This window comes from Mobula birostris, chromosome 25 (assembly GCF_030028105.1).
Source record: "Mobula birostris isolate sMobBir1 chromosome 25, sMobBir1.hap1, whole genome shotgun sequence".
Lineage (NCBI taxonomy): Eukaryota > Metazoa > Chordata > Chondrichthyes > Myliobatiformes > Myliobatidae > Mobula > Mobula birostris.
In genome coordinates, this window is record NC_092394.1 from 36324182 (window position 1) to 36853242 (window position 529061).

General features: G+C 41.2%; 1 protein-coding gene and 1 pseudogene across 7 annotated transcripts; both read left to right on the forward strand.

The window, feature by feature from the left end:
* Positions 1–109670: 109670 nt before the first annotated feature.
* Positions 109671–448441, forward strand: LOC140187588 (RIMS-binding protein 2-like). Of its 7 annotated transcripts, none has more exons than XM_072243044.1 (30): positions 111909–112147; positions 288482–288589; positions 290374–290502; positions 307136–307312; positions 323756–323890; positions 350513–350596; positions 352313–352360; positions 352854–352943; positions 356558–356680; positions 357331–357435; positions 363825–363875; positions 370543–370744; positions 383784–384034; positions 386616–386725; positions 387815–387924; positions 388074–388946; positions 390279–390430; positions 391303–391746; positions 392501–392914; positions 399698–399871; positions 404397–404624; positions 412889–413012; positions 414277–414461; positions 416794–416962; positions 425252–425287; positions 427456–427559; positions 430601–430672; positions 436311–436445; positions 437487–437531; positions 446558–446647. In XM_072243044.1, exons 1-29 carry the CDS (start codon positions 112085–112087, stop codon positions 437511–437513), a joined length of 4923 nt encoding a protein of 1640 aa, XP_072099145.1. In that variant the 5' UTR covers positions 111909–112084; the 3' UTR covers positions 437514–437531; positions 446558–446647. The 7 variants fall into 7 exon arrangements, with proteins under 7 accessions (XP_072099139.1, XP_072099145.1, XP_072099144.1 ...); XM_072243039.1 differs by lacking the exons at positions 352313–352360; positions 437487–437531 and adding exons at positions 123116–123263; positions 124943–124975 and having other exon boundaries at positions 112090–112147; positions 404397–405665; positions 446558–448441; XM_072243038.1 differs by lacking the exons at positions 352313–352360; positions 437487–437531 and adding an exon at positions 109671–109723 and having other exon boundaries at positions 112054–112147; positions 404397–405665; positions 446558–448441.
* Positions 448442–495586: 47145 nt separating this feature from the next.
* Positions 495587–523367, forward strand: LOC140187860 (myeloperoxidase-like; annotated as a pseudogene).
* The last annotated feature ends 5694 nt before the right edge of the window (positions 523368–529061 follow it).

Below are 529061 nucleotides of genomic sequence, written 5' to 3' on the forward strand. Positions count from 1 at the left end.
TTCTGTCAGTGTTAGTCTTTGGTCTGTCTTGTTTTCTGTGATATCACTCCGGAGAAACATTGTATCATTTCTTAATGCATGTATGCATTTCTAAATGACAATAAAAGAGGACTGAGTGTTCTCATAATCTAAATCTAAAAAATGTCTATCTTTCTGATACAGCCAGCAATTTTTTTTTAAATTTAGGGTTATCATCCACTCCTCACTGTTTATGAACCTGTGGCTGTACCAATTGCTTGTAAACTTGATCCATTTTCTGCCTTTTAAAAAATTTGATCATCTCTCTCACATCACAACACTTAACAGGTTGGTAGTCACCTCAGGTACATTTTTAAATTTCCTCATCGCCACTGTTACGTTTTGTAACTCCAGAAACTAATCAAGAAAAACATGGGAGCTGGGAAATGGGCTTACTTAGTTTAACTTTCCTTTTCTTTTAATGTGGTGCTCACATTTGACGTGGTGACATTAAGTATGCCAAACTGAATTATGTAAACGAAGAGTGCTTTATCAAATATATTTACAAAATTACTTAAACATTAAATATACTACAAAGCTCTTCTTGGAGAGAGACTAAATTAGTATACCAGAAGGTCAAAAGGTGATGCTCCGTTTTTAAGATGGATCATTTAATGTTCTATCAGCTTCAGTCAAGGGACATAGATCCCTTATAATGGCAATGAGAAACCTGGATGTATTGAAGTAGGACCACAGAATGCTTAGATCAGCAGCTGGTATGCAGCAGTCTTGCCTAGAACCACAACAACCAACCCAGATCCAAACCAGGCAAATTTACAGATTTATATCCATTCTGCAGTGTAGTGCATCGTATGGACCATGCCCTCTCTTTCCATTGCCTCACAGCTACACAGGATTCAGTCTTGCTGAACTCTTCATTACTTCCCGTCTTTCCATCTGCTCCCCAAGCTAAACAGAGTCTTAAAGCAGTCATCTCAGCTAAAGCACAACTTACTTCCAGGTATACCTCTGCCCAATGGTCACCCTCAGCAAATGCAAAGTATCTATAGATTGCACGCATCCCTTACCAGGGGTGGTAAACCAATGGCACAAGTGCCCACAATGGCATAAGTTTGTTGGTACGCAGTCTGCCGTGTTGCCCATCGATTCTTTAAAACACTCAAAATCGACAATGATCATCTTGACTGCCAAATGAAGCAGCGAATGATTTTTAAAAACCCAGGAGCAGTGAGGCGTTTTCACAGGAGACACCTCACATTGGCTTGGCACCAGTTATATTGTTGCAAGAGCATGTGACATTGGATGATATTTTATAAAACCCACACAGACCTGGTGTACCATCAGTATCTGAAAGAAAACTGTTGGGCTAGTAGGCATTGACTTCGCTCTGTTTATATTTTTTTCTGTTGCTTCTGTTAATACAGTCGACCCCACTTAATGCTGAGGATGCATTCCTTGGAGGTGGAGCACTATGTACATCAGGCGATGTGGAGTCCTAAGAACATTACATGAATGGACGTGTGCCTGATTTATAAAAAAACAAAACCGAGATATGATATATTATTTTATATATGCATAGTAATTTGTGGAGTAACAAACACGCAAACAGGCCTAACCTGTACATCAGTGGAGCAGCAACACATCGCCGCAGCAGCAGTGGAGGGAAGCGGGTGGTGGTTACATCTTGTGGGGGGGGGGGGAAATCAGGCTGTGGGTCCTCCTCTAACTTTGGCTTCTTCTTCAAGTAGGTGTCGAGATTTGACTGCCTTTCCTCAAGTTTCTTCTCATGAAGCAGTTCACAGTAGTAGGAAATCATATCGCGCACACCTCCCTTTCCTTTATTGCTTCGCTCCCAGTCAGGGTCATTATCGATGAACTGGTCCATGACTTGTGAGATCGTGGTGATGTTAGTGCAGAGGAATCTTGTGGAAGGCTTCTTGCTGGTGTCTCTTCTCCACGTCCTCAGATTTACCCAGGACGCGCTGCTCTGTCAATTCTCAAAGCACTTCATTGTTGAGGCTCTCACCATGAGAATGCAGCAACTCTTCAACATCACCATTAACATCCTCCAATACCACTTCATTGGGCAGTTCAACGATGTTTTGACTGACCGGTTCCACCTGAAATCCTAGGATGTCGCTGCAGGTTGCTGGCCATAGCTCTTCCACACTCCAGTCATGCAGTTTGAAGTTACTTCATCCCCAGGCTGCTCTGATATTGTCCACAGCTTTCATGACATTGTAGTTTTTCCAAAATTGTCTGATGGATTGTAGAGGAAACAAAAAGGTCAAGACAAGCAAGTTGCTTGAATGTGCAACAGAGGTAGTAGGCTTTAAAATTCAATATTACTTTTTGATTTATTGGATGGAGTGATGAAGAGGCGTTGGGCAGAAGGTAAACCATTTCTAGAGGAATGCAGGTCCGAAGCACGTCAAGATTCTCAGCGTGGCCTGGGCATTATCCAGCCACAACAATGCTTTTGGAAAACATCAATTGTCACCCAGACTTTGTTTGATTTCCAAATCACTGGTAGACTTGACTTTAAAACTCCTTTCATTGCTCGTGGTGTTGCAGAACGATACACAATCATAGACTTTAAGTTAAAGTCACCTTTAGCATTGCCTTCTGGCAAGAGAGTTAACTGGTCCTTTGCAGCCTCAAACCCAGATACACGTTTCCCTTCTCGGGAGATGAAAGTACGCAAAGGCATTCTTTTCCAAAATAGGCTCATTTCATCCACATTGAAGACAAGCTCAGGAGAATAATCAGCCTTTTCGAATATGACCTCCAGTGTTGGAGGAAAGTCCCATGCTGCTTTGCTGTCTGCACTGGCCATTTCACCAGAGATACATGTGCTGTGGAGGTTACTGCTCCATTTAAATCTATCAAACCAACATCTGCTGGCTGTGAATGTTACCATGTATCATCTTCTTGAATATGATTGAAGATGCTTTCTGCCTTTTCCATTATTGTTAGCTGGCTAAGGGGCATGTTTCATTGTGCTTGGTCATCCACCCATATACTTAGTCTATTTTCCAAGCAAAGGGCTCCTTGAATGAGTCACCTCTGTTGACGATAACTTTGAGGTCATCACTGAGGAAGCTTTCATCTAGTCTGCATTTTTTATATAATTGTCCTGATTGTCAATGTAGCCAATTTCAAAGAGGTGCCGATACTCACCAGCTTCCAAACGCCGTACCACTTGCAGTTTCACATCCATGCTGATGCTTTTCCCAGACATTATGGGTGAAGAAAAAAAAGGAATAAATTGGAGATGGAGTAAGAACATTTGCACACACCGGGAAGACAGCGTGAACTAATACGCAATTGGTTGTGAGTGAATCAGAGCGTATGTAAAGCACTCTCATTGGCTGATTGACTGTTTGATGGTGGCCGCCCAAGTTTTAAGTGTTGTTCAGAATTGAATTTGTTATTTTTAAATATTTCAAGGAAGAATCGAGTAACCATGTTGTAATGCATCAGCACTATGCAGGGTCTGAGTATAATGGTAAATGCTGTGTGTATCTCAGTATCTCTGGAATTTATTTTAGAAACTATGGAGTTCCATCCTGAAACTTTCAACTATTTGAAAAACCATGCAATAGCAATATTTGGAGTATTTTCACTGACATACATCATGATGAACTTGGCTAGTTCTCTGTATATAGATTAGACTTACTGATGAAACTATCACAACACAGTTCTCAAAACAATCAAATACAAGCCAGATATAAAATACGTCATTAGCACTGGAATAACAAAAACGTCTCACTTGGAGTAAAATGAGCTTATTTTCTCTTTTTTTGAGTTTTTATGAAAAAGCACTAGAATTTGGATTAATATGGAAAAGAATAAACAGTCGACATTTTGGTCCTTAACTCTTTATTAGTAGTGGGGGAAAATGATGAGTCAGAGTAAGAAGGTTGGGGGGGGGAGGGGAGGAAGAAGAACAAGGTGGTAGGTGATAGGTGAAATCAGGAGTGAGGGAGGGGTGAAGTAAAGAGTTGGGAAGTTGATTGGTGAAAGAAATAAAGGGCTGGAGAAGGGGGAATCTGACAGGAGAGGGTATGACCAACGAAGAAAGGGAGGGAGCGGAGCACCAGGGGGAGGTGATGGGCAGCAGAGAGGGGGAAAAAACTGGAATGGAGAAGTGGGGGGAGAGAGAGGGCAAATTACTGGATGTTTGAGGGATCGATGCTCATGCCATCAGGTTAGAAGATACCCAGACAGAATACAAGGTGTTGATCCTCCATTCGGAATGTGGCCTCATTGCGGCAATAGAGGCCACCATAGACTGACATCTCGGAATAAAAATGGGAAGTAGAATTGAAATGGTTGGCCACTGAGAGATACCGCTTTTTTTGGCAGATGGAGTGAAGGTGCTCGAAGTGGTCTCCCTAGATAGAGACAGATCAAGGGGAGGGAGGTAGTGGAAATGGACTATGTAAATTTGAGGGCAGGGCAGAAGTTGGTGGCAAAGTTAATGCAGGAAGCAATACCGATGCAGTTATCGGTGTAGCATAGGAAAAAGTAGTGAGAGACACCAGTGTAGTTTTTAATTGTCCGTTTAAAAGATTATTTTTAAACAGGTTTTCTAAAATGTCTCATTTATTTCAGTCTCTTATACTTTTATCAATAGTAAAACTGACTGTATATAAATTAGTAACAGGGCTAATCACTTTCTTAAAAAAATACATAATTATTGTTGTAAACTCATTAATGATAACCTCTGCTCAAAATTACCATGGCATGGGAGACAAGTTAAGAAAATTATAGCAATTTTGGGCACATGCTTTCGTAAAGGGTCGCCACCCCTGTTCTTAGACACTCACGACTTATTTCAGAAAAACAACTTGAGATACAAAGGAGAAAACTGAAGCTGGGTTACGATAAATTGTAAAATCATCTTCAAAGAGTAATGCTACGGTGATATGACACATATCAATATCCCTGATGGAATATGTCATGACTTTGATCTTGCTGCTTCATGATGGCATCATTAAATATCTATGACCCATATCTCATACAAAATTCTTTCATAATCAAGTGAAAAGAATGTCATTATTCTGAATATCCCCTTTTTATTTCCATGATTAAATTGCATCTTCCCCCCACCGACTCATCAAAGAACAGCAGCACCCCCCCCCCACCCCTGTTGTTGATGACAAAGCTTCACAGAAGCCAATTCTTTTTCAGTGTCTACCTTCACCTGGCGTGTGCTACATAGGAGTTCGGAAGAAGGGTCTCCGCCCAAAATGTCAACTGTTCACTCTTTTCCATAGATGCTGCCTGGCCTGCTGAGTACCTCCAGCATTTGATGTGTGATGCTTGGATTTCCAGCATCTGCAGATTCCCTCATGTTTGTGATTGGAAAACATTTGTGCAGTTTGTGTTCAAAAATTAAATGCAATCCAAGCTGGTAAATAGTTCACAAATAAGCACAGGAAGAGAGCCATGGCAGCAGTAGCTGTGGGGAGTCTGTGTCAGAAAATGCTGTCTTCAAGATTTACTCAGCTGGACCAATAGGACAAATACGGTCAAGAGGGCCATCAAATGAAAAGGAGAACAGACAGTGAACGTTAAATGTTTGAACTACTGGCGAGTGTTTACAGAGAATAAAATAAAACTGAAGCATTTGCAGTTTGATATTGCAGTTCTCCCACCTGTCAGTGGTCTCTGCTGCAGATATGAGAATAACCCAGCAAACTATGATATCAGTATTTCTGCTGACTTGAAGAAATGTCATACCTTACACAAGAATTAATCCCCTGCAGAAGGAAGAATGATATTCCACTGCCTCAAAGTCTCTATTTTGGAAGGATAATAAAATTGGGCATGTTCCCATCGACCTTCTTTGATTTTTATCAACATACCATTGAAAGCATTCTAGAAGAATCACAGCTTAGTGAGGCAACTGCTCCACCCATGACTGCAAATTAGAGTTTGAACTAAGACCATAAGACAAAGGAACAGAAGTTAGCCATTTGGCCCATCGAGTCTGCTCTACCATTCTATCATAAGCTGATCCATTCTCCCATTTAGTCCCACTCCACTGCCTCCTTACCATAACCTTTGATGCCCTGGCTACTCAGATACCTATCATTCTCTGCCTTAAATACACCCAATGACTTGGCCTCCACTGCCACCCATGGCAACAAATTCCATAGATTCACCACCCTCTAGCTAAAAAAATTTCTTCGCATCTCTGTTCTGAATGGGCGCCCTTCAATCCTTAAGTCATGCCCTCTCGTACTAGACTCCCCCATCATGGGAAACAACTTTGCCACATCCACTCTGTCCATGCCTTTCAACATTCAAAGTGTTTCTATGAGGTCTCCCCTCATTCTTCTAAACTCCAAGAAATACAGTCCATGAGCGGACAAACGTTCCTCATATGTTAACCTTCTCATTCCCGGAATCATTCTAGTGAATCTTCTCTGTACCCTCTCCAACGTCAGCACATCCTTTCTTAAATAAGGAGACCAAAACTGCCCACAGTACTCCAAGTGAGGTCTCACCAGCGCCTTATAGAGCCTTAACATCACATCCCTGCTCCTATACTCTATTCCCCTAGAAATGAATGCCAATATTGCATTCTCCTTCTTCACCACTGACTCAACCTGGAGTTTAACCTTAAGGGTATCCTGCATGAGGACTCCCATGTCCCGTTGCATCTCAGAACTTTGAATTCTCACCCCATTTAGATAACAGTCTGCCTGTTTATTTCTTCTGCCAAAGTGCATAACCATACACTTTCCAACATTGTATTTCATTTGCCACTTCTTTGCCTATTCTTCCAATCTATCCAAGTCTCTCTGCAGACTCTGTTTCCTCAGCACTACCGGCCCCTGCACCTATATTTGTATCATCAGCAAATTTAGCCACAAAGCCATCTATTCTATAATCCAAATCATTGATGTACAACGTAAAAAGAAGCGGCTCCAGCCCGGACCCCTGTGGAATACCACTGGTAACTGGCAGCTAACCAGAATAGGATCCCTTTATTCCCACTCTGTTTCCTGCCAATCAGCCAATGCCCTATCCATGTATGTAACTTTCCCGTAATTCCATGGGCCCTAATCTTGTTAAGTAGCCTCATGTGTAGCACCTTGTCAAAGGCCTTCTGAAAATCCAAATATACAACATCCACTGCATCTCCCTTGCCTAGCCTACTTGTAATTTCCTCAAAAAAACTGTAATAGGTTTGTCAGGCAGGATTTTCCTTTAAGGAAACCATGTTGAGTTCTGCCCATCTTGTCATATGCCTCCAGGTACTCTGTAACCTCATCCTTGACAATCGACTCCAACAACTCCCACCCCCCATGCATGCATGGGTTTCTTCTGCTCTAGTTTCCCCCCACAGCCCAAAGATGTACTGGTTAGAAGGTTAATTGGTCACCGTACAGTGTCCTGTGATGAGGCTAGCGGTAAATAGGTGGGTTGCTGGGTGACACAGCTCATCGGGCCAGAAGGGACTTGTTCGCGCAGCATCCCTAAATAAATAAGTCAGATTAGAACCACAATTTGGTCTTTTCACACCACGGTTTTCCTCAAGGAAAAATGGGGGAGGAATGAGTGAAACAAAGGGAATATCTCACATAGGTGTAGTCCATATGGGTTTACTTTACATAGAAATACAGCAGTTACTGGCCTTTTAGGCCAATGAGCCCATGCTGCCCAATTTCTCATGATTGTGGCCATATTAACCTGCTACGCACAAGTAGGGAAATGGAGCTCAGATTGTGTCTAGGCAGCTGAGGTGTATTCAAGTGTGGCACTGGCTTGTGAGTTGACATATCTGGTGAAGTAATGCTTGCAATAGGTTTCTCTTGGTGTTCATCACCAGGCTTGAAAAACATATTCCCTGTTATCTAGTTCCAGATTCAAAAAGTTTGAAGATGTTGGGTTGCTACAGTGTAATATTTGTGCTGGCAACTTCCACAGGCACTAACTAACATGGACTAGCAACTACAGTATTATGTTTGTAGTTGCCAAGTTCTTGAACAATGATGGAGTAGAATCCATCACAGCTGATGAATGCTCTGGTTGATCTTGTGGTGCTCCGACTAATAATTGTGCGATCAATGGCATCCTGTACCAGTGAGAAGCCAGCTCGAGACATGAAGAGTCTTCATTCATTTTGGCTATAGGCAGCATTGGGGAATTTACATGTCACCTAATTGTGCCAAACAATCCATCAGTCACCCATCAAATGTATTTATGCACAGCAGCATGCTGAAAGGAACCAGAAACAAGGAAAATTTTACATTTCACAGTGATACATAGCCGGCAAGTCTTCCAGAAGGTTGTAGATGTCTGGGAGTAGACAATCGTAGATTCAGCAAGCACTGCACTTCCATGGGGTCAAACAAGAAAAGTTAACCTCTGTCTGACAATCCTGTTACCCAGATAATACCTCCAGCATACTCACTCCCTTTGCTACTGTCCATCTACAGCACCCAACACAGTACAGGTACTGTGGACATTCATTTCCCTCACCCAAATTTCAAATCAATCCCAGTTATGGCATAGTTTGTGCTGTAAATACAACTCAATTGAATAAGCAATTCTGTTGAAACAAAGACCCTCAAACTGTTTTCCAGAGGGGAGGGGGAGAAGTAGTGAGTAAATTTGCATGGGACCTTTATTCATTTTTGGATTCTGTTGATCATGCACCCTGATAAAATGCTGCTCAGTCTTACCTTTTTCACTAACAATTTCTCCAAATGACAGAATATCTATGCAAGTACTAAACTTTGTACCTCTTACAAAAATCTTCACCAACGAGACCAATTTAAAACCAAAGCGGATAACCTAGAAATTTCGCTCTCTATGGCAAGTTAAAATGGAAACAGGCAAAGCTGTAATGTTGCATCCTTATAGCCCAATTACTCACTACAGAAATCCACAGCATCTCTGAAGTTACTACTTCTACTTCTTGGCAAACGGAAAATATTTTGTTTTCATAACTGCTTATCAGATAGTATGGAAGGACAGGAAACCAACTGCCGTGTTTTTAATATTTCCATAATATTTGAGCAAATACTGTATATATAAATTAAGCATTCTTGTTCATTTAAATTATGGGTTTATAGGTAAAAATACATTAATTACATATGTCATCATGCTACCATGTGATACGCACATGCCTCGCTTAAAGTAAACAAACTAGACTCATATTTTGGACTCCTGTGTTTTCCTTTAGTATTTTGAAGGTACAAAATATATCCCGAACGTCTACCCCAAAAAAATGGGGAACATTCTTCTCCACTTCCTATTCTCTCCCTACTGTCTAACCCTGATCAGCAGGAAGTACTTTCCCTCCATCTTCAGTTTCAGGACTCAGCAAGCCCCACGTCCCACAGCTTCACTGCTAGCAGCACTTTACAAGCAAAGAAGCTTAATGTGACTAACTGCTACTCTAATTACCCAGTCCTTCTCCTTGCTCCCACCACTGGTAGTGCAGTGGTTAATATAACACTATTTCAGCACTGCTGACCTAGGTTCTGCTACTGTTTGTAAGGAGTTTTTACATTCTCCCTGCGACAACACATCTCCTCTGGACTCTCCAGGTTTCTCCCATATTCCAAAGACATACCGGTTAGCAGGTTAATATGGCCAGAATTGGATGCAATTCGGTAGAATGGGCTCGATGGGCTGAAAAGCCAGTTATCATGCTGTATCTCTATACAAAGTACACCCATTCAGTCTCACCCTGAGATATTCTTTTACTACTCATTCCTCCCACATCTTCTCTGCAACTGAAAACTTGTATTTTCTCTTTCCCAGTTCTGAAAAAAAAACTCAGATCTCAAATACTAACTGTTCCTCTTTCCTCAGATGTTACCTGACCTGTTATACATTTCCAGTACTTTCTGTTTTTACTTTAGACTCTGAGCATCCACAATTTGAAATTTTCAAGCACTATCTGAACAGCCTGAAGCACTTCCAGACACCAAGTCAGGTAACATCTATGGATGGGAATAAACTGTCAGTACTTTGGGCTGAGGCCCTTCATCAGGACTGGAAAGAGGGGGGCAGAAGCCAGAATAAGATGGGGTGGGGAGGAGAAGGAGTACAAACTAGCAAGGTGATAGGCAAGACAATGTGGGGGGGAAGGTGAGTGGATAGCTGGGTGGGGGGGGGGGGGAAGAGAGAAGATGAATTGAGAAGCAGGAAGGTATAGGTGGAAGAGGTAAAGGGTTGAAAATGGAATTTAATAGGAGAGGAGTATGGAATAAAGGGGTGGGGAACCAGTGAGTAGTTATGGCCAGGTGAGAAGTGTGAGAGGGTACATGGAATTGGAAATAGTAAAAGAGAATGGGGGAGGGGAAACTAATTACTGGAAGTTAGAGAAATCAATGTCCGTGCCTTCAAGTTGAGGCTATTTAGACAGAATGAGGTGTTGCTCCTCCAACCCGAGTGTGGCATCATCATGACAGTAGAGGAGGTCACCGTATCATCGTGATTTTCTTTTAAAGGAAAAGCTAAGAATTTGCAAGGATACATTCTCCCCATCATTTTCAATTTTGTGCTGACTTGGTTTTGGTTGATGAAACATTATGATGTCACTTACATTGATTCCTTTGGCCTCTGGACCAGCGATCCCCAACCACGGACCGGCACCGGGCCATAAAGCGTGTGCTACCGGGCTGTGAGGAAATGATAATGATTTGGCGATATGAAATGATATGAGTCAGTTGCACCTTTCCTCATTCTCTTTCATGCCCACTGTTGAGCTTGAGCGCACGTGAGGTCATTACACATGCATCATCCATGTCAGCGCGGGAAGGAGATCAACTCCTTGTGCTTGCAAATGACAGTGGGCTGAAAAGTATGTTTGACATAACATCTCTGCCGGCTTTCTGGATCAAGGTCAAGACTAAATATCCTGAGATAGCCACGAAAGCACTGAAAACTTTGCTTCCATTTCCAACACATTGCTGCGAAGCGGGGTTTTCTGCAATGAATGCAACAAAAACTAAATTGTGGAACAGACTGGACATAAGGAACCTCCTTAGAGTATCTCTGTCTCCCATCGCCCCTTGATGGGACCGTCTTGTTGCAGGGAAACAAGCCCAGGGCTCCCACTGATTCAGCGATTTTGGTGTGTTGCAATGATTTTATATGTTCATACGAGGAAAATATGTGCTGTGTATTTAATATCCAAACATTACTTGAAATGTTAGGATACTATTAACTTATAAATGACTTATAACTGACATCACTATATTCATGCGAGGAAAATATGCCCTGTGTTTAATATTAAATTCGTTAGATAAACCCTTTTAGAAATGAAATTGAGTGCATTAGCCACTTACAAGTGACTTACAGTTGACTTATCACCCATATTCCGGTCGTGAAAAACACCCCCCCCCCCCCCCCCAACCGCCCAGGGTTGCCAACTGCCCTGTCTTAGCCGGGACATCCCGTATATTGGCCTAATTTGGTTTGTCCCATACGGGGCCGCCCTTGTCACATATTTCCCCCGCTAAGGTACAGCGTTCCTATGAAACCGTTCATAAGCCGAAATGACGTAAGGCACAGAAGCAATTACCATTAATTTATGGGAAAAATTTTTGAGCGTTCCCAGACCCAAAAAACCTACCAAATCATACCAAGTACAGGTTTCCCCCGCCATCCGAAGGTAGAGTGTTTCTACAAAACAGTTCGTAAGCCGGAATGTCGTAAAGCGAAGAAGGAATTACCATTTATATGGGAAAAATTTGTGAGTGTTTGCAGACCCAAAAATAACCTACCAAATCATGCCAAATAACACACATAACCTAAAATAACAGTAACATATAGTAAAAGCAGGAATGATATGATAAATACATAGCCTATATAAAGTAGAAATAATGTATGTACAGTGTAGTATCACTTACCGGAATCGGGACAGCACCAAGCACACTGATGATGGTGTTTTAGGCTGAGTTGTCGCAGGTTGGGGTGGTGCAGTGGACCCACCCTCCAGGCAGCGACCCGATACCGATCCGCAAAGCATGCAGTGGTACAGCGGTGGCTGGGAGGCATCCAGCACATCTTTAAGAAAAAAGCCGAAATAAACAAGCTAATTAATTAGGTGTCGCCTGGCAAGTAAATGTTGGCCCAGATCAGAGGCAACGCAATCAGCAATCGCCTCTGATCTGGGCCCAATCCGGGCTGCACCTAATTAATTAGCATGTTTATTTCGGCTTTTTTCTTAAAGATGTGCTGTATGCCTCCCGGCTACTGCTGCATTCTCCGCGAATCGGTATCTGTCTGCGGCCTGGGGGTTGGGGTGGTGGGATATTGGGGTGTCAACTCATCGTCGTGTTTCCATTAGGGCAGGCAGGTCATCTTCTCCTATGACTGCCCGCCTCGATGTCGAAGGTCGAGGTTCTTCGTCTGCTGTGGAAGGCTTGCTTGACTGCTGAGCCTCGCGCATTTTTCTATCATACAGTTCTTTATAAGGACTCAAACCATCTTGCAAATTTGCCCCAAATCGACGTACCCTTTCAAAATTAAAGTCGTACTTTATCATTACTCATTCGGTTTTGAATGTTATCCTTTCCTCTTCCAATTGCATCTATCAGTTCTTGGTCATGGGATGCCAAAACCTCTTCAACATCATGTTCGTCAACTTCCACAAGCCAAACTCACTTTGTCCTTACTTCGCTCACCACGATCGAAACGCTTAATTATGTCTAGTTTTATGCTAAGTGTAACACCCTTACTAGCTCTTTCAGGCTTTTCCGATACCTTGGAACTCATCTTGCAAATGGCTGCTCACAGGCACTTGTTTAAGCAATGCCGGCTACAATGCCGTTCTGAATCCGGGTGAGAGCGGCTGCTTGGGGTGTGCGCTGATTTTTTTTTTTTTTGCGCGCTGCCTTTATCGCACGCTGCTTTTTCCCACGCGCTGCCTTTTTTGTAACAGTGAAAACACCTTCTGAAAGCGAAAACAGGTAACCAATGTAGGTCTTTCATGACAGTGAGGTTTTGTAAAGCGAACATTCGAAAAGCGGGGGACACCTGTAACACATAAAACCTAAAATAACACTACCATATAGTAAAAGCAGGAATGATATGACAAATACACAGCCTATATAAAGTAGAAATAATGAATGTACAGTGTAGTTTCACTGAGCAGAATCGCCAAAAACAATTTATAGAAAAAAAAATCGGCACGTACATGCACGCGCGCGTCATGCATGCATGCACAGGTGCCCGTGCAAGTCTTCCATGATCATGGTAGTCTTTCTCGGGGTAAACAGCGAGAAAGTTGGCCACCCTACCCCCTCCCCGCCGGTTGGCCAGTGTGCAAGAATATTGCCAATATTAAACCAGCCCGCAGTGCAAAAAAGGTTGGGGGCCCCTGCTCTAGAAGGATGGAATGTGTCATCTTCAGAGTTTACTCAGTTTTATTCCAACTAGGCCAAGAACAAACTACTCCTTCCTGATATCCATCCAGTGAATACTTCAACCACCCAATTCAGTCCCACAGAGTGCACTGCACAAATACACCAAAGGGAATTTAAAAAAATGAAACAGGATATTCATTTGTCCAGAGTCTTTTCTTGTTTGCATCATATATCTGCATGATATATTTAAAATGAATTTTCTCTATATCTTTTGAATTAATTTCCAAGTAATTCCAGATGGTTGTTCCCCAAAATCAACTGGTGCAATGGAATCAGTCCTTTAGAATATGGATGGAATGCAAATTCCTGGGCAGGATTTTAATGACATTGGTAATTCTGCAGAAACAGTTTGCAGATACTTTCAAGTACCTCATAGATGCAAGTGCTGTCAAATTATGGAATCACGCAAAGCATAAACAGGTCCTTCAGCCAACTGAACCATATTGATAATCAAGACCCATTCTATTTTATACTGCTCCAATTCCTTATGGTTGTTATAGCCTGGGGTGGTAATGGGGATAAGGTCCCACTACCTATTGAATGCTCCCAATGGGGTGCATCTCAAATAGTCTCTGACAATCAAGTCCAGCTCCTGGCCTTCACATGTGGCTTAGCTACTAAGCCTGATGGAACTGTTTCTACTGACAGGAGGGACAAAGGCTGGTTACTGGCGCCTTAAAACCGGTCGCTTTGAAAAGATGGGGGTCATCAGCAGCGGTTGGCAGTTCACCTCGGAGAAGGAAGATTCTGATCTCAAACCTCCGCTGCCTTGTGGCTAGACCTACTCATGAAGAAGGCTTTGAGAGTAAACCCCCGAGGGAAATATCTCAGGCTGGAATCCCTAAGGCAGTCCTACATCGACTTCAGTGCTGACTGGCAACTCCTGCAATGCTGCTGGTGCTAAACTGTATCGGTCTCTGCCGTTCCTTTGGGTTCATCAGATGCCTTGGTGGCGGGGGGGGGGGGGAAAAAGAGGGAGAGGAGGTTGCTACATGGGCAACAGCCTACTCTCCATATCCTACTGCCCAGGCTTGCGTATGTAGATAGCTTAGATGCAATATCCATGGTCAACTCTGACTGACAGAAGCCTCACAATTCCTCCGCTCACCTACTCAATTTACAGTGGCTGTGGGAGGACACCGAAACGTTGGGAGGAAACCCATGTGGTAACAGTGAGAAAGTACAAGCTCCACACAGACATCACTGGAGCTGTGCCACTCCGTCACCTTCACTTCCTGGATCACTCAGTTGTGGGGAAAGAGGAACGGAGGAACAGCAAAGGGCCATTCATCACCCAAAACCAATTTCACAATTCCATTAGCTCATTGCTGCTTTGTGCCTGAAGCCCTATTTGCCAATCAGTCACAGCCTGGAAACCCTTCAAATGAAAGATTATTTTTTAAAAGAAGTCTTTTATTTCAATTTCTCGCAACTGTGTACTGCATGTCACAGTTCCAATATTTTCTTTTCTCTTCTGTCCCCATTTATTATCCTGTACAGTGCTCCAGAAAGATCAGCTGTGGTGAATAAGCACTCATTTCTCTCTTTAATACAAGGTGAAAAATAACTGTCACCTAGGTAAACTCTGTCTACACCCCACTGCAGAAGCTGCCTTCACTCTCTCCACCTCTTCCTCCCCCCCCACCACTCCAAATTAAAACATACTTCTCACTTTTGTCCCCCAGTTCAAATACAGGACCAACAACCTGAAATAACAACTGTTACTCTCTCCACAAAGACATGGAAGACTGCGGATGCTGGAAGCTTGAGCAACTATCAAATTACTTAAGGAAATAAGCAGGTTAGGCAGCATCTGTGGAGGGGATCCTAGTCAATGCTTCGAGTCAAGTGATAGTCATGGTCATACTTTATTGATCGCGGGGGAAATTGGTTTTCGTTACAGTTGCACCATAAATAGTTAAATAGTAATATGTAAATTATGCCAGGAAATAAGTCCAGGACCAGCCTATTGGCTCAGGGTGTCTGACCCTCCAAGGGAGGAGTTGTAAAGTTTGATGGCCACAGGCAGGAATGACTGCCTATGACGCTCTGTGTTGCATCTCGGTGGAATGAGTCTCTGGCTGAATGTACTCTTGTGCCCAGCCAGTACATTATGTAGTGGATGGGAGACATTGTCCAAGATGGCATACAACTTGGACAGCATCCTCTTTTCAGCCACCACCGTCAGAGAGTCCAGTTCCATCTCCACAACATCACTGGCAACATCAAGTCGATTCAACTGGATTGACTCCCCTCCATGCTTTCAGTTCAACTGGAGGATCATGACCTGAAATGCTGACCAATTATTTCCCTCCACAAATGCTCCTGAACTGCTGAATTTCTCCAGTATTTGGTTTTCTGCTCTCCCCACATACACTGCCTAACCTGCTAAAATTTTCAAGCATTTTCTATTTTTATTTCAGATTTCTAGTATTTGCATTTTTTTTGTTTTACAATTGCTTTTTCAAAGAAAAAAAATTACTGTAATCAGTCAATTGATTCTAGACCAAAGGAAGTCTACCATCAAGAGTCAACAAGTACTTCCAATTTAACTTCCCAACATCCTGGCTCTAACTTTATGGTTCTGCATTCTTGATCCCTGGGGAAATGCTGAGCTCCCTCCATGATGACAACACTGACTTATTCCACGACCTGAAGTGGAATGAAAAACTATTGCGCAGTTTGTAACACCTACTTTGATAGTTTTGTTCAATTTTGTAGGATGTCTTTCGAACGTCATTTCTCTGAGCACAACATCAAAAGAGAAAGCACAGAGACAGAACTAATCTTTAGCATGCGTGTTACAAGTTTACAGAGGACAGAATGCTGGCTGTTAGCAAAAAAAAAATAAAGCAGTAATTTTGAATGTGATTAAAGCAGATATAATGGGTTTATAAAGAAAGTCACTCGGCGATAAGTAATCGTAGTGAATGAGAAATGCACGTTCTGAAATAAAAGCAGCAAATGCTGGAAATACTCAGCAGGTCAGGCAGCATCTGTGGAAACAAAAGCTTCAGGTCAAAGGCCATTATCAGATGTTCTGCTACAGTCCGAGACAACCTTTCAGAAATTAATTAAGGACTTCAGGATGAGTTGGGGTGAAGTAAGCAGGGACTGGCAATGCTTGTATTGAAATACAATTACCTCGATCCTGACCTTGAAATATTAACCGATTCTGGATTGAATGCGTTATGGACCTTCTGACAGCAGACACTAATGGAAGTACTGGTGCTGGAGAACACAGTATCAGTGCCTGTAGGGACACCGACTACCTCAAGCACTACTTCTTGGAAGGTCTTAGTAAACAATTAAACAATACAAGGCCTCCTCCAGCAGTTTGATCCTTGCTTCTCCAAGTTTCAAAATTAGGGAAAGGGGAAATAAGGGGACAGGCAACAATGAACCCAACAAATCTACAGCTTGCAGCATTGGTTCATAGATAATCTGAGGCGACAGTTGCTCAGCCCAGACATCAGGATGGGATTCAGGACAATCTAATGGGCCAACTTGACCTTGAATCTGCTACAGATATGGAAGAATGAATTAATGACTGGGGAATTGGACAACAATAACGAGGTGGGAAAGGAGAAGTCTTTGCTCAAGGTGCACCGTCTGCATTCAGGTGGGTAGCAATAGAACTACACAACCACATGAAGATAGAAGACAAAGCAAAGATACCTGGACCAATCAAATTAAAACCAAATTGTTCTCCACATCTCAATAACTTTGCTTGCTTTGAGGGTCTCTTGGCTATTTGGAACACCTGAGCAGCACAAATCCAACAATCATTCTCCCATGTGACGCAATTTTGTTAAATTAGACAAAGAATTTTCTGCAATTAATGTCTCTAACATGCTTAAGAGATAGGTATAATAAATATAATTTTGTTTACAGATGCAACTGCATTGATGCAAAGTGCCCCCTGCACTCAGAGTAATAATTCAGAGAACAATAGACACACAAGGAGCAGTATTCACATAGTGTGGGTGTGAGAGGAACAAAATACATGCTTCGCAACAACAGATGTTTCCTGGGTCCAACGCCCAATTGTCAGAGTAGTCTGTACAGAGCTATATTAAATATGTAAAGAGAAAAGACACCAGGCAGAAACCAGTCCTTAAGAAAATCAAAAGCAATGAGTAGATGGAGAGAAGAATTTAATGTTCGCGAACTGGGAAAATAAACAATGACGTGTCAGATAACGATGGATAGGTCTGGTCTGGAGTTATGAGATAAAGAGACATTGAAAAAGGGCAGAGGGACAAAGGAAGCAGTTGCAATTGAAGATTGCAGAGATGCAAATGTTTGTTACAAAGTAAGAAACAGAAAATGGAGAGCAGAAGAGTAAGCCAAGACTCAGGAGAAGCTCAGTATTAATGTAGGGCACAAGCTCCTGACTTCAGTCAGTTGCGTTTTCCCCAGAACAAGTCAGGAAACTTTTCCTTTGAAACACTTAGGGATATTACTAGGGTCCAATAATTTTACATTACTTATGGAATAAACAAAGATAACTTTGGTGAAATTTTGGGAAATTGCAGGTTTGCATTTTTATCCTCAGTTAAAGAGTTGGTGCCTTGATAATCTGGAGTTTAGACTCCTGTTATTACTGCTCATGTACCCATCATAAACTTGCAACTGTGTGGCCTTACAGGTTTCAGAGCTAAAGGCTAATTGAGACCATTCAAAATTTGTGTCCATTACAACCCAAGCTCATCTCTGATCCCACAATCAAAAGGCTTGTTATATTTCAACACATATGTCATTGAAATAACCATTATATTTTTACCTCAAAAATTACTGGGGTAATTCTAATGTCCAAAAATATGCAATACCAGAAACTGAACTTCAATCCGACTGTAACGTGGTCACTTAATTTTATTGTGAAGGCTAGCTTTGGGGGTGGTAGGCTGGTGACTAATCTGCCCACTTAAACCACATCTTTCAGAATCAGGCTTATTATCATTGACATGTGTCATTAAATTTATTGCTTTGCAGCAGAGGCACTGTGTTATAAATTACAAGAGAGGAAGAAAAAACTCAATAGCACAAAAAGGAAGCAAAATGGTGCAGTAGTGTTCATGAACTGTACAGAAATTGACTGTTGAGGGAAGAAGCTGTTCCTAAAACAAAGAACGTTTGTCTTTGGGCTCCACACCCTCTCCCCGATGGTGGAAATGAGAAGAGGGCATGTCATGAATGGTGAATGTCCTTCATAATGTATGCCATCTCCTTGAGGCATCGCCTTTTTAAGTCCTTGATGGTATAATTGATCGGAAGCCAGAACCCCACCAAACAATACAGTGCAAGGCCTCACAGAAATGTTGCCAGACGGGGCACTGCTTGACCGACGGAGGTGGTGCACTCTCAACAGAGCGAGAGCGGGAGTTTGTAGGACGGGAGACAATATGGTAAAGTGGAGTTTAAAGACCAGCCAATCCTGTGAGTGTGGCGAAAGGGTGCAGAACATTGAATACGTCCTGTGCAACTGCCCACTCTCACCTCATCTAGCTGACACTGACTTGCTCAACATCAACCAAACAACACTAGAGTGGCTGGCTGTCTGGTGTGACAAGCTATGAATGAAACCGACCTATCATTATGTTCCCAGAAGACAACCTTCCTGTACGTGTGCATCTGGCTTGGAGAGGCCAGGGTATGTGACAATTTATTTCGAGATGCAGCGTAGAATAGGCCCTACTTGTTCATTGAGCCTCACTGCTCAGCAGCCCACCTATTTAACCCTAGCCTCATCACAGAACAATTTACAAAGATTGACTAATTGACTAACTGATGCATTTTTTTGAATGGCGTTGGCTGGAGTGGATTGGGAAGGGCAAACAGAAACTGAGACTGTGGGAGCAGCACTATCTCTGAATAACAAGGCCATCAGATACGAGCTGCTCTCAGGACTGCTATATTTAGTGCAGGTGCAGCCTGTGTCCCATTCCTCCAGCTTGCAAATCACTTGTGCTGTCTTGTGGTCCATCTGAGGATCCAAGCTGGAATGAGCCAGATGGGTCATGATGCACTCAAGTCTCTAGACATTGGCGGTACACTGCAAAAATGTCAGCCTCATCATGCATTGTTTCATTAAGCTGTGTGTGGAACCAAAGTTCTGCAATATAGTCATAGTCATACTTTAATGATCCCGGGGGAAATTGGTTTTCGTTACAGTTGCATCATAAATAATTAAATAGTAATAAAACCATAAATAATTAAATAGTAATATGTAAATAATGCCAGGAAATAAGTCCAGGACCAGCCTATTGGCTCAGAGTGTCTGACCCTCCAAGGGAGGAGTTGTAAAGTTTGATGGCCACAGGCAGGAATGACTTCCTATGATGCTCTGTGCTGCATCTCAGTGGAATGAGTCTCTGGCTGAATGTACTCCTGTGCCCACCCAGTACATTATGTAGTGAATGGGAGACATTGACCAAGATGGCATGCAACTTGGACAGCATCCTCTTTTCAGACACCACCGTCAGAGAGTCCAGTTCCATCCCCACATCATCACTGGCCTTACGAATGAGTTTGTTGATTCTGTTGGTGTCTGCTACCCTCAGCCTGCTGCCCCAGCACACAACAGCAAACATGATGGCACTGGCACCACAGACTCATAGAACATCCTCAGCATCGTCTAGCAGATGTTAAAGGAGCTCAGTCTCCTCAGGAGATAGAGATGGCTCTGACTCTTCTTGTAGACAGCCTCAGTGTTCTGGCACTGAGTATCACTGTATGCCTTGTTTCTACTGCATCTGTCCCTGTTGTTCCAGAGGAGGGTCTGGCTCCATTGAAGCACAACCTCCTAGGCAGCTGGATGCTACTGCACTACCTGTCTTTTGTGGAAAAGTTCTTCCAGGCTAACATCTTTGTCCACAAGTTCATCAGGCAATGGTTAGCATGGAACATTTGATGATACTGCAGGAAAAGGACTTGATGGGTAATTCCATAAGCAGACTTTCTAGACAATCTCACCAACAAGCACCAAGACCTCACTTGGCTGGTGGTGAGAGGAGCCCTCCTAGTCAGATCCTTCTTGCATGCTTGGAACATCACTGCCAATGTGTGCTTCCCCTGGGATGACTGCACTGAGGATTAGACAGTTGCTCAACTCTTTGCAGGCTGTGGGCTTGCGAAGAGGGTAGAGAAAGATGCAAGGGTCCATGTCTCGGTTCATCTTAAACAGTCACATTACAGAGGACTCTCTGATCTACAGGCTGTTCCAGGAACACACCAGATGGACAAGTGCTGCTGGAAGACTGTCACCTCAGTGAAAGATATCCTCTGGTCTATCCAAACTTGTTGGACTCCCAGCCCATTGATATGTCTGTAGAGAACTGATGCCAATTGGCACATTCCAGGCTTCAAGACTATGCAATAGACAATAGGTGCAGGAGTAGGCCATTCAGCCCTTCGAGCCAGCACCACCATTCACTGTGATCATGGCTGATCATCCACAATCAGTACCCTTTTCCTGCCTTCTCCCCATATCCCTTCACTCCGCTATCTTTAAGAGCTCTTTATGAGGCGGGAGGAGAAGACGGCGGCGCGACGCAGCGTGCGCAGCTCTCCGGTGAAATGATATCGTATTTGTTAAATAGAGGCCGTGGACAATTCTGATTTGATGGAGACAGATGTGAGAAGGCACGGAGGAACATCTGGAGAAATTTCTAAAATGCCCGGTTCGCTGCCGCTGCTACTGTGCGATCGAGAATCTCCTGAGGGAATGTCGCAAAATTCCCAGCTTTGCCTACTGCTGGCGACTGAAGCTGAGGTCAAAGCGTTCGGCAGAGATGGTGCTCGGTACCTGGTGTCGGAGGGCTGATCAGAGCTCTAAGTTTTCGGATGACTCAGAGTCGGACTGTGGTTGGGCATGGCAGGGAGAGTTTCTCCCTTCAACCGTCTGCATGAGATGATGGGACTTTCCAGAGACTTTGAACTTTTTTTTTTTTTTACTGTGCCATGGCTTGTTCTTCATCAAGTTATGGTATTGTTGCACTGTTGTAACTATATGTTATAATTATGTGGTTTTTGTTACAGTTTTTCAGTCTTGGTCTGTCCTGTGTTTCTGTGATATCACACCAGAGGAATATTGTGTAATTTCTTAATGCATGCATTACTAAATGACAATAAAAGAGGACTGCGTGTCCTCATAATCTAATCTATCTAACTCACTCTTGAAATGAGGGACAAACAGAAGCTCAGTGCAGCCAACTTTTGGACTCGATGGGGAAGGACCACAGTCTAGTGTTCTTCCACTACTGGACCGCAAGGGCTGTGTTGGGTGTGGAAATTCCTTAAATATTGTACAAGCATGTCAAGCCTGGAGGCTAAAAGTAGCAATAGGGTCATTGGTGCCCTCCGTTTGCCTCTCACGTTCCCAAAAACATAAGGGTTAGTAGGTTCAAATCACAAATGGAAAAATCTGCAGATGCTGGAAATCTGAGCAAACACACACAACTTGCTGGAGGAACTCAGCAGGCCAGGCAGCATCTATGGAAAGAAAGTATATTTGAGGTTTCAGCCCGAAACTTCGACTGTACTTTTCTCCTCCACAGATGCTGCCTGGCCTGCTGAGTTCCTCCAGCATTTTGTGTGTGTTGCTTGGGTTAATAGGTCACATTTGTGTAATTGGGTTGGAAGGGCCTGTTTCTATACTGTAACTCTAAATAAATTAAAATTAACCCATTGGTGTCATTGGTTTTTAAAAATGCAAATTTAACACTACCCAATGCAGATTATTCATAATGAAAAATGCAAGAATAAAGTTTTTTATTAAAACATTCCCAGCAGACAGCACATTATAAGTGTAATTTTAGTTTTGCTATTGATATTTTGATACAGCTGGATCTGCAGGACTTGAGTCATCGATGGCTTCCTTACCCATTCAAGCTCATCCTTGCCCTCAAGAGTCAGACTTCCCCCATTGTTAACTCATTCCAAATAATTTCTGATCTGACAACCTGTTTCTTCTCTGTACAGATTTCATCTCTGATTTTCATCAGTTCTCACACCCACCGTCATCACAACACAAGATGCTCTTTTACCATTCCTCTCATGTAATCACGACAACCATCCCACAGAATGCCTTGTCGTCCTCCCAACTTCCAGCTCAAAAGCTCTTATCGAAAACCTATCCCACAATGAATCATGTTCATCCACCAAGAACATTGACCAAGTTAACTCCTAGTATGTCAAATATAAAATTTTCAGCCTTCTGTGTATTTCCATGGTACCATTCAACCAAATTTCTAACCTCCTCCAACCCTGCTACGCCAAACCCTTCCTTCAACAATACACTGCATCAAGCCTTTTGCTCCATTCCAATAACCACTCTAATCCCACTGTTTGGAATTACCTTCCCAAGTACTGTACCATGTTCTGCTTACCAGTTCCATATTTTTAACCAGGTAGACAGTCTCTCCGCATAAACATTCCCTTACAGCTCAGATTCAGGTCTAACATCACCAGCACATACTGTGAAACTTGTTGTTATGTGGCAGCATTACATTGCAATACATAAAATCTGAGTTACAGTAAATATATACAAAATTAAATTAGTGCAAAAAATAGTGAATTAGTGTTCATAGGTTCAATGTCTATTCAGAAATCTGATGGCAGTGGGGAAGAAGCTGCTCTTAAAATGCTGAGTGTGCACCTTTAGGCTCCTGTACCTCTCCCTGATGGTAGCAATGAGAAGAAGGCATCACCTAGGTGATGGGAGTTCTTAATGCCATCTTTTTGAGGCATCGCTCCTTGAAGATGTCCTGGATGCTGGGGAGGCTAGTGCCTGTGATGGAGCTGACAGAGATTACAACCTCAGCTTTGTGCTTCCCCCCACCCTCTCAAAAGTGCCTCATTATGTTTTTTTTTAAAAAATGTAGTAAGTTGGTACCATGCAAAAGGAAACCTGCAGTATATTTGAATGGTAATGGTAAAGGAGGGTAGTTGTAAAGAAAGAGCCCGATGACATACATACTGGCATGGAAGAGAAATAATAAGGGAACTGGAAGCGGGTGGGAGCAAAAAGGACATGGAAATAAAGTAGGCACGGTGCAGGGTCGGGTGATGTGTTGTAGCTGCACGATGTGGGAGCTGGTGGACCCCATCGTGGTTCCTGGTGACCACACCCGCAGCAAGTCAGCACGCGTTGGCTGCTCGAGGAACTCGGGCTCAACATTGATGACCTGGTATAGGAGCTTCAAACACCGAGGCACATCAGGGACGGAGAAAGTTACCTGGACACTGTTTCAGGAGGTAGTCACACCCATTAGATTAGCTGCCTCAAATTCGGTCAGTGGTCAGAGACAAGAGGGTGTGACTGCGAGTGACACGGGCTGTGGGATCCAAGAGACAGTGCTGGAGGAGCCTCAGCACTTGAGCTTGTCCAAAAGGTCTGAGATTCTTGCTCCCTGTGTGGATGAGTGTGGGGGCTGTAAGGATAAGCAACCTAACTGTGACACCATAATTCAAGAAGCCATTTGGGGTGGGGGGGGGAGAGAGAGGAAAGGAGGAAAGAGAAGAGAAATGTAGATCAAGAGGTACATTTAATGTCAGAGAAATGTATACAATATATGTACATCCTGAAACACTTTCTTTGCAAACATCCACGAAAACAGAGGAGTACCCCAAAGAATGAATGACAGTTAAATGTTAGAATCCCAAAGCCCCAACTCCCCTCTCCTATGCATAAGCAGCAGCAAAGCAACAACCGTCCCCCCCACCAGCAAAAAAGCAATGGCACTGGCCACCGAGCACTGATGTGTGCAGCAAAGATCCAATAAAGACACAGACTTGCAGTACCCCAAAGACTACTTGTTCACCCAGTAATTCAACATACCACAGACTCTCACTCATGCCCCCCCCCAATAAGGGTAAAAAAGAGGTGTCCCCATTTCACAGTGAGAGGCAAGAGTAATTGGGAATAGTATGGTAAGGCGAATAGACAGGGTTCTCTGTCGCAAGGATGGAGCATCCCGAAGACCGTGTTGCCTTCCTGGTGCCTGGGCTCAGGACATCTTATCTGACCCGCAGAGGAATTTGCAGTGGAAGGGGTAAGATTCCATTGTCATGGTCCATGTGAGTACCAACAACATAGGTAGAACAAGGAAAGAAGTTCTGCTGAGGGAGTTTGAGCAGCTCGGGACTAAACTAAAAAGCAGAACCAAAAAGGTGGTAATCTCTGGATTACTACCTGAGCCATGTGGAATTTGGCATAGGGTCGAGAGAGTTAAATGCATGGCTCAAGGATTGGTGTGGGAGAAGTGGGTTTGAATTCATGGGAAATTGGCACCAGTAGTGGGGAAGGAGGGAGCTATTCAAACGGGGACAGGCGCCATCTGAACCGTGACAGGACCTGGATCCTAGAAACTCTCAAAACTTGGACTGCAAATAGGGCTTTAAACCAAACAGTAGGGGGTTGGGTTCAACAGATTGGAGAAGCATGGATAAAGTAGAAAAAGAAAAGCATGGATAAAGATAAAGTAAAAGCAAAAGATAAAAAAGAGAAAGTAAGAGTAGAGTAAAGTGCAAAAGAGAAAAAAATTACAAGGTTTTAAAAGTACAATGAGTGTAAGGACACTTTATCTGAATGCCTATAGTATTCGAAACAAAGTCAGTGAACTTGTGGCACATATCGGTACAAAGGGGTATGATTTAGCCGCCATTACAGAAATGTGGTTGCAGGGTGGAAAGGATTGGGAATTAAATATCCAAGGATATCAGGTAATACAGATAGGCAGTAAGGTAAGGGAGGTGGGGAAGTGCTCTTAATTGAAGATGAGAACAGGGCGATACTGAGAGATGATTTCAGATCAAAGGAGCAGAAGGCTGAATCCATCTGGGTAGAGATTAGGAATAGTAAAGGGGAAAAAAAAATCACTGGTGGGAGTTGTCTATCAGCCACTGAATAATAAAGTTACAGTGGCACAGGCAATAAACAGAAATATCGGAGGCGTGCAAGAATGGAACAGCAATTATCATGGCGGACTAACTTGCACATCGATTGGGTGAACCAAGTTGGTTGAGGCAGTCTTGAGGACTTCATAGAATGCATCATGATGGCTTTCTTGAACAGCATGTTACTGAACCTACAAGGGAACTTAGATCTAGTCCTGTGCAATGAGACAAGTAAAATTAGTGATCTTGTAGTTGGAGATCCTCTTGGAAAGAGTGATCACAGTATGATTGAGTTTTCATACAAATAGAGGGTGCAATAGTTCGATCTAAAACCAGTGTATTATGCCTAAACAATGGAGACTACAATAGGATTAGGGAGGATTTTTGGCTATCATATACTGGGAACACAGGCTATGTGGTGGGATGGTTGACGAACAGCGGAACACTTTCAAGGAGATTTTTCATGGTGCTCAACAAAAGCATATTGCAGTTGAAAGCAAGGACAGTAAGAGTGGGGACAGCCAGTCTTGGATAACTGAGGAAATAAAAGGCGGCATCAAACTAAAAGCTGGTGCATACAAAGTTGTCAAGAGTAGTGGGAAACTGGAAGACTGGGAATATTTTCAAAAGCGACAAGGAAACACTAAGCAAGCAATAAAGAAAGGGAAGCTAGATTATGAAAATAAACTAGCGCAAAATATGAAAACAGTTAGTTAGTGTTTTTATAATTATATAAAGTGGAAAAGAGTGGCTAAAGTGAATGTAGGTCCCTTGGAATATGAGAAGGGGGAACTGATGTTGGGTAATTTTTAATTGGGGAAAGGCAAATTATGAGGCTATAAGGCTAGAACTTGCAGGTGTGAATTGGGATGATGTTTTTGCAGGAAAATGTACTATGGACATGTGGTCGATGTTTAGAGATCTCTTGCGGGATGCAAGGGATAAATTTGTCCCGGTGAGGAAGATAAAGAATGGTAGGGTGAAGGAACCATGGGTGACAAGTGAGGTGGAAAATCTAGTCAGGTGGAAGAAGGCAGCATACATGAGGTTTAGGAAGCAAGGATCAGATGGGTCTATTGAGGAATATAGGGAAGCAAGAAAGGAGCTTAAGAAGGGGCTGAGAAGAGCATGAAGGGGGCATGAGAAGGCCTTGGCGAGTTGGGTAAAGGAAATCCCCAAGGCATTCTTCAATTATGTGAAGAAAAAAGGATGACAGGAGTGAAGGTAGGACCGATTAGCGATAAAGGTGGGAAGATGTGCCTGGAGGCTGTGGAAGTGAGCGAGGTCCTCAATGAATACTTCTCTTCGGTATTCACCAATGAGAGGGAACTTGATGACGGTGAGGACAATATGAGTGAGGTTGATGTTCTGGAGCATGTTGATATTAAGGGAGAGGTGGTGATGGAGTTGTTAAAATACATTAGGACAGATAAGTCCCCGGGGCCTGATGGAATATTCCCCAGGCTGCTCCACGAGGTGAGAGAAGAGATTGCTGAGCCTCTGGCTAGGATCTTTATGTCCTCGTTGTCCACGGGAATGGTACCGGTCCCTTGTTCAAAAGAGGTAGTAGGGTTAGTCCGGGTAATTATAGACCAGTGAGCTTTACGTCTGCAGTGGGAAAGCTGTTGGAAAAGATTCTTAGAGATTGGACCTATAGGCATTTAGAGAATCATGGTCTGATCAGGGACAGTGAAGGGCAGATCGTGTCTAACAAGCCTGATAGAGTTCTTTGAGGAGGTGACCAGGCATATAGATGAGGGTAGTGCAGTGGATGTGATCTATATGGATTTTAGTAAGGCATTTGACAAGGTTCCACACAATAGGCTTATTCAGAAAGTTGGAAGGCATGGGATCCAGGGAAGTTTGGCCAGGTGGATTCAGAATTGGCTTGCCTGCAGAAGGCAGAGGGTGGTGGTGGAGGGAGTACATTCAGATTGGAGGATTGTGACTAGTGGTGTCACGCAAGGATCTGTTCTGAGACCTCTACTTTTCGTGATTTTTAATAACGACCTGGATGTGGGGGTAGAAGGGTGGGTTGGCAAGTTTGCAGACGACACAAAGGTTGGTGGTGTTGTAGATAGTGTAGAGGATTGTCAAAGATTGCAGAGAGACATTGATAGGATGCAGAAGTGGGCTGAGAAGTGGCAGATGGAGTTCAACCCGGAGAAGTGTGAGGTGGTACACTTTGGAAGGACAAACTCCAAGGCAGAGTACAAAGTAAATGGCAGGATACTTGGTAGTGTGGAGGAGCAGAGGGATCTCGGGGTACATGTCCACAGATCCCTTAAAGTTGCCTCACAGGTGGATAGGGTAGTTAAGAAAGCTTATGGGGTGTTAGATTTCATGAGTCAAGGGATAGAGTTTAAGAGTCGCAATGCAATGATGCAGCTCTATAAAACTCTGGTTAGGCCACACTTGGAGTACTGTGTCCAGTTCTGGTCACGTCACTATAGGAAGGATGTGGAAGCATTGGAAAGGGTACAGAGGAGATTTACCAGGATGCTGCCTGGTATAGAAAGTATGCATTATGATCAGAGATTAAGGGAGCTAGGGCTTTACTCTTTGGAGAGAAGGAGGATGAGAGGAGACATGATAGAGGTGTACAAGATAATAAGAGGAATAGATAGAGTGGATAGCCAGCGCCTCTTTCCCAGGGCACCACTGCTCAATACAAGAGGACATGGTTTTAAGGTAAGGGATGAGAAGTTCAAGGGGGATATTAGAGGAAGGTTTTTTTTACTCAGAGTGGTTGGTGCGTGGAATGCACTGCCTGAGTCAGTGGTGGAGGCAGATACACTAGTGAAGTTTAAGAGACTACTAACAGGTATATGGAGGAATTTAAGGTGGAGGCAGGGTTTGAGGGTTGGCACAACATTGTGGGCCGAAGGGCCTGTACTGTGCTGTACTGTTCTATGTTATATGTAATGAGGAAATGGCGGAGGCTTTGAATGACTATTTTGTGTCTGTGTTATGGATGTGATGGGAGGTGAGGACTTTGATACAATAGATATCACTGAAGAGGTAGTGCTGACCAAACTTGTGTGTCTGAAGATAGACAAGCCCCAGGTCGTGGCGGAATACATCCCAGGATACTGAAAGAGATTGCAGAAGTTATAGTAAAGACTTTGGTGATAATTTACCAAAATTCTCTGGACTTTGGGTAGGTTCTAGGGGATTGGAAGACGGCGAATATCACACCACTGTTCAAAAATGGACATACAGTTTAAATCTGTAGTTGGGAAAATGCCCGAAGCCATCATTAAAGAAGAAATAGCAAGGCATCTGGAAAGAAATGGATCCATCAGGCAGACACAGCATGGATTCAGCAAAGGCAGGTCCTGTTTGATAAACTTACTGGAGTTCTTTGAGGACATAAGAAGTGCAGTGGATAAAGGGGAACAGATGGATGTTATTTACTTGGATTTCCAGAACGCGTTCGATAAGGTGCCGCATAAAATTTTCATACACAAGAAAAGAATGCATAGAGTTGGGGGTGATGCATTAGCATGGATAGAGGATTGGTTAACTGATAGAAAGCAGAGAGTTGGGATACATGGGTGTTACTCTGGTTGGCAATCAGTGGTGAGCGGTGTGCTGCAGCGGTTGGTGCTGGGCCCACAACTGTTCACGATATACATTAACGATCTGGAAGAGGGGACCAAGTGTAGCATGTCTATGTTTGCTGATGACACTAAATTGAGTGGAAAACCAAACTGTGCAGAAGATACGGAGAGCCTGCAGAGAGATATGGATAGGTTAAGCGAGTGGGCAAAGATCTGGCAGATGGAATACAATGTTGGTAAATGTGAGGTCATCCACTTTGGAAGGAAGAATGGAAAATCAAATTATTAAGTAGTAAAACAATACAGCATGCTACTGTGCAGAGGGACTTGGGAGTGCTTTCACATGAATCACAAAAAGTTGGTTTGCAGGTACAGCTGGCTATCAAGACAGCAAATTGAATGTTGGCCTACACTGGTAGTGGGATTGAATTTAAGAGCAGGGAGGTTATGCTGCAACTGTGCAGGGTACTGATGAGGCCACATCTGGAGTACTGCGTGCAGTTCTGGTCTCCTTACTTGAGGAAGATGGATATACTGGCTTTGGAGGCAGTGCAGAGGTGGTTCACCAGGTTGATTCCAGAGATGACTATGAGGAGAGCTGGGACTATACTCGCTGGAATTCAGAAGAATGAGAGGATGTCTTATAGAAGCGTATACAATTATGAAAGAGATAGATAAGGTAGAGGCAGGAAAGTTGTTTCCACTGGTAGGTGAGACTAGAACTAGAGGACATTACCTCAAGATTCAGAGGAGTAGATTTAGGATGGAGATGAGGAGGAACTGCTTTTCCCCAGAGAGTGGCGAATCCGTGGAATTCTCTGCCCAATGAAGCAGTGGAGGCTACCTCAGTAAATATATTAAAGACAAGGTTGGATAGATTTTTTGGATAGAAGGGGAATTAAGGGTTATGGGGAAAAAGGCAGGTAGGTGGAGGTAAGACCAGGGCCAGATCAGCCTCGACCACATTGAATGGCAAAGCAGGCTTGACGGGCCAGATGGCCTACTCTTCCTCCTATTCTTGTGTCATTATGAAGGAGACGAATAGGAACCAAAAAGTCTTCAAAATACTTAGTGCTGTTAAACATAGCATGGGGCCAATAAGTAGATAATGTGTTAAATTTTACAGTCACAGGCCCATCACTTTGCTCTTGGTCATGCTGTGCTTAACTGAATCAGATGAAACGGAGCTTCCCCAATTTCAAATGCACATCCTGATAGAAACGGATATTTAATGGTGCACTGAAGTCCAACATCCAAAACACTCCCCAACCGTTTGATAGATCAAGGGTCAACAGGTTTGTTTTACTACAAAGACATCTGCCATTAAAAATAAAGTGTATAACTGAATAAAAATAATACAAATGTATAAAGATGAAAAGCATGATGGAACACTAGACAAATTTTAGTAACAAAGTTAGATTCCACTTTAACACCAGAAATTGATACAAATTTGACAGACAGCCTTTGACCCGATACATTAAAACAGCTACTCTTGGATGCTCTCTGACTGGAGTGATTGAAGTGTTGGCATTTTTATTTCAGATTTGCAACAACTGCAGGTTTTTATTAAATTTCTTCTGCAGCCTTACAATTTATATTGAAATCAATGGGATCTCTGATTCTGGGCCCGATAAAACCTAGTGCTGGGTCCACCAGGAAAGTCTTTGGAATATATGGTAGTGAATCTCAACAAAATGACAGCCCTCTACCAGACTCTGCAACTGGGTTCAGGAGACACAATGGCTCACGTAGCACAGCCACAGCCTTGCAGATACAGACATGGGCTCAGTCCTGACCCTGGACGTTGCCTGTGTCAAAATAGTACACTCTCCGTGATCAAGTGAGCTTTCTCCAATACCCCAAAGACAAGCAGATGGGTAGATAAATTACCCCTAGAACATGAATACTATCTAGAAGGTACAGGAGCCTAAAGATGTTTTAGGAATAGCTTCCTCCCATCCACCATCAGATTTCTGAATGATCCTCATTAATTTGCTCTCTTTGCATCATTTATTCTTCATGCTTCTTATTGAAACCTACTGTAATTTTTTTTATGTATTGCACTGTACTGCTGCTGCCAAACAAGTTCCATAATAAGTCCGTGAAGATAAAACTGATTCTGAAAGCGAAGGGTAGGATAGGATCCCGAGTTGATGACAGCATGCGGAGATTTAAAATGAAAGGGATTGTTGAGGGATCAGTAGGTGATTGATGGTCTGTGGTGCACTGAAGAATCAGTTTCTCTGGTGCGTCTCTCTGCAATTTCTATCTGGAATCCAAATGGCCAAAGTCTGGAGATGATGCATTTAAAACTACACGTATGCAGTGACTTGTTATGCCCCAATACTCACTATTGAGAGGGTAGTGGAAACAAATTACATACAGATTGCAACAGAGAATAGAGATGAGGAGGAATTTCTTTAGTCAGAGAGTGGCAAATCTATGGAATTGGCTGCTGTGGATCCCAAGTCACTGTGTACATTTAAGGCAGAGTTTGATAGATTCTTGATTAGTCAGGGAATGAAGGGATATGGGGAGAAGACAGGAGGCTGAGGGGGAAAGTTGATCAGTCACAATGAAATAGCAGATCAGACTCGATGGGCCAAATGGCCTAATTCTGCTCCTACATCTTATGGTCTAATAGCATATGGCAAAAGAAAATAACCTAACTGGGAAAAAGTAGAGAACTAACTGGAATATTCTTTCCCACAATGCCACACATGGGCCAAATGCCCTTCTGCTGAGTTCCATCATTCTGTGAAGTTGTTTATGGGTCAAGTGAACCCAGAGGCAAATTTTGGTGGAGTCCTGTGCATGGTAGAGAATCAGCACCATCCCTGCAGTCCAACAGGAAATGGTTTGCTTGGAGAGGATCTCTTAAATCCTGAATGCTGGTTTTCACAGATTAGCAGGAAATATACCTCCCATTGGACTCCAAGGGTTTCTGAAGCAAGTACCATCTAACAGGTGCACATGTGGAAGAGAAGAGGGAAATATCAAGTTTCTGGTTTAACAGCCCAGTGTACAAAACTGGGGATCACTTTGCAATCTCCTTCAGAGTGACTCAAGGACAGTTGTTGCAGAATAGGGAATCTGGGGTTATCCATTTCTTTTGGATGCAAGAGGAAATCTTTATATCTAGTCTGAACCGTCAGTAACCCAAGATTGCTTGTGAAAGCAGTTTAGAAAAGCTTTACAGCTTAAATGGAACTGAAACTAGCTTTTGGGCATTTGTTTCAGGTGAGTCTGGGGTGATGCCTATGTTGAGGTGTTTGTTTTTCTAATCCCTTGTGAATCACTATCAAATCACGTATGATTTTCTAACAGAAAGCTTGAAGCTTACTCAGTTAAATCAGGATTAAATGATAAACCCTGATCCTGAATTTATACAGTACTTGGTTGTGATAGAGGCAATTAGGAGATTCAGAGCAGGGCACAGGCAATCCAGACAATGAACAGGTCTGAGTTAATTTACTGATCATAAGATCCTGCACCACTACAGAAATGCTGCAGATAATTTCCCAAAATATGCCAGCAGGACACTGTATTAACGTCAGGCTCCCTGAATAGCAGCTCAGTCAGATTACCCTCAGCCAATAAACATGTCAATTGCTGTTCCAATGAAGAACAATTTCTATTTTATGCCTTTTGCTGAGGCAGCCAGGATTCTACACAATTTGGCCCTCCTAGAGAACAGCATAATGGTTGTGGGTGGAAAGGGGAACCAGTCAGGAAATCCGACACCCAATATGTAACCAGGAGGGAACGCTTGAAGCAAGAAGATCGCATGTTCATCATGGAGTGGAAACAGACCAAAGTTGTGAGTAGACCAATACCTTCTGAATGGAACTGGGGCTGCATCTGATGAGGTTTAAGCTCCAACAATATATCTTTGGATTATCAAATATTGCATATTAATCAGTTCTTCATTGGGCAATAACTATGTGCATAATACACTACCAAGTAGAAATGCTACAAGGCCAATTAAGCTATTGTAAATGCGAAAAAGGCTTGTCTGCGAGTTTGTCACCTGTCCTTACATTCGATATGGTGATGTCAAAGGTTCTGTCTGATGATCGCCATTGAGCACTTGAAGGTGTTTCTTAGAATTAGAAGATGCTGCTGTTCAAAAAGATGGCATAATGACATTTTATCTTTTGTGATCGACCTTATTCTTCCAGTTCCTTTAGATTATTCCACATGGAGGTAGCAGTTAAAATAAATGCCCTGTAACAGCAATTAATTTCTGGAAAAGAATGGGTGTTTGCTTGTTCATCTATTGTAACTGAAGAGGTCGTTCATTATTTGTGGTAAGTGAAACTGGCAGGGACAGGGCACATTCTGTTTCTCTGCCTGATGGCACATTTTAGGACCAGTAATAAAATTTGTCTCCCATTTCCAGAAATGTGCTGAGCTACAGACATAAAGTGCTTTTCCTTTAGAAGGAGCACTGGATAAAGACAAAAATTTAAAAAACAAAAAACTCTTAAATCTCCTTCCCTTTTTCTGTCAGACTCAACATGGGAGTTCAGATTATTGTCTCGTAATCAGGGCTAAGAGCCCATAGCAGCTCAATTTACTTTAGTTTTCTTTTTAAAAAGGTGGCTTAAATTTTATATGGTGGCATTTCAATCACATGTCCAATTTTACTATCACCATCCCTTCGTTGTTCCAGTGATGGAAATGCACTGAGATAACCAAACAACAAAATATTTGACAAAAACTTCTCAATGGTAACTTCAAATGATAAGTCACCAAAAGATTGGCAGCACCCCAACATTACTGAATGACTGCAGCACCAATTACTTCATGTTTAGTATTTGCTGCCAATGGCATTTAAATCACTGTTGACAATTTCCCTCACTGCATGAAGAAAATAATGTGCAGACGTGCCTTTGATATTTCTGAAACTAACACTGGAGTTTGGGGACATTCCTTTGCTGGGAGAAAAATATTCACAGGCAGCAATAGATCAGAGTGGGCATTATTCAGTCCACCAGTGCCCGCCCATTGCAGGGTTGCTGACAACCATCTTGGTATTCCAGCACTCATTCTTACCTCCAACTATTTTCCCCAAACAAAATTCTGGAGCCCTTACAGCACTGGGCTTGTAAATTGTATTATATAACATAGTGAATGATTTAAAAAAAAACAGCAACATTGCTGTGGTATTATTGGCCACTGGCTAATTCTTTCTTCCACCTACTTAGATGCAACTTGCTGTCTTCTTAAGTACTTGTAGACTGGGAAAGGTTTGTGTGCAGTCAGCTTGCACCGTTTGGGTCTCTAAGGTAACTCATCCTGCAGAAGTGGTGCAGACCAGACCATGGCCGAATCCCAAGTTCAACCACAGGTTCAGATTGGTACACCTGGCTCACAGGTAGTTGGGGCAGCATAGTAGTGTAGTGGTTAGTGCAACGCTTTACAGTGCAGGGGACCTGGGTTCAATTCCCGCTACTGCCTGCAAGGAGTTTATACTTCCTCCCCGTGACTGCATGGGTTTCCTCTGGGTACTCTGGACTGTGGGGGGGTGGGGGGGGGGGCAGTCCAAAGGCAGTTGGTAGGTTAATTAGTCATTGCAAGTTGTCTCGTAATTAGGCTAGGATTACAGTGTGGTTCAAAGGGCTGGAAGAGCCTATTCTGCACTTTAACTCAATAAATAAACTTAGTTTAAATAATGCAAATAATAGACATAACAAATAAATGCTCTGAGTCAAATGCATTTTTGCCACCTTAGAGGTATTCACAGAAACAAGAATTACCAAGAAATACAAATTATGTTATGCACATAGAGTAGTGAGGCATAGCTCGGGAGGTATCAGTAGAGTTACGTACACCAGAACCTTCACACCAGATAGATTTGCATAATAGATTTCAGGAAAGAATACTCACTGGAGTTTGATAAACTGTCAGTATGTAAACTAGGAAATTAGTGGAGGTAATACAAATGTGGTTTACAACAGTCTGGAGGACAAATGGAGCATTGTACCCACAGTCAGCATAGTTCATGTACTACAGGGTATGGTCCATTTACAAGAAGGGATTATACATCAAGTGAAAAGTTGTGGCTTTTACACCTTTAGTATTAAGTAATTGAGCCAGTTTTAAAGGTTTCCAAATTTGCAGCAGTTAATGCAATCAGTCATCACCAAAGCCTGAAACTTCGCTTTCAGTTTTGTGACCAATGTATTATCTGCTGGATGTGGTTTCCATAACTGGTCATTGTAGAGACAAGCTGGTTGAAGTGATTAAATGGTCTGTCCTGTTCCTAGTCTCAACATCACGAACTGTTCGCAGAACACAACATTTCTTAAATTCCATCTACCACAACAGATATATTTACCTGAGATTCACAGAGGAGCAATTCAAGAGTGGGTACATAATCACTGGGGAGACTGTGAGTGACATGAAACATGACAGTCAGGCACTTACTAGTAAGATGAAGGTCACCACCTGCTCAAACTGGTATACTGAAATTAATGACCCTGAAATAAACCACTCATTTGCATTGAATCAGTAACTGACGTTCTGTTTCATCACCCAGTCACTTCAGTATAACAATGCTCCATTTCTTTTGTCACTTTGATTGTATACGTCCACATAAAGAGAGAACCTCAAAATTTAAAGTGTTCGTATTTCAAAAACTCACTGTGTATGGTCACAGCCAGATATTTATGCCCCTTCCTGGACGTGGATCAAATGATTGTATTAAAATGAAACCAGCTGCATACTGCTTGCTCAAAACCTGATTCCTCAGTACTATGGCCAATGAATCCAATTCACTAGCAGAGATCAGATGCAGTATTGCATACAAATAAGACCCTCCCTACAGTGTGAAAATACCATGGTTGCAGAGATCGGAAAGAACAAAAATGCCATAGCATTCAAAAAGGCCAACCTTCGGCTGTGCAGAGAAAGGTATTATATCAAGTTTACGACCTTTCGACAGAACTATCAGAACAGTTGAAATGATAGGCTCACGTCCTGCAATTTTAACTGTTTTCTCTCTCTACAGATACAGACTGACTGCTGTTGTTTACATGGTTATTAATGTTAATGGGGATCTTATGTCCCAACAGTGAGGGAATATTGAACAGTTTACACAAGACTGCAATAAGAATGGAAGAACAGCTCATTTTTGCACTGGAGCCATCAGGAAATGAATCACTGCTGCAAGATGGACAGGTGCAGGATAAGTCATCAGCCAGAACTTGTGTCATCAATCAATAGCATTTTTTTCCACTGGTTAAACTTACAAATGTGGAATCTTTATTTTTCCCTTGGAATGGAGCACATTTGATTTGATCTGCTCCTGTGCAGTGACTGCTTTTGCAAAATGATAGGCTAGACAAGTTAGTCCAAATGTCAGAATTTTATTTAGTGAATCCATGGGTTGGCGGGGCATATGTAGAATAGGCTTTCAATCTGTGTTTATTCACTTTAAAACAAAAATTAAGTTCACACATTCTGCTCAGGATTCCTCTCATGAAGCCAGCTGTAGTGGGCTAACATCAAACCAATCAGCACTCTTCCTGATTTAGATAAGGACATGAAGAGAATGGGCAGTAGGTCCTTCAACCCCTCAAGCCTGGCCCACTATTCAACATAACTATGGCTGATCTACCCTAAGCTCATCTCCCATCCCTACCTTGACTCCAGTCCTTGACTCCCTGACCTTTCATAAAGGTATTTTCTCTTTAAATATCCCCAATCATGGTTTCCCCAACCCTCAAGGATACTGAAGTCCAGAGGTTCACCACCTCTACAAGTAGTTGTTCCAAGAGGGCTTAGCTCTGAAAGACCAATCACTAATCTTGTAATTATGTCCCCTTGTGAAAATGCCACAGCATCTACCCTGGCATGGTCCCATGGAAGCAATTTGTATGTCTCAATAAGATCTGGCATTCTACTAAGTGCCAAAGAATAGAGGGCTAATTTAGTTAGTTGCTCATGATAGAGCAGCATCCTTATTCCAGGAGCTTGCCTAGTGAATCTCTTCTGGGCTACCTGCAACATTATTATACCTTCTCTTAAATAAGGGGCAAAGCTGTGCCAATGATGACCAACATTCCTCTGATAATCACCATTTCTTTCAAGCATCAATGAAGGGATCTTGCTTCTAATGCCCCTCTTCATTGTCTGATTCTAATTGACACCAGTTCCATCCAGCCTGGTGGAACACTTGACCTCAGCAGTACCAGGCTTGATTTAGTCAAGGCTTTTACTTTTAAAATTTACAAGAGTGTTAAAAGGTCATTCCAGGTCAGATAGCTGATGAAATATTCACTGACTTCCAAGTCAACAGAATGCATGGTTCATTTTCCAATTTTCATAGCCCTTCTCATCTCCATCAGCAGCCAACTCTCTGGGCTCCATCACACATCCTACCCGTCGCCCCTCTCAGTCCACACACACACCCAATGAAACCAAACGCGCCCATTCCATGTACAGTATACTGGAGGTACTCAAACTACAGCTGGGTCGGGAAAAACCGGGGGGGGGGGGGGAGTGCGGGTTAAAATAAGGAGGTGGAGAGAGAAAACTAAGGCGCTGAAGGGAGATGAGAAAATAGAGCACCGTGGTGCCATGACAAGTGTGTGACTGTAATTAGCATTTATTATAATTAAGTCTCAGAAGCTGAACAATAAAACTACATGGTAAAGGTGTATATGCTGCAGGGGGGTGGGGACTTGCTTTGGAGATATGGAAATATAATTCCACTCTCTTGGATAACAGTTATATCTAATTAGTTGATCCAAAAACCACAGGACAAGTCGGTTTCCACAGCAGAGGTAGAATGGCTGTTCCCACTGCCAGGATTCGGCGAATAGACAGATTACTAAACTCAAAGAAATCCTCATTAAAATGCAGCACTATCGAGCAGTTTCGGGTAGCAAGAACCAGGAGCAGGGAGAGAGGCTACTCAGTATTCATCTGGCGACTCGGATCAGGAGCCAAAGCGATCAATCATACCTGCACATCCTTCACCTGCAGCCCTGTAATCATTCCCGGCAACCGGACCCTTTCACCGAGACTCCGCCCGCGAGAAAAGCTGCGGACACCGATCTCCGCTCCCCTCACCCCCTCTTCCCAACATACTCGCTCCCGGAGAGCTACTCCAGGTGAAACCCGCTCCCCGGGGCAGTTCGGTCTCAACGTTGATCTGCAGGATGCGGCTGAAGTTCAGAGCTGTCCTGTCTGATGCCCGTCTCCTCCCTCCCCTTCTCCCTCTCTAGCTCCGCACTGACGCCAGTGTCCGCAATGCCAGGTACAATTCGTATCCAATATTGAGAAACGAAGAGAGAAAAAAAAATAACCCGACTGCTTCCCCCTCTGACTGCAGCAGCCAATCACTCCCCCGAGTCAACTGCAACACGCCATCTCTCCAGCCCAGTTACCCGAACGGGCTGTTGCATTTGCAGCCAAAGACCACCTAGCACATATCCACCCCACTCCTCGTCCGGCTCTCAATACTCACAGCCCGCAACTCCTGGGTGCGATCTTTCATCTCTCCGGTGTCTTGGAAGCTCGGCTCGGAACGGCTCTACTGTGCGCACCGTGCACAAACTCAGCAACAGAGGATGGCGATGCCGAGCTCTGCGGATTCTCTCCCCCACTCACCGGGTGAAGGAGGCGGCTCCAAAGGCTGCCAGCTTCCGGCAAAGCGCATGTCGGGGCGGAGCCCGGCAAGGCTCACTTTATACACGGGAGAATAAGAACGACAAAACATTTACTGACATTAAAAACTGACACAGGATTCTGCAACTTGCAGGCATCTCACTCGCAAAAAGCTGCAAAATCAACGCGCGGCGCTTCAACATGAACAAATACTATGAAATTAACGACGAAATTCAGTGAAGTTAACACATTATGAAATTTCAATTAACCCAATAAATGGTGAAACTAATACTGAAATTAAGTGTTTTTATTAAGTGAAATTAACACGACACATTGTGTAATTAACAGTGCAATTAACATGAGATATGGTGAAATTAAAGATTAAATTAACATAACGCACAGTAATATTAACAGCGAAATTAACAACTTTCAAATTTACAGTGCAATTAGTAGAGCACATGGCGGAATTAGTGAGATTAACAGAACGCAAGATTAAATTAACAGTAATTCATCACTGCAGGTTGTGAAATTAACAACAGTGAAAAACAAAAACGATGATTTTAAGTGTGATGTTAACATGAGAAATTAACAAAGAAGTGAAATTAACACCATTTAACGATAAAATTTACACAGAATTGTAATAAAAGTGAAATTGCCACTTGGTGGAATTAACAACCATTTTAACACAACACATGGAGTAAATTACAGTAAAATTAACAACGCCCTGTGAAATTTACACAACGTGCAGTGACATTGGACAAGCCTTAATTTGCCACATATTCTTCTTGTACATATTAGGGGAGGTGACTGGAAAAAAAAGTCGTCAGAATAGTTCAAACTGGAAGCGAACGAAGACTAACCTTGAGGGATGAGGTGGGACTTAAAGGAGTCCTTAAAATCTTGGCGCGAGGAAGCTTGGAAGAGGAAATGGTACGGGGACTGAAGAGTTCCAGAAACTATCCTCTCTTCCGAAGCAACAGGTAAAACGGGGGAATGAAAATAAGCTTCGTGCGTTTTAGCTGTGCATTTTATCGGCCAGCACATACGATGTTGATAATGCATTGTACCAAGTCCAGTAACAGGTGCATGCTGTCGGTAGTGCTTTGCTTCCTTGGGTTTAATTAGTTACCCCCATGCTGACGAAGTGAGAATTGTATCACATGGTCCGAATGAATAGGAGGATGGAACTTGGTAATGTTAGTAATTGTGTTGAACGAGATGCATGCTTACAGTTATCTAAGTTAAATTCAATGATTTGATGAGAAAGAGGAACAAGGGTAAATCGATAAGCAATGATGCAATGACAAAAAAGGAGACGATATTGAGATACGCTGTCTTTGGTCACTTGGGCTGACAACTGGACTTCGTGAAGCCGACCTCGAAGTTAAATGCGCCGAGGAGGAGAATGAATCGTTTCGAAGTAAGGAAGCACTTCAACACATCAAGCGGTTAAATTAACGTCCCACAATGAAATTCATATAGGCTTTGATGAAAATGATCAAACACCAAGTTATACAAGGAGCAAGAAAGTAACAATGCAAAAAGTGTAAATGCAAAGTATAAAATTAATGCGTCAGTGCATCGAATATAGGACCAGATCTGTGTGCTAGAATTGTATACGCAATTAGCTAGGTGCGGTTAAGTAACCGAAAAACTACAACAGCAAAATTCCTATCTCGACTACGATATTGTGGGAATTATAGATTCCGCACCACCTGACCGCAGTGAGCCAGTTCAACTGATCCGTCTTAATCACATTCACTGCAACTGCCATCGGAGTCTTTGACATCTTCTCGGCCACTTTTGAGTGTTTCCTGTCTCTGAACCGAGACTTGGCTTTTCCTTCAGGAGATCGCTGAACTAAACCTTGGCTATGATAGTGAAATGCAGTACCCCCAGAGCTCTGTATTAAGGGAACAAAAAAAAAAGTTACTAAGGTAAAACCACTCTTAAGTTTGGTCCATTAAAGATGGATTTAAAAAAATGTAAGCCGCTCCTGCATTCTCTACCATTTGGTACTAATTAACCTCTAAAGTAAAACAAGTATTGTTAATCGTTCTCCCATAGCAGTTCATTTCTTCATTAACTTGATATCATTTGATTTCATTATAGCTAAAAATCTGTCCATCTTTCTTTAAAGTTCAAAGTAAATTTATTATTAAAGGAGATATATGTCACTGTATACAACCCTGAGACTAATTTTCTTGTGGACGTACTCACATCTATAGAACATTAACCACAACAGAATTAATGAAAGACCAGCCAACGAGGGTGGTCAAGCAGAGTGCAGAGGTTAACAAACTGTGCAAATAGAAAAAGAAAAAAACAATAATAACAAATAAGCAATAAATATTGTGATCATGAGATGGAGAGTTCTTGAAAGTGAGTCCATTGGCTGTGGGAACATTTCAATGATGGGCAAGTGAAGTTATCCCCTTTAGTTCAAGAGCCTGATTATTTAGAGGTAGTAACTGTTCCTGAATCTGGTGGTGTGGATTCTGAGGCTCTTTGGACCTTCTTCCTGATGGCAGCAGTGAGAAAAAAGCATGACCTGGGTGGTGGAGGTCCCTGATAAGGGACGCTGCTTTCCTGCATCAGCGTTTTTATATATGGTTTGGAGGGCTTTTCTTGTGATTGACACCCAATATGCCGAGTAGTCATAGTCCTCGAGGAGAGGATTCTGAAGATTCACTTCTGGGTGAACTGATTGTTCCTCTTCTATGTGCTGAATCACCAACCAATTTGTCTTGAATCTTTGATCCTTTTCCTCCCTCAATTCCAGGTGAAAGAGTTCATGTTTACTTCTTGACAGGCCATTAACAATGAAGTTACTTCGCATGTTTCTAAACACTAGAGAACAGAGGCCTGATCTCCTCTTATGACAGGTAACCTCTGAAGAATCAACAAAGCTTGATTTAAATGTTTTTCTTCAAAAACATTGAAATGTCAATGTAAATTCAGCTATTCTCCCTCCAGAAGCAACTAACGTTTGTTGGTGTGTGCAACGGCAATTAATAAATGAAAAAAATCAATTACCGCAATTAATAAATGTAAAAATCAATTTTACACGACTTTGACTTACATATGACTCAGCTTCAACCCAAACAAGTTGATTTTGTAGTTTAGGCAAAACCTTAGCAAAGGCCACTGTGATGAAAAGTCACTGATCTGAAACATTATCTGTTTCTCTCTCCACAGATGCTGCCTGAGCTCCTGAGTAATTTCAGTAATTTCTCTTATTTCACTGCAGCATGGAAAGTAAACATAATGTTATCAGACATTGGAGCAAAGTTAGGCTTTTTGAACAATCGATTATTGCTGATTTATTTTCCCTCTGCACACCATTCTCCTGACTTCACCTCCACCTTTGACACCCTTATGAATGAAGAACCTATTGATGTACATTTTAAATACTGTATACCCAATAACTTGGCTTCCACAACCATCTGTGGCAATGAATTCCACAAATTCTTCAGCCTCTGGCTAAAGAGGTTCCTCCTCATCTTTGTTCTAAAGGGGTGTTCTTTTATTCTGAGTCTTTGCCTTCTCATCGTTGACTCCCTCACTCAGCATAATACTACTTAATAAATACAATTGCAAGTGAGTTTAGGATAGTACAGCATTAAATTAATATCACACAAATAAATTTACATAGAACACATTGACATTCATGATTTAATTGGAGTAAGGGGAAATACGAGGCTATCGGGAAGGAACTTGGAAGCATAATTGGAAACAGATGTTCAAAGGGAAACATGCGGAAGATATGTGGCAAATGTTCAGGAGATATTTGCGTGGAGTTCTGCGTAGATACATTCCAATGAGATGGAAAGGATGGTACCTTACAGGAACCATGGTGTACAAAGGCTGTTGTAAATCTAGTCAAGAAGAGAAGAGCTTACGAAGCATTCAAAAAAATAAATAATGATAGGGATCTAGAGGATAATAAGGCTAGCAGGAAGGAGCTTAAGAATGAAATTAGGAAAGCCAGAAGGGGTCATGAGAAGATCTTGGCAGACAGGATTAAGGAAAACCCCAAGGCATTCTACAAGTATGTGAAGAGCAAGAGGATAAGATGTGAGAGAATAGGACCAATCAAGTGTGACAGTAGAAAAATGTGCATGGAACCGGAGGAGATGGCAAAGGTACTTAATGAATACTTTGCTTCAGTATTCACTACGGAAAAGGATCTTGGTGACTGTAGGGATGACTTTCAGCGGACTGAAAAGATTGAGCATGTAGATGTTAAGGAAGAGGATGTGCTGGAGCTTTTGGAAAGCATCAAGTTGGATAAGTCACCAGGACTGGACGGGATGTACCCCGGGCTACTGTGGGAAGTGAGGGAGGAGATTGCTGAGCCTCTGGCGATGATCTTTGCATCATCAATGAGGATGGGAGAGGTTCCAGAGGATTGGAGGGTTGCAGATGTTGTCCCCTTATTCAAGAAAGGGAATAGGGATAGCCCAGGAAATTATAGACCAGTGAGTCTTACTTCAGTGGTTGGTAAGTTGTTGGAGAAGATCCTGAAAGGCAGGATTTATGAACATTTGGAGAGGCATAATATGACTAGGAATAGTCAGCATAGCTTTGTCAAAGGCAGGTCGTGCCTTACGAGCCTGATTGAATTTTTTAAGGATGTGACTAAACTTGATGAAGGTAGAGCCGTAGATGTAGTGTATATAGATTTCAGCAAGGCATTTGATAAGGTACCCCATGCAAGGCTTATTGAGAAAGTAAGGAGGCATGGGATCCAAGGGGACATTGCTTTGTGGATCCAGAACTGGCTTGTCCACAGAAGGCAAAGAATGGTTGTAGATGGATCATATTTTGCATGGAGGTCTGTGACTAGTGGTGTGCCTCAGGGGCCTGTTCTGGGACCCCTACTCTTTGTGATTTTTATAAATGAGCTGGAGGCGGAGGAGGAGGAAGAGGAGGGATGGGTTAGTGAATTTGCTGATGACACAAAGGTTGGTGGTGTTGTGGATAGTGTGGAGGGCTGTCAGAGGTTACAGCGGGATATTGATAGGATGCAAAACCAGGCTGAGAAGTGGCAGATGGAGTTCATTTTGGTAGGTCAAATATGATGGCAGAATATAACATTAATGGCAAGACTCTTGGCAGTGTGGAGGATCAGAAGGATCTTGGGGTCCGAGTCCATAGAACACCCAAAGCTGCCTCACAGGTTGACTCTGTGGTTAAGAAGGCATACAGTGCATTGGCCTTCATCAATCATGGGATTGAGTTTAAGAGCCGAGAGGTAATGTTGCAGCTATATAGGACCCTGGTCAGAACCCACTTGGAGTACTGTGCTCAATTCTGGTTGCCTCACTACAGGAAGGACGTGGAAACCATAGAAAGGGTGCAGAGAAGATTTACAAGGATGTTGCCTAGATTGGGAAGCATGCCTTATGAGAATAGGTTGAGTGACCTCGGCCTTTTCTTCTTGGAGCGACGGAGGATGGGAGGTGACCTGATAGAGGTGTACAAGATAATGAGAGGCATTGATCATGCGGATAGTCAGAGGCTTTTCCCCAGGGCTGAAATGACTAGCACAACAGGGCATAGTTTTAAGGTGCTTGGAAGTAGGTACAGAGGAGATGTCAGGGGTAAGTTTTTTACACAGAGAGTGGTGAGTACGTGGAATGGGCTGCCGGTGGCGGCACTGGATGTGGAAATGATAGGGTCTTTTAAGAGACTCCTGGATGGATACATGGAGCTGAGAAAAATAGAGGGCCATGGGTAAGCCTAGGTAGTTCTAAGGTCAGGACATGTTTGGCACGGCTTTGTGGGCTGAAGGGCTTGTATTGCGCTGTAGGTTTTCTATGTTTCTATGTGAGGTGAATTAACTCTTAAACAAACAGCAGAACATCAAGTCAGATTAACATGGGTGTCATCAATGGCATGTCCAAGTTACAGAGTCCATATTTTTACTATGAATTTATGGTACAGTATCTTTATAACCTGCTTTTACATAATATGATACTCCAAATCAGAAACGCAAACATGAGGAAATCTGCAGATGATGGAAATTCAAGCAACACACACAAAATGCTGGTGGAACGCAGCAGGCCAGGCAGCATCTATAGGAAGAGGTACAGTTGACGTTTCTGGCCGAGACCCTTCATCAGGACTAACTTGAAGAAGAGATAGTAAGAGATTTGAAAGTGGGAGGGGAAGGGGGAGAGAGAGATCCGAAATGATAGGAGAAGACAGGAGGAGGAGGGATGCAGCTGAGAGCTGGAACGTTGATTGGCAAAAGGGATACCAAGCTGGAGAAGGGAGAGGATAAGATGAAGCCACACTCAGGTTGGAGGAACAACACCTTATATTCCATCTGGGTAGTCTCCATCCTGATGACATGAATATTGGATTCTCTAATTCCTGTTAATGTCCCTCCCCCACTTCTTACTCCATCCTTTCTTTCTTTCTTTATTTTCCCCTTTCTCTCTCTTTTTCTCCCTCTGTCCCTCTCACTATATCTTCCTCTGATGCTCCCCTCACCCTTTCTTTCTCCCTAGGCCTCCCGTCCCATGATCCTCTCATATTCCTTTTGCCAATCAATTTTCCAGCTCTTGGCTCCATCCCTCCCCCTCCTGTCTTCTCCTATCATTTCGGATCTCCCCCTCCCCCTCCCACTTTCAAATCTCTTACTAGCTCTTCTTTCAGTTAGTCCTGACGAAGGACCTCGGCCCAAAACGTCGACTGTACCTCTACTTATAGATGCTGCCTGGCCTGCTGTGTTCCATCAGCATTTTGTGTGTGTTCCAAATCAGAATCTGGTTTAATATCATTGGCACTGAAATTTCCTTTACACCAGTACAGTGCAATACATAATAAAAAGCTATAAATTACATCAATAAATTAAATTAAATAAGCAGTGTAAAATTGAAGGAAAAATGGGTTCAATGTCCATTCAGAAATCAGATGGCAGAGGGGAAGAAGCTGGTGCTAAAACTCTAAGTGTGTGTCTTCACCTCCTTGATGATAGCAATGAGAAGATGGTATGTCCTGGGTGATGGGGTCATCAATGATGGATGCCACCTTTTTGAGGCATCACCTTTTGAAGATGTCCTCAGTGCTGGTGAGGCTAGTGCTCATGAGGAGCTGGCTGAGTTGGGAACATTTTGCAGCTTTTTCCAATCCTTTGCAGTGACCCCTCCATATCAGACGGTGCATCTGTAGACATTTTCTAGAGTTATTGGTGACATACCAACACTCCTCAAGCTCTTAATAAAATATAGTCCACCTTTTCCACTGCTGATCCCTTGATGACAAATGATGTTCCTTGATGTTCCCTTAACTTCCCCTTGCTGAAGTCCACAATCACTTTCTTGGTCTTAGAGATATTGAGTGCAAACTTGTTGTTGAGACACCACTCAACCAGCTGATCTGTCTCATTCCTGTATGCCTTCTCGTCAGCCTCTGAAGTTCTGCCAACAACAATTGTGTTATCGACAAATTTATAGATTGTGTTTGAGCTGTGCCTGGACACACAGTAATGAGTGTAGAGGGAGTGAAATAGTGGGCTAAGCACACATCGTTGAGGTGCACCAGTGTTGATTGTCAGAAGTAGGAGATTTTATTTCCAATCTCTACAGGCTGTGGTCTCTTGATGAAGAAGTCAAGGATCTGGTTGCACAGAGAAGTACAGAGGCCCAGGTTTTGGAATTTGCTGATTAGTACTGAGGGTTTGATGGTTTTGAATACTAAGCTGTAATCAAGAAATAGAAGCCTGAGGTAGGTATTGCTACTGTCTAGGTGGTCCCAGACTGAGTAGAGAGCTAGTGAGATTGCCTATTGTGTTGACAGGCAAATTATAACATGTCCTTGCTTAGGCAGGAGTTGACTCTGTTTATGACCAACCTCTCAAAGTATTTCACCACAGTAGATTTGAATACAACTGGATGATAGTTATTGATACAACTCACTTGTATTCTTGGGCACCGGCATGGTTGTTGCCCTTTTAAAGCAGATGGGACCCTCTGAATACAGCAGAGAGAGATTGATGATATCCTTGAACACTCCCACCATTTGGTTGGCATAGGTTTTCAGTGTCCTACCAGGCACACCATTAGGGTCTGGCACCTTGTGAGAGTTCACCTTCTTGAAAGACGTTCTGACATCAGCCTCTGAGACAGAGATCACAGGATCGCCAGATACTGCTGCAATTTGCACAAGTGTAGTTTTATTCTCTCTTTCAAAGCGTGCATAAAAGGCATTGAGCTCACCTGGGAGTGCAGCATCACAGCCATTCATGATGTTAGGTTTCACCTTATAGGAAGTAATGGCCTGCAAACCCTGCCAGAGGTGGCATAGATCTGATTCTACCCTAACTGCAATCAGAATTGTTTTTTGCTCATAAAATAGCCTTATGCAGGTTGTACCTGGACTTCTTGTATAATTCTGGATCACCGGTCTTAAATGCCACAGACCTAGCCCTCAGCAGACTGTGAATCTCCTGGTTCATCCATGGATTTTGGTTTGGATATGTCCAATATGTTCTCAAAAGCACATTCTCCACACAGCTCTTGATGAAGTCGGTGACAACTGTGGCATATTCATTCAGATTTGAAGATGACTCCCTGAATCGTGTCCAGTCCACCAACTCAAAGCAGTTGTTAAAGCACTCCTCTTCTTCCCTTGGCCATTCCTTCGTGGTGCTCACCACTCATGCTGTGATCCTCAGTCTCTGCTTGCATGCCAGAAGTAGAAGTACAGCCAGGTGATTGGACTTTCCAAAGTTCAGGTGTGGAATGGCATGGTTCATTCATTCATAGCTTGTCACACCAGACAGTCAGCCATTCTTGTCTGGCATGTAATGTCAGGATTGGTCTCCTTTCGGATTAACCGGGTCACGATATGAACGTTCCTGACTCGACCCTTGTTTTTTTTTTTTACGAGGCCGAGTGGCTAGCTTGAAGCTCAACCCGGCATGGATGGGAAGCGTGCCCGGCGGTGGGGAGGCCTTCTTGGATTCGAACTTGGGAGCCTTCGCTCCGAAGTTCAGCGCTGATGCCACTGTGCCACCAGCCGGCACCAAATGGCATGGTAAGCATTCTTGATGGTGGTGTAACAGTGGCCAAGTGTGTTGGCAACTCAGGTTCCTCAGGTGACATGTTGGTCAGAAACTTCCTCAAGCTGGCCTGGTTAGAATAAATTCCTCGAAATGATCAGAAAGGCATCAGGGTTCACTGTTCTGTGACTGCTGATCATGGTGTTCAGCTCTGCTAGCGCAAGCTTGATTTAGCCAGGGTGTAATATACATCACTTATCAGGATGCTGACAGAAACCTCCCCATCAGATAAAATGGACAATCTGACTGCTAGAAATTCCAGATTAGGTGAGCACGTCTGTACATCATGATGAGTTTATTATGAAGCACACTCCACCTCCTCTACCTTTAAAGTACTCAACTACTCTGTCTTTGTCGTGACTGGTAAAGCCCTCAGACTGCAGCACTGCATCCAAAGTGGTGTGAGTGAGCCACATTTCAGTGAAGCAAAGTACAGAGCAGTCACTGATGTCCCTCTGGTACTTCAAACTTGCTCTAAGTTCTTCATTTTTATTTTCCAGAGACCGTACAGTCACCAGCAAGATAGTAGGGAGTGGGGGGAGGGGTGGTGTCGAAGGACTCTGTGTTTTAGTTTTACTTGCAGTCCAGCACACTTTCCGTGTTTCCTTTTTCCTAAAGGGAAACTGCGCTCACTATCTGAGTCTACCGAATTTGAAGATGGATAGATTTTTTAAAACATCTTAAAGCAATGTTGCTTACTGCAGTATCAATGTTTGTGACTGTGCACTTCAGTTGTAGTAGACCCAAATGGAAATATTTGATGATTCCTTTTGGAAATGCACACAAAGAATCACCACTTACTGGCACTATCTTGAGTTGTTATTCCTATCCAAAACAGCAAGCATATTAATCAATCTGAAATGTTCCATTCATCTTGTTCATTAACCATTTGGTAGAAAGTTGGAAATAAACTATACTTTTCAAATCCAAAACAGGACTTGTACTACCGTAAGTCTCAACCAAATAATCAATTTCAGGCATTGATCATGTCCAATCTTAAATCTACCTACACAGAGTAAATAAGTAACCTGCGAAAAAAAAAAATTGGATTTGATAGCACCTTTAATCTCCTGAGAATGTGCCAATGTGTATCATAGCCAATACAATTACATATGAAGTATAATTAGTCAAATATAGCTGCCAAAGTGCACCAGTAACTTCCTGGTACGCTGTTGATTTCAGGGAATATGCTGACTAGGTCCATTTGTTCTAATCAAAACAGCACTATGGAATGTATCATATCCACAGAAGAATAACTTAAAAGTCTTAGGTGAAAGAGAACAGCTTGGGACATCTGATTGACATTCCTTCCATCACCCAATACAGGTAGGATTTCCCAGTGCCCAACAATTTAAATTCTGCTGCTCATTCCCATTCCAACATGTCAGTCCTTGGGCACTCTCAGGTTGGAGGTGCAACATCTTAAATTCAGTCTGGGTAGCTTCTGACGTGATGGCATAAATATTGATTTCTCTAACTTCCAGTAACTTCTCTGCTCCCCTCTATTTTTTCATTCCTCCTTCCGAATCCCCTCTTTTCTCTTCACCAGCCTATCACCTCCCTCTGGTGCCCCTCTTCCTTCTTTTTTCCCGCGGTCCACTCTCTTCTCGTATTCAATTCCTCCTTCTTCAGTCTTTTACCTTTTCTGTCTATCACCTCACAGCTTCTCACTTCATCACCCCCTGCTCCACTCACCTGGCTTTACCTGTCACCTACCCCTTTACCTCCCCCTCACCTTCACATTCTAGTTTCTTCCCCCTTCCCCTCCAGTCCTGATGAAGGGCCTGGGCCTGAAACATCAACAGTTCATTCCTGTACGTAGATGCTTCCCGACCTGCTGAGCTCCTGCGGTATTTTGTGTGTGTTGCAACCAAATGTCAATGATGATTGTTTGGGAGGGGCAGGCAGAAGGAAGAAAGGTAGCTGAACAAATGGAAGAGAACATTATTATGGCTGAAGAGCTTTGCGTCTTTGCTTGTGTTCTATTGTTTATGCCTTTCCCAGGCAATTAAATCTAACACATTGGTTATGCCTTTCCCAGGCAATTAAACCTAACACATCTGGCTCCCGATGTGGCCTTCTATATATTGGCGAGACCCGACGCAGACTGGGAGATCGTTTCGCTGAACACCTACGCTCTGTCCACCAGAGAGAGCAGGATCTCCCAGTGGCCACACATTTTAATTCCATGTCCCATTCCCATTCTGATACATCTATCCATGGCCTCCTCTACTGTAAAGATGAAGCCACACTTGGGTTGGAGGAACAACACCTTATATTTCGTCTGGGTACCCTCCAACCTGATGGCATGAACATCGACTTCTCTAACTTCCGCTAATGCCCCACCTCCCCCTCGTACCCCATCCGTTATTTATTTATATACACACGTTCTTTTTCTCTCTCTCCTTTTTCTCCCTCTGTCCCCCTCACTATACCCCTTGCCCATCCTCTGGTTCCCCCCCCCTTTTCTTTCTCCCTAGGCCTCCTGTCCCATGATCCTTTCATATCCCTTTTGCCAATCACTTGTCCAGCTCTTGGCTCCATCCCTCCCCCTCCTGTCTTCTCCTATCATTTTGGATCTCCCCCTCCCCCCCCCCCCACTTTCAAATCTCTTACTAGCTCTTCTTTCAGTTAGTCCTGATGAAGGGTCTCGGCCTGAAATATCGACTGTACCTCTTCCTAGAGATGCTGCCTGGCCTGCTGCGTTCACCAGCAGCTTTTATGTGTGTTGTTTGAAATTCCAGCATCTGCAGATTTCCTCGTGTTTACATTTACTACCTGATCCTCCAGCTTTTGTGTTACCTTACACATTCAATCCTCTAGCACAGTGTTTCCCAACCGTTTTTTAGCCCAATACTCTGCCCCCTCCAAAGCACCTTCATATTTGCTAATGTCCCTCTTAGGCACAATATACTTTCCGGTGCCCCCATTGTGTAAAAACATGTCTACCATATGCTAACATGAGAAAAATGATTCTGCTTTAAATTTGTATTTGCCTTTAAACCTAGCTTACTCAGTACCCGTGCGGCTCTGCAGCAGCTTCCATATCAACATGATCCTTGAGCCTGATAGATTTTAGCAAGAGTTGAAATATTTGGTTCAAGCTGTTACAGCAAAAGCCAAAGTCCCCATGCGTAACAATGTCCAAGTGGTTTCTGTATTTTGTAAATATGTGGTTCACTGCACTGAAGCCTCTTTCAACAAGGTAGGAGGGTGGAAATGCAATAAAGAGCAGTTGGGCTCTTCTCCAAAGACCAGAGAACTTCATATGGTAGTGTAGCCGCATACCACAAAAGCCGACATTTTTGATAAGCAGATTTGCTTCTTCATCATTCTGAATTTCGATAATTTCTTCTTGCAAGCTCTCTTCCTATCATTTAACTTTGCAAAAAATGGGTTAATTACCCAGTCCAGAATTTCCAGATCATTCAAATCTTTGAATTGATTCTGAAGGTCCTTGTTCAGTGACTGCAGGTGTAAGCAGTACTCTTGCAAATCACCGTCTGTGAAAGAGTCATATTTTCCACGCAGGGAAATGTGACAATGTTCTTCTCCATATGTTTTGCTTATATATTTCCAGTTTACTGATAAAAGTGGACACTGCACTTTTTGTCTGGATTAATTGAAATTCTCACCCTGTGGTTTCATATTCAGAATGTTGATTTTTGTCATACAGATCAGCTAAGCAGGCCACATCTCCACGTAGAAGTTCAATCTTGTTTCCCAAATTCTTGTCAACTTTGAGCAAAAATTCAACCACAGTATCAAAAAGATCAAAGATATGTTTTAAGCAGCAGTCTTTTGACAGACAACACAGTTAAGTATGAAGAAGCAAGCATTCAAACTCTTCATTGCTATCTTGGCATAACTGGTGAAATATTCTGCTATTTAATAGATGAGATTTAATTTTATTGATAGCAGATATTACAAGAGTCATGCTTGAAAAAAGTTGCTCGTTGAGGTGTTTAGCTGTGAGATGTTGACGATGGATTACACAATGGATTGCAAACAGATTTGGATTTTTTTTTCATAAATGCCACTAAACCAGCATGGCGACCTGTCATATCCATCTGTTGCACAAGAAATTATGTTCCTAATTGTAATATTTTTATCCTCATTATACATTTTGAGCTTGTCGTAAATTGATTCTCAGTTGATATTTGTTTTTAACTTTTTACAAAAGAGAATCTCTTCAAAAACTTTTCAATTTTTGATAAACCATACATATGTCATCAGCAATACCTCATTATCTTGCACAGTTGTCTCATCCAGTTGTATCCCAACTTTTGTTTTATCTAGCTCTGTGCATAGGTGATAATCAATGCCTTCACTCATTTTGTCAATACAATGATCTACAGAGTTATTACTCAGAGGAATTGATTTTTAAATACTGGTCTCCATGTTAAGAACAGTGGTGAGCACTCCTGATACAGCAGGCATTATTAATCTTTCAACAATTGTATGAGATTTTCCACACTTTGCTATCATTTTGGAAATGTTATGGGTAGCAATGAGACCACTATCAAGATCATTTTTAGCTTTCTTGGCAAATGACTTGAGTGTGCAATGCTTTTCAAATGCTTCTTTCATCTTCTGGAACTGAGTAACACCATAAGTAGCCTTTTTGGGGTGTTTTTATGGAAGTATCCCTGCAATCTTGAAGGTTTTATGACAGTACAGTATTACAAATAAGACACATGGGGCATTGCTGATCTGATGGGAATTGAATAAAGCCATACTCCAGGTATGTAACATTGTATTGGCACACTTTCTGTTTCTTAGCAGGATTAGAATTCAAGGCTTCACCACCTTCAGACTCATAGAGATGGCACTGTGCATATTTATCCATTATTAACAGATTAAAATAAAAAATTAACAAAAACTGGGAACGCCTATTGGATTTTGATGATGGCAGTGAGTTAACACGGTCGGTCAGGTCTTGTGTCTCAAGTTAGGGTGCCACTTACTGCCCCACCCCCACGAATCTTAAACAACTCCCCCTTCCCCTCAACGACTTCTATTTCCCTAATGCCCCCTTAGGACATGTAACCGCCTCCTTGGGGCTAGAATATTTCTCGTGCTAGAGCAGTGTGCCTGCAGTGTAGACCATCTGCAAAATGCCCAGGCTACTCTGACAGCACCTTTCAAATATATGACCTCTACCAGGTGTGACGGGATCCTGAATTATCCCTTATGAACTGTGCATTTAAAAAGAGAGAGAGAGAGCTGTACAGCACAAACAACTTGTTATTAAGAGAGAGAGAGAGGCGAAGACTGCTCACAGTTTGTTTGGAATTTTTGCAAGGACACTGCCAGCTTTTGAGTTCCTACAGAGAAAGAAGGGAGGAGCTACTTGATGGACAGCTGGTGTTCAGCATGCTGAGATAAATACCAGGTCAGCTGGTTGATAGACACACATGATTTTGGACACTGGATGAGCTTTGTTGTGCCCATAGAAAGGTGGATTTTTGGAGGATCGATCAGTGGCTCTTGCAGTGTGGAAAAGGTGTGACCGGTGGGAAGTTATTAGTGTGTCCAACCCTCTCCTGGGTTGATAACTCCCTTGTTGTGGTCACATTTGGTGACTTCTAAAGAATTTCGGGGGACAACGGGAAGAATTGACGGCCTCGGCTTACTCGAACAACCACAACACCTCTCTCTCTCCATCACTACTCAACTCAATTCCAAGAACTAAACTGAACTTTACTTATCATCTTCAGACTGTATCCATTTACCCCAAGGCTTGAAGAAGCTTGATTTTTATATTTCCACACACACACATATATATATATATATATATATATATATATATATAATCTTTGCTAACCTGTTTGATATATCTGAATTTTATTAATGTAATACGTAGTTACTAATAAACAAGTATTAGTTAATAACAATACCAGACTCCAAGGTGTTTTCCATTTCTGCTGATTCTTTAACCCGTCACGGGGTACGTGACACAGGCAAAGGACAAAGTCCTCCTCCATTTGCCTCCATATTGCACAAAATCCTCCTTTAGAAATACATCATCGGTATTTTATCATTACTAGATCTAAACCCTGGAACTGCCTGCTCAAAGGCACTGTGGAAATATCTTCACTAGAGGGAATACAGTGGTTCCAGAAGGTATCTCACTACCCCTTCTCAAGGGTAACCAAGGACGTGTAATAAATCCGGGCCTTATTAACAATACTCAGATTCCGGAAAATGAATAAATGTTTTATGTTAATAAGTTAAAGCATGATTTAGCAATATGACAGACCTATAAGAAATTTAAGTTACTTTCTCTCCTGAAGTCCAGATGGTGTGCAGCTTGTAAGGGAAGTTCTAAGGTGGTGGCTTTGTCACAAACTTGCTTCACTTGTCCTTTTTGATAGTCATGGCCTTGGGAGGTCCTGCCTGTGTAGTCTGGATGAGTATATACGGTGCATTTTGTAAGTAGTACACACTACAGTCACTGTGGCTGTAAATCAACATAGTTGATGGATGCTACTTAAGCAGTCTGATTTGTCCTGAATGGTGGTGAGTTCATTAAGAGTTGCTGGAGTTACACTCATCCAGGCACATGGAAATTATTCCATCAACTGTCCCATGCACAGTGTGGAAAGGTTTTGGACTCCCATGATATGAGTTACTTGCTGCAAGATTCCTAGCTTTTGACCGTGGATCTATATGGGTGGTTCAGCTGAGTTTCTGGCCAGAGGTGATCCCATGGATGTTGCTCGTGGAAGACAATTAATGACATTACCATCACCAGGAATGGGTGCTTGGACTGTTTTTTATCTAGAGAAGGTCATTGCCTGGTATTAATGTGTTCCAAATGTTACTTGCTGCTTACAAGTCCATGCCAGAGTGTTTTTAAATCTTGCCACTCTTTTTCATTTGTTAAGGAACTTTGAATGAAATTGAATGCTGTAATATCAATAAAACGCAGTCCAACTGAAGCCAATGAGCACCATGAGGAAAACTCTCCAGATGATCATTGGAAATGGATGATCAAGGATTGGTGATAGAGTTCCAACTCATAGAGCATCTTGACTTGAGAATATATCCCAGTCCTTTGTCTTAGCTGGGTATAAATCTGGAATTACCTATAAATAGGGAATTCAGTACCAGAAGGATTAACGTGGTTCAGAGAATTGGCTCACCATCACTTTATCAAGCAATTAGGGATGGGCAATAAATGCTAGATAAGCTTTCTAGATATGGGTGTCACAGTAGTGCAACACTATTACATCTTGGGGCATTCCGGAGTTTGGGGTTCAATTTTGGCACTATCTGTAAGGAGTTTGTATGTTCTCTCTGTGAACTGTTTGGATTTCCTCCCACAGTCCAAAGGCATACTAGTTGGTTACATAGTCATTTTAAATTATCCTGTGATTGGACTAGTTTTATGTCCCCCTGATTTGGTTTGCCATTTTATTTCTTGTTACTAGATCTCATTGCTTACCTGCAAGTTTTCAACTGTTGTTGATTACTAATTATTACATTGTTAAGCAATTAACCTTTGACATCAGGTCGACCATTTTTTATATTATTTGTACATTTCATTTAGCCACTATTTGGTATTTGACTCACTTTGCTAGGAGTGAAAGGAATTTTAATCAATATGTCAATCTATCTTTCATGAGAGTGCTTAGAGGTAATGTCCTTTCATTCAGCTCCCTGCGTACTGTAACACACTGGTGAACTATAAAACTACCTTGAAACTGCAACTATGCCGGGAATGGAGTCTACCCATCTGTCTAGCTTGAGGAATGGAGGAAACCCTTGAACAAGGGCAGAATAGCTAGTGTTAAATAGGTGTTTGTTGGGCAGTGCAGCTTGTTGGGCTGAAAGGGCCTATTCTGCACTGAACCTCTAAATAAGTGGATAGATGATAGATAGATATGCCCATATTCTAAAACTACATAAACAAAACAATGGACAATTGTTAGTGAGTGTCTGTATTTCTGTCATTGTTATGGAGGCAGCAACTGAAGACGACTGAGCCTTAGACATTGCCCTGAGGAACACCCGCAATGATGTTCTGAAGCTGGGACGACTGACCTCCAAAAAAAAACAACAACCGTTTAACTTTGTGTGACAGATGACTACGCTTTGTAGTGTCATCCATTTGAAGCTCACTGGCTCCGGTTACACCAAGGCTCCCTGATACCACACCAGGTCAAGCTCTACCTTGATGTCAAGAACGATCACTTGCATATCACCTCTCAGATTTGGCTCTTTGGTTTATATTTGGACCAAGGATGTCATGAGATCCAGAACCAAATGAAGCCTGTGAAATCTAATCTGGGCATCAGAAAACAAACAGCATTTGATAATGTCGACAACACAACCTTTCATCATTTTGCTGACGATGAGAAAAAAAAATTACTGGATGCCAATTAGTCAGATGAGAGTTGTCCTGCTTTTTATGAGCAGGAAGTTCTCGGGCAATTTTCTACATTGACAGGAAGACACAAATATTTAATTGTACTGGAACATCTTTGTTGAAGTCATGGATTTTTTTAAAGAGTACAAGTATTCAGTACTGCAGCTGGATGTCTTGTGATGCCAAGGCTTTTATTGTATTCAATTCTGTCAGGCATTCTTTACTATCATGGGGAGCAAATTAAATTGGCTGAAGGATAACTTCTGTGATGGTGGAGATCCCAAGAGGAGGTTGAGATGAATTATCGGTTTTGAATTTCTGAATGAACATGGTTGCAAATGCTTTGACATTGTCTTTAGCACTCATATGCTTGCCCCATTAACAATGAGAATAGGGATGTTCTTGGAGCCTCCTCCTCCCAAGAGCTCTTCAGTACTATTCACAAGTGGATATGATAGGACTGCAGAGCCTCAAAAACCCGTTGGTTGAGATCACTTTGTTTTTATCCACTGCATGTCGTTTTGCTTTTGACAAGTTTGTAATCCTCTGTTGCACCTCACCATTCTCCCAACATGCCCTTTGTCATTTCTCATTGAAGTAAGATTGGTCACGTCAACTGACAGACATGGTAGAGCAAGAAGTATGAAGTTGCGAATTGTATACTTTTGCCACTGGTGATGGCCGAGAGCACATCGAGAAATGCTCAATATGAATAACTTGATTAGTCTGAATCTGTCTCAGCACTCTTCCCACAGCCTACTTAATCCAAGACCTCTCCCACCCCTCGTGTTCCCTCTTGTTCACCCACTCCACTCTTCCATTAGGTAAAAGATAGAAAAGCTTGAGAATATGTACCACCTGGCTCTAATCTGCTGTTTAAGACTCTTGAATGGACCTTTTTTCTGGAAAAGATGAATTCCTGATCTCTCAACCTATTGTATCATTGACCTTGCTCCTTATTTATCTACCTGCACAGAACTTTCTCTTTAATTGTAACACTATATTTTGCACCCTGTACAATTAGTCCTTGAGCCAGTAGGGTTCGTCGGTACCATCTGAGGGGAATAATGCTCATAGTGATTTTTGAAGGTATTATACATCTCTACAGTTAGAAAATATGTGATAGCATTGCACCAGTGGTAGCTTTATGTGTGCTATCATGCATTTTATAACACTACTCTAAAATAAGTATTTCTGAAAAGTGGCCAATATATAGTACAACATATATATTCAACCTAGTGGTATTTTGTCATCAGTGATCCCTCAACATTGAAATTTGTCACAATGATAGCTGAGTTCAAGCACTTTTCATTAAATGTTGTTATAAAATTGTACGTTGAAAACTATGTCATTGGTGGCACTCGCAATACAGTGCCCAATTTCAGTAGAGTGAATCATTTCATTTTTAGAAATATATTTGTCTGTTGTTTATTTTGGAAAAAGTCAATAAAAATCCTAGGGCACATATAATCACATGGATTTGTAGAGAATTTATTCAGGAATTCAAATAAGTAATTACTTTTTGTAAATATTCCATGTTAACATTGGTACAGCAGAAAATGTTACCCCCCCCCCCACAAAAGGTAAAAAAAATCTCATTTGGAGAGGTTTCTGGAGTTTTATCAATGTCATGATATTTTCCATATTGTTGCATCAAATCAAAACAATCTTAAGCTTTTGTCATAGCATATAGAATTACAGTACAATAATTCAGATGTGGGGTTTCACACGGCCATGACCTAGGCCCCATTTGGTTGTAAAATGAATATATTTAATCAAAGACCGCTTTCCATACTTTGTTTTCCATACTTTAATAACCTAGTAATAATCATAATAATTTTCCAAGTCTTCCATATCTTCCACATCTTCATCTGAACTTTCCACACTCTCTGAGGTGGATGCCTGGTTCTCACAGTCTGCCTGTCTACACATGTCAGCACACCTGAGGCCATTTGCAACACACATACACCTTGGGAGTGAACATTTTTTTGGCCAGTTACAGGCCAGTAGATCCAGGACGGCATCGGGTGCTGGCTGGCCTTCCATCCAGTGCACCACCAATTGTTCAGCTTCCTCTCCTCTCTCCATCTTCCATCCTCTGCCAACAGGGATTGGCACTTGTGGGTCCTTCTCCATATACCAGCCTGGTAGTTGGCTTGCTGTGCATGTTTTGTAAAGCAGTCCTTGCATGGTGGGAGTTGATGACTTTTGATTTCACCTTTTTTGGCACAGAAAAGGTGATAACTGAGCTCATTGACCTTGGTGATCAATGCTTTTGGGGAATACAGGAGACATGTAAATGCCTCCAGTTTGTCCATCAGTTCTGGAGAGAAGTCCCATTCCTGACCCAACTCTAAGAATGAGCCCTGAGTTTCCCTGTTGCTGGTCAGAAATTTTAGGGCACTTGTCTTCCCTTTGCCTGAAAAAGCACTTACAGTGTCACATCCTGTATATGCGTGCAACCCGATGAGAGCCCTATACCTCTATGCCAACAGTGGCAACAACCTTCCTGATGTCTACAAGCCTTGTATGGGTTCTAGTGCCACACTTCTGGAACAATGGGGCCTCAATCTTGTCACAAAATGCTAAAGACATGATAAAGACATCTGTGTCTTCTGAGCAGATCAATACAGATTGGTATCCCTCTCTTGTGGCATGGGCAGCAAGGAGAAGCAGGCGGCCATTTGATTCTTCTTGTTGACACTGAAGAGCTGACACCTCCTCACTGTCTTGAGACGTGATTCTGTAGCATTTGTCATTCACAGTTGCATACAGAATCTTCTTCTGTAGCTTTGCTCTGTACTCCACCTTCCTCCATTCATGGACTATGAAGCTAATGAGACTATTTTTGTTACTGACTTTGGTCAGGAAGCTCCTCCACTGCCTCACCATCTTTGTACCTGTGATAGCTTGCAACTTATGACCAGTCTCTTCAAACCATAGAGATCTTTCACTATTCTTGATCGAGTTCTCCTTGTATGTGTTGAACACAACATCTATTCTGCTACTCTGACTGCCTTCCCTCAGAGCCATACCCAGAATTGTTGTGGCAACATCTCTGAAAGTAACTTGATTACCTTTCACTCTTTGGACCAAGTTCATTCCATCAACCACTGAAGCAGAGTTTCCTGGGAGTTGCTCTTCTACTGCTACATTTTTCTGCAAGGTTGTGGCTAAAGTAGCTTTATTTGTCTTTCTCAGCAATCCTTCTGGTGTGAACAGGGCCCAGGGCAATGGTCCAAGGGGATGAGAAAGGATATCCTCCATACGTAGATTGCGCCCTTCTGCTATCACTATGATGCGTCCAAACAAAGACCTGTCTGCTTTCAAGATGATTACCCTCCCATTTGATTTCACTTCTCTCTTCTTACACATATCACTGAATGTTTTCAGCTTGTTGGTTTTCATTGGGTAATGGAATTTCTTTGCTGGTGGGTCTTCCTCTAGTCTCTCATCCTTGATGGTTGCATAGCGTTGCTCACCAATTTCATATGCCTTCGTCAGGTCGGAGGCAATGTCCTTGGGGGCTGTCTTTGCCATAGAGATGCTAATGAACATAGAACATAGAATAGTACAGCACATTACAAGCCCTTCAGCCCACAATGTTGTGCCGATCCTCAAACCCTGCCTCCCATATAAACCCCCACCTTAAATTTCTCCATATACCTGTCTAGTAGTCTCTTAAACTTCACTAGTGTACCTGCCTCCACCACTGACTCAGGCAGTGCATTCCACGCACCAACCACTCTCTGAGTAAAAAACCTTCCTCTAATATCCCCCTTGAACTTCCCACCCCTTACCTTAAAGCCATGTCCTCTTGTATTGAGCCCTGGGGCAGAAGCACTGGCTATCCACTCTATATATTCCTCTTAATATCTTGCACATCTCTATCATGTCTCCTCTCATCCTCCTTCTCTCTGAAGAGTAAAGCTCTAGCTCCCTTAATCTCTGATCATAATCCATACTCACTAAACCAGGCAGCATCCTGGTAAATCTCCTCTGTACCCTTTCCAATGCTTCCACATCCTTCCTACAGTGAGGCAACCAGAACTGGACACAGTACTCCAAGTGTGGCCTAACCAGAGTTTGATAGAGCTGCATCATTACATCGTGAATCTTAAACTCTATCCCTCGACTTATGAAAGCTAACACCCCATAAGCTTTCTTAACTACCCTATCTACCTGTGAGGCAATTTTCAGGGATCTGTGGACATGTATCCCCAGATCCCCCTGCTCCTCTACACTACCAAGTATCCTGCCATTTACTTTGTACTCTGCCTTGGAGTTTGTCCTTCCAAAGTGTACCACCTCACACTTCTCCGGGTTGAACTCCATCTGCCACTTCTCAGCCCACTTCTGCATCCTAGCAATGTCTCTCTGCAATCTTCGACAATCCTCTACACTATCTGCAACACCACCAACCTTTGTGTTGTCTGCAAACTTGCCAACCCACCCTTCTACCCCCGCATCCAGGTCGTTAATAAAAATCACGAAAAGTAGAGGACCAGAACAGATCCTTGTGGGACACCACTAGTCACAATCCTCCAATCTGAATGTACTCCCTCCATCGCGACCCTCTGCCTTCTGCAGGCAAGCCAATTCTGAATCCACCTGGCCAAACTTCCCTGGATCCCATGCCTTCTGACTTTCTGAATAAGCCTACCGTGTGGAACCTTGTCAAATGCCTTACTAAAATCCATATAGATCACATCCACTGCACTACCCTCATCCATATGCCTGGTCATCTCCTCAAAGAACTCTATCAGGCTTGTTAGATATGATCTGCCCTTCACAAAGCCATGCTGACTGTCCCTGATCAGACCATGATTCTCTAAGTGCCCATAGATCCTTTCTCTAAGAATCTTTTCCAACAGCTTTCCCACCACAGACATAAGGCTCACTGGTCTATAATTACCTGGACTATCCCTACTACCTCTTTTGAACAAGGGGACAACATTCGCCTCCCTCCAATCCTCCGGTACCATTCCCGTGGACAACAAGGACATAAAGATCCTAGCCAGAGGCTCAGCAATGTCCTAATCCATCCTAATGTATTTTAACAACTCCAACACCTCCTCTCCCTTAATATCAACATGCTCCAGAACATCAACCTCACTCATATTGTCCTCACCATCATCAAGTTCCCTCTCATTGGTGAATACTGAAAAGAAGTATTCATTGAGAACCTCTTCTTAATGAGGTCCCACTTCTCTGCAAATGGGTTGACCCATTCATGTATGAGGCTAACCACTGCTGAAGCTGCTTCCTCATCTTTCTGGATTCTTGGCCGCTGTGGCTCTGCATGACAAAGCTCTGATTTGTTGTCTTGCACCATCTCCCTTAACGGTCCCAGGAATGCACTGCGGTGCTCAGCTGTTATGTAGTAACGCTTGATAGCTCCAGCATTCAGGCTGAACCATGATGTACCTCCAGGAGTCTGTGTGTCTTTCTTTACTGTGGTTTCAATAGAGTGCTCCATAGGGATCTGCCCAAAGGGGTTGTTACTTGACAGCTCCACTGAGAATTGGCCTGTCTTGAAGGCCTCATACACAGAAGGATTCTTCTCCGGGAGGTTCATCATCTGAGCAAAGTAAGGGGACAGGTACCTGGTATAATTCATCTTATCATCGGCAAAGCACCATGGGATCATGGTTCTTATAGCATGGAGGTGCAACTCCCAGTCCCCCTCACGAGAGGCGCGCAAAAGCCCAAGTACTACGTTCTCTAACATGTCAATGTATGATATCCAGAATGCGGATAGATCTCCATTGTTGTGACCGAGGTGTTCCAGAAATTCTGTCCACAGGGTTATCAGCTCAGCTAAGAGTGGACTTTACAGCAGATTGTTCAACCTCTGTTGGTTCAAGTCACTGGCCATGTCATTCAAATGGCCTAAGAATGATTTGATCATCTCACTCCTCTCTGGAACGTTGTCGTCAACCCACGGTGTGAAATCTGCCCATGTGAGTCTCATGAGTGCTTCATAGATGTACTTGTGGACCCTGACAGCACGGTTGTAGTGCTTACCATCAAGGACTCCATTGATGGACCCCTCTGTGACAATTCCAGCCTCTATGCATAAGTCCTTTAGACCAGCATCCCGAAATCACTTTCCTAGGATGGCTAAGGCATTACATATGGTATGGGATGTCCCCATCCTGAGAAGAATGTTGGAGAAATGCTCTTTGTGCTTCCAGACAATTTCAGTGGCTTTTGCATAGAGTGCTTGTGAGATTGGTTCCTGGTTCACAGAAAGCTACCACCGCTGCAATACCATCACATATTTTCTAGCAGTGGGGGTGTATACCTTGCCAAAAATCATTATAAGAATTATTCCCTCCAGATGGTACCAGTGGCCCAAATTTGGGGTCCTGGCTCACGGACTAAATTTCCCTCTATTTATTTATGTATTTATTTATCTGCTTATTTATTTGTTTGCTTGTTTGTTTGGCTGTTTATTTATTTATTCAAGGTTCCATGGTTGTCAAGCTGAGGGGTGGTAGTGGGGACAAGCTCCCACTACCTAAAAGTGCTCCTCACGGCATGCACTTCAAATAGCCTCTGACAACCAAGTCCAACTCCTGACCTTCTCATGTGCCTTAGCCTCTAGCCCGACAGAACTGTTTCTACTGACAGGAGAAGGGGTGAAGGCGGGTCCTGGCACCTTAAAACCAGTGCTTTGGGTAGATGGAGCTCGTCAGCCTGGGAAGGCAGTCCGTCTAAGAGAGGGAAAACTCTGATTTCAAACTTCCGCTGCCTTATGGCCATACCCACTCATGGGAAAGGCTTCGGGCGTAAACCCTGAGGACAAATCCGGAGCTGTAGTCCCTAAGGCAGTCCGACGTTGCCTTCAACCTCATTCCGGCAACTCCTGCGACAACACTGGTGCTAAGCTGTATCGGCCTTTGCCCTTAATTTGGACAACATCGGTGCTGTGGAGAAGGGAGACTTGCTGCATGGGCAACTGCCGGTCTTCCATACAACCTTGCCCAGGCCTGCGCCCTGGAGAGGACACTCCAATAGACTTTCCAAGTGCCGATCCATGGTCTCGCGAGATTAATGGATGCCACCATATTATTTATTCACTCACTTATTTCAGAGATACAGCACAGAATAGGCCCTTCCCGTCATTCGAACTGCACCACCCACAACCCACTGATTTAATCCTAGCCTAATCACAGGATAATTTAACATTGACCAATTCACCTACAAACCGGTACATTTTTGGACTGTGGGAGGAATCGGAACATCCGGAGGAAACCCACACATTCCATGGAGAGGACGTGCAAACTCCTTACAGAGGACGCTGGGATTGAACTCTAAACTCTGAACTCCGATGCCCTGAGCTGTAATAGTGTTGTGCTATCCACTACGCTACCATGGCACCCTTGCTTTACTTAAATATGAAATAAAGTGTCTGCATCGTACACATTATATCTCTGTAGATCTGACAATAATAATTATGTTCACATGAGAAAAGGAAGCTGGATCTTCAACGTCCTCACAGACAGGACCCAGGCTGTAAAAATAGGGGACAAGCTCTCTTCTACAATCACTCTGAGCACCAGTGCCCCACAAGGCTGTGTACTCAGCCCCCTGCTGTGCTCACTGTACACTCATGATTGTGTAGCCAAGTTTCCATCAAACTCAATATATAAGTTTGCTGATGACACAACAATTGTAGGCCGTATCTTGGGTAATGATGAGTTTGAGTACAGAGGGGAAATTAAGAACCTGGTGGCATGGTGCGAAGACAATAACCTATCCCTCAACATCAGCAAGACAAAGGAATTGGTTGTTGACTTGAGAAGGAGTAGCGGACCGCACGACCCCATCTACATCGGTGGTGCGCAGGTGGAACAGGTCAGAACCTTTAAGTTCCTCAGGTCAATATCACAAATGACCTGACTTGGTCCAACTAAACAGAGTCCATTGCCAAGAAGGCCCACCAGCACCTTTATTTCCTGAGAAAGCTAAAGAAATTTGGCCTGTCCCCTAAAACCCTCACTAATTTTTATAGATGCACCGTAGAAAGCATTCTTCTAGGGTGCATCACAACCTGGTATGGAAGTTGTCCTGTCCAAGACTGGAAGAAGCTGCAGAAGATTGTGAACATGGCGCAGCACATCACACAAACCAATCTTCCATCCTCGTACTTACTTTACACCGCACGCTGTCAGAGCAGTGCTGCCTGGACACCCAGCACTTTAATAAGGACTCAAACCATCCTGCAAATATCCCTTAAACCGACGTACCCTTTCAAAATTAAAGTCGTACTTTATCATTACTCATTCGGTTTCCATTGTTATCCTTTTTTCTTCCAATTGCATCTGCCTGGACACACATTTTTTGTCTCTCTTCCCTCCGGGAGAAGGCTCAGGAGCTTAAAGACTCGTACGGCCAGATTTGGGAACAGCTTCTTTCCAACTGTGATAAGACTGCTGAATTGATCCTGACCCGGATCTGGGCCGTACCCTCCAAATATCCGGACCTGCCTCTCGGTTTTTTTTGCACTACCTTACTTTCCCTTTTCTATTTTCTATTTATGATTTATAATTTAAATTTTTTATTATATTTACTATCAATTTGTACTCCAGGGAGCTTGAAGCGCAGAATCAAATATTGCTCTGATGATTGTACGTTCTAGTATCAATTGTTTGGCAACAATAAAGTATTAATAAGGTAATACAGGTGTCCCCCGCTTTTTGAATGTTCGCTTTATGAAACCTCACTGTTATGAAAGATCTACATTAGTACCCTGTTTTCGCTTTCAGAAGGTGTTTTCACTGTTACGAAAAAAATTCAGCGCGCGATAAAAAATCAGCGCACGAAAAAATCAGCGCGTGATAAAAGGCAGCGCGCCCCGAGCAGCCGCTCTCCCCTGGATTCGAAACTGCTTTGCTTTAACACGTGCCTGTGAGCAGCCGTTTGCAAGATGAGTTCTATGGTATCGGAAAAGCCTGAAAGAGCTCGTAAGGGTATTACACTTACGGTAAAACTAGACATAATTAAGCATTTTGATCATGGTGAACGAAGTAAGAACTATGTGAGTTTGGCTTGTGGAAGCTGACGGACATGATGTTGAAGAGGTTTTGGCATCCCATCACCAAGAACCGACAGATGAAGAGCTGATGCAATTGGAAGAAAAAAGGATAACAATGGAAACCGAATGAGTAATGATAAAGTACGACTTTAATTTTGAAAGGGTACGTCGGTTTAAGGGATATTTGCAGGATGGTTTGAGTCCTTATTAAAGAACTATGTGATAGAAAAATGCGCGAGGCTCAGCAGTCAAGCAAGCCTTCCACATTAGCCACAGCAGATGACGAACCTCGACCTTCGACATCGAGGCGGGCAGAGATAGAAGAAGATGAGCTGCCTGCTGTAATGGAAACAGGTGACAAGATGACACCCCAGTGTCCCACCACCCCAACCCCCAGGCCACAGACAGATACCAATTCGTGGAGAATACAACGGTAGCCGGGAGGCACACGGCACATCTTTAAAAAAAGCTGAAATAAACGTGCTAGTTAATTAGGTGCTGCCGACACGTAATTGTTGGCCCAGATCAGAGACGACGCAATCGGAAATCGGCACTGATCTGGGCCGACAATTATGGGCGGCACTTAATTAATTAGCATGTTTGTTTCGGCTTTTTTCTTAAAGATGTGCTGTGTACCTCCCGGCTACTGCTGGACCCCTGTGTCCTTTGTGGCAATGTATCGCTCAGCGGCTCGGAGGGTGGGGACCACTGCACCACCCAAAATCCGACAAGTCTAACGCAACATCATCAGCATGCTCGCTGTCTTCCCGATTCCCGTAAGTGATACTATACTGTACATACATTATTTCTACTTTATATAGGCTGTGTTTTTTTACGTGTTATTTGGTAGATTTGGCAGCTTCATAGCTTAAAGGTTACTGGAGAGAGTGTTCTTGACAACAGCGCCTGCGTGAGATTTTCGCTACGGAGAACAGTTCAGTAATGATTGTGGAAAAGTATTTCTACTTTATATAGGCTGTGTATTTATCATGTCATTCCTGCTTTTACTACATGTTACTGTTATTTTAGGTTTTATGTGTTATTTGGCATGATTTGGTAGGTTATTTTTGGGTCTGTGAACGCTCACAAAATTTTCCCATATAAATAAATGGTAATTTCTTCTTCGCTTTACGATGTTTCGACTTACGAACTGTTTCATAGGAATGCTCTACCTTCGGATAGCGGGGGAAACCTGTAATAATGTACAATCCTGAATGTAGCTTCCTCAACCGCTTCCTCGGGCAGTTCATTCTATATTCATCTGGGTGATCCCTTCCATAAGAGAGTTTAAAATAAAGTTTCTCTATTGGGAGACTCGTATCAGATAAGAAAAGAATGAGGTCTGCCCAGTGTAAGTGACTGGGGCTCTCTCTGTTAGGAATGTCAGCCTTGGAGAGGACTCTGATATTGGTTCACTTACCTCTTCAGTAAATTTGAAGGATTCATGGCAACAGCATTGTTGGAATGTTTTCAGTGCCTTGAAATGTCTGCTGCAGGTAGCCCAGGTCTCACAAGTGTACGGAGGGCAAGGATCACAGGATGACCATAAGTTTTGCTGCTAGCTCTGAGGGATTCAGATTGAATCAGATTTATTATTATTGATATATGATGTGACATTTGTTGTCTTGTGGCAGCAGTGCAATGCAAAGCCATAAAAATTATATGAAAATCATTCAGAAGGAGCATGTTGTTAGAGGATTGTTGTGTATGTGGCTTTTTACACAATATCGTTAATAAAAACGCTAGAGCCTGGAGCTAAGTTAACAGGGGCTTTTACTTACGGAACCCGAACTGAACACATATATACAGATCAATACACGCCTAATAGCGCATGCTCAGTAACATGTTAGTACGACATATAATAGTCCCATATTATACAGTAGGCTATATGGTACACTCCTCCCCTTATATCAACTGGTTTTTTTTTAGGGGTACTACGCTAAACAAATACTGTATGTGTACCCTTAATATACAAACACCCACCAACTGTTTAATTAGTAACTTAATAATATACAATTATAACAAAGTATCGTTATAATAATTATAACTAAAATCTCAGGGGGGGGGGCCTTCTCTGCCTCCCTGGGTAACGTCTGCCCTGCAACGTTTGATTTGGGGAATTAGTCTCCACAGGTACATCATGTGGGTCCTTAGCGCTGATGGTCTTTTCCAATGTGGTTGTCTTCATTTTGATGACCTCTGGACATTTGGAATGTGCATCAACAGCAATGTGAAAAGATAGAATCCATGAATGGTCCAGCAAGGTCGATGTGCACTCGCTGCCATGGTGATGAGGGCCACTCCCACGGATGGAGATGGGCGTGTGGTGGTGTGTTCTGGATCTTTTGACATCCAGGGCAGTTCTTGGTCATGATCTCAATTTGCTTATCGATTCCTGGCCACCACACATAGGCATGGGCAAGACTTTTCATCTTCACGGTACCCAGGTGCCCCTCGTGCAGTTCCTCCAGCACTCTGGTGCGTAGCTTGGGAGGAATCACAACTCGTGAGCCACACATTAGTGTTCCCCGACACACTGACAACTGCTCCTCCCTCGCTGAGAAGGCTGGAAACAGTGTGTTACCCCATGCTGGCCATCCCTTTACCATGATGTCATACATTTTTTACAATGTAGGGTCATTGCGTGTTTCCCTTTCAATGAGGCTGTTTGTTACTGGTAATTGTTCAACTATTCTTGTGTGAAAGATCTCTGCTGAATCCATTTGCGTAGTTACCTCGGAAGTGGGCAATGGTAAATGTGACAAACCATCTGTGTTGCCATGTTGCTTGGTCCCCTTGTGTTCGATGTCATACCTGTGACCTCCTAAGAAAAGGGACCATTGCTGTAGCCTTTGTGCATCATCATTGGAATGTATTTCCTTAGATTGAAGATTGACATGAGCAGCTGATGGTCAGTCAACAGAGTAAACTTAGAGCCATACAGGTAGTGACTAAATTTCTTGACTCCCCACACGAGGCTTAGGTCCTCTCTGTCAATCTGTGCGTAGTTGTGTTCAGCTGAAGTTAGCGTTCTTGAGGCAAAAGCTATTGGTCTTTCGGAGCCATCAGGAAACTTGTGCGATAACACAGCTCCTATCCCATGGGGTGAGGCATCACAAGCCAGTCGGATAGGTAAGGAGGGGTCAAAGTGTGCGAGCACCCCGTCTGAAGTTATGAGTCTTTTAGTTTCTTGAAACACTTTCTCACAGCTCTCATTCTACTTCCATTGTATAATAATGCATTTAGTGGGCGTAGGACTGTGGATAGTTTAGGCAAGAACTTGTAGTAGTAGTTCACTAGACCAAGATATGCTCTCAGCTGAGACAGATTTCCAGGTAGTGGTGCCTTAAGCACTGCTTTTGTCTTGTCTTAAGACATGTGTAAGCCATCCTTGTTGATCACATGCCCATAGTATGAAATTTCTTTTTTGCAAAACTCACATTTCTGTCGATTAGCTCTGAGCCCATATTCTCGTAACCTGGTGAGCACTTGTTTTAGGTTAGAAAGATGTTTGTCGTCATCTTTGCTGGTGACAATGATGTCATCCAGTTAACACTGAGTCCCTGGAATCCCCTGCAGAACCTGGTCCATTGGCCTTTGCCAGACTGCAGGCGCTGATGCTATCCCACACACCAACCTGTTGTACTGATAAAGTCCTTTGTGTGTATTTATTGTAAAGTATTTCTTGGATGCTTCCTCGATTTCCATTTGAAGGTAAGCCTGGGTCAAATCAATTTTTGTGAAATGTTCCCCTCCTGACAGGGAAACAAAGATGTCCTCAATATGAGGTAGAGGATACTGTACTGTACGGAGAACTGGGTTAACAGTCGCTTTAAGGTCACCACATATGAGCACCTTGCTTGGTTTTCCCTGTTTTGTGCTAGAGGTTTTCTTCATCACTGGAACAATAGGCATGGCCCACTCACTCCAATCCACCTTTGACAGGACCCCAGTCTGCTCCAAGTTTTTCAGCTCTGCCTCTACTGTAGGACGGATTGCATATGGCACTGGCCTGGCTTTGTGAAATTTTGGACATGCATTTTCCTCAATCTCAATCTTTGCCTTCATGCCCCGAAGTGTTACTATTCCTTTCATGAACACCCTCAGAGTCAGCAAGTATTTGTGACAGTCTCTTAGATGTAGCCTTGCTGCCATCCTTTGCTGACACATTTAGTGCCTTGATGGTGTGCCAATCGAACTGAATTTTCCTGAGCCATTCACGTCCCAGCAACGGTGGTCCTCCATTTTTCAGTACATAGAGATTCAGGTGCTGTGTTTTACCTCCGTGGGTCACTGTCACTTTAAATTTGCCTTCGGGACGCACTTTCTGTCTTCAGTCACCCAATGGGAAGCTATTGCAGCGTAGGAGGAAATGCGGTGCTACCAAGCGGACCAATCACAGTTGTTGCGGTCTGCATTGCTGTGACGTGTAGTTACATTTCGGGAGAGGTGCATGTCAGGGTATGGCGTAGGAATCTGCGTAGGCTCTGTGTAGGGTTCACGGTGACACCGCACCTACAGCGTCAAGTTGACGCACAGGTATAAATCAGCCTTAAGTCTTTAGCAGTAGTTTAGTTTGTTTCAGAGGTTTGTGCAAAAACAGTTGTTTGTAGTCGCATACAGAGATCACTGTTAAGGCTGAGCCTGTGCCCAACTCTATTTTCAGTCTCACGTCTGCCACTTGTGGAGTGATCCATATTACTCTGCGATCATCTGTCTCTTCCACGCTGTGAAGTGGCAGACAAGACAATTCACTTTTGTCTGAGTCATTTTCATCAGAATTGCTTTCTTTCATTTTGTGCGCATTGTTGTATTTTCCTTTCTGGGGTTTCTTGTTTTTCTCTGTATTTTGTCCATTTCCTGCTGTTTACTAGCTTTGCATACTCTGCCAGTGTGGCCCTGTTTGCCACAGTTTTGGCATTCTTTATCTTTAAACCAACAACCATCAGGGTTAACAACAGGAATTCTGCAGATGCTGGAAATTCAAGCAACTTTGATGTGTGTTGCAACCATCAGGGTTATGTGACCTGTTCCCACAACGGTAACATTTCTTTCCTTCATTTCTGCACAGTGACATTTTATTTGTAGCATAGTTCAGAGATTTTTGTTGTATCTCTGAAGCACCTCATCCGGCTATTTCTAATGATTTTGAGATTTTTTAGTGCTTTCTCGAATGTAAGGTCTTTTTCACACAGGAGCTTCTTCTGTGTGGTTTCACAGTACATGCCACATACTAACCTGTCCCTCAATGCATCTGATAGACCAGCTCCAAATTAACAATGTTCTGATAATTTGAGCACTTCAGCACAATATTCAGAAATGTTTTCATTTTCGCTCTGATTCTGTTTATGGAATTTAAATCTTTCAGCAATGACCAGCAGTTTGGGGTTTAAATGCTGTTGGAGAGTGTCTACTATTTGCTTGAAAGTTTTGTCAGCTGGCTTTTCAGGGGTTAACTCCGGCTGAACTCCCACTTCTTTTCAGACTCACGGCCTCACTCTGCCTCTTCTGAGTGCCGTCATCAATTAAAACACGGCGTTCCGATACGATGCAGGTTCGTTAACCTCGTCGCCAATTTGTTGTGTATGTGGCCGTTTACACAACAATATCATTAATAAAAATGCTAGAGCCTGGAGCTAAGTTAACAGGGGCTTTTACTTACAGAACCCGAACTGAACACATATATACAGATAAATACACGCCTAATAGCGCATGCTCAATAACGTGTTACTACGACATAAAATAGTCCCATGTTATACAGTAGGCTATATGGTATAAGAATCTTTATCTTAAAGATGTTGAGAGTAAGGTTTATTCTCTCATTTTACTTCAGTAAACAAGTTGGTGATATCTGAGAGTTTGCAAAAGCAAGCATCCTCTGCATACTGTACCTTCCTCTGTAACCTGTACCTTGACTTTCAGGTAACCTTGGTGCTGGTGTGTAGTGTCAAAGAATAGAACTAATTCTCATTAGTTCTGAAGATTAAATCCACTCCCATGGGAAGTTTGTTGCAGTAAGGTACAAAACTGCAATGAGAAAAAATGAAAGAACCTTTGGGCAATGGAGAAACCTTTTTGACACTCATTTTGACCGAGATTAGTTTTGAACCTAGTCCCACTAGATGAATGTTACAGCTTGAGGGCTTGAGGTGACCATGAAATCAAGAAAACTTTCTGTGCTCAACCAGATTTGAGGAAGATGTTCAACAGTCCCTCCCAATTGATGGAAACAAAGGCTTTAGTGGCTAGTGTTGCTTCTTACATTTCCCTTGGAGCTGTCACGTGGTGAAGGTCATATCTACAATGCTTGTTGATGAATGGTATTGTGCAAAATATATTTAAATATATTTAAATATAATAAAAACACTATCTTCCTTTTGCCATCAATGCATAGTACTTTCTTGGGTTGGCTAGCATATCATGTGCCTCTCCTCTGCCACTGCTAGCTCAGCCATGAGCTGCATGTTAAACCCATGCCCCAGAATGATTATCTCCACAACCTGAAGCTACCTTCTTATACGTTCCTTACATTTCACGGACTAGAGAACAGCCTCAAACCAATCACAAACTTAAACATTTAACCCAAACATGAGAAAATCTGCGGATGTTGGAAACCCAAAGCAACACATGCAAAATGCAGGAGGAACTCTGCAGGCCAGGTAGCATCTGTGGAAAAGAGTGAGCAGTTGATGTTTCAAGTCAAAGGCTCTTCATCAGGATTGGAAAGGAAGAGGAGAAGTCAGTTACTCTGACTTCTCCTCTTGCTTTCCAGTCCTGATGAAGGGTCTCGGCCCGAAACACCGACTATTTACTCTTTTCCATAGATGCTGCCTCACCTGCTGAGTTCCTCCTGCATTTTGTGTGTGTTGCTTTAAACATTTAACATATAACTTCCTCTGTTTAACTATGAAGAAGTTTCATTTGCCTATCACTCTGCCTCAGCAATATCAGCCAAACTCAAATGACAGACTCTTTCCACTCTGGTTTGTTGATCAGTTCATTACCAATGCAAAAGGTGGATTAATGAATTTGAAGATGACAAATCTTCAGGGTTGTTGGCACAGGATAATTGGACCTTAGCGTGATACACACATAAGTCATTCAACACTTCGCCTGAAATTTGATCTTTCCTGTTTATTACCCTGCCTAACAACAGTCTGCTAATAAATCTGCCCATGGACTCCCTTCGAACAAGCTGCCAATCCATTTTATTCAAAAAAAGCTGTGAAAAGATCCTAACCCATTAGCTATGTACCCAAGGCATTTTGGAATGGCTAAAAGCATAATTATAATGAGCGAAAGATGCAAGATAAAATGTGAAAGTAATGTAAATTTTAAAGATGTGATTGCACTGGAGAGATTGCAGAGAAGATGTACATGGATATTATCAGGAATAAAAAAATTAGTCATGAGGAAAGATTAGATAGAGTTGAAATTTCTTTTTTTGAAGTAGAGGAGGCAGAGGGGGAGTTTCATTGAGAAGAAGAAAGTTATAAGGGTTTAAAATGAAGTAATTAAAGAGAAAGAGAGGCCAAAGTCGTCAGACATTATACACAGATGAAATAAACCCATGCCATAAATTTTCTGTGATTCTAAAATGTACTTTAAAAGAGAATTCTAAAATGAGGTTGGATTTCTACAACAAATTATAATACATTTCTTTCCAATTTTATGCTTTCATTTATAAACCGACAGCGGACACTTAATTTTGCAAATGTGGTTCTTTATTCCTTCACTCAAATGATAATAAACACAGTGAGTAGTTGAGCTCTTGCACAAAACAATTTTGGGACCCAATAGTCATATCTCATCAATTAAAGTACTTGCTCATTGTCTCTGCACCTGCCTCAGCCAATTTTCTCATAAGGTTCCAAATTTGTCCTGAATTTTACAAGCTTCAACTTTAGGTAATAGTCTTTTAAGAGGGAATTGAACCGGGTAATCCATAGACATTTCCTATCTGTTACTGAGCTCCAACAGGATTATCAAGTATTATTGACCTTTCATGAATCCATGCTGGTTCTCTGAACAGTGTTCGAATATGTTGAAATTTTTCAGCCACTGTTGTGAATTGTAAAGAGCTCCTTAGTTTGCTGGACAACAATGCAAGGAATTGGCATTGGGTTGATAAGAAATCTAAGTTATTTGGAAGGGAATGTCAATCTTATTAATTGCACAGGTCCTTATGGTGAGTTCTCCTCATTGAATATCTTGAGCTTTGGGGTCAACTCTTTCTTCATCCACCACTTCAATGAACTGTGCTAAAAACTTTAATTTCCTGGAGTCATAGAGTTACAGAATCACATTGCTTGAAGACCAGCCCGTCAGCTCACCTGGCCCAAGCCAAACGAGATTCCCGTATTATCTTGTCAAGAAATGTAAAGGGACAACTGAGTGAGGTTAGCTGGTTCAACAAGCGAACAAGGGTTGTGGATTAGAGCTGGGTTTAAGTAGGCTACAGGTGATGAGTTGGAAATGATTCCTGTTAGCTGGGTGGAGACTGGGAGATGCCTGCTTATGCAGGCCTAACAAATCTAGCCCTATTTGCCTGTATTTGGCTCATATCAATCTAAACCTTTCCTATCCATATACCTAACCAAGTACCTTTTAAATGTAGTTAGTGTTACTGCTTCAACACTTCTGCTGACAGATCATCCCATAGACTGACCACCTTCTGGGTGACAAATTTGCCCCTCAGGTTTCTATTAAATCTCTCCCCTTTCACCTTAAAGCTATCACTCTATTTCTTGAGATTGTGTCCACTGACGTTATCTATGTCCGTCATGATTTTATATACCTCGATGAGATTAACCCTCGTTCGTCACTGAGTAAGAAATCAACATACATGCCTGGACAAAGATCCTGAATGTGGTATCTCCTATACCTTAACATCCAAGTCGCAACCTGTACGGTCCTGTCCCATAACTGAGTCCCATTACTCCCAGCAACATACCTGTAACTCTGCTATGCACTCTGTTCAGTTAAATGACATCTTTCCTATAGCAGGATGACCAAAACTGAACATATTTCTCAAACTGTGGCCTCACCAATGTCTTGTTTAACTCCAACATAACATTCCAACTTCTGTACTCAATGCTCTGACGGATGAAAGCCAGCATGCTAAAAACTTTTCTTCACCATCTTGTCTCCTGTGACCATGGGAACCATGTATTTGTGTGCTAGGTCCCTCTGTTCCACAGCATTCCCCGTTTACTATGAAAGTCCTACCTCCCTATGCCTGCATATCCAACCGTCATTGCTGAGTAACGCGGACTGGAGCACATCATAATATTGCCCTTGTACTCATTAATAGCTATCAATTGGTGAATACCTCCAACCATCCTGGCACCATAATATGCTGATTGCCTTCCTAATGACAAATCCACTGTTCATATGGTTTCTGATGAGTAAGGGTATCAAAGATTACAGAGAGAAAGCCGCAGAACATTGTGAGAAAATAAATTAGCCATGATTGAATGGGACACATTGCCTAATTCTGCCTCTATCTCTTATGATAGCTGTAAATTCCGGTCGACCATGGTTTTTGGTCGGGTGCTGGACGCTCGGAGAGATTTGGCAGGGGCCCGGCGCTCGGTCGGGGGCTGTGGTCAGGTGGCGACTTGGGCTGGCTCCCCCACCGGACTCAGACTGGTGAAGAGGGTGTGAGGACACCCAGCAGGACATAAAAAGAACAAGACCCTGACAAAGGGCGGATGAGCTCCTTGTGAGCCAACGGCCATCTTCCGTGGAAGAGATTAAAGCCTCACCACGTATCCATGAATCGTATGCTATGCACCTAGTTAGAACAGACATGATGAACTTGGGCACTGCACCGTGTGCCTGGACCTGCCCAAGGACTCTGCCTAAGGAAGGGCCGAGCTCGAAGAAGCGGCCACGGCTGGAAGCCGACACGGCCTCGGGCTCGAGTTTGGCGGGGGTAGCGGTAGGCGATGCCAAGGCGGCCAGTGAGAACAAACTGGAGGAGGGGCTGTACTCGGTGCTGTTGCAAGATCGAAGAAAATGGAGGTGCATAGCCGCCAACCCTGGATTCAGGATGGCACCCACTGACTGACTGACTGAATGAAATCTCTTATGGTCTTATAGTACTAGGCCACTCCTGGATTTTAATGATGAAGTATCAGTAGATCCAAAGATTTGGAAGGTAGAGCATTGTAGAATAGAAACATATAAAACTGGTCTAGTGTCAAACGCTGATGGAATAAAAGAAAAATCAGAAAACACTGGAAAAACTCAGCAGGTCAGGCAGCACCTGCTGAAAGCAAAGCAGCATCAATGTTTCAGGTCAAAGACAGTCCACAACTGGGAAAGGAGGGGGAAAAAACCATAGCTTTAAATTTCAGGGAAGTGTGGAATGTGGAATCAAGTGTGGGACTGGTTGAGGCCAGGGTTGCTATCGGGATGAGTAGTTAATCAGCGTGACAAGAAGGGTGATGTACTGCAAGAGGCAGGTCAAGATGTGTTAATGTGGGGTGGGGGGGGCAGGAAATGAACTAATTTCACAGAAAGATGATGTTACGACATTACTGGCTGGTCCTGGCATAGACAGAGAGAGCGAGGTGTCAGAAGATGGAGACTTCTATCCCGAATCTTGAAGTCCACAACATGCCCAGTTGGATGATGAGGTGACCTTCTTCAAGATATGATGCTGCAAGAAGACTCAGCCTGAGTGGTCCTGGTGATGAAATGACCTGCTTGAGGTAAGCAAAAAATCCTGGTTGCTATGGTCCTGCTTGCGTTGCCATAGATGTTCAGTTATTGTTACCTGCATCTGTGCAAGGCAGGTGGAGATACAGGCGCTGAGTATTCATTCATTCCAGGCATCTCCTCCACAAGAGCCTGCAAGAAATAATTAACTAGAATATAAAAACTAACATGTAATGTTGAGCCTTTGTAAGGCAGTGGTGAGGCCTCACTTGGAGTATTAGCAGTTTTGGGCCCCTTATCTAAGAAAGGATGTGCTAACATTGGAGAGGGTTCAGAGGAGGTTCACGAGAGTGATTCCAGGATTGAAAGGTTTACTATATGAGGTGTGTTTGATGGCTCTAAGCCTTTATTCACTGGAATTCAGAAGAATGTTGGGGGATGGGGAATCTCATTGAAACTTATCGAATGTTGAGAGGCCTCGTTAGAATGGCTGTGAAGAGGATGATTCCTATGGTGGAGGAGCCTAAAAGCAGAGGACACAGCCTCAGATAGAGGGGCATCCATTTAGAATGGAGATGAGGAGGAATTTTTTTAGCTAGAGAGTAGTAAATCTGTGGAATTCTTTGCCACAGGTGGCTGTGGAGGCTGTCACTGGGTACATTTGAGGAAGAGGTTGATAGATTCTTGATTAGTCAGGACATGAAGGGATACAGGGAAATGCAGGAGATCAAGGTTGAGAGGGAAAATGGATCAGCCATGATGAAATGGTGGAGCAGACCTGATGGGCCAAATGCCTAATTCTGCCTCTATATCTTATGGTCTTATGGATTTATCAGATTGGAGGTTAGAACGTGCCTTGTGGATTTACATGGATCTGTTTGGGACATCCTGGACATGTAACTGATAGCTTCAAGAAAGAGATGGAAACAAGAATAATCGGGGGAGGGGGAGCTTACTTTCAGGGTCACCTGCCTCAATGGAAACAGATCTTACAAATGGAATCTGCAGGTAAATTCTCCCAGATAAGATGAGAATATTAATTTCAAATAAGTTGAGTTTCCATCTGTATGTGATGTCCGTAATTCCAGTATTTCTCCTCTCTCTTTCTTCTCTCCCTGCTGATTAGCATTGGTCTCTGTGCTACAAACCATTGGTGGTGGATGCTTTGCTCTACAGACTCTGATGTTATGTTGGCTGCTTTCAAAAATCGGCCGCTTTCAAAAATCAGCCGCTCAATGCAAGGCAGCACAGTGAACTTTATCTCAGTGGGAACTTAGAAAGCAGTTGGGATCACTTTATTGTTCACATCCGTAAACAAGAACTTTCCATTCATGAATGAGGCACGATGAGTGACTTCGTTTCTTACCGTCGACAAGGTACAAGTCAGGAGAGTGACGGAACAGTCTCCAATTGGTTGGATTATCTTTATTCACCACATGTACATTAAAATGTAGAGAGAAATGCATTGTTTGCGTCAAATGAAACCTATAAGGATTGTGCTGGGCAGTGCAAAGGCGTCACCACACTTCTGGTGCCAAGATAACATGCCCACAGCTCACTAAACCTAAATGTATGTCTTTGGAATGTGGGAGGAAACTGAAGCACCTGGAAGAAATCCATACCATCACAGAGAGAATGTACACACTCCTTATAGGCAATAGTGGGAATTGAACCCCATTTTACATATGGTTCTGTAAGGCGTTGCAGTAACCACCATGTCAAATGGTGCAAACTGAATCACTGGCAGCTCAACATCAGTAAGACAAAGGAGATGGAGATGGACTTTAGGAAGACTAAGCCTGCACTGCTCCCTGTTACTATTGGTGAGGAAATGGATGTAGTGAGGACCTACAAGTACCTGGGGGTGCACCTAGGTGACAGCCTTGAGTGGAGCATCAACACAGAGGCTGTGTACAAGAGGGGCCAGAGTCGCCTCTACTTCCTGAGGAGACTGAGGTCCTTTGGAGAATGCAGGGCTCTCCTTCACATGTTCTACATGTTGTCGCCAGTACATCCTTCTATGCGGTGGTGTGCTGGGGCAATGGCATCAACACAGGTGATGCTAACAGGCTCAATGAACTGATTAGAAAGGCTGGCTCTGTTATAGGAGTCAAGCTGGACACACTGGAGGCTGTGTTAGAACAAAGGACCCTATGGAAAATCCTGGCAATTCTGGACAATGTTTCTCACCCTCTGCATGCCACTGGCTGAACAGAGGAGCACTTTTAGTAAAAGACTAAGACAACGGTGCTGCTCCAATGAGTGCTATATGAAGTCATTCTTACCCCTGGCCATTAGGCTCTATAATGAGTCAACCTATAGCCGGGGAAATGATGACCCCCTCCAGCTAAACTGTTTGAGGTAACTTATTTTTTATTCTTTCTTTCTTCTCTTCCAATATTTGTATATCTGTGCACTTGAATTGCTACTTTGATACTGTAATTTCCTTTGCGATCAATAAAGTATCTATCAATGCTACCACGCAAAGTAATCTATTACCAAGAAGTTCAACTCTTTGAATGTCATAGCCAGCCCAAAATAAGTTCCTTGCAGTGTGTATACCCTCCGCCTCCCCAAACCCACCAAAATCAATCAGACAGGACCGAAGTACCAGTACACAATGGGGAAAGTCAGCCACAGTGGGCTTCCTTACTGGGAAAATACGAGAAGTATTAAAAATAACTCTGTTTTTCAGAAGATTAGAAAGTTATTTTGGGTCTCAGCTTTCTTGATTCATTTGTAAGCTGACTGACAACAGAACAACTTGCAAATGAATTTCAAGCAATAAACTTTACTTTTTCTATATGTTCATGGAGTGAGGTACTGCCTACGTCTGCTGTCTGTTATACTGGGATTGTTTTTACAGAGCACATCAGAGGCTGAGGGACAACTGGTTAGAAGTTTACAAAACGATGTGAGGCATAGATAAGGTAGATAGTCAGAGTCTTTCTATCAGGGTGGGGATGTCAAATACCTGAGGGCATAGGTTTAAGGTGAGAGGGGGAAGTTTAAGGGAGATGTGTGGGCAATTTTATAACACAGAATGTGACAGATGCCTGGGACATGCTGCCGGGGAAATAATAAAGCATATATTACAGAAACATTTAAGGGGTATTTAGGCGGAGACAAGAACAGATAGGGAGGAGACGAAGGGTCCCGGCTGTTAGTCCTGATGAAGGGTCTCAGCCCGAAACGTCGACTGTACCTCTTCCTATAGATGCTGCCTGGCCTGCTGCATTCCACCAGCATTTTTTGTGTGTGTTGTAGGGAGGAGATCATGCACAGGTGGGATTAGTTAAAGTGGCATCATGGTTGGTTCAGACACAGTGGACCGAAGGTGAAGGGCCTGTTCCTGTGATGTACTGGTCTACGTTCCGGTTGTCACTAAACTGAGGAAACAGGAAGCAACCACATCATTGGGCCTGGAATCACATCCAGATCAGACCATGTAAGAAGAATGGATTTCCTCATTTGAAGGATGTGGGGCTTAAAGAATTCTTAATGACAATTGTATCAAAAAAAACACAAAATGTGAGGAACACTGATCAAGTCTGGCAGCATCAGTGGAAAGAATCACCACCACCACCACCATCATCATCAGTATGTGCCGTGTCATATAACGTGGGTGACCATGTTTGTTCTTGGTGAATTTTTCTACAGAAATGGTTTGCCATTGCCATCAGAGATTGTCTGCCTGGGGTCAGTGGTCATATAACCAGGACTTGTGATATGCACGAGCTGCTCACGCGACCATCCACCACCTGCTCCCATGGCTTCACTTGACCCTGACTGGGGGGCTAAACAGGTGCTACACCCTGCCCAAGGGTGACCTGCAGGGCCAGTGGAGGGGCGGAGTGCCTTACACCTCCTTTGGTTTAGACATATCTACACCCCCACCCGCCCCAACACACACACACCCAGAGGAAAGGGTAGCAGAGTGAAATTGTTGGGGCTGTGACTGAAAATCAGAAATGAATAAGTGAGAAAGCAAGTTGAACTGTAAAGAGGGCAGGGCTGGGTTGGACTGGACGAAAGGAATGTCTCTGATAGGGTGACAGCACAGTTACCATAGTGATACGTATTTATGAAGCCGCCACTGACCCTGTCTTACCTGCTGAGTGTTTCTAACATTTTCTGTTAATATTGTAGCCTCCTAAATTTTAATTCTTTTTCAAATGAATTGAGTTTAAGTAGAAGTGTTGTTGTAGAATTTATATCTGCATCCGTGAATCAATGATCTAAAACTGGCTGTTGGTTCAGTAACAATGGCCTTTGTTGTTTCAGTTTAAGATGCATACAGAGCTAGTCAGTGGTGGGAAGAATTCCCACATTGTTCTGATCTCTAATTTGATAGGCAAGGCAGATGCAGAAATCAAAATCAGAATCAGGTTTAATATCACCAGCATACGCTGTGAAATTTGTTAACTTTGTTGCAGCATGAAATGATAAATAAACAAACAAAGAAAAAAATATAAAATCGTGAAATTAAGTAGTGCAAAAAACAGAAGTTTAAAAAGAATGCGGTGAGGTGCTGTTTATGGGTTCAATGTCCATTTAGAAATTGGATGGCAGAAAGGAAGAAGCTGTTTCTGAATCACTGAGAATGTGCCTTCAGGCTTCTGCAGAGAAGAAGGCATGTCCTGGCTGGTGGGGGTCTCTCTGTGGCACCTGATAAATGTTTTAATCCCCACTTTAGCTTCACAATCACATGTTCATGTGCTAGTTGGTTTTTGAGGTTTGGAATGGGTGGAGATTTATGAATTTTTCTGATAATTCTCACTGCAACACTATTGACTGACACCCATCTTACACACTTTGAATTGAAGGCCAAATGGTATAATTACATTCGCAGTTAGTCCATGCCTTGGGGAAATGTGATGGCTATTCTCAATGAGTGGGTTAGAACCTTGAAGAAGTAAAGCTGAAAGTAACAAAATAGTGAACTGCTATTAGGCATCCCATTGCTCATTGGCCAGCAACATGTGTGAGGTGGCTACAAATGTGATTTTGGTTTACATGTGCAGTGTGAGGCAAGGCCAGATCCTGAACAATTGTGCTGAATCTGAACTAGACCCTTCTCACCTTGGACAGCAAGTGCCCAGGGACAGTTTCGATGCCAGCAATGCAAGCAGCTATAGAGGCTCCATGGGGAGCAATAGGGAGAACAAAAGAAGGACAAGAGACTGCCGACGCTGGGATCTGGAATAAAGAAATAGACTGCTGGAGCAACTCAGTGGCTCAAGCGGTATCTATGGAAGAAATGGACAGATGATATTTCAAGTTGAAGCACTTGGGAGCAGAGGATTGAAGTTGTGAATGACAGGCTCTAGGAAATGCTTCATAATACATAGCAAGATCGACACATTGAAATGGTTGCTTAGAAATAGTTGCTGAGGATCATTTGTGAAACAATTAATAGTTAAATTAATGTCATGTTGCTTGCATTTTGGAAGGGTTGCAACAAATGGAAGAAATGCCACCCATTTCCAATATTACCTTGTGCAACAGGATTGAAAATGGGAGCATTCTGTGGTTTCAAACTGATTGGTTGCTATGGAAATATGAACATAAGAGTTTCTTCCGTTTTAATTGCCTTTTACAGTCTCAAGAGATTATAGCGCTCAACGAAAATACCTAGAATTTTATCAAATACACCAACGTTAACTTTAATCCTCAATTTCTAAATTTACTCCAATCTTGCTAGTGGCAAGTTATACTGAAATTGAAGTTTCCTATTAAAGTCACTTGTCAGATTGTAAAAATCAGCGTAGAAAGAACACAAATTCAGTACCACACTTGGGGTCTATAGAAAAGTGAAAAAATGGTTTATTGCATCTTCAGGTCCATTTTTGTCACCGCGACTGACATTAACAGCACATTTCAAACCAGTGCATGTAATGGAATAGAACATATTGCTGCAGTCCTGTTTATTAAATAAAATCCAAATTTCTCAGCTTCTGCAAAATTTTTCAAGATAATACAAGCTTGAATCTACTCGCCTTAGTTGAGTTTCAGCTCAGTGGGGACATGGTTTACCTATACGTTTGTTATGCGTTGATATTTATTTAGAACTGGTATTCTTTTAATTTTAACTGTGAAATCAAGTTTTTGTAATCATGCATTCAGAATTTTCACAAACATAATTCAAGAATGGTGTACTTTTAAGTGCTTTGTGAATTATAAATTATTGATGTAGAATAACCTGTAATCAATTACACAGAAATTATTCTGAGAAATAGTAGTGCAGGTGAACATTCCTTCATCCAAAATACTGAAATCCAAAAAGCTCCGAAAACCGGTCTTTTTCACCAACAGCTGACGTCACTCAGGTGTGACGTGGCAGCACTAGCAGAGGCCGCCAGACGTCAGATGTGGCTCAGCGCTCGTACTGGTTACATGTGCATTTGCTGTTTGCTGATATTTTGTGTTCACTGTTGACTTTGTGTTTAATTTCACTGTGAAAATGTCAAAAAGAGCTGCAGATACCCCTATGGGTAACAATGAGAAAAAGAGAAGGAATCTTCTCTATCAATAACGCCGAAAGTGGAGTTATTGCAGAAGCTTGATCGTGGTGTGTCTGTGCGGCACCTTACTGAAGAAAATAGTGTCGGAACTGCCACTGCATATGATTTAAGTAAACAGAAAGACAAGTTACTTAGTGACAGTGACAGTGACGTTCTACATTTATTCCGATAAGTTATTTACTATGTGTTTGATTTGGTTTGTTTGAAGCTGTATATTTTAATGTTTTATTGAATGTTTTTGTTGGAAATAAAATTTTTTCTTGTCATTATTCCCTACACAATACAGTATAACAACTATTTACATAGCATTTACATTGTATTAGGTATTATAAGTAATCTAGAGATGATTTAAAGTATACGGGAGGATGTGCATAGGTTTGGTGCACCGCCGGGTCCTAAAGTCCACCGCACTGAGACAGGTTACATAAGGGACTTGAGCATACGTGTTTTTTGGTATGGGGGGGGGGTCTAAAATCCGAAAAATTCTGAATTCCGAAATGCAACTGGCCCCAAGGATTTCAGATAAGAGATTGTGGACCTCTTCAACCAGTAGCTCTTCAGCCAGTCACACAGAAAATAATGTGGGAATTCACACCATGTTTCAATATACAATGTACCACCAGAGGGCAGCAAATCATCACCAAACACCAGGTTTTTAAATTCACAAAGATGCTGACTAGTTTATCATTTTCACCCTTTTCTTGGGCAGTATCTTGAGATTAAGGATGACTTCCTTCCACTTTTGTGAGCTCTGAGGTGGCTAGTGAGGTCAACGCTGGAACTGCAAATTCTTCCACAGAAAGACAGGTCACTACCGATAGGCTGGGCAAGTATTGCCTCTTAAGTTCCATGTGCTCTTGATACATGGATTTAAAGTTCTCAATGCCATTCCGAAAGCTTCTTCTCCATTTTGAACTATCATGGCCCAGAGATTTCCAGGAATCAATGGAGAATTCGAGCAAATTCTTGAATCTTTTTCTGACCTCTTCCAAGTGACAGAACTGAGTGGTGGATGGTGTTGGGCACATGAATGATATGGCCTACCCAACCTAGCTACACAATGTTATCAGATTGGAATGTGGCCCAGGTAGGGAACAATCTTATATTTCGTGTCAGCAGATCTAAAGAGTTGGTTGTTGTTCTAAGAAATTGGGGAAGGGTGGTGTGTGATTGAAGTGTTTGATGAACAAAACCCTGTCTTCCTCTAAGGAGTTGCTGTAAACGTGGCTGAAAATTTTAAGTTCCTTGGCATCCATAATACCAACTTTTCCTTGTCCTTTCACACAGATGATGTGACCAAGAAAGCGGATCAATGTATTTACTTTCTTAGGCACCTGAGAAGATTCAGTATGTTTATGAGGATTCTCTCAATCATCTACAGATGTGCTATGGAAAGGATCCTGATGAGTTGAATCTAGGCCTGGTATGGTAACTGGTCTGCTGTGCACTGATGAAACTGCAGAAGGTGGTAAACATTGCCAGGTCTAACTTCACCATATGTTGCTCCAAAAGAGTTAATTGTATCGTCAAGAATGCCTGCCTCCTAGACCATTCCCTTTTCTCTCTTCTACCTTTTGGGAAAAGATCAGGAATTTGTAAACCCCAATGACTAGACTCAAGAACAGCTCTTCACACTGCTATCAGACTTCTGAACCAATCATGTCTTTCACTTCTCCTTTCCAGTGATGTGGTCAGATTCTCAGAATCTTAATTCTACCTCTGTCAGTTATTTTATTATTGTCGCTTTAGTATTTCATTTTGCACTTCTTCAGAATGCATTGTAATCTTTGCAACCTTCTGCTATTCTGTCTTATTGTTGTATTTATTACCATGTACACTGTTAACACCATGATCAATGAATTTCATTGCACCCTAACTAATCTAATTGAACTGATATTGGTTTTCTTGCCCTTCCAGTGAATTTGAAGAATTTAGTGGAGACAATGTTAGTGGAATTCTCTCAGAATCTTAATATCCCTTCTGCTGGGAATCTAGGTCCTAAAAGTACACAGATGGTAGGGATCACTGCTACCCTGTATACCAGGAGATTTGTGCCAGCTCTAAGGCCTTGATCTTCCAACAAACTTTTTCTCAAATTAACCAAAGGCCACTTCAATGTGTTGAAGGCAATGATAAACTTCATGTTTGCAGTTTCTCGCCTGTGAGCCTTCAGCGACAGAGGGTAGTGCGGTGCAGTGGTCAGGTTGGGAGAGGATCTTTGTCTTGGAGGCCTATCCACTCATGAACTTCAGTAATGACATTGACAAAGGTTTGGAGCTTAGAATCTGGACCAGTGCAAACACACTCTCATCTGCAAACAGTAGATATAGTTTAACTTGTCATTTAGTTTGGTGCAAACATTGTGAACTGAAGGGTCTGTTCCTGTTCTGTACTTTTCTATGTTCTATATTGTAGATGCTGAGATTTCAGTAACGTTGGCACTAGAATGTAGTTGCCATAAGTTGAACAGTTTTCCATTAGCCTTGAAGACGTGCTCCACTACCGCCGCAAGGTTTGTTGGAGCTGATATACAATGTTTAACCACAAAGGTGGAGAGATGTGTTGGGGCAACAATAAAGCCTTGTCTGATGCCAGCCTGTGAATGATTCTGAGGTAGACCTATTAATAGCACAACCTGCATGTATCAGAGGGCGGTGAATAACCACAAACGGGTTTACTTTATATTCACAAAGATATTGACTGATTTATAAAGAGAAGAAGACCGTCAATAGGCTCTGGGGTAGAAATGTTTGATAGTGGGCAGTGATACCATTGTTAATGAACACTGTCATTGACTAATTTCTGGGGAAGAACATAACTTATTCTGTGAGATGAATATTCAGTCTCTCATTTTATCATTCCACCAGATCATGGCATTATAGGCAGCTCGTTGCCCTTGTGGGAGTTGAACTGGTGTCACAGGACTCATTACTTCCCCTTGAGCAGGACACTTCCAGTTGCACTCACTAAGCGCCCTTCACCCTCGAGATGGCTCATTTTGACACCTGTTTCTGGATGGAAGAGACACTTTCTCGAGTTGGATCATCCAATTGGGTTGTCTCCTGTTGTACCAGATTTAAAAAAGCAAATGGGGCCTGTTGGGGCTTGCTGCTGAGTTTGAGATTGATTGAGTTATGAGGCAATTGTCAAGGGCCAACAAAAAGAAGTTGGGTTTAAGCAGAATGACCACTGTGGGAGCAGACAGAGTGAGAGTGGACAACTGAGGCTTTGACTCAAGAAACTTTGGATCGCGAGGCTTCAGCAAGGAGGTACAGATGAGTAGCAGGTAAGAAAAGGATTTTTAAAAATATATATATAGTAGTTAACTGAAAAGATACCAAATTACGACTAATCAAATAAAGTTGGGGGGGGCAAGACCAGGTGATGTGCTGTAGCAGTGTGATGTGGGAGCTGATGGACCCCATTGTGGTTACTGGTGACCACATCTGGAGCAAGTGTTAGTTGTTCTACTAACTCAGACTCAAAGTTGCTGACTTGGAATGTGACCTTCAGACACTGAGATGCATCAGGGAGTTTGGGGGGAAAAGTTACCTGAACACTGTGTTTCAGCAGGCAGTCACACCCATTAGATTAACCACTTCAAATCTGGTCTGTGGCTGTGAGTGAGGCAGGTAGGGTAGGAAAATCGAAGAGGTAGTGAAGAAGGAGCCTCAGCCTTTGAGAATGCCTAACAGGTCCAAATTGTTGCTCTCTGTATGATGAGAGTGGAACTGTAGGAGGGATGAGCAATTGAACTGTGGCACAATGTTTAGGGAGCCACTCAAGAGGGGTGAGAGAATAGAAATGTTCATAGTTGTATTTGGGGTAGGGTAGTATAGTCAGGGGAAGAAGTACAGTTTTCCATTGGAAAGATCAAGAGTTTCAAAGGCTCTGTTGTCTTCCTGATGCCCAGATTCGGAATATTTCATGTGACCTGCAGAGGACTTTGGAGTGGAATATGGAAGATCCAGTTGTCGTGGTTCAAGTGAGTATCGATGACATCAGAAGAAGAATCTGCTGAGGGAATTTAAGCAGCTAGGGACTAAATTAAAGTGCAAAACCAAAAAGATCATATTCTCTGGATTGCTACCTGAGCGATGTTCAGATTGCGACAGGGATAATAAGATCAAAGAACTAAATGTGAGCCTCAAAGATTGAGAGAGCTGAGTTTGAGTTTGTGGGACATTGGCAACAGCATTGGGAAAGGAGGAAGCAGTTCTGCTGTGGATAAGGCTTTAAACTAAATAATAGGGGGGTGGGTTCAACAGCTTGGAAAAATATGGATGATATAAAAGGGAAGGAGAGTGCAGGAGGGGTTACTGAAGTCACCAGAATAAAGAATAAGACAGCAGTCTAGAAAGGACTAAGAATTTCACTTCAGGCAACATGGAGTCAAAATTGAAAAGAAAGGGGGTGAATACAGGACTGAAGATGTTGTACCTGAATGCACACAGTATAGATTATCTTGTAACACCATTAGAAATTGGCAGGTATGACAATCTGGGCATCAGTGAGTAGTGGCTAAAAGAAGATTGTCGTTGGGTGTTTAACATCCAAGGATACACATTGTATCAGAAGTTCAGACAGGTGGGCAGAAGGGATGGGGCAACTCTGTTGGTTAAAAAAAATGAAATCAAATCCTTAGAAAGAAGGGACATGGGACTGGAAGGTGAAGAGCTCTTGTGGGTGGACCGAGAAATTGCAAGGGTAAAAAGACCCTGATGGGAGCTATATACACGCCTTCAAACAACAGACAGGATGTGGAGTACAAATTACAATTGTTGGAAAAGGCTTGTAAAAAGGGCAATGTTATGATAGTCATGGGGGGATTTTAATATGCAGGCAGATAGGGAAAATTAGGTCTATGCTGGTTCCCAATAGAAAGAATTTGTAGAGTGCCTAGAAGATAGCTTTTTAGAGCAGCTTGTGGTCAATCCCACTAGGGAAAAGACAATTCTGTATTGGGTGTTGTGTAATGAACCTAATTTGATTAGGGATCTTAAGACAAAAGAACTTTTAGGAGACAAAATTCAGCCTGCAGTTTGAGAGGGAGAAGCTAAAATCATATATATCGGTATTACAGTTGAGTAAAAGTAACCATAGAGGTATGAGAGAGAAGCTGGCCAGGGTTGATTGGAAGGGGACCCTAGCAGCATTGATGGCAGAGCAGCGATGGCTGGAGTTTCTGGGAGTAATTCGGAAAACGCAAGATCAGTTCATTTCTAAGAAGCATATTTTAAAAGGAGGATGCAGCAACTGTAGCTGACAAGTGAAGTCAAAGACAGCATAAAAGCAAAAGAGAGGGCATACAATATGGCAAAAATTACTGATAAGTGAGAGCATTGGGAAGTTTTTGCAAACCAACAGAAGGCAAATTTTAAAAAAACATTAGGAGAGAAAAGAGGGCATATGAAAGTACACTAGCCAAAAATATCAAAAGTATGTCAAAAGTTATTACAGACAAATAGAGAGTAAAAAAGCAGCAAGAACGGATATCCGACTGCTGGGAAATAACTTGGGAGTCCCAGAGGATGATTCCCCAAAGGTCATTCTGGAGTTTGAGTCAGTAGTTAAGAAGGCAAATGAAATGTTAGCACTTGTTTTGAGAGGACTAGATTCTAAAAGCAAGGATTTAATGCTAAGACTTTATAAGTCATTTGTTAAACCACACTTGGAATACGGTCAGCAGTTTTGGGCCCTATATCTAAGAAAGGATGTGCTTTGGAGAGTATCCAGAGCAGGTTCATGAGAAACATCCAGGACTGAAAGGGTTAACATATAAGGAGTGTTTGATGGCTCTGGGCCTGTACTTGCTGGAGTTTAGAAGAACGAGGAGGGATCTCATTGAGACCTGTTGAATATTGAAAGGTGTAGATAGGATGGACATGCAGAGGATGTTTCCAACAGTGAAAGAGTCTAGGACCAGAGGCACAGCCTCAGAGCAGAAGGAGATCCCTTTAGAACAGAGATGTAGAGGAATTTATTTAGCTAGAGAGTGGTGGATCTGTGGAATCCATTGCCATAGATGGCTGTGGAGGCCAAGTGATTTGGTATATTTAAAGTGGAGGTTGGTAAGTTCTTGATCTGTCAGAGCATCAATGGTTACAGGGAGAAGGCAGGAGAATGGGATTAAGAGAGATAATAAATCAGCCATGATAGAATGGTGGAACAGACTCAATGGGCCGAATAGCCTATTTCTGCTCTTATATCTTATGATCACTCCCTGACTGTGCCCACAAATTGCCCCACTTCATGTGCAAAAACGGACCTGGTGAATTCCTTGCTAATAGAAATGGGAATCAGATAAACTAGATGCTGGAATCTGAAACAAAAACAGAAATGCTGAGAGAACTGAGCTCGTCAAGCAGCATATGTGAAAAGAGAAATTACTGCGAGTTCTGTCTCTTTCTTATAACGGGGTTGAAAAAGGAAGGGTGTCAGAACACAAACCAGAGCTGGGGACAGAAGTGTTAACAGACGCTGGAACCTGGAGCAAAAACCAAGCTGCTAGACAAGAACTCGGCTGTGAAGGAAAATGTACTGTCGATGTTGTAGTCGGGACCGTTCACCTGGACTATATGGAGAGTAGTTAAAACAGTGCAGGTGATAACGAGCATGAACGTTGACTGTTGGCAAAGCATTTGAAAGAAAAAGGGTGAGAAAGGGACAGAAGCATGACACGAGAGCAGTTTACTTGAAGCTGGGAAATTCATTGCTCATTCCAAAAGGTTGCAAGGTGTTAGGACGGAAGATGAGAAGTTATTCTGATTTATAGGGAGTACTGGAAGGTGACAACTGTCAGACAGATCAGATCAGAGTGAGACTGAGAGTTAATATGTTAGGTAACGCAAAGCTCAGGATTACCCAATAAGATTGAGTGAGCTGCTCTGCAAAGTGATCACCCAATCTGCATCTGTTTTTGCCAATGTAGCAGGGGCCACATTATGAATGTCCTAGACTCAGTACCTTAGAATGGAAAAAGAGCAAGCTGCTTCATCTGAAATAATTGTTTGGGTGCGTGGATGGGAGGATGGAAAGGCGTAAATGAACAGGTGCTGCTTCTTTTCCAGCTGTATAGGAAGATGTTGTAGGCATCGAGTTCTGTTCATTTGGGCTATGTAGTAGTTGGCAGGTGCACTTACCCTGTTATGGGCATGCACGTGGGAGGAAAGGGGAGATTGTGGGTTGAACTCGGATAGAGAAAGTAAAGTTGTTTAAATGAAAGAAAAACTTGTCTTTGTTGTCTGAGCGTTAACAGTGGTGGCAGTGGATGGTTCCTAATTATAGGATCCCACACGCACTTGGCGAGAGCAGGCCTTATGAAAACTGGAAAAAGAAACTGGAATATGGATTCGTGTTATGGAGCTCGAGAAGGAGTAGCAGGCCCTTGCAGTTGTGCTGTCATTTTTGGAAACAGCCAGAGACCACAATGAGAATTTCGGTGGAAGAATTGAACAAAGATGACGGTATGAATATGCTAATAAATACACTTGACCCAATTTTTTTTTGAAGCAAGAAGAGGATCAGATTTATGAGGCATATTCAAACTTTAACAACATTTCTGAGACAGTTCTAGAAATATGTCTTATTATATTATTGATTTTGACCTGAAGTACATTTGCATGCTTAAATACAAAATGGAACTTCCTGACACACTATTAGCTTTTAAATTGTAGAATACTGCATGTCTAGACATAAAGGGCAGACAGCTAGTGTTAACTGCATGTACAGAACTTACATTTGCATCTATGAAATCAGCACTGCAGAGGATTTTTGGAGAAAAGGCCACCAAGCCAACAGTCAGAACTAGTTTGAGTCAGGAAACGGCACACTTCACTGAGCAAAAACAAGAGTATAGCAAGCGTAGATCCCAGAGTAACCAGACAAGGGTACCGTTACCTGGCACAAGTCCACTAAACAAGTTCAGCAGGAGATCGAAATGTGCAGTTTGTCAAGGTATTCATCATTGGGCAAGAAACTGCCCTCACAGAACCGAACAAGTTGGGCAAGCTGAAGAAAATGACAAATCTGAAGATGTAGAGGAGTGCCATATCACACTGTTTGCAAAGGAATCACTTACTAATGCAGAGGCATCTGAGGCAGAGACTTCGATGATAGGATCTCTGGGATCTGCTGCTATTGATACAGCATGCATGCATGCAGTGCCTGGAGAAAAATGGCTTGAAAGCCATATAAGAGAACTAAACGAGAATAAAGTGTGTTATCTGGTGAACACAGATACACCCAGTTACAAAGCATTCAGATTTGAAGATGGAAAGACTGGGCATTCTACCAAAAGGGTGAAAATTACTGCAAAAATAGGGCAGACAAAATGTTATATCAAAATGGAGGTGGAAACAGTGAACATTCCTTTACTCTTGAGTAAATTTTCCCTAAAGAAAGCGGGGGCAGTACTGCATGTGGAGAATGACCAAGTAAAGCGACTTTTGAGCTCACCAGCTCTGGACATTACTTTATCAACATTCTAGATAAAGGCATTATGAAGAGTGAATGTGAGAATGAAGTACTAACTGTCACAGAGAACAAGGCCACAGATGACAAATGCAAAGTGTTGCTTAACCTTCACAAGCAGTTTGGACACATGTCAATTGATAGGCTTCAGAAACTGCTCAGGAGTTCATGAAACAAAGATGCCAACTAGTTTTCCATTCTAAAGCAGATAGTTGATAGGCATGAGCATGACAAAAGATGGCAAGCCTAAACCCAAGCCTGCAGTTGGTCTGCCACTAACATCTGTATACAGTGAAACAGTTGCCGAGCAAGGAGTGTGGTATCTCCACATCATTGAGTCACACGTTTCAGTGTTGGTAGCATTGTAAGTACAAAGAAGCCCTCAGAGATAGTAAAAAATTTCACCCATTCCGGATAAGCTTGCATGGCCCACCTCAGAAAGTATTCAGTGATGACAGTGGTGAATTTAATAATGATAAATTCAGATTTATGGCAGATAACTTTAACATTGAAATAAAGACAACAGCAGCATATAGTCCTTGGAGTAATGGACTTCTGGAGTGACCCAATCAAATGCTCATTGAAATAATGCTGAGGTAAAGCAAAGCAATGGCTATAACGAAAACAGCCCTGGACTGGGCCCTTATGGTGAAGAATTCCATGCACAATGTACATGGCTATGTCCTGTGACAACCGGTGTTCAGCCAGAATCCAAGCCTTACTTCCATACTGGATGACGGACCACCTGCTCTAGAGGGCACTACAAGGAGTGAATGGTTTATGAAACATATTTCAGCATTGCAGGCATCAAGGATGGCTTCCTCTGAAGCAGAGTGTTCAGAGAGAATTCGAAGAGCACTGAGGGCACAGCTCCATCCTACAGTTGAGAAGTGTGAGATAGGGGACATAGTGTATTACAAAAGAGCAGACTGTACGGAATGGAGAGGTCCTGAAGTTGTCATTGGTCAGGATGGAGTTGCAGTATTCATGAGACATGGATGTACATATCTGAGAATGCATCATTCCAGTCTACGTTAAGCACAAAGTGAAGACCATCGGAACGCTGTAGAGGATGACACAAAAAATGAAAAGCACTTACCTGGCACATGGTTACATAACACAGACAGAGATGATGAAAGTGCAGCTAAGGGCCCAACAGAGTTGCTCTACAGTGGCATGGACAGTGCTGAAGAGAGTGCAGATAGGGACGCAACAGCTTGCCTGAACAGAAATCATCACAAGTGCAAAGACCACATGGAAGTTTCAGTCTTAAAACATGATAAACTGAGATTAGTAGACCGAAACACTGGTATCTCATACAAAGCTGAATTCTTAGGATGAGCAGGCAAAGATACAAAAGTTGCTTTTGGTGTAATTCCTATTGGGGTTTCATTCAAGGTGCACCATCTTGTGGATACTGTCTTTTGACCAATGTCTCTGGCTTCCTCAAACACTTCATTACTTCTCCAACTACTGATTTCACCCTGCTTTGCAGATTCCAACGACACCCCCTTAGTTACTAAGACATCTTCATCTTGGCATTCCTCAGATGATCCAGCCTGATCTATACGTGGTTCAGTATGAAGTCTGTCTCCAACGACTGTGGCTAGTTCTAGGTAAATCAAGTTGTACCAACTTTATCAGCCAGCTCTTGATGTACACTTGAAGTTGGTTGAGAACTTCCCTCTCAATATCTGGGGCTTTCTCCTCAGCTGTCTCCTTTCACGAACCAGTCGATCAGTCTTCTGCTGCCTCCTGGTCTTTATTGGTGCTGATGATGTTTTTCCACTCTTCCTTGCACTGACTCCAAATTGCTCTTCCCTGTAGCAGTAGATGATGTCTCCCATTGCACCCAACTCTTTTTTCTGCTGTTCCCTTCAATTGCTGCAATAATTTCATCAAGTTGTTGATGGTTTCCCACTCTTTCTTATCAGCAGTTTTGGGGCACTTCACAAGTGGTCTGTGCCCTTTGATCTTTCTCTCCTTAGGAGGTGTTGGTGGTTGGGTGGGTCCATCAGCTGGGATTTTTGGGCTAACCTCCTCAGTGACAAAGTGCCGATGTTCTGCAAATTTTGTTTTGTCTGGTTGCTGTGCTTCACTCAATTTAGGGTGATTGATTTCACAAGAAGTACTGGTCAATGTGAGTCCCCTGTCCCTGCTCCCTCAAGCACCCTTTCCTTCCTTGATGGATCTTCAATCCCTCTTCTGATGTTACTTTCTTCCACCTTCAGACACATAACAGATGCAAAATTTTGTTTTGGTGGTTTATTGTGCAGTGCTCTCTTTATTCATAGCAGATTCCATTCCTAGGTCCGTAGCCATGTTATCAGTCATTCAGCCATCTTGCGCTCCTGCTCGCACAGGCTCTAGGGGTATCTTCCTTTGTTGCCCTTTCATAGCCGTTAACGGGTATCTCCAACATTCTGAAACAGCGTTGAGGACTGCCACTAGATCTGCATAGTGTCGTCTCTTGCGCTCATATGCTTCAGCCACTGAATCCTCCTGCAGGACTGAGTTCCATGATATAGAGGATCTGTAATGAATTGGACCAGAGAACCAAGTCTGGCCTAAGGTTGGTGGAAGCAATTTCCTGTGGAAAGGCGAGTTGTTTATTAATATCCACTAGCATTTTCCTGTCGCAGGCTGTATCAACATCAAGGATTAGAACTAATTTCCATATCCAAAAGAACATTTGAATTGTCTTTTAAAAAAATTAAAATACACATAAAAAAACAATGGGAGATTTTTGAGTTCTGTTCATTTGGGCTACATAAGCGTTTAGTTGACAAGCGATCTTTCCCTGTTATGGGGATGCATGTGAGGGGGAAAGGAAGATTGTGGGTATAAGAATGGTGGCTTTCATGTATTGAACTCAGACAGAGAAAGTAAAGTTGTTTAAATGAAAGGAAAACTTGTCTTTGTTGTTTGTGTGTTAACAGTGGGACCTTGTTCCATCTTTCTGTTTGTGGTTTCCTGCTCGGTTATACAATACAAACTTGACGAAAATACCTCTGGGCAAGTTGCAGGCTTCTGGATGAAGTATCATATTTTACAAATTCAAGGAACTTATTAACTCTGTTGGTATCAGTGTAGATGTTTTTATTGTAAGTCATCCAACTGTGATAGTCTCTCAGTTTTCGTTTCTCCATTAAAAGAGCATGCCCCATTGAGCATTTTCTGTAACATCACATTTCATACCCATGCTCATTCTTTTGTCTATGATCTCACTCTCTAAATGCTTCATATTAGAGCTCTTGTTCCATTATATCAAACCATAAGACAAAGGAGCTGAAGTAGGCCATTAAGCCCATCAAGTCTACTCTGCCATTCCAAAATGATGATTTATTATCCTTCTCAACCCCATTTTCCTTCCTTCTCCCTGTTGTGTATTTAATATTTCAGTAATATTTGAGTAATATTGTAAATATATTGTTTGATTAAGCATTTTTATTGTTTACATAATTCATTACGAGTTATATGTATGAAGTACGTGAATGGTATACATTACATCACCAGGTGTGCGCACCATGCTTAAAGTAAAACAAAACTAAGCACATACATCTCCCGACTCTGTGTTTTCTTTTAGAGTTAACAAACATAACAGTGGTGATGAGAAGATTTTAAACAAACTTGAGATGACTACCTACCTGTTGAAGAGCAACAAGACATTTGAGTTTTAAAACAACTGTAACACATTTGTTTCCTTGCAAGGGGTAAAGAAAGATGGAGATTTCAAAAAAAGGCAGAAAATGGAAGAATTCGCTGGTTTATAAACAATGAGTACTGGGTGATATTAATCATTAATTTAAAAGAGAGCGGATATGGCTGGCTACATCAGAAAAATATTGCACAAAATATTGCACAATATCACTCGATTGCACAAAAGATAACTGGATAATTATGCCGAGCAAATTGAGCAGTATTTTAAAGTAACTGAAAAGTGAGTTGCAGTTTTGTTCAGTGCTTTGAGTAGCAAAGCATACAGTTTGTTTAGAATTTTAACAGCTTCAAACAAACCAGCTGAAATAAGCTTTGCTGGTATTGTGAAAGTAATGTGGGAATAGTTAGGAGCAAAACCATTATTGATTGCATATTGCTTTAGGTTTCATAAGTGTAATCACAAGGAAGGGGAGTCCATTTCAGCATAAGTGGCTGAATTGGAGAAGTTGTCTGAGCATTGTCAGTTCAGTGATGGTTTTAATGATGCACTGAGATAATTTAGTTTGTGGAATCTTACAAGAAAGCATTCAGAAATGGATCCTAACTGAAGCACAACTTACATTGAAAAGAGCAGTTGAAATTGCTGTATCAATGGAAGCAGCAGACGGAGATGCAATTGAGTTACAATCAGGAAGGAAAGTGAATGTGATCAAAATCGTAACACCTAAATGGAAATATGCCTGGCTGAACAAATTGTGTTACCATTGTTGGACTGATTTTTGGGTTTAGGACATATACATTATCAATCAACTTTGGCTACCAGTTTTCACAACTGAAAATGAAATCAAAGAAAGCATTGTCCATATGTTGTAAATATGGAGTTGTCCTTTGATGTTTGGCACATAAAATATCGAGCCCCATGTTGGGTCAGCAGACCTTTCGACTGAAAACTTCACCATATGAGCTCTGCTGTATGTTGTTTTGTCAAATAAGAAAGCTGCTTTATATCTATCAGTAATTTTCTCCGGTGACTTCATTCACGTAACAACAACTGTTTTGGCAGGAGGTCACATACACCAGACCATTGCGGTTTAAATGCAAAAGTAGCAGAAAATGCAACAAAGCTGAACGTGTACAAAGAGCATGGTGGGTAAACAAAAATACATAGACTGTGCAAGGAAGAGAAAAATATAAAATGTTCAAGGATCCTCTGGGAAAAGCCAGTCGTCCCAGTAACCAAGAAGGGTGAGTCTGTGGTGATTTTAAGATCACCATCAAACCAGGACTGAAAGTAGATTAACACCCTCTGCCCAGAATAGAGGATATCTTTCTGGAGGAAAACATTCTATTGATATAACAGGCTTATTTTTGGAGTAACATTTACACCTGCACTCTGGCAGAAAGCTATGGACCAGGTGTTGCAATGCTGCCCTGGCACACAGTGTTTCCTGGATGACATCATTGTTACCAGTAAGAATGACAAGGAACATTTCCAAAATATCAAGACAGTGTTAAAATATTTAGAAGGTTCTGGGTTCAGAGCATGATGCAACAAGTATGAATTCTTTAAACCAAGTGTAACTTACTGTGGTTACATCATTGATGCTCAAGAATTATACAAGTGTATCAAGAAAATTCAAGCAGTGGTGGATGCACCAAGGCCAAAGTACATGTTACAATTGTGGTCCTTTGTAGGGTTTTACAATTACTATCACAGGTTCCTGCTAAACCAGGCTACTGCGTTCCACCCTTTGAATTCATTACTACAGATCAGGAAGAAAATGGCAATGGACAAAGCAGAATGAGGTGACTTTCAAAAGAGTAAAGGAAATGGTGACTTCAGACACTGTACTTACACATTACAATCCATAGCATCCAGTGAAGCTTGCCTGTGATACCTCACTTTACAGTATCAATGCAGTCATGTCACGTTATATGTGATGGAAGTGAATGCCTATAGTCTTTGCATCAAATTCCCTTACTCTTGCAGAGAAAATAATCCACAGATTAATAGAGAGGCCTTGACTCTAGCTTGGGGTGTAAACTGTTTCAACCTCTTCTTCTTTGGAAGACAATTTACCCTCATTACTGATCATCAGCCATTGGTGTCCATTTTCAATCCTCAGAAGGGTGTTCCATTAACAGCATCATAAATGCAGAGATGAGCTGTATTTCTTGGAGGACATAATTACAAGATTGAATTTAAGAGAATGACTAATCGTGGAAATGCTGATGGATTGTTCCGGTTACCCTTGGGAAAGGAAGTAACTGAAAAATTTACAAAAGAGGTCACTCCTCTTGATGTATTCTCCCGAATGCAAATTGAAAATCTCCATATTACAGCAGAGATGATCCAAAGGGACTCCACATTGTCTCAGGTCTACATGGCAACACAAATTGGCTGGAGTCTGCAGCAGTTCTCCCATTTTTACAAGCAGCGGGGTGCACTTGCCCTTGACGGAAGTTACTTTATATGGGGAATGAGAGTTGTACCATCCAATCTGGGAGCTGAAGTGTTGGTGGAGCTACATGCCAGTCATCTCAGTGTGGTCAAAATGAAACTGTTGGCTCAAAGCTTTGTCTGGTGGTCTGGGGTAAATCAGCATATCAACCAGCATGCCATGCACTGTTCAGGATACCAAGATGACCAGAAGATGCCAAGAACAGTGCCTCTCCATTCCTGGGAATGGCCTGCGTTGCCCTGCCAAAGGATTCATGTGGATTTTGCCAGACCACTTATGGTCACAAATTTGTTGGTAGTAGTTTATGCAGCTACAGAGTGTCCAGAAGTATTTCCAATAACGTCAACTACAGCCTGGCACATTGTTGATGTATTAAGAAGTCTCTTCTCAAGTACTGGTATTCCAGAACACATAGTCAGTGACAATGGACAACAGTCTGGAGTGTAACAGTTTCAGTCATTCCTGAAGATGAATGGAATAAGACATATTACATCTGCACTGTAGCGTCAGTTACAAACGGCTCGCTGGAAAGGTTTTTCCAGAGTCTAAAGAACACACTGCAAGCAATGTCAGTAGGGCACATAACACTGGCACTGAATCAGAAGGTTGCTAATTTCCTCCTTGCATATTGCATTGCAGCCCGCTCCACAACCAACAACTCACCAGCTATGCTGTTCCTGTATTGTCCCTTGCACTCATGCCAGAATCTCCTCAAATCAATCTTAGAAGGAGTATTCTGGACAACCAGCTAAGACAAATTGAGGTTTCCTCAAAGAAGGCGTTTTGATATTTCATTCCTGGACAAGCAGCCCTTGTGAGGGACTACAGAGGTGATCAAAAGTGGGTACTTGGAAAGATTAAAGGCAGATCTGGACCACTCTGCTACACAATAGAGTTTGCATCAGATATCATCTGGGGATGCTCAATCGATTAATTAAGGAGAGCAGAGTTAATTGTTAGAGAGGAAAGGTGTGCAGAGCTGTCAGAACCACTTCCTGCAGTACCAGAGTCAACTCCTACTACCACCACAGAGAAGGCCGCAAAACCTGAGGTTGTTTCAGAGTTACAAGTCTCACTTGCCAAGTAGAGTGACCCCTTTGTCAGGAAAGACATTATACCGCAAGAGTAAGAAATTCTCCATGGCAATTAAATTTTTAGGCCTAAATGGGACAATTTAAAATTTACTCTGGTGTGGATGTCTATATAGTAGTTGTATTAGACAGTATTTGTATATGCACGTTGAGATGCACTCTATACTGAGTTGGAGTCTATAGTTAAGCAGGGAGGTGTGTTGTGTGTTTGATACTTCAGTAATGTTTGAGTAATATTGTAAATATGTTGCTTGATTCAGCATTCTTCGTTGTTTACTAATTCATTATGAGATGCATGTACGAAGTATGTACTGTCATATGCCATTCCGCCACATCACATGTGCGCTCCTCACTTAAAGTAAAATAAAACTAAGCACACACATCTCCTGGCGCTGGGTTTTCTTTTAATTATCTTTAGGTCTTGGAGTTACCGAACATGAAATATAACCTTTAACGCTGTGACTAATGAAGAACCTATCATTCTCCACTTTAAATATACTCAATGATTTGGACTCCACAGCATCGGTTGCAATGAATTCCACAGATTCACCACCCATTGGCTAAAGAAATTCCTCCTCATCTCTGTTCTAAATAGATGTCCCTCTTTTGAGGCTGTGCCCTCTGGAACTGGATTCATCCACAATAGGAAACATCCTCTCCACATCCACTGTATTAGGCCTTTCAATATTCATTAGGTTTCCATGAGATCCCCCTCTAATTCTTCTGAGCTCCAGCAGAACCATCAAATGCTCCTTATATGTTAACCCTTTCATGCTTGGAATCATTCTCGTGAACCTGCTCTGGACCCTCTCCAGGGCCAGCACATTGTTCTTTAGACAAGGGGCACAAAACATTTCACAGTACTCCCAAGCATGATCTCACCAATGCCTTACAAAGTCTCAGCATCACAACATTGCTATTATGTTCTAGTCCTCTTGAAATGAATGCTAACGTTGCATTTGCCTTCCTTACCTCTGACTCAACCTGCAAGTTAACCTTCAGGGAATCTTGCACAAGGACTCCCAAGTCCTCTTGCACCTCTGATTCTTTAAAACCTTCAGAGACAGCCAAAATTTTATGAAATTTGATTTCTTTAACTGCTGCCCATTAACTCATTGACTATAGACCCTCAGCACCTTTTACCAGAATGCTGCTTGGATTAGAGAGTATGTTTGATGAGGAGAGGTTGAGCGAGCTAAGGCTTTCCTCTTTGGAGTGAAGGAGAATGAGAGGTGACTTGATAGAGGTTTGTAAGATGATAGGGTGTATGAGGAGTCCAGTGAGGGGTAGCAGCTCTTGTCATGTCCATCCAGGGGCAGCCTACTCACCTTTGGGGTCGCACCAATCATAGAGCTCTCGCCTGTGGCTTCAAGTAGCGCTTTGGATGCAACAACTTTGACTGCTTCAATAGGCAGGTAAAACCAGGTGAGGGCAGCCAGCAGGCCTCATACCCCAGTGAAATGGGGACATGCCTGTCTTGGCATGAGAAGTCAGCTCCAGCAGACTGGGAGGATGAGATCAACAGTGAGATCCAATGGCCAGAAGGGCAGCGCTGCAACACTTTGTGGAGAGTGAAGGGCATGACAAGGCATTGACGAAGTCAACGTCATCCATTGCAACCAAGGAAGACCCCAGTTGTGACAACTACTCGCACCACTGGACGCAGATTTTCGAGGTTGAGAGAGTGGAACCGCCCCAACGCAATGGCCTTTCCATTTAAAAACTCTCCTGCACATGTCTCCTGTCAGTGTTGGATATGATGTACGACCAACAGAAGGTGACAAAAGGCATAGACAGAGTGGTCACCCAGTGACTTTTTCCCAGGGCAGGAATGGCTAATATGAGGGGTCATATTGTAAGGTGGTTGGAGGAAAGTACAGGAGGGAGGTCAGAGGGAGGTCAGAGGTAGGTTTTTGTAGACAGAGAATGGTGGATGTGTGGAACGTATTGCCAGGGGTGGAGGTAGAGGCTGATAGATTAGGGGGATTTAAGAGACTCATAGATAGGCACATGGATGAAAGAATAATGGAAGGCTATGTGGGAGGGAAGCATTAGATCGATCTTGTTGAAGGTTAAAAGGTCAGCACAACATCGTGGACCAAAGGACTGCTTTATGTATCCCCATGGCACTCGGGTCTTACTCTGTCAGAAAAAATGGGGTACTTGCAGAGTCCAAGAAATGCAAGAGAACACTTAAGGTGGAAATCAGGAAGGCTAAAAGAAGGCATGAGTTTGCTCTAGCAGACAAGGAGAAGGAGAATTCCAAGGGCTTCTACAGATACTGTATATTACGAGTAAAATGATAGCAAGGGACAAAATTGGTCCTCTTGAAGATCAGCATGGTCGTCCATGCATTGGGCAGAAAGAGATGGGGGCACTTTAAATAGATTTTTTGCATTTGCATTTACACAGGAAGTGGACACAGAGTCTATAGGAGGGAGACAAAACTGTAGGGAGATCATGGACCCTTTACAGATTGCAGAAGAGAAGGTGCTTGCTCTCTTGAGTCAAATTAGAGGGGCTAAGTCCCCACGACCTGACACGGTGTTCCCTCAGACTCTGTGGGAGACCAGCACAGAAATTGCAGGGGCCCAAGCAGAGATATTTAAAATGTCCTTAGACATGGGTAAGGTCCCGGTGAACTGTTGGATAGGTTATGTTGTTCCGTTGTTTAAGAAAGGCTCTAAGAATAAGCTTGGAAATTATAGGCCAGTGAGCCTGATGACAGTAGTGGGTAAATTATTGGAACGTATTCTAAGGGACTAGATATATAAATATTTGGCTCCCGGTGTGGCCTTATATATATTGGTGAGACCCGACGCAGACTGGGAGACCCCCTTGCTGAACACTTACGCTCTGTCCGCCAGAGGAAGCAGGATCTCCCAGTGGCCACACATTTTAATTCCACGTCCCATTCCCATTCCAATATGTCAATCCATGGCCTCCTCTACTGTTGAGATGAAGCCACACTCAGGTTGGAGGAACAACACCTTATATTCCGTCTGGGTAGCCTCTAACCTGATAGCATGAACATTGATTTCTCTAACTTCCGCTAACGCCCCTCCTCCCCTTCTTACCCCATCCCTAATATATTATTTATTATTATTATTATTATTTTTCTCTCTTTCCCTCTCACAATAACTCCTTGCCTGTTCTCCATCTTCCTCTGGTGCTCCCCTCCGCCTTTCTTTCTTCCAAGGCCTTCCGTCCCATGATACTCCCCCTTCTCCAGCCTTGTATCCCTTTTGCCAATCAACTTTCCAGCTCTTGGCTTCATCCCTCCCCCTCCTGTTTTCTCCTATCATTTCGGGTCTCTCCCTCCCCCTCCCACTTTCAAATCTCTTACTATCTCTTTTGTCCGTTAGTCCTGACGAAGGGTCTCGACCCAAAACGTCGACTGCACCTCTTCCTATAGATGCTGCCTGGCCTGCTGCGTTCCACCAGCATTTTGTGTGTGTTGCTTGAGTATCCCACCGTCACCTTCCACCCAGAAACAACGTAAGAACCAGCAGATCTTTCTGTGTCAAAGTTTAGTGAGAAGTGGTGTTTTTAAACCAGCAAACAGCTTTTCTTTGAGTGACAGGGAATTAAGGACCACACAAAATAACGTCAGTGGAGTATTTGCGATGTAGTACTGGCATCTACAGGTCTAGTAGAATATAGCATGCAAAGAATAATGGCAGTCAGCTCAATTGATTTTTTGGATGTCCTTGGGAAATTCATCAGGTACCAAACAAGTACAAGAGTTTTGGTGGAGGAGTTTTGGACATCTGTTTGAATCAGAACAAGGTTTATTAACACTGATGCCGAAGGCTACGGTTACCTCATCAGGTAACTGAAGAGAGTACCCCGGTGTATGATGCAAGCAAGTGTGGTGAAATTTGTTGTTTTGAGGCAGCAATGAGTCTTAATTCCATGGTGGGTCAATTATTGCAGGAAGATTCTTAGAGACAGGATATATGAGCATTTGGAAAAGTAGGAATAGTCAGAATGGCTTTGTGAGGGGCAGGTCATGCCTCAAGAGCCTGATTGAATCCTTTGACGATCTGACAATGCCCATAGTGATGAAGACAGCAGTGAGAAAGAGCTGAGATGAACCAGCTTGCTTTGCCCTTCAATGTAGAGTGTGTGAGGAAAAGTGAGGTGTGGTGTTGTTGAAATTGGCAGGACTGTTAAAACGTGATGCCCGGTATTCTTCCCGGGATGAGGGTTTACATTTATTCTGAAGAACCAGTTGAAGAAGCGGATAGTCATAGTTGTAGCCATAGTCATCCCTTATTGATCCCGAGGGACAGTTGCACCATAAATAATTAAATAGTAATAAAACCATAAATAATTAAATAGTAATATGTAAATTATGCCAGGAAATAAGTCCAGGCAGCCTATCGGCTCAGGGTGTCTGACCCTCCAGGGGAGGAGTTGTAAAGTTTGGTGGCCACAGGCAGGAATGATTTCCTATGACGCTCTGTGTTGCATCTCGGTGGAATGAGTCTCTGGCTGAATGTACTCCTGTGCCCAACCAGTACATTATGTAGTGGATGGGAGACATTGTCCAAGATGGCATGCAACTTGGACAGCATCCTCTTTTCAGACACCACCGTCAGAGTCTCCAGTTCCATCCCCACAACATCACTGGTCTTACGAATGAGTTTGTTGATTCTGTTGGTGTCTGCTACCCTCAGCCTGCTGCCCCAGCACACAACAGCAAACATGATAGCACTGGCCACCACAGACTCTAGAACATCCTCAGCATCATCCGACAGATGTTAAAGGACAGCAGTCTCCTCAGGAAATAGAGATGGCTCTGACCCTTCTTGTAGACAGACTCAGTGTTCTTTGACCAGTCCAGTTTATTGTCAATTCATATCACAGTGTGTTTTCAGGAAATCATCATACGGGTGTCATCTTGCTCCTTTATTACTATTGGTTTGGCAAATCAAGCAATAGAAATTGTGGTAGAATGCGGCAGGGGACAGATCTCTTATGATCAAGCTCTTCCTGTACGGTAGACTGTTTTCTGTACTGCAATGAGGATATCTTGCTACAGTTAGACAAGGCTTTGGTGAAACTACACCTGGAACATCGTGTGTGGTTTTGATATCCATAGGTAAGAATGGGTGTATGAGCCTTAGAATGAGTACATGCAGATTGAGGGTGGCAGTACTGCTGTAACAGGGGGAGAGGCCCTCTTTTTTCCACTTCAGCAGGGTCTTTGTGGATCCAGTCCAAGGGCTCAAGGTTCTCAGCACAACCAGATATACACTTTCTCCACGTTGTTAGATGGAGTATCACTGTGCAGGTATCAACAGACTGACTGGTGCTGGACCTTATAAAATTTAGACCACAGAAGTAGTTGCCTGATCACCTTCCTTTGAGCAGGAGACCTTTCTCTTTCTAAGAACAGGCATTCTCCAGGTCATGTAAGGGTTCCACATTCTGTCCATAAGCCTAAATTTCTATAAAGTTGGAAACGCTGTTGGCTAAGATTGCAATAGTTGGAGTGGTTGGTTAATTGGCTACAGATTAGTACAGATCAGTGATTCCCAACAGGGACAGTTATGTGTTCTAAGGGGGTGTGAGGGGAAATAGAAGTTGTCGGGGGGTATTCAAGATTCTTGGAGGGGGGTGGTGAACAGCACCCTAACTTGAGGCACAAGACCTGACTGACCGATGGTAGAGCAGGTACTTCCAGAAAAAAAAGATAAGGCACTGGAACACAGGAGGAACCACAGATCTGCAGGAGGTGAGCACCCATTGTCACAATGCATTTGAAACTTGGCAGCCTCATCTGACCTTATCAACCAAACAGACATTATTGGGGATGCATAAATTAGCAACCGGGTGGCCAACAGTTCCCTTTGATTCGCGGCACAGAACAAGTTCATGCAAGTTAACCATTGGTAAGTCAAGTACACCCTCTCAACTTTCTCCGCAGATCTATGGAAAACAGGTCATGTAATGACACAACACTGGACAATAGAAACAGAGCCCATCAGTGGACCTGCTGACCCCAGAGATTCCTCTTGAGGTGTTCAAAGTGACCTCAGCTTTATAAGTGTGGTCGAGAACCTTCTTTAACCAACCTGACATGATTGGTTAATCGCGCTACCTGGAATAGTATACAGGTAGCTTGCCCAACACCAGCTCTATCCTGACTAATATTCAGATTCCCAATCTGAATCCTTGTCAACATAATTTTCGCTATTGTGTTCGTCTTCATCTTTGCCTCGCTGTTCCTTTATGTGCCACTACCATAGTTCCATCTGTGTCAATCGCTGCTGTTGTCAAGATCCAATAGGGATTTCCAGTTTGTGTTAATTTTTAATTTTAATTTAGCTCCATTAATGATGGATAAATATGTAGATCACTATTAGCCTGAAGTCGGTGAGCCTTGAATTTTAATCCTGCTAAGAAAGAGAAACTACAGAAATTGTGTCAATGCAATGTTACATACCTTGAATATGGTTTTATTTCATTCCTGCCTGATCAGCAATGCCCCACGAATCAGAATCAGGTTTATTATCATCAGCATGCATCGTAAAATTTATTAACTTAACAGCAGCAGTTCAATGCAATACCTAATATAGAAGAAAGAAAAAAAGTAAATCAATTACAGTATATTTACATTGAACAGATTAAAATCATGCAAAAAACGAATAATATGTATATATTTTAAAAGTGAGCTAGTGTTCAAAGGCTTAATATCCATTTAGGAATTGGATGGCAGAGGGGAAGAAGCTGTTCCTGAATCGCTGAGTGTGTGCCTTCAGGCTTCTGTACCTCCTGCCTGATGGTAACAGTGAGAAAAGGACATGCCCTGGGTGCTGAATAATGGACGCTGCCTTTCTGAGACGCTGCTCCCTAAAGATGTCCTGGGTACTTTGTGGGCTAGTACCCAAGATGGAGCCAATTAAATTTACAACCTTCTGCAGCTTCCTTGTCCTGTGCAGTTGCCGCTCTCCGAATACCAGACAGTGAAGCAGCCTGTCAGAATGCTCTCCATGGTACAACTATAGAAGTTTTTGAGTGTATTTGTTGACATACCAAATCTCTTCAAACTCCTAGTGAAGTATAGTCGCTGTCTTGCCTTCTTTTTAATTGCATCAATATGTTGGGACCAGGTTTGATCCTTAGAGATCTTGACACCCAGGAACTTGAAACTGCTCACTCTCTCCACTTCTGATCCCTCTATGAGGATTGGTATGTGTTTGTTCGTCTTACCCTTCCTGAAGTCCACAGTCAGCCTTTTCATCTTAATGATGTTGAGTGCCAGGTTGTTGCTGCGACACCACTCCACTAATTGGCATATCTCACTCCTGTATACCCTCTCGTCACCATCTGAGATTCTACCAACAATGTTGTATCATCAGCAAATTGATAGATGGTATTTGAGCTACGCCTAGCCACACAGTCATGTGTATAGAGAGAGCAGAGCAGTGGGCTAAGCACACACCCCTGAGGTGCACCAGTGTTGACCGTCAATGAGGAGATGTTATCAGCAATTTGCACAGATTGTGGTCTTCTGGTTAGGATGTTAAGGATCCAATTGCAGAGTGAAGTACAGAGGCTCAGGTTCTGTAACTTCTCAATCAGTATTGTGGGAATGATGATATTAAATGCTGAGCTATAGTCGATGAACAGCATCCTGCCATATGTGTTTGTGTTATCCAGGTGATCTAAAGCCGTGTGAAGAGCCTTTGAGATTGCATCTGCCATCGACCTATTATGGCGATAGGCAAATTGCAGTGGGTCCAGGTCCTTGCTGAGGCAGGAGTTCAGTCTAGTCATGACCAACCTCTCAAAAGCATTTTATCACTATAGATGTGAGTGCTACTAGGCGGTAAGTCTTTCAGGCAGCTCACATTATTTTTCTTATGCACTGGTATAATTGTTGCCTTTTTAAAGCAAGTGGGAACTTCCGCCCGTAGCAGTGAGAGGTTGGAAATGTCCTTGAATACTCCCACCACTTGGTTGGCACAGGTTTTCAGAGCCTTACCAGGTACTCCATCGGGACCTTCTGCCTTACGAAGGTTCATTCCCTTCAAAGACAGCCTAACAATCGGCCTCTGAGACAGAGTTCACAGGGTCATCAGGTGCAGCAGGGATCTTCACAGCTGTAGTTACATTCTCCCTCTCAAAGCGGGCATAGAAGATGTTGAGTTCATCTGGTAGTGAAGCATCGTTGCCATTCATGCTATTGGGTTTCGCTTTGTAGGAAGTAAGGTTTTGCAAACCTTGCCAGAGTTGTTGTACATCCGATGTTGCCTCCAACCTCCTCCGAAATTGTCTCTTCACCCTTGAAATAGCCCTCTGCAAATCATACCTGTTTTTCTGGTACAGGCCTGGGTTGCCAGACTTGAATGCCACAGATCTAGCCTTCAGTAGAGGACGTACCTCCTGGTTCAGCCATGCTTTTGGTTGGGAATGTACAATAACTCAGTGTAGGCACACATTCAACCACACAGGTTTTAATGAACTGCAGCATACTCATCCAGGTTCGAAGATGAATCCCAAAACACAGTCCAGTCCACCGATTCAAAACAATCCTGTAGGCGCTCCTGTGCTTCCCTTGTCCAAACCTTCCTCCTCACTATGGTAGTGGCACATAAAGGAACAGCGAGGCAAAGATGAAGACGAACACAATAGCGAAAATTATGTTGACAAGGATTCAGATTGGGAATCTGAATATTAGTCAGGATAGAGCTGGTGTTGGGCAAGCTACCTGTATACTATTCCAGGTAGCGCGATTAACCAATCATGTCAGGTTGGTTAAAGAAGGTTCTCGACCACACTTATAAAGCTGAGGTCACTTTGAACACCTCAAGAGGAATCTCTGGGGTCAGCAGGTCCACTGATGGGCTTTGTTTCTATTGTCCAGTGTTGTGTCATTACATGACCTGTTTTCCATAGATCTGCGGAGAAAGTTGAGAGGGTGTACTTGACTTACCAATGGTTAACTTGCATGAACTTGTTCTGTGCCGCGAATCAAAGGGAACTGTTGGCCACCCGGTTGCTAATTTATGCATTATTGCATCCCCAATAATGTCTGTTTGGTTGATAAGGTCAGATGAGGCTGCCAAGTTTCAAATGCATTGTGACAATGGGTGCTCACCTCCTGCAGATCTGTTAAATAGCAGAATATTTTGCCAGTTATGCCAAGATAACAATGAAGAGTTTGAATGCTTGCTTCTACACACTGAAGTGCATTGGCTGCCAAAAGGCTGCTGCTTAAAATGTTTCTTTGATCTTTTTGAAACTGTGATTGCTCGTAGTCAACCAGAACTTGGGAAACAAGATTCACCTTCTATGTGGAGATGCTGCATACTTAGCTAATCTGTCTGACAAAATCAATATTTTAAATCTGAAACTGCAGGGTGAGAATTTCAATTAATCCAGGCAAACAGTGCAGTGTCCACTCTTATCAGAAAATTGGAAATATATAAGCAAAACTTTGGGAGAAGTATGTTCTCACAGTTTCCTGTATGGGAAGTATGATGGTGGTTTGCCAGAGTACTGCTTACATCTGCAGTCACTGAAGAAGGATTTTCAGAATCGATTTAAGGATTTGAATGATCTGGAAATTCTAGACTGAGTAATTAACCCAGTTCTTTGCAAGGTGGAAGAACAGGAAGCGAGCTGGCAAGGAATTATCAAAATTCAGAATGATGCAGAAGCAAAGATGTTTTTCAAAAATGTCGACTTTTGTGGTATGTGGTTTGACTGGCACATGAAGTTGCCTTATCTTTGGAGAAGAGCCAAACTGCTCTTCATTGCCTTTCCACCCTCCTATCTTGTTGAAAGAGGCTTCAGTGCAGTGAACTACACACTCACAAAAAACAGAATCCATTTTGATATTGTTACACATGGGGATTCAAGGTTTGTGCTGTCACAACTTGAACTAAATATTTCAAATCTTGCTAAAGGCCATCAAGCTCAACAGTCACATTGATATCGAAGCTGCTATACAGCTCACAGGTATTGTGTAAGCCACATTTAAAGACAAATAAAAATTTAAAGCAGGATCATTCTTCTTATGCTAGCATACGGTAGACATATGTTTTACACTATGGGTGTGGCAGAAAGTATATTGTGCGCAAGAAGGGCGTTGGCAAGTATGAAGGTGCTTTGGGGGGCATTGGCAAGTATGAGAATGCTTTGGGGGGGTGTTGGGCTAAAAAAAGGTTAGAAAACACTGGTATAGATCTTAGTTAATATTGGATCTTACTTAGAATTAATCATTTAGTGTAAATCTCTACCACAGTTTCAGAACACAATGGACCATAGAATGGCAGACCAGCGAGGTTTAACCTGTACTCAACTGGCAGGAAGAATGTAAGTGATATGTTGCCAAGGAATTCATATCCACCAGAAGTGATCTATTATCTCAGGAGAAATTGTTAAGTAATGAGTGATATTGACATTTTTTCTGCACTAATCAAAAGGCAAGTTTATTGTCATATGCACTCGTATACATATACACAGGTGCAATGATAAACTTACTTACACATAGCATCAAATTAGCAATATTCAAAAGAAAAACATGAATTAAACATAAATTATGCACAATGTTTACAAGAAAGAACACAATTAGAACAGAAAAACAAAGTGGTCATAGTACGTATTGCTAAACTGTAGTGATTAGGGTTTTGCCATTTGGTCCAAGAAACAGAACTGAGAAGTTTGGGTAAGACGCAAACGATTAGGATGGCTGCCGTCACTGCAAGCTGTGATTTTTACCTTAACTTATATGCTTCTCTGGATCCGAGTCAGAGTTTATTGCTCATCACCAACTGTTGCAGAGAAACTGGTGGCGACCGACCTTCTTCAACAACTGCAGTCCTTCCAGTGGAGAAAAGAGGAGCTGAATTTAGACTCGGTGACAAAGGAGGGCAGTGGTAGATTTTCAAATCAGGATGATTGTTAACTTGAAAGGAACATGGCAAGCATTGACCTTGATGCTGGTAGAGTCATGCGTTTGGCAGGTGCTTGCTAGCAGGCTAACCTAGGTAAGTAACGACATTGCATTTTATAGATAGGTCACGATGTGATACTATCTCTGAAAGGTGAAAGGTGGGGTAGTCAACAGAGTTACTTTTACCGGGATGATATCAAAAGTTCTGGAGATGCATTCAACCAATAAAAGGAGAGTATTCCTTCATTCTCCTAAGTTGTGCCTTAAAGATGGTGGAAGGGCCTTGAGGCATGAAGAAATGAGTCACTTGTGAAAGGAGACTCAGCCTCTAACCTGTATGTATGTGATTGCTCCAACAAGAGAGTTTGTTCAACATGATCAATGACATTTTTGATCAAAGGCATTTTGATTCAACAGCATTGTGGCAGTGGAAAACACAGCCAATAGTAATGTCATTGGTGAATAAGCATTTTCTATTCCCAATTGGAAGAAAGTCACATTTGGCTTGATAGGACTATCTTAGAAAAAGAAACACTGATCTATTTCTTTTTACCCATTGGTTTCAATTAAAAGGATGGAATAAAGTTTCGGCACAGACTAGAAGAGACGAATGGCTTATTTTCTGTGCTGTAGTGCTCTAGTGGATCGTGGCAATTCCTTCATCTAGTCTGTGTGGGATTAATGTACCGAGGTACCCCCACTCACCCTCCCCACCCCAGCCACCCCACCCATACCCACCCCGGCCACTCTTCCCCACCCCCCTCCCCTCACCTGCCATCCCTGCCCTGCCCTGCCCTGCCCTGCCCTGCCCTGCCACCCCTCAAGTCATGCTGTTTCACTGGCGGCCAGCCGATGGCACTGCGGCCCGCGATTTCCCGGTTGACCACCCGGCGGCGCTGCGTACCGCGATTCCGCGACTGCCCAGCTGGCGGCGCTGCAGCCGCGTTGCTGGGGTAACGGTTGCATGGCGCCGCCGCCGGCTACGGGTGAGTATCCGCGGCCGCAGAGGTTCGGGCGCCGGTCTCGAAAACAGCCCCAAACCGTGTGGCAGTTTCAGGTTTGCGGCCGTGAGTCGGCTCAGAGCTGGACTTAAATAGCGGCCGGCGATTAAGCTCACGAGCTGGAGTTCTCCGGCCGGGTGAGCCCAGGCCAAGATACACGACGTTAGCCTGAGACGTCAGCCAGAGGGACAGCCCCCTCCCCGGCACCACCGATCAACCCCATCCACCGATATCAAACTACTCAGGCACCGGCAGCCCGCTATTCTCACGACCCTAACCCTGACCATTGCGGACCCCAACACCCTCCTAGTGCAGGTCACCCACCACCCCGAGCCCCCTAGATCCCTCGAGACCACTTCCGGATAACCCGACTCGACTCCACTCCACTCCACTCCACTCCCCTCCCCTCCCCTCCCCTCCCCTCCCCTCCCCTCCCCTCCCCTCCCCTCCCCTCACCTCACCTCCCCTCACATTCCTCTGACTCCACTGACTATCCCCCGACCCTGAATGCCCCGTCTGAACCCGAGACCTCTTTGACCCCCTCCCCTCTCCGTCCCCGTGACCCTCTCCCCTTTCCGAGCCCCTGACTCCCTCCCCTTTCCGTCCCCCTGACCCCCGACTCCTTTCCGTCCCCGTGACCCCCCTCCCCTTTCCGAGCCCGTGATCCCCCTCCCCTTTCCGAGCTTGAGTCGGCCTCCTCCGTTCCAAACCATGACACCTCCTCTCCGAACCTGTCTCCCCCACCAAACCCGACTTCCCCCTGACGCCGACTCCCCCGAACACAATTCACCTCTTGAGTTGTCCGGACTCTGGCACATCCCTCTGATTACCCCCCTTCCCCGACTCCTCTCAACCCCTGATCCCAACCTGGGCACGCTGGGTTCAGAAACTGGCGGTTTGTCGGCCATCAGAGGACCTCCCCACCTCATGGTCCTGAGGTGAACGATGGGGAGAAGTTTGTTGCCTACTGGGGCAATCTGGTCACCTGGAGTGAGATTTGGGGCTTTGCTTCATTTCTGGTGTTAATTTTGTTAATTTAAGTTTATGTTGACATATACATTGTCTTTGCCATGTTGCAAAAAGCTAATTTTCATTGCATGGGCTATGACAATAATAAACTTGTAGAACTTAACCATAAATAATAGAATTTTAACCCGTTCTCTCTCTTCACATCACAGCTGCAAGTACCACCTGTGTTTACTAAGGAAAGTCTCTTTCCTAGCTCTTTTGCTTGTCCTATTGCTGTATGAAGTCAATACTAAATCTGTAGAAGGAATATGAATAATCTTACTTGTAATATGTATGATCTTTCAGTCAAGCAAACTGGAATCAAAATTATGGGGGGGGGGGGTTACAGACAAGAGGAGAAGACACAGGGAGCAAGAGATAATACCGGCATATCACTGCAAATCCATGTGACATGCTGGCGGGAGGTGCTGGCACTGCTGGGTGTAAACTAACTTCACAGATGATCAAGGGTTGTGGAGACTGAAGGAGGTCCCAAAGAAGGACGCTGCTGAACCAGGGGTGACAGATGCGCGGGAATGATAGGAGCTGCAGGGGGTTCCTGTAGGGGTAGAGGATGCATTACAACAAAAATCAATGGGCCTGTTAGTGTGAGTGGAGCACGGATGCAGGGAGAGAAACTAGATTACTGCGTCACTCTAGAAACTTACCTGTTTGAAAAGACAGAAGACCCTGAATAAACAGCGGAGGGATGATGACTGAGAAATCTTTATCACCTGGGCTGATTTTGGGAGAAGTCTTGGGAATGTAGCAATGGGTGCGAGCTGTGAGAGAGACTATGCCGATAACTCCCTTGAAATATAAGAGATTTTCTAGTGAATGAGTAAGTGATGAAAACCCAGAGGAGCTACTTGCAAATAGGTATTTCCTTGTGAATTTGTGTAATCTAGATTCCTTAGCAGGCAGTTACCAGTGATTCCGAGATTAACTACAAAATAGTTATCCCTTGTAACCCACTGCAAGGAATTGCTCCTGGTGAACACCTGAGAGAAAAAACGCAGAACAGGCGGGTCTTGTCTATTAAATTAGGAAGGGATATGTTTCTGAATGAAAGCCTCCAATCACTGGAGGTCTTGTGTTTCCTGGCAACATTTCCAAGTGACACAATAGCAAACAAACCCTTAGTTCCTGCCCAGAAACTGCGGCAATAAGAAGTTGCTCCTGCTAAAACTTATTTAAAACATAGTGTTACTCTTGAGCAATGTTATGAATCATTTTTGCTGAAGAAAAACAGTATAAAATCAATCTGTTATCAGGTACCCATATACTGATTTCAGGGTCTATTACAGAACTCCTTATTGTCAACTAGTCCCCGTATCCATGTCCTCTGGAAGATGGCAGCTTCAGACTCCCTCTGAATCACTTGTTGGCATAAGCAGTAAGGTAAGACTTTCTTACTTCTTTAATAGTTCTTGTAGTACATCTGTTGCCATTGTTATATGGCAAGGTTTTAGAATATTGGTTAAAATTGCAGGGAAAGCCAGGATGAGTGGGGCACTTTCAAGTGTTGCAAGTAGTTTAAATAAACTTATGTTTATGCACATCCCCCTCCTTAGCTGAGATGCCCCTGTCCCTGAGATGTTTCCAACTCAAGGTTTCTGTACTTGTCACGTTCTGGCCTAACCAGTGGCTTTACCATTGACAACCTTCTCTTGGTTCTCAGGTTGAGACACTTGCTCACAGTTTCTTGGCTATTGTTAAAGTTCATGTAAAACCTTCTTAAACCAGGTGGCTGGATATCAGACCTAACTCTGTATATGGCGCGATTGAAGTAGGAAACCTATTTCTGTGTTGATGGTTCAAATAAATGCAAGTTGTAGTCATTGTGATGGAATGCAATGAGTAATACAGATCAGATAGTCTCATATCCAACTCATTGTCCACAGGTGGTGGGCAACTTCTATCCATCCTATTGTCTGCTATAGCAAATCTCAGTACCTTGTGGCTAGTTTTGGCAAAAGCCAGTTAGTTTTTATTAATTGACTGTAATATATGGATACCAGTTAAATAAAGTGGAGAAGCAGCATGAATAACTTGGCCGTTTGCATCTGCTTCACCATTCATTAACATCTTTACCTCAGCTACTTTACTATGCTTTGTCCAATGACAACCTTATTATCCAGAAATTCACCCAGTTCTGTTCTGAGTACAGCTATTTTCTTTGAAGAATTTCAAAAGCTGGGTGAAGAAGTTTCTTCTCATCTGCGTCTGGGCGGCTGATCACCTATTTTGAGACTCCAGCACTTGGTTTGGAGAGTGAAAGTCCATAAAATAGGAAAACTTGTTCTTGCCAAGACTATATAACTTCAAGAGTACTCTTGTATTTGAACCCTGCTATAGTCAAGGCCAACCTACCATTACTTCTCCAATTATTTCCAGTAGCTGCATGTTACCTTTAGTGATTCATGGACAAAAACAACCAAGTATGTTTGTAAGATGGTACATCAGAATGTTGTGGGAGCTCTATACGCTTCCTTAATACAGCCCCTCCTGGGAATAGCACTGAGTAAACACAAAGTCTACTGGGCAACAAATAAGTTTATGAATGTGCACAGTGACTGATAGACCTGTGTGAGTGTGCACAATGATCAGTCATGGGTGGACGTCTATACTGCAGATTCCAGTGCGATTTGGTTTCACTGCTGTGTTCTTGGTTCCTTGTGTTCGTGTTAAGCTTCTGGTTGATTTTATTCAGAGTTTAATGGTCTCTTAGTTTATCAGATTAAACTAAGTAATACGAACAGTTGAAACTTATTACAACCTAAAATGTGTTGACATTATTGTTCCGCAAAATTTGGATATTCTCCAATTTTCCCAACACTATTCTTCTGCACTCACTTTCTGTCCGACCCTCTGTGGCGTCAGTTGGATATATTCTGATGTTCAGGCATTTGATAGTTTAGAATCACCTTCAGTGCTTCATTCTCTTTTGTATTACTGGATGAGACTTTTGCAGCTGTTCTGTATTTGCTGGGAAACATGATAAAATGTCTGCAACTCCAGATGGGTTCCGCTTTAAATAGCAGGCAATAATTAAATAGTGTTTTAGAACTGAAGATTACTTTGATTCTTTTGGCAGAGCTCTTAATTACCTGTTTCAATGTGTCCCTCAAAATATTGGGTGCATGTGTCTGTATCTCCTATATCATTTGTTGGTATTGTATTTAATGTGTGACTAGCTTAGATGGTGCTGTTTCATTTCGGGAACTTGAGTTTGGATGTGCTCCAGATTGGTAGGCTGAAGTTCTAGTTAACTTTGAGAAGAATATGTTCAGGATAGTTTCAGTTTAGTTGCTGGTGGAAGAAGAGATAATGCTGTAAATACTTAGCAGATAAGGCAGCATCAATGGAATGGAAAACAGAGTTAATATTTCAGTTTAGGTTCGTTGGAACTTAGAATGTTAGAAAACAAATTAGTTTTATGTTGCAGAGAAGTGGGTTGCGGAGGGATAGACAGGACAAAAGGATAACTTCTGATCAAGTGAGGTCAGGTTTGCCCGGGTATTAGGTTTGCAAAGCTATCTAGTTCATAAATCATCTCCCAGATATAATAGTGGCCAAAGGACCTAGGGTAATGGATGAGCTGAAGGAAATTTATATTAGGCAGGAAATGGTGTTGGATAGACTGTTGGGTCTGAAGGCTGGTAAGTCCCCAGGACCTGGTGGTCTGCATCCCAGGGTACTTAAGGAGGTGGCTTTAGTAATCGTGGACGCATTTGTAATCATTTTCCAATGTTCTATGGATTCAGGATCAGTTCCTGTGGATTGGCGGGTGGCTAATGTTGTCCCACTTTTCAAGAAGGGAGGAAGAGAGAAAACAGGGAATTATAGACTGGTTAGCCTGACGTCAGTGGTGGGAAAGATGCTGGAGTCAATTATAAAAGATGAAATTACGACACATTTGGATAGCAGTAACAGGATAGGTCCGAGTCAGCATGGATTTACGAAGGGGAAATCGTGCTTGACTAATCTTCTGGAATTTTCTGAGGATGTAACTATGAAAACGGACAAGGGAGAGCCAGTGGATGTAGTGTACCTGGATTTACAGAAAGCCTTTGATGAAGTCCCACGTAGGAGATTAGTGGGCAAAATTAGGGCACATGGTATTGGGGGCAGAGTACTGACATGGATTGAAAATTGGCTGGCTGACAGGAAACAAAGAGTAGCGATTAACAAGTCCCTTTCGGAATGGCAGGTGGTGACCAGTGGGGTACCACAGGGTTCAGTGCTGGGACCGCAGCTGTTTACAATATACATTAATGATTTAGATGAAGGGATTAAAAGTAACATTTGCAACTTTGCAGATGACACAGCTGGGTGGCAGTGTGAAATGTGAGGAGGATGTTATGAGAATGCAGGGTGACTTGGACAGGCTGGGTGAGTGGGCAGATGCATGGCAGATGCGGTTTAATGTGGATAAATGTGAGGTTATCCACTTTTGTGGTAAGAACAGGAAGGCAGATTATTATCTAAATGGAGTCAAGGTAGGAAAAGAGGAAGTACAATGAGATCTAGGTGTTCTTGTACATCAGTCACTGAAAGCAAGCATGCAGGTACAGCAGGCAGTGAAGAAAGCTAATGGCATGCTGGCCTTCATAACAAGAGGAATTGAGTATAAGAGCAAAGAGGTCCTTCTGCAGCTGTACAGGGCCCTGGTGAGACCATACCTGGAGTATTGTGTGCAGTTTTGGTCTCCAAATTTGAGGAAGGACATTCTTGCTATTGAGGGAGTGCAGCATAGGTTCACAAGGTTAATTCCTAGTTTGGCGAGACTGTCATATGTTGGAAGATTGGGGCGACTGGGCTTGTATACACTGGAATTTAGAAGGATGAGAGGGGATCTGATTGAAACATATAAGATTATTAAGGGATTGGACACGCTGGAGGCAGAAAGCATGTTCCCGCTGATGGGTGAGTCCAGCACCAGAGGCCATAGTTTAAGAATAAGGGGTAGGCCATTTAGAACGGAGTTGAGGAAAAACTTTTTCACCCAGAGCAGTGGATATATGGAATGCTCTGCCCCAGAAGGCAGTGGAGGCCAAGTCTCTGGATGCTTTCAAGAAAGAGATGGATAGAGCTCTTAAAGATAGTGGAATCAAAGGTTATGGGGATAAGGCAGGAACTGGATACTGATTGTGGATGATCAGCCATGATCACAGTGAATGGCAGTGCTGGCTCAAAGGGCCGAATGGCCTACTCCTGCACCTATTGTCTATTTTCTAGTGTGGCAATTAGGGAGAGGAGAAACAAAGGGGCATGGAAAAGCCATGGAATGCAGGGCTTTGCTGAAAAGTAAAAGGATATTTTAGGAATACGCAGTACATTGGGTTGTGTCTGAGGAGAGAATCTGGTGATCTGGCCGATTTTTGATACAAACAGAGAAAGCAGGTTATCTGAAATTGTTGACTTTGGTATAAACTTCTGAAGATTGTAACATGCAGTGATATGAAACTGGAAAATCTCATTACTTTTGCCGTCCATTTTAGTAAGATCTATGGTAATGTCCGTGATTCAAGTACCATATCCATGGTTGAGTTGGAAGGATGTTTTTGGCCGCACACTTAAATTGTGTCCCAGTTACTCGTATTCAGTACATATTGTAATGATTATCTGTTGTAATATTTTCATCTCTTCATATGCATTATTTGTTATTCTCAATGGATTTGTCCCTACTTGCATTGCAATGTATTATTCATTGATGTGAGACTGAATGGAAGTTTAATTTAATATGCACCTGAGGAGTTCTTTGCTGGCAACTCTGTCTTTATTATATGTGTGTGTGCATGTATATGTCAGACTGTGAAACTTGCCGTTTTTGAAATTCACTGATTACGAGATAACATGAGTGTTGATGGATTACTGTTGGCTATCCCAAATAACTTAGCCTCTGAATCATAGGATAATTGGGGACCATATGTCACAGCGTATCATGGGCAAAGAGGTGCCAACAGAAGGGAATACTAAAGAGAAGGATGAACTGGATTATAGTCGAATTATAGTATAAGGGTTTCCTGAACATTTAGAATCAGAGGAGTCAAGGCAAAACTGATTGAGTTCAGAGAGGAAGTACAAGAGAAGAGAATAATCAGTAAGTAAGAATACATGGGGAAGTGGGGTGGAGCAATCATATTGGTAAGTTGCAAGTATTAAGACGTAGAATGTTGGAAGTAGACATAGACATATGATCTTTGGTTTGATCGAGGGATGACTGTGCAAGCGCATGGATGTCAGCGAGTTAGACCACTGCGAAGAGTTTAAAAGGAGAAAACTTTATAGAGTGGGTGCCGGAGAAGCGGCTGAGCGGGTTAAGGAACTGGAGCTGCAACTTGATGACCTTCGTCTGGTCAGGGAAAGTGAGGAGGTGATAGAGAGGAGCTATAGGCAAGAAGTCACACTCGGGCCTTGGGAGACAGATAAGTGGGTAACAATCAGGAGAGGGAAGAGAAAGGGTCAGATTCTAGAGGGTACCCCTCTGGCTGTACCCCTTAACAATAAGTACTCCTGTTTGAGTACTGTTGTGGTGGGGGGACGGCCTACCTGGGGGTAAAGCAACGGTGGCCGCGCCTCTGGCACAGAGTCTGGCCCTGCGGCTCAGAAGGGTAAGGAAAGGAAGAAGGCAGCAATAATAGGGGACTCTATAGTTTGGGGGTCTGACAGGCGATTCCGTGGACGCAGGAAAGAAATGCGGATGGTAGTTTGCCTCCCAGGTGCCAGGGTCCGGGATGTTTCTGATCTCATTCACGATATCTGAAGTGGGAAGGTGTACAGACAGAGGTTGTCGTACATATTGGTACCAAAGACATAGGTAGGAAAAGGGAGGAGGTCCTGAAAACGGATTGAAGGGAGTTCGGAAGGAAGTTGAGTAGCAGGACCTCACAGGTAGTCATTTCAGATTTGTTGCCTGTGCAGGAGGAGAGGAGTAGAGTGAGGTGGAGAATAAATGTGTGGCTGAGGGATTGAAGCAGAGGGCAGGGATTTAGATTTCTGGATCATTGGGACCTTTTTTGGGGCAGTCGTGATCTGTACAAAAAGGATAAGTTGCATTTGAATCCAAGGGGGAACAAATATCCTGGCAGGGAGGTTTGCTAAGGCTATTGAGAAGAGTTTATTGAGGGGGAATCAAACTGAAGAGATGGAGGAAGGGGTGGTTGGCTCTCAAATAGAGAAAGCTTGGAGACAATGTGAGAGGGAGGATAGGCAGGTGATAGAGAAGGGATGTGCTCAGACCGATGGTTTGAGATGTGTCTACTTTACTGCAGGAAACATCATGAACAAAGCGAATGAGCTTATACCGTGGATCTGTAGTTGGAGTTACGATATTGTGGCCATTACAGAGATAGATGGCTCAGGACAGGAATGGTTACTTTGAGTACTAGGCTTTAGATGTTTCAGAAAAGACAGGGAGGGAGGCAAAAGAGGTGGGGGCATGGCACTGCTGATCAGAGATAGTGTCATGGCTGCAGAAAAGGAGGAAGTCCTGGAGGGAAGTTTGGAACGGGAAGAGGTCAATAACTCTACTGGGTGTTTTTTTTATAGACCACCCAACAGTAACAGCGACATCGAGGGGCAGATAAGGAGACAGATTCTGGAAAGGTGTAATAATAACAAGGTTGTTGTGGTGGGAGATTTTAAATTCCCAAATATTGATTGGCATCTCCCTGGAGCAAGGGGTTTAGATGGGGTGGAGTTTGTTAGGTGTGTTCAAAAAGGTTTCCTGACACAATATATAGACAAGTCTATAAGAGGAGAGGCTGTACTTGATCTGGTATTGGGAAATGAACCTGGTCAGGTGTCAGATCTCTCAGTGGCAGAGCATTTTGGAGATGGTGATCACAATTCTATCCTTTACCATAGCATTGGAGAGGGAAAGGAACAGACAAGTTAGGAAAGCCTTTAATTGGAGTAATGAAGCTATCAGGCAGGAACTTGGAAGCATTATTTGGGAACGGATGTTCTCAGGGAAATGTGCGGTAGAAATGTGAGAAATGTATGGTAAAAATGTGGCAAATTTCAGGGGATGTTTGTATGGCATTCTGCATAGATGTGTTCCAGTGAGACTGGGAAAGGATGGTAGGGTACAGGAACCGTGGCATCCAAAGACTGTTGAAAATCCAGTCAAGAAAAGAAAAGCTTATGAAAAGTTCAAAAAACTAGGCAATGATAGAGATCTAGAAGATTATAAGGCTAGCAGGAAGGAGTTTAAGATTGAAATTAAGAGAGCCAGAAGGGGCCATGAGAAAGCCTTGGCAAGCAGAATTAAGGAAAACTGCAAGGCATTCTACAAGTATGTGACGAGCAAGAGGATAAGACATGAGAGAATAGGACCAATCAAGTGTGATAGTGGAAAAGTATGTATGGAGCCGGAGGAGATACTACAGATACATCACTTAATGAATACTTTACTTCAGTATTCACAATGGAAAAGGATCTTGGCGATTGTAGGGATAACTTACAGCGGATTGAAAAGCTTGAGCATTTGGACATTAAGAAAGAGGATGTGCTGAAGCTTTAGGAAAGCATCAAGTTGGATAAGTCTCTGGGACCGAATGGGTTGTACCCCAGGCTACTGTGGGAGGCGAGGGAGGAGATTGCTGAGCCTCTGGCGATGATCTTTGCATCATAAATGAGGACGGGAGTGGTTCTGGAGGACTGGAGGGTTGCAGATGTTGTTCCCTTATTCAAGAAAGGGAGTAGAGATAGCCCAGGAAATTGTAGGCCAGTGAGTCTATGTTGATGGAAAAGATCCTAAGAGGCAGGATTTATGAACATTTGGAGAGGCATAATATGATTAGGAATAGCCAGCATGGCTTTGTCAAAGGCAGGTCGTACCTTACAAGCCTGATTGAATTTTTTGAGGATGTGACTAAACACATTGATGAAGGTAGAGCAGTAGATGTAGTGTATATGGATTTCAGCAAGGCATTTGATAAGGTACACCATGCAAGGCTTATTGAGAAAGTAAGGAGGCATGGGATCCAAGGGGACATTGCATTATGGATCCAGAACTGGCTTGCTCACAGAAGGCAAAGAGTAGTTGTAGATGGGTCATATTCTGCATGGAGGTCGGTGATCAGTGGTGTGGCTCAGGGATCTGTTCTGGGACCCCTTCTCTTCGTGATTTTTATACATGACCTGGATACTGAAGTGGAGGGATGGGTTAGTAAATTTGCTAATGACACAAAGGTTGGGGGTGTTGTGGATAGTGTGGAGGATTGTCAGAGGTTGCAGCAGGACAGCGATAGGATGCAAAACAGGGCTGAGAAGTGGCAGATGGAGTTCAATCCAGATAAGTGTGAAGTAGTTCATTTTGGTAGGTCAAATATGATGGCAGAATATAGTAGTGATGGTAAGACTCTTGGCAGTGTGGAGGATCAGAGAGATCTTGGGGTCTGAGTCCATAGGACACTCAAAGATGATGCGCAGATTGACTGTGCGGTTAAGAAAGCATACGGTGCATTGGTCTTCATCAACAGTGGGATTGAGTTTAAGAGCCGAGAAGTAATGTTACGGCTTTATAGGACTCTGGTCAGACCCCACTTGGAGTACTTTGCTCAGTTCTGGTCACCTCGCTACAGGGAGGATGTGGAAACTATAGAAAGGGTGCAGGGGAGATTTACAAGAATGTTGGCTAGATTGGGGAGCATGCCTTCTGAGAATAGGTTGAGTGAACTCGGCCTTTTCTCTTGGAGTGGCAGAGGATGAGAAGTGACCTGATAAAGGTGTGTAAGATGAGAGAAATTGATCGTGTGGATAGTCAGAGGCTTCTTTTTCCCAGGGCTGAAATGGCTAACATGAGAGAGCACAGTTTTTAGGTGCATGGAAGTAGGTACAGAGGAGATGTGAGGGGTAAGTTTTTTACGCAGAGAGTGGTGAGTTTGTGGAATGGGCTGCCGGTAATGGCGGTGGAGGCAGATACGATAGGGTCCTTTCAGAGACTCCTGGATAGGTACATGGAGCTTAGAAAAGTAGAGGGCTATGGGTAACTAGGTAATTTCTAAGTAAGTACATGTTCAACACAGCATCATGGGCCGAAGGGCCTCTATTGTCCTGTAGGTTTTCTATGTTTTTTTGTTTCTCATATGGCTGACAAAGGTTTCCAAATTTCCAGAATAAATCAATAATCTTTATAAGAATAGGCTGGTAGGGGCTTGAAGGAAGGATACTTGGGTCACAGACTTTTCTTAACAGTCATAAAAGTCACAGTGGGGAAAGTAGAAAGAAAGTTGTGAGTTATAAAACCTCAATATTTAAATAGATAAGATGCTTAGTCGTTAAAAATGGAGGTGAATGAGAAGAGTACAGAGGTTTTCCTGAGGAAAGTGTAAGATCAGAATTAATTGGAATATCAGCATTATAATCAGTACTTTTACTGTGGCTTGGTATCAGGAAAGCCAGCAAATTATAAACAACATTTCAACCTCTGGTATGGTTCATTTTAGGACTTGATGTTATAAGGCAGCTGTAAATCTAGAGCCAATAGAGATGGTTGAAAAATGTTCATCGGCATGATGCTGGTGAATGGTTGATGAGACGATACAGACACCTGAGATCAACAGAGTTGCTCGTATCAAAGTTAATAGTTACTGGATCTGCTCCAATTTGCCTACCATCACAACATGTCAGCAGCAGATGCCATTTCATTGGCTCTTCATTCAGATCTGGAACATCTGGACAATGAAGGTGCATACATCAGGATGTTCTTTATTGACTACCGTTCAGCATTCAACACTATCATCCCCTCAAAACTAATGAGAAAGCTCCAAGACATAGGCCTTGATAGCTCCTTGTGCAACTTTGACTTTCTCACTTACAGGCCCCAGTCAGTATCGATTGGCAAACATGTCTCCTCCACAATCATCACCAACGCAGGTATACCACAGGGCTTTCTGCTTAGTCCCATGCTCTACTCAATACTTGTGTAGCCGCAGTTGCAAAACCTTATTTAAGTTTACTGGTGACCACCCTTGCTGGCTAAATCAAAGATGGTGATGAATCAGATATAGGAGGAAGGTTGAAAATCTGTTTAAATAGTGCCACAACAATGATATCTTCCTCAAAATCAGAAGAAGCCAAAGAGCTAATTATCTACTACAGGAGGAAGAAGCTGGAGGTCCATGAGCCTGTCCTCATTAGGGAATGGAAGTGGAAATGGTTTAGAGACTTGGATGTGGGGCAATTATAGGTCAGGCCAGAGTCTAAGTCTGCTCTGTTCGAAAGACAGTAGTGTGGATGTCAGATTCTGTGATGCAGAAAGTGAATGAGGACCCTCCCAGGTCAGCAAGTTGTTGGCGGGTTCTGGAGTTGGAGTGTCATGTGGGCAGGAGGAATGAGTTCTGATGACTGGTTTGCAAATCAGTGATACCAGTGTTTGGGGTCTGGTAATCGATGAGTCTGGAGTTTGAAGTCTAGTGTTCAGTGATTGGTGTGTCCTGGGATCGATGCCAGGGATTGAGGCCTGAGGGTTGAATCAGAAGTCCGGAAGTTCAGGTCCGTTGGCTGAAATGGTGAAACTTTGGGATTCTTCTGCTGGGGAAGTCAAAGTCCAGTGTCTGCAAATCCGAGTCCGTTAGAGACCTGGCGTGGGATTGAAGGACTTGGTATGTGGGGATGAAGGCAGGAGTCTTGTTTTACTGTTGTTGCTTGTTCTGCCGAGCATCGTAAGCATACTATGCTGTCGCTAAAATATGTTGTGGCACTTGCAGGATGCCCCCAGTCTTGGGTGTATTGGTTGTTAATACAAATGATACATTTCACTGTATGTTTTGATATGCAAGTAAAAAATAAAACTTGAATCTTGTTTTATGAGGGTCAGTAATTTCAAATTCCTTGGTGTTAACGTAGCTGAGTACATCACGTAAATGTCATCACAAAAAAAGTTATAACAGTCCCTCTACTTTCTTCGAAGTTTGCACAGATTTGGCATGTCACCAAAAACTTTGATTAACTTCTATAAATGCACAGTGTAGAGTACCTATACTGGTTGCGTCACTGCCTGGTGTGGAAATGCCATGCCCAGAACAAAAAAGCCTACAGAAAGTGGTGGACGCAGCCTAACAGATTGCTGGCAAAATGCTTCCCACCATTGAATATATTTATTTAAAGCATTGCTACAAGAACGTAGCATCCATCATCAAATACCTTCACCACCCAGGCTATGTCCTCTTCGCTGCTACCATTAGGTAGAGGGTACAAAAGCTTTAGGTCCACCAGTTTCAGGAACAGTTATTACCCTACAACCATCAGGCTCCTGAGTCAGTGGGAATAACTACAATCACCACTACTCTGAACTGATTCTACTCACTTTTAACAACTCTTTGCAACATGTTCTCAGTATCATAATTTTATTTGCAGTTTTTACACAGAGAGTGGTGAGTGCATGGAATGGGCTGCCGGCGACGGTGGTGGAGGCGGATACGATAGGATCTTTTAAGAGACCCCTGAATAGGTACATGGAGCTTAGAAAATAGAGGGCTATGGGTAACTCATGGTAATTTCTAAAGTAAGTACATGTTCAGCGCAGCATTGTGGGCCAAAGGGCCTCTATTGTACTGTAGGTTTTCTATGTTTTTATGTTTGTATTTTGCAGATTGGTTGTTTGTCAGTCTTTGTTCATATATAGTTTTTCATAAATTATATTGTATTTTCCCCTGGAAATGCCAACAAGGAAATGACATATACATACTTCAATAATAAATTTACTTTGAGATTTAAATTAAGACATGCAAAAAACTATGGAAATGTGTAGAGAAAATTATGATTATAATGGATGATAAGTAGAGTTTCTGGTGCAGCAAATGGTCCATTAATAATAAAACTTTTATGACCAAGGCTGAAGTAATTTATTGAACAAGATTACAACATATATTGATTTAATGGTGTTATACAAATTGCACAAAATATGAATGATGCATAAATAGTCATAACAAATGACTCCCAAGCCCAATGTCCAATGGTCTAGAGAATTTGAGCTTTGAAAGGGAGAGCTAAAGCTATATCGACGTTACTGTTTGACTGCCTCTGACTACAAGCACTTGCTTCCTGTTCTTATTTTATCTAACAATGAGGCTCTGATTTTTCAGACAATGTTTGCCTCATTCTTTATCTTGACTGGGACGCAGTCTGTACCTCTCAGGAATGAATGCAAATGACTGATATCAAAATGCCAGTTATAAGTGACTTTGGTAAAAGCAACCTCGTGTCCAGGGATTTGGAGTTAAAGGGACTTTCGTTATTGCCCATCTTTGATCTTCATTTTGGAATAAGCACTAGGAACAAGTTCAATCAGCATTGTCTTGTCCCACCTTTATCTTTGGCCAGAATGTTAATATGAAGCCCACAGGATCACTTGAACATTTTAGTCTCTAAATTATTATGATTTTCCCTTCTTTTGAACTTCCTTTTAAAGTTTTAATTTTGTATTTGCCTTAGATTAGTTATGATTTAATTAATATTATATTTACATCATTCAGTTTTTAAAAATATTTTATATTTCTAATCTATACAGAATAAATGTTTTACTTTTGTTTCATCCATCTTTTGCATTAAATATAAATATAGGAAATCATTGTTACTTTGTAAGGAAAGCTACAGTACCATGTCTTCATGGTCTTTAAGATTTTTCAGGTCTTCCTGCTGTCACATAACATCACATGTTTGAGTCTGTTTCATATTTTTACCAGACTTTTATAATATGCTAATTACCATGTTTTGACACTCACAGGCAGATATTTAAGTGCCTGGTGATGTATATCAACAGGTTCGCCTGATTAACAGATTGGTTAGATTCTTTGCTAGTTTCTCCATAGAATGCTAGTGATCATTACATCAAATGCAGTTTCACAGGTTCAGTCCAGGCCCGCATATAAACATTTAATGAAAGCCACTTTATCTTGATTGGGATGCAGTCTATTCTAATCTTTCTGGATGCTTACTAGAAGGACCATGTATACCAACCCCTTCTTCCATATTGGTATTTGGCCAAAGTGTTAACAAAGAAACATAATTGAAAATATTTTACCCTTTGAATTATTTTAAAGCTACAGATGCTGGAAGTCTTAAATACTGTCTGAAAATTCTGGAAATGCTTAGTAGTTCAGGCAATATCTGTGGAGAGGTAGAGCTAAGGTTGCAAGAAAAGATCATGGGTCTAAAATATTAGCTCTGTTTCTTTCTTCACAGATTCTGTTGAGAAGGACAAGAAAGTGCATCAAGGTAGGGCCACAGAAACTGTGATGGTATCCACAAAGCCCTAAACTCAAAAGCAGATTTTAAGCCGTATCCGATTATAGATATTTATGGGTACCCTCAGTATAGAAGCGTAATACTGTATCTACCTACTCTAAAGACCAGCTTACTTCCCTGTCTAATCTCTACAGTGAGGTCTAGGTGCCAATGCCCACTCTTGAGTGGTGGGTCCTCTCTCCCTATCAAGGTGGGAATACTTCCAGCTAACGAAGTAGTTTCAGCTTGATTTATTTCATTTTTAATGATACAGTTTTAAATTCAGACGACTACTTTTTACTACACAGCGGATTTCTGATTCATAAAAGATTTTGTACCTCCTTCTGTTGGAAAGCCTGAAGTCGCACGGGAACAGCTTCTACTCCTCTGCTATCCGATTTCTAAATGGACATTGAACCCATGAACACTGCCTTACTACTTGCTTTATTTCTGTTTTTTTTTGCATTACATATTTTAACTTAACTATTTAAAAGAAATATACATACTCTAATTCCGTTTTTATTTTCTCTATATTTATTTATCATGTATTTCATTGCACTTTTGTACTTTTGCCCGACGCCGGCCCCCTAGGCCTGAGTCGTCGTAGTAGTCATTGCCCTGCTGCTGCAGAGTTAACAAATCTCACGATATATGCCGGTGATATTAAACCTGATTTTGATTTCCGAATTAGAAAGATTTACAAGCTATAAAGGATATCCAAACACAAATACAATTCTTATAAACTCAAAGAACATAGCAATGAGAAGCAGACACCAATTTGTCCATCACAGAAACTGGAGGTTGGAGAATGAATTCACTTTCTTCTTTCTATCATTCTTAACAATTCCCTTCTCTTTCTGATCCATTTTCTACTGGATGACACTATCTGCATGTAAACAACAGGAATTCTGCAGATGCTGGAAATTCAAGCAACACACATCAAAGTTGCTGGTGAACGCAGCAGGCCAGGCAGCATCTCTAGGAAGAGGTACAGTCGACGTTTCAGGCCGAGACCCTTCGTCAGGACTAACTGAAGGAAGAGTTAGTAAGAGATTTGAAAGTGGGAGGGGGAGGGGAGATCTAAAATGATAGGAGAAGACAGGAGGGGGAGGGATAGAGCCAAGAGCTGGACAGGTGATTGGCAAAGGGGATATGAGAGGATCATGGGACAGGAGGCCCAGGGAGAAGGAAAAGGGGGAGGGGGGGAAACCCAGAGGATGGGCAAGGGGTATAGTCAGAGGGACAGAGGGAGAAAAAGGAGAGTGAGAGAAAGAATGTGTGTATAAAAATAAATAATGGATGGAGTACGAGGGGGAGGTGGGGCATTAGCGGAAGTTAGAGAAGTCGATGTTCATGCCATCAGATTGGAGGCTACCCAGACGGAATATAAGGTGTTGTTCCTCCAACCTGAGTGTGGCTTCATCTTTACAGTAGAGGAGGCCATGGATAGACATGTCAGAATGGGAATGGGATGTGGAATTGAAATGTGTGGCCACTGGGAGATCGTGCTTTCTCTGGCAGACAGAGCGTAGGTGTTCAGCAAAGCGGTCTCCCAGTCTGCGTCGGGTCTCGCCAATATATAGAAGGCCACATCGAGAGTACCGGACGCAGTATATCACCCCAGCCGACTCACAGGTGAAGTGTCGCCTCACCTGGGAGGACTGTCTGGGGCCCTGAATGGTGGTAAGGGAGGAAGTGTAAGGGCATGTGTAGCACTTGTTCCACTTACAAGGATAAGTGCCAGGAGGGAGATCAGTGGGGAGGGATGGGGGGGACGAATGGACAAGGGAGTCGCGTAGGGAGTGATCCCTGCGGAAAGCAGAGAGGGGTAGGAGGGAAAGATGTGCTTGGTGGTGGGATCCGTTGGAGGTGGCAGAAGTTATGGAGAATAATATGTTGGACCCGGAGGCTGGTGGGGTGGTAGGTGAGGACCAGGGGAACCCTATTCCTTGTGGGGTGGCGGGAGGATGGAGTGAGAGCAGATGTACGTGAAATGTGGGAGATGCGTTTGAGAGCAGAGTTGATGGTGGAGGAAGGGAAGCCCCTTTCTTTAAAAAAGGAGGACATCTCCCTCGTCCTGGAATGAAAGGCCTCATCCTGAGAGCAGATGTGGCGGAGATGGAGGAATTGCGAGAAGGGGATGGCGTTTTTGCAAGAAACAGGGTGAGAAGAGGAATAGTCCAGATAGCTGTGAGAGTCAGTAGGCTTATAGTAGACTATCTGCATGTGATGTTTTCCATATACTTTTGCTGAAACAAAGTGACTTACACAGTTGGTCTAAAAGCCGAGGACAATTGTGCAACTAACTTAGCTGTAGTAGCCTAGTTTAACATAGGGCAATTAGCATTGCCCCATTGTCTCGCGATTGGCTAATATAGACAATAAATTTCATGGGCACTTCATTTGGAAAACTACATCTCTTAGCAGCCAGCTCAAGTGTCCTTTTAACTTCAAACAAATCACTGCCTGCAATTTACATTCAGAATTAAAGACTGGCTCTTGTTTACAAGAAGTTAGCAAGGAAAATTTGTTAGAAGTTTAACTTTGTCACAAATAACTCTGGCACTTTGAAAAGGGCATGCTGCTATAGTAGAAAGTTGATGTTAGCAATAAGCCTCTTGGGCCCTGGGAAGTGAATATCTATCACAAAGTACAAGTGTGAGCTGGTTATAGAAACGGGATTGGAAAATATCTGAGGGTTATGAGAGAGATCAGGACATAAATGACGGGCTAAAAATAATGAACAAATTGGCATCTCAGTGAGTTTCAAAGATGGAATTTTAAGAAGGTTAGTGATCAAGGTGGCTTAAAGGATGAAGCTGAATTCTGAAAATGTAGATTGATAATATGTGCAATCTAGTGATGGCAGAAAAAAGTGTATGTAGGGAAAAGATTGCAGTTTTGTGGTATTATTGTGTCTTGGTGTCAACAAGAATTTTCTGATGAAATAGTACCACTCATACAATTGGAGAAACTTCAAATTTAAATGTTTAAAGCACTGCAAGAATTTCTTTTCACATATATTGAATGTCAATCTAAGAAGGGTTTTGATCAAATTTGTTTTGAATGCTGGCTCAAAGCATTAGCTTGATTGCTGGAATCTTTATATTGAGTGCACTGTAATTTGCATTTTTATTTTTTCTGTATAAACATTAATCTAGCATTGCATCAGTGAATAGGAACAAAAATCCTGCAGAATCCACTGGGAGATTGTTGTACATACCACAATGAGTGGAGATAACTGCAGTGCACAAGTGACTGTGTATCAGGAGTTTATTTTTATCAATGAGACATTCAGGAGAGGTAAGATTTTTTAACTTGGGAGTTGAGTACATGAGCAGGACTACATTATTAATAGAGTCAGGGAGGCAAATGTCCTCTGTCACCTTGATAAGAACCGCCAGAAATAAACACCTTGCAGAGAAGGGATTATTAATAGGATCTGGTTTCTGAAGGAGGCCCTGATGCGCCTAATCCCTGCCATACTGATCACAGTCCTGCAATCCTCTGGGAATGTTAGCCCTGCTGTGGCAGCTGCTGACAGTGTGACAAGAATGCTAACTCCTATTAGTCTAATTATCCCACATACATGAGCTGTTTGCCAATTCCAACTGTGAATCACCAGTATCTTTGTGGTCTACAGGACTTCCCTAAAATTAATTTCACTGATTGTACCTTTGCCTGCTGGGTGCATGCTGTCTTTTCAGGATAGTGCCTTCATTTATACCAAGCAAATCCGAAGAGTGACTGACACACTTTCATGGTGTTTCGCTCGCAAAGAAACCTTTCTCCTCCACCTAGTTCCTGCACTCTTTATCCCAATTCTGCTCCAGATCTTGAAGGTAACAGTAGAGATTATTTTTAGTTTTACAAGTCAGTCCTACATGAGCCAGTATAATGTGTCAATGAAGATTTGATTTTGTTTCTCCAAAATAAGATATACCTATGATGTTTTAATTATGGAAACTACCATTTAGATCTGGATTCTGATAGAATTGCTGGAACCTGATGGTGTTTCGTTCAGATTTTTGACTGTGTTTAGACACCCAATAAACCATTGAGAAATAATTGTGAGTTGACTGATAGTATTTTGGAGAAAAGGAAAGGTTTTAAAGAAAAGATTGATAAAAGTGCAAAAGTGATCGACAATTAAAGGGTTTTTACATTTGGGGGAAAAAAGAACTGCATAATTCTTTGCAGCTCAATGCTGAAGTAGACATCAAAAGAGCATGTCCAGGCTGGAGCCCTGGATTTTTAATCTGGGATATTAATTCCTGAATCCTGAAGTTTGCAGAGGTTAGCTGTCTCCTGGATTAGATGTTAGATGTTTCTCTAACCTTCATCTGGTTAAGGAAAGTGAGGAGGTGATGGAAAGGAGCTAAAGGCAAGTAGTCACGCCGCGGCCTCGAGAGACAGATAAGTGCGTAACAGCCAGCAGAGGGAAAAGGAGGAGTCAGATACTAGAGACGATCCCCGTGGCTGTCCCTCTTAACAATAAATACTCTTGTTTGAGTACTGTTGGGGGGGACGGCTTACCTCAGTGGCTGCACCTCTGGCACGGAGTCTGGCTCACAGCTCAGAAGGGTAGGGAAAGGAAGAAGGCAGAGTTATAGGGTCAGATAGGCAATTCTGTGGATGCAGGAAAGAACTGCGGATGGTAGTTTGTCTCCCAGGTGTCAGGGTCTGGGATGTTTCTGATCGCGTCCATGATATCCTGAAGTGGGAAGGTGAACAGCCAGAGGTCGTGGTACATATTGGTACCAACGACATAGGTAGAAAAATGGAGGAGGTCCTGAAAACAGACTAAAGGGAGTTAGGAAGGAAGTTGAGAAGCAGGACCTCAAATGTAGTAATCTCAGGATTATTGCCTGTGTCACGCGACAGTAGTGAGTATTGGAATAGAGTAAGGTGGAGGATAAATGCATGGCTGAGGGATCGGAGCAGGGGCAGGGATTCAGATTTCTGGATCATTGGGACCTCTTTTGGGGCAGGAGTGACCTGTACAAAAAGGACAGATTGCACTTGAAATGAGGGGAACCGATATCCTGGCAGAGAGGTTTGCTGAGGTTTAAATTAGAATTGTTGGGGAGTGGGAACCGAACTGAAGAGACGGAGCAAGGGGTGGTTGGCTCTCAAATAGAGAATGACTGGAGACAATATGAGAGGGAGGATAGGCAGCTGATTGAGAAGGGATATGCTCAGACTGATGGTTTGAGATGTGTCTATTTTAATGCAAGAAGCACCATAAACAAAGTGGATGAGCTTAGAGCGTGGATCAGTACTTGGAGCTATGATGTTGTGGCCATTACAGAGACTTGGATGGCTAAGGGGCAGGAATGGCTACTTAGAATGCCAGGCTTTAGACGTTTCAGAAAGGACAGGGAGGGAGGCAAAAGAGGTGGGGACGTGGCACTGCTTATCAGAGATAGTGTCACGGCTGCAGAAAAGGAGGAAGTCATGGAGGGATTGTCCACTGAATCTCTGGGTGGAAGTTAGGAACAGGAAGGAGTCAATAACGCTACTGGATGTTTTTTATAGATCACCCAGTTGTAACAGGAACATCGAGGAACAGATAGGGAGACAGATTCTGGAAGGGTGTAATAATAACAGGGTTGTTGTGGGAGATTTTAAATTCCCAAATATTTATTGGCATCTCCCTAGAGCAAGGGGTTTAGATGGGATGGAATTTGTTAGGTGTGTTCAGGAAGGTTTCCTGACACAATATGTAGATAAGCCTACAGGAGGAGAGGCTGTACTTGATATGATATTGGGAAATCAACCTGGTCAGGTGTCAGGTCACTCAGTGGGAGAGGATTTTGGAGATAGTGATCACAATTCTGTCTCCTTTACCATAGCATTGGAGAGGGATAGGAACAGATGAGTTAGGAAAGCCTTTAATTGGAGTAAGGGGAAATATGAAGCTATCAGGTGGGAACTTGGAAGCATTAATTGAGAACGGATGTTCTCAGGGAAATTCATGGCAGAAATGTGGCAAATGTTCAGGGGGTATCTGGGTGAGGTTCTGCATAGATACGTTCCAACGAGACAGGGAAAGGATGGTAGGGTACAGGAACTGTGGTGTACAGAGGCTGTTGAATATCTAGTCAAGAAGAAAAGAAAAGCTTATGAAAGGTTCTAAAAACTAGGTGATGATAGACATCTAGAAGATTGTAAGTCTAGCAGGAAGGAGCTTAAGAATGAAAATAGGAGAGCAATAAGGGGCCATGAGAAGGCCTTGGTGAGCAGGATTTAAGAAAACCCCAAAGCATTCTACAAGTATGTGAAGAGCAAGGGGATCAGACGTGAGAGAATAGGACCAATCAAGCGTGACGGTGGAAAACTGTGTATGGAGCTGGAGGAGATAGCTGAGGTACTTAATGAAGACTTTGCTTCAGTATTCACTATGGAGAAGGATCTAGGCGATTGTGGGGATGATTTACAGCGGGTTGAAAAGCTTGAGCATATAGACATTAGGAAAGAGGATGTGCTGGAGGTTTTGGAAAGCAGCAAGTTGGATAAGACTCCGGGACCGGAGGAGATGTATCCCAGGCTACTGTGGGGGGGCGAGGGAGGAGATTGCCGGTTGCTGGCAATGATCTTTGCATCATCAGTGGGGATGGGGGAGGTTCCGCGGGTTGGAGGGTTGCAGATGTTGTTCCCTTATTCAAGAAGGGGAGGAGAAATAGCCCAGGAAATTATAGACCCTTGAGTCTTTTCAGTGGTTGGTAAGTTCATGGAAATGATCCTGAGAGGCAGGATTTATGAATATTTGAAGAGGCATAGTATGGTTAGGAATAGACAGCATGGCTTTGTCAAAGGCAGGTCATGCCTTACGAGCCTGATTGGATTTTTTGAGGATGTGACTAAACATGTTGATGAAGGAGGAGTAGTAGATTTAGTGTATATGGATTTCAGCAAGGCATTTGATAAAGTACCCCATGCAAGGCTTATTGAGACAGTAAGTAGGCATGGGATCCAAGGAGACTTTGTTTTGTGGATCTAGAATTGGCTTGCCCACAGAAGGCAAAGAGTGGTTGTAGATGGGTCATATTCTGCATGGAGGTTGGTGACCAGTGGTGTGTCTCAGGGATCTGCTCTGGGACCCCCTTCTCTTTGTGATTTTTATAAATGATCTGGATGAGTAAGTGGGGGGATGGGTTAGTAAATTTGCTGATGACACAAAGTTTGGGGGTGTTGTGGATAATGTGGAGGGCTGTCAGAGGTTACAGCAGGACATTGATAGGATGCAAAACTGGGCTGGGAAGTGGCAGATGGAGTCCAACCCAGATAAGTGTGAGGTTGTTCATTTTGGTAGGTCAAATATGATGGCAGAATATGGTATTAATTGTAAGGCTCTTGGCAGTGTGGAGGATCAGAAGGATCTTGGAGTCCGAGTCCATAGGACACTCAAAGCTGCTGCACAGGCTGACTGCGTGGTTAAGAAAGCATATGGTGCATTGGCCTTCGTCAACCGCGTGTCCGACCCCACTTGGAGTACTGTGCTCAGTTCTGGTCAACTCACTACAGGAAGGATGTGGAAACTATAGAAAGAATGCAGAGGAAATTTACAAGAATGTTGCCTGGATTGGGGAGCATGCCTTACAAGAACAGGTTGAGTGAAATTGGCCTTTTCTCCTTGGAGCGACGGAGGATGAGGGGTGCCCTAATAGAGGTGCATAAGATGATGAGAGGACTTGATCGTGTGGATAGTCATGCTTTTTCCCAGGGCAGAAATGGCTATCATGAGAGGGCACAGTTTTAAGGTGCTTGGAAGTAGGTACAGAGGAGATGTCAGGGTTAAGTTTTTTATGCAGAGTGGTGAGTGTGTGCAGTGGGCTGCTGGTGACGGTGATGGAGGCAGATATGATAGGGTCTTTTAAGAGACTCCTGGATAGGCACTTGGAGCTCAGAAAAATAGAGGGCTTTGGGTTACCCTAGGCAATTTCTAAAGTACGTGTATGTTCGGCACAGCATTGTGGGTTCAAGGGCCTGTATGGTGCTGTAATTTTTCTATGTTTCTATGATTCTGATGATTTAATGTCTCCTGATAAAATATAAACTGGGTTTTGATATTAAATCAAATTTTCCAGTTAAAACAACAGATGGAAAGAACTACATTTAAGTATCATCTTTCATATCCTGCAGAGACCCCTGAAGTAACTGCATCTGTGACTACCTCCCTGTTGTTCCGATCTATCACCTCCTCATTCTTCCATATGAGCTAAAGGTCATTGAGCTGCAGCTTAATGATCTTCAGCTCATATGGGAGAATGACGAGATACATAGGAGCGATGGAGGTAATCACCCTTAAGTTGCAGGAGGCAGGTACCTGGGTGACTGTCAGGAGAGGGAAAGGGAATAGGTAGCCAGTGCAAAGTACCCCTGTGGCCATTCCTCTTATGAGTATACCACTTTGGATATGGTTGGGCAGAAGGCCAACCTACCAGGGAGAAGCCACATTGAGCAGGTCTTTGGCAGTGAGTCTGGCTCTGTGGCTCAGAAGAGGTGGAGGGGAAGAGGTGAAGAGGTGTGCAGTAGTGATAAGGGGGTTCCATTGTTAGAGGAGCCAAGATGAGATTCTGTGGAAGTGAAAAAGGAACCCTGATCGTATTTTGCCTCCCAGTTGCCAGGGTCAGCGATGTCTCAGATTGGGTCCACAGTCATTCTAAAAAGGGAGGGTGAGCAGCCAGAAATCATAATACATATTGGTACCAATGACATACGGAAGAAAAGAGAGGAGGTTCTGAAGAGAAGGATATGGGGAGTTTGGTAGAAACTGGAAAAGCAGGGCCCTCCAGGGTAGGAATCTCTGGATTATTGCCTGTGCCACGTGCCAGTGAAGGCAAGCATAGGATGATTTGGCAGATGAATGCATGGCTGGGAAATTGGTGCAGGTGGCAGGTTTTTACATTCCTGGGTCATTGGGATCTCTTCTGGGGAAGTAATGGCCCTACAAAAAGAATGGCTTGAGCATGAACCCGAGGGGGAGCAATATCCTTGAGGGCAGATTTGCTAGAGCTGTTGAGGAGGGTTTAAATTAATTTGATAGGTGGATGGGAACTGGAATGGTAGGACTGAGGATGGGGCATTTGGTATACAAGTAGATACAGTGTGTAGTGAGACTGTAAGGATGGATACGCAGATGATAAGTCAAAATTGTAATAAGTGGCATGAATTAAGTGTAACATAAGTCATAATTGAAAAGTGTGATTAGTGCAGAACTGAAGGTGTTAACTTTGAATGCACACAGTATACTGAATGAGGTAGATGATCTTGTAGCACAATTAGAGATTGGCAATTATGTTATTGTGGGCATCACTTGAGTTGTGGCTGAAGGATCATGGTTGAGAGCTTAACATCCAAGCGTGCTCATTATATCAGAAGGGCAGGGCATGTGGGGGGGGTGCGGTGGTGAGGTGGCTCTGTTGGTTGAAAAAAAAATGAAATCAAATCCGGAGAAAGGGTTGACATAGCATCAGAAGGTATATAATCCTTGTCGGTAGAGTTAAGAAACTGCAGGGGTAAAGGAACCTGATGGGATTATATACAGGCCTCTGAACAGTAGCTAGGATGTGGGATACAAATTACAACAAGAGATAGCAAATGCTTGTAAAAAGGGCAATGTTAAAATAAATTCCACATACACACAATGCTGGAGGAACTTAGCAGGTCAGGTAGCATCTGTGGAAAAGAGTACAATCGATGTTTTGGGCTATTGTACAACTATTGTAATGTTGCTATAGTTGTGGGTGACTTCAGTATGTGAGTAGATTGGGAAAATCAGGTTGGTGCTGGATCCTAAGAGAGGGAATTTGTAGAATGCCTACAAGATAGCTTTTCAGAGCAGCTTGTGGTTGTGTCAACAAGGGCAGGAGTTCTCAACTTTTTTATGCCATTGACCAATACCATTAAGCAAGGGGTCCAAGGACCCCAGGTTGGGAATCCTTGGAGTCTACGGGAAAGGCAATTGTGTGTTGTGGAAAGAGCCGGGTTTGATTAGGGATCTTAGGTTAAGGAACCCTTAGAAGACAATGGGAAGGTCCTTAGAAGGTCCCGCATGGGAGGTTAGTTAGGAAAATTCAGTCGCTAGGTATACATGGAGAGGTGGTAAATTGGATTAGACATTGGCTCAATGGAAGAAGCCAAAGAGTGGTAGTAGAGAATTGCTTCTCCGAGTGGAGGCCTGTGACTAGTGGTGTGCCACAGGGATCAGTGCTGGGTCCATTGTTATTTGTCATCTATATCAATGATCTGGATGATAATGTGGTAAATTGGATCAGCAAATTTGCTGATGATACAAAGATTGGAGGTGTAGTAGACAGTGAGGAAGGTTTTCAGAGCCTGCAGACAGACTTGGACCAGCTGGAAAAATGGGCTGAAAAATGGCAGATGGAGTTTAATACAGACAAGTATGAGGTATTGCACGTTGGAAGGACAAACCAAGGTAGAACATACAGGGTTAATGGTAAGGCACTGAGGAGTGCAGTAGAACAGAGAGATCCGGGAATACAGGTACAAAATTCCCTAAAAGTGGCGTCACAGGTAGAAACCATGCTGACTCTGGCCTATTTTATCACATGTATCTAAGTACCCCAAAACCTCAACCTTAATAATAGACTGTAATATCTTTCCAACCACTGAAGTCAGGCTAACTGGCTTATATATCTGCCTCCCTCTTTTCTTAAAGAGTGGAGATCATTTGTAATTTTCCATTCCTCAGGAATCATTCCAGAATCTAATGATTCTTGAAAGATCGTTGTTAATGCCTCCACAGTCTCTTCAGCTACCTCATTCTGGGATGTAGTCCATCTGGTCCAGGTGACTTATTTACCTTCAGAATTTACGGCTTCCCAAGCACCTTCTCCTTAGGAATATCAGTGACACTCTCTTTGGCCCCTTGACACTCTCGCATTTCTAGCATTCTGTTAGAATCTTCTACTGACAAAAAATGCTTACTGAGTTCCTCTGTCATTTCTTTCTCCCCCATTACTACCTCTCCAGCGTCATTTTCCAGTGTTCCGATAATCCACTCTTGTCTCTCTCATTCCTTATTTTCTTGGAAAAAATGTAGTGCCTCTTTTACATTATTGGCTATCTTACCTGCATATTTCCTCTTTTCTCTCTTAATGGCTTTTTCGTTACCTTCTGGTGGTTTTTAAAAGCATCTCAATCATTTACCTTCCCACTATTTTTTTGTTAAATTATATGTCCTCTCTTTTGCTTTTATGTTGACTTTGACTTGTCAGTCACATTTGCCTCATCCTCCCTTTTAGAATACTTTTCCCATCTTTGGTATGCATGTTTTCTGCACCTTCTGAATTTCCTCCAGAAACAGTAGTCATTGCTGTTATGCCGCCACCCTGATAGTGTGCTCTTCCAATCAACTTCGGCTACCTCCTCTCTTGTGTCTCTGTAATTCCCCTTACTCCACTCTAACACTGATGCATCCAATTCTAGCTACTTCTCAAACTGTAGAGTGAATTCTATTATATTATGATCATTGCTTCCTAAGAGTTCCTTTACCTTAAGCTTCCGAACCAAATCTGGGTTGTTGTATAACACCCAATCCAGAATTGCCATTCCACTAGTGGGCTCAAACACAAGCTGCTCTAAAAAGCCATAGGCGTTTTATAAATTTCTTTTGGGATCCAGCACCAACTGGAATTTCCCAGTCTACCTGAATTTTGAAATATCCCATGATTATTGCAACATTGCCCTTTTTACTTGCCCTTCCTGTTTCTGATTGTAACTTGTGTCCACATCCAGGCTAATTTTCAGAGGCTTGGATATAACTCCCATCAGGGTTTTTTTAACCTTGCAGTTTCTTATCTCTACCCACAGGGGTCCTACATCTTCCGATCCTATGTCACCTCTTTCTAAGGATCTGATTTCATTTTTACCAATAAATTCACCCTACCTACCCTCTCTACTTTCCTGCCTGTCCTTTTGATACAATGTGCATCGATGGATATTAAGCTCCCAACTGTAATCTTTCTTCAGCCACAACTCAGAGATGCCCACAAGATGATACGTGCCAATCTCTATGCTACAAAATCATCTACCTTATTCCATATACTGCGTGCATTCAAGTATAACCCTTTCGGTCCTGTGTTCATCACTCTTTTTGACTTTAGCCTCCTGTTATACTTTAACTCATCTAACTGACTGCAATTTTGCCCTATCATCTGCCTGTGCTTCTTCACGATCTCACTTTGCAGTACATCTACTTGTATTCCAATTGCCCCATCCTCAGCCCTTTCATTCCGGTTCCCATCCCCCTGCCAAATTAGTTTAAACCCTTCTCAACAGCTCCAGCAAACCTGCCTGCAAGGATATTGTCCCCCCCGCCCCCAGGTTTAGATATACCTGTCCTTTTGTACACGTCATACCTTTCCCACAAGAGATCTCAGTGATCCAGGAATCTGAAACCTTGCCACCAGCACCAACTCTTCAGCCACAAATTCACCTGCCGAATGATCCTATTGTTGCCTTCACTGGTATGTGATACAGGCATCAATCCAGAGATCACCACCCTGGTGGTCCTGCTTTTCAGCTTTCTACCTAACTTCCTGTAATCTGTCTTCAGGACCTGTTCCCTTTTTCCTACCTATGTCATTGATACCAATATATACCATGGCTTCTGGTTGTTCACCCTCCGCCTTTAGAATGCTGTGGACCTGATCCAAGGCATCCTTGACCCTGGCAACTGGGAAGCAACATACCACCTGGGTGTCTCTTTCACATCCACTGAATCTGCTTTCTGCTTGTCTAAATATGAAATTTCCTTTCATTACTGCACTCCTCTTCTCCTCTCCTTCCCTTCTGAGCCAGAGACTTGGTCGCTGCTGTTTCTTCCTGTTAGTTGATCCCCCAGCAGTATCCAAAGTGGTATACTTTTTGAAGAGAACAGCCACAAGTCTGTTCTCACGGTAGCCTATTGAGCCAGAGTCACTCTAACAGTGCCCCACTCCAACAATGGCCCTTCTGCTTGTACCTCCGTTCCTTTTATTAGCTGTGCACTGATCGCTGCCTGCCAAGAAAAATGCCAAAAGCACCCGAGCTCTTTTTAAACCATGCACTGCATCACCAATGCTGATTGCCGGCCCACCGTGAAAAAAGCTGAAAGCCCGTGAGCTCTTTTTAAACTTTGTGCTGAGTCACCAATGAACCTATTGCACTGATTGCCACCCAGAGAAAAAAATCCAAATGCACCTGAACTATTTTTAAACTTCATACCATGTTACCAATGAATGGCCACTCATGCTGATTGCTGCCTGCCAAGAAAAAAGCCGAAAGCACCTGAGTTCTCTTTAATCCTTGTGCTTATTAACTGTAGAATGCCCACAACTTATTAATCCTAACCATTCTTTTTTTGGAATGTGGGAGGAATGCAAAGTACCTGGAGGAAATCCACATTGACACAGGAGAATATACAAACTCCTTACAGATAGTGGCGGGAATTGAACCCCAAACTTCTGATCACTGGCGTTGTAATGAGTTTGTGCTAGCTGCTGTGGAACCCCAGTGTAGTGCCACATCTGCATTAGCAGAAACCCCAGATGGACCACATTTGCAGGTTGGAGCTGTACCAACTGGAGCTCTGGGCCAGGCCATTGCTGGACTGTGGAGCTTGGAAAGGACAGAACTGTATAACTGCAACCCCAGGACAGACCCCTCTAACTCCACAGAGCCCTTGTTTCAGAAGCCACTGGTGTGAGCCCCAGGGCGGATTGCCATTCAGCTGGCTGGGTTCTCAGGGCAGCTGCTCTCTGTCCCCAAAGAGATACTGAATTGCAGTGCAACTCTGTGCCCTGGTCAGCTATCATTTACTTGCAGAATCTTTGCTGCAGTGGAGATTAATTTGTGTCTGAATGAAGGATTCATTGGATACTGTGAAGAATGGGGAATGCACTTGGATACCATTTTTCAAACATCGGTCTATAAAAACAAGTTACATTTATCAGTGTTTTTGATAGGGTCAATGGGAAAGTGACTGAAATAACAAGCTACTCAAAATAGGGAAAAGAATCTGTGGAGCGCCTGCACTCTTCCATCTGGCAATAATGGCCACTGGATGAATAGCTTGTATGTTTCAGCTTGTCAAAACAAGTAATGCTTTCCTTCTGATTTACTGCATCCTCACAGGGAGGAGATTGCCTAGTTTATGATTTCTTTTCTTACCGTCCATGGCAGATGGTATCCCCTGTGACAGTGAAAGGTTTTCTGTATCCTTAATTTTATTTTTACATAACAAAGGCTCCTTTAGCAACCTAACTTCCTCTGACAAAGAGTAGTAGAAGTCTCTCACAAAAAGAGGAAATCTGCAGATGTTGGAAATTCAAGCAACACACACAAAATGCTGAAGGAACTCAGCAGACCAAGTTGTCGATATTTTGGGTCGAAATGTTGCTAGTATTGGAAGCCTAGCTACTGAACCACTAAGTTGAGAACATTTGTAATGCACTGACAACAAATGATGGAGTACTGTTACATGTTAGGTGCCTTTTCCATTTTTCATGGAGACTCTGCTCATCATTACATTGGAGAATTGAGGGTTGACTGCATTGGTAATTTTAAAAGTTCTAGATTAATGTTTCTTCTTTATTCATTTTGCCTTAATCTGCTTCTTCAGCTTTTTTTTTAACTATCTCTATCTGAGCTGCCTGTGAAGATTTCCACCTAAACTTCTGTTGCTGAATGTACCATTTGTTTAATGTGAATAATTAGAATGGTATCCTGTTGACCCAAGATATTCTGCTTCTCTCAGCTGGTTGACATCAGCTGTCAATTTTGTTAATATGCACAGAAAATGAAATTATCTGATTATCATTTTGTTGATAGTGTGTTTGCCATATTTCTTGTCATACAACAGTGCTTGCATTTTTTTTATTCAATTGGCTGAAACCCCCTTTAGAATGATCTGAGGCAAAGAAAGATGTTCTGTGAAGTGCAAGTGTTCATTTATTTTCACCAAGTTAAAGGTGATTCAGAGAGAGGAGAAAACCATTGAAATCACTTAACATGATGAAGAAGAAGAAAAGTCATGTAGTCAACTATGTAGGGAAAATAGAGAGGGAAGAACGGGATGTGGTCCAATGAACAAGATGACAATGGAGAGGATATGAGGGCCAAAGATTGCTCTTCCAAGAAGGTAATGGTAGATTTGAAGGGAAAATTAACCATGAAGGAAACAATTAAAATCAGTTGGCATGTGACCAAGTGGTCACCAAGTTAAGGAGAATGAGAATGAGACTTGGGTCTACTGGATAAGATTAGTCAGAGAGAGTGTGCTAGAGAAAAAAAAAAACTGGAAATTGGGTCTAAATCTTGGAGGGGACCCTAAATTTCCCTCAGTTGGCCAAAGGAAGAAGCGATAGGGTTAGCTGATCATATAGTCTTGATCATAGAAAAAAACCTGAAGATTCATCAAGTTGTTTGAAGTAAAGATTGAAAAGGCAGAGAGGATTTATCACAGAGAAAAGCAGCTCTTGTTCATTCATTTCAGAAGGAATCTGGATTGTGTGAAATTTTAGCTTATAGAAAATTGTCCATGTGAATGTGGAAGTGCTATTAGTCATTTCTATTCAGGCTTGTACATTGCCTATAAAAGGTATTCACCCCCCCCCCCCCCCAACCCCGGACGTTTTCATTTATTTTTGTTTTATGGCATTGAATCCCATGGATTTAACTTGGCTTTTTTTGACACTGATCAACAGCAAAATACTCTTGTGTAAAACAGAAAACAGATCTCTACAAAGTGATCTAAATTAATTACAAATTTAAAACAAAATAATTGATTGCATAAGTACTCACCCCCCCCCCCCCCAACTCAATATTTTGTAGATGCACCTTTGGCAGCGTGTGGATAGGTCTCGCTCAGCTTTGCACATCTGGGCACTGCAATTTTTCTCCATTCTTTACAAAACTACTCAAGCTCTGTCAGATTGCATGGGGATCGTGAGTGAACAGCCATTTTCCTGTTCAGCCACAAATTCTCTATTGGATTGAAGTCTGGACTCTGATTTGGTCACTTCAGGACATTAACATTGTTGTTTTTAAGCCATTCCTGTGTAGCTTTGGCTTTATGTTTGGGGTCATTGTCTTGCTGGAAAACAAATCTTCTTCCAAGTCACAGTTCTCTTGCACACTGCATCAGGTTTTCATCCAGAATTTCGCTGTATTTTGCTGTATTCATTTTACCACCTACCTTCACAAGCCTTAGGGCCTGCTGTAGTGAATCTTCCCCACAGCATGATGCAGCCACCACCATGCTTCACAGTAAGGATGGTGTGTTTTTGATGATGTGTAGTGGTTGGCTTTCACTGAATATAGCTTTTACTTTGGCCTGTGTTATGTACCCCGTAACTGGGTTGCCAAACCAGCAGAAATGGACCACTTAATTGGAGTCTGGATTACTGGAACTAAGAAAGTTTTATTAAAGAAATAAGTAACACAGTACTCTAATCGTAAGGATGTGAATGCAACAGATTAGCAACGATAAAACACACATGTACACAGAACTAGGGTAATAGGAATCAAACAAGCTGTATCGCAGTCTAGGGGTAAAATGATCAGTCTCAAGTGACGCAGAGTTCAGTTCAGCTTAGTACAGTTCGCAGTAATCGCTGTTGTGCCGTTGGAGAGAGAGAGAGAGAGGATGATATGCAAATCTGATTCAGAGAGACCTTGATGTTCTGCGCAGTTAGCTTTCGGGCAAACCCTTTTATGTCTTCTGTGGTCACCAACTGTGACCCCTCCGTTCCAGATACAACCGTTCTTCTGCGGTGAACCCGGCACCCAGGCAAGCGCGGACACACACACCAGGTTCCCGCCGATCGTACCTTTTCACCCTGTGCGTCTATGGTCGGTTCCCGCGACCGGACCTCCAAAACTCCCACCAACTTGTGGGGGCACACCGCTTTTCCAGGGTCTCGTTATCTCGTGATCTCGTGGTGTCTATCGTGCCTTAGCGAACCTGTTCTTTTTATCCCCCTGCTGGGGTATCGCCTGTCCATCAAACTTCAAACAGTTCAGGTTCAAAGCAATCGGTCTATCAATACTCAGACTGGTGTCTCTTTCCATTATCTCTTTCTCCTCTCTCATTAACATGTTTGAATGTTTCTCCATTGTCTCACTTCTCTCTCTCAATAGCATCAATCTTCTGATAACTTGGTTTTTCATCACACCTGAAAGCTCAATTTTGGTTTCATTAGACCATAGAACCTTCTTCCAACTGACTTCAGAGTCTCCCGCATGTCTTCTGGCAAACTAGCTGAGATTTCATACGAGTTCTTTTCAACAGTGGCTTTTTCTTTGCCACTCTCCTTTTAAGCTGTGACTGGTGAAGCACACAGGTAACAGTTGTTATATGTGCAGTTTTTCCCAACTCAGCCATTAAAACTCCTCAAGAGTTGTCATAGGTTTCTTGGTGGCCTCTCTCACTAGTCCCCATCTTGCACAGTCACTCAGTTTTTGTGGACGGCCTGCTCCAGGCAGATTTACAGCTGTGCCATATTCTTTCCATTTCTTGATAATTGACTTAACTGTATTTTAAAGGATATTCAGTGACTTGGAAATTTTTTTGTATTCATCTCTTGACTTGTGCCTTTTATTGAAATATAACCTTTTCGCAAAGTTGCTTGGAGTGTTCTTTTGTCTTCATGGTGTAGTGTTTGCTGCGATACTGACACACCAGCAGTTGGACCTTCCAGATACAGGTGTAGTTGTAAAATAAATTGAAACATCTTGAATGCACGTGGTGCTCTCCATTTTACTAATTATGTGACTTCTAAAAAGAAATGGCTGCACCAGTCATATAAATTGCTGGTGAACGCAGCAGGCCAGTCAGCATCTCTAGGTACAGTCGATGTTTTGGGCCAAGACCCTTCGTCAGGACTAGATGAAAGAAAATCTAGTAACAGATTTGAAGGGGGAGGGGGAGATCCGAAATGATAGGAGAAGACAGGAGGGGGAGGGATGGAGCCAAGAGTTGGACAGTTGATTGGCAAAAAGGATATGAGAGGATCATGGAACAGGAAGCCTAGGGAGAAAGAAAGGGGGAGGGGTAAAGCCCAGAGGATGGGCAAGGGGTATAGTGAAAGGGACAGAGGGAGAAAAAGGAGAGAGAGAAAAAGAATGTGTGTATATAAATAACTAAATAACGGATGGGGTATGAGGGGGAGGTGGGGCATTAGCAGAAGTTTGAGAAGTCAATGTTCATGCCATCAGGTTGGAGGCTACCCAGATGGAATATAAGGTGTTGTTCCTCCAACCTGAGTGTGGCTTCATCTTGACAGTAGAGGAGGCCGTGGATAGACACATCAGAATGGGAATGGGACGTGGAATTAAAATGTGTGGCCACCGGGAGATCCTGCTTTCTCTGGCGGACAGAGTGTAGGTGTTCAGCAAAACGATCTCCTAGTCTGCATTGGGTCTCGCCAATATATAGCAAGCCGCATCGGGAGCACCGGATGCAGTATATCACCGCAGCCGACTCACAGGTGAAGTGTCATCTCACCTGGAAGCCCTCATCTGGAGCCCTGAATGGTAGTGAGGGAGGAAGTGTAAGGGCACATGTAGCACTTGTTCCACTTACAAGGATAAGTCCCAGGAGGGAGATCGGTGGGGAGGAATGGTGGGGATGAAATTCCAGCATCTGCAGATTTCCTCGTGGCTGCACCAGTAATGATTTGGTGTGTCATATTAAAGGGTGTGAATGCTTATGCAATCAATTATTTTCTGCTTTATATTTGTAATTAATTGAGATCACTTTGTAGGGATTTATTTTCACTTTGACACAAAAGAGTTTCTTTTATCAAAAAAGCCAAATTAAATTCACTGTGATTCAATGTTATAAATCAATAAAACATGAAGACTTCCAAGGAAAGTGAATACTCTTTATAGGCATTGTATTCTTGGCTTAAAAAGAGTAGAGATCCTTTGAGTGACCTGTGATTGAGATTTTTGCTGAATACCCCATTCCAAAACTGGCCATAACAATGGTATCTGTCACTTGTTCTATCTCCTAGAACCGCCAAGAAAGTGCTTTTGTATAGCTGGTCCAAGTCTCTGATCTCTACTGTCTGACCCAGAAGGAGTGCTGGATTGTAAATGATATGATTTGTATTCCTTTTGTATTCAAGGAATCCTATCTCTGCTGCCTTCCCAAAACAATAACTGATATAAGCAACTTTGATGTGTGTTGCTTGAATTTCCAGCATCTGCAGAATTCCTGTTGTTAACTGATATAAGACTCCACTCTTTTGCCTACCCTTCCCCACTACTGGTGTGACCATGCACCTTGTTCAGTCTGTTATCTCCATTTTCCATTATCTAGAATTATCATCATTATTTATGTTTTAGTCATGTTTCTAGTTAATTATCATCTGTATTCTAAAATTAAACTGGAGCTGTAATATCTATCTGTACTGTTCTGGAATTGATCTGAGACATTGATCACTACTTGTAATTTTCAAGATCTAATGTAGGACTATAATTTCTACCTGCACATTGCCAATGCACATCTGACAGTTGAACCTATCCTGAACTGTGACTAGAAGAGCTGAAATCAAGGCATTAACAATGAGAGTATTTCAGTAGATTATTCGGTAAAATATGATTGCTGGATAGCTCTGATCATTAGGGTTACCCAACACAGTTTTATAATAAGGCAACTCAGATGGAAATCAGGGAATTTCAAAAAAAAACACCTTTGAATCTTAAATCCCACTTAAAGAAAATGACCAGGTTGGTATTTCTGCACTTGATGCTGAAAAACTAATTCTCACCTTTATATCAAGTACAATGGATTACTGTATTGCCCTTTTCCTGGCCTTCCAAAACTTCAATTCATTAAGAATGCTGCTGCTGCTAGACTTTAATCTAAAACCATGATGAGGGAGCATATCACTCCCATTCTAGCTACTCTGTATTAGCTTTCTGTATCTTTTAGAATTGATTTTAAAGTTTTCTTGCTTGCATTAAAGCTCTCAATAGTCTGAGACTGGAGTACATGACAAAATCGCTTTTGTTGTATAACTCTGCTCAAGCTTTCTGGCCGCCTTCTGCTGGTCTCTTTATACTTAAACAACCTCCCTTGAAAGATAACTGTCAGGTTTGCTTTTCCAAAACAGTAGAACTTGATACCTAAAACTAGAAGGAATGCACACTCAGTTGATACTCAGTTAAATGGTAGCTCAAAACCTATCGTATTTATTTAATCTTGCTTTAACTAATATCTTTATTTTTATGTTTGTACTTTATCCCATTGCAAAGTACTTTTAAATATGTCATTTGTATAGGAAGTGCCCTATAAATAAGTAATTATTATTGTTTTTTTTCAGCCCAAGCTGTAAGACTTGAGGTATGGGCATAGCCAAACACACTCATTTGTCAATTGATGGGATCTTCCAGACTATTCTAGTGATGTGGCAAGAATATTCTAGTATTGTGGCTTTCTGAAGATTTACATAGGTATCACTGTGTAGCTGTTAACTGTTTAATGCTATTGTGTAGTGCTTTGGGATGATACTAATTGTAGATATTGTCCCAATAGTAATGTATACCTTGTTCATGTTTTAAAGTCTTTCTGGTGTTTTTCATTTATTGATTTCTGTAAGTTATGTGTGTTTAAAATAGCTATGTCCATTCAATATGTTGTTCTTGCTTGTTTATCCTGTTATTATATCTAGGCAGTTATTATGGGTTGTCCTGTCTATAATAACTGATCAGTCATGATATAATTTGTGGTCGCAAACACGAGGAAAACTGCAGATGCTGGAATTTCAAGCAACACACATAAAAATTGCTGGTGAACGCAGCAGGCCAGGCAGCATCTATAGGAAGAGGTACGGTTGACGTTTTGGGCCAAGACCCTTCGTCAGGCCTAACTGAAGGAAGAGGTAGTAAGAGATTTGAAAGTGGGGGGGGGGAGGGGGAGATCCGAAATGATAGGAGAAGACAGGAGGGGCAAGGGATGGAGCTAAGAGCTGGAAAGTTGATTGGCAAAAGGGATATGAGAGGATCGTGGGACGGACAGGAGGCCTAGGGAGAAAGAAAGGGGGAGGGAGGAAGCCCAGAGGATGGGCAAGGAGTATAGTCCGTCCGCGACTCCCTTGTCCATTCATCCCCCCCATCCCTTCCCACCGATCTGCCTCCCGGCACTTATCCTTGTAAGCAGAACAAGTGCTACACATGCCCTTACACTTCCTCCCTTACCACCATTCAGGGCCCCAGACAGTCCTTCCAGGTGAGGCGACACTTCACCTATGAGTCGGCTGGGGTAATATACTGCGTCCGGTGCTCCCGATGTGGCCTTCTATATATTAGCGAGACCCGATGCCAACTGGGAGACCGCTTTGCTGAACACCTACGCTCTGTCCGCCAGAGAAAGCAGGATCTCCCAGTGGCCACACATTTCAATTCTGCATCCCATTCCCATTCTGACATGTCTATCCACGACCAGGTGAGGCAACACTTCACCTGTGAGTCGGCTGGGGTGATATACTGCGTCCGGTGCTCCTGATGTGGCCTTCTATATATTGGCGAGACCCGATGCAGACTGGGAGACCGCTTTGCTGAACACCTACGCTCTGTCCGCCAGAGAAAGCAGGATCTTCTAGTGGCGACACATTTTAATTTCACGTCCCACTCCCATCTTGACATGTCTATCTACGGCCTCCTCTACTGTAAGGATGAAGCCACACTCAGGTTGGAGGAACAACACCTTATATTCCATCTGGGTAGCCTCCAACCTGATGGCATGAACATTGACTTCTATAACTTTCATTAATGCCCCACCTCCCCTTTGTACCGCATCCGTTATTTATTTATCTTTTATTATTATATATTTCTCTCTCTTTTTCTCCTTCTGTCCCTCTCACTATACTCTTTGCCCCTTCCCCTTTCTTTCTCCCTAGGCCTCCCGTCTGTCCCATGATCCTCTCATATCCCTTTTGCCAATCAACTGTCCAGCTCTTGGCTGCATCCCTCCCCCCCTCCCCCACCTTCCGACCCCCCCCCCCCACTTCTCATATCATTTCGGATCTCCCCCTCCTCCTCCCACTTTCAAATCTCTTATTATCTCTTCTTTCAGTTAGTCCTGACGAAGGGTCTCGGCCCGAAACGTTGACTGTACCTCTCCTGGTCTGGCCTGCTGAGTTCACCAGCAATTTTTATGTGTGTTGCAAATAATTTGTGGTATTCTGACTTTAAAACTGGATTAGACTTGTGTTTATACTAAGGTGAGATTTCATTTATGAGTTTGAATTTTAAAGCAAGATTTGGATGAATGATGTTTGTCACTTAGTTGTGCCTGTGTGAGTAATCAGATTGTGTTAAACTATTACAGGATCCTGTAATTTGTGGTTGTTGATATTATTATTATTATCTACCTTGATTTAGGAATAGAACTTTTAGGAAAAAAATAATACGTCAGATGCTTCCATGTAAGATTGAAGTCTTGTGTTTTGGTGGGAGTATTCTAAGTTGAACTGAGTATAAGTTGACTGGATGTAGGTGATTGCAATGATATCCTGCAGGAATTAATTTTGAGATGATTGATTCCTTACTGTTTTTATTTAAGTAAAGATGCTATAAGTAATTTCTTCAAATTCAAAAATGAAGCTATGCTTATTGTTCAAAGTATATTTGTTATCAAAGTACATATATGTCACCATATGTAACCCTGAGATTCATTTTATTGTGTGTAAACCCATAGAATAATAACCATAACAGAATCAAATGAAAGACTGCACTAACTAGGACATTCAACCATGTGCGAAAGACAACTGAAATACAAAAAGAAAGAAATGATGACAATAAATAAATAAGCAATAATTATCAAGAACATCAGATGAAGAGTCCTTGAAAGTGAGTCCATAGGTTGTAGGAACATTTTAATAATCGGGCAAGTGAAATTGAGTGAAGTTATCCCCTTTGGTTCAAGAACCTGATAATTGAGAGGTAATAACTGTTCCTGAACCTGGTGGTGTGAGTCCTGAAGCTCCTGCACCTTCCTGCTGATGGCAGCAGTAAAACCGAGTATGTCCTGGGTGTTGGGTGTCCCTGATGATGGATGCTGCTTTCCTGCAGCAGTGTTTCATGTGGATGTGCTCAATGGTGGGAAGGGCTTTACCCTGATGGACTGGGCCATATTCACTACTAGTTGTGATGCTAAACAGTGCTTATTTGCCTAAGGTACAAGTGGATTTGGAAAATCATACTAGGACTGATTAAGGATAGTCAGCAAGGCTTTGTGCATGGAAAATTGTGTCTCACAATTCTGTTAGTTTTTTTGAAGAGGTAACCTGGAGGAATAATAAGAGCAGGACAGTCGATGTTGGCTCTGTGGGGAAAAGCAAGGCCTTTGACAAGGTCCCACTTGGAAGACTAGTCTGGAAGGTTGGACTGCATGAGATCCAGGAAGGATCAGTAAAGTGGATGCATAATTGGCTTGATGGTAGAAGGCAGAGTGGGTGGAAAGTTGCATTTCTCTCTGAGGGCCTGTGACTAATTGTGTGCCACAGGGATCTGTGCTGGGCACATTGTTGTTTCTGTTTATAAAAACAATGTGTAAAATAAACAATTTGGATGAAAATGTACAAGGCATGGTTAGTAAGTTTGGTATCTTAAATAGTAAAATAGGTTATCAAAAATACAGGTATATCTTAAACAGCTAGACAATTGGGCTGAGGAATAGCAAATGACATTGAATTCATATAAAGTGTGAGATATTACATTTTGGTAAGGCAAATAGAATAAGATTTTCGCAGTAGAACTCTGAAGAGTGTTGTAAATGTTGTAAAACAGAGGGATCTCGGAGTACAAGTACGTACCTACTGCACCTAATAAAGTGATACTGGGTGTATGTTCATAGTCTTCTGCTGTGGTAGCCTATCCACTTCAAGGTTCAAAAGGTTGTATGTTCAGAAATGCTCTTTCGCACACCACTGTTTTAAGCATGGTTATTTGATTTACTATAGCCTTCTTGTCAGCTTGAACCAGTCTGGCCTTTCTCCTCTGACCTCTCTCATTAAAAAGGTGATTTCGTCCACAGAACTTCTGCTCACTGGATATCTTTTTTTTTGCATCATCTCTATAAACTCTAGAGACTCTAGTGCATGAAAATCCCAGAAGATCAGCAGTTTCTAAATCATTTAAGCCACCTTATCTGCCACCAATAATCATTCCATGGTCAAAGTCACTTAGGTCACATTTTCCCCCTATTTTTGACCATGTCGGCAGGCTTTTATGCATTGAATTGCCACCACATGATTTGCTGATTAGATATTTGCATTAATGGGTAGGTGTACAGGTGTATCTAATCAAGTGGCCACTGAGTGTAGTTCTCTGAAAGTGATATAGACCAAGTGTTGAAAAAGGTTTCGTATGCTAGCGTTCATCAGTCAGGGCATTAAGTAAAGGAGTTGAGACATTACGATGCTGTTGTGCAACACATTAGTAAAACCACACCTCGAGTATTGTGTTCAGCTTTAAGAAAATTGAATTGACTTTATTATTTTTATCCTTCACATACACGAGGAGTAAAAATCTTTACGTTATGTCTCTGTCTAAATGTGCAATGTGCAATTTATAGTAATTTGTAATAAATAGTATGTACAACAGGACAGTCAATATAGCATAGAAATACAATTGTATCAGTGTGAATTAATCAGTCTGATAGCCTGGTGGAAGAAGCTGTCCCCATGCCTGTTGGTCCTGGCTTTTAGACTGTAGTGCCGTTTCAGGGATGGTAGTAGCTGGAACAGTTTGTGCTTGGGGTGACTCAGGTCCCCAATGATCCTACGGGCCCTTTTACACACCTGTCTTTATAAAGGTCCTGAATACTGGGAAGTTCACATCTACAGATGTGCTGGGATGTCCGCACCACTCTCTGCAGAGTCCTGTGATTGAGGGAAGTACAGTTCTTATACCAGACAGTGATGCAGCCAGTCAGGATGCTTGCAATTGAGCCCCTGGAGAAGGTTCTTAGGATTTGGGGGCCCATACCAAAATTCTTCAACCGTCTGAGGTGAAAGAGGTACTGTTGTACTTTTTTCACCACATAGCCAATATGTACAGACCACGTGAGATCCTTGGTGCTGTGTATGGCGAGGAACTTAAAGCAGTTCGCCCTCTCAATCCCAGATCCATTAATGTCAATAGGGGTTAGCCTGTCTCCATTCCTTCTGTAGTCCACAACCAGCTCCTTTGTTTTTGCGACATTGAGGGAGAGGTTGCTTTCTGGACACCACAGTGAAAGGGTGATGACTTATTCTCTGTAGGCTGCGTTGTTACTATTTGAGATTAGGCCAATCAATGTAGTATCGTCATGGGCAAATTTAGACTCTTAGATGAGAGGATTAGCTGGCATGAACAAATTGGATTGAAGGGTTTGTTTCTGTGCTTAATTACTCTGTGATGTATGATTCATTTAAGTGGACTCTTATACATTTTAGCACAAGGTACTTTTTCTTAAATAAAAGAAAAAGTAATGAGAGGTAGGAGGAAAATGAAAGATTTTTATTATTTAAAATTCTATACCCTGGAAGATAGGAACAGTAAGTAAAACAAATAGGGTTAGATCTCACTTATAGAGCACAATTGAGTTTGAAGTGAAGGCTTTCTGTTTTGTCCCTGTACGTGGCCATGTTCATGACTCACTTACAGCATTCTGATATTCTACTCTTGTTTAGCAGAAGCTTTGGAAGACGTGAATAATCTTTCCTTTATGAAGCATTGTAATCTGGATGGAAAGGTTGAAATTGTATTTTTGGAATGCTTGAAGTTATATCTTAGGAAAGCAGATTCAGATGTAAGGTGATTGAATTTTACGAGATATTAAATAGAATGGATTGTGTTGTAATTGGCAATTATAGTGGTTTAGGCAGGATCACAGTTAGAAGCTGTACAGGACCAGATGTAGATTAAATATCTTTCAGTGTTTCTCCTCTGGAGAGTTGCAGACCTCTGGAATAGACTATCAAATGTACAATAATTTGCAGAATTCTACAATCCGTCAACCATAAATTTGATAATAAAACCAGAAATGCTGGAAACACTCAGCTGGCAAATAGAGAGAGCAGAGTTAACATTTCAGGTCAAAGCTCCTCAATTCCAATTGAATGGTCTGATGAAAGGTTTTCAGTTTGAAATGCTAGCTTTGTTTTACTACTGCCTGACTTGTGGAGTGTCTCTGGCATTTTCTGTTTTAAGTTTAGATTTCCAACATCTGGACTTCTAAAATTTAAAGATTTTCAATTTGAACTTGGTATTTTCTGATTATGCCAGATATCTCCTGTAATGAAAGAAGCTCTTTTTGGATCTGGAGCTGTATAATGGATACTTGTAGCTTATTTGGAAGCAAGCTTCTTTACTTCTTAGTGATAATTTGATTTTTAGGGATAGCGACTGTTTTTATGGGACATAACTAGCATATGTACCTGTATGAGAAGATGAATTCTTGATCTCACAATCTACCTCATTATGCCCTTGCATCTTATTGTCTGCCTGTGCTGCATTTTCACTGGAACTGTAACACTTTATTCTGCATTGAATTATTGTTTTTCCTTGTACTACTTCAATGCTCTGTTGTAATGAAATGATCTAATGGATAGCATGCAGAAACAAAGACTAGTGACAATAATAAACCACTGACTATAGGAAGATTTATCTTGTTTAGGTCTAACTGAAGTTTGTTGCAACAGCAGCAAAGCCTTGCAAAATATAATTCTTTGCATTTTAGATGGCTGAAAACCTTGGACAGCTGTCTAGGGCAGATGACTAAGATTTGCCAGATGTCAGAGTTGTCAAGAATGTTGAATATTTTGAATCATCTATGAATTTCCTTAACAACCAAAATCCTTACTTTTGGCCTTGTTGGTGTTGTTGCTATCAGAGAATATGATAAAATAAAGGGAGATATTGAATAGAATAAGGAAAATGAATAATAGTTATGAGCTCAGATCTTAATTCTTTATGAAAAAGTTTAATGTACTGTATAAGTATTAAAAGAGAAGTGTTAAAATAAGATGAGATCCTAGAGATACAGTGAATCTGTGAAGAGTAAGTCATTGGTTGGACTATTTATACAGTGCATTGATCAATAGCTTTCAAAGAGAAAGAGAATGAAATAGATTTGGAAAATTTAGGTGCTAGAATCTGAAACGAAGACAAGTGCTGGAAGAACTTGAGACAGTCAAGCGACTTCAGTTGGAAAGAAAAAACCATTCTTAAATGTTTTGAACATTGAATCAGGAAATGACGGATTGTCTGAGCATACTTCTGATCCTGGATCCAAATTGTGAAGGCTGAATTTGGAACTGAAATCTGTATAGGATAAGCTGGAGTTGTCACCGATTAAATAGACTGAAAATTTGCTCTTGTTCCTCAATCATTCTTTATTTACTTGTGCACAAGGAGAAGTTTGGACCCTGTTACCACACTGTTCTGAAGTCTGAATGAAGAAATGTCATTTTATACAGAATTGAATAGTAGTTATGGATATTGACCATTTGGTAAACTGTGTATTTAAGTGCCTCACTTTCACAATCAAATTGCCATTCACAGTACAGGTGTTAGAGTCAATAGAAACTACAAGCTAGCAACATATAATACTTTGAAGTTAGTAAAGCAATTGTCCTTTAGTTGGTGTGTGTTCCTTGAATCCTTTTGTTACATTTTCGTCTCCATATGCAAATAGCTCCAGCCTCTTGTGCAGACGGAAGCTATGCTCTTAAAAGACCTTTCTTGCCTTGGAGGACTGCACAGTACAGTAGTATCTGCATTCTCTGTCTGCTTGGACATGATCTGGACTTCCACACTGGAGCTGGAGACATTTTCTGAAGAAAAAAATGTGATTATGGATGGTCAGAATCTTATCAAAGACAAGAAAAGAAATTGAAACCATTGAAGATAAATGGAGTGAAGAGACTGATGGAAAAAATGAAGCAGTAGTTTGCATTTGCTTGGAAGCAAATTGAGTGGTGTGATAATCTGTGAAAAATAGGATACAGTAATTAAATCTAAAGGAAAATACAGTATGTCCCATGACTTGATGGGATATCAGAATCAGGTTTATTATCACCAGCATATGATGTGAAATTTGTTAACTTAGCAGCAGCAGTTCAATGCAATACATAATCTAGCAGAGAGAGAAAAAATAATAAATAAAATAAAACATAATAAATAAACAAGTAGATCAATTATGTATATTGAATAGATTTTTAAAAAATGTACAGAAACAGAAATACTGTATATTAAAAAAGTGAGGTAGTGTTCAAAGCTTCAATGTCCATTTAGGAATTGGATAGCAGAGGGGAAGAAGCTGTTCCTGAATCGCTGAGTGTGTGCCTTCAGGCTTCTGTATCTCCTGCCTGATGGTAACAATGAGAAAAGGGCATGCCTTGGGCGCTGAAGGTCCTTAAAAATGGGCGCTGCCTTTCTGAGACACCGCTCCCTAAAGATGTCCTGGGTACTTTGTAGGCTAGTGAAGATGGAGCTGACTAGATTTACAACCTTCTGCAGCTTCTTTTGGTCCTATGCATTAGCCCCTCCATACCAGACAGTGATGCAGCCTGTCAGAATGCTCTCCACGGTACAACTATAGAAGTTTTTGAGTGTATTTGCTGACATGCCAAATCTCTTCAAACTCCGAATAAAGTATAGTTGCTGTCTTTATGGCTACATCAGTATGTTGGGACCAAGTTAGATCCTCAGAGATCTTGACGCCCAGGAGCTTGAAGCTGCTCACTCTCTGCACTTCTGATCTGTCTATGAGGATTGGTATGTGTTCCTTTGTCTTACCCTTCCTGAAGTCCACAATCAGCTCTTTCGTCTTACTGATGTTGAGTGCCAGGTTGTAGTTGCGGCACCATTCCACTAGTTGGCATTTCTCACTCCTGTATGCCCTCTTGTCACAAACTGAGATTCTACCAACAATGGGTGTATCGTCAACAAATTTGTAGATGATATTTGAGCTATGCCTAGCCACACAGTCATGTGTATACCGAGAGTAGAGCAGTGGGCTAAGCACACACCCCTGAGGTGCGCCAGTGTTGATTGTCAGCGAGGAGGACATGTTATCACCAATCCTGTGGTTTTCCGGTTAGGAAGTCGAGGATCCAATTGCAGAGGGAGGTACAGAGGCCCTGGTTCTGCAACTTCTCAGTCAGGATTGTGGGAATGATGGTATTAAATGCTGAGCTATAGTCAATGAACAGCATCCTGACATAGGTGTTTGTGTTGTCTAGGTGGTCTAAAGCCATGTGGAGAGCCATTGAGATTGTGTCTGCCATTGACCTATTGTGGTGATAGGCAAAGTGCAATGGGTTCAGGTCCTTGCTAAGGCAGGAGTTCAGTCCAGTCATAACCAACCTCTCAAAGCATTTCATCACTGTCGATGTGAGTGCTACCGGGTGATAATCATTAAAGCAGCCCACATTAGTCGTCTTTGGCACTGGTATAATTGTTGTCTTTTTGAAGCAAGTGGGAACTTCTGCCTGTAGCAGTGAGAGGTTGAAAATTTCCTTCAATACTCCTGCTAGTTGGTTGGCACAGGTTTTCAGAGCCTTACCAGGTACTCCGTTGGGACCTTCTGTCTTACGAGGTTTCACTCTCTTTAAAGACAGTCTAACATCAGCCTCTGAGACAGAGGTCACAGGGTCATCAGGTGCAGCAGGGACCTTCACAGCTGTAGTTGTGTTCTCCCTTTCAAAGCGTGCATAGAAGGCATTGAGTTCATCTGGTAGGTAAGCATCACTGCCATTCATACTATTGGGTTTCACTTTGTAGGAAGTGAAGTACCAGAGGAGATTTACAAGGATGTTGCCCGGATTGGGGAGCTTGCCTTATGAGAATAGGTTGAGTGAACTCGGCCTTTTCTCCTTGGAGTGACGGAGGATGAGAGGTAACCAGATAGAGGTGTATAAGATGATGAGAGGCATTAATCGTGTGGATAGTCAGAGGCTTTTTCTCAGGGCTGAAATGGTTGCCACAAGAGGACACAGGTTTAAGGTGCTGGGGAGCAGGTACAGAGGAGATGTCAGGGGTAAGTTTTTTACTCAGAGTGGTGAGTGTGTGGAATGGGCAGCCAGCAACGGTGGTGGAGGTGGATATGATAGGGTCTTTTAAGAGACTTTTGGATAGGTACATGGAGCTTAGAAAAATTGAGGGCTATAGGTAAGCCTAATAATTACTAAGGTAGGGACATGTTCCGCACAACTTTGTGGGCCGAAGCCTGTATTGTGCTGTAGGTTTTCGATGTTTCTAAGTATAGGAAACAGTCTGTGAGTGTGGTAATGCTACTGGCCACATGCTGACATGCATATACAGTATATCTATATCAAACTGAGAGCCTGTGCAATGTAGATTTTGCAGAGTTTGCAAAAAGAAAATGTATATTCATAGTACTGGAAGAACTTGAAACTTGAGAAACAATAAAAATCATTAACAACAAATACAAAATGGAAGTCAAGAAAACATTGCAGGAGCTCTCAACATTTTTGTAAATATGTTAAGAAACTGATGATAGAAAAGAATGTGGCTCCATTGATGACAGATAGAGGAAAAGTCCAAAGAAGGGACAACTATTGAAAGACTTGAATACGTACTTCATTTTCAGCTTGGATGAAATCAAAATATTAGCACCTTTAAAGACTATAAAATAAGGCAGAGTGGAAAAGGAGAAATATTGGGATACTTGTATTTTCCTATCTTGTATTGCTACCATACGTAATCTATTTCCTATTGCTATCACTAAGAATTGTCAATGAAATTGTAGGTGTGAAAACAAAGCTTTATAATATTCTGTAAATTATAGAATTATAGCTTGGGATTGCAAAATTTACTGTTTTCCATTTAAGAAGGAATGGAAAGTGAAACTGTGTAGCTATGAAGTTCTCAGATTAACATTGATTGTAAAGTAATTCCTGGAATTCAACATCAGAGCCTATCTATGAAAGAGCTGTGCTTTTAGGATGTTAAAGAAAAGCAATTTCAGGTGTAAAATAGGTGGCTAATAAGAAGTTGCTCATTTTTCATAACTATGAGGTGAATATATATCTGAAAATATATGAGTTTGATGGTAATCAAATGGAGAGAGATAATGGGCATCCAAAATGGAGCCAGAAGTGACCATGTAAAGGTAAGAGTGATTTGAGGTATGCATACTCGCCGTGTTTGATCAGAATTAAAGAATATTGTTATGATGAAAAGTAAACAAGGGGATGTACCAGAGATAGAAGAGTTGGCTAAATCCAATTTGAACTAGTTTAGTAAGTGCATTGCCTATTTTAGATTTGTGTTCTGGGTGTTTTTGGTTCTAATTTACTACTTAAAAATTATTTCTGTCCATACCATAAATCAGATGGAGTTTTATTTTTGCTTTGGATAACAAAATTATATTTTATAAAAACTCACCCTATTTTTAAGGTGGGTAGGTTGCTTGTCAGTGTCAAAGTAAAATGTGGCATTCATTATTCCCCTCCCAGAGACATTTTGCAGTGTCCAAATTAGGTACTGTGTTTGTCTGCATCATTTACAGGTATGATAGAAATTGCATGCAAGTATATACAAGCTCTATTTTCTGTTAATGTGTCAAAATCATTTTTAGGGTAAATTTAGTTGGCTCCATCTTGGGTAAAAGCCTACAAAGTATCTAGGGCATCATCAAGGAGCGGTGTCTCAGCAAGGCAGCTTCCATTATTAAGAACCTCCAGCACCCAAGGCATGCTCTTTTCTCACTGTTACCATCAGGTAGGAGGTACAGAAGCCTGACGGCACACATTCAACAATTCAGGAACAGCTTCTTCCCCTCTGCCATCCGATTCCTAAATGGACATTGAACCCTTGAACACTACCTCACTTTTTTAATATATTACTTCTGATTTTTGCACGATTTTTAATCCATTCAATATACGTATACTGTAATTTATTTATTATTATTATTTTTTGCTTCTATTTTATGTATTGCATTGAACTGCTGCTGCTGTTCACAAATTTGACGACACATTCCGGTGATAATAAACCTGATTCTGATTCTGAATTATACCATGAGAGCTTTATCTAATCTGGCCATGTGTATCTTCTTCAATAAATCATTGACAAATATTGTCTGCCTTTTTTAACAATGAGGATGACTTACAGATTTTAAATATTGAAGCTTCAAACATTGGAGGCAGTATAGTTAAGAAACTGAGGTCAGTGAATGAAACAGAGAAGTACTTTTACGAATGTAAGGAGACAAGTAAATGTAGGGGACTGGGAAATCCTTGCGGATTTGACAGATGCTACTTGTTATCCCTCAGTTTTGTTCAGAGTTGCAGTGTGTTAAGCATAAGTGTTCCTGATATGTATCTTGTGTTATGAGGGATGGAGCTGTTTCATCTTAACAGAACATTTTTTGGATTAGTAATGGAAGTTTTACTGGAATGATACCAGAATTGAGAACTTGTATAACTCTGAGTACATAAATATCCCAACTATTGATAGGTCAGCTATTTGATATGCTAAGTGCTAATATTAGTCTGGTCTGCAAGCATCTATGAACTTATTTGCACCATTGCTATGAAAGCAATGGTGCAAATAACTTAGCCATGTTGCTTGGTTTGCATAACCTCACTGTCCTACTCCTGATTGATGCATATGAGAATGTCTTTCACTTTGCAAGCCATATTTCCTATCAGTTAGACCCCTGATGTGGGCACTCTGTGTTCCACAACATTGTTGTTTTTTGCAAAGGTGCGCTTTTAACTGTAAATTTACTACTTACAATTTACAATTCATGGTAAGAAATGAAGCTTGGTTCTAGTTAGAATTAGTATCTGCTATATTCACTTAATTCCAGAATATACTCTTAGAAATTTCCACTTGCCATGAGACCCAACTGAAGGCCAGAAGGTTAGTGCGTAGAGTGATTGAGATAAGTAGCATAGACACAGCACAGGCGAAATTTGTTAAGTAGGAGAGAAAGAAGTGGATAGGGGAATATTTTAGTGCGGTTTGATGACATGACAGAAAGAGGCATGTATTCAGCATGGACCAGTTGGATCATATAGATTTTAGATAAGGTAATAATATGAAATCCCTGAACAGCATTTCTGTATGATACAGAGTGTGAAAGTGATTGTTGCAGGAGTTGTGTATTGATGTTAAAGCAATGATTTGGTTGTCTTCATTATAATGAGCGGACTCTTGTGTCATGAAGGTAAATGGATCACTTCAGTGTACTACTTTAGTGCATTTAGGAAGAGTTTCATCCAGCAGAAAAAGCAACTTTCAAAGCAGAATTGTTTTTGGAGTCACATGTCATCACAAATACAACTTGCACACACTGTCCTTTCACATCTGGAGAAGAAGGATGCTTATGTGAGAATGCTGTTCTTGGACCACAGTTCAGTTCAGTTCAATACCATTGTTCCATCCAGGCTTGACAAGAAGCTCAGAGACCTCGGGCTTCACCCTACCTTGTGCAGTTGGGCTTCCTGTCAGATCGCCAGCAGGTTGTAAGAGTGGGCTCCCTCACCTCCAACCCTCTGACTTTTAATACAGGAGCCCCTCAGGGCTGTGTACTGAGTCCCCACCTTTACTCCCTGTATACCCATGACAGTATCGCCACTCACAGCTCTAATCTGCTAATTCAATTTGCCAACAACACTACATTGATTGGCCTTATCTCAAACAATAATGAGGAGGCCTACAGGGAAGAAGTCATCTCTCTGACACAGTGGTGTCAAGAAAACAACCTTTTCCTCAATGTCGCAAGAACAACGGAGCTGGTTGTGGATTACAGGAGGAATGGAGACGGGCTAACCCCTATTGACATCAATGGATCAATGGATCTGGGGTTGAGAGGGTAAACAGCTTCAAGTTCCTCAGCATCCACATCACCAAGGACCTCACAAGGACCACAACAACACCTCTTTCACCTCAGTCAGTTGAGGAAGTTTGGTATGGGCCCCCAAATCCGAAGAACTTTCTACAGGAGCACAATTGAGAGCACCCTGACTGGCTGCATCACTACCTGGTATGGGAACTATACCTCCCTTAATCACAGGGCTCTGCAGAGAGTGGTGTGGACAGCCCAGAGTATCTGTAGTTGTGAACTTCTCATGATTCAGGACATTTACAAGGACAGGTGTGTAAAAAGGGTCCAAAAGATCATTGGGGACTCAAGTCAGCCCAACCACAATCTATTCCAGCTGGTACTATTCAGGAAACAGTACTACAGCATAAAAGTCAGGACCAACAGGCTCCAGGACAGCTTCTTCCATGGCCATCGGACCAATGAACTCACCCTGATTTGAGTGCACACTATATTACATTGACTGTTCTATTTATTATAAATTATTATATATTACTATGACTGCACATTTAACATTTAGACAGAGACATAATGTAAAGATATTTACTCCTTATGTATGTGAAAGATGTAAGGAATAAAGTCAATTCAGCTCAATTAAAGCAGCCATATATGGCTTTTGTACAGAATGTACCATGCTTTGGCTATAAACGGAAATGCTGGATGATGTCCCAGTGCTTGTTAGCACTACTTGCACACAAACTTTACAGTTTCAGAAAAAGCTGACTCACTGAAGACGTTTGGTATGCTAATTTATGTTTAACTAGACTGTAATTATTTGTTCACAAGATGTCTTCTGAACTAACCATCCAGTGCAGGAAAAAAGAAATGCAGCATGTAGACCTTCCACTTATTTAACTCTATCAACATGTCTTTTCATTTTTTCCTCTCTCTCATGAGTCTTCTGAGCTTATACTTTATCAATAAACTACTTTGTTAATTTTACTGGGATTTTTGTCTTTCCATCCTGTTTAGTCTCATTTGCACTTTCCTTCCCACTTCCATTGAAACAACTACCCCTATCTCTGTAGCCCCTCCCAGTCCAGTGCCCTCCAAAACCTCAGTACTCCTGGATTTATGATTCTTCTCTGTCCCTGGCACCAGTTACCCCAGCACTGACTGCATTCACCTGACTGTGCACTAAACTCTCATTTACCTACCTTAAAGCACTTTATCTATTTGTATGTTAAAATGCTCCTTATATCTACAAAGCAACATTTAAAATTAAAAAAAACAAACAGTTGTTGATCCTGGAAATAATAGAAAATGCTGAAAATATCCTGCCTGTCAGCAGATATGGTGAAATGCTATCAAACATTAATGAAATCACATACATTTCCAGTCATCACACCATGTGATTGCATTGGAAAAGGTGCAGAGGACATGCACTGACTAGTATGTTGCCTGAAATGGTGTGTTTCAGCAATGAAAAGAAACTGGATTATTTTTCTTGGAGCAGAGAAAGCTGAAAACTGACATTATTCTTGTATGTAAAATAATGAGACAAAAGTGCACAGCATGTGTACTTTCATCATTGGAGACATTGAGTGTGAGAGTTGCACTGAGTCAAGTTGCACTGAGATAAAAGCTTGATTAGGGTACTTTTAGATTATTGTATGCATTTTCGGTGGTCACACTGTAGGAAGGATTGTCAACATTTTGGTGAAGGTGCAGAAGAGGTTTACTAAGATGTTGCCAGGATTGGAGTGTGCCAGCTATAAGAAGAGTCATAGAGTCATACTGCATGAAAACAGACCCACAAGGTTGGACAAATTTGGATCACTTTCTTTGGAGTGTTAGAGGCTGAGGGGTGAAGAAATAAAAGTTTATACAATTCTGAGAGACATACGTACATAGATAGGGTAGATGTTCAGAATCTTTCTCCCAGGATGGAAATGTCAAATTCTTTATGATTTTTGATGAGGAGGAAAGTTTAAAGAAGATTCGTGAGGCAAGTATTTCTACACGGAGAATGGTAGGTACGTGGAATGCACTGCCAGGGGAAGTGGAGGATGCAGATACATTTAAAGACATTTAGATGGGTAAATAAACAGTATTGGAATGGAGGGCTTTAGACCAGGCAGATGGAATTAGTTAGATTGATGGATAATAGGCAAGTCTCTGTTGAAAAGGGAAAGGGATGTAGGTGGGTTGGAGGGGGGTGGTATAAAGGAATGATGTGAGAAGCCAGGATGTGATAGATGGAAGAGGCAAAGTGATGAAGAAGAAGGAATCTGATAGAGCACAGTTGATTGATCATTTTCCTCCACGGATGCTGCTGAGTTCCTCCAGCATTTCATGCGTGTGTTGATCAAGATTTCCAGCATCTTCTGAATCTCTTGTGTCTTCATGAATGGAACTCTATTTTTAAATCTGGATGGAATTTAAAAATTTATAATCCTAAACAAAGCATTTAGAAGTCATTCATAATTTGGACAATAGGTGGCTAACAATTAGGTTATTTCTATGTAAGCATTTACAAATGCCATTGTTATTATCCTGATGTGAATTTCATGGTTCAAGATTTTATATGTCATTTCCAGTACACAAATGCAAAGGAGAACAAAGTACTTGTTGCTCTGGGTCTGATACAGCAAACTATAAGCTGAAGAAAATTAAAATAAACTGAGTAAGATAACACAATAATAAGAATACAATAAATATACTGTAAATACATAAGATAGCTTATATACCTGGATTAATTGTAAGTCTATAAAGTGATCCTAGACACAGGAATGTCTGCACATAAAGTGACTGACAGGAAATGATAAAGTCGAGGTGGTGGGAGTGTGGAACAATAATCCCTCTAAGGTGTGCACGCACACACACATCTTTTGGTACTAGCATGCAAAAGAATTTAAACTGCGCACAAAAGGTTGTCACCCTCTACCTTGTTGGCATGTTAAATATATTTCAAATTCGTACACAATTGCATTTCCTTTTGTGGTTTCTGATGCGGATGGTGTTGACAACATGGAATTTGTGATGATTTGTCTGCTGATTTTAGAATTGGCTTATTTATACTGTTTTATTGAAGAAATTATTCAAGGCACACATGTTGTCACTGGACAAAAATTGCACAGCACAAGATTTTTGCTCAGGCTGGTCATTACAAATTTGTGAGAACATTGGTGTGAAGAGATAGGTTAGTGGGTGGAGGTGTTGATCAGCCTTACTGCTTGGGGAAAGTAACTGTTTTTGAGTCTGGTTGTCTTGGCATGGATTCTACTTAGCCTCTTCCCTGATGAGAGTGGGACAGGCATCCATGAGTTGGGTGGGTGGGATAGTTCATGATGTTAGTAGCACTATTCTGACACATTTCTGGATATATTTAATTGTTTCTCAGTGATACTGAGAACATTAACTGAAATCTCTCCTCCGTGAAAGCATTTCTTGCAATGTGGATATTTTTAAGTTTGTGATGCATGGAATTTACAACAAAACCCCATTTATGTAGAAAAATATTCCAAACTGCTGCGTAGAAATTTATCAAATAAAATTTCATATCAAGTCATATCAGAAGTTAAGGAGATACACTTTAAGGAATATGTGAAAGGTACAAAATGAGGCAGTGAGGCTGAGAGATTGTTAGAGAAATTGCACAGGTTAGTGTTTGTATGACCATCAAATGTGCAGTCAATAGAACTTATTCAAGAGCCCAGAATGAAAAGAATGGAGATATTAGAGGGCTCAGGACATGGCAGAGTGTAATGCCATAGAGCGATTTGAAATGGCTTTGCCTTGCATAACTTGAGTCATAACTTGGTGAACACAGAACTAAGTGATTTTCCATGAATTAAGACTGGGTAGCAGAGTTTTGAAAGATCTCAATAATATAGGGTACATCAGTGGTGATCTGTTGTGAAAAGTGTCAGGAATGTCCACTCGAATTGAGTTTCAGTATTGTACACCATTGCTCCATTTCTCATTTGCTGAATCTCATTGTATCGTAAAAAGAGGAACATGAGCAGCACCAACCTTTCTAATTACAAAAAAAGCCAATCATGAAACTGCTTAAAGTTGTGCTGTACATTTTGAGTTTAAAAACAATTAATCTGGCATTAGCATTATCACTATGTCGATTGCATAAAGAAGCAAGGGTGTATCTTTGAGCAAACAATCGAGGTTGTTGATTTAATTTCTCAGTAACAGTGGATAGCACTTTGAGCTTCTATTCCCACAATGTGTATGCACAACATGGTTAAGGATGAATGAACTTCAAGAGATAGGTACATAGTATATATAGATAAAGGAAATCCAGATGTTTATAGTAGTGGCAATGTGATTTTCTCAGAACTTCTTACATATCAGAAGGATCAGGACTGCTCCTTTAGACCTTCAAGTACCATTTTGTAATCACACCATCTACTAATTGCTGGATCATGTTCACTATTCCCTCCAAGCTGTGCAGGTGCACAGGCACACTGTAATTGAAATGCTCCCGCCATGCACATAGCCTTTGTTGCCATACTGCTGGAATTTTCTTTCATATAACGTTATATAATTTTGAAATTATGCAAATATAATTTTGAAATTTGTGCTGGTCTAAATGTAAATAGTCCTGCTATTTCCCTTGTTACTTTCTTGCTCTTACATACTCTTAAGATTCCTTGGGATTTTCTGTAAACTTGTCTGTGTGTGATATTGCATGGCCCCTCTTTGCCTTCCTGATTTCTTTTGATGATGTGGTGAGAAGGCAGTTGTATGGGGTTGAGTGGGATCCAGGATAGCCATGATGGAATGGAGAAGCAGACTTGATGAGCTGAATGTCCTAATGCCTTGTGGTCTTTTGATGTACTAACCCTAATAGTTCTGTCTAGCCTCAATATATATGGTGCTCATTGTGTTCATTGTGTGTATTAAAGCAACATTCTGGGAGCTTCCTATTCAAACAAAAGGAAGCACCATAAGATCTAAACAAAAGTGCCTCTCTGCTCTTACTGCTTTTATAATGAAGGCTTCCCTATCAAAATGCAAGTTTAATTTGCAAACTTTTCAGACTTGTGAACTGGGCAGCAGTTTTTCACACACGTACTGTGACCTAAGCGATCATGTTTCACTCATGAACAGGGTCCAACTTGTGAGAAGAGCTGGTGAGTTTATACCTATATCTGCTACTTTCTAATTTGTTCTCTCATAACCTTCTGTTTAGAGGTAGATTGTTTATAATACTTTTCAGGCAAAAACAAACATCTTGTGAAGAAGGATTACTTTACCATTGAAAGTATGGTAAAGTATCTGGCATTGTAGAATACTTGGAGGAGACACATCATATTGGTACTGTATCATGAGGCCATAGGAAAGATGACCAAATTAATGACAGCACCTTTCTGCATTTGCAATTTAAGTTGAAAGAGTGAAAAGGAGTTATTTGTGATAGGGAAGAGTATAGCTAATGGTTTGATATTGTTCTGATGGTATCAGTGTGAGGTCGGAAGACCATGTTGCTCACCAGGGCACAGATTAAGGCCATCTCCTTGGGGTTAGAGAAGAATGTGGAAGTGATCCACAAGGGAACAAACAACAAAAATGAGACTAAAGTTCTGGATAGCTACCTGAGCACTCTGCAAGTTGACATCAGATTGCTAAATGTCAGATTTAAATGCATGGCTCAAAGATAGGGTTTCAACTGGTATTAATAATGGGGTAAGTGGGAACTTTGCAGCTAGGATGAGCTTTGCTGCCTAGTAGTTGGCTGTTGTTCTAGTAAATTGAAGAAAAGAGGGCTATAAAAAGGCTTTATAGTAAATAGCGGCATTGGAGTTGTCAAGTCGTGCTGGTAATGTAGGACATTGTGTCAATCAAAAAATTGGAGAGGACTTTAATTTACATACAGACAGGCAAACCAAATTAGCAGTAATGGTCTGGGGGACAAATCCATAGGACCAGGATAGACACCCCCGCCCCCTTTATGGAATGACTATGGTAAACCATATGGGTGGCCTGGAAACAGTAGAGAGGACAAGCAAGGGACATTCAAGTTTGGGGAATAAAATTAAATGTAGTAGTGTAAGGGGACAGCATACAGCAGTTGTGTGTTTTCTGCAGCCTTGAGCATGATTCCCATGAGGAACCAACTTAGAACATTTTTGATCCAGAGTTCCAGAGTTGTGTGTGAAAGAGTTAAACTAAGCATTTTGTATATAAGGGACTTTTAAGGAAGATCTGTTATGAAGTGCCAGATTTTATATCAAGACTGAAAGCTATTTAGTTCAGTCAAGAACCAAGGACTTGCTTTTCATTAGGGCAAGCTACAGAGAGATTCAAAAAGTCGACTTGCTACTTACTCAAGGGCATTTCAGGGTAGATAATAGTCATACCAGCAGAGCCTGGGTTCTGAAAAATGGACGAATTAATATACGTATAAAGCTTGAGTTGGCTTTGGTAGATTGAAAAATTGCATTAAAAGATATGACAGGAGATGAAAAATAGCTAATGTTTAAAGATCAACACATGGTTTACTAAGATATACAGTACATCTTTTAAGGCACAAAACATTAAAAGGAAAGTTAATGAGAAGAGTTAAAGACACAAAATGCTGGTGGAACGCAGCAGGCCAGGCAGCATCTATAGGAAAAAGTACAGTCGACATTTCGAGTTGAGGCCCTTTGTCAGGACTAACGAAGAAAGAGATAGTAAGAGATTTGAGAGGGGGAGGGGGAGACCCAAAATGATAGCATTGATTTCTCTAACTTCCATTAATGTCTCTTCTCCCCTTCTTACCCCATCCCTAATTTACTATTTATTTTATGTATTTTTTCTTTTATTCTTTTCTCTCTTACCCTCTCACAATAACTCCTTGCCTGTTCTCCATCTTTCTCTGGTTCTCCCCTCCACCTTTCTTTCTTCCAAGGCCTTCTGTCCCGTGGTACTCCCCCTTCTTCAGCCTTGTATCCCTTTTGCCAATCAGCGCCCAGGTCTTCTCCTATCATTTCGGGTCTCCCCCTCCCCCTCCCACTTTCAAATCTCTTACTATCTCTTTTTTTCCATTAGTCCTGAGGAAGGGTCTCGAACTGAAATGTTGACTGTTTGTCTTCCTATAGATGCTGCCTGGCCTGCTGCGTTCCACCAGCATTTTGTGTGTGTTGCTTGAATTCCAGCATCTGCAGATTTTCTCATGTTTGAGAAGAGGTACAGATAGCTTTAAAGAAAATATTATTAACAAGGAAAGCAGTGAGTTTGAGGATGGGAATGTTTCACCTTTAAGTAAAGGAAGACTAGGAAATGAAAAGTGAGAATATAAAAATGAAGCTTCTGTAGATATATGGAAAGGAAAAGATTATCAAAAGTTATTGTGGGTCCCTTTTTGGCTGAGATTGGAGAAATCATATTGGGGAAAAACTACATAAGGATTAAACAAATAATTTGTATTTTTTACAGAAGCAATGAGAAAATTGTAGAACAATAGGTCTGTAGTTGATAAGATTTTTTTAAAAATGGAAAACTTAATGAGATTGAAAACTGCTCAATATTCTTGATATCCTACATTTCAAAGATTTAAAATCATTAGCTTTGGATAGTAAATCACAGATCGTTATTAATAAACATGAGAAAAGCTGCAGATGCTTGAAATGCTGGAGGAACTCAACAGGTCAGGCAGCATCTGCGGAAATGAATAAACAGTTGATGCTTTGTGCTGAGATCCTTCCTCAGGACTGGAAAAGCAGATAATAGAATAAAAAGGTGAAGGGTGAGGCGGGGCTGGAAGGGAGAGGAAGATAGCTAGAACGTGATGGGGGAAGCCGCGTAGGAAAGGTAATGAGTTGAAGAGGAATGAATCTGATAGGAGAGGGGAGTGGACCATTTAGAAAAGGAAGAAGGTGAGAACCCAGGGGAAGTAATGGGCAGGTAAGAAGAGGTAAGGAGCCATAGTGGGGAATAGAAGAAGAGAGGAGTGGGAAGGTTTTTTTTCTTTAAACTGGAAAGAGAAATTGATATTTATGCCATCAGATTGGAGGCTACCCAGATGGAATATAAGGTGTTGCTTCTGCACCCTGAGAATGGCCTCATGTGTCATGATGAGGACTGACATAACAGAATAAGATTGGCAATTGGAATGAGAATGTTTGACCATTGTTAAGTTCTGCTTTTGGCGGATGGAGCGGAGGTGTCGATGAAGCAACCCTCCAGTTTACGATAGGTCTTACCAATGTAGAGGAAGCTGCTTTGGGAGCACTAGACACAATAGACGACCCCAGCAGATTTGCAGGTGAAGTATTTCTTCACCTGAAAGGACTCTTCGGGCCCTGAATAGAGGTAAGGGAAGAGGTGAAGGGGTTGTTGTAGCACTTCGGCCATTTCCAGGGATAAGTGCCAGGAAAGAGATTATTGGGGAGGGATGAATGGGCAAGGAAATCATAGCGGGTACAATCCCTGCAGACAATGGAAAGGTGAGGAGGTGGAGATATATTTGGTGGTAGTATCCCCTCGGAGATGGTACAAGCTGCAGAGAGTGATGTGTTGAATGCAGTGGCTCATGGTGTGGTCGCTAAAGACAAGGAGAAGTCCATCATTGCAGGAAGATTGGGTGAGCGCAGTTGTTCAGAAAATGGAGGAGATACAGGTGAGGGCAGTATCAATGGTGGAGGAAGGGAAACGCTGTCCTTTGAAGAAAGAGAACGCCTCTGATGACCTGCAAAGGAAGGCTGCATTCTAGGAACAGATGTGGCGGAGACAAAGGAACTTAGAAAAGGGAATAGAATTTTTAGAGGAGACTGGGTGGGAAGAAATGGAGACAGATCGAGAAAGTGGAAGAAAGTGTCAGAAATGGAGCAAATGAATTTCAGGGCAGGGTGGAAGTTGGAGGTAAAGTTGACGAAATTGACAAGCTCAACATGGGTGCGTGAAGCAGCACCAATGCAGTCATCAGTGTTGTGGAGGAAGAGTTGGGAAGCATTACTGGAGAAGGCTTGAAATATGACTGTTCTATGTAGCCAACAAAAAGGCAGACATAGCTGGCGCCCATGTGGGTACCCATGACTACCTCTAGAGTTTGGAGGAAGTGAGAGGAGCCGAAGGAAAATTGTTGAAGCTGAGGACCAGTTCTGCCAGGCCAACTCCAGTTGTTACTTCCTAAACTTCCATAAATTCTGGATCACTTCGGATTGAAAAGATAATACAGTGTAGAAGAGAGGAAGCAGAGAAAACGAGAGACTACAAACTAACATCAGTATTAGAAAAAGTACTAGATTCCATTATTAATAAACCACGAAGAGCACTTGGAAAATATTAATAGGATTGCACAATGTCAATATGAAAATTATGAAAGTTTGCCAGATTAGTATTAAATGCAGAGGAATGAGAAATAAACTGTTGAAGCTGACAGAGTTCTTGCGGGATTTGAGTATATAGGTAGATCCAGAGATGATGTTTCTCTTGGCAGGTCTACCTAGAACCAAGAGTGACAGTTACAAAATTGGTGGTCTAGCATTCAAGGTTGCGTTGAGAAGTAATTTCTTCGGTGTTGGTTAATCTGTGGAAATCTCAATTTAAGAGAGCAGTGAGTGGGGGCATCATTCATTCACTGTACTTAAGAGAATAATAGATCTTTTAAAAAATTGAGTGAATGGAGAGATAATGGCTTCACGCAGGATAGCGATGCTGAGATAAATGATTAGCCAAGATCATCCTGAATGGTGGAATGGGTGATGGGTAAGTGGCCCACTAATGATTCTATCTTTTATGTTCTTACTCGAGAAAGCAATTTCTTCAAAATCTCTGCTACAGTTTGGCATTGGAAGTTAGTAATAGCAATTGGCAATTAGGATGTACTGATGTTTGCTACTAAAGGTGTATGCAGCAATTCTGCAATATGCATAACCAAGAGGTACATGTGTGGCACTAGGTTAAAAGTGATATATAAACACAGATTTTCATTATTGTAATGGTAAACTACTACATAAGATTAATGCAGCCAATGCATCATATTGAAATGTCTCCGTAGATTGATTACTTGGCCAGAATTCAATACTATATATATTGCATTAAATATTTATCTTGTCTCATTACAAGAAATTCCTCTGCGGCTGCTGTTTCAGTATAAATATCATCTTCTACTCAGAACAAATTATATTGCTACATATTGAATTGTCACAGTACATGGGAGTTATGCAACATGGTGTGTATTGCCTTATTGGAATTAGATACATGGTAAATAAACAGCTTGGCAACTGTGTTACACTGAAACAATTTCACACTTGGTTACAGTCATTTACTGACTTTATTTCGTGGAATAATCAGCTTATTTTTTCCACCCGACTGCCCACTTGTAATAGCAAATAACTCCCTTTAGTTACAGCAGTTTTCTGGCTCAATTAATGGTTTTATTGGCCTTCTGGTTTTAAAAACTCTAATGAACAATTTGTTCCAAAAAGCTACTTTGAAGTTAAATTAAAGAGTTTAATTTTACTGTTTAATGTAACAGTAACAAAAATTTCTTCCACTTGTAATATATGAACTAATAAATCAGTTCTTTTGCTGTCAATGGACTGAATATCATAGTGATCTTTAAGAAATACTTGTCATCTACTGTAGCAATTGCATTTTATATATTATTGAAACAATTGCAAAATTTCTGCTGTACACTAGTTAGCTATTCATCTTGTATTATAATCTTTTCACTTGACCTTATATTCTAATAGTTAACTAGTAATTTTAATTTTTAATTATATTTGTGACCTGAAGTGCAGAACAATGCTGCGACTCCATCTGGAATTCCTGCTTCTTTTCATTAGAACATTATATTTTGAAAAGGGGTTGGAAGAGAAAAAAAAGTGATTATATTTTAGAGGCATTAAATGTATTTTAATATCAGTACTGGAGACAAAGGTCTCAAGTTATTTATGGGGTGATTGAGTGAAGCAGAAGAAAAACAGTGGCAGCGGAGACATGCATAGTGTTTAAAATAGGAGCAAATTTAGCATCCTATGTCAATGGGTATTTGGGTAGTTTCTTTCTGTCTTTTCTCTAAATCTAAGTGTTGAGTTATATAGCTATCTCCTTCCCATGCACTGTATGGTAGACATTTGGAACAATCCCATGATTGACTATAATAGGATGCACTGAATTTTATATGACCAAAACATAGTTTGTCCCAGAGATTGTATTCCCATTTTTCAGGTGGATAATGGTGATCCCACATGATGGCAGTACAGGTTGCTCAGTTTTATAGAACATAAGACAGTACAGCAAAGTACAGATCCTTCAGCCCATGATTTACAGTCAATTGTACAATACCAGAGGCACGAAGTGCAAGTAGCAGGGAATTCAGAGGATTACAGACTACAAGTCTACCCTGCGTGTCAGTGACCAGGATGCTTCAGCCCCAGGAGGCTGGATATCTTTTGCATCCGGTTTGATGTAGAGAACAAAATGCTCACAAAGAAGATAGCCTGTTAGATCGCTGATGTCAATGGATCTGGGGTTGAGAGGGTCAACAACTTTAAGTTCCTCAGCACCACATCACCGAGGACCTCACGTGGTCTGTACACACCAGCTGTGTGGTGAACAAGGCACAACAGCACCACTTTTACCTCAGATGGTTGAGGAAGTTTGGTATGGGCCCCCAAATCCTAAGAACTTTCTACAGTGCACAATTGAGAGCATCCTGACTGGCTGCATCACTGCCTGGTATGGGAACTGTACCTCCCTCAATCGCAGGACTCTGCGGAGAGTGGTGCAGACAGCCCAGCATCTGTAGTTGTGAACTACCCATGATTCGGGAAATTTACAAAGTCAGGTGTGAAAAAAGGGCCCAAAGGATGATTGAGGTCCTGAGCCACCCCAACCACAATCTATTCCAGCTAATACCATCTGGGAAATGGCACTGCAGCATAAAAGCCAGGACCAAAAGGCTCCGGGACAGCTTCTTCTACCAGACCATTAGACTGATTAACTCTCGTTGATTTGAGTATATTTCTATGTTACATTGACTGTTCTATTTATTATAAATTACTATGATTGCACAATGAACATTTAGACGGAGACGTAACGTAACGATTTTTACTCCTCATGTATGTGATGTAAGAAATAAAGTCAATTCAATTCACCCCTCCACCCAGGGGAGCAGACACTCCATCTGCCTGAAGCTGAGGTGCAGAAGACCGTGGCCAGAATCAACCCACGCAAAGCTGCGGGGCCCAATAATATACCAGGTAGAGTTCTGAAAGACTGCACAGCCCAGATGACGCAAGTGCTGACAGATATATTCAACATCTCTCTGGAACAATCTATTGTTCCCTTGGTTTTCATGGTGGCAACCATCATTCTAGTGCCAACGAAGGTGACAGTAGCCTCCCTATATGACTATTATTCATTGGGATTAACATCAACCATTATGAAATGCTTTGAGCAGCTGGTCAATGAGCACTTTAAAGCCTTTCTCCCAGTTACGCTGGACCTTTCCAGTTCACCTATCACTCAAGTCGATCCATTGATGATGCAGTACCCTCTGCCCTCCACTCTGTCTGGCCCCACCTGGAAAATGGTGTCTCTTGTGCCAGATTGTTGTTTATAAACTTCAGTTCAGCATTCAACACAGTCATACCCCAGAAACTGGTGGGAAACTGCCCTCGCTGGGTCTCAACACCTCCCTCTGCAATTGGATACTGGACTTCTTAACAGTAGGGCTACAGTCAGTCCATGTGGACAAAAATGTCTCTTGTCCCATTATGCTGAGCACTGGCGCTCTCCAAGGCTGTATGCTCAGCTCACTGCTGATGCATGACTGTGTCGCAGGGTTCAGCTCAAACCATGTCATCAAGTTTGTGGATGACACAGCAGTGGTTGGCCTTACCAAGAAAATTTGAGAAAACAGAGTTTAGAGAGTAAGTGAAGCAGCTGGTGGATTTGTGTGAGAAGAACAACCTAAGCCTGAATATGGAGAGGACAGGAAATCATTATGGACTTCAAGAAGGTGCAGACAAACTATCTCCCTCTACGAATAGCTCCTCCATAGAGAGAGTTAAGTGCACCCAAGTTCCTGGGAGTTCACATCATGGATGACCTCATCTGGTTCGTTAATATCACCTGCCTGTACAAGAAGGCACAGCAGTGCCTCACTCCCTAAGAAGATTGAGGCAAGCAAGGCTCCCACCTCCCATCTTAACTGTGTATAGGAGCGCCATTGAGAGCGTCCTGACAAGTTGTATCTCCATCTAGTATGGGAGCAGTTGAACATCAAACCAGAAATTCCTACGAGGGACTGTGAGAACAGCTGAGAGAATCGTAGGAGTCTTCCTGCCATCCACTGGTGATATTTATCAGGAGCGCTGCATATGCAAGGCCCTTAGTGTTATTAAGGATACCGCCCATCCATCCAGCAACCTCTTTGACTCTCTACCATCAGACAGGAGACTACGATGCATAAAAACAAGAACAGCCAAGATGAGAAACAGTTTCTTCGCCTAGGCCATTAGGCTTCTGAATTCCTGGCCGCATCATATTCGAAGTTTCACTGGTTAATCTGTTCCGTATCTTACAATATTTAATATTAATTCACTTTAATTTGTTATTTATGTGTGATTCATGTGTAGATTTTATCCTTACCTTCATAAGTTATCATGTATTACAGTATATGTGTTGTGTGCTTTACACTGTGGTTTGAAGAAATGTCTCAATTTTATATGGTTATATACATGTATGTAATTGAATGACAATAAACTTCACTTGACTTGATGTTGTACCGACCTTCTAACCTATTTTAAGATCAATCTAACCCTTCTCTCCAATTTTTTTCATCCATGTGCCCATCTAAGAGTCTCTTGTATGTCTCTAATGTATCTGCCTGTACCACCACCCGTGACAGCGCAAACGATGCACCCAACACTCTGTCTATAAGAAGAAACCTACCACTGACAATCCCTTCTATTATCCCCTCAATTATCTTAAAAATATGTCCCTTTGTATTAGCCATTTCTGTCCTGGGAGAAAACTCTCTGGCTGTCTACTCTGGCCATGACTCTTAGTGTCTTGTATAAGTCATCTCTCATCCTCCTTCACTCCAAAGACAAAAGCTTGAGCTCACTCAAACCTATTCTTATAAGATATGCTCTCTAATCCAGACAGCATTGCAGTAAATCTCTTCTGCACTGTCTCTAAAGCTTCCACGTCCTTCCTGTAATGAGGCAATCAGAACTGAGCACAATATGACAAGTGTGGTCTAACCAGAGTTTTATCAGGCTGTAACATTACCTCATGGCTCTAACCTTAATCCCCTGATGAATGAAGACCAACACACCGTACACCTTCTTAACCACTTTTCAACTTGTGCAGCAAGTTTGAGGGATCTGTTTGTCAACACTGCTCAGAATCCTGCCATTAATCAACCTTGTACTCGGTGTTCATGTATGACCTTACAAAAGAATAACTTCCTATGTCTCTGGATTGAACTCTGTCACTTCTCAGCCCAGCTCTGCATTTTATCAATATTCCGTTGTAACCTATGATAATCAATCTTCCACACAATATACAACATCAGCAATCTTCATGTCTTCTGCAAACTTACCAGCTCACCCTCCCACTTCATCATCCACATCATTATAAAGATTGCAAAGAACAGGGGCCCCAGAACAGATCTCTGTGGAACTTCACTGGTCATCTACCTCCAGGGAGAATGCACTCCACCTACGACTACGCACCGCCATCTGTGGGCATGCAAATTCTAACTGTAGAACAGCCAAGTTTCCCTGGATTCCAGGCCTTCTGATATTTTGAGCCTTTCTGAAGGGTCCAGGAAAAAAATACTACTCTGTCGCTTCAGGAATGAGGCTTTTGAACATTTAGGGTTAGTCTGAAGCAGTTAGAGTTGTTCTCCAAAAAAAAAGAATACTGAAGGAAGGTTTGGTGGTACAAAACCATGATTGGTTTAGGTAAATAATATGATATTGATGCATTTGCTGAGGTATGTTTGAAAGAAAGCTAAGTCTGGCCAGTCAATATTCCAGAGTACAGAGATTTCAGGCAGGATGGGAGAGAGATGGAGTGATGCGGAAGAGAAGGAGTGATGCATTATTGTCAAGGAGACCAATGATGGAGGATGTCTTAGAAGCTCTTCAGATAAGGCCATATGCATGATTTAACTTAAAACCTTTTAAAGCATTATTGTGCAACATAGGACAGTACAGTACAATAGCAAGCCATTCAGCCCACAAGGTTGAGTCACAGTAATTAAATTAGTGATTAAATGCCTAACTAAACTAATCCTTTTTTTTGTTCTTTTATTAACTTTTTTAATGCGTTTCTACAATAGAACTACAGAAAAAAAACATCAACAAAATGGAGATTTATACAGTGCAAAACAAACATGTCTAATGTATAATTCATAACAGTAATAAAAAGTACCCAAAATAAAATCATGTAGGATCAGTCTACACCCCAACCTCTCACTGAAAAAAAAACCCAAGCCAACCAACCATTTCTGTGTATAAAAGGAAAAAAAAATTAATTGGAGCATTCAACTCCACAGAGCTGTAAATATATATAAGAAAAAAGAAAATATAATGCTGACTACCGAAACTTTAATGTAATTCACAACAAAAAAAAACATAAAACTTACAGGGAAAAAAAGCTGAAAGTAAAGGATTACAAAAAAAGGATAAACTTATCCTAAAGCGGAGTTGTGAAAATATTCAAGGAAAGGTCCCCACACCTTATGAAACTTTATGCCCGAATTAAGAAGTGAATAATGAATCTTTTCAAGGTCTAAACAGGGCATAATATCACTAAGCCATTGAGCATGAGTGGGTGGGGCTGCATCTTTCCACCTAAGAAGAACTAACCGTCTAGCCAAGAGAGAGGCAAAAGATAATGTTCGACGTTTAGTCGGACTCAAGTGTACGTCTACTTCACCCAAGGTGCCAAAAAGAGCAACCAGAGGGTTAGGTTCTAAATGGCAATTAAGAATATGAGATTTTTTAAAAAAATTTCAAAATATACTTTATTCAAAAATAAATTATATACAATAAACCATTCAATAACTTTCCATCCTTTACATATGTTTCCATTATAGTCGGTACATATCCATATTTATGACCACCCACGTGGCACTCCAGTTGTTCATCTTACCACATCGTTGTTGAGGGATATACTCCCCGCCACCCGACCTCTCCCACTCCCGCAGGAGAAGAACCCTAAACCGTGGTCCTTCCCCACCGGGCCCTTGCGGTGGCTGCACCGAGTTTCAGTGCGTCCCTCAGAAAGTACTCCTGCAGCCGAGAATGTGCCAGTTGGCAGCATTCTCCCACAGACATCTCCATGTGCTGGTAGATCATTAAGCTCTGGGCCGACCAAAGATCATCTTTCACCGAGTTGATGATCTGCCAGCCACACCGGATGTTGGTCTCCGTGTGCGTCCTCGAGAACAGCCCGTAGTTCAGAGAGTCCTCTGTTACGCAGGTGCTGGGGATGAAACGTGATACTAGCCCGTCCATCCTCCTCCACACCCTCTCTGCGAACTGACAGTGTGCAAAGAGGTGGGTCACAGACTCCTCCTCACTGCAGTCCTCCCATGGGCAGCGGGGTGTGGAGATGACATCCGGGGCGTACAGGACGGATCTGACTGGGAGGGCCCCTCTCACCGCCAGCCAGGCCAGGTCCTGGTGCCTGTTGGTGAGATCTGGCGATGAGGCATTTTGCCAGAAAAAACTTCTCTCCAGAATTTCTTTAGACTAGGACAGTCCCAGTACATATGGATAAGGAAAGCCTCACTCCCTTTACACTTATCACAAATGGGACTAATATCAGGGTAAAACCGTGATAATTTAGTTTTAGACATATGAGCCCTGCAAAAGGCAGTGGCGAGCACATGAAGAGGTTGAGTTAACTGACTTAAGAACTGAATCCCAAACCACAGCAGATAAGGAGATATTTAGATCATGTTCCCAGGCAGTTCTAATTTTATCGAAGGGGGCACGCCTCAAAATCACTAACTTATCCCAAATAGCAGATATTAAACCTTTACCCGATGGGTTGATACAAAGAAACAGGTCCAGAATGTTTTTCTCAGGCATTTCAGGAAAGTTTGATATTAAAGGGTTAATGAAATGTCTAATTTGAAGATATCTAAAGAAATGAGTATTAGGTAGGTTAAGCTTTACAGACGAATCCTTTCGGACTACACAAATTTGAATTGAATTGACTTTATTACTTAACATCCTTCACATACATAAGGAGTAAAAATCTTTATGTTACACCTCCATCTAAATGTGCAATTTATAGTAATTTGTAATAAATAGTATGTACAACAGGACAGTCATTATATCATAGAAATACAATTGTATCAGCGTGAATTAATCAGTCTGATGGACTGATGAAAGAAGCTGTCCCGGAACCTGTTGGTCCTGGCTTTTATGCAATGGTACTGTTTCCTGGATGGTACCAACTGGAACAGTTTGTGGTTGGGGTGTCTCGGGTCCCCAATAATCCTTCAGGCCCTTTTTATACACCTGTCTTTGTAAATGTCCTGTATAGCGGGCAGTTCATATCTACAGATGCGCTGGCTGTCCACACCACTCTCTGCAAAGTCCTGCGATTGAGGGAAGTACAGTTCCCATGCCAGGCAGTGATGCAGCCAGTCAGGATGCTCTCAATTGTGCCTCTGTAGAAAGTTCTTCGGATTTGGGGGCCCATACCAAACTTCTTCAACTATCTGAGGTGAAAGAGGCGCTGTTGTGCTTTTTTTTTTACCAAATAGCTGGTATGTATAGACCACGTGAGGTCCTCGGTGCTGTGTATGCCCAGGAACTTAAAGCAGTTCACCCTCTCAACCCCAGATCCATTGATGTCAATAGGGGTTAGCCTGTCTCCATTCCTTCTGTAATCCACAACCAGATCCTTTGTTTTTGCGACTTTGAGGGAGAGGTTGTTTTCTTGACGCCACTGTGTCAAGGTGATGACTTCTTCTCTGTAGGCTGTCTTATTATTACTTGAGATTAGGCCATCAATGTGGTATCGTCTGCAAATTTAGTTAGCAGATTGGAGCTGTGGGTGGCGACGCAGTCATGGCTATAGAAAGAGTAAAGGAGGGGGATGAGGACACAGCCCTGAGGGGCACCTGTGTTGAGGGTCAGAGGGGCAGAGGTGAGGGAGCCCACTCTTACCACCTGGTGGCGATCTGACAGGAAGTCCAGGATGCAGCTCCACAAGACAGGGTAAAGGCTGAGGTCTCTGAGCTTTTTGTCGAGCCTGGAGGAAAATATAGTGTTGAATGCTGAACTGTGTAGAGCTGTGGCTATTGCATCGTGTTGTAGGAGGTCTAGTGTGGGTGGTAGCATTTTGCAGATGTAGTCTCTCAAAATGTTTGCTTATTATTGAGGTGAGTGTGACAGGACGCCAGTCGTTCAGACATGTTACCAGAGCAGTGATGATTGTTTTGAAGCAGGAGGGCACTCTACACTGGGAGAGGGAGAGATTAAAAATGTCTGTAAACACACCTGCCAGTTGTGCTGTGCACATCCTGAGTACCCGCCCTGGGGTGCCGTCCGATCTCACAGCCTTGCAACTGTCCATTCGTTGGAAACACCCGCATACTTCAGCCTCAGAGATGACTAAGGTGCAGGTTGCATCGGCGGCTCTCCTTGGGGCTCAGTGTTGGCGATATTGAACTGAGCATAAAAAAAATCTTACACATCTGGGAGAGAGGCAATGAAGTTGGAAACACCACTGCGTTTAGCTTTGAAGTCTACGATGGTGTGCAGACCTTGCCATAATCGGTGTGTGTTGTTGGTGAAGAGTTGTTTTTAGATCTTTTCCCTGTATTGTTGTTTCACTGCCTTGATGATTTTGCGCAGATCGTAGCTGCATTTCTTGAGCTCCTGCTGATCACTGGTAATGTAAGCTCTGTATCGCACAATAAATGCTGTTTGTAGGGAACTGTTGATCCAGGGTTTCTGGTTTGGATAGACCCTGACTGACTTCAGGGGAACAATATCCTTGATGCACTTCCGGATGAAGCTTGTGACCCCACCTGTGAGCTCGGAGACATCCTCATCATGAAAGACAATCCAACTGATGTCATCAAAGAAGTCCTGTAACATGGAGATCGATTGGTCGGACCAACAGTGGACGTTTTTAACTATGGCCGCCTCTTGTTTCAGCTTCTGCCTGTACATCAGCAGCAGCAAGATGGAAGAGTGATCCGACTTTACAAACAGTGGGCGGAGGAGCACTTTGGGAGCGTTGCGGAAGGGAGAGTAGCAGTGGTCGACTATGCTTTCTCCCTGTGTGCTCACCTGGATATGCTGACAAAACTTCAGAGAGACTTTAGACAGTGATGCTCCATTAAAGTCACTGGTGATGATGAAGGCAGCCTCTGGGTGTGTAGTCTCGGGTGGTGATCAATGTTCCCTCTAATTTTTAGTAGTCAGTGTGCGCAAAAATCTTATGTTGTGCAAATTTTTTTCCTGTGACAAAAGTACGTGTGCACTGAATGCACACATGGGACAGTTTATGTGGGTTTACAAAATATTTGACATAAAACTGCACAGAATAACAACAAAATAACATACATATTTAAGTCACACAGACAAAAAATGCTGGTGAATAATGCTGTAGTATAATTATTAACTACTACATTATTTTAGGTAATTAACCTTTTATGTGCACATTAATTTCCTTTGTGCGCTGGTTGAAAAACATGTGCATGTGCACACACACACACACACAGCTTAGAGGGAACTATGGTGGTGATGGTCTAGTACAGTTCATTGAGAACCAGGTCAGTATCAGCCTGCGGCAGAATATACACAGCTGTGATAATAACAACCATAAACTCCCTGGACAGCCAGAAAGGTCTACATAGCAGCGCAAGGTACTCTAGATCTGGAGAACAAAAGGATTTGTGGCCATGCACATTCTGAGGATCACACCAAGTATTATTAACCATGAAGCATACCCCACCTCCTTTACTCTTCCCAGAGAGGATTTTTGACTTGTCCGCCTGGAACAGGGAGAACCCAGAGGGCTCGATAGCATCACTTGGTATCTCCTCTGTCAGCCAAGGCTCCATGAAGAACAAAACATTATATTCCTTTGTTTCCTGCTGATAGGAGGCCAGTATTCCTCCATTCTCTGCATATTCATGTGCCGATCTAAGAGTTTCTTAATTGCCCCCATCATATTTGCCGCCACCAGCAATGGCAGCGTGTTCCACACATACACGAACCTGTGCAAAAAAAAACTTACCCCGCACACCTCCTTTGAACTTACCCCTCCCCTCCCCCCATCTTCAATGGATGCCTTCTAATATTAGACATTTCGACCCTGGGGAAAAGGTACTGGCTGTTCACTCTATCTGTGTGTTTTAGAATCTTATGAACCTCTCAGGTTTCCCCTTAGCTTTTTACCACTCCATGGAAAACAACTCAGGTTTGCCTGGCCTCTCCTTACAGGACCTGTCCTCAAATTGAGGCAGAATTCTGGTAAACCTGCTCTGCACCCTCTCGAATGCCTCTACATCCTTTCCATAATAGGATGGCCACAGTTGAATCAAATACTCCAGATGCAGCCTCCAGTTTCATAACGTAACACCCAACACTTGGAATGTTGTATGTAGCTCTGGTTGCCAGATAATAGAAAAGATGTAATTGCGATATCTATGGCTATGTTATAGCTGGGGAAAGTAGTGGGGATGAGTACCCACTACCTACTAAGTGCTCTCAATGGCGTTCGTCTCAAATAGTCTCTGACAACTAATTCCTGTCCTTCAAGTATGGTTTAGCTACTAAACCCAGCAGAAATGTTTCTACTGACAGGAAAACAGCAAAGGTGGGTGAGTTAATGCACCTTAAAACCAGTTGCTTTGGGCAGATGGGGCTCATCAGCCATGGCTGGCAGTTCACCTTAAAGGGAAAAATCTGATCTCAAACCTCCGCTGACTTGCAGCTATACCCATTCATGGAGAATGCTTAGGAGTAAACTCTGAGGAAAAATCTGGAGCTGAAGTCTTGAAGACAGCCCAATGTGAGTTTGTTGCTGACTGGCATCTCCTGCGATTCCTCTGGTGCCAAACTGTATTGGCCTCTGCCGTCCCCTTGGATTTGTCAACTGCGTGGAGAGGGGGGAGCCTACTGCATGAGCAACAGCTTGCTCTCCATATCGTACTGCCTTGGCTTACGTATCATGAAAACAGCTTGACCACAATATCCATGGTCAACCCCACCCAAATAAATGCCTCATCAAAGGCATTAGAAAAGGTGCAGAGAAGATTTACTAGAATGGGATTAAATGTTTCAGTTAGGAGAGACTGGATTTGTTTTCCTTGAATCATTGGAGGCTGACAGGGAACTTGATAGACTTGTTCAAAATTATATTAGAAATATAGATAAAGGGAGGTAGTATGAATCTTTTTCCATGGGAGATATGCTTAAGACCAGAGGGCATCGATTTAAAATGTATAGTAGGAGGTTTAGAGGGGATAGAGTGACCTGCATAGAGAAGGTATGAGGAAGATGTTTCCATTTATAGGAGAATCTAGGATCTGAGGGCACAGCCTTATAATAAAGTCTTGTGTGTGTTGGTTGAAAAAAAGAAACACTCTTTGGTACTGAGAAGAAGAGGAATTTCTTCAGCCAGAGGGTGGTGAATCTGTGCAGTTGATTGCCACAGAGGACTGTGGAGGCCAAGTCACTGGATGTATTTAAGGGAGAGATTAATAGATTTTTGAATAATAAAGGAGTTAAGGCACTTAACCACACATTGCTCTGCGACGACACTGATGCCAAGCTGTATGGGTCCTAATGCCCTTCCCTTGGACAACATCAGTGAGGTGGAGAGGGGAGACATGCAGCATGGGCTACTGGTCTTCCATACAACCTTGCCCAGGCCTGCACCCTGGAAACCTTCCAAGGTGCAAATCCATGGTCTCATAAGACTAACGGATGCCTAAAAAAATGGAGTTGAGGGTGACAGGGAGAATGGGGTTGAAGGAAAAAAAATCATCCGATTGAATAGCAGAGCAGACCTCAATGAGCTGAATGGCCTGATTCTTCTCCTGTATCTTATGATCTTTTGGGTTTTGAGGAAGAATATTTTTCACCTGGAGGCTCTGTGCACTCTGGACTTAACTGCCTGAGGTAGTGGTAGAGAAAGATGCTTTCTCAATTAGAAGTATCAGGACAAACATATGAATCGAAAAATGCAAACACGAGGAAATCTGCAGATGCTGGAATTTCAAGGAACACACATAAAAATTGCTGGTGAACGGGATGTGAGAGGATTATGGGACGGACAGAAGGCCTAGGGAGAAAGAAAAAGGCTACCCAGACGTCGCTCTGTCCGCCAGAGAAAGCAGGATCTCCCAGTGGCCACACATTTTAATTCCACGTCCCATTCCCATTCTGATATGTCTATCTATGGCCTCCTCTACTGTCAAGATGAAGTCACACTCAGGTTAGAGGAACAACACCTTATATTCTGTCTGGGTAGCCTCCAACCTGATGGCATGAACACTGACTTTTCTAACTTCCGTTAATGCCCCACCTCTCCTTCGTACCCCATCCGTTATTTATTTATTTTTTATTACTATTAATTTTTTTTCTCTCTCTCCTTTTTCTCCCTCTGTCCCTCTCATGATACTCCTTGCCCATCCTCTGGGCTTCCCCCCTCCCCCTTTCTTTTTCCCTAGGCCTCCCGTCCATCCCATGATCCTCTCATATCCCTTTTGCCAATCAACTTTCCAGCTCTTATCTCCATCCCTTCCCCCTCCTGTCTTCTCCTATCATTTCGGATTTCCCTCTCCCCCTCCCACTTTCAAATCTCTTACTAGCTCTTCTTTCAGTTAGTCCTGATGAAGGGTCTCGGCCCGAAACGTCAACTGTACCTCTTCTTAGAGATGCTGCCTGGCCTGCTGCGTTCACCAGCAATTTAAACATGTGAATTGTCAGGGTGTAGTAGCTACTACTGTTAAATGGGTTACAAAATGGGTATTTGGTGGTCAACATGGACATACTGGACCAAAGGGTGTGTTTCTATGCTCGTTGTTTCCTTCCCTCTATGTCACTGGGGAAACAAAAAGTTAAGCGTATTAGTGAATGTTTCAGTGATGCAGATTCAAAATGAGAGGAAAATATTTTTTATAGTATTTGATTATGAACTGGAATGGTTGTGAAAGTGGCAAAAAAAGTGTCAACTGGGATTTTCAAAGAGGAACTGCGTAGCCAAAAGAGAAAATAATCAATGGAACTATGGGGAAAAGGTCAGGCAATGGAATTGAATGGATTGTTCTTCAAGGAGTCAATAAGGACATAAGGAACTGACTATGTGCATCCTTTGACAATGATTTTATTATTAATTCATTTCAATTATCATCTTTCTGTGGATAAGACTGAGTAAACAGTTGCTTTTATTATACTTGTACTAGAATAGCAGAAGCATCTGAAGAGCTTCCATTGTAGCAATCGGTTAATTCCTAAATAGTTGCTCTCCTCAATCGAACGTTCTTCACGTTGAATAGTTCAACCTCTGTTGATCACGTTGATTGTCACTGCTGCATGTGAGTGCACTCTACTAGAGCTTTGGAATCAGCTTTGGTTCAACCTGTCCTGCTTTAGTGTTTTCCATGGACATACAGATTAACCTGTTTTGTTTCAGATGTACTCCATTTGCTGAATGCATGCATCTGCCTTTGCTTTTCACATAAAAATTACTGGTGAACGCAGCAGGCCAGGCAGCATCTATAGCAAGAGGTACAGTCGACGTTTTGTACTGTTTCATGGGCATAGTAATTTGGACTCATCAGAGATCGTGTAATTTGGACTTTATGGAGATTGTGAATTCAAATTTAATTCAGTAAATATATTACTTTATTGTCCTGGACCAGAAACTTCCATCATAAACATGATTGGGTAATTATTTAAAAATCCCATATTCACATAAATTCTTCAAGTAAGGAAGCGTACCATCTTACTCAGCTGATGACTTCAGTCCTATGCAGGGGAGGCAAAGATGGCTGCATGACACAGCATGCGCGGCTGCTCCGGAATGATATGAATGTTAAGTAGGGGACCATGCACAATCCTGATTTGATGGAGACAGACGTGAGAAGCGTGGAGGAACATCTGGAGAAACTTCTGAAATGCCCGCTTTGCTGCCGCTGCTACTGTGCGATCGAGAATCGCCGGAGAGGAAGGCTCCAAATCCTCGGCTTTGCCTATTGCTTGGCAGCTGGGGCCAGGGTTGAAGCACTCGGCAGAGATGGTGCTCGGTGTCGGAGGGCTGGTTGAAAGCTCGAAGTTTTCGGACGGACTCAAGAGTCGGCTGTGGTCGGGTGCTTCCAGGGTGCTGCATCAGCAAGTTTGCAGTGTTGGAGGTTCATGGCAGGGAGAGTTTTTCTTCCTTCTACCGTCTGCATGAGATGATGGGACTTTTGAGAGACTTTGAGACTTTTTTTTTACCGTGTCCAAGGTCTGTTCTTTATCAAATTACGGTATTGCTTTGCACTGTTGTAACTATTATGTTATAATTATGTGGTTTTTGTCAGTTTTTCAGTCTTGGTCTGTCTTGTGTTTCTGTGATATCATACTGGAGGAACATTGTATCATTTCTTAATGCATGCATTACTAAATGACAATAAAAGAGAACTGCGTGTCCTCATAATCTAATCTAATCTATGTGAGGTGGATATAGCAGAGTTTTCAAGAAAACTACCTTCTCCTTAAACTACAAGCAATTGGAGCAATTCTATTACAAATATAAAGAGAAAAGGAAGAGTTTGTTGGTGTAAGTTGGAGGCAATGAGAAATTGTAAATGCATTGGGGAGAGAGGCTCTATTTGTCTAACTGGAGAGAGAGAGAGAGCAGGAGTGAAGATCATTCCAGAAAGAAAGGGAGTGTTGATTTAGTAGTGAAAGAGGCGGCCTAATTAATGGACAAGGGGAAGGGGAAAAAGTTAAAACTGCTGTTATCTCCATATCTTCGGCAGTACCTCAGGTTTGAGGATGACTTGCTCTACTTCATTTTGTGAGTTCTAAGGTTACACATGAGGCTACAGGTAGACAAAAGGTTCTCGGTGTGGTGGATCAATGGGAAGTACCATTTTCATTGGGTTTTTGTTTATTCCTAGTGAAGAGGCTCCAGGTTCCTCGTGCCATCCCATATGCTGTCGTGACTCATGAGTTCCCATGAAAATACTGCAATTTTGAGATGAAGAGTCTCAATCCAAAATATCAACTGCCCATTTCCTTCTACAGATGTGACCTGTAGCTCTTTTTTTTTGCATTTTTCAGGTCAGCCTTGAGAACAATGTTAAATTTCTTCCTTTGTTTACCTGGTAATTTCTTCCCAAAGTGGGCAATGTTTTCAAAAGTCTGGACTTTGGCATATGAACAAAGCAATCTGCTCTTTGAAGCCAACTTCGAAGCTCAGTGCTGTGATATTTGTCGAGCAGGATACAGTGATATTGATTGGCTTATTCTGTCAATGGTTGGAAATATTTTGTGGTCATAGCATTGGTAGTATCTCTCCAGTAAGATTAGATGCTCACTGGAGGTAGCATGGAATACAGGAATTGGGGATCACTACTGCCATGTGATAGTTTCTGTGTGTTGAGTTTGATGTCTTCATCTTTGAGTGCACTTCCTCAGCAGGAAGGAGAAAGTGGCCTGTACTTTCCAAGATCTCATATTGGATACTTTTTGGCAGGGGGTTGTGTCGCACTCTGTTGTGCAGCTCAATAGCTAAGATTGGTGTATTTGTGTTCTGGTAATGGTGAACAGTTTGCCATAAGTCTTGTAGTTTAGTTCCACCCCAGCAGGACTTTTTTTTTTGAAGATGTGGTGGAATATTGTGACAAGGTGGATAGAGAAAAGTTCTGGAGCAATGACATATTGTTGCTTACTCCATGATTCATTGTGCCGATTCTTTGGTAGATCATGTTGGACTTGCATGAAGTATATCCTGTGCAGAGTAGTGATGGATTTCAGAGGGCAGCCATTATTTGGCTGAAGGGTCTCGGCCCGATAGGTCGACTGCACTCTTTTTCCATAGATGCCGCCTGGCCTGAGTTCCTCCAGCATTGTGTTTGTGCTTTTTTTAATACATACTTTTTATTGTAGTTTATAGATTTTATTACTATGTATTGCAAAACAGCAAATTTCATGATGTATGCAAGTGATATTAAACCTGATTCTAATTTTACTAAATGAAATAGTGCTGCCTGTTGAGTTGTTTTTTTCTGGAACAAAAAGTTGATTCAGTGTGCTTGGGAGGATCCTTATTGAATAAATTTCTGATGGCCAATGATAGAATGCATTTAGATTTCTGAGGTCGTTTAGCATTGGTTTATTATTGTCACGATGACTGAGATACAAAGAAAAATTTAAACACAAGAGATTCTGCAGATGCTGGAAATCCAGAGTAACACACTTAAAATGCTGGAGGAACTCAGCAGGTCAGGCAGCATCTATGGAAAGGAATAAAGAGTCAATGTTTTGGGCCGAGGCCCTTCATCCCGATTGGAAACCAAGGGGGAAGAAGCCACAGTAAGAAGATTCAAGTTCACAGTTCAAGGTTCAAGTGGGAGAGCAGAAGGAGTACAAGTTGGAAGGTGATAGGTGAAGCCAGGTGAGGGGGAAGGTGGGAGAGATGATGATAAAGTGAGAAACTAGGAGGTGGGAGGTGTGAGGTAGAAAAGGTAATGGCTGAAGAAAGAATCTGATAGAAGAGGAGCATGGACCATGGGAGAAAGGAGAGGAGGAAGGGCACCAGAAGGAGTTGATAGGCAGGTGAGGAGAAGTAGGGAGTTAGTGGGCAATGCAAAAAGGTGGGGGAAGGGGAGAAATTACCAGAAGTTTTGATGCTTGCGCTGTCAGGTTGGAGGCTACCCAGACTGAATAAGGGTGTTGCTCTACCAACCTGATCATGGCATGAGAGGAGGTCGTGGACCAACATGTCAGAATGGGAATAGGGATTGAAATTAAAATGTTTGGCCACTAGGAAATCCAGCTTATTACAGACAGAGCGAAGGTGCTCAACAAAGCCGTCCCCCAGTCTGTCAGTTCTCACCCACGTAGAGGAGCCCCAGATATGGTAGATGACAGGTGAAGTGTGGCCTCACCTGGAAGGACTGCTTGAGGCTTTGAATGGTATTGAGGGAGGAGATGAATGGGCAGGAGTAGCTCTTGTTCTGCTTGCAGGGATAAGTGCAGGAGAGAGATTAGTGAGGAGGGATGAATGGACAAGGCAATCACGAAGAGAGCGATTCCTGTGGAAAACGGAGAATGGGGATAGGGGAGGTAAAGATGTGTTTGGTGGTAGGATCCCATTGAAGATAGTGGAAGTTGCAGAGAATGATGTGCTAGATGTGGTGGTATGAGGAACTCTATCCCTGTTAAGGTGGAGGGAAAATGGGCTGAAATAGGAAATGGAGGAGATGTGGGTGAGAGCAGCATCAATGGTACAGGAAAGGAAACCCTGTTATTTGAAGAAGGAGCTTGTACTCCACCCCCTCCCTCCATCTTCTTATTCTGGCATCTTTCCCCTTTTTCAGTCCTGATGACAGGTTTTGGCCCAAAATGTTGACTCTTTATTCCGTAACATAGATGCTGCCTGACATGCTGAGTTCCTCCATCATCTTGTGAGTGTGGCAGTGAAAATCTTTTGCTTGCATGCTATCTGTACTGATCATGCTATGCATAAGTACAACAAATTAGTAAAAGGAAAAGAAAATGCACAATATTCTGTAGCAGGTACAGATGAAGTACAATGCAGATAAGTAAAGTGCAAGATTTATGATGAGGTAGATTGGAATTTCAAGAATTCATCCCTAGTATCAAAAAGATCCATTTAGGAAACTGATAAATAGTTGTCCTTGAGGCTGGTGGAACTTGCTTTCAAGCTTTTGCATTTCCTGCCCAAAGGCGAGGGGAGAAGAGAGAATGAATCAGGTGGGATGGATCCTTGATTATATTGGCTGCTTTCCCATAGCAGTAGGAAGTGCAGACGGCATCAATGGAGGAGAGGCTGGTTTATACAATGTAGTTGGCAGTGTTCATAACTCTGAATGAAGTCTCTTGTGGTCTTGGGCAAAGCAGTTACCTGTCCTCAATGCTGATTGGCCTGTAGGATTTAAGAAGGAGGGAAAGAATGAACAGCATCCTATGGCTGGAGAAGCTGAGAGTATTGATGTATTTAAGTGTCAGTGTAAATGAATGTGGGGCCCCAGAAAGGGATGGAGGAAAAAGAATAGAAGTGCGGCAATAGACCAAATGAAGGAGATGGATGGTGGATCATTACTCATTTGTATTAACAGTTCAAAGTACATTTAATATCAAGGTGTATGTATTATATACGACCTTGAGATTCATCTTCTTACAGGCAGCCCCAAACCAAGAAACCCTATAAAACCCATTGAACAAGAATCATATACTCAGTGTGCAAAAAAACAAACTCTGCAAACAATAAAAAGTTAGCACATAACATTCAGAGCTAAAAGTCAACATTCAGAACTAAAAGTGCCCTTAATGACTTTTTGTGGTAAAATACATCCCTTTGTCAACATTTTTGTCCAATAAGAGATAACGACGATACATTGTTTGCTTTGTAATACACATAATGCAACCTTGAGATTACTATGTGAAAGAAGGTGCATTGTTTTATATTATCAGTAATAGAGCACCAGTTGTCCAATACATAGCTATGGATTCTGTGCTAATAGTTTTATGTTAAACAATACATGCCCCATGATCTGTGTGTGAATAGAATTCAAAAATTATTGGAGAGCAGCCAGGTCACTGCATGCAGTCCTGGAACATTATGCTCTTGTTCTTTGTAATATTTTGGTCTGCTTAGCCACTGAAGAGCAAGCAGATCATAGATTATACAGCAGATAGATTTAGACTCCTCTGTCCTTGCAGCATATTTTAAAGAATCTTGACTCAGAAATTGTTGGAGCTGCTTTGTCAGTGCTCATTTGCAAGTAGTGGATGGAACCCTGCTTTAGCATGTAAGCATCCTTTGTGCTGGATGTACACATAAAAAAAATTACAGGCTATTCGGGTTCCATTTTTACAATGTGCCAGTTTTGTCTCTTAAGTTGGAAAATATATAATGATCACTCAATGTGGTAACTATACCACTGTGGTATTGTAACGAATGACATCAAAAGCACATTAAGGCTGATCAGCAAACATAATTATCAAATGTGGGAAGAGAGAGGAAACTAGTTGTTTCATTTGTAGGGACACAGAATTTTGAGTTTAATTTTATTATGGAAACTTGTTTGTATGTAGAGGTTCTATAAATTGGGCACTACTACATTCCAGGGACAGTATGAACTGGAGAAGGACCACTTTCGAAGATTTTTCTGGATGTTCTTGTGAAATCAGAGAAGTGAGCTGTGGCAGTTTAATGACATATTTTAAATAAATTCACATTGAAGTACTACATACATTCTATTTATTTTTTTGTTCAGGACACAAACACTGCTGGATGGCTAGTGTTTATTGCCCATTCCTGATTGCTCTTGAGACACTGGTGGCAAGCCACCTACATGAACTGCAGCAGTCTTTCTGGCCTTCTGGTGAAAGTGCTCTCATATTAAAAATAAACAGAAAATGTTGGAAACAGCAGGTCAGGCATTTGGAAGGAGAAACAGAGTTAGCATTTTAGGTTGAAGGCCAAATGCCAGAAAAGAGAAGACAAGTTGGGTTTGAGCTGCAGGGGTGGCAAAGAGGATCTGGATGGGGTAAAGATGAAGCCGTGAAAGTGAATTTTGGTCAAAGTTACTGAAAAAAAGAGGCGAAACAGAAACCACTGAGGAAATCCTGTCGGAGAGAAGAGCAGAGCTTTTTTTTTAAATTTAGCATTCCTGGGAAAGAAGTGCAAGTTCAAAGTTCAAAAGCTCAAAGTACATTTATTATTAAAGTACAGGTCCATAATCCCTTATCTGAAATCCTTGGGGCCAGTTGCATTTCCGAATTCATAATTTTTTGGATTTCAGACCCCCACCCCATACCAAAAAACACGTATGCTCAAGTCCCTTATTTAACCTGACTCAGTGCGGTGGTCTTTAGGACCCTGCGGCGCACCAAACCTATGCACATCCTCCCGTATACTTTAAATCATCTCTAGATTACTTATAATACCTAATACAATGTAAATACTATGTAAATAGTTGTTATACTGTCTTGTTTAGGGAATAATGACAAGAAAAAAATTATTTCCAACAAAAACATTCAATAAAGCATAAAAATATACAGCTTCAAACGAACCGAATCAAACACATAGTAAATGATTTATTGGAATAAGTGTAGAACGTCACTGTCACTATAAAACTTCAGTAACTTGTCTTTCTGTTTATTTAAATCATACACAGTGGTAGTTCCGACACTATTTTCTTCAGTAAGATGCTGCACAGACAAACCACGATCAAGCTTCTGCAGTAACTCCACTTTCTGTGTTATTGATAATGAAACAGATGCTTCCTTCTCTTTTTCTCATTGTTACCTATAGTGGTATCTGCAGCTCTTTTTGCCATTTTCACAGTGAAATTAAACACAAAGTCAACAGTGAACACAAAATATCAGCGAACAGCAAATGCACGTGTAACCGGTATGAGCGCTGAGCCACAACTGACGTCTGGCGGCCTCTGCTAGTGCTGCCACGTCACATCTGAGTGACGTCAGCTGTTGGTGAAAAATAACTTTGGTTTTCGGAGCTTTTTGGATTTCAGAATTTCGGATAAGGGATTGTGTACCTGTATCTACATTACATACAATCTTCAGATTTGTCTCTTTTCAGGCAGTCACACAACAAAGAAGCCCAGTAGGAATGATTTTTTTTTAAAAAGAGAAGACAGTCAAACACCCAATGTGCAGAGAAAAAGCAAATCATGCAAAAACAAAAGTAAATAACATTCAGAACTGAATTTCATGAAACTTGAGTCCACAGCTACAAAGCCAGTCATCACAGCAGTGATCCAGGAGCCCATTAGTTTGCAGGCCACAGCCTCAGTTCAGTGCAGAGACGAGTAAACCTCGCTGAGCAAGGAGCTGTACACTGGCCTGTCCCTCTCCTCCAGCCCCAACACCCTGACCCAGTTTGATTCAGCCCATAACCAATCTTTCCAATTTGACCCTGCACTAAAATCAGCTAAACAGCAGCTTGTTCCTTGCTCTCGGGGCCTGGGCCTTGTTTCGCCCTTGTTCTGCCACTATGAATCACCTCCACGTCTGCTCCAGCGATGGCCAAACATTGACTCATTCCACACTCCAGCATATGCTCCACCGCCTGAATTTGGCCACCATGTTTCAAACATACTGCACCTTCGAGTCTTCAGTTCACACCGCAAAAATGGCAGGTCGTACAGGCAGTTCAAAAGGCCAACTCTGAAAGGGAAGCTACTATCTATTGACTGCAATGAATGCTTCCAAGACGAAGTGTGATTACCAAAGTAGTAAATAGCTTTGTTGCCAGCAAGCCGTCACTGTGCTTCACCAGCGCCACCTTAAACTGGAAGTGAGTTCAGAATCAGAGTCAGGTTTAATCACTGGCATATGTCGCAGACATCCCACCCTACAAAAACTCATTTCAGGGAGGTAGCACCCCCGTCCCCCGCAACCCCATATCCCCCTCTACCCCCGTTGACCTCCAAGGGTGTATGTAATACTTTGTTTAGTGATTTTGTCTGATCTGTAAACCAAGTTGGGTATATGTAGCAAATGTACTTAAAATATGTACTTATATTATTATGTTTATTTGATTACAACTTTAAGCAAGTCTACAGGGAGTTTGGCCTCATCACGTAGGACATCAATAGCGTAGTTCCTTGGCAGCTAGCCAGCTAGTTTAAATCAGGGATCCCCAACCTTTTTTGCACCGCGCACCAGTTTAATATTGACAATATTCTTGTTGGCCGGCCGACGTGGGGTGGGGTGCGGTGGGTGTTAAACGCGACCAGAATATAGGTGATAAGTCAACTGTAAGTCACTTGTAAGTGGCTAATACACTCAATTTTGTTTCTAAAGGGGTTTATCTAACGAATTTAATATTAAACACACAGCGCATATTTTCCTCGCCTGAATGTAGAGGTATGTCAATTATAACAGTGGTCCCAAACCTCCGGACCGCGAAGCAGCAGTGGCTGGAACGCACCCAGCACATCTTTAAGAAAAAAGCCGAAATAAACAAGCTAATTAATTAGGTGCCACCCAGCACGTAAATGCCGGCCCAGATCAGATGAACGTATGAACATATAAAATCATTGCAACACACCAATATTGCTGACTCAGTGGGAGCCCTGGGCTTGTTTTCCTTCAACAGGACGGTCCTATCAAGGGGTGATGGGAGACAGCGATACTTGAAGGGGGTTCCTTATGTCCAGTCTATTCTGCAATTTAGTTTTCATTGCATTAGTTGCAGAGATATGATGTTGGAAATGGAAGCAACGTTTTCGGTGCTTTCGTGGCTATCTCAGGATATTCAGCCTTGACTTTGATCCAGAATGCCGGCAGAGATGTTATGTCAAACATACTTTTCAGCCCGCCGTCATTTGCAAGCTCGAGGAGTTGATCTTTTTCCCGTGCTGACATGGAAGATTCACCGGGGACATTCACAAATGGGTCACGGACCCATTCCTTTGCACGTCTTGGGTCACTGATGACCTCGCGTGCGTTAAAATTCAACAGTGCGTGACAGGGAATGAGGAAAGGTGCAGCTGACTCGTATCATTTCATATCACCAAATCATCGTTTCCTCGCATCCCGGTGGTTGCGGCCCACTCTTAACACAAAGAGAGACCAATTAGGATGCTCGCTCTCTCTCTCCCTCTCCCACTCAAAAAAATCTATTTCCGGGATATTGTATATAATTTCCGGGTGCCAGGGAGCCACTATCAATATGCGGGAGACTCCTGGAACTTCTGGGAGAGGTGGGATGTCTGATGTTGTGAAATTCAACCTGAAGTTAAACAAATTTTAAAAAACCGGCAAATTCTAGAGGTCGCAAATAATCTTTCCAGCAAAAACGAAGTTCTGTTTCATTTCCTTCAATCTAATACTGGGTACAAATGCAGATTGGGTCTCGACCTAAAATGTCAACTTATTACTCCCCTTCATAAAAACAGATTAGTATTCAACAGGAGAGTATTGAGGGTAGAATGAATAGAACAAAGGGAATACCTCTGATAGAGTAAGTACAATTGAGTTAATAGAGGTGGTTAAAAGAACGTTGTGCTTTATTGTCTGTATAATACTGTTAACTTTGAGACTGTAGGACATACACAGCAAGTCAGATCATGAATTGAGTAAGAAAAACTGAGGCTACGTCCACACTATGCCAGATAATTTTGAAAACAAAGCTTTTTCTCTTCGTTTTGACCCTCTGCCCACACTAAAACGGTGTTTTCATCCCCCGAAAACTGAGATTTTCAGAAACGGTCTCCAGAGTGAATAAATCTGAAAACACCTAATATCCGTTGTAGTGTGTACAGGGTAAACGGAGAGATTTAAAAATGCTGTCATGATGACACCACAACAACGATGCTTTTTCTGCTTCTGCTTGGTACTGCGCAAGCACTGCTGTACGGCTGTTAGAACGCGCAGTCGGTGTGAACGGCTTGACAGTTAAATTGTAAAGTGAGCTTTTTTGACTATTCAAAAACGCTGTCATGGCGTGCTGGAACAGATAGCTGCAGCGCGGCATTTCATTGTTTTCTTGAACTCAACCCCCCACATAATCTCACAATTTCAGAACAGACGGCAATGAGACTGAAGCCAGAAGAATTAGAAATGTACTCACCAAATACTTTGACCCATAGCTTACTGAATAAATAAGTATACTCACTTTGCCCCGTTTTCTGTCCTTGCTTGTATGAAGGTGGTTTACCTATTTATGCAAGTACTTCTCTGACAATAGATGTGTAACAGCCTAATGTAACATTGTATGGAAATACAAGATAACACTGATGCAGACATGTTTTATACATTTAACAAGGTGCTTTATTAATGCAACAGAGTTAGTCAGTTTTTCAATGTTCGTCGTCAGCCGGGTCATGCTGTCTGTGAACTCCCTGTCGGTTGCCTCCATACACTTTAGTATTTGTTTTTTTTAAGTTTTAAGTTCTCCTGCGCGAGAGCCAAGAGCAATTCCTTTAAAGTTTTTCTACTCTGTAACTGGACAAACACGCACCAAGTATACCAATTCCTCTTCGCTTGTTTTCTGTGTGTCCTGTGCATGCCCAGTAGGAGGAGATTCACCCAAATATATCCGTCTAATGTGGACAGAGATATTTTGAAAAACGCTTAGTGTGGATACTGCTGTTTTTACTCGAAACCGGCGTTTTCAAAATTATCCGGCGTAGTGTAGACGTAGCCTGAACCAAAATAATGAATGGCATGAATGATCAGTTCTGATACAAAAAGGAAATAAGAGTGAGTTATTTAAAGGTGGAAAACTTGATTGAGATATATGATACAGCAGATGGTATAATCTGGAGCAAAAAGCAAATAAACTGCTGGAGGGTCAGTGGGTCAAGCAGGAATAATGGATAATCAACATTTCAGCTTAATACCCTGCATCATGACTGAGATTTGAGAGGAAAAGTGGCCTGTATAAAAAGGTGAGACAGAGGGCTGGCATGTGAAAAGTGGAACCATGTGAGGTGGGAGATGGTGGCAGATAGAGCCAGGTGGGAAAAGGGAGGGCTGGATTTGGGAGACAGTGGCTAGAAGGTGATAGGTGAAACACGAGAGACTGCAAACGCATGAATATGATAAGTAAGGAAGGTGCTTAATGGAACCATATGAGGGAGGGATACTGGATAGGTGGAATCAGCTTGGAGAAAGGTTGGGAGACCCAGTTGGTATAGTGCTTAACTCAGTGGGGGAGGAGAATGAAATAGGGTGATGGTGTTTGGGGAATCAAAAGAGAGTAAAAAGAGCACGGGGGAATGTGTGTTGTCTGAACTAGGAAAATTCAGTGTTCATACCGTAGGATTATAGACTATCATGCAGAATGTAAGGTGCCGTTCTTCTAGATTGTCTTTGGCCCCAGTGGGGAATGCCCAGGATGACAAGGTGATTGTGAGAATAGGAATGAGAATTGAAATGCCATGCAACTGGCAGGTCATAATGGTCATCGTAAACAGAGCATAAGTGTTCTGTAAGACCATTGGCTAGTCTACATTTGGTCACTATTGTAGTGGAAGCCACATTGAGAGCACTGAATGCAGTACACAACCTGGAGGAGGTGAATCTTTGTCTGATCTGGAAGGGCTGCTTGGATCCTGGGATGGTGATGTCCAAAGAGGTGCTGCACAAGTATCATACCTCCTATGATTGCAGTGGGCAGGGAGCGGTGGGTAGGGACGAGGGAACCAGTGAGTCACTAAATGAATGGTATATGTAGAAAGCAGAAAGGGATGGGGAGGGGAAGATGTAATTGGTGGTGGGATCCCATTGCAACTGCTGAATATGAAGGCTAGGAGAGTGAAAGGTGAGGACCAAGAGAACTATATTTTTGTGGTGCCAGGATGTCGATGGTGGTGGGGCATTTGGTGGTAAGACCAGAAGTCTGAGAGAGGTTGAAAAGGCAAGTGAAGAGTCCATCAATCAGAACAGAAGGGAACTAACGTTTCTGGAAGAGGTCCTTTGAGATGTCCTGGAGTTGGAAAGTTTTATCTTGAGAACAGATACATTGGGAATGGAGGAACTGGGAAAATGCAATAGTATCTTTGCGAGAGACGGGGTAGAAGAAGGTATGGTGAGGTAGCTCTGGAAGTCAGTGGGTTTATTGCAATGTCAATAGATAGGTTGTCTCATGAGATGGAGATCAAGAGATCCAAATAAGGAAAGAAGTGTCAGAAGTAGTCCAAGTGTCTTTGAACTTGGGGTGAAAATTCAAACTAATGCTGATGAATTGTCGAGTTTCACATGAGTGCAGCAGGCAGCACCATTGTAACTGTTAATGTTTTGGAGAAAGAGTTGGGATTGTGCCAGAGTAGGTTTGGAACTTGACTATTTCACATAGCCAACAAAAGGACGTGGGGTTTAGAGAAGCAAATGATGTTCAAGTGGTGGAGCTATGTATGATGACCTTGATATAAGTGGGATGGAACTGGACCATTCATTTAATCAATTTTGCACCTCCTTATCTGTATATTCCTCTTTGGCTCTAAGCCCTATCAGTTTTCTGGGTTCTCACCTCCATAATGTCTGAGCTTATTAGCTCCACCATTGGTAGTGGTGTTTTAAACTTCTAAGGCTTAGAAGCCTTCGAACTCAAACTATTTAGAAATCTATTTAGGAATAAAATTGAAATATGACCTAAACCCAACTCAACTGCAGGAGACACAAGAGATTGAAAATGGTAACATCTTCAACAGCAAACTTGTTGCTGGAGGAACTTGGTTGAACAGCAGAATCAGTGGCGTGTCAACATTTAGATGGAGTGATGGAAGGTTTCAACCAAAATGTTGAAAATTTCTTCCCCCCCCACCCCCCAACCACCAGTAGTTTGTGAAGGGCTGCTTGTTTTGACGTGAGTCTGAGGATTAATTCTTTTCATGTTCGATCCAAACTAATCATAACACATGGTTTGGAATCAAATTCAAGTTCAAATACAATGTTGTTGTAAGCATTCATACACAGGGTTTTGCATCAGCAGCCCAGTGGGCTGTAAAACAAAATCAGCCAGAAGTTGACATCAAATTAAATTAACATAAATTATACACAACTTACATGTGTGCAAAATAAACATAACGCCACCAGTGCAGGATTGAGAGAGAGAAAATAGTCCCACCATCAGGATCGAACCTAACAGCCAAGCTCTGGAACTCACTACTTAAATTTCTCCTGTTTCACTTTCCACTTGCAAGAAGTTCTATAAAACATACTACTTTGACCAAGATTTGGCTATTGTTCTAACAGCGTAAGTGAATTGGTATCAATCTATTGTGTGACATTTCATCTGTGAGGTGTTCTGGACACTCTGTTAAAGCACATTAGATTGTAATGTGCTTTTTTGATCGTGCTAGTGGCAATTGGGAACAGAAGAGATTGAGGAATATGAAGAAAATCTAAAGAAACATGATTGAAGGGATAGAGCTGCCATGGCTAACAAATGGCAACATAATGGCCTAATTCTGCTCTGATGTCTTATGGTCTTATAACAAATTGACTCATCATTTAATTTAGTTAATGAAGCTTACTTGCATTCCATTTTGAAAACCTCTGACAAAGCCAAATAGATGAATTCGTACTTTATATTTAATCTTTTTGGACCAGGAGAGCTATTTTGCAATTAAAGCCATAAATTCTCAAGTATTTTCTCATATCTTCTAGTATGTTTCATCTGCCCTTCACTATAATTTCTTCTCCTTTGGGAATTTCTATAGCCTGCTTGGTTGATTGAGAGCTAACAGATGAGTAGCTTTCTTCTTGACTGTCAGCAATGCCTGTCTTTAATTGATAGATGTCATCTTCAAAAAATTTACCTGAGTTTGGCACCACATCCTGCCTTCACTGTATAAAAGTAATTGAACAGATTAGAAAGTTGGATTTGTATCCTCCTGCTGATGGTATCATTTGTGATATATGTTTGTGCTTAAGGTTGACAATGAAGGTTAAAGTTCATGGATGCCTTTGCTGGATATGATCAGCAGCTCAATAGTTCCTGTTCATGGTGTGGTTTAGTAGCCTATTTAATGATGTTCAGCATGTTAATACATTAGCCTTCAAGGTTCAGTGGCCCATTTATTTCTGGGTTTGAACCTTTCAACCTTGATTTACTCAGTCCTGCTTCTGTTTCTGGATGTGAATAACATACTCATTATGATATAGGCAATTTAATTTCCCCGAGTGCTTCTTATTAAGGAAGCCTTCATATTTAAGTGAGTGAGTGGGCTTCCATTTGTTGATGTACACTGCCTGGAAAAAATGTTCAGCGCCCAACCCTTTGTTCACATAAAATGCACATAAATGAGTATTACAACCAGTAATGTTGGCCAACTTAACTGAGAATTTTTATTTTTTAATCACATGCTTCTTTTTTCATGAGCCCAAAAAAGGGAAGATTGTAAGGCGTGAAAAGCTAAAAATTAAAAAAATGAAATATCAGCAGTTTAAAAGTATTCATCCCCCTTTGCTCAGTACGTAATTGAGCCACCTCTTGCAGCTATTACAGCCAGTAATCTTTTTGGATAAATCTCTATTAATTTTGCAGAATGTGATGGAGCAAGATTTCTCCATTGCTCCTTGCAAAATTGCTCAAGCTGTGCCAGGTTAGTTGGGGAACAGTGTGGTGGACAGCAATGTTGAGGTCTTGTTGGAGATGTTTGATCAGGTTAAAGTTATGACTCTGTCTGGGCCACTCAAGGACATCAATTTTCTTCATTTCATGGTTGCTCTGGCAGTGTGCTTTGGGTCGTTGTCTGCTGAAAGGCGAACTTCCTCCCCAGTTTAAGCTTTCTGGCAGAGGCAGGCAGGTTTTTATTCAGAATCTCTCTGTATTTGGCAGCATTCCTCTTCCCATCAATCCTGACCAGATTTCCAGTCTCTTTTGCTGAAAAGCATCCGCATAACATGATGCGACCTCTACCATACTTTACAGTTGGGATGGTGTTACCTGTCAAATGTGCAGTATTAGATTTATGCCACATGTCCCGCTTAGTGCTGAGGGCAGCAAGTTCCACTTTAGTCTTATCCGACCACAAGACCTTCTTCCACATCTTGGAGCGGTACGGTGGCGTAGTGGTTAGCATAGCGCTTTACAGTACAGGTGGCCCGGGTTCATTTCCCGCCATTGCCTGTAAGGACTTTGTATGTTCTCCACATGACTGTGTGAGTTTACTCTGTGTGCTCCAGTTTCCTCCCACAGTCCAGAGGTGTACCGGTTGGTAGGCTAATTGGTCTTGTAAGTTGTCCTGTGATTGCTAGACGGCATGCCTTGAAGTGGCGGAAGGGTGTACTCTGCGCTAAATCTCAATACATAAATAAATCTTTACAGTATCTCCTAAGTGACATTTATCAAAGTTTTACGGGCAAGGATATGCATTCTTTTTAGTGGTATGTGTGGCATTAATCCAATACTGTGCATCAGCTGAGTAACCACCATCCCTACCGTATGTGTATCCTCTCCAATATCTTCCCAACCACTGATGTGAGACTCACTGGTCTGTAGTTTTCAGTATTGCCAATATTTCCATTTGTGAATAATGGAACAAGGCTAGTTAGTTGCCAGTCCTTTGGGGCCTTGCCTATGGCTAGAGAGGACATAAAGGTATTGGTTGAGGCCCCAGCAATCTCATCCCTTGCCTGTCTCAATAAGCTGGAATAGATCCCATCAGGTCCTGGGGCTTATCCACCTTAATGCTTTTTAAGAGACCCAATACCACCTCCTTATTTTATCAAAATGCCTCAGAATATTAGCATTCTCCATACTGATCTCACTATCTCCCATGTCCTGCTTGGTAAATACCAATGCAAATGACTTATTTAGGACCTTGCCCATGTCCTCCATCTCCAAACACATGTTCCCTCCTTTATCTTTGAGTGGTCCTACGTTCACCCAAGTTAATCTCTTGCTCTTGATGTAGGTATAGTATGCCTTTGGGATCCTAGAAATCATCAGACTGAGATCTGGATGAAGGAATTAGTATTGGTTTGAGCTGAGTGGCACAGAGACATTGTGCTGAAGCGTGTGCTTCCATGCTGTATGACTGTAGTTATTATTCTCAGTGCTTTACTTTCCTTTGCCGATGGGTGTTAATATTTTAGAAGATGCTTTGTTATTAATGTTCATGCACATTTTGGCATCATCATTTCTGAGTTGTTGTACATCAGTGTGGCATATGTAGCTGTTTGGTTATCCATCTTTATAATGTCCATAAGTGAAATTGCAATTAATTACCGATTAATCCCATAAGTGATAGGATCTGGTCTGCTCAAAGAAATAAACAAAAGGCATTTGGCTCATTAAGTTTGTTTCTTTCATCACGACTTGTATCAGAATAGATTTTCATCTCATCAGATTGGGCTAGTTTTAAACCCAACAATTTATGCTTCTTTTGTGCCTTTCATGTAATTAAACACAATTTAGCCACAGGAGAGCTGAGACATGGATATTGGGTGTCTTAGTGGAAGGGCATAGATTGAAAAATATCAGTTCTATTTAGCGTATCAAAGCTGAAAACAATTTGGCTCAGTCAGGAGCCAGTGAGGGAACTATGTGGAGAATGGATTTTGTTTGCAAGGCTGTCGGCAAAGATACTGGAGCTTCAGTCTTCACAGTGCTTAATTGCAGGAAATTTATACAGTAGTCACAGAGATTGGCATTTATAATGTTTAGTTAGTTGCATTTCATTACATTCCTTGAGTTGAAAGAAACATGTAGAAAGGTTAATGATGCAGCATTAACTAGAGAGAAAAAGAGGATGTGTCACCAGTTTATGAGGATGTTGGGAGTGATTTGAAGAAGTCTTCTTGATGATGGAGATTTGAAAGAGAGCTGGGTAATCATAAAATGTAGCTAATTATGAGAGCAAGACATGAATTTGCATGGTTAGCATTTTATTGGGAACCTTGGAAGACAATGGAACTGAATATTTGTATCTGCTCTGTGTGTTTGAGAAATGAAAATACGACCATAAGATATAGGAACCATTTGGCCCATTGAGTCTGCTCCGCCATTCAATCATGGGCTGATTTAATTCTTCCAGTCATCCCCACTCCCTTGCCTTCTCCCCATACCCTTTGATGGCCTGGCTAATCAAGAACCTATCTATCTCTGCCTTAAATATTCTCAATGACTTGGCCTCCGCAACCGCAGATTTACCACCTCCTGACTAAAGTAATTTCGCTGCATCTCTGTTCTAAATGGACGTCCTTCAATCCTGAAGTCATGAAAAATAACTTTGCCATGTCTCATCTGTTCAGGCCTTTTAACATTTGCAATGTTTCTATGAGAACCCCCCCTCATTCTCCTGAACTCCAGGGATTACAACCCAAGAGTTGCCAGATATTCCTCATAGCTGGAATCATTCTCGTGAACCTTCTCTGAACCCTCTCTAATGTCAATATTGTAGCGATGTGCTACACACAGAGCTAAAAATAAAGACACGCAGTCTGTAAGTTGCACTTGAGACTAGTTTATTCAAACTTCGCAGCACTGGCTTTTATGCAGTTCCATTCCCGCCCTCTCTGGGTGGAAATGACATCAGAGGTACATTACAAAAGTCTCTTCCCGCGCGCGGGCTTTCTCCCCTTGCTGGTGAAAAAGAAGGCCCAGCGCCATTTTGGGGCTGGCCTCTCTGCCGACATGCGCACTATTTTGTGAGCCGGTTCGCCTGTGTAGAAAGTGGGTTGCCACATAACCCCCCTCCCCCCCCCCCCCCCAGAACCGGCGATACACCCCCCAGTGTCCACAGTCTGGATCAGTCTCTGTTTGGGCGGTCTGCCTCTGCGCCATGGTGCCTGAGCCTTGACCGACTGCGCCAAGTCCAAACTTGGGCTGGTTTGAGTCGGTCCACCGTGAAAACCTCCTCTTTCCCCCAATGTCCAGAACGTATGTGGACCCGTTGTTCCTGATCATGTTGAACAGTCCCTCGTATGGCCGCTGTAGCGGTGCTCAGTGTGCACCCCTTCGTACGAATACAAACTTACAGTTCTGCAGGTACGCTTGTCGGGATCTGTCCTGCTGTGAAGTCGGTACGGGGGCCAGGTTGCCGAGCCTTTTACGTAGTCTGTCTAGGTCTGCTGCGGATTCTTCCTCTTGCCCCTTTGGGGCTGGTATGAACTCTCCTGGGACGACCAGGGGTGCGCCGTACTCCAGCTCAGCCGACGAGGTGTGCAGATCCTCTTTGGGCGCTGTGCGGATTCCAAGCAGGACCCAGGGAAGCTCGTCCACCCAGTTAGACCCTTTCAGGCGGGCCTTGAGAGACGACTTCAAGTGACGGTGGAAGTGTTCCACTAGTCCGTTTGACTGTGGGTGGTAGGCAGTTGTGTGGTGTAATTGTGTTCCCAACAGGCTGGCCACAGCCGACCACAGGTTGGAGGTGAACTGGGCGCCTCTGTCGGAGGTAATGTGGGCCGGTATCCCAAAGTGTGCTACCCAGGTTGTAATCAGCGCTCAGGCGCAGGAATCGGTGGTGGTGTTGGTGAGCGGGACCGCCCCGGCCATCTCGTGAACCGGTCTACCATAGTTAGGAGATACCACGCTCCTCGTGACACTGGCAGGGGCCCCACGATATAGAAACATAGAAAATAGGTGCAGGAGTAGGCTATTCGGCCCTTCGAGCCTGCACCGCCATTTATTATGATCATGGCTGATCATCCAACTCAGAACCCTGCACCAGCCTTCCCTCCATACCCCCTGATCCCCGTAGCCACAAGGGCCATATCTAACTCCCTCTTAAATATAGCCAATGAACTGGCCTCAACTGTTTCCTGTGGCAGAGAATTCCACAGATTCACCACTCTCTGTGTGAAGAAGTTTTTCCTAATCTCGGTCCTAAAAGGCTTCCCCTTTATCCTCAAACTGTGGCCCCTCGTTCTGGACTTCCCCAACATCGGGAACAATCTTCCTGCATCTAGCCTGTCCAATCCCTTTAGGATTTTATACGTTTCAATCAGATCCCCCCTCAATCTTCTAAATTCCAACGAGTACAAGCCCAGTTCATCCAGTCTTTCTTCATATGAAAGTCCTGCCATCCCAGGAATCAATCTGGTGAACCTTCTTTGTACTCCCTCTACGGCAAGGATGTCTTTCCTCAGATTAGGGGACCAAAACTGCACACAATACTCCAGGTGTGGTCTCACCAAGGCCTTGTACAACTGCAGTAGTACCTCCCTGCTCCTGTACTCGAATCCTTTCGCTATAAATGCCAGCATACCATCCACATGAATGTGGTCGAACCTCCGGCAGGTGGGTTCAAACTGCTGCGGTGGGGCTTTGGTGTGCCGCTGCACCTTGGCTGTTTGGCACTGCGTGCACATTTTGGCCCATTCGCTGACCTGTTTGCCAAGTCTGTGCCACACAAACTTACTGGAGACCAACCGAACGGTTGTCCTGATAGATGGGTGCGCCAAGCCATGTATGGAGTCGAAAACTCACCGCTACCAGGCTGCTGGGACGATGGGGCGAGGTTGGCCGGTAGCCACGTCACACAGGAGGGTCCTCTCACCTGGGCCTAAGAGGAAGTCTTGCAGCTGCAAACCAGAGACTGCGGTCCTGTATCTGGGTATCTTGTCTGCCTGCTGTGCCTCTGCCAATGCTGCATAGTCTACTCCCTGGGACAGAGCCTGGATAGCTGGTCTGGAGAGTGCATCCGCCACAATGTTGTCCTTTCCCGAGACATGCTGGTTGTCCGTCATGTACTCGGAGATGTAGGACAGATGTCACTGCTGGTGAGCTGACCAGGGATCGGACACCTTCGTGAACACGAAGGTCAACGGTTTGTGCTCCGTGAATGCGGTGAACGACTTGCCTTCTAAGAAGTATCTGAAATGCCGGATTGCCAGATGTAGTGCCAACAGCTCCCGGTCGAAGGCACTGTACTTGAGTTCGGGTGGCCGTTGGTGCCTGCTGAAGAACACCAGGGGTTGTCAGCGCCCCTCGATGAGTTGCTCCAGCACCCACCAACTGCTGGGTTGGATGCGTCCACTGTGAGGGCGGTTGGAATGTCAGTTCTGGGGTGCACCAGCATCGCGGCGTCTGCCAAGGCTTCCTTGGCTTTAAGGAAAGCGGCCGCGGCCTCTTTGTCCCAAGTAATGTCTTTGCCGTTACCCGACATCAGGGGGAACAAAGGGTGCATGATACGGGCTTCTGAGGGGAGGTGGTAGAAGTTCACCATTGCAATGAACTCCTGCAGACCTTTGCCTGTGTTGGGCCGGGCAAAGTGGCAGATCGCATCTACCTTGGTGGGAAGAGGTGTTGCCCCATCTTTGGTAATCCTGTGGCCCAGGAAGTCGATGATGTCGAGTCTGAACTGGCATTTGGTCGGGCTGATCGTGGGGCCGAAATCACTCAGGCAGGAGTAGAGCTGGTGGAGGTGGGACCAGATGCTCCTGACGACTACTGCTGGCTATGAGGATGTTGTTCAAATAGATGAATGCAAGGTCCAGGTCGCGTCTCACCGCGTCCATTAGCCGCTGGGACGTCTGTGTGGCATTCTTCAGGCTGAATGGCTTTCAGAGGAATTCGAACAGGCCCAACGGGGTGATCAGTGTTGTTTTAGGGATGTCTTCAGGGTGTATCGGGATTTGATGGTATCCCCGGACGAGGTCTACCTTGGAAAAGATGCTTGCCCCGTGCAGGTTTGCTGCAAAGTCCTGTATGTGCGGTACGGGGTAGCGGTCTGGAGTTGTAGCCTCGTTCAGTCTGCGGTAGTCGCCACATGGTCTCCAGCCCCCAGCTGCTTTGAGCACCACGTGCAGGGGGGAGGCCCATGGGCTGTCGGACCGCCGTATGATTCCCAATTCCTCCATCCTCTTGAACTCCTCCTTCGCCAAGCGGAGCTTGTCCGGGGGGAGCCTTCGTGCGCGGGCGTGGAGGGGTGGTCCCTGGGTCAGAATGTGATGCTGTACTCCGTGTCTGGGCATGGCTGCCGCGAACTGCGGTGCCAGAACCGATGGAAAGTCCTCCAGGATTCTGGTGAATTCGTTGTCAGACAGCGTGATGGAGTCCAGGTGTGGGGCCAGCAACTTGGCTTCACCCAGGGAGAACATCTGGAAAGTCTTGGCATGGACCAGTCTTTTCCCTTGCAAGTCGACTAGCAGGCTGTGAGCTCGCAAGAAGTCTGCCCCCAGGAGTGGTTGGTCCATGGCGGCCAGTGTGAGGTCCCATGTGAACCGGCTGGCGCTGAACTGCAGCTGCACTGTGCGGGTGCTGTAGGTCCGTATCGTGCTGCTGTTTGCGGCCCTCAAGGTGGGTCCCGGCCCCTGTTGCGGGTGTCATACCCTGTCGGGGGTAAGACACTGATTTCCGCTCCGGTGTCGACCAAGAAGCGGTGTCCCGACTGTTTGTCCCAGGCGTACAAGAGGCTGTCCTGGTGGCCAGCCGCCGTAGCCATTAGCAGTGGCTGGCCCTGGCGTTTCCCGGAAACTTGCAGGGCGGGCGACAACGGTGGGCTTCTGTGCCTCACTGCTGGTGGTAGAAACACCACTGTTCATTGGCCTCCTCACTCCTGTCTCTGGGTTGTGTGCGCTCCGTTGCCGGGCCTGGTCTGGCCTGCTGTTAGCCGGGTGGCTTGGTAATCTGTCCGACGGAAGCCTCGCTCTCCCGCTTGGCTTTCCACAGCACGTCTGCCTGAGCTGCCACCTTCCGGGGGTCACTGAAATCTGCATCGGCCAGCAGCAGATGTATGTCCTCGGGCAGTTGCTCTAGGAACGCCTGCTCAAACATGAGGCAGGGCTTGTGTCCTTCAGCCAGGGCCAGCATCTGGTTCATTAATGCTGACGGCAGCCTGTCTCCCAAACTGTCCAGGTGAAGCAAGCGGGCACCTCGCTCACACCGTGAGAGGCCAAAGGTCCCTATGAGCAGCGCTTTGAATGCTGCATATTTGCCTTCTTCCGGGGGTGACTGTATGAAATCCTCAACCTGGGGGGCTGTCTCCTGGTCAAGGGAGCTCACCACGTAATAGTAACCCGTGGAATCAGAAGATATCTGCTGAATCTGGAACTGGGCTTCTGCTTGGTCAAACCACACACGTGGTCGCAACATCCAGAAAGTTGGCAGTTTTAGCGAAACTGCGTGAACAGATGAAGAGTCAATCATCTTTGGTCCAAATCCCATTTGGGCCGTCGGGGTCACCAGTGTAGTGATGTGCTACACACAGAGCTAGAAATAATGACACGCAGTCTGTAAGTTGCACTCGAGACTAGTTTATTCAAACTTCGTGGCACTGGCTTTTACGCAGTTCCATTCCCACCCTCTCTGGGCAGAAATGACGTCAGCGGTGCATTACAAAAGTCTCTTCCCGCGCACGGGCTTTCTCCCCTTGCTGGTGAAGAAGAAGGCCCAGCGCCATTTTGTGAGCCGGTTCACCTGCGTAGAAAATGGGTCACCACAATATATCCTTTTTAAAATAAGGAGCCCAAGACTGCATACAATACTCCAAGTTGTGGTTTCACGAGTGCCTTATAGAGCCTCAACATCACATCCCTGCTCTTATGTTATATACTTCTAGAAATGGATGGCAACATTACATAAGCCTTCTTCACCACCAACGCAACCTGGAGGTTAACCTTTAGGGTATCCTGCACAAGGGCTCCCAAGGCTCTTTGCATCTCTGCATTTTGAATTCTCTCCCTATCTAAATAATAGTCTGCCCATTTATTTCTTCCACCAAAGTGCATGACCGTACACTTTCCAACATTGTATTTCATTTGCCACTTCTGATGAAAGTGTTTTTTATAGGAAAATGAAGAAGAGGTGTTGAACATTTACGGGTAAGTTAGCTTGTGTAAGGGATTATTATGAGAAAGTAAAGCAAATTGAGATCTATCTGAAAGATAGAGACATTGATGGAGTGGAATATATAGATGAATAGAAAAAAAGGGTAGATATAGTGTGTTCAGTTGGCAGACTTTCAGTGTAAATGTGATGATCATATATCATAGTTAATTGAAATAGCTGAAGCTGATGAACAAAGGAAATATTCACAGGAATTCTTGGGGCTGGGGTGATTGACTTCCAACTCCACGGTTGTCCTCCAAGATATAAGGCATGTTTCTAGTCTGTGGAATGTTTTCCCATTTACTTCATTTTTACAAGACTTGGTGATGTCATACTTTGTTAGATGCTACATTGAATATCTGGCGCAGTCGCTATTGACTCAGCACTGGAATTCAGCTTTTTGCCCAAACTCTGATGATATCTGGAACCAAATGGTCTTAGTAAACAAAATCTAGACATTACTGTGCAAGTTATTGTCAGGTAAGGATTACTTGTTTTCACTGTTGACATTGACACTTTTCACTACTTTACAGTGATTACCTGTAATGCAGCTAGATAGCACTTCATTAACTTTTGTTACACATCTCTATTCCTCAATAACTGTATATCTAATATCTAAAAGTACTGGCTGAAAAATTCATTTTCATAATGGAAATATTATATTCATTACCTTACTTGTCTTTTTAATGCTCCTGTAAACTTGTACTTCTGAAGACCATCTGGCTTCAAAAGACCATTCACTGGATTTTTTTTATTACCAAGGTAAAGACAACATTCAATCAACATCTCACAGTTACTATTCTACAATCTATTGAGTATTTCTGTGAAGTTTAGACACTGCTTTTGTTTAGGGAATACAGCAGTTAGTTTATGCACCATGCCTTGTAAATCCCAATGAGATAATGGGCCATTGTGCTTTTTAACATAGATCTAGGCAATCTTTAATATCCACCTGACAGGGCATACAGAATCATTGTTTAATATCTAATTTAAAAATTGATACCGCTGACAAGACAGCCCTCCTTCAGAAAAATGTCATTCTGCATTTTATGTTGAAGTTGCTGGAATGGAGTCTTTGAACACACAATTGATTTACGCAGATTAGAATGTAATCACTGAGAAGTCTAGTTCCGTCATAATGAACATCTAACAAGAAGGCAGGAAGTAGTAGGTTTTGCAAATAGAAGTATGCCATATTTCTATATGTTGGTTGTTTGTCGTATCCAACAATGATAGGAGACATGTAAGCAAGAGGTTTTAAGTGGAACAGCTGTTGCCCAGAGGCAGTTCCATTCTTTCGACCTTGGAAGTCCGGGTCCAGTGGTACAATTAATCATCACAAACTGAGGTCTTCCTTGATTGTAGCAGATGACCATGATATCTTCAGTGCCTTGTCATGCCATTCAATCTCCATGAAGCATTGCAGAACTGCCTCCCTGGTCATAGATCTCACTATTGATCACATCCACCTTTTTCCATCGGATCACATGTGAGGACAGGTAAACCTATCTCCCCATGTTCTGAGGCCCTCACATTTTTTAGTTTGCCTGGTGAAGCGATGTACCAGGGCGTGGCTGCTGTTGCATGCAAACAGCTACTAGGAGACACAGATGAGGACTGAGTGTTCAGTGGAGTCCAAATGTGAGTGAGCTTGCTTGGAATGGACATGACAAGCCTCTTCATCAGAGGTGCTGCCCCTCCCTGGACATCCCATACATGCCATATTTGGTTAATAATTGCTTAACCATGAACAATTGCATTTCTATCACAACCATCACAGTTTGATCAAATTTACTGTTAAAATTTTAAAGGAGAACATGTTATTTCTTCTTTAAGATCTTAACAGTGAATTTGATCATATTGTGATGGTTGTGATAAAAGTGAAATTGTTCATAGAAATGTAATATGTTTACTATGATTCAGTAGTTTAGCAAGGCTAATTTTAATGGAATCAGATGACAACAAACTGGTCAGATCTGTTGCCAAGATTTGAACTACAGAAGAAGATCTGCTTCTTTAACTACCAGTATATACCTCTAATGGGGTTGGGGACTTTAGTTGACAAATAAAACAAACATGGCTGAAAGAGAATTGAGAGAGAACATAGAATGAAGGGCAAGTTCAAGGACTAGTTTTGACGTGTGGATTTGAAGAGGTATCGGAGTGTTGCAAAAAGCCAGTATAAAAGAAACTAAAACAGATGGCAAAATTATTGCACACTTTGTATAGTTATGTTACAATAAAAAGATACCACGATGGTTTTAAAAACAAATATGGTATGGGAAAACTAATGAATAAATACTTTGTATTAATATTTATACTAGGGAAATTAGATACAATCTTGATATTCCTAGTAACTAAGAATGAATCAAGGACTAAGTTTAAGGAAACTGCATTAGATAATGTACTAAATCTTGTGGACCTAATGGTTTCCATCACAGCATTTTAAAGAAACCTGGTAAAGCAATTGTAGATACTTCAACTATAATATTTCAGATTTACTGGACTACAGAAATGTCCCTTTCAATTCACAATTTCAAACATAATATTTTTAAGACAGATGAAAGAGAGGAGTCAAGAAACTATAGACCATCTTGATGAACATACACTTAATGGCCACTTTATTAGGTACATCTGTACACCTGCTTGATGTAATCATGCCAATCATGTAATCAGCCAATCATGTGGCAGCAACTCAATGCATAAAAATATGCAGACACGATCAAGAGGTTCAGCTGTTGTTCAGCCCAGTTATGAGAATGGGCAATAAATGTGATTAAGTGACTTTGACTGGGGAATGATTGTTGGTGCTCGCTAGAAGCTACTGATCGCCTGGGATTTTCTTGTCCAAAAGTCTCTAGGTTTTTGAGAGAATGGTGCGAAAAATAAAAAAAAAACAATTGTGACTGTCAGTTCTGTGGGTGAAAACGATTTTTTAATGAGAGAGGTCAGAGGAGAATGGCCAGATTGTTCCTTCCTGAAAGGGAGACGACAGTAACTCAAGTAACCATGCATTACAACAGTATTTTGCAAAAGAGCCTCTCTGAATGCACAACATATCGAACCTTTCAGTGGATAAGCTACAGCAGCAGAAGACCATGACTGCACTCAGCTGCAGGAGGTCCCTAATAAAGTGGCCACTGAGTGTATGTTGTGAGGAGTTTTTTGGAATCTGTAATCAAAGACAATAACAAAGCACTTGCAAAAATTTGAGCTGATTAGAGAAAGAGCAGCATAGATTTATAATAAAATCGTTTCTGAAAATCCAAACTGATTTTTGTTTCGAAAATAAATAAATATATATAAAAATCATTGTGCATAGTACATAAAATTTCCAGAAGGCATTCAGTAAAGACTGTTTGCTAAATCGTGGATTTAAAAACAAATTAATGACATCATGAAATTAATTAGTAGGTAGAAGGCAAAAAGTGGAAATAATAGGAGTGTATTTTAAATGGAAGAAAGCCAGTGGTGGTGATGTGCCGGACTTAAACTATTCATTATTTTTAATGACTTGGTTAAGTTTAAAAAAAGAAAGGTGGTTGTAGCTGTTGGAGATAGTCATCTCTGCTCCAGGACATTATTGCAAGAGTTTCTCAGGTTGGAGTCTTCTCGACTATCTTCAGCTGTTTAATCAACGATTTCCACTCCATCATGAGGCCAAAAATGGGGTTATTTGCTGATAATTGCACAATGTTCATTTCCATTTACAGCTTCTCAGCAAATGAACCATTCCAGGCCTGCATACAGCAAGAACTAGACAAGATGTAGCTGTAGTAAGTAACATTTGCACAGCAAAAATGCTAGGTCCTGACCATCTCCAAGAGAGTCAAGCTACTTTCCCTTGACATTCAATGGTGTCAACAAATCTTCCATCATTCAACAGAAACTCAGCCAGATTGGCCACATAAAGTACACAGAGGCAGGGTATCCTATGGTGAGTGATTCACATCCTGACACCCAAAACTTTTCCCATTATCTGCAAGGTGCACATGATGGAATATTCTCCACTTTCCTGGAGTGCAATACGAACGACTGGCAAGAAGCTCAGTGCCATCCAGGACAAAATATCCCACTTGTTTGGTACACTGTTAATTACCCTAAATATTCATAGCCTTCACTGTCACGATGGCTGAAGTCTTCAGCATCTTCAGAATGCACTGGCATTTATTGCCTGGGTTACTCTGACAACACTTCCCAAACATCTGACTTGAAGCAGGGAAGGATATGGGTAGCAGATGCAGGGCACTCCATCACCTGCCAGTTCCCTTGCAAGTTGCTCAGTATCTTTGTTTGGATATATATTGCCAGTGTTTCTGTGGCATTGAAAACTTGACAAACATACATAGATTTACTAAAATAACAACATTTCTCAAGACCCTCACTAAAAAGATATAACCTGCTACCTGTATCTCTTATTTGAACTATAGAATCTATGACATTATAAAGAAATAAAAACATGAACTGCTAATGTTTGTGGCTATTTCATGATTGCTTTGTACATGGGAGGCTCCAGAGATTAGGACAACAGAGGAGCGGCTACAGGGTTGTTTCGTGTCGGTGGATTGTGCTGTGTTTGAGGACTCATTTGTGGATCTGAACGAATACACCACAGTTGTCACTGACTTTATAAAAACAGTCATGGTCAAGTATGTCATTACAAAATCATCCAGTGTCTTCCTCAACAAGAAGCATTGGATGAACCATGATATCTGCAATCTGCTGAGGACCAGATCAGTGACCAAGAAAGTTACAAGATGTCAAAGTACAACCTCTGGAGTGGTAATTCTGGCCTAAACTCGAATCAATGAAGGATACTTGGTAGCTGTGAGAGGGCTTGAATGCTATTGCCTCTTACCAAGTGAAATCAAACAACATAGGTGACAACAAGGCTTCACCCAGGTGGGCTTAGTACTCTCTGTACTCACTTTGACTGTCAAAATGTGGAAGAAACATCGCGAACTCCTACAGTCTCTGATGACCCTGTAATTTCAGTCTCTGAGGTTGATGTGAGAGCATGCTTCAAGAAGGTGAATCCACGGAAAATATCCTGCCCAGATGGGGTATCTGGTTGAGTACTAAAGATCTGTGCTGATCAACTGACTGGAGTGGTAACTGAGATCTTTAGTCTCTTGCTGTGGCAGTCTGAGGTACCCAACTGTTTCAAGCAGGCTTCAATTATACTTGTGCCTAACAAGAACGTGGTAATCTGCCTCAATGACAATCTCAATTGTCCAGTAGCACTTATATCCATAGTGATGAAGTGTTTTGAGATGTGGGTGGTGAAACATATCAACTCCTCCCTGAGAAGTGTCTTGGATCTGCCTACCAACACAACTGGTCCACAGCAGATACCACTTCATTGGCTCTTAACTCAACTCTAGAACATCTAGACAGCAAAGGTGCATACATCAGGATGCTCTTTACCAACTACTGCTCCATATTCAATGCTATCATCCCTTCAAAAGTATTCAATAAACTTCAGGCCTTAATACCTCCTTGTGTACCCCAGCCCGGTTGGTAACAACATCTCCTCCACAATCTCCAACAGCACGGGTGCACCACAAGGCAGTGTGTTTAGCTCCCTGCTCTACTCACTTTACAGTTAGGACTGTGTGGTTAAGCACAATTCCAGTGCTATTTTCAAGATTGCTAATGACTCCACTGTCATAGGCCAGGGGTCCCCAACCCTTTTTGACCCGCGGGCTGGTTTAATATTGACAATATTCTTGTGGACCGGCCGACCAGGGGGTGGGGGGGTGTATTCAAGTAGGGCTAAACTCACCTCAACATGTCTTTTACAGTTAGGGTTGCCAACTTTCTCACTCCCAAATAAGGGACAAAAGTAGCAGTCAAATCCTGGGACACTTGTGTTTATCCCAGGAAAGACTACCATGACCATGAAGCCTTGTGCGGGCACCTGTGTGCGCATGCACGTACGTGCCGATGTTTTCCCCCCACAAATCGGTTTTGCGTTCATCTTCCTGACTATACTGTAATACATTATTTCTTCTTTATATAGGCTGTATATGTATAATATCATTCCTGCTTTTACTATATGTTAGTGTTATTTTAGGTTTTATGTGTTACTTCGTATGATTTGGTAGGTTATTTTTTGGGTCTGGGAATGCTCAAAATTTTTTCCCATATAAATTAATGGTAATTGCTTCTTCGCTTCATGCCATTTGGGCACGAAAGATTTCATAGCAATGCTCTACCTTAGTGGGAGAAATACGGGACAAGGACAGTTCTGTATGGGACAAACCAATTTAGCCCAATATACGGGATGTCCCGGCAAATACGGGACAGTTGGCAAGCCCATGTTCAAGTTCAACAGTGCGTGACAGGGAATGAGGAAAAGTGCAGCTGATTCATATCGTTTCCTCGTGGCCCAGTAGCATATGCTTTGCGGCCCGGTACCAGTCCGCGGCCCGGTGGTTGAGGACCGCTGTCATAGGCGAATCAAAGGTGGTGGCGATTAGCACATAGGAGGGAAATTGAACATCTGGCTGAGTGGTTCCAGAACAACAACCTCTTATTCGATGTCAGCAAGACCAAGGAACTAATTATTGACTTCAGGAGGAGGAAACCAGAGGTCCATGAGCCAATCCTCATCGGGGGATCAGAGATGGAGAGGATCAGCAACTTAAAATTCCTTGGTGCTATCATTTCAGAGGCCCAGCATGTAAGTGCAATTAATTCCTTAGACGTTTACGAAGATTCAGCATGACACCTAAAACTTTACCAAACTTCTGTAGGTATGTGGTGGAGAGTATATTGACTGGCTTCATCACAAGCTGGATTGGCAACACCAATGCCCTTGAATGGAAAATCTTAAAAAAAAAGTAGTGGATTCAGACCAGTCCATCATGAGTAAAGCCCTCTCCACTAATAAGAACAATTACACGGAGCGTTGCAGCAGGAAAGTAGCATTCATCATCAGGGACCCCCCCCCTCCATTGCCCAGGATGTGCTCCCTGCTCATTGCTGCCATCAGGAAGGAGGTCCAGGAGTCTCAGGACTTTTACCACCTGGTTCAGGAGCAGTTATTACCCCATCAGGCTCTTGAACCAAAGGGGATAACTTCACTTGCCCCATCATTGAACTGTTCCCACAACCTCACTTTCAAGGACTCTATCTCATGTTCTCGATATTTATTGCTTATTTATTAATTATAATTATTATTATTATTCCTTTTTTTGTATCTGCACAGTTTGTTGTTCTCAGCACGCTACTTGTCTGCCCTGTTGGCTGTGGTCTTTCATTGACTCTATTATGGTTACTAGATTTATCAAGTATGCCTGCAGGAAAACATTCCTCAGGGTTGCATATAATGACATATATGTACTTGAACTTTGAAGTTATTGAAAAGAAACTAACTAGGCCAAAATATACAACTGGATTAATTTCTTCTGAAATAGAGTTCAAATCTGAGGGATCGGTATGTTCTCTAGAACCTTGGTTGAACCACACATAGAGTACAGGGAAAGTTCTTCACCCAGAGACATATTAGCACATGAACTTTGCTACCATATGGTATACCTAACTCTTCCTGAAGGATATTCTCCTTAAGTAAATAAAAGATTGAGGAATAGTAGGATATGCAGATAAAGTTAGCCAAAGCATAGATAATTGACATGTGTCTTGCAGTGAATCTTATGTACTAGAGATTTTGTGATTTAGAAGGGGTGCTGAGAGTTTTCATTGGACATCATTTAAAGATTGTGTTATGCTTATGATCTTCTTAGTGGAACAAGCACACCTGAAGTATTCTTTCTCTTAGTCCCCTATTCTCCTTTCATTGCTGGAGAACTGAGACAGAGCTAGAGCAGTAGCTCAGTGATTGTAGTTCATTATGCTGATAGCTGCCTGTGGATAAAGCTGCCAACTACACAGTAGAGAATTTACAGCTGTTGTTACTCCGTACTGGATCAGTTCTATCATATAATGTTATCTTAGGACAGTGATGTAGGAAGAAAAGTGTTTAATTGATAATAACTGTTAGATCATTTAAACCCGATTCTGATCCTGTAGCTTACGTTAATTTTCATTCTTTGTAGCAGAGGAGTCCCAGCAGTGCAGACCACTATGGGCGCATTTGATGCCTATCTATTCACAGCCTGTTAGACGACTGATAAGTTTCCTATGTTTGCTGCAGGCTGTCACGATTTCTCTTCAGGGATTGAAATTGTTTACACATTACCCCTTTTAGGACTGCAGTTGGAAGCTGTGCTATTCTTTAGGATCTCAGCAGGAGAGATTGCTGTGACTGGGATCATTCCTGAAGTGTTCCAAGGACTGTATTTCTGTATTGCGGTGCGCCTACTCTCTAATCAATAGCAAACACAGCATTCTAATACTGTAACTAGGGCAACGGGACACATTGTCTGCTGATAGGCCAGAATCTGAGAGGAACACTGGATTGGTGGATTGCAGAAGGTGGCCATAGAGCGTTGGGTTTTAATGTTGATTTGTTCCAAATAGGGAACAGTAGGAAAGCAGGTACATCTCTGGCACTGTACTGCAGCTTGGGTTAGCTGTTCTCTGTGACTGAAGAGAGAGCAGCATGTCTAATGATGGACTGGAGGTTGCTGAATAAATAGGCAGATGTGATGCACATTGGCTGCCTGTAAGAAACCTGCTGTTGTGGAGACAATCAAAAACACAGTTCACTGCAGAGACACACTCTCTTACTATAGAAATTGCAGATTACCATCTTTTGTGTTGCTGACCGGAAAGAAATCTGGAGTTACGTGCTTGATGTGCGACAAATTTCTGTTGATGATGGGATCAGTAGAAGCCGGCAGCTGATGCAGGAACTGTAAGTAGCAGACCTCGAAATGGAAACACGGACGGAAGAGGAGAGCCAGTCATCATCACAGGATCTCTTTGTCACTGTTGAAGCGACACCAGCATATCATCCGTGTGATAAAATTAATGAATGTGAAATGGACGCTTTGCAGCAGGTAAGAGCTGTGTATCACAGATGTATCTGAGAGACAGCTCTACGTCACCTTGTTTAATGTAGATTGAACTGACGATGACTGACTGTCCCAGCTGCAGAGGACTGCGCAAAGCCCATTTGAGGCAGGCAGGCATTCAGGTTTTGGAGGTGTAAATTCAGCTCAAGTGATTGCTTACTTTTTTTAATGCCTCACCCAGCCGGAGATAATACCCACTATTGGGAAACATTAAGAGTATTTTTTACTTCATAATTTAATATTTTTAAAGTGCAGTGGTTTCTTCACAAAATATGGCTGACTGTTTATAACTCTACTACTCCACAAGGACGACAAAATAATCTTTGTCAGATTATTTTATTTACAATCAAATTGTAGGCTACTGTATGGAACTTGGTGAAGTATGTACTAACCCTGCAGTATGTCAGTGAAGGCAGGCCATCATCTTAGAGTTGGCATGAAATGTACACAAACTCAAGATGCTTAATGTACTGATGTACCGATATTTGCCTTTCATATTTGGTAGCTTTGCATGTGGTTTTAAATTCTTTCTTTTATTTCTGACATGTTCACCAGTTTTACTTAACTAGTGACATTTCTTAATATGACTATATTATGCAACAATTTTGGAGCCTATGATAATAGAACAATATGGGTTCTGGTGTCATAATACTCTTAATTGTATAATGTAATCATGAGATTATAACAACTATTGCAGTCCAAAATTGATGGTGGTGAGCTGTGAAAACAACCCTTTTACTGTCAAACATTGGCCTGAAAAAATGACTAGTGAGTAACACTGCGCAACATGTGAACCAATTGATTAGCTGCATATCACAATGTCCAATTTCAAAACAGTGCTATCAAGATAACTGGGAAATCTTGGAGGATGATGTCTATATAAGCTAAGTAAGACATCTTTTTTGTGCAATTTTGATAATTAACACCTGATTAAATTTGGTAGTCTCCTAATGGCTATATATGCAATATAATCCTGTGTGGAGTTTATCAAGCGCAGTTAGTTAAAATATCATTTGGTGTCGAAATATTCCTATTTTTGTTAATTAAAGGACTAAGGAAATAAGGGTCAACGATATTTATCTAGACCTGGAACATACTGTACATCACCCATGATCTTGTTGAAGATGAAATTGATATTTAAAACACAAGTGCAATTGCTATGTTTCTAGTTCTGTTTTACACATATGTTTGACATGAGCAATGTTCAGAAAAATGAACTGAACAAAAATACTCCCCAATAACCTCTTCGTATTTGTTAGACTTCCTATAATACATTGGGGTTTCACTGCAGTGTTTCAAGATGGTATATAAATTCCTTAATTACAATGTCAAGATAACCTACGTTTTACTGACACTATACCTGAACACAATTATATTTAGATATATTTTTATTTTGTGTCCCTTGGGCTATCTGATCATTCTTTTTGCTTTAATCTTGCATTTGTATGTGTGCTTAAATTCATTCTAAGCTGTTGGTCAGAATTACGAGACTCATTCAAGGTTAGAGACTTAGAGACAAAAAATAAGGCTTCTAGTTGCCAAATAGGAACTTAAATGTTTTATTCCAATTTTAACAGACATTTATGATTGCAAAACTCCATGCCACTGATGTGGCATCATAATTTTCATTCCTTTGGTGTCCATCAAGTCACATCAGCATTCTTTTGTCATGTCTTGCAGAGTCTTCTGTCCTTACAGTGCACTGCAGTCATGTGCTTTATTACATACATTATGCAGCTTTTTAAACAAGGCAATGCCAATGAATTTATGAGTGGTGATGAGTCTTCTCCATGTGTCTGGTTAGAGCACTCCCTGGGGGAGTGTTTATACTCTATCTGTAGCTGCTGAATGAAATGAGGTAAATCGAACTGACTTAATAGTGCTCCAAGGAAGCATTATGATATAGTTATTAGGTTGAAGGTCTTACTGCTTTTGAAGAGAATGTGCATGTGCTTGTATGTTTGTGTTTGTGGTGTTTATATGTTGCCTGAAGCATTGATGATGTCAAGGTTCACACAGAATCCTTAAGTATATGGTTCATAGCTACATAAGTCTTTATATCTGTATCACAGGTCTTTATATCTGAAATAATTTCGGAACTATCCACTTAAAAGTATCTAGTTCCTCTTCTTCCAAACTCTCTCCACCCCTCCAACTCTAACTATGTGAGTCCTTATTCTACACTCAATGAAAGGTTGAAACAAATCTGATGTAAAGTTTAGTGAAATAATGGATAATGACAAAGAATTATAATCCTTACACATTACATTGTTTATCTGTTTACGTTGTTATGGATATAACTTTGTGCTCTGGTTCCATTCTTTAATGTGTATTGGATTAGGAGGCAAAGGTAATTTCCTCAGATGTAATGGAGGTGATGTCATATTTATGTATAAAATCTTGTGTTTGCAATCATTTTCTGTTTTTGTTTCCCTTAATTAAGGCCATTTTCACATTTATTGTATACCCTTACAGTGTAAATGTCTCCTTGAATAGTATTTTGGCACTAGTGGAGCTGTTGCAGTTTGTTTGCTAATAGAAAAATATAATAGCCAACCAAGTTTACTTAATGCAAAAAAACCTGTTTAATCTGATGCTTCCAGTAAAGTTTCTCTTCCAGTTAAGTCACTACCCTTTCGACTTCATCTAACAATACTGCTTGAAATTTATGATATACTTTAGTTTTTGAGATAGTGGTAATAAACATCTTTTGATGATTGTACAACACACTCATTCAAGCCTGTGTTACCTTTAGAATTCTCTGTTGCACTCTGGAAAGCATTGAACATTGTGAGATTGTGATCATATAATATTTTTCCACTCGTGTTGTTCTGTCCTCAAGTCTTGCCCACCTGCCATTCTGCACTGGTTCCCAGTTGAACATGTCTTAGCTTTTAAAATTCTACAATACTTCATTCCATATCCTTTCATTTCCCTACATCTTGAATTCCCTGTAGTGCTTTGACCCTCTGATAGATCCGTTTTCTTCAAATTTTAACTTTGTATCATTGGAGGCAAGCTTTCATCTTCATCATCTTAATCATCTTAATCTTTGGAATACTTATCCATAACTACACCTCTCTATCTTTCCTTCTTTCACATACTTCTTAAAGCATACCTTTTTGATGAAATTTTAGATTATCTACACTAATCCTCCTTTAGTCATGTGGTGTAAATTTTATTTAAGGACTCGCCTGAGATTCTTATTTTACAATACAGAGGCCAATGGTGGGTTCAGTGTTCATTCAGCTCACAAGAATGACCTCAGGCTTCCAATTGCCTGTCATTTCAATTTGCCACCCCATTTGGATTCTGTCCTCTCTCCTGCATTTTTCCAGAGAAGCTTAATTTGAGTTTAAGCAGCATTATCTCATCTGATTAGTCAGACACTTTGCAGTCTTCAGACTTACTATTTAGTTAAAAAAATTAGTTTGGCTTTACACACCTGCAACTCCTCTAGGCCTATCTTTTGTTTCTTTTTTTCATTTTATTAATTTTTTTTCTTGATAATCACCAACCATCATTCACATTATTGACCTTTGTAATTTGATCTTTCCTGCATTTCTTTCCTTTCTCTACTACATCTTAAAACTTACTTATTTTGGACTTTTGCCGTTTCTCATTACAGATCATAACTCTGGTTCTCTTCTGTTGATCATTCTAGAATTTTCTGCTTTTCACCCTCATCCACACTGTTTTGCTTTAAAATTGTTATTTTTTGTTACTGCTTGAGTAGCACACTTATTGCATAGGTGAAAGCAGCAAGTTAGCACTGTCCTATTTAAGCAGCTGTAGTAAATGTACCAGGTCCATTAGAAAAAGTTATATGTATAACTCAGTTACTACGCTAATTAAGCTTCTATCAGCCTTCAGTACAATTGCATCATATGTGATATATAGGACAAGTAATCAGTATTGTCAAACAGCTGGAATAGTGCATGCTCATTGTGATGTGTATTGTAACGCAAGGAGCAATTTTGATTCTGTTTCATATTTTTAAAGTACATTGTCACACCAGAAGTGATAAATTATTGTAGTTCAGACATAAAATTAAAGCAAATACTGATATTTAGAAACAATTGAAGTTTGCTTTAAAAAATTAAAATTAAAATATTTACTTTTCTAATAATGTATATTAAAACATATGTTTATCATCATTACAAATAGAAAACATAGACAATAAGTAACTGAACTCATATTTCAAAACAGAAGCAGGTGAAAGCCAATTGCCCATCACAATCTCCCCCCCCCCCCCACCACCCCAAGACCTTGCATGCACTACCATTTGATAAAATCATGGCTGATCTTTCATCATGCTTCTTTCTGGCACTAACCCGCAGTCCCTTGATTCTTTTAATATCTAAACATCTTACAATCTCTCCCTTTCAATGACAGAATCTCTTCAGCCCTCTTGTGAAATGTATTTCAAAAAGTAACCATCTTCAAACTGAAGAAATTTATTCTCTTCTCAGTGCAGTCTGAAATGGTAGATCCGTTATTTTGAAATTATGAGCCACTGGTTTAGACACGGTGCCAGAAAAAACAACAACTTTTAACCTGCTAGGTTTCAGAAGTCTATTGGAGATATCAGTAAACCACTTTCTATTCTTCTAAACCAAAGAGTATCTGCTTAATCTGTCCTCGTATGACAAACCTACCATCAGAAATTAATCTTTACCAGAATTATTCTGTTGTATGGAGATCAGACCTGCAACATAGTATTTTAGATCCTACATCAAATCTGGTGGTCTAATCCTCTTCTAGTGCAGAATCCAAATATCTATATCCTCGAGCTTTTAGAACGTGACTCCAGGGATAATAGCTGTTCGTATTATCATTTTCCAAAGTTTAGTATATTCTGGAGTTGTAGATACTAAATTGATCCCACTAATTAAGAAAGGAGGGGGAGAGAAAAAGGGAACTGCTGTCACGTTAGCCTCCTAGCATTAGAATGGAAAAATACTCATATCTATAACATGCATGTAATAACTGAACTTCTTGAAAAGAATGTTAGGACTGAGTAGAATCAGTATGAATGTGCATTAGCAAAATCACATTTAACAAATATGCTGGAGACTTTTGAGGGTGTGACAAATGGGATAAATAAGGGTGAATCAGTGGATGTGTATTTGGCTTTATTGGAGGCTTTGATTAGGTTGCACTCAGAAGATTTGGTCGCACCAGGAGATTGGTTAGCAAGGTTAGAGTATGTAGAATGGGCTGGGGAGGGAATACACTAACCAGACTCAGAAATGCTTTTTAGGCAGTAAACAAAGAGTGAGAATGAAGATTTCCTTCTTAGATTGTCAGGCAGGGATTAATGCCTTTCCCTTACTATTCATAGTTCACATCAATGATTCAGCTAAAGAGATAAAACAGCATATTTCCAATTCTAAACTAAATGAGATTGTGAGATTATTAAGAGATTTCTTGAAGATATTAACAAGCTGATTGAGTAGACAGGAATGTTTTAACTGGAATATAGTGTAGAATTCTGTGAGGTAATTCCATTCAGTGTACAGGACAAAAATGAATATTTTCAGATGGTGTCAGATGGTATAGGTTGATGTTTAGAGATATGCTTATAGATGTGTCAATGAAAGAAAATGTGCAGGTACAATATGTGATTTGATATGGCAGTAGTAAGTTAACTTTATTTGAAGATGATTTGATGATAGAAGTAAGGAAATCTCACTTCTCAATCTCTCAAGTCACTGTTAAATTCCCTGCCCCAATTGCCTCATTTTCACTATGAACATCCAGTCTCAATGCACTTCTATCCCTTATTAGGAAGCCCTTAAAGCTTTCTACTTTCTCGACAATAGACCTAATCAGTTCCTCTCCACCACCACCCTTCTCTGTCTGGCAGATCTGGCCCTCACCTTAACAATTTCTCTTTTTGCTCCTTCCACTTTATCCAAATCCATGAGCACCTATATGGACCCAGCTATGCTTGCCTTTTCATTAGCTATGTGGAACAGTCTATGTTCCAAGCCTACACTGGGAATGCTCTCCAACTCACTGCGCTATATTGACAACTGCATTGATGCTGTTTTGTGCACCCATGTTGAGCTCGTCAATTTCATCAACTTTATCTGCAACTTCCACCCCGGCTTTAAATTTAATTGGCCATCTCAGGCTCCTCTCTCCCATTCCTCAATCTCTCTGTCTCCATCTCTGAAGACAGACTGTCTATTGATATCTTTTGTAAACGTACTGACTCTCCCAACTATCTTGACTATACTTCTTTCCACCCTGTCACTTGTACAAATACTATTCCATTCTCCCAGTTCCTCCATCTCTATCTCATTAGTTCTCAGGGTGAGGCTTTCCATTTCAGAACATCTGATATATCCTTTTTCAAAGAACGAAGTTTCCCTTCCTGTACCATCAATGCTGCACCCACCTGCATTTCCTTCATTTCTCAGACATCAACTCTCATTCTATCATCCTGCCACCATAACAGGGTTAGAGTTCTCCTTGTCTTTGTCTTCCTCATCAAACTTCCACATCCAGCACATCATTCTCCATAACTTCTTCCATCTTCAATGGGATCCTAATAGTAAATACATATTTCCCTTCCCCTCCATCCACTTTCTGCAGGTATTGCTCTCTATGTGACTCCCTTGTCCACTCATCCCTCCCCACTGATCTCCCTCCTGGCACTCACCCCTGCACGTGGGACAAGTGCACACCTGCCCCTATACCACCTCCCTTACCCCCATTCACAGCTTCAAAATAGTCCTTCCACATGAAGCAACACCTCTCCTGAGAATCTGTTGGGATCATCTACTTTTTTTTGGTGCTCCCAGTGTGGCCTCAACATCAGGGAGACCCATCGTAGATTGGGGAACCGTTTTGTTGAGCACCTTCATTCCATCTGCCACAGAAGGCGGCCTTCCCACCCATTTTAATTCAACGTCTCATTTCCATTCCAACATGTCGGCCCATGGCCTCTTCCACTTCCACGATGAAGTTGCTGTCAGGTTGGAAGAACAACACCTCATAATTCTGTCTAAGTATTCATGTAGCCTCCAATCTGACAGCATGAATATTGATTTTTCTAATTTCTGGTGATTTCTCTCCCACCCCATTTCTCCCTTTTTCCATTCACTATTCTGGTTTTTCTCTTAATCCCTTCTCTTCTCCTCACATGCCTATCACCTTCCTCTGATGCCCCTCCTCCTTCCCTTTTTCCCATGTTCCACTGTCCTTTCCTATCAGATTCCTTCTGCTTCAGCTTTTTACCTGTTCCACTTATCAACTCCCCAGCTTCTCACTTCATTCCCCTTCTCACATCCACCTACTTTCTCCTTCACTTGTTTCACATATTATTTCCCAGCTTGTCCTCCTCCCGCTCCCCCACCTTCTAATTCTGGCTATTTCCCCCTCCATAGATGCTGCCTGACTTGCTGAGTTACTCCAACATTCTGTGTTTGTAAATTTAGCTTTAATTGTTTAGGACTTCATGTACATCTCACCTGAAGTATTGTGAGCAGTTTTTGGACTTCTGACCTGTAAGGTGTGGTTGCCAAAGGGGAAGGGTGGTAAAGAATCATTAAACTTGTTTCAAAGATTTAAGTTTGCCATATGAGGAAATATTTGAAGATACTAGACTTGTACTGTTAATACTTTGTCGTTGAAGTATAGCAAATTCATACAGAGAATGACAAGCTAGACAAGCTCGTTTTCTCCTAGCTGCAAAAACAAGGAAATCTGCAGATGCTGGCATTTCATGCAACACACATAAAAGTTGCTGGTGAACGCAGCAGGCCTGACGAAGGGTCTCGGCCCGAAATGTCGACTGTACCTCTTCCAATAGATGCTGCCTGGCCTGCTGCGTTCACCAGCAACTGTTATGTGTGTTTCTCTGAGCTGAAGAGTTTAGAACAAGAGGTCACGGTCTGAGAATTTAAAAAAAGGCCATTAATGGTGAAATTAGGAGAATATTTTTCCCTGCAGAAGGTGGGCTATTAATTCAAGATTGATTTCTGTGTCGTAAGGGAATCATGGGATAAGAGGGTAGTACTTGAAAATCATCCAATAGTAAAAGACTAAGAAGGCCTACTCCTATATTAACCAGAGAACAATACTAGAAACCAAAAATCAACTCAGGCAAAAAAACAAAGTTTATAGACATTAAGCTTTCATAGTACATTGAACAATGCAGCCCAAGGATAGGCCTTTTGGCTCACAAAGTTGTGCTGAACTAATTAAGCTAGTACTTAAAAGTTTAAGTAAACTAATGCCATCTGCCTTCACAACATTCATATCCCTCCAGTCACTGCATGTTCACCATAAGACATCCTCCTCAACCTGGATCGACACGTTGACGTCGTGTGGAGGCTTACGTGCTTCAACGGCTCCATCAGTCGATGCCAGCTCAGGACCACCCATGTTGGAACAGCTGTGGACAAGATGCCAGGCGAAGACTGATTGAACGCTGGCTCCCGAATGGATAAACTTGTGCCTGCCCCTCCTAGGCTGCACTTCATGCCATACAAAAGGACAACAGCCATAAGACATAGGATCGGAATTGGGCCATTCAGTGCCGCCGGTCCACTTATTATCCCTCTCATCGTCCTGCCTTCTTCCCGTAATCTTTGATCCCCTTACTCATTTTGTAACCTGGGGAAAAATACACACGCAGGACAACAAATACTTCTTCAGGTCTTTAATTCCTTTATCTGTTTTAGTTATTTTAATGCAGAAAGAGGATATCAAAATAAAATGACAAAATTGATTTAAAAAAAAAGTTCCTGCTGTTACAGTGTCAGCTTAATTTTGGACCGCACCCATGTTACGCATGCAGTATGAAAATAACTAAAACAAAATATACGAAGCCAATACGGTAGTGGCAATTCTAAAAAGACAATACAAACAACATTAGATTCCCACTAACCCCGTACCTTGTACACAACATCAAAAATATGAATAAATACATCTCATCTTAATTGAGAGATGTACTCACACTTGGCACACACGTGCTTAACTTCCAAACACGTATAGTCTAGACCCTGAAATGAGTTCTCCTCGCTCACGCTATGTGAATAGAGATTAACACATTCCCATGTTACATTCTGTTATATTCACATTTAGTTATGAAACAATAAAGAAAGACAAAAATAAACTTTTACAAGAACTTTTACAATACATTGCCTTATAGTTGAATTAATAAAAAGACTAACTTACTAGGCCGATAAGGAATGTCACCCAATCATGCAATCCAGCGCTGATTAATTTTACTCACGAAAATCTAAAGCATTGACGTGTAAAACATGTCAAGTTGCTGATATCCTAGATTTACAAACAAGTATAAACAAATTTACATGGATATTATCAAATATTATTCACCTTTCCTCACCAAACCTGGGAAAAGCACTCGGAAAAGCGCTCGAGTACCGTTCACTTTAGAACATGGCAACTCTTCTTTCTACTCCACATGTGCAAAATGACATCACTATTTTCTCTTAAAGGCACAGGCATTACCAAGGTGAATACATAACTGCACTTTAACAATAAAAAATGATATTTAGCGGTCACCTGGTTACACTAATCAAGAGCTTATCAATCTCTGATTTAAATATACCCAATGACTTGGCCTTGGTGTCCTTAGATTCAACACCCCCGGCTAAAGAATTTCCTCCTTATCTCTGTTCTAAATGGATGACCTTATATTCTGAGGCAGTGCTCTTTCATCCTAGACTCCCCACTGCTGGAAATGTCCTTTCCACGTTGACTCTGTCTTGACCTTTCAATATTCAATAGATTTCAGAATCAGGTGTATAAGTCGTGCAAAAATAGAGGAGAAAAATGTGAGGAATTGTAGATGGGTTCATTGTCTGTTCAGAAAACTGATTGGGAGGAAAATGTTTCCAAAATATTAGGTATTTGTCTTCAGGTACCTCAGAGGTTCCCAATTGTTTTTATGCCTTGGACCCCTACCATTAACCAACGGGTCCGTTGTCTCCAGGTTGGGAGCCTCTGCTTTACCTCCTCCTTGATGGTACCAATAAAGAGCTCAAGAATGAAATTAGGAGAGCTAGAAGGGGCCATGAAAAGGCCTTGCGAGCAGGATTAAGGAAAACCCCAAGGCTCACATACTTCACAAGTATGTGAAGAGCAAGAACATTCTGGAAGTAATGAGGCATGGGATCTAAGGAGACCTTGCTTTGTGGATCCAGAATTGGCTTGACCACGGAAGGCAAAGGGTGGTTGTAGATGGTTCGTATTCTATATGGAGGACAGTGACCAGTGGTGTTCTGCAGGGATCTGTTCTGGGACCCCTCCTCTTTGTGATTTTTTATAAATGGCCTGGATGAGGTTGGGTTGGGATGAGGGTGGGTTGGTAAGTTTGCTGATGACGCAAAAGTTGGGGGTGTTGTGGATAGTCTGGAGGGTCGTCAGAGGTTACAGTGATGGAAGTGGTTCATTTTGGTAGGTCAAATTTGAAGACAGGATATCATATTAATGTTAAGACCCTAGGCATTGTGGAGGACCAGAGAGATCTTGTGATCTGTGTCCAAAGGACACTCAAAGCTGCCGTGCAAGTTGACAGTGTTGTTAAGAAGGCGTATGGTATGTTGGCCTTCATCAGTCGTGGGATTGAGTTCACTTGCCGTGAGGTAATGTTACAGCTATATAGAATCTTAGTAGACCCCACTTGGAGTACTGTGTTCAGTTCTGGTCACCTCACTACAAGAAGGATGTGGATGCTATTGAGAGTGCAGAGAAGATTTACAAGGATGTTGCATGGATTAGAGAGCGTGCTTTATGAGAATAGGTTGAGTGAACTTGGCCTTTTCTCCTTGGAGCGACGGAGAATGAGAGGTGACTTAATAGGGGTATATAAGATGATGAGACGCATTGATCATTGGATAGCCAGAGGCTTTTTCACAGAGCTGAATTGGCTAACATGAGGGAGCATAGTTTTAAGGTGCTTGGAAGTAGGTCCAGGGGGAATGTCAGAGGTAAAGTTTTTCCACACAGAGAGTGGTGGGTGTGTGAAATGTACTGCCAGCGATGGTTGTGGAGGCTGATACAACAGAGTCTTTTAAGAGACTCTTAGATAGGAGATGGAGCTTAGAAAAATAGAGAGCTATGCAGTTGGGAAATTCCAGGCAGTTTCTGGAGTAGGTTACATAGTTGGCACAACATTGTGGGCTGAAGGGCCTGTAATGTGCTGTAGATATCTATATTCTATGTTCTATATTATGATCACTGCCTCATAAGAGTTCCTTTACCTTTAGCTTCCTAATCACATCCCCTAACCCAGAGTTGCTCTATTTCCTAGTTGTCTCAACTACAGACTGCTCTAAAAAGCAATTTCATTGGCATTCTATGATTTCCTTCCCTTGGGAGTTAGCATAAATCTGATTTTCCTAATCTAACTGCATATTGAAGTCCCCCACGACTATTGTAACATTGCCCTTTTTAATGCCTTTTCTATCTCCTATTGTTATTTGCACCCACATCATGGTGCTGTTGCAAGCTTATATGTAATTCTCATCAGAGTTTCTTTTGTTCCCTTGCAATTTCTGAACTCTACCCACAAGGATTCTTCAGCTTCTGATCCTATGTTACTTCTTTCAAAATACTTAATTTCATTTTTTTACCACCAGGACCACCTCGCGCCCTCTACCCACCTGCCTGTCTTTTCGTTACAATGATATCCTTGGATGTTGAACTTCCAATTATAATCTTCTTTCAGGTGTGACTCAGTGATGCCCACAATATCATACTTGCCATTTTTTAACTGTGCTGCATGCATTCAAATAGAACACTTTCAAATCTATATTGTTCACTTTTCAGTTTTGTCCCCATTTTACCAGGAGTTAAATTCATATTACTTTCTAAACTTTTTGTCTTTTTAATTATTCTGGAGACTTGTAAACTCTTTTGCACTCTCCTTCCTTTTTACTTTATCCTCACTTTTCTAAACTGTTGAAGACTCCCCCCAACTACTTAGTTCAAAGCCCTATCCATAGCCCTCATTATGTGATTTTCCAGGACCTGGTTCCACCATGGTTTAGGGGAGCTCATTCCATCGGAGCAGCTCCCTCCTTCTCCAATATTAGTCCCAATGCCTCACAAATTCAAATCCACTTCTCCCACACCAACCTTTGAGCCATATATTTAGCTTTCTGATTCTGATTCTACTAACCATCTGCCAATTTGTGCATGGCTTAGGTAACAACCTTTCTGATTCTGCATTTTAACTTTTTTTTAAAGTGCCACACTTTGAGGTCCATGCTCTCTCTTACCTTAAATGCATGTTCTCTAGTATTGGATATTTTGACCCTGGAAAAGAAATACCGTTGATTATCTATGCCTCTCGTAGTCTTAAAAACCTTTATTTGATCTCCTTTCAGCCTCTGGCACTCCAAAGAAAACAATCGAAATTTGTCTAACCTCCCCTGATAGCATATGCCTTCTAATCCAGACAGCATCTTAGTAAACCTCTTATGTACAAGTCCTAAAATTAGGTGACCAAAATTAATACAATGCTCTAGATGTGGCCTTTCTAAAGTTTTAAAAAGCTGTAACATTACTCTCTGACTCTTGAACTTAGAGCCTTGAGTAATAAAGACAAGTGTACCATACTGCTGCCTTTGCTACCCTTTTCACCTCTGTAGCAAGACTTAGCAAGCTGTGGACTTGGATGCCAACATTCCTCTGTACTTCAGCACCTTTAAGGGTCTTGCTATGAGACGTGTGTTGTCCCTTTTCATCTGATTTCCCAGTACTAAAAATAATATTCTTTCCTGTGTTTAGGTGTGAAGAACATTGCTGTGATGAAGTGAAAATGCTCTGAAAGTACATTGTAAGCAAACATAGGGCAACCCGAAGTATTCTGTACTGTAGATGTTACAAATCACGGATGAAATGGGCCTAGCTTTGAGCATTTGATAGGAATTGCACAATTTACAAAAATAACTATTCAGTAGGAAAACTTAAGACATTTTGATTCCTGCCATTTTAGATCCAGAGTGTTTCCCAGATGCTGAAAAGTGTTTCTGCAGAAGCCCGAGTCATGAAGAGAATTTTGCTTTGAATAATTAAGATGCCAGGTATTGTAGAAATGTGGAGTTGAATTACAAGAATATGAATGTAACCAGATATTGTGGAGTTGTATAACAAAGCTAATGGTGTACACAGGTGATACAGAGTTAAGCACCAGAATCATGATAATGGTATAGATTTGAAGGCTAGAAATATGAGTCTGGTCAAATATGTCAGATGTGGGTAACTGAGGAGCAGAATTCTAAAACTGACAGTTGACATAGTAAAGTTGCTGGGTTATTATCTTGCTGAACTCAATTAGCATTAATTTAGCTCTATTCTTCACTTTGATCATTCCACATTGTTTGTCATTAAGTTCTTGAATGGAATGTATTGAGTTGATGGAGTTTATGAAACTTTTGATTTATTGAGTCTTGAAATTGCTGTTGATTTTTCTGCTTTGGTTTGGATTTATCGTCTAGGGCTCACATTAACTATCCCTGCAGCTTTCCTTTTCATTTTAATGTGAGTTGACAATGGATGAGTTCCAAGGACAATTTACACTGTTTCATAAAGGGCCCTGATGAAGGGTCTCTGCCCAAAATGTTGTCTGTTTATTGTTTTCCATAGATGTTGCCTAGCCTGCTGTGTTCCTTCAGTGTTTTGTGTGCGTTTTGCTTTGGCTTTCCAGCATCTGCAGATCTTCTCGTGTTTGTGTTACTCTGTTTCATATTGCAAAAGGGACACAGATTATTTTGAAAATAATCCTGATATCCTGCTCTGAATGTAGCAATGATAAAACTACTGTATATGTTTGGAACACTCTGTTCTGAAGACAATTTGTTAACATATTCTGCTGAACCTCCTGTCCCCATTACACTAGCTACAGTATTTATTTAATTTTCTTGAAAGTAGTTTGTCAGTGATTTGAGCTGCTTTGATCTCATAATGTTCACTGTACAGTATTACTGAGTTTCTCTTGTTCCCTGCTGTGGGTCTGAAATACATTGAGCAAGCTAACCTGTTGCAACATATGGAGGCAGTAGCGTGAGGATGTGGCACAGTTCCACTGGAGGTTGTTACATGACACAAGACCGGGGGAAGGGGTGTTGAATGTGCCAGGGTTGTATATTCACACAAAACAGTGACTGAACACTACAACAGGTGAGGTGACAGCAGGTTTTGTGCTGCACAGTAAGAATTCTATTCTTGGGATCACATTCCTTATCCATGCTTTGTTTATTCCATTATCCTTCCTACAGGCACAAGGTATAATTTAAATACTTATGTTTCACACCTTGCTTGTGAGAAATTTCATCAGATAGGTGAGAGACTTTACAGTCTGTATCTACTCCCACGAATCAGCTATTTTTTGTTAATTCATTATTTCTAATATTTCCATGATGGTCAACAACTTTGTTATGCTGCTTGTGGCTTTATTGTACTGTCAGCTAGATTGATATTGCACATTTTTAGCACATGCTCAAATCTGGCTCAACTTTCAGTTCTGTGGGGTGCTGGTAAATTGGGTATTTATAGTGCATATTGCACTCAAGAATACACATTATAAAGTTAGAGCAGGAGTAGGGCAGATGGCCCCTCAAACCTGCCCTATCAGTATGATCTTGGCTTATGTACTCCAGGCCTCATCTGTCCTTTTTCCACATAGACCTCACCTTCCAGATCTTTCAAATATTTATTTACCCCCTCTTTAAACACCAACCTCTACAATCCTCTGCGGTAGAGATTTCCAGAGATTCATTGCCATCTATGTCAAGAAACTCCAAATCATTTGGATTTAAATTACTGCCTTCTTTATAAGTTAAAATATATTTCGTCTGTATATCCCTATGATATAATATCTAAAATCAAGAACATGCATTTAATTGTCATATTTCTTGGCCCTTAGTCTTCCCAAAGTTTTTTAGACCTTAAGACCATAATACATTGGAGCAGAATTAGGCCATTTCGCCCATTGAGTCTCCTCTGCTATTCCATCATGGCTGATTTATTATCGCTCTCAACCCCATTTTCCTGCTGAATCTTTATTCACTTTAAATATATTCAATGAATTGGCCTCCACAGCTGCCTGTGGCAATTAATTCCACAGATTCACCACCCTCTGGCCAAATGTATATTTACTCAATGTTAGCAAGGCCAAGGAGCTGATTATTGACTTCCGGGGGAAGGAAACCAGAGGTCCATGAGCCAGTCCCCTTCAGAGGATCAGCAGTGGACAGGGTCAGGAACTTAAAATTTCTCAGTGTTACTATTTCAGAAGACCTGTCTTGGGTTCAACACAGAAGTGCAATTACAAAGGAAGTGCGGCAGTGCTTTTACTTCCTTGGGAGTTTGTGAAGATTCAGCCTGAAATCTAACTCATTGACAAACTTTTGTAGATGTGCAGTGGAGAGTATATTGACTGGCTGCATCACAGCCTGGTGTGGAAACGCCAATGCTCTTGAATGGAAAATTCTACAAAAATACTGGATACAGCCCAGTCCATCACAGGTAAAGCCTTCGCCACCATTGAGCACATCTACATGAATTGTTGTCACAGGAAAGTAGCATCCATCATCAGGGACCCCCACTATCCTGGTCTTGCTGTCTTCTTGCTGCTGCCATCAGGAAAGAGGTACAGGAGCCTCAGTATTCACACTGCCAGGTTCAGGAATAGTTATTAACCCTCAACCATTATTAGGCTCTTGAACCAAAGGGGATAACTTCACTCACCTCATCATTGAAATGTTCCCACAACCTATGGACTCACTTTCAAGGATTCTTCATCTGATGTTTTCGATATTTATTACTTATTTATTTATTATTGTCATTCATTCCTTCTTGCATTTGCGTGGTTTAAGTTTTGCACACTGGTTGAACACCCAAGGTGGAGTAGTCTTTCATTGATTCTATTATGGTTATATTCTATTATGGATTTATTGAGTATGCCCACAAGAAAATGAATCTCAGGGTTTTATATGGTAACATATATGTATCTTACTTTGAACTTCTATATCGTGTAGCTCTCAGACAGAAAAGGTACCATACCAAGATGACATGCAGCATTTTGTCAGTATTAGAATGAAGTTTGTGAAGGATAGAATGCACTATGAATACTGAAGAATTGTACAGATATATAAAACTGAATGGTTAATGGTAAAGTAGCCCTTTAATGACAAAAGCAGGAATTACGTTACTAATTTACGAGCCTTCAATTTGTGATTAAAATACAGTACCTGAAATAGCAAAAATAAATCTAAGTAAAGGCATTGAGCTAACCAGATTCCTCTAAGTGTGTAAAGAAAAAGAAGTGATTAAAGAGCAATAGATCTCCAAAATGAGCTGTCTTTTGGAGCAAGGTATAAAAAGAAATAAGAACAGCTTTAGTCTGCAATTGCCAAACTATTGTCAGTTTAGAAATTGTCAACATGAATTGGAACATGGCAATTTTAAAATCCGAATCAGGTTTATTATCTGTCTTATATTGTGAAATTTGTTATAAAACTGATAATAAACCTAGTTTTTATATTAAATTATATTTGATATAAAACTTGTATTCTTCATAAATTATTTTATTTTACAAATGAAATACACACATCAGTGTGAGCCAGCATGGATTCATAGTGGTAACAAAGGTCTAACAAAATGAACATTTTTGAAATAAGGAAGAAGCTAATCCAGTTATTTATTAATGGATGGGTATCTGTGAGTGTTACTTATATGGATAAAAGGAACAAAATTTCATCATTCTTATCTTGCTTTTCACATATTTTGAATATCATAAAGTACTTCACAACTGAAAGTAAGTTTTGGAGTATGGTCAGTCTAAAAGATGTAGTAAACAGGGTCGTTGATTTGAATTCAGCATGTAAATTGTTCCTCCACATATCTTCATAATGGCATAATCAGATCATTTATGTCCACATTAGTGAACAAATAATTTATTTTCTCATCTGAAAATCAGCATGTCTAAGAGTATGGATTATCCCTTAGTACTCCAATGAATGTCAATCTTCTACTCAGTTTTAAACTCACAGGCTTTGGACCTAGAGGCAGCAGTGCTGCTAAATAGGGCATATGTGATACGAGAATTTCCTGGTATATTGGTGTTACACAAAGTAGACTACAACCAGAGTCAGTCTTGCTTACATTATGAACTGGTTAGGAACAAAGATACCATGCTTATGTGCTAAAATCAGTCACCACGGGGATGTATAGTTGGTCACCATTTATAAATAACAGATGAAATAAAAAAGAGCCATATATGTAATTTTGTTAACAATTCTAATTTAGGTGATACAGTAAATTGTGTGAATTTGTAAAGACACTATGATAAATGATGCTACAAATAGTCAGAAAGGTGGTTACAACAGAGAGGGAGGATTTTAAATGCAATAAAGGACTTGATAAACTAATGTGACAAAAGACTGACTTAGAGAGATCTGTACAGGTATAGTGGATGATTGGTTGTGATCTGTCAGAACTTCAAGTTTCTGGAAAGTGGCCATAGCATTTGGTATTGGGGAAATGCTTTGTTGAATATTTCAGAAGTAGAAGAGAATGTTTGGGAAATCAGAAAAAAATGATAAGGAATATCAAAATAGATTTACAAAAGAGAAAATATGTTTGACAAATTTATTAGAGGTCTTTGACAATGTAATTTGCTGGATTGTGAAAGGGGGAACAAAGTGTTCTGGTATATTGTGATTTCCAAAAGGCATTTGATAAGGTGGCACATAATTGGTGAAACTATGAGTTGTGGGTTCATGCTTTTGAGGAAAATATATTAAAATAACTGGTGATTTGGAAAACTGATGGAGGAAGATTGAGAATGAGAGCCATTTTCAGATTGTCATTTGTCACTATGATGTTCTGTGGTGATTACTGTTAAGGCCTTAACTATTTACAACTTATAATAATAACTTGTGTTAAAGAACAGTGAATAATACAATACAGGAATAAGCCTTTGTGCCAAATATGATGTCAAATTAAGCTAAATCATTTCTGCCTGTACATAATCAGTATCCTGCCATCCCTATATATTCATGTGCTTTTTAAAAAGCATCTTAAAGACTATTATCATATCTATTTTTCACTGTTACCCCTGGCAGTCTGTTCCAGGCATCTACCTCTCTGTGTGTGATAAAAATTAAACTTGCCCTGCACATTTTCTTTAAGCCCTCTCTCTCTTACCCCTAACTGCATTTAACAATGTGTAACATTTCTACCCTGGGAAAAAGATTCAGATTGTTTGTCTATGTCAGTGATTCCCAAAGAGGGCAGTAACACTCCGTACAGAGGGCGGTTACGTGTCCTAAGAGGTGTGAGGGGAAATACAGGTCCACGATCCCTTATCCAAAATCCTTGGGGCCAGTTGCATTTCAGAATTCAGAATTTTTTGGATTTCAGAAAATTGATAATTAAATTGATAATTAACCTGTCTCAGTGCGGGTGGACTTTAGGACCTGGGGGAGCTCCGGACCTATGCACATCCTCCAGTATACTTTAAACCATCTCTAGATTACTTATAATACCTAATACAATGTAAATGCTATATAAATAGTTGTTATACTGTATTATTTAGGGAATAATGACAAGAGAAAATGTCTCTACATGCTCAAACAACGAGTGCTGGAGAGAGAACTTTCGGGTTTTCCCGATCTGCACTCTTTTACAAATACTATTACAGTTTATTTATAGAGTAAAATACTGATAAATGAAACAGTGGGATAGTTATAGATCATAAATACACTGGTACATTTTACTTCCAACATTTTATTTCCTCTGCTAGTGCTGCCACGTCACACTTGAGTGACGTCAGCTGTTGGCATGCCAAACAAGCCTTGTTACGACACACTCCACACTCCACGAAAAAAAATTTGGTTTTCGGAGCTTTTCGGATTTCAGAATTTCAGATAAGGGAATGTGGACCTGTAGAAGTTGGCAGGGGGTGTTCAAGATTCTTGTTGGAAGGGGGTGGGGATGGTAAGCGGCACCCTAACTTGAGGCACAAGACCTGCCGGCTGTCAACTTGCTGTCGCAGTCAACATCTGATAGGCATTCCCAGTTTGTGTAAGTTTTTTTAAATTTTAATTTAGCCCCATTAATGATGAATAAATATGTACAGCACGATTTCTAGGAGTCTGAAGGCAGTGAAGCCTTGAATTCTAATTGTGCTAAGAAACAGAAACTACAGAAAGTGCATCAATACAATGTTACATACTTGGAGTCTGGTTTTATTCCATTCCAGTCAGATCAGTGATGCCTCATGTGTCTTATTTGTAATACTGAACTGTCTAATGAAGACGTGAAACCATTAATATTGCAGCAACACTTCTGTGAGACACCCTGAAAAAGCTACTTCTGGCATTACTGAGTTCCAGAAGATGAAAGAAGCATTTGAAAAGAGTTGCACACTTGAATCATGTACCAAGAAACCTGAAAATGAACTTGATAGTGGTCTCATTGCTTTTTGTAACATTTCCAAAATGATAGCAAAGTGTTGATGATCTCACACAATTGATTAAGGATTAATAATGCCTGCTGTATCGGAACTGCTCAGCACTGTACTCAAAATAGATACTGGTATTTTAAAATGACTTCCATTGAGTAATAACTCTGCAGCTGGTTATATTGATGAAATGAGTAAAGGCATTGAATATCAACTACGGACAGAGCTACAAAAAACAGAATTTGGGATACAATTGGATGAGTCAACTGTGCAAGACAACGAGGCGTATCTAATGACAGAGAACTTGAAAGAAAAACATTATGAAATTCAGAGTGATGAAGAAGCAAAAATGTTTTTCATAAATGTTTTTTGTGGTATGTGGCTAAACTGTCATATGAAGTTTCCTGGTCTTTGGAGAAGAGCCAAACTTCTCTTCATTGCATTTTCATCCACCTACTTTGTTGAAAGAGGCTTCAGTGCAGTGAACCACATACTTACAAAAAAAAACAGCAACCTTGAATATTGTTACGCAAGGGGACTTATGACTTTTGTTGCCATAACTTGAAGCAAATATTTCAACTCTTGCTAAAAGCCATCAACTCAAGGATCACATTGATCTCAAAGCTGCTGTACAACGCACAGGTATTGTGTAAGCTAGGGTAAAAGACAAATACAAATTTAAAGCAGAATCATTTTTCTCATGTTAGCATATGGTACATATTTTTAAACTATGGCGGTGGCAGAAAACATATTGCGCCTAAGAGGAGCTTTGGCAAGTGCGATGGTGTTTTAGGGGGACATTGGCAAGTATGAAAGTGCTTTGGGGGGGGGTGGAGTTGGTCTAAAAAAGATTGGGAAACTCTAATCTATGTCTCTCATAATCTTATAAATTTCTTCTGATACTCCAGAGAAAACAAACCAAGTTTGACTAACTTATCCATAGCGCATACTCTCTAATATAGGAACCAGCTCTTGTGTACCCTTTCCAAAGCTTCCATTCTTCATGCAATGGGGTAACTAGAAATGCACACAATACTTCAAGTGCAGTCGAACCAAGGTTTTATATAGTTGTAACATGACTTATTCATACTTAACGCACAGACCAGGATGTGCAAGTGTGTTATAGCGTTGTATAATGTTGTAACGTGGATGAAATTACCGGAGAGACAGAGTCACTGGTAGATACAAAGCAGCTTCTTTATTCGACACAACAAGGTACAGCAGACATCTCGAGACGCTTTCTGCAGAAAGGTCTGCTAGCTAAATGTGGGCTCAATATTTATATACTAAACACAAAGGCAATCGCTACTTAAAAAGTTACAGACAATGCATAGACAATGCTTCCTTTTGAAGCTACATACAAAATCTCACACCATCCTTTCCTCTTGACGCCAACATGTCTGGGTTGGTACCTACAGCCTTTAGGAATGTAAGTTAAGTCTACAATACATTTATTTGGCATTTCCCGTGCTAACATAGAAGACAATTCATACAATTAATATTTATAATGTATAGGTGATACTGCCTTCAAAACTACAGCATCAGGCACCAGAAGCATCCGGTATTCTATACCTTTTAGGAAGCCCATTGTGGTGGACTCAATCCACAGTCCTTTGTCAAACAGTTAAAATAGAAGTCTGGTGGCCAAAGTCATTTAAGTGTTAACAAATCATCTACCCCAAAAGAATCCACTCTAACAGTCCCTCCTCTTGGCCCTCCTGGACAAATGAAATTTGTATCAGGAAAGACCAACCAAGGAGGATCTGCTCAAATAGGGCAGCAAAAATGCCCTGTCTTGGAATTCCCCCCCAAATTTTATGTACCTCGATATCTATCCTAGCATTACCTACCAAATGTTAAGCAGAGAGGCTGTTCCAAGTCCTTAGGAATGCAGCTCCTTTCATATGCCTGCAGGCTGACTGCATCTTAAATCACATTCCTTTGTCTTCGGCCCTTTATCCACTGGTCGCCGAAACTCTCCTTCCAGGAGCACCCACAGGCTCTCTCATCGATGTACAGGAAAGGGTTGGGGTGGTCTCTACATAAACGTCAGCAAGGACCTCTCCCTGGTGGCACCCCCTTTCGAACTGTTCCGTTGATTACTGGCCCAACTGCTGAAAAGGGCTCAGCTCCTCAGACTCGGGGTGACTGCTTTCAGATGCTGTGTGCAGTCTGAAATGCCATCGAAGTGGTGGAACTTGCCATCTCTGCTTTAACTCAAAAATCCCCCCCATCTCTTTCCCAAATAACTATGCTATAAAATTAATCATCTACCTTCAGCAACCAGCCTTCTTTACTGAGTACCATCGTCATCACACTTTAGCAGGCTATTCGTGGTTTTCCAACGTGTTCTCAGTGTCTTCTGCCTTTGCGTTTTTTCCGGGTATGTTTTCATCAGCTGTAGTCAGGTCTGCCATGGCCGGCTGGTGTTCCTCTCTTAGGTTTTCTGTAATTACATGGTTGCTGGGTACACTTGGTTCCCCACTCCGTCTGTGGGAGCAACAAGAGGGTGAGTTGTATGCTTTAACTTGAGTCCAGTGTTTCCACTGGCTGCCTCGCTGAGTCTGTACACAGACACACGTATCATTGGTTAAGAGTACCGTCTGTGGTCCTATCCACCTGGGGGCAAACCCTGGCCTTTCTGGCAGCACCCTCACCATAACTTGGTCGCCGGGCTGTGGAAGAATTACCCCCTTTCCCTCTGGCTCTCTCTTATCAGCGATTCGCTGTTGTTGTTTCGCTTGTTTCGCTCGGTCCTTTAATACTTTAAGTTGACAGTAACATTTCCCCCTGCTATTTGGCAGGGGCCCTGTGAAGTCTATCTGGATGTTTTCCCAGGGTCCCCTCAGCTGAGGCTGATTTGCCAGCTGTAGCTTTCTGCCCTTACCAGGTTCATGCTGGGCACAAGTGATACAACGGCGGCAGAATTTCTCAACATCCCCATGTGTCCAGCACCCACCTGGTCCCTTCTTTGCTCCTTTTCTCCTCCATTTTTCCTTCTCTTCTGCCTCTACCTCTTCATATAATTTTACTAAACTGGCTTCTGTTGTTTCCTCCTGCACACTTACAATTTCAATTGTCTCTTGTCCCTCTGCTGCCTTCTTCGCAGCAATGTCTGCCCTCGGAGGAACTGGGAAAACTTTATGTTCCGGAATGGCTGCAGTCTCTCTGAGTCTCCCCTGGTGTTTCTGTTCCTTCGCTATACCCTGAACAGCGGTCAGTGTGTCAGTTTGTATAGGGTCCTGCTTAGGGGGTTTATACAGACCTTCCTCTATTTTAACTGGGTCTATCTTTACATGCTCACAATCTTGCTTGTCTCTAGCCCACACAGCTGGAAACTGCTGACAAGGTAACCCATGGACCCCATCCGAGCTGCAGTCTCTGGTGATCTGGGCAGCTGCGCCTATGCTAGCCAGGCCGTGTATTCTGTTGGTTGTACGCATTCGCTGCCCCTGACTCGTCCATTTTATTTCTCCCTTTCCCAAATCTATAATAGCTCCTGCTTCCCTCAGGATGTCTATTCATAGAAACGTAGAAAATAGGTGCAGGAGTAGGCCATTCGGCCCTTCGAGCCTGCACCGCCATTTATTATGATCATGGCTGATCATCCAACTCAGAACCCTGCACCAGCCTTCCCTCCATACCCCCTGATTCCCGTAGCCACAAGGGCCATATCTAACTCCCTCTTAAATATAGCCAATGAACTGGCCTCAACTGTTTCCTGTGACAGAGAATTCCACAGATTCACCACTATCTGTGTGAAGAAGTTTTTCCTAATCTCAGTCCTAAAAGGCTTCCCCCTTATCCTCAAACTGTGACCCCTCGTTCTGGACTTCCCCAACATCGGGAACAATCTTCCTGCATCTAGCCTGTCCAATCCCTTTAGGATTTTATACGTTTCAATCAGATCGCCCCTCAATCTTCTAAATTCCAACGAGTACAAGCCTAGTTCATCCAGTCTTTCTTCATATGAAAGTCCTGCCATCCCAGGAATCAATCTGGTGAACCTTCCTTGTACTCCCTCTATGGCAAGGATGTCTTTCCTCAGATTAGGGGACCAAAACTGCACACAATACTCCAGGTGTGGTCTCACCAAGGCCTTGTACAACTGCAGTAGTACCTCCCTGCTCCTGTACTCGAATCCTCTCGCTATAAATGCCAGCATGCCATTCGCCTTTTTCACCGCTTGCTGTACCTGCATGCCCACTTTCAATGACTGGTGTATAATGACACCCAGGTCTCGTTGCACCTCCCCTTTTCCTAATCGGCCACCATTCAGATAATAATCTGTTTTCCTATTTTTGCCACCAAAGTGGATAACTTCACATTTATCCACATTAAATTGCATCTGCCATGAATTTGCCCACTCACCTAACCTATCCAAGTCACCCTGCATCCTCTTAGCATCCTCCTCACAGCTAACACTGCCGCCCAGCTTCATGTCATCCGCAAACTTGTAGATGCTGCATTTAATTCCCCCATCCAAGTCATTAACATATATTGTAAACAACTGGGGTCCCAGCACTGAGCCTTGCGGTACCCCACTAGTCACTGCCTGCCATTCTGAAAAGGTCCCGTTTATTCCTACTCTTTGCTTCCTGTCTGCTAACCAATTCTCTATGCACATCAATACCTTACCCCCAATACTGTGTGCTTTAAGTTTGCGCACTAATCTCCTGTGTGGGAACTTGTCAAAAGCCTTTTGAAAATGCAAATATACCACATCCACTGGTTCTCCCCTATCCACTCTACTAGTTACATCCTCAAAAAATTCTATGAGATTCGTCAGACATGATTTTCCTTTCACAAATCCGTACTGACTTTGTCCGATGATTTCACCGCTTTCCAAATGTGTTGTTATCACATCTTTGATAACTGACTCCAGCAGTTTCCCCACCACCGACGTTAGGCTAACCGGTCTATAATTCCCCGGTTTCTCTCTCCTTCCTTTTTTAAAAAGTGGGGTTACATTAGCCACCCTCCAATCCTCAGGAACTAGTCCAGAATCTAATGAGTTTTGAAAAATTATCACTAATGCATCCACTATTTCTTGGGCTACTTCCTTAAGCAGTCTGGGATGCAGACCATCTGGCCCTGGGGATTTATCTGCCTTTAATCCCTTCAATTTACCTAACACCACTTCCCTACTAACATGTATTTCGCTCAGTTCCTCCATCTCACTGGACCCTCTGTCCCCTACTATTTCTGGAAGATTATTTATGTCCTCCTTATTGAAGACAGAACCAAAGTAATTATTCAATTGGTCTGCCATGTCCTTGCTCCCCATAATCAATTCACCTGTTTCTGTCTGTAGGGGACCTACATTTGTCTTTACCAGTCTTTTCCTTTTTACATATCTATAAAAGCTTTTACAGTCAGTTTTTATGTTCTCTGCCAGTTTTCTCTCATAATCTTTTTTCCCCTTCCTAATTAAGCCCTTTGTCCTCCTCTGCTGAACTCTGAATTTCTCCCAGTCCTCAGGTGAGCCACTTTTTCTGGCTAATTTGTATGCTTCTTCTTTGGAATTGATACTATCCCTAATTTCTCTTGTCAGCCACGGGTGCACTACCTTCCTTGATTTATTCTTTTGCCAAACTGGGATGAACAATTATTGTAGTTCATCCATGCAATCTTTAAATGCTTGCCATTGCATATCCACCGTCAATCCTTTAAGTGTCATTTGCCAGTCTATCTTAGCTAATTCACGTCTCATACCTTCAAAGTTACCCCTCTTTAAGTTCAGAACCTTTGTTTCTGAATTAACTATGTCACTCTCCATCTTAATGAAGAATTCCACCATATTATGGTCACCCTTACCCAAGGGGCCCCTCCCGACAAGATTGCTAACTAACCCTTCCTCATTGCTCAAAACCCAGTCTAGAATAGCCTGCTGTCTAGTTGGTTCCTCGACATGTTGGTTCAAAAAAACCATCCTGCATACATTCCAAGAAATCTTCTTCCTCAGCACCTTTACCAATTTGGTTCACCCAATCTACATGTAGATTGAAGTCACCCATTGTAATTGCTGTTCCTTTATTGCACACATTTCTAATTTCCTGTTTAATACCATCTCCGACCTCACTACTACTGTTAGGTGGCCTGTACACAACTCCCACCAGCGTCTTCTGCCCCTTAGTGTTATGCAGCTCTACCCATATCGATCCCACATCTTCCCGGCTTATGTCCTTCCTTTCTATTGCGTTAATCTCATCTTTAACCAGCAACGCCACCCCTCCTCCTTTTCTTCCATGTCTATCCCTCCTGAATATTGAATATCCCTGAACGTTGAGCTCCCATCCTTGGTCACCCTGGAGCCATGTCTCTGTGATCCCAACTATATCATAATCATTAATAACAATCTGCACTTTCAATTCATCCACCTTGTTACGAATGCTCCTTGCATTGACACACAAAGCCTTCAGGCGCTCTTTTACAACTCTCTTAGCCCTTATACAATTACGTTGAAAAGTGGACCTTTTTGATGCTTGCCCTGGATTTGTCGGCTTGCCACTTTTACTTTTCTCCTTACTACTTTTTGGTTCTACCCTCACTTTACACCCCTCTGTCTCTGCACTGGTTCCCATCCCCCTGTTGTGAACTAACCTCCTCTCGCCTAGCCTCTTTAATTTGATTCCCACCCCCCAACCATTCTAGTTTAAAGTCACCTCAGTAGCCCTCGCTAATCTCCCTGCCAGGATATTGGTCCCCCTAGGATTCAAGTGTAACCCGTCCTTTTTGTACAGGTCACACCTGCGCCAAAAGAGGTCCCAATGATCCAAAAGCTTGAATCCCTGCCTCCTGCTCCAATCCCTCAGCCACGCATTTATCCTCCACCTCATCGCATTCCTACTCTCACTGTCGCGTGGCACAGGCAGTAATCCTGAGATTACTACCTTTGCAGTCCTTGTTCTCAAGTCCCTTCCTAGCTCCCTATATTCTCCTTTCAGGACCTCTTCCCTTTTCCTACCTATGTCATTGGTACCTATACGTACCACGACCTCTGGCTCCTCACCCTCCCACTTCAGGATATCTTGATCTCCAAGGATCGTGCCCTCATTATTTGGACATACCCAGAAATACACTGGAAGCTGTACTCCCCCGATTTCTAGTATCTGCTTCTCGCTTCTTTCTGCTATTACTGTTTTTCCTCCGACACCTCTGATATAACTGGTCTGTCCAGTTGTTGGTAAGGGCAAGTCTGTTATCGATACAGATGCCCCTGTGTCCACTAACATATTGCATTTCCGCACCCCTAACAATGCCGTAATGTACATCTGTGAGTCTTCAGAGCTGGCTGTGGAGCCTGCTGCCACATCCTTTTCTCCCTTAAGAGGCGCTGTCACCAACTCTTTGATCTGATCAACAGTCAGACTGGTTGCTGATGGGGTGAGTGACTGGGTGTCTGCCGTCTCCTTCGCCTGGGTTTTCCCCCTGCTTTTTGGACACTGTCTCCGGCTATGTCCCGATAGGCCACAGCTGAAGCATATCAACTCCTTCACTGCCTTATACCTGGTCCGGCAGTCCTTTGCAAAGTGCCCTGGCTGCTGGCAAGCAAAACAAGCCCTGCGGGATGTCACAGCAGCTGCATCCACTATACCCACTTTACGATTTCTCTTGCCTTTTCTTTGGTCTATCTCACTGGCCCACGAAACTATCTCAGAGTAGTTGGACCCTACCGTTATGCCTAAATCTAAAACTTCTTGGTGGGCTGAGCTCAGGCCTTCCTTCAGCATTTTTAGGAAGACTGGGCCATCCCTCCCTGGGTTATCCAACCCGGAATACTCCTCGTACACTCAGTATTTATGTTCTGCGTAACCCATGGCTGTCTCGTCAGCCTTTTGAATCACTGCCATTATCATTCCCCAGCTGCCCTCGGCTCCCCCCAGGCGCTGCCTCACTTCCCCTTTAAAAGAGCGATATCTTTCTTCATTACTGGCGCTCCCGGTAGTTGCCCATGTACCATCCCGCACCCCCTGGGCCATCCTGTCCCATATATTCCTCGGGCACTTGGCTTTCACTAACACATGTATATCTTTAGGGTGCATCTGGTGAATTTCAACCATTTCCTCGAGTTTGCGCCAGAACTCTGAATTCCCACAGGCGACTTTAAGTGAGGACAACTCAGACAAAATGCTCTGTTTTTCCCCGGGGGTGAAGAGCTTATGAATAGTCGTAATCAATGTCAAGGGCTGGCTCGGATCATCAGGGTTCTCAACCTGACGTTGCCTGACTTCAATAGGTGCCATTCTGGTTGATCTCTCTGGGTAAACCCGCTCCCTGAGATATCTCCATACTAATTCCCACACTACGCAAAATATAAAACCGCAGAGTATGTATTCCACAATCTGCCAATTTTGGGTACTTGAACTCATGATGCCTGCTGTATTCCCTTGCATTACACTTGCACACGCATACACTAAAATGCAGCTCCCCAAACGAGTATACACGCCCCCACGCTGACGTCTCGAACCGTACCGTTGGTTACCACCTTTCGCAACTGGTGGTCCAACTCTCACCAAGTTAACATGCAAAGGTTCCTCACTTACATAAACACACATGCATGCACACACACACACACACACACACTACTTTTATATCTACCAGTCATTTCTCCACGTTTGTGATACCTCGTGTTCCCGTGTGTCCACCGACCGAACAGATCCAAGTGTGAGTGTTATTTTAGAAAAATACTCACCAACTTAGACTGCTAGGAACGCTGGCCACACAATGGGTCACGAAGGTATCCCACTCCTGACACCAAATGTTGTAACGTGGATGAAATTACCGGAGAGACAGAGTCACTGGTAGATACAAAGCAGCTTCTTTATTCGACACAACAAGGTACAGCAGACATCTCGAGATGCTTTCCGCAGAAAGGTCTGCTAGCTAAATGTGGGCTCGATATTTATATGCTAAACACAAAGGCAATGGCTACTTAAAAAGTTACAGACAATGCATAGACAATGCTTCCTATTGAAGCTACATACAAAATCTCTCACTATCCTTTCCTCCTGACACCAACATGTCTGGGTTGGTATGTACAGCCTTTAGGAATGTAAGTTAAGTCTACAATACATTTATTTGGCATTTCCCGTGCTAACATAGAAGACAATTCATACAATTAATATTTATAATGTATAGGTGATACTGCCTTCAAAACTACAGCATCAGGCACCAGAAGCATCCGGTATTCTATACCTTTTAGGAAGCCCATTGTGGTGGACTCAATCCACAGTCCTTTGTCAAACAGTTAAAATAGAAGTCTGGTGGCCAAAGTCATTTAAGTGTTAACAAATCATCTACCCCAAAAGAATCCACTCTAACAGTCCCTCCTCTTGGCCCTCCTGGACAAATGAAATTTGTATCAGGAAAGACCAACCAAGGAGGATCTGCTCAAATAGGGCAGCAAAAATGCCCTGTCTTGGAATTCCCCCCCAAATTTTATGTACCTCGATATCTATCCTAGCATTACCTACCAAATGTTAAGCAGAGAGGCTGTTCCAAGTCCTTAGGAATGCAGCTCCTTTCATATGCCTGCAGGCTGACTGCATCTTAAATCACATTCCTTTGTCTTCGGCCCTTTATCCACTGGTCGCCGAAACTCTCCTTCCAGGAGCACCCACAGGCTCTCTCATCGATGTACAGGAAAGGGTTGGGGTGGTCTCTACATAAACGTCAGCAAGGACCTCTCCCTGGTGGCACCCCCTTTCGAACTGTTCCGTTGATTACTGGCCCAACTGCTGAAAAGGGCTCAGCTCCTCAGACTCGGGGTGACTGCTTTCAGATGCTGTGTGCAGTCTGAAATGCCATCGAAGTGGTGGAACTTGCCATCTCTGCTTTAACTCAAAAATCCCCCCCATCTCTTTCCCAAATAACTATGCTATAAAATTAATCATCTACCTTCAGCAACCAGCCTTCTTTACTGAGTACCATCGTCATCACACTTTAGCAGGCTATTCGTGGTTTTCCAACGTGTTCTCAGTGTCTTCTGCCTTTGCGTTTTTTCCGGGTATGTTTTCATCAGCTGTAGTCAGGTCTGCCATGGCCGGCTGGTGTTCCTCTCTTAGGTTTTCTGTAATTACATGGTTGCTGGGTACACTTGGTTCCCCACTCCGTCTGTGGGAGCAACAAGAGGGTGAGTTGTATGCTTTAACTTGAGTCCAGTGTTTCCACTGGCTGCCTCGCTGAGTCTGTACACAGACACACGTATCATTGGTTAAGAGTACCGTCTGTGGTCCTATCCACCTGGGGGCAAACCCTGGCCTTTCTGGCAGCACCCTCACCATAACTTGGTCGCCGGGCTGTGGAAGAATTACCCCCTTTCCCTCTGGCTCTCTCTTATCAGCGATTCGCTGTTGTTGTTTCGCTTGTTTCGCTCGGTCCTTTAATACTTTAAGTTGACAGTAACATTTCCCCCTGCTATTTGGCAGGGGCCCTGTGAAGTCTATCTGGATGTTTTCCCAGGGTCCCCTCAGCTGAGGCTGATTTGCCAGCTGTAGCTTTCTGCCCTTACCAGGTTCATGCTGGGCACAAGTGATACAACGGCGGCAGAATTTCTCAACATCCCCATGTGTCCAGCACCCACCTGGTCCCTTCTTTGCTCCTTTTCTCCTCCATTTTTCCTTCTCTTCTGCCTCTACCTCTTCATATAATTTTACTAAACTGGCTTCTGTTGTTTCCTCCTGCACACTTACAATTTCAATTGTCTCTTGTCCCTCTGCTGCCTTCTTCGCAGCAATGTCTGCCCTCGGAGGAACTGGGAAAACTTTATGTTCCGGAATGGCTGCAGTCTCTCTGAGTCTCCCCTGGTGTTTCTGTTCCTTCGCTATACCCTGAACAGCGGTCAGTGTGTCAGTTTGTATAGGGTCCTGCTTAGGGGGTTTATACAGACCTTCCTCTATTTTAACTGGGTCTATCTTTACATGCTCACAATCTTGCTTGTCTCTAGCCCACACAGCTGGAAACTGCTGACAAGGTAACCCATGGACCCCATCCGAGCTGCAGTCTCTGGTGATCTGGGCAGCTGCGCCTATGCTAGCCAGGCCGTGTATTCTGTTGGTTGTACGCATTCGCTGCCCCTGACTCGTCCATTTTATTTCTCCCTTTCCCAAATCTATAATAGCTCCTGCTTCCCTCAGGATGTCTATTCATAGAAACGTAGAAAATAGGTGCAGGAGTAGGCCATTCGGCCCTTCGAGCCTGCACCGCCATTTATTATGATCATGGCTGATCATCCAACTCAGAACCCTGCACCAGCCTTCCCTCCATACCCCCTGATTCCCGTAGCCACAAGGGCCATATCTAACTCCCTCTTAAATATAGCCAATGAACTGGCCTCAACTGTTTCCTGTGACAGAGAATTCCACAGATTCACCACTATCTGTGTGAAGAAGTTTTTCCTAATCTCAGTCCTAAAAGGCTTCCCCCTTATCCTCAAACTGTGACCCCTCGTTCTGGACTTCCCCAACATCGGGAACAATCTTCCTGCATCTAGCCTGTCCAATCCCTTTAGGATTTTATACGTTTCAATCAGATCGCCCCTCAATCTTCTAAATTCCAACGAGTACAAGCCTAGTTCATCCAGTCTTTCTTCATATGAAAGTCCTGCCATCCCAGGAATCAATCTGGTGAACCTTCCTTGTACTCCCTCTATGGCAAGGATGTCTTTCCTCAGATTAGGGGACCAAAACTGCACACAATACTCCAGGTGTGGTCTCACCAAGGCCTTGTACAACTGCAGTAGTACCTCCCTGCTCCTGTACTCGAATCCTCTCGCTATAAATGCCAGCATGCCATTCGCCTTTTTCACCGCTTGCTGTACCTGCATGCCCACTTTCAATGACTGGTGTATAATGACACCCAGGTCTCGTTGCACCTCCCCTTTTCCTAATCGGCCACCATTCAGATAATAATCTGTTTTCCTATTTTTGCCACCAAAGTGGATAACTTCACATTTATCCACATTAAATTGCATCTGCCATGAATTTGCCCACTCACCTAACCTATCCAAGTCACCCTGCATCCTCTTAGCATCCTCCTCACAGCTAACACTGCCGCCCAGCTTCATGTCATCCGCAAACTTGTAGATGCTGCATTTAATTCCCCCATCCAAGTCATTAACATATATTGTAAACAACTGGGGTCCCAGCACTGAGCCTTGCGGTACCCCACTAGTCACTGCCTGCCATTCTGAAAAGGTCCCGTTTATTCCTACTCTTTGCTTCCTGTCTGCTAACCAATTCTCTATGCACATCAATACCTTACCCCCAATACTGTGTGCTTTAAGTTTGCGCACTAATCTCCTGTGTGGGAACTTGTCAAAAGCCTTTTGAAAATGCAAATATACCACATCCACTGGTTCTCCCCTATCCACTCTACTAGTTACATCCTCAAAAAATTCTATGAGATTCGTCAGACATGATTTTCCTTTCACAAATCCGTACTGACTTTGTCCGATGATTTCACCGCTTTCCAAATGTGTTGTTATCACATCTTTGATAACTGACTCCAGCAGTTTCCCCACCACCGACGTTAGGCTAACCGGTCTATAATTCCCCGGTTTCTCTCTCCTTCCTTTTTTAAAAAGTGGGGTTACATTAGCCACCCTCCAATCCTCAGGAACTAGTCCAGAATCTAATGAGTTTTGAAAAATTATCACTAATGCATCCACTATTTCTTGGGCTACTTCCTTAAGCAGTCTGGGATGCAGACCATCTGGCCCTGGGGATTTATCTGCCTTTAATCCCTTCAATTTACCTAACACCACTTCCCTACTAACATGTATTTCGCTCAGTTCCTCCATCTCACTGGACCCTCTGTCCCCTACTATTTCTGGAAGATTATTTATGTCCTCCTTATTGAAGACAGAACCAAAGTAATTATTCAATTGGTCTGCCATGTCCTTGCTCCCCATAATCAATTCACCTGTTTCTGTCTGTAGGGGACCTACATTTGTCTTTACCAGTCTTTTCCTTTTTACATATCTATAAAAGCTTTTACAGTCAGTTTTTATGTTCTCTGCCAGTTTTCTCTCATAATCTTTTTTCCCCTTCCTAATTAAGCCCTTTGTCCTCCTCTGCTGAACTCTGAATTTCTCCCAGTCCTCAGGTGAGCCACTTTTTCTGGCTAATTTGTATGCTTCTTCTTTGGAATTGATACTATCCCTAATTTCTCTTGTCAGCCACGGGTGCACTACCTTCCTTGATTTATTCTTTTGCCAAACTGGGATGAACAATTATTGTAGTTCATCCATGCAATCTTTAAATGCTTGCCATTGCATATCCACCGTCAATCCTTTAAGTGTCATTTGCCAGTCTATCTTAGCTAATTCACGTCTCATACCTTCAAAGTTACCCCTCTTTAAGTTCAGAACCTTTGTTTCTGAATTAACTATGTCACTCTCCATCTTAATGAAGAATTCCACCATATTATGGTCACCCTTACCCAAGGGGCCCCTCCCGACAAGATTGCTAACTAACCCTTCCTCATTGCTCAAAACCCAGTCTAGAATAGCCTGCTGTCTAGTTGGTTCCTCGACATGTTGGTTCAAAAAAACCATCCTGCATACATTCCAAGAAATCTTCTTCCTCAGCACCTTTACCAATTTGGTTCACCCAATCTACATGTAGATTGAAGTCACCCATTGTAATTGCTGTTCCTTTATTGCACACATTTCTAATTTCCTGTTTAATACCATCTCCGACCTCACTACTACTGTTAGGTGGCCTGTACACAACTCCCACCAGCGTCTTCTGCCCCTTAGTGTTATGCAGCTCTACCCATATCGATCCCACATCTTCCCGGCTTATGTCCTTCCTTTCTATTGCGTTAATCTCATCTTTAACCAGCAACGCCACCCCTCCTCCTTTTCTTCCATGTCTATCCCTCCTGAATATTGAATATCCCTGAACGTTGAGCTCCCATCCTTGGTCACCCTGGAGCCATGTCTCTGTGATCCCAACTATATCATAATCATTAATAACAATCTGCACTTTCAATTCATCCACCTTGTTACGAATGCTCCTTGCATTGACACACAAAGCCTTCAGGCGCTCTTTTACAACTCTCTTAGCCCTTATACAATTACGTTGAAAAGTGGACCTTTTTGATGCTTGCCCTGGATTTGTCGGCTTGCCACTTTTACTTTTCTCCTTACTACTTTTTGGTTCTACCCTCACTTTACACCCCTCTGTCTCTGCACTGGTTCCCATCCCCCTGTTGTGAACTAACCTCCTCTCGCCTAGCCTCTTTAATTTGATTCCCACCCCCCAACCATTCTAGTTTAAAGTCACCTCAGTAGCCCTCGCTAATCTCCCTGCCAGGATATTGGTCCCCCTAGGATTCAAGTGTAACCCGTCCTTTTTGTACAGGTCACACCTGCGCCAAAAGAGGTCCCAATGATCCAAAAGCTTGAATCCCTGCCTCCTGCTCCAATCCCTCAGCCACGCATTTATCCTCCACCTCATCGCATTCCTACTCTCACTGTCGCGTGGCACAGGCAGTAATCCTGAGATTACTACCTTTGCAGTCCTTGTTCTCAAGTCCCTTCCTAGCTCCCTATATTCTCCTTTCAGGACCTCTTCCCTTTTCCTACCTATGTCATTGGTACCTATACGTACCACGACCTCTGGCTCCTCACCCTCCCACTTCAGGATATCTTGATCTCCAAGGATCGTGCCCTCATTATTTGGACATACCCAGAAATACACTGGAAGCTGTACTCCCCCGATTTCTAGTATCTGCTTCTCGCTTCTTTCTGCTATTACTGTTTTTCCTCCGACACCTCTGATATAACTGGTCTGTCCAGTTGTTGGTAAGGGCAAGTCTGTTATCGATACAGATGCCCCTGTGTCCACTAACATATTGCATTTCCGCACCCCTAACAATGCCGTAATGTACATCTGTGAGTCTTCAGAGCTGGCTGTGGAGCCTGCTGCCACATCCTTTTCTCCCTTAAGAGGCGCTGTCACCAACTCTTTGATCTGATCAACAGTCAGACTGGTTGCTGATGGGGTGAGTGACTGGGTGTCTGCCGTCTCCTTCGCCTGGGTTTTCCCCCTGCTTTTTGGACACTGTCTCCGGCTATGTCCCGATAGGCCACAGCTGAAGCATATCAACTCCTTCACTGCCTTATACCTGGTCCGGCAGTCCTTTGCAAAGTGCCCTGGCTGCTGGCAAGCAAAACAAGCCCTGCGGGATGTCACAGCAGCTGCATCCACTATACCCACTTTACGATTTCTCTTGCCTTTTCTTTGGTCTATCTCACTGGCCCACGAAACTATCTCAGAGTAGTTGGACCCTACCGTTATGCCTAAATCTAAAACTTCTTGGTGGGCTGAGCTCAGGCCTTCCTTCAGCATTTTTAGGAAGACTGGGCCATCCCTCCCTGGGTTATCCAACCCGGAATACTCCTCGTACACTCAGTATTTATGTTCTGCGTAACCCATGGCTGTCTCGTCAGCCTTTTGAATCACTGCCATTATCATTCCCCAGCTGCCCTCGGCTCCCCCCAGGCGCTGCCTCACTTCCCCTTTAAAAGAGCGATATCTTTCTTCATTACTGGCGCTCCCGGTAGTTGCCCATGTACCATCCCGCACCCCCTGGGCCATCCTGTCCCATATATTCCTCGGGCACTTGGCTTTCACTAACACATGTATATCTTTAGGGTGCATCTGGTGAATTTCAACCATTTCCTCGAGTTTGCGCCAGAACTCTGAATTCCCACAGGCGACTTTAAGTGAGGACAACTCAGACAAAATGCTCTGTTTTTCCCCGGGGGTGAAGAGCTTATGAATAGTCGTAATCAATGTCAAGGGCTGGCTCGGATCATCAGGGTTCTCAACCTGACGTTGCCTGACTTCAATAGGTGCCATTCTGGTTGATCTCTCTGGGTAAACCCGCTCCCTGAGATATCTCCATACTAATTCCCACACTACGCAAAATATAAAACCGCAGAGTATGTATTCCACAATCTGCCAATTTTGGGTACTTGAACTCATGATGCCTGCTGTATTCCCTTGCATTACACTTGCACACGCATACACTAAAATGCAGCTCCCCAAACGAGTATACACGCCCCCACGCTGACGTCTCGAACCGTACCGTTGGTTACCACCTTTCGCAACTGGTGGTCCAACTCTCACCAAGTTAACATGCAAAGGTTCCTCACTTACATAAACACACATGCATGCACACACACACACACACACACACTACTTTTATATCTACCAGTCATTTCTCCACGTTTGTGATACCTCGTGTTCCCGTGTGTCCACCGACCGAACAGATCCAAGTGTGAGTGTTATTTTAGAAAAATACTCACCAACTTAGACTGCTAGGAACGCTGGCCACACAATGGGTCACGAAGGTATCCCACTCCTGACACCAAATGTTGTAACGTGGATGAAATTACCGGAGAGACAGAGTCACTGGTAGATACAAAGCAGCTTCTTTATTCGACACAACAAGGTACAGCAGACATCTCGAGATGCTTTCCGCAGAAAGGTCTGCTAGCTAAATGTGGGCTCGATATTTATATGCTAAACACAAAGGCAATGGCTACTTAAAAAGTTACAGACAATGCATAGACAATGCTTCCTATTGAAGCTACATACAAAATCTCTCACTATCCTTTCCTCCTGACACCAACATGTCTGGGTTGGTATGTACAGCCTTTAGGAATGTAAGTTAAGTCTACAATACATTTATTTGGCATTTCCCGTGCTAACATAGAAGACAATTCATACAATTAATATTTATAATGTATAGGTGATACTGCCTTCAAAACTACAGCATCAGGCACCAGAAGCATCCGGTATTTGCTGCTTTTAGGAAGCCCATTGTGGTGGACTCAATCCACAGTCCTTTGTCAAACAGTTAAAATAGAAGTCTGGTGGCCAAAGTCATTTAAGTGTTAACAAATCATCTACCCCAAAAGAATCCACTCTAACATACGCCTTCTTTTCCACCTTATGTACTTGTGAGCCATCTTCAGGAAGCTATGGACTTGGATCTGAAGAGCCCTCTGCACATTAACGCTGTTAAGAGTCCTGCCATTTACTACATACTTTCGCCTTGGATTTGACTTCCCAAAGTACAGCACGTCCCACTTGGTCAGAGTAAACTCCATCTGCTATTTCTCCACCTATACCTGTAATTGATATATATCCTTCTGTATGTTTTGATAGTCCTATACACTTTCCACAATTTTACCTAACTTTGTGTGCTCTGCAATCTTATCAACCTACTCATTTCCATTTTCATGTATGAAATGTATATCATAATCAACAGAGGCCTGACTACCAAACCTTGCAGAGCACCACTGGTCCCGATCTCTAGTCAGAATAATATCCTGTCACCAGTACCCTTTTATCTTCTCTGGGTAAGCCAAATCTGAATCCACACTGCCAAGTTACCTTGTATCCCATGCACCTTAATTTTCTGAATCAGCATACCATGAGGTACTTTGTCAAATATAGTCCACGTGGACAATATGCACTGCCCTACCTTCATCAATTATCTTTATCAGCTCTTCAAAAGAACGCAATCAAATTTGTAAGACATGTCCTCACTCAGAAAGCATTGCTGATGGTCTTTAATCACACTGTGGTTTTCAGAATTGGGCTGGATTGTGCATGGCTATTGTACATGACTTTTCCTTCAAGGTTGCATTAACTTTTTGCAGTTATGCTGGATCTATTACACTGGGGGCCTCCTTGGAAAGTAGAATAGTCCATGAATAGTAACAAAGCAATGGAACTTGCCTCAAATGCAGAAGCACCCTAATGGTCTCTACTTACTTGCTGCTGACAGATGCATTTTGCATGTTTTTTTTAATGGACTTAAAAAATTATGTTAACTAAAATAAAAGGATTCAAAGTACATTTATTATCAAAGTAGTTACGCAGTATACAACCCTGACATTCACCGTCAGCATAGGCAGCCACACAGCAAAGAAAGCCATGGAACCCGTTCAAAGAAAAACATGAACCCCTCCCCCCCCACGCACAAAAATAAGTTGCACAAATGGAAACACGGAGATAATGAGTGAAAACACAGAATATTAAAAAAACGAATAAGCCCATATTCAGTTCTGCTCAGTATTCATTATCTGCAGACCACCCTGATTCAAAGTCATCCCAAAATAGCTGCTTGTCTCCCAGGCCCCTTGAAGACAACAAAATGCTAGATCATTCAAATAACTCAAAAACACACCATCAAATTGTAGATCACAGACTCCAACAGTACCAGAACCACATTTGAAAGAAAAAAAAGATATAAATGAAGTGAAAGAGCTGTTTTGTGGATCATCTTGCGAATGTTGCCTGTGGTACTGTTGTTCGCTGGTGCCATCTTCTAGAATTGTTGCATAAGTAAATTTTATTAAACATACATAGAACTCCTGTCACTTCATTAAGTGCATATTTAAAAAAAGAAGGAAGCTTCATTTGAATATATCTTTTTACTGAAATTTGGTGACCCTATGCAACTGAATGTATTCAGCCAGCCTCTCAGCTGTCCATACTGAGGAATAAACCAGGAGGCATGGTCTCATCAGAATACAGGGTTGCCTGTTTATGACTGAATTGAGGAATTTGTACTCCAAATTGAGTTGAAGAGCTTGTGCACTTCGGGCATCTCTGCCCGAAAGAACTCCTAAACCTGAGGCAATAAGTATGCTCAAGCTTCCTACACGCTGGAGGAACTCAGCAGGTTGGGCAGCATCTGTGGAAAGGATTGGTTGACGTTTTGGGCCGGAACCCTTCGTCAGGACTGAAAGACTTTTGACTGTTGGGAAATTAATAGTTCTAAGGCTCAGGCAAGATAGTGGAGCTGAGACCAATGATTAGATTCAGCCAATTTTTTACTGATTGTGAAGCAGGTTGGAGGGCTCTCTGTTCGTGCTCTTTTAAGGGGATAAAAATAGAAACGAAAACTGTTGATGCTCAGAATCTGAAATGGAAACAGAAAACGCCAGAAGCACTCAGCAAGTCAAATACATTTGCATTGGAGCAGAATATCAGGGGTAGAAGAGTGCATCGAAGAGGACAGTTTGCAGTAATTTAGTATGATTCCCCTTGATCAAAGATTGAATTAATTGGAAGTTTAAGATGATCATGGATTTAATAGGGCAGCTGGAGATTATGTTCTCAGAATCAGATTTATTATCACCAGCATGTGACGTGACATTTGTTAACTTAGCAGCAGCAGTTCAATGCAGTACATAATCTAGGAGAGAGAGAGAGAGAGAGAGAAAAAAAATAAAATAAAACGTAATAAACAAGTAAATCAATTACATATATTGAATAGATTAAAAACATGCAATAACAGGAAGATTGTATATTAAAAAAAATTGTGAGGTAGTGTCCAAAGCTTCAATGTCCATTTAGGAATCGGATGGTAGAGGGGACGAAGCTGTTCCTGAATCACTGACTGTGTGCCTTCAGCCTTCTGTACCTCCTTACTGATGGTATCAGTGAGAAAAGAGCATGTCCTGGGTTCTGGAGGTCCTTAATAATGGACACTGCCTTTCTGAGACACTGCTCCCTGAAGATGTCCTAGGTACTTCGTAGGCTAGTGCCCAAGATGGAGCTGACTAAACTTACAACCTTCTGCAGCTTCTTTCAGTCCTGTGCAGTAGCCCCTCCAGACCAGACAGTGATGCAGCCTGTCAGAATTCTCTCCACGGTACAACTATAGAAGTATTTGAGTGTATTTGTTGACATGCCAAAACACTGTAATTAAGAGATTTTAGTAAAATGGAACCTAAAACTGTTTGCACTATGCAATAATAATTTCAGGAAGCAATTTACTTGCAGAAAACAGTTGTGATCAGGGTCCTGCTGATGAGGTTGCGTTTGTTAAAGATTAATGCACTTCTGTTTGATAGGTGGGAACAGTGGTTAAAGAAACAAAGCTAGATGATGGAATTAGGCAAGGGATCAACATTGAACTAACTGGATGGCATTAGAGGCTCTATGAACTAATTTGCTATCTTTTTGAGGGATTAAAATTCCCTGGGACCTGACCAAGTAGAGAGTGGGAGTTATCACTTGCCATTGTGTGTTGAGTTGGTTATGAATGGAGTTTGTAGCAAGTAGAATTGCAAGCAATAATCAAAGCTCAGGTACAATGGGCCAAACATTTTTTTTAACCATAGACATTGTACGAAATTATGGCAAGTAAGTGAAAGAGGAAAAAGGAAATAATAGATGTAATGCTCCCATTACTGAAATCAATACCATTTTAAAAACAAACTATATTTCTTTTATTCTCGCTCGACTTAATCCAGTGTCATCGTTTATTATGTTACGTAAGTTTGTGTGTAATTTGTTATTTTAAGTCTTGTTAACATGTGTTTGCCATACTTATAATGTTCTTTGCTGCTGCTGCAAAAAGCTAATCTTCATGGCATTTGTACCCAGAGAACATATGCCTGTGACAATTTACATAATTTTTACACAATTTATATTGTGTAATACACAATTTACATAAAATTTACGCTTGAACAATAGCTGTGGAAGCTACCTAAACTGAAGGTGAACAAAGCAGACTTGAACAAGTTTGGGGTAGTGTTACAGGGGGAGGGTGGGAGAGTGAAATGTGGGTAGCAGGTAGGGTATTTTTTTAATATCATAATGTTAAGGTGAGATTTATAACATCAAAATGTACCATCCTGTACCTTGTGCATGAATATCGATTTCTCCTTCCAGTAAAAAATGTTTCTCCTTCCTACTCCTTTTTCTTCTTCCCCCCTTTGGCCTCTTACTTCTTCCCACCTGTGTAAATTCACCCACTGCCCCCCCCCGTTCCCTTTTTCCTATGGTCCACTCCCTCTCCTATCAGGTTTATCAGATTCCTTCCTCTCTACTTCTTTACCTTTTCTACCCATCCACCTAGCTTCATCTATTATCTTTTATCTATCCTCCTTTCCCTCCTCCCACCTTTTCATTCTGGCATTTTTCCCTTCCTTTCTAGTCCTGAAGAAGGGCCTTGGCCCTAAACATTGACTGTTTATTCATTTCCATTGATGCAGCCTGACCTGCTTGGTTCCTCCAGCATTCCCCCAAACGTTGCTGACTTTGTCCTAAACTGTCCTGTGTCACCAAGTACTCCATAGCCTCATCCTTAATAATTGACTCCAAGATTTTCCCAACCACTGAGGTCAGGCCAAATGGTCTATAATTTCCTTTTTGGTACCTTCCTCCTTTCTTGAAGAATGGAGTGACATTTGCAATTTTCCAGTCCTCTGGCACCATGTCAGTCGGCAGAGTTTTGAAAGATCATTACTAATGCTTCCATAATCTCTACTGTTGCAGAACCCTAGGATGCAGTTCATCTGGCCCGGGTGACTTGTGTACCCTTAGGTCTTTCAGCTTTTTGACCACCTTCCCCCTTGTCATAGTCACTGCACTCACTTCTCTTCCCACGCCTTTCAACATCTGGCGCACTGTTAGTGTCTTCCTTGAAGACTGATGCAAAATATTCATTTATTTCATCTGCCATCTCCTAATCACTCTGTTTCCCACCCCACTGCAAATTTGTTTATACCCTCCTCAACTGCTCAAACAAAGCTGCCCATGAGAATATTAGTCACCCTTGGGTTTAAGTGCAACCTGTCACTTTCGTACAGGTCGTACCTCCCCCAGAAGAGGTCCCAATGATCCAGGAACCTAAAGTCCTGCCCCCTGCAACAGCTTCTTAGCCACGCATTAATCTGCCAAATCATCCTGGTTCTACCCTCAGTGACGCGTGGCAAAGGCAGCAATCCAAAAATTATTACCCTGTAGGTTCTGCTTCTTAGCTTTCTGCTGAGATCTCTAAGTTCTCTCTTTAGGACCTTTTTGCTTTTCCTTCCTATGTCATTGTTACCAATATGCACCAAGATGCGATCTGAAACGTCCCTGACCTTGGCACCTGGGAGGCAACATACCCCTTCAGTGTCCTGTTCATGTTCACAGAATTTCCTGTCTGTTCCTTTTATTATTGAGTCCCCTATCACTACCTTTTCCCTCTTCTCCCTCTTTCCCTTCTGCACCATGGATTTGTGCTCAATGCCAGTAACCTGGTCTTGGTAGCATTCCCCTGGTAGGTCATCCCCCACAACATTCTCCAAAATGGTACACTTATTATTGAGGGGAATGACCACAGGGGTGCTCTGCACTAACTGCCTATTCACATTTCCATTTTTCCTGAGAATCACCCAGCTTCTTGCTTCCTGCAACTTAGGGGTGACTGCTTCCCTGTAACTCTGATCGATTAACTCCTCACTCTCCTATACAAGCTGAAGGTCATCCAGCTGCTGCTCCAGATCCCTAACATGGTCTTCAAGGAGCTGCAGCTGAATGCACTTCACACAGATGTAGCTCTCTGGGAGACTCTGGGTGCCCCAGGATTCCAACATCCATCATGAAGTACACACAGTGGCCATTTACTATACTAGATACAGTAAGAGAGAAAAAAGGAACCTTAACAGAAACTCACCGAGAGCCACTGCCTCTTTCGAGCCAAAGCCTAGCACTCTTACTCTTACTACTAAGGCATTTGGCCAGTAAAGTGTAGCATTATATAATTCCTTCTTAGAAGGAGGAGATTCAGCTGAATTAAAAGTGATCTTAGGCTTGCATTACATTTACTGAAAATTTGTCTTTTGATCTCCCCCCCAACGCTGGGGTGGCAATGAGGTTTGCAAGGTACTGATGTTCTGTGACTGTTAACAGGAAAATCATAAAATCAATACCAGTTGCATGTGACAGCATTATACGTAGTGGATTGAATTTCATTGCTTGGTCAAAGACACTCTGAGATACTGTTCGCAATCTTTTCATCAGTCCAGCTGGCAGGTTAAGACTAAGGCAAAATGGTGAGTCCCCAGAGAGGGAAGATAACAGATAAATCAATGTCATCTCTTAAACATGCCAGATATAAATTGACATCCTTCATTGCTGGATTATTTTACACAAATGTGAATTCAGGGAACAATAAAGACTGCATGGTGGCAATTACTTGCAAGTAATTTTGAGCACTGCAACGTCTATGCGCTTAGAATGATCTTTTCATTATCAGTCCATTAGCGTTCTCTGGGGTTCTTTGTGAGCTTGGAATTAGACATAGCATCCACAGTGTGTTGGTAAAGATGCTAAACAAGATCACCTGCAACACTAACCAGGCTGTTCCATTATTGTTACAAGGGATTTTACTTGATTAAATGAAAAATTATCTGACGATAAACATATGGCAATGATGATTTACAAAAAAACAGGGAACAGTACAGCATAAGCTCTTCAGCCCACAATGTTGTGCCATCCTTTTGACCTACTTCAAGATCAATCCAACCCTTCCACCCCATTTTCATTCTTCATGTGCCTATCTTAAAAGTCTCTTAAATGTCCCTAATGTATCTGCCTCTACCATCACTCCTGGCAGCACATTCCATGCACTTATCATGCTTTCTTTTTTTATATATAAAAAAAAGGAACCTGCTTCTGACAATTCCCCTATACTTTTCTCCAGTCACTTTAAGGCAATGTTGTATCGTAGGAGCTTTTGCTGCCCTGGGAAAAAGGCAGTAGCTCTCCATCTTATCTATGCCCTTTATCATTTAATACACTATGTTTGCTCCAAAGGGAAAAGCTTTTGGTTGCTCAACCTTTTCTCATAATACATAATTAAATCCCGTTCTATAATTCCCAGGATTATCTCTGTTATGCTTCTTGAATAAAGCAATGAAATTTGACATCCTCAAATCTTCTGGCACTTTCCTGTAGGCAGTGAGGACACAAGGATTGTCGCCAACGGTGTAGGAGTCTCTTCCTCACTTGCCGTAGTAACCTGGGTACATTCCCTCTGGCCCCAGGGACTTATCTATTCTAATGTTTTTCAAAAGTTCCAGCGTACCCTCTTTCTTAACTTTGACATGTTCCAGCATATTAGCCTGTTCTACGCTGATCTCACATTCATCAAGGTTCTTCTCACTGGTGAATACTGATGTATCATCAAGGATGTCTCCAGCCTCCCTCATTTACAGGCACATGTTTCCTTTCATCATTGCTCAGGCCTACCCTGACTTAAGCTATCCTCCTTTTCTTCAAGTGTGTGTAGAATATTTCAGGCTTTTCCTTAATCCCACTTTCCAGGGTCTTCTTATGTCCCCTTCTTGCTCTCCTAAGTCCTTTTTTTAAGCTCCTTCCAGGCAGTTGTGGATAAATTAGTGGAAGGTATTTTATGATGTATGTCAATGATTTCAGCTGTGGTATTAATGGATTTGTGGCTAAATTTGCTGATGATACAAAGATAGGTGGAGGAGCGGGTAGTGTTGAGGAAACAGAGCTTGCAGAGAGACTTAGATGGTTTAGGGGAATGGGCAAAGAAGTGGCAAATGAAATACAATGTTGGAAAGTGAATGGTCATGCACTTTGGTGGGAGAAATAAACGGGCAGACTATTATTTAGATGAGGAGAGAATTCAAAATGCAGAGATGCAAAGGGACTTGGGAGTCCTTGTGCAAGATATCCTAAAGGTTAACCTCTAGGTTGAGTCGGTTGTGAAGAAGGCGAATGCAATGTTGGCGTTCATTTCTAGAGGTATAGAATATAAGAGCAGGGATGTGATGTTGAGGCTCTATAAAGCACTCATGAGATCACATTTGTAGTATTGTGTGCAGTTCTGGGCTCCTCATTTTAGAAAGGATATACTGACATTGGAGAGGGTTAGAGAAGGTTCATAAGAATTATTCCAGGAATGAAAGGGTTACCATATGAAGAGCGTCTGGCATCTTTTGGACTGTATTCCCTGGAGTTCAGGAGAATGAGGGGGGAATCTCATAGAAACATTCTGAATGTTAAAAAGCCTGAATAGATTAGATATGGCAAAGTTATTTCCCGTGGTAGGGGATTCTAGGACAAGAGGGCATGACTTCAGGATTAAAGGACGCCCTTTGGGAACTGAGATGCGGAGAAATTACTTCAGTCAGAGGGTGGTAAATCTGTGAAATTTGTTGTCACAAGCTTCTGTGGAGGCCAAGTCATTGGGTGTATTTAAGGCAGAGATAGATAAGTTCTTGATTAGCCAGGGCATCAAAGGGTATGGGGTGAAAGCAGAGGAGTGGGGATAACTGGAAGAATTGGATCAGCCCATGATTGAATGGCAGAGCAGACACGATGGGCTGAAAGGCCTACTTTTGCTCCTGTATCTCATGGTCTTATGACCTTATAAGAGATGGGATATTTAAGTATTTGAATAGACAACATGGCTTATAATTTTTTGAGGAAATTACCAAGAAAGTTAACAAAAGAAAGGCAGTGGATGCTTTTAGCAAGGCCTTTGACAATACAGGTGCCCCCTGCTTTTCAAACGTTCGCTCTACGAAACCTCACTGTTACGAGAGACCTACATTAGTACCCTATTTTTCGCTTTCAGAAGGTGTTTTCACTGTTACGAAAAAAAATTCAGCGCACGATAAAAAATCAGCGCGTGATAAAAGGCAGCGCGCCCCGAGCAGCCGCTCTCCCCCAGATTCGGAACTGCTTTGCTTTAACACGTGCCTGTGAGCAGCCGTTTGCAAGGTGAGTTCTATGGTATCGGAAAAGCCTGAAAGAGCTTGTACGGGTGTTACACTTAGCATAAAACTAGACATAATTAAGCGTTTTGATCGTGGTGAACGAAGTAAGGACAACGTGAGTTTGACTTGTGGAAGTTGACGACCATGATGTTGAAGAGGTTTTGGCATCCCATCACCAAGAACTGACAGATGAAGAGCTGATGCAATTGGAAGAAAAAAGGATAACAATTGAAACCGAATGAGTAATGATAAAGTGCGACTTTAATTTTGAACGGGTACGTCGGTTTAGGGGATATTTGCAGGATGGTTTGAGTCCTTATTAAAGAACTATGTGATAGAAAAATGCGTGAGGCTCAGCAGTCAAGCAAGCCTTCCACATCAGCCACAGCAGACAACGAACCTCGACCTTCAACATCGAGGCGGGCAGAGATAGAAGAAGATGAGCTACCTGCTCTAATGGAAACAGGCGACGAGATGACACCCCAGTGTCCCACCACCCCAACCTCCAGGCCACGGACAGATACCGATTCGCGGAGAACGCAAAGGTAGCCAGGAGGCACACAGCACATCTTTAAGAAAAAAGCCGTAATAAACATGCTAATTAATTAGGTGCCGCCGGCACTTAATTGTCGGCCCAGATCAGAGAAGACGCAATTGGAAATCGGCACTGATCTGGGCTGACAATTACTGGTGACACCTACTTAATTAGCATGTTTGTTTCGGCTTTTTTCTTAAAGATGTGCTGTGTACCTCCCAGCTACCGCTGGACCCCTGCGTTCTTCGCGGCAATGTATGGCTCAGCGGCCTGGAGGGTGGGGGGGCCACTGCACCACCCCAACCTGTGACGACTCAGTCTAACACACCATATCAATGTGTTCGCTGTCTTCCTGATTCCTGTAAGTGATACTACACTGTACATACATTATTTCTACTTATATAGGCTGTGTATTTTTACGTGTTATTTGGTATGATTTGGCAGCTTCATAGTTTAAAGATTACTGGAGAGTGCTTGCTCTGTGTTTTTGCCAACAGCGCTTGCATGAAATTTTCTGCCGACGGCGCTTGCATGAGATTTTCGCTACGGAGATCTGTGCCGGCAATGATTGTGGAAAAGTATTTCTACTTTATATAGGCTGTGTATTTATCATATCATTCCTGCTTTTACTATATGTTACTGTTATTTTAGGTTTTATGTGTTATTTGGCATGATTTGGTTATTTTTGGGTCTGTGAATGCTCACAAAATTTTCCCATATAAATAAATGGTAATTGCTTCTTCACTTTACGACATTTTGGCTTACGAACCGTCTCATAGGGATGCTCTACCTTCGAATGGCGGGGGAAACCTGTATCCTGCATGGAGAATGATCCAGAGGTTAAGTCGCCTGGCATTCAGGGTGAAGCTGTCATTTGGATTCAACATTGGCTTCTCCCACTGAGCCAATGTACAGTGGCATGCAAAAGTTTGGGCACCCTGGTCAAAATTTCTGTTACTGTGAATAGCGAGTAAAAGGTGAACTGATTTCCAAAAGGCATAGAGTTAAAGATGACACATTTCTTTAATATTTTAAGCAAGAAAACTTTTTTTATTTCCATCTTTTAGATTTTCAAAATAACAATAAAGGTAAAGGGCCCGAAGCAAAAGTTTGAGCACCCTGCATGGCAGTACTTAGTAACACCCCCTTTGGCTAGTATCACAGCTTGTAAACGCTTATTGTAGCCAGCTAAGAGCCTTACAATTTTCGTTTGGGGGATTTTCACCTGTTCTTCCTTGCAAAAGGCTTCTAGTTCTGTGAGATTCTTAGGATGTCTTGCATGCACTGCTCTTTTGAGGTCTATCCACAGATTCTCGATGATGTTTAGGTCAGGGGACTGTGAGGGCCATGGCAAAACCTTCAGCTTGTGCCTCTTGAGGTAGTCTATCAGAGATTTTGAGCTGTGTTTAGGTTCATTATCCTGTTGTAGAAGCCATCCTCTTTTCATCTTTGTCTTTTTTTATAGACGATGTGATGTTTGCTTCCAGAATTTACTGGTATTTAATTGAATTCATTCTTCCCTGTACCAGTAAATGTTCCCTGTGCCACTGACTGCAACACAAGCCCAAAGCATGATCGATCCACCTCCGTGCTTAACAGTTGGAGAGGTGTTCTTTTCATGAAATTCTGCACCCTTTTTTCTCCAAACATACCTTTGCTCATTGCAGCCAAAAAGGTCTATTCAAATCATTCAAAGGAACATCTAAACAAGCCTGATGCATTTTGGAAACAAGTCCTGTGGACTGATGAAGTTAAAATAAAACTTTTGGGCCACAATGAGCAAAAGGTATGACCAGGTCTAGATGAGATGAAGGCATTATTAATGTGCTGTAGTCCTCTATGACTCTAAGTAACTTTGATTTCAAGGCAAAATTCAAGTGTGGAATCAAGGACCCTTCATATCACTGAAGTTAATGTGCATCAGAGAAATGTTCTTGTGGATGAAGGGTGGTTGTGATAGTACAGCATCTATCATTCCATTCATAAGGTACTGCAGCAAGAATTCTTCAACGTGCCAACCATGTACAGCTTAGTCTGTGATGGGTTAGACTGTAGCTACCACTTTCTGTAGCCCTTTCTGTTATTGGGTATTGGTGTTTCCATACCAGGCTGTGATACAACCAGTTAGGATGCTCTTCACTGTGCATACTGTGGTCAACGTAAATTGTTGATTCTTTTTCTCTCACAAGACCCATTGAGTTCCTCTAGCAGATTATCTGTTGCTTCTCAGTTCATATCAGCATTACTTACACTGAATCCTTATTCAAATTAGCTTCACCACACTAACTTCACTGTGTCACATTCTAAGTACGTATTACAGATTAACTACTAGTGCAAAATCAGTGAACTACTTTATAGATATACATATATAATTATAACTGTATATAGAACATAGAACAACGCAGCACTGTATGGGTCCTTTAGCCCACTATGTTATGCTGACCTATATAACCTACTCAGTGATCAATCTTACAATCCCTCCAACACAGTCCAAGACACTCAATTTTCCCAACATCTATGTGCAATTCTAAGAGTCTCTTCAAGTCAAATCAAGTCACTTTTTATTGTCATTTTGACCATAACTGCTGGTACAGTACACAGTGAAAATGAGACAACGTTTTTCAGGACCATGGTGCTACATGAACAATACTACACTGAACTACGTAAAACAACACAAAACTACCCCAGACTACAGACCTACCCAGGACTGCATAAAGTGCATTACAATAAATAATAAACAAGACAATATGCACAGTAGAGGGCAGTAGATTGGTGTCACTCCAGGCTCTGGGTATTGAGGAGTCTGATGGCTTAAGTGTTTCATATTGTATTAGCCTCGATCTCCGCCCCAGGCAGTGCATTCCAGGTGCCTGCCACTCTGACATTTCCCATAAACTATCCTCCACTTATCTTAAACTGATGTACTCTGGTATTGTCCAGTGCTACCATGGGCTGTAAAATCTGTCAATGTCTATTATTATCTTATACACCGCTGTCAAGTTGCCTATCATCCTTCTTTGAATTGAATTGAATTGACTTTATTTCTTACATCCTTCACATACGTGAGGAGTAAAAGTCTTTACGTTATGTCTCTGTCTAAATGTGCACTGTGCAATCATAGTAATTTATAATAACTGAACAGTCAATGTAATATAGAGTACACTCAAATCAGCTTTGCTGTAGCTTTTGCACACAAATGCTATTATTCTCCTTGTAGTTATTTATATAAGTTAATGATAGATTTTCCTGTTGTGGATATTTTATTTTTCTCATCACCTTTGGAAAGATGTATTTACAGATAGATTCTGTCTTTATTCACTTGACCTTTGGGTTCATAGGTCAAGGAAGGTGAAAAAAGTATCAGATTTTTGACTACTGATTGCTGTTCGGTGCCTTTAGACTCTGCTGTTAGTCTCATGATAGCAGAGGCTGAGATAAAGGGATTGGAGTCAATGAGAAGGCTAAGAAAGAAATCAAAGTTAAATTATGACCTCAGGAAATATTTAAGTACATCAGTTGATTAGTTTTGTGTTTTGCTTGGTGTCTCTCACCTGGAGAAGCAGCCAATCTTGTTAAACTTTAGGATATTCCTCCCAGTAATTGAGCATGTTGAAAAAGTATGCCATACCTCAAAGTTGGTTTTAGCTCATCTTCTGTGGAGTCTGCTGATTACTCCAAGTGCGGACATGGGCAGATTTTACATGATGCTTTATTGCCTTCTGTTTCCTTGCAGTCCTATTTTTAATTTAATATTTGCTTTATTCTAACTCATGTAAAAATAGTCCCTGTAGTGATAAATGTTTTGTCCCTTGTACCCATTGGAGCTGTAGCAGTTTCACTTGAAATCTTCTAATTTTATACTTATGTCCTACTTTCTTGTTTTTGCAATCCAATACCCAGTAGTTTTTTTTAGATTTTTCTAGGCATGGTTGAGATGAATAGGGCAGGGAGATCTTTCGCCTCTCTGTTTTTATGTCATTGGCCCTTCACAATATCTTTGATTTTTATGGGACGTAGTGTCACTAACAACGTTGGCTATGAAAGGATTAAAATATAGAAGAAAACATCTAACACAATGAGTCAAGGACAGTGGAAGTCGACAAACCAATTGTCTTTGTTGTTGCCGTGTGGTTGAAGGAATGGAGGATGGTATTTTGTGAAGCTGCTCTGTAACCTTCATTTGGTCAGCTGTCTTGTGAACTGGTTTTGGTCAGGAATAGGTACTGGTTTTGCTCAGGAATAGATGTATGAAAGAGCTTTAAAGTGGACCCAAGGATGCTCGTGATAATCTGCTGAACTAGAAATAATTTCCAAGTAAGAAGTTATTTGTGAGGTGTTCTTTGGTATGATAGAACATGCAGGTTAACGAATAGGGGAGCCTGTGTCTGACCTGAGTAATGCGAGTCTAGTAACTGATTGGACTTCTCTGATTCATAACAAAGATGTATTAATTACAAGTTGTTATTTCTGAAAAGAGAAATTAGTTATGCTGGCTTGGACCAGAGCCAATGGGATGGTGACATATGTTAGCCAGATAGAGCAGAGCCAAAGAGATCAAAACAACATTTTAAGTCATAAGGAAAGAGTAATAAGAATGAGGGGCTTCTAGTGCAAAGTGGCGAGAACTCTGGAGGCTAACTATTGCAAGGAAACCCCCATGCCAGGAACTGGGAGAAGAAGGATCAATTGTTTGGCCAATGGTAGGTCCCTATTTCAGTGTTATAAATGGGGGAATTGAGTGAGTTCTGGCACAGAGGGAACAGCAGAATTCATGTTTTAAGTTGTTGACCTGGGGTCGACATGGTTATTTTGATATTTCTGTAGAGACAATAAAGTGCAAGCTTTGATTAATTTAGAACTGTGTGGTGAATTGCATTGATCAGTTGATGATAGGTCAACAGCAGGACCAGAACTTATTGCCCATGAATGGTCCACGAGCATTTGTTGGTAAATCACCTTTTCAAGACTGTTGCAATCTTTCTCCCATAAAACTGTTGAATGGGGAGTTCTCAGCATTTAAAACTAGCTACAATGAAGGAAAGGCAATATATTTCCAAGCCAGGATGATATTTGACTCAGAAATCTGCCTGCAAAGGTGATTATCCCATCTGCCTGCTATTTTTACCCTGGCAACACACAATGCTGGAGCAACTCAGCAGGCAGCATTGATGGAAAAGGATAAACAGTTGACGTTTCAGCCCAAGATGCTTCATCAGAACTTTTCCATAGATGCTTCCTGGCCTGCTGATTTCTTCCAGCATTTTATGTGTATTGATTGGATTTCTAGCATCTGCAGATTTTCTTCTCATCTTTGTAATACACACAAAATGCTGAAGGAATTCAGCAGGCTCAGCAGCATCTATGGAAAAAAGCACAGTCGACGTTTCTGCAGATTTTCTCTTGTTAATGATTTCTCATCTTCGTGCTAACATTACCCTTCCTGGTTTTAGACATCACAGGTATAATTCTTGTCACCACACCAGAGAAAAGATATGATATTGCTGGAGAATGTGTACGGGAGATTCACCAGCATGTTGCCTAGAACGGCTGTTTTAGTTACGAGGAGAGGCAGGGGGGATAGGACTGCTTTGTCTGGCGAGGAGGAGGTCAGGAGGGCACATGATTGAGGTATATAACATTAAGAAGGATATAGAAAGGCTGGACCACAGACATTTTTTCCTCTCATTATGGGTGAATAAAGCTAGAAGTTATCAATTGAAATTAAAGGGAAGGAGATTTACAGGGGATTTGAGGGGAGTGTTTTTTTTTACTCAGAGTGGTGAGTACCTGGAAGAGAGAGTGGTGGTAGGCACTCATTGATTGGCATGGCATTGGTGGAGTGAATGGCCTGTTGCAATGCTGTGTGACTTGAAAAATTTGGGAAATGCTGTTAGAATAGCTTAGGGAAGTATCTTTAGTGTCTTTTCTAAAAAGCATACATTTCAGGTATGGCGGTGGAGGGATCAAATGTTTAATGTGCTGGATAGACTATGGGTCCATTGGTTTGCTTTGTTCAGACTCTTGTTGATCTTTTTGATTGTTGTTGACTTTGCACTCATTCAGGCAACTGGAGAGTATACAATCATGCACCTGATAGGCATTTATAAAAAGTGAGAAGACTTTGAATATAAGAAAGTGAATCACTTGCTGAAAGATACCCAGTTTGCCCTTATAGTTTGAGTATTTATGCGCAGATCCAGCTGAGCTACAGGTCAGTGACAAGTGTCAAGAGATTGATGGTGAATGTTGTCCAATTATTGTTGTATCCAGTCAATGATCATTTTATTTCTAAGCTGTTACTCTGTGAATGAACCAGGAGATATGTATCCAGTTGAGGGCTTGATATGTGGCATTCAGTACTGTACTGGTGATCCAGAATTATACAAGAGAACCAGATATGACATATGAAAAGCCATTTTAACAGCAAAAAAAAATTCCACCTGAGGTTAGAGATAGACTCATATACATGTCAGCTTTGGCAGGGTTTGTAGGCCAGTACTTCCTACAAAGCAAAACCTAACATCGTGAATATCTATGATTCTTCACTCCCAGATGAGCTCAATGCCTTTTGTGCACACTTTGAGAGGGAAAATGAAACTACGCCTGTGCAAAGCACTGCAGCATCTGGTGACTCTGTGATCGCTGCCTCGGAGGCTGATGTCAGAACATCTTTCAAGAGGGTAAACCCTCGCAAAGCATCAGGGCTAGATAGTGTACCTGGTAGGGCTCTGAAAACCTGTGCCAACCAACTGTTGATGATCAAAAGTAGATGGATTGGATTTGTCCTTCTTTCTGATAACAGGACACACCTGGATAACATTCTTCAATGTGTTAGATACCGTTGTTATAATAAGCTTGACAAAAGGAACAGGTAGTTCTTGATTATTTAGTTCTATGCTACAAGTTTATGTGGTCCAATAATTATTGCTATGCCCAGCACTTTCACCCATTGTTTTTACATCATCTAATAGAATAACTTGGAAGTTTGGATAGGTACATCCGAATGAGAAGGATATGGTGGACTATGGTCCGGGTGCAGGTTGATGGGGTTAGGCAGAAGACCTGGTTGGCATGGACTAGATGGCCCGAAGGCCCTGTTTCTGTACTCTGACTGAGTATAGACATGGGCAATGTAATAATGCTGTGCAGTGTTGGTTGGATCTCACTGATTGCAGTAATTAAAATGGGTTTCAATCTTGCATCTTAACTATTTTCATGATTTGGCTATTCATTGAAACTCTTAGGAATGTTTTTTATAAAGAGGGAGAATATCAGTGGGTATTCTCCAACTGAGATGGTAGCAGACATACGTAAACTTTGCTTGTGTTTACCTTGAACAAACGGTTCACTTACAGTCCTTAAATCCTAAAATTAGGCCAGATATCCTCAACATACTGCCAAAGTAGTGTTGGACGAGGAATAATAAATTAACAGGTTTAGACCATAAATTTAAGATTATATGCAAAGTACTAATGTCGGTAGTAGAAAACATTATTACATGAAACTTTAAGACTACTGAATTTATTTTTTGTTAATGTAATGGAATTCTTGTCAATATTCAAAGTTACATTAGATTGAAAGATGAATGGACAGGGAGTGAAGGAATGCAAGAACAGAGTGTATAAATGTGAATAGTAAGGTATGATAACATGTACCCAGACTAGACTGACCAGTGTGTTCCATTGTTGTAACATATTGTAACTTTTATGTACCACACACAAAATGCTGGCTGTGTGGGAGGAAGCTGGAAACTCAGTGATTGAAGGGGGAGCGATGGGCAGAGTGAGCTTGAAAAAAACAGGATTGGGTAGAGAGCAGTGTTTGCAAAAGAGGAGCAGTATAATCCGAAGGCTGTGAGAGTGTATTGATTTTAATTTTTTAAATTCTTATTGAAATAATGCCTTATTAAAATTGAAAATGCATATGGAAGTGCGAAGAGCCAGTGATAAACTTTCAGAAAGTAATGGTGATGCCAAAGTTACTTGATTTAATGATGTGATGACATAATGTTATTGAGTTTTTTTAAAAATAAGGAAAGTTGCTGGGGTTAGGAGGAATAGGAATTTGGAGTAGTGCATTCTCAATTGGTTATTTAAAATGATGGATGGATTTGAAAGTACTGTAAGTAAAGGGGGTTATTTCCATGATCAGTAAAAGGAGGTAAGGAGAATAGCCTCATCCTTATTACCAGAAGTATAAAAGTACAAATTAGGTTTTTTTGCTACACAAGGACTGTTTCAATTTAGAAGGTATGACAACGTATTATTGTTATATTTATATACAAGAAAACAATTACACAGTCGTGAAAATATATATTCAGGTGTCAGGTAACAAATAAGGAAATTAAATTTGAGTGAGTAACTTAAATATGGAACTGGCATGGCCTTAATGATCTGTTTCTGTTCTCATACATTTATATGTTTCAAAGGTTCATTTTATTATCAAAGTATACAACACTGAAATTCTTCCGTGCTCCAAGTAGCCATAAAACCAAGGAAGAAAAGAAAGGCAGCACAATCATCAATGCCCCCATCCCACCTCCTTGCAAAAAAAACCCTAACAGAAATGGAATAGGCACATCAACCCCCAATCCCTCCTCCTGCACAGAACGACCCTGAGAACATTGGGCAAAAAAAAACACAATATAAATCGTATAAGACCGAAAAAAAACTTATAGTCCAAGTCCACATTGAAAATGCAGAAAACCTGGGCAGCACTCTCCACAGTGGCAGGCTTTCCTCTCTCTGGTAGTGTAGTAGAACGTTCAAAAGACGGGCAGCTGGTGCTCACTCAGCCTGCCTGCTGAGGTTTGCGCACACTGCCTCTGCGTTTTGGAATTGTCTCAGAGACTGCAGAGCATTTGAACACCCAAACATCCGCACTGCCTTGATGTTTCAATCGCCCTCGTTGCTTTAATTGCTGAACAATGAAAACTAGAATATAGTATTTAATATAGTATAGTTTAATATACTGCAATTTAAAGTTTAATTTAGTATTTCTTACTCTAGTCATTCAATTTATGAGCAGTTCATTGTGGAGTCACTGAGTAATGTGCAATGAATTTTTGTACAGCAGTCTAGGACTTACATGGGGTTATAAACTGCAATCGTGCCTGACCCAGGATATTGTTTCTATTTGCAGAACATTTTCCAGTTTACAGCTGTTTTTATCTCTTGCTGTTCAAAATTACTACTTCAGTCCATATGCCTGAAACATACTTTCAGTATTCTATGTGTGTATAAGTAATTTGCTGGTCATTTAGTATGCAATGGAACAGAGTGCCACTTAAGGAAGAAAAGATGTAAGAGTAAATTCTCTGTTTTGCCCCTGGCATATTCAACCTCTTTTGTTCATTTAGTATATACAGATTTGTGACTTTACTCCATTTGATGAATAATTTCCATACTGCAGCATATGCAAGTTTCATATGATGTAACCTTGTAATTGGGAACAGGGGTTGTCTTGAAGGTATTGTTTTCGTATTTAAAAATAACTTTGTGTCAGTAGGGTGTTAACTTATGTAGCATAACAGTAGAAATAAAAGCAAGAATAGGTCATGTGTTACTTCAAGTTTGTTCCATGATGCATCAAGATCACTGTTGATCTACTTCAGTGCTTTTTTTCTTGCACAATCTCCAATTCCCGTCATTCCCTTATTGCCTAGAAATCTATCGTTCTCTATTTTGAATGAACTTAGTGACTGAAACTCCATGTTCATGCAGGGTGGAGAATTATATAACCTCACCACCCTCTACATGAAGAAATTTCTCCTCAAATCAAACTGGCCTGCCATTTATTCTGAGGCTGAAGTCACAAATTCAAGATCTGCCAACCAAGAGAAGCAACCTCCCTACAACTAGCCTGTCAAGCCTCATAAGAATTTTGTAAATTTTGCTAAAATCTTCTTTCATTATAGAAACATAGAAACACAATACATACAGCACAATACAGGCCCTTTGGCCCACAAAGCTGTGCCGAACATATCCCTACCTTAGAACGACCTAGGCTTTACCCATAGCTCTCTTTTTCTAAGCTCCATGTAGCCATCCAGGAGTCTCTTAAAAGACCCTATTGTTTCCACCTCCACCACCGCCGCTGGCAGCCCATTCCATGCACTCACCACTCTCTGTGTAAAAAAAAAACCTACCCCTGACATCTCCTCTGTACCTACTTCCAAGCACCTTAAAATGATGCCCTCTCGTGCTAGCCGTTTCAGCCCTGGGAAAAAGCCTCTGACTATCCACAGGATCAATGCCTCTCATTATCTTGTACACCTCTATCAAGTCACCTCTCAACCTCTGTCACTCCAAGGAGAAAAGTCTGAGTTCAGTCAACCTATCTCACAAGACAAAGGAGCAGAAGTAGGCCATTCGGCCCATTGAGTCTGCTCTGCCACTTCACCATGAGCTAAACTATTCTCCCATCTAGTTCCAATTTCCGGTTTTTTCCCCATATCCCTTGATACCCTGACTAATTAGATACCTATCAATCTCCTCCTTAAACATCCTCAATGTTGAGGCTCTTCATCAGGACTCAGTTATTTACTAATAATTAAAACTGGGCTTGCTGTCCTCAAATATTTACTGTCCTCCCATGTGACATCTGTTTATAATCCCACTTAATTTTTGGAAGTATATGAAAAAAAGGTCATAAATATTTTAAACAGAAGAGATATAGCAGATGCTGGAAATCCAGAGCAACACATGCAAAATGCTGAAGAAACTCAGCAAGCCAGACAGCATCAATGGAGGGGCCCTGATGAAGGTTTTCGGCCCGAAAAAATGACTGTTTATTCCCCTCCATGGATGCTACCCAACTTGCTGAGTTCCTCCAGCATTTTGCACACTTCCTTTAAAAAAGAGGTGAAGATAGAAAAGCTGGTCACACTGAGACTCCAGCCCTGCACTGTACAATTTGCCCAGCTGGGATATGGTCCCTTCAGAAGAATCCATTTGCACCTACCGGAAATAAAGAGAGCAGCTGGCATCCTGTATCAGGCAAGGGTTCGCCTCAGGAGATGACTTCAATATTAAAGGTGAACAGAAGTCTTGTGCATTCCCACTCTGATCCATGCAGGCCACCACTAGTCACTGGCCTTCATTCCAAGAAATAACTTTCAACCACCAATCTGTTCTTCCTGCTTCTGAACAATTTTGAATCTTCCTGACTGGCTCTCCCTGGATTCCCCAGCACCTAACCTTCAGACCAGCCTGTCATTGTGGGACCTTGTTGAAGGTCTTGCTAAAATCCAAATAGACAACATCCACAGGCCTACCCTCATTTACCTTTTTTGTTTACCTTAAAAAAAAGCTCAACTTCCCACACACAAAGTTATGATGAATCCACCTAATCACACTCTGTCGATCAAAATGCTGGTAAGTCCTGTCCCTCAGAACTCTCACCATAACTTTCCCACTACTGATGTCAGGCTGACTGCTTAGTTCCATGGCTTGTCCTCCTTACTCTTTTTAAACAATGAAATATCATCAGCTGCCTTCCATAAGGAGGGAACTTCACCAGTGGCTAACGATGAGTCAAATATTTCCACAAGGGCCTTGGCCATTTCATCACTAGCCTTCTACAAGAGGACACACTTGGTCAGGCCCTGGGAATTTATCCACCTTAACGTGCTGTAAGGCTGCAAGCACCTCTTCCCTGGTAATACAAATGTCCTCCAAAACATTTCTGCTTGTTTTCCTTATCTCTTGAGTAATTATGATTTTCTTCTCAGTTAACAAATCCCACCTTTGCAGCCTTGGCAATCTCTGAAGAGATCTACTCTGTCTTTAGCCACCATACTGAAATAGCTGTAGAACTTGTTGGGAATTTCCTTAACCTTACCTTCCAGATCCATCTCATACCCTCTTGTTGCTCTCTTGATTTCCCCCTTAACAGTATTCTTAATCCATCCATAGTCATCAAGGGATCTGCGCAACCTAAACCCAATGTATGTTTCCTTTTTCTTGACCTGAGCCTCAATATTTCTCATCCAGGGTTCCCCAGATTTGCCAGGTTTACCCTTCGCCTCAACAGGAACATCCTGTTGAGTGGTTGTAGACGGGTTGTAGACGGGTCATATTCTTCATGGAGGTCGGTGACCAGTGGTGTGCCTCAGGGATCTGTTCTGGGACCCTTACTCTTTGTGATATTTATAAATGACCTGGATGAGGAAGTGGAGGGATGGGTTAGTTAATTTGCTGATGACACAAAGGTTGGGGCTGTCGTGGATAGTGTGGAGGGCTATCAGAGGTAACAATGGGACATTAAAGGCTGCATTGTGTCGACTTGGGCATATTGCATCTTACCCTATTTATTTGCCTCTTCAGACAATTTAAAACTGATTATAAGAATATCAGGTTGTAGAACTACAGCTATTTATCAGGCAGAATGAGGTGGAATGACTCAATGTGTTGCTACTAACTGAAGAATAACTCTAGCCTCGTATTTTCTAGATCATAGTCCTGTAGCATTGCAGGTTGCAGCATTTCAAGTACACATTCAACTACTTATTCAATTCAGTGAGGGTTTCTACTTCTGCTATCCTTTAGACCCTACCACCTGTGGTTGAAAATATTCTTGCTCTCCTCTAAACCATCATTCAATTATTTTAAATATTTGACCCCTGCTTTTGATTGCTTTGCTAATGAAAATTGGTCTTTCTTACCTCCACTTTTTGGAACTTTAATAATTTAATGCACCTCAATTTAAGTCTTCACTTTGTTCTTGTATTTCATTTCCTTATAAACTTGAGAAAGTATCCCAATTCTGAAGCAAAGTGGTGAAATAGACAGGTTGTGTTTCATTTGGTGTATTATGTCCAGATCTGGTTGCCACATTACAGGTAGCACCTGGAGGCTTTGGAAAAGGTGCAGAAGTAGTTCAGCAGGATGTTTCCTGGATTAGAAAACTGTAAGAAAGGACTGGGAAACTTGGATTGTTTTTCTGGAGTGTGGGAAGTTGAGGGGCAACCTGATAGCTATCTATAAAGTGATGAGAGGTTTAGGTAGGGTAGATAATCAAAATCTTTCCTAGGATGAAAATGTTAAGTTACCCAGAACATTAGGTACTTGGAATATGCTGTCAAGGGATATTTTGGATGCAATAGCAGTGTTTAAGATGCATATAGGCAGCTACATAAACAGATATAAAATGGAGGGATATACATTATGTACAGGAAGATGGAATCAGGTTTGATTGCATCACGTCACGCGTACATCATGGACTAAAGGGCTTAAAATGTGCAGGACTGTTCCATGTTCTCTTCTGACAGAACTGCTAGAAATAAAATTTTATCTATGAGGGATACAATCTAAGACATACACAATAAGCACACAGTAAGCTGGTTCGATGCACTGATGCATAAAACTTGTATAATGTAGAAAGGTTCATAATAGCTTAGGTTTATGAATTCTTTTCTGGGGTATCCTACACTGATGTGCAGTATGATAATGCAAATGACTAGTGTAGAGTTCAGAAGTAAATTGTTGAATAATTAATCTGATGATTCGGTGGTTCTATGACTCAGACTTCAAAATCCTACCTTTCACACTTAGCACTGCCTTCACAGTTGGATTTTGAGGGAATAAGGACTGTAGCTTCTCTCCTTGGCCTCTGAGTTATTCCGACAGTTCAACAACTCTAGCTGTCTACTGTTACAATGAACACCGCAGAACCACCAGGAATATCCGAATGTTATTCTATTATGCATACCACTTCAGAGGACTTCTCCTGTATTTGCCAAAATGTATTTCATATTGTTGTACCAGTACAGTCCTATGAGCAGGAGAGCTGAGCACATGCCTGAAGCTCTCCAGCATGAGGAGAGAAGCAACACGCACAGCTGGAACCAAAACAAAGGAAGTGGCAAATGGATAGCTATGTAGGAAAGAAGACTCTCTCAAAGTTACTTCAATGTTTACAGATTTCATAACCAGTCATGCATACCAACTGATGTGGAACTAATAGGCAGTATATATATTAATGGCTATCCCATCATTATTTATTTAAGAACAGAGCAAATGTACAGCCTGGTATGACCACTCCTCCCCTTCAACTACAAATAGCTTTTCAAGCAGAAAATATTGCATTCTTTTCTGGTGAGGTCTTCAGAAGAAAGCATGAGGCTAGAAAGGAATGTGCAGAGCTTCTACTGACATGTGGCATTACTGAACAGTTCAGAAAACATAGTGTGAATGGATATGGAATTTTTTCCGGAGTTTTCAATAGTCACACGTTGTGAAAGATCATCAATCTGACTGAACACATGATGTGTTTTAGAAGATAGTGCTCAAGAAGCAGATGAAGGATATATATATATTTTGCATCATTTGGTTCCAGTACAGTTCCTTTAAGATTTGAATTAAGTAAGGAGCCATGGAAACAATTGCATTGATATGTTGGTACTTGTAATTTCCATTACTTTGTGAATGTCAGTAAGATAGATCATGAGAACGCTTTTCATAGTCATAGTCATACTTTATTGATCCTGGGGGAAATTTGTTTTAGTTACAGTTGCACCATAAATAATAGTAATAGAAATAGTAATAGTAATACTACTATTAGTAAATAGTAATAGTCATGGAAATAATAAATAGTAATAGAAAAATAGTAATAAACAGTTAAATAGTAATATGTAAATTATGCCAGTAAATTATGAAGTAAGTCCAGGACCAGCCTATCGGCTCAGGGCGTCTGACCCTCCAAGGGAGGAGTTGATGCTTGAAGTACAACTGACTTTCTCTGGAATGGCTAACTGCTCAGATATTTAATTTGACATCACTTATGATGTCTGATTCAATCATTTGAACTCCAAACTGAAAATTTGATAGTTACGTTTTTATATTTCTAAAAAATGCATTATGATATACTTCTCATTTGATACCTCAGCTTTAGGTCAACCAGTGCTGTTCCATCTAGTGTAGCAACCCTCATTCAAACTGGTAGCAAATGTTTCAATTAAGGGTTCTGGGGAATTAAGGAAAAGGCAGGTAGGTGGAGATAAGTCCATGGCCAGATCAGCCATGATCTTATTGAATGGTGGAGCAGGCTGGACAGAGTAGATGGCCTACTCCTGTTCCTATTTCTTATGTTCTTATGTTTAGTTTTCTATAACATTAATAAGAAATCAATGACTGGAGTATGGTGACTCTTGCAAGCTGCTCTCTCCTGATCTATTCATTACTTCTTTTACAATCATTCTACTCTTTTAAATCTAAATTCCATGACTCTAAGATGGCCTTTCACCTTATTGTCTGCCTGCACTACACTTCGTCTGTAACTGTAACACTTTATTTTGCATTCTGTTATTGCTTTCCCTTGTACTGCTTCAATACACCGTGGTAATGAAATAAGCTGTATAAATGGTGTGCATGAGAAGGATTTTTTTACTGGACCTCAGTACATGTGACAATAATAAACCAAATTACCAAGTTATCAATTTAGTATGAATAACACCAATTGTGAATGCAGCACAGAGTTACTGATTTCAGTACCAGCTCAGTGAAAGCTAACAATCTGTTGGAGGATCTTGCTGGGTCTCTCCTCTCACTAACAAACTGTGACCTGCAGTTAGCAGTTTTCCTGGAAAAATTCAACAACTGCTAATGTAGATCAGATACTTACAATGAATGTTTCCTGCATAATCACCTCACTAAATCTAGAGAAAGAAATAACTTTGGAGCAAAAAGTAAGCCTTTGGAGAAACTCAGTGGGTCAGGTAGCATCTGTTAATGATTTGGGTCAAAACTCTTCATCAAGATGTAGTTGATGAAATTGATGAGTTCCACAGAGTGCAGGAGGCAGGTCAAATGAAATTGTCAATATAGTAGAGAAAGAGTTGGGAGTGTATGTCAGAATATGTTTGCAATAAAGACTTCTCTATGTGGCCCATGAAAAGGAAGGTATATCTAGTGCCCAAGACTACACTTTTAATTTGGTGAAAATTGGTAGAAATCAAAAGAGACATTGTTGAGGGTCTGGAGACAGAGGACAATAGACAATAGGTGCAGGAGTAGGCCATTTGGCCCTTTGAGCATGCACCGCCGTTCACTGTGATCATGGCTGATCATCCACAATCAATATCCAGTTCCTGCCTTATCCCATAACCTTTGATTCTGCTATCTTTAAGAGCTCTATCCATCTCTTTCTTGAAAGCATCCAGAGACTTGGCCTCCACAGCCTTCTGGGGCAGAGCATTCCATATATCCACCACTCTCTGGGTGAAAAAGTTTTTCCTCAACTCCGTTCTAAATGGCCTACCCCTTATTCTTAAACTATGGCCTCTGGTTCTGGACTCACCCATCAGCGGGAACATGCTTCCTGCCTCCAGCATGTCCAATCCCTTAATAATCTTATATGTTTCAATAAGATCCCCTCTCAGCCTTCTAAATTCCAGAGTATACAAGCCCAGTCGCTCCAATCTTTCAACACATGACAGTCCCGACATCCCGGGAATTAACCTTGTGAACCTACACTTCACTCTCTCAATAGCAAGAATGTCCTTCCTCAAAATTGGAGACCAAAACTGCACACAGTACTCCAGGTGTGGTCTCACCAGGGCCCTGTACAACTGCAGAAGGACCTCTTTGCTCTTATACTCAATTCCCCTTGTTATGAAGGCCAGCATGCCATTAGCTTTCTTCACTGCCTGCTGTACTTGCATGCTTGCTTTCAGTGACTGACATACAAGAAGATCTAGATTTCGTTGCATTTCTTTTCCTAACTTGACTCCATTTAGATAATAATCTGCCTTCCTGTTCTTACCACCAAAGTGGATAACCTCACATTTATCCACATTAAGCTGCATCTACCATGCATCAGCCCACTCACCCAGCCTGTCCAAGTCATCCTGCATTCTCATAACCGCCTCCTCACATTTCATACTGCCGCCCAGCTTTGTGTTATCGGCAAATTTGCTAATGTTACTTTTAATTCCCTCATCTAAATCATCAATATATATTGTAAACAGCTGCGGTCCCAGCACTGAACCCTGCGGTAACCCACTGGTCACCGCCTGCCATTCCGAAAGGGACCCGTTAATTGCTACTCTTCGTTTTCTGTCAGCCAGCCAATTTTCAATCCGTGTCAGTACTCTGCCCCCAATACCATGTGCCCTAATTTTGCCCACTAATCTCCTATGTGGGACTTTATCAAAGGCTTTCTGAAAGTCCAGGTACACTACATCCACTGGCTCTCCCTTGTCCATTTTCATAGTTACATCCTCAAAAAATTCCAGAAGATTAGTCAAGCACGATTTCCCCTTCGTAAATCCATGCTGACTTGGACCGATCCTGTTACTGCTATCCAGGAGAGTGTTGGTCAAAGAGAACTGGTTAGGTCTGTGTTCAAGAAAGAAATAGAGAGCCCTGAGATCTTCCTGATAGAGAATGGAAGTATATCAGGATAGGGCACTTTGATGTCTCCAACCCCTTTGGTATTCCCTCAATGTCTCAGAAACAAAGGAACACTCACAACACGCTAGAGGAACTCACCAGGTTGGGAAGCATCTGTGGAAATGATCAGTCAACGTTTCGAGCCAGAACCCTTCATCAGGACTGAAGAGGGAAGGAGCAGAGGTCCTATAAAGAAGGTGGGAGGAGGGTGGGAAGGAGAAGGCTGGAAGGGTCCAGGTGAAAAACCAGTAAGGAGAAGGATATAAAGGGTGGGGGAGGGGAAGCAAGGAGGGGATAGGCAGGAAAGGTGAAGAAGGAAAAGGGGAAAGCACAATGGGTAGTAGAAGGAGGCAGAACCATAAGGGAGGTAGTAGGCAGCTGGGGGAGGGGGCAGAATGAAACTGGGATGGGGAAGGGAGAGGGAGGGAATTACCGGAAGTTGGAGAATTCATACCAAGGGGTTGGAGACATCAAAGTGGCTGTTTACTGTGAACAAAGTTCACAGCTGTCATTAAAGCCTCGAGATCTGTGCCATCCCTAAAGGCTATTTCCCATAATAGAGTTGCCTGCTCTTCAGGGAGTATCGTGTTCTCTCGGTAGAGAGCTTTCTGTATGTATTGAGCAGCAATCTCCTACTAATAGAGACCAATTTATTCTTGGGTGGCATCTTTCTGACACTGGAACAGAATAATCTGCTTCTAGGTAAGAAGTGCACATCTCTTCTAGTAAGAATCCAGCCTACTTCCTGTGCAAGGTTGAGATGGACTACTTGATGATTGTGATCTATCAAACCGGCCTAACAGTATTTCAAGCATTTTGCAATCTAGTAGTGCAATTTCAATAAAGATCAGTTCAAAATGCAGATGTTGGGAATCTGAAAGGCCACAAGTTATTTGCAAGATTCAGGGCTTGCTTGGTTGTTCCACTGGACTTCAGTTGTAGATCCTTTCCTCCAGCATAGATGGATTCAGAAGCTGAGAGGATTTTTCTTCTGTTTTCTGGGCTCATTAATGGTTTCTTGGAAAGATAAAGTGGAAGCTTTATAAAGTGGTGCATTAACCTGCATTTCTGGCTGCATGTCTCTGAGAATGGATATGTGTGTTTCTCTCACATAATCATCCACAAAGCCATTACATTCCTAAACTAGAATAACAATCTAAGATCATGATCTCACTGCATGTGAGGTGCATGGCAATGGGCTAATGTTACAAATATTGAACTAATTAGAATTTGGGGCTTACTTAGCCCTCTATTTCAGGCTAGTAATTTACATCGCTGTATTGCACACAAGCAATTTATACTTATAGAGAAGCTGTTTGTGTTCTGCTCTACAATGGTAATTTTTAACTATGTTGTAGTACTAGAAAAAATACAAAACCTGTTCATAATATAAAGGCATGTTAAAAATGTAAAAGTATAAATGACCTGGCTTGTAAGAATTTGACAGTAATATCATCTTATATAGAAATAATGATTCACCATTCTTCTTGTTACATCCCGTTATGGAACCTGACCATGAAAAGGTGGTTTTGTCTGAAAGTATTTTTCTTACATTTTGATGTTTAATACATAGTAAAGTAACTGAGCTAAGAATAGATATTACTTTCATACAATTAACCTAAATATTACATTACAGAAAGTAGAATTTTGCTGCAGGATATTTTTAGAATTCAAATTGATATGTTATGAAAAGTTCACAAACCTTAGGTTACACATTATAGAGATTCCAGTGACAGTAATACACTTGGTTACAGCTATGACTACATTTTAGTTATGTCTTGTCATTACTGAATTGACTGCTTTCAAATTTTTCTTTCTGAGAGCCCCCAATAAATCTGGTCTATCTTAGCCCTCCCACCTTCAAGGACATGTATACAGAAAAATGCCGATAAAGGGCCAGTAACATCATGAAAGATCTCACCTACCCTGCTCACGGACATACTACGTAACATCCACGCTACGACTCATAAAATCCTAGCTGCTTTTCCCTAAGCAATAAGGCTGATCAACACCTCCACCCACCAACCCATGCCTCTATACCCCGCCACCACTATTTTTTCATCTGTCAGAGTTACCTTATTACAGAAACTCCTGTGCCTGATGTCACTTTGTGGATATACAATCTATGTATATAAGCTAACTTATGTATTTATATTTATGGTTATTTTTTAATTTTTGTGTTCTTTATCTTACTGGTTTTTTTTGTGCATCAGATCTGAAGTAACAGTGATTTCATTTTCCTTTAAACTTGTGTACTGGAAGAGACTAAGTGGCAGTTACAATGACAAGCTGATTAGAAATACATCTAAGAATGAGTTGAGGAATATTTTAGAAATTTTGTTAATATTTAAATGTGCAATGTTTCTGCAAACCTCATAGCATGGCACTTCATTGAAAAGCATCCTTGACCAGTCAGATTAAGCCTTTGGATTAGTTGCTTTAGTGCACTTCATCTAATGTAGTGTGTTCTGAATCTTAACATCATTGTGCGCATGTCCTGCAGTTCTGCCTTGAATGCTCCAATGTGCCCTGACTCTTAGGTTATTAAATACCATGATTCTATTTTATTAATCTCTGCTGGCTCAGATGTGACTTCTGTGGTAAATTTTTATCATTCCAGATTCCCTGACACAGTTATTACTGTTTACAAGCTGATTTGCAGCATAAAATCAGTAGCTAAAATGAGATGTAGCAAAACATGAAAGAAATCAATTGATCAGGTATTGGGCATTCTGCCTGTGTCTTTTGTATACTTCAGCCACTATTTCCCTTCCCTCTGCATGCTGATATTTAACTTCTTCAGCTCTGTTGGTACTTGCTTCTATTTCTGTACTCTTTCTCAACCTTAATAGTTTTTCTTCCATCTCTTGCTTGATCACGTGTAAGGAAAATACTTTGGAGTCCTGGCTTTGTAACTAGAAATGTTGCTGATTTTTCATGAGTCTTTTATTTGGAATTCTGTTTGGTTAAACTGTGCTGTAGCTGATTTCAATCTAAACATAGTTGCTTTCCAGCTATAGCCTCCCGAGCATCAAGGAGATGTACTGGAGCGAGATATAGGAGCAGGTTGAGTAGTGTCGCAGCAACGGTGGTTTAATTTAATATCAGAAAATGTATATAGTTTATACCTGAAATCCTCACTCATCGCAGACATCCATGAAACAGGGAAAAAGACCCCAAAGAATGAATGACAAAAGACTGTTAGAACCCCAAACCGCCCTCCCCTGTCCTATACACAAGCAGCAGCAAAAGCAACAGCCCCCCCCAACGTATTCCAGCAAAGGCATCAACCCACCCACCACCCACCACCCACCATGCTGTAGCAAGCTCCCAGACAGCATGATTAAGAATCCATCAAAAGCTACTGCCCATCCTAACACTTTGACGTTAACCCATTCCCACTCCCGATCCTGCTCCCCCCCACTCCCGCTCCCCCTCTCTCCCCTTCCCCCTCTACTCGACTGTAGAGGCCTCTGACAGCTGCGCCCGCTATCTCAATGTCTCGGTCTCCTTCAATGCTTCAGTTGGCAACATTGGTGAGGAAGTGCATTGCCCTCAGGGCCACAGCCCGAAGGTGCACATCTGCCAAATTGCTCAGTGAATTTCGAAGAGTGAGAGCCCGCCATCTGTCAAGAATGTACTCTGAGCGCAGCATGGACTCCAACAGGACCCCAGCCATGTTGAAAAGGAAAAAGAAACATGAGAACAGGAAATTTAAACTGTTTCACAGATGAACTGGAAGAAGTCACCCAGCTTTGCAAAAACCTCTGGCACCATCTTTAGCTCCTCCCATTCAAGATATTCACTGTCAGTAAGACCAATGCATTGATTGTGGTCTTCAGGAAGGGGAAGTGAGAGAACACACAAGTCCTCATTGAGAAATCAGTAATGGAAAGGGTGAGCAGCGTCTGGGTGTCAACATCTCCAAGGATGTATCCTGGACCTAACATGTTGATGCAATTCTCCTGGGAGGGGGGGAGAAGATGGCGACGCGATGGCAGCACGCGGCCACTTCGGGGATGAATACCTGTTATCTGTCAAGTAGGGGACCGTGCACAATTCTGATTTGATGGAGACAGACATGAGAGTACGGAGGAACATCTGGAAAACTTCTGAAATTCCCACTTCGCTGCCGCTGCTACTGTGTGGTAACTGGATTCTCCGGAGCAGAAGGGCCCGAAATCCTCGGCTTTGCGTGTTTCAGCGGCCGGGGAGAGGTCAAAGGCGCTCAGCAGAGGATGGCGCTCGGGAGGCTGTATCGGAGGGCCTGGTCGGAGGCTCGGAGTTTTCGGACGGATGGACTCAGTGTCGGCTGTGGTCGGCTGCTTCCAAGTTATCGGCAAGTTGATGGTGCCTGGAGGTTTATAGCAGGGAGTTCCTCCCTTTTGCCGCCTACTATCGGGGACTCGGGAGTCGATCGACTTGGGACTTGAGACTCTTTGTTTTTTACTGTGCCCATGGTTTGTTCTTCATCAAATTATGGTATTGCTTTGCACTGCTGTAACTATATGTTATAATTATGTGGTTCTGTCAGTGTTAGTCTTTGGTCTGTCTTGTTTTCTGTGATATCACTCCGGAGAAACATTGCATCATTTCTTAATGCATGTGTGCATTTCTAAATGACAATAAAAGAGGACTGAGTGTTCTCGTAATCTAAATCTAAAAACTACAAAGAAGGAATAACAACGGCTGTACTTCATTCAGAGTTTGCGGAGAATTAGTATGTCCTCAGAACCACTCAAATTTCTACAGATGTATCATGGACAGCATTCTAACAGATTGCATCACCATCTCAAAGATTAAAAGATTAATTTATTATCAAAGTATGTATGTAATATACAACTCTTGAAATTTGTCTTCTCCAAATAATCATGAAACCAAGGAGACCATGGAGGTCGTTCAAAAAAAACATCAGGCCCCCCTCCCCCCAGCACAAAAACATTTACAAGTCACCTCAAATTTAAATCACAACAGCAATAAGAGCACCAAACCTCCCCTGGCAGAAAAACAAATCAGATGAACTGCGAGAACATTAAACCTTGTATTATAAATTTTTGTTATGTATTGCTGCCACAAAACAACACATTTCATTACATGTGCCAATGCTTCTGATTCTGATTTTGATTTCAGTTAACTTGTCACACAGAAATTAACCACTGGATAAAAATTAACCTGAATAGAAGACCATAATTCTCTTGTAATTTTTTCCCTGTACCCCATACACCACATTTCAAAGGACAACAATAAAATGCTGAATTTTATGGTTCATTTCTGATGAGAAGCCACAGTCTAATCATTGTGTCATTGTCAACTTAATTTCTTGGATATACAGTATCTATTGTTTGTTGTTGAATCCATGACTGTGTAGTGAGAGCTAGTCATTACCTGACATAGTGCAGGGCAGGCATAATGTACAGTATACTGTAGGCATGATGCATGCTGCTTCATTTGAGACAATTCAAGATTTCTTGTGAAGCATTCAACATTGATTTATCACTTGAGCAATGCAATAGTTAATAATGTTAAATAAATTCAGATCTTGTCTGCCTTTAAATGCAAACTGTAGTTATGGACATAATAGCAGAATGATAACTGGAGCAGAAAATTAATGAACTAGGTTAAGATTTCTGATCATATATAATTATATTCAACCTGGAAACTATTCAGACCGTTAGCTGCAAAAGGCAGTTCCTACTGGCGTCAGATACTGGTAAAAAAAAATCCAACCTGTTAATTTTCAGGTCCTGAGGGTAAAACCTGTCTAAAAGATGTACAATATCATTCAGACGTTTCTCCCCACAGTGACTTCTGTGGATATACTTAAACAAGGAACTGTAATTATAAGGATCCCTTCAGAAAGATGCCAACTGACATCTGTGAGAAGTGGGTTTGAAAGTTGATTAGAATGAATGGTGCCAACGTGACATCTTGAAAAACTATCTCCAAACCCTAGCATTTGGTTGGATAAAGCATCACATTTCAGACATGAGTGATATTAACAAGGCCAGTTTAATCACCCATCCTTGAGAATATTCCACAGAAATCTTTATAGTAGTGCTGAGAGAGTAGTCATGATAACAACCCAGTTAGATTTCCTTAATAAACCAGATGCGATTTTACTGGCAGAAAAAGATCTTGGTTTTCAATTGAAGAGGTTCTTAGAATTACAATTGATAGTAACTTTTCACTTCTGTTTTTTTAAATTAACAATTAAAATTCACATCTGCCAAGGTGAAATTTGAACTGGTATCTTCTGAAAATTAGTCTGTCCCCATGGATTCATCAGGTAACACACCACTATTCCCTTAATTTCACCCTGTCACTGTCTCCACCATCTGTACATATTTGATGTTTGAGTCATCAGGTGAATATTAAAATATCTTTACTAGACCTATCATGGTAGAGTGCTTGAGTTGACATACAGTAGACATCAGCATTATGACAGTGTGTCCTCAAAGTGAGTGACATTCTCTGAAGAGGTGTAATCATCTTGGGGCACATATTGCAGGTTGGCTGAATGTCCTGTGGGAGGCTAATTATGAGTCAAAATATTAGGGAAGATAATTATGTATGTGCTAATTGTACTGTGTTCAGAGCCATATGAGTGTTTGTAGTGTCTAAATGAGATTTGAATTCTGTCATCATGTAGATGTGAGGACTCCATCTGGCCTGTAGGTTGCTTGTATGGTTGCAATATGGTTAGAGAGCGCTACTCCTTACTGCATCCCCCTGAGTTTTTGTGCTCTCCCTGGAAAGAGTAAAAGAAGAGTTCTGTGAGGGGAATATTTTTGTTTAAACAATGGATGAGGAGCAGTTATCAACAGTTGTGCACGAGAGGCATTTCATTGCATCAAAGTAAAGATTACTGATAGCAGTGGCTGCACAAACAGGGAGGCACTTTAGTGGAAGGGGCATTGGGCAGCATTCATGTGGCCCGGGATGAGGTAGAGTGGAGATTCGTGTACTGGATTAAATTTAAGTGGACAGATTGAGAGGATTGGAGTGAAAAGCACAACAAGATGTAGTTTACCTTTACTGAAAGATAAAGCAATTAAACTACAGCTCCATGAATTCTAGGTTGTGGAACCATGTTTCTGCTTGTCAGTAATGCAGCTTGCTCTTTCATTTCCTCTTAGTGTTCTTCTACTCGGCAAGGGAGAAGATGATGGTCCAGCAGATCTTTATAGCTCCTTGTGGCACTTAAGACAGTGTCACTGGATTTAAAAACAATCTTATTTCATTTGTACCTGTATCTATATGCAGCCAACTCCATAATCTATCAGATGTGATATTTGCTAATCCTTCAAGACAAAAAGCAAACAGTATAACACATAAATTGAGTGAAGAGTGAATTTACTGCACATAGTGATCAGTTGGAAAACCCAGACGTAATATCCTGTTTCAGTAAATTCATTAAAAAGCTACCACTAAAACTTTGAAACTTTCAGGGTTTCCAATAAGTTACCATCCTGGCTGCTCGAACCTTTCATGAAAGCTTAAATTCAGTCTGAAACGTCTAAAGACTGGGCTATCCATCTGTGTTTGCTTATCCATTGAATAGCTTTAATACCAAAATCTGCAAATCGAAGCGAGTAAAAGAAGTTGGTTATAGAGGCAGATATATAAAGGATCCTGGGGCTGTGGAAAGTCCAATATATTTAGTATATCGAGCAGCATTCATTGAGGAAAACTTTCTCCCATTGATTTTGCCCGACATGAGTGTTTCCCCCATTTTTTGTTTACATTTCTGTCAACGCGGATCTTCTGATTTGCAACTTAAGTTCATGTAGTTATATTATGGTAATATATGTGGTAATATTATGGAGAGAGAATCTACATGTTACTCTATTGGACTGGATGCTGCAGTGACTGATGGCTGCAGCTGTTCCAATTCTTTCACCTGTGAAAACCTATATTTAGTTTTAAGCAAATTGCCTCCTGAGCAGCTTTAACCTAGTTTTTTTTCATCTATTACTAACTGGTTCTCTTCCATTACACCCTGTGCCAGTTACATGCTTACTGTGGAGTATATTATGGCTTCCTACTGGTCAGAATCAAGTTATGGAATTAATCCATTTTGTAACTCTGGTTTTCATGAAACAATTTGGGGGTTTCTTATTAAAGGCATCACAAGATGTATTGTATACCTTAGCAGAAGGAGGATTAGTCAACTGAATTAATAGTTTAGAGAGTACTTTTAAAAATACTGCCTCAGTGAGTTTTGGCCGCTTATTTGAGGATTTGGGATTAGTCTATTTGCTATGGAGCATGTTATCAACATTTCCTTAACTTTAATCCTTCAAGACAAAAAGCTTACAGTATAACAATTCTCTTCTTAAAGAGTCTAATTGAACTAAATTACCAGGGTGATTTTTTTTCAAATTCAGAGGCCGAAATGTGAAACAAAAATAGACAATGTTGGAAAACATGCATTAAGTAGCATGCCTGACTTACTGATTTTATTTTCAGCATTTTGTGTTGTGCTTCAGCTTAAAAGGAATTTTCTTCATCTCTGTCCGTACACTGAAGAATCCTGTTTAACATTGGACAGTCTGACAGGACATTGATCAGAAAAGAAACTCATGCTATATGTTTCTTAAATGGAAAATAACTGCAGAATAATCTAGAGGCAGTACAATGAAGGGGTATTTTCAAAAGGAAAAACATGTACATGAATATAATGTTGTGAATATTGGAAGAAATAATAAATAGCTTGTTGCGGCTGTGGAGAGGAAGGTGATTATTTAATCAAACTTGTAAAGTTGCAAATTCATGCATTAATGGTGAAGGAAAGGAGAGGAGAAAGTTCTGTAGAACTTGAGGTTTAATTACAAAATGAATGGTGAGGCAGGGCACAAATATATGGTAATCAGACAAATACAGGATTAAAAGATGTAAATAGAAAATCATTATCGAACTTACTGATTACAGGACAAGAGTGAGTCAATAACTTGGTGTCAACAGGGAACAACCAGACCCTACCAGTATGTATTTCTATACTTGTACATCTGGCACTATAATATTGAGTCCAAAGATTTTTTCCACAAGGTACTGAACTGATACACATCATAGATGACTCTTCACCTTTTATTCTAAACATGAGGTGTCACGGTAGCGTAGTGGCTAATGCAATGCTATTATAGCTCGGGGTGCCAGAGTACAGAGTTCAATTCTGTTGTCCTCTAAAAACAAATTTCCATTCAGTGTGTGCGTAGGTTTCCTCCAGGTGGGCTGGATTCTTCCCACAATTGAAAGACGTACCAGTTAGTTGGTTTATTGGTCAGTCTAAATTGTTCTGTAAATAGGCAATCGGTAGATTGCTGGATGGTGCATCTCGGAGGTCAAGAAGGGCCTGTTTTACGCTCTATCTCTAAATGAATAGCTGTTGCAACTAGCATACTGTAGGTACATTCATTTGAATGCAGTTGGTAATTTGTATAGAAAAGGCAATTGAGGCTGAGGTTTCCTTTTAAATTGCGATAATTAATCTTGATGAACTTAAGATGGAGTGACCAAACCTGTGCTGGTTCTTGCATTGTTAAAATCAAATAAGATCAGGCAGATACAGAAGAATAGTGATGGATGGGGAATAGTTCATCCTCCATTTAAGAAGAAAGTGATGACCTCTCAGGCAATTCTTATGGTGGATGGATGTGTGTAAATTTGGACATCCTTAATGAAGATGAGGCACCTAAAACCAGTATTGTAGAAAACATTGATTTGGTTAAGGGCATTGAATTGTGGATATCTTAAAAGTCTGGACAAGGGGAGAACAATTAAAACCAGTAATAGAAAAGAAGTTCTGTAACCAATAATTAATTTCAGTAATTCTACAGAAGTTTTTCTTTGAAGGATCTGTGCTTTGTAGGATTGAAGAAAATATGAGGTTGCAGGTCATAGAGGGAAGTCGTTCAGAAGTCAATGGCAGTCTAGTAAATGTGGGTTTGATGTTCGGCATCAGAGACCTCAAATTCACCTTTCATGTAGTAGAAATCAGTTTGTGCCATCCTTTTTAACACGATAGATAGCACTATTCTGGAGAATGGATAGCTGCAAATTGGGACCAAGGTAGATTAGGGAGAGTAAGAAGAGTAGTAAAAGGTGGTTGTCATGCCAGCAGTTCATAATGAGAGTACTCCAAAAAAAAAATGAACACATTAAAATGAAAACTGCAAACTGGATTTGTTTCAGGTGCTAAGTCTGCAGTCTCTTGTCTTCAAAAGGAAATCATATCAGGGGAAAATATGAGTTTGTTTTGTTGGTATTTTTGGAAGAGAAGTGGCAACATTGACCAATAATGCAAAGTTTTCTACTGAGTTGACATGCATAGTCTATTCAATTTAATAACCAAGATCCTGGTTTTAATAGCCAAGGAACAAAATACAAATTTGAAAATACAGTTTTGTTCTCACCTGGAGATCTGGAGCAAAATCATTGGAAGAAAGAGGCTCTTAGGTTGCTTCTGTATTATTTGTATAAATCATACAAATAATAAGGATTTTGGAGTTAACATTTGCTCTGCTTGATAGAGAGGATCCTTCACAATGTCCTGAACAAATGTTTTTGTTTTTATAAAGGTAACAGAATTAATCCAGAAATGTGCATTTGGGGATATTATTTACAAATATGGAATGGGTAGAGCTATTTAATGCAATGGGTGAAGGAAATATAAATTGATTAGAAAAGGATATTTGAATAATTGATGTGGCTTCCGTAGATATTTTAGTTTCTAAGAGCAGAAGGTGTACAAATGTGAAGAGAAAGGAAGAAAATTTTGCTGATAAAAAGGATAAGTATAGGAGGAACCAGGCTTTGCAGATTGTTTTAAGGGTTGCAGACTATGGAATCAATGTCAAAAGGATAGGAAGTATATAAGATGAAAACAGAAGATTCTGGGAGTATACAGTACGTCAGGCTGCATCTGTAGGAAGAGAAATAAAGTTAATGTTTCAGTTTAAAGTTCCTTCATTGCTGTCTTGATGCAGGGTCCTCATCCTGAAACATTAACTCTTTTCATCCCACAGATGCAGCCTGACCTGAGTATTTTCAGAACTTTCTGTTTTTATTTTAGATTTCCAGCATCTGCAGTTTTTTTTCATTTTTCAAAGCATAACACAAGTTGTGCCATCATGGCAAAACATTTCTAAATTAAAGATAAGGGATTGACTGTCTTTTTGTTCATTTACAAGGTTTTAATGATATACATTTTCAGTTCTAATTCCGGGTGAGAATTTGATCACTATTAGTGTTTTGATCTTCCAAGTTAGTCAGTTCACCTTTAGCCTTCCAAGAAACTGTTTCTTCAAAACTAAATGAATTTTGTTTGTGTGTGTTTTTTTTTCTCCAGAATGGCACTAGTTATGGATCACTGATGAGACGCAACACAGAACTGCTGAAAGCTGTTCAAGATTTAGAGCGCACATGCATAACACTAAGAGAGGAGAACACTTTACTGGTAAGGGCAAGCAATTATTTGAAATCTTTTTTGTTATCCCTTTGTGTATCTCTGGAACTATTCAAAATCTTCATTCAGTATTTTTGTTCCACCCCATCTTTTCCTTTGCCATTTATTCATTCTCTTCCCACTCATTCCCCCATTTCTTATCGATGTTCTTTAAGTTTTCTTTACCTCAATGTCTTTATCTATCTTGGCATTCTCACTCTTTATTCTTAGTACTTAACCTTATCACTGATAGCCCTGTTAATATTATAGTTCAATATGGTGTCATTTTCATGTAACCTGTACATTAGGAATGCATGGGAGTTAAAGTGATAATTGGTTTATTATTGTCACAGGTAGCAAAATATGATGAAAAGCTTAATATTTTAATGCCATATTATTCCAAAGATAATTACATCAATGTAGTGCAAAAGGAAGAAAGAAAACACAATGCAGAATTTAATATTACTTTCAAAGTGCAATGCAGGTAGACAAAGTGCAAGGACTATCATGATTTAGATTGATAGGCCAAAAGTTCATCTTTAACATGCAAGTGAGTCTGTTTAAGAATTTTGTAACAACAGGGTAGGAGCTGTCCTTTTGTCTGGTGGTGCACATTCTCAACCTTGTTTTATCTTCTCTCTTATGGGAGCGAGGAATGGTGACAATGATTGCGTTTGGACAGATCCTTCCTTGCTACTTTACCAAGACAGTAAAAAGTGGAGATAGAGTCATTGCAGAGGAGACTGGATTTCATGATGGACTGGGCTGCGTTCACAGTTCTTTGCAATTTCTTACAGTCTTTGGCAGGTGTTACGTACCCCATAACTGGGTTGCCAAACCAGCAGAAATGGATCACTCAGTTGGAGTCTGGATTACTAGAACTAAGAAAGTTTTATTAAAGAAACAAGCAACACAGTACTCTGGTCAAAAGGATAATGAATGCAACAGTTCAGCAATGATAAACATACATGTACACAGAATTAAGATAACAGGATCAATCAAGCTCTATCGTTGTCTAGGGGTAAATGACCAGTTTCAAAGTTCAGTTCAATTTAGTTCAGTTCAGTTCGCAGTAATCGTTGCCGTGGTGATGGACAGTGGGGGGGGGGCAGGAGAGAGAACAAAACGAATGAATATTCAACACAGCTTCCACACAGACCTTCGCAGTCAGCTTTCGGGCGAGCCCTTTGTGATGTCACCTGAGGTCACCGACCATGACCCGTCCTTTTCCAGATACGACGGTTTCTCTGCGCTGAACCTGGCACCCAGGCAAGGGTGGACACACACCAGGTTCCCGCCAATCGTGCCTTTCCACCCTGAGCGTCTAAGGCTGATCCCGCGATCAGCCGTCCAAGAGCTTCTCACCGACTTGCGAGAGGCGCACCGCTTCCAGGGTCTCGTTACCTCGGGTGTCGTGTGTGTCACCTTAGCGAACCTGTCCCTTTTTATCCCCCTGCTGGGGTATCGCCTGTCCATCACTTCAAACAGTTCAGGGTTCAAAGGGGGAGCTGCTCTTGACAGCTCTCCTTCCCCTTCATTACACATCTCCAAATGCTGCTCCATTGTTTTCCTTATCTCTCTCTCTCTCCTGAAGACAGATGGCAGACCAACTGCTGATCACACAGGACAGCTAACATCTTATCTATGTGTATTCTTGTCACACAGGGTAGTTGCCTTACCAAGCTTGGAGCATCCAGTTGCTGAAGGAGAAGTTCCATTTTGTTTAACTTGTATTAGTGACTGGGAGGACATCAGGGTAGAGAGCAATTGTCCTAAAGTGTGTTTTTCTTGTTCAGCGGAAAAGCAGCTGTCCTGAAACAGAAGAAAAAGTAAAGAGACTAAAAAGGAAGAATGCTGAACTGGCAAACATTGCCCGGCGCTTGGAGGAGAGAGCAAGGAAACTGCAAGAAGCAAATCTCAGAGTGGTGAGTCTCTCAGCAGCAATTGATGTGTTTGTACTGGCTCCTTAGTAATGCTGTATATCAAAATCAATAGATTACTTCCATAGCATCCTTTTGCTGCTACCAAAATTTGATATTTTGCTGTGCAATGTACTGCACCCTAAAAGCAATGTAGTTTTTACAACTTAATTTCTGCAGCCTTGCACACTTACAGTTTATAGGTTATCTTAGCAATAAAATGTAATTGTATATTTATATAATTATACATAGAGTCAAAGAGCTGTGCAGAACAGAAACAGGCTCTTCAGACCACCATGACCTCATTTGGCCAAATTAGGTTTGTATCCTCTTATGCCTCATTCTTCTCATCTTAAACCTAGGGCCTCTTGTCTTTGATTAAAAAATACTATCATATCTGTCTATGCCCTTTCTAATACCTCCATCAAGTCAACCATCAGTCACCTTATCTCCAGGGAAAGCAAACTCAGCCAGTCTAATCTCTCTTCATAACTAAGTCCTCCAAATCAGACAACATCCTGGAGCATCTCCACATTCCTTCCATAGTGCGACGATCAAACCTGCACAAAATACTCAAGTGTGGACTAACCAGTGTTCTGTAAAATTGAGGCATACCATCCCCTGACCTCCTTCATCATCCTTTTAACCCTGTGTTGATACTTTCAAAGAACTATGGAACAGGTCCCTGCTATGACTCTATAATTAATGAATGAACAGAGACTTTGGGGTCCCTGTGGAATGCTGCAAGTCATGAATAGCTGTCTTTTTATAATTATGTGTTGCTTTCCCTTGTTCATTAGTGAGAGAAACAAAGGGGAATGTATTTCAATGAAAATCAATCTCATTGCCTTTGTACCACTTTGTGAAGCTGGTTCTGTTCTAATGACATCACAATTGAGGAACTGTTTTCACTAAAAATAATAAACAATTAGAAATAGTAGCAGGACTCAGCATCAGAAATGAAAAAAGTTCTTTCAGATCGGTGGTACTTGACCAGCATGTAATTTAATTTTGCTCATCTTTGTACTGTTCCTTTGCATTTTTGGAAGAGTAACCCAGAGGTTCACCAGATGTGTTTAAACACCAGTACCATGTACAGTTCAATGGTTTCATGCTTCCATTCATTTTTCAGTTTAGTTACCCGAAGTCACTCAATCAGAATGATTTAAATAATGCCTTAGCTAGACCAGCTGCTTCAGCAGGAATAGAGCAACAAACTTAACTTTCAGAACAGAGTGCACTGAGCACATCTGGTTGATTTTAATAGGATTGTGCTCACATGAATGGTTTTCCTGTGCACCACACAATTGAAGAGGTTACCACTCAATCAGTGATATGATCTTTTTATGTTAACAGCTCATACTGGTAGCTGCTTCTTTAAACCTCTGCAAATCATTTCCCTTTCATTCTCAATCTCAAAATCCATCTTTTGGACCAATATTTTATTATCTGTTTTCTTGATTGAACATGTTTTCCATGCAAGGTGTGTTGATCTGTATAAAAGGTACTTTAAAAATGCAGCTAGCGGTCTATACCTGTAAGCTATATATCTAAGCTATTCCTTAACTCTTCAGTTTTTGATATCCACTGGTTTCTAATATAGTCTACTGAACTCACAAATTATTTGACCTACCGGAGAATCTTCATCACCATTTTTTTAACCTCAGTTGCTTGAAATTTGGAGGCGGAGAACAATTTGCTGATGTTATTACAGAGTAGTACAAATAAATTTCTAGGCTAATGTATAAGTCAGGCTGCTTGGAAGAACCATACTAATTTGGTTGAGAAGAACTTCTACAATGTGAAAAAATATAGAAGAGCTTTAAAAATGTCATGCTATAGTACAAGTTTTTTTTTAACCTGTAATCAACAAAGGTACTCCAAATACATGACTTCAAATACTAAATATTAAAAGCAACTGTTACAATTTGTGCAGGAAATAGGAAAGGATTTTCAGGGAGAAATAGAGCAAGGAAACAGGCCATTCTGCCCACTGAGTCCACGCCAACCAATAGGCACCATCCATATCAATGCCATTTTCTAGTATTTGTCCTATCACTTTCTGCATCTAGGTGATTCAAGTGCTCATCTACACATTTAAGTATATTGGTTAAGCCAGCGTCAAAGGTTTCATTAGCCCTATATAAGAAATACATTCAGTATTTCTTGAAGAGTGAGCTTTCAAGGAACCAAGAAAGATGTGATAAAATGGTAGATGAATACAATATACTAAAATTCTGAATGGGCCATTCCAGGAATTGTAAATGCAATTACCTAAAATTAAAATGTTAAAGTCAAACAAAGGAATGTGTGTTTAAGTTAATAAAAGGCAAGATGAGATCCAAAGGCTGTAAGTTAGTCACTGTAGGAAAATATTAGCTCATGGAATGGACTTGAGGATCAAAAACTCTGGATTTACTGAAAGAAAGGGGATGCTGAAAAAAATCATGGTGATTTTGTGAATTGGGAATGGAAAAGGTTACTTAGTGTTGAAAGAGTGAGTAACCTCCAATGTAAAAGAGATCTTAAAAGACTCACTTTCTGATGACATTTGTGTGGTGAATGCAAGCAATGATGGTGCTGGATGTACGGTATTAGATGATGTTTCATTGGCAGACAGAGTGCTGTGATTTCTCACATTTGTCCAAATATGCATTGAAAGAGGATCTATCAAATTTTAACAGGAAAGGGGTTGAAAGTGCTATTCAGTCAGAAGTCTGCATGTGGCAGAGCACACATAATGCTGGAGTCTGGCTTGGAGAATAAAATAATAAAACATTTGAGAGTGTGTGTGTGTGTGTGTGTGTGTATGTATGTGTGTGTATATATATATATACACATATGTATGTATAAAGAGCAACTTGGCCTCGTAAAAAAAACAGTTAAATGCCATGGAAACAACAAAAATGCCATCTGTGCCTTGTATATACAGTATTACAGTATATATACTGTATGTATGTGTGTCTATATCTACACAGACACACACTCACATTCAAAGCCTTAGACTAGGTACTTGAAGATGGCATGAAAAATTACAGAGCACATTAATATTAATTGAGCAATGTTTTTTTTCTTTCAATGATTGCTTTAATTTGTTATTAAAAATAGAGAATGTTAATCATGTATGAGATGTTAAAAGAGCACAATGTAGTTATTCTAAATGGTCCACTCTTTCAAAATTATAAATGGAATTCCTGAATGAATAGTCATTTAAATTGTATGTATAACATAAGTTGGCATGCCAAATAAGCCAAATGTGATTAAGATTTCCAGAATCCATAGGTGTTTCCTTTTGCATTTATGTGGTGGTTTTATGTTCCTTCTGTTAATTCTATATAGATTGAGCTTAATTTTATACAACTCAATTAAAATTCCTCTTGCTTTATCAGTCTTTCTTCATAACTTCTAATCTTTGCATCCTCTGAAAATTTCTCATTGTTATCTATATTTGAGCCTAAACCATGTATATATTACACAGAGCAAGGGACAGAGTAAAGAACTTTATGGAACCTCAAGCCTCACTAATATAAACTTTACAGTCGCAAAAGCATACTGTACTTCACTTTGCCTCCGAGTTAATTTCAGATTTAAAGTGACACTTTCTTGATTGGCCTGCTGTGTTTGATCTTGTCAAAAGCTTTGCTGAAATCCATGTAGGCTGAATTAACTAGCATTACCCTTGTCAACCTGCATTACCCCTCAAAGATCAGTTTAATTAGACAGGGCATACCCTAACAATTTATCTCCTTTCTTAGCATTATATCTTCATAATTTCTATTATAAATGTTTTCAATGAGGGATTACACCGATTTCCAATTGATGGCAAATCTGCTTGTAATCAGCAATATGGATGGTCAGAAATGTGATTGGTTTCAATTTTCTTATTTCAGGATCATGAGTTTGCTAAATACCATCCACATTAATAAGTGTTCAATGGAGTGAACTCTCAAGGCTTTTGTGATAATGGCGCAGAAATGTTCAGCGGACAACCAAATTCCAGTTCATCAATGTGCACAATATGCAGCATGTAGCATTTAATTTTGTTTTAAAGTTGTTCAGCTTTTTTGACACGGGCATTTGGTCTTTCCTATTTGTTTTATTTTTCCGATTTGTTTTATTTTTCTGTGCAGGGATGGTGTATAACTTGGAAGGAAACCTGCAGGTGGCAGTGTTCTTTTGTGCCTATGACTCACTCTTGGTGATGGGGATTGCAGAATAGGGATCTACTATTGAAGTAGTCAGGGCAAATAAATGCAGTGTGTTTTGTAAACAGCAAATACCACAGCAGAAAGACATTGGTGATAGAGGCTACAAAAATATAAGGTGGTATATGGGGGTGTTGCTTTGTCCAGCTATCACTGAGCTTATGGACATCACTGAGCTTACACTTATGCAGGCAAAATGATGTGCTGGAAGGTGGCAGATTTTGGCCTCACAAGGATTGCGTGATGCTCAGTTCAGTTGCTACCACAGTTAATGAGGATGAGGTCAAGTAGGCTTATCCCTTTTGTTAGTTCCCTCACTTATTTCTATCACAGCTATGTCCGTTGGGACGAAGGTAGTTTACTGAGTGTTCCTTTCAGTCTTGTGACACCAACAGTGTCTTTGAAAGGACAATTCTGCTTCATGTTAAATTAACTTGAAGCTGAGCAGCAGCAGATTGAAGGGCACCTGGTTCTTTGGAAGGCCAGCCTTCAACTTTTAAAGCATTAAAGAATGAAAGAGAGGTGTATACAATGTTGAATGGAGAGAGAGCCACAGGACAAGAAGCAGCAATAAATTGTTTCTGAGGAGCAGATTGGTTTCTCATAGACCTGCTGAGTCGTGCATGTGACTTCATGGTTGAAAATCAGTGCATCAAGCTTTGATCCAAGTCTGAAAAGACAAAACTGTCTCCTGCCTCAAAGCAGCCAGTACATTCTGTTTCCCAAGTGAAGTATGTAATGCACACACTTGCACAAGGTAGGTACCATGCTGTAGGATCTCAGTAATTTTAAAAGTGATATTCATCTAATCCAATGTACAAATTATAATAAACTAACTTATTTGGGATAAAAAGCAACATATCTTGGTACAGGATTTTAAGCAGAAAAGCTTGAGTCTAAAATTATGATCACAGTTGGTAATAGTCTTATCAAGTCTGCACTATCTGTCAAACTGTGTAGTAATAGTTATGTTGCTGCATTATGTGCTGTTTTTGTCTGTTTCTGTGTTAGAATGTGCCCAGATTTAACTACTTAGGAGCTGCTTAACCCATCAATAGTGTTTAATTTTCCTATCCAGCCATCAGGTTTATTAATCGGAGTGTACCTATATCCCTTAGACCGTTTCTCAGGATTGAGGGTACCTGGTTTCCAATTCTGTGGCGTTCTATGGTGGCTAACAAGGCCAGTGTGAGATTTGTAGACTCTATTATTGATGGCGCAGGACGTAGCTGCCAGACTGTGTTAGCAAGAGGTACATTGAAGGGATAGGCAAGTAGATAACCTCTGAAATGCTGTTCTCTTCCTGTTTACATGGGTGTCTTTGTGCTCCAAACAAATAGAAGAGATTCTCAATTCATTTTGAATAATCCTCCACTTTTGTGTGGTTATTGACCAGAATTCCCACAAATCATTGTGGAAGCTTTTTTCATGCAGGCTCATTGAACAACCTTGAATAGCTTCCTCTGCCCAGCTCATTATCTGTTGCCATTTTGGAGCTTAGAATAGAGAAATTCAGATTGTGGGCTTGGATTTTCAAACAACATAGTCTTCCCAGCAATCCATGGTCTTGGAGAGATCACTTTGGTTCAGTTACTCTGCTAGTGGATGTGAATGATTTAACAGAGGCATTATTGGTGGGACCTCTCTGGTTGAGATGCCATCTAGGGTAGTCAGTGATCAAAGTCATGCAAGATGGCAAAGATCACTGTTGGTAGACTGTAAGCTTTGTCCTGGGTTTGAAATTGTGAATCTCAGATGACCAAAGGCTGAGCTAGTTTATCAAAGGTGATCAAAACTTCCTCAGCAATATAAGCCTTCATCAGAGGGACTCCCTTGATATGGAAGTAATTGTTGTTTGCCAGTGTTTATGTTGATCTTTGTTGCAGTGCAGTGTTGCACAGTAATGGCAGGCTGAACAATTTCCTATCTTCCCTGTAAATTAACTTCATTCCAGCAGAAAAATTGTGAGTGAAATGCAATATTTTATGAATGCACAGCCCTAAATGACAGCAGTGTGCATTGAAATTTGGTCTTTGATCGGCCGTCAATTAAGATTGCGGGTTGCAGCTATAAAATGGATACCAATTTCTGTGGATAGCCAAATTGATGATACTCCATAGCCCCTAACTCTGGAGTCAAAGGCTTTTCTATGATCAAAAAAAAGTATCGCATAGTAAAACCAGAATCAGTAGATTTTTGGCATATCAGTGGAATCAAAATATTGAGGCAGAACAGGAGAATGATACTAAAATGGAAGACCAGCCATAATGTCAGAGCAGGCACAGTGTGCTGTTTGGCTTATTCCTCCTCCTGTTTGTTTTCTATTATGTTTACTGGGGGAAATGTATTACATCAGGAAGCTCTCCTTCTGTCCTTCTAATAAAACGAAGAGTTGATTACCGCCTGTCCATAATCAACTAGTTATTTTGGAGGCCAACTGTTAAAGGTGGCTATGCCTGCCTTTTCTTGCCAGTCCCTCCATGTCAAAGGACTATACCATTTCTGACCCTGGCATTGAAGTCACTCCAGGGATCAGTTTGTCTCCCAAGGCCAGGTTTTCACTGTCAGAGTAGCAGTGCTCTTTGACCCCATCTGTAACTTTGAGGGTCAGGAGTAAATGTAAATCTCTTGACCCCTGACAATTGCAAAGACGGTATATGTTGTACCTAACTTACAATAATCAGACTTGGATACAGGTCTAGATAGATCTACAGTCTAACAGTTGAAACTATAATCAGAGTCAAAATTTAGTGTACCTACCCTATCAATTAGTAAGTAAATATGACTGAAGTGTCATGACGATTGTTGTTGTTTCATATGGCATGGCCTGGGAGGGGCAGACGCGAGTCTGTTCAGACCCACTGGAGTTGGACATGACAATAAATAGCACCAGAAGATAAATGTGTCAGAGATGGGCTTTTTTTTTTAATAACAGGTTTAGTGTATTTTTGTGAAGTATTAATGCTGCTTCCTAGCGTCATGCCTGGTTTAACATTTTGCAGTGATTCAAATTTTATTGTTGGAACTCATGTACATTTCAATTAACTCAACTGTATTATTGTGTTGCAGAGAAGGTACAAATTTAATATTTATTTGGATTTAATCGCTACTCAGTATCTCTGGCACATGGAATACAGTGTGCCCCTTACATCACAGCAGCTTCCAGTGTTGAAGTTCCAAGATGTGTCATTCAGTCACCAGCTTTGTCTTGATCTATTTTGGGTAATGCTCAGCTTGTGTAATTTTTTCTCTAAGAAGCACAAAGTCTACTTTTGATTTTTTCCAAGCAACACCCGTAAGGTTAAATGAGTATGCATATGGCAATAATACGAGCCATATCATTAAAAGGCTAAAGGTGTAGTGACTAAATACATGGCTTGTGCAGGATATAGGGTTGTAACTAGTGCCTCTTCTGATCCAGTATACATTTCTGAAAGTTATTGATTCTGACCATTTAGATAACATTATGATAAAAATAATCAGATTGGTTGGTAACTCAAGAGGTGATACTTTATTGCCGCCTTACTAGTTCTCTGGAGATACCGGAGTCCCGTATAGTGCCTGAAAAAAATATTCAGCCTCCACATGTATTTTCACATTTTACTGTCTCATTTTCTAAATTTATAATAGGATTTTTGAGCTAATCTACAAAACATTATGCATCATGTCAAATCAAAAGAAAAATTCCAAAACCTGTCAACAATTCACTAAAAATTAAAAAAATCTAAATTGTGAGGCTAAAAAAAGTATTCATCCCTTTGTAATTATGCTAACTTTTCTCGGTGGCAGTATATTCACTGACCAGCCCACCCAATTTTTGATGTAGATTATTGCACATTCACCTGTTTTCAGTGAATTCATAAGAAAACTGTAAGTATCCCCTCTCTACAAGGTCCAACAGTATGGTAGATTTTCAACAGACCAAACCAAAATGAAGGAAAAAGGAGCATTCAATGCAAATCAGGGAAACAATAATAGAGAAACACAAATCTGGGGAAAGGTACAAGACCATTTCAAAGGCACAGAACACACCTCGGAGCTCAGCGCAGTCCATCGTGAAAAAGTGGAAAAAAATATGAAACCACAGCCACACTGCCTTGGTCAGGCCCCCTCTCTAACTTAGTCACCAGAGAAGAATAGCACTTGCAAGAGAGGCTAATATGATGGTCACAATCACTCCGAGTGAGCTGCAGAAGTCAGTAGCTACAAATGGAGCTGAAGTTCATGGCTCCACCATCTCTAAAACCTTACATGAAAGGGTACTTATGGAAGAGTGGCAAGGAAGAACCCCTGGCTAAAAAAAGGACATATCCTTGCCCATAAAGACTTTGCAAAGCGTCACTTAGAAGATAATGTAAAGATGTGGAAGAGGGTCTTGTAGTCAGATGAGACTAAAGTGGAACCTCCTGGCCTCAACACTAAGCAGTACACGTGGCGTAAATCAGCCACTTAACACTATTCTAACTGTAAAGTATGGAGGAGATAGTCTCGTGCTATGGGGCTGCTTTTAGCAGTTGGGACTGGAAATATGGTCAGGATTGATGGGAAGATGAATGTCGTTAAATGCAAAGTGTTTCTGGATAAAAACCTCCTACTCTCTGCCAGAAAATTTAAACTGGGGAGAATGTTGGTATTTCAGCAGGATAACGACCCAAAGCACACTGGCAGAGCAACCAGATAGTGGCTTCAAATGAAGAAAATTGATGTCCTTGAGTGGCTCAGTCAGAGTCCTGACTTTAACCTGATCGAACTTAGAAGCATAGAAAAACTACAGCACAATACAGGCCCATCGGCCTGCAATGCTATGCCGAACATGTAATTACTTTAGAAAATACCTAGGGTTGCCCATAGCCCTCAATTTTTCTAAGCTCCATGTACCTATCTAAGAGCCTCTTAAAAGACCCTATTGTATCTGCCTCCACCACTGTTGCTGGCAGCCCATTCCACGCACTCACCACTCTCTGCATCAAAAAGCTTACCCCTGACATCTCCTCTGTACCTACTCCCAAGCACCTTAAAACTGTGCCCTCTCGTGTTAGCCATTTCAGCCCTGGGAAAAAGCCTCTGACTATCCACACGATCAATGCCTCTCATCATCTTATAAACCTCTATCAGGTCATCTGTTACCCTTCGTCGCTCCAAGGAAAAAAGGCCAAGTTCACTCAACCTGTTCTCATAAGGCATGCTCCCCAATCCAGGCAACATCCTTGTAAATCTCCTCTGCACCCTTTCTATAGTTTCCACATCCTTCCTGCAGTGAGGTGACCAGAACTGAGCACAGTACTCCAAGTGGGGTCTGACCAGAGTCCTATAAAGCTGTAACATTACCTCTCAGCTCTTAAACTCAATCCCACGGTTGTTGAAGGCCAATGCACCGTATGCCTTCTTAACCACACAGTTAACCTATGCAGCAGTGCCCTATGGACTCACACCCCAATATCCCTCTGATCCTCCACACTGCCAAGAGTCTTACCATTAATACTATATTCTGCCATCATACTTGTTCATCGAAATGTTCATAAATCCTGCCTCTCAGGATCTTACCAAAGTCAGTAAGACTCACTGGTCTATAATTTCCTGGGCTATCTCTACTTCCTTTCTTGAATAAGGAAACAACATCTGCAACACTCCAATCCTCTGGAACCTCCCCCGTCCCCATTGATGTTGCAAGGATCATTGCCAGAGGCTCAGCAATCTCCTCCCTCACCTCCCACAGTAACCTGGGGTACATCTTGTCCAGTCCTGGTGACTTATCCAACTTAATGCTTTGCAAAAGCTCCAGCACATCCTCTTTCTTAATGTCTATTCAGGTGGCCCTCATTTTCCAAACGTTCGCTTTATGACACCTCGCTGTTACAGAAGACCTACATTGGTTACCTGTTTTCGCGAACAGAAGATGTTTTCACTGTTACAAAAAAAGGCAGCGTGCGCCCGGACAGCCAAGCTCCTCCCCCGGAACTGCATTCTAGCTGGCATTGCTTTAACACGTGCAGAATGTGTAGAGCGTATGGTACAGGAACTGTGGTGTACAAAAGCTGTTGAAGCAGCGTGCTTAATCTCGACTTATTTTGTGCATCTGTGAACAAGATAAGTTCTAAGGTATCGGAAAAGCCTAAAAGAGCGTTTCAATCGTGGTGAACGAAATAAGGGCATTGTCCGCGCGTTGAACTTGCCTGCGTCCACCATTCATGCTATTTATACGTAGGGAGAAAAAAGTTTGAAAGCTGCCAATGTTACTGTTGGTTCTGCTCGTAGCAAAGTGGTCTCTCTTAGTTAGCATCCAATAATGGATGAAATGGAAAGTCTATTGCTTGAGTGGATTGATGAGTGTACAAAGCGTAGTGTTCCGTTAAGTTTTCTTATACTTAAGGAGAAATCAGTCAGTCTTTTTAATAAGCTGAAACAGAAAGCACTAGGTGATGGTGATGAAAGTGTTGCGAAAGTGGAATTTAAAGGTAGTCATGGGTGGTTTGATCGGTTTCTGAGACGAGGGCAGCTTTATAGTTTAAGCAGTGGTCCCCAACCTCTGGGCCGCGGACTGATACATTGCCACGCAGAATGCAGTGGCGCAACAGTAGTCGGAACGCACCCAGCACATCTTTAAGAAAAAAGCCGAAATAAACAAGCGAATTAATTAGATGCTGCCTGGTACGTAAATTTCGGCCCAGATCAGAGGCGATTGCCGATTGCGTCGAGTGGTTATTCGTATAAGCAAGTGTTTAACTGTGACGAAACTACAATTTATTGGAGTCTTCCCGATTCCGGTAAGTGAAACTACACTGTACATACATTATTTCTACTTTATATGGGCTGTGTATTTTTATGTTGTATTTGGTATGATTTGGCAGCTTCATAGCGTAAAGGTTACTGGAGAGAGTGTTTCTGCTGAGAGCGCTTCCATGAGATTTTCGCTGCGTTAGACAGTGCTGCAGAAAAGTATTTGTATTTTATATAGGCTGTGTATTTATCATGCCTGCTTTTATTATATGTTACTGTTATTTTAGGTTCCATGTGTTATTTGGCATGATTTTGTAGGTTATTTTTTGGGTCTGGGAACGCTCAAAAAATTTTCCCATATTAATAGATGGTAATTGCTTATTCACTTTACGACATTCCGGCTTACGAACCGTTTCATAGGAACGCTCTACCTTCAGATAGCGGGGGAAACCTGTATGCTCAAGCTTTTCAGTCCACTGTAAGTCATCCCTACAATCGCGAAGATCCTTTTCCATAGTGAATACTGAAGCAAAGTATTCGTTAAGTACCTCAGCTATCTCCTCTGGTTCCATACACACTTTTCCACTGTCACACTTATTAGTCCTATTCTCTCACGTCTTATCCTCTTGTTCTTCACATGTAGAATGCCTTTGGGTTTTCTTTTATCCTGCTCGCCAAGGCCTTCTCATGGTCTCTTCTGGCTCTCCTAACTTCATTCTTAAGCTCCTTCCTGCTAGCCGTATAATCTTCTAGATTTCTATCATTACCTAGTTATTTGAACCTTTCATAAGCTTTTCTTTTCTTTTTGGCTAGACTTTCAACACCTTTCGTACACCATGCTTTCTGTACCATACCATCCTTTCCCTATCTCATTGGAATGTAGCTATGCAGAGCGCCACGCAAATATCTTCTGAACCTTTGCCACAGTTCTGGTGTACATTTCCCTGAGAACATCTGTTCCAAATATATGCTTCCAAGTTCCTGCTTGATAGCTTCATATTTCCTCTTACTCCAATTAAACACTTCCTTAACTTGTCAGTTCCTATCGCTCCCAAATGCTATGGTAAAGGAGATAGAATTGTGATCACTATCTCCAAAATGCTCTCCCACTGAGAGACCTGACACCTGACCAGGTTAACTTCTCAATACCAGATCAAGTACATATTCTTCTCTTGTAGGCTTATCTACATATTGTGTCAGGAAACCTTCCTGAATAAACCTAACAAACTTCACCCCATCTAAACCCCTTGCTCTAGAGAGATGCCAATCAATATTTGGGAAATTAAAATCTCCCACCACAAGAACCCTGTTATTATTACACCTTTCCAGAATCTGTCTCCCTATCTGCTCCTCGATGTCCCTGTTACTATTGGGTGGTCTATAAACACCCAGTAAAATTATTGACCCCTTCTTGTTTCTAACTTCCACCCACAGAGACTCAGTAGATAATCCCTCCAAGATTTCCTCCTTTTCTGCAGCCATGACACTATCTCTGATCAGCAGTGTCACGCACCCCTCTCTTTTGCCTCCCTCCCTGTCCTTTCTGAAGCATCTAAAGCCTGGCACTTGAAGTAACCATTCCTGCCCCTGAGCCATCCAAAACTCTGTAATGGCCACAACGTCATAGCTCCAAGTACTGATCCACACTCTAAGCTCATCCACTCTGTTCATTATGCTTCTTGTGTTAAAATAGATACATCTCAAACCATCGGTCTGAGCGTATCCTTTCTCTATCACCTGCCTTTCCTCCCTCTTGCACTGTCTCCAAGCTTTCTCTATTTGTGAGCCAACCGCCCCTTCCACCATCTCTTCAGGTCATTTCCCACCACCAGCAATTCTCGTTTAAACTCTCCCCAACAGCTTTAATAAACCTCCCTGCCAGTATATTGGTCCCCCTCGGATTCAAGTAACACCCGTCCTTTTTGTACAGATCATACCTGTCCCATAAGAGGTCCCAATGATCCGGAAATCTGAATCCCTGCCCCCGCTCCAATCCTTCAGCCACACATTTATCCTCCACCTCACTCTATTCCTATACTCACTGTCGCGTGGCACAGGCAGTAATCCTGAGATTACTACCTTTGTGGTCCTGTTTCTCAACTTCCTTCCTAGCTCCCTGTAGTCTGTTTTCAGGGCCTCCTCCCTTTTCCTAACTATGTCATTGGTACCAATATGTACCATGACCTCTAGCTGTTCACCTTCCCACTTCAGGATATCATGGACGCGCTCAGAAACATCTTGGACCCTGGCACCTGGGAGGCAAACTACTATCCGTGTTTCTTTCCTGCGTCCACAAATTCGCCTGTCTGACCCCCTAACTATAGAGTCCCCTATTACTGCTGCCTTCTTCCACTCCCTACCCTTCTGAGCCACTGGGCCAGACTCTGTGCCAGAGATGTGGCCGCTGTTGCTTCCCCCAGGTAGGCTGTTCCCCCCACACCTCCCAACAGTACTCAAACAGGAGTACTTATTGTTAAGGGGGACAGCCAGCAAGGTACTCTCTAGTATCTGACTCTTGCCCTTCACTCTCCTGAATATTACCCATTTATCTGTCTCCTGAGGCCCTGGTGTGACTACTTGCCTATTGCTCCTCTCTATCACCTCTTCACTTTCCCTGACCAAACAAAGGTAATCGAGCTGCATCTCCAGTTCCCTAACTTGGTCCCTAAGAAGCTGCAGCTAGATGCACCTGCTGCAGATGTGGCCATCTGGGAGGCTGGGAGGCTGGGAGTCTCCCGGACTTCCCACATCTGACACTCAGGACAGAACACCAGCCTCACAGACATACTTCCTGTTTCTATTCCTCGCAAGTAACTTACCTTGCCTCAACCTGTTATCGCTGAATCCTGAATCAGCGAAAGCAGGGGTCCCCAACCTTTTTTCTTTTCTGCACCGCAGACCGGTTTATTATTGACAATATTCTTGCAGACCGGCTGGGGCGGGGGGGGGGGCGGGTAGGGTTGCCAACAGACAAGAGAAACCGTCAAATACGTTGCGTTTACCCCGAGAAGACTACAATGACCATGAGGACTTGCGCATGCGTGTACGTGCCGATTTTTTTTCTACAAATCGTTTTTGGCGATTCTGTTCGGGGGGGAGGGGGGTAGTGTTAATCACGACTGGAATATAGAAGATCAGTCAACTATAAGTCACTTTTTAATGGCTAATACACTCAATTTCATTTCTAAAAGGGTTTATCTAACGAATTTAATATTAAACACACAGCGCATATTTTCTCCATATGAACATATAAGATCATTGCAACAGACCAATGTCGCTGAATCAGTGGGAGCCCTGGGCTTGTTTTCCTACAACAAGATGGTCCTATCGAGGGGTGATGGGAGACAGCGATACTCGGAGGAGGTTTCTTATGTCCGGTCTATTCCGCAATTTAGTTTTTGTTGCATTCATTGCAGAGATAAGTTGGAAATGGAAGCAACGTTTTCAGTGCTTCCGTGGTAATCTCAGGATATTCGCCCTTGACTTTGATCCAGAATGCCGGAGAGATGTTATGTCAAACATACTTTTCAGCCCGCCGTCATTTGCAAGCTCGAGGAATTGATCTTCTTCCCGCGCTGACATGGATGACGCATGCGTAATGACCTCGCTTGCGTTCAAGCTCAACAGTGGCCGTGACAGGGAATGAGGAAAGGCGCAGCTGACTCCTATCGCCAAATCATATCGTTTCCTCGTGGCCCAGTAGCACATGCTTTGCGGCCCGGCACTGGTCCGTAGCCCGGTGGTTGGGGACCACTGAACTAAAGCCCTACCAGTCTGCCTCAGATCACTCCGTTGATGACCGCTCCGCGAGGAGTGTCTCCCTTTTATGCCTGAACCTTCCCTGCTATTTAACTCATGATTGATGCTACGGTTATGGTCGTTGAGAGGCCACGTGCAATGGACAAATGCTCTTGAATCTCCCTTCTTAAATAACCGCCGCCAACCTGCAAGAAATCCCTCTTGGTAAAGTTCTGTTCACACCACTGATAGACCACGAATATTTCTGGCAAGACCTCAAGATTGCTGTTCACTGTCGTTTAGTAACTAACCTGGCACAGCTTGAGCAATTTTGCAAGAAGGAGAGGGCAAATCTTGCTGCATCACATTATGCAAAGCTAATACAGTATAGCCCCAAAAGACTACTGGTTGTAATAGCAGTGAGAGATGGTTCACTTAAGTATCAAACAAAGGGGAATGAATACTTTTGAACTGCTGACATTTCACTTTTTGAATTTTTAGTTTTTCATGCTGAACAATTTTCCCTTTTTTGGCCTGTACTGTGGAAAAGGAGTATGTGATTCACAAATAAAATTTCTCAGTTAAATTCATCACAATCTCTGGTTGTAATACTCATTTATGTGAACAAAGGGTTGGGGGCTGAATACTTTTTTAATGCACTGTATTTTAGTGTGCATCAGGTTTTTAGAGTGATTTCTTCCATTTTCTGCTGAAGTATGTTCAGTTGAGAATCCTAATAATAAATTGCTTGTAGAAATAAATGTTGCACAGAGATGCAAAGATCTGAACCAAAATATTAAGGAGTGAGCACAAGGGATTCTGCAGATGTTGGAAATCCAAAGCAATTCAAAATGCTGAAGTAAATCAGCAGGTGAGTCAGTCTCTGTGAAGAGTTTTGTGTTGAGACCCTTCATCAGCCATGTTAAAGAAGAATCTAAAGACAATGAGCAGGACTATATGAAATGAGATGTCACAAGCAAACAGATCAGAGGAATACAGATGCTGGGAGTTTCTGGCACTGGCAAAAGTTACATTAATTGGGAGGATCCACATGGTAGGAGAACTTGACAAGAAGAACAAGTGTTAAAGACATGAAGATTTAGTTAACTATGAGTGAACACAAGCAATGGAGTATTGCTGTTATGGGCATTGATATTTATAAAATTAGGTACCATGAAATTTGTTAAGTTTAAATTTATAAAAGATTAAAGATGTGAGGCTGTCCAAAAGAATGCTGGAGTAATTGGGTCTTTAAATGATATTGTGATGGTTGGAGTTTCAACACCAAAGAGAATGAGCAGAAATTGTGCCAGTCATTGTTATGCAGGTGATTTTGTTTTAGTGACGAGAACATGAGATTGAATGAGATGCCGATTGTGCGAAGAATCTAGTTCAGAATGAAATAATTCTTCAAAGGTAGTAGAATTATTATTATTTGTAGTATAGACTAACTGTTATGGTTTAATTCTTCCCATGATGTATTTAGAGAGGGTGATGATTCATCAAAAGTTTGCGATCAGAAAGCTGATTGTTGCAAATTAAAGTAGAAAACTGCAGGAGAGATGGGGAATATTTAGAATGGCAGTGGTGGAGAGAATAGTCTGGTCTGTTAGCCTGTTGGTTGCATAGGTATATATTCACAGCTGGAGAATGTGGCAGCTTCTGGTGATTGTATAAGCAACAAGTCTGCATGGTGCACCCACAAACCAAATTTCAATTAAAATCAGACATAAATGTGTTCAATTATGAAATTTGTGCCAGTGACGCAAATCATTTACCTATGTTCATCATGCAACCAATTCCAACAATTCTAACATGGTACATGGAGCTTAGAAAAATAGAAAGCTATGGGTAACCCTAGGTAATTTCTAAAGTATGTTTGGCACAGCATTGTGGGCCAAAGGGCCTGTATTGTGCTGTAGGTTTTCTGTGTTTCTGTTTCAGAGTCTTTTAACTATAACATTTATCTCTACATTCAGGTAAACTCTCCTGTCCTGGCCAAAGGCTCCAGTTTGGAACACTACAAGAAAGCCTTTGCCAGGCAGCGTGCCAAAGATCTCTCTGAACATGCTGATGTCATCCTTGCCAAAGATAAGGAGATAGAGGAGTTAAGGCAAGAATGTTGTGACCTTCATGCAAAACTGGGACCATCAAAGGTAAAAAAAAAGTTTTTCTTTTGGAATGTCACTTATTCATGACAAAAACTTTTCAGTTGTGTTGAAGGTAAAATCATCTTCAGTCATATTTTTAATAAACAAGCGACAAATGTCAGGTATATTAGTTATTTTTGAAAAAGAAGAACGTGGTCCACTTCTTTGTTTTAAAAGTATAATAAATACAATGATGATATTCAATGTTGAATGAAAGACAATATGAAACATTTTAACCTAACAGTAGAGTGCTGAAGCATTTCAGGTGAAAAAGAAATTGAAATTTCAATCTCATTCTATCATTATTTGTCATGGAGAAAATAGGGATATAGGAATAATGCCCCAATACCATGTGCACAGAAGAAAGTCACAAGGATATATCATATAAGTTAAAAATGACAGAAAATTAAAATTAAGTTTTGTTAGTTTTAAAGTTTATTTCTTTAGTTTTCTTGATATTTGTTATTCTGTCTTTTGTATGCTTTCTTTTTTTTTTCTTATCTTGTTTTTCTTGTTTGTATTTCAAGTCAGCCGCATCTTTCCTTTCAAAAAGCATACTGCAGGAGGAACTTATCAGGTCTGATAGCATCTGTGGAGGCAAAGAGATGATCAGTGTCTCAGATTGAGACCTTTCATCAGGGCTGAGGGTTCAGTGAGGGCTGCCAGTACAAGGAGGTGGGAGGGTTGGAGGAGATGGGAGTTGATACATAATCGATGAAGTCTGCTGAGGCTGTTAATGATTGACAGATGGAGCCAAATTGGGGAGGGAATTTGAAGGGTGGCCTGCAAGAGAAAAAAACTCAGGTGGGTAGTTTGATGGGCAGATAGAGTATGGTGGGGAGGATGGGAAGACCTGGTGGAGATGGAAAACATGAGTAAAGGGAGAGAGACCCGATGAATTGGTGGGAGTAGGAAAGTACCATGGGGTGTGGATTATTTGAAATTGGAAAATTCAGTATTTGTCTCAATGATTGTAGGCTTGTAAGAACAATAATACAATAGGCGGATTGTACCTTTGGGCACATCATGGGAAGAAACAGCTCCCTGGGAAAGAATATCTTGCTCGACAAGGTGGAAGGAAAAGAGAAAAGATGCCAATCAGATGAATGGACACAATAAGGGTAGCTATGAAAGCAGTGTTATCAACAATGAGCCGCTTTTGCAAGGATCGAAACTCATTTGGGGCAACTATCCATGGGTTCGCCATGAGTCACCGACGACTCAGTGGCACTTAACAACAACAACAGCACCTTATCTCATATTCCATTTAGGTAGTCTACTACCCAACGTTATGAACATTAACATGTGGAATTTCTGTAAATCCAGTGGATATCACACTCCACTGTCCCTTCCACACTCTTGTAGTCTGTCTCGAAGTTTTCTCACTTTGTTCACCTTTATCATTTTCATGGATCCTTCCCGCCCATGCTTACCTAAATTAATTTCTTGCCTCATCTGACCCACTGACTTCCTCTAGCAGTTGGTTTAAAGCTCCAAATCCCAGCATCTGGTGTCTTATGTCAACATAATCTTTTCATGTTTTCCACTGCCTAATGATCAGTGTTTATAAATTGCCCTCTGCTGGGCAGTGGCATTATTGCAGAAGGGCACACAGAGGGCACAAAGTAATGTACAATTTGTTGAAAAGTGCTTGCGTTCCACCAATATTTTCACATATCTCACTTTATCTTATACTACTAGAATATTCTTATTTGTTCAACAGGTATCTACTGAAATGCTTGTTAAATGCCATTTGCCTCAAATGCTGCAAAAATAAATTGTCACATTCAAATCACTGCAAATTAAGAAGTTTTTCCTGAATACTGTATTGGATTATTGACTTGCGTATTTCCGAATTTTATATTAGCTGTTACAGTACACCAGCAACACTGATGTCTGTTTGACAAAGTGGAAAAATGCCCAGATATGTCCTGTTAGTAAAAAGGACAAATCCGATCTGTCTAGACCAAAAGACAGGGGAGTAGAATTGAGGCCATTTGACCCAACGAGTCTGCTCCACCATTTCATCATGGCTGATTCTTTTCTTTCCCCTCTCAGCCTCATTCCCCACCTTCTCCCCAGAAGTTTTGATGCCGTGTCCAATCAGGAATTGATCAAGCTCTGCCGTAAGTACACCCAATGACCTGGCCTCCACCCGCTGCCTGTGTTAATAAATTTCACAAATTTGCCATGCTCTGGCTAAAGAAATTTCTCTGCATCTCTGTTTTGAATGGATGCCCCTCTGTCCTAAGGCTGTGCCCTCTTGTCCTAGACTCCCCACCATGGAAAAACATCCTCTCCACATCTACACTGTCTAGGCCTTTCAACATTTGAAAGGTTTCAATGAGATCTCCCCTCTTCTTTCTAAATTCCAGCGAGTATAGATCCAGAGCCATCAAGCATTCCTCATGTGGTAACCTTTCATTCCCAGAATCATCCTTGTGAAGCTCCTCTGAACCCACTCCAATGCCAGCACATCTTTTCTTAGCAGAGAAACCCAGAACTGTTCATAAATCTCAAGGTGAAGCCTCACCAGTGTCTTATAAGGCCTCAGCATCACATCCCTGCTCTTGTAATGTTACCCTCTTGAAATGAATGCTAGCATTGCATTTGCCTTCCTCACCACTGACTCTACCTGCAACTTAACCTTTAGGGTGTTCTGCACAAGGACTCCCAAGTCCCTTTGCATCTCAGACTCTTGATTTTCTCTCCATCTAGAAAATGGTCTGCACATTTATTTCTACTACCAAAGTACATAACCATGCCATTTTCTAACATTGTATTTCATTTACCACTTTCTTGCTCATTCTCCTAGTCTGTCTAAGCCCTTCTTCAGCCTACCTGTTTCCTCCACACTGCCTGCTCCTCCACCAATCTTTGTATCGTCTGCAAACTTGGCAACAAAGCCATTTATTCCATCACCTACATTATTGATATACAGCATAAAAAAAGTGGTCCCAACACCGACCCCTGTGGAACACCACTAGTCACTGGCAGCCAACCCGAAAAGGATCCTTTTATTCCCACTTGCTGCCTCCTACCAATCTGTCAGTAACTTTCCTGAAATACCTTGGATTCTTAACTTGGTATGGAGCCTGTTGTGTGCCATCCTGTTAAAGTCCTTCTGAAAGTCCAAATATATAACATCTACTGAGTCCCCTTTATCTATCCTACTTGTAATCTCCTCAAGTAATTCCAACAGGTTCATCAGGCAAGATTTTCCCTTAAGGAAACGTTGCTTATTTTGTCTTATCTTGTCCTGTATCACCAAGTACTCCATAACCTCATTCTTAACAATTAACTCCAAGATCTTCCCAGCCACTGAGGTCAGGCTGATTGGTCTATAATTCCTTTCTGTTGCCTTCCTCCTTTCCTAAAGAGTGGAGTGAGATTTGCAATTTTTCAGTCCTCTGGCAGCAAGTCAGAGTCCAATAATTTTTGAAAGATCATTATTAATGTCTCCACAATCTCTACTGCTACCTCTTTCATAACCCTAGGGTGCAGTTCATCTGGTCTGAGTGACTTATAAACCCTTAGGTCTGTCAGCTTTTTGAGCACCTTGTAATAGTAACTGCATTTCTCTTCCCTTGCACCTTTCAACATCTGGCACATTGCTTCACGCAGTGTATTCCACAGTGAAGACTGAAACAAAATAATCATTTAGTTCATCTGCCATCTCCTTGTCCCCTGTTATTATTTCTCCAGCCTCATTTTCTAGCGGTTCTATATCCATTCTCACTCTTTTTTATATACTTGAAAAAGCTTTTACTATCCACTTTGATACTGTTTATTAGCTTGCTTTCATGTTTCATCTCTTCCCTCCTAATGCTTCTTTTGGTTGCTCTTTGAAGATTTATAAATGCTTCACAATCCTGTCTTGCCACTAATTTTTGTGTTGTATGCCCTTCCTTTTGTTTTTACATTAGCTTTGACTTCCTTTATCAGCCACGATTGTACTATTTTACCATTTGCGTATTCTTTGTTTTTGGAATACATCTATCCTGCACCTTCCTCACTTTTCCATGAAACTCATGCCGTTGCTACTCTGTTGTCATCCCTGCCAGCAGCTCCTTCCAATTTACTTTGGCCATTTCCTCTCTCATACCACCGTAATTTCCTTTATTCCAGTGAAATACTGCTACATCAGACTTTACGTTCTCCCTATCAGATTTCAAGTTGAACTCAATCATATTGTGATCACTGCCTCCTAAGGTTCTTTTACCTTAAGCTCCCTAATCACCTCTGGTTCATTACATAACATGCAATCCAATATAGTTGATCCCCTAGTAGGCTCAACAACAAACTGCTCTAAAAAGCCACCTTGTAGGCATTCAACAAACTCACTCTCTTGAGATCCATTACCAACCTGATTTTTCCAATTAGCTTGCATATTGAAATCTCCCATCACTATCATAACGTTGTCCTTTTGATACACCTCTTCTACTTCCCGTTGTAATCTGTGGTCCACATCCCAGCTACTGTTGGAAGGCTTGTATATAACTGCCAACAGGGTCCTTTTACCTTTGCAGTGTCTTAACAACCCAGAAGGATTCAACATCTTCCAATCCTATGTCATATCTTTCTACTGATTTGATACCATTCTTAACCAGCAGAGGCAGACCACTCCCTCTGCCTACTTTCCTATCCCTCTGATACAACGTGTAACCATGGACATTCAGCTCCCAACTACAACCATCTTTCAGCCACAGTTTAGGTATGACCACAGCATCATGTCTGACAATCTGTACTAGTGCAATAAGATCATCCACCTTATTTCTTAGACTCTGTGCATTGAGGTATAACACTTTGAGTACTGTATTTGCTATTATTTTTGATTCTGCATCCCTAATGCACTGATATTCACCCTGCTAGCTGCAATTTTGTCCTGTCCCCTGCCTGCGCTTCCTGACAGTCTTGACTGCATGCTATCTTTATTTTAACCATCCATCCTATCCTGAGTCCCTTCACTTCTGTTCCCACTCCCCTGCTAAGTTAGCTTAAACTCTCCCCAACAGCTCTAACAAACCAGCCCTCGAGAATATTGGTCCCTTGGGTTCAGGTTCAACCCGTCACTTTTGAACCGGTCATACCTCCCCCAGAAAAGATCCCAATGATCCAAGAACCTGAAGCCCAGCCCCCCGAACTAGCTTCTCAGACACGTATTAATCTGCCAAATCATCCTGTTTCTACACTCACTGTGCGTAGCACAGGCAGCAATCCAGAAATTACTACCTGGAGGTCTTACTTCTCAGCTTTCTACCTAGCTCTCGAAATTTTCTTTTCAGGACCTCTTTGCTTTTCCTTCCTATGTCATTGGTACCAATATGTACCAAGACACCTGGCTGCCCTTCCTCCCTATCCAAAATGCTGTGGACATGATCCGAGATGTCTCTGACCCTGGCACCAGGGAGGCGACATAACATTCAGGGGTCCCGTTCATATCCACAGAATTTCCCGTCTGTTCCCCTGACAAATGAGTCCCCCATCACTACCACTTTCCTCTTCTCCCTCTTCCCCTTCTGCACCATGGACCTGTGATCAGTGCCAGTAACCTGGGTGGTCATCCCTGACAACAGTATCCAAAGTGGTATATTTATTATTGAGAGGAATGGCCACAATGGTGCTCTGCACTAACTGCCTTTTCATATTTCCATTTCTCCTGACAGTAACCCAGCTACGCGCCTGCTGCAACATAGGGGTGTCTACTTCTCTGTTACTCTGATTGGTTATCTCCTCACTCTCCCGTACAAGCCAAAGATCATCTAGGTGCTGCTCCAGATCCCTAACATGGTCTTCAAGGAGCTGCAGCTGGATGCACTTTCCTAGATGTAGTTCCCTGGGAGACTCTGGGTCTCCCAGGGCTCCAACATCCAGCATGAAGAATACACTACATCCATTTACCACTCTAGGTACAATAAAGAGAGAGGGGAAAAAAAGGGGAGCCTTAACAGAAGCTTACCCAGAGCCAGTGCCTCTTTCGACCTGAAGCCTCCTTTGAGCCAAAGCCTGACACTCCTACCCTCGCCACTGGCCTACTCCCAACAATGGCTGCTCCGCATGTCCCTTCTGTACATCTAATCAAGCGACATGCAAAAAAACCTCATCGCTGTGGCCTGCTCCTGCCGCTGATTGGACTGCCAGAATAAGCCCGAATGCCCGCGAAGCTCTCCTTTTAAACAAGCATCACCAACCTGTGAGAAACCTCGTCACTGTGGACTGCACCTGCTGCTGATTGGGCCGCTGGCTAATTACCGCCCAGTCTGTTTGCTCTGTCATCAGCAACGTAACAGAGGCTGTTATTGACAAAAATGTTAAAGGACATTCACCCTCCATAATCTACTCGCAGATCTCCAGTTTACATTTCCCTGGGTTCAAATGGTTCTTGACCTTTTTATAATCTTTATTATCGTGTAGAAGGACATGGGCTGTGACCAATGGAATGCCACAAGGATCAGTGCTGGGTCCTCTGTCTCAAATTTTTTGGATGAACATATAGGTGGCATGATTCGAAAATTAGTAATGCAGTAGACAGTGAAGAAAGTTAATTAAGGTTACAGCAGGTTATAAATCAAATAGGAAATCGGGCAAGGGAATGACAGATGATATTTACCCTAGACAATTGTGAAATGGTTAATTTTGGAAAGTTCAATCAGGCAGGACAGGGCCCTGGCAAGTGTTGGAACAAAGAGACCTTGAGGAGCAGGTATGTAGTTTCCTGAAAGAGACAACATAATGTCGACGGACAATGTAGTGATGAGGACATATGGGAGCTTGCCATCATGTGCTAAGACTTTGAGTGCAAGATTTGGGATGTCATGTTACAAATAGGGTATAAAAAAGATTCACAAGGATGGAAGGGTTTCGGCTCGATATGTCGACTATGCTTTTTTCCATAGAAGTTGCCTGGCCTGTTGAGTTTCTCCAGAGTTGTGTTAGTCAGATTTCCAGCACCTGCAGATTTTCTCTTGTTTTACAAGGATGTTGCCTGGATTGGAGGGGTTGAGTTATAAGGAGTTTGGATAACTTGGTCTCTTCCCAAGAGTAAAGAAAGGGTCATGTAATAGAGATATATAAGATTAGGGGAGACATGGAAAGAATAGATAGCCAGAGCACCCCTGCTGCCCTTAGAGGTTTTCCTTGGCGGATGTGTCAAAAATCAGAGCATTGATTTAAGGTGAGAGGAAGGAATTTTAGCGAGGATCTAAGGGGTAATTTTTCCACACAGAGTAGTATAAGACCATAAGACATACAGTAGGAGCAGAATTAGGCCATTTGGCCCAGTGATTCCGCTCGGCTATTCAATCATGGCAGATTTATCTTCACAGTTAACCCCATTCTCCTGCCTTCTCTTTATAAACCTTCAATATCCTTACTAATTTTTTTATTTAGCAATACAGTGTGATGTATGCCCCTGGCCCTTCGAGTCATGCCACACTGGTGATCTCCAACAAACCCGATTACCCCTAACCTAATCATAGGACAGTTTACATTGGGCAATTAACTTGCCCGGTACATCTTTCGAATGTGGGAGGAAACCGGGGGACTCAGAAAACCCATGTATTCCACTTGAAGAAGGTTCAGTGACTTCTTACAGACGATGCCAGAATTGTACTCCAGAACACCCCAAGCTATAATAGTATCGTGCCTAATCAAGAACCTACCAATCTCTGCTTTAAATATACCCAATGACATGGCCTCCACAGCCATCAGTGAATTCCACAAATTCACCACCGTCTGGCTAAAGAAACTCATCATCTCTGTACTAAAGAGACATCCTTCTGTTCTGAGGATGTGCCCTATGGTACTGCACTCTTGCACTATTTGAAATATCCTCTCCACACCCTCTCCCTGGCCTTTTCAATATTCAGTAGGTTTATCCGCCCCTCATGTTCTAAATTCCAGTGAATACAGACCCAGAAGCATCAAATACTCCTTATACATTAACGCTTTCATTCCATAAAACCACAAGACATAGGAGCAGAATTAGGCTATCTGGCCCATTGAGTCTGCACCACCATTCAATCATGACTGATCCTTTGTTTTAATCTCCTTCTCAACCCCATTTCCCGGCCTTCTCTCCATAACCTTTGATGCCATGTCCAATCAAGAACCTATCAATCGCTGCCTTAAATACACCCAACGACCTGGCCTCCATGGCTGCATGTGGCAACAAATACCACAAATTCATCACCCTTTGGCTAAAGAAATTTCTCCACATCTCTGTTTTGAAAGGGCGTCTTCTCTTCTGAGGCTGTGCCCTCTTGTCCTAGACTGTCCCACCATAGGAAACATTCTTTCCACATCTACTCTGTCTAGACCTTTCAACATTCAAAAGGTTTCAATGAGATTCTCCCCCCCCCCCATCCTTCTGAATTCCAGCAAGTACAGACCCAGAGCCATCAAATGTTCCTCATATAATAACCCTTTCATTCCTGGAACCATCCTTGTGAACCTCCTCTGGACCCTCTCCAATGCCAGCACATCTTTTCTAAGATGAAGGGCCCAAAACTGTTCACAATACTCATGGTGAGACCTCACCAGTGCTTTATAAAGCCTCAGCATCACACCCTTGCTCTTGTATTCTGGACCTCTTGAAATGAATGCTAACATGGCATTGCCTGCCTCACCACTGACTCAACCTGCAAGTTAATCTTCTGAGTGTTCTGTACAAGGACTCCCAAGTCTCTTTGCATCTCAGATTTCTGGATTTTCTCCCCATTTTGAAAATAGTCTGCACATTTATTTCTACTACCAAGGTGCATGACCATCCATTTTCCAACATTAAATTTCACTTGCCACTTTCTTGCCCATTCTCTGAATCTGTCTAAATCCTAAATTTAATGGCATGATTGCTGATCCCCCTCAGACATTATCAGTATCCTAGCAAGCACCTTTGACCTGTCATGTGGGCAAGCTTTATAAATATCCAGGGTACAAGCACAGGTCAGAGATTTGGCATCCTATGGCAAGTGACTCTCCTCTTGGTTTTTCCACCATCTACGATTTAAGGAAAAAATCCAAGGCTTTTTCACCATCCACAAGTCAAAAGCCACAATGGTATACTGTCCACCTGAATAAGTGCATCCCCTTTGCTCCCAACATTTTGAGAAGCTTACCACCATTGAGGACAAAAGCTTAATTGACCTTCTTTCCACAATCATAAATGTTGCTTCCATAAGGAGCGCTCAGTGGTTGCAGTGTGTACTAGATCCAAAATGCTCAGTAGTTACTCACCCAGGTTGCATGAACCTGTGGTCTCCCTTACCAAGAAAAATAAGTGCTATAGACTCAAAGTTCAAAGTAAGTTTATTATCAAAGTACATATGTCACCATATACAATCCTGAGTTTCATTTTTTTGCAAGAATTCACAGTAAGTACAAGAAACACAATAGAATCAGTGAAAGATCACACCCAACAGGATGGACAAACAACCTACGTACAAGGGCTAAATATAAACAGGAATAATAATAATAAATAAGCAATAAATATCTAGTACATGAAATGAAGAGTCCTTGAAAGTGAGTCCATAGGTGGTGGGAACAGTGCACTGATGGCATGAGTGAAGTTATCCCTTCTGGTTCAAGAGCCTGACAGCTGAAGGATAATAACCATTCCTGAAACCGGTGGCATGGGTTTTGAGGCTCCTGTAGTTTCTTCCTGATGGCAGTAGCAAGAAGAGAACATGGCTTGGGTGGTGTGGGTCCTTGATGGATGCTGCATCCATGCGACAGTGCTCCACTTAGATGTATTCAGTGGCAGGGAGGACTTTACCTGTGATGGACTGAGCTGTACCTACTACCTTTTGTAGGATTTTCCTTTCAAGGGCACTGGTGTTTCCATAACAGGCTGTGATATCCATATACTCTCCACCACACACTTATAGACGTTTGTCAGAGTTTCAGATTTCATGACAATCTTGCCAAACTTAGAAAGAAGTGGAGATGCTGCTGTGCTTTCTTTGTAATTACACTTACATGTTGAACTTAGGACAGATCCTCTGAAATAATAACATTGAGGAACTTAAAGTTACTGACCCTCTCTACCTCCAATTCAACAATGAGGACTGGCTCATGGAACTCTGGTTTCCTTTATTTGAAGTCAATGATCACTACCCTGGTCTTGATGACTTTCAGTAAGAGGTTGCTGTTATGGGATCACTCAGCCGAACTTTCAGTCTCCTTCCTATCACCACCTTTGATTTTGATGTCATTGTTGTCATCAGCAAACTTAATTGAATTGAATTGAATTGACTTTATTTCTTACATCCTTCACATACATGAGTAAAAACCTTTACGTTATGTTTCTGTCTAAATGTGCAACGTGCAATCATAGTAATTTATAATAATTTATTATAAATAGAACAGTCAATATAACATAGAAATACACTCAAATCAGCATGAGTTAATCAGTCTGATAGCCTGGTGGAAGAAGCTGTTCTGGAGCCCATTGGTCCTGACTTTTATGCTGTGGTACCATTTCCCAGATGGTAGCAGCTGGAATAGATTGTGTTTGGGGTGACCCGGGCCAATGATCCTTTCGGCCCTTTTCTCACTTCTGTCTCTGTAAATGTCCTGAGTCATGGGGTGTTCACAACTACAGACATGCTGGGCTGTCCACACCACTCTCTGCAGAATCCTGCGGTTAAGGGACATACAGTTTCCATACCAGGCAGTGATGCAGATAGTCAGGATGCTCTCAATTGTGCCTCTATGGAGCGTTTTTAGGATTTGAGGGCCCATTCCAAACTTCCTCAACCGTCTAAGGTGAAAGAGGCACTGTTCTGCCTTTATCGCCACACAGCTGGTGTGTATAGACCTCATGAGGTCCTCAGTGATGTACGTTTGTAGATGCTGAGGAACTTCAACCCCAAATCCATTGATTTCAATAGGGATTAGCCCATCTCCATTTCTCCTGTAATCCACAACTAGCTCCTTAGATTTTGCGACATGAGGGAGAGGTTTTTTACTTGACACCACTGTGTCAGAGAGATGACTTCTTCCCTGTAGGCCAGGTCATTGTTGTTTGAGATTCAGCTAATCAATGTAGGGTGTCAGCAAATTTAATTAGCAGATTAGAGATATAGGTGGCGACACAGTCATAGGTATACAGAAAATAAAGGAGGGGTCTTAGTACATAGCCCTGAGGGCTCCTGTGTTGAGAGTCAGAGGGATGGAAAGGAGGGAGCCCACTCTTACCACCTGCCAGCGATCTGACAGGATGTCCAGGATCAAGCTGCACAAGGCAGGGTCAAGACAGGTCCTTGAGCTTCCTGTCAAGCCTGGATAGAATTATGGTGTTGAATGCTGAACTGTAGTCCAAGAACAGCATTCTCACATAAGCATCCTTCTTCTCCAGATGTGGAAGGACAGTATGTAAAGCAGTGGCTATTGTGCCGTCTGTTGATCGGTTATGTCGGTAGGTGAATTGTAGGGGGTCCAGTGTGGGTGGTAGCAAGCTGCAGATGTAATCCTTGACCAGCCTCTCAAAGCATTTGCTTATTATTGAGGTGAGAGCGCCAGTCATTTAGGCATATTACCTTGGTCATTTTTTGGTACATGGACAACAGTGGATAATTTGAAGCAAGAGGGCACTCTACACTGGGAGAGGGAGAGATTAAAATGTCTGTAAACACCTGCCAGTTGTGCTGTGCACATCCTTAGCACTTGCCTTGGGATGCCGTCTGGTCCCGCAGCCTTGTGACTATCCACTTGTTGGAAACATCTGCGTACCTCAGCCTCGGAGGCAGTGGCTTTCCTCGGAGGTTCAGAGTTAGTAACATCGAACCAAGCATAAAAGCGATTGAGCTCATCTGGGAGAGAGGCTGCGATGTTGGCACCACCACTACATTTGGCTTTGAAGTCTGCAATGGTATGCAGTCCTCACCACAAGTCACATGTGCTATTTGTTGTGAATCTTCACTCAATCTTGTCCCTATATTGTTGTTTCACAGCCTTGATAGCTTTACACAGATTGCAGCTGCTTTTCTTGAGCTCCTGCTGATTGCCAGTGTGTAGATTGCCTTTGTGTCGCACAGTAAGTGCTGCTCTCACGGAACTATTGATCCAGGTTTTCTGGTTTGGGAAGACCCTTTCTGACTTCTGGGGGACAACATCATCGATGCACTTCCGGATGAAGCACATGACTCCATCTGTGAACTCAGAGACATCCTCATCATGGAAGACATTCCAGTCAATGTCATCGAAGCAGTCCAGAAGCATGGAGGCCAATTGGTCGGACCAACAGTGGACGGTTTTAACTATGGCCGCCTCTTGTTTCAGCTTGTGCCTGTATGTCGGCAAAAACAGGATTGAAGAGTGATCTGATTTTCCAAAAGCTGAGCGAAGGAAAAACTTCGGAGAGACTTTCGTCAATGACGCTCAATTAAAGTCACCACCAACAAAAGCAGCCTCTGGGTGTGCAGTCTCCAGTGTGTTGATGGTCTTGTCTAGTTCCTTGAGAGCCAGGTCAGTATCAGTCTGCAGCGGAATGTACACCGCTGTGATGATAACAGCCATGAATTCCCTAGGCAACCAGTAGGGTCTGCACAGCAGCACTGGGTATTGCAGGTCTGGAGAACAAAAGGATTTGAGGGCATGCACATTCTGGCGGTCGCACCAAGGATTATTGTCCATGAAGCATACCCCTCCTCCTTTACTCTCCCCAAAGACGTTTTTTGACCTGTCCGCTTGGAACAGGGAGAACTCAGAGGGCTCGATAGCGTGTTCTGGTATCTCCTCCATCAACCAGGTCCCACGAAGCACAAAATGTTACATTCCTTTGTTTCCCACTGGTAGGAGATTCTGGCTGTCAGTTCACACAGCTTGTTGTCCAGGGACTGAATGTTAGTCAGGTGTATGCTCGGGACCTGTGACATTGGGGTTGTGCTTAGTCTCACAGTCAAAAATATAAAGTGAGTAGGGCAGGCGGCTGAACACACAGCCTTGTGGTGCAGCTGTGCTGATGGATATTGTGGAGAAAATGTTGTTTGCCAATCCAAACTGACTGGGGTTTGCAAGTGATGAAATTGAGGATCCAATTGCACAAGGAGGTATTGAGGCCAATGTCTTGAAGCTTATTGGTTAGCTTTGAGGGGATAATAGTACTGAATGCCAAGCTGTAGTGCATAAAGAGCATCCTGATATATGCACCTTTGCTGTTTAGATGTTCCAGGGTTGAGTGAAGAGCCAGTGAAATGGCATTTGTGTGGACCTGTTGTGCTGTTACGCAAACTGCAGCAGATCCAAGTTGATTCTCAGGCAGGAGTTGATATATTTAATCACTAATCTCTCAAAGCACTTCATCGCAATAGACATAAGTGCTGCTAGTTGATGGTCTTCAAGGCAGGTTACCACTTTCTTCTGTGGCACCGATGTAGTTGAAGCCTGCTTGAAGCAGTTGGGTACGTCAGAATGCCGAAGCGAGAGGTTAAAGGTATCAGTGAACACTCCAGCCATTTGATTAGGACAGGTCTTTTGTACTTGGCCGTGTACCCCGTCTGGGCCAGATGCTTTCTGTTGGTTCACCCTATGAAGGATGCTCTCACGTCAGGCTCAGAGGCCAAATTCTCAGGGTCTCCAGGGGCTGTGGGAGTTTATGAAGATTCCTCTATGTTTGACAGTCAAAGCAAGCATAGAGGCATTGAGATCATCAGGGAGCAAAGCCTTGTTGTCACCTATGTTGCTTGGTTTCACTTTATTAGAAGTAATTGCATTCAAGCCCCGCCATAGTTGTTGAGCATATGATTCAGTGTTTCAAGTTTCGTGTGGAATTGCCACTCCTCACAAGAGATGGCTTTCTAGAGATTGTTTCTGAACCTCTTGTATGTTACCTGATCCAGACTTGAATGTCACTGATGTGGCCCTCAGCAGGTTGCGATCTCAGGGTTCATCCAAGGTTTCTGGTTTGGGAAAACACTGAATGATTTTGTGGGGACACACTCATCTATGATTGTTTTTATAAAATCCAGGACAACCATTCATATCCTTTTTGTCCTTGAACATGGCCCAGTCCACTGACTCAAAGTAATCCTCTGCTTCCTGCAACTGTCCTTACTTCTGGAGCCTTGCTCTTTATCCTCTTCTTGTGTACAGGTAGGAGAAGGGCAGTCAAGTGATCAGATTAACAGAAATGTGGTCGAGGCATGGAATGGTAGGAATTCTTTATCATGGTATAGCAGTAGTCAAGTGTGTTGGGACCCTGGTGCTGCAGATTAAATGCTGATGATAACTGGACAGAGATTTCTTCAAACAAGCCTGATTGAAGTCCCTAACTATAATTTGAAATGCATCGAAGTGGGCTATTTTTGTTTCATGATGGCATCATTCAATATCTTGAGTGCCTGATAACTAGCTTTTGGCAGTAAGTAAACTGCGGTCAGGATCATGGAGGAGAGTTCTCTTGGTCAATAGAATCATGGGACTTAATTGTTAGATGTACCAGGTCAGAACAACAAGAGTATGGCAAAATAGCCACATCCGAACATCATACCGCCAAGTCCAAGCTCCACAAGCAGGATCGATGTCCAGTTTCTGTCCTAGTCGTACATCACTGTGACTCAGAAATATAATGCCAGTCAGTTTCATAGCTGGATTTAAATCCATGAACTATCTACTCAAAGGCCCTCTGGGGGTACCTTCATTAAAACAGTGGCCATGATCCACCACCTTTTCAATGGCAATGAGGGTTGAGCACCAAATGATGTTCTTGTCATCTGCTAGATCTCAAAAAAGTATTATAAGGAATTGACTCTTTTACATTCATTATTCTAGGCTGAGGCAAATTAAACGTGAATGGAGAAAAGGTGTAACCCTAATGCATCTGCAAAATAGCTTGTTGTTTTCAAACCTACAACAATCATATCTCATGCACTTTACTAAACAATGATCTCAGGGAAATTGGAGGCAAGGCAATACTGGAGGATGCAGAGTGAGTACAATGCTGACAGGCATAATGGTTAATAGTTTTCAGAAGAGTTTAAGGATCATTTGCTTTACTAATTTCCTTTAAAATATCAGAACGATTCCCTGTGACAAATAATTCTGCATTCAGGTAAGTTGCCATATAAAGCAACTTATTCCAAACACACTTTGTTTTGAATTGCTAGAAACTTACTTGTAGTTACTTGTATATTCCGTTTATTATATGGTGCCTGCATTATGTTGTCTTTTCCTCATTTTAAGTTTCTGTTTGGAATTATTAGTCGCCTTGAGGCTGCAGTTTTTCCATAACCTGCACGTTCTCTCTTTACGCGCCAATGGCATTCTCTCTCCTTATCATTGAACTGTACTGAGTCTGCCAGGTCTTCCAATTCAGCAGGAAGGTCAGTGGCTTGAAATGTTAAGTCTGTTTCCCTTTCCAGAGATGTGGCCCAATATGCTCAGTATATCCAGCATTTTCCTTTTTTTATGTATTTGAATTTCATTATACATAAATTTTTATTTTTGTGTGAGTCAATGTTCTGAGTCATCAGTGCAGAGTCAAGTTCAAGTTTAATTGTCACTTAGCCGTCATGATACCCATGAACACAACCAAATGAAACAGCATTCCTCCAAGGCCAAGGTGCAAAACTTAGTACCAACATTCATATACAGCACAAGGCACATTCAGCACATAGGAGTAAACATATTACAATTACAGAAATAAATAATATTGCCCAAGTCTCTGAATCCATGAATGTTGTTGGCAAGAGCAAGCCCGCAGCAGTCTGCAGACGAACATAATCCAGCTTTTCTTTCACCGAGTGCACATTGGAGGGCAACAGTGATACCAGCACAGACACTGCGCTGTACTGACTCTCAATGCTTCTCTCCTGTGTGAGGGCAAACAGGCAACACTACAGCACCAGGTCTCATCCACGCTACAACCAAGGCCATGCAGCTCCCCCATCATTGGTCCTGCTCGTAAACCAGTAAACCAGACTTGTATCATTCCATGTTATCAATATCCAATAGGGTCTTACAATCACAAGAAAAATGTCTAAGATAATTACTTCTGTTAGAATGAACACTGCCTTCCTTCAACCTGGCTGCAATGCCTCTTTGTAGCAGCCAGTGACATAGTCCTCACCAAGTCCCGCTCCCTGCCAACAGACGAGTCACTGAGGGGAGACCTGCAGTACTTAATGTTCTTAATGTTCAGCAGTGTCTTGTGATTAAAAAAATGACATAAACATTTTTGGTTGTCCCTGCAGAGGCCAGTGAGTCTGAACATGCCTCCATCTTACCGGAAAATAGAATTTGATAAACATTAATACTTCTGTAACCCTAGCTGTCTTCTACTGAATCTGACCAGCTCTGTATATTAGTAAATGAGGGTTCCCAAGGAAAAATCTTATAAACAACATGTTCCAAAAATGTGTGTTCTCATTGATCAGTCTTCTGAGTTCCTATATCAAAGCATAAATTTCTAGAGTAAATCTGAACACATATTCTATTCTTATGTCTTCACAGGAGACTCCAGATCAGTTAAAACAGAGTGACTTTGAGCGAGTGCTGAGAGAATCTCAAAAGGAAGTATTGCGGCTGCAGAGACAGTTAGCTGTTGTGTCTCTCCAAGGGTCCTCTCACTTGAACGGCCCTGGGACTGTGAGTAAAAAGCACATACATCAAGATATCTACCTCTTGCATTAGTACTTCTTTCAATTTGGCCTGTATTAACAGTATCTCACCCATTCTCTTTTCTGTCAAAAAAATTATTCTCCATTCTTTTTTTTATCTTGTGTACCTGTACTCTCACACTCCATTCCACATCTCACCTCCCCACTCAAAATTTTTGATTCAAGAAACCTGAAAAAACTGCAGTGGGAACATTCTTTCACAGTAGCTAAAGTAACCACTCCATACAAAACCTAGGAACATAGAGAACATCCAAATCAAAGAAAATGTGAAACAAGATAGAGCAGGTAATTCAGTTTGCAAAGATTAAAAGACCGATGTACACACCTGGTGCTGGAGAATTAAGGGTGAATGCTGTGGGTCTTGAGCAGCACCTGGTGAAATGTTAAGAGTGTTGAAATAGCCATTTTCTCACATTGAGATCCATTATCTTGTGTCATATAACCTTTTAATGTGTGTTTGCATCCATTGAAAATTTAAAGCATGCAGGCAAACTTCATTTAGATTTGTGTCAAATAAGACCAGAAAAACGTTAGCAGTAACTGTGACAATTGTGTCAGAATGTTAACATTGGCAGTGTATTATATACAAGTCAAATAGCATCGGGGAATGATTTAGAGAGGTCTTCTCATGTCTGTCAGATCTGGTGGAGGTAATATACACTCAGTCATTAATATTGATTGTAAGTGGCTGAGGCCACAAACCTTCTGTGACTCCTATCCACTGAGCTTGCACCACTCAAGAGCAATGACATCCACATCAAGGATGTCAATAATATTGTTGTTCGTTCATTGTGCAACACATCTTCTGGACACTGCATTGGAGTTTTACCGAAGTAGTACCTCTAAAGGAATGTTGTCTTAAAAGCAGCAAGAGGCTTGTAGTTTAAGGAAAATACTTATAATATTTTATTTTCTTTCATCTGCCACTATTTTATAACTGACCAAGCTGCAGTCCTTGAACTGTTTGTTGAAAGTATATAGAATTACCAAAATTTTAGTAAATACTGTAATTCCAACATCTACAACTATAGCTAACCTACCAATAAGTACTGTGAAGCCATCTTGAAGTAGATATTGTCTTGTGCTGATTTTATGTGACTGCAGTCTAATTTATACCCCAATTATGCTTCCATTCCATTACCACAATGCAACACTGAGTCCAATTCCTACTTGGAGTTTGACAAAGGCATCTGTAAATTACCTACGGTATAACCCAGACCTAACCAGTTATCTAAAATTAAACATGGAGTTCAGTATCAATTAACTCAATCTAACACATAACCCTGACCCACTTTCTCCACTCTTTTCCTGCCCTACCACTCCCCCTGTCATTGTTGGAACTCTGACTCAGTAGTCGGCTGCTCATTCGTTGTAGTGTTTCTAACTCAGCTGTGACAGTGAAACTGTTCAATTGAACTTCCTTCCTGACCTCTGGTCCACTCCTCTCTGCTTTCTTTGATTTAAGACCCTCCTTAAAATCTACTTCTGTGACTCAGTATTCCTCACTCCTTGATAACTTCCTGTTTTTGCCCTGTATAATTTTTTTTGAGAGATTACATTTGTGAAGCGCCTTGGACAGAATTGATTTTTGAGATATTTTAGTGTAATAAGCTCGATTCTAGAATTCAACATTTCTACTGAAGTACTAATTTGAACTGATCAATTAGAAGAATTTGCGATTTACACTAGTTCTCCCTCCCAGTCAGTAAATGCAGGAGAGGTTGCAGCTGAGCTAGAAGCAATCATGATACCTGATAAGACAGTTACATGGATTTAGGCACTACCATGATGTGCAAAAATGGAAGGGGAGGTTTGGATCAATCTATTCACAACTGTTACAGTATCTACCTCACTTGCTGATCTCACATTTGCCTTTCTGCTGCAAGCTATAATATTAAATGTAATCCTCATTTCTTCTGAAGAAATTTAATGAGTTGGGGTTTCCTGTTGAATGCTTAGATGTTGCTTCACTCTCCATCTGTGACAGTGAGTCTGTCCTATAAATCCTTTGGCTGTTGCTTGGTAGCAGCAGGGGCTTTGCCTGGTTGGGTACAGCATCGTCAGCATAGGCTCAACATTCTTTCTGCTTGAATTACTAAGAAAAAGAAGGTAATATTCAAGACGTTTTTTTCAATTGTATTAAAATTTCAACATTATTTTATCATAGTGTTTCCCAAGAGCTTGCTTAGAATATTATTAACTTCTGGCTTAATGCCTCTCCATTACAGAACTGGAGCATTTTAATATTTAATATGCTTCTGATTGATTGCATTACTTGCTCTTACATTTATGACTCCAAGAAAGAGTTCTTATAAAACAGGCCATGACTGTGCTACATTGTAACTGTAATGCATGTGTTCCCAAGACAGTGTTATATGGAGGTTTATTGTTTATTTAATTAAAGGTATTCAGGTTTTGTTTTAGTAGTGTTACTCTTACCTGAGGCAATTCAGTACAGATAGAAATTGAACATAAGGTTATGTTGCTGTTGGTGTAAGAAGGTAAAGACCACAGCTCTCACCATAAAAGAATGACAGAAGAGAGTAGAATGCTGAAATAAAACCTGTGGCTGATTTATTTATACTATTTATTTTGAGTTATTCAGACTGTGTGCAAAGGTAGGTAGCTATAGAAGAGGATTTTTTTATTTCAGTCCTGCATTATCTGATGTTCAAAGAAGTGTGAATCTGAGCTAATGTTAATTGTTATTGGGAGCGTTCAGTATCTGAAGATAGATTGTTCATTGGAGGTATCTTATGGCTGGTTTTATTATCCATTAGGTTCATTGTATGTCTGAAGTTTCATTATTTATTGGAACAATTTATGTCTGAGTTTTGGGCCTGGGCAACCACTGCCCAGGCTATGTATCCAACCCAGGGTCAAGTTTCTATTGAGAGCAGATTTTGCCAGACAACCAGAATCAAATTTCTACTGGGACAAATTCAATAAGTCCTTTGAAGGTTCATAACTGATCTCAAAATTTATCGTATGAAAAATTGTGAAAGTATTATCGAATTCTTATTATTTATAATAACTAAACTACAATTTAATAAAATAACTGTTTGTGGTTTGTCTGGAAATTTTAATGCAGAATGCTGTTCTTCATCTTGCAGATCTGCCTGGGAAATTCATTGTATCTCTAGTTTACTGTTAGTCTTTAAATTGCACCTATATTCTGGGTTAAATACTCTCCCTCACTTTGCTCTGTATCTGAAGTTTCTTGTTGATTTACTTAGACCACAGTGACTGAATATTTTGCAACTCTGAGCCGAGCTAAATACTCAGATACAAATTCACTATCTAAAATTAATAACTACATTAATATTTTATGAAACAGGTGGATTTTAAGCAAACATGGTTCTGTACCTATTACTGTAAATGAGAAACAAGTTGAAAGTTCAGGACGTATTGTGGTTAAGCTTTTCTTCTATAAGCATCAATAAAGCAAAAATGATTTTAACAGGTCGCGATTAGAACCTTTCTGTAACAGAAACAATTGAATCAGTGTGTGTATGTAATATACATTTGTATGTATACACATAATACAGTGTGTACAAAATATCTATACTTATTGTTACGAGGATCAATAATAGTTAAAAGGGTATTTAAAATATATGCAAAACAGTTTTTGTTTCTGAAGGAATAGAATTGAAAAGCACAGAAGTCACATAACAAATATTAGTACATAGCTTGGCCATTCTTTCTGTTCTCTGCTGCTTGGGCCTCTGTATAAATAAGGAACTATAAACACACTGACAAAGATGTAAAAAATACATTCATGTTCTATATCACGTTTTTGGTCTTCAGCAAGTGCAGTGTAACACTGAAACAGGAGTGGACTTATTTTATCATCATGCATTGGTGGTTGGTCACAGCTAGGCAAAGACTGTGGCTGATTTGTTATTGGTACCCCACCAATGAATAGATAGAACAGTTTGAGCAAAATAAATAACTGCAGAAAAATTTCAACATTTGGAAAGCTGAAACACAAGCGGAAAATTGCTGGATGTTTGGTAGATACAGAGAAAAAAACAAAAAAACAAATAGGAAAATATGTATAGCTACATCTGCGGTGAGGGATCATTAAAACTAGAATGATTATACTCTTCACTGGCTTCCAGCCGGGTACAGGTATCAATTCTCACCAATTATTTCAATACCTGTACCCGGCTGAAAGCCCAAAAGGAGTTTATTCGTCATGTACACCGGGAAAGCACAAGGTCCTTTTACAACTAGAGTGTTTAAATGAAATTGTTAAATTTAGTATTAAGCTCTGAGGGCATCCGTGTACCCAGTCAAAAGATGAACTGTTTTTCCTCAAGTTTACAATGAGCACCATTGGAGCAATGTAGGAGGCTGAGGTAGATAAGCCAGAGTGGGAATGTAAATTAAGTTACAGTCAGCTAAGTGGAGGTGATCCACCAACTGGTTACCCAATCTGCATTTGACACCTTCAATTTGGAGGAGATCACATCATGAGCAGCCAATGTAATGCAAATAATCGGAAGAAGTACAAATGAATTGCTTCGCCTGGTTAAAAAGTTTAGTTCACTGGACAGTGGAAAGAGATAAAAGATCAAATATTGCATTTCCAGTTGCTTGGGAGAGTGGTATGGGAATAAAAATGATGGGAGTTTTAAGAGGACTCCTTAAAGGCAAGTGTAGAAAGTCTCGTCAGCATAGCAGTTTAAAAAGAGATACAGTATATAGGAAAATGGAATGTTCTTCCTGCAAGAAGCTCTATGAGAGATGTGTCAAGATAGCTGTGTACATTTCTCAGTTTCTCTTTTTCTAATGGATACAACGACATGATTAAAGAAGCAAAACTTTATAATGCCAGGTACATTTTATCAACAATGCAGAACTGTGAAGAACCTTGCATTCTGAATTGTATAAGCCGTATATCTATTTTCTGTCATTTGGAGCCATGTACACTATCTATTTTCTGTCACTGTGGTCGGGGCGTGGTAGAAGCAAATGAGTATAGTTACGCTTTCTTGTTTTGTTAGTAGTTTAATGTAGTTGTGAGGGGTTAAGCCACAGAGAATGATCTTTTGATTGACTGCTATTAGTACACTTATATACGCCAGCTTAGTATTGGTAAAATGCTAATTTAGTTTGACCGCTTAGTACGCTAATTGCGATATTATTAGAATGCTAACTAGATGGCTAACTTTCTTACTTTGCTAATTTGAGTTATATTGCTAATTTAGTTTTGATAGTATTTCATCGCTATAAGGTAACCTCCTTAAGTGTAACGTAGCTGTATGAAAACAGGTAGAGAGCATTCATTTGGTACTTCAGCTATGCCCTATACCTCATGCTTTCCTTTATGACCTCCAGAAACCCCAAGCTTATTTGTTTTATCCTCATTTGAGTTTTCAGTTGTCTATATGAACCTGCTATTTGCTATTTCATTTTAATCTCTTATTTCTTTTGTCATCTGAGATCCAGCTTTGAATTCCTTCATTTCACAATAGAAGGTTACTTATCTATACCCAAACTCTTTCCTCCTCTGTTAATGAAAGAATGAAATTGTGGTTCGTTGAGCATTCATGCATTTTAATTGTGTCATTGATTCTACTTACCAAGTTGTTTTATCAGTATTTCTTCCCTTGGAAATTAACCATCAGAGTAAAGTGTGCAGATGCAGATATGTGGGCACTAATGACATGGTAACTGCTGATCAACCTAGTCTCTCTGCCAACTTCCATTATATCTTGTTTCCCTAAATACATCAAATGGGATGATTATCATTGAAATGTTGCTGACAAGAATCATATTTATATTGACCTACAGGTGAACCATATTTTGAGTATTGTGCACCATTTTTGCCTCTGTGGAAAGAAAAGAATATAAGGAGACTGGAAGACAGATGTAGAAGACTTGTATCTGTTTAATTCTACTTAGTGTTTTGGGTTCTTATCAGCAACTAGAGGGGTGAAGATTTAAGTGGAGACCACCAATCTCTGCAGATAGAAGACAATGGAAATCCTAAAGCAGCTGAATAATTTTTCATTCTGGTGAAAGGTTATTTGTTTGAATTTTCATTTCTACCCATGTTACCAAACCTGGATACCTCCAGGATCTTCAATGCTTTGCTTTTGATTAATTTTTAATCTGAGAGCCTCTTGACTTAATATCTTATACAGCTCATTATCTGGCACTTTTGGATGCATTCTGTGTAAAGCAGAATTCTGAGTAATGCAGTTACATCCTCAGAATTACTGAGCTTGTAACCCTGAAGATGTAATTGCGTTACTCATAATAAAGTCATACCAAGTTACGTGGAAGTGCAAGGAAGATTTTTATTCCTTTACAGGGAGTATGCCTGTGCTTTAAATCCACAGCCACTTCCAGGACAGTGGTGACACGCGGCGCATGTGGAAGGGCATTCAGGACATCACCAACTACAAGGTAACGTCATCTGCCTGTGCTGGTGATGCCTCCCTCCCAGATGTGTTGAACAACTTCTACGCTTGTTTTGAGGCGGAAAATGATGTGGTGGCGGGGAAGACCACCCCTCCTCCAAATGACCAGGTGCTGTGTCTTACCGTGGTCGATGTGACAAGAACCCTGTGCAGGGGCAACCCACGGAAGGCTGCTGGACAATATTCCTGACAGAGTTCTTAGAGGATGTGCAGACCAGCTAGCAGATATTCTCACTGACATCTTCAACATCTACCTGAGTAGCACTATCGTTCCTACGTGCTTCAAAGCCTCCACCATCGTCCCCGTGCCAAAGAAGTCTTCAGTGTCCTGCCTCAATGACTACTGTCCCGTTGCACTCACATCCATCATCATGAAGTGTTTCGGGAGGTTCATCATGAGGCACATCAAGACCCTGCTGCCCCCCTCACTGGACCCCCTGCAGTTCGCGTACCATCCCAACTGTTCAACAGACGACGCCATTGCCATCACCCTCCACCTGGCCCTAACCCACCTGGACAAAAAAGACACGTACGTTCGAATGCTGTTCATAGACTTCAGTTCAGCACGCAACACAATCATTCCTCAGAAACTGATTGGAAAGCTGAGCCTACTGCGCCTGAACACCTCCCTCTGCAACTGGATCCTAGACTTCCTGACTGGGAGACCTCAGTCAGTCCGGATTGGAAGCAGCATCTCCAACACCATCATACTGAGCACGGGGCCCCCCAGGGCTGTGTGCTCAGTCCACTGTTGTTCACTCTGCTGACCCACGACTGTGCAGCAACACACAGCTCGAACCACATCATCGTTTGCCGATGACACGACCGTGGTGGGTCTCATCAGCAAGAACGATGATCAGCATACAGAGAGGAGGTGCTGCGGCTAACAGACTGGTGCAGAGCCAACAACCTGTCACTGAATGTGAACAAAACAAAAGAGATGGTTGTTGACTTCAGGAGGATACAGAGCAACCACTCTCTGCTGAACATTGACGACTCCTACTTAGAGGTCATTAAGAGCACCAAATTTCTTGGTGTTCACCTGGTGGAGAATCTCACCTGGTCCCTCAATACCAGCTCCATAGCAAAGAAAACCCAGCAGCGTCTCTACTTTCTGTGAAGGCTGAGAAAAGTCCATCTCCCACTCCCCCATCCTCACCACATTCTACAGAGGTTGTATTGAGAGCATCCTGAGCAGTTGAATCACTGGCTGGTTCGAAAATTGCACCATCTTGGATCGCAAGACCCTCCAGTGGATAGTGAGGTCAGCTGAGAAGATCATTGGGGTCTCTCTCTTCCCACCATTACAGACATTTATACCACACGCTGCATCAGCAAAGCAAACAGCATTATGAAGGACCCCATGCACCTTTCATACAAACTCTTCTCCCTCCTGCCATCTGGCAAAAGGCACCGAAGTATTCGGGCTCTCACGACCAGACTATATAACAGTTCTTCCCCCAAGCCATCGGACTCCTCGATACCCAGAGCCTGGACTGACACCAATTTACTGCCCTCTACTGTGCCTATTGTCTTGTTTATTATTTATTGTAATGCCTGTACTGTTTTGTGCACCTTATGCAGCCCTGGGTAGGTCTGTAGTCCAGTGTAGTTTTTGTATTGTTTCATGTAGCACCATGGTCCTGAAAAACATTGTCTTGTTTTACTGTGTACTGTACCAGCAGTTATGGTCGAAATGGCAATAAAAAGTGACTTGACTTGAGATTCATGTAGACTGACTATAGGACCTCTTAAAGACCATCAGTGGAGCCACAGAAGAAGGCTGAGATTATTACTTTTTACTTCTCAGTGTTTGCTGAGGAGAATATCATTGACGTCAAAGTCCATGTGTAATAAGTAGTGAGGTCGTGGGCAACGTTCCCTCTAATTTTTAGTAGTCAGTGTGCGCAAAAATCTTATGTTGTGCAAATTTTTTTCCTGTGACAAAAGTATGTGCGCACTGAATGCACACATGGCACAATTTATGTAGGTTTACAAAATATTTGACATAAAACTTCACAGAACAACAACAAAATAACACATATTTAAGTCACTCAGTTACTTTTTTCTCTCCTGTCTTTGGCATTTACCCATTCTTTGTAAACTCTAGACTAATAGAAGTTCCATCCAATTGATAGCTTTTGATTCTCATTAACATATCCAAATGACATTCACCTAAATGGTTTCTCAGCTTGTTTTTTGAGTTGATTCATTAGGCTAAAACCTCGCTTACAGTCCGCAGTAGATGCAGGAAAGGTTCCCCCAATGTCCATCAACTGTGCAACGTCGCAAAACTGTTCATTTTGAAGTACAAATGCCACCATTTCAGCAAAGGTGTGAAGTCACAATCTGCAATTGCGGAGAAATCAAAAGCTGACCATTCTTGTACCTCATCTTCAGGAAACCTTTCTTCTAAATGAACACAAAGACTATTTATAAAAGTCAACAGCGAACTTGTATCTCCTGTGACACTTTCTTCACATTGTTGGCTTAGCTAAACTTTAACTTTCTCACTCCACAAAACATTGTCTCCCAGATACTGCTTTCTTATCTTGTTAATTTTGCCTCGCGCAAAATGAAGTAAATCAATCGGCGTCAGGCCACTCTTTTGCAGAATCTTGCACAGTGCAGCCAGTTCATCAAAGACATCACTTAAAACCTGTAAATTTACTTTGTATGTGATGTTTATCAGTTTCTTGTGACAGTATTTAGTCACAGGGTCATTTGACTGATCTTTTTCAATAAAAACTTAGTCAGCTATCTACAGGATTTGAAACAGATTTTTGTAAACTTTACGATATGAACACTGTCTGCCAAAGATGGCTGCCGCCATGATGCAGCTGTACAAACCGGAACAGGAAAGGTGAGGTGACGTAAATTAGTGACGTGCATTGTGGTAGTTGAAAAACCGACTAACCAGAAACATTTAGCTAAAATATTATTTTCAATAAGTGTAATTATTAATTACTACATTATTTTAGGTAACTAACCTTTTGTGCACACATTAATTTCCTTTGTGCACTGGTTGAGAAACGTGTGTGCGTGCGCACACGCGCACAGCTTACGGGGAATATATGTCGTGGTTTATATACATGTTACAAGGAAGGAGATATTTGCAGCCTTGAAGTGCATCAAGTTGGTCTAATCCCCTGGGCCTGACTAAGTGCCCTCCCAGAACTTATGGGAGGCCAGGGAAGAATCACAGAGGCCCTTGTAGAGATACTTGCTTTGTTGTTAGCCTCTGGTGAAGATATATTAGACTGGAGGGTGACTAATGTTGTTCTATTGTTCTAGAGAGCAGCAAGGACAGGCAAGGGGACCTGTTCTCAGTTGCAGGGAAGTTACTAGAAAGAATTCTGAGGAACAAGATCTGACATCACTTGGCTAGTCAAGGCCTGATCAGGAATAGTCAGCATAGTTTTGTACATAGGGGGTCATGTCTGACAAATCTTTTGAAGATCATTGAAGAGATAACTAAGGGGTTTGATGAAGGTAGGGTAGTGAGTATTGTCTCTGAGCTGTACTAAGATCTTTGACACAGTTCTGCCTGGGAGGCTGACTTGGAATGTTAAATCATATGGGAATTGGGGAGCTAACACGATAGATTCTGATTTGGCTCATTGATAGGAAGCAAGTGGTGATGGCTGAAGGTTAATTCTTTGACTGGAGGACTGTGACTGTGGGCTGCCTCAGGGATCAGTGTTGGGACCTCTATTGTTCACTATTTATGTAAATGATTTGGATATGAATGTACATGGCACCGTTAACAAGTTTGCTGATGATACTAAATTAGGTTATTTGATAGTGAAGCAGGTTACAATGAATTACTAAGAAATTACTAAGAGGCCTTGGTCAGTTCAGGATATGGGCTCAAGAATGACAAATGGATTTCAATCTAGATAAGTGTGAAGTGATATATTTTGGAAAGTCAAACCAGGGTAGGACTTGCAGAGTGAGTGGCAGGGCAATGTTGAGTGTTGTGGAATAGAGAGACCTGGGAACACAAGTGAGCAAGTAGGCAGGGTGGTGACAAAGATGTTTAGCTTGCTGGCCTTCACTAGTCAGGGCACCAAGCTTAGAAACTGGGGCATTATCCTCTAGTTATATAAGTTATTGGTGGCACTGTACTTGGGGTATTGTGTTCGGTTTTGGTCACCGTATTAAATGTAAGACATTGTCTGACCTCTCTCATTATTAACAGGGCGTTTTAGTCTATAGAACTGCAGTTCGCTGGATTTTTTTTGTTTTTCGCACCATTGTCTGTAAACTCTAGAGACAATTATGCGTGATAATCCCAGGAGATCAGCAATTTCTGAGATACTCAAATCACCCCTTCGAGGGGCAACAATCATTCCACGGTCAAAGTCACTTAGATCACATTTCTTCCCCATTCTTATGTTTGGTCTGAACAACAACTGAATTTCTTGACCATGGCTACATATTTTTATGCATTGAGTTGCTGTTACATGATTAGCTGATTAGTTATTTGCATTAACAAGCAGGTGTACGAAAAAATTGGCCTCTGATTGTATATTGTGCTATCGTTGGGTGCTCCAAAGCAGTGTGGAGAAACAGGGCATGGATAAGATAACAGCTATAGTCTTTTCCTCAGCGTTTGAGATTCCAAATCTAAAGGGCACAGATCTAAGATAAGAAGGGAGAGATTTAAAATAGACTTGAGAGGTAATAGTGAATAACTAGAGTGAACTGCCAGAGGCAGTGGTTGTGGTGGGTACAATTACAACATTTAAGAGGCATATGGATAGGTACATAGAGGGGAGTGTCTTGGAGGGATATGGGGTGAAGGTGGGCAACTAGTACTATCAGGGAGGAATATGTAGTTGGTATGGGCCAGTCGTGCTGAAGGGCCTACTTCTCTGCTTTATTGCTCCATGACTTAAATTCTGGTGTGTTGCACAGCCAGGTAACTGAATATTTAATTACGTGTTCAAACGGGGAAGGTCCCAGAGGGCTTTGACTCATTTATCTGTGATGGTATTGAATTTGCTGTCTGTGAAGTTCTGAACTCAGATGAAGATCTTAGTCCCTATTGGATATCAATAGCTATGGGTACCCTCACTAAAGGGAAGTTATAATATTGCCACATACACTTCAAAGGAAAGATCACTTCCCTGTTTATCCTCCACCATGAGATCAACTGCCAATACCTATTATACCACTTTTTCTTATTATTGCCCCCCCCAAGGAGTAGATACTTCCAGCTAACAAGGTAGTTTAAACACAGTACATTTATTTTTTAGTTATATACTTTTAAATGTAGATAAAATTCTTAAAACACATTTAAAACTCACAGGTTTTCTATCTTATTAAAGATTTCCAAATTACAAATGACTTCTAAAATACGAAGGATTTCAGAACATGGGTACAATTCCTATGAGCTAAAAAGACATACCAACGGTTTACAGACGAGCAAGTCATCTGCCACAAAAATCAAAGGCAGAAGAATTGATTCTAGTCAGCCCATCTTTCTGTCACTCCTCTTATCGTTCCCTCACCATTCCTAACCTGTTTGCTCTCTTACATTTATATTGTTTTTTGTTACTTGGTGACTTCACATGCAATAGGTTTCAATAGGTGCATTTAATGTCAGAGAGATGTAAACAATATACATCCTGAAATTCTTTTTTTTCGCAGACATCCAGGAAAACAGAGGAGCGCCCCAAAGAATGAATGACAGTTAAAACATTACAATCCCAAAGCACACCCAACTCCCCCTCCCATGCACAAGCAGCAGCCAGGCGATGGCCCTCCCACTCCCACCAGCAAAAAAACATCAGCACCCTCCACCAAGCAGTCAAGCATGCAGCAAAGCACCAATAAAGAGAAAGACTTGCAGTACCCGAAAAGTTATTTATTCACCGAGTAATTCGACATACCACAGACTCTCGCTCTGTCCCTAATACGGGAAAAAGAAATGTCCCCATTTCACAGTGAGAGGGGAGACATAACAAACAACATTGCTTTACAATGTTAAAAGTCTGTTGCATCACTTTTTCTGAGCTCTGCACCTGGAGAGTCTGCACCAAAAAGGCGCAGCTCTCCAGGCACACAACCCCTGGCAGCTAGGCAGCTAACCCAATGCTTCCAATGTTCTGTGTTCTCCTGTGATGCAGGTGATATTTTTTCAGATACCTTTTCTCATAGATGTTTTAAAAGTTTGTGGGACAAAGATCCCAGCCACCCAAAATTAATGCTGTGAAGGCTGGTTCTCTGATTACACAGATCTTTCAGCTATTGATATATCAGCTATTTGATGTGTTAAGTGATAGTATCAGTCTGGTCTGCAAGCTTCCTTAAACTAAATAACAGCCAATGTTGCCTGGTTTGATGCAGGCCCAATTAACATAAGCCGGTTGTCTTATACTACATCTCTTGAGCGATCAGCCTCATACTGTGAGCCAGCAGCCTATGTTCTATAGAGAGTGCTGTTTGTTTGCAAAGCTGTTCTTTTAATTTCAGGTTTATTATTACTTGCAATTAACTTTAAGAACTGAAGACCAGTTCTTGCTTATGACAGGAAGCTGAGCAAGGAATATTGGTTGGAAGTTTGACTTGCCCAAAAGCTACTCTTCGATCTGTGGAAGTGGCAGCTACTCTGTTAGAAAGCTGAAATTGGTAAAGAGCCCCCCCCCACCAAAAGCTCTGGGCAGTGAATATCGAGATGCATCAAGTTTCTACCAGTCTCCAAACCTATTTCGAGGCTATCATTATGTAATTTACTTGTGAGATGGTGAAAGTAACTTAAATTCCCACGATAAACATTTCCATCAGTCACTTATCTCAAAAGAATAGTTTTGCTGTAGATTAGCTCACTCTTCAAGTTCATCAAGTATTTGTACATGAAGACTTGAAATGTGCTGAGTTCTCCTAATATCTAATATTCCTCTGTAACAGAATAATGGTGTGTTCTTTTGGATAAATTGGTTACTCCATTCATCAAGTCAATGCAAATTGTGTGAATTGATTTGTTTATTTGCTACTTTAAAACAGTTCATTGTGAAAATCCAAGAGAAATTTAAGTCAGAGTGCATGCCTCTTATGTCATGTCTCTGAGGGATGATAGAGACTGATTTTATCAATGTGCATATCTAACAAAGTGTTTTTGTGCACTGTTATATTCATATTTTTTCTCCAAAAACGTTAACTTTCCTTTTAAATTTATGTATTTTCTAGAAGAAACAGGTGTTTGTTTTGTTGAGATGAAAGCACTGAAAAATATGCTGCTTTAGTCTTTTATAATGTTACGTGAATGCAAGAAGAAGGATATCCTTTTGGAGTCTATTTTGAAATGCAGAGAAATGACAAGAAAAAGGTTACTAAACACTGTATATATAATAAAAATCAAATCAAATGAAGTTTAATTATTATTCAACCATATATAGAAACAGCTAAATGAGACAACGTTCCTCTGGGGCTAAGGTGTAATACCTTAAAAATAGCAAGCAAACATTAAAAAATAGCAAGTAACATCATTCAAAATATCGAGCAAAGAAACATATTCGCTCGAGAAAAACATATATAGTCCGAGGCTCTGAGCGACAATGTCCTGCAATCAATGGTATAGCCTCCCAGCAGTATACAGATGTACACAATCTAGCCTGTCATTCCGCTACTCGAACATGGGAGGGCAGCACCAATAGGTGAGGCCAGGCCCTAGCTGAGCTCAACCTCGCTGTATCGCTTCCACATTCCTCACCTGGTCTGCAGCAGCAGACAAGCCAGAGGCTTGAGGCCTAATTCTCACTACAACTGAGGCTACGCAGCTCCCACGTCAACTGTCTCACCACCAGTCACGGGTAATAGGCTTGCAGTGACTTATATCAATGTCCAATAGACTCTTGCGATCGCAAGTGAAATGTCTGAGACAATCTCCCACGGTTATAACTGCACCAACTCCGATGCTTCCGAGTAGTGGGCAGCAACACGGTCTACAGCCAGGTCAACTCCTCCAACGCATTAGCAGGCTTCTCCGCTGACACCAGTCCAGCTACTCCCAATCAATGAGCAGCTTACTGATGGAGTATCTCTGCAGTACCAGATGTTGTTGGAGTAAAGTTGTCTTTGAATGTAAAAAAAACAAGTTTTACAAAGAAAAAACTGCCTTTGATTGGCCCTTGAGAAGCTACTGTGTTCACATGTGCTGCCATCTTACTGGAAAGAGATATTTTAAGGCTTTTCTGAACATAAACATAAAATGAACTGCTGGAACATAAAGACGGTTCATCTGATTTATAAAAAAATGTGATGACACTGACCCATTTGTTGACTGCCTTTTTTTTAATTAATAATTTTACAGCCCACAACTGAAATATCATCAGTGTATCCAGGGTTATCCCTGAAGGAATCAGCAGAATTCTCCAAAACCTCAGAGGCAGTTGGATCTGTTGTACAAACTCTGATCCCATGCTCAGATAAGCACAGCAAGGGTTAGGCAACTGATGAGTTTAATTAGATTAAACTATTTATAAATAATTTAAGGAAAAACTCAGGTATTTTACTTGGTGTAGCTCGCAATGCGTACTTAAAAACACTGGATAAAGGAGCTGGAAAAATAAAGTACTGATTCTGTTAGGACAGCAGATATCTAAATTTACCTCAGAAGGAAGAACATAAGATCATAATTTCTGTATTGTTACTGGTACTGAAAATGACTTTGTTCTTCTGTGTTAATTTTCTTAATAATCTGTGTGCTTTCACAAGTAGATGGACTAGCTTCTGTCCAGTTATTTCTAGGGAACTAACTCTTGTGTGAATTTTTTCATAGCTGGAACGTCATTGAAGATTTTGGAAAATAGGGCAATATTTAAAAGGACCAATACAGGCAGGCTGAGATGACTAACCACTGTGCTTATGTCTTTTAAACTCGATGTTTATAATAATAATAATTTATGCACATATATTAATGAGAATCAGATGATGTTATTAAAATCCAGAAAGAACATTTTTATTTCTGACCGTCCTTCATCGCAGCAACCTTGAACAGTACTTTAGGGAGTGGTCAACTTCTAATATTAGTTCTTGAACTTTTCAGTTGGTATCAGCTGAAGCTTTGAAAAGATTTGAAAAGCATTCTTCTTGCATGATTTGCTTTTTTTTTAACCAAGTCAACTCAAGATACAAATATTGATTGCAGGATGTTCTAAGTTGTATACTTGGTTAATCGCCACCTGGCTTGATTTACAGTGGCATGCAAAAGTTTGGGCACCCCATTCAAAATTTCTGTTACCGTGAATAGCTAAGCGAGTTAATAGATGACCTGATTTCCAAAAGGCATAAGGCTAAAGATAACACATTTCTTTAATAATTTAAGCAAGATTACTTTTTTTATTTTCATCTTTTACAGTTTCAAAATAACGAAAAAGGAAAAGGGCCTAAAGCAAAAGTTTGGGCACCCTGTATGGTCAGTACGTAGTAACATCCCCTTTGGCAAGTATCACAGCTTGTAAACGCTTTCTAGAGCCAGCTAAGAGTCTTACCATTCTTGTTTGGGGGATTTTTGCCCATTCCTCCTTGCAAAAGGCTTGTAGTTCTGTGAGATTCTTGGGCTGTCTTGCATGCACTGCTCTTCCGAGGTCTATCTACAGATTTTCGATGATGTTTAGGTCGGGGGACTGTGAGGGCCATGGCAAAAAATTCAGTTTGCGCCTCTTAAGGTAGTCCATAGTGGATTTTGAGGTGTGTTTAGGATCATTATCCTGTTGTAGAAGCCATCCTCCTTTCATCTTTAGCTTTTTTACAGACGGTGTGATGTTTGCTTCCAGAATTTGCTGGTATTTAATTGAATTCATTCTTCCCTCTACCAGTGAAATGTTCCCCGTGCCACTGGCTGCAACACAAGCCCAAAGTGTGATCGATCCACCCACATGCTTAATAGTTGGAGAGGTGTTCTTTTCATGAAATTCTGCACCCTTTTTTCTCGAACCATACTTTTGCTCATTGCAGCCAAAAAGTTCTATTTTAATTTCATCAGTCCACAGGACTTGTTTCCAAAATGCATCAGGCTGGTTTAGATGTTCCCTTGCAAACTTCTGACGCTGAATTTTGTGGTGAGGACGCAGGAAAGGTTTTCTTCTGATGACTCTTCCATGAAGGTCATATTTGTGCAGGTGTTGCTGACTGTAGAACAGTGTACCACCACTCCAGAGTCTGCTGAATCTTCCTGAAGGTCTTTTGCAGTCAAACGGGGGTTTTGATTTGCCTTTCCAGCAATCCTACGAGCAGTTCTCTCGGAAAGTTTTCTTGGTCTTCCAGACTTCAATTTGACCTCCACCGTTCCTGTTAATTTTGTTACGTACCCCGCAATGGGTTAAAGAACCAGTAGAAATGGAATACACCTGGAGTCTGGTTTTGCTGTTAACTAATTGTATTTTATTAGTAACTACGTAATAAAGTAATTTAAAACCAGGTAAATCAAACAGGTTAGCAGAGATTATGCATATATAGGTGTGGAAATATAAACCCAAACTTCTTCAAGCTCAGGTGGTAATTGATACAGTGTTACAATGGTAGATAAACAAAGTCAGTTCAGTTTGTGTTATTGAGTTGAGTAGAATTGAGGAGCAAGAGAGAGAGGTGTTTTATTGTCCACGTAAGCCGATGCTGTCGATTCTTCCCGTTGTCCTCCAAAACTTCCAAGTTAGCCAAACTTGACCAACTTAATTGCACCGTCTTCAAGTGATAATCTACCAACCCAGGCAAGGGTTAGATATACTAGTAGACTCCACAGGACCACTTTTTCACGCATTAATAATCACAGATCGATTCCTCATAATAGATTGGTTGTCCATCAAATAACTCCATATCTATCTCTCTCCCCCTCTCTCTCCCCCCCTCTCTCTCTCCCCCTCTCTCTCTCCCCCTCTCTCTCTCCCCCTCTCTCTCTCCCCCTCTCTCTCCCCCTCTCTCTCTCTCCCCCTCTCTCTCCCCCTCTCTCTCCCCTCTCTCTCCCCCTCTCTCTCCCCCTCTCTCTCCCCCCCTCTCTCTCTCCCCCTCTCTCTCTCCCCATCTCTCTCTTCCCATCTCCCCATCTCTCTCTCCCCATCTCCCCATCTCTCTCTCCCCATCTCTCTCTCCCTCCCTCCCCCTCACCCTCCCTCTCCCTCCCCCTCCCTCCCCCTCTCACCCACCTCCTCCCCCCTCCCCCTCTCCCCTCTCCCCCTTTTCCCCCTCCCCCTCTCCCCCTCTCCCCCTCTCCCCCTCTCCCCCTCTCCCCCTCCCCCTCTCCCCCCTCCTCCCCTCCCCCTCCCCCTCTCCCTCCCCCTCTCCCTCCCCTCTCCCCCTCCCTCTCTCCCCCTCCCTCTCTCCCCCTCCCTCTCTCCCCTCCCTCTCTCCCCTCCCTCTCTCCCCTCCCTCTCTCCCCCTCTCCCTCCCTCTCTCCCCCTCTCCCCCTCCCTCTCTCGCTGTCTCCTCAAACAGTGTCCAAAACTCAGTCTCATTCTCCTGACGTTTTAAAGTGACAGTCCACAGAAAATAGGAACCCCAAGGGTACATAACAGCTACCATTTCTTAATTACATTACGAACTGAGGAAATGGCTACCTGAAAATGCTTTGCTATCTTCTTATAGACTTCTCCTGCTTTGTGGGCATCATTTATTTTAATTTTCAGTGTGCTAGGCAGCTGCTTAGAGGAGCCCATGGCTGCTGATTGTTGGGACAAGGTTTGAGGAGTTGGTGTATTTATAAAGCTTTGAAATTTGCGTCACCTGGCCTTTCCTAACTATGACTGTGAACAAGCCATAGCCCTAACAAGCTAATTAAGGTCTGAGACCTTGGTAAAAGTTATCTGAGAGCTCAAATCTCTTTGGGTGCCCAAATTTTTGCATGGTGCTCCTTTCCTTTTTTTCACTCTAAAATTGAGGAAAACAAAAATAGTACACTAATCTTGCTTAAAATGTTGAAAAGAATGTTTCATCTTTAACTTTATGACTTTTGGAGATCAGTTCATCTTCTGCTCACTTAATTATTCACAGTAGCAGAAATTTTGACCGGGGTGCCCAAACTTTTGCATGCCACTGTATAGTTTAATTTATGAATCTTTTTTCATATTTTCTTTATGATAGAAGAAGGCTATAGCTATAGATTATGCTGGCTTCCACTGCAATCCTATCATTGCCATTCCCCCACTTATTTCCCTGTAACCTCTTTTCTCATACATGTCCTTCAGCTGCCCAAAGTATTAAGTTTTCTTTTGGAATTTACAAGATGCATTCTTGAAGTGTTACTGTTTATTTCTTTTAAATGCCAAACATCCTGCTCTGCACTTTTAGCTTGTTTGCTTTAATTTCAAACTTCTGGTGTTCATGATTTATTTTTCCTAGATTCTCAGTCTTGTTGAACTTTGGTATCAGCTAATATTTGTTAATCATTTGCAAGTATGACACACAGATATGAAGAAGTTACTTCTCCTCCGTTAGCATGAGGTTCGGAGGACCAACTTGAGAAATTTACTTACGGTGCTTTCTGGTTGCAGAAACTGTTGTACCAAGGAAAATATTACTTTTGTATTGTCAAATATCCGCTGTTAGTAGAATGGAAAATGCCATCTTTCAGGTGCCAGGTGTTGCAGAGACAGTAGCAGTCTTGCCTCTAAATAATAAGGATCTGAGTCTGTTTAGTTATAAACACTTCACCTATTGACAAATATCCAGGCTGAGAGTCCAGTGCAATACCATGGGACTGCTGCACTATCGGAGATGCCAACTTTTAGATTATTTTTATCTGAATAGAAGTTAAGGAAGAATGTGTAATGCGGGGTCTCTTGGTCACTACTTACTGATCACTCGACTTCATTAACACAGGTCATTTGATCATTTTCACATTGTTTGCTGGGCATGTCTGTTGTGGCATTTCGTTCATAACAATAATTAGTATGTTCCTGAGGCTTGACTAATATGAAATAATTTTAATAATTGCTTTAAGCTTTCATCTTGAGTGGTTCACTTAATTAAGGTTTTGTGTATCCTCTGGGCTTGCCACAGTTGGCTTACTTTGTTGTAAAATAGTTACTCAGAATTTCTTTTCTCTTTATTGGGAATTTATACTTTGTAAAAAAAAATCAATTTCAGAAATGATTGAAGTTGTTTTACTCCTTGAGTTTTCAAGCTTTTATTCTGTGTAAGTATACTTTGGTGAGCCTATATATTTTGTTCAAAAAGCAAGTTACAGACACATGCCAAATTACTGAATGGGGTCCATTATACCATTATTCATGAGGATTTAGCCTTTGCTTTGCATTAATGTGTTAACATAGCAAATGTCAGCTGTGGCTCAGTTGGTCTCAGTCAGATGATTCTTGGTTTAAGTCCCATTTCATGAACATGCACACAGACATTGGAGTTAATACTTTAGTTCAATATCTGAGAGTGTGCTACTCTGTCAGAAGGGGAGCTAAACCAGATGATCTCTCAGATGGACTCAGGATGCAATGACATTAATTTAAAGAAAAAGGAAATTACTTCCACTCCATCATCACAAATCCCCACTATGTTCTGGCCAATATTTATCCTTGGGTTAATACTTATGATTTTGGTCATTCATCGTATTGCAATATATGAGAGCTTGCCACATGCAAAGCATAAGCTTTTCTCTCAGATTCTTGTCCTGACTCCTTGGTATTTTCTACTGGTGTTCCACATGTAAGATGCCTCCTAAAGCATACACATTGTCAAGAAACTTAAAAAAAACTCCAGATCCTGGAAGTCTAAAATAAAAACAAAATGCTGATCAGATCAGAAAATGCTCTGTAGGTCAGGTGGCATCTGTGGAAAGAGGAACAGTTAACTCTGGCAAATAGTCACAGATGCACCCTGACCCACAAAATATTTGCAGGATTTGATGTTATAAGTTTAAAGGTTTAACTAGCATAGAATCGAAGTGGGGTAAACTCAAATGTAATGTGGGGAAACCTGTTGATAAGGAGTTAAACCATAGAGCAGAGGGCAAGATGCATCGCACATAGGTACAGGTGTCCCCCACTTTTCGAATGTTCGCTTTACGAAACCTCGCTGTTACGAAAGACCAACATTAGTTCCCTGTTTTCGCTAACAGAAGGTGTTTTCACTGTTACGAAAAAAATCAGCACGCAATAAAAAATGAGCACGCGGAAAAATCAGCGTGTGATAAAAGGCAGCGCGCGCCCCGAGCAGCCGCTCTCCCCGGATTCGGAACTGCATTCTCGCCGGCATTGCTTAAACACGTGCCTGTGGGCAGTCGTTAGCAAGATGAGTTCTAAGGTGTCGGAAAAGCCTGAAAGAGCTCGTAAGGCTGTTACACTTAGCATAAAACTAGACATAATTAAGCGTTTCGATCATGGTGAACGAAGTAAGAACAAAGTGAGTTTGGCTTGTGATGTTGAAGAGGTTTTGGCATCCCATGACCAAGAACTGATCGATGAAGAGCTGATGCAATTGGAAGATGAAAGGATAACAATGGAAACCGAATGCAGTAGTGAAAGTGAAGCAACTGCGTGAGGTTTTCGCTGCAATGATAAAGTACGACTTTAATTTTGAAAGGGTACATCGGTTTAGGGGATATTTTCAGGATGGTTTGAGTGCTTACAAAGAACTGTATGATAGAAAAATGCGCAAGGCTCAGCAGTCAAGCAAGCCTTCCACATCAGCCACAGCAGACGACGAACTTCGACCTTCGACATCAAGGCAGGCAGTCATAGGAGAAGATGAGCTGCCTGCCCTAATGGAAACAGATGACACCCCAGTGTCCCACCACCCCAACCCTGAAGCCACAGACAGATACCGATTCGCTGAGAATCGCCTCTGATTTGGGCCGACATTTACGTGCCGGGCAGCACCTAATTAATTAGTATGTTCGGCTTTTTTCTTAAAGATGTGCTATGTGCCTCCCGGCTACCGCTGCACCGCTGCATTCTTCACGGACCGGTATCGGGTTGCTGCCCAGAGGGTGGGGGCCACTGCACCACCCCATCCTGCGAAAACTCAGTCTAACACACCATCATCAGTGTGCTCGCTGTCTTCCCGATTCCTGTAAGTGATACTACACTGTGCGTACATTATTTCTACTTTATATACAAACATAGGCTGTGTATTTTTACGTGTTATTTGGTATGATTTGGCAGCTTCATAGCTTAAAGGTTACTGGAGAGAGTGTTTTTGCCGACGGTGCTTGCGTGAGATTTTCGTTATGGAGATCTGTGCAGGCAAATGTTGTAGAGAAGTATTTCTACTTTATGTAGGCTGTGTATCACATCATTCCTGCTTTTAGTATATGTTACTGTTATTTTATGTTTTATGTGTTATTTGGCATGATTTGGTAGGTTATTTTTGGGTCTGCGAACGCAGGCAAAGTTTTCCCATATAAATAATTGGTAATTGCTTCTTCGCTTTACGACATTCCGGCTTACGAACTGTTTCATAGGAACGCTCTACCTTCGGATGGTGGGGGAAACCCGTATCTGCAAGTAGCTGAATGCAGATGGTTCTCTTTGAAACTACTGGGAACAATCAGCATGATTTCTCCTGGATTTTTATAATACTCGTCTACTGTTCATGAGTCGATACTGAGGACGTATCTTACTGGCGGAAAACATCTGAGCCTAGTGATGAAGATGTAATTGCCACAATACATTGTAGAAGCTGTAGATGTTAAAATTCTCCTGAGAGCTAGCAATGCCTTACACTCAACTTTGCTAGCTATCAAAATTATTAGGATTTCTAAATAATTATGAATGTGTAACTTTTAATAATAAAGTAAAAGAAAATCTTGAAATATTTATGTTTTAATAATAGAATAAAATCAGCAAACTTCTTAAATGCTCGTAGATAATTAAAAACCCTAAAAACATAAATTGTATATCTAAAAGAAGGAATTTACCTTCTTACCTTCCTGCGTCTACAATCATTGACATTAATAGGATCACTGATCCTGCCTCAGGGAGTAACTTGGCACAGGATCAGAGAAGTGTTTCCCAAACATCTATGATTGGGGATATCCAGGGTAGATTGATCTGAGCTGTTACAGCAGAGGATATTGAAACCTGTGGCTCTTACTGATGGTAAGTTCAGGATTCCAAAATAAGATTGCATATGTATGGCAGCCCTGGACTTACTGGAATAAATGCCATTGTTTCTGTTTGGAACCACCGGTATTTTTCAGCAAAATATAGACCAATTATATCTTGTATCAGCAAGGATATCATAGTTTGAATATCTTTAAAAGATGTGAGGGATGTACAGTAGAGTATAAAGAAAATCTTTAACATCTGGGAATGAATATTAAAAGTATGTACTTATTCCTTTTGAGCTTATTTGCTGAATATTGGAGAAGTAGAAAAATGAATTAGGTCATGTGGCATTGCATAGTTTAAACACAAAATTTTGCCTCAATATCATGAAAAATCCAACAGTAGGAAGGATTGCAGATGCTTTCATGCTATCAAAATGGTAGTCTGGAAGGGTTTTGAGCTACTTAGTTTTTATTTTCCATTTCCTTTTTAAAATCTGTCTGAAGTTTTGCCTTTACTGATGTTGCACTTCTCAGATCTTGTTAGAATGTCATAATTTCTACAGGAAAGCACTCGATTAATTTGCGTGCAGATTTTCCTAGTTCTGTCAATCTTATAAATGTGACTAACGGGAGATTCAGTATAAATTGGCAGTATAGTGATTTGACTGCGGAAGAATCTAGTTTATTGACAGCAGCTGTTGATTGCCTGTTGTCCCACTTCTGAAAACTTTGTGTACACTAGGCTGACCACAGCCCATGATAAATAACTGCTGTAGATCTACTGTATAAATTATCCCTAATATGGAATTGACCTCTTTTTCCGAATGTGTGAAAAATACAGTCAAAGTATGTTTCATTTCCTTTTGTCAGATGAGAATGTACAAGGCATATTTATTTATTTAGAGTTACAGTACAGTAACAGGCCCTTCTGGACCACAAGCACTTGGAGCCCAATTACAGCCATGTGACCAAATAGTCAACTAACTCATGTTTTTGCAATGTGGGATCAAACTAGAGCACCTGGAGGAAACTCTTGTGGTCATAGGGAGATTGTACAAACTCCTCATAGGCAGTGACTGGAATTGAACCCAGGTCACTGGTGCTGTATTGGCATGACACTAACCTCCATGCTATTGTGCTACCCATGTGGACAAATATCCATATGTTGGCATTTTCCATGTTAAGTGTTACTAATATCTTCAGTCAGGGCTCAATGAGCAACTAAAGTTATTAATAGGTTGTTAACCAGTGTAAAAATCAGATTGTAATATTCTATAACCCATCTGAAAGCTGCTTGTTTAACTTTGGCTCGTAATAAATGTGTGATAGGAATTATTTCTAGGCCAGTTATTTTGTCATCTTGATAGATCTAAGATTTAGGAATCCTCAGACTAGTGTAATGATATGGCTGATGTTTAGTTAACTAAAGCTATGTAGTTTTTTAGTTAACTAAAGCTATAAAGTTCATAACTTTAGTAAGCTTCTTGTTGTTTATTGCCAGAATCACCTAAATATATTGGCCCAATTTATACTTGACATGGCTTTTGCTTCAAGTACATTCCTGTTCTAGACCTGTGGTCCTTCATATCTTTTGCAGTTTTGCAGCTCTGTAATTCCTTGATGCCTCATTGCTGCAGCTTTCTTCAAATGGAGTGTCTACAAACAGTGACCAGTGTGACCCATCCCATCCCCTATGACTCTCATGGTCTCTGCTTTCTAAGACTTCTTAAACTGTCCTAAATGTTGCTGATGAAATACCTTTTATCAGTTAAAACTATTCATAAAATATTTTCAAAAATTAAAAATAAACATTTGGGACATAAATATGAAGTGAAATAACGAAATGAGAATCCTAACCATAATGTACCATAAGTCTAGAATCAAGTCAGGACAACTCAGAACTGCCACTTGAAAGCTTTCAGTATTTCTGTTTTGCGATGCATTGAAACTTAAATATATGGACCCATGGTGAGGAGGTAGCTTGTAGTTCTCTTACAAACAAAACACTTAAATACAGTCCACCCCATTAACTTGAAAATTAGTCCCAAATTGAGTAGAAAGGAGCCCCAGCCCAGTGCAGGATCACCCTTCTCATTCCTTTTAATGAATCATTATGACTAGTCACTTATGAACTGTCTTTAGTGAACATAGGAAGCTACCTGGCTAATGAATGTTGATACTGAGCCTGTCTCGTCAGTGTAGAATAATATTATCTTCATCTGATAGCCAACTCATAAAGAACCTGATTTACCTCCTCCATAATCATTGCTTGATCTTTCGAGAAACAAATTGCTGATTCAAGAAAACATCAAGTTCAAGTTTAATTATTTTTCAACCATACAACACAGTTGCAAGAAGAAGTTTGTGAACCTTTTGCAATTATCTAGCTTTTTGCATTAATTACTCATAAAATATGGTCTAATCTTAATCTAAGTCACGATAATAGAGAAACATAATCTGCTGAAACTAATAAAACACAAACATTTCATGTTTTCATTGAACACATTGTTTAATCATTCACTGTCCAGGCTGGCAAAGGTATGTAAACACTTATATTTAATAGCTGGTACAAACTCCTTTAGCAGCAATAACCTCTACCAGACGTTTCATGTAGCTGCTGATCAGACTTGCACAATGGCAAGGAGGAATTTTAGACCATTCCTCCACACACAACTGTTTTAGTTCATCAATATTTCTAGGATATCTTGCATCAACAGCCCTCTTCAGGTCATGCCACAGCTTTTCAATTAGGTTAAGGTCTGGACCGCTACCATAGCATTCTCCTGTAAAATGTCTTGATACAATTTTGAATTCATCGTTCCCTCAGCAAAGCAGCCCCAAACCATGATGCTGCTTCCACCATGCTTCAGAGTTGGGATGAGGTTCTGGTGTTGGTGTGCAGTGCCCTTTTTCCTTCAGACATTGTGGTGTGCATTTCTGCCAAAAAGTTCAACTTCTGTCTCATCTGTCCACAGAACATTGTCCCAGAAATGTGGAACATCCAGGTTGTCTTTTGCAAACTTGAAACGTGCAGCAATATGTTTTTTTACAACAGTGGTTTCCTCCATGATGTCCTTCCATGAACACCGTTCTTCTTCAATGTTTTTCTTATAGTGGACACATGAACGGAGACTTTAGCAAGTTCGAGAGATTCTGCAGGTCTTTTGCTGTTACCCTTGGGTTCTTTTTCACTTTTTCACCTCCTTCAGCATTGCACATTGTGCTCTTGGCGTAATCTTTGCAGGAAGCCCACTCCTAGGGAGAGTGGTAACAGTACAGAATTTCCTCCATTTGCAGACAATTTCTCTTGCTGTGGACTGATGAACACTCACGTCTTTAGAAATGCTTTTGTAGCCTTTTCCAGCTGCATGTATTTCTACAGTTTTTCTTCTGAAATGTTTTGATCGAGACATGGTGCACATGGACAGATCTTTGTAACCTGACTCCGAGTGTCTTTTTTATAGGGCAACCCACATCTCCAGTCTCGACTCGTTGATTAGAACACCTGACACCAAACAGCTTTTGTAGAAGGCATTACCCCAGAGTTTCACATACTTTTTTGAACCTAGATTTTGATTGTTTAAATGGTGTACTCAGTATTGACGAGAAGTACAATTGTTTGTGTGTTATTAGTTTAGGCAGATTGTGTTTGCCTACTATTGTGACTTAGATAAAGATTAGACCTTATTTTATGATTAACTAATACAGAAAACCAGGTAATTGCAAAAGGTTTGCAAACTTTCTTGCAACTGTAAATGCTCATGAATACATCCAAATGAGATAGTGATATTCCAGAGTGAAGATGCAAAACACAGTACCAACAGTCACACACAGAACAAGGGCACATATAGCACAGATAAGATAGCAAGCACAGATAGCAGTAAAATAGAGCCACAAAAAAAGTAGTCCAAGACCCTGAGCCCATGAATGTTGCAGCAGTCTGCAGCTGAACACAATACAGCTTGTCTTCTGCTGAATGAACACCAGACAGCAGAACTGACTCCAGTTTAATGTTACCCCTCACCACTTCCGGTGAGCACACTGACTATGGTGCCTCTCTCCTGGATGACTATAAACAGGTGACACCGTGGTTTGCCTGGATTTTTGACTAGCCCTGGTTGTGAAGTAGTTCTAACTAGATCTAATTTACTTTCCACAGGGAACAGAATTATGTAAAAAACGGAAAGAATGTGAAAGCCATGAACAAGAAATAAAAAAACGCCAGCGGATATGCCAGGATTTGGTATGTGCGCTCCTAATTATTTTAATGTATGAGTATGAAGGAGCATGAGGATAAACGTGGCTCTTCAGAATCTCAATCTGTATTGTAGTTTTTCCACTATATTAATAGAACATGTAAAAAATATGAACCTCCTGTGGGAAACCATGTTTAATTTAGTCAGTTTATATGCAGCATATGTATAGTTCGGAGAAGTGTTTGTAATACAAATACGAATGTGTTTGTAATACAAATACGAATGCTATAAGTAATACATTGATAGTAATTGCAATTTTAAGCAAGATTATTTGTTACTCAACATTGTATCAAAGCTTATTAGTGTTAAAGTTTTGCTTGGAGCACTTGGTAATTCATTTTCAATGATTTCCTGTTCCTGTATATGGAACTAGCATATCCATGCAGTTCACATCTCTGAAGTTTCAGAATTGAAGTTATGAAAATTGATGACCTGAAGCATTAACTCTGTTTCTGCTTTCACATTATTTTCTATTATCTTGCCTGGCTCACTGAATGCTTCCAGCTTTTCCTGATTTTGTTTTGCAACATCTGTTTTCTTTTATTTTCAATTAAGTTATGCTGTCTGCAAAATAGGTGCTTTGGATGTCAGAAGTGAGCTATTGCTGAATTCTGCTTTGCACTATCACAATAATGAAAAAATCAATTCTGTGGCCTGGCCTCTAATACGGAACGAATTCTCCTTTTGCCTTGAACCTGAATTTGTCTATACAAGAAAGGCTAGTGAGTAAACCTACGTCCATCTAGGGTTTAGAGACAGTAACGTCCAGGACTAGATGTCTACTCCATTTAGATATTGAAATTATTATTATTCATACCTCTGTTAAATTTTCTGTTAGTCTGAAAATAAACGGATTTTCAAGCAACAAAAGTTTATGAGTTGGAAAAGTTATTGCCCTGTGAAGATTTCAACATTTTAAATAATTTTAATGGAATTAGTCCAGTGTCAGAAATGTTGATATCTGTTGATATGAATAGGTATTTCAGGGTTATTTTTCTGCTCCTTTCTAAGCATTATTTTTATGAAGGAGTTTCAGTGTATGCGTGTGACTGTAGGAGGTCTCACTGAACTATTGTGATTACTAAATCTTGCAGGTGGGGTATCTTGCATTGTCTTTCTAAAAAGGTGCAATGTTGACAATTCTAGTCAATGGTATTTAATTATATGAGATTTCTGGGATCTGCAATACTTTGTTTTTAATGCCAAAATTCTCTGACAGTATCCTTTTGAAGTGTGTTACCGGTATGTTGTTTTTCTGTGTTGAGATATGTTGGCTCATTGGTAAGGTCAGATGGTTTTTATGCACCAAACATGCCTCCTCAAACTTATTTCACCCCAACCCATATTCTAGATTTTTTATGTTTGTATGCATATGTAGAAAAATGCATGAATTGTTTCCAATGTGCTGATTAATGTCACTGGCAGCAGTGGTCTCCAGTTTGTGCAGATGCATTGATGATACCTACAGTTTCTGAAACTATGTTACGACAACAGTCCTACTGTGGCTGCATTCACTCTAGCCACACTGTGTACCTGATGCCACTCAGCCAGCTTTCAACATACTTCCAGGATTGTTTGAGAAAAGCAAGATTTATTGACGGTAAAAAAAAATTGCTACTAGCTAGAACCATAACCTGCTAAGACCAGGTGCAACTTGAACTCTTCTTGTGAGATCCTCATTGTTGACTTTACTTCCTACACAGTTAAACCATCACAAGGGAGGGTCCATAAAAAACCCTGCCCTAAATCAGGTAAGACTCCTATTTTTTTTAACTGACTTGTTTCCCATTCTATTATTATGAACAGGTGAGCTCTCTAGAAATAATGTCATCCTTATGTTGAACAGCATCAAGAGGTGCCCCTGCCATTTTGTTCTTTGGATTGTTAATTGTTGGAACTAGCAATGCTATCATACACCTGAGTTCTGTTTCTCACAGGTACTAATTTAATTTTTAAAATAACACATTTCTTTCTCAAACAAATCTGTTTATTGTTGAAAGCTGATGGTAAGGCATCAGCTACATAACATAGCTACCCACTGCAAAGGTTATCTCTTAAACTTTCCCTTTATACTCCAAATTCACTTAAAACATTTTTAGAACAAAAAGGTAGAATGGGCTTTATATGATCAGGAGCCATTAGAGAGTCAGTGGATGGAAACTTACTAAAGGTTTGTAGTGGTGCAAAATGATATGCTTTGTATTGTCTTTGTCTTTGTTAAAATGTTTGTATTTATACTTGCAGGAGAATGAGCTGAAGCAAGTCCGGAGTGAGAATGCACGGTTAACTGAAGAGACCATTAGACTCAGCCAGGAGGCACAAGAGACTGATAAGGTGACTTGATCTCTGCTCAGTGCATTGAATATGCTTTCCTGCCCATTTATCTGATTGTACAGATTGTTTTTAGTAGGGTTTACCTTATAAACCTGCATTATGCATGTGCCAGAATGTTGCCTCTTTCACAATCATCTTGATTAATTCAGTGTCTTATTTCTGCCAATTGCAGTACTGTGCAAAAGTCTCAGGCACATGTATATAGTGAGGGTGCTTAAGACTTTTGCACAGTACTGTATTTGTCACCGTGGAGTAGAGAGTGTGTTTGTAAATCTGGCAGGAGCAAAGGATGTTAGTAATGGGGGGTGGAGTGCTGTGGGAGTGTTGTGGAACAGGTGGCAAAGGAGTGCCAGGAGCGTAGGGCTGAGGTGGCGCAGGTGCAGACACACCCATCCCTGTAACACCAGGCAAGGTCATTTGATTCCAAACAGTTGGCTTATTGATCATTACAGAATGTTTCTCTGGTGCTTCCTGCTTCCACCCCTCTGCCTGCTCACTTCAGTCCACAATCCACAATAGGGACCCATATCAGAATCAGGTTTTATCATCATTCATATACTGTATGTCACAAGCTTTGTTTATTTTGCGATAGCAGTACAGTGCAATACACAAAATTACTACACTACTGTGCAAAGGTCTGAGGCACCCTAGCTAAATATATGTGCCTAAGACTTTTGCACAGTACTGTTCAGTGGAGTGCCGCAGTGGTCAGTGCTGGGTCCGTTGATGTTAGTCATCTACGATGGGTGATTGATAAGTTAATGGCCTAAGGTAGAAGGAGTCAGTTTTAGAAAACCTAGCACATTGATTTTTCAACATAGTTCCCTCCTACATGTACACACTTAGTCCAGCAGTCGTGGAGCATACGGATCCCTTCTTTGTAGAAGTGGTCCACAGCAGGGGTGATTGATAAGTTCGTGGCCTACGGTAGTAGATGAGATATTAACTTCAAAGTTTCTGCATTATCACTCAGAATTGAACTGCATGTGCATGTAATGAGAATGTCTTGGACCTCCAGGTGGTCCACAGCAGGGGTGATTGATAAGTTTGTGGCTTAACGTAGAAGGAAATGAGTTATACAGCTCTCGTTAACTCATGGTGGTTAACTGGATCAGCAAATTTGCGGACGACACCAAGATTGGGGGTGTGGTGGGCACGGGGAAGGCTGTCATGGCTTGTAACGGGATCTGGACCAGCTGGAAAAATGGGCAGAAAAGTGGCAAATGGAATTTAATGCAGCCAAGTGTGAGGTGTTGCACTTCAGTAGGACCAACCTGGGTAGTTATTACACAGTGAATGGTAGGGCACTGAGGAGTGTGGTAGAACAAAAAGGGATCTAGGAATACAGGTCTATAATTTGTTCAAAGTGGCGTCACAGGTAGATACATTTGTTAAGAATACTTTTGGCATATTGGCCATCATAAATCAAAGTCTTGAGTGCAGGAGATGGGATGTGATATTGAAGTTGCAAATGTGTACTGGTGAGGCCAAGTCTGGAGCATTGTGTGCAGGAAAGATGTAAACAAAGTTGAAAAAGTACAAAGAAAACTTACAAGGATGTTGCCAGGTCTTGAGGACCTGAGTTACAAGGAAGGATTCATTAGGTTAGGACTTTATTCTTTGGAACGTAGAAGATTGAGAGGAGATGTGATAGAGGTATACAAAATTATGAGGGGTATAGATAGGGTAAATGCAAACAGGCTTTTCCCTGAGGTTGGGTTAACTCAACCAAAGGTGATGGGTTAAGGGTGAAAGGTGAGAATTTTAAGGGAAACATGAGGAAAATTTCTTCAATCAAGAGTTGTGAGAGTGTGGAATGAGCTGCCAGCACAAATGGTGCATACAAGCTCAATTTCAATGTTTAAGAGAAGTTTGGATAGGTACATGGATGGTAGGGGTATGAAGGACTACGACACTGCTGCAGGTTGATGGGAGTAGTTAAATAGTTTGGCTCTGATTAGATGGGCCAAAGGGTCAGTTTCTGTGCTGTACTCTTTTAAACTCTGACTTTATCTCATATTGGGTGGTTCTCCCATCATCCCACCGTGTACTTCCTCTGCTTGCCTCATGACATGCTGCTGTCTCCTCGCCGGTTCTCTTGACTTTGTTCACCCGCCCCTTCGCTTGCCTTTGTTCACCCGCCCCTGCGCTTGACTTTGTTCACCCGCCCCTTCGCTTGACTTTGTTCAGTCGCCCCTTCGCTTGACTTTGTTCACCCGCCCCTTCACTTGCCTTTGTTTACCCACCCCTTTGCTTGCCTTTGTTCACTCACCTCTTTGCTTGAGTTGGTATAGGAGCCATACATCTGTTCTCTGTCTGCATTGCATTTTAAGTTGCAGAGTTTATTATATTTATTGTAGCTAGTAACATGAGTGGTAGTGTGGTAAAGTGAGCGGAATAAATCACGTATTAGTACTTCGCTCATCACAATTTGTAGTAGCTGGGGGCTGACGAAAGTCATATATTTGCTGACTGCTTAATAAAGTTCAATAACACTTAATTGTGCCTGGCTTACACTTCCATCATTTCAAAATTGTATGTTTGCTAATTGCAAATAAGGAATCACAATGCATAGACTTGACTTTTGGAACAATCATTGGAGTGGGGGCACGTCAAGCAAGTATAACAAATCCGTACGGTTGCCAGCAGTGGCAATTACTTTGGATTAGTTTGGCCACTGCATTTGGGAAAAGGTGAAGGGAGAGGGGAAGGAGGGAGAAGCACCAGAGAAACATTCTAGAATGATCAATGAACCAATTATTTGGAATCAAATGATCTTGCCTATTGCCTCAAGGCTGGGTGTATCTGCCGCGTGCCAAGCCCTGCCCCAGCACTCCCTCTCTGCCATCTGTTTCACACCTTTCCCATAGTGCTGCACCCTTGGTATTCCTAATATCATTTGCTCGTGCCATTTTTACAATCTTGTTCTCCACTCTACGTTGATAAATACAGTACTGTACAAAAGTTTAGGTACCCTAGCTATATATATGTGGCTAGGACTTTTGCACGGTACTGTATATTCTAAATAAAGAATTATTTTCAAATTCTCTCAGATAGCTTCCATCCTGTCCTTGAGAATGGCATTGATGAATACTGCTTCCAGGCAGTCATTCATCAACAATGATTAATGCCATTTTCCAATTTTCATATGCATGCAGTTTCCTGCAAAGGGCACAAAATAGTATTAGGCAATAAAAACTCTGGCTGATATTGCTCTATTTTCCCTTGATAACTGAGAGGAACTAACATTACCCTTACTGCTCCACTGAGATAGACAAAGTGATTACATCAAAACATCATGAGAACATTTATCTTGTTGTATTTATTCAGCTAATTGTGGGACGAGCAATGAAAGAGGTCAGAGATAAGGCATTGTGAGGAAAGGAGGGGTGGTGAGTGGAAAACATTATCAATTATTTTCTAATAATTTAGAATTTCAGCCAAACTTGACGCCAGCAAGTCATTAACCTGCACTCAGAAGCTACTTGCACCAAAGCAAGCGGACACTAATTTACAGTTGTCATCAAGTTCATTGTACTTGCATACAGTAATGAGGCAACACCTTTCTTCCTCTTTTTCTTCTGACTGTGCTGAGATGTTTATATTTACTGCAGATTAAAGCCCAGAACAATGACCTGAGAGGGAGACTCTCAGTGGTTACAGCAGAACGAGATTCAGTTCTGAAGGAGAATCAGCGACTCCAAGCCAAGCTGGAGAATCTAGAGCAAGTACTGAAGGTGAGATCTCTTTTGGAGTGAGATGTTGTGATCTTGGGTATCCATCTGAAGGTGCTGCAGATCTTAGGTAACTTTCAGGATATTTTGTTTCTTTAAATATGGAATTTTAAGTCTTACTGAGCTTTGCTTTATTTCCTTCACTGTAAAAAGAAAGAAAGATAGAAGTAAAACCAAGTGACGCAAGAAACCCCCAGGTTCATCTGGTGAGGAGGACCTGCATTTGCAACAGAGCTTTGGTCAGGAGATTTAATGATCAGAAATGGATCTGGAATTGTAGACCTTGGCCATGAATGTTGTAAAACAGGAAAAGTCGATTGATCATTGTGAGAAGAATTTAGAATTCACTAAATAGACCTCTGTAAAATGTGCCTAGGTAGGAAGCTTCAGTACCAAAAAGAGAGTGTAGAGTTAATTTTCCCATCTTGCCCTGGTATGGGGCCATATGATTTCAGCAAATCACTAATGATGTATTTCCAGCAGTACCTCAGTAAATGACTAAGTATTTTGGCAAGAATAATCTTGTTTTCAAAAAGTTGTCTTTCTAAAGGAAACTGCCGACTATCCTGCACTTTCAGTGGGCAGGTTGATTTTGGAAAGCAGAGAAGCACTTGCACAGTCAAATTGGATGTAATTGATTTATTGCTGTGCAGCATATGCGAGAGGTGGCAGAACGTAGGCACCAGTTGCAGTTGGAACATGAAGAAGCACTGACCATTCTTCAAGCCAAGCAGCATGAGGTTGAACGACTGCAACAGGTAGGATAAGTGTCTTTATTTTCTTTTCCTTTAAGTCACATCCTTCATAATGTTGTGTACTTAGAATTTCAGGAGGCCGTTGACAAGGTGCCACACGTGAGGCTGCTTAATAAGCTACGAGCCCATGGTATTACAGGAAAAATTCTAGCATGGATAAAGCAGTGGCTGATTGGGAGGAGGCAAAGAGTGGGAATAAAGGGAGCCTTTCTGGTTGGCTGCTGGTGACTAGTGATGATCCACAGGGGTCTATGTTAAGACCAATTCTCTTTACGTTAAATGTCAATGATTTAGATGATGGAATTGATGGCTTTGTTGCAAAGCTTGCAGATGATATGAAGATAGATATCTCTGGAGGGGCAGGTAGTTTTGGGGAAGTAGAGAGGCTACAGAAGGACGTAGATGGATTAGGAGAATGGGTAAAGAAATAGCAGATGGAATACACTGTTGGGAACTGAATGGTCATGCACTTTGGTAGAAGAAATGAAAAGGTTGACTTTTCTAAGTGGAGAGAAAATGCAAAAAAGTGAGAGGTAAAGTGACTCGGGAGTCCTTGTACAGGATTTCCTAAAGGTTAATTTTAAGGTTGAGTCTGTGGTGAGGAAGGCAAATACAATGTTCACATTCATTTCAAGAGGACTGGAATATAAAAGGAAGGATATAATGTTAAGACTTTATAAAGCACTGCTGAGGCTTCACTTGGAGTATTCTGAGCAGTTTTGGGCCCCTTATCTTAGAAAGGATGTGCTGAAACTGGAGAGCCTTCAAAAGAGGTTCACAAAAATAATTCCAGGATTGAATGGCTTATCATATGAAGAGTGTTTGATGGCTCTGGGCCTATATTCACTAGAATTCAGAAGAATGAAAGGTGACCTCATTGAAACCTGTCGAATGATGTAAGTCCTTGATAGAGTGGATGTGGAGAAGATGATTCCTATGGTGGGAGAGTATAAGACCAGAGGACACAGCTTCAGAATAGAGAGGCATCCTAGAAAAGAGATGAGGAGGAATTTCTTTAGCCATAGAGTGGTGAAACTGTGGAATTCTTTGCCACAGGCAGTTGTGGAGACCAAGTCTTTCCGTACATTTAAGGCAGAGTTTGATTCTTTCTTGATTGTTCGGGGCATGAAGGGATACGGAGGGAAGGCAGGAGTTTGGGGCTGAGAGGAAATTTGGATCAGCCATGATGAAATGGTGGAGCAGACTCTATGGGCCAAATGGCCAAATTCTGCACCTGTCTTATGGTCTTAAATGGATTTGTGTAATTCACAGAATGGCAGTCATCTACACTTTGCCTAAATCTTTTGCATAGTCATTGATTATGAATATCATCACAGTTGACGCAATTCTATCCTTAGCCAGTGTACAACTGGATGCCTTTATGGACAACAACTTAGAGAACTAGAATCATTTGCAGTTTATTTTTCTTTGTATATTCGAAACACACAAAAGTGTACCCCTCTGGGAACAAAGAACAAATAATGAGTATTTCATAGCAGGTAAGTAGTCAGCACCCCCTTGAAGGAACCCATTGAAAAACTCCTCAGCTGTAGCTCTTTGCTTGATATGGTCATCCTTGACTCCATTACACTGCTTACAGACTACAGGAAATTTGCATTTTGGCATTGCCCTCAATCAAAGTAGACCTTATCACCTTCAGTCATTTCAACAGCAGAAGGACTGAAATGTTCAGAATGGGTAATTCTGCAATTGGAAAAAAGGTCACTTGATAGAAAATTTGGTGAGTAATGAGGTGGTCACTGTAGCAGAAAGCCACATAAGTAATAAAGCACCTTGTTAACATATTGGTTGTGTTTGAATAATCTTGCTTAGATCCTTATCTATGGGGTTGCTTAATTCAAGTATTCCAAGTGACAGAATTACTTGCCTTTTGTGAGTCTCTACAATTTGATATGCATGCCATAGATATGATTATACTTGATTACCTATCATTTTGTGTTGGAACATGCAATGAACCTGTACTGTGGTTGAAACTACACCTATGTTACAGATCATAGGTAAACAACTCTGCATAACAGATTACTTGGCCCATCAAGTCTGACATGCTATCTGTAGCTACACAGAGTAATCTCAGTCTCTTGTATTTTTTCTGTGGTTTTATGTCCTACCCCAACAAAGGAATTATCAAGCTACCTTTGAAGTAATTAAAGGCTCTATTTAAAAATAACAAGCACACAATCTCACAAAGCAACTTCCCTCTGTGTAATTAGTTTTTAGACAGGTGGTTTGCGTGAAACAGTTCCTGAAGAGACATTGACTTGCGTAGAGGGAAAGAGTGTTTAAAAGAAGCGAGCAGGAATGGTGGGCATTCATTATGCAGCACAGTTCCTGAGGAGACATTGGATTGTGCATAATTTGGCACTTGACAAGATTCTGTAAAAAGAAATTGGGTTTAAGCAGAGTGGCCATTGTGTGAGTGGGCCAGTGTTAGAGCAGGGAGCTGAGGCTTTGACTCACCAAGGCTTCAGCAAGGAGAGATGTAGACAGGAGGTAGATATTTTTTCTTTATTTATCCTTTTTCTTTTTTATTGTACATTTAGAGCAGTGGGGATGCTAGACAGGATAGTGGAATGCTCTGCTTGGAGGATGTGGGAAGGCAGAGAACTTCAGTGTCCCTCAGGGCTACACCTGCAAGAAGTGCCCCTTCTAATGGACTGTGCTAAAGAGTTGGAGCTCAAAGCGGATGAACTCAGGATTGTGAGGTTGAGGGGTTGATAGGATACACAGGGATGCAGGGCATGGTTAAGAGGTGATCTGTAGGTGATACTTTTTTTTTGTGTGCCATACTCCACCAGAGCCTCGGTGACCACTTTTTCAAGTGGTTGTCTTGGAGGAAAGATTCTGTGAGTGGTCCCCCACATCCTTCTCACAGCGCAGTTTTTTTTTTAAACGAGGCCGAGTTGCGAGCTCGACAGCGTGCTTGGGAGTGGCCCGACTGGATTCGAACTCAGGAACCTTTGCTCCGGAGTCTGACGCTAAGATCACTGAGCCACCAGCACAGTACATTGGTTAGGGGAACAGAAAGGAGGTTCTGTGGACAAGAACGAGATTCTTGGATGGTATGTTGCTTCCTGGATACTAAGGTTAGAGATATCTTTGATCGAGTTTGCAGCATTCTGACGTGGGAGGATGAGCGGTCAGAGGCTGTGGTCCACATCGATGCCAATGACATGGGTAGGAGAGATGACAAGGTCCTGAAGAGTGACTTCAGGGAGTTAGGTGCTAAGTTAAAGGACAGTACCTCCAGGGTTATGATCTCAGGATTGCTGCCCATGCCACATGCTAGTGAGGCCAGAAATAGCAAGGTCATACAGTTTAACATGTGGCTAAGGATATAGTACAGGAGGGAGGGCTTTAGATTTTTGGATCATTGGGCTCCTTTCTCGAGAAGGTGAGACCTGTACAGAAAGGACGATTTGCACCTGAAATGGAGGTGGACTAATATCTTAGCAGGAAAATTCGCTAGTGCTGCATGGGGTTGGTGAGAGGAGGGTGGTGGGTGGTGGGGCTTAAACTAGAGTTGCAGGGGTATAGGAATCAGAATGCCAGAACAAATAGTGGAGTAGTTCTGGAGAAAAACATTGTTAAGCCTGCATACAAAGCAGGAATCAAAAAGTTGAGCATGGTGGGACTAATGTTGTGAGCTATGTTTATTTCAATGCAAAGAATATTGTATTAAAGGCTGAGCAGCTTAGGGCGTAGATCAGCATGTGAAATTATGACATTGTTGCCATTAGTGAGGCTTGGTTGCAGGAGAGGCAGGACTGGCAGCTCAATGTTCCAAGGTTCTGTTGTTTATGGCACAATAGAGCAGGAGGGATTAAAGGGGGAGGGGTGGCATTACTAGTCAAGGAAAATGTCACGGCATTGCTCAGACATTGTCACAAATTGAAGAGGTTGTCTAGTGAGGCTTTATTGATGGAATTGAGGAATAAGTAATGCATGACCACATTAATGGGAATATATTATAGACCACCCAATAGTCATGGGATTTAGAGGAAGAAATTTGTAGAGAGATCGCAGACTGTTGCAAGAAACAAGGTTGTGATAGTGGGTAATTTTAACTTTCTGCATATTGGCAGGGACTTCCATACTGTAAAAGGGCTGGATCGGAAAAAGTATGTTAAATGTGTTCAGGAAATTTCCCTTAATCATTGCGTTGAAGTCCCAACTAGCAAGTGTGATACTAGATCTCCCGCTAGGAGATGAGAGAGGGAAGGTGACAGAAGTTTGTGCAGGGGAATACTGTATCTAGTGATCATAATGCCATTAGTTTCAAGGTAATTATGGAAAAGGAGAGGTCTGGTCCTCAAGTTGAGATTCTAAATTTGGAGAAAAGCCAATTTAATGGTATCAGAAAGGATCTGGCAAGTGTGAAATGGGACAGGTTATTTTAGATTAGATTAGATTATGAGGACACGCAGTCCTCTTTTATTGTCATTTAGTAATGCACGCATTACAATGCACAATGTTCCTCCAGAATGATATCACAGAAACACAAGACAAACCAAGACTGAAAAACTGACAAAAACCACATGATTATAACATATAGTTACAACAGTGCAAAGCAATACCGTAATTTGATAAAGAACAGATCATGGGTACGGTAAAAAAAAGTCTCAAAGTCTCTCGAAAGTCCCATCATCTCACGCAGACGGTTGAAAGAAGAAAAACTCTCCCTGCCATGAGCTTCCAGCGCCTCAAACTTGCCGATGCAGCACCCTAGAAGCACCCGACCACAGCTGACTCTTGAGTCCGTCTGAAAACTTGGAGCCTCCGACCAGCCATCCAACACCAAGCACCATCTCTGCCAAGCGCTTCGACCCCAGCCCCGGCAATAGGCAAAGTCGAGGATTTGGGGCCTTCCCCTCTGTGGATTCTTGATCACACAGTAGCAGTGGCAGCGAAGCGGGGATTTTGGAAGTTTCTCCAGATGTTCCTCCGTGCTTCTCACGGCTGTCTCCATCAAATCAGGATTGTGCACAGTACCTACTTCACAATTATGATATCATTTCGGAGCGGCCGCGCGCACTGCGTCGCACCGCCATCTTCTCCTCCCTTCTCTGAAGGGAGGCCTTCGGAAATGAAATTTTGAGAGTACAGATTTTGTATGTTCCTGTCAGAATAAAAGACAAGACCGACAGGTTTAGTGAACCTTGTTTTTAGAGAGATATTGAAGCCCTGGTTATGGTTCCGCATGGTTGGTTGTCAAGAAGATTCAGTCACTTGGCATTCAAAGTGAGTTAGTAAATTAGATTAGACATTGGCTTCACGGGAGAAGCCAGAAAGTAGTAGTAGATGGTTGCCTCTCTGATTGGAGGCATGTAACTAGTGGTGCGCTGCAGGGATCAATGCTGGATCTGTTGTTTGTCATCTACGGCATATAAACAATCTGGTTTATAATGTGATAAAATAGATCAGCAAATTAGCGGACGGCATCAAGATTGGGGATGTAGTGGAGAGCGAGGAAACAATCAAAGTTTGCAGTGGGATCTGGACCAACTGGAAAAATGGGCTGCAAAATGGCTGATGGAATTTAATGCAGACAAGTATTGCACTTTGGGAGTACCAAACAAGGTAGGTCTTACACGGTGAGCAGTCGCGCACTGACGAAAGTGGTAGGACAAGCGGGATCTGGGCATACAGTTCTGTAATTCCTTGAAAGTGGCATCACAGATTGATAGGGTTGTAAGGAAATGTTTTGGCACATTGGCCTTCATAAATCAATGTATTGAGTACAGGAGTTCGGATGTTATGTTGAAATTGTATAAGACATTCGTGAGGCCATATTTGGAAAATTATGTGCAATTTTCGTCACCTACCTACAGGAAAGATGTAAATAAAATTGAAAAAATACAGAGAAAATGTACAAAGATGTTGCCAGGGCTTGAGGACCAGAGTTATAGGGAAAGTTTGAACAGGTTTGGACTTTATTCTCTAGAACATGGAAGATTGAGGGGTGATTTGATCAAGGTATACAAAATCATGAGGGGTATAGGTAGGGTAAATGAAAGCTGGCTTTTTTTCCACTGAGGTTGGGTAAGACTATATGTAGAGGTCAAAGGTTAAGGATAAATGGTGGCGTGTTTAAGGTGAACATGAGAGGAAACTTCTTCACTCAGAGTAGTGAGAGTCTGGAATGAGCTGCCAGTGCAAGTGGTGGATACAGGTTTGATTTCAACATTTAAGAGAAATTGGGATAGATTCATGGTTGAGAGGGGTATGGAGAGCTATGGTTCAGATGCAGATCGATGGAACTCAGCAGGTTAATGGTTCAGTATGGACTAGATGGACGGAAAGGCATGTTTCTGTACTGTAGTGTCTGTGACACTATTGCACAATTTAATTAATCTTTTCTTTTTTACATTAAGGCCCAGTTTGAAGCAAAGAAGGAACATGAAGGTGTGGTTCAGTTGTTGGAGGTAAGTGACCAACCATTTCTTTTCTTTTCTTTTCTTTTCATATTAATCTAAATCCTGAACATGCCCTCAAAATTGGCATTGGAAAGATAAATCCAGACTTGGACGCTTGACTATCCTCCATAAGATTGTCAACTCTCTCATGCTCTCTTCAGTAGTTCTGTTATTGCATTTGGGATCAGGAGTGTTGAAGGGTCCTGCCAGCACCATTGTATAAATAATTTTGCTCTTTGCAGGCCTATCCACCCAAATGATAGCCATAGCATGTTGCTTTAGTGTTAATGTGAGGTGCAGATTCATGACATTGACTTATTCTGCAGTGAAGCTACTGAGACACCAGACCGGCTCATTCTAAATGATGAATTTTATTCTATGTAGATGGTGTTCTTCTTCTAATCTGCCCTTCAGAAAGCAATGTACCACAGATCATGTCCTGCTTCTCATGCCTCACTCAGGACAGCAATGGCACTGTTAAAGCATCCGAGTTTCTGGGCTATGAAATCATAATCTCATTCAAGTCTGTCACTGCTGGAACTGTCCATGAGGGTCATGATGTTCCACACCTAAACTTCATCATGTAGAGCAAAAATAGCCATACATGATTTCTTTTACTGTAGGGTAACTTTTGCACATTATTACATTACAGTCAACTGTACTTAACCCCAAACTTGGAAGCTTTCGAAAAGGCAAAGAGAGCTTCGATTTTGACCTTTGAAAATATCCTGGTCTGAATTCCAGAGGGAGGGAAGCTGATCTTTGTGGACAAATTCAACACCAGTCTGAGAGAAGGTGGAGTCCGCTCAGAAGGTGTGATCAACAAGAAAAGAGTGGTAAACCCTAGCTTCTACAGGATCTTTCACCAATAAATGCTTGGAAACAGTTTTGTCATAACTAAGATTTTTTCAATAAACACAGATTGCATGACAATACTGTAGTCCAAGTTCAGATGACTCCTAGTTTGTCCAATGCCTAATCCACTGTATAATCTCCTTCATGCTGGCCCCAAAAACCAAAATCAGCAGTAATATTGCCACCAGAAGATCAATGTTACTGACAAGGACCCCATAAGGGTTTCTGTTTTTAGAAAGTACCTCTCTGCTAGCCAACAGGAGCAACAGTGTATGGACTACCCTGAAATCCACAATAATTGACTTCTCTAAAGAGATTCTTGGCTTTTTCATTCAGATGATCTGGGGCTGGTATGAGATAAAACGAATTACTGGAAACACTCAGCTTGCCAAGCAACAGGAGACAGATTTATCATTTCAGGTTGAAGGCTCTTCTTCAGAAGTGGCCAAAATGTCAATGAACGAAATAACCTCAAAAAATGTTGTGTTCCTGGACTAGCAGCTTTAGCATTCTTCAAGTGGAAAGTAGAGAGGCAGCGATCTGGTAGAAAACCTGTGATTTAAAGAACAGAAGAAGGAAAGAGTGCAAAAGTTTCAACAGTTTACTGATGTATGTGTTTTTAGCACCATCAAGCCATGCAGAAAATAAATACCCAAAAACTATCTGCAACCCAAACACCCAAAGCCCAACACCTCTGAGAACAGGAAAAAAAACAGATGAAGATACTGAAGATAAGCAGTCAGTATCTACTGGAAAGAACACTTTTAAGATGTCCTCAATTGCAACTGTGTCCATGATGTATGTGTCCTTGACTCTATACCACAGTACCATGTTTGGTCTACCTCACTGCCACTCCTGACATACGAGAACTGAAAGGCCTTAGCCTAATTTTTAAAAAAAACAGAGCTGCTGGAGCAGATAATATTATTGCTGAAAATCTTAAACTTAGCACTAAAGAGATTGAGTCTTGAATCCACAATCCTGTCCCCATATCTTAGAAGAGAATTTATCAGGGTGAACACAGATGCTGTAAGCATGTCCACCTTCAAGAAGGGAGGCAACCATTTGTTCTAGTACGGGCATGTCACTCTTTTGCCTGCACCAGGAAAGTCATTGTGAAGTCCCTCCTCAGACAACTCTTCCTAATGGCTGAGCAGTTGCTCCCTGAATTGCAGTGTTGATTCCATTTATCGATAGAACCATAAACATAATTTGATTGAATCGCAACTCCAGGAGAAGCGCATGGAGCAGTTCCAGCCACAGCATTGTGTGAAAATGTGTTACCTCTCAAATACTCCAGATAAGGAGGTATTTCTTAGTTTTTGCCAAAGTTCACCAGATTGCCAAGGCAAAGTGAATGCTGAAATCAGGTCATCTGAGTACAACCAACAGTCAATTTTGAATTTTATGCACCAAGGAGAAATGCTTTCTTTTCACTAAGTGCATCGCCTACTGATGGCACAAACTGCTAATCTACAAATACAAGACATAACTTCCCCAACTACACATTCTGCATCAACAAAAAATCATGCAGTTCTTCCAAGCAAGGTATCATGTAAGTACGGATACCATTTTATTGGAGAGAGCAGTGGTGTAGCTAGCAGAGCTGCTGAGTCACAGCTCCATTGACGTAGGTTCAATCCTGACCTCCGGAGCTACAGGTGCGAGGAGCTTGCACATCTTCTGTTCTGCTGAGTAGGTTCCCTGGTTGCATTGGTTTCCTCCCATATCTCAAAAACTTGCAGGTTGGGAAGTTAGCGGGCTGCAGTAAGTTCCCCCAATATGTGCTGTAGATGAGAGACATAATCTGGGGGTATTTGATAAGCATATGTGGAGAGTTGTCACAGGACAAATTAGTGCACAGACATTGACTTGATGGGCTGAAATGATGTCTATTTATGCTGTAAGGAAATATAGAAATATCTTTCAAACAACACAGACTTTTATAAACATTTCACTGTCAGCTTCCTTACAATTACAGAGAGGTTGTATTCAGAACATTTTTAGCACATTCTGATCTGTTTACCTTCAAGTCTACTGCTTCTTGGTTACATCATAACCTATCCATGTCCTACCCTGGCAAAAAGTAGCAGTATGATTTTTGGCAAGAATGGAAAGGATTGATCACTGCAATCCCAGCAATGTTTTACATGCACAATTTGAATTATCTTCCACTCTTAGTATCACAGTGAAGAATTGACCTTAATCCTAAAATGGAGTGTTTCAGTAGGCTCTGCACAATCTAAGCAGGTCTTTCAGATTGTTGGCTCTGGTGCGCTGTTTAAATAGATTCTGTCCAGTACATACTGAATAAAGACACTTATTTTTTAAAAAACTATTTGGTAGGAGTCCTCATCCAAACCTTGTTCCCAATCCCAACATGCTGGGTGGTAGAGTGGTGTCATCAGACAATCTGACATTGCTAACCAGCCATCTATTGCTAACAGTTCATTAGATTTGGCTCTAGGTTCTTCATTAAATAATTGTTAGCTTGTGATAATGTGGAGAGTTGTGGTTTCACCTGCTGCAGAATACTGTACAATGGTGTACAATTCTGATCACCATGAGGACTTGGAAAGCATCTGAGAAGATGCACAAGACATTTACAAGGATGTTGCCCCGGCTGAAAAAATTGAGCAGAGATGGTCAGAGTTGAGGTTTTTCCTTTGAAACAAAGGAAACTGAGGAAATTGAGGAAAAATTTAATTGAAGTGTATAAAATTATGAGAAGAATGGGTGAACAGAAATTACCTATGTAATAGAGTGTTTATGGAATAGAGTGCACAGACTTAAGATAATCAAACAAATATGGAAGAAGAATTGAAGAAATTCACAATCTGAAAGGAAAATGGCAGGTAAAACCCTCACTACATTTTCAAAAAATACCCGAGTACTTTTGAAGAATAATAACTTACAAGAGCTTGCGTAGTAGGGCTTACCTTAAATACATTTTTTTACACCAGAGACAATATGGAATAAGGAATGGAACCTGCAACTTTTTACCTAAAGTTCAGAATTAGAGTTTAGGGAGGGTTAATATCTTCCTTTCATTCACTCACTCATATCTTGATGTGAGTACCTGTGAATGTATGAAAGCAAACTGCTCTGACAGTTACAAATAATCACTGGGCAGACCTGGTTAAGTTAGAAATGGTTTATGGATAGTTGTTTTAAAGATGTATTAGAGGTAATTTTTTTTTAACTGAACAGAGTTAAATTTTTAGCATTCTTTACAATACTGATCATTGACTTCTGTTAAATTGTAGGAATTGACCTGACTAGTTTTGCAGCAACAGTTGGTATATTTCTAGATATAGTTTTGTAAAATTTATTGAACTGAGGTTTAAGAATGCTTTGAAGCATGTTTTTATTTAATGTTATTCCATTTTCTCCTGTTAAAGAATACATTGGACTGCATGCAGGTATTCATACAACCACCAATCCCCTTTCTTTAGCATGTAGACCTGTGTGTTTGTGTTTGGAAAATCTGTGGTGCTTTCTCTGCAATATATGCAAGTACATATATTGCTTACTTGAATGTGAACCTTCCAGTTTTAATCACTGCACATACAAAATGAAAAGCAACTGTAAATGTTATTCTGTTTGGTTTATTAGCGTTTGCATGGCTGTATAATTTTATGACTTAATTATTTTGAAGACAGGCAGTAACTTACAGTCTTGAATGTAACTAATTTTCTTTTGCCAGAGGGAGGTGAATGTGTGGAATTCATTTCCACAGAGGGCTGTAGAAGCCAAGTCATTGGGTATGTTTAAAGCAGAGGTTGATAGGTTGTTGATTTGTAGGGGTGTCAAGGGTTACGGGAGAAGGCAGGACAATGGAGTTGAAAGGAGTCATAAATCAGCCATGATCAATTGGTGGGAGCAAACTCAATGGGTTGAATAGCCTAATTCTGCACCTGTGTTCTATGGTCTTTCCTTTTCTAATTTTTTTTTCCAGTTAAACCAGTACATTTTGTGGCAAAAACCAAAACAACAAAGGAATATTATATTGATTAGTTTCTTCATCTTACCTTTATTAAAAGCAGTAGGACCCCTCTATGCTTTTGATGTAACTTGGAGACTTCAGCATATCTTGAGCCACATATCTCCCAGTGCACCATAACACTATCTTTTGAGTGGTTTGTCAGCTTGGTTCAGTCGACATAATGCCTTACTCGAAGTCAGAATGTTTGCAGGCCTGTATATCACTTCAGAAGTTTAGAAAATAACATAGGTTGACAAGCTGCTTTGTACCAGAGGAATACTGCATTGTCAGTGACATTGCTTTTCAGATGAGACAAAGCAAGGAGTCAGCCTGTTTTATGATTGAGGCAGATGTACTGTAAAATTTCATTCATACTATTAAGAGCTGAGGGAATACATTCAGCACCCTTGTCATCATTCTTTTCTTAACCAATGCTAACAAAACTAGACAAATTAGTTTTGTAATTAACCTCTGTTTGCAGCGTCTTGTCAAAATGGCTATTACTATTCCATGCAGCTAATTAACTGTATGTGATTCACTTAGCAATGCTTTGTGAGACATGATGAGATACCAGAGGAATGCTTCCTACAATTTTTAATGCAAGAGAGTGCTACAATGTTTTACCTTTCAAAAATTAAGGTGCTTCCTATTTGTGATGTAAATAGATAATTCCTTAATGATATAAATTGTAACTTAGCTGGTCAAACTGAGGCAGTGTGTTGTAATCAAATCATTGTAAAATCAGACTTCTGTTATTTAATTTTACATAAAATTTACCCCTTTAACATTCTGGTCTCTTGTCCATGTAACAAGAAATGCAACGTCAAGATATTGACCACATAAGATTAGAGGATTGAAGTTTAAGTAAACAACTTAGGAATTATATTCTGTAGTATGAATTGAAACACAACTTAGACAGAATTTGGTATGTGAATCAGAAAGATCCGTTTTAAGACAATATTAAATCGAAGTTAAATGAAGAAAATATTTTGTGTACTTACTGCACTTGGTAAATTTAGATTAGTTGCAATTAGTAAAAGATTCAAAAGATTTTTTTATTACCAAAGTAAACAACTATAAAATTCTAAAATTCTCTGGGTAGCCATGAAACCAAGAAAGAAAGGCAGCACAATCATCAACACCCAAATCTCACCTCCCTACAAAAAAAACAAACAAAAATGTCCCTCTTGTACAGGTCATTTTTGCCCCAGAAGAGGTTCCAGTGATCCAAGAACCTGATACTCTGCCCCCTGCACCAGTTCCTCAGCCACTTGTTCATCTGTACTGCCATCCTGTTTCTGCCTTGACCAGCATGCGGCACTGGGAGTAATTTAGAAATTACTACCTTCAAAGTCCTGCTCTTCAGCCTCCTTCCTAACTCCCTATACTCATCCTGGACCCTATCTGGTGATTTATCGCATTGCAGTTTATTGGATTTTATTGGTCCCATATTGAGTGCTTTTGCCTTCTTTTTAACAGCAACTCCTTAAATGGCAAGTAAAAAATTTGAGACTACTCTAAGGTCATGAAAGTTAATGTGTAAAGGTATTTTATATCTTAGTTTCTTTTTAAAAGTTCCAGGTGGTCATTTAAAAATGAGATGTAACTCTAACAAGACCTGTTTAGTTTCAGCTCTCCATTTATGTTCAAGGTGCAAAATATGTACTATACCACTGTGAAACATATACATGCTTTACTAGCAGTGTTGAGGACCAAGTGAGACAAATCCCAGACTTTAAATTATAGTGATTAAGCATTGTACCAGATTGGAAATTGATATGCTGCAGCTTAGAATTTCCATACATTGAATATAATCATTTCCATCTTTTCCACCAGGCAAAGGTACGAGATCTCGAAGAAAAATGTAGGAGTCAAAGCACACAGTTTAGCCTTCTCTCCCAGGAATTGGAGCACTTTCGTCTGCAAGCTGGAAACATTGATCTACTAACCAGCACCCTTGTCAACTCAGATACACCTGGATTACTCTCCCGCAGTCAGCCCCAACTACTTAATGGAGTTGAATCACCAGTGGAAAAAGGTAACAGAATTAGAGTGCCATGAGCCTTACAAAACATATGATAGAGATTATATAAGATATTGAAAGTTCATCTGTTGAAATTTTGTTAGAAAATCAGAATGATGATCTCAGTCTTGAGATCAGGTCATCATTCTGATTTTCAAAAAACAAAATTCTGCAAATGAACTTTCAATATCTTAACAAGTCTCACTTGATCTTGTCTGACAGCAATGTTTTTCAAGTTGTATTGAGTGCTTGCTGCTTGAATTTTAATGTTTTTCATTGAAGATTTCATGGCCAGTCGTGATTTCAATCTGATTCAACCTTTCTGGCTTTCTTGGTTCCCCCCCACCCAATCCAGAGATTTGACATGCAATACCTAGAGTGCTGCACTGATGGCAGTTTGGTCCCTTAGATGAGGTGGAGACCGATGCTCTGTTTGCTCTCTGAAATAATTGTAAAGACCTCAAACAGATTAGGAAGATGTGTAGGGGAATTATCCCTTGTGTTTTGGACAATACCAACCAGTATTATAACAATGAACTGTCTGTTTATTACCATATTGTAGCTATTGGGTGTTTGGACTTGTTGTATACCAATTGATGACCAGTTTTCTTAGAGCACACTTGAGGCTACATTTGAAAAAACTGCTGAATTAATGTAAAACACTTTGGATTATCCTAAGGTCATGGAAGGTGCTAATAGAGTCTTCATCTTAGGAAATTGCTTGGTATTGAGAATAACTTGCTTCCACTGCAGTCTTATGGGCTCAAGTGTGGCTAATGAGTCCAGTGTGGAAACTGAAGACACTTTATATGTTGCACAGTAGGTGCCTGATGGGGTGAGCAAGTGAGTAGTTTGTGAGGTTGTGTATTATTCCTTTCTCTATTTTCAAAGGATTTCAATATCCTTCTAATGCATGTCCTTGAAGTTCTCAGTACTGTTCTAACTGCTCCTTCTCTCTGTGAAATGGTAATGGACCAGAAGTTCCTCAGAAGCATTGAGGTTATTGTACTTTTCCAAGCTCAAGTCTTTTTTTCTCCGTACACCAGCAGTCTCCTCCTGCAGAAGATAAATGTTGTAACACTCACACTTGTATGCTGCTTTGTTTATTTTTGTAGCTATAAGTATCTCATAGGTTTATTGAGATGATTGCAATTTTAAATTGGAACACTTGCAATGAAAGAATAAGCTGATTGTCATCATCAGAGTAAAGATCAATTGCATTGCATCTTTTATTTGATATTACTGAACTGTGTTACTTACAATATTCATTAATGCACTACTAATGCAGCAGGGAAAATAAGAAGCTAAAATTGCATGGCCAGCTAAGAACATATTGAAAACCTCCAAGGGTGAATTCAAACACAAGGAAATCTGCAGATGCTGGAAGTTCAAGCAACACACATGAAAAATGCTGGCGAACGCAGCAGGCCAGGCAGCATCTAAAGGAAGAGGTGTAGTCGACGTTTTGGGCCGAGACCCTTCGTCAGGACTAACTGAAAGAAGAGATAGAGATTTGAAAGTGGGAGGGGGAGGGGGAGATCCAAAATGATAGGAGAAAACAGGAGGGGGAGGAATGGAGCCAAGAGCTGGACAGTTGTTTGGCAAAAGGGATACGAGGCTGGAGAAGGGAGAGGATCATGGGACAGGAGGCCTAGGGAGAAAGAAAGGGGGGGGAGCCAAGAGGATGGGCAAGGAGTATAGTGAGAGGGACAAAGGGAGAAAAAAGAGAGAGAAAGAAAGGGGCAATAAATAAATAAATATATAAATAAGGGATAGGGTACGAAGTGGAGGTGGGGCATTAATGGAAGTTAGAGAAGTCAATGTTCATGCCATCAGATTGGAGGTTACCTAGTGGAATATAAGGTGTTGTTCCTCCAACCTGAGTGTGGCTTCATCTTGACAGTAGAAGAGGCTGTGGATAGACATATCAGAATGGGAGTGGGACGTGGAATTAAAATGTGTGGCCACTGGGAGATCCTGCTTTCTCTGGCAGACAGAGCGTAGGAGTTCAGCGAAATGATCTCCCAGTCTGCTTCAGGTCTCGCCAATATATAGAAGGCCACATCGGGAGCACCGGACGCAATATATCACCCCAGCCGACTCACAGGTTCCCTTCCTCCACCATCAACTCTGTTCTCAAATGCATCTCTCCCATTTCACACACATCTGCTCTCACCCCATCCTCCCACCACCCCACTAGTAATAGGGTTCCCCTGGTCCTCACCTACCACCCCACCAACCTCCAGGTCCAACATATAATTCACCGTAACTTCCGCCATCTCCAACGAGATCCCACTACTAAGCACATCTTTCCCTCCCCCCCCCCCCCAGCTTTCCGCAGGGATCACTCCCTACGTGACTCCCTTGTCCATTCGTCCCCCCCCAATCCCTTCCCACCGATCTCCCTCCCGGCACTTATCCTTGTAAGCGGAACATGTGCTACACATGCCCTTACATTTCCTCCCTCACCACCATTCAAGGCCCCAGACAGTCCTTCCGGATGAGGCGACACTTCAGCTGTGAGTCGGCTGGGGTGTATACTGCGTCCGGTGCTCCCGATGTGGCCTCTATAAATTGGCGAGACCCGACGCAGGCTGGGAGACCGTTTCACTGAACACCTACGCTCTGTCCACCAGAGAAAGCAGGAACTCCCAGTTGCCACACATTTTAATTCCATGTCCCATTCCCATTCTGACATGTCTATCCACGGCCTCCTCTACTGTACAGATGAGGCCACACTCAGGTTGGAGGAACAACACCTTATATTCCATCTAGGTAACTTCCAATCTGATGGCATGAACATTGGCTTCTCTAACTTCCGTTAATGCCCCACCTCCCCTTCGTACCTCATCCCTTATTTATTTATTATTATTTTTATTATTTTTTTTCTTTCCCCTTTTATTTCTCTCTTTTTTCTGTTTCTGTCTCTCTCACTATAACTCCTTGCCCATCCTCTTGGCTTCCCCCTCCTCCCCCTTTCTTTCTCCCTAGGCCTTCTGTCCCATGGTTCTCTCCCTTCCCCAGCCTCGTATCCCTTTTGCCAATCAACTGTCCAGCTCTTGGCTCCTTCCCTCCCCCTCCTGTCTTCTCCTATCATTTCAGATCTCCCACTCCCCTCCCACTTTCAAATCTCTAACTGTCTCTTCTTTCAGTTAGTCCTGATGAAGGGTCTCGGCCCAAAACGTCGACTGTACCTCTTCCTATATATGCTGCCTGGCCTGCTGTGTTCACCAGCATTTTTTATGAAGGGTGAATTCAAGTCAGGTCATCTGAGGCCAAGGGTATTGACACAATCAACAACACCCTATCCATACTGATTGTGTACCCCTTTGGAATATGAATGGTTTAATAGCTAGTGTTCTCAAACCATCTGTGATCTTTCAGATTCATGTCAAAATTTAGCACTTGATTTGTTGTCATCAGCAAATTGCTAATTTTTTAATATTTTAACACTTTTTTCAGAATCAGGTTTAATATTACAGGCATTGTTGTGAAATTTGTTAATTTGCAGTACTATGCAATACATGATAACATAGAAATAAATATATATCTCAATTATATTAAGTATTTATGTATATTAAATAGTAAAATTAAAAGTAGTACAAAAGCAGAAATTTTAAAGAAGTGAGGTGTTCATGGGTTCAATGTTCATTTTGGAATCAGATGGCAGAGGGGAAGAAACTGTTCCTGAATCACTAAATATGTGCCGTCAGGCTTCTGTACCTCCTTCCTGACAGTCACAATGAGAAGAAGGCATGTCCTGGGTGATGGGAGTCCTTAATAATGGACGCTGTCTTTCTGAGGCTCCGCTCCTTGAAGATGTCTTGGAGACTACTAAGGCTAGTACCCAAGATGGAGCTGACTAATTTTACAACTTTCTGTAGCTTCTTTCAATCCTGTGCAGTAGCACCCCACCCCCGGTTCCATACCAGACAGTGATACAGGTTGTCAGAATGCTCTCAGTGGTACATCTGTAGAAGTTTTTGGGTGTTTTAGGTGACAAACCAAATCTCCTCAAACTCCTAATGAAATAAAGCTGCTGTATTTCCTTCTTTTTAGCTGCATTTATATATTGAGACCAGATTAGATCCTCAGAGATCTTGACACCCAAGTACTTGAAATTGCTTGCTCTCTCCAGTCACCTGTCCAATCAAAAATGTCTTTTATTCCTTATTTTGTACACTTGGCCTAAATATACTATCACTTTGACTAAGATCATAATACTATGAAACTTTGGAGCAGAATTAGGCCGTTTGACTCATTGAGTCTGCCTCGCCATTCCATCATGGCTAATTTATTATCCCTCTCAACCCCATTCTCCTGCCTTCTCTCTGTAACCTTTGATGCCCTGATTTGGTGTCCTGACGAAGGGTCTAGGCCCGAAACGTCGACTGTACCTCTTCCTAGAGATGCTGCCTGGCCTGCTGTGTTCACCAGCAACTTTTATGTGTGTTGCTTGAAATTCCAGCATCTGCAGATTTCCTCGTGTATTCCCTGATTAAACAAGTTTAATTATGTGATCAACCTCCACCTTAAATATAGGCAATGACTTGGCCTGCTCAGCCATCTGTGGCAATAAATTGCACAGATTGACCACCCTCTGGCTAAATTTTTCTTCATTTCTATCCTAAATGGACATCCCTCAATTCTGACACTGTGTCCTCTGGTCCTAGACTCTTCCAATAAAGTGTAGCCTCCTGGTAAGCCTCAGACTCACTCAGCTCGCTTTCATCTAGGGGGAGCAGCCTTCATCCCCAACAAACTGGGTTATCAAGTTTGTGTGGATGCCGTGTGATGTACCCCACACCACCAATTAACCGACAGTACACAATGTATGATTTTTCGATTACACTTTATAGATCTTACTGGAACTATGTAATTAATAGAGATACAATATCAGAGGAAAGTAAAAGGTGCCAAACTTATCAGAGTTCAACCACTTTGTGCTCAGCCGTTGGAGCTCAATTAATGGAGTCTTCTTTCCACCATTCGATCTCCTCCGACCTCCTCGACCCGCCGCCTGGGACCAACCACGGTATTCGACCAGAGCGCGTCCAGCATGTCTTTCCTCTTCGGTTCTCTTCCCGAGAAGCCCTGGGCCTCGGACTCCCTCTTGGGTCCCATCCTCGCATAGCTTACAGCATCTCTCCCATCGCGTCTCCTCTCTCTGTCACCATCGCGCCTTCTCCCCAAAGCCCGCAAAAACAATAGCTTACAGACACACAAGAAAGAATAACATCTATACCAATTGGTTAGCAAATGAATACAATTCCCATTATCAGTAATTATAATCCAAACAAGCTGCTACCGTTAACTCAGCAGTTAACATTACAGAGGAGCCATTTTATTATAACATAATAAAGAAACCATTTTATTAGCCTTAGCAAATAATGTGAAAGAAGAAACCCCTTACAAGAGGAAGCATCCTGTCCTCATCCTCTTTATCCAGACCTTTCAATATTCGATAGGTTGCAATTTGACTCCCCTCATTCTTCGAAACTCCAGTGAGTACAGGCACAGAGCTATCAATCGCTCCTCATATGTTAAACCTTTCATTTCTAGGATCATTCTCATGAGCCTCCTGGACCACCTCTAATGCCAACTCATCTTTTCTTAGATAAGGGGCCCAAACCTGCAGTCTGACCATTGCCTGATAAAGCCTTGGCATTACATCCTTGCTTTTGTATTCTAATCCTCTCAAAATCAATGCTAACATTGCATTTGCCTTCCTTACCAACGACTCAACCTGCAAGCTAACCTTTAGGGAATCCTGCATGAGTCCCTTTGCATCTGAGTTTTGAATTTTCTTCCCAATTAAAATTTAGTCTATACTTATATTCCTTGTGCCTAAGTGCATGACCATATACTTCTCAACATTATATCCCATCTGCCGCTTCTTTGCCCATTCCCCCAATCTATCCAAGTCCTTCTGTGGACACCCTGCTTCTTCAACACTACCTGCCCCTCCACATGACCACAAAGCCATCAGTTCTTTTACCCAAATCGTTGACATACAATGTGAAAAGAAGTGGTCCGAAGACTGACCACTGAGGCACACCACTAGTCACTGACAGCCAACCAGAAAAGGCCCCCTTTATTCCCAGTCTTTGCTTCTTGCTGGTCTGCCAATCTTCTGTCCAAGCTAGTATCTTTCCTGTAATATCATGGGCTCGTAGCTTGTTAGGCAGCCTCATATGTAGCCCCTTGTCAAAGGCCTTCTGAAAATCCAACTAAACAATATCCACTGACTCTCATGTCTGTTATTTCCTCAAAGAATTCCAAAAGACTTGTCAGGCAAGATTCTCCCTTTAGAAAATCATGCTAGGCCCATTTTATTCTGTACCTCTAAGTACCCTGAAGCCTCATCCTTAATAATAGACTCCAACATCTTTTCAATCACTGAAGTCGGGCTACCTGGCCAATAATTCCCTTTCTTCTGCCCCCGTTCCTTCATAAAGAGTGGAGTGACATTTGCAATTTTCCAGTCCTCAGGAACCATTACAAAATCTAGTGATTCTTGAAAGATCACTACTAATGCCTCCACAGTCTCTTCAGCCACTTCTTTCAGGTGTAACACACACAAAATGCTGGAGAAACTCAGCAGGCCAGGCAGCAACAATGAAAAGAGTAAACAATTCTACTGAAGGATCTCGGCCCAAAACGTCAACTGCACTCTTTTCCATAGATGTTGCCTAGCCTACTGAGTTCCTCCTGCATTTTGGGTGTGCTGCTTGGTTTTCCGGCATCTGCAGATTTTCTCTTTCAAATGTAGCTGTTTTGATGTCCGCCAACAGTTATATCAGTTTCCTTCCTCTACATAGAACCTTTCCCATTTGAGTGGTGACACATTGACTGAGAAAACTGCCTCAAAATCACTAAAATAAAGCCCTGTCCTTTCTCATGAAAAGCTTCTCTTACCTTTATCAGCACTTTTTTTTTGCATAAAAAATATCCCACTGGAATAAGATGTGCAATTCTTTATTTGGTACTTTTAAATATAATAATTTGATTGTATATGGTATACAATCTGACTGTTCACTTGCTGTTAATGAGTCTAAACCAGAATGCTCCTATCACCTTACCATTGACAGTTTGTGCTTTTGAACTGTGGTATGGTCCAAATTCCAGAAAAAATTTAAGGCACTTAGATCCTTAAAAATGTCATCCAGGCACAAATTCCACCATAAGCTTAAGGAGTAGCATCTTATTTTTCATCTGGATACATTAAAGCCTGCAGGATTCAACATTGAATTCCCCAACTGTAAGACATAGGTGTGGAATTAAGCCTATCAAGTCTGCTCTGCAATTCAATCATGGCTGATTTAATTTCCCTCTCAACCCCATTGTCCTGCCTTCTCCCCATGACCTTTGACACCCTTACTAATCAAGAAACAATCAACCTACACTTTAAATATACCTTGTGACTTGGTCTCTATGCTGCCTGTGGCAATAAATTCCATATACCACCCTTTAGCTAAAGAAATTTCTCCTCATCACTGTCCTAAAGGGACATCGCTCTGTTTTGAAACTCTGACCCCTCCACAATAGGAAACATTCTCTCGATGTCCATTCTGTCAAGGTCTTTTAATATTCAATAGGTTTCAATGAGATTGCCCCTCATTCTTCTAAACCAGCATGTATAAATCTAATACATCAAATACTCCTCATATGTTAGCCCTTTCCTTCCCAGGATTATTTTTTATAAACCTCATCTCGACCCTCTTCAATGCCAGCACATCCTTTTAGATATGGCACCCAAAACCGTATGCAGTGCTCCAAAAGTGGTCCAACCAGCACCTTATAAAGCCTCAGTATTGCAGGCTTACATTTACTGTATATTCTAGTCCTCTAGAAGTGAATCCTGACATTGCACTTGCCTTCCTTACTACTTTCTCAATTTGCATGTTAACCTTTTATGAATCAGCAAAGACGCATACATCAAAGATGCGGACTGAAAAGCTTGAGCATGTAGATATTAAGAAAGAGGATGTGCAGGAGCTTTTGGAAAGCATCGAGTTGGATAAGTCACTGGGACCAGACAAGATGTACCCCAGGCTACTGTGGGAGGCGAGGGAGGAGATTGCTGAACCTCTGGCGATGATCTTTGTATCATCAATGGGGACGAGAGTGGTTCCAGGGAATTGGAGGGTTGCGGATGTTGTTCTATTATTCAAGAAAGGGAGCAGAGATAGCCCAAGAAATTATAGGCCAGTGAGTCTTACTTCAGTGATTGGTAAGTTGATGGAAAAGATCCTGAGAGACAAGATTTATGAACAATTGGAGAGCCATAATATAATTAGGAATAGTCAGCATGGCTTTGTCAAAGGCAGGTCACGCCTTACAAGCCTGATTGAATTTTATGAGGATGTGACTAAACACGTTGATGAAGGTAGAGTAGTAGATGTAGTGTATTTGGATTTCAGCAAGGCATTTGACAAGGTACAAGCAAGGCTTATTGCAAAAGTAAGGAGGCATGGCTCCAAGGGGAATTGCTTTGTGGATCCAGAACTGGCTTGCCCACAGAAGGCAAAGAGTGGTTGTAAACAGATCATATTCTGCATGGAGGTCGGTCACCAGTGGTGTGCCTCAGGGATCTGTTCTGGGACCCCTTCTCTTTATGATTTTTGTAAATGACCTGGATGAAGAAGTAGAGGGATGGGTTAGAAAATTTGTTGATGACACAAAGGTTGGGGGTATTGTGGATAGTGTGGAGGGCTGTCAGAGGTTACAGCGGGACATTGATAGGATGCAAAAATGGGCTGAGAAGTGGCGGATGGAATTCAGTGCAGATAAGTGTGAGGTGGTTCATTTTGGTAGGTCAAATATGATGACAGAATATAGCATTAATGGTAAGACTCTTGGCAGTGTGGAGGATCAGAGGGATCTTGAGGTCTGAGTCTATAGGACACTCAAAGCTGCTGTGTAGGTTGACTCTGTTGTTAAGAAAGCATACAGTGCATTGGCTTTCATCAATCGTGGGATTGAGTTTAGGAACCGAGAGGTAATGTTGCAGCTATATAGGACCCTGGTCAGACCCCACTTGGAGTACTGTGCTCAGTTCGGGTCGCCTCACTATGGGAAGGATGTGGAAACCATAGAAAGGGTGCAGAGGAGATTTATGAGGATGTTGCCTGGATTGGGGAACATGCCTTATGAGAATAGGTTGAGTGAACTCGACCTTTTTTCCTTGAAGCGACAGAGGATGAGATGTATAAGATAGAGGTGTATAAGATGATGAGAGGCATTGATTGTGTGGATAGTCAGAGGCTTTTTCCCAGGGTTGAAATGGCTAACATGAGCGGGCACAGTTTTAAGGTGCTTGGAAGTGGGTACAGAGATGTCAGGGGTAAATTTTTTATGCAGAGAGTGGTGAGTGTGTGGAATGGGCTGCCAGTGACAGTGGTGGAGGCGGATACAATAGGGTCTTTTAAGAGACTTCTGTACGAGTATTTGGAGCTCAGAAAAATAGACGGGTATGGGTAACCCTAGGTAATTTCTCAGGTAAGGGCATGTTCGGCACAGCTTTGTGGGCTGAGTGGCCTGTATTGTGCTGTAGGTTGTCTATATTTCTATATTTCTTATATCAATTTTATCAATTAATAGCTCAACATGCAATACTATCATCCCCTGAAAACTAATCAATAAGCTTCAAGCTCTAGGCCTCAATATCTTCTTGTGCAATTGGATCCTCTATTTCCTCACTTGCAGACCCCAGTCAGTTTGATTTGGCAAAAACATCTCCTCCATGGTCTCCATCAGTACAGGTGACCACAAGGCTGTGTACTTAGCCCCCTGTTCTAGTCACTTTACACTTCTGACGATGTGGCTAAGCACAGCTCCAATGCTATATCCAAGTGTGATGATGACATCACTGACGTAAGCAGAATCAAAGGTGGTGACGATCAGCATATAAGAGGGAGATTGAAAATTTTGCTGAGTGGTGCCACAACAACATCTTCTTCATCAAGACCAGTGAGCTGATTGTTGACTTCAGGAGGAGGAAACCAGAGGTCCATAAGCCAATCCTCTTCAGGAGATCAGAGGAGGAGAGGGTCAACAACTTTAAATTCCTCTGTGTTACCATTTTGGAGGACCTGTCCTGGACCCAGCATATAAGTGCAATTATGAAGAAAGCACAGTAGTGCTTCCACTTCCTTAGGAGTTTGCAAAGTTTTGGCATGAAATCTAAAACTTCGATAAACTTCTATAGATGTGTGGTGCAGAATATATTGACTGGTAGCATTTATAGCCTGGTATGGAAACACCAGTGCCCTTGAACAGAAAATCTATGGATATGGCCCATTCTATCATGGTTGAAGCCCTCTCCACATCTACACAGAACGTTGTCTCAGGAAAGCAGTATCCATTATCTGGGACCCCTACAACCCAGGTCATGCCTCTCTTCACTGCTGCCAGCAGGAAGAAGGTACAGGAGACTCAGGGCCCACACTACCAGATTCCATGTCGTCGTTACCCCTCAACCATCAGGCCCTTGAACTAAAGTGGATAACTTCACTCAACTTCAATCGCCTCATCACTGGAATGTTCCCACAACCCATGGATTCACTTTCAAGGGCTCTTCATCTCATGCTCTCGATATTTATTGCTTATTTACTTATTATTGCGTTTTTTTTTTGTGTTTGCACAGCATGTTGCCTTTTGCACACTGGTTGAGTGCCCAAATTGGTGTGGTTTTTCATTGATTCTATTATGGTTATTATTCTGTTATGAATTTATTGAGTAGGCCCGCAAGAAAATGAATCTCAGGGTTTTATATGGTGACATATATGTACTTTGATAATAAATTTACTTCCAAGATTTTTGAACTTTGAATCTTGCATTAGGATGCCCAAGTGCCTCTGATTCCTGAATATGCTTTCCCCGGGTCCCTTTCTCCTTCCCTTTGTCCTATTGTCTATTCTCCTCTCATTTCAGATTCTTCTTCTCCATCCCTTGACCTTTCCCACCCACCTGTCTTCATCTATCACCTTCCATCTAGTCTCTTTCCCCTCCCCCCGCCTTTTAATTCAGGCATCTCCCCTTTTCCCTCCTAGTGCTGAAGAAGGGTCTCGGCCCGAAACGTCGACTGTTTGCTGTTTTCCATATATTCTGCCTGACTTGCTGAGTTCCTCCAGCATTTTGTGTGTGTTGCTTTGGATTTCCAGCATCTGCACATTTTCCTGTTTCTGAATATGCTTATGTAATGGAATGTTGTGTCAGCCAATGAAGATTGTGAGATGTAGAGAGCTGGGTGGGAAGAGATTTCTGAAGGAAGTTTGGTAAATGTACTTTCTTTATAATTTTATGCTTGTGAATGATCTGTCATTTCTGGGCTACCAATAACTGTGTATTGGTAGTACTTAAAAACGGCATTCGCTCAACTCGAGATTCTTTTAATCAGAGTATCCCAGCATTCCTGTTTGGTTGAAACCCAAATCATACTGACTCTAGATGTGTATTGTTTCTGAAAGGCGGCCTTCTCACTGCTGAGTCGTGTGGCTGTTAGCGGAGGTAGCTAACAAGCCAAATTGGTGTACAAGCCCTGGTGAGAGGGCTACACTTCCTTTTTAGAAAGCAGTCTTTGCCTTTATTCCTTCTATCAAACTGCATGACCATACACTTCCCTGCACTGTGTTCCATCTGCCGCTTCTTCACCTATTGTCGTAATCTTTCCAAGTCCTTCTGCAGAATCACTACACTATCTACCCCTCTACCTATCCTTCGATTAACTCCAGATAACTTGTTCGTACCTCCTTTTTGTATCACAACTAGTCATTTGTGCTTGCTGTTCCTTTACCTCCTCCCTTTTCTTTCTCCCTTGTTTTTGTTTGTATATTCTGGCCTACTCAGTATGTCTCAGAACACTACCCAGATTTTGTATTAGTTCCATGTTCAGGGGCAAAAGAGCTTAACTGCTATTCAGTGGCTACATCATTTCAACTTATTACATGTATTGCCTATTTTTCCATACATTGCCCTCCCACTCCTTCCTTCAGATGTAGTTTCTCTCTTTCATAGTTTTGAGGGGAATCTTCAACCGGAAACTGTTTCTCTATCTGCGGATGCTATCCGTTCTGCTAAATTTTTCAGCATAGTGTCATAGAGCAATACAATATGGTTACAGACCCTTTGAGCATCAAGATCATGGGAACCCAGTGCTCATCCTGCTAGTCCCAGTTTTCTGTGTGTGGACCATATCTTTCTAAGCCCTGCCCTCTATGTACTTATTCAAGTGCTTCTTAAGTTATACTATAGTTCCTCACTCAACCATTTAAATAGCTCATTCCATACTTTGACAGCTCCCTGCTTGAAAACATTTCTCCTGAGGCCCTTTAAATCTTTCCCCTCTACCATAAATCTATGCCCCTGTGGTTTTGAACTCCTCTTCCCTGGGGAAAGCCTGTTGCAATCCATATTATCTAGGCTTCTCATCATTTTAAATATTTCTATAACATTGCCGCTCATTCTCCTACTTTCCAAGGAGTAAAGATCCAGCTGGACTACCTCGCCCTATAACTCAGGCCTGTAACTAGAGAGTCCTGGCAACATCCTTAAATCTTTTCTGTACTCTTTCCTGTTTAAGCACAACTTTCCTATAACAGCCTGGCCAAAGCTGTACACACTACACCGAGTGTAGTTCACCAACAAATTGTACAATGCAACATAATGTCCCAACTCCTATACTGTTGAAGGCCAGCGTGCTAAATAGATTTTTCACCACCTTATCTGCCTGTAATGCTACTTCCAACAAGCTGAATTTGTATTCCTAGGTCCCTCTTTCAACACACACAAATGCTGGAGGAACTCAGCAGGACCTGATGAAAGCTGAAAACATCAACTGCTCATTTCTCTCCACTGATGTTGCCTGACATATTGAATTTATCCAATATCTTGTGTGTGTTGCGCTAGATTTCCAGCATCTGCAGTCTCTCCTGAATATCAGTATCATCTCCATCACTCTTGTTGGATTATGCATTTCCTGGATTACAGGATATTTGTTATTAATCTCAAAAAGGATTATGTTCTTTATCATGAGAATTCTGTTTTCCTTTAGATGCAGAAAGCCTTCCCCAGCCAGTTTCTCAGTCACCTTGTCCAGTACAGAATGAGAAGGAACAGGAAGAGCAAATTCCCAATAAGCCACAGACTCAAGAAGTCAGTGTCTCCCAGGAGTCAGAGGAGATAGCAACAGAAGTTGGTTCTATTAGCAGCAAAATACAACCAGAATCAAACGACAGCTCTAGCAAAGAATCTCCGAAAACAGAATTGTCGCAATGTACCCCAAAATCTTGTACAACTCCAGAGGTAAGCCCAAGTAAAATGAAGTGATAGGTTTGACTATTTCTCAAACCACCTTGTGGTTCACTACTATGACTGTATTCCCCTAGTTTGAAGACCAGTACTTTTGTCTTAAAAATGACTAGCCTGTTAACTGCTCGCGTCTGTGGTAATCCTTTATCAAACCTCCTTAAACTTGTTCTTTACTGATAGGCTACATGAACACTGTTCAATTTTAAATGGTTCATTATTTATAATTGTAAGAATTGGAAGATCTTCCACAGACTTAATACATGCTAATAATTTTAACATATTCTTTGCCACTATGTCTGGTGGAACTAGACAGTGTGGACACTCAGTCATGTTTGATGTTGGATAGAAATTTAGAAGTGTCCTTTCAATCAGTTATTATCTTTCTAACTCAAGAATATCATCTGCTATTCCTTTAATGCATCAGCCATTGATATATGTCATATGTGTCACAATTCCAGTGTAATTTAATCACCCCCCCATTTCTCATTCTTTGTTTCTGAAATAGCAGAGTATTTCTGAATAAATTTAAACAGAACTGTACCCCCAGAGAAATGCAACTTTGATTTTCTTTACGGGCATTTAATTATTATAATAATTAAAGAGTAGTAAGTTAACTGCAGATAATGCCATTTGAATGTGTGGAGGTTGATGTAAACATATAGCAGTTTGTTAATCATAAAAAGGTCACTTAAAATGACTAGACATAAGCTTAATTAATTATGCATGAGGACTCATTCTCCCAACTGCTAATGAGTATTATCTTTTGGAGGAGCCCAAAAAAACTAAAATTGTTTAGAAAAAATTTTAAAAAGTCTTGAATCTTACCCAGACGTCTGATTAATGGTTCAATGGCTCGATTTAATATCAGAGAATGTATACTGTACACAACCTGAAATCCTTACTCTTTGCAGACATCCACAAAACAGAGAGAACCCCCCCCAAGAATGAAAGACAAAAATGTTAGAACCTCAAAGTCCCCCTTCCACTCCCATGTACCAGAAGCAGCAAAAGCATCCACCCTCTCCCTTTTGATTCAGCAAAGGCATCAGACCCACCATGGAAGCAATAGTAAGCCCCCAGAGAAAATGATTTGGAGTCCATCAAGAACTACTGCCCATCCAACGCTTCAACATCTCAACAAGCCCCCTCTGTCACTAACAAGGGAGAGTGAGATATCACTCCTGCCACAGTGAGAGAGGAGGCCAACAGCTCGCTGTTTCATTGTTACAATCTGCAGTGTCGCATATTCGAGTTCCGCCAACTCAGAGCCAACAGACACTCGCCATCAAAAGAGAGAGAGAGATCACTTGAGTGCAGAGGCCTTGGACAGCTGCGCCCTCTGTCTCGATGTTTTGATCTGCCACGATTTCAGTCTGTGAAATCGGCAAGGAATCGGGTCATCCACAGGACTGCCCCCTGAAGTCTTCCAAATGTCAAAGGTGTATTTTATTATCAAAGTCCGTATGCAGAATATAACTCGGAGATTCGTCTTCTCCAGATAGCCATAAAATACAGAACAAACATGGAAGTCATTGAAAGAAAAGACAGCAACCCACAACCCCCTGCACGATACGAGAAACAAAACTCGCAAACCCTCAATCCCTCCCTCGCACAAAAAGTAACATATCGTCCATGGGGGTGAAAACAACGACCATAATATCATCGATCAAACCCCCAACCCACTCTCACACACAAAAAACTTAACAGATCACCCTGACGGAAAAACACCAACAAGAATATCAGACTCCAAATCCCCAGTTTTTATCCATTGCATAAAAACTAACAAATCACCCACCTGGAAAACGGCAAGAAAACTGAAAACAGAGAAAACTGAAGGAGACCATATAAACTACAGTCCACGCCAATGATCACATAAGTCTCAGAATTTCAGAAACATCCTCCGTCAGCATCAAAATTCAAACTCAGTCCTTCCATGGGGAACGACCATCAACCCAATGGCCTCCAACCGCTAAGCCACTCCTGGAGATACCAAAGCGCAAGCCACTTGGTCAGTTCCAAAGACTGAGAACCCACCACCTGTGAAGAATATAGTTTGAGTGCAGCTGTAGATCATGGACTCCAATAGGACCCCAGACACCTCAAAAAGGAAAAGAAGAGACATGAATAAGAGATCATTTGGAGATCATCGTGGAGATCCATAAGACATTCAATAATGGCATTATATGAAAGTTCAAATAAATTAGGTAAACTCAGATCCTCAAACATACAACTAATTACTGAGACTAGGCTAGCTGTTGAATACGAGATACATCCCAACAAAGGATGTATCATATTTTATCATTCATGAATGGTAGTTCCTGAACAATACCTGACTTCAGGTACTGTGTACTTAGGGGATTAGTGAGCTGATAAACAGTTAGTTTGTGAAACTGATTCTAAACAATACCACAAGAAACTACTTGTGTCATAACTAACTCAGAACGGTAACCATAATATATTAATTTTATTGAAAAAATGACTGAAGTCTTAAGATAAAGAACCTATACTAGTCATTCTTTATGTTGGTCATTGTAAAGCTGCCCTTTTGTGATTGTTTGTTATTTATGAGTTACAGGTCGATACAGCCAGTGAAATGGAAGAGTTGGATATTGATAATATCTCCTCCATTCCAGAGCCTGAGAGCAGAGTGACTGCAAAATTAAAGGTTTTCATTGCTCGATACAGGTAAATTGCTGTAAATTTTGCTCCATTCTACTTATTGCAGTTTATCAGGCCCTGTAGAAGCAAATATTAAATCTATTGTACAGGTCTGATCTGATCATATTACACTAATTTGAGTGTCTATCATCTATGTAATGTAACCTTGGTGAGAAGACATTTAAGACAAGCAAAAAGTGTATTGTTGCTCACCGAAGTGGAGCCAAATCATCCAGCCTACTACTTTTGTAACTGCCAGTATTTAACTTCTTTTATCATTATCAGAGTGGCTGGCTGGTTGCCAAGCTGACCACCTACCTACTGGTGATGAAACGGACCCATGTCAGCTGCTGGCAGGTAGAATCTCACAGTATTTGCGTGGTCAAGGAAACTGCCATTCAGTGATCCAACTCCAGCTAAGTAAGACTCTGTCCATTCTCAGGGTCTCCAACTCAGTCTGAAATTCACAGAGTGGCTTAGGTTGGTAGATGGAGAGAGAAGGTGACATCTTCCATGTAATTGTTTTCCCAAAAAATACCAGCCAACATGGCAGAGGTACAATATTTAGGCAAGCAGCAAAATAACAACTGAAGATGGCTATAATTTTTAAACCATGTTTTCAAGTAGTTTTAACTATTTTAAACTTCTTCCTCCCTAATGATTGAGGTAGTAACCTTGCAATATTACTTGGCTGTGTCTTGGGTTGAGAGCTCGTATTGGACACTACCCATCCCCAAGAATAAATCACGACTGATCAGTGTCATCCAGGATCTCCATGTTTATCATCTTCAAATAAAAGAACTGAGATTATCAGCACAGATGAGGGTTGGTCATGTTTTCTAATAATGGAGTAATATTTTCTGAGCAAACTAAGGAAGTGTTTAATTTTTGACTCAAAGTTGTATGTATATCTCAGTGGACATCTATGAAAGGGAGTTATTGTACCCATATGTATTTTTCAGTGGTTAATTTGTTGGGGTGAAATTTACCTGTGGTATGAAACTAAATACTGTTTCATACAGAAGGCCCTAGTGGTACATTCATGTTCATGGAATTACTGAGTCAAGTCTATTAGATTGACATAAATTTTTCTTGAATATTCCATCTCTCTTCCAGTTACAATCCCTTTGAAGGGCCCAATGAAAATCCAGAGGCAGAACTACCACTGACGGCAGGAGAGTATATCTACGTATATGGAGACATGGATGAAGATGGATTTTATGAAGGTGTGACAGGGACAAACGCTATGCAAGTGTATTTTTTCAGTGGTTGAGATGCCTTTGTCAGTGTGAATGATTAGAATGATTGAAATTTGGCTATTGGAACTGAATTAAAAATCAAAATTCACTAAAATATACTCTGGGTTCATTTTCAGGAGAGCTAATGGATGGGAGACGGGGATTAGTACCTTCAAACTTCATTGAGCGTGTATCTGATGAGGACATGTTGACACTTCATCCTCCAGAAGTCAATGATTTGTCCCACAGTTCATTCCAGGAGGTCAGTTTCCACAGTGGTAGTGAGCAAAGCCTTCCAGTGCGGAAGAACAGCATTGAAAAGTCGGAGACATCCAGTCCCAATGAAGATCTCTCTCTGCACAGCTCACTGATAAAGACAGAGAACCATGTAAGCAATGGCTTTGATCTCAATGCAGAAGAAGTGGCTGAATATAATGAGGATGTGGTGCCTTACCCCAGGAAACTGAAATTGATTAAACAGCTTGCCAAAAGTATCATTGTCAGCTGGGAGTCCCCTCTTGTTCCAGGTGGCTGGGGTACAATATCCAGTTATAATATCTACGTGGATAAAGAATTGCGGATGAATGTAAAGTTTGGTGCACAGACCAAAGCTGTAATAGAGAGACTTGAACTTAATGCTAAAACTTACAGAATTTCTGTGCAGTGTGTAACAGACAAAGGAAGCTCAGATGAAATATACAGCAGCATGCTTGTGGGGAAAGACGTCTGTGTTGCCCCTATGCACTTGAAAGTCCATCGTATTACCGCAACCTCAGCGGACATTTCTTGGTTGCCAAGCAACAGTAATTACAGCCATGTGATTTCCCTCAATGAGGAGGAATATGAAGTGGTAAAGGCAGGGTGCTACTCATGCTCGTTATTGAACTTGAGGCCGAACATGAAATACAAAGTGAAAGTGGAAGCCAGACCACACCAGATACCCTGGGAGCTGCCACCGAACCGAAGACAACTCAAATGTGTGTTTACACAGTTTACAACTTTGGCAGGAGGTCAGTAACATACAAGTTTGTGAATGTAAATATATATATTTTATTATACATATGAGGGTGTTAATAATTTGAGTCAAAATGGAGGGGGGGTTGAATTTCAACTTACGTTTGGGGGGGGTTGAAGCTATTATTAAAAGATTTAGGATTTAGTGGATGTTTTGAAGTGGAATTCTAGAAGTTCTGAAGTGTCTGCAACAGAGAGAAATGTCGAACAATTAATTCCATTAGGGGGAAAAAACAAATGAATGAAGCTAATGAATGCTCTGGACTAGATAGCCTTCACCCTAGGATTCTAAGAGGGGTTGCTCCAGCAATATTGGATATATTTTTGGTATCTTTACAAATTCTCTGAATTCTGAAAAGTTTCGGCAGATTGGAAAACAACAAATGTAGCAGAAGTACTGAGGCAAGGACGGAGAGAGAAAGTGGTACTGAGGCCATGGAACTTGTGAAAAATTGTCACTAAAGTGCTGAAATCCATTAAGGAAGCGATCAAGCACTTCCAGCATTTTGTGTGTGTTACATGCAAAAGCATGATGTAATTAGGCTGAGTCATGATGATATTATGAAAAGGATGATTTGCTTAGCAGAATTATAATTCCTTCAGGGTGTAAAGAACAGATAAAGGAGACCCAGTTGATAGGCACTCAGTGGCCACTTTATTAGGTACACCTGCATGCCAGTACATTAATACAAATACCTTATCACCCAATCGTGTGGCAGCAACTTAATACATAATAGCAGGTAGACATGGTCAAAAGGAGCAATTGTTGTTCAGACCAAACATCAGAATGGGGAGGAAATGTGATCTAAGTGACTTTGATCTCAAAATGACTATTGGTGCCAGACTGACTGGGTGGAGTATCTCAGAAACTGCTGACATCCTGGGATTTTCATGCACGCAGTCTTTAGAGTTTGCAACGAAAAGCAAAAAAACATCCAGCGAGCTGCAGTTAATGAGAGAGATCAGAAGAGAATGGGCAAACTGGTTCGAGGTGACAGTAACTCAAATAATCATGCGTTACAACAGTGTTGTGCGCAAGAGCATCTCTGAACACACAGCACGTCGAACCTTGAAGTGAATGGGCAACAGCAGCAGAAGACCATGAGCATACACTCAGTGGCCACTTTATTAGGTATAGTGGGTATCTAATAAAGTAGCCACTGAGTGTAGTGCATTTCAATCTTAAATCACTTGTTTTCAACTGGATTGTGGTGAATGATGCAGATGTTCCTGCAAATTAGTACAGATTTAACATGTCTGTGTCAATCACTGCAGTTTTTGATGTGTACCCATGTTCATACTCCAACTGACCTTTCTTGTTGAAACAGGCCCTCCTGATGCCCCATTGGATGTTCAGATAGAAGCAGGCCCCACTCCTGGTGCTGTGCTGATCAGTTGGCTACCAGTAACCATAGACGCTGCGGGGACCTCAAATGGTGTGCGAGTCACTGGATATGCTGTCTATGCTGATGGACAGAAGGTAAACTTAGCATTTTCCATGTCTAATTTTGGTTGTCAATGTGCAGGTAAATATATTAACACTGGATTCACATTGTTGCACTTCTGCTTGCCTTTCTCAGGGTTCCATAATTCTCAGGGCTGTTTCTCTGCACTGTACAATAGAATGAAATATTTGTAGGAAAAAGTTAGCGTTCCTATCTTAGGGGTGTAGCTCCTCATTGTATCTTTATGTCATGGTGCACAGTAGCTGAGAACTAACAGGTAATGTTGAAAGGACAATTTCAGTCAGTGAACTTAATTCTGCACAGTATCTTGCCAGGTGAGTTGTGGAGTGGAAGTTCCATCATGGCCAATTAAAGAGCTGACAGCAAAGAAAACAATAAAAGGTTGTTCAATCACATTCATTCTGTTTGTCAATGCTAACTTATTCAGCAACTTCTTAACTTGGGGGGAGGAATTGTACTCATTCAGAAATGTTCTGGACATAAATTATGCACCTCTTTTGTCTTCTCTTCAAATTTCACAATTGCCCTCACACTCATTACACTGCTTATCTATGACTGTGATTATGATGACTACATTTTGAAGCACACTTCAAACTGAAAATGACTCATTTCTATGGATTGCCCATGCAGATGTCATAATATGTTTCTTAGTATGTTGTGTTATTTAACACTAAGTTTGTAATATAGAGGTTGTGCTTGCTCTGCATGTTGTAAAGCCAGCAGAAAAGTCATCCAGGAAGCTGAGCAGCATCTGATAAATAAATGTTTCAGTTTTATGAATATTATCATTACTTGTCGAAGTCTTGGGTAGTAGTACCACTCATTGAAAATTTGCTATATAACAGTTTCTCAAAGCAATATAACTTTTTCTTTGTTTTCTTCTCAGATTATTGAAGTGACATCTCCCACAGCTGGTAGTGTGCTAGCTAGATCAAGTCAGATTCAGCTTCTGCAGGTGTCTAAGGAACTCACTGTTCGTACCATGTCTCCTTATGGTGAATCAGCTGACTCCAACCCCATTAAAATTCCTCGAGCACTGTTTACATTTCCTTTACACCCTATGCCATTACAGACTGCACCAGATAAATGTCTCCATCCTGAAAACAGTGTTCCTCTCAATCATGGATTACCCAATGTAGATTTCAAGGATGAGGCTTTGCCTGGGTTAACCTGTGACAAGATTCTCAAAAATGACAGTGCCACAAGCTACAATGCAGAAGAGCAGGGAAACTATCCACCTGCTTTTGAAACCTTGAGTCAAGTGGCTGATGCGAAGCCAAACTTTGAAGAGCCAGCAAGTATTCTAAAGGAAGATACCAACAATTTGAAGGTAAGTGGCACGTGATGGGGGGAGGGATGCATTATATATCTCAACTAATAACTTCATTGAATGAATATGTGCAGTTGTTAAAGTTTTAGTGTTTTGTTGGCAGAAAGTACTAAGAAATGAATGTATTGACAGTTATGTTATCTCTTTAATTGTTTTGGTTTTCAGTTGTCTAATGTGGGGCAGAAGTTGGTTTCAGTCAACTGATCAGGGGGCTGGTTTATTTTAAGGTGCTGATTTGGAGGAGAGAATACTTGATGCAAATCCTGGTCTTGGTACATGTCCCTGGTGCAGTGAAAGGCCATATGATTTGCCAAGGACTTCAGTTTTCTGGAGTAAGGTTGCTAATCTGGTTGAGAGTTGGGTTTTGCTGACAGGTTTAGAAAGCAAGTTGGTCTTGCTTTCTGGCTTGGCAAGAAGCTTATGTCAGTATGTAGTTTTGTTTTGTGAAGATTAGAACTCTGCATTATAAGAGTTTTAACATTTTAAAGGATTTTAGTCAAAGTATATAATGAAAGGCAATACAAAAAGCTATATATATAATATCTAAAGAGTGAACATATCATGTCATTGATATTCAAGCTTTATTCGGTCTTTTTTTGCACCTGAGTTTTGATCTGAACTCTGTGAGTAACTTCTTTTGATACTGATGGTAAAGTCTTGCTTTATCCATGAAATTTCGTATTACTATTTGAGTTTCATCTAATGAGTCTTAGAAACAAATATGAGTTAACATAATCAATTGCTTATTTTATAGGATGGTAATGCAGGTTTGTTGGATTCTTCTAATGAGAACAATGTTGAAGAACAACTAAAAGAAAATACAGACCATTTGGAAAATGCTCAGCTAAAGAGATCAGTTGGATTTCTTGAAGAATTCCTTGTGGACTTGGAGCAGAAGGAGCATCTGGACATTATGGAATATTCTGAAGTGAAAGACTTGAAAAGTGATCCTGATAACCAGATGATGGAGAGAACCATAGAAACACCAATCAATGGAATCCAAGAATCCAAGGAAGAAGTAGAATATGATGTCTCCCTGACTAATATTCGGGTTCCCTCTATTGAGGAATTTCTGACGGAATCAGAATTAAAGCAGGAAAAAGTACTTATTGCAGTGGATGGAGAGATGACTGAAGGGGGCCAGCTTCGATCTGAAAATAACCATCAGGTATGTAAGGAATGAAATTAGAAGCCTTTTGGTGCAATCTTCAAATATAGCAACAATGTCATTTAGCTGAGTGTAAAAAGATGGGGGAAATAAAAGAGGAAAATAAAGCATTCATGATGCACATGTAATCCCCTGGTAAGCCTCAGGCTCGCTCAGCTTGCTTTTGTCTAGGGGGAGCAGCCTTCAGCCCCGCCAAACGGGTAATCAAGTTTGTGTAGATGCTGTGTGATGTACCCCACCATGCCAAATAACAGACAGTACACCATATGCGATTAAATGATTATACTTTATAATTCATACTTTGACTATGTAGATAGTAAAGGAACAAAATAAGAACTATTTAACTGTTAAAAGAAAAAGGCACCATTATTATTAACCAGTTTGTGCACACATCGTTGGAGCTCTTACAGAACCAGGTCTCCCTTCCTCCAGTCGATGTCCTCCGAACTCCGCCGACCCTGGAATGGGACCATCCTTGATGATCGACCAAATATTCCACACGAGTCTGTCCTCGTCTCCTCTCCTCGCCGAAGACCCTGGGCCTCGGACTCCCGTACGGGGTCTGTTCTATCACCCAGCTTACAGCATCGTGTCTCCTCTCTCTGTCCCCATCGCGCCTTCTCCCCAAAGCCCACAAAAACAATAGCTTACAGACACACAAGAAAGAATAACATCTATCCCAATTGGTTAGCAAATGAATACAATTCTTGTTATCAGTAATTATAACCCAAACAAGCTGCTAGAGAGAACCACTGTCTCAGCAGTTAACATCACAGAGAAGCCATTTTTATTAGCCTTAGTAGTAACATAAAAGAAGAAACCCCTTACACAAATTTATTTCCTGGGAATTTTTATTCAAATCCAGGCCCAGCAGATAGAAGGAAAACTTTAACTCATGAGGTAAAACAACGAAATTAGTTTATGAAGTTGTCATCCAACATAGACTGCATAGGGCAATGTTCTCCACCTGTGACATAACAATCCTGTGATTCATTCTGTATTAAAGTAGACATGGATCTAGAACAACCAAAAATCAGTTAGAGTTGGACCTAAAAGCCAGAAACATATTCAAACATGACCAGGTAATAAGATATAAAATTTTGTGTTTAGTTCAGCTATTTACCATCAGAATAAATTACAATATGCTCTACTTCAATGGATGTTAAAAATATTTAAGGTGCAGATGATGACAAACTGGAAGGCAAAGTAACCAGGACATCTTCAAGGAGCGGTGTCTCAGAAAGGCAATTTTCATTATTAAGGACCTCCACTACCCAGGGCATGCTCTTTTCTCACTATTGCCATCAGGTAGGAGGTACAGAAACCTGAAGGCACGCACTCAGCGATTCAGGAACAGCACACATCAAAGTTGCTGGTGAACGCAGCAGGCCAGCTTCTTCCCTTCTGCCATACAATTCCAAAAAGGACTTTGAACCTGTGAACACTACCTCACTTTTTAATATATATTATTTTTGTTTTTTGTATGATTTTTAATATATTCAATGTACATATACTGTAATTGATTTTATTTATTATTATTTTTCTTCTATATTATGTATTACATTGAACTGCTGCTGCTAAGTTAACAAATTTCACGACACATGCCGATGATAATAAACCTGATTCTGATTCTGAATATATAGTGTGTTGATGTATTGGTAAGCTGCATCTTAAAATGAAATGGCAAATATTATCTTTCACTGTATGATGAATTTAAGATCTCAGTTTTACAGTCCACCAAGCCGAAAGAAGTATTCACTTGAGTAAAAATATGTGAGAGACAGGAGTACGGTTTAAAAGCAGAAAAAAAAATTGATTATGTGTTCAGTATTTTGCATAAGAAATAAGGACTAAAGTGCTATCAGGGTTTCTCATTATGCTACATGATTAATACTGTCTTCACTTTGGAATTATATATACCAAGATATGCTCATGTGGTATGAGAAGGAAGTAATGATGTTGAGATTGATAAGAGATTCCTTTTAGTAGAGGTTGAATACAATTGTTTTATCCTTTCAAATTTAAGCTAATTTTTTTCTTGTCTCTCAAAGAAACAAGAAAATTCCTTTCTTAAAAAACTTGAAAATAAAAGACTTTACTATGTGTGAGTGCCTGGTGCGACCCCTGCAACGTGCTTGTCCTCAAATCCTTTTGTTCCCAGATCTGGAGTACCTTGTACTGCTGTGTAGACCTTTCTGGCTGCCTAGGGAGTTCACAGCTGTTATTATCGCAGCTGTGTGTATTCCGCCATAGGCTGATACTGACATTGCTCTCAAGGAACTGTACGAGACCATCAGCACCATGGAGACTGCACACCCGGAGGCTGCCTTCATCGTCATGGGTGACTTTAATAGAGCGTCGCTGACTAAAGTCTCTCCGAAGTTTTGTCAACATATCCAGGTGAGCACATGGGGAGATAGCATACTCGACCACTGCTACTCTCCCTTCCACAACGCTTACAAAGCGCTCCTCTGTACTCCCCCCCCCCCCACCCCCGCTCCATTTGGAAAATCTGATCACTCCTTCATCTTGTTGCTGCCAAAGTACAGGCAGAAGCTGAAACGAGGCGGCTATTGTTAAAACTGTCCACTATTGGTCCGATCAATCCATCTCCATGCTACAGGACTACTTTGACGTCAACTGGAAGGTTTTCCATGAAGAAGATGTCCCCGAATTCACAGTGGAGTCACAAGTTTCATCCAGAAGTGCATCGAGGATGTTGTCCCCAGAAACTGGTCTGGATCTATCCAAACCAGAAAGGACACAGAGCTTACATTGCCAGTAATCAGCAGGAGCTCAAGAAATGCAGCTACAATCTGCGCAAAATCAACAAGGCAGTGAAACAACAATGCAGGGACAAGATCCATGTTCAACTCTCCACCAACAACACACACAGCGTATGGCAAGGTCTACACACCATCGCAGACTTCAAAGCTTAATGCAATAGGGTTTCCAACGTCGCTGCCTCTCTTCCAGACGAGCTAAATCTTTTTTTACGCTCGATTCAATGTCGCCAACACTAACACCCTGAGGAGAGCCACCAAAGCAGAGTGCACCTTGGCCATCTTGGAGGCTGAAGTACACAAGTGTTTCCAAAGAGTGGACAGTCACAAGGCTGTGGGACCGGACAGCATCCCAGAGCGGGTACTCAGGATGTGCGCAGCACAACTGGCAGGTGTGTTTACAGACATCATTGTTCCAGTACCTAAAAATGCCAAGGTAACATGTCTGAACGACTGACATCCTGTGGCACTCACCTCAATAATAAGCAAATGCTTTGAGAGGCTGGTCAAGGACTACATCTGCAGCATGCTACCACCCATACTGGACCCCCTACAATTTACCTACTGACACAACCAATCGACAGATGACACAATACCCACAGCTCTATACACCGTTCTTGCACACATGGAGAAGAGGGATACTAATGTGAGAATGTTGTTCTTGGACTACAGTTGAGCATTCAACACCATAATTCCTTCCAGGCTCGACAAGAAGCTCAGAGACCTCAGCCTTTACCCTGCCTTGTATAGTTGGATCCTGGACTTCTTGTCAGATGGCCGGCAGGTGGTAAGAGTGGGCTCCCTCACCTCTGCCTCTCTAACCCTCAACACAGGTGCACCTCAGGACTCTGTACTAAGCCCCCTCCTTTACTTTCTGTATACCCATGACTGTTGCCACCCACAGCTCCAATCTGATCATTAAATTTGCTGACAACACTACACTGATTGGCCTAATCTCAAATAATAATGAGGCAGCCTACAGAAAAGAAGTCATCACCCTGACACAGTGACGACAAGAAAACAACCTCACCCTCAATGTCGCAAAAACAAAGGTGCTGGTTGTGGACTACAGGAGGAATGGACACAGGTAGCTTCTATTGACATCAATGGATCTGGGGTTGAGAGGGTGGACAGCTTTAAGTTCCTCTTTATGCTTTAAGCACAACAGCGCCTCTTTCACCTCAGACAGTTGAAGAAGGTTGGTATGGGCCCCCAAATCCTAAGAACTTTCTATAGGGGCACAATTGAGAGTATCCTGACTGGCTGTATAACTGCCTGATATGGGAACTGTACTTCCCTCAATCACAGGACTCTGCAGAGAGAGGTGCGGACAGCCCAGTGCATTTGTAGATATGAGTGAACTTTCCATTACAGGTTTCCCCCGCCATCTGAAGGTAGAGCGTTCCTATGAAACAGTTCGTAAGCCGGAATGTCGGAAAGCGAAGAAGTAATTACCATTTATTTATACGGGAAAAATTTGTGAGCGTTCGCAGACCCAAAAATAACCTACCAAACCATGCCAAATAACACATAAAACCTAAAATAACCGTAACATATAGTAAAAGCAGGAATGATATGATAAATACACAATCTATATAAATTAGAAATACTTCTCTACAACGATTGCCTGCACTGTTCTCCATAGCGAAAATCTCACACAAGCGCTCTTGGCAGAAACACGGCGCAAGCGCTCTTGGCAAAACACTCTCTCCAGTAACCTTTAAGCTATGAAGCTGCCAAATCATACCAAATAACACGTAAAAATACACTGCCGATGTAAAGTAGAAATAATGTATGTACAGTGTAGTATCACTTACCGGAATTGGGACAGCGCCGAGCACACTGATGATGGTGTGTTAGACTGAGTCATCGGAGGTTGGGGTGGTGCAGTGGCCCCCACCCTCCAGGCCACCAACCGATACCGATTGGTGAAGCATGCAGGGGTACAGCGCTGGCCGGAACGCACCCAGCACATCTTTAAGAAAAAAGCCGAAACAAACAAGCTAATTGATTAGGTGCTGCCCGCCACATAAATGTCGGCCCAGATCAGAGGTGATTGCTGATTGCGTCGGTCCGTTCGCTACAGCATTCGGTTTTGATTGTTATCCTTTCCTCTTGCAATTGCATCAGCTCTTCATATATCAATTCTTGGTCATGGGATGTCAAAACCTTTTCAACATCATCTTCGTCAACTTCCACAAGCCAAACTCACTTTGTCCTTACTTCGTTCACCACAATCAATGCTTAATTATGGCTAGTTTTATGCTAAGTGCAACACCCTTACGAGCTCTTTCGGGCTTTTCCGATACCTTAGAACTCATCTTGCTAACGGCTGCTCACAGGCATGTGTTTAAGCAATGCCGGCGAGAATGCCATTCCCGGGGAGAGCAGCTGTTCGGGGCGTGCGCTGCCTTTTTTCGCGCGCTGATTTTTTTCGTGTGCTGCTTTTCCCGTGCGCTGCCTTTTCTCGTAAGCGAAAACAGGGAACTAATGTAGGTCTTTCGTAACAGTGAGGTTTCGTAAAGCAAACGTTCGAAAAGCGGGGGACACCTGTATTCCGGACAATTACAAAGACAGGTCTATAAAAAGGGCCCGAAGGATTATTGGGCACCCGAGTCACCTCAACCACAAATTGTTCCAGCTGCTACCAACTGGGAAATGGTACCGTAGCATAAAAGCCAGGACCAACAGGCTCCGGGACAGCTTCTTCCACCAGGCCAGCAGACTGCTTAATTCAAGCTGACACAACTGTATTTCTATGTTACATTGACTATCCTGTTGTACATAGTATTTATTATAAATTACTCTAAATTGCATATTGCACATTTAGACGGAGACGTAACGTAAAGATTTTTCCTCATGGATGTGAAGGATGTAAGTAATAAAGTCAATTCAATTCAGTTCAACGTTACCTTCGATAGGCTGCCCTTTCCACGTGTTTGTATTGATGCAGATTTTGAGTTTTCAGTGATGATGATATCCAAACAATTGTCCTTTGATATTAGTTTTCTTTTCTGTGGAAAGTGAGAAGACAAGTATATTGGTGTAATGGAACTTTTGTTTCCCATGTGTAAGAGGCCATGCATGGCAAGAACAATATAGTCAGTGTCTTGCAACTTGTAAGCTGTTAGGAAAAACACACATAATACTGGAGGTACTCAGCAGTTCAGGCAGCAACTAGGGAGAGGAATAAACAATTGATATTTCAGGCCTAGATCCTTCAACCAGACTATTAGTAACCTTTCTTGCATTAAAAGGTATTTAAAGTGGTTCTGAGAAAAGACTTTGCAGGTTGTTCCTTGTTAATCTCCCTAATATTTGAATGCCAAGAAATATAGGTACAGGCAGTGAGTGAGTGAAATTGCATAAATGATGGAAAAAATAAATTAGCACCAGAGGTTTGTTTTACTGTGCATTGCATCAAAATTCTTAAAGTAATGGAAGTTTAACCTCATATATTCAATCAATGCTGTGCTGCTTTTGGGTCTCATGCCCTCAGTCCTCATCAAGTGACTCCAGCTAGATTTCACTTCTATCAGTAATACTTTCTCCTTGCAAACTTGAAAATTTGATAAAATATTTGGCTCCAAAACACTCTGAGGCCCCCAGTCCTCCCATTATTATATTGAAAAGTATTACTGCCCTTGATCGGGACAAATTGTATGTCATTGAGTAGTGTATTTCTAGCAATCAAATTACCTTTCATGGGCAATAATGGTATTGGAAGGAAATAAAGACAAGTTGGTAGCAGTTTTACATCAGCTATTGTTAAGACATTTCTACCATGAATCTGGGAAAAGGAAGAAAATATTGGTCCAGTGTTAATGAATATTGCCCTTTCTTTAACTGAGATGCAGTGTGACAAAGGGAAGCTGGCAGTGGGAAATGAGTTGACTGCCTCAAAGCCAAGCCCCAGACAGACTTATCTCAGTGAACTTCTTAGCTAAATGCAGCTCGCTACATGTTGTGTGCTGACATTTCTTTATTTCTTAACTTCCAGCACATTGGTAAAGCTGAGGATCATGAAAATGAGGATTACCCCCCTGACAGTAGTCGCGGCTCGGATCTCTCGGATATCATGGAAGAAGATGAAGAAGAACTGGGGTCAGACTCACAAGCTAATGAAGAGCTGCAGAAACAAGAATGCAGCTTGAACAGAGAGAACTCACTGAAGGTAAAATCTATGTGGACATGAATTTATTGTTTTTACTGCTCTTTGAGAAAAGCCCGTGCAAAGATAATTAATAGATCTCAGATTAAAGTGTGCAATGTGTTTTTATCCTGAGTAATATGTTGTTATTTTTCTCTCTTTCCTTTTCTGACATCTCTTCTAAGATTGATATAAATAAATCTCAGTTCAGCACCATTGGGATGTAGCAAGATGTATGAGTCATCCTGTCCTGAAGTAATTATCCTCACCCAAACTCATGGTTACACATACATAGAAATATCTTTAAATATTGCAATAGTGTTCTGAGTCTCTCTGAAACCTGTACAAACAGTAGTGTTCATTGGCTCTTTGAATTTAACTCACAGGACTCATAGTGTTCACTTATCCTGTGGATTAAATCTGCAGTATTGTTTACTGGCCCTGAGGATGAAATGGACAGAAATAATGGTGTTCACTTTCCCTACAGATCAGTCTTCAGCAATTCAAACTGGAAAGAATAGTGTTGTATATTAATTCTGTGAAACAGCAACATTGATTGGTCTTGTAGATGGAATTTAAGAGATTTGTTAACAGGCTAGAAATCTAACGTATGGGAATTTGATCTTGATTGTAGCTCACAGTCTCATTCATGTTACTTGTTTTTGAAACAACATCACTCAACTTGGGTTCAATTTCATTACTGCTGAGCTCTCTTTATAGGACAAATGTGTGACGAGCTGTGTTTCTATCTCATGTGGATAACATTAATTTATTTGTTGAAATTTGGGTTAAAACTGATCCAGATATTCTAGAAATGTGGTGTACCGCATCCTATGCGCAAGGCAAATTACAGCGATGGGAAGAGAAAAGATGAGAGAAAATTGAAGAGGCAGTGGGTAACATAGTTATTATGTGATATTAACTTCGTAAATGAAGGAATTGATGGAGATTGGAGAATTTACCAGGGTAGTGTGTTTAACAGTAATATGAATAGATGTATTTTAGCCCTATGTAGTACGTTGTTGCTTTGTACACATTTCAATAACCTGTGCATTTTGTTCAAATCACAATATCAAGTTTTGTAACCAACAGTAAGGTTCCTTGTCTTGTATGGTGACAATACAATAGACAGTGTACCTAACCATTGACTTTCCTATGATTTTACCAATTAATTAATCAAGACTGGCTTTATGTTGAGTTATGGAGAGTTTGTATAATGCAGCAAAACCAGTACATTCATGGAAGTAATGAGAAGAAAATCTTTGTATAACTAGGCAGAGCAGGGTTCTATTTCAACCCCTTACCACGTATTTGGCTTTGTCTCAGTTCTGTGATTGAAGTGAAAAAGGAGACAGATAGGAAGAGACAAACTTCAGAACAGTTTGTCATGATCCACAAGCCCATAAAGCTATGGAGTTCCAAAGCAAAGAGAAATAGGCCCTACAGCTCACATGCAATGTCTGCCATAGTGCCTGACTATACCAGTCTCACTTGCCTTACACACTTGTGTGTGAAGTTTAAACTTCAGATTCCCTTTGAACCTCTTCCCTCTTACCTTAAACATTTGTCCTCTAGTTTTAGACACCACTACCATGGGAAACAGAATCGACCTATCTATCCTATGTTTTCCTCTCATAATTTTTTATATTTTATATAACCTGTATATCAAGATAATTCAGCTTAAATAAACCCATTAACTGCGGGTGTGTTTAGTTAGTAATTATTAAGTTTCACTTTTATGATTGATCCATTTGTGATTGATCTATTACAATTGATGTGAAGGACTAATATTGCAGTTGTAGCTATTATTGATCTGCTGGTTTTGTAAAATTTTCACAAAATACAAAATTTTAATAAACTTTGAAAGCAGATGTGAAGGTAGAAACAGTATACTACTGGGATATTGGATCTTTTGTGCTTTTATTTCCCTTTATAAACATTCATTTGGTCCTACAAGTAGATCCTGACCAGGCCTTGTTTATCCACTTATAATACAAAAGATTTCCAAATAGTTGAGCAGTATTTTTTCCTTAATATGTGAGATTGTTAGTTGCCGTCCTGAAGATGATGCTTTAAATCAGCGTATGCTGTGTCAGTGGCTCACTTTTAGCAACAATTGTTCGTAATCGCATTCTGAGAATCACTCCAATGCTGTCATTTCTGAAGATCTTTTGTCAGTTTTCTACCTAAAGTATTAGGAAGCAGATTTGTTTTAAATTTAGTATTTTGTATTATACTGTACTCAAGGAAATTCTTAAAAGCTGCTTATAGAAAAAGATTTGAAATATTAAGCAGGTTGTCCTCACTTTATTTGCTGATCTCATAAAATAATGAGAATCATTGAACATCTCACAGTGATTCAATATGTTATAAGTACTGTAATCTACTGATTGGAAATTATTCAGAACAGATTGAGCAAATACACTGAATGATACTCCCCACGGCAGAGACACAGTAGTACATGGTTCAATTCGCGCCACTGCCTGTAAGAAGTTTGTACATTATCCCCATGACCATGTGGGTTTCGTCCCACAATCCAAGGGCCGAAGGGTCCTTCCATGCTGTATCTCAATCAATCAATCAATCAATCAATAAATAAATACTGCAGTTTTGGTAGGCTGCTACCTCATCATTTTCAGGCTGCTCCTATCATGCCCTTCTGCTCTCCACAATGAATTAGAGTTGATACTCTTGGTTTAAAAAAAATAATAACAGGATAAGGGCTGTGCCAGGCAAAAGTTAGACTGTGGTAAACATTTCTGATGATGACTTACAGTACTACATGGATGCCCAGTTTTTAGCAGCTAGCTGTGTCTGAGATTGTTCCGTAGAGCCCTTTGGAATCCCACACGTTACAATGAACGGTATCCCAGTGTTAGGATGAAACTTTGTCTCAGCAAGAACAGGGCAAGTGGTTATTCTACTAATATGGTTATGGACATGTGCATCTGTCACAAATAGATAGGTGAGGACAATGCCAAGTAAGTATATCCCCGATGTTAGTTCACCCACTACCTGCTGCAAACCTGGCCTGGCATCCATGTCCTTCAGTATTCTCGCAGCTCTGTCTACAGTGGTTCTACCAAGTCAGTCTTGGTGTTGGAATACAACCAAAGCTAAACCCATTACACCAGGTTCCAGCAAGGCCATATACAATTGTATTTTGACTTCCTCACTTCTAAATTCAAATTCTCAGATTCTAATTAAAAGATCTTACCATTGCTAAGTTCCTCCATTATCAGTATCCTAGCAGATATCATTGACCAAGTATTCAACTGGAACGGTCACATAAATAGAATGGCTAAAGTTCGGGTCAGATGCTGACTATACTGTAGCAATTGGTTCACATCCTGACACACCAAGAGCTTTTCACCATCTACAAGGTACAAATCAGGAGTATGGTTAAATACCTTCCATTTACCTGGATAAAGACAGGACTAGAACCTCTCAGAAAGCTTGGTATCATCTAGTACAATGCAGCCTGTTTGATCAGCACCCATCCACATACATTCAACCACCTTAAGCCTTCATCACCAATACACAGTGGCTGCAGTGGGTGCAATGTTCAAGACACACTGCATTTAGTCATTCCTACTACAGCAGTTGCAAAACCTGTGAACTTTACTACCAAAAAGGACAGGGGCAACTGGTGCCCATAACACTACCACCCGCAAGTTCCCCTTCTTTTCCAAATCACACTGCATCTTAACTGGGAAGAACGGCAGCTGCCATTCATTGTCATTCGGTGTAATCCCTGTAACTCTATTCAACTGCAACACTGTAAGGTACCTTCACCAGAAGGAATGAAGCTATTTAAGAAGTTAGCTCACCACCATCTTATCAAGAGCATTTGGGGATGGGCAATGCTGGCCTTTCTAGTGACACCCTGATCCTGAAAGTGAATCCTAAGAAAGGACTGGAAACAAATTATTTAACAACTTATTTTATTTCACATGAACTTCCACAATTAAAGAATGCTTTGAAATTTAAAAATAACTCTTTTCAAATATTTGTAAGCCAAAAGGTTTAAAGTTTTGAAAATTAAAAATATGAGCACTTAATCATCAGCAATTGAGTTCACCTTCACTGCCTGTAGTGAACAAATCATTCTCGGAACCACTCAGATGCTGGAGGAACTCCGCAGGTCAGGCTGCAGCTGTGGAAGGAAATGGACAATTGATTCTTCAGGTCAAGACCAGAAAGGTATTGAACTAAAATGCCTTTTGCCCATTTCCCCTCTTACAGATACTACCTGACTGGCTGAATTCCTCCAGTATTTACAGTCTCTCTTGTCATCATTATGGAAATCGCTGACTATTTTAGATTATTATTATATGAGGTTTGCAAGTGCTTGTATTTGAGGCTATTTCTTACATTGTTGTAATTTTGGGTGCTTTACTTTGAGCTGCTCTTTGCATTTCTGTTGCTTTGCTGTGCTTTAAGTTGATCTTGTTTCAATTTTCACCTTTACTTTTTTTCTTTCTTTCTCCCTCCCCTCCCCTTCCTCGCATGCACTCAACCACTGTACGTGTTAACCATGTCTCAACAGCCTGAACAGTATGAAACTGATAGCGATGAGGAGTTTATGGAGAAAATTCTAGAACTTCCTTTGCAGAAACATTGCAGTAAGAAACTATTCAGCATTCCTGAACTAACGGAGGAGGAAGAGGAGGAGGAGGACAAGGACAAGGAGACCATTTACAGCAGAAAGCAAGACAGCACTAGAAATCAAGAACAAGGAAAAGAGGTCTCTAACCACTGCCAAGAGAAAGTACAGGTAGAGGATCAGATATTTAACTGTATGCAAACAAGTTCTCATGACAACAAATTAAGAGACCAAAACTCAACTGTTGATACCAAAAGTCAAGAAGTGAGAGAAAAACAAGTCTCCAAAATCAATCTGTGTAACAGCAAAAATCTAGTGCAGGATGCCAAAAGTTATAATGTTGCTCAAAACGACCTAAAGTTCATGGACTTGGAGAAAAGCTTAATGTATACATGTGATCAGAGCAACAGGCAAGAGCCAGGTGAAAAGCACACTCACTACACTAAGAGCAACTTCAGAAAGAAAGAATGGTGCGAAGAGGCCAGTTCCAGATTTCATCATAGGTATTCCAAAGGATGTATTAGGTCCCACAGTTTGAAAAGGAAGACTTCAGAATGCACACATAAAAGCATTGTCAATGACTATGACTTTGAAACCACTGTAGAGAAATCACAATCAGAGGAAAGCCACAGAGATATCTTAGCTGTGACAGTAGATGATCCAACAACCATATTACAAAGGCAACCTCGGACACAGATTAGGTCTACAACTCCTGAAGGGCTGAATATATCAGATACTGGAAGCCCTCGTTACAACAGGAGGTACCAGGTGTCACACAAACAACTAGAAATAGACATAGAATATGATACTGAGGAGGAAGAAGAAATACTATCTCCTAGCTTACATTTCTGTTCAAATTTTATTCACCTGGACCAAAGGAGATCAGATTGGTTACATGGTGGCTCGAAACACAATGAAAATGAGAATAGGCATTGCAGCCAGTGTGATTCTACTCAGTCGAATGGACAAAGACATGTATCAGATGAAGCTAATGTTTTTGATCCAAACTCTGGTGGCACTAAGTCTCCTCATCGTCATAAAAGAAAAGATAAAGCTGTTTTTCCTAGGTGTCAGCTACATCATGACCGAGGGAGACTAAAAGGAAAAATTAAAGATGAGAAAAAGTTGGAGGCTTGGAATACGGAGTCTCATGAATTGGGCAGAACAAGGGCAAGGGCAAAGACAGAGTTTGTGGATTCAGCATGTACATGGGTGTGTGTTTATCTCACTGTTTATTTACTATTTATTTTTGTTCTTGTGCCTGTCAGTGTGCCTCATGCTTTATATCAGCGATGTACACCTTCATTTTTAGCTGGCAGTTGGAAACAGCACACATGTCCTCTTAGCATCAACACTGAGTCATTAACTGATAAGCTAAACTAAAAGTTAAAACAAAACCCTTCAGTCAAGCTGAGAGTGTTGCCAAATTATTAATCATTGATTATTTTGCCCTTGGATGCAGTGCATCTTTTGAATTTATCAGAACATGAAGTAAAATCTCAAGGTACTCATTCAAATTATGCATGATTTTATGCTGTAAAACCTTTGTAATGATGAAAAGCAGAAATTGAATTCAAATTTCAGTGGCATTGCATAGCTGGCTCAAGAATCATCAGTCACTTTGCACCATCCTTATAGACAATGTGGTTCTTCTCTATTTCACAGTTGGAAACCTGATTCTCTGTACTATATCTGTATGGCATGGAATCAGAGCATTTGCAACCTTGCTTTTTTATATTTAACACTGACGCGAGTACATACGATGAAGGGTTTCACCCTGGAATATTAACTGTTTCACTTTCCAAAAAACTGCCTGACATGCCATTGTTTCCCCTTTTGTTTTATTGCATATCTGAGCTGCTACACAAGTGGTCTTTCATGAATTTAATCCCTCTAGATTTGGCTAATCCAAAGCATTTCTCATCAGTTACGTTAGTTCTATTCCTTGTCTTCCTCACAACCTGCTTTCCCACATAATTTTGTTTCACCAGCAACTTGGACTATAAAATATTTTATCTTTTTTTCTATTTGTATAGATTGTAAGTAGCTGAAATCCAGCATTGATCCACAGTTGTACCTTGACACTCTGAAAATCCCAACTCTCTTTTCTAATAGTAAGCTTCCATCCATGTGAATTAGCTACTCCCAGTCCTCTAACTTCCTTGCTGGTGTGATAACCTTTTGTGTAGCATTTTATCAAACACCTGCTGGAAAACCAATTGATGCTGCATCTTCGGGCGAGAGCAGATGTTTATGTAAGCATAGAATGTAATGTTACTCGTGGAACTAATTCCTTCTGATGTCAGTTATTTTAATAGTATGTGATCTGACCCTTTAAGCTGAATTGAGTATTATTCATAGGGATTTTTAAATGTTTTTGAAAATTCTGAATTTTATTCCACACTTTCCAATTACTATGAGTTTACAACTACAACAACATCAAGTCATTTTTTTCGAGAACGGGAGATTCTGCAGATGCTGGAAATCTTGGGCCACGCACATAAAACATTGGGGGACTCAACATATCAGGCAGCATCTACAGAGGGGAGTTAAACTGTCAACATTTCAGCCTTAAATATCTACTGTTTACTCCTATCCATAGATGCTGCCTGACTTGCTAAGATCCTCCAGCGTTTTGTGTATGTTGCACATTCTTTCAAGGTCCAGTAGATAACGATCTTATTTCATATATAAATTCTCACAGAAAATCAAGTCATTTGAAAATCAATGAACTCTTTTGCAGTTTTGATGCATATTAATATTCAGTTTTTTTCCACTGAAAATTATCTATCACAAGCAAAGTGCAAAATCACCCTTTATACTTTAATTGTTCATTCTTTACAGTGAGAATTTATTAATTAAATATCTTTTTTATGTTTGTGTCCTTTTCTTTAGTTTTCTTTCTACAACAGATTTTGATTGAGTTCAACCACTTTTTTAGTCTAATTGAATTAGGAGCTGTTTATTAATTCAGATTCTGGGTGTTCTACAAGGTGCGGAGCAGTTCTCATCTCAGTTCAATAATGTACAGCTCTTATGGAGATTAAATAGACAAAAGCATCTCATGACTAGAAGATACATTAAATGTTTTTGAGAGGCCTGGTACATAAGAGGTAGTCTTCTACACTTTAGTATTATAGCGTTCATTGGCTTGTCGCATCAATTTTTTGTGCCAATAAAAAGTAGTTTCATCAGATGCTTTTTGAAAAGTTGGTTATTTATAGTCTAGAAACAGCTGTCCTGGGAATCATGAAGTACTAAGGAGATCCTCATAAACCATAACTTTTTGCATGTGAATAGTTTGACATTGTTTTAAGTTTTAATATTAATTGTATCAGTTTTAATGTACCAGTTTTAGTCCTGAATCATAGAAAAAAGTTAATGATTACATGTTCCAAGAAACAAGAGAAAATCTTAAGTAACAAATTCACAATTGATGAAATAATTTCTTCTGAGAGACATAGATGCTGAACAGCCTGATAAATGTACATTCCTGTGTGAGGTAATGCTGCAATTTATCCTGATTTTTTCCACTATTTCTAACATTGGCCAATGCCAATGTTAAACCATTCCGTATGATTTTCCTGATCTCCTTGAAAAAAGTACACTGTTGTTGCAAATAGTTGCAAATATTCTAATATACCAGATAACCTTTATAAATCTGCACCACCAAGTTTAAATGAAATGTTGAGATATACCACCATGTTGCCTATTGCTGTTTATAGGATCATTTTGCACATCACACAATCACTGTGAACAGCTCCACTTCAGAGTTATTCATGGAGATGCATTAAGTATTTTTACATGGTAAAGATAATTTTTTTTTACACTTTTCATAGATGCTGGCCATTTATAAGAATAGTAGATTTTGCCTGCATTGTCCTTGAGTTCTGAAATAGTTCTGTAGCCTCTATTGGAATCTAGACTATGCTGGTCACAAACAATTTTATATGTGACATGTTTAACATGCATTGAGCACCAAATTTGAAGACCAAGTCATTCAGCTAGTTTATTTTGTTGAAGGCCATGGCTCCTCCTGTTGGTCCAGTTGGTTAAAACAGAGGAAAAATGACCTGCACAAATGAATTTTAATTCACAGGTTATACACCTTGGTAAACCCAGGATGATTTTTGATGCACTGACTATCATTGGATTGAGGAAGGGAAAATTAAGGTGGTCCAAGCATCCAAAAACTATTCAGGCATCATTGTTGGAAGATGATATAAATGTAGAGTGAAGTCAGGGTCAAATTTGGTATTGTTTATTTATTTTTTATTTAGCAATGCAGCATGGAGTAGCCTGTTCTGGCTCTTTGAGTCATGCTGCCCCAACAATGCCAACTGACCCTAACTTAATCACGGGACAATTTACGATGACCAATTAACTTGTTGGCTATGTCCTTGGACTCTGGGATGAAATTGGAGCACCCTGGGAAGACCCACACATTCCATAGGAAGCATATACAGTAATTTCCTACAGATTGTGCCAGAATTGAACTGTAATTCCAACACCCCAAGCTGTAATAGTGTTGCGCTAACCACTAAACTAGTCATTGTCATACTTTATTGATCCTGAGGGAAATTGTGTTTCGTTACAGTTGCACCAACCAAGAATAGAATATAAATATAGCAATATAAACTACAAGGGTATTAATACCCCCTCTTGAACAATAGCCAAAAAATGACTTAGTAGAAAATGGCAGATACCATGGAGGGAGAGTTAATGCAAAATATAAAATCGTCATTGTTCGATTTAACTAAATGTAGTAATCCTTGGAACCATGTGCTGGCTTCTCTCATGTATTCACAGGTGAAAATGCTTCAAACATTAAAATTTGTAGACCAAATTAAAAGTGAAGCATCAGCTGAATTCTACTGCTGTGCCAATGAAGTTTGCAACCATGAAGTTTATAAATCTCATCCTCTCTAATGGTTTGAGTACAAGGAAGTTTAATTGTATCAAACCACACTGTTTTAATTTGTTATTCATTTGATGCTTCCTACAGTTTGGGCTGACTGAATGTCTTGTTTGCTACTCAGTATGTAAAGACAGCCTGCTTCAGGATAGATATTTTGTTTTTATATTATGCAGGTGTAAGATAGATATCAAAAGAGACAATTTTAAGATCATTTGAAGCATGTTTAAATGCCTGATTCCATATTGGCTGGAACCATTTTTAAAGGTTTTCCTGACATCTACTAAATCAGACACACATACATGAAAAAATTAACCATTGTTATAGAGCATCACTGGGTAATTGATCCATGTAGAGTTATCATCCAAAAAAAGTTAAGTAAAATGTACTGTGGATGCTGGTTAATTGGGCCATCAAAGTTAATCAGGGCAGCGACTTACTTCGGATAACTCTTTAAAAAAAAACTAATCAGGAAAATTGCCGGGATTACCTTCATTCATTTGGGAAACTGTTGCTTAACTGGAGCAAGAGATTGTTGCTGAACAGGTTCTAATTAGTGTAAGTTGTGAGCACTTGTACAGCCGTTAGACGCTACACTGTGCTTTGAGCGAACCATTTTTAAACAGCGTCAGTTATGTGTGTGTGTTTAAAAAAGCAGAGATTTTTATCACTGATGATTGGTGAGAAATAAGCAGTAAAACAATTTTGAAATGTTTTGCTCACTGCAGTTTCAAGCGTTTAGGCTTGGAGATGTCAGAAATGGCCAGGAGTGAAAATGAGATTATTTCACTACTCTAACAAGTTAGAAACTATGAAGAATTTGATGGTATCAGCAATCATTTTGAATGTTACAATGAAAATGAAAGTTTGGAGGATGCAATTGTTGAAAGTATTGTATGAAGGCAATCCATTATCTGCTCTAGGTGTTTGCACTGATTTTGTTCATTACATACACTGGATGAATTCCTCTGTTGATAACTATTAGGCACTAACACACAGTTTTCTAGTACTGTAGTACTGTTGGTAGTGTTTTAATTTGTTCTGTATTTCATTTAAATACATTTTTTTAATATATCTTTTTCAAATATTTCCATGAAACTTTGGCTAATTTGGGCAGCCGCGTTTTGGATAATCAGAATCCACTGTAACTGAAAGTATGGCATAACCCATTTTCATAATATCTTGAGTGACCCTTTTATCGCTGGTCCACCTGCTCCTGGGCCTCCAGACCCATGTCTGTGGGCTTGAAATTCTTCTTCATATAATGAATGAGATGTGTAAAACTGTTGAGGCATTATATGTAGTTTTTACGTATAATAAGACCACTACAATGGTCTGTTTGTTGACCATCCATCACAGAGACCCGAGCATGTCTCATAAGCCACACCCAAATGTTGCCATTTTTATCTGGCTCAAGGACTTAGTTAGCAGTTACATAATGAGTGACAGTGGTATGCTCACTAGAATATGAAGCTTGCTTGGTGTAAAGTCATGAAGCAGATAAATGTAGATGATGTTCTGAAGATCTATCTCCAGATTCTTTTGTGTCCACACATAAGCCATTGATTCTCATTCACAGAAACTTCCAAATTCTCCTACCATTCTTGATTGTAGGGGTCAGTTGTTTTGTTCATTGAGGTCACTGCTGAATTACTTGATCCTTCTTGTAAACCCTGTCTGTTGGCTTTGGACTTTTTGCTGTTCTTGCAGTGTTTATGTAGTTTGGCTGCAGTGACTTGGGCTTTGCCACTTCAAATGTCGATCTCTACCATGAGGGGCATAGCAGTGTAATTGTAGCTGCACATTGCTCCAATCTCACAGTATCCCAGGAAAGGAATCGATTTCAGATCCTTTATTTTTACTAATTACTGATTGAATAGATTCTTGAACATCTTGGAAAATAATCCTAAGCTACTAAAAAAAAGAGAGCTTCTTCATAAAGCCAAACAAATGGCAGTTCCTTTAATAATATCACTACTAGAACAAGCAAACTGTGGTGAAAACCAATTGAATCTGTACTTTCATCCATGGCAGCCAACATTTTACCCAGACCTTTTAATATAAAAGTGTAATATACTTAATAGCTTCAGTTCAAATCCTATTAGTCCAATTGAAAAAATAACTGGCTCAAATTTATGATCTGTACCACAATGGAAGGTAATCATATGGAACTTATTATCATGAATTGAAGTAACTATATGGGACCATTGATCATATAAGTACATGACCATGCATGAGCCTAATCAGATGAGAGCTTGATATACCGTACCTGTGATGGTGATAGTGTTTGAATTACAGTGCAAGAGAGGGTGTAGGGGTTATTGATATGAGTCATGAAAAACGTTATGCTTTTGATCAAGGTATTTGTAAGATGGGGAATTATGGAGGGCAGGGATTGCTCTGAGAGGCCAAACCTATGTTGTCAGAAAAGGCTATAAAATTTAATATATAGGTATATGGATCTTAGGTGGCATGTTGGTACAGCTCCAAAGGCTGGGTGTCAATCTTGACCTTGTTATTCTGGAGTTTGTATGTTTTTCTGGTCTTTGATTGGGGTTCTACTGGGGCCTTAACAAAAGGGACAGATTTTCCTCTCACATCTCAAGGTGTGCTGACAAGTTAACTCACTACCTAAATTATCCCTTAATGTACATCAGTAGTAAGTAAATCAAAAGTGACATGAGGGAGAATAGGTTGTAGGGCTACAGAGACATGAGGAGAGAAGCAGTTGGACTTGCGGGATTGCTTTGCAAATATTGGCAAGGACTTGATGACCTGTTCAACTATGAATTATTATGGTTTTCTGGCTAATAAACTCAGCCTTTGTGAAAGACTATCCTTTTATGGTTGTGTATCTTTTTAAATAAGCTTTTAATTTATGAAATAAATGTATGAAATAACTAATATTGGTTTAGCAGAAATTCATATAATCAAGCACTAATGTTGGCTCACATGCAGGAAAGGAGTACCCAATGACTGGTGTCCATTCCCAGAACTTCCATCAATATAAACAGTTTACCAAGCTTAATGTGTTGACAATCATGAAGCATTTTAAATGGAAAGCAGAACCTTTAGATGCCAACACCTTTAGACAAACATAAAGTATGTGTGAAAACTTCAATAATTCATGGCTAAGGACAGAGAATATGTGTGCAGGCAAACATCAGTCAATGGATAATTAACATAAATGTACAGTGTCTATTGGTCTCTGAATAACAAGTTTTCTAGTGTGCAGTTGAGGTGAGCTTTTTGGGATGACTGCTTGATTTACTGCTGTATGAACTTTGAACAGGTGACTGTAAGAGATTCAGTAATTTTTTTTGAAATGCAAGAACCTGTGAGTTTATTGGAGTATGACAAATTGATTTTTCTGGTACCAGAATGTTAGTTTATAATAGATACACTGATTCAGGTGCAAGTAGATCAAAGTCTGATCATATGTAAGCTAGAAAATAAACGTGTGTAATACTCTATTTTTCACATACTATTGCTTTGCTCTTTCTTTGTTGATTGTTTGCAGGGGTTTGCAGTAGATATAGATTCAGGCTCTCCCTGTGCTCCTGACTCACCTGCAGTACGATCTTTAAATCCCAATAACAGCACACCGCTTGGCCCCAGTAGAGGGGAGTTGTTCACTTCAAAGGGTATGTATCGGTCTTCCTTCACAACAGCCTTCACCTTTCAAAATTACATCAAAAGCCTTGTGGTTTGCATCTTCTACATAAAAATAAGTCTTAAATGCTGCCCTAGTTTTTAAGAGCTATTCATTGGGGGATATTTCAAAGAATTAAAAAGTCAGTTGCTTGGAAGATGGAGTCTGCTGAATTGAATAGGGTAAGCGCAATTATGGATCTTGAGGGTTCATTTGTAGTAACAACATCACAGTTATACTGATTCAAATAACACTAACTAATAGATTCAGACACCATAGAAGTCAGGGACATTGACTATAATCAGCAAGCAAATAAATTTATTTAATACCTTGGTATAACTACAAGTGAACTACTGGATCCAGTTTTTGCTTCCTAACTACAGGAATGATAGGGAAGGTGGAGACAACACATTCACCATATGATGTGATATAAAAATAAACCTAGTACCTCTTATACGTGTACAGGCTGATATGGTTAGAGCAGAGGAGAATTATAGTGTTTTAATGGAGGATGTTTTAAAATAAAATATAGATTTTATAGGGTACAGAGAAATGGTTGGTTTCTGATGTTTTTATTTGGTCTCGAGATATTGATACCACTGATAAGACTACTTCTGTCCTTGAACCTATTTAACTGGTACACTTGTATGGGCACTAGGTCTTGGAAATTGATGTAGCGTATACTGAAATAAACATACTGTGCTACCCAGGATGCTGGTCCTCCAATGACGTTATTGGTCTTGTGATGGAGGTCACAGAGGAGAAAAGCAATGTAAAATAATCTTATGGAGATGTCGAAATGCATCCTTGTATATCAAACTTGCACATACATGATAGAGCTCACCTGCATTACAGCAATATCTGGTCTCAATGGCTGCAGATTTTCTATTCTGACAAAGCATAGGTTTACTATTTCAGAACAACGTCCATGTTTCCATGATTACATCACCTTATCAGGAAATATTAGTTTTGCTCTCATTTCCACAAACATATGGGATATAGTCTGGCACCATCGACAAAGAACATTTTTATAACCAGTATTGCTGATGGTGCATTTCAGACCATGTAATACCTTATCTTCAGCTTGAGCAAGGAATAGCAGTAAGATGTTGGAGAAAGTATTGGCAGTATAGGTGTCTCGAGTGTGCCTCTGACATATTTACTGTGCATAGAGAAATTACATAATGCGTTGAGAGTGAAAGTAATTTAAACAATGTTGATCATTTTCAACCCCTTGATTTCAATTTCACATGCAGATGTGTACATAAGTCAAGAGGGTTCAATTCTTGATGGACACAAGGAGATAGAGTCAAAAGGGAGAGTGGATGATGTCCTTGTTCGCATCTTTGTGGCTTTGTTTGATTATGATCCTGCGACCATGTCACCGAACCCAGATGCTGCTGAGGAGGAGTTGGCATTTAAGGAAAGCCAGATCCTAAAGGTGAGAGCATTGCATCCATATGTCACTTCCAACCCTGCTTCCTTCAGAGAACAGAGAAAGAAAGCAAATTGCAGGTACAGTCTATACCGAGGAGGGAGATTGCAATATTAGAGGCTTTTACTCACTGTTGGTGAATTAATAAACTACTTTTGATTATCAACTGTAATCTAACCACTGCAGTTATTTCTATATCAAGCAATTGTACTTAGAATTCCGTTTGATATGTCTTGACAAACATCTCTGTTTTAAATTGGGGTAGTTACAATTTAATTATTTATTAAAGAGCTCTTCTACATTAAACACATCAATTTCTGCCAGCTTCAAAAATATTTCATCACCAGACATATCTTAACCGCCTCCTCTCATTTCTGCATTTCACAGGGACTTGTCTTTCACAGTTCCCTGGCCCACCTTTCCCATCATTACAGCACTTACAGCACTTTCCTTCACAACCACCAGTGATGCAGCAACTATTTTTTCACCCTGATGAAGTGTCTTGGCCAAAAACATCAACTGTTTAGTTTTTTCCATAGACGCTGCCTGGCCTGTTGTGTTCCTTCAGCATTTTGCGTTTGTTGCTTGGATTTCCAGCATCTGCAGATTTTTTCTTGTTTGTGCTGTCCCTATATGCTTCAAATCCACCACCATCATCTCTGTATCAATTAACTCTACACCTTCATTTAACCATTTTCATCGACATAGCCCTGACTCCTATTTTAACAATTACCATCCAGTGACACAGACACAAATCATCATGAAGTGCTTTGAACTAGCACATATCAAAAATCCCATTCCTGCCACATTGGACACTCAACAATAGAACTACTGTACAGCAGATTCCATAGCTTTTGTCATGCACATGGCCCTGACACACTTAGAAAACAAAGACACTTATGTCAGAATGCTGTTTCTGGAATTCAGTTCAGCATTCAACACTACTGTCTCACAGAACTTGGTAAACATATTCTTCAGTCTTCAGTCTGAATTTTGTACTTAATATAGAGCTGGTTGTTAGCTTGCTAGATAGCCAGGATGCACAAACACTCCTCTCTCCCCATCATCCTTAACATGGGTGGCCCCCAGAATCACCCTACCCATAGCTTAACCCTATGATAACCCTGGTTTTTACTGTATCAGAGATGTCTCTTCCCCCAACCCCATGCAGCTCACTGAGTTTCATTTTTCTCTTTCCCCGTTCTGATGAAGGTTTGTCAATCTGAGTTGTTGACTGTGTTTCCCTTCCTGGAGATGTGTACTAACTTGTTGAGTATTTCCTATCATTTTATGTCTTCTGTTAGATTTTTGCTCATTTTTTGCTTTTCATCTTCTGTTAAGGTATTTATGCCATGAATAGTTAATGCCCAGCACAGATATTTGAATGTTGCTTCCTTCCTATTGAAGTGCATACCCATTATCTTTATTTTCTGTCATTTACTGCCTAACCAATCTCCTGGCCAGGCCATGATTTACTTAATATTACATGAGACTTAATCTTTGTGAACCATCTCTTGTGTGGATTATAGAATGCTTTCTAGCAGTCCATTTAACCATTTTCATGGACATAGCCCTGACTCCTATTTTAATTACTTTAAAAAATGATGAAACCATGTTGACTGTCCCCATCAGCATAAATATCTTTTAAGTGCTGAGTGATTCTGTTTACAGTATTAAATTTATCATATAACTTCCTAGTTTGTCTCTCTTGCCTTTCTCAAACAATGGAGTTACAGATAAAAGTTTGCAATGTAAAGTACATTTCCTTGAATCAAGAGAACTTTGAAAGATCATGATTAAAATCTAATTTCCTCACCCACTTTCTTTGAAACTCTGAGGTTTAAACAACTGGCTCTCAGAATGTGCCACTTTTTGGTGGAATTATTTTTTAAACTGCTTTCCACTTTATATTTCATTTAGTGTGTTCCAGTCTTTGTGTCAAAATGTTTGGCAAATGTAAAAACAAATAAAGTAAAATATTATCAAAAATCTGTAATCTTCATCTTTTCTAAATTGTGAAATTCTCTTAGCTGGTTGAATTTCTGCTTCCACATCAAGTAATCCTTGTGTTATTGGATATAAGCACTGGTACTACTTTAGGGGAGGTAGTTTGAGGGAGCAGATGCATAGGTGAAGGACGCTATTCCATAAGAATATGTGTTCTACAGAACAACATTAGTACTAATTGTGGAAATATCCTGTCTGGTTAACTCTGCTTCCTTATAAGAAATTGAATCCTGGGTGAAGGAAGAACAGAAAGGTGGAAATGAACTGCAAAAGTGCTAAACTGAGGGTGAGACTGTGAGAGGGATCTCCATTCTGAATAATTTCTTTGCAGATATTTGGTGATAAGGATGCTGATGGGTTTTACCGTGGAGAGGCAAATGGCCAGACTGGCTTTGTGCCATGTAACATGGTCTCAGAAATCCAGGTGGATGATGATGATGTGATGGAGCAGCTGTTACAACGGGGTTACCTGGTTCCCAGTACCACGATGGAGGAGCTGGGTGAGTAATGTACTGCAGTGATGATGATTCTTCATCTTATTATATTCAGTTTTCAAGCTGACAAAAAATAAGATTAACTTTAAAATGATCAGCACAGAACTTAATAGAGTAGATGCAGGAATGATATTTCCCTTGACTGGGTTTCTATGTGTTACAGTTTAAAAAAAAGCATTTTTTGGGAACTTTTTTTGCCCTGAAAATAATGCTCTTGTGTAACTATTAACTTGGCTAGGTAATCAGATATCTCTCAGTGTACGAAAAGGTGTTCTTGGAAAAGCTTTCGTGAAACAAAATGTCATAAATCACAAAGGCTAGGCAAAATAATTCTTGACATTTTGTATTCCTCTGGGCAGTAGCTTGATGTTCATGAGAGTGAAAAATACATATAAAAATCTATATTTAGCAAAAAGATATAAATGAACCAGTCATAAATCAAAGAATAGCTGTATTATGATTACTTAATAAGAATTAAGAGCTTTAAATGGATTAGGAGTTTCCATCTGAACTTAGCTGAATGCTTAATTTCTTGATAGTAGTTGCATCTTGATTACATAAATGGATGTTCCATTTTCTCAACACAGCAATGAGTTCCAAAAGAATTCAGATTACGGTAAACACTCTTTCAAACAATCTGTGCCCTAGTTGGACTTGCTGAAGTTATGTGCATCTGTGCTGTCCAAAATATCAATGGCTATTCCAGAGGATACAGAGACACCATTATTTTCAATAACCAAGATCCAATGCATGCTCAGTTCAATCAGTGACTGCATGCAGTCAGATAGAGTGCCTTGCAAAAGTATTCAGCCCCAACACTTTGTTCAGATAAATAAAGATTACAGCCAGGGATATTGATCAATTTAATTGAAAGAATTATTTGTGAATCACGAACTCCTTTTGTAATGGTAGAGCCTCAAAAAACATGGAAAATTGTAAAGCATGAAAAACTAAATATTGAAAAACTGAAATGTCAGCACTTCAAAAGTTTTCATCCCCCTTTGCTCAATACTTGTTTAACTACCTTTCACAGCTGTAACAGCCAGTAGTCTTTTTGGATAAGTCTCTATTAGTTTTGCACAATGTGATGGAGCAATACTTGCTATTCCTCCTTGCAAAGTTGCTCCCCCTCCCCCCACCTTCTTATTCTGGTTTCTCATCCCTTTTTTCAGTCCTGATGAAGGGTCTCAGCCTCTTATCTATAGATGCTGCCTGGCCTGCTGAACTCTAGCTCTTTGTGTGTGTTGCTTGCATTTCCAACATCTGTGGATTTCCTCACGTTTGTTGTTCAAGCTATGCCAGGTTCGTTGGGGAACTTAAATGGACAGCAATCTTAAGGTCTTGCCAGAAATGTTCAATTGGGTTAAGGTGAGGACTCTGACTGGGACACTCAATGACATTAATTTTCTTCATTTGAAGCTGCTCGATGTTTGCTTTGGCAGTGTGTTTAGCTCAATGTCCTGCTTGAAGAAGAAACTTCCTCCCCAGTTTAAGCTTTCTGGCAGAGGCTAGCAGGTTTTTATCTAGGATCTCTCTATATTTAGCAGCATTCTTCCCATCAATTCTGACCAGGTTTCCAGTCCCTGCTACTGAACAGCGTCCTCATAGCATGATGCTACTTCGACCACACTTTACAATAGGAATGGTACTACCTGGATGATGCAGAGTATTAGATTTACGGCACATGTATTGCTTATTGTTGTGGCCAGAAAGTTCTACTTTAGTCTCATCCAACCACAAGATCTTCTACATCTTTACAGTATTTTCTAAGTGACACTTTGCAGAGTCCTTATGGGCAAGGATATACATTTTTTTAGCCAGGGCTTCTTCCTTGCCACTCCTCCTTTTTGTGCAAGGCCTTAGAGATTGTGGAGTCATGAACATCATCTCCATTTGCAGCTCACTCGGGGTTATTGTTGCCATCACTATACCCTCTCTTACAAGTGCCATTTGTCTTTGGTGACTATGTTTAGAGGAGTGCCTGACCTAGTAAGTATAGCTGTAGTTTCATTATTTTTTTGCATGATGGACTACACTGAGTTCTAAGGTATGTTCAGTGCCCTTAAGATGGCCTTGTATACTTTTTCAGATTTGTGCTTCTCTGTAATCATTTCCCTGACTTGTCTTGGATGCTCTTGTTTTCATTTTGGGTTAGACTGTTGAACATTTACCATACTGTTAGACCTTACAGAGAGAGGGAGTATTAATTATGAATTCACTGAAATCAATTTTCTACGTCAACAAATTGGGTGAGTTGGGCAGGTAATAGAGTGTATTGCACCTGAGGAAAGTCAGCATAGTAATTACAAAGGAGGTGAATACTTTTTCAAGCTCACAATGTAGATTTTTAATTTTTTAGTAAATTGTTGACAGATTTTGGAATTTTTCTTATTGATTTGGCATGATGCACAACGTTTTGTACACTAGCTCAAAAAGTCCTGCTTAGATATATTTTAAATTTAGAAAATGAGATAGTAAAGTGAAAATAGTTGTGGGGGATGAATACTTTTTCAAGGCACTATGGATATGGTCAGTCAAGAAGGTGAATGAATTGTTGATGAATTGAGAAGTTGGTACTGGAACTACATCTGTGTCTAGTACATATTGGGGTATCCTTAATAAAATGGTATTGGGGCAGTCACAAGGATACTCCATATCGCGGCTGATAATGTTCTTAATTATTTTCAGCCTTCATCAGAATCTTGTTTAAAACTTACAAACTGTTACAATCAGCTTGATAGTATGTTAGCAATTGATTCTGTACGTTTCTCACATTTTAAACCACAATTCTGAAATGCAGAAGCAGAAAGTGGATAAAAAATGGGTTTGAACGTGGACTAAAGCATCATCCACATTGCTATTAGGAACTTTATCTGAAGTAGGAGCTATGAGACAGTTACCACAGCTTGATCATTATATCTAACTTGGATGTTTCTCAACTACACCCATACAATTCTGACTCTGTTAATGCTGGAGCAACAAATAATCTGCTGGAGGAACTCAGTAGGTTGAGTAGCATCTGTGGGAGGAAAGAAATTTTTGATGTTTTGGATCAAAACCCTGCATTAGGATCAATAACTCCTCCAATTGTTGTGTAGTACTATCATTATGCTGATTGGGATACTGTTTTTTATTTTTAAAAAAAGCTCAAAATTGAACATTCACAAAGCATTAGGGTTCATTGGACATTGGCTACACCACAGTCTATGATCTTATGGCTCAACATATCCTTTATTTTACCATTACCATTAAGTCAGGGAGCAATCCTGGTCTGATTCATTGAGTTGGAAAGAAAATTTGGCAAGAGCAGCACCAGTCTTAACTCAAAATAAACATCAATCTGATAAAGCTTGAAAGCTGAACTACAAAGGTGTTAGAGAGTAGAATTAGCAAGCTCCAGACTAGAGCTATATTAGCTCTGTAGTATAGTAACATGCACTTTTAGCAATTAGCAACTAATGAGTAGAACTAGTTTAGTGAATGTCCTCATTCTTAATGATGGTAAACTGTAGCACATCAGTTGTAGCTATCATTCAACAGAAGTTCTAGGTAACTGATCACTCTGAGCTTCCTGCATGGAATTTTCACATGGCTGATGTACCAGGTGCAGAGAAGGCTAAAAAAAATCCCACTTGATCTCAGCTGTCATGAGATCCAGTTAGGATGAGAAGACCAGGTGACATGAGATTGATTCCAGGGCAGATTGCATCTAACTAAATCATTCCAATACAACTACACCAACAGCATCTTTCCAGCAACTTTTTGAATGTTGCCCAGGCAGTTTCTAAAATACAGGACATGTTAGATGACTGGTTGTTGCCACAGTACTTTTCATCATCAACAAAATGATCAGCAGCATTTATTAATAACCTACCGATTGATGGTCCCTCACACAATCTGCTGAAAGAACTCAGCAGGTCAACAGCACTGGTGGGAAGAAAGAAGTTGTTGACATTTTGGGCTGAAACCCTGCGTCAAGCTCCAGCTCTGCAGTCTCTATTGCCTCAATTGATAGTCCTTTTCAGTTTTGCCAGGTCAGTCAGCTGTGGAGCACATTACAGCCTTGGTTAAGCATGCACTCAGTGGCCCTTTATTAGGTACCTCCTGCACTTAATAAAGTGGAGACTGGGTGTATGTTCATGGTCTTCTGCTGCTGTAGCTCATCCATTTCAAGGTTTGATATGTTGTGCATTCAGAGGTGCTCTTCTGCACAACACTATTGTTACGTGTGGTTCTTTGAGTTACTGTTGTCTTCTTGTCTGCTTGAACCAGTCTGTCTGTTCTCAAACCTCTCTCATTAACAAGGTATTTTCATTCACACAACATCACGTACTGGACTTAAATTTTTATGTTTCTCAAAACATTCTCTGTAAACAGCAGAGACTGTCTGACTGAAAATCCCAGGAGATCAGCAGTTTCTGAGATACTCAAACAATCTGGCCTGGCACCAACAATCATTCCATGGTCACCTAGATCACACTTCTTTTCCATTCTGTTGTTTGGTCTGGACAGCAACTGAAATTCTTGACCATGGCTGTGTGCTTTTATGCATTGAGCTGATGCCACTCATATGATTGACTGATTAGATATCTGCATTATTGAGCAGGTGTACTTACTAAGGTGACCACAGAGTGCAGACAAGAGGACTAAACAGTATAAGTGTTTGTGAGATTTGCATACTGCCATTGACCATGGATCAAGGAGCTCTGTACAAACCAAAAACCACAGGAACCTGTGGAAATACTCTTCATTGCACAAAAGAAGATTGAAGTGGAGGACAATCATCTGAACTCCAAGTCATAACCAAGGGAATATCTAACGGTGATGGCTTAGACCCAGCTACCTAGTTCATTAATAAACAAACACATTTGGGATACAAGTAGGAATGTTCTCTGACGATTTCAATATGTTTAGCTCCATTTTTTAACTTCTCAGATAAAGAAGCACCTATGCCAATGTGAAATAAGACATGGTCAGTTTTCATAGTGTACAAGAACTTATAAATAGCAAATCAGAATCAGATTTAATATCATCGGCATATTTTGTGAAAGTTGTTAACTTTGTGACAGCAATGCAATACAATACATAATAATAGAGGAAAAATTGATTTACAGTAAGTACATATATATAAAACAGTTAAATAAGTAGTGCAAAAATAGAAATAAAAAGTAGTGCAGTAGTGTTCATGGGTTCAATGTCCATTCCGAAATCGGATGGCAGAGGGGAAGACCTGTTCCTAAATTATTGAGTATGTGCCTTCAGGCTTCTGTACCTCCTTCCTGATGGTAGCATGAGAAGAGAGCAGGTCCTGGGTGATGGGGGTCCTTAATAATGGAAGCCGCCATTTTGAAGCACCGCTCCTGGAAGATGTCCTGGATCCTTCAGAGGCTAGTGCCCATGATGGAGCTGACTAATTTTACAACTCTCTGAAGACGATTTTGATCCTGTTTAGTAGCCTCCCCCATATCACATGATGATGAAGCCAGTTAGATTGCCCTCTGTGGTACGTCTGTAGAAATTTGCCAGTGCCTTTGATAATATACCAAACCTTGATAAGGCACAGAAAAGGATCTAGATAGATTGCATGTGGAGAGGATGTCTCCTATAGTGGGGGAGTCTAGGAACAACGGGCACAGACTTGGAATAGAGGGATGCTCATTTGGTCAGAGATGAGGAGGAATTTCTTTAGCCAGAGGGTAGTGAATCTGGAATTACTTGCTACAGACAGCTGTGCAGGCCAAGTCATTAGGCATGTTTAAAGTGGAATTTGATAGTAAGGGCATCAAAGGTTATGAGAGAAGGCAGGAGAATGGGGTTGAGAGAGATGATATATGAGCTATGATGGAAAGTGGGGCACATTCGATTAGCTGAATGGCCTAATTCTGCTCCTATGTCTTATGGTCTTATCAGACACATAGTATTTGCACCAGGTACAAGTTCCCTTCCAAAAAATTTACCATCACTCATTATCAATCTTTTACTGCTGTCAGAGATAGTAAGCTACTTTCTTAAACTGCTACATTCTTCTGTTGATTGTATTGACACACTTTTGTTTAGATGAGTAATTCCAGGATTTAGATTTAACAGGATTAAAGAAGTGGAGATAAATTTACAGATGTTTCCATCCATCTGCTACACTTGGCTTTGGTGATGGAGGTTGTTGATAATTGTTGTAGTATCAAAGTAGTTTGACAAAAGCAGCACAATGGCAGAGTTTCTAGAGTCATTGCTTCCCACTCCAGAGATCCAGCTTTGCTTCTGACTTTGGGTGCTTTCTGCATGCAGTTTCTTTGTTCTTATGACCACCTGCGTTGTTTACACTGTTCTGGCTTCCTTGGCCATATCTTGCTGGTTCATTTCAGTGGTTTTGGACAAAACAGCTGGTATTTAGGCAGATAAGCTACAGTATTTTCCGTATTTCAAACATAAATATCAAACGTACTCACAGATCCGTCATATTAAATATATTACTTTGATCCAAGACACAATTAATTTTATTGTTTTTTAATTATTTGTAGTAGTTCTTATGAGTGTAATGAACAGAAATACCGGGGCAGCAAAATCTGATCCAATAGTTGTGTAGTTTGTTCAGTTGAGGTTCTGGTCAGTGGTTATCTCCTGGACTTAACAAGGCAATACTATTGAATATCTGGAGTAGTTGGTTCAGCTTATTCTTTCTGAGGATGTTCATTGCCTGGACTTGTGTAAGTGTTAAATGCTAGTTAACAGCTCTCAACTAAGTTTTATTAGTGTCTTGCATGAATTACTTCATTTTCTATAGAGCTGCAATGGGATAGTATAGAAGGTTACCATCAGTGAATGTACCAGCTACTAGTCTTGGGATAGAAGGTGATTGAAGAAGTAACTGAAGGTGGTTGAGTGCAAGATTCTATCTGAGAAACTGAACAAGAATGTCCTGGAGATGAGATGATTAATTTTCAACCACAGTCATCCTTTTTGTGCAAGTTATGACTTCAACTGTAGGAGTGTTTTCCCCTTGGTGCCATTGACCCCATTTTTATCAGTGCTCCTTGATGCCACACTCAAATACTCACATGAAGTCAAAGGCAATCACTCACATCTTGCCTTTAGAAGTCAGGACTTAAAGTAATGTTAAAACCATGAGGGCAGAAGCCAAGTGAAACCCCAAATGAGCATTCTTAACAAATGATTGGTGAGTAGGTACTGGACCTAAATACTGGAATGGCCTAAATAGAACTGTAGGTATATCCTCAAGAACTGCAGTTGTCAAGTAACCAACAATCAACTTCTCAAGAACCATTGAATACTGGCTTTTCCAACAGTACTCAGAAAGAACAATGTGGTTAGAAGGATTGAATGACACTGTTAAAAAGTGAAGGCTGTCATGACAAATATATAAATATACAAATATATATATAAACTGACATTAATAAATTAGATCAAATGGCCTGTCTCTGTGCTCTAAATTCTGTGGTGGTCAATGCATTGGAAAACAGGGCTGTAGAATAATACACGTGGCTCAATAAGGTTATAAGTGGGATGGGACAGATGGCAGGTATTGATGTTCGGGAAAACTTAAAAGTAGCAAGCACTACTAAAAATTCAGTAACTGATGAAAGTATATTTCTGTTTTTGAAAAGACTTTAAATGTTCTGCTTATAATGTTTAAAGTTTGCGGGTTCCCTACTGAGGACTTGCGGAGAGTAATGTGACCTAGTATGAATGAAACACGGGAGTACAGTACTGTTTGGGTGGTTATACATCTAGTGGCATAAAAAATTGCCACTGGGATGTATGGTTACCCAACCTGCAAACATCACTGTGCTCCATTTTTCCTTTGTCTCCACAGGCCTCAATGGTGCAGTACATGTACACCTATCTACACTCTGCTAAGCTTGCCTCAGCCGATGGGAATTTCCCAGACCCAACAATGCTGCTTGCTAGACCCACTGGACTCTGATATACTAACCTGATGTGATTTTGCTCTGTCTGTCTTAGCTTCCTTTGTGCTGCTTTATTTCCTCTTTTTTTTCTCTCGTATTTTGCTGTATGAAGGCAGCCACATGCTCTCTCAACCGCCACGCCGCACTGCACCTCCTTTGAAGCCAAGGCGATCCAAAAAAGGTCTGTCTCGCATCATGCTTAACTTTTGTTGCTTCTTCCATTTAAAGTGTTTCTGTGTCAGTGTTGTACAGTAATTGCTTCTTTCTTTTTGCTGTCTAGTACACTTGGTACTGAATATGTGAATGTATTTTAAGAATTTGGAGCTTTATGAAAATAAAAATATTAACTAATTACTTTCTGCTGTTTCAGTGCATTCCAACACATGGAAGGAAACTCAACAGCGAGGTCAGTAAGGTCATCGTATATATTACCAATTTGAATAACAGTGTTGGTGGCATGATTATTAAGTTAGTAAGTGGCATCAAAATTGGTAGCGTGTGAACACTGAAGCACTTGTCAGATCTTGAGAAGTTAAACCAGGTCAGGACGTACACAGTAACTAGAGAGCCCTGAGGAGCTTTATAGAACTGAGACACAGTTAGAATGAATGATGAAAGTATAAGGCACATTTGACTTTATCAGTTGGAGTCCTAAGTACAAGAGATGAGATGTCATGATACAGATGTGCCATACATGGGTGAGACCACGCTTAGAACATTGTTTGCATTTCTAATCGTCTTACTTATGACGGATGTGGTTAAGCTATAGAAGGCACAGAAAAGATTCACAAGGATGTTGACAGGACTGGAAGGTTTGAGTTTTAAGGAAAGACTGAATAGGGTGGGATTGTTTTTCCTGGAGCAAAAGAGGCCAAGGGTGACCTTATAAAGTTTTAGATAATCATGAGGGGCATAGATAAGATGGATGGTCACAGTCTTTATTTGTTCGGGGAGTCTAAAACTAGAGGGTGTAGATTAAAGGTGAGAGAGGAAAGATTTAAAGGGAACCTAAGAGCAACTTTTTTCATACAGAGGATGGTGGTATTTGGAAGTGATGTAGTATGTAGGCAGCCATCAATCCCAGGGAATCATGGGTTTGCGGCCCTGGTGGACTATGTCCTCTCCAGGGTGCAAGCCTGGGCGGGAAGATTTGAAGAACCGGTTGTCGCCTGTGCAGCAGGTTCCCCCTCTCCACGTCACTGATGTAGTCCAAGGGAAGGGCAAGCACCGATACAGCTTCGCACCAGTATCGTCGCAGAGGTTGCCAGAGTGAAGTTGTAAACAACATCAGACTGCCTTAGGGACGCTGGCTCCAGATTTCTTCCTCGGGATTTACTCCCAAAGCCTTTCCCATGGGTGGGTATGGCCACAAGGCAGTGGAGGTTTAAGTTTTCCTTCTCCTAGGTGGGCTGCCATCCAAGGCTGACAAGCCCCACTTGCCTGAAGCAACTGGTTTTGAGGTGCCAATGGTCCATCCTTGCCTTCTCTCTTGTTAGTAGAAACAGTTCCGTCCTGCCTAGTAGCTAAGCGTCACGTGAAAGCCAGGAGTTAGACTTGGTTGTCAAAGGCTGTTAGAGACGCACACCTTTTGGAGCATTTTATAGGTAGTGGGAGGTTATTCCGACTACCACCCCCAGCTATGACAACCTTAGGAAGTGATAGAGGCAGGAATAATTATGTTTAAATGATGTTTAGATGGGTACATTGATAGCAAACGTTTAGAGGGATATGGGGCAAATGCAGGCAAATTGGATCAGCTCAGGCAGGCACTTCGGGTTGCCATGGACAAGTTGGGCCAAAGGGCCTTTTTTCATGCTGTATATCTTTGAGTCTATAATTGAAGTTTCTGTCATGTAAGTAAAGAGATTTTAGTTATGTTAATGCATATCAAAAGCTAATTTCAATTTGAGTAGTTTTTTTAATAATAGTGACTGTCTAGAATATGATATTAATTAAATTGTGATTTAGTTATCCAGGGTGATCCTGTCAGGATATATGAAAATCAAAAAAAACAAAATGCAGATGTTGGATCCTGTCAAGATGTAAACTGAATTTATGTAGTATAATTATAGTTGCAGAGAGGTTGCTAGAATATTTCACAATATTTTCATATATAATTAGAAGGATTTTCATAGTGCTGTGAGCTACTATATTAACAATCCTCATCATCAAACCCAAATGTTATTAGGCATCTGACTGATGCAAGCAATTTATAATTACGTGACTTTTTCATTTTCTGTTCATTTTTCTGTAGTAATTTCCATAGATGCAGCTTCCTTTGTCTAACATGATTTTGACATTTGATACATTTTCTGTGTGGAAGATTTTAAACCACACTTAATAAACTCCTATTTTTATTTTGTTTTAGGATTTGGATTTTGTTGACATGGCCTGTATTTATTGCTTATTTCTATTGCCTTATACTATCCACAGTGTGCAGAGGTAGAAAGTACTCTACATAAAGAAGTCTCGTTCCCCTTATTTAACATTCTTTAGTTTACTAACTGTAGTTGTATCATTTATTTGACCTACTGTATGGATGATAATCAACACTAAACGCACTTTTTATTACAGAATGGAATCGATCCAGCAGTGCACTGCAGAACTTACCTATGAAGAGAATGATGGCTGTTTTTGATTATGATCCCAGGGAAAGCTCTCCTAATGTGGATATTGAGGTGATATATATCTTCTAAGTTCTTGTTGTTCCTTAATCAAGGAATAGACATTATATTAAGATCATGCAAACATAAGTGGCCTTGTTTGCTCATGTCTCTAAACCTTATCCCTGAAGGAACAGATTTAGTTGTTTCTGGGACATAGAAGGTGGCAATATTGTTCAACTCATCTATTGGGAGTATTCTACACAACATTTAATATACATTGGAAAGAAAGCAAACTTGTAATAAAATAAGTATGCATCGGTATCCACTCTGGTCTGAGTTAATCTATTAACTCCAGTTTGGTGACTTTTCTGTTGGAGATTTGGCTATTCAAGGGAGACCACATGTTCACCTGCAATTCCTGGTTACAGACCACCAGAGAATTTGGGTGCAAATCATCTCAAATATCTCCTCGCTGTTATAAAACATTCTGTTGGCACTGTTGCCTAAATTGCACACCTACTTATTTATTTTGCAGAAATGGAACTCTTTCTGCACCAACATTTCTTTGAATTTCTCCAAAACATAGAAGACAAAAGAGAAAGATTTGATTTAGTTTTGGAAATTTCATAATATTGAAAATCACTTGCTCAGCACAAACAGATTCTTCTAATTCCAACACTGGCTACCTGCAGACATCTTGCCCCTTCATTTTGTACTGAAAAGAAAACGTATGTTCCACTTATCTTCTGGGTAACCTCCTCTGCAACAGTTGCTAACCTATGTGAATTGGTGGGTCTTCAACCCTTGCATTTTTCACTTTCCACAAGGAATAAGATAAACCCACGAAGGAAGAAGAAAATGAGGTATTTGACAAGTCGCAGCTTTAGTACTGATACTGTGAGGCATAGGCTTAAGGAATGCAGTGAGTTTCAGAAGTTCTATTGATAAAATCATGATGAAGTTGATAGAAAGTAACTATTTGTTGCTGCTGAAAATAGAATGAGTATGAATAGAAATGTGAATCAGAACAGTGAACTTGATGTTAGGAGGAGAATGCAGATAGCTAAAAGCACAAGCTGTATTTGATTCAAAAGTGGTGTCTCTTAAACCAATTTCTATACTGTATCAGTGAACTTGGTGTAATGCATCTGCTAATTACTCCCACTTCAAACTGCATTGGAACATGCCAACATAATGAGTAGGTTTCTTTCTCCCATTACTGGTGAACTGATTATTTTATTCATCCCATTAACTGTACTCAGCAGTATTTTCACTGAGGCTATTGCATTTAGCCTCTGCTAGATATTTAAAACACATTCTGAACACCTTCAATCTTCATTTGTGAATTAGGTTAGAAAATATTATTCAACACCCATCATCCATGTAAATAATCACCTTTTTGTGCACCAGGGTGACACAAAATCTCTAATCCTAAATTATAATTTAGTTCGGTTTGAAGACTTGACTCTGGCTTTTCTCCAAGCAATTCTATTCCTATTTCCTTACTGTCCCTCACCCTGCCTTCACTGACAATATCGTCCTAGAAAGTTGCCATCAGATGAATATCTTCCTGTCCCTTATTTACCAGTGTTACTTTGCCGCTACCATTGCTGTCCCAGAGTCATGACCTCTTTAAATTAATTTGTCAATATAATTTTTTGTAATCTGTTTGACATGGCCTCATGTTACAGCTAATATCATTCAGCTCATTGGTACTACAAAACACATATAATCCTCCCTAAATTAATTGCAAGCTTCAAAGGCCAGGATTCTCAGGAGTAATCACCAGGGAACTATAGATTCTCAACATCCTTCTTCAATCTCAGTCTCAACCTTGAGCACTAAAACTAGAACTAGTGATAACTGATACTTTTGAGGAAGATATAGCTGACCATACACATACCTTACATAAAACATTTGAGACCATCTTAATGCCAATAGTATAAAGCAAACACGATAGACCAGCTGGTTGAGTGCTGTTGCAACAAAAGCCTTGCACTCAACGTCAGTAAGACCAAAAGATTGATTGCGGACTTTAGAAAGGGTAAAATGAGGAAACACACACCAGTCCTCATCGAGGGATCAGAAGTGGAATGTGTGAGCAATTTCAAGTTCCTGGGGGTCACCATCTCTGTGGATCTATTCTGGGCCCAACATATCGATACTGGCACGACAGCTTCTATATTTCATTAGAAGTTTGAGGAAATTCGGTGTGTCACCAAAGACACTTACAGATTTCTACAGTGGAGAGCATACTAGCTGGCTACATCACTGTCTGGTATGGGGGTGACACTGCACAGGATCAAAATAAGCTGCAGAAAGTTGTAAATTCAGTCAGCTTTATCATGGGCACTAGCTTCCCCAGCATCCAGGACATCTTCAAGGAGTGATGCATCCATTATTAAGGATCCTTATTACTCAGGACATGCCCTCTTCTCATTGCTACCATCAGGGAGTAGGTACAGAAGCCTGAAGGCACACCAATGATTCAGGAACAGCTTGTTCCCCTCTGCCATCAGTTCTGAATGGATATTGAACCCATAAACACTAGCCCTCTGCATTTTTCTCTTTATACACTACTTATTTAATTTAACGTTTTTAATGTACTGTATATTCCGGCCAGTGACGTAGTGGAATCTGCACTGAACTTCAAAGCAAGTGGTCCTGGGTTCAAATTCAGCCGGCTCTTTGCATGCTTTCCATCCGTGCTGGGTTGATGTCAAATCAGCAACTCGGCCTTGTAAAAAATAAAGATGAGTGCTAAAGAAACTGCAAGGTTGCCACTGCAGTGTACTGCTGTTGCAAAACAACAAATGTCATGACATATGGCAATGATATTAACCCTGATTCTGATACACTTCTTGTCCTTTATAACTGTAAAGGTTGGTTAGTCAATTAGTTTCCAGTCTCTTTTTGTCAACAATGTAGACTGAACAACAGAATAGCATTAAGTATTTTGTCCAAAGTTGGTGAATGAAATATCTACAGGGAATGTTTTGTACATTGACACTGACTTAATATTATCACTTACAAGCATGTGGGCCAACGATATTGAAGCTAGACCAAGAAATGACCAAATCTTCAATTTAACCTTTCCCTTTCTTTTGTGACAGGCTGAGTTGACTTTCAGTGCTGGTGATATCATTACTGTTTACGGAGACATGGACGAAGACGGTTTCTATTACGTGAGTTTGTGAAAGTGTGCTCACGTCAAAAAAAAAATACTCTGACCTAAAAAATCCAGTATATTTGAATGAGTACACTAGATTGGTGTTGCAGTGGGATGCTAATAATCACTTTAGGATTTGTAATGTACTAAGCCAAGTCCAAGACAGATGGATGGGTGGAGAGACTTGGGTACCTTACACTATGATAAAAGAAGAATCAGATGTCTGTTGTGGCAAGAGGCAGAGGTGCCGCAGAGCTGTGCTTTGTGGTGCAATGTGGCATAATAAAGGTTGTCGAAACATGTTGTGATTGGAGATAGTAGAGATGATCTGAGGCAGTGTTCTAGTTTGTGTGGGGGTGGGGATCAGGGAATAAAGGTAAATGAGTTGGAGAGGGAAGTACAAAAAGTGGTGGTTAAGAAGGCTCCCACAGATTAAGTGCAGGATTGGAGGCTGTGCCTTTTTGGGAAATGATGGAGAGAGAGAGAAGCGGGGTGATGGAGACTGAGAGAAACAGAGAAGGACCAAGAGAGTGGTGGTGGGGGGTGGGGAGAGAGAGGAAAAGATAGCTGTGAAGCTGTGACCTGAGTTGGAGTGACAGGTATTGATGTGCCTGCCTTTTCATCAATGTGAGTTGGGCCAAATTCAGAGAGATGGATGAAAAATCCTGTTAATGATCCCTCTGCCTAATAGGTGATAATGGTGGCATAGAATTTGATTATCGTGGTCATTGGGGAATTGTGCTTCCATGAAGAACAGGGAAGTCAGTGTCAAAGACTGATGGGAATGCAGGGTCAAAATGGAGATTAGGCAGTGGTGACTATGCAGATGTCAGTGCATTGAAGGCTGGGTGGAAGAACACTGGTATGAAAAATGGAAGCTTAAAGGAATAAACCTTTCAATTCTCTGATGCACTCACAAGACATCATTAACCTGAGAAAGATCAACAATGGTGTCTCCTAAGAAATTATTTACCTGGTTTCTTCTCAGTTCTCCAGGACTATTGCACAGAAAAGTGTGTAGAAGAAAGTGATACGAGTAAGCAATTTGGCCCTTCAAGCTTGCTTTGCCATTTAGTATGAGCTAGGATGATCATCCAGGTACAATACCCTGTTCCTACTTTCTCCCCACTTCTACACTTCAGCCATTAGAAATATATTTAATTCCTTAAATACACCCAATGTTCTGGCCTCCACAACTGCCTGTGGTAATAAATTCCACAAATTCACCTCCCTCTGGTTAAAGAAATTTCTCCTCATGTCTGTATTAAATGGATGCCTCTCTATCCTGAAGCTGTGCCCTCTTGTCCTAGACTCATCCACCATGGGAAACATCATTTCCACATTTACTCTGTCTAACCGTTCAACTTTCCAAAGGTTTCAATAAGATTACCCCCTTCATCCTTCTAAATTGCGGTGAGTACAGACCCAGAGCCATCAAACGTTCCTCATATGATAACCCTTTCATTCCCGGAATCATCCTTGTGAACCTCCTCTGAACCCTCTCCAATGCCAGGACATCTTAGATGAGGAGTCCAGAACATCACATCCCTGCTCTTGTATTCTTGACCTCTTGAAATGAATGCTGACATTGCATTTGGCTTCCTCACCACTGACTCCACCTGCAAGTTAAGCTTTAGGATGTTGTGTACAAGGGCTCTCAAATCCCTTTACATCTCAGATTTTTGGATTTTCACCCTATTTAGAAAATAGTCTACGCATTTATTTCTTCTTCCAAAGTGCATGACCATGCATTTTCCAACATTGTATTTCATTTGCCCCTTTCTTGCCCATTCTCCTAATCTGTCTAAGTCCTTCTGCAGTCTACCTGTTTCCTCAACATTACCTGCCCCCACTAATCTTGGTATCATCTGCAAACTTGACCACAAAGTTATCTATTCCATTATCTAAATCATTTATGTACAGCATAAAAGAAGTGTTCCAGCACCAACCCCTGCGGAATGCCACTAGACACTGACAGCCAATCAAAAGTGGATCCTTTTATTCCCACTCACTGCCCTCTACCGGTCAGCCAATGCTCTAACCCAGGGGTCCCCAACCTTTTTCGCACTGCGGACCGGTTTCATATTAACAATATTCTTGCGGACTGGCCGACTGGGGGGTGGGGTGGGGGGTGGGGGGTGTGGTAGAGTTGCCAACGAACAAGAGTAGCAGTCAAATACGTTGGGTTTACCCAAGAAAGACTACAATGACCATGAAGCCTTGCGCGGGCACCAGTGCACATGCGTGTACGTCAATTTTTTTCTACAAATCGGTTTTGGCGATTCTGTGGGGGGGGTGTTAATCACAAACGCAATATAGGTGATAAGTGTCTAATACACTCAATTTAGTTTCTAAAAGGATTTATCTAACGAATTTAATATTAAACACACAGCGCATATTTTCCTCACATGAATATAGCAATAAGTCAATTATCAGGGGAGCTTGTAGTAAGTGTTGAACGAACTTCCAGTAGAAGTGGTAGAGGCAGGTTCGATATTATCATTTAAAGAAAAATTGGATAGGTGTATAGACAGGAAAGGAATGGAGAGCTATGGGCCGAGTGCAGGTCTGTGGGACTAGGTGAGAGTAGCGGTCGGCACGGACTAGAAGGGCAGGGATGGCCTGTTTCCATGCTGTAATTGTTAGAAGATTGAGGGGGGATCTGATTGAAACGTATAAAATCATAAAGGGATTGGACAGGCTAGATGCAGGAAGATTGTTCCCGAAGTTGGGGAAGTCCAGAACGAGGGGTCACAGTTTGAGGATAAAGGGGAAGCCTTTTAGGACCGAGATTAGGAAAAACTTCTTCACACAGAGAGTGGTGAATCTGTGGAATTCTCTGCCACAGGAAACAGTTGAGGCCAGTTCATTGGCTATATTTAAGAGGGAGTTAGATATGGCCCTTGTGGCTAAAGGGATCAGGGGGTATGGAGGGAAGGCTGGTGCAGGGTTCTGAGTTGGATGATCAGCTATGATCATACTGAATGGCGGTGCAGGCTCGAAGGGCTAAATGGCCTACTCCTGCACCTATTTTCTATGTTTCTATGTTTCTATATTGTTATATAAGTCAATAGCATCGTAACATTTTAAGTAACATTTGGATATTAAACACACAGCACATATTTTCCCCGTATGAACATATAAAATCATTGCAACACACCAGTATCGCTGAATCAGTGGGAGCCCTGGGCTTGTTTCCCTGCAACAAGACGGTGCCATCGAGGGGTGATGGGAGACAACGATTCTCGAAGGGGGTTCCTTATGTCCAGTCTATTACGCAATTTAGTTTTCGTTGCATTCCTTGCAGAGATATGTTGGAAATGGAAGCAACGTTTTCAGTGCTATCTCAGGATATTTAGCCTTGACTTTGATCCAGAATGCTGGCAGAGATGTTATGTCAAACATGCTTTTCAGCCCGCCGTCATTTTCAAGCTCGAGGAGTTGATCTCCTTACTGAGCTGACATGGATGATGCGTGCGTAATGACCTCACGTGCGTTCTGTCTCAACAGTGGGCATGACAGGGAATGAGGAAAGGTGCAGCTGACTCCTATCGCCAAATCATATTGTTTTCTCGCGGCCCAGTAGTGCATGCTTTGCGGCCTGGTGGTTGGGGACCGCTGCTCTAACCATGTCAGTATCTTTCCTATAGTACCATGGGCTCTTAACTTGGTAAGCAGCCTCATATGTGGCACCTTGTCAAAGGCTTTCTGGAAGCCCAAATATACAATATCCAGTGCATCCCCTACTTGTAATCTCAGGGACTTCCAACAGGTTTGTCAGGCAAGATTTTCCTTAAGGAAACCTTGCTGACTTTGTCCTGTCTTATCCTGTGTCACCAGGTACTCCATAAGCTCATGCTTAATAATTGACTCCAACATTTTCCAACCACTGAGGTCAGGCTAATTGGTTTATAATTCCTTTCTGCTGAATTCCTCCTTTCTTAAAGAGTAGAGTGACATTTGCAATTTTCCAGTCCTCTGACACCATGTAAAAGTCCAGTGACTTTTGAAAGATCATTACTAATGCCTCCACAATCTCTACCACTATCTCTTTCAGAACCCAAGGGTGCAGTTCATCTGGTCCGAGTGACTTATGTACCCTTGGGCCTTTCAGCTTTCTGAGCACCTTCTCCCTTGCAATAGTAACTACACTAACTTCTCTTCTCTCACAATCTTCAACATCTGGCACACTGCTTCACGCAATGTCTCCCACAGTGAAGGCCGATGTAAAATACTCATTTAGTTCATCTGCCATCTCCTTGTCCGCTGTTATTATTTCTCCAGCCTCATTTACTAGCGGTCCTATATGCACTCTCATCTCTTTTTTTTACATATTTGTAAAAGCATTTACTATCCACTTTGATTCTGTTTGCTAGCTTGTTTTCATATTTCATCTTTTCCCTCCTAATGCTTCTTTCAGTTGCTCTGAAGGTATTTAAAAGCTTCCCTATCCTCTGTCTTACCACTAATCTTTGCTTTTGCATTTGCGTTTACATTAGCTTTGACTTTCCTTGTCAGCCATGGTTGTACTATTTTGCCATTTGAGTATTCCTTTGTTTTTGGAATACATCTATCCTGCACCTTCCTCCTTTTCTCTGAAACTCACACTATTGCTGCTCTGCTGTCATCCCTGCCAAAAGATCCTTCCAATTTACTTTGGCCAGCTCCTCTTTCATACCACTAATTTCCTTTACTCCACTGAAATACTGCTACGTCAGACTTTATGTTCTCCCAATCAAATTTCAAGTTGAACTCAATCATATTGTGATCACTGCCTCCTTTTTCCTTAAGCCCCCTAATCACCTCTGGTTCATTACATAACACCCAATCCAGTATAGCTGATCCCCTAGTGGGCTCAACGACAAACTGCTCTAAAAAGCCATTTCATAGGCGTTCAACTAACTTGCTCTCTTGAGATCCATTACCAATCTGATTTTCCCAGTTGACCTGCATGTTGAAATCTCCCATCACTATCATAACTTTGCCCTTTCGATTTGCCTTTTCTATTTCCTGTTGTAGTCTGTGGTCCACATACCAGCTTCTGTTGGGAGGCCTGTATATAACTGCCATCAGGGTCCTTTTACCCTTGCAATTTCTTAACTCCACCCACAAGGATTCAACATCTTCTGTTCCTATGTCACATCTTTCTACTGATTTGATGCCATTCTTTTATTACGTTCTCTTCCTCAGTTCCTCTCACATTAACAAACTTGTGGCAATGCCACTATCACTCGCTGTTACCAGCAGAATATCAATTGTGTCCAGCCTATTTTCTTGTTAAAAACTTTCACACCTTTGTGGTTCAGGATACCATATTAATTGAAAAATTCAGTGATATATACGAGTAAGAAGTAATTGAGACTAACCACAAAGTACTCCTGGTCTTATCAATGGGGAATGTTCTTGACAAATTGGGATCTTAATGTTTATTTCAAGCAAATGGTCAAAAAGACCTATCTTCAAAAAGAATGTTCTCTAAAATGTCAATGATTTTGTCTTCTTTCACCATTTATGGTTGGCTTCATTGGCTGCATATCGTAAAATTTTAATCCTTAAGTTCCCATCTATGATCATTTACAATTTTCATTATTCAGTCATGTGATGATTTAGTTGGCGGAACAGAGTACGACAGGTTTCTGTGTTTTTAACATTAGGGAAATTTGAATGGAATATATGGGCTAGCTCCATCCAACTTCCTGGAAATGATCAGTACAGAGGAGGCAGTGGGGACAGGTGTTGGGAGTGCTGTTCCAAGGCTTCCTCAGACTGCCGTTCACAAGGAAAAACAGGTGAGACAAAGAGATCCTCTGTTGTCTAAAATGCATTATGTACTTCTGTTGTGAAATACTGGATTATATGTATAATACTTAAGTCAACCTTGCAGATATTGCACAGGAAGTTGAGACTAGGGTACTTTCCAAGGGAAGCAGGGTTAATGACAAAAAGGTTGTTGAAGGGTTCGAGAGAGAGAGAGAGAATGGAAGTATCAGGCAAGAGAAAAGGAGCAGCCAGAGAGAAGCAAAGATTATGTTGGGAATTACTTGAAGGAATTTGAAAAAGAAAGGTCATGCTGTGATGGTCAGCAGATGAATGAAGGGATAGGAAAAATATATATCAAGGGAGGAAGGAGAACTAGCTGTCTGAAAGGCTTATTAGGAGATTGTGCAGGACTTCATTGACTGTTAAGTGTGTGTGGCTTTTTACTCCCTTTTTGTAGGTTGTGAGTATCATTTAATTGACATTATTAATTTTTGTAATCTAACCGTGGGTTTTTGAACATAATCTAATTATATCCTAGTTGAACATTAATAACTGCCTTTGGACCTTTTTTACGCGTGACATTTTCGTTGAAAGTTTTTCTTCCCCTCTTATCTGATTCTAAGAGTGAGTTACCTTTCTTTGTTTTAGTTGTCCTTATTACATTAAGTATAATTTTGTTCCAACATTGATGCTCATAAAAGCTTTGTTTTTGGAGCCTTATTATCATACTCCATTTTATTATCTAGTGGATTTACAGTATAGGATATACCTTCCCTTTTAATTGTCATTTAAATAGTTCCAAATTATAAATTTGTGTATTTTAAAGAATTTAATGTAAAGAACCCTAGAATATGAACCTTACCATTAATATTCACATACTGCAAACGTGAAGTTCATTGTAGCAGACAGTAAACTGTGTTTTGCTGAGCTGCATACCTGTTTGAGGCTGATTAGAGCAGCTTGTTACTATTCAAACCTTTGTTTTCATTTTTCATTTACTCTCTCTTGTATTAGTTGTTGAGCTTTCTTTTATTATAATTCTTTTTCTCTACCTTTTTCCATGGCAACAGAGGAAGACTGTTCATTTCAAGCGGTAATTAGCGGCCAGAAGGCTTGTAAGTGTGTGTTACTGAAAATACTGCTGCAGCTTTCAAAAACTGTCATTTGCATTGCAGTATGCACACTGGATGGATATGCATTTCTGCAGGCAGCACATCAGTGCAAAGGACAGAGTTACAGGATGCAAACTGTATCTTAGAAAATGCACAAATATTAAAGCAGTTGTGCTCCTTTATGATTGTGATATCAGTATTTCATAACATAAGCACGCACTTGGGGGACAGTCGCCATCCACTATAGAATATCTACAACAATGTGGCACAGGAACAGGCTCTTCAGCCCATGATGTTGTGTCAAACCAAACTAATCCCTTCTACCTGCACAATGTCTCTATCCCTCTATTTCCTGCACATTCATGTACCTATCTAAGGCCACTGTTATATTTGCCTCCGCCACCACCCTTGTCAGTGCATTCCAGGCATCCACTGCTCTCTGTGTTTAAAAAATACTTGGTGCATATCTCTCTCTTGAACTTATGCCCTCTGACCTTAAATGCATACGCTCTAGTATTAGAAATTTCAAAGATGGAAGAAAGATATCAACTCTATCTATGGCTCTTATAAACTTCTCACCTCAGCCTCTGCTAGTCCCGAGAAAACAACCCAAGTTTGTCCAATCTCTCCTTATAGCACATGCCCTCTAATCCAGGCAGTATCGTGGTGAATCTATTCTGCACCCTCTCCAAAGCCTCCATACCCTTTCTATAATGGGACAACTAGACGAGAATGCAATTCTCCCGGCGTAGACTAATCAGAGTCTTAGAAAGCTGCAACATAACTCTATGACCTTTGAACTCCATACCTCAACTGTGTTATGCCCTCGTCTCCCATCCTACTTCTCATTTCTATTTTAGTTATGTAAAGTCTGGGCAAGGTGGATGCCAGTGAGCTGAAAGAAGTTTTTCCTGATTGGGTAATATTACTTACACCTTTCTTAAGTAGATAAAAATATCTCCCAGTGAATATCTGGTTAAAAACTAAAGAAGGCACAATCAGTAGAGATGTGCAGAGATGCAGTTAAACACCTATCTGGTGCAGTGGTGTACTTAATTACCAAGAGGTGATATTTGCAGGCATAGCTGACAGTTCAGGAACAGTGTAAATCCCAGAGATGTAATTAAGTTGCCAGGGTGAATGGATGTGCTAGATTCCCAAGGTTTCAGTGATACATTTAAATTCCTGGAGTAGCTGAACTATGGTTGGATGTGTAGGAATTATGCAACAGACTCTATTTCAAATTGACAGAAGTTCACTTCCCTACTCCCAACAATTTTGTGTTATATACCACAATATATCATCTCCCACTGCCAGAGAAAACTTAAGTGGTGGTGTTGCTCAACAAATGCCTAATATTTATATGAGGCGCAAACGTCCCCGAAAGCACAAGGCTGTCCAAGATCAGAGCATTGCCAGTTACAAAACTGAAAACAAATTAAATTCCAAATTATGGGGAATGAACAAAAAGATTTTGATTCCATTTGCAATTCACAGAAAAATAAATCAAAATATAACTGTCAACAGATTATAGGCGGCACGGCAGGTTTGCCTATTATCATGCTCTTCTAGCTATGTCCTTTGCACAGTTTGTAAGCGTAGGTCTTCATGAGTGCACTCACCTATAGTCATGTTGTATAGCTAATAGCATAGTAGATGTGCTTGCTATATCACCACGCTTGATTTAACTACAACGGGATTTGCCCTTAAATTAGGTTAACTGAATCCATCTCCAGTAGCTAATTCTCTGTATTCACTTTTATTCTTGCAATGTAGATATAGCTGACTGCCAATCTTTATTGTCCATTCTCATTTGTCCATAAATTGAGGAGACAGTAAAGAATCAACCCCTTTGATATAACTAGAATCACTTATAGGCTAGATCAGGTAAGGATAGCAGATCTAATTTGTTACAAAATATTAGTGATGCCAATAGGTTTTCAGGGCAGTCTAGCAGTTCATGATTACTGTTAGTCAAACTTTTTAAATTAATATTAATCCTTGTGTTACTTCCAACATGTAGCTTAGTAGACAAGCAGAGCTGAATTATCCATTAGTGTTGATCAGGAGAACAAATACTTAATTAAAATTAACTTATACTTACGACTTTATCTTCTTAATGGTACATAGGTATAGCTGTGCATGTACTTGGCATTTAGACATAATTTATTAAGTTTACCCCTTTGCTGGTGAGTCATCCAGAGATATAGGAAAAGTGCTGTCGGCTGAAGGTGAGCTAGTTACAGTGTAGCAAAAGGTAGAGCTCAAGCCTTGGAAGATCTGATAGCCAAGGTGTTTTTATGTTGCTTATAGTAGGTATTTCCAGTTGATAAAAATTAAAAGTTGATCTTACTAGCACATGCCTCCTTGTTTGCTTAGCATGCTCCTACCACCATTGCTTAACAATATTCAGCCTAGAGCTTATGAATAAATGTTAAGTGATTATTCTAACCCACAGTTGTCAATCTATCAGATAAACTGTAGTCTGTGCTTCAGGATCATGCATGTTTAATCGTAAATATGGAAAAAAGTCAAGCATTTAATTCTAAAAGGTTTCTCAGGTCTATTGAAAAGGAAAAAGTGCATCATAGAATGCACAATGGTGTCTGCTTTCCTACTAAGAAGAGCACAAATAACTACAGTAGAACTCCAAGAATATGTTATCCAAATGTTTTGGAAATTCTGAATGGATCAGCACCCAGCTCATCAAGTTTGGTTTTCCACATTCCCTTTCAACAGACCAGACACCTTATACCCACGTGCCCTTTAAAACCACTTGGTGCAGTTTCCCATGCTGCCTTCCATCTCAAATAGACCGTTTTCTCACACTGCCTTTAAACAGACACAGTTCACTGAAACATTTATTACATTTTTGTACATCCTCTTAAAAAGCAGAGTTGCAAGTGTGCTGGGCTGTTAATAGGAACAATATTCATTAGTGCGGAAAATCTGCCAATTCAGCACCACAAAATTCACAAGACTGCTTGATAATGGAGTTTTACTGGACAGTATCTGGCTCACCTCTTATCAACTTGTGAAGTTGCATATATTTATATTAATGAAGTGGTTAGCTCAATATTAAGATGTAATCTTGTCATCTGGAGTGTATTTTGTCAGCCAGTCAATTGGTGAAATCTCTATCATCTTCCGTCAGGAGTATTTGTGCTGTTTATAATGTCATGCTTTTGTTGAACACAATACAAAACAGCTCTCACATTAGAGGTATGTGGTCATTGTTATCAAAATATGGCATTTGTGCCTAATACTCTACTGTGTCTTCCTGCAAGTTTGGCCCATTGTTTGCCCTTAAACCATGACAAGTGAGCTGCAGGTAAGAATCAGAAAAAAGGGCATGATCAATAAAGAATGTGCTGCTCAGTTTTAATCGGTATATCAAAGTGATACAATCCCAGGGGTCTATTTCTTCAGTACTGGCAGCTTTTAAAACATCATTATTTTGATTTCAGTGAATTCATGTCAATGGATTTTTTTTTTGGTTGCTCAGGTGCATATGTCACAAATGTGTAAATGACATTGAGGGATTGATACAAAGCGTTCTCATTTCACGGTAACAGGGAGGTAAAGACAAACACCAGCAGATTGGGTGTGATTAAGAAGGAAGATACAAGAAGCCCCATTCAAGAGTGAGATACCTTCACACCACAGGAATAAATGTAAAAAAAAAACTTATATTTAGGTAAATTTTCATAAATAAAATTTTTAGGGCAATAGAATAAAATGAAATCTAAATATGCCGTAGGTATTTTTCAAGGCTTATTTGCATATTCCTATCTAATTTATGGCCTCTGTAGACTATAGACATAGGAGCAGAATTATCCTATTCAGCCTATTGAGTCTATTCCACCATTCGATCCTAACTGATTTAGCCTCATTTGCCTCTCAGCCTCATTTTCCTGCCTTCTCCGTGTAACCCGTGCTCTTAATAATCAAGAACCTATTGACCTCCAACTTAAATATACGCAATGACTTGACCTCCACAGCCATCTGTGGCAACGAATTCCACAGATTCACCACCCTCAGGTTAAAGAAATTCCTCTTCAACTCAGTTCTAAAAGAATTTTGTTCTATTCTGAGGCTGTGCCCTCTGGTCTTAGATTCCCCCAGCATTGGAAAATACCCACTCTAGCTAGGACTTTCAATATTCGATAGATTCCAGTGAGTTCCCACTAATTCTTCTAAACTCCAGCAAGCACATGTCCAGAGCCATCAAGTGCTCTTCATACATTAACTTTTTAATTCCTAGGATCATCCTCATGAAACTCAGTTAGATCTTCTCCAAAACCAGCACATACTTTCTTAGATAAGGGACCCAAAACTGCTCATAATAATATAAATGTGCCTTGATAAGTGTCTTAAAAAGCCTCAACATGAAATTCATGCTTTTATAGAAACCATAGAAACTACAGCACAGAAACAGGCCTTTTGGCCCTTCTTGGCTGTGCCGACCATTTTCTGCCTAGTCCCACTGACCTGCACACGGACCATATCCCTCCATACACCTCCCATCCATGTATCTGTCCAATCTATTCTTAAATGTTAAAAAAGAACCCACATTTACCACCTCGTCTGGCAGCTCATTCCATACCCCCACCACTCGCTGTGTGAAGGAGCTCCCCCCAATGTTCCCTTTAAACTTTTCCCCCCTCACCCTTAACCCATGTCCTCTGGTTTTTTTCTCCCCTTGCCTCATTGGAAAAAGTCTGCTTGCATTCACTCTATCTATACCCATCATAATTTTATATACCTCTATCAAATCTCCCCTCATTCTTCTACGCTCCAGGGAATAAAGTCCTAACCTATTCAACCTTTCTCTGTAACTGAGTTTCTCAAGTCCCGGCAACATCCTTGTAAACCTTCTCTGCACTCTTTCAAGCAACACACATAAAAGTTGCTGGTGAACGCAGCAGGCCAGGCAGCATCTCTAGGAAGAAACGTCGACTGCACCTCTTCCTAGAGATGCTGCCTGGCCTGCTGCGTTCACCAGCAACTTTTATGTGTGTTGCTTGAATTTCCAGCATCTGCAGAATTCCTGTTGTCTGCACTCTTTCAACCTTATTTATATCCTTCCTGTAATTTGGTGACCAAAACTGAACACAATACTCCAGATTCGGCCTCACCAATGTCTTATACAACCTCATCATAACATTCCAGCTCTTATACTCAATACTTTGATTAATAGAGGCCAATGTACCAAAAGCTCTCTTTACAACTCTATCTACCTGTGATGCTACTTTTAAGGAATTTTGTATCTGTATTCCCAGATCCCTCTGTTCCACTGCACTCCTCAGTGCCTTACCATTAACCCTGTATGTTCTACCTTGGTTTGTCCTTCAAACGTGCAATACCTCACACTTGTCTGTATTAAACTCCATCTGCCATTTTTCAGCCCATTTTTCCAACTGGTCCAAGTCCCTCTGCAGGCTCTGAAACCTTCCTCACTGTCTACTACACCTCCAATCTTTGTATCATCAGCAAATTTGCTGATCCAATTTACCACATTATCATCCAGATCATTGATATAGATGACAAATAACAATGGACCCAGCACTGATCCCTGTGGCACGCCACTAGTCACAGGCCTCCACTCGGAGAAGCAATTCTCTACTACCACTCTTTGGCTTCTTCCATTGAGCCAATGTCTAATCCAATTTACCACTTCTCCATGTATACCTAGCGACTGAATTTTCCTAACTAACCTCCCATGCGGGACCTTGTCAAAGGCCTTACTGAAGTCCATGTAGACAATATCCACTGCCTTCCCTTCATCCACTTTTGTGGTAACCTCCTCAAAACTCCAATAGATTGGTCAAACATGACCTACTACGCACAAAGCCATGTTGACTCTCCCTAATAAGTCCCTGTCTATCCAAATGCTTGTAGATTCTGTCTCTTAGTACTCCCTCCAATAACTTACCTACTACCGACGTTAAACTTACTGGCCTATAATTTCCCGGATTACTTTTCGATCCTTTTTTAAACAATGGAACAACATGAGCCACTCTCCAATTCTCCGGCACCTCACCTGTAGACAGCGACATTTTAAGTATTTCTGCCAGGGCCCCTGCAATTTCAACACTAGTCTCCTTCAAGGTCCGAGGGAACACCCTGTCAGGTTCCAGGAATTTATCCACTTTAATTTTCCTCAAGACAGCAAGGACCTTCTCCTTTTCAATCTGTACAGTTTCCATGATCTCACTACTTGTTTCCCTTAATTCCATAGACTTCATGCCAGTTTCCTTAGTAATTACAGACGCAAAAATCCTCCCCCATTTCCTTTGGTTCCGCACATAGCCGACCACTCTGATCTTCAAGAGGACCAATTTTATCCCTTACAATCCTTTTGCTCTTAATATACCTGTAAAAGTTCTTTGGATTATCATTCACTTTGACTGCCAAGGCAACCTCATGTCCTCTTTTAGCCCTCCTGATTTCCTTAAGTATTTTCTTGCACTTCTTATACTCCTCAAGCACCTTATTTACTTCCTGCTTCCTATACATATCATACAACTCCCTCTTCTTCTTTATCAGAGTTGCAATATCCCTTGAGAACCAAGGTTCCTTATTCCTATTCACTTTGCCTTTAATCCTAACAGGAACATACAAATTCTGCACTCTCAAAATTTCTCCTTTGAAGGCTTGCCACCTACCGATCACATCCTTGCCAGAGAACAACCTGTCCCAGTCCACTCTTTTTAGATCCTTTCTCATTTCTTCAAATTTGGCCTTCTTCCATTTCAGAACCTCAACCCTAGGACCAGATCTATCCTTGTCCATGATCAAGTTGAAACTACTGGTGTTATGATCACTGGAACCAAAGTGCTCCCCTACACAGACTTCCGTCACTTGTCCTAACTCGTTTCCTAACAGGAGATCCAATATTGCATCCCCTCTAGTTGGTCCCTCTATATATTGATTTAGAAAACTTTCCTGAACACATTTTACAAACTCTAAACCATCTTGACCCCTAACAGTATGGGAGTCCCAATCAATATGTGGAAAAAGAAAATCCCCTACCACCACAACTTTATGTTGCCTGCTATCTCTCTGCAGATTTGCTCTTCCAATTCTCGTTGACTATTGGGTGGTCTGTAATACAATCCCACTAATGTGGCCATACTTTTCCTGTTTCACAGCTCCACCCATAAGGACTCAATAGACAAGCCCTCTAATCTGTCCTACCTGAGCACTGCTGTAATATTTTCCCTAACAAGCAATGCTACTCCCCCACCTTTCATTCCTCTGCCTCGATCACATCTGAAACATCGGAACCCTGGAATATTAAGCTGCCAGTCCTGCCCCTCCTGTAGCCAAGTTTCACTAATTGCTATAACGTCATAATTCCACGTGTCAATCCACGCCCTCAACTCATCCGCCTTCCCGGCAATACTCCTAGCATTGAAATATATACACCTCAGAAGATTTTTACCACCACTCACAACCTTTCTATTAGCAGATTTGCTTGAACTTTTAACATCATTTATTTTCACCCCAGCCACACTGTCAGCTCTGGCACTCTGGTTCCCATCCCCCTGCAAATCTAGTTTAAAGCCTCCCCAATAGCACTAACAAACCTCCCTGAAAGGAAATTGGTCCCCCTGTAGTTCAAGTGTAAGCCGTCTCTCTTGTACAGGTCCCACCTGCCCCAGAAGAGGTCCCAATTATCCTGAAATCTGAAACCCTGCCCCCTACACCAGTTCCTCAGCCACTTGTTCATCCTCCAGAGCATCCCATTCCTACCCTTACTGGCATGTAGCACAGGTAGCAATCCTGAGATTACCATCCTCGAGGTCCTGCTTTTCAACTTCCTACCAAGCTCCCTATACTCACTCTCCAGGACCTCCTCACTCTTCCTTGCTATGTCATTGGTACCGATATGCACCACGACATCTGGCTGATCACCCTCCCACTTCAGAATGTCATGCAATCGATCAGAGACATCCTTGACCCTGGCACCCGGGAGGCAACAAACCATCCTGGATTCTCTGTCACGACCACAGAACCTCCTATCTGTACCTCTAACTATCGAGTCCCCTATCACTAGGAAAAAGCTCTCCTCTTTTTCCACCCTCCCTTCTGCACTGCAGAGCCAGACTCAGTGCCAGAGATCCGGCTACTGCAGCTTGTCCCAGGTAAGTCATCCCCCCCCAACAGTATCCAATGCGGTATACTGCAAACTTGACCACAAAGCCATCAATTTCGTTGTCTAGATCATTAACATATAATGTGAATGGCAGCAGTCCCAAAACCAACCCTTGTAGAACACCTCTAGTCACTGGCTGCCAACCAGAAGAGTCCTCCTTTATTCCCACCCTTCGCTTCCTGCCAGTCATATGTTACTACCTTTCCTATAATACCATGGGCTCTTATTCCTGTATATGAAGTGTGCTCAGGTATGAAATTAGACAATTTCTGTACCTGTTGTGCTACTGTTCATATGATTCAAGTAGATGTCAGGACAAACAAGAGACCCTGCAGATGCTAAAAATCTTGAGCAACACACACAAAGATGCTGCCTGACCTGATGAGTTTGCTCCAGCATGTTGTGTGTGTTAATTTGTAATAATGCCAGGTTCAGTTTGAAAAAGTGTGGAGATCCACTACTATTATATGCAGGTCAATTATTCAGGAATCTCTTTGCTTTGCATAGAATATTGCTGTACTTGATCTCGTAGCAATGTTTGCTAAGGTAAGAATTAATTTTTGATTAAGAAGCCTTTTGTTATTCTGATAAGTGTGATTAAAAACCTGTGAAATGCCAATTAGCTATTCTTTGAGAAAATTGAAACTTTGAAAGAACAGAAATGACATGACAATGACTGATAAGATTTGCAGAATTTGAACATTTAACAAGTGGTGTGACTGACTATTGACATGCTATATGTTAGCACAGGTGCATTCATGTGCACTACTGTTTTACTGACATTTGATCTGATCTCAGTGAAATTATTCTATAGTATGTTCTTTCCTGTACTATATCAATGACTTTTGTTCTAATTTCCTCCCATCAGCTAAACTTGGATGAGGCAGAAGTTTCAAATCCTGTTGTACCAATGAACATTCAATCCAGTATTACAGCAGGGTGTTTGGATAATCACGGATGCAATGAGAATTCAAATAGCAAGAAGAAAAAGGGCTTTTTTTCAAAAGGAAAGAAACTATTCAAAAGATTGGGATCAAGTAAACGAGAATAACTCACCTCAAATCCATCAAAAAAGAGAAGCTGCCAGTCGAGATTCAGTAAACTTTGATTAACTCATCTAGAATCCTGAAGAGAATAACCAGAGAGTCACCAAAAAGGATAAAGGAATACAATCAAAATAGCAAGGAGGATCCAATCCCACTGGAAGAATATATCCAATCTGGGATAAATTGATTGAGTGTTTCCCAAATGGAGTCCCCCAAAAGAAACGGGTCACACCTGGATCCAGCAAAAGGTGTTTGCTATTTCCACCCAACTTCCAGTAAATGGCAAATTCACTTGAGACCAGTAAATCAGGATGAATCTCACCTGGAAGTTGGTAGGCTTTGAATATGCACAAAATCTCAACAGATTGTTACTGTTGAAGAGAGATTGTATTCTAAAATGCAGAATATTTTCTGCTGTGAACGATGGAGAAACCTCCATCTTTTATTCATTTCACAATTATTAATATTGTAATTCACTGATAACTTGGTCAACACAATTAGTTCTTGCTGAGCAGTAATCACATCTACTGATAAAGAGAATGCCTTTCACCAGACTGTAATAACTGCAATCCAAGAATTATGTAGCCTGCAGGAAATATACACATCATCTCATCTGTAACTGTTAAAAGACAAGTGACAAATTACATTCATGCATTAATATAGCTGTGACAGCTTATCAACCCAGAAAATAGGTTTTTTTTCCCAAGTAACTGTATAGCAGCTTTGTTTATGCTTTGAAGTGGTATAAATCTCTCCATTTCATATAATTCAGAGTCAGGCAGGCTGTGGAATCTCGAGCACATAAACAGAGATGTACCAGGGCCCGGCTGACTAGTTGCGTTAACAGTGACAAGAAGAATGTACTTGAGTGGTAAACTCATGTTGGTTGCCAGACAAGTCTTGCTACTTAATTTCTCTGAATTTCATGCAGTGGTGAATCAGTCACCTTTTATCAGTAGGGTTTTTCTTGCATTGTTCTCATTTACCAAATCCAGAATGGAACGAGTACAGTGCAAGAGTTTATAATCTGGACCCCAATTCTAATGTTTGCTTTGTCACTGAAGAAAACACATTAAAAGATTCCTCTATATAATGAGATGGAAAAGTAAAATGGAACCTTGTTATTCTTCATCTGATACCAGATGCTGAAATTCTGTGAGCATTGCAGAGATTTCTAAGTAATCAGCTGGGTATAAAGCTGGTAGATGACAACTTTTGAGGAAACTGTCCATCTCTGATCCACATCTGCCTATGCATGGGTAACCAGAAGGTTATCCTCTGCCTTATTCAAGAAAGACATCTCAATGAATTACAAAGTGTGAAAATAGAATTCACTTGCCAATCGCAATACCCTGCCAGTATTCAGCTACACCCTGAGTTGGCAGCACACTTGCTTTGTGTTCCAGGCTCCTGACCAGCTGTCAGACATAAAATAGAACTTATTTTCATATGTTTAAGATAAGCCATCATGTTTGAATTCTAGCACGTGGCTTTATAATATACAATCAAAAGATTTTGTAAAAAAAGAGTTTATATGATTGATTTTGACATTTGTAAATAGTTCTACTTCTTGTTTTGCATGTATTGTTGGAACTGTGTCCAACTACTCTGCATGGAGTGGTGTGAGCAGATCCTTAGCCCTTACAGTCAACCTATTTCTTTATTTCTACATAGAAATGTTTTTACTGAAATAAAGTCTATTTTCACAGAAAATGCCCTGTATAATGAATTTTTTAAACTGCAGAGGCTTTTATTAGGCAAGGATAATGAGGATAGGCAGGGAGCACAGACAGACAACTATAGAAAACTCAGGAACAATGAGCCAAGGCCAAGGGAAGCATGAAGGTACAGTACTGGGTTGACACCACAAGCAGTCCAGACGTAACTGCTGCAAGATCATGTGGAAGGACAATAGGAGTGGAAATGTCACAACAAGAAGTGGTGATAGGTAGGTGATGAGATTTCAAGAGGAACAGCAAATACAAGAATGCTAGCAACGTAGGATTGGAAACAGTAGGAAGTAGTTACAGCAATGTCCGTTGTGAACAGAACAATAGTGTACCAGTTGATACTTCTTGGATTTGCCTCTATTGAATTGTAGAATTTATTTTAATCAGTTTAAATGGGTAGGTAGTCATGAGTCTGACCAATGTTCAACAGCAGGATGCACTCAGAAACAAACCAAATATCTCAAACCTGGAAGGGAACTTTGACAGCATGTCTGTCCTATTCTGTCATTTATTTATCGTCCTTGACCTAACTGCCTGTGACTTACTTCTCACCTCAGAACTACTAGTTTATGACTATTGTTTTATCACTTTGTTCAAAGTTCTATTCAACCATTTATATTCCTCGACTGAGCTCCAACACTCTTCCTTACAGAAATGGCCATTGGATTTTCTAGCCTTGTAAGAATTGTTAGTATGCTATTTCACACCCCTTTACTAAAATATTACAACCACTTAGCATTGAGCAGCATCGCAGAGTGACAGTGAGCTTATGTAGTTGGTGATAAAATTTAATAAAAGTTGCAATTAATTAGAGAAGCTTTAATTGTTACATGTAGTGTGCATTGAAACATGCAGTGAAATGCATTGTTTGCATCAATGACCAGCACAATTGAAGGATTGTGTTGGGGGCAGCCTGCAAACGTTGCCACACTTCCAGCAGCAACATCGCGTGCTCACTACTCACTAACATAGCATGCCCCTAACGCCACCTTTGGAATGTGGGACGAACCAGAGGAAACCCATGTGGGCACAGGGAGATAGTGTGCCCGGTCCTACCGATAGCTCTGTACAGACAGTGGCAGGAAACAAAACCCAGTCAGTGATCACTGGAACACTGAAGTGTTGCACTAACCGCTACACTACTGTGCCACCCACACAATTATCTAATTTTACACAGATACTTGTGTTAACTAAGTAGCTGTTAACATGGCCCTTTAGCATTCCTACTGCTGAAAAATCTTTTTCTAACATCTCACCAACACTATTGCTGGCAACTTCCTTCAGAAGACATTGGTTGAAATCCTTGGCATTTTGGGTTGGTTGGGTGATGGACCCATAGACCAGTGATTTTATTTTTCTCTATGATTTTTTAAAAAAATCTTCCTATGTTCTAAATTATCCACTGTTCTTGGTTGGTTGGGATACTTAAGAGTTCATGCACTGGTTACTGATGGATATTAAAGAACAGCAGCTAAAATATGAAAGATCTCTTCGTCTGTATTTGACTCAGGCTGCAGGATGAGATCTGCCACAATGACTAAGCAACTATTTTACATTTCACAGGATTCCCCCCTTTTTCTTTCCTCTCCTGCTGCTAATTCTAATTACAAACCATATTTTTCTCATATTTTAAAGAAATGGCTCCAAACTTCCTTAATCAAAACAAATCATGTATAGTTTCAAACAGAAAATTGCTAGACGCACTCAGCAGGTCAAGCAAGAACACACACAAAATGCTGGATGACTGAGCTAGCCCGACGATATCTATGGAAGGAAATGAACAGTTGACAGTTTGAACTGAGATGCTTCAACAGGACTAGGAAGGAAGGAGGCAGAAGCCAGAATAAAAAGGTAAAGTGGTAGAGGTGAGTCCAGCTGAGGTGGGGAGGGGGAGGGGGATGGGGCGGGCGAGGAAGCTAATGGGGATGAAAAAGGATGTGGGATGCTAGAAGGTGATAGGTGAAAGAGGTAAATGACTGATGAAGGAGGAATTTGATAGCAGAAGACAGGCAAAGGAATCGAGGGAAGGTGAGAGGGGAATCAGAAGGAGGTAATAGGCAGGGACCTGGGAGTGGGGAGAAAGGAAGAGAAGGGATGAGAGCCACCAGAATTAGGGTAAAAAGATGGGCAGGGTAAGGAAAACAGTAGAGTTGTTACTGAAAGTTAGAAAATTTGAAATTTACGCCTCAATCGGACAAGCAATTTCAGGTGCGTAAAAAGAGTTAGCTTTCAGTCTGGACAACGACTAAGATTTTAAAGGCAGAGCCTTGCAGCGGTTCCTCTGAGCTAAGGAGTGACCAATCAGCAAGAGGGATTTATTAGAAAGGGCCAATAAAAATAGCACAGCTGCAAGCAGAGCGGTCACTCATCAAGTGTGTCAGTGTTTAGAGTGCCTTTGGCTCATCAGGCTCAGGTGAGGTTAAATATTTGATGGGCTTTTCTCTTTTTGTTCTTATTTGTTCATCCTTATACGTTAGGGCATAAGAGTGTCGTGAGAATGGCTCCAGGGGCAGTGGTTTGTACTATGCTGGAGATGTGGGAAGCCTGGGAGACCACCAGTTTTCCAGATAAACACATCTACACCAGGTGCACCGAGCTGCAGCTCCTGAGAGAATGAATTAAGCTGCTGCTCGATAACTTTTGATTCATATGGGAGAATGAGGAGGTGATAGCTGGGAGCTACAGAGGAGATAGTCACCCTTAGATTGCAGGAAACAGGTAACTGAGTTACTGTCAGGAGAAGGAGGTGAATGCGCAGCCAGTGCAGTGTAGACCTAAGGGTGTCCCCCTCAATAATAAATATACAACTTTAGATACCATTGAGGGGGCAACCTACTGGGGGGGGGGAGCCATAGTGACTGGGTCTCTGGTACTGAATCTGGGGCTGTGTCTCAGAAGAGCAGAGAGGTGAAGAGGACTGCAGTGTTGATACAAGATTCCATAGTAAGAGGAACAGAAATAAGGTTCTGTGGGCACGGCAGAGACACCCAGATGGTGTGTTGCTTCCCTGGTGCCAGGATCTTGGATTGGGTCCATGGCATTCTCAAGGGAGAAGGTGAGCAGTCAGAAGTCTGGGTACATATTGCCACCAATGACAGAGGCAGACAAGGTAAGGAGGCCCTGAAGAGAGATTTTAGGGAGCTGGGTAGAAAGCTGAATAACAGGATCTTCAGGGTAGCAATCTCTAGATTGATGCCTGTGCCACATGCTAGTGAGGGTAAGAATAGGACGGTTTTGGCAGATGAATGTGTGACTAGGAACTGGTGTAGGGGGCAAGAATTCAGATTTATGGATCATTGGGATCTCTTCTGGGGAAGGTACGACCTTTACAAAAGGGACGAGATACACCTGAACCAGAAGGGGTCCAATATCCTTGCAGGTAGGTTGGCTAGAGTTGTTTGGGAGGGTTTAAACTAATTTGGCAAGTGGATGGAAGCCAGAGTGATAGTGCTGAAGATGATGTAGCTGGTTTACGAACAGAGGCAATGTGTAAAGATGAGAGGCAAAAACTGTAGTCAACAGGCTGAGTTGCAATATAAAAGGTGGACAAAATTGAAAAGGGTGAATACAGGACTGAAGGTGTTATATTTGAATGCACACAGTACATGGAATAGTGTAGATGAGATTGTAGCACATTTACAGAATGGCATGCATGATGTTGTAGGCATCACTGAATCATGGCTGAAAGAAGATTATGCTGGGAGCTTAATGTCCAAGGATACACATTGTATCAAAAGGACAGGCATGAAGGCAGAGGGAGTGCTGTTGCTCTGTTGGTAAAACAATAAAATAAAATGAATTCATTACAAAGAGATGACAAAGGATCGGAAGGTGTAGAATCGTGGATAGAGCTAAGGAACTGCAAGAGGTAAAAAGATCCTGATAGGAGTTGTATACAGACCCCAAACAGTAGTAAGGATGTAGTCTACAAATTACAGCAGAAGATAGAAAATGCATGCCAAAAGGGTAATGTAACAATATCTTTGGGGATTTCAATATGCAGGTTGATTGGTGAAAAACAGGTTGGTGCTGGATTCCAAGAGGGGGATTTACTAGCATGCCTACGAGATGGCTTTTTAGACCAGCTCATGGTTGAGTGCACTAGGGAATCAGCTGTTCTGATTGGGTGTTGTGCAATGAACTGGAATTGATTAGAGAGCTTAAGATAAAATAACTATTAGGGGAAGTGGTCATAATATGATCATATTCACCCTGACATTTGAGAAGGAGAAGCTAAAGTCAGATGTATCAGCATTACAGTGGAGTAAAGGGAATTACAGGGGCATGAGAAAGGAGTTGGCCAGAATTGATTGGAAAAGAGCGCTGGCAGGGATGATGGCATAGCAGCAATGGCTGGAATTTCTGGAACCAATTCAGAAGGCACAGGATATATACATCCCAAAGACTACTTGTCTAAAGGCAAGATGACACAACTGTGACTAACAAAATACCTCAAAGCCAAAGAGAAGGCTTTTAATAGAGCAAAACTGAGTGTGAAGTTAGAGGATTGGGAAACATTTAAAAACAAACAGAAGACAACTAAAAAAAAAGTCATTAAGAAGGTAAAGATGGAATACAGAAGTAAGCTAACCAATAATATTAAAGAGGATACCAAAAGTTTCTTCAGGTACGTAAAGTGTAAAAGAGAGGTGAGAGTGGGTATCAGACCGCTGGAAAATGATCCTGGAGAGGTAGTAATGTGGGACAAGGAAATGACAGACAAACTGAATTTGTATTTTACATCAGTCTTTACTGTGTAAGACACTAGCAGTATGGTGGAAGTTCAAGGTGTCAGGGGTCATGAGGTGTGTGAAGTTACCATTACTAGATAGAAAGTCCTTGGGAAACCGAAAGTATATAGGTCACCTGGGCCAGATGGTGTATACCCCAAGGTTCAAAGGAGATGGCTGAAGAGATTGTGGAGGCGTTAATAATGATCTTTCAAGAATCACTAGATTCTGGAATGGTTCTGGAAGACTGGAAAATTGTAAATGTCACTCCAAGAAGGGAGAGAGGCAGAAGAAAGGAAACTACAGGCCAGTTGGTCTGACTTCAGTGGTTGGGAAGATGTTGGAGTTGATTCTCAAGGATGAGGTCTCAGGGTACTTGAAGCCAATGATAAAATAGGCCGTAGTGAGCATGGTTTCCTTAAGGGAAAATCTTGTCTGAAAAATCTTTTGGGATTCTTTGGAAAAAATAACATGAAAGATAGACAAAGGAGAATCAGTTGATGTTGTGTTATTGGATTTTTGAAAGACCTTTGACAAGGTGCCACAGGTAAGGCTGCTTAACACACATGGTATTACAGGAAAGATTCTAGCATGGATAAAGCAGTAGCTGATTGGCAAGAGGCAAAAAGTGGGAATAAAGGGAGCCTTTTCTGGTTGGCTGCTGGTGACTAGTGGTGTTCCACAGGGGTCTGTGTTGGGACCGATTCTTTTTACGTTATATGTTAATCATTTGGATGATGGAATTGATTTCTTTGTTGCAAAGTTTTCAGACAATATGAAGATGGGTGGAGGGCAGGTAGTTTTGAGGAAGTAGAGAGGCTACAGAAGGACTTGGACGGATTAGGAGAATGGACAAAGAAATGGCAGATGGAATACAGTATCAGGAAGTGTATGGTCATGCACTTTGGTAGAAGAAATGAAAAGGTTGACTAATTGCTAAATGGAGAGAAAATACAAAAAATAGAGGCACAAAGGGACAGGAATCCTTGTGCAGGGTTCCCTAAAGGTTAATTTGCAGGTTGAGCCTGTGGTAAGGAAGGCAAATGCAATGTTGACATTCATATCAAGAGAAGTAAAATATAAAAGGAAAGATGTAATGTTAAGGCTTTATAAACAACTGGTGAGGGCTCACTTGGAGTATTCTGAACAGTTTTAGGCCCCTTATCTTAGAAAGAATGTGCTGAAACTGGAGAAGGTTCAAAGGAGGTTTACGGAAACGATTCTGGATTGAATGGCTTGTCATATGAAGAGCGTTTGATGGCTCTGGGCCTGTATTCACTAAAATTCAGAAGAATGAAGGGTTACCTCATTGAAACCTGCTGAATGGTGAAAGGGCTTGATAGACTGGAAGTGGAAATGGTGTTTCCTATGTTGCTATGTTGGGAGAGTCTAAAACCAGTTTCAGAACAGAGGGGCCATCCTTTCAGAATGGAGAGGAGGAGGAAATTCTTCAGCCAGAGAATGGTGAATCTATGCAATTCTTTGCCAAAGGCAGCTGTGGAGTCCAAGCTTTTATGTATATTTAATGCATAGATTGATAGATTCTGGATTGGTCAGGGCATGAAGGGATATGGGGGAAGGCAGGAGATTGGGGCTGAAAGGAAAATTAGATCAGCCATGATGAAATGGTGGAGCAGACTCAATGGGCCAAATGGCCTAATTCTGCTCTTATATATTGAGGTCTTAAATTGATGACTACCAAGGTGGAATATGAGGGTTTGCTCCTCTAAACTGTATCTGGCCTCACTGTGCAGTAATATATGAATGGGAGAATGTGAAACAGAATTGAAATAGGTAGCTACTAGTAGATCCTGGCTGGTGTAGTGGACAGAGCAAAGGCGTTTGATGAAGTGGTCCCGCATCTGCTTTGGGTTTCACTAATGTAGAGGAGCTACACTGGGAGTACTGGATACAATAAGTAACTTTAACAGTCTTTAAGGTGAAGTGTCACCTCACCTGGAAGAACCACTTGGGGACCTTGAATGCTGGTTAAGAAGGAGGTGTAGGAGCAGGTGTAGAACTTAAAAGGATCGTTGGGATAAGTGCCAGGAGGAGGATCAGTGGAGAGGGGCGAATGGACAACGGAGTCGTGGAGAGCCCAACCTCTGTGGAACTCAGGGTATGGTGGGGGTACAGAGTGCAAAGTAAAAGATGTGCCTAGTAGTGGGTTTCCAAGATGGTGGAGGATATGGAGAATAATGTGCTGGATGCAGAGGCCCATAGGGTAGTATGTAGTAGGTGAGGACAAGGGAAACCCTATCCTTCTTATGTCGTCAGTGAGGCAGATGTGCGGGATTTTCCATCACAGCTCAACCAATTTATTTAACATCTGATTTGAGACCTTTCTTTGCATTCACCTTCATTGCTTTTTTTTTGCAGTTGCGATGACCAAGCATGCAGTTGGGCTTTGCAAGGTTGCTGTATGACATTTAACTTTGTGCCATTGAAACCCTCTTTCCTCGCTACTTTTTCAGTCTGGTCTGATTCTTCTTTTTATAAACGTATTTCTGTGCTAACAGCTATGGTGCTGACAGTTTGTCAAGAAATATTCTAAGAAGGTTCTCATCATTGAATGATAGACATTGATATCCTATCCATTGCTTCCCCTGATGCCGCAATATACTTCCCTCTAACAATGTGGTTAATGTGTTCCCCAATGCTTTCAAGATTTTTGACCAACATCAATGGAAAAATGGTATTTCCAGTTGCAATGACCACATACAGAACTTTTCTCAATGTACTTGCTTTCACCTTACCCACTGCACAACTATCTAACACGGTCTTTTGCAGAGCCTTCCATATCTTTTCATATACCTTTTCTCCTTAACTCACTCTGGTCTGAAACCAACACTTGTTAGTTTACCTCTTGGAAACTCTAACTGGGAGCATACACCAAGTCTTGTATATGATGGATCTTGTTGTTTTTCATTGTCTTTTTTATATTATTCTTGGATCCCTCTTAGAAACAATTAGTTGCATTTCTCATAATCTAATAAATCATACATCACTGCATAATTGCAACTCTTGTCTGATATTAGTCATATTCAAAGCAATAGAACAACTAACTGTAATTATATATCCAATCTAATTTTACTTGGTTATAATCTACTTGATACGATTCAGATACATTTAGATTAATTTATTTTTAGACCATTCAGCTCAGTTGCATTAGAGGTGGAACCAAAGTCTTGTTTAAATACATGTGTCGTAAAGATTCAACTGGATTGACCTTGTTTCTCATAAGTGTATTCTAAGGATGACAAAGCTACATTGAGTATATATTGGAGTATTCCCTGCATTATATCCAGAGTGTATTTTGAAAATAAACATTTAATACTTAGTTGACATTCATAGTTTTCTTTTATTAGAGATCTTACTGTTAAGTATTACATTTATCTTAAATAGTTGGATCATGTCTCGGAACTTTTTACAGGCAGAGATCTCCAGCTGTAAAAGACTGTGTGTGATATTGGGTTACCTATTGCCCTTTCACCTAGAGACATCACAGTAAGGGATGTAAAGGTGGCTATAAGGTTAGTCAGGTCATCGCTACAGAATTACTAAATATGTCTGAAACACTGAAATAATTTTCACGAGCACTTGGTGATATTTAATCAAAATCATTCTCCAAATTCACATTTCATGAAAAAAAGCTAGTAGGTAAAAAATGTGATTTTTTGTGAACTTTAATACAGAACTGATTAACTCTTATAGTTTAAATTATATTGTATTCAAATGGCTAGGTTTCTGTAGTTTCAGATTAACCTGTTAATTAAAATCCATTTGCTAGTTTCAAAATTCACTGCCACAGGGTACTGATTATTTTGTTCAGACATTGAAGGTAATAATTTTATCTTGAGTAAGAATACTCTGTTATTAGCACAGTAACAGCCCCTTCCCTTTGACATTGTGTTAGTGCCAGCCTTCCAAAGCTCCTTTTTAAAATGTGTTTCTTTCTGACATTTCCCAATGCTTATGGTTAATGAACATACTGGCCATGGCAAGCAGCCAGTATTAAAAGTCATTGTGCATACATGCCGTGGTTAGACAGAATTCTGATAGAGTACTTATTATTTAAGCTAATATCTGAAGATTACATTGTATACTTTAGAAAGATGCTCCAGGGAATTAGGGGTCATAAAACAAGATCCAAAAAAATCATCAACTTGGGAAAACAGTAAATATTCTGATCAAATATTGTAAAATATATGGAATGCCAAAGGGCAAAAGTGCATGTTCTAAATGACACGCTACCATTTGCTCAAGAGTAGGCTCTGGGAAGCTCTCATTATCCTTCAGTGGGCATTCTTGAGGTGGTATAACATTATTCCATGAGCATGTTCTAGGTCCCATTGCTTTATGCATTGCTTTATTTCACTTTAAGATCTGATGCCTTGTCAGGGTTGTAGAATGAAACATGAGACAGTACAATGATTCAGGGAATAACATCAGTGCTTTATAACATGTCCAGCTCCAGGCTGCTAATGCAGGCATACTGTTCCTCAGAAGAGAAGGCATTTCACTGGACAGTGCTGTATCTTGAATAATACAAGAGCCTCTCCGTTCATTCAGGTGAAGATCCCCTTCTTCCTTTCTAAATATCCTGATTTTTTTCACCTCCTCCACCCTCTATCTTCCCAACACCAACATATTCTTCCCTTTGGTTCTCTCTCCCACTACCTCCATTTACCCTTTCTACTTCCCTCCCTTAATTCAATGCTCCGCCTTCCTCTCTCCACCTTCAGCCCTTTGTCACTTCTACCTATCAGTTCTAGTGTTATTCCCACTGTCTCCTCCAAGTGTCTACCACACCCTTATCCTGGATCCACCTACCTCCTGCCAGCCCTTGCTCCACCCCTTCTTTCCCCCTTTTTATCTACTTTCTATCTCTCAGTCTAAGTGAAGGGTCTTGTCCTGAAACATCCATTTCCCCTCATAGATTCTGTCTGACCCATTGGGTTCCTCCAGCCTTTGCAAGCACATTGCATCTATTTGGGCCTGCAAATACATTATTCATTAGAGAGGTTGGGATAGGATGTAGTTTCTGTGGAAGTAGACGCACATCTGTGCCTCCTGGTTAAAGCAGAAGGAGTCATTATATTTAATAAGTGGCTGCATGTATACTTAAGAAGTCATGATCTGAAGAGCTGTGGTCCCATTGCTGGAGTAGGGATGATGTTTAAGTTGGAGTTTTACAACTTGTTCTTTTACAAGTGGCACAGAAGATGTATGCTGAATAGAAACATAGTAAAACTACGGCACAATACAGGCCCTTCGGCCCACAATGCTGTGCCGAACATGCACTTACTTTATAAATTACCTTGGGTTAGCCACAGCACTCTATTTTTCTAAGCTTCATGTACCTATCCAGGAATCTCTTAAAAGACCCTATCATATCCGCCTCCACCGCCGCCGCCGGCAGCCCATTCCACACACTCACCACTCTGTGTTTTAAAAAAAATTACCCCTGACATCTCCTCTGTGACTACTTCCAAGCACCTTAAAACTGCCATCTCACTATAGCCATTTCAGCCCTGGGGAAAAAGCCTCTGACTATCCACATGATCAATACCTCTCATCATCTAATACACCTCTATCAAGTCACTTCTTATCCTACATCGGTCCAAGGGGAAAAGGCCAAGTTCATTCAACCTATTCTCATAAGGCATGCTCCCTAATCCAGGCAACATCCTTGTATATCTCCTCTGCACCCTTTCTACAGTTTCCACATTCGTCCTGTAGTGAGGTGACCAGAAGTGAGTAGAGTACTCCAAGTGGAGTCTGACCAGGGTCCTATATAGCTGTAACATTACCTCTCAGCTCTTAAACTCAGTCCCATGTTTGATGAAGGTCAATGCACCATATGCCTTCGTAACCACAGAGTCAACCTGCGCAACAGCTTTAAGTGTCCTATGGACTCAGACCACAAGATCCCTCTGATCCTCCACACTGTCAAGAGTCTTACCATTAATACTATATTCTGCCATCATATTTGACCTACCAAAATGAATAACCTCACAATAATCTGGGCTGAACTCCATCTGCCACTTCTCAGCCCATTTCTGCATCCTATCAATGTCCCACTGTAACTTCTGACAGCCCTCCACGCTATCCACAATACCCCCAACATTTGTGTCATCAGCAAATTTACTAACCCATCCCTCCACTTCCTCATCCAGGTCATTTATAAAAATCATGAAGAGAAAGGTTCCAGAACAGATTCCTGAGGCACACCACTGGTCACCAACCTCCATACAGAATATGATCCGTATACTACCACTCTTTGCCTTCTGTGAGCAAGCCAATTCTGGATCCACAAAGCAAGGTCCCCTTGGATCCCATGCCTCCTTATTTTCTCAATAAGCCTTGCATGGGGTACCTTATCAAATGCCTTGCTGAAATCCATATACACTACATCTACTGTTCTACCTTCATCAATGTGTTTTGCCACATCCTCAAAGAATTCAATCAGGCTCATAAGGCACGACCTGCCTTTAACAAAGCTATGCTGACTATTCCTAATCATATTATGCCTCTCCTAATGTCATTAAATCCTGTCTCGCAGGATCTTTTCCATCAATTTACCAACTACTGAAGTAAGACTCAAGGGTCTATAATTTCTTGGGCGATCTCTATTCCCTTTCTTGAATAAGGGAACAACATCTTCAATCCTCCAGACCTCCCCTGTCCCCATTGATGACACAAAGATCATTGCCAGAGGCTCAGCAAATTCCTCCCTCGCCTCCCACAGTAGCCTGGGGTACATTTCATTCAGTCCAGGAGACTTATTCAACCTGATGCTTTCCAAAAGCTCCAGCACATCCTCTTTCTTAATGTCTATATGCTCAAGCTTTTCAGTCCATTGTAAGTCATCCCTACAATCGCCAAGATCCTTTTCTGTAGTGAATACTGAAGCGAAGTATTCATTAAGCACCTCAGCTATCTCCTCCAGTTCCAAACACACTTTTCCACTGTCACACTTGATTGGTCCTATTCTCTCACGTCTTATCCTCTTGTTCTTCACATACTTGTAGAATGCCTTGGGGTTTTCTTTAATCCTGCTTGCCAAGGCCTTCTCATGGCCGCTTCTGGCTCTCCTAATTTCATTCTTAAACCCCTTCCTGTTAGCCTTATAATTCTCTAGATTACTATCATTAGCCAGTTTTTTTGAACCCTTCGTAAGCTTTTCTTTTCTTCTTGACTATATTTTCAACAGCCTTTGTACGCCACGGTTCCTGTACCCTACCATCCTTTCCTTGACTCTTTGGAATGTACCTTTGCAGAACACCATGCAACTATCTCCTGAACATTTGCCACATTTCTGCCGTACATTTCCCTATGAACATCTGTTCCCAATTTATGCTTCCAAGTTCCTGCCTGATAGCTTCATATTTCCCCTTACTCCGATTAAACACTTTCCTAACTTATCTGTTCCTATTCCTTTCCAGTGCTATGGTAAAGGAGATAGAATTGTGATCACTATCTCCAAAATGCTCTCCCACTGAGTGACCTGATACCTGACCAGGTTCACTTCCCAATACCAGATCAAGAACAGCCTCTCCTCCTGTAGGCTTATCTATATATTGTGTCAGGAAACCTTCCTGAACACACCTAACAAACTCTACCCCATCGAAACCCCTCGCTCTCGGAACATGCCAATCGATATTTGAGAAATTAAAATCTCCCACGACAACCCTGTTATTATTACACCTTTCCAGAATCTGTCTCCCTATCTGCTCCTTGATGTCCCTGTTACTATTGGGTGGTCTATAAAAAACACCCAGTAGAGCTTCTGATCCCTTCCTGTTTCCAACTTCCACCCATGGAGACTCAGTAGACAATCCCTCCATGTCTTCCTCCTTTTCTGCAGCCATGACACTATCTCTGATCAGCAGTGCCACGTCCTCACCTCTTTTGCCTCCCTCCCTGTCCTTTCTGAAACATCTAAAGCCTGGCACTCTAAGTAATCGTTCCTGCCCCTGAGCCATCCATGTCTCTGTAATGGCCACAAAATCATATCTCCAAGTACTGATCCACGCTCTAAGCTCATCTGCTTTGTTCATGATGCTTCTTACATTAAAACAGACACATCTTAAACTATCGGTCTAAGTGTATCCCTTCTCTGTCACCTGCCTGTCCTCACTCTCGCACTGTCTCCAAGCTTTCTCTATATGCGAGCCAACCCTCCCCGCTTCCTCTGTCCCTTCAGTTCGGTTCCCACACACCAGCAATTGTAGTTTAAACTCTCCCCAATAGCCTTGGCAAACCTCCCTGCCAGGATATTTATCCCCTTTGGATTCAAGTCCAACCCATCCTTTTTGCACAGGTCACGCCTGCCCCAAAAGAGGTCCCAATGATCCAGAAATCTGAATCCCTGCCCCTTACTCCAAACCCTCAGCCACGCATTTATCCTCCACCTCACTCTATTCCTATACTCACTGTTGCGTGGCAGGATTAATACCTTTGAGGTCCTGCTTCTCAACTTCCTTCCTAACTCCTTGTAGTATGTTTTCAGGACCTCCTCCATTTTCTTACCAATGTCGTTGGTACCAATATGTAGCACGACCTCTGGCAGTTCACCTTCCCACTTCAGGATATCATTGACGTGATCAGAAACATCCCTGACCTTGGCAGCTGGGAGGCAAACTACCAACCGCATTTCCTTCCTGCGTCCACGGAATCGCTTGTCTGACCCCACCCCCCCAACTATATGTCCCCTATAACTGCCACCATCCTCTTCCTTTCCCTACCCTTCTGAGCCACAGGGCTAGACTCTGTGTAAGAGGCGCAGCCACTGTTGCTTCCCCCAGGCAGGCCGTCCCCCCCAACAGTACTCAAACGGGAGTACTTATTGTTAAGGGTGACAGCCACAGGCATACTCTCTAGTATCTGACAATTGCCCTTCCCTCTCCTGACTGTTAGCCACTTATCTGTCTCCTGAGGCCCCGGTGTGACTACTTGTCTCTAGCTCCTCTCTGTCGCCTCCTCACTTTCCCTGACCAGACAAAGGTCATCGAGCTGCATCTCCAGTTCCCTAACCCGGTCCCCAAGGAGCTGCAGCTCGATGCACCTGGTGCAGATGTGGCCGTGCGGGAGGCTGGGATTCTCCCGGACCTCCCACATCCAACACCCAGTACAGAATAAACCTCTCTAATGACATAAATTTTCTATGAATCTCTGTGGTGCTTTGACATGATGATTCAAGCCAAGAAATGAGCCTTTCTTTGATAAAGAGCCACAGCAGCAGAACCGATTGTTAACAGGCTAGAGGAATGTCAGTATTGTGCCCATTGCTGTTCTTTATATATGTTAATAACTTAATCCAGGGTGTAAAAAGATGCAATTTCAATATCTGTATTTGCCACAGTGTAGTAAACTGACAGAAAGATAATGATGTATTTGAAGAAAATTCAGACAGACTGATGCACTGCATACGCAAGGCAGTTGCAATTTAACATCAGGTTTCAGTAGCAATTACCAGGAAAAATCAGTAAAGGGTATTGTTCTAAATGAAAGTAGGAAGAGAGAGCTGGGAATAAGCACTCAGTGGCCATTTTATTAGGAACTTCCTGTAACTAACAAAGAGGCCTCTGAGTATATATTTATTTGTGGTCCTCTGCTGTAGCCTATCCACTTCAAAGTTCCATGTCTTGTGTATTCAGGGATGCTCTTGAGTTCTGTCAGCTTGAACCACTCTGGCCATTCTCCTCTGACCTCTCATTAACAAGGTGCTTTCATCTACAGAACTGCCACTCACTGGATTATTTTCCCCCTCGTTATTCTATGTCAACTCTAGAGACTGTAGTGCATGAAACTGTCAGGAGATCAGCAGTTTCTGAGAGACTCAAACCACCCTGCATAACACTAGCAATCATTCCATGGTTAAAGTCATTTGGTGAGAACAAAACTGAATCTTTTGACCATGTCTGCATGCTTTTATGCATTGAGTTACTCCACATAATTGGCTGATTAACTATTTGCATTAATGAGGTGTACAGTTGTGTACAAGTGGCCACTGAGTGCATGTACACAGTATATATGTAGTTGGACAACATGAGAAAACAATTCAAAAACATTTTGGATCCTGGCCTTTATAAATAGTGTCAGAGTATAGTGAAGGTTATAATGAATCTTTATAAAATGGTGGTTTGGACTCAAGCGCAGAGGATTGCATTCAGTTTGGGTCACTGCGTAACAATAAGGCAAAGATGACAGAGAGAGTGTAGAAAGTTTTAAGAGAACGTTATTGGGGAAGAAGGATTTCAGTTACATGTATAGGAGAAAATGGAGCAGAGATGGATGAGAGAGAACTTTAATACGGATGTTCAAAATCATAAAGAAGTGTCAATGGAGAAGCTGAACCAGTTAGCAGAAAGGTTGAAAATCTAGGGGAAACGGACTTAAAGGTTGTCAAAAGCATCCAAAGGCTATGTCCTTCAATGCAGTCATGGTCTGGAATTCAATGCCTGAAAGTGAAGTTGTGACAGAATCAAATGGGAACTTCAAAGATTCAAAGTACATTTATCATTGATGTATGGGTATACAACCCTGAGATGCATTTCCCACAGGCAGCCGTGAATCAAAGATCTACTACAGAACCCATTCAAAGAAAAAATGTGTAAAAAAAACGCAAATCATGCAAACAGCAAAATGTGAGCAAATAGCACACAGAATATCAAAAATCTAAATAAATATCAAATGGTGTAAGACTGTTCAGTCAAGTTCAGTTTAGCATTTTGTTCATTACTGCAGGCCACAAAGCCAGCTCCAAACTCTGCAAGCAGCAAAACGAAAAGAGCTACTAGAAGCCAGGTGCACCTGCAACCCAAACTGCAGAGTCCTCCAAAGCGACTCCAAAGATACGAACACTAAACATCAAACTGTAGAGTCCTCCAAAAGAGTCATGAGTTGTGCTGAGCAACCCTTGCACCCAAGACTCCAGAACCTTGCTCTGGTAGCAGTGTGCGAGAAGGAGAGGGAGAATGGTCAAATGCAGGCAGATGGCATGAACACCTGCTTGCCTTCTGCTCTCGTCCTCCTTGATTTCCATCTTGCTCGATGTTTTGATCAGCGATGAGTAGTGGAGTCAATCATGAGTTTGTGCTCTGGCATTAGGCTGCACACTCAGCTCTCACCTTGCCAAACTTCTGCAAAGACAGCAAAAGGGCCTGATTGCTTATCAGCCCAAAAACACACCATCAAAATGTAAACCATAGGCTCCACTTGCATGCAGTTCAGTAGAAGCATATTTAAAAGACAAGAAAAGATGTAATTCTGTGAATTTTCTGCAAGATGTCACCTTTGGCCACATTTATCATTGACACCATCATTAAAAACATTGTTGAGGAAGTAAAGAACTGCAACAGAATGAGGAAATTGCTGGGAAAAAATACTGAAAAGGTTGTTATTGAGGTCAACATTGCTTGTTAGGCAATATTGATTCTGCTGTAATACTTCAGTGATTGCTTTGCATAAAAGTTTTGTGTGTAGTTATGCCCCAAGTGAGTATTCAGAAAAATATTCTGTTGTGAAGATATCAAGAAGATCCTTTGTGGTTATTGCTGTTTTAGTGCATGACATCACATGTATAATGCTGAGGCATGTTCCTTTATTGATGTTAGTAAATTAGACAAATTCCCACTGGTCTGAATTTAGCAGCACTTAAGTTGCCAGAGTTGGAATAAAAAATGCACAGATCCAAGTTGAATTCCACAGCAGCTATGGAATTTAAATTTTGTTAATAATCTGGTATGTGGAATAAGAATAATTAGTCTTATTAGTAATGATATGAAAAACTATCTGACTATTGTTTTAAAAAAAAAATCCCTCTAGTTCAGTAACGTCCTTCAGTAGAGGAAATGTAAATAGTCTGGCCTACATGGTTGACTCACAAATGCTTTTGAAGTGTTCTTGCAAGCCATTCGGTGAGACCATTACAACTACCGTAGGTTCAGATCTGTCCCACAAACTAAAGCAAATCATCTCTTACAGACAATATATCAGACATCCAAATATTACTTGTAATGGACAGAGCTCAGATTAAAGCTCTGCAATCTACTACATCTAGTCATAAACTATATTGAGCAATTACACACCATCAGGAAAATATCCTATCATGGTGAGACCCAGGAGGTGAGTGCTGAAACAATCACAACTGTGTTGAACCAGAAGTGCCAAACAACTAATCTGTTTTGTCTTCCTTCTGCGATCCCAATCATCACTGAAGCCAGTATCCAGTCAGTTCAATTCCTTCCACTCCTGCATGCAATGGATACAGCAAAAGCAATGGGACTATAAAACATCCCATATATAGTATTGAAGATCTGCACTCTAGAACTAGCTGTACCCTAGCCAAGATATTCTAATATGCTTACAAAACTACACCTACCCAGCCAAAAAGAATTGTCATAGTCACAAAAAGCAGGACAATCAAATCTGGCTAATTACTGCCTGACCATTCCATTACTAATCAACAACAAATTGATGGCAGTGTCAACAATAGCTTCTATCAGGTGGCATCTACTAATTAATAATATTCTATGAATGTCCAACTTTGGTCTCACCAAGTCCTCCCGGTTTCAGATCTCATCACAGCTTTGATCAGCACATAGAGCAAGGAGCTGAATTCTAAAGGCAAGGTGAAAGTAATTGCCCTTGACACCAAGGCAGCATTTGATAAAGTATGGTAGTTGATATCCTTGAAGTCAACGGACATCAAAAAGAGCAGACTTCAGTGGTAGATTCATCCTTTTTACAAAGGCTTTTGGATGTTAACCACTCCAGCCCTGGACTTCACTGCAAATATTCTTCGGTGAAGTGAAGTGTCTTAGGCACAACCACCTTCAGCTTCATCGTCAATGACTTTCCTTCCAATACAAGATCAGTCGAGAGGATATTTGTTGCAAATTGCACAATTTTCAGCGTTCTTCAGCAGATTAAGTGGTACAGTAAAATCTAGACATTATTAAACTGGCTGGGCAATAAACATTAAGTAACATTCAGACTACAAAATTGTCAAATAATTACCATCTCCACTAGTGTTGCAATGAATGAGGAAAACCCAACACAGGACACAGGCACGGAGATTTAATTAGGATGCAGATACAGATGTGAGCATTGAACAGCAAATGGGAGGGAGAGCAGGAAGGCAGGAAACTTGACAGGGAGAGACTGGGTTTCACAGGTATAACTTGGAACTGGAGTAGAACCTAGAAAACTGATCTTGACACAGAGAGACTAAGCTTCACAGATAAATCTCAGTACTGAAGCAAAACTTAGGTCACACAATCCTAAGCAGCCAGGAAGTGTTAATTACCACACTGCAAAACCAACAATCTGGGAACTAGTGGGGGCTTTTTATGCTGCAGGTTTTGATGACAACCAGGTGTGCTGTCATCAAAGGGAATTAGGGAAAGTGGGGAATTAATAGTCAGAACTGTGGCACAATCAAAGGGAATCAGGAGAAAATAGGGAATTAAAGGTCAGGATTGTGACAACTAGGTCTTTCCACTTAGCCTTGATATTCAATATAATTACCATTGCTAGGTCTTCCAAGTTCATCAGTGAGTAGAAACTCCAGTGGTAATACATGTTACATAATCACCTCAGCCTAAGGATCCTGTGGTGACTCTCATCCTGGCATCCCAAGACTTTCTACCATCTACAAACCACAAGTCAGGAGTATAATGGAATACTCTATTCTTGCTTGAGTGTAATGACAACAGCTCTTAACATCATTCAAGATGAAACGGCCTGCTTGATTAGCACCTCATCAACCACCATTAACATTCATCCGCTGAGCAATGGCACACATCGGCCCGAATGTGTATAATCTACATAATCTACTGTTACAACAAGCCAGTTCAACAGTACATCCCAAAGCTTCAACCCATGCCAGCTTGAAGAACATGGATGGGAGGCACATGGAAATTCCAATACTTATAAGTTTTCAAACAACTTGCATACCATTCAGCTTTGGAAATAGATTAGTGGTCCATCATTATTGTTAGTTCTAATTACTGGGACTTCCTACCCAAAAGGGCTGTGGGATTGCCTTCACCTGAAGGGCTTCAGCAATTCTACAAGATGTCTCAAAATCACCTCAAAGAAAATTAGAGATAGACAGTGGCTGCTGGCCATTACTATGATACCCAGTTCCTAGAATAAATTTTAAAAAACTGAGACATGATTGCAAATTCTACCAATGCAGGGGTGAACTTTAAATTGAATAACTTAAAAACGATTAGATTGTCGCATAAAAATCATCTGGTCTGTTTATGTTTTACAGAAAGGACTTTTAACTTTGTTACCATGTGACTTCAAACTCATATGGACACAATTGATCCTTAACAATGCACTTGAAATGACTGAGCAAGTCCTCAATTGCACCAAATCATTGTCATTGGAACCACCCTGTAGTGGTCTAAATGTTGGTTTCATAATGATAAGTGTAGATGTTCAGTCAGTAAAGTCTTTCTGAAATACAGAATTGGGACTACTACACAAGAATGTTCTCTAGTAAGAGCCATGTTTAGTGTATCTCTTACTTGACAGAATAGATCTTCATCACACATTTGGAGTACTGGATCACTTTCTGCCCACCATATCTCTGTTGACCATGATGTTTATCTCTGCTAATCCCACTTGCCTGCATGAGCCCATAACCTCTTTGTTCTTCCTATACAAGTACCTGTTCAAATATTTTTTTAAATATTGCTCTAGGCTTGTGCATCTGTTACTTAATGATTATCAGAAGATCAGAATTGGGATGTTTACTAAAAATTATAGACGTAGAAACATAGACTTCTACAGCACATTTCAGGCATTTCGGCCCACAATGTTGTGCTGACCATGCAACCTACTCTAGAAACTGCCTAGAATTTCCCTACCACATGGTCCTCTATTTTTCTAAGCGCCATGTACCTGTCTAAAAGTCTCTTAAAAGACCCTATTGTATCCGCCTCCACCACCGTCACCAGCAGTCCACCACTATCTAATGGGTGGTTCCAAAGAGAATGATTTGGTACAATCGAGGACTTGCGAAGTCATTTCAAAATGCATTGTTTAAAATCAATTGTGTCTACATGTATTTGATGTCACATGGTAACAAATTTAAAAGTACTCCACATCCACCCACCACTCTCTGTGTGAAAAAAATTACCCCTGACATCCCCTCTGTACCTACTTCCAAGTACCTTAAAACTATCCCCCCTCATGTTAGGCATTTCAGCCCAGGGAAAAAGGCTTTGGCTATCCAAACGATCACATGATTATGGAGGATTTAGTTTGATTTACAGTTCCGAGGGTGATGAAGCAACACTTGCCAAGTTGTATTGAGATCAAGCCAACATTCAGGCATGGATTAGCAAGTAGCAAATAGTATGCATGCCACACAAGCTCTTGGCTATAATTATTGTCAGTATGAAAGAAGCCAATTAGTGCTTCTTGACATTTAATTTCATACTATATAGAATAGCTCAATATAAAGATCACTATGGTTTATGCAAATGATTCTAAAGCAGATGAGAACTAAATATTCCATGGCAAATAATATACTTGATTGAGTGAATGCATCTTTAACAACAGGAAGTTTGACACCATCCAGGACAAAGAATGTTCTTTTATCCACATGCCATCCACCATCCAAACGTTCACTCTCTCTTTTATTTCTTAATAACACCGCGGCTACAAGTGTGGATTAGTTCCCGGGTATCCTGTAGAGAAAGACTTACTCCCTAACAGCCCAAGGTCCTTTCACCATCTGTAAGGCACTAATTTGGAGTGTGAGGGAATACTCACAACTCTCAAGAGACTCAAAACAAAGTAGTTTGCTTGTTCAGCATCCAACAGCGCCTCCCAAACTCATCAACCTTACCAACAAGAACAAGTGCATGGAAACATTGTCCACTGTGAGTTCCCATCCAAGTTTTATTCCATTCGGTAAATATGTCATTGGTCATCCAATGGCTCTGGGTCTAAATCTTGGAACTCCCTACTCAACAGTACTACCTGAGTACCTTCATCAGAAGGATTTCACCAATTCAAGAAGCCAACTCACCACAAATTTCTCTGAGCAATTAGGGATAGTCAATAAAAGCTAGCTATATCTCAAAACTGAGAATTAAAAAGAGGACTAGAAAATATTCCTACCAATCAGAGAGCAAATATAGGTAAGTGTCTATTGATCTCATAGAGTCATAGAACATGACAGAACAGAAACAGGTCCTTTGGTCCATCTAATCCATGCCAAACTATTATTCTGCCTGCTCCCATTGACCTTCATCCAGACCATAGCCCTTAATTCCCCTCCCAATCATGTACCTATCCAAATTTCTCTTTAAATGTTGAACTTGAACCTGCATCCATGACTTTTACTGGCAGTTTGCTCCACACCCTCATCACCCTCTGAGTGAAGAAGATCCCCTCACAGTCTCTTTAAACATGTTATCTTTCAGTTCCCATAACCTCTAGTTCTAGTCTCACCCAACTTCAGTGGGAAAAGCCTGCTCGCATTTGTCCCATCTATACCCCTCATAATTCTGTATATCTCAATCAGATCTCCCCCTCATCCTCCTTCGCTCCAAGGAACAAAGTCCTAACCTATTCACCCTTTCCCGATACTCAGGGACCCAAGTCCTGGCAACATTCTTGTAATTTTTTTTCCTGCAGTTTTTCAATTTTATTGATAACTTTCCTATATGTAGGTGACCAGATTTGCACACAATACTCTAAATTAGGCCTCAACAACGTTTTATACAACCTCAGTATAACATCCCAACTCCTGTGCTCAACACTTCGGATTTATCAGAATCAGAATTAGGTTTATTATCACCAGCATGTGACATGAAATTTATTAACTTTGAAGCAGCAGTTCAATGCAATGCATAATCTAGCAGAGAGAGAAAAATAATAATAATAATAATAATAAAGAAATGAGTAAATCAGTTACGTATATTGAATAGATTTAAAAGAATCTGCAAAAACAGAAATACTCTATATTAAAAAAGTGAGGTAGTCTCCAAAGCTTTAATGTCCATTTAGGAATCGGATGGCCATTTATGAAGCCCAGTGTGCCAAAAGCTCTCTTTACAACCCTACCACCTGTGAGGCCACTTTCAAGAAATTATGGACTGTATTCTCAGATCCCTCTTTTCTACTGCAAACCTCAGTGCCCAACCATTCACTGTGTAAGTCCTCTCCTGGTTTATCCTCTCAAAGTGCAAAACCTCACTCTTGTTTGAATTAAATTCCATCTGCCATTTTTCAGCCCATTTTTCCAGCTGGTCCAGATTCCACTACAAGCTTTGATGGCATTCCTCAATGTCCACTACACCCCCAATCTTGGTGTCATTCACAAATTTGCTGATCTAGTTAACCGCATTATCATCCAGATCATTGATACAGATGACAAACAACAACAGGCCCAGCACTGATCCCTGTGGCATACCACTAGTCACAGGCCTCCAGTCAGAGAGGCAACCATCTATTACCACTATCTGACTTATCCTGCGAAACCAATGTTGAATCCAATTCACTATTTCATACTGAATGCCAAGCGACTGAACTTTTTTGACATACATCCCATGTGGAACCTTGTCCAAAGCCTTGCTAAGATCCACACAGACAACATCCACTGCCTTGCCTACATCAACTTCCCTGATAGCTTGCTCAAAAAAATTTATAGGATTGGTTAGACACAACCAATGATGCACTATCCCTAATCAGTCCCTGTCTTTCCAAATACTTACGTATCTGGTCCATTAGAATACCTTCCAATAACTTACCCACTACTGATATCAGGCTCGCCGGCCTATAGTTTCCTGACTTATTCTTAGAGTCTTTCTTAAACAACAGAACATTAGCTATCCTCCAAACCTCCAACACTTCAGCCATGGCTAAGGAAGCTCTAAATATCTCTGCTAGGGCCCCTGCAATTTCAGCACTAACTTTCCACAAGGTCCGAGGAACACCCTATCAGACCCTAGGGATTTATCCACCCTAATTTACCTTAAGGCAACAAGAACCTCCTGCCCTGTAATCTGTATACAACCCATAGACCACTGTTTTGCCTTGGTTCTTCCTTTTCTATTAACCCCTCTGTTATGTTCTATTATGATCAACAATGCAAGTTTTTGCAAGTGCTGATCAGTAGTAGAACGCCATGTTTCTGGAATTGGAATTGGTTTGTTATTGTTACATGTACCAAGCTACAGTGAGAAGCTAGTCTTGCGTACTGTTCCTACAGATCTATTTATTATAGAGTGCATTGAGGTAAAACTATAACAATGTAGAATGAAATGTAACAGATACAGAGAAAGTGCAGCAGATAGACAATAAGGTGCAGGGTCATAGTGAGGTAGATTGTAAGGTCAAGAGGTCATCTTCTCATACTCGGGGACCATTTGGCAGTCTTATTACGGTGGAGTGGAAGCTGACTTTGAGCTTAGTGGTATGTGCTTTCAGGTTTTTGTACCTTCTGCCCAACAGGAGAGGGGAGAAGAGAGACTGTCTGGGGTGTGCTGGTCCTTGATTACACTGGCTGTTTTTCTGAAGCAGTAAATAGTATGGACAGAGTCCATGGAGCAAGGCTAGCTGCCATAATGTGCAGAGCTGTGTCTATAACTCCCTGCAATGTCTTGCAGTAATAGGTGGGCAGTTCTCATACCAAGCCGTTATGCATCCAGAGAGAATGCTTCTTTGGAGCATCGATAAAAATTGGTAAGGACATGTCATATTGCTTTTGCTTCCTGGGGAAATAAAGGCATTGATGAGATTTTTTGACCACAGAGTTGAACCAGTGACTCATTGTTATTTAAGATATGGCCCACTGCAATGGTGTCATCTAGAAATTTGTTGTTGGTGTTAGGGCAGAATCCGGCCATGCAGTTGTGATTGTATTAATATTATTATTGGTTTCTTATTGTTATATGTACCAAGATGTGTTGGCACGTAGCCAATTGGTTAAGGCGTTGGTCTAGTGATCTGAAGATTGCTAGTTCAACCCTTTGCTGAGGCAGCGTGTGTGACCTTGAGCGAGGCACTTAATCACACATTGCACTGCGACGACACCGGTGCCAAGCTGTATGGTTCCTAATGCCCTTCCCTTGGACAACATCGGTGGCGTGGAGAGGGGAGACTTGCAGCATGGGCAACTGCTGGTCTTCCATACAACCTTGCCCAGGCCTGCGCCCTGGAAACCTTCCAAGTTGCAAATCCATGGTCTCACGAGACTAATTGATGCCTATATTATATATGTACCAAGATAGAGTGAAAAACTTGTCTTGCATACTGTTAACTGTATGTAGAACAAATCATTGCACAATGCATTGAGCTGGAATAAGGTAAAACAATAACACTGCAGAATAAAGTGTAAAAGCTACCAAAAAGGTGCAGTGCAGATAAATGATAAAGTCCAAGCTCATAGATTGTGATGTCAAGAATCCATCTTTACATAAGGAGGTCCATCAGAGGTCTGATAACAGTGGGATAGAAGCTGTCCTTTAGCTTGTTGTACAGGGAGCAGAGCAAAGGGCTGAGGACACAACCTTGTGGAGCACCAGTGTTGAGAGTATGAGGACTGAGATATCACTACTATCCTTACTGATTGCGGTCTCTTGGTCAGGAGATCAAGGATCCTGTTCCTAGAATGTTCCACTACGTGTTTTAGAAATCTGCAGACACTGGAATAGAATATCAATAAATTCTTTTCACAATGACTTATTTTGTCATTCATAGTCATTCAGAGGTTATAATAACAAATCTTCCATCAAATAGGATTGAAGAGTTTTGGCACTGTGTAAGGTGTAATGACCTGTTAGGTTTTGAGGTAGGTGTGTTTTGCTTTGAACTTCAAAATACTTTCATAACAAAGAATGTAAAGGTCAGGTAAAACTGTCATTTCAGGAGTCTCTATTGTCTTAAAGCAACAATCTAGATTCCCATCAATTATTTGTGCTCAGGAAAATCCAACAGACTCTGCAATTACAGTGCAGGAAAATGCTCAACTAAATATAATCACTAAATGAGAAATACAAGGTTCTTTGACTGGTTTGCAAAATAATAAAAAGATAGGATTTAAGTTGATGAATTTTCTATGCAATTAAAATGTATCAGAGCCTCTTTGGTCCTTGTCAGGTGAGACTACATTTCTATCATGGTACATATCAAGTAACATTACAAATGTTTATGGAATGCTGCAAATCTTTCAGTTAGGAGAGGACAGTATACTGACCTTACCCAATTATTCCGTAAACCTGCTTCATTGGCCGATTTCCCATTAGTAAAGAAGTACACCTTGACACTTAGACCTACTTGAATGCTTGCTTGTCTTGCTTCTTTTGCGTAGCTGGCAATATATTTGAAGGGGAAAAATAAAAACTAAGAACTAATCCATGAATCCTAACAAATGTACATCCAGCTGTGCTTCTGGATCTAGTTATGAAGCTCCCCCTCCTGTTGGGCTGGAGTTATAGATCTGGCTCCCCTGATATGCATGTTATTGCTGTTTGTCTCTGAACTAGTGTACAGTTAGAACTTCAGTTTTCACCTCTCTTGAACATGGATGTATATTTTCCAGTCTGTCAGAGATTTCCCAAAAATTAAAAAAAATACAACTTCTATATAGATATGTACAGTATAATAAATTTTAAATTGTCCTATTCAGGCCTAAAGATTTAATCACCGTGGATAATTTCTTACTGTTGTAGGATTACATCTTTCCTGACAAGGGAATCACTCTGCTTTGCAGGTGAGACTTGTGACTGTAAACCAATCTCAGGTTCTGGGGCCTCTATGGTGGTTGTAGGAGTTGACTTTGGGACTGCAGGAAGTGGTTCTGACAGCTCTGGCCACCTTTATTCTCTAACAATTGACTCTGTTCTCCTCAATTGATCAATGAGCTGTCTCCAGATGGTATCAGACACAATCTTCACTGTGTATGAGAGTGGTCCAGTATTGCCCTTAATCTTTCTGAGAACCTACTTTTGATCATCTCCGTTGTTCCTTGCCAGGACTGTTTTTCCAGGAATGAAACATTGAACCCGCTTGTTTGAGGAGTGTTCAATGAGATTAGGTTTGAGGAGATCCAGGCATGAGTGTAAGCTATGACCCAGGAAGAACATAACTGCTGTTGACTGTGCTGCATTGTGATATGCACAGAGGAAGTTGGTGAAATTCTGATTCAGTGTCAGTGTAGTGTGTTTTGCTGATATTGCTCACAGTATGTTCCTTTGTCTGTGGACAAATCTTTCCACCAAGCTATTTGTAGCTGGGTGGTACAGTGTAGATGTAATAAGTCATACTCCATTCATTTTCAGGAACAACTTAAACCTCCACAACAAACTGTGGTCCATTGTCACTGACTAAATGCTCTGGAACTCCAATCCTTGAGAAGAGACTTCTCAACACATCAACAGTGTGTGAGGCTCTAGTAGAAGATATTGGGCACACTTATGGCCACTTTGTAGTTGCACCCACTATTACCAAGAAATTTGTGCCCATGTATGGTCTGGCAAAATCTATATGAGCCCTTTGCCAGGGCAATGAAGGCCATTCCCAAGGGTGTAGTGGCAATGCTCATGGCATAATCTGGAGGTGTCGGCATCCCAAATAGTGCATGGCAAGCTGGTAGATACGCTGATCTATCCTGGGCCACCACACAAAACTTCAAGTCAACACCTTTATTTTGATGGTGCGTAGATGACCACCATGTAGCTCCTCCAACACTTTAGTTCTTAGCTTGGATGCTACAAAACCCTCAATTCTCAGATAAGACAAACTTCATCAAGTTCATCCTGGCACTGGTAAAAATGGGAGAATGGGAATTTCTGCTTCTCACTCTAGCCATTTTGGGTGACCACATAGACCTGAGACAGTATGGAGTCTTTTCAGGTTTCGCTTTCGAATAATAGGGAGACTTCCAATTTAGAACTAGGAGAACAATTAATTAAGTGTATTTCACTGTTACAAATGTCATTCCCACAGGAGTTATCTTTTCTCCAGTCTAAATTCTTAGTTGGATATCTGCAGGCTTCAGTTCAATATCTTTGAAATGCTGTTCAAACACATTTTGTGGAATGACTAAAACAGTCAAGCCAGTCTCTAATTCGATTTTAATTAATTTCCCATTCACTTCTGGTCTATTTTTAGTTTTCACATTGTAAATCGTAAAGCTACTCAGTCCTGAGTCACTTTCATTATTCTCAGATTTTCCATCAACAGCACACAGATTAGTGTTCTTTTTGAAACAGCAGCTTGACTTTTTATCTTCCCTGTGCAGCCCATTTATTTTATTCTTCCCAACATGCTCTTTGTGTGTGTCCTACTTTTTTGTATTTTCCAAGGCACCAATGTAGCATTTGACCAAGTGAAGCCATGTGGTCTGGCAACCATTACTTTCCATAATAAATTAACTGCAGGTCACATACCATCTGATCTGGGAAAATATACTGTATAAGCATTTCGTCATGAGTGTGACCTACCACCACTTTCTCCTCAGCAATCAGCAATGAGCAATTAATGATAACTTTGCCAGAAATTGCCCGGACCCCACATGTATTCTAGCTTGAGAAGGATGCTGCTCATCTTGCTGAGTTCTTTCAGCAGACAGTTTTTGCTCATTGTGACAGAATCATGCAATAATCTATCCCACAACAACTCATGTCTATTAATCAATACAGAAGTATCATCCACACTAATCAGTTTGTAATGAACCCCATACTATAACATGCACAAATACCCCTTGCACAATCTGTCTCTCTCTCTCTCACACTCACACATACACACACACGCGTATTTTAACATGCATTAAACTACACAGAATGATCCAAAAGTGCACCTACTACAGCCATCATAATGTTGTTTGAACTAAAAACGCAAGTAGGGGTCTAAGAAACTTATTACTGTTCAAAAGACTAAGGAAACAAATGCATAATATCCTTTTGTCATCATCTAGTCCAATAACCTGACTTTGGTAGAGCTAAGTCATCATTTCAAATTGGTAACTAAATTACTTTTGGGTTGGATTTCATTCTGTTGTTGTCACTTTTATTTCCTTTGTTATCATAATAGGCATTTTTATACACAGCAAGACGTCGTCATTTTATAGCAGATCATAGAGTATAATTACAAAGACGTGGTGAAGTGTTTGACTTTGCAAGTCTTCTCATAAAAGATGAGGGATTGTGTTGGAGTACAGTAGATGTTGAATTTGTGCAACAATAACGAGTGAATGAGCAGCCCATATGAAGCCAGTCAAGATGCTAAATAAGCCACTTGATTTACCATTCCTATCATATATTATTATATGATCTTTTCCAATATTATGATTTGAAGATGTAATGGCTGATTGGGCTGTGACTGCTGGTGGAACGGGGGAAAGTACAGGGCTATATAATCCATTCAGTAATCATAGGTTTCAGCACTGGCACCTCCAACCATTTGGCATTCATCCCTGATGCTGTTAACCTTTTGATTTATTCACTCAATGTTGTTACAATGCTCACATTGTTCACACTTACCTAAAGTAGAAGCAACATATGAAACGTAAGTAGCTGGAAAAGGGGTAACAATCTATGCTTTTTCAGGGAGTGGCCCTCCCATTAAATAGAAGGATTTTTGATAGCAGCACTCTAAGAGTGTGAAATTTGTATAAGGTCGGTGCTAGCAGTATATTTACTTCTGTGAGTGCTGCATTTGAATTTTAAAAATTGCCTGACAATATTTAAATTTCAGGTTGGTTCGTACCCTTTAGTATAAAATAAATGTTATATCTGTTCTTTCGGTAGAAGCAAAATGTAATGTTCTTTAGTATTAATTGAAAAAAATGGGACCAACTGTTGAAGTCAGCCACAGGATGCTAGATATAAAAGGAAATTGGTTGAATTTCACTTTATCCATTATTCCACAACTCTATAAAGATATGGGAGTAAGTACAGTGATTGACAGGTAATGGGAGGGTCTCTGAGGTGCTGCCGCAGTCAGTTTTGCTTTATATTTGTTCTTCTTGGTGCAGTGTTGTTTTATCTCCATTTTAACGGCTATGTCAGAGCACCTCAGTAGTAGCTGCATTCGTACATTGCCGCAAACATAACAGCTAAAAATCTTCGAACGCATATCTGTATTAACCCTGTGTTTTATTTAAATAGAGTTTGACAAAAGCAATGTGATTGAGAGAAGTGTATTGGGATTGCAATGTGATTCGATACTATGATGATGTGGAATGAGTACAATGACAGTCTCCTGTATGATGAGTTTGAAATCCAAAGAATTGTTTTGAATCAGTACTTAAATTGGTATTCTGTGCTTGGGTGATGCATGGCTGTTGCAATGGAAGCTGGTATATTGTTGCTATAAGGAGCCGGAAGGATTCTGACTGGGTGCCGGGTAATTGATTTACAAGCAGTGGGTTATTAACCCAAATGGGCATTGAGGCACTGAATTAGAAAAGGGTTAATAATGTGATTGTGTTATTGCGTACACAGTGTGTTATTAATATTGCTGGGTGGTGGGTTTTTAATGTGACCAGACTAGATGGGGTTATGGTTTATTCATATAGGTGGGCACTAGGTTATTAAGGTGGTATTGATGTAATTAGACTCTGGGCTATGAATATGATAGTGCTGTATTATTAATAAGATTGGCATCCTGTCCTTGATATCACTAGGCACTGGATTATTAATTTAACTATTTTCTGGTTATGTGACCAGCATCTAGATTATTGACATAACTGGGCACTGACTAATTTACTTCATAAGTAGATGCTGTTTTTTTGTTGTGATTGGATTCTGGATTATTGATGTGACTAACTGATGATCTAGAGCTATGAACTGAGTGTGTGTTTGATGTGATTTGGTCTGGGTTGATGCTGTAATTAGGTAAGCCTTTCCTTTCTCTTTTTGCTGTAAAATAGGTCACTTGCATCTTTTACCATCACTGCATCAACAGCCTGACTCATGTATTGAATGTCTTTAAAATGGTACCTGTGTGGATTCTGCACATGTTCCTTGTTGCTTCTTTTGTGCTTCAGACTGACAGAGTAAATGCAGGTGAGAAATTGAACCTGACCCTTGAATTGTGCCTGGTAATTTCATAGAGGGATATTTCATGATATTATCTCTTGAAGCAGACTTATTGGGTTTAGTCGAGATGAAAATGTTAGCTTTGTTCAGAAATGTAATCTAAGAAAACAGCAATATTAAATTTACAAATCGGCATTCATAAGACATAGGAGCAAAATTAGTCCATTTGGCCCATTGAGTCTGCTCCATTTCATCAAGGCTGATTCATTTTGCTCTCAAACCCATTTTCCTGCCTTCTTCCCAGAATCTTTCATGCACTGACTAATCAAGAACCCATCAGCCTCTGCCTTAAATCACCCGGTGACTTGGCCTCCACAGTGGCAACAAATTCCATAAATTTACTCCTCTCTTTTCTAAATGGACATCCCACTATTCTGAGGCTGTGGCCTTAGATCCTAGACTCCCCCACCATAGGAAACATCCTCTCCACACCCACTCCATCTGGGCCTTTAACATTTGATAGTTTTCAATGAGATTCACCACCACCCATCACTCTTCTAAATTTCAGTGAGTAAAGCCCTGGAGCCATCAGCTGCTCCTCATACATCCTGGAATCATTCTCCTGGACCTCCTCTGAACCCTCTCCAATGTCAGCAAATCTTTTCTGAAATAAGTGGCCCAAAACTACTCACAATACTCCAAGTGAAGCCTCCCAGTGCCTTATAAAGCCTCAGCATTACATCCTTCCTTTTAAATTTTAGTCCTCAAAAAATGAATGCTAATATTGTTATTTCACTTCCTTACCACAGACTCAACCTGCAAATTAATCTTTAGGGAATCCTGCCTGAGGACCCCCCTCAGATTTTTAAACTTTCTCCCCATTTAGAAAATTGTGTATGCTTTTATTTGTTCTACCAAGACAGATTAGGAGAATTGACCAAGAAGTGGCAGATGTAATACCACATCCATACATTTCCCAACGCGGTATACATTTGTCACTTCTTTGTTAATTCTCCTAATCTGTCCCAGGCCTTCTGCAGCCTCTCTGCTTCCTCAACACTACCTGCCCCTCCACCTGTCTTTGTATCACCCACAGTCTTGGCCACAAAGCCATCAAATCCAATTATTCAAATCATTAGCATACAAAGTAAATAGAAGTAGCCCCAACACTGCCAGTCATTTGCAGCCAATCAGAAAAGGCTCCCTTTATTCCCACAATTTGCCTCTTGCCAATCAGCAAATGCTCTATCTATGTTAGTATCTTGCCTGTAATATCATGGGCTCTTATCTTGTTAAGCAGCCTCATGTGCAGCACCTTGTCAAAGGCCTTCTGAAAATCCAAGTACACGACGTTCAACAATTCTCCTTTACCTATCCTGCAGATTTGTCTAGCAAGATTTTCCCTTAAGGAAAAAATGCTAACTTTGTTTATTTTATCATGTGCCTCCAAGTACCCCGAAACTACATCCTTAACAATTGACTCCTATATCTTCCCAATCACTGAGGCCAGGTGAACTGGCCTAAAGTTTCCTTTGTTCTGCCTTCCACCCTTGAAGAGTGAAGTGACACTTGCAATTTTCCAATCATTTGGATCCATGCCAGAATCTAGTGTTCTTGAAAGATCATTACTTATGCCTCCACAATCTCTTCAGCTAACTCTGGGGTAGCTGAAGTGATTCATAAACCTGGGGTGTGGTCCACCTAGTCCAGGCGACTTATCTACCTTCCGACCTTTCATTTTTCCAAGCACTTTCTTTCTAGAAATAGCAAATACACTCACTTCTACCCCTGACACTCTTGAACTGCTGGCACACTGCCAATGTCTTCCACAGTGAATGCTGGTGCAAAAAACTTATTCAGTTTGTCCACCATTTCCTCAACCCCCCATTACTACCTCTCCAGCATCATTTTTTCAGCGGTCCAATATCTACTCTCAACTCTCTTTTACTCTTTATGTATCTGGAAAAAACTATTGGTATCTTCTTTGATATTGTTGGCCAGCTTACCTTTATATTTCAATTCCCCCTTCCGTGGCTTCTTCAGTTGCCTTCTGTTAGTTTTTATAAGTTTCCCAATTCTCCAACTTCTCACAAATTTTTGCTCTATTTTATGCCCTCTCTTTTGCTTTGATGTTGGCTTTGACGCCACTGTTGCATCATCCTGCCTCTAGAATAGTTCTTCTTTGGAATGTACCTATCCTGCACCTTCCAAATTGTTCCCAGAAACTCCAGCCATTGCTGCTCTGTCGTCATCCCTGCTAGTGTCTCCTTCCAATCAGCTTTGGCTGGCTCTTCTCTCATGCCTCTGTAATTGCCTTTGCTCCACTGGAATACTGATACATCTGACCTTAGCTTCTCCCTCTCACATTACAGGGTGAATTTTAACATGTTATGATCACTGTCTCCTAAGGACTCCTTTACTTTAAGCTCCTCAATCAAATCCACTTCATGACACAAGACCCAATCTGGATACAGCTGATCCCCTAGTGAGGTCAAATGCAAGCTTCTCTTAAAAAAAATCTAGTTGACATTCTAGAAATTCTCTCTCTTGTAATCCAGTACGGACTAAACTTTCCCAATTTACTACACATGCATATTGAAATTCCCCAGGGCTATCACAACATTGCCCTTTTGACATACCTTTTCTATCTCCCGTTGTAATTTGTAGCCCACATCTTGGCTACTACTTGGAGGCCAGTATATGACTCCGTTCAGGGTCTTTTTTACCCTTGCAGTTTCTTAACTCTACCCACAGAATTCTATATCTTCCAATCCTATGTCACCTCTTCCTTAGGATTTGATTTCGTTGTTTACTAAGAGCCACACCACCCTCTCTGCCTACCTGCCTGTCCTTCCAATATAATGTGTATCCTTCAACGGTTCAATGGTTCAATTAATATCAGACCAAGTATGCACTTTAACGCTGAGGATGCGTTCCTTGGAGGTGGAGCCCTATGTAAATTAGTGCCATTCGGGGTCATTATTACATTATGGAAATTGACATGTGTGCCTGATTAAAACAAAATCAAACCCAAGATACATTATGCACTATCTTATGCATGCACAGTAATTCGTGGAGTAACAAACACGCAAACAGGACAGGCCTAACGTGTACATCAGTGGAGCAGCAACACATCGCAGCAGCAGTGGAAGGAAGCGGGTGGTGGTTACATCTTTGAGAAGGGACCAGGCTGTGGGTCCTCCTCTAACTTTGGCTTCTTCTTCAAGTAGGCATCGAGATTTGACTGCCTTTTCCTAAGTTTCCTCTCATGAAGCAGTTCTCAGTAAAAGGAAATCATGCTGAGAACACCTCACTTTGCTTTATTGCTTCGCTCCCAGTCAGGGTCATTATCGATGAACTGGTCCATGATTTGTGTGGCTGTGGTGACGCTAGTGCTGAGGTTTCTTGCTGACATTTCCTCCTCTCCGACGGTGTCCTCAGATTCAGGCTGTTTTGCATACATTATGGGTGATAAAAATGGAATAACTTGGAGAGTGAGCAAGAAAGTTTACACACATGGGGGAGGCAGAGCATGAACTGATACATGATTGGTTGTGATTGGCTCAGAGTTTATGTAAAGCGATCTCATTGGCTGATTGAATGTATACTGTAATGGTGGCCACTCTTGAGGAGTTTTAACTGTTGTTTAGAAAGAATTTTGTTATTAACCCTCAACCATCAGACTCCCAAACCAGAGTGGATAATTTCCCTGATCCCAACACATAACTGATTCCACAACCAATGGACTCGCTTTCAAGGACTCAAAAACTCATTCTCTGTATACAACCTGACAGAATTCTCATTCTCTTTCTTTCTTTCTTTCTTTATTAATCTTTTTATTGATTTAAAAAGAGCATATATACAAACAAGAGGAGAATTATCTCAAATATATATATCAATAACAATACAAACAGAAAGTGAAATAGACATTCTCAAAATCATACATACTCATTCTCAATATTATTTATTTATTATTATTACTTTCCTTTTGTACTTGCACAGTTTGTCGCATTTTGTGCATTGGTTGTTTGTCCATCTTTGTGTGTAACTTTCAGAATGAGAATCAGGTTTAATATCACCGGCATATGCCATGAAACTTGCTATATTTGATTCCATCGTGTTTCTTTGTATCTACTGTGAGTGCCCACAAGAAAACTAATCTCAGGGTTGTATATGGTGACGCATATGTACCTTGATAAGAAACTTACTTTGATCTTTGGACTTATGTAGTAGGTGTGAACTACACTGGAACATTTCAGTGGATGCCAGATAATGGGAGAAGGGCGGATGGAATCAGATGTAAAGATATTGCTTGTTGAAAGAGCTGTGAGTGGCGCAGGTGATGGCATGAACTGTTTTAGATTCAGCCCAGGAATATCCTCACTCCCAATCTCTGTTTCAGAAATGACTCCACTGGTGATCCCGACCCCCAGATAAATAAAGCACTGTTATCTAGTTTCTGTTCCTGAAGCAGTTTAATCCTTGATTTCACTTTTGGTCTTCATATCTGTTTAGACCCTACATTGATCATCATATTTGTCAAATGCAAGGAAGGAGTTCCTACTCTGATTGCTGTGTTACTTCTGTTGCTCCCTACTTGACTTTTTATTTCGTCCAGCTGCTCTGGTAAATTTCTCTACTCCGTTCCTTACTCCTCTGCAATAGGAGGCCTATTAGAGTTTAGATAATCACATTTCTTTGTTCTTCGGGAAAGGGAATCCAAAACTAAAGGTGAGAGGTAAAGACTTAAAGGGGACCTGAAGGGCAACTTTTTTCAAGTGGTGTGTGGTGGGTATAAGTAACAAGCTGCCAGGGAAGTGGCTGTGGCTTGTACTATGCCAACAGCTAAAAGACTCATTGTCAGTTACATGGATGGAAAGGTTTTAGAGGGATATGGGCAAAACTAATTTTGGTAGGCCTCCTGGTCAGCATGGACAAGTTGACCGAAGGGCTTGCTTCCATGTTGAATGGTTCCATCACTCTATGACATTACCTGTGTGGCTAAGGTGCTGTATTCTTACTGCGCGTGCAGGTTTTGCGAAAGCCATGGGCAGTTTGTTTGTACACAGTGCTGTACAGAAAGCTATCAAAATGGTGGACAGAGGGGGGGCGTCACGTGATGACGGGGGATTGAGACGTGTAAATCCAGCTCTCCCGCAGCAAATCAGTAAAGTATCGTTTAAATAAAACAAAGTTGGTAAATATTTTCTCAAAACTATTTATAAACTTTGTAAGACTACTTTACGATATGCCTCCTAAACTGCAACAAAAGAAATCTGCTGTTGCGAAGCAGCCGCGAGACGGGAAGAAAAAAGGGCCTACTGCAACGATGGAGCCTCGGACTAAGGTTGGATCTCCTTCGGTAGAACAGGGAGCAATGGCGGTGGTAACGGTTTCTCCGAAGAAGACACCGGAAATGCGCATGCGCAAATCGACACAACGCAAACTACAAGAACCGACACCCACTGCAATTGAAAATGACTCAGAGTCAGAATTGGACTCTGCAGAGAACACAGATGAAGAAGAGGAGGAAGAATTGGAAGCGAGTGGAAGTAAAGGAGATGATAGAGACATAAGAGAGGCTCTATTGCAATCAACGGCTGAATTAAGAAAAGTAAGAGAAGAGCTTAGAGATACGAAGAGGTGCTATAATAAAGTTATGGAAAGACAGTACAAAATGGAAAAGAGGCTTCAGAAGATGGAAAGAGAAATGGGGCTTATGAATGATAGAGTGGAAAAAACAGAAAATGATTTGCTTGTTTGGAACTCGGAAAGAAACCGACTCTTGGAGAAAGTGGATATGTTGGAAAATTTCAGTAGACGTAATAACATTAAAATTGTTGGTCTTACAGAAGGTATGGAGGGAGAAAAGCCAATAGAATTTTTTCAAAGATGGATCCCGGATGTTTTGCAAATGGGAGAGGAGGCTCAACCAATTGAAATTGAGCGGGCACATAGAGCTCTAAGACCAAAACCAAAAGATGACCAATATCCACGATCGATTTTAATAAAATTCTTAAGATTTCAAGACAAGGAAAGGATTCTACAGGCAGCTGCTCGGGCTGCCAAAGACAGAAAAGGGCCATTGATAATTAAAGGGAACAAAGTTTTTTTTCTATCCTGATATAAGTTACGAGCTTTTGAAGAAAAGGAAGAAGTTTAATCCAGTGAAAAAAACCCTATGGGATCATAGTTATCAATTTATACTGCGTTATCCTGCAACTTTGAAGATTTTTTTGCCTGGTGGAGAAAAAAGATTTTTTGATGACTACCAGAAAGCAGAGCAGTTTGTGCAAGATTTTCTGAATATTCACCAGATACAAGAACAAACTCAGGAGAGAGAGATAGATTGAAGATGAAGATTGGGTTAAAGAATGGACTTGTTGGATTTTTGAAGCTGGATGAATGTATAAATATATTATTAATTATATGAGGGGGGTAAGAAAGGTTAACACTGGAGGAAATTAGTTGGGAATAGTAATACTAATTTTGTCTATATATATATAACTTTTTTTGTTCTGGGGGAGCTGGAAGAAGCACTGATCGATTGCTACGTTAATCATGTGTGCAAGCGTGGCTTTTGCCGTGACCCGTAAAATGGAGGGGGGTAGTGTTGTGTATCCTTTCACTCACAACATTAGTGGGGGGGGGGTATTTTGTTTTTTTTTCTATCTTTTTTTCTTTTTGCCTGGAAGGTTGTGGGGGGGGGGGAACACATAGCAACATGGTGAAGTTTAAAGAAATTCCCCAAGGAACTATGAGAATTGAGAAGATAAGTAATGTTTTAGATTGGAGTAACTTTGTTAAGAATAATGACTAATTTATTGAATTTTTTGAGTTTTAATGTTAATGGGCTTAATGGACCAGTGAAAAGAAAAAGAATCTTAACATATATTAAAAAAATGAAGATAGATTTAGCTTTTTTACAGGAAACGCACCTAACAGAAATAGAACATCAGAAACTAAAGAGAGATTGGGTGGGTAGTGTTGTTGCGGCTTCATTTAATTCAAAAGCGAGGGGAGTAGCAATTTTGATCAATAAAACGTTACCAATTAGAATACAAAATGTAATAACTGATTCTGCAAGGAGATATGTGATTATACATTGTCAACTTTTTTCCGAACTATGGACTTTTATGAATATTTATGCACCAAACGAAAATGATGCAAAATTCATACAAGAAGCTTTTTTGAATTTGGTGGATGCACATGAAAAAATATTAATTGGAGGAGACTTTAATTTTTGCTTAGACCCAGTCTTAGATAGATCAACCAAGGCTGTTATAAAATCGAAGGTAGTAAATTTAACTTTATCATTGATGAAAGATTTAAATTTGATTGATATATGGAGAAGAATCAATCCTAAAGAAAGAGACTATTCGTTCTATTCTCATAGACGTAAAACTTACTCAAGGATAGATTTTTTTCTATTATCAATGCATATTCAACACAGAGTGAAAAATATGGAATATAAAGCAAGAATATTATCAGATCATTCTCCTTTATTAATGACAATAATAATGGCTGACAAGGAAGAAGTGGCTTATAGATGGAGATTTAATTCAACATTATTAAAGCGTCAAGATTTTTGTGATTTTATGAAAAGGCAGATTCAATTTTTTTTGGATACAAATTTTCATTCAGTGGAGGATAAATTTATATTATGGGATGCGATGAAAGCATATCTTAGGGGCCAGATAATAAGCTATACGTCTAAAATTAAGAAAGAATATATGGCAGAACTAGATCAATTGGAAAAAGAGATTACAAGAATAGAAAAAGAATCTCAAAGATATATGTCAGAAGAAAAACGAAGACAACTTCTCAATAAGAAGTTACAATATAATACGCTTCAGACATATAGAACGGAAAAAGCAATTATAAGAACTAAACAAAGGTATTATGAGTTAGGTGAGAGAGCACATAAAATTCTTGCCTGGCAGTTGAAAACAGAACAAGCTTCCAAAACAATAAATGCAATTAGAACAAGGGCAAATAAAATATCTTATAAACCTCTTGAAATAAATGAAACCTTTAAAAATTTTTATTCTGAATTATATCAATCAGAATCCCAAAATGATGTTAATGAGATAGAAAGGTTTTTATCACAAGTTTCTCTTCCAAAATTGAATTTGGAAGAACAGAGGGGATTAGATATGCCTTTTACATTAAAAGAAGTTGAAGCTTTAGGATCACTCCAAAGTAATAAATCTCCAGGAGAAGATGGTTTTCCACCTGAATTTTATAAAAAATTTAAAGATTTATTATTTCCTCTTTTTATGGAACTAATACGTCAAGCAGAAAAAATACATAAACTCCCAGAATTTTTTTCAACAGCGATTGTAATAGTATTGCCAAAAAAGGACAGAGATCCTATGAAACCAACATCATACAGGCCTATTTCTTTATTGAATACGGATTATAAAATAATAGCAAAAATTTTATCGAATAGATTATCTAAATATTTACCAAAATTAATACATATGGATCAAACAGGATTTATTAAAAATAGACAATTGGCAGATAATGTAACTCGGCTACTCAGTATAATTCATTTGGCACAAGAAAGGGATGAGAAGAGTATAGTAGTAGCTTTGGATGCAGAAAAAGCATTTGATAGATTAGAATGGGATTTTTTATTTAAAGTATTAGAAAAATATGGGTTAGGAACATCTTTTATAAATTGGATTAACACTTTAAATTCTAACCCTAAAGCTAAAGTAGTGACAAACTCTCAAATTTCAACACCATTCCAGTTAAAAAGGTCAACTAGACAAGGTTGTCCACTGTCACCTGCTTTATTTGTATTGGCGATAGAGCCATTAGCAGAACTAATTAGAATTGATCCAGATATTATGAGTTTTAGAGTTAACCAAGAGGAATATAAAATTAATCTTTTTGCCGATGATGTTTTGATATATTTAACAAACCCACAACATTCGTTACTTAAATTATCTTCTAGATTGGATGAATATGGGAAGGTATCAGGTTACAAAATAAACTGGGATAAAAGTGAAATTTTACCTCTTACTAAAGGAGACTATAGTCAATGTCGATTAGTAACCCAATTTAGATGGCCGGTAAATGGTATAAAGTATTTAGGTATAAGACTTGATAATGATGTAAAGAATTTATATAAATTTAATTATTTGCCACTGTTGAAAAAAATTCAAGAAGATCTTGACAAATGGATGATACTACCAATAACATTAGTAGGTAGAGTCAATGTTGTAAAAATGAATATATTTCCTAGATTACAGTATTTGTTTCAAATATTACCAATACAATTGCCACAGAAATTTTTTCAAGAGTTAAATAAATGTGTGAGAAAATTTCTTTGGAAAGGTAAAATGTCAAGAATATCATTGGAAAAACTGACATGTAAATTTGGGTTAGGAGGATTACAACTTCCAAACTTTAAAAATTACTATAAAGCAGATCAACTTAGATTTATTGCATCTTTTTTCGATGATCAAAAACCAGCATGGATTAAAATAGAACTAGACAAGATAGGAGAAAATAAACCTGAAGATTTTATATATAAATGGGAATCTAAATGGATACGGGAAAAGAAAGAATCTCCTATATTAACACATTTGATTGAATAAGATAAATGTTGATAAGGAAACACAGAAATCTTTATTAGCAAGGAGACCTTTGTTCCAAAACAGACTTATTCCTTTTACAATGGATAATCAACTTTTATATAATTGGTACCAAAAAGGGATTAAATTTATAGGAGACTGTTTTGAGCGAGGTATATTGATGTCATTTGAACAATTAAAGGATAAATATAAAATATCTAATAATACTTTCTTTTGTTACTTTCAATTAAGGGCTTACTTAATAGGTAAGTTGGGTCAAACAATGTTTTTGCCAAAGCCTAATGAAATTGAAATTTTAATTCAAAAAGGGAAAATTAAAAAATTTATTTCTTGTATGTATAATTTGATTCAAGAACAGACAATTAAACAAGGAATCCATAAGTCAAAGCAAAAATGGGAAACAGATCTGAATATTAATATTGATGAAACAAATTGGTCAAGACTTTGTCTTGACAGTATGACAAATACAATAAATGTTCGACTTAGATTAGTACAATATAATTTTTTACACCAATTATATATTACACCACAAAAAATAAATAGATTAAATTCAAATCTATCTGATAAATGTTTTTGGTGTAATCAAGAAATTGGTACTTTTTTACATTCTACTTGGTCTTGTTTTAAAATTCAACCCTTTTGGATAAATTTAAGAGTCTTATTGGAACAAATTACTGGGATTCAATTTCCACATAACCCTGTATTACTCCTATTAGGTAATATTGAAGGGATAAAACTGAAACTTAAGTTGAATAAATATCAGAAAGAATTTATAAAAATTGCATTGGCAGTAGCTAAGAAGACTATAGCAGTTACTTGGAAATCTGATTCGTATTTAAGTATGGATCGTTGGAATAATGAAATGGCTAGTTCTATTCCACTTGAAAAAATTACTTATAATTTAAGAGATAAATATGTAACATTTTTGAATATTTGGCACCCTTATTTACAAAAGATAGGATGGCATATTTAAGTGCTCCGATAAAGATTTTGGTTACTTGGGGAAAGTAACGAATAATTATACCAAATTTATTTTGAATCCCATGGAGCATGTGGAAACCTTCCAATAACCAGGCGGTTCTTTTTTTTTTCTCTTTCTTTCTTTTTAGGTAGGACTATATATGGGGGGGGGGAGGGTTAAGGGGAGGGGGGTGGGTAGATTTTATCTTTTCATGTATTCTTTTTGAAAATTTAATAAAAATTATATAAAAAAAATGGTGGACAGAGCATATAAGGAAAGCAGAGGTGGGTGAGTAATTACCTCAAAACTATAAACTTCAGACCGGAGGCTGTTACACCGTGCACTCTAGTTTACTATTTATACACTTCAGATAAGTCCAATGGCTCTGGATGCAGATGAACAAAAAATGAATCTTAGTAATAAGAATTAAGTTCCACTGGTGCACTTAACTTTCAGGTTTAATGCTTTGTAGGTATACTTCATTCCAGCGTTAAGCTAACTTAACTTTGAATACTGTGTAGGTGGAGTAGCACATGCTTGCTTAGATGCAGAGCATCAAGAGAAACACTAAATTTCAAAATAAATTTATTTTCAAAGTATATTTATGACACCATATACTATCTTGAGATTTATTTTCATGCAGGCATTCACAGTAGAACAAGGAAACACAATAGAACCAATGAGAAACTACTCAAAAAGACTAACAAACAACCAATCTGCAAAATAAGACAGATTGTACTAATTAAATAAACAAGCAAACAAACAAATATATACCTAATACTGAGAACATGAGTTGTAGAGTCCCTCTGATATGATAATGCCAAGGAATTTAAAGTTTCTGGCCCTCTCCACCTCTGAGCCCCTAATAAGAACTGGCTGATGGACCTCTGGTTTCTTCCTCCTATGGTTAAAGATCAGCTCTCTGGTTTTGCTGATGTTGAGTGAGAGCTGGTTGTTGTTGGCCCATTCAACCAGATTTTCAGTGTCTCTCCTTTGTGCCAATTTGTCACCACCATTGATTCAGCTAACAACAGAAGAGGTGTTATCAGCAAATTTAAATTTGGCATTGGAGCTGTACTTAGGCACACAGTCATAAGTATAAAGTGAGTAGAGCAGGGGACTAAGCACACAGCTTTGTGGTGCACCTGTGTTAATGATTTTGGTGGAAAAGTTTTTGCTGGTCCATACTGACTGGGGTCTGCAAGTGAGAAAATTGAGAATCCAGTTGCACAAGGAGGAATTGATGCCCAGGTCTTCGAGCTTAGTGATTAGTTTTGAGGGGATGATAGTATTGAATGCTGAGCTGTAGTCAATCAGGAGCATCCTGATACATGCATCTTTATTGCACCAGATCTGAGGGAGGAGCCAATGGGATGGCATTTGCTGTTGACCTGTTATGACCGCTGGCACACTGAAGTCATTCTTTGTTGTGCCAAACATTAAGGACTGTTTGCAGATCTGATAGAAATAAGCCTTGCACACACAATGCTGCACACAAAACACTTTATTGCTAAGTTACAACAGGAGGTACTTATCTCAGAAGCACGCCTGAGCCCGTTTAATTGCAGCACCCCATTCCAACCACGTGGCCAAGTGGTTAAGGCGTTTGTCTAGTTATCTCAAGGTCGCTAGTTCTAGCCTCAGCTGTGGCAGCATATTTGTGCCCTTGAGCAAGGCACTTAATCACACATTGCTCTAGTCTGTGCGAGGAGTGGTGTCCCATACAGACTTCCAATCTGTGCCTTGTAAGGCATGAAAATGCCCGACGCAGGCCTCTCATGGTCTGAGTCGACGTTTCCTCCCTCCCCATTTCAATTGGTTCACAGCACCAGTCACAACCTAACCTGCGGTGAGCCCAAATCCAAGTGACCTCACCTCTGGTGAGCTCATTCTTTTATACCCGGGCCACTTATCTCCACCCTACCTGGGTCCTTTGTCCAGTTCAACCCATCAAGTGACCATTGCCTCAGGTCTGCAGAGACAATACCTTGGTCACCTAGCGCCTAGGTCTCCCTTCCCCCACACATCACACACTTGACCCCAACAATTGTTCCTTGCGCTCCCTGGCCGACATTTTGGGATTCTTACTACACTCCTCAGGCTGGAATTGATATGCTTCATGACTAACCTCTCAAAGCACTTCACAGTGGATGTAAATGCTGCTGGCTATCTGGTTATCATGGCAATTGACTCTCAATGGAAATTGGAAATACAATGTTGGAACCATTAACCATTTGACACTATTTCTTATGGGTAGTAGAGAGTTCACCAGTCTGAACGTATGCCAATATACACACACCAGGGACGTGATGAAATATTTCAGTATGTTTTTTTTTCTAATTTGCTATTTGATTATCGCTAAAGGAACTTAATCTGATTTCAGCAGACCTTGAAGTCTAACTTGTTTTGTATGTGTCTGGAAGGAACTAGGAACTAGACAAAAATAAACAGATAACATGATTGGAGAATTGTGATTGAGGGGGAGGTGGGCAACGTTACAATAGTCTGCTGCCCAGGAACAAGAGGATATCTGGATGCATGGGTGTAGAACTGGACACCCACAAAGTAGGAGATGAACCTTTGATAATGGAATACTTTCATGCATCACTGAAGTTATTATATACTGGGGTTTTGAATCTGTGATCACTTGGCCTGAAAGAATGTTGTCAGTGAACCAAGTGAACTCTATGGAGAGTTGTGTTCATAGAAAACGGCTCTTATCACGATTTTCTTTAAAACATAGAGCAAGATCATCTCATGGAATTAATGTGACTAACGATGCCAAGAAGGGCAGGTTAGAAAAAATAAAATTTGTGTTTATTTACTTACTTTTTGTCACATAACTTTTGTGAGATTTTATTCTATATTTCAAATTTTTAGATATTGATTTGTGAATTCTTTGAGAGCAAATTTCTGTTATAGTACCTCAATAGATATAATGTGGGGGCCACCTGTATTTGGTTATTGCAAGCAGCTCTTCATGATGTATTATAGTTTGTGCTATATTTTTGTTCTATTGTGCAATCTAATTGTTGATTCTATGCTGCTTCTGCACTGTTACCTGATTTCTGCATTTTTATTGTTTGTTGAATTTCATCTGTTAACATCTAGCTGGAAGGAAGCACTCAACAGTACAGTAGGAATGAGGTGTCAGGGCCATGCTTTTTTTCCACTTCATGTCCATTATTTGCATTCATAAACTTAATATAATTTGATCGCTTTCCTGATTAGACCAAAGCAGAGCTCAGCAAAATGGCCAGTGTATGGCGATTGCTGGAGCAGAGTTGGAGCTGATTTGAAGCAACAAAACCGAAGCCAGACAGAGTTGAGGTGGCAGGGCCTAGGCCTGAGAACAAGGAGCAAGCCGTTGCTTGACTGATTTTAGCTCCGGGTCCAAAAGTGAGAAACAAGCGCAGGTTGGGCTAATTTAAACATTGAGCCAGTTTGAAAAGTCAGAGTGTCAGGGATGGGCCAGTGTTCAGCTCACTGTTTGGCAAGGTTTACTCATCTCAGCGCTGAACTGAGGCTGTAGCCTGCAACTAATGGGCTCCTGGAATGGCTGTGGACTTCAGTTCTGAATGTTATTTGCTTACTTCTGCTGTTTGCAAGATATGTTTTTTTTCCCTTGCACATTGGGTGTTTGACGGTCTTTTTTTTAACGGGCTATATTGGGTTTCTCTGTTTTGTGGCTGCCTGTAAGGAGACAAATCTCAAGGTTGTATATAGCATGCATACTTTGAAAATAAATACACTTTGAACTTTGGCTTGGGAAATGCCGCTTAGAAATTACAGAAAGAACTGCAAAAAGGCATGCAACTTGCCAGCAAATGGCTGATGCAATAAACTGCAGAGAAGCACAGGAAAGATAATTAGACAAAACATATATTCCTTGAAAAAAGTAAAAGCTAATGTAGTTGTATAGAGTGAGTATTCTAAAGACATTAGAGAAGTAATTTTCATATTAATAGAATGTTAAACTAAAGATAACAAATACAGTGAAATGCAAATCAAAGTAATTTTCAAGTTGAATACCACTTTGATCAAGTCACATCTTCAAGTTCTGTGCGTGCTTCAGGTCACTGAGACACTAGGGAAATATACAAGTGCTAGAAACAATGCAGAGGAACCAGGGCCCAATATAAGGAGCTTTAAAGTATGATAAAAGACTAAAGTAATTTTCACTTACTATTCTTAACTATTGGCTCCAATATGATGATCTTAGGAAGCTAGAAAAGACCATTAGGAGACCAAAAAGAGGGCATCTTTATTACGTGAAAAAAAATTACAAGAATTGTAAAGGTATGCAGGTTGAAACGCAGAAGTGGTAACTTTAGGACGGATATCAACACTTTGTGCAAAAAAAAAAACCAGAATGAACTCCGATAAATTGGAGGTGAAAGTCCCAGAGTTGCTTAATAAACAATTGGATGCTGCAAGGAACTGAAGAAGCTGTAGGATCTTTCTCAATGATGGGCTGAATGGCTTTTCAAATTGCCACTTATTATGATATCTTTCAATTTATCCTTTCTGCCTTTCTGCAATACCAAAAATGTTACTTTTCCTTAGAACTTAAGATATATTTTTACCGTTTGTATAATGTTAGTTTTAAATGAAAACAGTTGCACAACTTGTGAAATAATAATAGAAACACTCGGCTGCTCGGGTCAAGCGAGGCAGAGTTGATTTCATTAGCTGCTGTTTTTTATTTCAGCATGACATTTGATAATTGTTACTTTGCTCAGCCAAAAGCTTAAACTCACTAAAAGGTCAGCGACCTCAGCTGATCTCCTAGCCTATTTCAAGCAGCCTGTGGCAGAGGCGAGAACTGTAGTGTGATCTGCAGAGTACGTAGAAACTGCACTGAGGCTCATCCAACATAATGCCTTCAGCATCCACAAACGCTGGCTCAATATAACAGATCAGTTTGAAAAGAACTAGGGCCACGAAAGCACTGCATGGGCTCGAACACATCATTCATCAGGGTGTTAGTTGAGAGTAGTAGTAACCTTAGACCTCACCTGGATTACAGTTGCACTATCTCCTCGTTAGGAGGGCTATCTTCTCTTTTAAGATTTTTTAAGGAATTACCTCAGAAAATTGTTGAAAAAGACAATGAGAGTGCCAGACAGGTGAGTCCAGTTTTGTGAAAGACATTCTGGCACAATAGCTCTACTGAGCATTAGTCCAAAAACATCACGTGTCCTGTAGCAGTGAATGTGTCATTCTTCCACTTGCTCCGCATCGGGGAAGAGATGGCACCGCAGGAAGTGAAGCTGAGGGATGAGTGATTGGCTCTCAGAAGCCTGAATGTAATGGGATTTGGAAGTGCAATAAAACATGCCATGGTGTTGTGCCTAGGGTATGAAGGACAGGCAACTGGTCTGGATGGTAGAGCGTTAGAGAAGAGGTCTAAAAGACACCACCAGCAGTGCACAGTGTGTGGCAGTGAATATAGAACATAGAACAGTACAGCACAGGAGCATGCTCTTTGGCTGACAATGTTGAACCACAGGAATTAAATTAATAATCAAATATCCACCCAATTTCTGCATTGTTCCATTTCTTGCACATCCATGTGCCTACCTAAGAGTCTTTTGAACACATTTATCTTATTTGCCTCCACCACAACCCCTGAGAGCATCTTCTCGACACCAATCTTTCTCTATTTACAAACATTTGCCACAATTTTCTTGAATTCCAATAAAAAAGGATTTACCTACAAGTGAAATAATATATTGCGTCCTGAGTAGAGGAACTTGTAAGCTCAGTCCCCCTTGACTGATGGCAAGGCAGGCTTCTCTTACCAGTTAAAGTTTCATTCAGTCTGTGACTTCACATTTTGAGAGTTTTTAATTGGTACTTGTGTTTCAGAAAACATTTATTTTATAGTATTTAAAAATGTTTTGCTAATAGAGTTTGTATCCTCAAATCTTTCTTCTGACATAAAAGACAATCCCAAAACCAGCATGATAATGATCTCAACAGTAATGATCCATTAAGTGGTTAGAACTTGAGGTGCAGTATACATTTTTTTTAATATTTTTATTTTTATTTATTACGAACAAACAAAAAACACAAAAAAAATACAGCACATCCACAAAAACCACAACCATAACAAAATCAAATTAAATATTGAGCAGCAAAAGGGAGAAACATATAACGGCAAAAGTAAACACACACAGCAGAGGTGCACTGCACCAAAAAACCTCAGTCATCACCCTGTGAGAAAGTCCAATACAAGGCCCCATATCCTTTCAAAGATGTCCCCTCTGTCCTCATTACATAGTCTCAGTCTCTCCAAATGCAAAGTATTTGCCAGTTCTCTCAGCCACAGATCGTACGTAGGCACAGAGTCCATTTTCCACATTTGTAGGATTAACTTCTTAGCAATCACCATTCCAAACAATACAGCCATTTTTTCATACATATTAGCTTGAAGATAGGGAGCTTGTTGCTCCAGGGATGGCTATGAGCGGGTCTGGTTCCCACCGCTTCCCAAAAACCTCAGAGAGACAGTGAGAAATACTTTTGCAATATGCATTAGGCTTACAACATGACCAGAATGAATGTGACAAGTTACTGTTCACAGATTTACATCTATTACAAACTGGTGAAACATCAGGATAGAAACTGTGCAACTTTTCTTTGGAATAATGGAGTCTATGTATACATTTTTGTTTGGAAATAAATTTACTATCTTATATATGGCAGACAAAATGAAACCACACCAGTTAGCACAGTAGGACCTTGACATGGAGCATCCTTTGGAGGTTATAATTTTCTCCCATGTGTATTGTTCAGATCTATTAATGGAGAATGATATGGACACCATCTCAAGGATCTCGGGCTGTTCAGTTGCATTTCTGCCCCCAGTTTGTGAGGATGACTGCTGGTCAAACAGATATAGGGCCATCAACTCTGAGTGCAACAACAGGTAGGCAGTGAAAAAGCTTGTAAGGTACATGAGTTCAGTATGTCCTCATCAACTGACAAAGTCACTTTCTGAATGTACAGAAATGTACACCTGAACCATAAGGAGAAAAATCTGTCGGTAAGGAAATGTGTGGTTAATTTTGGGGCATTTTGTACACTGTTTCTGGAATCTTCTATAAACATTGCAGTCACACAACATAAAAACGTAGAAAACCGACAGCACATTACTTCGGCCCACAATGTTGTGCCGACCATGTAACCTACTCTAGAAGCTGCCTAGAATTTCCCTACCGTATTGCCCTCTATTTTTCTAAGCTCTATGTACCTAAGAGTCTCTTTAACGACCCTATTGTATCTGTCACTACCACCTTCGCTGGCAGTGCATCCCACGCACCCACCACTCTCTGTGTGAAAAACTTTCCTCTGACAAAACCCTTAAACTAGTGACCATCTTGGAGTATGAACTGTTTTTTACAATAATTACTTAAAATACAACATTAATGAAGTTCCCTTTAGAAATGAAATTCAAAGCCAAAACTTATTGATACATGAAATATCAAAACTTTAGTTGAATAGTGTAATGATTGCATTCGAAGATGAAACCTCCCTGTGAGAATTAATTTCAGAATGGAAATATTGTCTATCGATTATAGTGATAAGTAGTAAAATAAGTGATCTAGAAACGAACTACAATCAGCTAGAATTCAAGCATACTTCCAATGTTGGCTGTACATCTGCTTAGCACAGGAGGGCATTCCCTTCCAGTACAGAAGAGAATTCAAAGTAGCATTGGCCAAGCTCCAAAATCAAGCATAATGTAATGTGGTAGTGGACAGGATTTTCACTCAGTACTGTACTATATTCTCGCCTGGTACTGAGTTTCTCTGATGGGGAGTGACAAGAATCTTGAATCCATGCCAATATGCTGAAGAGGCAGCTATGTTTTGAACTCTTCAGGTATTTGATAAAAGCTGGATTCTACACGACTGTGGTACTGTCCACATGTGTAATACTTCCAGATACAATGAGCTTTCTGCCAGTGGAACTCTGCTGCTCATTATCAATCTGGTTCAATGCTAGGATCGAGGCCCAAGGGTCAAATCAGAAATCCGGAAGTCGAGGATGTTGGCCAGAGCCCTGAGTCTGCAAGTCTGCAGGGGTAGACAAAGGCCCGATGCCTGCAAGTCCGAGTCTGCTGGAGGATGGAGGTCGAAGAAGATGGCCTGGCCTAGGGTTAAGGGACTGTATATGTGCGTGGGTGGGAGGGAAGGACAGGGCCTGTTTTTGCTGTTGCTGTCGAGATGCTTGTTGGGTTCTGGGTAGTTACTGACTCTTGAATATTCAATTTAGTGAACAATTGCAAAGTTGCCAGACTTCCTGCTGCAATCCATTTTAGTTCCTGCTCCCATTCTCACACCAACCTAAATGTCCTTCGCCGGCTCCACCACTAGGGAGAGGCTAAGTATGAGCAACAGCTCAAAATTGGCCTGGGCAGTCCGTAACCCAATGGCACATTCATTGAATTCCACAATTTCAGATAACCAGCTCCCTGTCACTTCTTTTTATCTTTCTTCCTCTTCTACCCAGTTCCTCATATACCCTTTGCAGCCCTCCATTACTCAGTTTCTTTCTCTTCCTCCATCCATCACCCACACAGTCCTCTCTCTACTGTTCTTATCTTCCCACCTCACCTTTCTTTCCTATCTAATTAGGCTCCACCTATCATCTTCCAGCTATCGCCATCCTTTCCTTTTCCATCTGTTTATCACCCTTTTGTATTCTGGATCCACTTATTGCTTAAAAGTTGCTGGTTAACGCAGCAGGCCAGGCAGCATCTCTAGGAAGAGGTACAGTTGACGTTTTGGGCCAAGACCCTTTGTCAGGACGAAGGGTCTCGGCCCGAAATGTCGACTGTACCTCTTCCTAGAGGTGCTGCCTGGCCTGCTGCGTTCACCAGCAACTTTTATGTGTGTGTGTTGCTTGAAATTCCAGCATCTGCAGATTTGCTCATGTTTGTGTTTTTAAATTCACTTACTGTATTACTTACGAGCTCTTACCCCACCCTTTCCCCTCACCTCATTTTACTGGCTATCTCCCTTCTATCTTTCAGTCCAGGTCTAAAACTTCTCCTGACCCTTTCCTTCCATTGATGCTTCTTCAGTCATTTTGTGATCTTTGTATTGCCTGTTTTCTGGCTCTAACTGAAAAAGGAATACATTGTGGGAGACAGGAAGGAGTGGAATTGTATCTGGAAGAATCAGCTTCAGGTGATTCAGGAATGTGGGTGTGGTGGTCTCATGTTGGTCCTGGGGGTCAGTAGAAATTAGAAGGATATTCCTGGAAGAAAAGTATTGGATCAGTAACAGATCTTGATCCTGTCACAAGGGCAGAGGACAGTCGAATGCTTGAATGGAGATTGGTAGTGGGTTGGAAAGACGGCCCTGAGGGACTCTAGAGCTTTTAATATACTCTTATTAGACCAATAGTAAAAGATTGGAAAGTCAGTCCTGGAAACAGAAAGAATTTAGAGAAAGAAAATTTAGGAAATTCACGTGTTTTATTTTATCTATTTTCAGGAAGAAGCCTCACCTGGGAGCAGCTAATGTTGCATTTGCCCGCTGGCTCCCAGCTCAATATGAGGATGGATTTTCACTTCCAAAAGGTTGGAGTAGGAGGAAATGTTATTCAGGATTTCGTTTGCTACCAGTAAGCAAAAAATTATTTGTATGGATAAAAGGGAGCAAAATAGATTTTTTTGAAGGTTAAAATCTTTTAAAGGTTAGCTTTATTTGTCACATGTGCATCAAAACATTGAAATATGCAGGGAAATGCATCGTTTGTGTCAAAGCAAATCAGCAAGGGATGCGTTAGGGGCAGTCCGCAAATCCAGTGTTAACTTTGTATGCCCACAACTCACTAACCCCAAATGTATGGGATGAAACCAGAACACCTGGAGGAAAGCTACATCGTCACAGAAAGAGCATACTAACTCCTGACAGACAGTGGTGGGATTTGAATCGGTGATGTAAAGTGATTGCACTAACCACTACACTACCATACCGCCCCATGGTAGCTCTCTCTCAATGTCATTCTCAGCAAAAGCACTTCCCACATTTTTAGTTCTCCAACTTTGGAGAGTCTTGTTCCATTAGATAGAAAGAGGTTGAAGATAAGCAATTGTTGAAAATAGTAATTCCTTCTGAATGAAACCTCTACCTCTTCAGCTTTCAGTTCCGTCACTACAGCACCCTTTCCTGATGAACATATGCCCGGAAAATTGTTACAGTAGGAATAAATAGAGCTGATTTTTGTAAACATAATAAGAAAGAACACCAAGCATTGCCATGTATCTTGTGGATAATGCAAAACTGCGTTCACAGTGGTGTTGTCTAACCAGATATTCTGTATTTGCCAAGCATTCTCAATAACCCTGTGCATACCCCTTATTCAGCAGAAGGCACATTCAGTATAATTGAAAATGTCAGCACTCTTAAAACATTTTCATTAGTTTGTTACTCTCACATATGAAAAATCTCTCTTTATGTGGCATTCAGGCAGATCACGCCCTATATAAGTACATTGAGGTAATAAATAAAATCAGATGCAGAATTTATTATAGCGTCTACAGAGAAAGTGCCGTACAAGTAAGCAAATAAAGTGCAAAGCTTTGATAAAGTCATTCGCGAGATTAAGAATACATTTTTTAAACAAAGCAATGTGTTCTTTAACATATTAACTTATTAACAAAAAATATTGCATTGTGCAATCTTTTCCTGATATGCAGGATAATATGTGGATTGTACCTAATTCTATGCAATCTTTCAAGTAGAAGCATACAAGACTTAGAGTAATAAAGCAACATTACAAGGTTACAATTCCAGTCTGGAGAAACTCCCTGGATCAGCAGTATAAGGTGAGGAGGCATCTCCCAACAACAAGCTTTAACGTAGTGTTTGGACCCACTGAGGTGGAATAGTCCTTCAATTCTAGGTGCATAGATTCTTTATCCAGAATCCTAAGGACAATGAATACTGAAAAATTCCTATATGAATAGGTGTCTCTAGGAATAAGCCATATCTCAAGGACATCGTAGATAAAGAAGAGGCCTTGATTGTAAACTGATACTGTCTAAAGTTAAATGAAGAAGCCTCAAAATATAACCCTAGGTGGCAAAAATGTTTCCTTCCTCATCCCTTCCAATATAGTTTTAAGAATTTTGGTGTTATTGAAGTAAGATTTTAAGGTTATTTGATTTATATGATGAAGTGTTTATGTCTAATAGGAATTCTGGACATCAATGTCTTGAAAGACTTCCAGCAAATTTCAGAATTATGCAATTTCATTGGCCTTTGTTCCATCATAATATGCCTGAGATATTTTCTCACCACTGACACAGGAAAAGGTAAATCTCTCCAATGGGAAGAGGTTATTGTTAAACGTCTATGAGCCTTATGGTGCATTCCTAACATCAGTTAGATGAAGGTATGGGTAAAGCCCATGTATCAGATTAGGACTCAGCAGATCAAGATCCCAGCTCCAGCTGGTATTGTCCCTTTTGAAATGGGAATAGCCAATGGCAGCTCCAAAAGTGTTATGCGTGTCAAATGTGGTATTGGAAGGGGTGGGATAGGGTCTGGGGTGGGGCAGTGTGTATAATAAAGCTCCCAAAACCAAAACTGTCCTTGACTTCATTTTAGCATCTTCCAAGCAGGTAATCCCTGAGGTACAGCTGTCTTCAAACAGCAAGCATAGGACCCATTGAATGATTAATACTTGTGTCCTGATGTAGATCACTGAAAGCAGGGTTTGCACCTCCTGGCCATAGTGTTTGAGCTATGCTATCTTTCTCCTAGCAACTGGCTACACATCAATAACAGGCACTTATTCTGATTCCAGATGCAGATGGGGTCAGTAATGGACATTTCATACTGGCAAAGTTTGGTGCTCTCTATAGCTTTCCAGAGCCAAGAATTATGTTTCCAAGAAATAAGGCCTAACATTATTTTATGCTTTATTTCTATCCTTTTTTTTCAGGTGCGAAGTGTTTCAAACAAGATTCTACGGGTGGCCAATCAGATTGTTCCCTTGGATCAGGACAATGCTCATACCTTTGTGCAATGGGGCCAATGGCTTGAACATGACCTGGATCTAGCCCCTCAATCAGGCAGCATCCAGACTTTCAATGAAGGCATTAACTGTGATAAAACATGTGCACGGAGAAGTCCATGTTTTCCCATCTTGGTCAGAATGCTTTGTTCTTGATATAAAGATAGAATAACACAGCAGAATTTTAACTTCAATTGCTTAGATATTGGCCAAACAACCCAAGAAAGAAGAGCTTAGTTTTCAGCTTTGAAGCAATAGTTTTCCATTAGACTGAACATAGCTGCAGTACCAGAACCTTTGAAAATCATTTTCTCCCATGTTCTTTTAAAATCGTCACCAGTTTTTCCTTCTCCATAAAAAAGTGCACACTTTAGTTTCAAGTTGGTGAAAACTGCTGCTTCACTGCCAGCATCTTTCTGGTTTTCACTGACCTTGAATGAGCTGCTACCCCAAGTGCAGATCTGTCCTTCCTGCAACCTTAACTTTATTCCCGAGCACTGACACAAGTGATACTCATTGGTTATGGCCTGTTGATTTACACTTCCTCAGCTGCACTGGCATTCTGACATTATTTATCAAAATATTTTCCTTCAGTTTTCAGTTGTAGATTGCCTCTCTTCCTTTCATCTTTGTCAGTTTGTGGATAGTACATATCTAGCAATAGTTAATTTTCCAATTCTTCATACTCCTGGATTTGTTGTTGGACTGTTCCTCTACCTAACTTACACTCTCAAGTTCCAATGTCATCTTCAGTTGTGAAGTATCAGTTTCTATTTGGGCACTGATGACATTCAGCCCACTCTCTTTACAAACCTTGACAACATACACAAGATCATTCTAGGACGAATTGCATATTTGCACAGTTAAACAATAGGAGCCACAACCTTTAGACTTCAGTGTTAACTCTATTTCAGTGCTGATTCTATGTGTCTCCTTAATTATATGCCTTGGATTGAACCACATTATTCTCACACTCAGTTCCAACTTCAAGTTGGCTCCATACCTATATGTAAACGTATTTGCCAGGCTGTGAATTCTGTTTTTCTCTAGACTCTTGTGCAAGTCCCTCCCTTCATCCTCCCATCAATGACTATACCTTTCATTGACCAGATTCAGGCCTGCATCTTCCAAATCCACCATTATCCCCAAAGCTTTCAACCTTTCTAAAAATATGCCTGCCCTATCAAGCTTGTTGTCAAATACGTTTTTCTTTGACTATATATCTATTTAGTTCTGGTCTATTGTATTCTCATGCTTATCAATGGTCTGTATAACTGAGTTGTTTTTGCAGACATCCAGTCTTTGGTAGCATGCAAATCACATGGGGTTGCTATTAACCCATAAGGTCTCTTTTGGTAACTGAAATACATACAATGCAAAAACCTTCAGTCATGTGGTCACATGTTAGATATTAACATTCAGTTTAATGACTTGAGGACAATTGTTTATTTGGTGTTCCTGAAAGCACCAGTGACTAGTTATTGTAGAGAGGGGTGCACTTTAAGACTATATTAGCCAGTTCTTTCAATGATGAATATCAGCCGGAATAACCCCTTTGCTTTTCTAGTGTCATTTTGTGTTAGTTGATGAATCAGAGCCAATCTGAATGTAAATAACCTGGCAGATCTCACTTAACTACTTACTGAGTACTTGCACACTACCGTCCATGATTTATATGTCTGTAGACAATTCAGATCAATGCTAACTGAATTCATTATCTAAAGTGATTGCATTGTTATTGATACAGGGGAGTGGCACTCGATACCAGTCCAATGGCCTTGCTAAATGTAATCAGATCAGAATCAAGTTTATTGTCTCTGGCCTGTGTTGTGAAATTTGTTAACTTAGTAGCAACAGTTCAATGCATTACATGATATAGAAGATTAAATAAATAAATGAACAAGTAAATCTATTAAAATATATGTATATTAAATAGACTAAAATCATGCAAAAACAGAATTAATATACATTAAGAAAGTGAGGTAGTGTTCACGGGTCCAATGTCCATTTAGGAATCGGATGGCAGAGAGGAAGAAGCTGTTCCTGAATTGCTGAGTGTGTGCCTTCAGGCTTCTGTACCTCCTACCTGATGGTAACAACGAGAAAAAGGCATGCCTTGGGTATTGGAGGTCTTAATAATGGATGCTGCCTTTCTGAGACACTGTTTCTTGAAGATGTCCTGGGTACATTGTAGGCCATAACTAATAGATAACTAATGCCAACCCTATCAGTATTTCAGTGGCAATTGACAGTAGAGTTTTCCATAGATACTGTTAGTTCATTAGGACTGTATTATGCTTCACACTCAATTTAACCAGCTTAATTTTAGACAGCTTTCCTGAAGTTTACCACAAATCTTCTCTAAACTATTTATTTGGATCCTTGAAGAACTAAGCATGTAAACCTTCTAAAGCTGCTTCCACCTCCTTCCCTATCATCTGCCTTTCATTCAGCTTTTCTCCCCATCACCTAGATCTTTATAGCTAAGAAAATAAATCGATTTAAAAAAAGGACTTTTTAAATTTGTGTTTCTGTTTGTCCAGATAGCTTGTCCACAGCTTTTGAGCGGTTAATACTAAGTTCCTATATACTCTGAAAGGTTATGTTAACCGTCTACTGATAGCAATATCTTATTCTTGGGAAGGTATTTATTGCAGCTGAAGTGTGTGTGTGCATTTATCAGTGAAGAAGATTTATCTGCCAGGAATGCCGGTTTATGTCATGAATTAGTATGGGCACGCTCAAATGCCTGAAATTGGTTTTATTGCTCTCATTATTAGATCCCTTGCAATGATCACAGCTTCAATAACAGTGTAGCCTGCATGCCTTTCTTGCAATCTGCTCCCGTATGTGGTACTGATGAGACGATCTCATTCTACGGACGCGGTAGAATTCGGGAACAGCTAGACGCTGTAACATCCTTTATCGATGCTAATATGGTGTACGGGAGTGCCAAGTCGATTGCAAATCAAATCCCAAACCATACGTCTGGTCTGGGACTGCTGAAAGTTAACCAGAACTACTCTGACCATGGGCTGGAGTACTTACCATTTAGCAATAGTGAACAAGAAAGCCCTTGTACAATGAATCCCAACAACACTGGAGTTCCATGTTTCTTAGCAGGTGAGAGTTCCAACACAACACAAATAGAAATATCCGTCCTGGTGGATCATTTTATCTTTTCAATTAAGATGATCAGTTCAACTGATAACTCAGTGAAATTAGGAATGAGGTTCTGCTCCAAAAATGTGATTTTGCAGAAATTGTGGATTCTGCAATATCAGGCATCTAACACAATGGGCCAGATTATCCTCTCTGCTCCCAAGCCAGAAACCCGCTGTTTCTGAACGAAGCCACCATGTTTCAGGAAGGAGCAGTAAACTGCAGTGTATCAAAGAATGTGCAGTACATTTAAAAAAAAACATAGTAACTAACTTAAAATCCTCATTAGCCTGTTTTCACAACAGAAAAGAAGAAGACATTCAAATTACTTCCATTAATAAAATTACTTTTTTACATTTCTATTGGCCTTGGCTGCGGCTCAGCAAGAATACTCTGAAATTTAAAAGGCATGTACTCAATGCCTTTTAAGTCTACATTTTAATTCTCTGAACTTTGAGTAGTGTTAAAGCCCTAATCTACTTTTTCATTCAGGGTATGAGAAGACCTTCATGTCTGTCCTCAACAGGCGAGAACACGATAGCCTGTGCTTTCTCTCCACCACTGAGATTCGCCCTACAGCCTCTGTTCTCCCTCCACAATCAGAATCCGAATCAGATAACTTCGGAATCTGAACCAAAATCAGGTTTATTGTCCCTGACATGTGTCTTGAAATGTGTTGTTTTGTGGCAGTAGTACAGTGCAGGAAGTAAAATAAAATTTACTATAAGTAACAATAATAAACTAAAATAACAAATAATGAGAAAGAGGAATAATATGGTAGTGTTCATGAGTTCATGGACCACTTAGAGCTCTGATGGTGGAGGGGAAGAAGATGTTCCTAAAACGTTGAGTGTGTTTCTTCAGGCTCTTGTACCACCTCCCTGATTCGAAGAGGACATGTCCTAGAAGGCGAGGATCCTTGATGACGGATGCTGCCTTCTTGAGACACATATGTTTTAAAGATGTTCTCAATTGTGGGAAGGCTTCTGCCTCTCGCTTTGACATTCAAGTTCACCTGTCAGGTGTGTTCCCTGTTGCACATGGTCACTTCTCACCCAGTGAAGTTCAGAGGAGTAAATATTGATCCCCAAACACTCTGAACAGGAAATGACTAAACTGTGAGGCCGTCAGTGACTGCTCAATGTAGGATCAGTATGCCGTTAGAATTTTAGTTCATTCAGGGCACAAAATAAAAGTAGAATTAAAAGGCATTGAGTAAATGAATTGAAAGAAAGTGGAAATATTTAAAGGCTAGTCACATTTGAAATAAAAAAAAAGATTGCAGTGGTTCAGCTGCAATGTAACCTTGGTTGTGAAGGTAGGAAATGCAGAAGTTTTGGCCATAATCTTCCTATCTCCCTTAAATTCTGCCGGAGTGATGACTGTTGATATATATGTCAAAAGAGGTAAATTCAACAACTGTTGATAATTAACCTAATGTTAGAGGTGGGGAGGAAAACCTTGTCGATATAATCCAGGAAAAATATTAATTATCACTCGAAAAAATATGAATTAGTAAGTAAAAACACTACATATTATACAAGAGCTTTATATCAAAAGCTTAGAAGAGAAACTTGAAGGAATTGTGAAGTCTGATGAAATTGAATTTGTTCTTCTAATAGCAGAAAAAATGAAGGGGAGATCTAATAAAAGCATTTAAAATCATGGAGGGATTTGCTAGAGATCGATTTCTATGACAGAGGCTCAGTAACTAAAGGAAACAAATGAAATGCAATTGGTGAATGAATCAGAGTCAACATGTGGGAAAAGTACGGATAAGACAAGTTATTACATTCAGGAATCCACTAAACTGTACTGAATGAAAGGATGGAGAAGCAGATTTACTAACACATTCCAAAAGAGAATTGGCTCAATGACGTTGAAAGCTGGGTTAAGAGCAGGGTAAAGGGGCAAATTGGAAGACTTTTTTGAAGAACTGATAGAGATTAAAGGAGTTGATGGGCTTCTTTCTGCATATTTTCATTGTACGAATTTGTAATTATATCAATGCAGCCAAAAGAAGTACAACAATAAGTAGATTTAACATAAGAAATGTGTCCATCAATAAAGCATTAGGTCTTTCATGTACTTGTAAGAGTGTAAGTGAGTGAATTGCAGGACTGAAATAGAAATAACCCAGGCAAAATTAATGTCTTTAATATAAATTGGTATGATACTCTGCAGAAGCAGAAATCAAATAAATTGCACAATAGAAGTGAGTTTTTATTCATTTATATTGGGAGAGGAAGGTAAAGCGATAAGTCTGGGATTGATGAACAGTAGATGGAATATGTTGGTTCCTGGGGAACTCCCAGTAAGTTGGAAACAGGTAAATATGAACACTATTTGCAAAACAAGCTTTATTCAATGAGATATGGACCAAAGGTTTATCTTAGCTCTGTGTAAAATCAACAGAATGAATTATCATGAATTTTTAAAAAAGGCTAACTTCATGTAAACAATTTGAGAGATCAGTTGAAATTCTTGGGGACATAGCCATCAGCGTCCTATCTGGACATTGACAACTGACCAGTCTGTTCTCTTCAGCAAATGGAGGCAGAATCAATGACGTTATTGCAATACGAACTTGGGGCCTGAGTGGCAAATGTCTTTCTTGAGGGCTGACGTGTGACTAAGATGTGATAAGGCCATATAAGCTCATTACTAAACTGTTTTGTATTAGGAGTAGTTATGTTCCTAAATGCCCCACAGGAAAACTTTCTCTAAAGTGAACTCTCAATCCTTTCTTCTAATGAGGCTCTTCCTTAGAGGTCACCCCTCAACATTTAGCCAAGTTATGGCAATTGTGTAAAATCAGTGATTCTCATCCACTTCATTTTCATTCCAGGCAAGAAATAGTTAAAGAAACCTCTGTTTAAAATTGTTTTCTCTTGCTGCTAGCAGATAGAACAGAAGCAAATTAACATCCATGAATTACTACTGGAAATTTTTTTTAAAAGGCCCCTGTCTTTTCCATTAACTCTCTTTATTGAAAATGGCTTGTTATGAATTGGAAAATCTTTCCTGTTTGGCTATCTCATCTAATGAATCTCATTCAACACTATGTATATAAATGCTTAGCTACGTGTGAGTTGGGGATGGTCAATATACATAACTTTGATATGATGCCCTGATGAAAGATCTCGACCCAAAATGTCGACTGTCCATTTCCCTCCATTGATGTTGCCTGATCCTTTGAGTTCTTCCAGTGTTTTGTGTGTAACACTGATATTGCTGTTTTGTTGACCAAATAGAATTGGTTTATCTCAATGAAACTACTAGGAAGTCTTTAATCTACTTTAGATAAAGGAGGGGGAAATGGGATTGAAAAATTGGGCAAAAAAAGATAAAGGTAAGAAATAATTTCAAACCAAGACTGAATATAACTAATAAAATGCTGATATTTTCTTCAATGATGCAAAATTGTTGTCAATGTAATATTTATCTTGGATCAACAGGAGATGGGCGTGTGAATGAGCACCTGGGGCTTTTGTCCTTTCATATCTTTGTTTCTACGAGAACACAACCATCTAGCAAGAGAACTGAAGATTCTGAACCCACACTGGAGTGGTGAAACAATCTATCAGGAAGCAAGGAAAATCATGGGAGCATTTCATCAAGTAATTTATAATAGGATGCATCCAAATGAGAGATGGATTTTGTAAGAATAGAATCACATTCATAGAAAGATACAACTCAAAACGAACCCTTCAGTCTATAGAATCTGCACCGACCATCATCAACTGTCCATTTACACTCATCTTAAATTTTAATCCTTTCTTGTCTTGTTCTCCCTACATTCCCATCAGATGTCTCCAGATATTACCACTTACATTGGCAACCACACAACTGGAATATCTCTGGGACCTCGGAGGAAATAGAGTGCTTAAAGGAACCCCAGGGTTGTAGAGTGAATATCTAACTCCAGACAGATGGTGCTCAATATCAAAATTGAACCCAGGCCTTTGGTGCTGTGATGTAGTTCTCTACTAGCTGCACCATTGCGTTGCTGCAATTGGGCAGTGATGGAAAATGGAGTGAGTATTTCTTCCTTATTATCTTAATTCAATTTTGCATTCACCCAATTTTCCACCTCGTTTCTATCAACTAGTAGGATATGTTAAGGTGGACATGCATTGTACATTAAAGTGGCAATGGCATAGTGATAATGCATTTCTATTGCAGGTTCCTCTTTTATTTTTGACAACAATTATATCATTGTTTATTCATCATTCCTGACCTTACTGGTTCTAAATCCATGACCTCCATACCCAACAAATCCACGGTAGAACTTACACTCCAGTTATTGCTATTGTTCAGATGTGTGCCTCATCTTACTTTCTTAAGAAGAGGAATGATCAATAATTGGTTGTGATAGCATGGCGGTCAAGCAACTGATGTATTAACTATAGTCTTGAGCATTATTCCAGAGACAGGAGCAATTGCATCTAAAATGTCATCCTTTCACTTGTAACTCTCACGGATGGATATCTCTGCTATCCTTACCCAAGCCAACCTGTAGGATTCAATGTGGTTGAAACTGAATAAACTCTATTCATCTCTTGTTAATGCTAACAAGAGACAGATGCTAAGCTTGCCTGCAACATCCACATCTTGGGAATGAATAAAAGAGTTACATTGTAGTATGTTGCTGAAGAAGATCACTATGCCCATAAAAAATTTAGTAAAAGCATCACATCAATCTCATTCATTAACTTTCTTTACAAAGCTCCAAAATTATTCTTTCACAAGTCACTATCCAGTTGTCTTGACCAAGGAGTACAAGCTGGCAAGTGAGTCCAATTCATCTGCCAGCTTGTACTCCTTCTTCTCCCTCATCCCCGGCTGCTTCCCCCTTCTTTTCCAGTTACGAAGAAGAGTCTCAGTCCAGAACATTGACTGTTTATTTTCCTCCACATATGCTGCATGCCCTGCTGAGTTCCTCCAGCATTTTGTGTGTTGCTCTGGATTTCCAGCATCTGCAGAATTTCTTGTGTTTACTTTTCAATTCCTCCTGATTGATTCTATTTCCATTACCCTTAAGTCAGCAAATTTCAGAACATCAATATTCTGCATAGAAAGCTTTTCTTCATATCACCCTGGAATATTTTGAACAAAATTTTAAATCTGTATCCATTAATGGAAGCAGTTTTCCCTCCAGTTACCATATATAACCGAAATCTCCCAATCTAGCAACTAGTTCTGGATTGTCATATTCACTTCAGCTTCCTCTGATGCTGCACAACTATCAGTTAGAGTATCATTTAATTTATATTGTCTCACATTCTTTCAGTAAAGTGAGTCACTTCATACTTTTTAGTATTAAACTGCTTCTGCAGTCCAGATATTCTGTCAGTCATCCACATCTTTTTAAAAAAATTTAATTATTCAAATACAATTCAGGCCCTTTGAGCCACCCTGCTCTGCAAAGCTCAGTTTAACCCTAGCCTTATCGCAGGACAACTTACAATGTCCAATTAAGCTACCAACCGGTATGTCTTTGGACTGTGGAAGGAAACTGGAGCACCCAGAGGAAACCCACGTGGTTATGGGTGCAATGTACAAACTCCTTACAGACAGTGGCAGGAATTGAACCTGCGTCTCTGGTACTGTAAACCGTTGTGCTAAACACTACGCTACTGTGTCACCCATTATCCTATTCTTCTTGCAGTCCATTATTCTATTCTATTCATTGTTATCCTTCTCCTGTGCTCTGTGTCATGTGCAAATTTGGACATTTTTCCTTGCACACTATTTCAAAGTCATTGATATAATTATGTAAAAAAACACAGTGATCCCAGCACTGTTTGTTGACAATTTGCCACTCTGCTTTGTTTTCCACCTTTAATCCAAATTTAGAAACATAGAAACATAGAAACATAGAAAATAGGTGCAGGAGTAGGCCATTCGGCCCTTCGAGCCTGCACCGCCATTCAGTACGATCATGGCTGATCATCCAACTCAGAACCCTGTACCAGCCTTCCCCCCATACCCCCGATCCCTTTAGCCATAAGGGCCATATCTAACTCCCTCTTAAATATAGCCAATGAACTGGCCTCAACTGTTTCCTGTGGCAGAGAATTCCACAGATTCACCACTCTCTGTGTGAAGAAGTTTTTCCTAATCTCGGTCCTAAAAGGCTTCCCTTTTATCCTCAAACTGTGACCCCTCATTCTGGACTTCCCCAACATCGGGAACAATCTTCCTGCATCTAGCCTGTCCAATCCCTTTAGGATTTTATATGTTTCAATAAGATCCCCCCTCAGTCTTCTAAATTCCAACGAGTATAAGCCTAATCGATCCAGTCTTTCATCATATGAAAGTCCTGCCATCCCAGGAATCAATCTGGTGAACCTTCTTTGTACTCCTTCTATGGCAAGGATGTCTTTCCTCAGATTAGGGGACCAAAACTGCACACAATACTCCAGGTGTGGTCTCACCAAGGCCTTGCACAACTTTCTATCCAAAGTGCTAGTGACAGTTTAATGCCATTGGGCACAATTATCCTTTTACATGGAACTAGCCAGACTGCAATGAATTTTACCAAAAATTCCTCATCCTGCTGATATAAATGCATGCCATTCAGCCCATCTTCTAGGGGTGCAATCCTAATAGGCTCTTTCCTTTTGTCCTTATTTCACTGTCGCTCTGCAACTTACCCCCTCTGATGTATGATGGTTAACTCCCCTTTGAATCTTCCTACCCCATTAAAGGTTAATTTACAATAATTAATTACCCCATCATCATATCTATAGGACGAGAGGGAAACCAGAGCATTTGGAAAAACCTGCCTGGTCAGGGAGGGAATAAATCAATTCCAGTGAGGTGTAGATTGATCCCAGATCTCTAGAGCTGTGATACTCCAGCACTAACAACTGTGCCTATATACTGTAAGCACAGTTTATTTGTTGGGTTAGTAAATACCAGGGGAAAGGCAAGATAGTGTAAAAAAATGTAGATTCTAATATTCTAGAGAATTCTAACTTTCTAACAATTTTCAAAAAGGTATGAAGTATTTTCCCACTGGTCTTTCTGCAACTGTTTACTGTACAGCAATGACTCTTGCTGTAATTAAAAAGCAAAACAGTATTCTCCAGGGGAAAGGACCTTTGCAATTGTGGGGATGACCTGGAGTGGACTAAAATGCTTGAGCATGTAGACATTAAGTAAGAGGATATGCTGAAGCTTTTGAAAAGCATTAAGTTAGATAAGTCACTGGGACTGGATGAGATATACCCCAGGCTACTGTGGGAAGTGAGGGAGGGGATTGCTGAGCCTCTGCTGATGATCGTTGTGTCATCAATAAGGATGGGAGAAGTACCAGAGGATTGGAGGGTTGTAAATATTGTTCCAGCAATGTTGTTCCCTTGTTCAAGAAAAGAAATAGAAATAATCCAGGAAATTATGGACCAGTGGGTCTTATGTTATTGGTGGGCAAGTTGTTGGAGAAGATCCTGAGAGGCAGGATTTATGAGCAGTTGGAGAGACATAATCTGATTAGGGATAGTCACCGTGGCTTTTTCACAGGCAGGTTATGCTTTACGAGCCTGACTAAATTCTTTGAGGATATAACAAAACACATTGATAAAGGTGGAGCAGTGGATGTAGTGTACATGGATTTCAGTAAGGCATTTGATAAGGTTCCCCATGCAAGACTCATTCAGAAAGTAAGGAGGCATGGGATCCGAAGAGACCTTGCTTTGTGGATCCAGAACTGGCTTGCAACAGAAGGCAAATAGTGGTTGTAGATGGTTCGTATTCTACATGGGGTCGGTGACCAGTGGTGTTCTACAGGTATCTGTTCTGGGACCCCAACCTTTGTGATTTTTATAAATGATCTGGATGAAGAGTAGAAGGGTGGGTTAGAAAGTTTGCTGATGACACAAAGGTTGGGGGTGTTGTGGATAGTCTGGAGGGTTGTCAGAGGTTACAGTGAGACATCAAGAGGATGCAGAACTGGGCTGAGAAGTGGCAGATGGAGTTCAACCCAGATAAGTATGAAGTGGTTCATTTTGCTATGTCATACCTGAAGGCAGAATATAGTATTAATGGTAAGATTCTTGGAAGTGTGGAGGACCAGAGAGATCTTGGGGTCCTTGTCCATATTACACTCAAAGCTGCTGCGTAGGTTGACAGTGTTGTTAAGAAGGCTTATGGTGTATTGGCATTCATCAACCATGGGACTGAGTTCAAGAGCTGTGATATATTGTTACAACTATATGAGACCCTGGTCAGACCACACTTGGAGTACTGTGCTCAGTTCTGGTCACCCCACTACAGGAAGGATATGGATACTATAGAAGGAATGCAGAGGAGATTTACAAGGATGTTGCCTGGATTAGAGAGCATGCCTTATGAGAATTAGTTGAATGAGCTTGGCCTTTTCTCCTTGGAACAACGGAGGATGAGAGGTGACCTGATAGACGTGTATAAGGTGATGAAAGGCATTGATCATGTGGTTAGCCAGAGGCTTTTTCCCAGGGCTGAAATGGCTAACACAAGTGGACATCGTTTTGAGGTGTTTGGAAATAGGTACAGAGGTGATGTCAGGTTAAGTTTTTCCACACAGAGAGTGGTGGGTGCGTGCAGTGCACTGCCGGCAACAGTGGTGGAGGCGGATACAATAGAGTCTCTTAAGAGACTCTTAGATAGGTACATGGAGCTTAGAAAAATAGAGGGCTATGCAGTAGGGTAATTTTAGGTAGTTTCTAGAGTAGGTTACATGGTCGGCACAACTTCCTGGGCCGAAAGGCCTGTAGTGTGCTGTAGATTTCTATGTTCTTTGTTCTATGTTCTGACTCCAAGTGCTACAAGTCTGAAATACAAACAGTAAATACCAGCTTGTCAGGTGGCACTTATGGAGAGAGCAACAGAGTTCACACTTCAGGTAGAAGACCTTTCACTTGAACTGAGATGACTGATTGTAATATAAACTACAATAAATTATCATTTAGTTTGCATAAGATGTAGTGTTTTGCTACTGTCTGAGAACATGGACACCTCTGAACTTTCTTTCCATTTCTCTCCCTGGCTCATCTCTGGCAGATTATAACCTTTAGAGACTACATCCCTCGCCTCATTGGTCCAGCAGCAATGTAGAGATTTCTCCCACCCTACAGTGGTTACAATGAATCCATTGATCCCAGAATAGCCAATGTTTTTGCCACCGCTTGTTTCCGGTATGCACATGTCACCTTCAGCCACTCGTCCATCGATTCAACGAAAGCTACCAAGAACACCCACAATATCCAAACCTTCCCTTGTGTAATTTCTTCTTCTCTCCCTGGAGAATCGTAGATCAGGGTAAGTAATAAATCTCAGAACTTACAGGATTATAAATTTGCCACATAGTTTTATGCTTGTGCATTTATTTGTTAGTTTAAAAATATGACATTCTGTTCAAACAATACACTTATTGCAAAGAATGTCAATATATGTGAAAGAGTTGAAGATGTTTTTGCGGTGTGATGAACCCTACACAAATGCGAAACTTTTAGTCACAACATTGGTGAGTCAGCAAACTGACAACTAAGAGCTCAGTCCCAAATATAGATCAGCTTAATCAAAAATGCTTTTGCTAGGTCTTGCATCCTCAGTACATCAATGTTGGGCTGCTTTATCCAATTCCCATTAATATGATGCTTCAGTAAACAGCTACAAGGAATAAAAGAAATATAATTCCAATTAAATAGAATGTGCTTAACTGGCTGGTGGGGTGGAGAAACGTCTCTACCAAAGGAGATGTAGGACGCTCCTTCCCTCAGCTAGCCTGCAGGTCACCCTTGGGCAAGGTGTAGCACCTGCTTAGCCCCCGATCAGGGTCACATGAAGCTGGATGGTCATATGATCAGCTGGTGCATATCACAAATCCTGGTTATGCGACCACTGACGCCAGGCAGAGGATCTCTAAACAGTATTGATATTGGCTGGGATCACCCGTCTTGTAAAGACACTGCCCGGAGGAAGGCAATAGCAAACCACTTCTGTAGAAAAGATTGCCAAGAAAAATCCTGGTCAAAAGACCATGTCGTACTACATAGCACATAATGATGATGATGTTCTAAACAGAGAGAGAAATCAGGCAATAATGATGGAAAAGTACAAAGCAAGCTTTATTCTAATTCTTATGAAAGTTGCAACAAAACAAGGTAACACACATCAAAGTTGCTGGTGAATGCAGCAGGCCAGGCAGCATCTCTAGGAAGAGGTACAGTCGACGTTTCGGGCCGAGACCCTTCGTCATCCCCCATCAGGAAGGTCTCAAAGCCCTCTGCTTCTCCCTGGATTCCAGACCTAACCAGTTCCCCTCTGCCACCACTCAAATAAAAAGAAACATCTTATCCATGGACAGGAATAAACAGTCAACATCTCAGAACAAAATGGTGATTGCTTATTCTTCTCCATAGATCCTTCCTGATCTGTTGAGTGCTTCCAGAATTTTGTGTGTGTTGCTCTGGATTTCCAGCATCTGCAGAATCTCTTGTGTTTAGCATCTGATCATTTGATTTAGCATTTGAGTGGTGGTAGAGGGGAACTGGTTAGGTCTGGAATCCAGGGGGAAGCGGAGAGCTTTGAGACCTTCCTGATGGGGGATGACGAAGGGACTCGGCCAGAAACGTCGACTGTACCTCTTCCTAGAGATGCTGCCTGGCCTGCTGCGTTCATCAGCAACTTTGATGTGTGTTGTTTGAATTTCCAGCATCTGTAGATTTGCTCGTGTTTGCGAACAAAACTAGGTATCTGTTTTGAGAACAATGCAAAGGGAAAGTTTCATTTTACATCTAATCCCATTTGTGTTAAATCAGATAATGCAAATAAAACTTTATTGTTCAGTGCAGAGCTTTCCTTACAGGTATTTAATGCAGTAGGTGTGAAGTGAAACAATAATCATTTAGTTATGGCACACAGAAACTCTGCACAAATGACATACATGCACTGTTCACATTCAGGCATGGTACACATCTGCAAAAGTATATCAAACAGGCAGCATGCACACCTGGGGCCTTAGATACTATGCTCATTCAAACATTGTACAGATATAATTACAATGTATGGGCATACACACACAATGCACCTATAGGAACTGCAGGTGAAAGGTCAAGCAGGTACCACAGACATCCAGACAGCAACACACAATAGCCTCGCAAATGGGCAAACATTTATCCATACATAGGAAGGTTGTGCTTCCCTCTTAAAGGATTTTAGATGAGACTACAACTAGCTTGCTATGTACAGAATTTAAGCAAGGATATTAATGCACTGGGAACAGGTCAGAGCAGGTTATTAGATTGAAATCTGGGATTGGTGAGTTGGCTTACGAGAAAAGGAAAGACTGGCTTGACTCTGCAGAAGTTTATAAGAGTGAGAGGGGATGACTGAAACTTGCGTGATCACTTTGGGTCTTGATAATGTGGGTATGGATCAGATGCTAAACACAAGAGATTCTGCAGATGCTGGAAATCCAGAGCAACACACACAAAATTCTGGAAGCACTGAACAGATCAGGAAGGATCTATGGAGAAGAATAAACAGTCACCATTTTGTGCCAAGATGTTGACTGTTTATTCCTGTCCATGGATAAGATGTTTCTTTTTATTTGAGTATTTAGAATAAGGGCCATTGTTAAAAATAAAGGGGTCACCTCTATAAGAGAGAAATGAACCAACAACTTTCTTGTGAATCTTTGGAACTTTCTTCCTTAAAGGGAGGTAGAATAATTGAGCACTTTTAGGTGAAGTTAAATATATTCTTGATAAACTTAGGGACGAAGGTGATCACAGATGGGTGACAATGCAGAGTTGAGTGACAATCTCACTGAATGGTAAATTAGTTTGTTTATTATTTTCACATGTACCAAGGTGAGTGAAAAACTTTGTTTTGTAAACCATCCATAAAAATCATTTCATTACAACACTGCATTGGGGGTAGGACAAGGAAAACAAGGTCTTCAAGAGCTCAGAAGCCAACTATACCTTTTAACTTGTTCATATGTTCAGACACATTTTTTATTCTGTCAGGTGGGAAGAATAACAGAGTTAATATTTCATATTGTAGTCTCTGACAATGTTTCACAGTTGTTGTCTGACATGCTGACAGTACCCACATGATAAATTTATTTCAGATTTCCAGCCTTTGCAATTTGTTGATGGTCACTTACTAAATAAAGGCATGAGTTTATAGAGAAGTAATGATGGAATAAGAGTACCTGACCACCTTCTTTACACTGAATTTGAGGTGGTGCTTCGTGAGGTGCTGGGCTGAAAAATGTCTCTGTATGAACTCTGAGATAGCTGCTACATACCTTCATCATTCAGTATTTGTGTCTACAGATAAAGAGTTATGAACGCACACATGTACATTTCTACTATACCCTTATTGGAGCAAATGGTTGAGATAGGAAGAATAACCAAATTTTAAAGGGCAGTCGGACATGCACATGGATTGGAAAGGTTTAAAGTTCAAAGTACATTTATTATCAAAGTATGTGTACAATAAACAAATTTGAGATTCAACCTCTCACAGGCAGCTACAACACAAAGGCACTCACTGGAATCCATTAAAAAACATGAAGACCATCAAACACCAAACATGCAGAGAAAAAATTGTCCAAGCAGTAAAAGTGAGGAAGTAGCATTCAGAGCTGAAATTCACAAATGTGAGCTCATAGACACAAAGTCAGTGGCCAGTCAATTCAAGAGCCCTCTAACTGCAGGCCACAGCCTCAGTTCAAAGCAGAGATGGGTAAACCTTGCTGAGCAATGAGCTGAACCGGCCTGTCCTGCGCCCCCAGCTCCGACACCCCAACCTTCTGGCCCAGCACATAAATCATTGAGACCTTGGGTCATTCGTTGCTCTTGGATCAGGGCACTGCTGTTCCAGCCTGGGCCCGAGCCCCAACTTATACCCAACCATTCCAATTTGATCCAGCACTTAAATCAAACCTTGCGTCTTTCCTCGCTCTCGGGCCCAGGCTCCACCTCAATCTGCCTTGCCTTGGTTCTGCCACATTGAATCACCTCCAAGTCCTCTCTGGCAAACCCAAGCATTGATTCCTTCCCCATTATCATGCCTGGGCCAAGCCACCTCAATTCAACCTGTACCCACCATGCCGCAACCTCAGTTCACACTGCAAAAATGGCAGGTCGTACAGGAGGTTGAAAAGATCAACTCCGAAAGGGAAGTTACAGGCTGTTGCTTGCAGTGGCCATTTACCAGGAATAGGTTCAGCGGGTTATGGACCAAACACTGACAAATGGCATTAGTTTGGGTAGGACACCTTACTCCTCATGGATCAATTCTGCCAAAGGGTCTGTTTTTGTGCTGTTTGACTCTATGGTTTTTGCAATGTTACCAAGCCTTCCAACAGAAAGATAAGACAGGCATTTTTATCCCATTGGGCTTATAGCGCTGATTTTGTTTATTTACAGTCAATCAACATGACATGGTGGTGTACACAGGATGAATCCCTTCACCGATAACTAATAGGAACTGCGGTTTTATAGTACTGTAGTAGTATTGTTAGTGTTCTAATTTGTTCTGTATTTCCATATAAATACATCATTTGTTACTCAGTTAAATAGTAGTTTGTCTTTTCTCTATATATTTAATTATTTCCATGAAACTTCGGCTAATTAGGGAGCTGCTTGATTGGGCTAAAATGTACTGTCCCAATGTGTCCCAATTAACTGGAGACCACTGTATTCCCAGTCTCCTTAAGAGACAAAATATCCACCTCATTGCTACCTCAAATGGATGATTCCTTATTTTGAAACAGCTTAATACATATTAAAATGGTCTCTCCACTTCCACCATGTCAGGACCAAGCAAAATCTTATATAGTTCAATTAAGTCATCTTTCATTGTTCTAAACTCCAGCAGATGCAAGCGTAGCCCTTTCAATCTTTTATCATAATCCATCTGTTCTAGTTATTAGTCTAGCGAACCCTCTCCTAACTGCATCCAATGTAGATAGATGTTTCCTTAATTACAGAAAATAATGTACACAATGCTCCAGATGTGCTATCAACCACTTTATAACTAAAACTTAACTTCTGGTTATTTATAATTTAATTGTTCATAATAAGTGAGAATATTCTACAATGCAAGTTAGCTGTGCAAATAAGGTCTGATCTAATCCCTGGTTTACCACTTTTTCAGATAATACGATGGGGTGGAGGGTGGGGGATAGAGAGCTTTAGTCCATGAATTACAAAGAGAACATTTTTGCTTCTAGCAATAGTGCTGACAGGAGATTACTGTGTGGACATTGGACAAGCCTAGGTTCTCTGCAAATGATCTACCTTGCTGTTAGATCTCACTCATTTTGAACCATGATGTGGGCTGATTTCGGGACCTGGCATAGAAGAAGTCGTAAGATTAAAAAATCTAGTGAGCAAAACCAAAATGTATTCCTTGCTTGCTCTCTCTCTAATAAACACAGGTTATAATGCCTGGAGGAAGTTCTGTGGTCTCTCTGAACCCAAGAGCGTGAAAGATTTCACAGTAGTTCTCAGAAATTCCCATCTGGCAAAGGACCTCTTCAAGTTGTATGGAACTCCAGATAACATAGAACCATGGCTGGGGGGAATATCAGAGCCATCCGTGAAAGATGGGAGATTGGGCCCATTGCTTGCCTGCCTGGCAGGACAGCAGTTCAAAAATCTGAGAGATGGAGACAGGTAAGAGCTGAATGCTTATCACATGAAAATAGTTTAAATGATTTCCTCACTCATGCCAAGGGGGAATTAATCCCATGTCTCATTGGTAATGCTCATATTGAATCCTTATATTTCTTTTGCAGTGTCAGCTAATTTTGACAATTCTTAGCCAAATTAAATTTAATGCTATTTGTAAGAAGAGAATAATGTACTCAGCAACTATTTAAACTGTGTTGTTCTGCCTGGGTTCCCACAATTTCTCTGGCATTTGACTAGTTTCGTCATTTTTTCTCATTTTGTATTTGCTCAGTTAGTTGTCTTTTGCATATTGGTTGTTGTCTGTCCTATTAGGGGAGGTTTTTCATTGATTCTTGTATTTACTTTGAATGCCTGCAAGAAAATGAACCTCGGTGTTGGAGATGATTGGTTGACTCTTATCTATGAATTTGAATGGAATTTTCCTTATCTATGTAGTATAAAAGAGTTGCACCATGAGACAGAACAATCCTAATTCTTTTTGCTTCTATCTCCCTTTGTTTAGCTGATCTCTATCACTGCCATTCCAATTTTCCTTTGCTCTGTCAATGCTTAATAAAACAATTGTGAAGCAACAAATTTTGTGCCTCTTTCCTGATTTCTGAAAGAACCTTGCATTAATATATCAGAATCCAAGGCTCGGAACAACCCATCGATGGAAAAATCCCATAAGTGACTGATGTTATACTCTCTCTTTGTTCTTTAAATTCTGGTGGGAACATGAAGGCGTTTTTACTGTCAGTCAGCAACAAGCTCTGAAGCAAATTTCACTCTCCCGAATAATCTGCGATAATACCAGGATTAAAGAAGTTCCCCGAGATGCATTTAGGTTTACGTTATATCCAGAAGGATATGTAAATTGCACTCAGATTCCACAGGTAGATCTGTTGAAGGTACAGTATTCCTGGGAATACTGTATTCCTGTTGAAGGAGAATGTTGAAGGTACAGTATTCCTGGGAAGGAACTATGCATTTTTTCAGTTCTCAGTTCTCCTCTCCTGTCTGAGTGTGCCATTTCTACCAATCTGTAGTGTGGAACGATGAGACCAGCTACAGGCAGCGTGCGAGCTGGTTGGGAGAAACGTCATCCAGGTTAATATAAAGTGTGAAGTAAATAGACTGATCTAAATAATCTTTACACAGCATCAAACAGACCAACGAAGGGTTATCTTTAAAAAGATGATTTGTCTATAAATTGGGCATATGATGAAACTGCTTACATACTTGACAAGCAACTGAGCATGTTGTAAGATCAGGTCATTTTAACCAGGAAGCTCTGACCAAAATACTAAGTTTAAGAATAGTCACATAGTGCTACAAGGTTGGGGTACCTCTTAGGTTCAATGCTGTCTCCTGCAGAGCAGATGCTGCTTTTTCCCTGACCCAAAAGGTTGCTCTGTGGATTACACATACAAGATGCTGGAAGAACCCAGCAGGCCAGACAGCATGTACGGAAAAGAGTAAACAGTCGATGTTTCTGGCCAAGACCCTTCACAGGGACTGGAAAGGAAGGGAAGAAGTCAGAGTAAGAAGATGGGGGGAGGGGAGAAAGAAATACAAGATGGAAGAAGTACAAGGTGGCAGGTGATATGTGAAACCAGAAGAGGGGGTGAAGTAAAGAGCTGGGAAGTTGGTTGGTGAAAGAGATAAAGGGCTGGAGAAGGGGTAGTCTGATAGGAGAGAGTGGTAGACCATGGAAGAAAGGGAAGGGGGAGGAGCACCAGAGGGAGGTGATGGGCAGGTAAGGAGATAAGGTGAGAGAGGGGAACACGAATGAGGAATGGTGAAGGGGGGGCAATTATGGAAGTTAGAGAAATCGAAATTCATGCCATCAGGTTGGAGGCTACTCAGATGGAATATAAGGTTTTGCATCACCAACCTGAGTGTGGCCTCATTCTGGTAGTAGAGGAGGCCATGGACTAATACGTTGGAATGGGAAATAGAATTGAAATGAGTGGCCACTGAGAGATCCCACTATTTGTGGCCCAAAATGTCAACTATTTAGTCTTTTCCACAGATGCTGCCTGGCTTGTTTGATTCCTCCAGCATTTTGTGTGTGTTGCTTTGGATTTCCAACATCTGCAGATTTTCTCAAGTTTGCTCTGTGGGTACCCTGATGTCGCATCAATCTGAACACCATGCGTTAAGTCGGATATTGTGCAGAGCTCTCAACTGGCCTAATGATATGGCCCACTTTAAAACAGAGCAGGCCTTCCTTCTCGGATGTGGTGATCTGTGGAGCAACCCACCCATCAGCTGCATGTCAGTTAGGTTCATCTCCTACAAAATCCATCCCATTACAACTCATTTCCCTAAGCACTCTTCCTTAAATTGGTTCTTAATCCTCTTCAGCCTGCTGGCAATGTGAATGATCAGTTTAGGCATCATAGCCAGTTCTGGGCACTGCTCCTTCAGGACGTGAACCTCTAAGAGAAGGCATGAAATCGGTTTAGTAGAGTGGTCCCAAATGTGCATGCAAGGCCTTCAGGTTTGCAGAGAGACTGGAGAATCTGGAGCTGCTCAAATACAAAAGAAGTGGTAGATTGCCAAAGGAAGCACCATTTCGGTGTTAGGTGAGATCTAAAATTGTCAAAGAACCAGACATAAGAAGAGATATATTTTGAGAGATGAGCTGTGATTTGGGGTGCACTGCCTGAAAGAATGGTGGAAGCAGATAGCTAGCTGAAGGGGAGGAAACAGCAGCAATGAAGACCGACCTGGAGAATGAGACTAATTGGATAGCTAGTTTTCAAGTGCTGTTGCGGGTACGATGAATTGAATAGTCTTCATTTGTGACTTCTGTTGTAATATTCTATAGTTTTGTTTCTTAATAAATTCTTTCTTCAGAAATTTTGTGGGTGAAGACTGGGTCAGCTTTATTTGCCCTTCTTCATTGTTCAAGACTACTAAAATCATCATAGAATTTTGCCCCCTGATGTTGTTGTCATGAAGCTAAACACTCATCTTTGATCCTGTCTCCTGCCAGTGATTACATTTTTCCCTTTACAGTTACTCCTGGTGGATCTGTCCCATCTGTGGCTCATGCCCATTTCTCAATCTGTAAGTCGTCGGTTAGGTACACTTATGAGTCTGGATATACACTGCTTGGAAATAATACAATAACGGGTGTGAATGAAGGACTGTGGGAACCTGCACCACCTACCTGTAGAGGTGAGCAGTGGAACTCAGTCGCCAGTCAGGTGCTAATCATGGTGACTTTAACTTACATGCATATAGTGTGACTTTATAATTCCAGTTCTTTAATGTTAGAAAAACATCTTATTTCCTCAGTAAGTAGCTTTATGCAATTCATTTCGTACCAAATTTATTTTAATTATTAAACCGTCCTCACCTTGAACAAAAAAGCAAGGTGAAAACAAGTGAATAGGAAAACATTGCTTTTCTATTTCTGTATGTTAATTATTCACCAGTCCACCGTATTCTTTAATTCTGCTACTTAAAGATTAAAGGTTAGCTTTATTTGTCACCTGTACACCAAAGCATACAATGAAATGTGTTGTTAGCATCAAATCAGGTCAGTGAGGATTGTGCTGGGCAACTCACAAGTTTCGCCACACTTCCAACGCCAACACTGCATGCCCACAACTCACTAACCCTAACCTGTACATCTTTGAAATGTGTGAAGAAACCGGAACACCCAGAGGAAAGCCCAGCTGTCATGTGGAAACCATACAACCTCCTTGCAGACAGCAGCAGGAATTGAACCCCTCTCCTACGACTGGAGCTGTAAACCATTTTGCTGGCCACTATGCTACTGTGCAGACCACATACAAAAATCATCGTATTCATTGCCTTCTCGGACTGCTGATCAGACACAGAGGATGATGAAGGGGAGCTTGAGGGACAGTGCTGAGCTCCCTCAACATTGTTCCTCAAGATCTCCTTGATCTTTCTCACAGTGCCTGTGGAGATGCCATATCTCCATAATTCTTCTGTCCACAATTCCCAACCAGAAATGTACTCGGTCTGGCAAGATGTGTCTGAATGCAGCAGCTGCCTCAGAATTCCAGCAGCCCCACTTAAACCCTGGCATCAAAGTCTGTGTGGAGTTTGCACATTCTCCTTGTGACCATGTGGGTTTCCCTCAGGTTCTTGGTTTCCTCCCTCAACCTAAAGATAAGCAGGTTTGTTGGATAATTGACCACAGTAATTTACCCCTAGTGTAGGTAAATTTTCAGCAGATTAAAGGAGAGGTTAATGGATATGTGAGAGAGAAGAGGTTACAATATGATTGCCAGTTTAGGTTGAGAGCCAGTTTGGACTTGATGGGCTGAATAGCCTTCCTCACTGCGATTTGAGTGAATACGAGAAAGTAATTGAAGGAGCCAGAGCTCTGGGTCTGATGCACACGCAGAACATCAGCACATATAGAGGGGTCAAGTGCCAAGAGGTATTCTATGGTAAAGCAGCCTCAGAGTGAGTCTCCACTCCAAAATCTGGATCAAATGTTAAGTGGTGGTTCTGAGGGATGACAATGCGATGCTGTGGGTCCGTCTGGTCACCGCTCACGGTAAGAATGTTTGAAATATGTTTGTGATTTCAGGAAAAGATCAAACGAGGGAATTGTTTATAGAGTATCTGCTTCACCTCTCCTGCAAAAAATGCACGTTTACATCTTATTCTATCTTGTTTTAAATCATTTTATCCTGCAGGCATCTTGGCAAATGAAAGATGATGTTTCAAAAGAATACATTGCTGAATAAGAATAACAGCTGTTATTAACATCCTCCAGTGTCCTTTCCCTTTGAGTCTGAGCAGGATTGAAAGGCTATATCCTGCGGAAACATCTGACCTCTCTTATGAGGGTTTAGTACAACTTCAATTTAAACATTGCTGATGCAAATAGACTGAAATGATGATTTATATTAACAGACAGTAAAATTCTATGGTATATTGATGTTCTCACAAGTACCAAGATAAGAATGGGACAAATCAGTTACTGTCAAATATACTAATTATACCTGATTATGCTTCTGGGATGTGTTGTAATCCTGTTGTAGAATTAACCAATAAAGACACTATCTTCACTAATTATGTTAATTGTTTGAATTGACTAAGTGCTAACAATGGGTTACCAGGAATGGAGAAGGGTGGGGTCAGAGTTGGAGGTTAGCTGTCAAAAATAGATTAAGGATAAGAGTAAGGCATGACAGGAGAATTTATACAATTCTGTAATTGCACAATGATTAAAACAGAGAAAATAAATATTGTCATATCAATTAATACCAGCAGTTCAGTAAAGGATAGCCTGACCATTATTAATCAGATTTTCTGTGGACAGCACTCCAGTCACATCCTCTGCCTAACAGATACCTTTCAAGGCTAAATAGAACTCACATTTGCACCCAGAAAAATGACCCTGCAGAATTAGTTAAATATGTTGTCATTTCCTTTAGCTAGATCAAGAAATCCTGATCCTGTCTTTCAACAGAATACCTGGTTTCTGTAGTCAGGGTATTTGTAAGGCTTGTGCAGTTGAACTTTTGGTTATTAGTGATCTCCCAGATGTTGATGAAAGGGGCAATGAAGAGACTTTAAAAGAAGTGAGTGGTAGCAGTATGGCCACTTGGGTGCCACAGATTGCAAGGTAATTAGGCACTAGGCTAGGGCCAATAAAAAAAGAAGTTAATTTTAAGTGGAGTGGCCATTGTGGGAGTTGCCATTGTGTGAGTGGACCAGTGTTAGAGTTGGGAGTTGAGTCGTTGGCAAAGAGAGGTGGATGCTGGAGGCAGATTTCGGATGATTTTCTTTTCTTTCTTATTGTACAGTTAGAGCATTGGGAATGTCTGCCAGGATAGTGGAATGCTGCTCTTGTGGGATGTGAAAAGGCAGAGACATCTCCATTGTCCCTGACGACTATACCTGGAAGAAATGCATCCTGCTGCATGTTAAGGAGTTGGAGCTGGAGCTGAATGACCTCTGGATTATTCAAGAGGCTGAAGGACTGATTAACAGACAATACAGGAAAGTAGTTAAACCTAAGGTGAAGGACACAAGTAACTGGACAACCATCAGGAAGGGGAAAGGGGATAAGCAGCCAGTGCAGGGTACCCTGTGGTCATTCCCCTCAACAGCAGGTATATCGCCTTGGATACTGTTGGAGGGGATGACCTAACAGTGGAAAGCCACAGCGGTCAGTTCTCTAGTAGTGAGTCTGGCTCTGTGACTCAGAAGGGGGAAGAGGCAAGCTATAGTGATCATCGTATCATTGAATCCCCTATCACTACAGCTCACAAGTGCCAGGGTCAGGGACATCTCAGGTGACTCAGAGGTTGTAGTCCATGTTGGTACCAATGACATGGGTAGAAAGGGTGACAATGTCCTGCAAAGTGAGTTCTGGGAGTTAAGTTCTATACTAAACAACAGGACCTCCAGTGTTGTGATCTCTGGATTACTACCCATGCTATGTGCTGCTGAAGCCAGAAATAGGAAACTCATTCAGTTTTTACATGTGGCTAACGGGGTGAGGCAAGAGGGAAGGTTTCAGATTTTTGGATCATTGGGCTTCCTTCCAGGAACTTGTATAGATGAGATGGTTTGGACCTAAACTGGAGTGGGGGCCAGGACTAATATCCTTGTGGGAAGGTTTGCTTGTACTGCACCGGGTGGGGGAGGGAGTCGAACTCACGTTACAGGGAATGGAAACCAGAGCATCAGAACAAGTGGTGGATGGTTGTGGAGAAAAATGTTCTTAAGCTCACATAAGAAGCCAGGAATCAAAGGGTTGAGTGCAGTGGGACTAATGGTCTGAGTTGTGTATGTCTCAATGCAAGAAGTATTGTAGGAAAAGCAGATGAGCATAGAGCACAGATCAGCACATGGGGTTATGATATTGTAGCATTAGTGGGACTTAGTTGCAGGAGAGACAGGACTGACAGCTCAGTGCACTATGGTTCTGTTGTTTTAGATGTGATAGAGTGAGGGGGATTAAAGGGGAATGGTGGCATTATTATCCAGGGAAATAACATAACAGTGCTCAGTTTGGAGAGCTTGTCTGTTGAGGCTATATGGGTGGAACTGAGGAATATGAAATGGATGACCATATTAGTGCTCGCCTAATATTATAGACCACCTAATAGTCACGGGATTTAGAGGAGCACATTTATAGAGAGATCGCAGACAGTTGCAAGAAACCTAAGGTTGTGACGGTAGCTGATTTTAACTTTCCGCACATTGACAGAGAATCTCATACTGTAAAAGCTCTTGATGGGATAGAGTTTGCCAAATGTGATCAGAGAAGCTTCCTTAGTCAAAATATAGATATTCCAACTAAGGAGAGTGTGATACTAGATCTCCTATTAGGAATGGGACAGGGTAGGGAACACTTTGGATCTAGTGATCATAATGTCATTAGCTACAAGGTAATTTTTAAAAAGGCTATGTCTGGTCCTCGGGTTGTGATTCTACATTGGAGAAAGGCCAATTTTGGTGGCATCAGAAAGGATCTGGCAGGATTGGGACAGGTTATTTTCTGGGGACCCAGCTGGTGGTGTAGTGGCATCAGTGCTGGACGTCGGGACGAAAGGTCCCGAGTTCAAATCCAGCCGGCTCCCCTGCACGCTTTCCAACCGTGCTGGATTATGAGCTGGTGATCTCTTTGGAAACTCACCCGGCAGAAGGCAATGGCAAACCATTGTTGTAACTTGCCTCGTGTGTGGTTCCCCACTACGTCAGAGAAGCATGGAGGGAAATCGTCTGCTGACTGGAGAAACTCCGGATGCGACATACCTTTCCTTCCTTCCTATTTTCTGGGAAAGGTGTGCTTGGTAAGTGAGAGGCCTTCAAAAGTGAAATATTGAGACTACAGAGTTTGTACATAACAGGTTTACTGAACCTTGGTTTTCAGCGATATTGAGGCCCAGGATAAGAAGAAGAAGGAAGTGTGTAGCAGGTATAGGCACAAATGAGGCATTTGAAGACTATAAGAAATGCAAGAGAACACAAAGAAATCAGAGAGCTAAAAGAAGGCATGAGATTTCTGTAGCAGATAAGGTGATGAAGAATCCTGAGGGTTTCTACAGGTATATCTAAGAGCAAAAAGAATGGCAAGAGACAAAATTGGTTCCCTGCAAGATCAGAGTGTTCATCTATGTATGGAACCAAAAGAGATGAGGGAGATCTTAAATGGAGTTTATGTTTACTTAGGAGACAGAGACAGAGTCTATAGAAGTGAGGCAGGAGTCTATGGACGTGAGACAAAACAGCAGTGACGTCATGGACCATATACAGATTACAGAACAGAAGTTGTTTGCTATCATGAGGCAAATTAGGGTGGATAAATTCCCAGGGCCTGACAAGGTGTTTCCCCGAACCTTGCTGATAGTTAGTGTAGAAACCAGAGATATATAAAATATCCTTAGCAATGGGTGATGTATCGGAGGTTTGGAGGATAGCTTAATGATCTTTCATTGTTTAAGAAAGGCTCTAAGAATAAGCTGGGAAGTCATAGGCCAATGAGCCTGACATCAGTAATGGGTCAGTTATTGTAAGGTAATCTGAGGGATCAGATATATGAATATTTGGATAGATGGGGACTGATTAGGGATAGTTAACATTACAATGGGCATGTAGGTCATGTCTAACCAATTATACAGAGTTTCTCAGGGATATTACCAGGAACTTTGATGAATATAAGGCAGTGGATGTTGTCTGCATGGATTTTAGCAAGGCCTTTGGCAGGGTCCTGCATGGGAGTTGGTCGAGAAGGTTCGGTTGCTTGGCATTCAGGATGAAGTTGTAAATGGATTAGACTCTGGCTTTGTGGGAGAAGCCGGAGAGTGATAGTAGATGGCTGCCTTTCTGATTGAAGGCCTGCGACTAGTGGTGTGCTGCAGGGGTTTGTGCTGGGTCATTGTTGTTTATCATCCATATCATCAATCTGGATGATAATGTGGTAAACTGGGTCAGCACATTTGCGGTTAACACCAAGATTGGGAGAGCACTGGACAGAGAGGAAGACTATCAAAGCTTGTAGTGGGATCCAGACCAGCTGGTAAAATGGGCTGAAAAATGGCAGACAGAATTAAATGCAGACAATTGTGAGGTGTTACATTTTGGGAGGACAAACCAGGGTAGGATTTGCATGGAGAGTGGTAGGGCACTGATGTGAGTGGTAGAACAGAGGAATCTGTGAATACAGATCCGTAATTCCTTGAAAATGATGTCACAGATAGATTAGGTCATAAAGCAAACTTTTGGCACATTGGCCTTCATAAATTAAAGTACTGAGTACAAAAGTTGGAATGTTATGTTGAAGTTGTATAAGACATTGTTGAGGCCTAATGTGGAGGATTGTGTGTAATTCTGTTCAACAACCTACGGGAAAGATATCAATAAGATTGAAATAGTGCAGAGAACATTTACAAAGATGTTGTCAGGACATGAGTTATAGAGAAAGGTTAAGAAGGATACGACTTTATTCTCTAGAGCATAGGAGAACGAGGGGAGATTTGATAGATGTATACAAATTTATGAGGGGTATAGATAGGGTAAATGCAAGCAGGCCCTTTCCTCTGAGGAATGGTCATGGGTTAAGGATGAAAGGTGAAATAGTTAAAGGGAACATGAGGTGGAACTTCAAGGGATATGAGAGGATCATGGGACAGGAGGCCTAAGGAGAAAGAAAAGGGGGAGGGGGAAAGCCCAGAGGATGGGCAAGGGGTATAGTGAGAGGGGACAGAGGGAGAAAAAGGAGAAAGAGAGAAAGAATGTGTGTGTGTAAGTAAATAAATACTGGATGGGGTACGAGGGGGAGCTGGGGTATTAGCGGAAGTTTGAGAAGTCAATGTTCATGCCATCTGGTTGGAGGCTATCCAGACGGAATATAGGGTGTTGTTCCTCCAACCTGAGTGTGGCTTCATGTTGACAGTAGAGGAAGCCGTGGATAGACATATCAGAATGGTAATGGCACGTGGAATGTGCACATTTTAATCAAATTCTAAATTTGTGTATATTTACAAAATACAATTAAGTTGGTCAGTAAAACTATTTAAAATCTTTTCTTTGTACTTCTGTCAGTTAAATAAAGGTTCACGTGAATTAACATATCACAGATTTTTGTTTTTATTGCATTTTGGAAAATATCCCAACTTTTTTGGAAATGGGGTTTGTATATACACACATTATTTTTCTCTCTCTCCTTTTTCTCCCTCTATCCATCTCTCTATACCCCTTGCCCATCCTCTGGGCTTTTCCCCCCTCTCCCCCTTTTCTTTCTCCCTGGGCCTCCTGTCCCATGATCCTCTCATATCCCTTTTGCCAATCACTTGTCCAGCTCTTGGCTCCATCCCTCCCCCTCCTGTCTTCTCCTATCATTTCGGATCTCCCCCTCCCCCTCCCACTTTCAAATCTCTTACTAGCTCTTCTTTCA

Excerpts from the sequence above, each read along its gene's own strand:
- LOC140187588 (XM_072243038.1), top strand. The coding sequence starts at position 112,085 with ATGTCCTCTGGAAGATGGCAGCTTCAGACTCCCTCTGAATCACTTGTT. Across the intron at positions 307,313-323,755 it reads CAAAACTGGGACCATCAAAG|GAGACTCCAGATCAGTTAAA; the intron begins GTAAAAAAAAAG and ends ATGTCTTCACAG. Across the intron at positions 357,436-363,824 it reads AGGTTGAACGACTGCAACAG|GCCCAGTTTGAAGCAAAGAA; the intron begins GTAGGATAAGTG and ends TTTTACATTAAG.